Raw genomic sequence first — 495824 nt, 5'->3', positions numbered from 1 at the left:
GGTACAGGGCTTTAGAAATTCAGGTTCAGAAAGAGAGAGTGAGTGAAGACATCTTTTTTTGACAAAATTCAGAACAAGGAATGGATTCTGGGAGTGGGAAATAGATGTCTTTGGTTTCTTTCTTGGTGAACATAGCTATGAAAACTGGAATAGCATCCCTATCCTGTTGCTCTGAATGAGTAGAATAGTCTGCTCTTTTCCCATTAACAATCCCAATGGTATGAGCTGAAATAGATGGTTAAGTGGTAAATGCTCTACCTACAGCTAGTACAAAAGTGGAACATGTAAGATTACGTTCTTTATTTTAACTTTTATGCATGTAGCAGTAAACATATTTATTGAGAGGGAGCCAAAAAACAGGAAACAAAAACCTAAACAATTGTTTACATATACCCAGTCCCAATTGCTTTGCCTGTTCTCATGATATATGCTTTACAGGTGACAGGTACTATGGTAGTGTACCAAATGAAAGATCATTGCTGGGGAATATCATTGGATATGCCAGCTGGGACCAAAGGCATCTGCAGAAATAATTCTTGGGGGACAAAGTCCAGCAATGGCTGGTGAATTTTTGAGATGGTGGGGCTGATGTTGGGGTGCATGTGTACTATGTGTCTACATTGTTTACATGCATAGTGCTTGCAGCTTTAACACATTGTTCATTATTCTTGTGTCTTTACATGCTTTTGGACAGAGCAGACACCACTCAGTGAATGATCCCCATCCCTTACCTGCCAAATCACTAGCCTTATTCACATTACTAGAGACTTTGCAAGCAAGAAAAGTGCCACTGCACATATGCTGAATGAATTTTCTCACTACTGAAAAGCCAAGCTAGGTGCCCCCACCATACTGGTGAACATGTCTATGAAAACTGAAGTTGCATCCCTATCCTGTTGCTCTGAATGAGAAGAATATTCTGCTCTTTTACCATTAACAATCCCAACTGTATGAGTGAAACAGATGGTTAAGTGGTAAATATTGTACCTACAGCTAGTACAAAAGTGGAACATGTAAGGTTTCGTTCTTGAAGAGCAACAAGTAAAGAGCATAGTAAAACAATATCTTTATCAGAATGAAAGTTCATGATGTGGAATGTGAGCTATTGAGTCGCGCAGAACTCTTTTCTCAGACAGATTTCAGTGAAAATGGGAAAACATGTTTCCAGGAGAGAACATGTCATATAGCCCACTCTGCACTAGAGCCAAATAAAAGAGCAATTCTAGTTCTTCCCTGACTCCATTTGCTGGCATATGACACCATCTAGTGGCTGATTGACTATAATGCTTCCAAAACTCTAACTCAAAGATCCTTCAGGTCATTTGGAGCTGATGCATACAATATTTTCACAGGACAATACCAGCCTGAATTGGATTTCTTTTTTCTTTTTTTAGTGATTCTGGTATACCCAAATTATGACTCACCACGTCTTGGAAAAGTTTTGAAACTGAAATAGTCAATTTCAGGGCATTGTGAGCCAAGCGAGATGTCCTAGAACACAGAAGACAGGGTTGTGCCAGAATCAAATTATCGATCTGATCCAAGTCAAATCCAGTGCAAGTGATTAATGAATTGTTCACCTGATATAAATAATAGCCTGGGTTTAATGGGCTGGTGTATTATTATAGAGCTGATGCATCGTCCCATAGGATATAGTGGCCCATAGGAAATAATGGCAAATCACCAAAATGTCTATAAATATGTTATTTTAAGTCAGAATGGGATGAACTTCCAAGCATAGTTGACCCTCATTAGAGTTGATGGTGGACCCTTTTAGGGCTTGATACGCCTCCCATTTCATGCAGAACTGCCAGGATTTCTGAGAAGCAGGTAAAACCTTCCCCCATTCATACTTCTGCTTTGAATAAATACTTGCATCCTTGTTTACTTGGATGCCTGAAGGCATTTGAAGCCCCAGCTGAGATGACTTTGTCTCCCCAAATGTAGGCTATGTGCCAAGATGTCTGTTAAGAAGGAGCACACCCCTTGCACCCTTTGTACTTTTCTGCTTTGCTTGGATGGGAGTGAAGGGACAGAGCTGAATTGATGGCAGGTAGGCCAATTGGCAGGTAGGCAGGAGTCTGCTTGTGGAGTGAGAGGTGGGACAGGTGGGTACCACAGGTAGAACATGGACATGAGAGAGGACACAGGCAAGTAGAGTGTAGTAATCGTGCCAAGGCACAGTTCAGGTTAGTTAATCCAGTTCAAGGTAGCTGATTTACAACACTCTGGGGGCTTTGTCCATATTCTTCCTTGGAACCTGAAGATATCAGACAGGCAATATGTTTTTATTCAAGCAAAAGAACCAGAAAGCAAAAGCATCATCCCAAAGTAGCATATTTGGACATTCTCCTGAGGGTGAGAACTTTGAGTTTGGTGACTCCAGGAGAAATGTTTTTTGTTCTGCCTTTCACTGCAAGTTACTCACCAAAGAGGCCCTTGTGGATGGGATGCCCTCAAATAGGTAAAAAGAGGAAGCACCTCGGTGAGTCAAGTAGATTTGCTCAAAGGGGAGAAGATTAAGAAAGGCATATTTTTGCAGCTTTTGTTGATAATGTTGGAGGTAGTGTGGAAGAAGGAGGACAATATAGTTAACGATCTCTGAGACAGGGAGCAAGAAATGCTTTCTCTCTAGGAGCAGAGCATGGTTTTTTTATAGGAGGCTAGCAAGACTACTATACCAGTTATAATAATTAGGTACAGAGATAAAATGTTGGAGAATACAACTTATTCTCCTTCCCGAGCAGGTAGCACAGAGATGTTGTACTGAGCCAGAAGACAGGGGTTGTGGAAATGCAAGCCATTTCCGGACATAAAATGATGGAAGGCATAAAATGATGGAGCCATCAAATGCCCCAAATAAGATGAATTGTTAAAATAGTCCTACAAGCATGAGATTTGGCCAAAATGTTTTCAGAAAAGGGGGGTGCGTGCCAAAATCTAATTGGATGGCTAATAATAAACACATATAAATATGTTATGAAAAATGTAAAAAAAATTATCAGAATCATTCACATTGTGATACAAACTTGAGATTTGGCAGAAATGTTGTAATATGTTTATGGTTTTAGAAAGTAACCATAGGCCCCCAAAAGATCCTGTGCACTTTACTGCCACACCCAAGCTCTAATTGTAAAGGTGATGCACGGAAGCCACTTACAGTAACTTCAGAATGCAAAGCAAAGGTTTCTGAACCTCCTGATACTTTCACCAATATCAGACCTGCTTACTTTCTAAAGAGCGCACCAACTCCTCCTACAGTGGTATCTTCCTGTTCTGTTGTGTTACCTGGCCCATCACTCTTCCGGGACATCCTACATATGGAGACAGAATGGCTGGAGAAGATAAGCCTCATGGAAGAAGTTATCAATGTTGCCTTCATCACCTGGCCCGCCCACCATGCAGCACAGAGAAAAGTAAACAGTTTGAAATTGGCATCACATCACTACTTCCTCTGCTGTGTGAGCAGGCCCATTCAGTAGCTATGGTAAAACATGCTTTGAACAAGATATGGGAAACAGTTGAATTCTTAAACCCAGGGCAAACTCCCATCATGGCTGCTGACCAAGTGCTCTTTGCTTTTGCCAAACAAATCCAGTGGCAATGGCCAGAATTATATGGAGAGGACAAGTTTGTCACAATGTGTGGAGAGTTACATATTGAATTGGTTGCACTGAGATAAACTGGAAATTTGCCGAAAACTGTGGCTGGGTTGCAGCCCTTGTTGAAGCCGGCATAGCATCATCTGGTACTGCCGATTCATTTTTGACCATCTCAAACATAGCAAAAACACAACAAGCACATCAGATCACAACATGCAGTTTGTATAAATTTTGAACAGAGAATATAACCAGTATTGTACTGCAGGAACAGACCTGTAGAAACATTAGAAACATTTAGTTATACAAGTGAACATATAGCCAATGTTTTAGATACATCTTTCTTTTCACAGCAGAGAAATGAAGGGTCAGGACAAGCACACTGGGATAAGTATTCTAGACTATGTACAAAAATTATGAATTGGAGGCACATGCTGGGGCATTGGGGGAATACTGTAAAGTTCAGAGGATTCCTAGAGGATTAAGAATATTGAAAGATTCAGGCATGTTCCCACTTCATGAAGAATTCAAAGAAAAATGGTTTGCAATATTGAACAAATGCTCATTGGATCTAATGATACTTTTGATAGAGACATCGCAGATCAAAATGTTATGTATCAAAAGGGAGATGACCAGCATGATAGAGGAACTTAAGAATAAATTGGGGAAAACACCTTGAACGAGAGACCTGGTACATTAAATAAGGATTTAAAGGTACAACACAGGGAGCTCAAGGAGGATAAATATTGTAAGTTTCTAAGAGATTTAAAAGATTATGAAACCAACCAAGTATACACATGGAGGGAGAAGAATAGCACAAGATCAAGAGTGGATTCCAAATCAGTTTCTTTTAACCTAAGCCCTGACACAAGTGTAGAGATGGAGGATTCTTTGGATACTAGTGTGAATCAAACCTCATCGGACCCACCCCCAGAGAGTGACGTACAATATATAAATAGACACATACAGAGACCTTTATTAGGTCAACCAAGGACCAGGAAACAGGGTCCAACTTTGGGGCCAACAAGAACCAGGTGCGACAACAAACAGCACAGGGGGGAAGAACACAAAGAGTTCTACAGAGTGTCAAAAACACCACAATAGTAAATCTATCTAGCTATTGGCTTGCAGAGACTAAATCCTGAGTTCTAGATCAGGGGATTTCATTTATCCCCACCCCTAAACATAATACATATAATACTATGGTAGAATTACAACTCTTTCACAAGATTAGATTAAGCGATCTTTTCAAGGACGATACTAACAATAATCTCCTAGACACAAAAATTTTCAAACCCAGATCTACTCTTATTCCTCCTTCTAATAACCCATACACTAAGGTATTCCAGGCACTAGTTATTAGGGAAGTACAACAACTAGAAGAGGCAGATATATCTACGTGGCATAGCCTAACTAGGGAAGACATCATTTTCAAACCTGAGGACAAAGGAGGAGCCTTCGTTATTTTAGATGAAGAGGAGTATGTAAGAGAGATTGAACGCCAACTGCACACATTATTGCTATACTCTACAGAATCCCACCAATCAATCCTGATCCCATACAACCAGGTACGGAAAGATATAAGGTGTTTATTAGAGGAAGGACTCAATATGGGGTATATTTCCAAAGCTACTTATGATTTTTTTATTAGAGTAACAGCAAAGAATGCCACTGTTTTATATCCTGCCTAAAATTCATAAAAGATCAAAAAAAATTCTGATCCCTGGCAGACCTATAGTTTCAGGCTGTGGTTCTATATTAGAACCTCTCTGTTTTTGGAAACCTTTTAAAAACCATTTGTGAATCAAATCCCTTCTTACCTCAAAGATACTACAGACTTCCTAAATTACATTGATAAGCTTACATTACCTTCTCATTTCATTATGGTGACCATAGACATGGTCTCGCTATTTATGAATATTCTACAAGATGAGGCCCTGCACAGCACTGAACAGACACTAAATAAGTGGTCCACTTTGGAACCCCCTACTTCCTTCCTTAGAGATCTAGCAGAAATAGCACTTACAAATAATTTCTTTCAATTTTCCAAAGACTACTATTGGCAAATTTCCAAGGTTGCCATGGGTTGTTTTGCTCTGGAATTGGCCAACCTGTTCATGGATAGCTTGAACAAATGCATATTCTAAAAGACAATGACTTTGTGAAATATATAGGAGCTCACAAACAATTTCTTGATGACATTTCCATCATATGGTTAGGCTCAGAAGAAGAGTTGTGTAATTTTAACAATTTTTTAGACAATACCCACCCTACTATTAAATTCCAGACATCCTATGGGATGGATAAGATCAAGTTTTTAGATGCAGAAATCAGGAAAGAAGGAGGCACTTTAATTATGGACCTGTATAGAAAGCCTTCAGATATGAACTCATTGTTGAAACATGATAGCTGCCATCCTGGCCCTTGGAAAAGGAATCTCCCCTTTACTCAAATGTTAAGATTGCGAAGGAACTGTAGTGATTTAACATCCTTTTGCAAACAAGCCAACATCCTTAAAATTCACTTGATTTTTACCCACAATAGGTAAAACAGCAGAGCACTAAGGAATGAGCACACACTCCAGTTACAGAGTAGGTAGCAGAGGATGGTTTGGATATTGCAGCTATTTAGAGAAAACACATGGAGATCCTTGTGTGACTAAACACTAAACATTTATTGGTTAAATACACTTAGACAGGAAAGACCTATATCTAATCTACATAGTGGATAGGTAAGGAGAGAGAGATAGATGTTTCCATCTGCTCTCTAGGAGGAAAGGAAGGATTGTGACTCAGCACAGGAAGTGCTGCAGAGTCAGTTCAGGGGTCATAGAGTAGGGACAGATAGGGAGACCCTGACTCACTGTCTCTACTCCCAATGCCCCTAGTGGTTTTTAGGACAGTTGGTGTAAAAGGTCAATGCACTGGAAGTTCATCTCCAACAGTTTTTAGATGTAGAAATCAGGAAAGAAGGAGGCACTTTAGTTTAGCCTTCAGATATGAACTCATTGTTGAAACATGATAGCTGCCATCCTGGCCCTTGGAAAAGGAATCTCCCCTATACTCAAATGTTAAGATTGTGAAGGAACTGTAGTGATTTAACATCCTTTTGCAAACAAGCCAACATCCTTAAAACTCACTTTTTAGAAAGAGGATACCCCAAATGTATTACCAAAGAAGCCAGGAAACAGTGCTGCAACCATGCCCAGCTTTTGCTAGAGTGAGCTCCACCCCCGGAAAAGCAGTGGGGCATTAGCAGAACAGGTAAGGACCTGCTTCTTAAGGGAACCACTCCCCGCCCAGCCGAACCAGTTCAGCTGTGGGTGCCCAAACAGGTCCAGCACTTCCCAAAGGAGGTGCTGAACCAGTTTGTGCAACTCCCTATCGAGGATGCCCTCTTACTGCACTCAATGCGGGCTGCGTATCAGGCAAGAATAGTATGGGGCCAAACGACTGCGTGCAAACCAAACATAGGAAGACCTGATGAATGGGGGTGGACAAAACAGCAAGTTCCATGGGAAATCTTTTGGGCAACACTTCCACCTGTTGAGGAATGCTGTAAGGAACTTACTAAATGTGCCTGCAAAACTGACTGCAAAGGAAGATGCAAATGTTTCCAAAGTGGTCTCAACTGCACTGGACTGTGTAGCCGCACATGCTTGGATTAGAAAGCTATTCAATGTCTTTATTTCATAAAATCATTAAAGTTTTTTTCACTATTTCTGAACTGTGTCAGATATTATACTTATGCTCTTAAGAACTGGTTAAGAAGTTGAACCACATAGTAATATAATCACACTATAACATGCATTATTACAATGCAATGTAGTAATTACAGTTCAGATATATTAGTTCAATTTCACAAAAAATGTGTTCTGTCGCAAATAATGATGCTTAATTCCATAAAATAAAATATATTCCATACAATATGAATGCAATTTTTGGCTGTGATTAATATTATAATTATAATGCAATTTTATATAGGTAACGACCTATAAATAGGTGCCATTTTCTACATGCCCCCTTTTAATTAATATTTGTGATGTAGTCAACATTCATGCTTATTTTCATACTTGTAGGAAAAAGTAAACAATACCATCCACTATCTGCTCCACTACAACTGGTTTTTGTTGATGAAGTCCTACACTTCTAGCTAAAAAAAACAAACCCCAGTTCTCTAAAGGTCACTTTTCCTAGGGTTGCTTACACTAGAGTACTTTAGTACTGCTGAGGAATTGCCTTCCATAATTGATTGGAAGAGGAATTAAAACAGAGGTTCCACACACAGCACTTACGGTAGCACCATGCTCTTCTCCTTGGTCCAGAGGACCTTGCAGAATGTTTAGTCCCAAGTAGTTCCCATTCAGCAAAGGTCCTTGGTAACTGCAGTAAAAAGTATATTGCTTGCAGGTTTCGCCTGTTTTATTGCTTCCTGTTAATCCTAACTAAAGGATCAATGATTAATAACTCTTTGAATAATTGTCCTTTCATTAGCATCTTGGAATAGCCCCAATGTCAGTTTCCTCCTACGGAAGAGGGTTGTGGGGAGGGTTACATTACTGATTTCTTCTATTTTCATTTTCATTTTTTAATGGAGAAATAGTGCTATAAAATTGAAAGAAAAATGCTAGCATATAAGAAATTAAAACCTTCCATCACCTCACCTTAGACATTTTCACTTATATTTACAGTGCCTATAGACAATCTATTCTGCCTTGAACATTTGTCAGTGCACACTTTTCAGAAGAAACAAAATGTGTTTATTGTGGGGGAAAGCATACATCCAAAATATACGTAACAACTGGAGAACTCCATCCCTCCAAGTCAATACTTGGTGGCAGCACCTTTTGGCAGGAAGTGCAGCTGTGAGTCTGTTGGGATAGGTCTCCACCAACTTTGCATGCCTAGATTTGTTAGTATGAGACCATTCTTCTTTACAAAACTGCTCAAGCTCTGTCAAGGTCCTTGGGGAGTGTTGACGGACAACAATCAAGTCATGCCACAGCTTTTCACTTGGATTCAGGTTGGGGCTCTGGCTGGGCCACTCAAGGACATAGGCCTTTTTGTTCCTTAGCCACTCCCACGTAGCTTTGGCTGTGTGCTTCAGGTCGTTGTCATTCTGGAAGGCGAAATCCTGCCCCAGTTTCAGCTTTCTTGAAGAGGGCAACAGTTTTTCCTCAAAGACCTTTCTGTACTTTTCTCAATTCATTGCCCCTTCTACCCTGATAAGTGCCCCAGTCCCTGCCAATGAGAAACATCCCCATAACATGTTGCTGCCACCACCATGAATCACATTAGGGATGGTGTTCTTTGGGTGGAGGCGCTCCTACCCCTGGACTTCGGGGCTGAAATCCAGGCCCTCAACACCCCCTGCCCCTCCCAAACCATCCTTATCTGTCCTGGTGGTGTGGTTTGTGCCCTCAACAACCTATGTGTTAAAAATGATGCTTAACTTGCGGGGGGGGGGCTCCAAAGGCCTTAAGGTCCAGGCTCCAAAATTACCTAGGTGCACCTCTGTCTTTGGGTGATGTGCAGTGTTGGGTTTGTGCCAAACATAGCGCTTTACATTCAGGCCAAACAGTTCTATTTTAGTTTCATCAGACCACCAAACCTTCCACATGGCCGCATTGTTGGCGGAGTGTTCCTTTCCATACTTCAAATGGTATTCAAGGTGAGTAATGGCTTCCTTCTTGCCACTCTACCATACAGGCTAGATATGTGGTGTGCTTGCGATATTGTTGTCTTGGCCATGGAAGCCTGTAGCTCTTTCAAAGTTGCCATTGGCCTCTTGGTTGTCCCCCTAATCAGTCTCCTTATTACTCAGGCATTCCAGTTTGGAGGGACAGCCTGATCTAGGGAGCATCTTGGTGGTGTCATACATCTTGCACTTCTTAACCATCATCTTGACCGTGCTCTGGGGGATATTAAAAGACTTTGCAATCCCTTTATACCCATCCCCTGATCTGTGCCTTTCCACAACTTTGTCCCAGAGTTCTTTTGACAGCTCCTTGGTGCTCATGGCTGAAATGCACTACCCAGCAGTGAAATGCACTACCTAACAGAAGGAACCAACAGCAACTGCTGAATTGATCCTTTCATCATGATTCACTACAGTTTAACACAGGTGGGGCCTAGTCACTCGGTGTGTGCTTTTAAAGGTGATTGGTTACACCAGAGTGTATAGCATTACAAGGGGAATGAAGACCTATTGTTACATTTCAGTTCTGTATTTTGGATGTATACTTTCCCCTCACAATAAACACATTTTGTTTCCTCTGAAAGGTGTAGTGTATGGTGTGTTGATGGATGGAATAACACCTCATTTAGATGCATGTACATCTGACGCACTGACACAAAATGTGACAAATGTTCAAGGGGGATGTAGGTTTTTATAGGCACTGTATTTAACTATAGACAGGTAAGGACATACAGATGGAATACCAATAAGGGAAATAACCCCTGTAGTAAAACAAATGTGTATGCTCACCCAGGACTGGTGTTGGGGATCAGCATCAAAGCCTAAGGCTCTCAGAAGGCCCTCTGAGATCCCTGCAACCACTTCTGTGCCTGTAACCTTAGTGTAATGGTGCAAAGTGACTCTCTCAGGGCACATCCAAGTCAAAGAGGGTCCATGAAAGGCAGTTTACTGAGTGCTCTTGGAACACTACTCTAGTTCTCATCTCACCCCTTAGTGATTGCTACATATAGGACCATAAGGTCCCCTCTATGATTCTATGAAGATGAGCTTCCTGTATTAACAGCACTTTAAAAGAGACTAACCTGGACTACTTTGATTAATGCACAACTTGTCATGTTTCCCAAGCTAGAGCTAAAGATGATCTTCAGACTGGGCCCTTTGTTAGAATTCATTCCACTCTACTTTTCAAAGTTACCATCTTGTTATATTATGTTATTTCCATCTTGTTGGCAACATCAGGATGGTCTCGGGGGATAAGCCAAGTTGGGTACTGGCCTACCAGCCCATGGCTGACCCCCAGACGGGCCCATATGAGAGTGCTGGGACAAGGCAGCAGCGCTGAAGTCTCTTTCAGTGCCACAACCTCCTTCCATCTGTCTCCTTATTTGCACATAGGAATGACCCTACCTCTGCGGGATGTTCTCATATGTAGATGGGGAGGTTGGTGTGAGATTTGTGGCACTGCTGCCTCCAAGAGCCCCCTATGTTGATGCAGGAGCTTCTGCCAAGAAAGCCCATTCACTAAGGCGGGGGGGGGGGGAGGACAAGACAAAGCTGCCACTGAAAGACCTGACAGCAGCTCCCCCCACAGCAAAATTTCTAGAAAGATGTGTCTTGGATATTATTTAATATTTAAAGGCAAACAAGTCTGATTTCAGAGTGCAGTATCAATGGCTTCCCTGATCTACTGTTAAACGTATCCTGAAAGTAATGTAATAAGCCCCAGAATTAATGTGCACCATATATTTTGGAAAGATGGCTCTTATGCTTTCATGGGAGACAGCCAATAGGTAAGGTGACAGAAAACCATCTTGTGTTTTGTAAGATAATGTACAGTCAAGTCTCTTGAAGCTTGTTTTTCAGCAGCCTATTGGACTTAAGTGAAAGTAAATGGTGTGCTGTTAGCAATGGTAGTAGATAAACAGTAGATAAACAGTTTGCAAAGCATTGCTACTTTTAATGGAAGCAATCTTGTCCAGAGTACATGCAATACTATTACATTCTCTGCACCTCCCACCTTACTCCTCCATTAGAACTTCTGACTACCCTTCCAACTGCTGGACAAAGCAACCTGGAGAGAAATGGTACAAGTACAACCAACAGGTGGGAGGTGGAGAGCCTGTATCCATGATTGGTATGTTTCAAGATACAGACATTTAAAGGCACAGATCTCTGGGTGAAAAGTGGGCAAGCCTAGCCTTTATGTAAGATGGAGTTCCAGTGAGAAGTCTGTAAAACTTGAATACGTGTATTTTCTTTTTAACCATTAAATGACTAGCCCTTGATCATGGGTGCAATAATTGATTTTATACATTTGGTGTGCGTGCACACATACGTTTTCTAGGAGAACACTGACAAAAGACAATAACAAGCCATTGTAAGCATGCCTTTTAAAACACACACACAGCTGGCAAGGGGAATGATTCTCATCAGGGCCATGGCATACGAGGATGAGGCTAGTGCTTTCCCATTACACATCACAGAATGTCTTCTGAAAACCTTCCCTCCTCCCCACCAGCTGCTATATGCTCTCAAAGCATCTGTTTGCTAGAGATAGCTAAAAATGGTGGATATAAGACTAAAATGTCTTCCAATTTTTATTTCAAAAAATAGGGGTAGGGGATGTCTCTACTATTAAAAGTTTGAGTAATCCCTAATTAGTTAAAGTTGATGTTAAGCTTGTGTTATGTTATGTCAGCAGATATAGTGGCGCAAACATTTAGCAGCAGGTGAAATTATCTGGCTATCCAGCAATTGTGATAATATTAAAATATGGCCTATAATGTTTAGGGACAAAACATCCTTGTTATTAAAAACCAATATCCACTAAGATCAAAGTACATTACATTATGCCAAATGGGAACTTTTCAAGAGATATACAGAAGAAGGCAAAGATTAACTACATGCCCCTAATACACTGAGCTACGTTTATTCATGGTGAGAACAAAAGTACATGTGTAAAAGCCGGCTGAATCTCTCGTTTGTCATTTAAAACTGACAGCTTCATTGAACAATGCAAGGAAATATATGTTATGATTTTATGTTAATATGTATTTCACATTACTGTTTTTGATACTTACCTATCTTTCTATTTTTGATGAAAATAACCAAGAAAACATAAAATATATGCTAAAACAAAAACCTAAATGAGCAAGCACTTGCACTGACTACAAAAATGAAATGAATGGTTAAAGGGCCTGCTGGAAGGGAAGACCAAGAATGATGCAAGCAAGTAAGTGTCCACAAGTAATTTTTGGCCAGCAGCAAAAGCTGTGTCAAAAGAATGGAGGAAGTAACTAACTAATTGAAGGGCTGGTAGGAGAAGCAGGATCTTTCCTAACAGGACTTACTTTTGGGCAAACATATATTAGAATCTTGCCCATGGGGTGGGCTCTGTGGGATTGTGATGGAGGAAGAGGATATATTAGTTAACCGAAGAAACGGTCTCTGACTGTAGACTCTGGTGTGGATGGCTAAAAGGCCCTAATATGGAAGCCATCAAGGAAGAAAACAACCATTGCTGCCATCTTAAAAGGCTAATCTAGGCATTCCAAATATTACTAGGAGTACAAACCAAGTCACTGATGTTAAGAAGTCAAACTCCTTTGCAAAAGAACTCAGATATCTGGACTTTAATAAGTTATAAAATTAAAGGTTCTGATTTGTATATACATTTTAATATACAATTCATGGCTATTCATTGCAGCTGACGTTAAGGCATATGCATTGTATGTGAATGGCGGTGCCATATGAACATAGCTAACACTGTGCATTGTAGGCAGGTAAATAAAGTAGCAAATGCAGTATATAATAAAAAAGTAAATCACAAAAACCTTTTGAGTACTGGGTAAAGCACCATTTCAAGACTCTTCAAATGAGACATTTGGAGGCCTGTTCACACAACCATTCAGCATCTAGTAACTAGAAACGTGCTTGAGAATTCTGCATGTGGGCAGCCAGCCAATCATGTGCATCCATTCCATGGGCAGGACCAGCTTTTGTCTGCAAATGTAGTTTTTCTACTATTTGCTAATGCAAGTTGTAAGTAGAAGCCTACTCACGGCCAAAGGTGCCTATGTCTGGCTTACCACAGGGGCCCCACATGTTGGAGAGTCATGTTAAGAGGCTCTTAATTAGTACAATGGGCACACAGCTCCTGAATGGAAGGTGTTGAGCTAGTAAATGTCATTCTAAAGTGACATAAAGAGCTTGGTCCTGAAACTCCTTAAACATAAAGTACTTCCAGGGATATGGCTTGCGTGGATAAAACGGCTACACCAAGTGCCCAAGGAAATACAGCTGGAGCAAAGATTTTCTTTTCCAGATTGCCATAACGATAGAAAAAAACTGTAAAAGGACAGTAATTATTTGGATAAAATGCTCACACCAAGGCTACTGAACATGCAGTTCCCAGCTCACACACAAAATAGCTTTGGCCTGCACCTTTGCTTTTCATGGGAGCTATAGACATCAGCCAGCAACGCTTTTCACAGCATAAACATCATCACCGGTTAATGTTTACAGAGCAGGGGGCTCTTAAAGGCACAGAAGCACAGGCTGTTCAAAAAGGAGTTGGCAATTGTAGTTGAAAGATACAGTCATGCAAGTGTTTTCAAGATAAAAATTACCCAGTTAAAATTAGGATTTCTTGACAGTGCACAGAAAGGCTTCCACTGTGGATAGTAGCAAGACTCATTCAACTACTTCTGAAATATTATTATTATTATTACATTTATATCCCGCTCTTCCTCCAAGGAGCCCAGAGCAGTGTACTACATACTTGAGTTTCTCTTTCACAACAACCCTGTGATGTAGGTTAGGCTGAGAGAGAAGTGACAGGCCCAGCAAGTATCATGGCTGAATGGGGATTTGAACTCAGGTCTCCCCAGTCCTAGTCCAGCACTCTAACCACTACACCACGCTGGCTCTCCAGTACCAGTGTAGCTCTCCAGTACCAGTGTAGTCAAAACTAAAGTGTCAACTTCTAGGCTAACATTAACACTGTGTGCTTGCTTCTAACGACAGCACTAGCCCCTGCACTTCCAGGCACTCTTGCACAAGAACATGACTATTTTCATTGCTCTCCTTGTGCTCTGGAAGTGTTCCGTTGCTACGGAAACACATCCCTGAGGGCCAGGGATATGCTTCCCCTACAGCAGAGTTCTTCTGTAGACTGCCCAAAATAGTCACAATCTTGCACAAAAGCACTCATTTTCCAGAAGCACAGGGGCGAGTGCTGTGTGCATGTTGTTGTTAGAAGCAAGCATGCAATGTTAGACAGGTGGTGGCCACTGTGGTAACATATTTTGTTGTTATGTGGACGTAGCTATACTTTAAATGAAACTGAACATTGAACAGGCTACTGACCACATTATTCCATGTATTGAAGGCGTGGTATGATGGAGAGACTCTCCAAAGCTTCACAGAACAATAAGTAAACCAGTTACTGCAATACAAGTGAAATAATGAGGTGGTATAGGTCAAGCAGCAGACAAGCTGATTCTATCCCAGCCATCTGTTTTCTTTTCTTAATTAGTTTCCATCTCGATTTCTAGTTTATTTCCACATATGAATTGCAAAATAGCTAGCCTATGTTTAAACTGTCAATATTCCGGCTCCTGAAGAAAAATTCACAGCAGTTGCCTCTCTAGGGAATTGAATAATAACTAAAGGGTGTGTGGGGTAGTTGGTCGGATAAGGTCCTCTGCTCAAACAAAACGAAATGGCAGATGGGAAGGGTGGGGAAGGAAAAGGAGAGGTGAGAAGGATCCGTTTTGTATGTTCCACGGAAGAAATAATAAACTTGCATAGCTATTTGAACTTTGGACAGTTAATGCATAAGCACATCTAGTTGATTAACAAGAAATGTTAGATGTGTGGCAGCATTGTTCGCCTTTATACAGCTGTTGCAAAAGTTGCCACCTCTCTCCCTCTCCCTCAGGTGCTGTCAGCCTTTGAAAGGCAGCATGGCAGGCAAGAATGTAACAGCCACCCTACAGCTGTCTCATGCAGTAGCCTGGTGGGATGATATTTTAAGTCGTCCCTCGAAGCCGAATGTAGCCAGGTATGTCAGAAATTGGATGGGGAAGGATGGGAAAGAAGGAGCAACTAGGCTGTCTAGAATAGCCCCCCCACCCCAAACACTACAGGAATGTAGGGAGAAACAACAAACAACATCAAGGATAGTGGCATCATTTCTGTCATTAATCAATACATTTGAGCTTATGTATTGCCTCCCATTAATAAAATGTCATGGTCCACTAAAGCCTTTTACATATGTGAAGGAGCTTGCACACATGACCAAGCGGGCTTTACTCCCCGCCCCCTTTTTTGGCCTAAATACAGTCTGTGTACTTTACAAATTGCCAGTGATATACTCAGAAGTTTAAAAAGCAGTGCAGTAAGCAAAGATGGGGAGGGGATAGTATTAGTGGAGGAAAGACCCATTACTTGGCATGTGGCACTATCCATTCTTCTCTGAATCATGGGCTAAAACGATAGACAACAACAACAACAAAACAAAGTATTACCTCTAACCTGATCCAACCAGGGTTGGCTTGAGGGGTGGGCGCCCTACCTGAACGGGGCACCAAGCTGAGCTTGGTGGTTCACTGTTTGTTGAGTGTACTGTCTGCAGTGAGCTATGGGGGGGGGGGGGGTCTGGAAAACCCAGCAATGCCTTTGACCTTTTATTCAAAATTCTACAGGTTGAACTTCTATCAATCACCACAGAGGGCATAAAAGTTGCTCCTCACTCAGTGTGTTATATATGCTAGGGCTGGCTTAGAGATGTAAAGGCCTGGACAAAACCCAGAAAAAAACAAGTGTTTCACCCCACCCCAATTTGTTTCCAGGAGAAACTGCCCCCCAGTGTTTTTTCCAGAGGCCTTCATATCTCTAGGCTGGCCCTACCCCAATTGATTTGGAATCAGTTAGTCTGAGGAAGCGATTGCAGAATACTATACCCAAAAAGCTGTTTTGCAACTGTGTTTAATAATAAGTTAAAAGGGTAGTTTAGCCCCAAACTCTGTTTTATTTCCAGAACACCTTCCACTATATGGATCCAGAACTTACTGTAAATTGTGCAGGCTGTGCACAATTTCTAAGTTCTAGTTCTAAGGAGAACTAGAAATTTGTGTTTTCATTTCATGGAAATAAAGTGTCACTCCAGGAAAATATGACAACCATACATCTGCAGTTATGTAAAATGTGACTTCCTATTTCACTGGGTATTTCATATGAAGTTAATTGGCTCTCATGATAGATTTATTTCTTCATGAATTTCAGAATAACATGTCACATTTGTAGCAATCCCTGTCCATGTTACTGCAAGTTTAGGTGGGGAGAAAAGGAAGGCATCTCTAAATGATACAGAGATTAATTGAAGAAGCCATCCACTGGAAAGACACTGTGTGATGCTAACAAGCCACCCACAAGAAACAGACTGACATTAGAACATCAACTTTTCTTTTTTTAGATGTTCATGTAAGTACATTGATGGGCATTAATATACAAGAGAGGGACAGGGCATCAAATACAGTTTTGAAATTCACTCTCTTTCAGATCATATTTACTGGCTAACCCTATAATTTTGTAAAGTTTACTGCATATTTTCAAATGTCCTGCTATGACAGTAGGGTACCTGTTACTTTGAATGTCAACGTTTTCATTTATTGGTCAATCACCCCTATCCAGCAAGGGAGACTTGTATGCAGAAACTGGATTATGCAGAAGCAGCTGATGTGCATCTGCATCATGTTGCCTTGCTCATCTGAGCAATTTTCTAATGGCTGGATGTGTTTTTTCAAATGTATATCCCCATCCAGTATTTTTGTTGCAGATGGTTAGAATGGATCAGGGCAAATATATGGGGAAATGGTAAATAAAAAAACCCTAAATTCTAAGTTGGAAAATACTGCTCAAATGTGACGTCAGTCCCATAGCACATGCTTTAAGAACATAAGAACAGCCCTGCTGGATCAGGCCCAAGCCTATCTAGTCCAGCATCCTGTTTCACACAGTGGTCTACCAGATGCCTCCGGGGAGACCACAAGCAGGAGGTATGTGCATTCCCTCTCCCCTGCTGTTGCTCCCCTGAAAATGGTATTGAGAGGCTCATGCCTCTGAGGCTGGAGATGGCCCACAGCCACCCACAGCCACAGCCACCAGACTAGTAGCCATTGACAGACCTGTCCTCCATGAATTTGTCTAAGCCCCTTTTAAAGCCATCCAAGCTGGGGGCCATCACCACATCCCTTTGATTGTAGCATCTCAAATTCAGTTTCTGGTGGATATAAGAGAGTGATATGGCTAGTTATCTAACATCCCCAAACTGGTCTCATTGCCCTGGAAGCAAATTATATCAATATCATCATTTTGCAAAGTTTGAAATTAGCCCTTTTATATTATTGTAATATAATATATTCAAAAAAACATATATTGCTTCAAGAAGTTGTTTACTACTGAAGTCTGTGGGCCTGTTCTTGGACTAATCTAGAGTGCCCCTTTAACTTTTTTGGGTCAACAACAAGGTCAGAAACTTGCCAACCTTGCATGTGCTATGCAAATTATAATATAAAGAAGCAGAGACAAGCTTGGAAGAAGGTAGTGTTTGCTTTTCAAAAACATAGACATGAACTGGCATTTCAGTCAATGCAAACCACTGCACTATCAGTAATACTATTGTCCAAAATGTATACCAGAGCTCAGTTGTTTTCCCCACTGACCACCTGACAGCTTTTTAAAGTAGCAGGCATACCTAGATTTAATCCATAACCAAGTTACATTTATGGGAAAACTTTGTCTTCACACCTTTGGCTAAAGCATTAAGTCTATACCAATTTGTTAATTAAGATGGGTGATGCTGAATTTTACACAGATGTCTGAAAGCCAAAAAGGTCTTCAGTTTAAAGCTGCTGTCTCAAGCACACTTGCTAAGAAGCAAGCCCAGGGTTGATCTGATTTAAATTAAATCAATCTATTTAATTCACTATTTAAATCATGATTTAAATAGCTTCACAGAAAGATTCAGTATTAATGATTTAAATAACAATTTAAATTACTAGTCAGGAAGATTCTATTTAATCATCATTTTATATAAAAGTAAATTCTTGTTGTCTAATATAACCTTAATACATATTTAGAGATAGATATAGGTTTCATTTTTAGAAGGCAGGTACACAGTATAATAGGTGCACACTTCTTGTAAAGCTGTTTCATTTGGGCAACTAGGCCTTACATTTCTGTTGCACTATTTGCATTTTGCACGCATACCTTTCTTACCCAGAGGTATAAGATCTTCATTAAAACATTCCCAAATGGGGATTCTTTTATGGCTTGCTGCCATGATAGGTGTTTCCCTTCTACAACAGAGGATATACTTTGAAAGAGTTTCCTCAGGACTGCATGAACATGTTCTGTTCACTTTTGGTTTCACTTTCTATTCCACTCCGCTCCCCATCCCATGCATTTATATCCAGGCTCCTCCTCCTTGCTCAGCAATACTCCAATCTCCCGTTCATCCCCCCTATTCATTCATCGACCTTCTTTACAGGGGCGAATCTAGGGTGGGGCAGGTAGGGCACATGCCCCAGGTGCCACTTGAGGGGGGGCGCCATTTTTTAAAATTAAAATTTTTATTAAAAATGGCCACTGAAAACAAAATGGCCACTGCACATGCTCAAATGGTCTCTGTGAGGCCCTAGGCTGTGCCAGGCCTCACAGAGGCCATTTGAGCATGTGCAGTGGCCATTTTGTTTTCAGCAGACATTTTTAAAAAAAAGTATTTTAAAAAATGGCCACCGCACATGCTCAAATGGTCCCTGTGAGGCCCTAGAGGCCAGCGGGTGGAGGGGGAACCTTTGCAGACCTCCCCCGCAATGGCCTTTAGGAAGCTACAGGTTAAAAAAACTTTTTAAAATTTTAATATAATATAAGTCACTGTACACATATTCAGTTTGGCACTATGTATAGAGAATCAGGGCTTGTGAATACTGAGCTGAAGCTTATGAGCTAGGATTGTATTCATTTGCTTCTTGTGATAAGTGAGTTAAATGTGATGTCTTGCTAATATGGCTATTAATGGTGAATTTGTCTTTGAATCAGTGTGAAATCCTTAGTATTAAGGCCCACTGGGAGTTTCTTGCTCTTTCTCTCATTTTAACTGTCTTTCTGAAATGCTAGAATATATTCCAAGCAGTGATGCAGTTTACTCTGCATATCCTTTAATTATTTTCTGAGTATCTGGGAAAAGTCAAATTCTCCATTGAGTTTTAAAACTTATGTAATAGTGGTGCTACAATGCATAGTAGAGAATTAAACAGGCACTTCTGTTTAGTTTTCCAAGTACACCTCCACATAGTATTTGGATATTTTATGAGCCACAGCATTCTGAAATTTGTCGTTTTCCAGCATTTTTTGGTCTGGCTACGTCCACTGCTAAATAGTTCTTGAAATATTAAAAGATTAACGAGTTTGAATTATATTTTTGAGCTGATATTATGGTAAAGTTATCTGAAAGATGGGTGTCAGATGTTTGGACAGGGGGTGCAATTTCAGTGCTTGCCCTAGGTGCTATTTTCCCTAGATACGCCTCTGCTTCTTTATCTTTGTACTTGGGGCAGGGGTGGGACAAGGGCTTGACTGTGTGTGTGTGTGTGTGCGCGCGCACGCTGCATGTATATCACCTGCAGAATAGGACTGATCAGGTATGTTATCTCTCAACCACATATACTGCTGTTAATATGTTCATAGAATATAATTATGATTAATATTCATGATGATATCTTTGACTAGGTACTTTATGAATTGTTTTTTTAAAAAATCAATTCAAATTTTTAAAAAACCCATTCTTTTTTATTTTTAAAATCATTGCTTTTTATCAACACTGAGCAAGCCACACTGGACTTGGTGGCCAACATGATCTGCAGCCCTTTGACAATAGAAGGCAACCAAGCAAGCAGTCTTCATCTTCCTTGCTCTACAGGCAACTCTGCACAGCAGAGCAGCTGTGGAAGGCGAGCAATTTTTGTGTCTCTCATTTCCCTTTAAAAGTTCTATTTGTATAAATCTGTTCTTGAGTGTTGCACAGCCCTCAAGGGAGGGGAAAGATGTGAAAATTGCTTCCCCTCCCCTCTGTGCCCAGTCTGCAAAGCAACCCTCAGGAACAGATCTCAGCACAGGGAAGTGCAGGACTGCTTGTAGATCTGCAGCCTTCCTTCCATCCCGGGAGGGTGGCAGATCATATCAACCATTTGGATTTGTTTATGAGCAAATGTGCTTAAGATCAGACTGTACGTTTGTCTTTGAACCAAATAAGCAGCAACAAATGGTGATGCTCCTTACCTCTATGCAAGCTTTCAGAAAGTGCTATGCACAATGAATCCAGTACTCAAAGGGCTGTCAAACTATACATTGTTATGATCAAAGCAGAGATTGTGTATACATGTATATATGCATAATGACATGTTTGCTTCTGCTACAGTACAGCTGTTCTAATGAACTGTTGATAATACAAGATGTTCACCACAATGACATAACATTGCACTGTAGAAAATGTAATGATTACATGAACAACTACATTTTCTTTACAAAAAAGCACCAATTTTTTGAATGAAAGGGAAGTCCAGTCACTTAAATTAATCAAAACATGGGGAAAAAGATGGGGAAATTATCTAAAATGTTAAACACTGTAGTAATGTGGGACTATTTGAGCAACCTAAGGTGATCCAGTGAGTTGTTATTATATTAATATTTTATTTTCAAATATTTCACACTCAGATGATGGTTTGTGTCTATGAACAGAAAGCTGTATTTCAGAAGTAGGTGCTAAAGTTTAGTATGTGGCTAATCTAGTTGAAGTTGGTGGGGCGAGTATATTAATGAATGATAAGGCTGTATTGGTCCCTTTGTATGAGAAAAAGAAAGCAGATACTGTTATGCCTTTTACTGGAACAACCTCCTGAGCTGGTATGTAAACTTTTTCTTCTGCAAGAAATATGGATTTTAAAGGCTAATTCAGTTGGATTTGTAATGCATATAGTAGCATAATGATCTTTCGTATTCCTTAAGAATATTCTCTGCCCAGCTGGATGTTGCACAGTGAGTAGCATCACCACTTACCTACTTTGTTTTTCAAGTGGTTAACATGAAGCACATATTTAAGTTTGATTCCTGAAACAGGGTCTAAGTTAGCTCCTTGATCTTGCAGTGGTATTTTGTGTTGCTGCCCAAGTATGGGAGCTGCACTATTTAATACAACAGAAAGATAGACATGGTCAGCAACACCCTAGATGCTGACATACTGACTTCAGAATAAGTTCCCCTGACACTGATTGGACTTATTTCCAATGGAATATTTTGAGGACTGGGGTGTTACAATAAAGCATACTCATGCTTTCCTGAAGCTGAGGTTCTAGAGGCTGTACTATATGCTTCCAAACATCACTGAGGATTTTGGATAGGCTATCACCATCTTTTCTCAATGATATTCCATGTATACCAGTAACATTCCAGTGGGCTCAAGCATATCCACTGCAGGAGCAAGAGATCACAAAAAAGTAAGAACCCTGCTGACCCTGGCTAGGTACCACTGTTCCTAGGGATTCAGTGAAACCTATTATTGCACTAGTTTCTGTGGCAATCTATAGCTCTACCCATTATTACAATATTTATATTAACCTTAATTAAATAACTCTAAATTTCCATTTATTGCAGGCTATAGCACCATTTCTGCCATAGCACCACTGTTATCATCTAGTCTCTGTGATGACATGGGCATTACTGCAGCATTGGTAGCATCTCTATGAGAGAAAAATGTGTCGTATTTCCATGTTAATGTAATTTCCTGAGCATCTCTCTTTTCCTTTTTTCAGCAATCAGCTCCTGAATTCTTTGGTTCTTTGTCCTTTCGTAAGGTGGTCTCCTTCTCAAGATGATGTTGTGCTGTGGTACTTCATTCTCCAGACCATGGATTTTATATGGAACGTCCACTGAGTTAACTTCTGGCCGATCTTCAGTTGCATTGGAACTAGTGATGTTCACCTTGGAAACAACTGGTCGACCTGATGTAGTATGTGGGATATGAACTTCAAAAGGTGTTGTAAGTGTGGGAATGATGTCTTCTTCAATATTATTAACCTTACTATGGCTGGATTCTGTTGTGTTGTCACTTCCTGTTTTATTCCTGTATGTATTACATGACCTGCAACACAGTTTATTGTAACCAGGAATTGCACAATATCGAGAGAGAACTTCCATGCGACAAAACATTGACTTGTCTCCTTGGCAATGTTCTTCTGGAAGAGAAAAATAGAATTATGTGTATGCTGTAATCCAGAGACATAATCAATCATACTTCGACTTAGAGGCTCTTCTCTAGATTGAGACATAATATAGACCCTGAACTGAAGCACTCTCAACATTCCTGAAGTGGTCAAACACTTGAAATCAAAATTTTGCATGCTTTTCCCGTCTTCACAAGATGTGGTGACAAAAGCCCCATTCACACATTATCTTCAGCACTTGTACAATGATTGTACAGTGTACACAGATACAGTTATTCACAATTTGATGCGGCTCACACAACCAAAAACAGGGTAGGACAAGTGTCCTACCCAGGTTTGGGAGCTGTGGAAGCAAACAACCAGGTAGGAAGAGGGAGCCGTGATTATGTGGGAGATAGGATCTGGGTAGGACAGTGCCATCCTACCAGCTTTCATACCCAGCATTTGACCAAGGTGGGAGGAAAAGCTTTCCTACTCAGCTCCTGCCTCCCACTCAGTTACTTCTCCCTTCTCCTACCTAGTTGTTTGCTTCCACACAACCAAAAATTGGCAGCGTGCACAGCTCCCAAACCTGGGTAGGACACTTGTCCTACCCAGTTTCCGGTTGTGTGAACAGCCTCATTATGGTGAACATAGGAATAGCAATATACTTCCCACCCAGCCTCTGGTTGTGTGAATAGGCTCAATGTCTGAATAGGGCTAAAGTGGTTAGAGAATTCTACTGCATTCCTGAATTCTGTGAGTTCTAGGTCCTCGAGACCTCAAACTGACAAATCATGCTTGCCATTGAAGCAAGGCAATTGATGGAGGCTATTGAAACTATTCCTGTCTGGCAATGATTTTATATCACTGAAAACCCCTTATCACATGGATAGCCCTAATCATATCAAGGATTTCTATATCACTACATACCCCTGTCAGCAGCTGGCATGGAATGTGGAAATACTATACAATACAGACGATTCACATGGTGAGCATCAGACATATGCTGCAAACACTGAATGGAGTTGCCACTATGAGAACATTTCAAACAGTTTCTTACATAGTAGCTATACCAGTAAAACATGTACCCCCTTTAATTTATCCAGCTGAAAATGCAAACCTGATCCATGAAACTGAGGAATTTAGAGACAGCCACCTAATGGTGCAGCGGGGAAATGCTTGACTAAGAAGCAGAAGGTTGCCGGTTCAAATCCCTGCTAGCACTATACTGGGCAGCAGAGATATAGGAAGATGCTGAAAGGCATCATCTCATATAGTGCAGGAGGAGGCAATGGTAAACCCCTTCTGTATTCTACCAAAGAAAACCACAGGACTCTGTGGGTGCCAGGAGTTGAAATAGACTTGACGGCACACTTTACCTTTACCTTTAAGTCAAGTTTACTCTAGAATCTGGTGTGCCTTAAGCATGGACTGGAATGGAAATGGTTCACAGGGAACTTTGAGTAACTTTTTAATTGCACTCCTGAAAATGTGTTTATACTATTTCTTTTACATTGTTGGCACCCATCAATGTATTACATGCCACCAAACTTGGTAAGCTGTCCCTAAAGAGTGATTAACACAGAAATGAATAGCTAATACTTGTTTTGATTTTTAGCATTCAAAAATGTTAATACTGGAAGTAGAACACAACGAAGAGTGAAGGTTAATTTTGATCAATTGTAGGAAAAGGTCTGGAGAACTTTTGAGTCAGAAAAAGAAATACAGCACTTAAAATCTTACTGTCACAGTGATACTTGTAAACAATTCAGATATGAAATCTGCCATATTAGAAGCAAGCTGGGTTCCTTTCATGAGGTGAAGCAAAGCAGTGGATTATTGGGGTGCCAGCAGAGTAAGAAGATGCCCCTCACCACCACCACCACCACCACCACCACCACCACTACCACCAGCAGACCAATCTGACACTTGCAAGATTTGCATGGAGCACAAGGAGAGAGAAGCAGCAGGATGTTGACAACCTTTCCTACTCTATCCACTCCCTGGAGCCACTTTCAAAGGCTGCAAATATTGGTTTTGCAGAGGGCTGGCCCACCAGAGTCCAGGGACAGGGCAGCATCTGATGCCTCTGCATCTTGGGCCACCCCTGCTTGCCTGCTCCTGCTCCTTTCTGCTTCTGACATTTTATATTTGGGGTAATGTGGCATCTGGAGGGGGGAATCTTACAGACAGGGAATGAACACCACCACCCTCAGATTATTTCAGCCAACTGTTTCTAAGTATCATTATGTATCTTTCTAAGTATCATTCCTGAAGAGGCATCATCTCCCTCACACCTTATTAACTGTGTTAACAACAGGAATGTCTAAAAATGATTTGCTTCCTGCATTTTGCCTGGTAATCTTACTCCCTCTGAGGGGGTGAAACAAAATAAGGTTCAGATACCCACACTTAAAAAAAAAAAAAAAAAGACACACACATTCAAACTCATGCATATTTGAAGGTATTAAAGGAGAACCTGCCTGAGTAAAGCTTTTGTTCAGTGGATAAAGCCAATTTGAGTTTTCTATTGCTTTCATATGAGTAAAGTTTTAGATTTACAGAAACTGGCATTGAATTATCTGATTATGCTACATTACTACAATAACTAATGGCTAATCTGTGCTAGTAAATGGCTAATCTGTGCTAGTAAATGGCTATGTTTTAATGTTGTGTTGTAACCTACCCAGAGAACAATTTGTTATGGGGTGGCTAACAAATAAAGTGGGCCAAAATTCAAATTAAAGTAAAGCAAAAGAAGGTGCAAAAATGCTATGGGCAATTTTCTTTTTATGAATACAGAATATGAAGTGTGGATCTAGATCGAAGAGTGAATCTTGTTCTATCTTACACATCTATGTAAAAAGATGCATGCAAACTTCTTTGTGGAAAAGGTGACCCATGTATCCATTTTCCAGGGGAGAGGAAGCATTTACGAAACTCCTGCTACAGTTTCACCAAATGCACATTGTCCCTGGAAAATGTTCTCCTTCACATATTATGCTTGCACACTTATCTTAGAAGTTGAATATGTGTGGTCATTCCTTCAAAATGTAATGTAGGGAAGAACTTTAAAAGAAAATGACATGCACATGCACATACTAAGTGTCCCTAGGAAGGGAGAAATTAGCATACCACTCAGAAGTGCTGCAGAGCTGAGGGTGTTGAAGCTTCATGTCAGCACTGGGATACTGAGCTTCCCAGTTGCCCTAATCTGGCCATCAGTTATGTTAAGCAAGCTTCCAGTGGTCAGAAAATAAAAGCATCCATATTCTGGTAGTTCTGTGACAATACTAAACCGGGTGCCAACTTTACACTTCAAATATTGTCTATAATTAATATTATATCTGGCTTTCCTTGCATTTTATTTTTTGAAATACACTTTGGTAAGGCACAATCCTATGCACATTTACTTAGGAGTAAGCCCCATTGGATTCAGTGGGACATAGCCCCAAACAAATGTGTATAGATTTTCAACCTTACTCTAAAAAAAATTGTCTTCTGGCCCAATGCTCTGCCAGTTCCACACTTGATATGGCAGCAACATTTACTGTTGGCATATTGATACACCATCAGTGTTTCCCACAGCTACCACATAAAGCACAAACAGCAGAATACATCCCCATACACTTTCACGCACAGCTGAGGTCCGATCCAGGTTCCCAGGTGCACTGAATGTACACACAAGCATTTAAGAATGTGTGTATCATTCACCTTTTATGTGCTTGCTACAGGAGACAACCAGATAGCCTTACATTCAGGCTAGGGTGAAGCAACTGCCCCAGGAAGCAGGCCTGCCAGCACTAAAGACACATTTCACCCATGAAGTACAATGCCCTGGGAATGTCTCCTTCACTGAAATGAATGGGTGCTGCACACAAGCATTTGCTATTGACCTGTTCCTGTTCATCTCAATGAAGTCCGCACATAATAACTTCACAGTGGATGGTGTTGAAGCTCTTCATTAATGAGAGGAGTGTGCCATTTGAGACTTCTGCTTTAGACACCAAAACGTATTTGGCCAGCCATAAAGACACTGATGTAAACATGTCAGACATGCATGCTTATTGTATAATGTGCATGCATGTCTGACATGTTTACATCAGTGTCTTTATGTGTGGATCTATCCTAGAACTGTTCAGCTTTGGCCCTCCTGCAGATGTTGGCCTAGAACTCCCATAATCCCTGGCTATTGGCCACTGTGGCTGGGGATTATGAGATTTGTAGTCCAAAAACAGCTAGGGGGGCAAAGCTGAGCAGGCCTGATCTATCCTAAGGCCCAAATGATATGTTACATGCAGGCCTGTGTAATGGTAGCTGAAGGACCCTTTAAGAACAGTACAGCTTATTCCCATGAAGGCAATCAGGATGACAGAAATAGTGGGATACTGGGATGAAGGAGTTTTTAACCCTTTCCTTGCCTGCCAAGCCAAATCCATTCCCCTTAGCAGCTATTGCCTCCATGAATTTTTAAATACATGTTTGTAAGCTTTCTGGAAAGGATGTAACCAACCATGATGCTATGGCAGCATTGCAGGGCTATTAGAATGGCACTGCAGGCAGGCATGGCAGCATGAGTGTCTGGGGTGTCAAACTCTCAACAACCACACTGCAACATATAGAATCACCTAATCAAATTCAGAAGCATTCACTGATTTTACATGATGTCTCTTCACTCATCCTCTAATTAAATAACATAGGGCAATAATGTGTTTAATTGGCAAACATATCAGTCTATCATATGCAAATCTTTTTAAATTTCTTAGCACAGATTGACATGACTGAACACAACTTTCCTTAAATTATCATGGACTACCAATTTTTTTGGGGTAATCTTTTTTGAAGTGATTCTTATGTTAACTTTAATGTGTGTTAAATAGTCAGTATATTATGAAATCAAGGCTCTGTTAGATCAGACTCATGGGGGCAGGGGAACTTCCCTACAAATTCTATGAAGCTAGAGATAACATGTCTTCTATATAATGAATGTATCCATTAAAATATGATAGCATTAGAATAGTTAGCATTAGAACTTTTTTGACTGTTCAGTATAAAAGGCAGTTGAAGCATCTTTAGAAAAATGCCTTATTTTTTTTTTTTTTCTGGCAGAAAAACAACCACCCCCATAACATGTAGCTCAAATGCAGAATCAAACGAGCTCCCATTCATAATTACATTGTGAACAATTCTGGAGGGGCAGCTGCAGTGAAAAAGATAGATCAAGAGTGTTATGGCATCTTAAAGAATAACAGCTCTATTGTGGCACAAACTTTTGTGGCCTAAACTTTTCTGATGAAGTGGGCCTCTGCCCACAAAACGTATGCTACAATAAATCTCAAAGACCTTCAGATAACACAGAACTCTGCTGTTTCTCCTAAACTTGTATACATCTGAATAAAATTTATGTTTCTCTTCCTAAAGCAAAACCGCCAGACCTACTGAACTTTCATCTTGTTTTATTTTGCAGAATGCATGACAGATTGGAAGTTAGGTCTTCAACTCAGCAGTAAGAAAAAAATAGTCATTTGCACAGTCACTTTGGTACACATTTCAACTGGCCTCATAAAAATATTGAAAAGCAAACTGAATTGGCACATCTTTATAATATGTTAAATACATACAAAACACTAATAAAATATCCCTGATAAACCAAAGTGCATAGAGATCTAGTGCACAATGCCCAGATACCTTATTGCACCATTCTCTATAGCCATCCATATCTTGAAACATCACTTAACAGTTGTCTATTTAAAGGTAACTAACAGTCATGAATAAATTGATAACAGTTAAACACCAATTATTGTACATAACAGTATTCAGTGCCAGATAACATGTCTTTGCCTTTTACGTTGCCATGTAAAATTACTAACATGTTGCAGGAAATCATCATAGTAACAGCAAAATTTAAATATGTGATCACATGATAATGACAATTTTGAAGTGCTACATTTGTTAAAAGATCCACAGGGCCATCTTCCTAAGGGATATGATTTGGTGGAAAGAGGTAGCAAGTAATTTGCTATGATACTCGGGGACTGATATGCTTCTGTTATTCAGTGTTATAAAATGCTTCAGTGAACAATGTTCTAGATCTTCAACACAAACACATGTTGAAGGAACAACACCTATTAAAACTGGATAAGGTAAAAGGTAATTGATCTTTTCTGAAGTCTGGTAATAATTTTTCCCTTTCTCATACATGGACTGTGCAAACTTCCTTCCAAATGTTTTATCATTCAAGTAAAACTTTCAAGTTTTATCATTCACTGTACATGAAGATTAATTCAGTGTAACAGTGCACTGTTTATGTTTAAAGCTGAAATTGGTGGTTAATGCCAATGCAATTAAACTTTAAGGCATTTTTCTAAACGTAGTTTCTTTACCCCCAAGCAAATGAAATAAAGCAATAAAAATTGAGGTAATTCTGTAGTTGTTCACACTGTTATGTTTGCCAGTTGACACATATCTATAGATCACATACATACACACACACAACTGAACCAGTCAAGTCAAACATGCAAATGGTGAAAAAAGACTGATGGATGTAATGATGTATAAAGAGTTCACTGTTGAGCAACATTTGACATTGCCATACTGTGCAATGTCATATTGTCTCAATGATATTAAAATACTGCACACCACAACCTGTAGCATAAACCACTTAAGTTTTTGCCATTTTGTTTTTTCTGTTTGCTTAAACAAACAAACATAAGGAACATTCTGGCACAGCTGTGTGAAGAAACGCTTGCTGTTTTGGAAAAGAAGAGCACATACAGGTCAAGGAGCTTCAATAACAGCATAGTACAAAAGCAGCATTTGACTGGAATATTGAGAGAGTCTCAGCTACTTGTAGTAATAAGATCTTCATGGTAACAAACACAAATTTTAAAGTCCAGGAATTTAAAAATTGTGAGGCATGAGTGTAAAAGCAATGACTGTAAAGAAAGATGGAATGAGTACTTCCACTGAGTTTGCCTACTCTGCAAAAACACTGAAGCTAACCTGTTGTGAGATAGAGGACCTTTAGACAAAAGGAGAACTTTAGCACTACAAGGTGTCATTATTGTGATGTGATCACATTCACAATAAGTTCTCGGTTTCACCATCAAACTGAAATCATGAGCCAGTTAACAGCCTTTTTTCACCATCACCAATCAACAAGCAAACTGATACCAGCTCACTTTTTAGAGGACTTGCAACACACTGTGGAGTCCTACTTCACACATCCAACACCTTCACAATCTCTACTGCCACTGCTACTCAATCTCCAGAGAAGAAAGACACTGTGCGCTAAGGCCCAGCACAGGGGGGAAAGATTCAGCCCAAGACAGAACTTGGCAGACTCAAGGAAATTTTCCATATAGAAAGAAGAATAGAGCAGAAGGCAAAGTCCACATTTGATGTGGCATGCATTTAAGGGCAAAGGCAGAGTTATAAATGGGTCTTTTACTTGAAGATATTTTCTGGATAGGATAATCTGGGTCCGGTCTTGACAGCCATTGTATCATGTACGTTTTCTTTGATGTATCTGATAAATTTTCTGAAAGAGAAAAAGGGTAGAGAGTGGGAAGGAAAGAAATATAAGCATATTTGTAGCTTCTTAATGCACCATTTACAATCTTTGGTTGAGTGAACAGAATTAATAGCTTCCGATCTAGTAAAAAAAGAATTACTCTTTTAAAAAGCCACAGCTACACTTGGAAAAATATGACTACAATATTTATTTAAAGGATTTAACAGTTTGTATATCTCTGTTCAGATTTACCAAGTACAAATAGCTTGGAACATAATGATGATAAATGTCTCCAGAGAGGCCGTAACAGGGGAAAAAATGTCTATGTGAATATTCAAACAGGCTTCCTATAACCTTGCGGCTTCTTCACACATCATGGTTTTTAGGTGAACAGCTAAACGGTAAAGTGTGAATGTGACAAACAGTTGCTTGAAAACAACTGTTACAACTCTCTGAAAAGTGTTATTTTGAGATGTAGAAGAGTGTTCCTCTTTTGTTCAGAATTGCTTATTGACTCTCTGTTGAATATACCCCCAGTGGCAAACCTGGGCTTGTTGATAAGTAATATGGCCCTAATAGTACCAAATAAGGTAGATTATTCCTTTTTTCTTGTACCCAGTCAAGGAAACAATCCCACAAAACACAAAAGAAGGAGTGGAGGGAAGAGAAAGGTCATCTTAGCCTGCTAAACACTCAGGCCACATTCGCAGATAACATGAAGACGAAGTTACACGGGGCAGACATTGGAACTCCGTTGCATACAAGTGCATGCAACTGTGGTTTCGTGGCAAAAGCGACCTGCAAATGCCTCACCAAACTCCAATTTGTACCTTTGGTTTGTAGTAAGTTTCACCACCCCAACCTGAGATTTAGTGGTGGTGGCAGAGTTACGACCTAACATGGACAGTGCCATAACCGTGGTGTTACTCACTTTCTGGAACCACAATCACAGAGATGGCAGAGCAGACCTGTCCAGGATTGCAACTGCTCGATGCCTGTGGCGCTTCTTGCTAGCCATTTCTCCGAGCACTTGCCCCACCCCTGTCTCCAATCCAACAAAGCAGTTGCCTGGCAACAGGTACACTCCAACATCCCAGTCCAAACTTGTCAGCCTGTCAAATGGCCAAGTCACACAGGGGCATTCCCTTTTCCCATTCTGTCCCTTGCTCCACCCTCCTGGCAGACAGGAGAGAAAGGGGACGGGATGACAGGACAGGCACTAAGTATTTTGCTCCCCGAAAATGAAGTGACAACGATGTATGTTCACAAGCACACACTCCTTCGAGATGGCAACACAGACAGGGCCATTAGAGTGCTGGGACAGGGCAGTGATTATGGCAGGGCAGCAATACCCAGGGCCGGCTTAAATAGGCAGCCCCAAGCAGGGATTCTTGAATGACTAAGGTCTATTTTTTTGTACAATGATGTTGGGGAAGGGGGGCCCAGCCCCAAATTGGGCAGAATCGCTAAGCCCCTGGTGGCGCAGTGGTAAAACTGCTGCCCTGTAACCAGAAGGTTACAAGTTCGATCCTGACCAGGGGCTCAAGGTTGACTCAGCCTTCCATCCTTCCGAGGTCGGTAAAACGAGTACCCAGAATGTTGCGGGGCAATATGCTAAATCATTGTAAACCGCTTAGAGAGCTTCCAGCTATAGAGCGGTATATAAATGTAAGTGCTATTGCTAATATGTGATGACAATTCCCCTTCTCCTACGGACTGCTCTCTCATGAGAATGTCAGGCCATGGGGACCGGATGACAGATGCCAAGTTGCTCTATATAAGAAAGCCGTGGGCATGGGTAGCCTGCCAACAGCGCTCCTGTCTTGGTGAGCTGTCAAAGTGTGCCCTCTGGCATTTGAACATGTCCGTTTTTGCCCAGAATGGTGACCCCACTCTCCTGGGGCTGCTGGAAATCAGGGCTCCCCTCTCCCATGATACCCTGTGGCGGCAGTTCTGCATATGGCACAACGCCAGACTGAACCTGGGAATTTTGAATTAGCGTAAAGATCGGTCACTGTTTCCTCATTCTGCACATGTGACAAGACCCGGAGCATCAAGATATTTTGTTGAGTGAAATGCTTCCCTGGAGAGGAGGGGGTAGCTGTGCAAAAGTTCTGTCATCAAGCAGAGAGAGTGGGGGCCCCACGCAAGCCGGGCCCCCTTTGTTGGGTTTGCTCAATTTATGAGCGTGCAGTCCGACCGAAGACCAAAAGTCTAGATAAGCATAAGGTCCTCCCCAGTGGGCTGGTCTTCTCATGAGAGTGCTGGCCTGCTGGCGGGAAGCTGCCAGGAGGGCAGGAGTGTGGTTTGGTCTGCATTGATTGCTTTTCCGGGGTAAGCCTTTGCAAGACCATCCTTGGTCACAGTGGGCCAGACCCCAGGATCCTTTGCCCTCCCTCATATACATATCCCCTCTTAGGAAGTCATCATGTTCCCTTCCCTTTCCTGAGTAACAGGGAAATAATGCCCCCCCCAATTGTGCTTGTGAGATACAGTTTTGTTTCAGGGCTCTTAGGAGAGTGGCAGTGCATTCGCTGTCAGAAGAAGGGCTTGCATGGCATGGCATTTAAAGGATTTAAATACCCTTTCCCTGCCAAGGGCAGGTGGACCACTCAGAAAAGGCTCAATTGCGCTCAGCACACCCCTTTTAAGATCATGGCCAATGGCTGCCGCTCTAGTGACGTGCTGATGCCTTGCACACAGTCTTGTGACGTGAGTGCTATGGAGCTTGGTGGAATGTGGCCTTGGTGGACCAGAAGGAGGGAGGGGACAACCAGCCTTGAAACCAGAGGCTGCTGAATGTTTGGATGAACTACCGCGATGCAATGCACGGTTAGAAAAATTAACTGTGGGTCCAGTAGCCTCCTGTTTCATGTTACCTGCAAATGTGGCCTCACTTACTCAATTCCCAGTGCCAGTTTTCTGCAAGTAATTTGATTAACTAACAAAGAAGAGCTGCTGTAGCCTGAACATCAAGAGTTTCAATTTCATTCAAAGAGCATGCCTTATTGCTTCCCCTTCAGCTTTCATTGTTATACCATATCCATCTGCTGATATCTCTTATTTTCTGGGAACAATTAGAAACTACACAAAGATGTCCATTTATGTAAATATTTCCACCTTTGACAAATCCAAAGCCACTGACATTGGGAACATGGTGCAGACTATTTGAACTACAAAAAAGGAAATGTGCCTTTGTTTTCCTGTCAGATAGGGGCTAGATGTTCTAAAAATCACTAGCAATTTTTTTAAAAAGTCAAAATATAGAGCTTAATACTCACTGGGACATACGGGTAGTCTACAGAACCTTATTGTATCTGGCTTCTCTTCTTTACAAAAGCCAATCACATTTTCTCTTGTCCTGCACAGCACTTGCCTCTCTTGAGTACCATTACCACAGGTTAAAGAGCACTAGGGAAAAACCAGGAAAACAAAGCTTCTTTTGCATATTTATTTTCATTAGGCATATATTATAGGTAATGCGATTTTTGTAAAAGCAGGCATTTATTATTACCCACTGCTGTCCATCACTTTTACGATGCCAGTACACCCAGTAGTCCTATACCAAAAATGAAGCCTTATTGTTATGTATCATTATTTATTTATTTATCAAATTTGTACACTGCCTTAAACTTTCATCAAGTTAAAAACCTTTACAAAAACTTAAAACAATTTAAAAATTTAAAAATAAACTAGAGATTAAAACCTAAAAAATTTAGGAAGCTGAGAAAGCTTGGATGAAAAGATGGGTTTTCAGGTGTTTTTTTGAAAATTGTCAGAGATGGGGAGGATCATATCTCAGCAGGGAGCGCATTCCACAATAGGTTATATACCAAACCAGTAGGCTATTTACTAAACTACCAGTCCAGAAATCTCTTCCAGGCACAGGAGGAACATTGTCCACCCAAAATGGCTTCCCCACTGATTTCAATGCAGTAAAGCAGATTTACAGATTCACCTGTTAATTTTGTGTGTCTGTGGATCTACTCCTCTGTTGGACCAAATAGTTCACGTGCATAAATATGTGATGCCATAACTCATGTGGGACTCCGGATTGGGGCATCCACATAGCTAAAATGTTTACAGTCAGACAACATTGGCAATCAAATAGAAGCTGAGGATAATTCAGCTTCCTGAGCTGGCAGCGAAGGGCCTTTGACTGGTTCATTCCAAATTACTGTGCTAGTAACTGCAGGGATGCTCAGAGTTCCAGAATGATTCCTTAATCTTAAGAATATAAGAAGGATTCTGTTGGATCCGACTATCAGGTCCAGCTTCCTGTTTCCACAGTGGCCGACCAGTTGCCTCCAGGAAGCCCATATAATAAGCAGGACATGAACGCAACAGCTTTCCCCAACAACTAATATTCTGAGTTATACTGCCTCTGAACCTAGAAGTAGCATCATGGGCATTGCCAGCACTGGGCTATGTAGGCACATGCCCAAATAAATGATTTAATGTCCTGGTCCTCTGCACTGCCTGGTAAGCAGGATTATATAGTTAATGCTTTAATTCCCTTTAATTACACTCCCCCTGAAAGATCAAGTACGTAGCCTGGGAGTGCTCCTGTACCCAGATCTCTCCCTGGTTTCTCAGGTTGAGGTGGTGGCCAGGAGCGCTTTTTATCAGCTTCAGCTGATTTGTCAGCTACGTCCATTTCTAGAGGTGAATGACCTTAAAACAGTGGTACTTATACTGGTAACTTCCAGACTTGACTAATGTAATGCGCTCTACATGGGACTGCCTTTGTACATAGTCCAGAAACTACAATTGGTACAGAATGCGACAGCCAGATTGGTCTCTGGGACAACAGGAAGGGACCGTATAACACCAGTTTTGAAAGAAATGCACTGGTTGTCGATATATTTCCGGGTGAAATACAAAGTGCTGGTTATTACTTATAAAGCCTTTAATGGCTTGGGACCGGGCTATTTAAGAGAGCACCTCCTCTGTCATGCACCTGCCCGCCTTTTACAATCTTCTGGAGAGGTCCGGTTGCAGTTGCTACCAGCTCGTCTGGTGGCGAATCAGGTCTGGGCTTTCCCTGTGGCTGCCCCAGGGCTTTGGGATATGCCCCCTGCTGAACTAAGAACATCTCCTTCTCTGTTTGTTTTCAGGAGACCCTCAAGACTTTCCTGTTCTCACAAGCTTCTAATTAGAATTTTAATAATTTGTTTTATATTGTTTTTATCATGTTTTATGTATCTTAACCCATGATTTTAATGTTGGGATTTGTACACTGTCTAGAGATTTACATATCAGGCAGTATAAAAATATAATAAACAAACAAACTTTGTTTTGTTTCGACCATGCTTTATTTTAAAAGGTGGCGGGGGGGTGGGGGGGTAAAAAAGCATCGCTTGTGTGTGCAAGAGTCAGATATCATTGCATGCTTCCTTGAGATTAAGTCTACTGAACTCAGTGGGACTAACATCAGTGGGACTATCAGGTCCAGCTTCCTGTTTCCACAGTGGCCAACCAGTTGCCTCCAGGAAGCTCATATAATAAGCAGGACATGAACGCAACAGCTTTCCCCAACAACTAATATTCTGAGTTATACTGCCTCTGAACCTAGAAGTAGCATCATGGGCATTGCCCATACATAGGATCAGTTACATGCTATGGATGTGCAAAACATTTTGATGCTGAAACGTTTTGAGAGTCTCAAGTTTGAAACAAAATGCCCTTTAAATAAAGGGCCTGTTTCAAGCTTGGAACAAAACAACCCCATTTTGATTTGAAATACTTCAAGAGCCATTTTGGAAGGGCCTTTCCCCCCTTGCTGATTGGTTTTCTTGTACTGGCTTCTGATTGACTTGTGATCCTATGGGGGTTTGGGGGGGAAGGTTAAAAATGTGTTTAAAATCACAAAAAGAAATCACCCATTTCTTTTGTAGGTTGGGTGGTAGTTAGATATCACCCACCATGCACTACCACCCAACTCACTTTAGTATCCCACTTCGGTGTCACATGGGCAGGCTGCTGGGTGCATGCGTGGAGGCCATGTGCGTTCTGTTGCCATGCGCAGGCTGCTGGGTGCAGTGCCGCAGCTGAGTGCAGAGTTCTGAGTGGCGAAGAGTGGCACCAGGAAATTGGGTAGGGTGGCAGAGGAGCAGCTAAGGGGCAGCTTTACTCATGCTTAAAGGTACTACTCCCACCCTGCCAAAATGATTCAGTGGGTCCCTAATGGACACGCCAAATAAATTCGTACACATCCTTAAACCCAACCCCTTACTTTTCCAGAACAGCTGGTCTTAGAGTTCTGAAATTGGGCACCCATGTAGTCCAAGATGGCAGGACTCTGTGTATTGTTATTTCAAGGAAAAGTGGTCAATCCTGTGATTTAATGATTTTTTCCCCTACTGCAGTAAAGCTGCCAGAATGAGTTCTTTCTATCCATTAAATACTCCACATCTAGTGAAAGAGAAACGGTTACATACTGTATGTAAACAAAGAACATTAAAAAAACACAACACAGTATGCTCAAGTTGGTTTGTGATCCAAAAGGTCTGCATGAGAACTGTGAAGCAAGGGATATGTGTTGTGCTTTTAATTTTTTTCTCCCCTTACGAATGCACTATATGTCTAAGTTTATTTTGTGTTTTAACTGTGGAGCAAGGGTCACCTGTTGCGTTCTAGTTAGCCTGTGAGTGGTCAAGAAGCTATGTGAACCCACTGGGGCTTGTGTAGTCTTTTGTGTGGGGGGGAGTGGGGGGATTCAGATCTGGTACAGATCTGTGGGATAAATCATTATCAAGATGATTTATGGATCATTTGGGTGTTGTGTAGTCCTTTCCCTTCCAAATGCCCTTTGCCCCTGACCTGTGGGTTTGTGGTGAAATATCTATATCTATCTATCTATCTATCTATATGGAAAAGATGCTTATTTTGCGATGGGGGGTGGGTGGGTGACCTGTAAGCAAATTAGATCTAGGGTCAAAAATTACCTAGCTGTTCCTCTGTTTCCCATTCTGGCAAAAACCATTTTTACTCTAGGAACATACTGTATTGACCTGAATCAAATACTAGTTTCCCCCCAAGTTCTCTGATGTTAGAAATCAAGGGGTCATCTTAAATTCAGAATTGTTGTCCTTTTGGGTTAATATAGGTATAATCTGAATTTAACCTCTATTTTTAAGGGGCTCATCTAAAATTCAGAGTTGTCTTGAATTCAGGTAAATACATGAGGCCTGTGCAGGCCTCATGGGCATGTTCCTGGCAGCGAAAATGGAAGGGAAAAAAGTGATAATCACACCCAGCCCCTTGTCTGCTGGCACTAGGACATGGAACTAGGCAAGAGTGCTGTAAAGCTCCAGCCTTTTTATGACACCAGTGGGCTACTTCCACTGATGTAGGCCTGTGTATCATGCCAGACTATATAAATATATTAAAATAGAAGTAAACAATATTGCAGAGTCCTGCTTACCTGTGACCAGGGTCCTATCCGCCATTGTGCAGGGCAAAGTTCCCGGTTGCAAGCCCTCCTGCCCTCTGGACGATCACTGCTGCAGTACTTGGTATGAACGGAGCGGTTTGTGTTGTCATGCAGTGGTTGGATACATCGGACAGAACGCACCTGATACCCTGTTTTTCCACAGGTTTTGCTGCAGGGTTCCCAGTCTCCTGTAACCCATCTAATTTAATGAAAAACAGTCCAGACAGGTATGTTGATATCTCACAGGCCTTACTCAATATATGTAATTATCAGTTTCAACTTCTCACACTACATCTTGACTATGATTCAAATAACCAAATACATAATACATTGAGGTCATTCTCACAATCGAAAACTGTGTTCTACCCAGGTTTGGGAGCTGTGTGTACTCCCAATTTTTGATTGTGTGGAAGCAAGGTTAGAGGAAAACCTGGGTAGAAGTGATTGTGTGGAAGCAAGGTAGGAGAAAAAGCTACTCAGGTTTTCCTCTAACCTTGCTTCCACACAATCAAAAATTGGGAGTACACACAGTTCCCATACCTGGGTAGAACACAGTTTTCGATTGTGTGAATGACCTCATTGTCAGCTATGGAAGGTACACATCTGTAAATCACTTTAAAATACACAAAAGCATTAACTAGGAAAGGTCAGATGTCCACTACTGTGGTTTTAAAGGGATTTCTGTATGTGTGATATTTCACAGCTGATATTTTGTACTCCTCTTTTGATACATAATTTCTTATTAGATAGGTTGAATTAATTATTTTCACAACTTGTGATTGCAGAATAGTCCCCCCCCCTTATTTTGTCAGCTCCTTAAGTTGATAGGGTAAGTAAAAAAAAAATGCATGCATCTACATGTCATTCAGATTGCATCCCAGTCTGAAAGGTTGGAGCACCTGTGAATGCAACAGGCCTTGGCTGGGACAATAGGTCATATAGTAAACTTCAAAACTGTAACTGGGGGCATAGAGAAAAACTTTAGAGTGTATTTTTGGGATAAACTGTTCCCATACAGCTACTGCATACCTGTAGTCCTGCATGCCGGGTACGGAGGATTGCAGATATGTCTGCTCAGAATATCTTATGGTATTATAACAACAACAACAACAACTATTTATATACCACTTTTTAACAAAAGTGTCTAAAGCTGCTTACATAGCAAGAGAAACAAACAAACAAACAAACAAACAAACAAACAAACAAACAAGATGCATCCCTGTCTCCAAAATCTAAAAAGAAACATAAGATAGACACCAGCAACAGTCACTGGAGGGATGCTGTGCTGGGGGTGGATAGGGCCAGTTGCTCTCCCCTTGCTAAATAAAGAGAATCACCACATTAAAAAGGCGCCTCTTTGGCAAGTTAGCAGGGATAACTAACTTGATATATTTGCAGGGAGAAATTTCCCATCCAGCAGCCTCATGCTAGGGGATGGGTCTTTTGTCCCCCTCAGCAACTGCCACAGGGAGTGCCCTGATTGGTCGGGGATGGTGGGGAGGTGGGGCTTGCATGCTGTTGAAGCTGTCCTTCGCCTCCCCTCTTCAGTCTGTTTGGAAATGGCTTCAGGGAAGGAGCTATTCTGCAGCTCCTTCCCAGCCACGTGGTTGTTAAGGCTGAAGACGAGGGACATGGGACGGGCCAGGATCCAAGCAGCTCTTGCTGCAATGGTTTGACTGGGGGCTTTGGCCCCGAGGAGCAAAGAGAGGGAGAGAAAGGAAGAATAGATGCTTTCAGGCAGGAAGCCCTGCCTGAAATGACTCTGAAGAGCTTGCTCAGGCAATTCGGAGCTCGAGGCCACACACCTTTGCATGTGATGTCAAAGGGGGCATGGCCTCAAGCTCCAGAGTTCGAGGCCATGCTCCCTTTGCATGTGATGTCAAAGGGGGTGTGGCCTCAAGCTCCAAAGAACCTGAGCAAGCTAAACGTATAACTTTAAAATACAAGCAAAATCTGCTTAAAAACAGGTGGGGGGGGAGAAAAAGAGGAAAGTGACTTCAGCTGGTCAGACTGAGAGCTTGTTTCTCACAACTTGACTTATCTAATACTACTCAATGAGCTTTGTGACTGAGGCAGCATTTGAATCTGGTGCCTTTTGTATGTAAACATATTATTTGATCGATGATCCATTGCAGAATTGTCCATTATATAATTTTGAATGACCCCTTTGAAGTACTAGGTCTGGCTCATCTGATAATGGTGTTTTATTGCCAATCCCTGTAGCTCTCCTGTTGGTAACAAGCAGTCCATTTGTTTCCAGCTTCTTTAAATATTTTCTTCTTATCAGGGCAGTTTTAAAATTTCATGCCTGTGTAGTACTATCAAGTCTGGATTCCATGTCTTTCCTTTTGCATATCCATTATAATGTATTGTCCAGTTACTGGTTTTAGTAAAGTTGCACTCAATTCTGAGCAAATAGTCGATACAGGAAGATGCTGAAAGGCATCATCTCATACTGTGTGGGAGGAAGCAATGGTAAGCCACTCCTGTATTCTACCAAGAAAACCACAGGGTTCTGTGGTCACCAGGAGCTGACACCAACTCAATGGCACAACCTTTCCTTCTTTTCCCCTTTTACACTGCTCTGGGCTACTTGGAGGAGGAGGAAGTGTGGGATATAAAAAGTGTAAAATAAAATAAATACTTGTATTAGAGCTGATATTACGGTAAAGTTATCTGAAAGATGGATGTCACTGTCAGATGTTTGGATGTTGGGGGCGCAATTTCAGTGCTTGCCCTAGGTGCTATTTTCCCTAGATACACCCCTGTACACATGGGGATTGCTGCAGAACTAAATCCTAAGGATTTAGTGGTGATGTACACTTGGGATAGGAAAGGTCTAATCCTACTCTAAAGAACAACATAATGAACACGTAAGGAGAGAGAGAGAGAGAGAGAGAGAGATATGTTTCCATCAGCTCTCTAGGAGGAAAGGAAGGAGTGTGACACACCAGGTAATACCTGAAGAAATATCAGAGGTCATAGCATAGAGACAGGTAGAACAGTAGGGAACCTCTTACTCACTATCTCTACTCTCAATGCCCCTGCAGTATGCTCGGAATTATTTAGCAGAAACTTGGACCAGGACATTGGATCGGAGGTGGGGTCGGCCTTTCGAGACAGATGAGCCTGGACCCACAACAGCAACGGTGGACCCACTTGTGGCGCAGATGGCCCACACCTAAGCCTAGGCACCTGAAGGGGATGGCCTCATCTCCAGCGCATCCGGTTGGGCATGTATCCCCTGGGTTTATGGGCCAGGGGTCCACACTCCTGTGGACTTCCCCCAGGTCCCTGAGAGTGGGATCTGGGTGCACTGGGGCAGCCCCGCTTCTTTGGAATTCTCTTCCCCTTCAGATTCATCTAGCCCCCTCTCTACTGGCCTTTAAATCCTTACTGAAGACCTTTCTTTTCCGCCGGGCATTTGCCCTGTAGTTTACTTTATTTCCTTTCCATTATCTTTTTTACATTGTATTTTTAATGTAATTTTTGATTGTAATTTTTAATGTTACTTTATTTACATGTCATTGTACACCTCCCAGAGTCTTTGGAGTGGACAGTATATTAAATGCTTCAAATAACTAACTAACTAACTAACTAAATAAATAAATAAAGCAAGCATGGTGTAGTGGTTAGAGTGCTGGACTAGGTCCAGAGAGACCAGAGCTCAAATCCCCATTCAGCCATGATACTTGCTGGGTGACTCTGGGCCAGTCACTTCTCTCTCAGCCTAACATACTTCACAGGGTTGTTGTGAGGAGAATCCTATGTAGTACACCACTCTGGGCTCCTTGGAGGAAGAGCGGGATATAAAATGTAGATCATCATCATCATCATCATCCAGGTCAGGTGACCACCACCACCACCATCATCATCCAGGTCAGGTGACCACCACCACCACCATCATCATCATACAGCTCAGGTGACCTAGTACGTGTATGCTATTTTCCACCCTGTGCGGAGACTCCCTAGGCAGTTCACATAAAAATTGGGATGGACATAGAGGGTTGCCTTACACCCAGGTTTTATCCTGTTGATATAATGCATTCTTTATTTAAACTGCCTGTCATGTGTCACGAAGGGAGGCTCACGTCCATAGGTTAGTGCATTTACATAAATCAGAGCTTAGTTTGGTATTAGTCCAGCGATTAATTTGAGAATACATTTAGGATAAGGATCAGGAAAGGGTTTTTATATATTGGAAGCATACAGCCCGGGTGTGGTGTCCTATGAAGAGATGAGAAATAAAAGGACCACATCCATTTGGTAATGGAGATTCTTGCCTTTGTGATGGAGTTCTTGCTTTTAAGATAAGTATCACTAAGGGTTCCCCCACCTTTTAATACGTCTTGCTTTTTAAATACGTCAAGCGCAATATACAAACACGGGGGGACATGATGTCCACTGCCCCTGCATCTCCATCTGGGCCCACAAAAACTGCATGGCGTGACAGAAGGCAATGATGAAGGGTGGGAAGCAGGTCAGCACCCTAAAGAAGTTAGACTCTTTGAGACTGGCTCATCTTGGCCTCTCATTGCCTGAATGGGGTGTAGGGAGGTGCAAGGATGGTGGATATTAAGCTGTATCCATTATCGGCACCGCCAGTGCTTAGCACTGTTCTTGATTAAGCAGGTGACATCTGCCTGCTGCGTATCATTTCGGCACTGGAAGGGATACCATGCCTGTCACAAATTGGGAGGCTGCTAGAATGATGGCCTATCCACCCTGCCCCAAGACAGGACATGGGGTGCTGGAACTCTTTTGGATGGGCTGCTTTCACCCATTTTTGCTGTTGCGGATAGGAAAGATTTCTTATACAGCAGGGCTTTTCCAGGGTCAACTTGCTCCCATTGCAGTGGCAGTTAGTGAGATCTCAGGAGCAACAGCTTTTAAAGCTTTGGTATAGAGATTCAGGGAAGGTTAAACCATGGTATTCAGAAGTACGTGATGATAGGAAAGGGCCTGTATCTAAATTTTGGCTGCATGGGGGACAGAAAGTGACCCTTAAAGGCATGATGCTCAGAGAGAGGAATGGAAGCATTTTGGGTAGAAGCAGAGTGCAAACAATCCCAAGGAGTGCATAAGTACTTTCTTTAGTGAAGGGGTAACAGAGGCATGGATAGACATGAAAGAGAAGAAGCCCCTAACTACCTAAGTCCACTCCCCATGCCCCTCTTGGTCGTTAGGGCTACGGGTGGAAGAGTAGGAGCAGGAATTCAACAATGGTGATCCCTGCATAGTCTGTCACTGCGGTGGGATTGCTTCAGGCAGTGTTAACTATGTCTATCTTGGGTCCCCTTGCATCTCTGACATCCTCCCCAGCAGCCAGACCCCAGAGTAGGGTTCTTGCTTGTACAGACCTTTCCTGACCTTTCCTGCTAGTGGGAATAGTGTGGTTGCTTCTGCGCCGATCAGCAACTGATCAGAGATGTTAGGGTCAGGAGAACACGCTTGCTAAGGCTGGAGGTGACACCTTCCACCCAGTTTGGCTCATTGTGGTGAGCTGTGCTACTGCCACCCTCTTGCGGGGCTTCTTCAATCCTGCAATCCGCCAGCCTCAGATGCATATCAGCTATGGCGGCATTGTGCAAGGTGCTTATTAACAGAGTGAACCTGCTCGCTGCCTTAGCTTGCCCTCAGGGGGCTCTGATGCTGCTGCTATTTAAAGTGTATGGGGCAGCTGAGTCTGGGTATTTCTGTGATATGCACGTCAAGCTGGGTTGTACACTCCCTGACTTGGTGCTGGGCATTAAAACCCTTCTGTACCTTTGGCAGGGGCTGGCAGAGCAGCGGCTCCTGTGCATGTTCTGATCTGTGGCCATGCCATGGCCTTTGGGGCCTGCAATCAGGCCAGCTCCTCACAGATGTGCACCCAACTTGGTTTGGGGAAGCATGCCGGCATGTGCTGGGCAGCCAGCCGGATGTTCAGTCCTTCCGTTCCTTTGGCAGGTGCTGGCGGAGCAGCGGCTCCTGCGCGTGTTCTGTTATGCTGCCATTCCATGGTCCTCTGGGCTTACAATCAAGCCAGCACCTCGCTGATGCGTAACCAATGCGGTTTGGGGAAGCGTGCCAGTATATGCTGGTTGGGTAGTTGGAGTATGGCATGGAGTACGTTGCTCCCAGCACTGGGGGTATAATGAGCAGCTAGTGTCCCTCCCAAAACCAGTGGTGCACCTGGGTGAGGTTGGTTGGGTAAGCGAACTGGGCTATCCTTGGTTCGACAAGCCACGGCCAAACTTGCTCCGTTTCATTGCTCCAGAGAGGCGTGAGTTGTATGGAGTTGCCTGGTGGTGTTAGCTTGTCGAACTTGGATGGTGATGGGGGAGGAAGGCCAAGCTAGGTTGACCGCCCTCTGTGGCAGGTACAGTGCGGGCTGGGTGTAGCTGTAGAAGGGTTTGAGATCAGTGAGCACCCTTGGGCATTTTGAAAGGGTGGATCGGTCAATCGGTCCTCAGAGGCTGTGCAGCACAGGGACTTCGATTTGCTATGACACTTGCTTCAGAGCTTCACAAACCTCAAGGCTGCGCGGCTAGGGGGCTTGGAAGCCCTAGAAACCCCCTGACCCATTTGAGGTTGGCAATGATGGAGATGAAGCAGGATTGCACTGCTTCTATCCCTGAGTCAGAGTGTGTCTCCCATTCAAGGCACGGGAAAGGACAGAAATGTCTAAACCTGGCCTTTGATAGGCCCACACTGTTGAGGGTGGCGTTTATTCCACACTCAGTCCGCTAATTTGATTATTCAATAAATTGTGGCCCTTTTACCCAACTTGAAATGTGTTTGTGTCTTCCTTGCGGCTGGGGTGTGGGGACAATGTTGTTTTCTGTCCAAAAAATTCTAAATTCAGATGTGATACTTCAGTGCTCTTATTTTTGTTCATGTGCAAGTTATTTTTTCTAGTCCTTAGTGAAGGCAGTTGGAGACAGAAATTAACAAAAGTATTCTATGCTTGGAGCCTCACCGATTCTACTCAACACATCCCTGTTTTTGAACTGGAGTTTGGAAACGATTGCAACCTCCCTCTTTCCAGTTAAAGATCTTGAAGATTAAATCACTTACATATACCAACTGCTGACTAACCATTTCAACAATAAAATAAAAGCTAAATATAGGAACTTGGCATGAAAACTTCACACATGACTGCTGATTCAGTCATTCTGCTGGCTTCTTCACTTAATAACAAAAATCAGAAACCAATGAGATATTGTTACACAAACACAAAAGATGTGAGAAGAGATCTGATTTCACACCCTAATCATAGCCTGAATTATTCTGTGCTAGCGCCTTTCCAAAGAAATCTTTTTTGCAGAAACCTTGGATTTTTTGTTTAAATGAGATTTTCTTTCCAGCCTTCCTATAAACAGCTATTTGTAATGTTCTAAATAATTCATGTGAAAGCCAACAAGGGGATAAACTTGTATAAAACAAGTGTTGTTAGCAGACAGAGAAAAAGTAGCAGTATAATTCTTAGAGATGAATTTGCTGCTTCAGATTTGTCAGAGTTCAGCTATCAACTAAGAACCACATGAAAAAGAATGAAAACCCCAGCTAAGCTGTTTGTCCTGTCATTATAAAGCTTTCAGAGCAATAAACAAGAACAATGTTCAAGAACATTCAAATCTCTCAAGAACAATGCTAAAGCCCTTCTAAATCCTTACTTTAGGACGTTAATGAGTGGAATATTAACTTCTGTGCTTCTTGTGTTTTTCAAAATTGATTAGACAATACAATGCAACAGGGAATTCTGCTTCTTACAGGATTCATGTTCCCAACTCTCAGTATGATTCATCCATGTAGTTTTACAGTTTTGTATCTTGGTAGTCGTCATCATATCTTTCACTTTATATATGTTTGTTTTGAGTATTATTTTAAAAAAAAAAGAAATGCAGGGTAGAACGAACAACAACTCCTGAGAGAAATTCTCAGTGAGACAGAGGGTGGCAATTATATGTTAGGAATGCAAACATTAAAATATCAAGATGTCGCTAACCTCTAGACCAAATTGCGCAGTTTTGCAATGAAAATAGTGGGTGCTCTTTGTACAATATAACAACTGTTTTAGGGAGTCAGATCAATGCTCCATTTAGACCAGTTTCTGGTGCCCAGCAGTGGCCTGCCCAAGATGCTTCTGAAAAAGTATAAGAGTACATCTCTCTAACAGAATAGTTAAAGTTGCAGGTAGACTTTGTCACCTTGTCAAGAGGGTATCCATTATAAATGATGCTCAAATTACTCCGGGTCATTCAGAGGCAGGCAAGACTAGATGTTATAACAAGAGATGTGGAACTTCCTCTCCTCTGTCTCTCTTTCTGCCCTCTTTCTTGGAATAATGCCCAATATAATGCAAGAGCCCCTTGCAGATACTCAATTTGAGTACAACGAAGACCAAAGGAGCAGGGGGAGTAGACCTCCAAACAATTGTAGATTGGAGGCAGAGCCTGCCACCTCTGCAATCCCACTCCCACTGCACATTCATTGTACCAAAAGTGAAGGTCTGAAAGCAGCTAACATGGGTATGTTTCTCTGTCCCTACTTGCAATAGCCAATGATGCCAGGCAGAGTCAGGAAAATGCACAACACAATGACATCACTTCAGACACTGTGATATACTAGAAATTACAAAGAAGCGGGGAGAATGAGACATGGAACAGCAGCAACTAAATGTTGCTTATGCTTGGTTTACAACTTTGGAATGCTTTTGGATCCACTCTTGGAATCCCAGGCAGAGAACTGCAGCTTGGCTTTCTTCCTAATAACCATTATTCATTTCTCTGTAACTTTGTATATTTGAGATTTTAATCGATTATTAACTGTCCTTGAGGTCCTTGTAAGGGCCAAAAGGCAAGTTACAAATAACTAGTCAAATAATACTTAAAATTGAGACATGTTTTTGTAATGTACTCTGCATGGCAATTTTAATTCATTACTTTAATGTATTAGTTTAACCACGTGGAGGCACTGAATGCTAAGTACCTCCACAGTGTTAAGTAATCCAGAGTCCAGCTGCGCAGATACCTCAGGGACATATTGTGTGTGTTAAAGAGCACTTCTGGTAGAAGGAGAGATTGGCGAAAATCATCTCCTCCCACCTGCACAGTGGGACTCTGAATTACTAAACACTGTGGAGGCATTTCACATGCAGCGCCTCCATATGGTTAGTGAGGCTGTCAGCCAGTGAATTTTATTGTTATATTCTACAAGCAATAACCTAGGGGTGTATTAGAAATTTAAACAGAAATAGACAAATAAAATAAACTTCTGGCAGTCTAATTATTTGAGACAGCCATGACAGGAGAATACAAACCCTAGCCACTAATATATTCCTGTTTTCTATTAATTTGCATGCTTACTTTAGCCAGCAACAACTAAAATGTTCTTTGTTGTAATACCAGCAGAAGAAATTAACAGGTTCTTTTGGCCACAGGATGAACTGGTTGGCATTTAAAACAAAGGCCTATATCCACTTACATTCAAACAGCGCATACAGTACTGGATACCCCACTAACTAAGCAGAGACACCTTTTAACATGGTAAATCTCTCTCATTTAGCAGTTGTCCTCAACCATCCTCACCACAGGTTCCCTCCAGGTGTTATTGCTGATGTCTACTTTGTGTTTCTTTTTAGATCATGAGCCCTTTGGGGACAAGGCTTCAGGGGTGTAGCTATAATTGAGCAGATGGGTTCAAAGAACTCTGGGCCCCACAGCTTCTGAAGGCCCCCCAGTTCCACCCCTCCTTATTTTCTTCATCAACTCCCTCACTCTGAGGGGCTGCCGGGGAGAGGGGCGAACACGGGCCCCTTCTCCCCTAGCAATGCCTCTACAACCAACTTCTATGTAAACTCCTTTGAGGACTGGTGTTGAAAAGTGATATATACGTATTCTCAGTCATAGTTAGTAGTAAAGTAATGTGACCCTACACAACTAGTTGCATAAACAGGAAAATGCATTGAAATGGACACTGGAATGTGCATCTCATTTGAAGCAACAGTGTGAATGGACTGGATCCTAACTTGGATGACCATTTGGATGCATATCAGAATATGCACCTGAATTATATTCACTATATTCCCTATGCGACAAGGAATATTAATACATAAGATGCTCTTAAGTTTGTTCTCATGTATAGATCATTTTAACAGGATTGTGGTGAAAGAGTATCCTCTGCCACCACAGTTCCTCTCAATCCAAATCGGATCTCTGTCTTTCACACACACACACACACACACACACACACACACACACACACACACACACAGCCATCCATAAAAAGAAACACATTCAGGGAAAATATCATAAATGCTTAAACAGAAAACCAGTTAAGTGAGCCAAAAATGCCTCTCTCCAACTCCCACACACACATCTTTAAAAACTGGGCTGCGAGTTTTATTGGTGTTCAGATTAGGACTGATGTATGAAGTTTTCTTCAGTAATAACCAATAAATATTTTTATGCATTTAAATTCATACACTGTGAAATCAATTTATACAAATTCATTTCGCATCTATTTTTATCTTGATTATCTAATGATGGGCGAGACACAAGTGTATGTATCAGATAGGAAAAAAAATGTTTCCCATCAAAGCTTACTTCAGAATCAGTGGGAATTATTATTTGTAGGAATGGCTGTTTCAACAAGCAAATTTCTGGCAATTCCATCACATCATTGTGTAACTAGGATTTGGTAATAATCTAAACATTAAGGCTAAAGATCTGACCCAAAGCAGCCACAAGGAGAGGGAGTAAAGGAGGTCATCTAAGGCTAGCTGAAGGCATATCTGTTTCAATGACTTATGCAACAGTGATGAGTTATTCCAGCAGAGAGAAATGCTTACATTGGCTGTGAACATTCTTGGAGATTGCAAACTCTGCGAATGGGCTTTGGCTTCTGGATGGACTCACAGTAACTACGATGAACCATCTTGTGGTCAGTCTTCCTCCGACAACCATATTTTGTAAACTGATAGCCTTAAGAGAGAGACATCTTTTATTTTCAGCATGTGAAGTGCTTCCACTCAATTCAACATTTACTTTTTTAACTTTTCAAAATGCCTTGAAGCCTATTCAGAACTCTTTATTCCATTCAGATTAGGGGTAAAAAGCAGGTTATATTTTGCAGGTCAGGGAGGCCTGGTTCAGAATAGGGATGTGCAAACAGGTTTGATGGTTCGGGGTCGAACCACCCCCTGTTCGGTCCTACCCTGGACCGAACCCCCCTCAGCCTGTTTGGGGGGTTCACAAGGTTTATTTAAATTTTATTTTATATTTTTAAAAAAATTACCCCCTTGGGGGGGTTCTCTGAGGCAGGGGGGGTCCACAGAGGTTCCCCCTCCATCTGCTGGTCTCCCATCCATCCAAAACTGGCCTCTTTGGCTGTTCATCAGCCTGTTCAGGCCTTTCCCATTGGCGCGGTGGCCATTTTGGAGGCCGCTGTGCCTGCACAATGGGCCTCTGTGTGGCCTAGAGGGGGTAAGTTTTAAAAAAATATGTTGTGTTTTGTTTTTTTTTAAAAAATTTAAGGTCACAAAACCATCCCCCCCCGGACTGGACTGGGGGGGCGGTCAAGGGGGTGCCGGACTGAACTGGCCTAGCCCAGTTCGGGTCCAGTTCAGGCTCAAACCAAAGCAGACCAGCCTATTCTGTGCTCACCCCTAGTTCAGAAACCTGCTAGCCCCATGAGATTACCTGTCAGAGATGTAAGTTTTGGGCGGTATAAAAATATGCGAAATAAATAAATAAATAATACCCTTGGCAGTGTGTGAAGCAGTGGTGAGCTCACAATGGTTGGGATCAGGTGTGCATGTGCCTTTGCATGGAGCCCCTTTTTCAAGTTGTCACAACAGCACAAGTTGTGGTCTTGGAATTGTTATCTCTTAACACTCATTCATTCATTCCTTTTTATTTCACTCACTTTATTTAATTCACAGCCAATGGTCCTAATACATTCCATGTTTTATTTGGAGGCTTTGGTTAATAGAACCAGTACCTTCATGTAATCTGGATTGTGACTTAGCCTGGTGTAAGCACCGTAAGCATTTCATCAACATTTATTCATTTCTTTCTATCTCAGTTACTCAGCTTAAGTGCTCCAATACATTTTATCTACTACCTATATTCTAGTAGTGCAATCTATTATAAATAGTGGATGGTAATATAGTGTGTATCTTGTCCAGATTTTTCTCACTACTCAATATATTTCCTTATTTAAATTTAACTGCATATGTAAACTGTACAGTATTTCCCCAATAAAGTACAGTATTGAAGAAATCATTTAGGTTTAATTCATATACACAAGGTTTGTCACTTGGAGATTGCGGCATCAAATGATGGCTTGAACAAGGTACACGAGTCATCACAAGTCCATATTACCTCAAACACAATGAACCCTTTCTCACAATTGATGAGAAAGGGCTACAAGATCAGCGGGGAAGAAGCCTGAAAAATCTTACCTCCCCACAGATGATCTGCTTCCATGTGTTGGGTGGGCAAATTGCCCACCAAACCATTTCTGGCTGCTTCTGGCAGCCCGTAGTGTCAGGGTGTGGGGGTGCATCACCCCGCATCACCCCCCAAACTCCCATAATGCACTGTTCAAGTGTGCAGTGCATTAAGGGGATCCCCCTCCCCTCCCTGAAACTGACAGACGATTTGAAAAAACACTCTCTCTCTTACCCTCTGAAGAGGGTGGCTCCAGAGGTGGGTTTGCTGCCAAGGCACCACTAGGATCCGGTCCGATCCTGGCGGTTCTTGCATATGGGCAAAACCAGGCTTGGCTTCATTCGCCCGGTTTTTCCTGCTCATGAGAACAGCCTCAGTGTTTTTCAATGAAATCCTTTCTCTTATTCAGCTCCCAGTGCTATTGAGTGATCAAGTGATATAACATGCATCTGAGAACCGAGATTTAATTACACAATTAATTACATGGATCTAGTGACACTTAGAATGCACATTCATCAATTTAACTTTCTTTCTTTACCTCCTCCACAGGGTTTTGTGCATGGTGACCATTTTTTCAAGGCCCATTCATATGTTACTGAATCTTCCAAAACATTGTTGTTATCAACATTTAAAGAGTCTTCATGGATCATATACTTGTATGTCAGTGAAAGCTTGACATTACCATGAGGAATTGCCTAGTCAGACAAATAAGACATGTTCTGAGCAGAATATTTCAAATATTACAGAAGCATTTTACAAAAAAACTGAAACCATGGTAAGTATTACAAATTTCATTCTTCTGAAGTGGTGATCCTAAGCTACTAGTAAGCCTTACTGAAATCACTGACACCTTCCTAGTAAATGGCTAGTGAATTACTGAGACTAAATTATAACAAAAAATATGTTCTTACACTAAAATGGTGCTGTTTTAGGGTTAATTTACTAAAGTTCTATGACAATAGTCTTCATAGTGCTAGGACTGTTTTGGTTGACGAAGGGCAGGTCACATGGTGAGCCTCGGCTTGTGAACCCTCCCTTATGATATGTACAGCTTTTCACAAGACTGGTGCCTATACACATGTTATCCATCTAATCTTTTCTCACTTTGGAAAACAGATTATGGAAGTGGGGCCTACTTTAAGGTGGGCCAGGATTAGAATCTGGAGCCTCCTAGTCTCTGCACTTGCAGTTCTTGTGACAAGCCATGCAAGGTGGCAGAGGAAAGAAAGAAAGAAAGAAAGAAAGAAAGAAAGAAAGAAAGAAAGAAAGAAAGAAAGAAAGGGCAGTATTGTCCTTCCAGGTTCCAGCATAGTTCCACCCCAACCCTCCAGGCAGCCTGTTGGTTCCATCTGACCTGACCTGGCTATAAATACCTCCAAGTCAGTCATCAGTCATTGGCTGGGAAATGGCCAGACTCTGGCCTGGAACTTCTCTACTCCTTTTTTGCTTCCCTGCCTTCCATCATCATCATCCACCCCAATTTGTCAGTTTCTCTGCTTATTTTTTTTTGGCATGTAACCCTGAACTCCCTACAATCAAACATGGCAATATGTAAAGTTGAGGAGAAATAATTATGTATGCCCTTGATCCTTAAAGCAGATGCCTTAATGCATGATTCAGTGTAATTAGACACTCTCATCTTAAAGCGACTTACCAGAATGATGATTCCATTACGTAAAGGACCCATGGTTTGCACAGTTTCCCTATTGTCATCATTCCGATACTCCCATTCCACACCCATGTTAACAAACACTTTGGAGTCTGGCACATAGTTGTCTTCATTTAAAATGAATTTGCCTGTTTCTCTGTTCTTGATAGCTAAGAACAAAATGACAAACATGAAATCTTCAGAGACTCAAATTCATTCCCCCCCCCTTCCCTTTAATGTTTAGAGGGTAGGAAGAGACTAGAAGGTTTCAGGCTTAGTATTATCTACTGTACCACAGCAGTTCTTATTAGCCGATGGAGGACTAGGTAGGCACCATATTACATGCTTCTTTACTATTGCACCTCTGGTACTGAAACATAGCCTCCTAAGCAGGGGTGTAACTATAATAGGGCAAGGGGAGACAGTTGTCTGGGGGCCCACTGCCTTGGCCCCCCCCCAGAGGCAAGTCACATGACTGACTTCCTCAGCTGCGCACCTGCCCGGGCTTCCTTCAGTTGTATTCATCCTCTGAAATTGATGTGAGTGTTAAGACCTGGAGCTACCAGAACAGCATGTCTTTCTCTAGTACCATTAAATGACTTGTATTGTCCACAATTTACAAAACCTTTAAAAAAATAATTTAGGGTGATGTTCTATTGTGGCACATAGGATGTGTGTGTGTGTGTGTGTGTGTGTGTATGTGTGTATAAATTATATACACACACACACACACATATATATTTACTCTGCTTTTTGTTACCACTATTCAGCCTCATTTAAGATTTCTTTACTTCATGAGCTGAGCTTCAGTGAGGGGGGTGGGGTGCATTTTAAAATCTTGTCTCTGGGCCCACTCCAACCTTACTATGCCCCTGCTCCTAAGGCTTTTATTTATGGCCATTTTAAAATTTATCCTTGCTACTTTTCAAAGATGGAGTTTTTAGGTTCTGTGTTGCTTAAGGTGCTCTATGGCTATTTTCCCTTCTTCATATTAAACACATGCACAGACAAAAAGTAAATCACCATCTGATGATACACCCAATGATGGAAGCATTGCATATCAAAGAATACACAGGGAATCAAAATCATTCAGGTCAGTGAAACCTGATGAATTTGGGTACTAGAAGACAAGCTAAGAATCTCATCTATGAACATTTCTGTTTGAAATCATTTAGGCGAGTCCCTTGATGAATGGAAAACAGAATATATAGGTGGTAATAGGTGGGCTAAATCCCCTGCAGTAAGCAACAAGGGCACCTGAGGAGCAGGGGAGTCAGCTCATGGACTTAGATACATTCCCAACTTGTTTAACTGGATTGAAAGAAAGGTCTTCTCCATGACATTCTCAGTATGTGGTGCCATCTTGGACAAGAGGAAGGAGTTCTTTGCATAGCTAGGCTTCCCCAGTGACATCAAAGAATATTGGTAGCTTTCCACACATATCCCCTTTATGCATGCATAACTACTTTTGCCATTGAAATGCATAGTTAGACCCTTTTAGGCAGGGCAGTTTCATCTGTGCATCAGAGATCCTGTACCATAAAGAACGTCTAACTTTGGATAATGGATTGGAATTAAAAAGAAGATAAGGCAGACCTGCACAATTTGTGACCCATCAAACCAAATGCAGCCTACTCTATGCCTTGTGGCCTTCTAAGTGCTTCAGAACCCGCCTGTTTTATCAGGCAAGCAGGAAAAAAATTGGTCCATTTTGTTCCTGGGGGGCCATCTGCCATATGTAGCTGGCAGATCGCATGTGGCTTTGGTGAGTCATAGGTTGGATAGGCCTAAGTCACTAAGCAGATAGAATAAAAGGTTCTATAAACTTTAAAAAGGGAAGTTGGAGAATTGAATGAATTAATTAGGAAATCTTTTTCATGGAATTTCTGGCAGAAATGTTAAGTACAACAAATCTTTCCTCTTTGCAGGTGATTGGATTAGATGAGATCTCTTTGAACTTGAGGATTCTTCAATCTCATCCTCTCTCATTTCCACTGACCTTGGCACTGCTGACATCCCTGGCTGATTTTTACATATAAATGTTAGAATCCTTTTCATCTTTCTTCCTATTTTTTTTAATTTTAAAATAATAATTCCAGTCATGACAGTTCCATACACTTGTTGCCTGCTTTCCCTTTTGCTCAGGCAAAATTCTCTGTGACACATTTCTGAAGTGTTGGCAGTATCAATATGTCTATCAGGATTACAAAATCAAAAGTCTTGCTCACACTTCTCCTGAAACAGTTTGCCTAACATAAGGAATAAATCTGTGCAATGAATGCTATTAATTCCATGAGGCTACACACAACAGCAGTTCAGGGAAGCTTTTACAAAGCAAAACGTAGGTGATTCATAGCAGTTACCAGACCGTTTGATGTGAATCCACTTCTAATTAATAATAGTCCACAAGACATTGTCTATTATTGATCAACTGAATTGTAAGAGGATTTCAATTACTGTTTACGTTTTGTGATGATTAATATCCTTGCTATGGATGGTTCAGAATCTGAAACAGTTCAGATCCAAATGCTAGATTGTTGAAATGTATGTAAAAGCACGTGAAAAGAAAATTAATGTTCTGCAACATGGAAACAGGATGGTCTAGTTGCATTATTACATCCCACGGGAGCACCATGAAAGAAGCAGCATACAGAGTGATTTTGAAAGCCTCATAACTGGAAGTATCTTACCATTTAATATAAAATATGCCAAATTATAATGCATTGATGATCTGGTGACTTGCATAGCTGTCATAGTGCTCTGCAGTGTAGTGCATATTATCACCTCAGCCACAGAACCTAGTACCTGTGTCAAATCCTGAAAATTCAGGGTTTAAAATATTTCTTCAATTCTGTCCAAACTGTCTTGGTAGTAAGTGCCACTGAATATAGAAGGACTAAATTCTCTCTCTATAAAAATTCTATATATAGCCACCCAGATACGCAAGTTTGGGCAGGGTATAAATCAATCAATCAATCAATCAAACAAACAAACAAACAAATAAAACCATTCATAGGATCAAGGTATAAAAGCAGTATGTTTCTAGTTTACGTCATTCAGGGGAAATGGTGTTCAGCAGACATGCGCCACTCAGTGGGACCAGGGCTGGGGAGCTTTGTGGTCCCCATTATCACCAGTGGCAAAGAGCCAACATATGGGCTAATGACATCACCACCTGGCAAAATATGTGCCAGCTCAGTGCCAGCAATGGGGAGAGAGACAGGAGGCTGCAGGGGGAGGGCAGCAGGAAGCAGTTGCTTCCACATTGCTTCTCCAAAGCCTCATCACTATGTTTGTGCTTTGGAAAAGATCAATTGCTTGGGTGGGGGTGGGGGGCGCATGTTTGTTGTGCATAAGGTCAGAGGTTCAATCCTCTGGCATCACAGAACAGAAAAGACCCTTGCATGAATTTTTGGAAAACCACTACCAACCACAATAAATAATACAATAATAACACAGGAGGAAATAGACCTGTGTGTCTGTCTCCATCCAATGAAACCTCATCTGTTAATATCAGCTATTCTTATATCCTTAGTCATCATAAGTCCTAGCCACTCTCAGGGTAGAGCCAGATGCTCTGAGCACTCCAAGCACTTACTTAGGTCATATCGGAAGTCCTACTCTGGGTGCCCTCATCACCTGATGACTGAAAATGAATCTGCAGAATGACTACATATTTCAAATGTCAGGGTGGGGTGGGGGAGAAACAAACCAAATTAAAGTTATATTTATTATGGAAAAGCTGTATTCTATTACATTTGTCAATATACTATACTATACTATACTATACTATACTATACTATACTATACTATACTATACTATACTATACTATACTATACTTTGTCCAATAAGATAATTTTGTTTATTTGTTTTTTAAAGTGCTGTATTCCGGATGATAAATGTGAGGAGTTGCGAGGCCAGAAAGATGCACAGAAATATTTTCAGCTTGTCAGCACCCACAAACTTACAAACAAAAAGATAACAACAAAAGTCCACATTTTAATACTCACCAAGATTATGAATGGTGGCATCAGATTCTTGTACAAGCAAATGCCTTGCACCAGCTGGTATTTCAAAAATCTTAATGTAACCTGAAGGGAAACATTCAAACAAATTGAGCTCATATTATAAATAAAGGGATGGCCAGATGCAGAAGAGAAGACTGGATGCCTGAACCCTCAATAGATGTATATAAGTGGGGAGTGCAGCAGGCACAGCTCACCCTGCATGTTCACCCTTGTTTCACATCCACATAACAAAATACATGTGATGAAATTCCTTGATCTAACACAGCTATTAAAGATATAGGAGCCCTGGTCTCGTCTGCATCCCATCACTTTCTGAACAGGCATTCATTTTACATGGCATCAGATTCTGAAAATAGATTTGTCTTCTGAATCATCGCCCTTCTGAAATTAAACAAACGGGTAAGAGAGAGATACTGACATCTAGTTCAATGAAAAAGAGGCACATTACAGGAAGTTCTGTCACTTAACAACCTTATGATTTGGCCACCACTTTGAGCTTTGGCAAAGTTGTTTCTAAATATCTAAAACTACAGATATGCAGTTCAAGTGTGTGTGGTAGCCAGAGGTGCTCTTAGCCCTGGACATCCGGGCCGAAGTCCAGGGCCTCCACAGCCCCTGGGGGCCTTCAAGTCCTCTTTAGTCTGTCCAGGGTGGTGGTGTTGCCCAGCCGAGCATGAGGATGCTTAATTTGCAGGGGAGGAGGGCCCTCCAAAGGCCTATAGGTCCAGGCTCCATAATTAGCTAGGTGCACCTCTAGTGGTAGCTGCAGTAGTGTTGGGCATGGACTAGGGAAAGCTGGCTCAAATCCAGCCATGAAGCTTGCTGAGTGACTGATCCATCACTATTTCTCAGCTCAACCTACCCCAGGGTTCTTGGAAGGTTAAAAGAACAGGATAACCCCACACAAGTTATTCTGAATTCCTTGGAAGAAGGATAAGATGCAAATATAATGAACAGGACTGTAATTGTTCCCAGAATGGGACAGGAGACCTTGTTCAATTGCATCTGCCAAAAATGGAAAACTGTTCACAAACATACACAAGTCTTTTGGGTAATGTGAAGATTGATCAAAACCCTCAAAAACCATACGAAAAACCAGGCCAGCCAGCCAGCCGAGTTAAAATTAAGATTAAAGAAGAAGAAGCCTCATGTATGAAATTCAGGCCTCAAGTGGTTGAGGCTCTATAAGTGGATTCAAATACATACAGTGAGGCTTTCTAGTTTGTTTTGAACAGCACTTCTGCCATTCCCTATCAGAAGCTGTGTCTGAAGTTGCAGCATTGATAGAGCTTGGGGAAGGTGTTGTAAAAAACAAAAGGAAGGTACAAAGTCATTCTTTGGTCTTCGTGCATGCTTCTTTGATACATGGGTACTGCATTTTAAATTTAAGGACCTTGTTTCTTTGGTGTCTTGGAGAAGGTCCCTTTCACCACTTTGCAGTGGGTGTTGTCTCCACCACACACACCACACTTGTCCTCTTGCTTGGAGGAGCCAATTACTTTGTCACAGCCAACTTTCTGTGAACAAAGAACAAAAAGCAATTACTTTTGCTTGTTAGAGTCTGCTTTTAAAAAAAAATTCATCAGATCAAGATATTAAAAACAAACACACAGAAAAAATGTCTCTTCCTGAAAGGGCATGTTAATATCTATACATGAGGTTTTAATATTGGCATTTCCCCCCAATAAACCTGCTTAAAGTTCTGATTATTTAACTAACCCCTGATATAAGTTCATTAAAAACAGTTTCAAAATAGTATTATTATTCAAGACTTGAATGTATGCAGGTATTTAATTCAATGCACACTGGTTTGTGATAACCCATAGGCAACAATACTGAGCAATTGAAACTAAGAGCAGCAGTATATATTTTCCTGTCCCTGTCAACCTAAGGAAAAATGACTCCAGTTAATCTATTCTCAAATTGTGTGTTATGGCTCCAGTACAAGGTAAAGTAAAGAAAAGTGTGCCGTCAAGTCGGTTTCGACTCCTGGCGACCACAGAGCCCTGAGGTTGTCATTGGTAGCGTACAGGAGGGATTTATTGTTGCCTCCTCCTGCGCAGTATGAGATGATGCCTTCCAGCAACTTCCTAAATTGCTGCTGCCCGATATAGGTGTTTCCCATAGTCTAGGTAACATACCAGTGGGGATTCGAACTGGCAACCTCTGGCTTGATAATCAAGTTATTTCCCTGCTGTGCCATTTTGTCGCCCAGTACAAGGTATTGTGTTTTAAAGACAATGTTTAAATGCCACAAGATGTGGGCTGCTAATTTCATCATCATTTAAACACAAAAAGTCAGTCATTGTTGCAATTGCATAAACTGTCATGAACCAGACCTGGAATCCCCCAGGTGGATGGTGGGGTGAAGAGGTCAGAGGGAAAAACAAAATGAGAGACATCGCCAACCCAGGCACAATGTGACTTCATGGCACTGGGACTCCCTACACTGAGTGAACCAGGAGATCCCCAACTGTAGGAGTCCTCTGAAGACTTCCTGGTGGTGGCAGAGGCCCCCCAATGTCTCTGAATCAAATGCCTATGAAATAGAGCAAAGTGCCTTTAAACTTGAACACTTGGCTAGGAGAAGAGTGAATCCAAATCACTGACTATAGCAATGGACTATAAAACCCAGCTGTCTCCTGAGAGACAGTCAATATTCCCTCTTGCAATACACAGCTCCTGCAGTGTCTGGTAAGTTCTAGTCATGGTTCTGATGTGTTGCTCTGGAAGCTGTCTTGTGTCTGAGGCATCCCCGGGCCTTGCTGTTGAGGAGATAGTGGTGTAGCCCATAGCAGGATATAAACAAAGCCACATTTCAGTCTCTTGTTTTATTGCTTTCACATGCACAGACAATAACTGTGATCTAGTGTGCCAAGAGCCCTGTCTGACTTCATCTTAGCAGCATGGGAGCACAATAGTAAGAGTGTACTTCAAATCTGAACAATAAGAGGAATTGACTCTATACAGTCTCTACTGGGGCATTTTTCACCAGAAACAATTTTGATGAAAAATGTCCCCAAAATCAATCATCAATTTGATGCAATGCCACATGGTACTGGCATTGCATAGAATATTATCAGAGGGTGGCACGAGCTTACCTTTCTTGTAGATCTAGCTGTTCCCAAAGAAATGGACTGCCCAGAAGGCAGCTGCAGCTGTAATATTTCTAATCATTGCCTTTCCCTCCACTGTCCCCACTAGGGTGCATCAAGGCAGGAAGCAATAGCATGATGGGGAAAATGGCCACGTTCTGTAACTGTAGGAGACAGCCATTGGTTTTCCCCAATAATTCACCAGGAAAAGGCTGTAACATCTTTTACATTGGTGTTGCTTCCTGACCTGGTGTATTCTAGGGCCCTACAGTGGAGGGAAAGGCAATGATTTGAAATGCTATCACTGGAGCTGCCTTTTCAGCAACTGATTTCTTCAGAAACAGCCAGATCTGCCAAAAAAAAGGAAAGCCCCACTCACCCCGATGTATCGAGCCAATAACTATTATTGGCTTGATACAATCCAAGGCATCTCTGATATCTGGTGCATGATCTGATCATTACCAGGATTTAGTCAATCCCAGGAATGACTGCTGAGCACAGCCCTATACAACAGCACTTTTCTTGTACTGCTCTGAAATCATAAGAAGTTGAGGTCACATGGCAAGAGGTGGCAACTTGGCTCCTTTCCACATCAGTGTTGCCCCTCTCCGGGATCTGGGACTACATTGTCACAGGCCCTAAGCTTTTAGCCTTATTGGAGTGGCATAGGAAAGTCACACATTACAAAGGTTTCCATAGCACTAATATACTGTAATATATTGTAACAGATACACTAGACATTCTCATCTGCCCCCTCTTCAGTAGCTAGCTTTAAAACAAGCAAAGTTTAACTTAAGAAGCCATCTGGGGGTTCCAGGCCCTGGACTGTTAGTCTATTACATACATGCTGCTCCGGTGCACCTGGTGTTTCTCTGAATAGAAAGGAAATTTAATCACATGCTCAAGAGTTTCCCTGAATTAGACCATACATAACATTCCATTTCCAATGAGACTATGCAAGGCATGGCTGCACAGTTCTCAGCCCAAAGCACAACTGAACTCCATTTTACTTAGGCTGAGACTTTTTCAGCCTCCCACTGTGTAAAATAGTAACTATAAATGATAAAACAGTGATAAACGATGGTAGTGGTTGATTTTTAGAAAACAGCAATATTTAAGATTGAAGTTTCTAAGGCTTGTAGATGAGCCTTGGAGAAAACCCCTCACATTTTAATGTTATTCTTATTTTTCCAAATGGGAAACCGGGAAAATAAGTCCTGAAATTAATGCCACCTACCAGGCAGTCCCCTCGCACACAGATACTATGAAAATCCTTATAAGAGCACCGTGTTCCATCATGCACCAGTCTTTTCATATAAACAACATCACCTGTTTCCTTGGACTCACAGTAGAGGTGACACCGTTCTTTACCTACATGGGAAAAGAATGTTATTTTTTATCTTGTCAACATACAAATATTATTTTTTCAGTTTGTGAACAACAGTTGAATGGAGTTCTTTATGGTAAGTCAAGTTCTTGTCTTGTACTGAATCAAAAATGCCCAGCTTTTTCAGACTCCTGTCAATTGAGCAAGGAAAAATTGTTAAATATAGATGGGTTCCCAATAAGTTCTACAGGTTATCAGAAAAATGTGTGGGGAGGGGCGATACTTATATTTATCACTGTACAACCCACAAAAGTAAATTGCTAAGAAAGCAAAGTTTCAGGTTTGTTCCTTAAGTATTTATGCAGAGTTTATGCACTAATTCAATGTAAAAGCTAACCCCAATAAGAACAGGACCTGTCTTGCATGCTCACTCATCTGTCGGAAAGTGTCCTTTCTCCAGAGAGGAGGCTCAAAAACGGTTTTCTCTTGGCTATGCTACTGCTTTTTGCATATAAGAAACTGGAAACTTCTAAATCTGACACCAAAGTAAATAAAAACCATAATAAAATGAATAAAAGGGAAGTACTAACCATCATTATGCTCATATGGCAGCCAGTGGTGCTTCATGTTCTGATATTCAAAATAAGGATCCCACTGCCTGCATTGCTCCTCTCTAAAATCATCATAATTTTTAGGACAATCGTGTGTGCTGCAAAGTTGGAACTCATAGCTTGGCCCAAAACACGTGCGGCCTCCATTAGCTGGACTAGGAATAACAAAAAAGCAACATTGGTAAGTTACAGCACACCACTAGAGTCAACCACCTTTGCATCAGATGCTTTGTTTGGCTTATAATTACTTCTGTAGTTGAAAAAACAGAAAACAGCTAGAATTCAAATTCAGATCCACTGGATATGACAAGTAACTAACCGTATCTGCACTTGGTTATCCCCTTCTGCACCTTCCCAGTTCTACAATGTCCTTCTTAAGATATAGAGAACAGAACTGTACGCAGTATTCCAAATGTGGCCACACCATATATTGGTATAAAGGCATTGTAAAATTAGCATTTTTATTTTCAGTCCCCTTTCTAATGATCCCTAGCATGGAATTTGCCTTTTTCACAGCTACCGCACACTGAGTTGACGGTAGGAGTGGGGGCTTGGCTGTGTGACAAACAAAGAAAAACCCCTTTCCAGCCCTTGAACCACTGTCTGGAGAATAGAGTAGCCCCAGAGAAGATGACCAACCCTGGCTATATCACAAAAACACAATGGCCAACACCCAAATTAATGAAGCGCTGGTGCAAGGGTGATTTTTACTGATCTCCTCTTCCATATGAAGTCCATATGACTCCTGAAAATATTTCTGGAAGTCACAGTTGGCTACAGAGGGAAGAGCAGGTTGACAACAATTGCCCCTCTTTCACTGCACATGCACGGCATCACCACACACAGAGACTTGGTTAGCTTGGATGATGACCAATACTTATAAAATCATTTTATTATTATTTTGAAGTACGACGATTTATAATTGGGCATCACAGCCTGATCTGGGCTTCAGAACATTTGTGCATTCCATTAGACATGTAGATTTGTTCTCTCATCTGAAACAAATGGGAATTATCTGTCAACACCAAATATAAATCTGAGCTTACACAGAGGTTGAAGTCAATGAGACAAGTGCACCTTGTTCCAAGGATTTCAAAGGGCATAACAATACAGAAAGGTTGTGTACACAACCTCTCCAGGGAGGGCGAGTGGACTGCGGGGAAGGCAGGAGCTAACCTGCCTTCCCCAACAGATGAGCAGCCACCGTCCTCCCCTCTGCTGCACCATATGCCCACGTGAGCACAGTGTGGTAGAGGGAGATGCTGCGAGTGGGAGGACTTACCCCCTCCCACATCACAGGGTGCTCCAGGGCATAGGTGTGGCAGCTGCTCTTGTCAGAGCAGCCACTGCACTCAGAGCGGCTGCTTCTCCCCCCGCCCCCCTGCTCACTGCTGGAAATGGCGGCAGGCTGGAGGGAAATTGTTTAACCCAGCAGCGATTGCCAGCTGAGGTTAAGCGAACCACAGGTTAAACGTTGGGTCTGTAAGTAGGCTTTGGTGTGGGTGCAGCACTAGGAGTGAACTCACTCCCAGTGATTCACATGCACAACCTAATTCAGGCTGGCCTGCCCTAGCCTGGATTAGGCTGCGCATGTGAATACCCTTAGTATTTTCTTCATATTTAGCCCAAAATTAGCAAAGCATTCACTTATTGGCTCAAGTCTAGAAAGTATACTAGAAGTTGTGTGTACAAAACTAGAGGGTTTTTTTGTTTTTACACCAGCAGTGTAACCCCCTACCTACCCCTACAAAGGATAACCTACAGTTTGGATTCAGGTTGCCTGTGAGAGTAACAATGAAAGACAAACTCTGGCTGTGTGTGACAAATTGCCCTGGATCACAGGCATACTGTCAGTCTACTCCAATAATAAACAATAATACTGAGTGGGATGCATTATTCTGTACATTTTATCACACACACACACACACCAGCTACCACAGTGCAACCACTACAGTGATTCCAAGGCAGAGCCTCTGCTCACAATCAATTACTTTTTTTCATATTTTTAAAATTGAAAGTCACTAATACATCTCTCACAAACAGATGTTAGGCAAGAATAGACACAGTTTGCTTAGGTTCAACTTACTGTGGATTGTCACACTGCCGTGTTCTGTATTTCACTCCTGTTCCACAGGTTCGAGAACAGGAACCAAATTTACTCCATGCCCCCCAGTTTCCATCTTGTTTCAAGATATCTGGAGTTAACCAGATACAGTGACCTTTAAAACAATGCTAAAAGAGAAAAATATACAAGTATGCATATTTTTGTAATTCATTTTAATAGTGTAACTGTTGTCATCTTCTTACTTTATTAGGAGCACTGAAACCAATACAATGTCCTGGTTCACATTTTAGATATAGGTTATTTTCGTCACCTCTCTAGAAGAAGTTGCAGACATGCTATTATGATCAGTATAGGATTGTGCCCTTTGCACTAGAAGCACAATCCTATACTTAAAAAACAAACAAACCATAGTTTGAGTAGCATAAGGTCTGATGTAAGCCCTTATTTGCTGATGAAATCTGAGATACACATCTACTGTCTGCTACACAATTGTGCTGCTATAATGGAGGGACACTACACTGAGGAATATGCACCATGGTAGTTTTTTTCACACTATGTAAGTCATCAAACGATGATGATACATGTGGAAACTTTAGAATCCAGGTCAGCAATGCTGCAGAACAACCATGAATTAAATTTGATGAACAGCCTGGTCCTCAGAAAGTAATGTATGCCCTTAACATACATTAAGGTGGGGTGTATGTGTGTGAAATGCTTCTTGTCCCAAGGGCACTCATGTCTTCAGGATTCTCATAGCGTCATAGGTTCTGCACAATGACCTACATAGATCGCAGGTATGTTACCTGCATCCATGTCAATATTTATGACATTGGGAATTTCTACAAGAAGGAAAGGGACTAGGAAAAGGCAGGGGTTATCATAGCAAACCACTCCCCCCACCCCAGCACAGAGAGTATTGGACCAGACTTCTTGAAGCAGAGGCAACATTTTCTGATATCTTATCAGAAAGAGATCACAAGCAGTCTTCCAGGTAAAATGCTCCCGCTCCCTTCTCCCTCCTGAATTCTCACCTCCCTTCCCTTTTCAGTGTTAACTATGGTTAGCATTACATCTACACTGGCTGAATTCAGACGAAATAGGAAACCAGAGGTCCCTTCACCTCTGGTTTCAGGAGCCACATGTCTGAATTCAGCAAACTGGAGTAAAGGGTGAAAAGGGACATGTAGTTTTTCTTGCCAAACTCCACTCTGAACCTTCAGTCAGAGTGGAGTTTCGCTGCCCTTAACTCCAGTTTTGCATTGCCAGCATTACATCCAAATGCTGGCACCGCAGTTTGGACCCGACGGAGTTCAGGGAGGAAGCTCCGCCCTCACTCTGCCCTGACTGGCTGTGCAGGCTGTCCTTCTGTCAAGTAGGGCTGTGCGAAGTAGGGATGTGCAAAACAGCTTGAGGTCAAACTGGTTCGCCATCGAACAAATCTGGCTGAAGGGCTTGCCCTTCAGCCAGACTGGGCCTGATTTGGCTCGACCTCGAGCCGAACCTGCCCCCTCCCCAGCTGGCTTGGGGGTTCAAAACTTAAATTTCTTTTTTAAAAAATTAACTCGCCACCACGGGTCTGGCAGTGGGAGGCCATGCAAATGGTCAGGAAGCATACAGTATGTGGTGGCCACCAAAATGGCCATCGCCACCGGGAAAAGGGCCAGAATGGCCCCAAAATGGGCCAAAACAGCCCTTGCAGGACTGGGGGCAGACTGGAAGGGGGAGAGGGAGACTAAGGAGACCCCGCCGCAGCCACAACAGCACCCCCCTGAGGATGCCAGACCTGTGGAGGTATGTTAAAATTTTTTTTTTTTTAAGTTTAGAACCCCTGAACTGGCTCAGATTTGAGCTGGGTCAAGGGGTGGTGGTGGTTGGTGCCACAAAACTGAACACAACCAGTTTAGTTAGAGTCCGGTTTGGACTTGAACCTAACCAGGAAATCTAGTTTTCTGGACACCTCTACTGTCAAGAATGTAGCCAGAACACCTTATTTTGAGGCTGCGGTCAGCGCCCTCTATGTGATTTGCAGCTGTGAGCTCACAGCCTCCATCCTGGATACCTGAGCTCACGGGATTGTGAACTCTGCACATGCCCATATTTGGCAAACTATGCAAATTGGTTGCTTAGCACAAGCAAACATGGGGTGATGCTACCCAAGTCAAAGTAACAAGCAACTGTAGGGAGTTATCCCCAGAGCCTCTCTTTCAAAAGAGAAGGCAAGCTAGCAAAGTAGACCCTGGGTCAAAGAGATCTCCACAAGGGAAACAGTAAACTCCCTTCTTGCAAAGAAAAGTAGCTTTGCTAATCTTCTCCTCAGGAACCCAAATAAGCACGGCACACACCCCACCCCACCGTCAACACACTAATGATTTGGCAAGGCTCAGGAGGTGAAGTCATTAAAATTCAAAAGAATCATATCTCTCCACCTGCAGACATCACGGTTGAAAGATAAGCTTTAGGTTCACCCATTCAAACCCTTCACGTACACTTTACCCAAGCCATTTCATTCTTTTGTTCAGTGGATTTACACCCAAGTTGATGAATTCATGCAAACATGAATTCCTTTGTTCCAAATGAGTTTCAGCCCCAGGGAATCAATTTGCCTATTTGTACCCCAGATCCAAACACATGTTTAGAGTACTCAGTACACCTAGAGAATTCTCAGAACCTATCCCACACCCAAGGAGAAAGGACCCTGATCCCACACTTTCACAGACATATACCATGCTGGTTCTTCAGCCCATGAAACTTGTCTCTTCTTTTTCCTGCCTTTCTGCTCTACGCCTGCGTGGGGGTCTGCCTGGGTATTTCCCTGCAAGTGCAGTGAACGGACCAACAGATCAGGACCGGTAATACTAATTTTCTATCCCTTTAAAACCCCTTGTCGCCTTCTCTTTCCTCCTTTAAGCCTGCATTTTAGACCTTTCTCCAGTAAGTTTTAAGCTGATTCATTTACAATTTGAACTTTAAGCTAAAATGCCTCTATGTGAGATTCTTGTTATTACTGCTAGTTAAAATTTTATTTCATCGCCTAATCACCTTTTTCTCTTTCTTTACCCCTTTTATCCTTGAAGAAATCTGATTGTATTGCACTTCCACTTCCTCATCATTTTCCATACCAAAACTTTGCTTAAATTGATATTGTGGTGGACTGTTCTATATGGTCATGCTGATTCCCCATGCTAGCCCAAAAGTCCGATTGGAGTGATCAGCCAGCACTCTGGAACAGTTCCATTAATGAGGAGGAAGCCCACACAGCCAGCATCTCCACTTTTCTGCAGTCTTGCTAACTGCAGAGAGGCAGCTCTCTCTGTTGTCTAAACAGGAGAGCGGAGGAAGGGGCTGTGGAACCGTGGGTCCATTTGACAGATCCACATTATGTCTGAATTGGGCCACTGTGCTGAATTCTAGCTATAGTGTGAACCCCTAGTTAGGAGCTGGCTTCAAATTCTAGTTTAGTATTAAATTTAGTTAGTGTTCGGCCTAAGAGAGGAAGAGGAGGAGAAAGGGAGGGGAGGAGCAGGTGAATCTGAGGGGTGCTTCTAATCTCTTAAGAGATCGGGAAATGTTATGGCTGCTCTGACCTTAAGTATGTAATTTGGTTTCCTTGGACTCTTTGTATGATCAGATACACAACAGTTTTCAATAACAATTCTTCAGTACTGGTATTATGTTACTTCTTGTGGTGAAAGCTATATTCCTACCAACATTAATTTAGATTCCTATTTCATTCAAGTGGAAGTACCAATGTTTTAAGAGCTGAACTCTAGGCTACTTATTCAGTATTGCTCAGTTGATATATTTGACTTCTGGAAAAAAAATATAGTTGCAGTGCTGAAAGCAAGGAATTAGCAAGGGGGAAAGTCCTTTAGCTGGTATGAGCCTATAATCAGCAGTATGAAACTATTAATATTTCTTATTTTTAAAGCGCTTTAGCCATTCAAACAATATTAGAGGCAATAATTATTTTGACACCTCTGTGAATTATGTAAAAATATAGCTTTGAATTTTTTTACAATGAAAACCTTTTAATCTAAAAACACCCTTCTTCAAAATAAGAGAGGGAGGGAAACCAGTGTATAGAAAATTTTTCATTCTGACAAATATTTATTAAAAAAAAAAATGTTTTCACTGGCTCCTATGAAGTGGAATGTACTGAAAAACTCAAGAGGCAGCCCTGTAATTGTGATTTCAGTGATTTGAAAATGAATAACTGAAGAGAACTTTAGATGAAAACCTGTGGTGCAGCACCTGGCAGGTAGCGAAGAGTGTACTCAGTGGTGAAGGAGAGTAGGATCGTGCCCACCTATGTTGTATACCAGATGCATTTGTCTACCACTGGATCCAGCAAATTGGCACCCCTTGGACACAATGTTGCAATATGTGTTTGGTATCCGGTGCACACAGGCTTGATCTATTTGATGGTTAAACGCTGAAAAATCCAGGGTCACGATCATGTGGATCAGACCTATGTGTTGCACTCGGTGGACAGGACTCCTATTCCAACATTATGAGCAACAAATGGACATTCAACAGGCCTGGATGTGGGAGAGGCAAGTGCAATGGAAAAGATGGATGGATGGCATATGGCTTTCCCACAGCATGCAGGCGCTATACTGTTAGAACTTCATCAGAACTACTCCTGGGGGAAAATCTGACTCTCTAGACTGAACATTGTTTAAAATCTTAAATTTATTTTACTTCATATTTGTGAGAAAAAGATATATTTTAGATTGTCAGTCCACTTCAGCACACCCAAGACCATACTACATAGAGTGGAAAGAGTCAAAGTCAATCAAACACTTAACCATAAAACTACAAAGAAATATATGGTAGGTAAGCCCATGTTGCATCACTTAAACATGTTGCCTGACCTTGGCCCTTGGGCAGTTTCTTAAAGACATATGTTAGTCCCAATGACACAAGACAAACCTCCTCCAATTGGTGGCAGGAGGGGGTAAGGAAAAGACTGGACAAGAAGAAGAAAATCCCCAGAAGCACCCAATCACTGCTTTTCTCTATCTTCTCCAGACATCTTTCTAACTTATGAGCAGAAGATGATTGAAGCTGGGAGTACAAGTAGGAAAGAATATGGAAAGAAGAGAACAAAGAAGGCTCCACCTCTCAATGAATTAGGGGATGATCTGCAGCATAGTCATCAACACAATTAACCATGGGAGGGAAGGCAAATGGTGCCTAACTTTATGTATGGTGGCCCAAACATCTGGCAATAACAAGTTGATCAATGCCTTTGACTCCTGCAAGCTTTCATTGTGTTTTCAGTAAGCTGGAAAATGCAAAATGCACACTGGAATGCAAACACATGCTGTGGCTTTCCAAAGGGTGTGGTGTGTGAATGTTTTAAAATGACAGTCATTCTGACATTTCTAAGTTAGGAGATAACACAGAGCTTAATCAGAAAAAGTAATGCTGGATGTTTTTATTTCAGAGGAAGCGTTATGGCAATTGTACAGAGCTCTAAAGAATTATAGGGAATGTCTCCTCATTTAAATTACAGATTGTAATATTGAAAGCAGTCACATAAACAAAAGGTCAGACAGCATGAGTGTGATTTTCTTATTTTTACACAGATCTTACTTCACATGGAGGATATAACCTGAACTTATATATCCCCAAAATGTGTCAAATAATGGCGGCTCAATAGAATATGCTCTTCACACACTCCCCCCTCACGGGAACTGCAGTATGCAGTGGCCTCATAAATGGCTGGAAGGGATGGTTGTGTGCAAGGTTGGGCATTATCATAATGAGTTCTGCAATTACAAGAGGGTTAGGGTTAGGATTAGGGAGCTCCGACAGTTGGAACTCTAACAAAATGCCCTCCTGCCATTGCTGCATTGCTTAAAAGAATGGCACACCCATAATCCCCAGTACTGGTTGAGGTCCTAAGGACCTCAAGGGGAAAAGTGGTACCTTTAAAAACAGAAATCGCTGCAAGAGGCAAGTGGCCAGTCAGCTGTCTCCAGTGCTCTGGAGGGTGCGGGGAGCAAAGAGGACATTGTGTCTCCTGTTTGTTTCACCAACCCAGGTTCCAGATAAGGGAGGGGGACAGGGAGAGAGCAATGGAAGGGCCTGACAAAATGTTGGGGAAATGTTCAGCCCGATCTGGTCCCGTTGCAATATTTTGGGGAGCCATATCAGCCCTTCCAACAGTTTCTCTGATGGGTCACATTGGTTTGGATTTGATCTGACATTTTTCACTGTCTGCAGGCCTACTTTATAGACATTTAAAATGAAGATGTACTGCTAAAATGTAGGGCTGGGAAATATTTTTACTGTAACTTCATTGCTTTATACTAGTCTGCAATTTGCATTATATGTGTATTAATGATTGGGCCTGGTGTATATACACATACACACAGATGGCTTTAGCAAGTGAAATGTTCACTTGCTTTTCTTAAGAGTCAACCCTGTGACAAATTTTATACAGCGTAACCAGCCTTTGAATCCAAGCATTTGGCAGGAATTATGCAAAGCATATGGCTAGACACCCACTGCCAGTAAAAACAAAGGAAAGGGAGTTACAATGCAAAATCTCTCTTTAGAATGTCACTTTAGCAGGAAAATTGTGAAAAATATGCCAGATGATCACCAGCAATGGAAGAAAAAGGCCACAATATGTAGAGCTCTGATGATTTCACTGTCTGAGCAACAACTGATAAAATTAAAGGATATGTTGGGTTTTCACAATGTGGCTCTCCAATATGCCAATAAGATACTGTAGGTAAAAATATAATTAAATGATAGTAAGGGTATTTACATGTGCAGCTTAACCTAGGCTAGGGCCAGCCAGCCTGGGCTAGGCTGCATGTGTGAAACGCAGGGATAGAGCTTGATCCTGGCATTGCCCCCATACTAAGCCAGAGTTTTTAACCCAGTACTTAGCAAACATCTGGGTGACTGCCGGCAGGTTAAACAGCTTCCCCCTGGCCTACTGCCATTTCCAGCAGTGAGCCAAGGGGAAGGAACTACCACCTTGGGGCACTCTGGATTGAGGGTGTGTGTGAGAGTCCTCCCACTCCCAGCACCTCCCTCCACTACACCGCTGCTCATTTGGGCACGCGGTGTGGTGGAGGGGAGGAAAACAGCTGCTCATGTCGGAGAAGGCAGGTGAGCTCCTGCTTTCCCTGCAACCCGCCCGCCCTCCCCAGCGAGATCATGTGCATGACCTCAGTGATTATTGTGAAGAATGAGAATGAGAAATGTTAGGGAGAAGAGCAGTACTCCTTACAAGTTCATTTCAGGGCGATGCTTGCTTATGTATGCTTTGAGAACTGAATTTACTGTGCAGAATTCTCACATATATAACTAACAGAGTTCAGTCCAGCCATGTTGATTTAAATGCATGAATTAAGCAGATTCCTCCGCTTATTTGTAATTCCCAGAATCTGGTGTAGGGATGTGCACGAATAGCAGTTCAAACACCACATGGGGCTCCTAGAGATGCTTGCAACCCCAGCAGGAAGGTGGAGAGCAGCAGGGGCGGTGGAGAGCAGGTAAGGACCTGCTTTCTCTTTTCTTAGTTCCCGGTCCCCCTACCCCAAAGTACCTGAACTACAGTTTGAACTGTAGTTCGTGCACATCCCTAATCTGGTGGGTTTAGAAACATGTGTGAATGGTTCATACATACAATTTGCTCCCTTGACAATTTGCAATTTGTGATTGCCAACTGAGATTGCCAATTGCTGTTCATAGCTTGATTAGTAATGAGGGACAAATTGAAAGTATACAATTCTAGAAGAATCTAATTATGATTCAAAAGGTAAGCTATATGACCCCCAGTTTACGTGATTAAGGCAAACTGATTATCTACTGGAAATGGTGAAGTGCATTAGCTCACAGAGAAGAGCAAGCAGAGATAATCCAGGGTGGGACTATGCATGCAGACAGAAGCAGATTTGATTACCTGAGGATCCCAATTTTATGGAGTAAGTAGAGTTCATAACATGCATCCATTCCCCTGGAAAAAAATCTCTTTGTAGTTTCTTGGCTTTTGCCTGAACAAGAAGAATCATGACCTCATCGGAAGATAATTCACTATTTGAATGGCATTAACAGAGTATCTTAAAACAGGATACTGACTTTTGAGAGTTATATAATAGGAAAGCCAACATCCATTATGGATATAGCATATGCTACACTTACAATTCAGTGGAGATAATTTTGTCACATCTGGTTGCTGAAAGACATATTATTCAAAACAGTATGCTCATGATTTACCTTATTAGATCCCGCTTTACTAGTAGAGCTTTGATCCCACTTGAACCTTGTTTGGTTCGAACCAAACCTGGTTTGAATGTGCACAAAACCGAACTGGACCCAGTTCGGCCCAAGTCTGGTTCAATTCAAGCCAAACCAGATTTTCCAGTTTTGTGCACACCTCTAGGGCAGATTCCAGATCGTGTCCCTTGGAGACGGTTGCCCTTCAAAATCTGAACTTTTATATGGTTTCCCCCAGGGCTCCATATTGTCCCCAATGCTCTTTAACATCTACATGAAACCACTGGGAGAGATCATCAGATTTGGTGCAGGGTATTATCTATCAGTATGCTGATGACACCCAAATCTATTTCTCCATGTCAACATCATCAGGAGAAAGCATAACCTCCCCAAATGCCTACCAGCAGGCAGTGATGGCCTGGATGAGGGAAAACAAAATGAGACTGAATCCAGATAAGACGGAGGTACTTATTGTGTGGGATTGGAACTTGAAAGATGATTTTGATCTACCAGTTCTGGATGGGGTCACACTTACACTTCCCCAGAAGGAACAGGTACACAGTCTGGGGGTGCTTCTGGACCAAACCATATTATTCCTATACTAAAACAGCTATGGCTACCAATAAGTTGGCAAAATACAAGGTGCTGGTTATAACTTATAAAGCCCTAAACAGCTTAGGCCCTGGGTAATTAAGAGAATATCTTCTTGGCTATGAGCCCCACCACCCATTGAGATCATCTGGGGAGGTTCATCTGCAGTTGCCACCAGCTTGTCTGGTGGTTACACAGGGATGGGCCTTTTTTGTTGCTGCCCCGAGACTCTGGAATGTGCTCCCCATCTCTGACAACTTTTTAAAAGTTTCTAAAGACTTATTTTTTCACCCAAGCTTTTTAACAGGGCTGTGGTTTTAAAACGTTTTAAGGTTTTTATTTTTAATCTGTTTTATGTTGTAAACTACCCAGAGATGGAAGTTTGGTGTGGTGTACAAATTTTATAAATAAACAAATAAAGTTATTGCTTGTGAAGACTGTAGCAATGGAAAAGACTGTGGAAGCCAGTGAAAATTCTCTTGGAAAGGCCGAGGTGCTCTGTCTCTGTAGTGACTAACTCACATATTGTATCCATCTGGGAGAAGCTGAGGTCAGTTTTCTTAGTGGGAAATCATCTGGCTTGTGCTGGCCGGTTTTGGAGAACATTTTTCCCTTGGTTAATTTAATTTACAGTTATTTTTATTTAATTGCCCTGACTCTTATGGGAAAAGCCTACAAAGGACAAATAGGAACATACAAGGAAATACAAGGGAGAAGAGTGTGTGTGTAGGGAGGGACTCTCTATTCCTTTTCTCCTATTTTTTTCTCTTGCAATCAATACATTGCTGGAGGGTGGCATTGGGCTCAGAGGATGTTCTCTCTGAACCAAACCTGTCCTCAAAACAGTCGCTTTGGGGATCAATGGAAGGCTGAGCCTCCCTTTACCTCAAAAGCAACTATGGGGGAGAAAGTAGAAGCAATGCATCAAAAGACTATGCTGCCTCTGAGCCTAATTTTCCCCACACGTAGCCTGCAGTTACTTCAGAGACAAAGAAGGGGATCAGTTTCCCTTAACCACTGAAGTGACTTCAGGTGGGGAACTGGGTAGCGTAACCAAGAGGCAGGAGGACCCTGGAGAGGGCAGTATAATGTATGAGCACACACACACACTCTCTCTCTGCTTCCCAGAAGATCCTGCTTGGTGGTTCATAATGTTGGCTGAGCAGGAAGCAAGCACTGCTCATTTACCTCTTAACAAATCTGTACCTCTATGGGTCAAGGAACTAATGCCTACACACTGCCCTCTCCTACCACAGATGTTTGACAAAAAGAAAGTGTCTAGGGCAGTTTTGGAAGGTTGTATGGGAGATGGAGGTCATTTCAATCCTCCTGCTATTTTTTTCTGCCAGGGTAGTGGGGGGCGGGGTCTTCTCTGTTATCTGTAACATGTAAATACTTGCACATTACTAATGGCCGTAGAGACTTACCCTGCCTCCTGTTTAGGCCCCATCTGACTTTATAGATAGATGGACAAAAAGACAAACTCGAGAAGCTTCTTAGCTTCAATGAGGTAAACACTAGAATAGTGTGATTTGAACACCTTAGCCTGGAGAAACTAAGGGCCACTTATAATACAAAATACATGCAAACACAGTCAGAAAAGATCTAGGATCTTCCTTCCAAGAATTTTGTTGGTGCCATTCACATCTGACATGAGGAGCATATATTAGGGGGAGTGGCCATAGTTCAGTGGTAAGTAAAGTGTGCCGTCGAGTCGGTGTCGACTCCTGGCGCCCACAGAGCCCTGTGGTTGTCTTAGGTAGAATACAGAAGGGGTTTACCATTGCCATCTTCCACGCAGTATGAGATGATGCCTTTCAGCACCTTCCTATATCGCTTCTGCCCAATATAGGTCTTTCCCATAGTCTGGGAAACATACCAGCGGGATTCAAACTGGCAACCTCTTGCTTGCTAGGCAAGCCATTTCTCCGCTGCGCCATTAGGTGTCTGATAGTTCAGTGGTAGAGTACATGCTTTGCATGTAGAAGATCTCAGGCTCAATCCCTGCCATGTCTAAGCCCCCTGCATGAACCCTTCAGAGCCACTGCCAGTCAGGACAGAAATATGAGCTAGATAGACCAAAGGCCAGACTCGGGCTAAGGCAGTCTCATGCCTTATTACAAGATTGCAGTTATGAAAGCTGCCGACTTCCCTTTTGTTACGCAGATTACTGATGGCAGCCCAGGATGCTTCTGTCAATGTTTGAATGGCTGGGAGACAGACAGAGGTGGCTGTGGAGTGTGCTGAATGAGGGAAGCCATCAGAGCTTCTACAGTGACCCATCCTATCCCCCAACATAGGGGCTGGTGCATGAGTGTAAAGAAAGAAAAGAGACCACAGTTTGTGCCTGAAGTATCCGACAGACTGAGAGACAGCAAAGAGATGAAGCACATTGAGGTGCAGGGCTGCTCTTTGACAATCTAAGGTGGTCTGTTGCTGACTTGTAGGAATGTGCATAGTGCTTGTCTCCACTGGATGCATATTTGTAAATAAGCCAAATATTACAAAGACACCATAAGCCTCCAGTGATCTCTTCCAAAGGGAGCCAGAATCCAGGCAGCACTGTCCTGCTGAAACTTCCCACCACTTGGGATAATAAGCATCATCATAATAATGCTTGTATTTGGGAATCTTTACCCTACTACAAAACATAGGCTGCATTCACACAGTCACAGTCACAAGGATCCTGGGTTAGTGATGAGTGAGTCCAGGAGGGCGGATTGTGTGAACACACAAAGTTAGGGCAATCCTGGTCAAACGGTTCTGGTTAACCAGCATTTAAACAGGATAGATAACCAGGATTGTGAGCAGCCATACCTCCTTGCTGAGTGTACACAAGTGGATGAGACCAGGTTTGACTCTGTGCAATGTGTGAAATGGCCCAATGTCTGTAGCACACTGCTGCCCATTCATATCAAAGTAAGAAAGGTCAAACTCTTCCCACAGGTGCAAGAGAAAATGGTAATCAAGTGTGTTCTCATGTCTTTTTAGGAAAAGTCACATCGCTGGATGTAAGCATTAACATCCTTCACTGCTGTAAAGATGTGGTCAGTAGCTTGTGGTCTCCTTGTATGAACTGCTTTCATAAACCTCAAGAGGGAAAGAAAGTTACCCTCAAGTACCTGCATCTTCTTCTGTCCTTTCCACCCAATTTTTCCAGGTTAGGTCAGACAATTCTCAATAGAAAATGCTGAGATGCAATATTCAGGGAATTTGATGCCTGATCATTCCCTTACCGAAGGGAAGGCCAGATTATGCTGGGTTCATTCTGCTGCATACCAGTATTTGTGGTCAGGATGAGTTAAGAGAATACTTCTGTAAGTTAAAGCTAGCTAAACAAAACCAATGTAATGACCACTTCTGGCACTTCATCTCCTCAGCTGTTGCAAAGCCAGGATGTTTTCCTGACATACCAACCATGTTTAGATTGGCTTACACTTTAATAATGGGCACTGGGAATAGCAGTATGAAATCATGATAATTGCATGTCTCTAAAATGGATCTTTCTGACCAACATTTTTAATTGATTATAATTCTGTTCTCTGTTTCCCTGACATTATTCCAAACAAAATATTCTGACAGAGTGAGGAGTGGAGAGCTATTTACTTCCTTCTTGAACTTCTCAGGGAAATGAAACCAACTTTTAAGTTTTTTTTAGTTAGCTGAATACATGCATTCCGATTCCCATCACTGCTCACCACAGCTGATTCCGTAGCTGAGAGGACACTTGTTATAAATGTTCATACAGATTACACACAAAAGAGATAGAGCTATTGTTAGTTCTTGCAACCCTGTACCATGTGTGTTTATTATACCTTTATGCTAACCAGAACAGCTTAAATATGGCTTTCAGATACTGTCCCATCTAGACTGGTTCAGGGCCAGTCCTGCTTGACTTCAGCAATAGAACTTTTAAACATGTACCTTCTGACATGATTCTCTGTAAACATACTTCTTTGTAAGTTTGCAATGTATTTTTTTTAACCCTTGCCTGAACAAAAAGCATATGTTACCAATACAGCGCAGGCAGGGGCGTAACTATAATAGGGCAAGGGGAGACAGTTGTCTGGGGGCCCACTGCCTTGGGCCCCCCCCGAGGCAAGTCACATGACTGACTCCCCCAGCTGTGCACCCGCCCGGGCTTCCTTCAATTGTATGCATCCTCTGAAATCGATGTGAGTGTTGAGACCTGGAGCTACTAGAACAGCATGTCTTTCTCTAGTACCATTAAATGACTTGCATCGTCCACAATTTACAAAACCTTTTATAAAATAATTTAGGATGATGTTTTATTGTGGCACATAGGTGTTAGAGATATGTGTGTGTGTGTGTGTGTGTGTGTGTGTGTGTGTGTGTATCTATCTATATACATTTTACTATGCTTTTTGCTACCACTATTCAGCCTCATTTAAGATTTCTTTACTTCATGAGCTGAGCTTCAGTGAGGGGGGGGCATTTTAAAATCTTGTCTCTGGGCCCACTACATCCTTGCTACGCCCCTGAGTGCAGGGATCAAATACACCCTAAATAAGACACAGAAAACAACAACTTAGGTGGGTTTCCATGAACATGATACCAGCTGTAATGAAAAGGGGGGGGGGGAGATCCTTCCCTTAAGCATTTCCCCTTGGCAGTACAGAAATAAAACAGCAGAACAAAATGAAATGAACAGGTGCATGTTGCTTTCAGTTTCACATTTTATGCAATTTGGGCAAAAATGACCCCAACATCATCAGAGTACACACTGGAGTTTGCAACAAATTCCAAGAGGATTGGGGCATGAAACACCACAGGGCAACTGACTTCATTAAGGTTGAATAATACATGGAACAGGAGTTGTACAAGATCAGAACCAAAGGTTTGTTCATTTCCCCCCATTTCTCTGGGTCATTGTGACCTAATATTTGGGTGAGGGTTAAGTAATGAAAGACACCAAGTCAATTCAGCTAACTCATTTGTAGAGATGGTCATCATTAGGAGACAGAGGCTGTTCACACGAACAGCCCTACCCAGGCTTGCACAGGTAGGGCTACCCCTGTTGAGCTCCAGGATCGGGGCTTATCCCGGAGCTGCCCTACCAGGTAGCCCAATGTTTCCCCCCAGCTATTATCCCCCCCCCCAGATATTAGCCCAAGCAGGTACAGAGCTGGATGCCTGGAGCAGCCAGCTTGTGGGGAAATCCCTCAGTGCACCATGTTCCTTGTGTGGTGCATTGAGGGATATCTGGAGGCCAGGCTGCGTTCTCCTGGTTTCCAGAACACCGCACTTCTGGGAGCTTCATGGCCCACTGAAGAGCAAAGATCATCTGTGGGGGAAGCTAAGATCAATCTTGCCTCTCCCCCGTACGCCCTCCCCACCTGGCTCACACATCATGAGCACAACCTTAATGTATGGACTGTGCAAAATAAAAACAGCCAAAAAGATAAGAATGGAATTCTTAAAACTAATATTACTCTGAAAAGAAAGATTAGTATAGCCCACTGAATACAACTTCCCTATTTTTAAAATGTTTGAATATTACAAATGTTTTTCAACCATCAAAGACAATTCTCTAGTACGAATAGTCTCTCTAGCCTACTTTTCATGGAGGTGGTCTGGGCTCTACCACTTTTGATGAAAGGTGAGGCTCAGTGACTAAAAGCTCCTCCATGCCCCCCCCACAAATGCTTCCACCTAAAAAACTAGATGTCCCATATACAAATATAATCCACTCTTCTCCTTGACATAGAAATTATGTGTGTAGGGAATTATTTTTTATGAAGGAGCATTCGATCATGTCAGCCCCCACCTTCAGTCTGAAGTCTTACTGTTCAGTCTATCACATCAGTGAAACCTAGGCCTTTGCAAATAAGTTGATTAAAGAGTTTCTGTGAACAATGCTAAGTGGAATAAGTGTACAATTTCGCTAGGATCTTCAATGAACCTATGGAAAGCCTTGCTAGTTTCAGCTCAGAATATTTTACCAGCTGTGTTACATAACTTCTTGAGCAATGGAAATACTGAAGAAACCATTAAAACTATTACACATTTATAATGGACATACAAGTCTCTTGCACTCTGTTAAAGTCAAATATCTTCTTTCTAATCCTGCTTCTATTTAGAAGTCTTTAGGGAAAGTACAGAATGATAGGGAATTACAGATATTCTGGTGTTTTATAGTACAAGACAAAATCACCTTCTATCAAATATCAAACGGGAGGGTACTAGCCATTTAGTCTGAGGGCCAGTCTGAGCGAGAGGTCGAGGGCTGATCCGAGTCAGAAAGAATGGCGAAAAAACAACAACTAACCAGTAGGAGATCCAAGAGAATAGTCAGAAAACAGTCCAAGTCAAGCCGTAAGTAAAACTAGAACAATATTTCTTTACAGGAACAGCAAGGAAAAAATGGAGTGTGGCAGTGAGAGCGGAGGACAAGAAGGAACTGAAGAGAGAGGCACTCTCCCGCCTATTTTACTGGGTGCTCCCTCACACCTCAGAATGCTGGAGAGCACCTATTGTAGTGAGAGATTTTCTCCATGGGGCTACTGCACAAGTGCAGAAGACCCAGTTGTGAGGGAACATGGATCACCGCAGAGATCTATAGATATACCGGTATTTTATAGTACGAGACAATAATACGTTCCGATTCTGTGTTGGGTTAGTGTGTTGAGAGAGCGCGAGAGAGAGCATGAGCGCAAGCAATCCAGTTCATACAAGGAACTCACCATTGCCTTTAGGAAGCCCAAAAACTGTTTGCCAAAGTGACATATTAGGCATAATATCAATGATATATTGTTATTGCTACATTATGTTTTGATTATATCTGAAACTATCAATCTATTTTTAAACATTTTAAAAAGAGAAACTAGCAGTAGAAACGTGGTTTATTCATGTATACAAAAAGTAGAAGTAAAAGGGCTTTCAATTAAGTAGTATTAAAGTATACTGATTTAAAGTCTAAAATATACAAGGTGCAAATGAAAATGTGTCAGTTTTTAAGGCCTAACATGCTAAGGAAAGGTAAGGAAACAGAGTATGCTTAGCTAGATGAAGCATTACAAGATTCCTGAAATATATAAAAAGCTGTGCAAAGAAGGGCAGCTGGGCTTTTTAAAAATTCTAGCAGAAAAATGGGGGTGGGGCAGCATCGAAAAAAGAAAAAGATCTGAATTTCTGAACCTATTTTCAGTGTAAGATCAAAGCAATCCCTCCTTTTTCTTGTTCTTCCTCTCTTTATCTCCCCCCCCCTTTTTTTGTGTCGGGAGGGATGGGAAACAGATTCATTACTTATAAGCACTTGTGCTTTTTTTAAAAAAATGTACTGTACATTGTACTGATGAACAAAAACAATGAAAATGTGCTCTAAACGTTTATACATATGTCTTTAGTCTGCATTTCAAAAGCAGTTTTAAAAAAGCAAAGGAGAGGGGCAGTAGCTCAGACTGGTACGCAGGAATAAAAAATTATTGTAATATGTGCTATGCCCAATGCATGTTGAAAACTATCTTCTTAGGAGCAAAATAATCTTCATCTATTTTGTTCTCATGGCAACTGTTAAGAAGTTAACTGACAGAGACCTCTGACAGAACATCCTTCAAACTGAGTTATTGAGCAGTTGCTGTCAGCACAAACTAGACCAAGATTATTTTTGCCCCTGAGAAGATAATTGTTGAAACACGTTGAGTTAGGTTTCCGCAGTAGATCATCAGGGCTACTACTGAGGCCATTAAAGCTGACAATACAAATAATCTGTTTGGCAATAAATGCAGCCCTAGGTGCTAAATTTTTTAAAAGTTTTGTTGCAGCTAAAATCTCTCGGATTCGGGCCGACTTAGACGGAGACTCCACAATTAATTTGATGTCTGAATTGGAGGTGTCCGACATATGTGGTTCAACTGGATCGGTTTCAGTTTGTGACTCCTGAGGATGTGGACAAGCTGCTTGGAGCAGTGAGGCCTATCACTTGTTAACTTGACCCTTGTCCAACATGGCTTGTTCTCTCTAGCAGGGAGGCTGTTGTAGGTGGCCTGGTAGAAATCATAAATGCTTCTCTGAGGGAGGGCAGGATGCCTCCTTGTCTTAAGGAGGCAATTATTATACCTCTTCTTAAGAAGTCTGCATTAGATCCCTCAGAGTTGAGCAATTATAGGCCTGTTTCCAACCTCCCATGGCTGGGCAAGGTAATTGTGAGGGTGGTGGCCTCTCAGCTCCAGGTGGTCTTGGAGAAAACTGATTATCTAGACCCATTTCAAACTGGTTTTTGGGTGGGCTATGGGTTGGTGACTGCCTTGGTTGGCCTGATGGATGATTTCCAATTGGGAATTGAGGAAGAGGAAGTGTGACTCTGTTGGTCCTTTTGGATCTTTCGGCGGCTTTCGATACTATCAACCATAGTATCCTTCTGGAACGTCTGAGGATGTTGGGGGTGGGGAGCACTGTTTTACGGTGGTTCCACTCCTACCTCTCGGACAGATTCCAGATGGTGTCGATTGGAGACTGTTGCTCTTCAAAATCTGAGCTTAAATATGGTGTTCCTCAAGGCTCCATACTTTCTCCAATGCTTTTTAACATCTACATGAAACCGCTGGGAGAGATCCTCAGGGGATTTGGAGCTGGGTGTTACCGGTATGCTGATGATACTCTAATCTACTTCTCCATGTCAACTTCTTCAGGAGATGGCATAACTTCCCTAAATGCTTGCCTGGAAGCAATAATGGGCTGTATGAGGGAGAATAAACTGAAGCTGAATCCAGATAAGACAGAGGTACTTATTGTGCGGGGTCAGAACTCTAGAGACGATTTTGATCTGCCCATTATAGATGGGGTCACACTTCACCAAAAGGAACAGGTTCGCAGTCTGGGAGTACTTCTGGATCCAAACCTCTCCCTGGTTTCTCAGGTTGAGGTGGTGGCCAGGGGTGCTTTTTATCAGCTTTGGCTGATATGCCAGCTGCATCCGTTTCTTGAGATGAACGACCTCAAAACAGTGTTACATTGGTTGGTAACCTCCAGACCTGACTTCTGCAATGCAGTCTATGTGGGGCTGCCTTTGTACGTTGTCCAGAAGCTTCAGGTGGTACAGAACGCGGCGTCCAGGTTGGTCTCTGGGTCATCTCGGAGAGATGACATCACTCCTTTGTTGATAGAATTACACTGGCTGCCAATAGGTTTCCGGGCAAAATACAAAGTGCTTGTTATAACTTATAAAGCCCTAAATGGCTTAGGCCCTGGGTATCTAAGAGAACGTCTTCTTCATTACGATCCCCACCACCCATTGAGGTCATCCGGAGGGGTCCGTCCCCAGTTGCCGCCAGCTTGGCTGGTGGCCACACAGGGACAGGCATTCTCGGTTGCTGCCCCGAGACTGTGGAATGCGCTCCCTACTGAGATACGATCCTCCCCATCTCTGACAATTTTTAGAAAGCATTTGAAAACCCACCTCTTCACTCAAACTTTTTCTGTTCTTTAAACTTTTAAGGTTTTAATTTGTGGTTGATTTTAAATTGTTAAATTGTTTTAAGTTTTTGTATATATTTTAACTTGTTTTATACTATTGTTAACCACCCAGAGACGAAAGTTTGGGGCGGTGTACAAATATAATAAATAAATAAATAAATAAATAAAAATAAAATAAATAAATGCAGCAGAGGAAACTACCTGTGGAATATTCTTTTTGTCATGGGAAACCCAGTCCTGAAAGTCATACACACAGATATCTGATTCCATGCACAGGCTGCTTTATTGTATCAGAAGACCTGTGTGGTAGCAAATATATTAGTGGCCAACATCCAGATCAGCATTGCGTTCGTGCAGCAGTGCCCAACATCCAGACTAAGGCAGAATAATCAGGAGGAGGGACAATTTTAAACAACTGTAATCTAAGCTGGAGATGAATTTCCTTTTTCATCCTTCCCATATAGTGCTCTCCCAAATTCCACCCATTCCTCTCATGCGGCTTATGCGGTGATGGAATTCCGAAGTGCAGCAGCAAGCCAGAGGAAGAGGGGAAAACTGAAGGGGAGGTTTCTCTTCCTTTCTGATGCTTCATCAGGACAAACTGGCTTCTGGGAAATGTAGTTTCCCAAGAGCTACTGACATTGCAGTATGTGTTGTGCAACAGAATGCCAAGCATCAGAGAAGAGACCTCCCTCCCATTTCCCCTCCCTGTGTGGTTTACCTCAGCTTGCTGTCACTACTCTAGCCCAACAAGCATGGGGGGTGGGAAAAAGCTAAACCTCTTCCTGACATTTGGGGAAGTAGCGGGCAGGGGTAGGGGGAACTGCCCATCACTATGCTTCCAATCTATGGTTTATTTGGAAGGAGACAGCAGGTATTGTTTTAATTATCGAGCAGTCAAAAGACAAGAGTATCACACAAACTCAACTTTCTTTTTTCAGATGATGTGAATGGGCATGATGAAGTTCCTTCCACCACCTTCCCCTCCATCTGCTCAGCAGCAGTCTAATAACTTCATAAAATATGTATACACTCAAGCTTCTAGAGAACAATACAGACAAGAAACCTGCAAGGTCAGATGTGCCATATTTTCACACTGGCAATTCAAATTAGTTTTGTATATTTTATTCTGCGATATTTGTTCTATTCATAATTCTTTCTTGAACATATTTTGAATTTTTTTAAGGAGTATAATTTGGTTATTTTAACATGCATATCTTGTGCTATACAGTGACAATAAGAACATTTCCCAAGAGAGGAGATTTTCAGCACTTCTTGTTTTTATTAGGTTCATTACTTATGCTTATTACTTCTTGTTAGGAAACAGTTATAAACTTTAGTAAACTGTTGGGCTTTTTACTAGACCAATTGCATAACAGCTAATTGTTATATTTTAAGGCACAAATAAAACCTTGGTTTAGAATTCAGAAACACTGCCTTGTCCTTGTTAATTTGTTCAATAAAATTGCTATTTTAAGGATTTATTTTACAACAAAGGCTATACACTCATTAATTAATAGGAGTTTACCTTTAAACCCCCCTTCCCCCACTGCTGTAGCCAGGGCATATCAGTGGAAAGGTGGCAGCAAGACAGAGATACAGGGGCTTGTGGGGAGATGAATGAACCTCTGTTGTGCTCTTGCTTATGCAAAAATGAATGAAATAGGGTCTGAATTTTGGAATTGGGCTTAGAAAAACCAAGCTATTTTCTGATTTTTTAAAAATAATTTTTTGGGTCAGTGGAATTTTTAACAATCTCCCCTTCCCTCAGAAGTGTTCTGTGCCAAAAAATGCCCCTGAGGATTGTGTCAGAGACATATGTTTTAGTGGCACAGAGTTCTTCAGAGGAAAGGGAGATCAGCAAAAATCACCCCACCATCTCATAAGCACCCACACTGCTTGTGTCTGGAATGCAGCAGCTATACGTAGGAACATAGGAAACTGCCATATACTGAGTCAGACCATTGGTCTATCTAGCTCAGTATTGTCTTCACAGACTGGCAGCAGCTTCTCCAAGGTTGCAGGCAGGAATCTCTCTCAGCCCTATCTTGGAGAAGCCAGGGAGGGAACTTGAAACCTTCTTCTGCTCTTCCCAGAGTGGCTTCATCCCCTGAGGGGAATATCTTGCAGCCTCCTGAGCTTGCAGCCCCGTGAGCCTCCTTTGCTGTACACACATTGAGTTAGTCAGGATGTTGGCCAATGTTTTCTAACAAACAAATAATGTATTTTGGTAGGTTAATGTTGGAACATTCCACCGTTTTAATGTATTAATTTTTCCTTGTATTTTTATTTATAGATCTTTAATTTATATATCTTATATAGCAGAATAATAAATCCAATTAAATAAAATATCTCTGTATACATTTACACCATATTAATCTCCTAATTCCACATTTTCTACTTATCTTCAGTTTCAAACACATTATTAAATATCCTAAATATATTTTGTTTCAGTGTATGAATCTTATGTCCCAATACCAACATTCTCTGGTGTCCTTAATTATTTCTTATTCTAAACACATGTCTAGGATCAAAGGAGAAAATTATGTTCTGACACTTCCCTTTCCTCTTCTTGTGCCTATGCCTCCGCCCCACATGATACTATACAATATCTCACCTTTCCTGGAGCACACATGGTTCCATCCAATGGAGGTCCCTTCTTTGTTTTGCAGAAATAAGGGTTATCAGGATGGCTACACCATAGCTGTTTGCAGGGATCGAAAGTACGGAACTAGAACAAAAAGGGTGTATGTTCATAAGTTACTTATTAGCATTAGCAAAGGGTCTGTTAGCAATTAGAGCATATCACAATAGACCAGCCTTGAAGTTATGCAAGTATAAATGAGGATCACTAAATCTTGGTCACATAGGAGAGGTCATTGCCTTTCCCCAGAAAAAGTTGGTGAGAGAGAGTCAAGGATAGCACTGCAACCAAAGCTTGCAGAAGTAGGGATGTGCACGGAACTGGCTGGCCCGGTTCAATTCGAGTCCGGACTGGATTCGAACCTGACCAGGCCGGTTTGGTCCAGCACCCCCACGAACCCACTCACCCTGGTTCAGTTCAGTCCAAGAAGACTTTTGAGGCTACCATGGACAGCCAGGAAAACAAACAAATGCATCATAGAAAAAATCAATCTGGAATTTTCACTCGAGGCACAAATGACCAGGCTCAAACTATCATACTTGGGACACATTATGCGAAGACCCAGCTCCGTTGAGAAGTCTATAATGCTGATGAAAGTTGAAGGAAAGAGAAGAAGAGGACAACCAGCAGCAAGGTGGATGGATTCGATTACGACAGCAATGAATGCACCACTGAGAGACCGTAAAGGCCAAGTTGAAGATAGATCATCCTGGAGAGAATCTATCTATGTGGTCACTAAGAGTTGACACTGACTTGACGCACTCAATCAAACCATCAATAGTAAGGGATCCAGTAGTCAAGAAATACACCCCGCAATAGCTCTCCCTTTTATCCCATTCCAGATATATAGATAAACAGGGACATTCTTCACTCAGGCGGCCGGAACCTTCTGTCTCAACCTGGAGATAACCAATCACAAAACTTAGTTACATTCCCTCCAAAACTCTACAGCAAACAACTTGCTACCTCAGACTTGGCTGTCAATCAGAGGTTGCAACCTTTTAACCCTTGCAGAGCTTAAAGGGAACACAGAACAACTTAAAGAAAACAATCCACAAACATAAAAGGAAGGAGTCAATCCTTCACACCTGTCAGTCATAATTAACTCACTATTGTCTGCATTCAACTTTAGCCAGCTCCTTCACATCCAGCCCTCTCCCCTGACCTTGGCTATATTTTGAGCAAGCACCAAGGCTGCAAGTTCTGAATTTGATGAAAAAGAGCTCTGCAATACGTTTTACTCAGTATTGTATAGGGATGTGCAGACCGGTCTGGCGGTCTGTGGTCAAACTGAACCATCTCCCTGGTTCTGTCGGACCGGAACCGGGCTGCCGGGTCCGGTCCGGCAGGTCCGCGGTTTTTAAAAAAAATTTAAAGTAAATGAGAAGTACCTTTAGCCCCTTCAGGGGGCTTGCTGAAGCCGCAGTGTGTGTTTATGTGTCCATGCGGGTTCCCTCTCCCCCCGCTGGCCTTCTTCATCACCACTGCGGCCATTATGTAAAGTCTTTTTGGCCCTTTCGGGCCTCCGTATGAGCGAGCGTACGTGGCCGTGGCCTTGCAGAGGGCACTGGTGCATGTGCGGCTGCCAAAATGGCGCCCCCACCCCCAGCGGCTTCAGCAAGCCCCCCGAAGAGGCTAAAGGTACTTCTCATTTACTTAAAAAAATATTTTTTTAAATCGTGGACCGATCTGGGACCGGACCAGACCGGGGAGGGGGGTTCGATGGGGGGCTGGACCGAACTGGCCCGGTTCCGTTCGAGGCGAACCATGCGGTTCCATGCACATCCCTAGTATTGTACCGGAACTCTAAGGATGGTCCAATCTGATGGCTCTTAGGATACAGAGCATCATACTACTAAGCAAGGCCTTGGCTGTAGATCAGCGGGAGTGACTTTAAAAATGCAATCCTCAGTTTCACTGTGTACAAGCATAAGCAGCATGTCTCCAGTCAGAGCCAGGAACATTGTGTTCATAGTACACATCACCACAGATGTGGTTTTTATTCCAATTCTCCTTGCATATGAAAATAAATTGCACCAGCTGGAAGTTTCTTCTGTATTTTACAACAGGAGATGAAGGTGCAAGTATTCTGGTCCTACTACTCAGTGGCCCCAACCCTCAGGGTGCATGCTCTTTGAACACATGGGCACAACTGTGGCCTTGCCCCTGAACAGACCCCATTGTAGGAGGCATATATGGTGGTGAGGGAGGAAATCCCTGCCAGGTGTCCTAAAAGCTGAGATCACTAAGGAGCTGGGTTGGGCTGAACTTGGCTCAAAGTTTCTTTTTGTGGATTTGCACATGATAATTGGAACATATTTGTCACACAAAAACACAAGAACATGATCCGTTTTGCCCCATGCACATTACAAAATGTTAAAAGTGGGGGAGGGTTCAGCACCGTGGGAAGGGCACCATTTGCTTGGCAAGCTCGCCCTCCCTGTGGTGCCGAACCAGTGCACAAACCTCGGTTTGGACCTCATCTGAACTGGTTTGGACCTCATCTGAGCTGGTTCGGCGCCAGTGCATGTACCATGGTTCGCACACATCCCTACTAAAAGTGGCCTTAGTTATACAATAAAATAGAAACAATAGTGAAGTGAGTGATGACAACAAGATGGACATATACAACTGGTTCAGAATGCGGCAGCCAGACTGGTCTCTGGGTTTACCCAAAAGGACCACATAACACCGAGTCTAAAAAAACTCCACTGACTGCTGATATGTTTCCGAACTAAATACAAAGTACTGGTTATTACCTATAAAGCCCTTAATGGCTTAGGCGCAGAGTACTTAAGAGAGAGCCTTCTCTGTCGTGATCCCTGTCACCTATTAAGATAATTTGGAGAGGTCCGGTTATGGTTGCCACCATAACCACCGGGAATGGGCCTTCTCTGTGGCTGCCCCTGGGCTTTGGAACACACTCCCTGCTGAAATAAGAGCATCTCCTTCTCTGTTTGTTTTTAGGATGACCCTGAAGACGTACCTACTTTCCCAGGCTTTTAACTGAAATCTAATTTTTAAAATTTTAACGTGTTTTTATCTACTATGCTTTTTATCTTTTTATGAATTTTAAATGTTTATATTTGTATTATGTTTTTAATTTTGTACACCGCCTTGAGATTTTATATCAGGCAGTATATAAAACAAACAAACAAATAAAAATAAAAGCTAAAGTACAGTACTGTTTGGGAAGAGCACAAAGAGAATGGGTCAAAGAGCATCAGTTATAAGGGTTGATGTCAATGGTGATGATTTAGCACCTCCAAGTGATCACAGAGCTCCACACTTACAGGGGCTTCTGACCTACTAACTGTTGTACTCCTGTGAACCATCCATCCCATAAGTATGACTGTTGCTTACATTTTTGAGGGAACATAGATTTCAAGCAGGACAATTAATGCTGAATGTAGGACGAATTTGGTCTCCTAATCAAATACAGATTAGTTAATGCAATAATATTTCCAATAGCCACATATGGCTGTGAAACTTGGACTTTGAAGATAGGAGAAGGATGGAGGCTTTCAAGATGTGGTGCTGGAGGTGGCAGTTGCGTATTCCATGGACAGTGAGAATTACAAATAAGGAAGTTGTAGATTGAGTTAAACCAATAATATCGCTAGAAGCGAAGATTACTAAACAAAGACTCACACATTTTGGTCATGTCATGCGAGCTAATTCACTCGAAAAGACAATTATGCTGGGAATGATCAGCAGGAGAAGGAGAAGGGGACAGCCTTGTACTCGGTGGCTGGATATTATAAAAAAATGACCCTGGAATGACCCTGGCAGAATTAAAGGAAGCTGTATGAGATAGGATGGCATGGAGTGCATTGATCCATAGAGTGACCGAGAGTCGGACACGACTGAATGGATAGAGAGACAGAAGCTGTGCTGAGAAGTGGGCCACATAAATTGTATCTGGTTGTAGAAAATCTACAGAAACCTGAACAGATCACTTTCACATTTTGTGTGTGTGACAAATATATTCCATTTATCATGTGTCTCATGGTGAGTACATCCCAGCTATCCCATCCCAGTGAGTACATCCTTTTGGTTTATTCCTATCATGTGGGGAGGCAAAGGGAGCACATTTCAGTGGTCTACAGAGAGTATTAGGTCAGGGTGGGGGGGAAGAGTACTGAGCTGGAAGCAGATCATGGTAATGTTGAATGCAGCATAGAAAAGACAAAGAACTGCACCTGGAGTTTGTATCTATGCCTGCATTCACATCAGGGAATCCCATAGTAGCATAGCATTTCATAAAAGATAACAGAAGCCATTGTACAAGCAGGGCTTTGAACTCTGTCCAGGTATTACAGTGGTGCAATGAGAAACGCTCTCTTACCATATCCATTCAATTCTCAGATCCTCCCAATACAATTAGAGCATCATAATTTGTGGAATTCTGATTTCAAAAAGCAGGATGTTTACATGCGTTCCTGCAATACCTCAGAAACACTATTATGGTTTGCTTCATGTTTGCTGGACACATTGCCTTTCTTCTCAGGCTCAATTTGAACAGCCTTTTAAAGTCATTTCAGGGACAGCTGTGAAAGCCCTAGACAAGGAGCAGCAGAAGTTTGTTAAGTACTTACAGCTGTGCACATCATGTAGCCCAAACCAAAATCAAAGCGGCACTGCTCGTTCATGGAGTAGTGAATTCCTGGCAGCTGAGGAAGCGAAGGCCAGTCGTGGTCAAAAGGATCATCACGCAAACAGTCATAGGAACTGCAAAAATTACAGTCACAGATGGGAATGTGAGACTTTTACAGTGTTTGGGCTTCAGTTCATATTTATTCCAAGCAAAATAAAGGGCATGCTTTCTCAGTGAGTGGCAGAGGGAAATGGAGATTGAGAAAAATTGCCTCTTTCGTGCTGTGTGCGCAACACAGCACATGCTGCATTAGTTTGGATGTCAGCCATTATTGTTATTTATAAATGCTCATATAGCACTTTTCAGCAATAAAAATTCTCAAAGCAGTTTACCTAGCAACAAGTATGAGAAAATGGTTCCCAGTCCCAACAAGTCTCACAATCTGATAAAGAGACAGAGAAAGGACACCAGCAAACACTATTAGAGAGACATTATGCTGGGGTTAGATAAGGTCAGTTGCTCTGCTCTGCTAAATATAAAAGTCACCACTTTGATAAAAGGAGTTTCTTAGCCACTTAGTAGAGGTTAATCAGGAGGTAATCACTTTGTGCTTTCTTTCTTTTAAAATTACTATTATCAGTTTTGCTTATTGTGGTGGGTAACTTATTTTGCATTAGTTTGCCATTTTATGCTAGTTATGTTTCTAAACTGCTTGCCAAAACTGTTATTAAAATGTGTTAAAGAAGAAGAAGAAAGAAACAGGGATGATGGCAAAAGCTTTAATTAAATTTCCATTTGTGACATTTGTGTCAGCTCAAATTTCAGGTAAAACTTTAGAAACAAAGGTCAATTAAATTCTCCAAAAATATTGTGTTACAAACAATACAGTTTGACCTCAGCCCAGGAGAAGTAAGTACAAATTACCAGCTAGTGCTCTTGGGGTTTTTTTGCTTTCTAAAACATGATCATGTCTGTTTCATTTTATTTCTGTTTCATTTTTATATTTCCACTTTTATGTTACATTAAGCCCATTGTTAACAGATTACCATTAAACCAAATGAATATCTCCCCCCCCCCCACACATACACACTCTTTACAAAAAGCAGCTTTTTGTAGAGAGCACACAGCACACAGGGGTTAACACTTTCCTCTTGTTCCATGAAATCTTTGAAACCTGGGCAGGGCATTCTTCATGGTGGTGCTGCAATTTTGAAGTGAGATTTCCAGGAAGGCTTACCAACCTACCTCACTATCAGAATGTAGACACAAAGTGATTAAAGACAGGTACCTTTTAAATAGTTTAAATCAGTACTGTTGCCTTCTCGGTGTTGATGATCGGTGTTGTTTTGTTACATGTTTGAGACTTTTGCAACTCACTTTGAGTGCTTTCAGAAAGATGATTAACAGATTTTTGAAAGAATGGCAAAGAAATCAGCACAATTCTCACACATCTCATTGAATGTGCTTCTGCCTGCCCAACCCAGTAAGGGGTATTACAGCTGACTATTATACACAACACTGGAAAAATGAAACTGACCCTTAATACTTGTATCAGCACGTGGCACATAACTATATTGGAAAAACTGATGCATACTATTCATCTTTGGGTGTGGCCAATCCCAATTTTTTTTAACCACATGGTCTGATTTTATTTTATTTACAAATCAGGAAAACTTTGCTCATTCTACACCTTCTAATTACATCAATATTTGGAAAGATTGTTAATTGAGGCAGTCATGTACTTAAGTAGAAATTAGAGCTTATATGATAGTAGAAAGGAATATAATTGCTGTGATGCTTGTCATTCTATTAAAAATTATTGTAGGTTTTGTGTTATGTTTACCCAATAAAGGGGGAAGGGGAAAAAAGCAGTGCACATGCACTTCAGTCATGCTATTATATTGGAAACAACTTAAGTGGCACTCTGAAGAGCAAGCAGGCTACTGTAATAATTTCTGAACTTGCGCTTTTGTGCAAGACTGCTGACACTTAGATGCCCACAGCAGTATGGGCCGATCAAACAGTGAGCAACATGTGGGCCACTGTGGTTTTAAAAATCATATTTCTCTCCAATTATTATAATACACTTTTGCCAGAAACCATTTCTAAAAAATATGTCCACAAGCATAATCGAGAACAAGCTTATATTCAACAATTGAGATAACTGAGAACAAGAACAACATTCAACATGTTGTGCATGAGCCTGTGTCTGTCTTTCTTTTTTTCAAGTTACTGGCTGACATCCAGACTAATGAAATGCTTGCACAACTAGAGCCTTTGGAGTCAGGCGCTATATAAATAACATTAACTTACTAACTAAAAAATAAAATAAATAAATATGGGAAAAATATAAGAATTTGCAAGGTGTTCGTGGTTTTTTAATGGCTTTTAAACCCCTAATTGTAGTTACCACTTTCCTAGGAGGGAAATAATGATATACAGCTTGGGTCCAGGGTACTTAAGAGAGCGCCTCCTTTGTCACAAACCCAGCCTCCTGTTATGATCTTCTGGAGAGGTCCGGTTACGGTTGCCACTGGCTCATTTGGTGGTGACCCAGGACCGGGCTTTCTCTGTGGCTGCCCCAGGGCTTTGGAATATGCTCCCTGATGAAATAAGAGCATCTTCTTCTCTGTTTTTAGGAAGACCCTCAAGACTCTCCTGTTCCCACCGCCTTTTTAAAAGAATTAATTTTAATAATTTGTTTTAGTAATTGTTTTATATTACTGTTTTTATTTGTTTTATGCTACAATTTTAATGGTTGTGTGTGTTTTAATCTGTGCTGATTTTTAAATATTGTTTTAAATTTTGTACATCACCTAGAGATGTATATATCAGGCTGTATAAAAATTTGATAGATAGATAGATAGATAAACAGTGCACTTAGTGCTTCAATCCAAAACAGATCTCACTTCAGATATCGGTTCAGTTCCTGTTGGCTGCATCGAGACCAGTGGAAGCGATGGAACGCAGCCTGGACAAGAGGGGCCATTATACTTCCCATCCGGACTTCATCCCCACATCTGTTCCCTTGGCCATCATGCTCCATGCCTAATCTAGAGGGAAAATGTAGAACAACAAAGCCAGTTGAAGATTTTGTTCTGTTCTTTATTGTACATGTATCTGTTTTTATTTCCTGCCCTTAATTATTTCCCCCCTTACATTTATCATCTGTTTATTCAACTATTCCTCTGGGAAGCTCAGAACAGCTTATTTTGAGGCTCCTAATAGCCTCCCTTCCAGGCACTGATTAGGTACACACCCACTTAACTTCAATAGGGTTACAGTGTCAGGTGGTCCTGGATAATTCACTAGGGCCATTTATCAAAGTTGAATGACGTGGGAGGCTTCTTAAAAGGGATTCATTATTGTTCCCTCACATTGCAGATATCTGTTGTGAAACAATATTCTATTTCACTTTCGGGGGAATGAATGACCTTTCAGTCTATATACTATGCTCTTTTTAGTCCAATATTCAGGAGTAAAGGAAGATAAATGCTTAAGGAAGAAGAGAGTCAAATCATACATAGCTATAAATTCAAGAATCTCAATAAATAAACAAACTTGAGTTGATGTACATGAGAATTCTTAACAAGACAGGAAAGTTCAGTAATTCCTAAACGAACAAATGGAAAAAGGGCTTGCAGGCTATCTTGAAGAATATATAATATAATGTGCTGAAGGAAATATGCTTCTGGAAGTAGTTTTTCTATGGAGATTTGAAGGCATGTAAATGAATGTGTTTCATTCAGAAAACAACTAAAGTACATTGAAGTTAGAGGAATCCCTACAAACCTATTGCTAAAAACATCAGATTCACTCTGCCAAGGACTGCCTCCACACAAGGAGTACAGGAATAATGTACATGTGCAGAGTCAGTGTTTTAGTACGCTACATCATAGGTCGTTTCCACATCAAGCAAATGAATAATCACATCCTTCTAAACCAGACTTACAAAACTTGTGGCCCAGCAAGCTGAGCTCAGCCAGTAGCGGCTGGTGAAGGCACCTCTGGGGGGCATCGGGCGGCATCTTTAAGGGAAAAGAAAGTTGCTGCTTACCTCCGCAGCGTACCTCCCAGCAGCCCCTGTGGCGGGGAATCACCGCTGCCACTCACCTGGCTGCTGGTGGGGGCTCGGCTCTGTTTACGCCCGGTGAGTGGTGGCAGTGATTCCCCCGCTTTTATGAGCACAGAAGCCTCAGCAGCTTCCTAATGCCAAGGTAAGACTGTGCAGAATGTTGGCCAGTATCTTTAATGTAGAATACTGGTACTGGCTGAAGGGTTATGAACGTGGGGCATGATCCAGTCATCTAAGAGCATGATGGAGGGCCTGCCCTGCCCTCCTGTTAAAACAGTTTTTCCTCTCCTCCTGTTCACTGAGACGACGTACCTCTCTCATATTCCTATCTAGCCTTCCCACTGTGTGCCATGAGTAGGGATGTGCAGAACAAGTTCGCTATCAAACTGATCCCCTGCAAACTGAGGTGGTTCGAGCAGTTCGATTGTGAACCAGACTGCCCTTCAGGAAGGGGGCCCAGTCCGAGATTGAACCTAAGATAGTGGAGTGGATCATGTGCATAATTTCATCAGATACTATTTACAGGTAGCTAAAACATAGTAGCTAAAACATAGGAAGATTTTATAGCATCCCAAAAGGAATCAATGGTGAGAGATAAGAAGTGCTCTTATTTTAAACCTTAAATCCCCTCTCCAAATTAGCCCTCTTCACACATTTTTAAAAGCGCTGCTGTAATAGTGTGCAGTGGCACAAATGAGTCAGAAGTCCCACCTCGTTATCATATAATTGCCCACCATCACAGAGATGGTGTCCCCCTGTTTAGACAAACACTGCTGTAAGCACGAGTGGCTCAATTGTGATGGGGCAGGACTTCCGACCTGCTTGCACCACTGTACACAGTACAATGGCACTTTAAAAAAATCTCTGAACAGGGCTATTGTCCCTCACATTTCATAGTATCCATGACAGAACCTGGCATCTTTAAAGCTGTCCTTAACAGATACTCACTCTAAACTTGACATGTGTTTTAGGCACAGGAGATGGAATGCACTCTTGTTATTTTCTCTGTTCTAAATAGGTTTCCCTTGCATTTAAATAAAGAGCATCAATCTGCAAAATCATCCCTTTGCTTGTGGACATTGTATATTGACTGAAATGAACAGCGCTATCTTCATCATGCTCCCCCATCATGCAACAGCTGTGGATCAGGATCTCTTACAGAAGTGCTACCTACACATGTCCAGTTTCATGGGCTACAACAAAGGCTGAGGAGAATCCATCTTCATGGTTGAGTGTACAACTTCTGACTGGATGACACATGCCAGTAACTGGAGCATAGCCTATTAGGGACAAGGCAAGACTTGAAATAAAGAAAATGCAGGTGAAATAACATTTTATGAGGGCATCACCCAACCATGATTTTTCTAACAAAAGAGCACAATTGGTTTATTATAACGAATAAAAGTTGTGCTCATTATTATTAATTTCTACTTCATGTTTCTGTTACAAAACACATCCAGAACAGATTACATAAAGTGAAAGAATACAATCAAAAATAATACAATAAAATATAGTAAAAACTATAGATAAAACCTATAAAGGGCAGTGTTAAAAACAATGCAATTAAAAATGCAGAGTTTCTAAAAGCAGCAGTCTCTAAACACAGAAACTCATGAAACTTATGAAAGGCTAATTGAAACAGAAACATTTTCAGTAAATGCATAAAAGCACATTTATCTATCTAGCTATATTTAATTTATATACCGCCTGACTCCGAAGGCGGTTCACAACCATTAATACAATAAAATACAGGTGGTTCACAACCATAAATACAATAAAAACACAATAAAGTAAACTATTAAAACAATGAATTAAAACAATTTAAAACTATCAAAGATTATTAAAAGCCAGGCTAAAAAAATGTGTCTTAAGGGCTCTTTTAAATGTGGATGAAGATTTTAAGCCACGGATATCTATAGGGAACATAAGGAAGTATCCAGACTAAGTTAATAACTAGTGAAATAAATGAGGATTTAGAGACAAGTTGGTCATCATTAACTTGTCCCATTAATTTCAATGGGACTTGGTCATGACTTAGTCCAGATACTACACATTGCGGCTGTTCTCACATGCAGACAAAACTGGGCTAACGAAGCCAAGACCAGTTTTGCCCATGCATGAGAACCTCCGGGATCAGGCCCGATCCCGGCGGTGCCTCAGCAGCAAACCCACCTCTGGAGCCACCCTCTTAAACCCACCTCTGGAGCCACCCTCTTAAGAGAGCACTCGTTCTCTTAACCCTGTTTTTCTGATTGTCTGTCAACCCTGGCTGCTTGCAGACTGCATAACTCTGGGGTGTGTATGTGTGTGTGTGTGTGTCCTGGCAGCCTGATCCTCCAAGCTCTTGGGAACAGCTAGTAATTGTCTGGGTGGACAATTCGCCTGCCCAACCCATGGAAGCGGAATGTGTGCAGGGATGTAAACTTTTTAAGGCTTCCTCCCCACTGACCCTGTAGCCCTTTCTCACCAAAGTGTGTCCGTGTGTGGGGGGGGATATTCCAAAACCTTGTCACCAAAAAAGGCAAATGCTCTCACTTGAATGAGCATTGTGAAAGAAAGACTCCAAGTGGATTGTACCGTAAGGCAAGGGTTCTCAAGCCTTTGGTCATTGTGGCTAGGGATGATGGGTGTTGTAGTTGAACAACATCCTAGGTGGCCAGATTTGGCTTTAAAAAAGCCAAATTCTGGCTTACGGCCCATTTGGCTCACGAGTATACCCCTTAGGTTCTGGCAACCTAAGTTTGAGAACCCCTGCTCTAAGGAGTCTGTACATAGTCTCCATCCTCTCTCTGCTTTGAGATCCTTACTTAACTTAACTACACATCATTTCTAGAAGTGCTTTTCTTCAGAGCCTTGAAGATTAAATGATAAACTTCGGGGAGCCATCAAACCAACTAATCACCATGGCAAGTGACTGGTAGTTATTTTTCACTATCTCAAAAATATATACTGTTTTAACTGCTATGTGATATGTTATACCAACTCAGTAGTACCTAAACACTTCAAAAGAAAAAATATCTTGACATATACATTTGTCATATTTTGCCCATATATAGACATGTTTAAGAAAGTGGGGTGGGGCAGGGCGGGGGCTGACTCAGGGGTAACATAACTTTTTAAAAATTGTACAGAACACACCCCAAGTTGTATTTCCCAGAAACCTGATCCTTATCAGCATAACAAATCCTGTAGACCACCCTTCCCCTCAGCCTTTCCCCCCGCAACAGGGCCCTAGAGTTATGCACTAAGCAACAAAATGAAATCCAGAATTATATGATTGAAATAAATCACACCAACCAGGTATATTTGCACACATTAAAGAAAATGCATAGAGTCCCTACACACAGTGCAAGGAAACAGGAATGAAATATTGAAAAATAATAATGCAGAATGACTATTAGCCAACTGAAAACATCAGGCAGTGATACACATAGTCCATATTCAAAGGAGAAAGATGAGGCCTAGAATTCATGCATTACTGCTGACTATTGACAAGTTAAGCAAACCACAAGATGGGTGAGAGAAAAAGATATGAGTTTCAGCCACGTTTTCAAAAGGATCCCTGGAGAAATACACAGGCACTTTAGGCACAGTATTTCTCAAAATTCCTGTGTGAAATATGACTTCCAGCTGAGAAAGCTAGGCTCTGTTTCCAAAGTTCTTGCCTTGCATTGTGAGCAATCTGCCAACTTGTAAGATTTATTAGGTTTGTTTACAGGCTAAAAGCAAAATATATATCCCACAAATTACTTTGAAGCTGAAAAGTAAATGAGGGCTAAAAGAATCTGAAACAAGCCTCTGCAGACCAATTGGGTAATAAATTATTTTCTTCTATTGAGTGGTAACAGAAGCATGACCGAATAAGAATAAGTCCATAAGAATGACAGAAGCATGACCTAATAAGTATAAATCCATATGAATAATATCTCCCTTACCAGGATCCCTGTGAGGAGTGTGTGTATCTTAGGCTGGGGATTCAGGATAGGCTGGGGAGCCTGTTAGTGTACCATCCATCCTGCTGACTAGCAGACTTCCTGAGCTGATGGAGCTGGTTGCTGAGCTGGTGTTGGAGTTGCCCAGGCTTTTGGTGCTGGGTGATTTCAACGTCCACTTTGGGACTGGCTTGTCTGGTGCTGCTCAGGAGTTCATAGTAGCCATGACAACTATGGGACTATCCCAATTAGTCCTAGAACCTATGCATGTTGCTGGTCACACGATGGATCGGGGAGGGGATGTTCTGTGGATGGGGTCTCCGGTAGCTTCCCCATTGTCATGGATGGACCATTTCCTGGTTAAGCTTGGTCTCACAGTTACATCTGACCCCTGCAGGGATGGTGGACCAATTAGAATGGTCCGCCAGAGAAGGGTTTTGGATCCAGTAGGAATCCAAAGGGCCTTGGAGGGTTTTAGAATTGGTTCTGCAAGTGATTCTGTTGATGCCCTGGTGGATACCTGGAATGAGGAACTTACCAGGGCAGTAGACTCGATTGCTCCTAAGCATCCTCCTTCAAAATCAGCTCCATGGTATACAGAAGAGCTACTACAGAACATGAAGTGGCAAGGCAGATGAATGGAGCGCAAATGGAAGAGGACTCATCTTCAGTTCGATAAGACACAACATAGAGCCCATTTGAAGGCCTATGCTTAACAATGTGTGCAGCAAGGAAGCGATTTTATTCTGCACTTATTGTGTCTGCAAGTTCTCATCCTGAAGAGCTGTTCCAGATTATTAGGGGTTTAACTCAATCCTTCTGTTTCAAAACTGTTTCCAAAAACTATGTCTCATTGTAACACATTCAATGAGTTCTTTGAGGTTAAAATCTCTGGCATGCAGGCTGATCTGGACTCCAATATTTTTTCAGGACCAGTTAGGGAGGTGTCTGGCAATCCCTCTTGCAAGATTAGATTAGATCCGTTTCAGTTTGTGACCCCTAGGATGTGGACAAGCAGCTTGGAGCGGTACAGCCTACCATCTGTTCTTGGGATCCTTGCCCAACATGGCTGATTTCATCTTGCAGGGAGGCTGTTGGAACCTAGTTGATACCTCACTTAGGAAGGGCAGGATGCCACCTTGTTTGAAGGAGGCAATGGTTAGACCTCTTCTTAAGAAACCCACCGGTGATGGATAATTATAGGCCAGTCTCCAACCTCCAACAGTAGGGTAAGATGATTGAGGAGGTGGTGGCTAACCAGCTCCAAGCAGTCTTGGAGGAAATTGATTATCTAGACCCCTTTCAAACTGGCTTTAGGATGGGCTATGGGGTTGAGACAGCTGTGGTCAGCCTGATAGACGACCTTTGCCAGGGAATTGACAGAGGGAGTATGACTCTGCTGGTTCTTTTGGTTGGTTCTCAGTGGCTTTTGATACCATCAAACATGGTATAATTTTGAATAGCCGGAGGGATTTGGGGATAAGAGACTTGGCACTGTTTTACAGGAGTGGTTTTACTCCTATGTCTCAGGTAAATTTCAGATGGTGGCACTTGGTGATAGTTGCTCTTCAAAACGGGAGCTGTTATATGGAGTCCCTCAGTCATTTACATGACAGAATTAACATTTACATGAAACCACTGGGTGAGGTCATCAGGGGATTTCTGGCTGAGTAATCAATATGCTGATGACATCCAAATCCATTTCATATCCATCGATATCAGGAAATGGTGTTAGCCACTTAAATGCATGCTTACAGGCACTAATGAGCTGGATGAAGGATAATAAACTGAAGCTGAATCCAAGGAAGATGGAGGTGCTCATTTGGGGGGGTCAACCTACAAGATGGGATAGAACTTCCTGTTCTGGATGAGGTTACACTCCCCCAGAAAGAACAGGTTTGTAGTTTGGGAGTGCTTTTGGACCCGGGTCTCACCCTGGTGCCTCAGGCTGAGGCTGTGGCCAGGAGCACTTTTCACCAGAGGTGGTTGATTTGACAATTCTGCCCATTCCTTGAGGAGAATGACCTGAAAACAGTGGTGCACCAGCTGGTAACCTCCAGGTTAGACTACTGAAATACACTCTATGTAGGGCTGCCTTTATACATTGGAAACTTCAGTTAGTCCAAAATGCGGCAGCCAGATTGGTCTCTGGGTATCCTGGGGAGACAACATTATGCCTGTTCTTAAACAATTACACTGGCTGCTGATATGTTTAAGGGCAAAGTAAAGCCATGAATGGCTTTGGTTCAGGTTACTTGGGAGAGCGCCATTCTCTACAAGATCCCCACTGCTCATTAAAATCATCAGGAGGGGTCCATCTTCAGGTGCCAGCGGTTCATCTGGTGGCATCCTGGGATCGGGACTTCTCAGCTATCGCCCCTAAGTTGTGGAATGCACTCCCCATGTACATAAGATGACTATCTTCCTTGGAGGCCTTCAGGGGAGCCTTAAGGACACATCTTTTTAGCCTGGCTTTTAATGATATATAGTTTTGGTTTAAATTTTAATGAGTTTTAATCTGGTTTAAATGTTTTTTAACATTGTTTTATTATGTGCTTTTTATTTTAGTGTAAACTGCCCTGAGCCACTTTAGGAAGGGTGGTATATACATTGAAGATAGAGAGATAGAGATATAGGGAGATAGATAGATACTGATACTGCATGTGAGATAATTATTTAACACAGAACTTACCTTGCATACCAGAAGGCCCAAAATCCTGTCTTGTGAGAAAAATAGCATGATCATGATATTCTGCGTGTCCAGTATCAGGTTTCTGTTGTAGGTACGCCCAGCGGCACACATTCTCTAAGCTCTGAGAAGGGTTACCAATCTCAATCAAGCTCATAGACTAAATTATGAAGGAAACATACAAAAAACAAACAAACCAGAAACAATAATTGGTTACACTTTGTTTTTAGCTAGCTTGAATCAGTGTAGATCTTTCGAAGTATATTAATTCATTTCAGCTGGATTACAGCCCCATTCTGGTAATTTTTAGGGCTGCCAACTCTGACTGAACCAACCTATTCCTGGAGATTTCTTATCCCAGTCTTTTCACAATATCAAGCCATTAATATCTCCAGGATTACTTTCAATAGTCATCTGGAGATTGGAGACTTCAGGTCAATCCTGGAAAGCTGTCAACTTTAGCAAAGCTACCTCAAATTAAGACCCTAGTCTTAAACCCATTTATTTGTAAGAGTGATTTGTTACCCTTTGATTACAGTAGCAGTTAATTTACCTCATAAGTAAGCAAAATGGGAGCCAGAGGCGCTCTTACCCCCAGACCTTGGGGCCCCAGTCTGCAGCCACCCTGTGATGTCACAGGCTTGTGACAATCTATTTCAACTCTGCAGGCATGCTGGAATGCCTTGCAGTTATCAAGAGCTGCTGGGCTCAAAGGAGAAGCCCAGCAGCCGTTCTGTCAGTTGCTGCTGCCACAGGGGGTGGCCTGCTCGGCTCACCCCCCAGCCGCCATCCCTCAGCCACGCACATGTAGGCTTAAATTATGGGGGGAACAGAGGTTTGGTGGGGCGGGTGTGGGATGGCCGTAGGAGGCCCCACCAAAGCAGTTGGGTGGGCTGGCTCGTGGGAGGGCAGTCCCGGGGCCTCCAATTACCTAGGTGCACTCCTGATTGGGGCTAATATTACACAAAGGAAACATAAATCCCATGTCATGTGGGACTTCAAATATCAGAGGGTGGGGAAACCATGATTAATGGCAGGCAGTATCTTCCTTTAAGATTTGAGTTACCAAATCAATATTATATTTTGACTCTTTTGTTGGACACATTGCATGAGACAAAGAGAGGCTAGTCACGTATGCTGGTCCAAATGGTCAAGTGCAAAATACATATGTCGCCTCAATCAAGACGGTCATGTACACCTTCTATCTGTTGCTTGTCTCTTTTAAACACACAAAAAGTGAACACTGTTGCTTCTGTGCCTTTTAAAGGCCAAGCAACAAATACGACACATTTCTCTTCACAACTGATGCACTATACATGTATTTTGTACTTGAGGTCCGTACAAAATAACACATAAGAAGCTGCTCTAAACTGCAGTTGACCAATGACATTTACTCCCAAGTCAGAGAATGGGGGTGGGGGTGAGTTACTACATCCTCTGTTTGGCTGCCCAACCTCTGACCACACTTATCAAAATGGAAGAAGATTAATTTTGCCATAGTCTCCTTTCTCCTCCCCCTCTCAATGCTCTATTTATATGATCTATGTCGTGTATTTAATCTGTGTTGATTTTTAAATATTTTAAATTTTCTACACCACCTAGAGATGTATATATCAGGCGGTATAAATATATGTTAAATAAATATTTAATATGCAATAGTATAATTAAAATACGCAAGATTATACATAGGCATGCCTATATAATCTAATTTATATTTCGTTTCATATGCCATCTGCAATCAGATTACCAGAAAATTGAACTACTGCATAATTACTCCTCATTAATATTGGTAGAAGTGACAATAGTCTCAGTGCAAGGGATTGTGTTTTAAATCTCTATAAGGTTTGTGTGGCCAAATTAACTGATCAGGCTCTCTTGCTTTCAACTGAGACTGCCCTAGAGGCTTATGTTCCAGATTATTTTATCCATACAAGCCTCCCAGGACCACTGGGCAAAATACATTATTATTATTATTATTATTATTATTATTAACATTTATATCCTGCTCTTCCACCAAGGAGCCCAGAGCGGTGTACTACATACTTGAGTATCTCTTTCACAACAACCCTGTGAAGTAGGTTAGGCTGAGAGAGAAGTGACTGGCCCAGAGTCACCCAGCAAGTCTCATGGCTGAATGGGGATTTGAACTCAGGTCTCCCCGGTCCTAGTCCAGCACTCTAACCACTATACCACGCTGGCTCTCCTAAAGGAACATGACAGTTCCTTTAAAACCAGCCCTCACTCAGCTTTCAGTTTTGAAAACTGATGAATATAATAGAAATATATTCTGATTTGGTGTATACCCAATCATACTTAACACTTTAAGTTCTTCCACACAACCAAAATCCCTGAGGCTCGGGAGGGCTGGTGAGAATGCACGAGTATACTACATTCCTACCTCACAGGGTATACTAACCTACCTCACAGGGTTGTTGTGAGGACAAACATGACCATGTACCCCATTCTGGGCTCCTTGGAGGAACAGCGGATTATAAATGTGAAATAATAATTCCCCCACATAAGTAAAGGCTCTTCAGCGCTCTGCTGTGCCACGCACCCACATGATTGGTACAGCAGAGATCTCTGAAGAAGGGATCTGGAGGAGGAAGCCTTCCAGTATCCCACAATGCATTGTGAGGGCAGTGGAGAGGCTGCCCACATCAATGTGGCAGCTCCTAGCTTCCTGGCCCAAACTCTATGCTGGAGATACAGCAGGGCTGTGAAAGCTACTGCAAACAGCCCCAATTGCGCACACAATAGGGCTGTTGAGGTAGGAAGGGGCTGTTCACCTTTTACCTTGGTTAAAATCATAGTAAAAGGATGGGGTAGCCCTGCTTCAGAGCAGCTGGGTAAAAGCATGTCCTGAGGCTCCACAGAAGCTTCTCTGCCCTGTGTATCCCACTCCTACACAGCTTTGTACAGTCATGTGAATGACCTTTATGAGTAGTTGTGACACTTGCATGTAATTGCATTATGACTGGTTATGAATTTAAAGGAAGATATTGATACATAAAAGGGGGGTTGATTGTGAGAGATGTAAAAATTATATACTTTTTACCCCATTTTCCCAACTGGAATACCAGTTGCCCACTGTGTTCTCTGATATAACAAAGTTAAACTGATGATCTTCACTACTGTGTACACTGCATAAAAGGGAAAGAAAGATTGTTACTGAGAGGACCATTGTAAGGTCTGGAAAGAGGGCATGTCATCAGATCTTGCCTGCCAGCTTTCCAGAGACATCTGGTGGGCCACTGTGTGAAACAGAGTACTGGACTAGATGGGCTCTCTTGGGCCTGATCCAGCAGGGCTGTTCTTATGGAGCTAGGCACTGACATTTTCCTCTCTAGCAGCTATATCATATGAATTTCTTGCAACATTTATATTATCTTAAGCCCCTATATTATCTTAAGCCCCTAAGATAATATAGATCTCTAAGATAATATAAGATAATATAAATATATAATATAATATAATATAATATAATATAAATCTCTATATATTTATATTTATCTATATTTATATAAATATCTCTAAGATAATATAAATCTCTCTAAGATAATACCTTAACGTGCAGTGGGGATCATGCAGAAGAAGGCACTCTCTAAGATAACTCGCTCTCTAAGATATTATCTTAGAGAGTGCCTTCTTCTGCATGATATCTTAGAGAGTGCCTTCTTCTGCATGATCCCCACTGCACGTTAAGGTCATCTGAAGAGGTCTGTCTCCAGTTACCACCGGTTTGTCTGGTGGTGAATCAGAGTCAGGCCTTCTCTGTAGCTGCTCTGGGCCTGTGGAAAGCATTCTTGACAGAAATCCATAATCTGAGTTCATTACTGGCCTTCAGGAGAGCCTTTAAAACCTATCTGTTTGGCCTGGCCTTCCAGGGTTTTTAAATTGTTGCAAACTGTTTTAATTGTTGTAAATGTTCAGCCTAGTTCTCCAGGTTTTTAAAACTGTTTTAACTGTTAATTAGTTTTATGCTGTTTTTATAGTTTTGATTTTAATGGTTAATTGATTTTAATTGTGTTTATTTTTATGTAAACCACCCTGAGCCATTTTTGGAAGGGCGGTATATAAATTGATTGAATGAATGAATGAAAGAATGAATTAAAATATTTTCCAGAAAGCTGGAAACATATACATGATGTGACTTTGGCTGTATTCCACACTCTAAGACATGAAGAATTACAGTGTCGTGGGAGATAGACAAGTGACAAAAATCATCACACTATAATGGGAGGACAAAGCAGCTCTTAGATATAGCAATAGCAATAGCAATAGCACTTACATTTATATACCGCTTTCTAGCCGAAGCTCTCTAAGCGGTTCACAATGATTTAGAATATTGCCCCCAACATTCTGGGTACTCATTTTACCGACCTCAGAAGGATGGAAGGCTGAGTCAACCTTGAGCCCCTGGTCAGGATCGAACTTGTAACCTTCTGGTTACAGGGCGGCAATTTTACCACTGCGCCACCAGGGGTATAAGAACCCTCTTCCGTTAGAGCTGGCAATCCAGATGCTGCCCCAGAAACTACTACATCTTCCTACCACTGAGAGCCCTGGCTGGCATTCATTGCTCATTGATTTCCCCAGTGTAATAATTATAATCAACACATTGGTGAAAGCATTAAAAAATGGCTGCTAGTATCTGCACTCCATAGGTAAATTCTAATTTTTCGTGTGAATATATATTAGATATCTGGCTTGAGATTATTGTCAGTCCTAGGCATGAACAGCAGTTCTTACATTTGCCCTGCAAGGTATTTTCAAACTTTCTTTTGCTTAGAAGAATATTTTCAGCACTACATCTGAGAAATTTCAGACAGCTGTCTGTAGCTGAAACCAGCCCGGCTGATCTGTGTTGTCTCACACAGCCATACAGCATAAAAGGATTCATTATTCAGGAAGCTTTCCAACCACCTTACAAATGAGATTGCACAGGCCCAGATTCACTGTCAGTTTTAATTGTATACAGGACAATGTCAGGAGTGAGTAGGGAATGTAGGTTAAAACTTCTATGCTTGAATTCTTTCTGGCCCATGACATTCAATGAAGTTCTTACAGGGTTTTGGATTACAGTGTATACCAGAACCATGTAATTCTTGGAGAATGAACTAGAAAAGTAACTGGCTCTATTACTGGCAAAAATGGATGAGAGTTTAGCATTTTTAAAAGTGCAATTGTTATACACTTCTATTTGAAATGTTATCCTTTTTAAAATGAAATGACTCATTCTTTATGAATTTTTTCTTTTTTCTTTCCCCCCAGAAGAAAGACCTCTAGAAGGTTGTAACAGGGGGAATGCTGGTGATATTCCAATCTTCATCTTTACATTCAGTTTCATTAAGTTCAGTTTTAGAACATAACTTGATACACTTCTTTAATTGCTAGAATATAAAGAAAACAAAGGGCATTATCAAAGGTGATAATCAACTCTTGGAACCCTCAGCTGAAGTATTCAGAACTACACAGTATTATATCTGACAGTTCTAGTCTGTCATTTTCAATATACTTAATGAGAATTGCCAGCAGTTTCACATTAAGTAGCTGTTCAGATTAAACAGCAACCCTGTGTGCCGTGTGTTAGGGTTCATCAGGATGTGATTCAAATCTGGACAGGGAGCACAGTTTTGGCAAGGTCAGATCTAAGAACATCCAAATAGACAGACTGGGACTCAGACAACAAAATGAGGATGGAATTCAAGACAAGCAGCAAGATCAACCATTTAAAGAGTTCAGTCCAAACAGAAGACAAGATATAAAAAAGAAAATTCAAACCAAAACCTATTAAGTAAATAGAGGTCAGGAACAATCAGTGACCTTCAATTAGTTTATCTCTTTCACCTTCAATCTGCAAGATCTGTTGGCATGTTGGGTCGAATGAAGCAGAGACAGACAAATAAGTTTTGGCTCTAAGTTCAGATCTGCAGTGCACAAACAAGTAGTGATTCCAAACAGTACACAGTTTCTCCAGGTCCAGTTACACAAGAGGACCTTGTTACTTGCGGATCTGGCATCTGCAGTTTTGCGAATACGTGGTTAGGTGAATGGCACCCAATCTCAATATACGTGAGGAAAAAATGGGTTTAAAAAGGGTTAAATTCATGTACCAGCAGAGGCTGGAAATGACCTCCGAGCTCATTTCTGGCCACCATTTTGTGCTTGGAAGCCATTTTGTGGCTTCTTTCCCAAGGGAACTACCCCCCCCCCCATGATTTAAAGCACACACACACAAAAGGCAGAATTGAGTTTCTTGGGGAGCATTGCTGGACTTTGGGGGGCATTGCTGGACCCGTGGAGCATGGTAAGGCACTTTACCGGGCTTTATTTCATATTCCTCCCTGTTTCTTTGGCCATTCTTTGCCCCTTCAGAACCTAATCCCTGGATTTGCTTTGCCCCAGTACCACGGTATTCACGGTCTCAGTATCTGCGGCACTAGCTGAGAATGGAACCCTTGTGAATACCGAGGTATTCCTATATTATAATTCTTGCCTACTTGTGAACAATAGCAGATCCAGTACTAATATCCTTTTAAATAAGCCTAACTGAATGACTGTAGAGTTCCATTTTCCAAGAACTATTCCATTAAGGAATAGTTCCAGAATAATGGGGTTCTATTCTTGTATCTCTCACATGTGAGGAAGCAAAAAACAAAACAAAAAACAACTCTCTGTGCTTGAAACAGCTAACTAACTAACTTGGTATATAACCATGTCTAGCACATGGACAGTGGCTTAGTAATACTCTACCAGAATAAAGCAGAGCAACTAAAATATCAAACTAGGTAAAATAACATGAAACCCTAAATCCGTGTTTCTCAACCACCAGTCCGTGGACTGGCGCTGGTCTGTGAGGCGTTGGGTACTGGTCCGTGAGGCATCACTAATAAAAATCACCACCCAAAAAAATAATTTTGGGCTGGCGGGGGCCACTGGGAACTCTCCGGAGCTCATTTCCAGGCAGCCCTCACTGGTGGATAATGTTCATTTCACTTCCTTGAAATGAAGATTATCTAGCAGCGAGGGCTGCCTGGAAATGAGCTCCAGAGAGCTGCCCAAAATTGTCTTTTGGGGGGTGCCTGGGGGTGGGGATGGGGTGAGGGGGGTGACCCCCTTACTCACTGGTGGTCCAGGAAATGGCACATGAATAATGGACCGGTCCATGACTCCAAAAATGTTGAGAAACACTGCCTTAAATCAGGGATTTAATCTAGTGGCCTTTGGCTGGGGATTATGGGAGTTGAAGTCCAATAACATCTGGGGACACAACGTTGAGAATCCCTGCCCTAAATCATTTAGCTAAGAAAGGTTATGCAGTTTTGCAACATATTAGGCCTATGAAAAGTCAGAATTGATCTGACATCGCTGCAATCAGTAAAACATTGCCAAATTCCAATCTGACACCGAGTCCCCGATATCAGAGCAGAATTGCTAGAATTCAAGTCAGAATTCATATTGGAATTCATGTTGAACTGTCAGAAGCACAAAACGGCAGAAACTGCCATTTTGAAATGCGAAGAAAACTGGATTGCTCCCCAAAGAGGTCAATGGGGAAATGGAAAAAAATTCAGAAAAAATAAAGGGCTGGACTAGGGATTTCAAAATTTGGCACAGGTGAATTACAGGTTGGCAGGACTCTATGTAGTAAATCAGACAATCCTGCAATTTTTAATATTTTTGTTTTGTGAGGTGTTCACAGCCACTTATTTAAACAGTAAAATATAAACAAAATATTAAAGATCAAAGCAACTGTAAGCTCAGCAGCAATTAAAGCAGCAATAAAAACAGCAGGACATTGAAGGCAGAAACACCATAGCTTAAAAGTATGGAATAATAATATTGCTAACATCTGGATTTGGAAAAAAATCGTATTGTCATCATCAAGTGAGTGCCCTGAGGACATTCCACAACTGGAGTGCCACTACCCAAAAAGGCCCTCTCAGTTGCTAGCCAACTCTCCTCTAAAGCAGAGAGGCTGCACAGTGCATCAAGCCTCTTTTTGTGTTTGTGTGCATTGTGCATGTGCATTTTGACAGCTTCAATCCATGTCTATTTTACATAGAGCTACTTAATGGTGCAGCAGGGAAATGACTTGATTAGCAATCCAGTGGTTGCCAGTTCAAATCCCTGCAGGTATGTTCCCCAGATTATGGGAAACACATATATCGAGCAGCAGCAATATAGGAAGATGCTGAAAGGCATCATCTCACACTGTGTGGGAGGAGGCAATGGTAAACCCCTCCTGTATTCTACCAAAGACAATCACAGGGCTCTGTGGTCGCCAGGAGTTGACACTGACTGGATGGCACACTTTACTTTAGATTTGAAGGCAATTTAGCAAAATGATCCAGACAGCAGATGCTTTACATGGAAAGATGATTCTTAAGTTACATCATCACAGTTTAGGTGATAAAAAAGTGAATGGCTCATGTGTGACATCAAAGGAAAATATAGAGGATGAGAGAGAACAAAGCAGATAGAATCCAGCCCCAACATTTGCATCTTAACAAAAGTGCCCTCCAATTCTAAGAACATACTTTGCTATAACCGATGAAAACATATTGTAACTGGGATGTCATAAAATGAATGACTAACTCTAAATTCTTCCAGAATTTTTAAGTAATACACATGTGAACTTTAGCCTTCCACTTGCAAAAATAATGTTACCAGGACAATAGTATTATCAAAACAAGAGTCACAACCATTATTTATATGTCAACACAGTGCTCTAAATCTGTATCATTCCAGAGTTCTCAACATAAAGCAAAAAAAGAAACTATGCAAAGGAACAACAGACAATTGAGTATTTGGACATAAGGATGTAGTTATGGGTGTGCATGGAACCGGCTGACCCGATTCGGTTCAAGTCCAAACTTGGTCTTTTTGGTCCGTGAACCCACCAAACGGCTGGGGGAGGTTTGGTCTGGGGTTGAGTCGAACCAGGGTGGTTCGGCACAACCCTGAACTGCCAAACCGAATCAGCTCAAAGTCAAACCAGTTTGGTTCCAAACAGGTTCACACACCCCTAGATGTAGCTGCCATTTTCAAAGAAAAATGTATGAAGAGTATGATGGCTGAGACAAAGGGCTGGGAGAATGATATAAAGGAACCAGACTCACATATAGATTTTGACAGAACATAGATGTTAATTCCATAAAAGCAATGATACCGTATCCCCCAATAAATGGGCAAAGAGACTTAAGAGTCACTCAATCACACTTTCATCATTTTATGGAAATCTGAAGCATCTGGAAATTTTCTTTAAAATAATCAAGTTTCAGAAGTTTGCATAGGTGGAGAGAAAGCAGGCTGGCTGGTTAGCACATTCTTATATCTTTGAAAGCTGTAATGGAAAAATTTGCATTTGACCACAAACTGGGAAAAATAATAAGTTGCTGAAAATTTGAAAAAGGCAGACCCAAATTCATTAACATCACATTCTTACTCCTGTTGTCACAAGCTTGACATTAGAAAGGCAAGATCAATATCGCAAAGTTAAGGTTCCAATACAATCAAAGGAGAATGAATCAAAACTGATATGCTGGCACATTTGTTTTGGAATCCATAGCCCTGACAGTGACTGATAAAAAACCCAGGGTAGAAGATACCTTTTAGAACAAGTTTTCACTCCACTATAGGGGGAAAAAATCATTTCATTTTTTGGGCTGAGATGGCACATTGATGTTCAAATGACAACAGACTTGCAGGTAGTAGCTACACGGGCAAATGAGTAAAAGGAAAATAGAAATTCCCAGCACAGTTTGAATGACGATACAGACTCTTCATCAGAGGATATAAAAAGAGGTTCCTGAGTTAGGTAAACTACATCACTCTCTGCAAGCCTCATAAATGTGCATCTTCAGAAGCTAAAGTCCAAGCATCTCTTCTTGCTATAGTAAGGGACGACTCAAAATGAAAAATCTTTGGAAACACTAAAGGCAGGCCCTTTCCCAGCAACGCCAAGAATGATTCCACATCTACACTGTAGATGCACATATGGTGCAGACCCTGGAGCTCTGCTCATGACCAGTGCAGGATTGCAACTGGTACAATGGAGTTCTTCCTTCATATACCTGGAGTTCAAGATAAAGACAATAATCTGTGATGAAGGTGCACCCCGGATATTTGCTGCCAGCTATTTAGCAAGGCAGAGAAATGCTTTAAATCTTCTTAATGTAGAAATGTTTCAATGAGGTGGTTCACATGACCGGGCGGGCAGGGGGGAAGGCTTGTTGTACTCACCATCCCCCCGGACAACCAAGTCCAGTTGCTGGGAGTGCGAGCTATGCTGCCAGACGAGCAGCGCTGCATGTCTGCAGTGCACAGATCTGGAGGCCAGGATGACATGTCCTGGCCTCTGGGAATCCCACAATGCACCATGCAATGTATTGGGGTATTCACACAATGCACTGGGGTATTCCCTCAGGAGATGGGGGCTCTAGGGTGTGTCTTTGTGTCAGTTGGGGCTAAACACTCGCTACCTTAACCTCAGGTAACAGCTGGGCTCCAAAGCAGGGCTAGGTGGCGCTGGCCTGACAGGATCAGGCCCAATCCCGGAGATTCTCATCCGCAGCCTAACCCATATTGGGCATCACTAGCCTGGGTTAGGCTGTGCATGAGAACAGCCTCAATGGCTATTAAGGAATCAGAGAACACCACATTGCCTTTTAAGTGTGACCCACCATGTTAGATTCTAGAACGCTACATATGAAAAACAGAGACTAGATTGTTCTAGTACCCTGTGCTATTATTATTCTAAACATCTGGAATTAATTACTGTCAGGGGAAGGAGTTCAAATACAATAAAAACATTGGTCTGAGTCACTAATGCTATTCTGATGTTCATGAAGAAACAAAGGGTGGGGGGTGTCCATACAAATCTTGATGGATTTCTGAAATCCCATCATCCTGGTGAACTAAATGCCACCATGAGCCTTTTCCCTCCTCCTGATTCAAGGACTTCTTAAAAGCAGCAACAACTCTTGTTATGGCAAGAGTAACATGGAACTGTGGGTCCAATTGACTGCAGGTTCCACACCCCTTCCCCCTGCTCTCCTGTCCGAATTCAGATGTTCAGGAGAGCAGACTCTCTGCAGTTGAGACTGCAGAGAGGTGAGGGATCTGGCTGTGTGGGCTTCCTTTTTCACTGAAGGGCAGCCCACACAGCCAGTCATGCTGAGCTTCCTCCCTCAACTCCACTTCCAGGGCCAGCAGCCTGCAGTTCCAAATTTAGATGTACCATAGGCTGCCTGGAACCTTGGGTTGCGGCAACGAAATTCACTACAATCCAAGAGTTCAGACTGGAGTTCCAATTCTGAACCCTCAGTTTCATCGCTGCACCCAACTCCGGTTCCCCGCATTCAGATATCCGGTTCCCCAAATTTGTAATGTCCACGGAACTGCAGGCCTGTTCAACTGCTGTTCCATGTTATGTGCAAAGGCGGCCCATGAAACAAAGGATTTGTGCATCACCAGAGGCCACAAAGAAATTACAGTGATTAAAGGATTTGCAGCAAAGACTTTCAGGGTCACTTTGCAGGGAATTGCCTCTACTGCTGAAAAAAAGTCAGTGAGAATTTGGCTACCTTCAGTCAAGAATAAATCAAATATTGCCTCCAAAGTTTGCCTTGTACTTAAAGAAGATTCAGAGTTTGACTCAGGAGGAGCCCAAGATGATGGAGCCAAAGAAGCAGCAAGCAATGGACTTTGCTCACCAGAGTGATATTCCAGAGAAGCTCAGCACAGAGCTCAGCAGAGAAGCAGCAAGCAGGGGCGTAATGAGGCTGGAGTGGGCCCAGAGACAAAATTCTAAAATGGGCCCCTCACTGATACACACACGCTCACTTCACATTTGACTTGCCTTTGGGGGCCCCCTCGAGGCGTGGGGGCCCCCAGGCAGCCGCCTCCCCTTGCCTAATGGTAGTTACGCCCCTGGCAGCAAGCAATGGACTTTGCTCACCAGAATGATATTCCAGAGAAGCTCAGCACAGAGACCCAAACGCAATGGACTCTGCCTACTAGAGGGTCATTTCAGAGAGGACTCTTAAGCCCCGAGTGAAGAGACCTGTGTCTCACAGCCACATGCTTTTGTATGTGCCGGAAACCTGGTGATTTATCTTTTCTCAGATGCAGCTTAGGAAGGGGGAAAGCAGTCTTGAACCTCAGAATGATGTTTAGCTTTTTGAAAGTGTGAATGCTAGTAAATTTATTTATTTATTTATTTATTTATTTATTTATTTAATCAAATTTGTACACCACCCCAAACTTTCGTCTCTGGGCAGTTAACAATAGCATGTAAACAAATGCATGTTTTTAACCAGTGCTTTGTTATAGCCAAAGGGGACCAGATTTTCTTTGAAGCAAAGGCTCTTCCCAGAGACAAGCTAGACTGTTACAGTGATCTTGTGAAGAAGATGAACCTTGGGGAATAATCCACTTTCCATTGAGAAGAGGGGCTGGAAGTGGCAGTGGCAGTGGCAACTGGATTATTCCCAGCCAAAAAGAAAAGTGTAATCTTACCTTGAAAGGTAAAGGGCTGTGGGGGGGGGATTCACGTGTAGATGAATTATCTGTAGACCATCTTGGTGTCAGATTTGGACATGCAGACTTAAAAACAAAGACTGCTCTCTCTCTCTCTCCAGCCAAAACAGACATGTAAGCCAGCTAAAGTTTTCTTATTTAAAATAAATTTTCTTACAGTTATGAATTATGATTCTGAGTGGTTTATTTGGAACCTAACTCTGCTAATAATAAGAAATCAGAATGCTGGGGTACTCCATGTAAATACTTGATCACCTTGCAAATTCAGAAGACTGGATTTCAATAGTACCTGTATTCTGGTTGCTAGAGAAAAAGCAGTAAGGTTTCTCAAGCCTGACTGAGTAGAGGTAGCACCATATGTTGCTAGCTTCTACTGCTGCCACGAAAAAAATAGGTGCTACAGCTGGTTAGGGTGAAAAGAAGGTGCATTTGCCAAGAGGAATTCTATTTAACTGACAGGTAAAATGGGGAAGACGAAAAAAACCAACCAAAAGCTTCTTTTCTGCTACAGCTGGAGAAAGGGCACATTCTCAACTTCACTCTCTTTTAATCCAGACAGGTTGATTAATCTCCCATAAAGATCACCCACTACTCTCCTGACAATTATTGAAATAAATTATAGTCACCATTCCATGTTTTAGGTTACAATCTCAAGAGTATTAATATGACTCGAGAAATTTGTAAAGTGACTTTCAATAGCCTTTTTATTATACAGAGAACAGAGTGGTAAATGTGAGTTTTAAACCACTCTGGAGAGTTCTCACAATTGTGGTTCATTCGTACTACCAGCACTAGTAGGATGAGAGCAGTAAAGTACCCAGTAATTCCTCACAGTTAGGACTAAGATCTAGTTCTAGACAGATGATAATCTGTTTCATGGGCATGCTACATTTGATCATACCACTGTTAGTAACTCTTTGGAAAAATGGGGACCAATCCTTGTTTTTACCCATCTGGATTCCATTACTAACACCATAATACATGTCTACCCTGTCTACTCTGAAGTAAGCCCTACTGATCTGAATCAGAACTTATTCTCAAATAAATGAGTAGAGGATCACAGTCTAAAAGTTCAATGTATAATACTTTTGCTGTCCTGAAGATTTAGTCATCTTGTGAACTAGAAGTCTGAAATGGCAGAGGAGAGAAACACTAAACTGGAAATTGCTGAGTCACTCCAATTAATGAGTAAATAGCCTCATTTATATTATCTATATATAATAAAATGAACAAAATGAGATTTTCTACTGCAATCTCTCATCTTTCACACATAAACATGAAAGTGAAATTTACTATACTTTTTCTTATATCCTTTCTCTCAGCCCCTCCTTCTTATTACACTCCTTGGACTCCAACCCATAGGGCCCCATTTCTGAGCTTCTGTGATACAATGCTATAGGGTTGCTGGGTATACAATAACCCCAGAGTCCTTTGTAGGTACGCTTTGAAAGGTCCTTTCAAAACAGCTGATGTGTAGCCACTTTTGAATGAAAAAGATGTCCTTGCTTCCCTGCGTTAGTGTACTTCTAATGGCTATGAAGTTGCATTGATTTGCCTTGTGAGCTGGATATAACCTAAGCCATTCGAATAGCAAATGTTCAAGTTTTTCTTGTAAGAGCTATGTGCTTATATATTTCAAAGACAAGGAAATGATGTTCAAAAAGAACAAAATTACTTGAAATACTGAACCTAAAATATGACTCAAATTGGAATTTGTAAAGCTGCATGTTAGAAACTCATTACACGTAAAACTATATCTTCATTGAGAAATGACTGGATTTCTAATAAAAGTAAGTATATCCAGAGAAAACAGAAATTATTGGCAATAGGTGAGCCAGACAACTTTGGTTTAGTTGGATGGCCTGCCCAGGAGAACCTCATTAATCGTGGGCTCGCCATCCACAGTTTCGTGTATCCACAGTCAGGTAATAGACAGCTGACCTCGGCATATGTAAGGCGGAATAAAGACAGACTTACATATCCACGGGTTGGGGGTTGGCCACCAATATAGTTGTAAAGGAGAATCCGGAATGGATTCCCCTTTACAAGTGAAGGACTTGGGTTGGAGTGGGGGAGGGGGAAAGAGGCAGCATTTTACATTAAAAACTAGCCATGGATGGAGGTGGCAGGATTGTGGCGGAGGCCACATTGAAAGGTTTCATTTTACCTTTGAAAATCACTGAAGAGGCGGTGGCAACAGCGGGGATCGGATAGATCCATTGGGTGCATTTTGGTCTTTAGTCAACCACAGAGGCAGCTGAGAAGCAGGAATCCTGGAAGAGGCAGCAACAGGGACTCCTTCCTCCTCCAAGCTTCTCTTCAAACTGACTGTGGGTGCCGGTCTAGAACCCATTTCAAGCCTCAATCTCACTGCCATCAGTGGCGACTTTTAGATTTTCACTAGATTTTTGGCCAATTTCTTTAAAAACAAAAATATCCAATTTTTGGCCCATCTCCCCCCTTAGGAACCTAACCCCTGTGGTTCCATAGCCCCAGTGACATGCTATTCACAGTTTCGGTATCCGCGGCATTAGCTGGGAATGGAACCCCGCAAATCCTGGGTTTTTCCTGGTTTGAGTTGTAGGAGTTGGCTATGGACAGAAAAATGATTTTTTTTTTCCAGCTGTGCTTGATGCACCAGCAGCCTAAAGAAGACTAACACGTTGCCTCTGTCATACATGACCTGATAACGCCTGGGTTAGATTCTATCGTATGCTCGATATGGGGCTGCCTCTGAACAGTGTCAGGAAATTTCAAATTATTCTCTATGCAGTGGTCAGGCTGTTCACAAATATGGGCCAGAGGCACAATATTACACCAGGAAGCTTTTCACACGGGCCTTTAATTCACATCTCCTCCAGAGCTTCACATATCGGCCAGATTTACCCCAAAGTCCCTGCGAGTTATCAGAGAGCAGTTCACACACAATTTGAGTTTTTCACAGTGCATTAGAATGTAGCCCATTTTATATCAAGTAGAAAAATCCACTATTTGTATCGGTTTGGGGGGACAACATCAAGTTCGCAGTAAAGCCCCCCAGTAAACTCACGGTAAAGCCTACTGTGAGTAAAAGTCCCAGGAGTTGTAATAAAGGAGCTGCTCTGGTTTCTAGCTGTATGCTCAGGCACAAAATGTTAGCCTTTACCTTTTAAAATCTAACACAACCTTTGATATAATGCTTTAACCTATATATCTTCTGAGATCATCTGCTCTGTCGAGGGTCTCACCACTACCTGAAGTTAGGGTTGCCAGTTCTAGATGGCGAAATAATATTGATATCCATCACCAAAAAAGCAGAAATAGAGGATCTGGACCAAAAAGTCTCAAAAAAAAATTCTCCACTTTGCATAAAATTTGCATATGTTTATTGGTATTATATATGCATGTTTTGATAAAAACTGGATAATTTCAGAATAAATACAGCTCACCACAGTAAAGCTGATGATCAAATGAACTGTATATCTGCTCGTTTTGCTGTCTAGGTGCAGAGTTCTCAAGGCCCCTGCTTCTTAACTGTAAATTCATCTCCTGGTTAGGTTTACTACACACACACAGTCCTCTGTCCTCCTCCCCACAGGTCACTCAGCCAGCCTGCTCTCCCCAGCCAGGCCAGCATCTTCACCTCTTGGCTCTAGGCAGGGTAGCCAGCTAGCTACTGAGCCAGTCTCTTTGTATGTTGACACAGCACCCACTCGCTTGCTGTTCTCTATGATTACAAACATTTATATTCTGTTTCCACAGAAGGTTTCACAGTGGCTTTCAAAGAAAAACAAATAATATGCTCCTCTGCCACCAAAGGGCTCACAATCTAAAAAGAAATGCAACGTAACACCAGCATCAGTCATTAAAGGGATGTTGTGCTGAGGTTGGATAGGGCCAGTTGCTCTCCTCATGATAAATAGAAGGTATTCAACACTTTAAAAGGTGCCTTTCTACTCAGCCGGGGTAACTGCTAACTGAATAAAGTTAATTAGTGAACTGCTAACTTCTTACTGCCACCGCCACAACCGCCACATGAAGGAAGCCAGCTGCACCTGCCAGGCCCACCTCTCCATGCTCCTGCATCATGGGGCTCTGCAACCTGCCACTGAAGCAGAACCTCCACTCTGGCTTCCCCATTGGATGGATGGTCAGTAGGATGCTGGCAGGGGAAGGAGACAGAGGAAGAGAGAAGTTGCTTATGAGAGCAAAGTGTTCTGAGTGAGCCAGATGTTATGTGAGCCAGACGTAAAGTTGTTTGATCCCCAAAATAGTCTATATTCCTCCTAATGCAAAAAAAGGTCACATAACCTCTATGAAAGCCCCCTACCTGAAGAACAGAAGGTGGCAAAAAGGGCCAGTGTGTGGTAATCCTGTACCTTTGGAATGCCCTGCCCAGAGATGCTTGTCTTACGAACTGATTAATATTTCTAATAATATTCAAGACTGTCTTATTTAGCAGGGCTTTCTGCCTTACAGAGTTGGTTGGGTTGGTCTGGCACTGAGGTCTTGATTGCATTGAGCCGATGCTTTTATTATTCTCTGCTGTTTATTGTTCCGATTTGTTTTAAAATTGTTCTAGTTTTTGTCATGTCTTTTAGTATTGTTATGTGGTTTTATTTTGTAAGATGTTTTGGGAATACTGCTAAAAAGTGGGGTAAAAATGGCAAAAAACCCAAACAAGAAGTAATAAAGTGAACCAGTTTCTATTGACTGAGACTTTTATTGAAGTGGACTTCTAAAAAATAGGATTTGATTGTTCATTGCTGGCAGTGATGACTGGGTAGTACCAGAAAACAACTTAATACTTCAGATGTCTTTGTTTACACTTGAAAAATGGTCTTTCAAATCACATCCATTAGATGGTGCTCCAGCTGTAACTTCTGGCAAATCTGTGCGATCATTTGGAATACATGGAAGCTTACTAAGAATGAATTGCTTATCTTGTTACAATTTAGAATGGACATTGTTAAGATTATTGATAGTCAGATTTTGAGTAATGCAGCATCCAAGTTTGAGACAACCCAAAAAACATTCATTTGCCACCAAAGTGACTATGAACACTAGTCTTAAAAAATAAAAATAAAAAAATCCCAAAACTGTTTACTTAGATTATTTCCCTCTGTTGCACAAACTAGTTGAGTTATGAAAAAACGAAAAACAAAGCTGCCAGTACCCATGGTAACACAACCATCAACAATACACTCAATCAGCAAACTGACATTTTGTGTTTAAAGGATTGTATTATTTCATGGCAGTAGTTTATTAGATTTCCCTCGTAATATCACATATAAATATATAGCCCAAACGGAAATGTAATATCCAAAGCAAAATATTAGCCAGTGCAGAATCTTACAGTAATACACTTTGGGGGGAAATATGGCGCACTGTCAATATCATTAAAAATGAAAGTGATCTATCATGCTTTCTGTATAGAAACAAAAGAGAGAGAAAATATATGCAGTATGTAGCTATAAAGGACAACATGACTGCCACTCTGCAATCTACACTGAACTCCAATTTCAAATTTAATTCAAGGCATTGCATTTACTCTAGAAAGCTACACCATGCTTTAAAATCTGGCTCCTTCAAGATGACCTCTTTCCTCCCATGTGGTGATGGGAATAATGACCAGCCACACAATTCTTTCATAATGGATACAACATTCTGGTTTTTAATTCCAATTGGAAATGGAATTAAAAGGAGGGCCTGGAAGATGGCCACTAAGAAGGATGTGGAGAAATATTCCATCCAGGGGCATAGCCACCATTTGTGCGAATGGGTTCAAAGAACCCTGGCCGCCAATGGTAGGGGCTGCTGAAGCACCTAGAGGGGCGTGGATTGGGCTCCGGAAGAGCCCTGAACTCCCCCTGCCCATGCCTGGGCTACTAAGAGTCCCAAGCCTCTCCAGAGAGGGAGAGAAAGGGAGAATAGATGCTTTCAGGCAGCAAGCACTGCCTGAAATGACAGGGAAGTGCTCGTTCAGGCTCTTTGGAGCTCAAGGCCATGCCCTGCTTTGTGCGTGACCTCATAAGAACATAAGAACAGCCCTGCTGGATCAGGCCCAAGGCCCCTCTAGTCCAGCATCCTGTTTCGCACAGTGGCCCACCAGATACCATTGGGAGCCTACAGTCAGGAGTTGAGGGCATGCCCTCTCTCCTGCCATTACTCCCCTGCAACTGGTACTCAGAGGCACCCTGCCCTTGAGGCGGGAGGTGGCCTACAGCCCTCCGACTAGTAGCCATTGATATACCTCTGCTCCATGAAGTCATCCAAACCCCTCTTAAAGCCATCCAGGTTGTTGGCTGTCACCACATCCTGAGGCAGAGCGTTCTACAAGTGGATCACGCGTTGTGTGAAAAAGTACTTCCGTTTCTTGGTCCTAGACCTTCTGGCAATCAATTTCATGGAGTGACCCCTGGTTCTAGTGTTGTGTGAGAGGGAAAAGAATCTCTCTTTCTCCACTTTCTCCACCCCATGCATGATTTTATAGACCTCTATCATGTCACCCCGCAGTCGTCTTTTTTCTAAACTAAAAAGCCCCAGGTATTGTATTCTTGCCTCATAGGAAAGGTGCTCTAGTCTCCTGATCATCTTGGTTGCCCTTTTCTGTACCTTCTCCAGTTCAACAATGTCCTTTTTAAGATGTGGTGACCAGAATTGTACGCAGTACTCCAAGTGTGGTCACACCATAGTTTTGTATAAGGGCATTATAATGTTAGCCGTTTTATTTTCAGTCCCCTTCCTAATGATCCCTAGCATGGAATTTGCCTTTTTCACACCTGCCGCACATTGAGTCTACACTTTCAACGAGCTGTCAACCACAACCCCAAGATCCCTCTCCTGGTCCGTCACCGACAGCTCAGATCCCATCAGCATATACTTGAAGTTGGGGTTTTTCGTCCCAATGTGCATCACTTTACACTTGCTAACATTGAACTGCATTTGCCATTTTGTCGCCCACTCACCCACTCGCCCACTCACCCAGACCTCGAGTTCTGAAGAGCCTGTGCGAGCACCTCTGTGTCATTTCAGGCAGTGCTTGCTGCCTGAAAGCATTTATTAAGGGGAATAGATGCTTTCAGGCAGCAAACCCTGATTGAAGGACAAGCAAGTGCTCACTCGTGGGCAGGGAGAGGATTCTCTCGGGGCTTAGACACGCCTCGTGCACATGACATCACATGCATAGGAAATCATCAGAGGGGCTGCCGGCTGGGGCCAGACCCAGGCCGCCACACGGCTGGCTCCATGCCTGATTGCATCTGATATTCAGTGAAGGTGTCAAGTTGTGTGAATGTCTGGGAACAGGCAGGCACATGTTGAATACTGTCTGGGAAACAAAAGCCTAGTTGGATAATTGAAAGGGAAGAAACAACAACACTGAAAGAAGGGATACTTGGCAATGTACCCAACAGACCTTGTTGACTATTCAGACTTTTATTGAATTCCCACCCACACTTGCTTCTACGGTACCCCAAATTCCTACACAAAGCATTAGAGGAAGGTGCTAGCGTGTGTGTGTGTGTGTGTGTGTGTGTGTGTGTGTGTGTGTGTGTAATACTGGATCACAGCAAAATGTTGTTTTCCAGGATGGTTGGCTTGGCTATTTTGTTCGTATCCAAAGTCATCATAACACATTTTGTTGGAAGCAGTTAGATTGGAAGACAACTATTCAAAGTTGCACTAAAATAGCTTCATGAAAACTTACAGCTGCCTTCCTTGGCATTGTCTTAAGGAGAAAATTCTCTCTTAACATGTATTTTGTCTCTGTTTGGGTAATATAAATCTTATGCTGTGCATTTCAAATGATGAGAGGCATTTTTAAGTGATGTTATTTTGCCTCGTACCACAAAGAACTATGCATGAACGTCAAACATTAAATAGCTATCTGAGCAATTGCAGTCATAGGGGACAGCTGTGCTGACTCTTGGCTAAAATCCTTTATGGGGCTTAGGTCAGGTAGGAAGGAGGTCAGAGGGATGGAAATGAGGCTGTTGCTCTTTCCAGCATTGTCCTCGGTAACCAACCAGTTCAAGGACAATAGCAACAGTATCGGGGGGGGGGTACAGACCTCTGGCTAACTTCCCAGCACCCCAGGCACACATATGCCCACCCACCCCCAATCTTAGTAAGGGGTGCAAGCAAAGCCACAGAAGAGAAAAATGAAGAAAAGCCTTCAGCATTCTTCCCTTCTTTGAGCTGGCTAGTGTGCATAGAACTGGCTGGCCCGAGTTGGTTCAAGTCTGGACCAGACTTGAATGGGCCAGTTCGGTCTGGCACCCCATTGAACCCCCCCCCCGGCGCAGATCGGTCGGGGGGGGTTCACGAACATTTTTTGTAAAAATTATATATATACACCTTACTCCCCCTTGGGGGAGTTCCTGGAGGGGGAGCATGGCTCTCTTTATGGCCACCTCCAGCCAGTTTGGCCGCTCTTTGGCCTGCTTTCGGCCTTCTCCCCTCGGTGTGGTGGCCATTTTGGAGGCCATACACCAACACAATTGGCCTCTGCGAGGCCCAGGCCGAACCAGCCAGAGGGGGCCCTCTCTCCCCACCAGCTCTCTTTATGGCCCCTTCCGGCCGGTTCAGCCCGGGCCTTGCAGAGGCCAATTGTGTTGGCATGCGTCCTCCAAAATGGTCACTGTGCCGAGGGGAGAAGGCTGAAAACCAGCTAAAGAGTGGCATAAAGAGAGCCAGTGGGGGGAGTGGGAACCTCCATGGACCCCCCATTGCCTCCAGGAACTCCCCCATGGGGGAGTAAGGTAAAAAGGTTTTTTTGTATTTAAAAATAAAACAAAAACCTTCACAAACGTTCATGAACCCCTCGAACAGTTGAGGGGTGTTCGGCCCGGGGTCGGACTGAACAGGAGATGGCTCGGTTTGACACAAAACCTTTGAACCGAACAGGTTCGACGTTGAACTTCTCAAACATCAAACCTGTTCGCACATCCTTACTCCTCTGGTGACCCAGGAGAAAACTGTAGCTCTAGAGCCACAAGTAATTCAAAATACAGAGACCTGGCTTGGGGGCTAACAATGAGAGAGGGCTCAGCAGTCAGTTGAGCATCCTTCAGGACTCTTGCCTCTAAGCCCTTTAGCCCAGTAGACCAAGATGATAACTCTAAAGTAATTCTAAGATAATGCAATGTTCCTTCATTTTAAAGTGATTATATCATCCATTGACATGGTAAAAATCTACACTGTTGCTCCTTCACCTAAGTAGTCTATGAGTACAAGTGGGTTCACCCCATCACTAAAGTAATAAGTTCAAGCTGTAAATCTTATAAAAAGTATATGTTTTCATGTAACGTTATGTATTGTTGTGTTATGTAATGTCATGTCATGTTTCATGTTAACCATGTAATGTGGTTATTTGCTTTAAAAATATTGTTTTAATAATTAAAAGGCTGATTTCAAAGACTGAACAAGTTCATTAAGAAGTTAACTATAAATACACTGAATCTGTACATCATATAACCCCTATTAGTCCAGTAGACCAAGTTCCATATTTGGACTAACCTTTAAAAAATTGCAGGAGGAACTATACAGCTCTTATGTTTTGCAGGAAAATCTTGTATGTGAAATATCTAGAATCCAGGAATTCAGATTGCCTAAAAGACAATGGGACTCCATCCAGTCCTTTTGTGCCTACCCCCACCCTGTTCACCATTTAACTGCATCTGGCAACTGTTTATCTGAACTGTCCTCATGGCACAGTTTAACAGTTTATACTTTAATGTTGTGTTTAAACTGGGTGTTGGGGCAATTTGGATCAACTATTGCCCCTGTGTGATTAGGCACTAGTGGGATGGCATGCTAGGAGGAGGGGGAGACATGCATGTTCATGCTCCTGCCCCACATATTGAAAATGGCTGGTCAGAGTATTGTCTGTATTGATCCAAAGATATTTTGGAGGAAGGAAATCATATTTACACAGTATTTTGGAAGCATGGTGCATCATTGCTAAGTTGCATTCCTACTACCTGTGGTTGTTTCTAAAAAAAAATTAAGGACTTAATATAGAAAGTATTCTCATCTGTATTCCTTTGGCTGTTATGTACAACTCAGTTTTGTGTAGCAATTAGGTTGATTTGCAGAACCATTCAGTCAAGTAGTAGTTTTGGAAGTTCTTCATTCATTTCAGTTTCAGCTTAATAAATACTTTCCACTGTTATGATAAACAGCTCTGGAGAGCACTTTTAATACTATATTTGTTTGCTCAATGTTCTTAATGATTGAAATGACAAAGACCTACATTTATTGAATTATTTGTCTGAATCTACTTATGTGCTTATTTTCCTGGGCTAGATAATATTAAAGATTAACATTGTGTAGAGGCTTTCTTGCATTAAGAAATCCCCTAACCACTCAGAAACTGGTTGCTATGCAACGTATGATACAGTCCATGTTATCCTCAACACATGACATATTGTAAAAAATAAAACAATCTTCTTCATAAACCCCTCAAAATATGGCAAAAGGCTGATCAAGTGTGAGAGCCAATAACTATAGAAACATGTCCCTCATATATATTCCATCCCTTCCTGAACAATGATATTGTTGTGATCCCCGAGCCTGAACCCTCCTCTTGGAGATGGACCCCAAGCCTGACCCCTGCTTATCTTACACAGGCCCCAAGCCTGACACAGGCCCAAAGCAGGATGTGAGAGACCTCCACTCCTGAACTTGGGGGATCCTGTACCCCTGGAACCTCCCCTTTGCCCTGAGGATGCACCCTTACCCTCTTCTCCGTCCTGCAGCTGAGATCAAGAAGCTGAATCTGTGCCTCATAAGAATATAAGAACAGACCTGCTGAATAAGGCCCATGTAGCCCAGCATCCTATTTCACACAGTGGCCCACCAGATGCCTCTGAGAAGCTCACAGGCAAAAGGTGAGGGCATGCCCTCTTTCTTGCTGTTGTTCTCCTGCAGCTGGTATTTAGAAGCATCTTGCCTCTGAGGCTGGAGGTAGCCTGTAGCCACCAGACTAGTAGTCATTGATAGACCTGTCCACCATGAATTTGTCTAAGCCCCCTTTAAAGCCATCCAAGCTAGTGGCCATTGCCACATCCCGTGGCAGAGAATTCATAGATTAATTATGCGCTGTGTAAAAAAGTAATTCCTTTCTTTGGTCCTAAATTTCCTGGTCTTCAGTTTCATGGGATGACATGGTTCTAGTGTTGTGAGAGATGGAGAAAATTTTCTCTCTGTCAGCTTTCTCTATTCCATGCATAATTTTATACACCTCTATCATTTATCCCCATAGTTATCTCTTTTCCAAACTAAAAAGCCCCAGATGCTATAGCCTTGCTTCATAAGGAAGGTGCTCCAGCCCCCTGATCATCTTGGCTGCCCTCATCTGCACCTTTTCCAGTTCTACAATGTCCTTCTTAAGATAAGGTAACCAGATGTGTATCCAGTACTCCATATGTGGCTGCACCATAGATTTGTATAAGGGCATGATAATATTAGCATTTTTATTTTGATTCCCCTTTCTAATGACCCCAGCATGGAATCTGCTTTTTTCACAGCTGCCACACACTGAATCAACACTTTCAACGAGCTGTCCACCATGACCCAATGATCTATCTCCTGGTCAGTCACTGACAACTCAGACCCAATCAGTGTACATGTGAAGCTGGAGTTCTTTGCCCCAATAAGAATCATTTTATACTTGCTTAAATTGAACTGCATTTGCCATTTTGTTGTTTGCTCCCCCAGTTTGGAGAGATACTTTTGGAGCTCCTCACAATCTGTTTTGGTTTTCACAACTCTTAATAGTTTAGTGTCATCTGCAAAGTTGGCCATTTTGCTGGTTACCCTAACTTCTAGACAATTTATGAACAAGTTAAAGAGCACCAGTCCCAGTAGAGACCCCTGGGGGACTCCAGTTAGAAGGATTTAAGAGAAGAAGAGGTAGATCTAAAATATTTGGTCATAACAGAGTGGCAGGGCACATGCTTTGCAAGCTGATGGTCCAGGTTCAGTCCTGGTACCTCCAGGTAAGGCAAGGGTTTTTCCCAGTCCCAAACCCTGAAGAGCCTCTGACAGCTAGTGTAGACAATATCGAGTGAGATGGACCAATGGTCTGACTCAGTAGAAGGTATGTTCATATGAGGGCCTTTCAATTTATTAAAACTATACTTACTTTCCCATAGCTCAACATGATGATTCTCACCAAGACAACATTAATATGGGCTCCCAAGGACTCATCATGATAGATTTCATTAACCTACAAGAGAACATGAAAAAGTTAATAGTGACCCTAGATCAATAACATAATAAGCACTGATGAAGCAATTTAATACCAGCTTCAAAATGAATGGATTATCTATTTTAAGAAACATAAGAAATTATGTCCCTGAGCCATTTTTGGAAGGGAATAAATAAATAAATAAATAAATAAATAAATAAATAAAGTGGTAGCGTTCCATGAGAATAAAAGAGAGATCGGATCTTCTAACAGACTTCATAGAGACCCTTCTTCACACACAAAGATCAATCACAAAAATATGTGAAGCTAGCAAGGCCCCGATCTTAGGTCAGTGCTCAGGTTCTAGAAAATGAGGGGGAGGGAGACATTGCAGTCCCCAGGTATGTTGGGGTGGATTTAGAGTTTTATATGCATATACATGGAACATGCCACAGATATAACTTGTCTGCTTCATAAATATAACCTTTGAGTGGATATTACTTTCCATGTAACACAATCTTTAAAGGCAGTAACATGCTGGCTGGGTCAAACTGAATACACGGGATGCATTGTTAATAGGCATGTTTCCAACTAGAAGTTTCTCTTCTTTCATTCAAAACAGCCATGGGGTGAGGGTGGGGATTCTGCTATTCAGTATTCTTCCCCAAGCAGTTATTTGCTGCAAATAGCTACATTGGTGGGGGTGGGGGGTGGGGTGGGGGGCGAGTAGCAGAAAACTGAGTTCAGCAAAAGGGTTAACTTCCTCCTCCTCACACGCTGCAGACCCAATCATGACTGGATGTTGAATATGGTTCAGAAAGCCATGGGATTGAACCTCTGTTCAGCTAGGAAGTTCACTCTCAGCCTAACCCTTTTCACAGAATGGTTATGAAGATAATGACCCTATGTATGCCAACAAACTACAACTTCTATGATTTGTAGAATATGCAACTTCGTTATGAATAGTTGACTGCTTGTGAGTGTCTTATTCAGTATTCACAAGCAGAAGCTGAAATTTTGCACAAATCTGCAGTTCTCTTCAGGGGTACAACATTTCTGCTTCTGTTCATAGTGAGCGAGTCCAACCTACAAACAGGATGGGGAGAAATGAAAGGAAAAGCAATAATGTTCCAGGGTCCCTGGAACCAGGGTCCAGTGGAACCTGGTGACCACTGGAACCCAGTCATTAGTTCCAGTGACCCTGATACACAAATCCAAAGTGCAGCAATTGGCTGTGTAGGCCACTGGTTATGCAAGGGCCAACCTGATACTGTATTTTGTACTGACATCTCTGATCATCTGTTAGAAGGCAGAGGAGGAAGGGGAATAATCTGGACCTGCATGACAGATGTATACCTGCAAAACAGAAACAATCTTGCATTGTGGACACAGAACGTGCCAACAAAATACCAGTACACTGTGTTACGTCATTTGTACAACTGTGCAGTGAATGTTTCAAAAGCCCAAGTTATCTGCTTTTGAACAAAGTTTTTTTTTTTTAATTCCACAAACAGATGTGCTGGCAAAGTTAGTTGGCTGAGCACTGCAGGGTTTGTTGCCACCTCTTTGACAGTAATTCTGGCTTTGGAAAGGTCACAGACTTTCTGCTGGCTTCATGACCCATTTATTTCATTGAGTACCTTCCTCAAGCTACTTGGCCTTCTCTACTTTTGCCTACAAGTTACAGTACAAAAAAAAGCTTCTAAAAACATGCAATAAATGCATAAACATGGTTTAAGATGATGTATTCTGTTTATAGCATGGTGACACAACCCCACTATTAGTCACACACTGTCAATATAATCCATCCTATAGAATGGTCATTAATACAGTAGGAAAGATATCAGAGACCGTAACCCATCTTTAGACCTCAGGAATTCACAAAACCTGTACATAAGGGGTGTCTTCTAGCGTTTCCTCATTCCTTCACACTCAGGGGAGAGGAGATTTGATGGTAGAAGTCTGGAAGCTTTAAGTATTCCATACAGCAAAGGGAGGTACAGTGAGTGCAAGGGGATTGGACTGTGAACTGGGATAATCAAGAGACATAAGACAGGGCACAACAACACTGTAGCCAGCTTTCTTTGCTAGGTGGGGCAGCCACATTTCTCGATAGGACTTTCTTTTTGCTTGCACACAGGATTGGTCCTTTTGCTTTTTCCTATTCCTCTAGGACTGTTTTAATCTTTTGCCATCAAGTGTTCCAGGGGAAAAAAAATCTTTTAGCCACTATGATTGTGAGTATGATGGGTACATTAAAAGAATAATGGGTAATTTAGGGTAGACATTTTTCCAGATCGCTCTAAGTTATCTCTTTATTTCACCCTTCAAGCACACAACCCTACTCAGTACTATATAACAATTGTTACACAGTTATACTCAGTCACTGTATAACAAATGTAGAAGAAAAACTCTTACTCACTACTTATTGTAGGTAAGCAAACATGCTTCTTTATTGCTGGCTGGGTAGAGAACACAACTGAATCTGAAAAGCCAGAGCAAAGGAAATCCCAAGGGCTGTAGTCTAGACTTTTTCATAATAGAAAGTCCTAATATCTAACTCTTCAAGGGTCATGTTACAATACAGGGTGATTTCCCCCCCAGAATTGCTTAAGTAATCATGGGATGACTGCAGGGGCATAGCAAGGTTGTAGTGGGCCCAGAGACAAGATTTTAAAATGCCCTCCCCCCTCACTGAAGCTCAGCTCATGAAGTTAAGAAATCTTAAATGAGGCTGAATAATGGCAACAACAAGCATAGTAAAATTATCTATATCTATATCTATATCTATATCTATATCTATATCTATATCTATATCTATATCTATATCTATATGTGCCACAACAGAACATCATCCTAAATTATTTTTTAAAGGTTTTGTAAACTGTGGACGATGCAAGTCATTTAATGGTACTAGAGAAAGACATGCTGTTCTGGTAGCTCCAGGTCTTAACACTCACATCAGTTTCAGAGGATGAATACAACTGAAGGAAGCCCGGCGGGTGCGCAGCTGGGGGAGTCAGTCATGTGACGTGCCTCGGGGGGGGCAAGGCAGTGGGCCCCTAGACAACTGCCTCCCCTTGTCCTATTATAGTTATGCCCCTGGATGATTGTGATCATGAAAAAATCCACCATGAACCAGGGAAAATCTTGAGTAAGCAGACTTTTGCAGTCCTCCTACTGCACTTTTGGAAGAACTACCAGCTCCTCCTGCTTTAAAACAAACAAACTACAATTGTACCAATTCTTAAAACTAACTGTCACTATTTAATGGAGGCTGTGATTATGTAATAAATTAGAAAGTCAAATTTTTCCAAAATTGTCTCTCCACTGGGGCACAATAAAGAATTTGGGACCTTTCGGGAGAGAAACTGGGAGAGCTGCAGCTGCTGGGAAGCAGAAGTGGTATCATATGCAGAGGCTGCACACTGTAAGAAACTTCTAAACATGCCCCGTTACCAGAGAAATAGGGCAACTTTCTCCACTCTATTACAAACCTTTAACAAGGAGCTTGAAAGGGGGGTGCAGTAGCATGGAGAAAATAATCTTATCTATATGGCACATGGGTACATAACATTGTGTGCAGCAGATAGTTGCAAAAATGAACTATTTAAAGCAGTCTCCCCACCTTGACTGCATTGTGTGTACAGCCCAGGATCATGAGAATGGGTGTCATGCATGTTAGGGCTATGTTAAGCATTATGAACAACTCCCCCACCTGTAAGAACAAAGCAAGTTTCCTGGGCAGCTTGGAAGCAACCATCACTGCATGTTTATTAGGGGAAAAAGATGGGTATGCATTCAAAAGAGATCGCTTAGGGAGGAAACACCACCAATGACATTTGCAATGCATCCTATGCCTCACCTCTGACACCAGCACTAACAAAAGGTTGTACCATTGAAGGTGAATAGGGCACAGTTCGATAGCTCTTCTTCCCCATTTGATTTTGATAAAATGCTGCTCCAGCAGCTCGGAGCCGTCTGCAAGTCTGAGGACTTGAAGGAAAGTCCTTGGAGTGTCTGGGAGATGGGACCTGTTCTTGGGGCTCCACCAGTTCTGTTGGCTCCTGGGCGGGTCATGGAGCAGGAGGAGTCATCTGAGGGAACCAAGGGTGTTGTGGATGTGGAAAGTTAGCCTCTGGCATTAAAGGGCCCCCAACTGGGGTAAGTAAGTGGTGGTCTTCAGGACCCTCTGTCTGGATGGAGAGGGATGGTTCCTGTGGGGATTTGGATGGGGAGGGGCTTTGATAAGGTCTTCTGGTAGTGAGTGACTCATGCTCATGCTCGGGGGTGCCTCAAGCAGGGCTTTATCTTCAGAGGATAAGTCCAGCTCCAGGAATCCTGGAGCTTGGTGGTTGTTCCAGAGGGATTCTGCCAGAATGTCTTCCTGTGACCTGAAACACTGACTGGCCAGCATTCCTGTTCACAGAGAAGAAACTGTCCGCGGGTTTAGCATTTGCCTCTGACCCAAAGACTGTGCCCAGGAAGAATTAGGGGCACGGCTACAGAGTGCATCAGTACTGGAGAGCATGCTTGTTCTCTTGTACCAGGCACAATAACAGGGCAAAAATTTCCACATTATCATGTGCTTATGGATGCAGATACTGTTGGAGCTACCTGCTCAATGAAGTTTGATTTCAGTTGATTATTGCAGTACTGCTCATGGCAAGATGTATGTACTGAGGCTTTGTCTCTGAGGTGTTGCAGCATTTTAAATGAGCTAAGGGAATACCTTCTACATAGTTTTTATGCCATCAGAATTTAGCCCAGTTTTGCAACTCTGATTCTGCTTACAACCCCCCCCCCCAAAAAAAACCCCATTCCATTGTATCAGTCATAATCTCCTTTTCCACAGCTGAGCTTAGATTTACTTTATGAGTTTTCTTGAAACAGACAGTTAAAAAAAGTTGACATAAAAAAAGTTGACACCATCTGGGACCTGATGTGTTCATAGTCTCAATCTCTCTCCTCCTCCCCCCCATCCCTGAAAAACTGCTGCATTCATCATTTTTAAAGTATTATTCCTACATATAGTCTCTTTCTCTGACATATTAATGAAAAATCTGAACTGGAAAATTGTCTGGTGAGTAACTGTATGTTTGTGACAGATGTATTAGCTTATCTCAATCTAAACATTAAAAAGTCCAGGACTTCAGAAAATTTGGCTGGCCTCAAGGCAGCTCAAATGTATGGTCACCATGACCCTGCCCATTTCCCAACATGCGGGAGAGTCAGGCAGAGCCTTGTCTTTGACCTCACACTGAGCTTTGAAGGCATTTGGGAGCATCTCCAAAGTGCAGCACAAGGTCAGGGATGATACCCCATTTCCTGCCCAGATCCAAGCTCAAGAAAATGGGAGGTTTCCTCCTGCTCATCAGAGTTGGGGTGGGATGCTCACCTTGGAAAGCATGGTGAGAGAATTAGTGGGTCTCTGTAAAAGCCGATTCCCAACATTCCATCCAGTTTCCCCACATTCCAGTCAGACTGGACTAGTTCAGCTGATACTTCATTCACTGCCCCCAAAATACATTATAAGCGTCTATGTGTGTGCCATAAGTGTGCACATCCACAAACCCCACCCCGGAGAACCATATGTCTTTCCCCAAATTGCATGCATGGGTAGTTTATCTGAACCACTCCTCTACAGGTGCTACAAAAACTAGGTTAAACTAGTATTTGTAGGGTGTGAAGATGAGCAGTTCAGATGGGAGGAAAGGCACACACATTTTATTGTATATTTTAGGACCAGTGTACAAAATATTGTCTGTTCAGGCACAATATGAACAAAGAACCCAAATGTGACTAAGCGCATAGGAGAAAGCTTGGCCCCTGGCTGGCTTCACCAGGACCAGGGAACAAGTTTAGCCCCACACATTTTGTCTGCACATATACCCTTTTATGTTTTCCATATGATCAAATGATTGCCATCATTCTTAGGAGGGAAAGAAAAAGCACCATTACACCTAAAGGAAATTCTGCCTTCTATCCCAACACTAAGTTAAATGATACATTTATTATGTGATTACCTGTTCCTTTACTTGTTTTAAATATAAAGATAGACTGGCGGGGTGGGGAGGAATCCTGATCCTGACGTGTGTGTGTGTGTGTGTGTGTGTGTGTGTGTGTGTGTGTGTGTGTGTATGTGAGAGAGAGAGAGAGAGAGAGAGAGAGAGGTGGGTTTAACTTTCTGCCTCCACCTTGGTTCCAATCTTCACTGAGTCCCTTGAAGCTCTTTGTCCCAGAAAGGAACCTATTGGCACGCATGGAAGCTTTCCTTTTGGCAAAAACAAAAGTCACGAGATCCCCAATCCAAATTAGGACTGTGATGGGGCAAAGTCCTCACCCAAGTGACTGTTATTTCCAAATCTTGTAGGATTGGATTAGATCAGTTTCAATTTATGACTCTTGAAGATGTGGACAAGCTGCTTGGAGTGGTATAGCCTACCACCAGATTTCATTTTGCAGGGAGGATATTGGAGATAGTCTAGTTGACATCATCAATGCTTCACTGAGGGAGGACAGGATGGTTAGAACTCTTCTTAAGAAGTCTGCCCTACCTCCTATCTGCATAGTCACATTCTGGGTTCTTTATTCATATTGGGTCAGTTCAGATGGTACTTCATTCTATGGCTTTAAGATCTGAACAGATGATCACATGATAAGTGTTTAAGTGACCCAACCCTCCCTGACAAGGATGTCTCAAGGGGTGAAATGTGCCTTTGTATGCAGATTACTCAGAAATGCACTGCATGCCCCACTCCCTCCCTGGGGACTGTAATGCATAAACCCTTCCTTATAATTATCACCTTGTTAATCCTCAAATAATTAAGCTGAAGATTCTGTTGTATTCTGTCTAGTTATCTTTTGTTGTTTTGACATTTGTCCCAGTCCTACTAAAGTAAGATTTCTTTGTGTTTACAAAGGAGGCAGTGATTTATTTATTTATTGTTAAATTTATATACCGCCTTTCATTAAAGCAATCCCAAGGTAGTTTACAGCAAAAATTTAAACACAAGATGGTAAAAAAGACACAATTAAAATATTAAGTGGGGAAAAAATTAAACAAATCTGATTAAAAATTTAAAACAAAAGCATAAAAGCAATACAGACTATAAAGAGCAGCAGCAAAGAATCAAATAAATGCCTGGGCAAAAAACCAAGATTCTACACTTTTTCTAAAAGCTGTGATGGAGACTGAGGAGCGAATAGCCACTGGGAGAGCATTCCAGAATCTGAGGGGAGCAACAGAGAAGGCCCTGTCCCGCGTGCACGACAACCGAGCCTCCCTCATTGTCAGCACCCAGAGCAGAGCCCCCTCAGATGACCTTGTCAAGCGGGCAGCAACCGTTGGGAGCAGGCGGTCCCTCAGGTATCCTGGGCCCAAACCGTTAAGGGCTTTAAAGGTCAAAACCAGCACCTTGAATTGGACCCGGAAACAAACTGGTAGCCAGTGCAGTTCTTTCAAAATGGGTGTGATGTGCTCCCACTGGGCAGCTCCAGATAAAACCCTAGCTGCCGCATTTTGTACTATCTGCAGTTTCCGGATATTCTTCAAGGGCAGCCCCACGTAGAGCGCATTACAGTAATCCAGCCTTGACGTGACTAAGGCATGGGTAACTGTGGCCAGATCTGCCTTCTCGAGAAAGACAGTTATAAAACATTTGGTGATGAGATTTTGAACCAGCTATGTGTGTGAGCCTGCAAAGCTCATGAAAGTTCCCGCAACTTCCTTTAATTGCATTACTGGGTTTACATTCTTGAACTGCTTTGTTCTACTATTGCTGCTGCTGACTGTTTTTCCAGCTTCCCAACCTGCACAACCCCTGAAGGTACTTTTTCCTTATCAATCTTGAACTCTGTTGTTCAATGGATGCCCACTACAGCATGGTTCAAATCCCACCATCAGGTTTTTTCTTGTCCACCCCAGCATAACCTGCTCTTCCCTGGAAACAAGGGAGGTCCAATTTATGCAATTACTTTCTCACTATACAGACCCTAGATTTTACTCCAGAAAAGCAGAAGGCAACTTCCTTTAATTGCATTACTGAGCTTACATTCCTGAACTGCTTTGTTCTACTGTTGCTGGTACCACGCTGGAACCAGTGTGGTGTAGTGGTTAGAGTGCTGGACTAGGACCGGGGAGACCTGAGTTCAAATCCCCATTCAGCCATGAGACTTGCTGGGTGACTCTGGGCCAGTCACTTCTCTCTCAGCCTAACATACTTCACAGGGTTGTTGTGAGGAGAAACTTAAGTATGTAGTACACCGCTTGGGGCTCCTTGGAGGAAGAGCAGGATATAAATGTAATAATAATAATAATAATAATATAATATTGCATCACTGCCTGGGTCCTGAAGACCAAAGAATATACACTCATTTGCCCTTTCCTGCCAACTTGGAAGGGGATGCCAATTCTTATGAAGCTGTTCTTTATAGACCGATAACCTGTCTGCCAACCATGTTCAAATTATTAACTGGAATAATAGCAGATTAAGTGATGCAACACTTATTAACTAACAAACAGCTTCCAGTAGAACAGAAAGGAAATTGCCCGAACACCAGAGGCACAAAAGACCAGCTGCTGATTGACAAAATGATTTTAGAAAATTGCAAGAGAAGAAAAACCAATCTAAGTGTTGCATGGATTGACTACAAGTACGCCTTCAATTCATTGCCTCACACATGGATAAACATAAAATGTTTAGAAACAACTGGTGTCAGCAAAAGCATTCAGATATTTATTTTAAAAAGCAATGAGCATGTGGAGTACACAGTTAACAATCAATGGTGAAACACTTGGACAGGTTAGCATTAGAAGAGGCATTTTCCAAGGGGACTCACTATCCCCTCTGTTGTTTGTAATCGCCATGACCCCACTTTCACAAATACTAAACAAAACAGGCCTTGGATACCAAACATCTAAAACATCAAATAAAATCAACCATCTGCTGAACATGAACGATCTGAAGTTGTATGGAAAGTCCCAGTCAGAAATCGAATCACTGCTAAACACTGTCCGTATATTCAGTAGTGATATAGCAATGGAGTTTGGACTAGACAAGTGTGCTGCATTAATAATGAACAGAGGGAAAATAAGAAAAACAGAAGGAATAGAACTGCCCAATGGAAGCAAGATCAAGAACCTGGAAGAGAAAGAACATTACAAATACCTGGGCATTCTTCAGGCTGATAACATTGCACACACTGAAGTTAAAAGAAAAAATGGAAATGAATACATCAGGAGAGTTAGAAAAATCCTCAAGTCCAAACTCAATGGCGGGAACACCATACAAGCCATAAACATCTGGGCTATACCTGTTATCAGATACACTGCAGGAATAATAGACTGGACCCAGGCAGAGCTAGAGATGCTAGATTGTAAGACCAGGAAAATCATGACCATCAATCATGCTCTGCACCCCCACAGTGATGTCGATAGGCTATACCTCCCTCGCAGCTCAGGTGGAAGAGGAATGCTGCAAGTCCATCAAACAGTAGAGGAGGAGAAAAGAGGCCTTGAAGAATATATAAAGGACAGTGAAGAAGATGCACTTCAAATGGTCAATAATGCGAAACTATTCAACACCAATGAAACAAAGCAGGCCTACAAGAAAGAACAAGTCAAGAACCGAGCAGAAAAATGGAAAAATAAGCCACTGCATGGTCAATATTTGCACAATATAAGTGGAAAATCAGACATCACCAAGACCTGGCAATGGCTTAAGAATGGCAACTTGAAGAAAGAAACAGAGGGCTTAATACTGGCTGCACAAGAACAGGCACTAAGAACAAATGCAATAAGAGCAAAAGTCGAAAAATCCACCACAAACAGCAAGTGCCGCCTTTGTAAAGAAGCAGATGAAAACGTGGACCACCTAATCAGCTGTTGTAAAAATATCGCACAGACTGACTACAAACAAAGGCATGACAAGGTAGCAGGGATGATACACTGGAACATCTGCAAAAAATACAAGCTACTTGTAGCCAAAAATAGGTGGGACCATAAAATTGAAAAAGTTGAAGAAAATGAAGATGTAAAAATATAATGGGACTTCCGACTACAAACAGACAAACATCTGCCACACAATACACCAGATATAACTGTAGTCGAGAAGAAAGAAAAACAGGTCAAAACAATTGACATAGCAATACCAGGGGATAGCAGAATAGAAGAAAAAGAAATAGAAAAAATCACCAAATACAAAGATCTACAAATTGAAATTGAAAGGCTGTGACAGAAAAAGACCAAAATAATCCCAGTGGTAATTGGCGCCCTGGGTGCAGTTCCAAAAGACCTTGAAGAGCACCTCAACACCATAGGGATCACAGAAATCACCATCAGCCAATTACAAAAAGCAGCTTTACTGGGAAGAGCCTATATTCTGCGATGATATCTATAACAACAGCAACAACATTGACAATAAAATTCTGGCATCCCAGGTCCTTGGGAAGGAGTCGATGTCTGGATAAAACAAACCAGTCAATAACACCTGTAAATAATAATAAAATAAAATAATGTGTAAATAATAATAATAATATATTGCATCACTGCCTGGGTCCTGAAGACCAAAGAATATACATTCATTTGCCCTTTCCTGCCAACTTGGAAGGGGATGCCAATTCTTATGAAGCTGTTCTTTCAGCCTTAGATGATCATTTCAACCCTACTTTGAATGTGATTGCTGAATGTTACAAGTTCTATTTTAGAACCCAACTACCCAGGGAATCTATTGATCAATATGTCACTGCATTGTGTGCCTTAAGAGTAACCTGTGAGTTTGCCAACTTTACTGATGAAATAATCAGGGATCAGATTGTTATGAAAACAAACTGCTCCAAAATGCGTGAAAAACTGCTACTGGAAAAGAAACTCATCTTGGATAAAATTACAGAGATGGCCAGGAGGGTGGAAAATGCTCCTCACTGTGCCAAATCGCTCTCTTCGGTACCCCAAACCCAACCTCCTGAAATCCAGGCTCTTCAGTCTAAATCCTTCCAAGTGCAATCATCTTATATGGCACTGCCCAAGAAAGTGGCAGCACAGGAAAGGAAGAGCTACTGATGTGGTGACTCTGCTCACAAAGCTGATTTTGATCACTGTCCTACACAGATGTCACTTGCAACAGTTGCAAGAAAAGGGGACACTTGCTAAGGTTTACAAGTCTGCAGGCCACTCCATTACTGATTCACTATATGATATGGATGAGGCAGAAGAACCACTTCCTAACAGTGTTTTAAGTGTGACAGGCTCAGAGTCTGCTTCTCCACATTGTCAAGTAAAACTTAATGGCCATGAAGTGCGGCTGCTGGCTAATTCTGGTTCTCCCTATACTATCATTTCCCATCTACTTTACAAGAAACTCCTTACTTTCTGCATCTGCAGCCTTCAGACATCAATCCATGGGGATATGGAGGCCCCTCTATTTCCATAAATGGATATTTCACTCCTGTCCTTGAATACAAAGACATACTGCAGAAGGGAAAGTGTACATGTCACAAAAAGGAGTCTCAATATTGGGCCGGAAACATCAGAAACATCTACGGATAGTGTTAGACCCATATACCATAGGACCCGTATTACAGATGATAGAGAATCAATATGCTGATATGACTGCTCATTTCTCAGATGTTTTTGCTAATACAGTACACCTGGCTCTGCCATACATTTCAAACATAAAATTCAGATGAAGGCAAACGCAATACCTGTACAACACAAAGTGACGAACATACCCGTAGCATTGCACCAAGTACTTAAAGAGGAGCTTTTAAGACTACAGCATGCTGGCATCATAGAACCTCTTGATTCATCAGAATAGGTCTCTCCCATTGTTCTTATACAAAAGTCAAATGGTACACTTCAAATGTGCGTAGATTTAAGACATATGAACTACAACATGGTAGTGGGTTGTCATCCATTACCCAAAATCAATGAAATGCTGCTTACTCTGAAAGAGGCCTCCGTGTTCACAACTTTGGACTTGTCTTGGGCATCAAATTTCTCTGCCCAAAAGTTTTCGCAAATACACAGCCTTCATTACCTCAGAGGGTCTTTTTCAATTCTAATGACTGCCTTTTGGATTAGCCTCTGCAGCTTTGGTATTTCAAAGAATGATGCGTGCAATGTTTGAGACTACAGATGGAATCACTTACTTTCAGGATGACATTTTAGTGTGTGGCAAAACAATTGAGCATGATGCTAAACTGACAGAAGTCTTTTAAAAAACTCCAACAATATGGACTTGCTCTCTCTGCAGAGAAATGTCAGTTTTGCACATACTCGGCGATGTACTTGGGACACACAATATCTCAAAGTGGCGTACATCTCAAAACAGACTTGGTGAACGCTATTTGGGAAACACCAGATCCACACAACAAGGATACATGTCGGCCATTTTGAGGACTCTGTGAGAATTACTCTAAATCTGTTAGACAATTTGCTTCAAAAGTTGCTCCATTGTGTCTTCTTTTTAAAAAGAATGTAGCATTTAACTGGGATGTATCCTGCAAGGCTAGTTTTCAGACTATCAATTATAAAAGATTCTAAACAGAATTTAAAGCAAGTCTGTTTTGACTGGGTAGGTAAAGGAAGTCCACTCAAATTCTATGAGAACAGTCAAGTTGGATTATGCTTCCTCATTCTAGTACCAGTGTTTTACAACAGGGAAAATGGTCTCTGCAGGCTGAGCTGTTGTAGAATTGAAGAATCACCTCACTAAGGAGAAGCTGAAACTTTTTTTCTGTTGTGTGTTGTGGCGGGGTGGGGGGGGGGGCTTTGTGTGTGTGGCATGGAAGTTTAATCACACTGACAGTTCTTCATGTAAACATAATACAGTGCCACCTCAGAAACAGCTATGTCAATCATTCCTGATGGTGGTATGTGGAGGGGGAAATCCTGCCTCTTTTCATTATTCTTTCAAGGGAGGATATAAAAAGATAATCCTCAGACCACTAGAAATCAACATCAGAAGTGCTGGAAACCTACATGGACCTTTCCTATTCCAAACAGTAAAAACCACTGTACTCCCTGCCATGGAATGAAGTTTTTGGGAGTCAATGGAATGAATTTTTTGGGAGTCAAAAGTATCAACTGATGATATATTGAATTTTTCCAGTCTCTCCACCTGCACCATTTTGGTGGCTAAAAATTAGCAATGGCCATGGACACAAAACCCTCAAGTAGTGGGTTTTATGGGTTAGGGTTTTATGGGGAATAATCAAGGCTATACCATACCATACCATACCATACCATACCATACCATACCATACCATACCATACCATACCATACCATACCATACCTTTGATTATTCCTCTTTAAAAAAAAAAAAGTTCAGCAGTCCAGAAGTTTGATTTCAGGTCAAGCTGGAAATTCCTTGAGACCCATCAAGGATTAAAGCATTTCTTCAAACATCAAAGACCAGAGATACTACTTCAGGTCTTCCAACAAAAGCCAATGTACATATTATACAGAATAGTAAATTGAAGTGATAACTTATGGACTGTTCTATTTCAGATTGCCGGTGTGATATATTTTAGAATGTTCCCCATGCAAAAAAGCTCACCGCATATATTAAATGAGCAGATTGGGGAAAATATTTTGAGCAGCTATTTTATTGTTTTCCATTTTATTGTTTAGTGTTTTCCATGGGCGATGATTAAAAACTACGACTCCCCATCTGTAGTCTGAAGTGGAACAGTCACCCTAGATTACTTAGATTACCAATCTAAGTGGTAATCTAAACCACTTAGATTGTCACCTCAATCTACCATTCCATTCTGTGTCAGGAATGGTTTTGCTCACAATGACCATCCATGGTGCTAAGAGCTTTTAGAATTTTTACTTTAGGCAGGTGCAAATGTTGGCAAAACTGTATTTTGTGCTCATCCACAGCACAGTTTACTTAAGATTTGCTCTGAATAACTGTTTCTCTGTTGGACAGTTTCCTGAGAAAGGAATGACTATATTCCAGAGCACCATATTTTATGACCTCCTTGCAATTACTATCTATCTTTAAATAGATTTAAGTGACATGATAAATAAAGGTTCCTTTTCAAAATCTGTTTCAGTGTGTTTGCCACATTGCTGGTAGGCTTATTTGGTTCCTTTTAACTTGAAAATGTAAAAAACCATCTGTTTCATCTGCACATTTCCTTTTAAGCCGCTGACAAAAATAAATCCCTCCCTACATAAATTGACTGATTTCTGCTTTTTAAACTTTGAATTATTGGAATATGTTTGTAACCATCAAAACACATGTATGGATACTTTGTCTATTACTGTCTTGTCTGACCTCTCAATTTCTAGGGAATCATTTCAGCCATTTCTAAGGATATTAAAAAGGTGACAGTAAAATTCTATTCCAGGAATATGTTTAATTTGTTCCTCAAAATATTTGTTTTGTTAAGCATATTCAGTATTTTTCGATGAATACTGAACTAAGGGAAAATCTTAATACAATTGCTAATACAGTTTCAGTCACACAACCAAGCAAAACCTTTTAAGGATAGTTTCAAAATACAATACAGTCAAATACAAATAAGAATAGAAACTGCAAATGTGTTATTTAACAAGATATGCTGTTTCTGTATGCCTAACTCCAGGACCTGTCAATCAACAGACTAGATACATCAGTCCCTGTGATAATGTACAGATTAGGAACGTTTTTCATTTGCAGAGGAAAAGAGTCTGAAACTAGTTTAAAGCTGTTTTATTCCAATCAGAACAATAGGGAATTGATCAGAGCATTTGGAACTTTGACAAATTAATCCTGGAAAAGAAATACATGTTGGTAGTGTGCGGTGGGGTGGGTGGGATGAAATTCAGAGGGTCAAGAGGACATATTTAGCCCTGTATTTCAGTTAGTGGCTCAATGGGTCTTTCACCAAATTTTGAAAAATGAAATTTGCAAAAGAAATGAATAATAAGTAAACATTTTAAACAGGTGAAATAATTGTACTGAGTTTCCCCAAATGCAGAGTGGTGATAGAATGGGTGAGGGCCCATGAAAAGTTACAGATGGGTGTCCTTCACCATATCTTCTCTGTACCTATTTCTCTCCTGACATCTCTTTATCATTCCCCTTATCCCCTTATGCACACATACACAGTCACAGGCCGCATTCACACGTAATGGCAAAGTGTGGGTAGACAAACCTAGGGTTAATTTTTGTAACTGTAAACTGTATCACAGGTATTCATCCATCTGCGGTTTCAGGGCAGGGGAGCCATTCCCTCTTCCTGGTCCAACGAGATAGAATTTCAGCAAACTCCATAGCACTTGTGTTGCCAGACTGTGGGCAAGGTGTTGGAACATCTGCAGCCATTGGCCACGGTCTTCAAGGGGGTGTGCCAAGCACAATCGTGACTTTTCAGAATGGACTGCCTGCCCTTGGCAGGGAAAGGGCATTTAAATCCCTTTAAATGTCATTTAAGCCATTCTCTTGACAGCAATTACATTGCCACCCTCGTAAGCGTCCCACAGCAAAACGGTCTCACAAAAGCACAATTACTGGGGGGGGGGCAGGGTGCAGAAGGACACTATTTTTCTGATACTCTAAGAAGGGGTCGTGATGACTTCCAAGGAGAGAATATGTCTATGAGGGAGGGCAAAGGATCCTGAGGTCTGGTCCACTATGACTAAGAATGCTCTTGTGATTGCAGATCCCGACAAAGCAATCCAGGAACACCCAAGCACATTCCTGTCCCCATGTCACCCAGGGATAAGCCCTCTTATGAGAGAGCCAATCCAATGGGGAGGACCAAAGGCTCAGTAAGCGTTGGTCCGCCATCAGACTTCACTCTCATGAGGCAGGCCATCCAAATCAAGGAGTTCCCACTTGTGTGCCCCCCCCGTTCTCTCTGGTAAATAATATAACTTGCACACCATGACCCCCGCCTCTCCAGGCAACCCCTTCATTCTCCCAAGGAGTAGTAGCCACTCCATATGTCTGGGCAGTACTGGGTGGGCAGACTAGGGAAACACCGGGGCTGGGGATAGATCTTTATTCTCACTCAAATTTCCCAAGGCTTGGACCAATGAAAGTTGGGTGGCCGTAGCGGGGGGGACGACGTGCTCCTTGCACCCCTGTTGTACTGCAGCCTGCTGCCTCTGTGGAACATCTGTGAGGAGTGTGTGCAGGACTGGGGCCAGGAGTGAGTGACTCAGCAGTTCCTGGTACAATCTGCCCAGCTCTGGGGCTTTATAGGAATGCTGCCTGTGGCGGTGGGCCCACCCCCAGTGGGGCCGTGACCGATAGGGTGAAACCAAAGGGGGTCATCCCTTTGTGGGAGACACTTCAGGAGATAATGAGGGCAAGGGCCAGGCTGTTTGGCTCAGGAGTCTTTGTGCGTGTGTAAAGGTGGGTGGGTATTTTAATTTGGCTTTTGTTTGAAATCCTGGGTGAGTTCAGTTTGAATGTGCCTGGATCTCTCTAGAGATGGGGATTTAGGGGGTATATCCACTGATTATGGAGCAGTTATTCCAGTGGTGGTGGGGAGTAATGTTGATAGGTCAGCAAGCTTTTGCAAGGGAAGGGAAATCAGAAACCTAATTGCTGTTTCCCCTTCTGGCTGTCCTGCCAGCTCTTTGACCTTGGAAAGCAATGCCAACTACCAACAGAGCCTCACCTGACTTCTTTGTAATGCCAGGTCAGTCTAGAATAAACCTGAAATCAGCCATGATCTGACTCTGGATGAAGGGGCCGGTCTGGTATGTATCACAGAGACTTGGTTGGAGGAGGCTGGTGGCCCAGTCTGGTCCCAGTTTCTCCCTGCAGGGCACTGGTGGCCCGGGAACGCACTGCTGGGGGGTGGGGCAGCGGGAGGCACCTTTAAGGGTAAGTAAATTATGTGCTTACCTCCTCAGCCGCCGCACCTGAATGCTGTTCAGAGTAATGGCGCACCACCCAGCAGCCCTGCGGCGGGGAATCGCCACGGCCACTCACCTTGCTGACATGGAGCCGAGCCCCTGCCAGTGGCCAAGTGAGTGGCGGCAGTGATTCCCCGCCGCAGGGGCCGCTGGGCGGCACACCGCTTCTCTGAACAATGTTCAGGTGCGGTGGCTGTGGAGGTAAGCACAGAATTCATTTAACCTTAAAGGTGCCTCCCGCCACCCCCACCCCCCCAGCGATGCGTTCACAGGTCGCCACTGCTGCAAGGTACTCTGCTGAGGAGTAGCGGAGGAGACATAGGCAGGTAGGTGGAATGGCTGTGGTCTATAAGAAAATCTCTCTTGCCAGGATCCCTTTTGAAGTGTCTGACCATATTGAATGTGTGTACTTAAGTTTGGGGGCCAGGGATACAGTGGGACTTCTGTTGGTGTACTGATCACCCCACGGCTCAAGAGAGTCCCTAACTGAGCTGACAGACTTGGTCTCGGACTTAGCATTGGAGTCTCCCAGGCTTCTGGTGCTGAGGGACTTCAATGTTCACTTTGGGACTAATTTGTCTGGGGCAGCTCAGGAGTTCATAGTGGCCATGACAACTATGGGCCTATCCCAAGTGGTCTTGGGATTGGCGCATATTACTGGTCCGTAGGTGGGGACTCCTGTGATTTCCCCATTGTCATGGACAGACCACCATCTGGTTAAGAACATAAGAACAGCCCTGCTGGATCAGGCCCAAGGCCCATCTAGTCCAGCATCCTGTTTCGCACAGTGGCCCACCAGATGCCACTGGAAGACACAGGCAGGAGTTGAGGGCATGCCATCTCTCCTGCTGTTACTCCCCTGCAACTGGTACTCAGAGGCATCCTGTCTTTGAGGCTGGAGGTGGCCTATAGCCCTCTGACTAATAGCCGTTGATAGAGCTCTCCTCCATGAAGTTATCCAAATCCTTTTTAAAGCCATCCAGGTTGCTGGCTGTCACCACATCTTGTGGCAGAGAATTCCACAGGTTGATTATGCGTTGTGTGAAAAAGTACTTCCGTTTGTTAGTCCTAGATTTCCCGGCAATCAGTTTCATGGGGTGACCCCTGGTTCTAGTGTTATGTGAGAGGGAAAAGAATTTCTCTCTATCCACTTTCTCCACAATATGCATGATTTTACAGATCTCTATCATGTCTCCCCACAGTCGTCTTTTTTCTAAACTAAAAAGCCCCAGGAGTTGTAGGCTTGCATCTAGCCTTTCCATGTCCTTCCACTCTCATGGGAGAGTCGTCTGCTCCAGAGCAGAATCCTTTATCATCACATAGGAGCAATCTCTCCTGTTACTGGAGGCAATATTGCTCCTGCTGGAGGGTTCTCCTCATGAGTAATGCCAGAGATCTCTTGCCTTTACCTAAGGGGAATGGGCTGGGGCCCCCTTTCCCAACTTCATTGTACAAAAAATAGAGCAGAGCCATTCAAGAATTCCTGGGTGAAGCTGCCTTTAAAACCCCGGGTATCACTGCTCTGCCATATGTTCTCTTTGCAGTGATCTAATCATGTTGCCTGGTTTATGGTGCCACCACAACTACATGTGCTTGTGAAGATACTCATTTATCGAATCATTTTTGGAGACCAAAACACATAGTGCCCATCTTATCATCCTGTCCCCTTTCTCTTCTGATTGCCGGGGGTGGTGGTGGTCAAGAGTGGGCAGGTCTGGGCTGCCATCTCTATGGTTTCGGTTCCAGAAACAGCATGAAACTGTGGTTATGGCTGCGTCTGATTTCAGATGTAACAATGCTGCCTTCAAACCTCAGGTTGGAGCAGCAAAACTCACTACAAACCGAAGGTTCAAAGAGTCTAGCAAGGGAAACCGCAAGTTGCTTTTGCCATGAAATGACGGTTTCACATATTCGCGCGTACACTAATTCCAGCCTCTGCCCCATTAAACTCTAGTTTGGCGTTATGTGCAAATGGGGACACTTTCTCTCAGTCTAGTGAATGAGTGGCACTGTACATGAGAGGGAGAGACTATTCATGTGTGCACAAGGAAGATGGAAAGAAAGAGAAGTCAGAAAAGGAACAGAAATATATTGTAAGCATACAATACATCTCAATCTATTCTAAAGGGCAGTTCACACATTTGTCATTAGGGTAGGAGAATCTTCTACACTAATTTGGAAGCTGGGCACACTCCCCATTTCATATGTTAGATAAAAACAAGGTTGGAGGAGAGCGCTTAATCATCAGTCAAGCTGAAGCTGGGCAGGACAATTTCCCCGCCTCCCTTGTTTAGAAGCTGGGGATGGAATCTGGGTAGGACACATCCGACCCAGCTGAGCCTTGATTGATGATCAAGCTCCCCACCTCCAACCTTGTGTTTATCTAACACATTTATCGTTCCTAATTATCATGATTAAATTAAAAATGCCTACATTTATTTTTATGAGACAAAGGCCTGTAGGACCTGACTGAAATGGCTGAAACTGTTGAGCTGCTTTAAGTGCACGTTGTGATCATAAACACTGGTAAATTACTCACAATGTTCATTAGTGTCAGAAGATATTTCTGAACATGTTCCTTTCCATGGAACTGTACAACGGAGTCATCAACACCCAGAAGCACTTCAATGTTGTAATCATCATCAGCTGCATGCCTTGGATATCTCCTCCTCCTCCTCGAGCTACTGATCTCGTCCTTCAAGAGGTCCAACATGCCATCTAGATTGCTTAGGTCCACCTCTGTAAGAAATTAAAACCAAAAATGTGCTTATCAACAGCTCATGGAAGTGCTTGTTTTATTTATCATAAAGGTAAAGTGTGCTGTCAAGTCGATTTTGACTCCTGGCGCCCACAGAGCCCTGTCGTTTTGTTTGGGAGGAGGGGTTCATCATTGCCTCCTCCTGAGCAGTATGAGATGATGCGATTTCTCTTGTACAAATAACCTGGATTTACCAAGCCATACCTGGTAAGAGAGCCTGCCCAAAGTGGACTTGGATGCACAGACCATAATCAAGAAAGTAACTTCAAGTATACTGAAGGACTTCTGGATATAAATTGGGTTGTGAGGGTTATTTTTCACCTGAACAGCTCCCACTTCCTAGGGCACATTGTAATCTGCAATGGCAGCAGGTGGATGTTTATTAAAGACACAGGAGCCTTGCTGTAAACCCTGCACACAGCCAACAATGTCAGGTTCTGACAAGACACAGCAGTGACACTGTCGGGAGGGGCCATGCCAACACCTCCCCACTGGTGTGTTGGTGCTGTGTCAGGATTCTGACACGTTTGTCAGAAACCTCTCCCCTCCACTGCCCTCTCCTCCTCCTCACAACTTTTACTTGATGGAGGAAGCATATAAGGTTACATATTGCTTTATCTTTAATCTGGAGGGAGCACACACATGTGTGCTCCCCCAACCCCTTCACTATAGGCCAAATGGCACAATGTGCTTCTCAGAAATGGAGCTTTTTTCTGAGGCTATAGCCATGGCTGAAGCCTCAGAAAAAGCTCAGTTTCCCAGAAGGTGATCTCCATGTGCAAGCAGGGTCATCTGGGAGGATGCAATATCTTGGGTACCCAGGACTAACACCACAAAGCGTTTTAATTTTAAGCACAGGCACTTTGAATTGTGACAACAAATAGACTTGGAGCTACTACAGTTGTTTGAGCACTGATGAGAGATGTTCCCATTACCTGGTCCCACTTAGCCTACTGGCTATATTTTGAACTACCACTTCTGAACAGTCTGCAAAGGCAGACCCATGTAGAATGCATTTTATTTATTCCTTAGATATTTTAAAAATCTGTATATTGCACATCAACAAAATTTCCATAGTGGTTGCTAGAAAATAGACAGCAACAGAGCAGAATCACAACATACAACGAAATAGCAAAAGACAGCAGTCATCCAGCACTGGGAAAACCAGAGCATTGGCAGCATGCACACACAGGAGAGTGTCGCAGCTGGAGTGCCCCAACTAAGGAAGTCCCATCTCTCTCTGGTCACTACCCTTCTTATTCCAGATGGGGGCACCAGAGGACAGCTTCCAAAGATGATTGTAGTGCATGGGCAGGTTGAGGTGGGAACAGGTACACAAGTCCCAAAGTCATGAGGGTCTTTAAGGGTTATCCGCAGCACTTTGAATTTTGCCTGGAAATGGACCAGGAGCCAGTGAAGCTCTTTAAGCATGCAAGATGTGTTACACTAGTCTAATCTGGTGGTTATCAGAGCATGGATAACTGTGACCAGGCTATGTGTGTCAGGGAAGGGTCACAGCTGGTGCACCAGTCTCACTTGTGACTCCAATATCAATGCCAGATCATGTCAAAGACATGAACCTGCCACCATAATGCATAAGTATACCTTAATATAGCCCAGACATATTTTGTTTTTAGCCCATTGCACACACAATAGCAGGACTGAGCCTGCTGTTCTTAAATCTGCCTGTGTAGTAATTCCCCCTCCCCCATCCTGCTAATTATAAATTTGCTTCATCATTCTTCCTCATCTTTTTTGTTATTTTGTATCTAAATGCCCTCTACTTGTCTTTTATCTTGCCCACTGCATTTCCCTCTAAGCCATGTAAGCCTCTTCATAATTCATAAATCCTCTTTTCATAGTACAGGTTGCCTTTGGAACCTTATGCTGCATATCATGCATAAGGAAATTGGACAAATCCAGGAAGCTGAATTAAACTGGAGCAAGGTATTGTGAGGTGAAACCAAACTGAAATCGGAACTACACATTATACATCATGTACTGACAAAATGCTACACAGTACAGCCCTGATTCAGAAAACACTTTGACTGAAAACTAGGAATGTGCATTGAGCGTTTCATGCACAACCGGGGGGGGGGCCTTGGGGGTGGAGAGCGGGTGTTTTAAAAGGAGGAAGGCAGGTCTTACCTGTCCTTTCATTGCTCCTCTGCTGCCCCCCACTGCCCCACTGTGGGGCTGTTGGTATTAAATGCTGCACCACGTGGCTGCAGTGATGCTCCCAGCAGCCTCTGGGTGGCGCTGGCATATGAAAGGCTTCTGTGCATGCCTGTGTAGTAATAATGTAGTAATTTATGCACTGACAATGCCTGTGGAATTGCCTGCTGGAAGCAACACTGCAGCCATACAGCATGGTGTTTAATACCGACAGCACCATAGTGGGGTGTGGGGGACAATGGAGGAGCAATGAAAGGGCAGTTAAAGCTTGCCTTCCTCCTTTTAAAGCACCTGCCTGCTGCCCACTGAAACAATTTGGCTGGGGCAGCTCAGAGTGTTTCGGTGCCTTACACTTCATGCACATCCCTACTGAAAACATGTGCTTAGGTGTTGTTGAAGGCCAAGTAATGTTAAACGTATATCAATAGGATACATTAATAGGGACAGAAGGACACACAAGAATATATTGTCCACTGATTCACAGTTCAAACTGAATTGTGTCTACTGCTCTAAGCCATGAACAATAGGGATGTGCACAAATGGTTCATTTCAAAACAGTTCGCCACGAACCAGGTCAGTTTATCTGGTTCAACCGCAAAACAGACTGGCCCTCAGGAAAGGCAGCTGGTCCAAAACTGAACTGAATTGAATCTGGTTTGATGCAAACCAGATTCAAAATGGTTTGAAGGTTCGAGCTGCTATGGTGGCTGCCATTTTTTCTGCTTGTTTACTTGCTTTTCTCCCTTGCTGATTGGTTTTATGCTACTGCTTTCTGATTGGCTTGTGATCTCTTTTCCCCTAGTTGGCTTGTTATCATTCCAAATCAAGTGTTGTCAGGGCAACTCTTCCCCCATTGGCTGAGGGGGGGGGAGGGATGAGGGAGGGGGAGCAAAAAGGAGGGAGTTTCAAAGTGTATTTATTCACTCTGCCTCTGTATCTGAAGGAAGAGATCTGTCTGCCTTGCTGAATTTCTGTTGTGCCTGCTGTCTTGCTTTTGCTGAGTCTCTGTCTGCTGCCCTGCTGTGCCTTGCTATGCTGCTGCCCTGCTGCTACATCACTGAGTTGAATCACTCTGCACTCATCAGATTCTGCTGGGCCTCCTGCTGGTGTGTGTGGGAGAGAGGGAGAGAGAGATTGTATTTATTTATTTATTTGATTTATATACCGCCCCTCCATAATGGCTCAGGGCAGTTTACAAAATGGCTCAGGGCAGTTTATCTGTCTCTCTCATTGATCTTTTTCTTTTGCAATGCCAGTTTCTGTCTTACCAGCACTCCAGTACATTTAACTAGTTGCTGTTATTGTTCTTTTCCTGTTCTTTTCTGATTTTTTGGCTGGGTGTCCCACCTGCTGGCCCCCATATGCCCTCCCCCCAGCTGTTGAGTGCCAGCGCACATGCAGCCCGTACTTCCGGAAATACCGGAACACCGGGGGCAACACCGGGGGCAGAGGCGGCAGGGAGGAACGCTGCTGCCCTGAAAACTATTTTAAAAAACAGAGCGCCAGCAGGGGAAAAGCGGTGGGAGAGGTAAGTGCAACCCCTCCGCCCTTAAAGGGAGACTCCCCACCAGCGTCGAACCTTGAATTGGCACCAGCACGAACCATTTCGAAGGCCTCTTGCATGGCCTTCAGACTGGTTTGTGCACATCCCTACCAGGGAACATTAATTTTGGGGGGAAGAGAAGGTGGACTTACAACTGCTGAGGGCTTCTGAGGTCTTGGAGGTGCTATTGTGGCTACAGGGGGTCTCCAGTGGTTCCCCTCCCCTCTTTGGCCTCCCCCTTGGGTCATGACCCTGGGCATGCAAGAGGCCCGCAGACATGTGTGGCAGCCTCCAAAATGACCAAAGTGCATCCAGAGAGACCCAAAATGGGCCCAAAATGGACCAGAGACTGGGGAAGCCAGTGGGGGGGACACCACTGGAGACCCCCCATGGCCACAGCAGCACCCTCGAGGCCACGGAATCCCTCAGCGGCCTTCCCCACCAAAAAATTAACATCCCTGTCACCCCTAAACCTGGTCCAAACTGATTTGAATTTGAACTGAGCTGGGCTCCTCATTCAGGGTGCCAAAACCAAACATGCCTGGACCAATTTAGACTCAAACCTAAACAGGCAAACTGGTTTTGTGCACAGCCCTAGCAAAGGTACGAGGGTACTGGGTAGCTTAGGCTACAGTAATGTCGTCTCCATTCCCTTAGACTTACCACATTGCTTCTTGCTCCCACCCCAAAAGCCTCCCCCCAAATAAAACTTGCTTTTTTATTTGAGGGGAAATAAATAGACCACCCCATACCCCACACACCCCTAAAGGCACTTCCTCCCCCTCCAACAGAACTAGGGCTTCAATTTAAAACCCACAAGATGTCCTCCAGGAGGGTGCAGGGCAGAGCTAGGAGCAGAGTAGCAGGCTGAGGGAGGGGTGATGCTGTTGGTCATGGGGGCAAATGTGGTGAGAGGAGCCTACTCCCTAAGTTTCCAGCTCCCCCTAGAGTTTGTTGTGCACTAGTTCACCTATCCGGTGTTGCCACCTGTTCCCACAGTGCACCCACTAGTAGCGGCTGAGGTAGAAGTGGGGGGGGGCTCCCCTGTCAGTGAAGAAACTCTTACAGTGGCAGCAGTGTCTCATCTTTCTCCCCAATCTCCATTGGTGATGCAACCCCCCGATCTGAGGCTGAGGAGGAGCAGGAGGAAGTCATTCTGGTTGTTTCTGGACCTTCTCAGCCATGGATCAACGGCTTCAGTGGTGGCACCCAGCACAAACCAGCAGCCCCAGTACCATCAGCACCAGAATATTCCACCATGCTGAGAGCAGCATGGTGTTGAACACTGAGTTCGACCAAGGTGATCCTACACAAGCTGCCTGCACCAACTGCAGAGTACTGGTCAGCAGGGGCAAGGATCCTATGTGTCTTTGGACATCTGTGATACTGAAGCACCTGGAATAGCATCATCCAGGGGTCCTTGCTCCTGCTGGTAGCACTAGGATGTCTGGTGTGCCCTGAGGTAGCGGCAGCAAAGTATGTGCTCCTGCTCTCAAGCAGGGGACATTGCCAGTTGCACAGTGGGTGCAATCAGTGGGCATGCAGTCTGGTTGGCCAGAGTTTTATCTCATTGCCCAGACCACTGGAGAGATGATGGCTCTGGACGACCAGCCATTACAGGTGGTGGAGAATGCTGGATTCCACCAGCTGCTCTGATTGCTTTCCCCCAACTACAACAGCCTCTTAAATACCACCTTCAGCAAGTGGATGGTGCCCTCCCTGTACAGGGGCTGAACTGCAGGAGTAAGCAGGGCCTGACACCAGCATGCACTTCACTGTGGATCTGTGGACCAGCCGTAGTGGGGTGCACACTGCTTTCCTGTCCCTCATGGCACACTGCTGGGGACAGAAAAGCAAGGGAACATCTGCTGGTGGTGCTGTGGCCAGCCCCTCCAATGTAGCAAAGCCCAGGTAGGCTGTGCTGCATGTGGAGCTGATGGACACTGACCACATGGCAGATGAGCTGTTGGGTGGAGGAATGGCTGTTCAGACAGCCAAACCTTCACTGAAGATTCCTGGTGACTGACAATGGCGCCATCATGTTGAGAGCAGCCCATCAGCTGCAGTTTGTGTCCATCCATTAGGGCTAACCTACTGACCCAGAAAAAATAATAATTAAAAATTGCCTGATTGCCCAATTGTTTTGCAGGTTGGGTGGTAGGTAGCACCCATCATGCCCTACCATCCACCTCACTTTGGTGTCCCTAGGAACTACCTATGGGGAATAATGGGTTGGTTTAAGTTCCCCATTCTTCCCTGTGGGTGAACCACTTCTAACTGAGTTGGTTTGTTGAACAGACTGAGACCAACCAGTTGGTTGAACCAAACCAGTTCACAAACCTGCAGTCTGGTTCAAATTCAGTTTGAATTCAAACTGATCCACAGAAAGTGGTTCCACACACCCCCTTAATAAACTGTTTCCTTTTTATCTGTTTGTTATTTTCATTTCCCAAGGAAATGCAAGACTTTAGCAGGCCAAAACATACAGCCTGAACCCTGAATGAGGTTTCTCATGAAAAAGATTAATAACAGTGAAGAACTTTCTCTGAGTGGTTGACTTGCCTATTGCTACTGATCTTCCCTTTCAACTGCATGAGGATTTGGGGCACGTCCTAGGGAATACACAGGCACTGGGCAGGCCTTTGGAGCTTCACTGTTGCTCTGTCTGCAGTTTGTGAACAGACTCCACATCATCTCTGATTTCCCTTTCATTCTGACCTTATTATTATCAGACTAGGATTTGGTGAAAAATGGTTTTCCTGTCATTTTCATAAGGTGAGCTTGTTCAGGGCTATTTTCATTAGCCTCTGCCAATGAGACACTTGAACACTCAGTCCATTCTCCAACAAAACATTATTAAATTACAGGGAATTAGCACATTTAATTATTGTGATAGGTGACCCTTTGGCATTGTGAATGACATCTCTAACAATCTCATTTGCAGTTTGAGGTAGATGAAATGCCGACACTCATTACAAGACTTGAATTACAATATATAATGTGATATGTCAATCCTTTTATCTAAAAGCGTCTATATTTCAAACAAGGAAAATTACATTTCATTACTGTGAAACAAATAAGCAATTAAAAAATGCTTTGCAACAACCAATAATCACAGATAAATCCTAACATCTGGAAAATAAACAGCATTCTTATGCTACAATAGAGGTTACTGTACAAGCTTTAAAGGCGAAGGCAAAGAATAAAAAGAAGAACCACCACCACCACCACCAGGAATGCAACTTGATTGTAGTTATATCATTATTTTGTACACTGGAAGTCCCTAACTGCTATTGCATAGGATTTCTAGTGTAAAAGGTTAATATACATAACATTTTAAAGAGGAAGATGTGGGTAAAATTTGAGAAGACAAAAAGTTTCACCAGAAATGATGACTATAAGATAAACCTTTAAATGCACAGTATAATACTAAAAGCATCTAAAAGATTTCACATTGCAGTAGAATCACCATTATACAGTCACTGGTTATTTGAAATCCAATTCACACTTTATGCAGCAAGCATAGTTGCCATGCGCATATCTGTGTTTGCAGCACTAACTAAGCAACGTAAACTGTGAACGGCAGATACATATTTCCAAAAATTTCAGGACGTGTGGTTGTGTTGGAATGCTATGTGTTGGAATGTATGCCAAGGAGACACAAACTGTCCTGGGTCTCCCAGGTTCATATCCACTATGTGCCCCAACCAGAGATGGTTACATAACAATTACATAATCCATATGCCGCCTGAAGTAGTACAGCCAGGTCATAGATTTACTGCCTCAGGGAGGTGAGAAAAGAGCAAACATTTTATTACCTAACTTGACGGCCCTTAAATGGGGAAGGAAAGGTGTGATGTACATATTTAAATAAACAAATATAACCACAAAATGTACAGTTAAATGCACTCTGTGGAAAAAATGTATTTGCATTCAAACAAAAGTATTATGAAAATATCTCTTTTTTTAATCAAAGAGGATGGAGACTATTTTAAGCCCAAATATTGCCAAAACCTTTCTTTATGTGACTTTCAGAAAAACCAGGAATATTTGGAGCGACAGAGGCCAAAAAGATATAAGCATGGCTTTGTTCTCTTATAGTGTGTGGGTGTGACATTGATCTGGCCCTCAGGGCAACAGCTGAGAAGTCAGGCTTTCATAATCCAGCACATATTATGTGAATGTGTCATGGAAGCAAGAGAGGGGTAAGTAATATCTTGATACTTTAACCAAGTGGAATAAGCTCTGAAGAGATAGAGAGAGAGAGAGAGATAAAAAAAACAGAAGGGGCAAGATATATTTGCAACATCTCAAGTACAACAATTTGGGCAAGTAAAGGAAGCAGGGGAGTTTATAGGTACTTAAAAGAGCTGGGCCCCAGACCTACAGACCCACTTTTGATAATTAAACTAAATCATACATCACCCCCCCCCACACACACAAAGAATAATTGTGTGTGTTTTAAAAGTATCTAATATTATAATACAGCACCTGTTAAGGTGGAAGCAGCAGAAAGCTGGATGAAACTAAGAGCTCTCTCACACACCCTATGCAGGTGCCTCCACTGCTGTTTATCCTTTCTGAAAGAAATCATGGAGGAGGCTGATGAGATTCGGGGCCCTGCGTAATTCATTGGGGGCCCATGCCCCATGCCTTAATGATGCCCCTGAAAGGAAGGTTCACATCAGGCTCATAACAGTACTAATATTTAGCAAACATTTTGGACATTTTCCTCTCCCCGTTGAGAGGGAAGGCTGTTTGAGCTGTACCACTTTGTAGAATTATTGATTACCAATATTACCCTTCAGATTGCAGATAAGGGCCCATATGGTTAAATGCTCTCTGGACAGCTTCACATGATCAGTAGGAAGCCTGGTTGGCATAATCTGCCAGTTTCTTTCAAGCGTATGCTTCCAGCACAAGCTGGTACTTGCACCCTTTTTGTGTCATGCAAACCCTTCAGTATCAGGTTGGTGGGCTGCACTTCCCTCTGGCACCTGACAAAATTTGAAGTCAGATGATGGAGAGAAGTGCAGTTCACCAACCCAACATTAGCAGGTTTGCATGACACAAAAGGGGCAGAAATTGCAAGTGCCATTTCAGCACGGTACTGATAAGCTGGTGTAGATTATTCAGTTTTGGCACTGCCAAAGCATGTTTAGCTCACCTTAACAGTCCTCCAGTGCCAGCTCTCCTGCTGCTCACAGGAAATGGAGTATCCCAGTTATGCTCCTGGATCTGGCCAGTTCATGTCAAGAAGTAGCAAATTTGGTTATTATAAACCAGTTCCTAGATTGACAGGGCTGACTTCAGCTTTCCTGGCTTGATTCAGATGGGCAAATTGTGGCTTGTGTGGGCCCTCAGGATTGCAAACCAGGAGCAAACCATGGTTTTAAATCTTGGTGTGGAGAGTTCTTGCAAACCATGGTTTAGTTGTCTGGATGTAACGGAATGCGTGAGCACAGGGCTCCTTGTTCATTCAGATCATAGGAAGGAGGATCGGATATACAATGTCTGAACCAACTCTCTGTTTTCTTACTGATAGGTATTGCTGGCTACTGTATGAAGCCCAGTAAGCACAATTCCAGATCGTAAGGTGTTTAAGTTTGCTTTTTCTCCCTTTGGGCACTGCTGGAGTGGAAAGGCTTGAGGAGGAAGCATCTAGTGAACATTGTTGACCCTTTTCCTCATGTCACTCTATATATTACACTTGAAGAAGGATCTCCAAGGGAGGACAAGAGGACTAGGATTTCCTAGGGTATTAATTCTGTGTTTTTGACAAAGCACTGTATAACAATCAATCAATCAATCAATCATCTTTATTATGGTCAAAGACCAGCACAGGTTATAATACAGTAATACAGTAAAATAGATACATGTATTACTACTATAAACTATAAGATTGAGATGTGTATTACAGTTAGACTAATCGAATAAGGGTCTAAAAATACAAGATAGGGGCCTGGAGCACCTTCATGAAGCAAGGCAACAGCATTTGAGGTGCTTTAGTTTGAAAAAGAGGCAACTGTGAGGAGGCATGATCAAGCTATATTAAAATTATGCATGAAGCAGAGAGAGTAGACAGACAAAAAAAATTTCTCCTCTCACAACACTTCCTCTCTCACAATACTAAAACTTCATCCCATGAAACTGAAGGTCGGGAAATTTAGGACCGACAAAAGGAAGTACTTCTTCACAGCACGCATAATTAATCTATGGTATTCTCTGCCACAGGATGTGGTGATGACCACTAGCTTGGATGGCTTTAAATAGCATTCAGACAAATTCATGGAGGACAGGTCTATCAATGGCCACTAGTCTGGTGGCTATAGACCACCTCCAGCCTCAGAGGCAAGATGCCTCTGAATACCAGTTGCAGGGGAGCAACAGCAGGAGAGGAGACATGCCTTCACCTCTTGACTGTGGGTTTCCCAGAGGCATCTGGTGGGCCACTGTGTGAGACAGGAAGCTGGACTAGATGGGCCTTGGGCCTGATCCAGCAGGGCTGTTCTTATGTTCTCTACCACCAGTTGATTTTAGGGGAATTAAAAAGAAATCCTTTAATCATTTAATCCCACCAGTTTATAGCAATAGCAATAGCACTTACATTTATATACCGCTTTATCTCTAAGCGGTTTACAATGATTTAGCATATTGCCCCCAACATTCTGGGTACTCATTTTACCGACCTCGGAAGGATGGAAGGCTGAGTCAACCTTGAGCCCCTGGTCAGGATCGAACTTGTAACCTTCTGGTTACAGGGCGGCAGTTTTACCACTGCGCCACCAGGGGCTCTATCAACTGAAGAGCACAACTCAGCTTTATCAACTGAAGAGCACAACTCAGCTTTACTCTAGCATCTGAGCCACTCTCAAATGCTAAGTGCTGGAGTACAATGCTCTAAACTAGTCACACAAAACAGCATATGCTGGAGTAACCAGTTGTTGTTTTTAAAATTTCATTAAGTAACCCAATACAATCAATTAGGCCTGTCTGGCCACTCCACTGCAGAAACTCTCAGAGGTCCCACAAAACTCATTGTTATTGTCCCATGCAATACTGCATGGACTTCTGTAGCATAGAAGGCAAAGGACACTTTTATTGAACCTATCAGTCAATCATCCCACTCTCTTTCTTCTTTTAGTGCTTTATTATAAAGATACTATCGTCAGTCTAACTAGCCTAATTCAACTAGATAGGATAAGTCTCCTATTCCAGAGGAATAGCCTAACAGCCTTATTAGGTTGTTGCAGCAAGAAGTCCCATGGCATCTTAAAGCCTAAGAGGTTCACAGTTCAATCCTATGCATCGTTACTTGGAAGTAAGTCCCGTTTTGTTTAACTGGCTTACTCTTAAGTAGGCATGCACAGGATTGCTCTGTTATTGTAGCAAAATCTGTATACAGACCCTCAGTGGAATAGGAAGAGCTTGGGAGGCAGGGCAGCATGCACAGTCCTGCCCCTCATGTGTTCATCTGACTTCCTGAATAGGGTTTTTCAGGAGAGATGCTCACTTCATCAGATGCATGAAGTGTTAATTGCAAAAATCTAGAGGACAAAATTGAAGAGTGGGGAGAAAAGGCCAGGAAATGCACTGGTTTTGTGACAAGTTATCCGCTATGTAATAGAAGATTACATAAATAAATACGATAAATAAATAAAGATAAATAAATAAATGAATAAATATTTCTCTGCAAAGCTCAAACATATACAGGAAAATAACAATGTCTACTCCCAACAGCTGTAATTTGTCATCCAACACACTCCTCCTAGCTTTGCTATGCTAATGTAACAGATATACTGGAAGAGACATCTAAAATGAACCTAAATGAATCTAAATGACCCTAAATGAACACCCAAAATGACATTTGAATATGATGCAAAAATGGCTTCAAACGCTAAAGAGATACTCCAACAGTTTGTTTCATATTATACATAATTATATACTTCTAATCATCCAACTAAGGCTTCAGTTAAATCATTTATTGATAAATTAGGGACATTCAAGATCTCACAGGAGGAAGAGAATAAAACAGAAAGCCCCATCACAATGCAGGAATGGAAAGGAACAATTTTTTAAAAACACCCTGAAAAATAACAAGGCCCCAAGCCCAGATGGCCTATCATCAGAATTTTATTTTAAAAAAGATGAAGTATTAGCACAACCATACTGTCAAATAATAAATGAATGTATGGATCAGAAAAAAATTACCAAAAACCTGGAAAAAGTCAAGGATAGTCGTTATACCCAAGTCAGGAAAAGATCCTAAATTACCCGAGTCATACGGATCTATTACACTTTTAAATCAAGATCATAAAATTTGTACTGCAATACTAGCAACCAGACCAGGCACAACACAGTAAATTATATAGACTGTGATCAAATGGGGGGGTTGCCAAAGAGAAAAATGCCATTTACTGTAATATCAAAAGAATGATGAATATAATAGACAAAATGCAACAGAAGAAATTAGAGGGAGTAGTGATCTTCCTAGATGCAGAAAATGTATTTGACAGAATTGAACCAAAACATCTGGAGGAAGTATTAAGTGCAGTAAGACTGGGAGGGGTTTTCTTAAGATGGATTCAGGAAATACATCAAAATGCCTCTGCTCAACTTCTTATTAATGGATTGGTCTATGTTGTACAAAGGCACAAGACAAGGATGCCCATTATCATCTTTACTTTTTGCATTGGCAATAGAACCACTGGCATAATTAGTTAGGAAGGAGAAACAAATCAAGGAGTTCTGATGGGAAAAATAAGATTTTAAGATTGCCCTTTATACAGATGATACTATGTTAACCCTTACAGACTTAAGAAACTCAATTCCAGCTGTGTTTGAAATCTCTGAGAAAGTTGGTCAAGTCTCTGGGTATAAGGTAAATCAGGAGAAGTAAGAGTGGTTGAGTATAAATACCCAAAACAATAATGGATAGTATACCATTGGAAAATATGAAATAAAAAGAAAGCAGACTTCCATAAGATATATAGGTATTTGGGTCCAAAAGACCTTGAGTAAAATAAGTGAATATAACCAATTATGGTTGGAGATAAAGAAGGATTTGAAACATTGGCAGACTCTGTATTTCCATGATGGGTAAGATAGTAGTTATAGAAATGAGCCAGGTTATTATTTTTGTTTGCAAATATCTTCTTAAGTGTGAACAGTCTATTCTCAGAAATTGGCAAAAATTGATTATGGACTATATCTGGATGGATAAAGCACCTAGGGTTAATAAAACAATATTATACAAACAAGCTATCAAAAGAGGAGCAGGTTTACCAAGTAAAGGAATATATTATAATGCAGCCCAGTTAGCTACTATATTGGATTGATATAAAAAAAGAGGAGAAACCAATTAAAGCAGAGCAGGAACAGAACAAGATAAGTTTTTGTTTTTTTAAGCTGCGTTATTCATGGATACAAGGGATAGAATCCAACAAGCAAGAAAACCTAGGAGGACCAGAGTAGTCCACAGAAACATATAGATGCGACTCTCGTGACCGCAGGAAAGCAGGCTAAGGGAGCCAAGCCCACTTTCCCATTATTTTGTGCTGCCATGGGGGCCACATGGTTCCTGGCAGCAAACCTCAGTAAATCCCCCCCCTGCTTATATGAAGTTAGCAGAGCGAGTGCTCCGCTAACCCTGTTTTGGTGATCATGAGTCGCCATGGCATGGCTACGCACTGCGGCGACTCACAAGAAGACCCCTGACCGGGGGGCTCCAACAAATCCCCCAGCCTCAGGGATCTCCCGAGATGCCCCGCACACTGGTGCAGGGCATCTTGGGACTTCTAGGGGCCGTGACAGAACTAGTAATCATGTGGGTGGCTGATCCAGCCGCCCAGGGACGTCTCCCTGCTTTTCTGCGGGGAGAGTGGGCTGATCGTGTGTAGATCCTCTATGAGTGACAATACGAAGACTGAAGGAAATGTTTTACTAGGGACGTGCTATCAGCCTCCAGATCAAAATGCTGAGAGTGACCTGGAGTTTGAGAAACAAATCAGTGAGGTGTCAAAGAGATACAAAGCTTCAATAATGGGTGACTTCAATTACCCACACATAGGCTGGACAAATTTACGTGTGGGTATTGACAGAGAGACCAGATTTCTAGACATGCAAAATGACTGTGCCTTCCACAACAGTTCCACAACAGTTGATTGTGGAACCAGGGGAGTGGGCAACAAAATGGATGCACAGTTCAATGTATGCAAGATTAAAGTGATACATATTGGGGCAAAAAAAACCCAACTTCCAATATACACTGATGGGGTACGAACTGTCAGTGACTGACCAGGAGAGAGATCTTGGTGTGGTGGTGGACAGATCATTGAAAGAGTGTACAGCACCTGTGAAAAAAGCAACTTCTATGCTAGGGACCATTGTGAAGGGGATTGAAAATAAAAATGCTAATATCATAATACCCTTATACAAATCTATGGGGAGGCCACATTTGGAGTACTGCATATTGTTCTGGTCACCGTATTTTAAGAAGGACATTGTAGAACTGGAAAAAGGTGCAGAAAAGGCAACCAAGATTATCAGGGGTAGAGGTCTGCACAGAACCAATTTTTGCGGTCTGGTCTGAATACTAATCGAATTTGGATCTGACCACAGTACGCAAACTGTTCAGTCGGACTGACCGGCCAGTGCAGACTGCTCCAATCAGTCTGACTGAATCCGCTCAAACTAGTTTGCTGGTTTGAGCAACCTAACCCATTTGCTTCTGAAGCAAAAAATGTTTGTCACTGCTGCTGCTGCTGCTGCTGCTGCTGCTGCAAGGATGGGGGCGGAGTGGGGAGGAGTGCCGCAGGCCTGTCGGTAACTGCCTTCTATTTATCATTTAAAGGTGCCTCTAAATCACTGCTCCCCTCCGCCACCATTTACAAAAACATTTTTTACTTCAAAAGCATAGGGGATTCTTCACTGGAATCCCCTTTTACAGCTGCTCAAACCAGCAAACCACAGGTGAACCAGGTTCAGTCCAGTTCTGTCATGGACCTGGCCCATTTTTGCAGTGGACTGGTGGTTCAATCACGGACTGGTTCAGCACACCCTAATTAGAGGCCTAGAGCACCTTCCTTATGAAGCAAGAGTCCAGCATTTAGGCCTTTTTAGTTTGGAAAAGAGGTGACTATGGGGAGACATGATACAGGTGTATAAAATTATGCATGGAGTAGAGAAAGTGGACAGAGATGGATTTTTCTCCCTCTCTCACAACACTAATTCCAGGGGTCATCCCATGAAACTGCTTGCCAGGAAATTTAGCACTGACAAAAGGAAGTACTTTTTCACACATTGCAGAATTAATCTATGGGATTCTCTGCCAAGGGATGTGGTGATGGCCACTAGCTTGGATGGCTTTAAAAGGGGCTTGGACAAATTAATGGAGAACAGGTCTATCAATGCCTACTAGTTGGTGGCTGTAGGCCATCTCCAGTCTCAGAGGCAAGAGGCCTCTAAATACGCAAGGGAGCAACAGCATGAGAGAGGGCATGCCGTCACCTCTTGCCTATGGGCTTCTCAGTGGCACCTGGTGGGCCACTGTGTGAAACACAGCAGGACTGTTCTTATGTTACTGGAATAGTATTACACAAGATGATGATTCTATGCTTGCGAGATTTCCCTTTCTTTAGAGAGAACTATACAAAGAATATAAAAGGATGGCAGGTTTAAGGGAGTTCGCTATTTTTATGACTTTGCCCATGTGGCAAAGGGGTTATAGAATCCACCTCACATGTTATTCTTTATTGTGATTTTTATAGTGAGCCCCATTTAAGACTTATATCTCCTATGTTAGATAATTTGCCTAGCCAGTCTGATGAATTTTATTTAAATTATCTTTTAATTAATGTGGACACTGATATTATCTCTGTTATGGCCAGGTTTTGTTACAGTATTTGTAAAATTGTAAAATACATACTGGTTTATTGTAAATGTTTGCTGGTCAATGACCAAATAAACTTAACCTTATATCTATAAAAGGAGAGAACATAGTAGAGTATCCATGAGTCCGTTGTCCTGCCTATGCAAGTATGATGACAACAATCAACAAAGCTTACTCCAGATTTCAGGGATCCTCAGCAAACTGCCCATGAGCTGCCTCCTACCTGAGTTGGCCCTGGGAGAGTGGCTCTGGCATCAGCACATGAAGGCTATGTGCACAGAGATTGGTCTCATAGATCAGCAGTAGGTCTTCTGAAGGTCTTGGGCCCTTAGCGGATGCCCAAGAATCCTAACCCTTGGTGCTGGCCCTGATGATGAAAACTCCCTAGTTCAGGATGAAAATGCAGCAGATCTGCCAGAAGTATGGCAGATTTAAGTTTCACTCTTAGAGTATAGCTTTCAGAGCAGGATTCCAAATGAATGGAACTACAATATCTGATCTAAATTCAAGTGAAGGAAGAAATTTAATGACCATGCCAAAGTATAAAATCAGTACGGCAACCACTGTACATCTCATCAGTCTCATCTCTACCATATCACACAGGATGTGCCTGTTGAACATTTCGAATAGAGAGAGAAATATGCAATTATATCACAGTGTCAGAACTCAGATCCCTGTAAAGCAGAATTTGCTAAGCTCTTTATTGGCAAATGGTCCTTAAAGTATTGCACAAAAGGCATGGTGGAGAGAGCAGAGCACTACAAAGAAGAGCTATGCTTCATCCCCTGCATTCCAGTAAGATTATTATTTAATTATTAAGAATATACATCACTTTCCAACAAAGAACAAGAAGTTCACAGAGTGGTTGACATAGCGAAGGCAGTTCCCTATCCCAGAGAGGCTCAAAATCGAAAAGAAACAGAAATACACCAGCAGCAGTCACTGGGAGTGATGCTATGCTGTGGTCAGTTGGAGGGGAGGTTAAATATGAGAGAGCCACCACTTTAAGAGAGGCCTTTTAACTTCTTTTAATGGGGTTAATGTTTCCAACTCAAATACATTCTATCCCTGCCTTTTAACTTAACTTCCTAACTCAAGCTTTATGCTGGCTCCCTCAGAATTAAGCCTTCCTTCCTACAACAATGTAGTTTATACTAACAGTGGCATCCAGTCAATGTAAGTAACAAATTTGCTGCAGGCTTCAAAGCCCTAATCTAACCAAGACTGTGGCCTGGTGCTGGCGGTACTGAACCAGAAAGAAAACAAGTGAAAATCCTGTCAACCGTTTGAAAACGAGTAGGAATTAGAAAACATCTGGATTTAGGTCACTGTAAATTATGAGAAGGGAAAGAAAACATGACTTTGAAACTTCTCAAGTGCCAGGGAACAAACTGGTCTGCAATTTGATTTGAAATCCCAAACCATCACAGAACAGAGAAGAATTGCCAGAGACTGCCAAGCAGAAAGAGCCCAAAGTTCTTCAGCACGCCAACAAGTCTGTCAGGTTTTTATTGGATTCTTCATGCAAAAAGGAACGGTGACTTTTTAAACACTGTAATCTTAGCCATATTCTGAGGTCTTACAACAAGAAGAAGAAATCCACAACATATCTATACATCAGGGCTTCAGGGCTATACACAGCCCGGCATTTCTTCAAGGAGAGAGCAGACATGTTTGCAGAACAAGACATCAACCTAGTTTAAGTTAGTCATGACTAATCCCATTGAAAGCACTGGGATTTGAGTTAGTCACTCCTGACTAATTTGTTCCATTGGGTCATGGCCCAACTGTTTGACACAAAAATTGCACTATTGAAAGTCTCACAAAGACAACAGAGCCAGCTTTCCTGATTATAATGGAATTTGATAACCATTAAATTAACCATTAAATAAGCAAAAGCAGCTTTTTTGTGGCTAATGCGAATTTGTTTTATGGTTTTTGGTTGGTTGGTTGGTTTGGTTTGGTTTGAGGTATAGATTTTGTTCAAATTTTACATGTAGCCTTCCAAACAAATACTGAGGTGGAAAAAAGAAATGTGAAACCTTCCCTTTTATCTCTTAAGATAATTCTGTCTCAGCAAAAAGTAATGTTGCATGTTCAGGACATTTATCCTCAATTGCAGATATGTCATTTTCCAAATGACTTTCCATGTTTAATATACAAGATTTTCTGAGTGGTTAGTATGCATACTAGTTCACATCCTAGCAAAAACATCCACTGTTCTCCATCTGAAATGCTGACCAGCTTGCTATTGCAAATGATGCTTGGCTCCTGTTTATCATTTTAAATGTTGGTTGGCTTGCCATGGACCAAATTTAAAACTTATTATTAGCCCTAATGGGTTTAGTTTTTCTTTAGTTGACAGTGGTCAGATTCGAGAGCCCTGCAGATTGGCAGCAGAGTAGGAGGATAGCGGGGCTCAAGCCCTCACCTACCACAATACTGATTCATGTGGGGTAGGGGGTCAGGTGGCAGTAAAGGGGACAGTTTCACGGCATTTTGAAGCATGCTTGCTTTGCTCATAGTTACAGGGCATCAGAGGGTTTGAACTTTCAAAATCTGATGAGCAACTGATGACAGTTGCAGTACCCTATAGTGAGAATGAAGATGGTTTGAAACAAAATAATTAAAATCGCATGAGACTACAGATGGCTCAGCGTTAAAAGGTTGAAATGGTTGAAGATGCAGCTCCCAATGACATCGACTCTTTGCACCAGCAACCCTAATAACCACTAGGAGCGCTAGGGGTAGAGATAGTGAGCAAGGGGTTTCCCTCTATGACTCCACTTTCTCTACTTGGATTCCCCTTCGTTAGTCTGATAGACTCAGGTTCTGTATGAAGCTAAGACCAAGCATGTAGGTCTTATCTATCTCCTGGATGGATTTCCTAAATAAACAATTTTATTTGGAACTTCAACTCCATGTCTCCAGACAATATTAATTAGCAGTGCTTTCTCTACCTGTGCACTTCCACTGCAGCTAGGGTAGATAAAGAAGGAGAGGAGAGCTGGTCTTCTGGTAAAGGTAAAGTTGTGCCCTCAAGTCAGTGTTGACTCCTGGCAACCACAGAGCCCTGTTGTTTTCTTTGGTAGAATACAGGAGGGGTTTACCATTGACATCTCCCATGCAGTATGAGATGATGCCTTTCAGCATCTTCCTATATCATTGCTGCCCGATATAGGTGTTTCCCATAGTCTGGGAAACATACCAGCAGGAATTCAAACCAGCAACCTCCTGCTCCCTAGGCAAGTTACTTCCCTGATGGTAGAAAGCATGAATTGTCCCATTTTCTAAGCAGGGTCCACCCTGGTTTGCATTTGAATGGGAGACTACATGTGAGCAGTGTAAGATATTCTCCTTAGGGGACAGGGCTGCTCTGGGAAGAGCAACTGCATGCTTGCATGCAAAAGGTTCCAAGTTCCCTCCCTGGCATCTGCAAGACAGGGCTGAGAGAGTCTCCTGCCTGCAACCTTGGAGAAGCTGAAGTATTGTCTGTGTAGACAACACTGAGCTAGATGGACCAAGGGTCTGACTCAGTATAAGGTGGCTTCCTATGTTCCTAAATCTCTCCCCACACCCATCCCCCACCAGAGCTTTCTAACAAAAATGTTGTGAGAATGGAATTTTCAGTACAAAAATGTTGAAATTTATTTATTTGTCTTATTTACATACCACCTGATTGTGTATTTCTAGGCAGTATACACAATTAAAAACACAACAAATAATTATAAAACAGAGTAAAAACAATTAAAACAGTTTCAAAGTTAAAAAAAGTTAAAACAATTTCAATTTCACAATTGAACAGTTTAAAGTTAATTTCAGTTAAAAGACTGAGAAAACAGGTATGACTTGGGAGTCTTCCTAAAAGCAATAAGAGATGGAGATGCTCTTGTTTTGACAGGGAGCCCCAGGGCAGCCCTGGAGAAGGCCCAGTCCCAAGTCGCCAACAAACAAGTAACTGGATTTCCCCAGATGATATTAATAGGCAGCAAGGTTCATGACAGAGAAGGCGCTCTCTTGAGTATCCTGGACCCAAGCTATTGAGGGTTTTATAGGTAATAATCAGCATTTTGTATTTCGCTCAAAAACACAAATCATGTAAATAGTAATGGAAGCACAAAATTCAAGTTTTAAAAAATAGTAACGGTAGTCAATCCAAAATTGGGGTTTGGGAATTTTACAACAGTTGTTCACTCATCTCTTGCCCAACCATAGGAGATTGCAAACCAGCCTATAACTATCCATCACTGAGGGATCTAGGGAAGGATTCTTAAGAAGTGGCCTAATCATTGCCTCCTTCAAACATGGAAGCATCCTATCCCCCCTCAGTGATGAGTTAATAATATTAACTAGGCCATCTCCAACAATTTCCCTGCTAGACAGAAGCAGCCAAGTTGGGCAAGGATCCAGAGAACAAGTGGTAGGCTGCACTGTCCCAAGCAGCTTGTCCACGTCATCAGGCATCACAGATTGAAACTGATCCAATCTAATACTGCAAGAGGGATTGGTGGACACCACTTTAATTGACTCTGTAGAAACAGTGGAGTCCAAGTCGACCCGAATACAAGATATTTTGTCTGCAAATAACCCATTAAAAGCATCGCAGGAGAACAAAGTCCCCAGGGATTGTTTTGAACTGGAAGGAACTTGAATCAAACTCCTCACAACCCGGGACAGCTCTGCTGGATGCAAACTTGCAGAAGCAATGCACGCAAACCAGAATTGGTTTTTTGCCGCATGCACCGCCTCCACATAAACTTTCAAATGGGCTCTATGCGGTGTCCTGTCACATTCAAACCGAGTTCTCCTCCACTTGCACTCCAGTCACCTACCTTGCTGTTTCATATCCCACACCTCCTCTGTATACCAAGGGGCCACTTTTAAAGCAGATTGGAAAGGATGCTTAGAAGCGATCATGTCTACTGCCCTGATGAGAGCCCTATTCCAGGCTCACACCAGGGCATCGACATAATCACTGGCAGAACCAACATTAAAACCCTCCAAGGCTTTTTGGAATCCTACCGAAATCACACAGCTTATTGTAAACAGCTGGCTGATTATACATATGTCAAAGGTTCTTCCTCAGCTATGCATCCTGATAGAAGGAATCTCAATATAACAAGTAGCTAATGTTATTACTACTGCAGACATAACAGTTTGCATCAACATATCTAAAAACAATTGAGGATGTTATATAGGTAAATCATCTCTTCACAAGTCATCTCTGCTTATATATCTGTGCTTTGTGCTGTATTTGGTACCTATTGCCAGTGTATTCGTGCTCCTGACCCACCAGCCCAACATCCTGGGTCAGCTCACAATGCCAGGCCACCACAGACTGGGAACATGTACTGGTGCAATGCATCAGTCTTTGGCTTGGCTGAAGCCTCAACTGAAAAAACCGTCCCTAAAACCTGTGATGCTAAGCGCACTTACTTGGAAGTAAATAACACTCAACTCAGTGGAACTCATTTCCAAAAGGAGAACAAAGTGTTCAGGGCTGGAATATTATTCCCACTGCTTTCTTATGTATCTTATATACATAATTCCATGTAAAACTTCAATCAGGGTTTCTAAAGAATTCCATATATTTTTGTTCCATATTATTTTTTAAAATTATAAAGTCTACCACTTTTAAAATGGATTCCCATAAGACACCTATTTCATGTTTGCCTCTTGAAATACCTCTGTGGGAAACCATCACTTTAGGCATATAAATTATCCCAAGACAAACGGCAGTAGCTATGAATATGAATTTTTCATTATATTAATTGCCCCACTTTCAACATGAAACAGGACACTCTGGATATCTTAGGCAACATTTTAATTAAGTGTGAAATATTCAGCCATTATATATCCCCTCCTAACCTTTTTTAATACTACAGGGAGCTTCCACCAACAAATAGGTTCTTTTAGCTAATGTTAGACTTTCTTTTTCAATTCACTTCCCTGACCTTTTATTTTGACATTTTAACCTCATATATTAATTCCTGCCTGTGCAGAATATTGAGTCATTGTAATTACTTGTGTTTAAGCCATTTTAAAAAAAACTTCCTTTTGACTTTGTGGGTGGGGTGGGGACTCACATATCAAACAGGAGTATATTTCACATTGATCAGCCAGCCTTTAGACGAACACTGTGCCAAAAGAAAAAGAAACCAGACTGCCTTACGTCCTAACACTGTGTGCATGCAGCCAAAGGATACATGTCATTAGGATTGCCAACATTTCATTGCCCGAATAAGGAACACAAGTTTGGGACTGGGGGACAAGATGGCTGCCTTATAGCTGCACCCAACCACAGAACTACACAGCCCAAAATGCACTGCACCAGATCTTACTACTTGCTTGCATTTCAAGCTAGGCTACACCTACATTAAAGGGGAAAAAATAATTTCAGAATGCAAGCTGGGAGGAAGGGAATTAACTTCTGTTGTAATGGTAGTGAGTGAGCTCCTGAAATACTCTGCTATATATATATATGTTGAAGTAGCCTGCTCATAAACCCTTAGAGATGTGGGCGCCCTAGGCTCAAACTTCAAATATTACTTAATTATTATCTCCAACACTGGGTACCCTGCAAATATGTCACTGAGGTTCACATGACCCTCAAGGACATATTTGTGCATTGCACAGAGCACTTATGGGGAAAGGGGAAATTGGCAAAAATAGCTCTATTTGTATGTGAGCACCTGCATGTCAGGTGGGGACACATCCGCTAGGGATGTGCACAAAACCAGCTTGGCCTGTTTGGTTCAGATTCAAACCAACTTCGAACCAGGGTGGGTAGGTTCAGCTTTGGTTTTGTTCGAACCGCCCCCCCCCCCAGTTCAGTTCAAATCCAAACCCATGCAAAAGGTTCTACATAAGGTATAATGGGGACTTGAACTGTCCCATTATTCCCTATGTGAGGCACCTTGGGGCACAAAACCTGGGTGTGTGGTGGGCACCCAGGGGTGCCACCCCCCACTGAACCCCAAAGTAATCGGACACTCCTGCAATTATTAATGAATTTTTGAAGGGTTTTTTTTTTCATTTCTCCCATAGGGAATAGGGATTGGGTTTGGGGGCTCGGCAGGTATGACCACAACACCCCCCAGGCAGCCCCAAGATGGTAGGGTTTATTTTTTAAGAATATATATATTTAAAAGATTATAGCCTGTTTCAATGCAAGGAAGACTGTGTGACCTTAATTGCTGTGAACTCTTGAGTTTACAGCAATTAAGGTCAGTAGGTCAGGTCACACACTGTACTGCTTATATGAATGGGGGAGGGATTCCTATTCATTGCATTGAAACATCGTAGGTGTGTCCGATTGCTTTTGGTTTTGGGTGGTAGTTGGCAGCCATGGTTGCCTACCACCCAACCCAGTTTTGGAGGCTCAAACCAGTTCAAACAGAACCAGACTCTGTTTGGTTCAAACTCGGACCAGCATTGCCAATTCAATGCCCTGTTTGGTTCGAGTTCGAACCTTCGAACCAAACCAGTTTGAATTTGGACCTGTTAGCACATCTCTACCGTCCGCTCCATGCATGCATGCTGTTTTGGGCTGCATTTTCTCAGCAGTGGTCAAGATGTCAGCCACTATAAATAAAAGGCACAATCTTTCCACACACTGGGACATATCTGTAGGGAACGGAATGATCCATGAAAATTATCCCTCCCGCCACATGCAGCCACTTGCACTGTCTAAGTGAGAGCCCAGCTGCTGCAGGAGTGTATGCTTTGGCTGCACAGCATTCATTTGGATTTCAGCCAGTGTTCCTAATGCTGCATTCAGGCATAAAGTCAAAATATTACATGAAAGATTAAATCATAGGGCTAAAAGATCATTAGGTCAGGCAGTAGACATAGTGCTGCAGCTTAAGCAACATCCTATGCACGGGGCAGGGGGAAGCAGGACAGAGCTGACTGGCTCTGATATACTAGCCAAGAATTTCCTACTTTCCACTGTCTTTTAGCATTAGGAATGACTGGTGCATAGGGGTATGTAAAAAACCAGGTTGCCCGGTTCAGTTTGAGTCTGGATGGGACTCGAACTAGACCAGACATGTTTAGCTTTGCCACCCCCTGAATCTGCTCGGTTTAGTCTGGTCCAGGGGGGATTCGAGATAGATATAGATATATAGATACTAAACCCCTATGGGGGGCTTCTCCAAGGTGGGGGGGTCCTCTGGAGGTTCTCCCTCCCCCTGCCAGCCTCCGTTAATGCCCCAATCACCCAGTTTGGGCAGTCTTCGGCCTGTTCCAGGCCTGACCCCTGTGCTGTCAGCCATTTTGGAGGCTGCCGCACATGCCCAATGGGCCTTTGCATGACCTGGGTCATGACCCAGCCACACAGAGTCCCATTGGGCATGTACGGTGGCCTCTAAAATGGCCACAGTCACAGGGGTGAGGCCCAGAACAGGCCAAAGACCACCCGAACCAGATGATTTGGCCATTAACGGAGGTTGGAGGAAGAGGGGGGACCTCTAAAGTACCTCCCCCCCCACAGCCTCAGAGAACACCCCCTGGAGGAGATGAGTAAATAAAATTTATTTTTTAAATAAAACTAGGACCCGCTGAACAGGCCAGGGGGTTCAGTTCAATATCAAACCGTTGGGGGGGGTGCGGTTCGGTCTGCTATTGAACCATCGAATCTACTGGTGCATCCACAGAGCTCCTTAAAATTACACAAGAATTGGAATCATGCCCCTGCCAGAGATGTACTGTAGTAACAGAGCCAAAACAACAACAACAATAAAATGTCTGATCTGCTTGTGCTGGAGTACAAATTAACTCAAGCATCTTCTTTCTCCCCATTAGCTACCACAGAGGTGATAAGGGGAAAGAGCTAAACCCCACAGTACAAAAGAAGGTAAAAATACCCGTCCCAAGGAAAATACCTTCCAACTTAAGCAGAGTAGTGATCTTCACTATTTTTCATGTGGGGGCCACTTTGGCAAAAAGCATTTTCCTCTGTGCTGACCTCCACATGGCTCTGCACTTTGTTCAGTACTAGGAGGGCCTTTTAAGAGAGATGAAGCTTTCTCTTAAGAGCTCTAGAAGGAATGCCCTGGGAATGGCTATACTTCCCAGCACTCTGCATGCCTTCCAGAGGTTCAAAAGGACTCTGTTTCCCTTAAATGAGCCCACTGGTGCAAAATGCAGCACTGCATGGTGAGAATGGTAATCTCTGCCTAGTGCCAGTGGGAGCGTGCAGAGTATTCAGTTTTGGCCAAAGCCCAATAAACAATAGAGTTGATGGGGGGCTGCCACTGGCCTCCAGGCCTTACAGTGATGCAGAACACAGAGTTAGAGCCTAAATACAGAGCAAAACCTATCTGCTAATTCTCACCAAAAGAAATTCCACTTAATAAAAGCCTGTCATGTTACCCTCAACATCTCAGTTCTAGACCGAGGAGAGGAGAGCTGGTCTTGTGGTACCAAGCATGACTTGTCCCCATAGCTAAGCAGGGTCTGCCCTGGTAGCATCTGAATGGGAGACTTGATGTGTGAGCACTGCAAGATATTCTCCTCAGGGGATGAAGCCGCTCTGGGAAGAGCAGAAGGTTTCAAGTTCCCTCCCTGGCTTCTCCAAGATAGGGCTGAGAGAGATTCCTGCCTGCAACCTTGGAAAAGCCCTGCCAGTCTGTGAAGACAATCCCGAGCTAGATAGACCAATGGTCTGACTCAGTATATGGCAGCTACCTATGTTCCTACACAGATTCCTGGAGCACAGATTCCACCATAAATACTGTGGGTTGATAGTTTCAGTTAGTCTGAATCTGGAATCATTTTCTTGGAAGGTTTTTATTACCACAATGGATTAATATCTGGCAGAAAGGTTTATAGTGACTTTTAAGTAAGTGCAGAGAATTAGACAGAGTCCTTTCTAACTAATCATTCCATCAGAAATTGCTCCAATATTTAATATGAAACATTTATGCAATGGCACAGGCTTACATCAGTATAAATTCCCTTCATTGCAGAATAATATCATGCTTTGCAGTGTTTCCTGTTACACTCAGCCCAAGAGATATGTTGATGATGCACATTATAACGTTAGTCAAACTTAATTTGAGATCTTTTAAGCTCTTTTGGCCTACAATTGCAACATGCATTGAATCATTTAGATATGTTAGAATTGCATGTATTTCTGTTGCAAAACATCACAAAGTGGTAGGGAGGGTTATGTGAGTGCATCTTGAGGACAGGGCCACTGAAAAGTTCTAAGCATGCAATGAAACTCTGTTGTATGCTTCTGGTTTGAACACCACCAGTGCTTCAACAGTTCTCTCCTGGATTATACAGATTGCATTCCTAAGTATAATTACAGCCTATTTTTCATTAATGCCTTGTTTATATTAAAGCAACTGCAGAATCCTGGAAGTCATCAAAGGGACATTTTAATATACTGAGACAAAAGAGATTTTCAAATAGCGTTTGCAAGAAGCACAGCTGTTCTGTCATTGTTCTAGCTTCCATTTCTCTACTTCCAAGGCTCCTGGCTCTGCCATTTGCCATGGAGAACAGAAGAAAACTAATCAAACTACAAAAGTGAGTTGCAGTTACCTTGTCAATCAAACTGAAAAACAGAGATGTGATCAGTGGTGCAAGAGAAACAGAAATACAAACTTAAAAAGTCATTTTCCAAGTGAGAAAAACTGACAGTTGCTTAGATATTTCAGCTACCGCCATATTCAGGTATTTGGTAAAATACCCTCTATTTTGCTTTCCTTTAAATTTCTGAATACACCAGTGTGTATATTTAGTTATTGTACTTCTCATTTATCAGCATCCACACAAACAATGCATAAGAACAGCTTTTTCAAACCTAAGTGTGAAACTATCCCCTGGAGTATCATAGCATAAGCCACCTATGTTTAGGAGCAGAATTAGATATTTCCAACTCTTGAAAGACAAAATTCTGGTACCTTGATGGGGCTCAGGAGAGTCAGGTAATGGGGCCCAGTGATAAAGGGGCTGGAATCAGTGGTAAATGCTCTGTCCATCCAAGATGTACAGCTGTTACATGTGCTTAAATGTCCCTTGCCACCAAATACAACATCCATTCATTCATTCGATTTCTATACCGCCCTTCCAAAAATGGCTCGGGGTGGTTTACACAGAAAAATAATAAATAAATAAGATGGATCCCTGTCCCCAAAGAGCTCACAATCTAAAAATTATCCATACATAATTTCAGATCAACATAGGTCAACCTAACACAGTCTAGACTCCATCTTTGTCACAAGTATTAAGAACGAAAAGTACATGCAAAGTATGTAACACCACCAAGTGAGCCCAGTACAAACTACATGTCAAATGACATGTACAGCACAGATGTACACAGAATATAAATAAGTACAAATCCCAAGATTTCTAAATTTAGCAGATGAATGTATTTGTTTTGGAAATTTCTTCTCTTGGTGATAGTGCCAGCTGATGTGCAGAATAAATAAAGGTGTTGGACCCAACTGCTTCCAAATAGCCTTTCATGATGAAAGGGTGTGGGAGACCCTGTGAAAGGGCTGGGGAGACAAGAGAGATCCCCAAGGCCTGCTTATTCAGAGGGCCCTTTTATCTATGGGCCTGGTCTACCTCCAGCAATTGTGACAGTCTCCCCCTGCCTCTCCAGAGGACTGGGTGAGAAAGTAGAGGTTGCTAAAGTGGGTGTGCACTGAACAGAGATAGAGAAAGCCCATAGATGTGAATGTCTTTCAAGGGTCTGATAATTCCCGATAGCCTGACGACCCATTTTAAAACCTTTTAATGCCATAATTATATCATTTTCAGGTAGTCTATTTTCCCCCTGAAACAATGAACGTTTTGATGTGATACTATGGCAACAGGTGATTTTAATTAAATATATTTCAACTTCACACATCACACATGGAAATGACCCTAGACCCTAGCAGCAACAGCAATTCTTTCAACTGGTTCCTGAACATTCACAACTGGCTTCTTACACATGTTCAAAAATTATCTATTTCAAGTTTCAGTAACCAACACTCAGCAATTAAAAACCAGGAAGGGGAGGGGAAGAAACAGATAAATTTTGTCTAGAAAAGGCTGGTTCTGGTTCCTGGGGGTACAGGGCTTATGTAGCTTTGGGACTAGCATTGCCTACCATGTGTTTCCTTCTGCTCTCCTATAATACCTATCAAATATGTACATTTACTTTTTTCTGCTGTGCTCAGTCAGCATTGGAAAAATAAAACCATGACCCTTGATGCTTGGTACCAATACATGTGGCATATAGCTATATTGGAAAAACTGAACCGTATTATTCATCTTCGACTGGGTCAGGCCAATCCCAATGCTTTTTTTTTTTTTACCACATGCTCTGATTTTATTTTGTTTACAAATCAGGAAAACTTTGCCCATTCTTCACCTTCCAATCATATTACTGTCTGGAAAGATTGTTAAATGAGGTTGTTTTGCAATCTAGTAGAAATCAGAGTTTATGTGATATATAAAAAGGGTTCTGTTTGTTACGTGTGATGCTTGTTCTACCACAAATAATTGTTTGTTATGTGTTATGTTTATTCAGGTTTTCTTAAATTACTTTTTTTCTGTGATATTATTGATATTTCTAAACGTAAAAAGACACCACAAATCTCCAGACCCCACGATTCCAAAGGAAACTATCCACAGCCCTTCTCACATATTTTATATTTTTGAATAATTAATATGTGAGTGACTGGGAGCAGTAAGCTCTGTTCCTTAATTACATGTATTCATCTGAACCTTTACAGAGGCCCCCATATGCCAAATGAACACATGTAGATTGGAATGAAGCTTCCTCCCCCACATATGCATTCACTGCCCATGAACTCTGAATGCCTGGGAAAGGGCTCATATAAATGTCGCAATGAATTTCCCCCTCAGGAGAGATGCTTGCTGGAGGTTTAATTGTGCAATTTCTAATTATTAGAAGCATATTGGTGATAACTATTGATAGGTATTAATATGTAGCACTTTTAGCTTGACCAAACTTTAGCACAGGACTGATTAGCAGTTATAAGACAGTAGGCCTCTTGTCCTCGAGAGTGACCTTACAGATGTTTGTGAGTCAGAAGCTGTCTCTAGGTGGGGAAGCATCAGCCTAAGTAACTTAGCCTAAGCATCTTAGGCTAAGCCTAAGTAACTTAGGCTGATGCTGGTAACCTGAGGAAGATTAGCCTAAGTAACTTAGGCTAAGCAACTTAGGCTCACTTAGCCTACTTAGGCTGATGCTGGTAACCTGAGGAGGATTCCATCACAGAGGCAGAAAAACAGAAAAACAAGTAACTACAGCTCCCTGCACAATGATGTGCTACTAAGTTCTTGGGGGCCTGGTCATTAAAAAATACTTAAGCAAGGGAGATCCACTCGGAAAGCAGTAAACAACTATTGTCATTAATGGGTATAAAAATAATTGTATTAGATTGTTCAGGGTCTGTCTGGATCTCCGACATAGGATCTGTCAGTCCCAACTGGTTGTATAGCTGCCTTGTTGCTTCACACTTGGATGATGGTAAATCCACAAATAAAGCCTTAGAGGAATCAACCAAGTTCTCATCTTTACTTTGGGCATTCTGGAAACAACTTGCCAGACTTATCACTGCCTTGGATCAATGGGTAACACTGCCTGAATAGAACTTTATTTTATGAACCAGATGCTTCACCTGAACCTGGCCAAGCTCACTTGAACCATCTAATCAAACAGAATACAATTAAATACTCTTACATGCTGGCAACATATAAGGTGCAGAATGGAGAAAGTATCCATTGCCCATGTGCCACCCATACAGTGGCTTTACCAGTTGGTTTCTATAACTGAATATTTGTATTTCTGTACCATTTTAACTATTCCATTACATATGAAGACTACACCGCCACTCACCACTCACTTACTTCAATTACAGAACTGATTTTCTGAGAGGCTAAAAGATAACTTTGGAAACAGGGCTTTGGAACTCGCTTCCTGCTGAAATAAGAGCATCTCCTTCTCTGTTTGTTTTTAGGAGGACCCTGAAGACCCTATTTTCCCAGGCCTGAGGACCCTATTTTCCCAGGCCTTCAACTGAGATCAAATTTTAAAATTTTAATGTGTTTTTATCAGTTATGATTTCTATCTTTTTATGAATTTTAATGTTTTATATTTTATATTATGATTTAATTCTGTACACCACCTAAAGATTTCAATATTAGGCAGTATATAAATTCAATAAATAAATAAATTCAATAAATAAATAAATTCAATAAATAAATAAATAAATAACGCTAATTATTCTTTTTGAGGGTTCAACTTGTTTTGTTACAAAATTTGAAAAGGTGCTACATGTCACATTTTCTGTTAATGTGACATTTTGTTAAATGTGACATTACCTGTCCCCTATAACAATAGGGGAAAATAGTTGCCCACATCTTCCACAGTCTTACGAGGATGGAGCAACAGCTCTGCCTTCACAGGGTTCTGGAAGACTAGATGCATTGCAAGCTTGCTTCAACTTGTGGGGAGTGGGAAGCAATTTTTACTTCTCTCCTCTTCCTACAAAAGCCCTGTTTGCTAACAAGGTCTCTAAAGGTCATGCAGCCCTCAGGGACATATTTTTGGGAATCACAGAGGGCTTCAGAGGGAAGGAGAGAAACAAAAATTACCCATCCCCTGTAGCACCAATGGAGCATTAGCAGCACCAATGCTTCGTTAGTGTGGATGTCAGCCTATAATTTCTGAGAGCTACAAGGAAAAATATCGTGAGAAAAGACAACTTCATTTAAGGTATACTTACTAGGAAGAAAACCCTGTTCAACTCAATGGGACATTTTTCTGAGAAATTTAGAATGAGGAGGTAAATTCTGTCCTTTAATACCATAAATGCTATAAACACACATTTATAGGATTTTTAGGATTGGTTGCCAGCTTCTACTATAACAAATCTGCCAGAACTCAAGGAGAAATAATTTATATTTGTCAGGACCCAAGGATAAATTATATCTATATTTCTCTATATAATACAAATGGTTTTTGGTGGGTTGAACCCTAAACCCTTATCAGTGCAATCCCCTTAACTGTTATTTAAGACTTCTTTTTAACAACTGTGGAAGCTCTTCCTGATGGGCTGCATCTTAAACTTTTTATCATCTTTGCTGCTCCTATCTAAATCCTTTCCAGGTTTTTTGTGGGGGTTTTTTTTGTTTTAACTAAGTGTGAAAATCAATACAAAACATTCTATACATAGTCCAATTAGTACAGTGTAATCCAGTAATAGTATCCCTATTGATTTGGTTATTCCTTTTTTCTGTTAATGTACTTCGAGTTAATCTGGGACCATCCAGTCAAAGTTAAGTAACATGAAGTCTCATTGATTTCAGCTGAGCAATAAAGTGCTTAACTTTGACTGGACTCTGTATGCCTTTTCTTTGTTGACATAAATCTTTACTGAATCTTTTCACACTGGATATATTTTACTAAGGATCTGTTATTTCCCCCCTCAATGAATAATTTTTAAAAAGAGTTAACAATTCTTAGATGAAGAAATTAATATTGTTTTCCATTTCTTCAAGTCTCTCTTTTTATTGACAGTTTGGGATTTAATGTAAAAGATTTCCTAGGTGTGTAGATAGCATGCTGATTTGGTATACCAAGACAGCTACTTTCAGGCACTTCCAAGACTTTTAATACCTCATTAATAATCGTGGGACTTTAATCCCCAGAGACACCAACTTGTCATGCTTTTTAAAAAGGAGAGAAAGATTTGTGTCTTAGCATGGCTAACTAGTAGAAAGGCCAGTTTCATTGTCAGTATATACAAGTACTTTGGGCAAATCTAGACGTTCAGGGCAACCATGTATTTGATAAATGTGCTCGCTCATTCACCTATACACAGGGGTCTACTTTTTATATCAAAAGAAGCACACAAGAGTCCTATTCAGACATTATGTTGTATGAGTGTACAAACGTTAAATGAACCTGGGTACAGGGCCCCAGAAATGCATGATATAGATAAGAAATGTATTGCTGTATCTGTGTTCAACGTAACAAGGTAGTTCATACAACTGCTTGGGCTGGGGTTGGAGAGAGCTGGGGGGAAGGCAGGATCCTACCTACCTTCCCCCACACAACAGCCGATTCCTACAGGCACTGCCACTCGCACACCTACGATTGGTGAAGTGGTGATCCAGAGGTGGGGAAAGGACAACCATTCTCCAGATATACCACAATCCCATGTGTGAAGCGCATGGTGCATTAGTATACCTCCCGACTGCTGAGATGCTCCTTCCACCCACCTCTATGAGTAAGATGCCTGCTGGCAGACTGAAAGGAGCTGCGGGCAGCCTGCTTGCCCACACAACCAGGTAGTAAGGTACTAGGCATGCATGTACCCTCCTACTTCACTTTTAGCCTGGGTTTGAAACCTGGGCTACCTGGTGGAGGAGAGCCGAGATCGGGCGCCAGTGGTTCTCAATGCCAACCCTACCCAAGCTAGCACTGCCCTACTTGAGTAGAGTTGGTCATGATAATGACCTCAACATGTGCATGAGTGGACCTGCATACAGATCTGTACCTGTATACACTGTACACTCATTTTATGAGTGTTGAATTTAATAAGTGAATAGGGCTAAGGAGAGAAACAAAACCTCACAAATGGAAAAAAGCAAGTTTTTAACACTTGGTTCCTCTGAACATCTAGTCTAGCCACGAGGTGGTTAGACATATAGATATTTCTGAAAAATTGTCCACTTATGGTCTTAAATAATGCATGCAGGTGGGAGGCTAATGTTCCCAGCCCTCCCAAGATCATGTCCTGACAACCAACTAAACATCAGAAGTTAGAATCAATAACTGCATTCCAGATCAGTTTTAGGTGGTAGATTGCCTTCTATTAAGACGGGTAATAAAAATCAGTACTATTTTTCATCATTTTCTGAATAGCGAAAATAAATTAAATGACAATTTTAAAACGGCAAAAGGAAGAATATGCAGTGAAAAATCAAGTGTCTGTGCAGAAAATGCAAAGGTCAAAGCAACAGATTAAAAAAACACATACCAAAACTTGTAGTACACGAGTGCAATCAGCCACATCCTGCTGAAGAGGACTAACTTTTGGCAGATAATTAAATAAGAAAAGGATAATCTAGGAGAAAAACAATAACCTTTATTTTGGTACGTGTGAGAGGAAGTAAAAAATCTGCTACAAAAAAGGTCAGCCAAGGTAACACATTAGGGGCCTAAATATGTGCTGGAATTGTGTTATGTCAGCTAAAATTTTGGAATTTTGCCTTCCTTAACATTATATTGCAAAAGGACATTGAAATATGGCAGATATTTATTAGTGAAGAAAAAACAACAGTTGCATTGTCTTCTGCCAAAGAAAATGCAGCAAATATAATTATTTGCATCCTGATTGTATACAAATACAAGCTACTACATCTGAATGAATTATAGTTATACTTCACTTCATAATGTGTACTTTTCTTGTGTCTCTTAGAAAAAGCTCATTCTTTTGTTGCACAGTGGGGAAGTAACTTGCCTAGGGAGCAAGAGGTTGCTGGTTTGAATCCCCGCTGATATGTTTCCCAGACCATGGGAAACACCTATATCGGGTAGCAGCGATATAGGAAGATGCTGAAAGGCATCATCTTATATTGCATGGGAGATGGCAATGGTAAACCCCTCCTGTATTCTACCAAAAGAAAACCACATGGCTCTTTAGTCTCCAGGAGTTGACACTGACTCAACGGCACAACTTAACTTAACTTTATTCCTTTGTTGACTGATCATCTTTGTTTCTTGGTGTCAACAATGAAAGGCTTCTACCTCTAATTCAGAGACAGCCACTCCCCATGGATTTATTGGCAATATCACAGGGCTAGAACTTCTAGAATGTCTTAAAAGTGAGATTTTTAAAAGGATTTGAAGGTACAGCACAAGTCTCTCCAGCCTTCTGAAATGCAAGCACAGAAAGAACCAAAAGCAAACCATATAGCATTACTCTCAGGAGTTTCTAGTGGTAGACGGTTGGTAGAGTCCACAATCCATTGCAAGCTTAGGCTTCAAGTTCTCTTTCTGGACTACAGCAAGAAGCTTGGTCTGCACACCATATATTGTTCTTTCCATCATTACAACAGAGAATACAAATCAATTAATAAAACACGAGCCAGGCTTGTATGCATCAAGGACTCCAGAACTAGAAATCTTAGGGCCTACCCTAGAGCACCTTCAGAGACTGTGGGGCTATTCACATGACCACGCAGGTGAGGGGGGAGCAGGATTCAACCTACTTTCCCCCAAATGACTGCTCTTAGAGCCCCTGGTGGTGCAGTGGTAAAACTGCCGCCCTGTAACCAGAAGGTTACAAGTTCGATCCTGACCAGGGGCTCAAGGTTGACCCAGCCTTCCATCCAAGGTCGGTAAAATGAGTACCCAGAATGTTGGGGGCAATATGCTAAATCATTGTAAACCGCTTAGAGAGCTCCGGCTATAGAGCGGTATATAAATGTAAGTGCTATTGCTATTGCTATTGCTTAGCCCCTGCTGCGTGCAAGCCGTGCACCCACATAACCTGCACTGCTGGGAGCAGCACAGTTTACTATCAGTGCAGTGCAACAGAGGCCAGGACTCATTATCCTGGCCTCCAAGCATCCCACAATGCACCACATGCTGTGCACTTGGGGATTCCCCCAGAGGATGGACACTCTAGGTGCCCATCTCTGTGTCAGTGCAAGCTGCAAGCAGCTCATGCTGACACACAATCCCGGCAGCTGGGTTAAGGGCACATTTGCAGGGCCTCACCTTGGCCCTGACAATATCTCTATATTTAATTCTCTAAGCAGGGGCGTAACTACCATTAGGCAAGGGGAGGCGGCTGCCTGGGGGCCCTCATGCCTCGAGGGGCCCCCCAGAGGCAAGTCACATGTGAAGTGAGTGTGTGTGTATCAACGAGGGGCCCATCTTAAAATTTTGTCTCTGGGCCCACTCCAGCCTCGTTACGCCCCTGTCTCTAAGGCATACCCATGGCTAATCCCATGTGTGGCAGCTCTTACGAGAGTTCATTAGCAAAATCACCTAATTGGGCAGTGGGGATTCCATATGCAGATATGGAGGAGGAGCCTGTGAGAGCAGAAGCAGCATGGTGATTGGGCAGTTATATATACATACATACATACATGGAGGAGCCTGTTGGAATGCAACTGTTACTGGTCAGAAGATGCTCTTGATTGTAGAGAAGAGGAATCTATATATATATATAAAGAATAGTGGGCAGGGGTCTGTGAAGAGAGGGGTTGTGAGAGAACAAAGAGCTGTTAACTCAAGAAGGGAGAGGGAGGGAGGGAGAGGGGGAGAGAGAGAGAGACAGAGAGACAGACAGACAGACAAAGGAGGAAAGCGAGTGGCGGAGAGAGAAAGACAGAGAAAGGGAGGGGAACAGATAAAGAAGGAAGGGCAAGAGATGGGCCCAAGCCCGTTAATGGCCTGAGGGGAACAAGTGGCCATGGCAGCGGCAGCAAGGAAGGGCCCAGTCAACCACTGCTGCTGTTTGGGGCTACTGAGTCAACCACTGCTGCTGTTTGGGCCATTGGCAGAGGGAGGGAGGCAGGCAAGGGACAGGCCCAGGCCTGTCAGCGGCCTGAGGGGAACAAGCGGCCATGACGGTGGTGGCAGTGAGGAAGGGCCCAGGCAACTGCTGCTGCTGCTCCTGTGAGGAGGAGCAGGAGCAGGGCTCGGGTGAGGGTGGGGATGTCTCTGGGGATAGGAGGCTGAAGCTTGGCCAATAGGTGCCAGCAATGCTGCAGCTGCGCCCAGGAGGTGAGGGGATGGAGTAAAGGGATGGAGGAGTGACCAAGAGGGGTGAGGGGGATGGAAGCAACTAGACAGAGGAGGAGGAGCAGGAGTGCAGCCCAGGTGAGGGTGGAGACATCTCTGAGGTGAGGGGAAGCTGTGGCAGGGGGTGAGGGGAGCAATCAAGTACTAGCATGCAGATGTTCTGTGCGGGTTAAGCTAGTTCTAATTATTTATCAAAGACAAAAAGAGAGCCATGTTTTCTGACTATACTGGCTTGTCATTGATAGCTGATGTAGTTGTTACTTGTGTTAGGTTGGATTCATTGTGTTAGACCCATTGTGTTAGGACTCTTTCCTATTAAAATGTTTTCTATGTGGTATAATAAATAGCTCCTCTTTTTAATCACAAAACTGCAAGAGCACACTAAAATCCAGTTTGATTCAACATAAATCTCATCTGGTGGTTCTTTTGAACCTAAATAGAACCATTTCTCCCTTCCATGTTTTTGCAAGTCTTGTATTTCTTTTGATCCAATAGTAAGAAGTCAAAATATTCAGAATTAGATTCTGCTTATGTCTTCAGGGAGAATCAGGAACAGGCCAGGAAATTTAGGAAGAAGTACACAGGAGGGGAAAACACCAAACCAATAAAAGGAAGTACTTTTTCACACAGTGCATAATTAATCTATGGAATTCTCTGCCATGGGATATGGTGATGGCCACTAGCTTGAATGGCTTTAAAAGGGGGTTAGACAAATTCATGGAGAAAAGGTATCAATGGCTACTAGTCTGGTGGCTATAGGCCATCTCCAGCATCAGATGCCTCTGAATACCAGTGGGCTTCTCAGAGGCATCTGGTGGCCACAGTGGGAAATGGGATGTTGGACTTGTTAGGCCTTGGGCCTCATCCAGCAGAGCTGTCCTTATATTCTTAACAGCCAACAAAAATCAAAGTCCACCCAAATTTTAACTCAGAGTGACTCTAAAAAATTGGCTTGGATGTGGTGAATATCTTTACTTTCTAGTGCTATCTGAACTTAACTACACATTCATTTTTAAGCTTCTTCATCACAGCCAACGACCACAATGTTTAACACATGTACTTAGCAGTCTCCAAGATCAACAATCCCACAAGTTTATCTTGAACAAGAGCTGAAGCAGAAGGGGGAATGTACGCCCACAGTTTTCCAAAAGAAACAAACAGGTTTGAAATAGATTTAAATGTAACTGACATCTATGTAACATGAACATACAACAGCAACAAGAGACCCATCACTAATACATTTTTGTTTCACTATGAACTCTTCTTGTTTGAAGGTTTCGTTTAGTTCTACACAACTGCAATGACTTCCCAGTAGTAACTCCCCAATTTTAAATATGTGCTGTGATGTTACTGGCTATTGTGCCAATATATACCATCCCTTTTATGCTGATGCAACATCATGTTACAAGCATGATAGACTGTATGCCCCATCCTGGCTGCAGCAGCAGAGGCAGAACTGCCTCTAAATTTCCATCCTACGTCATTGATTCCTGGCATTGCTAGTTTGGAGAATAAGCTGTAGGAAAGAAGTTATGTAGAGTTCGCATCACATATATTCCCTTCACTGATATTCAGAGATGGGCAGTAGCTAAAATACAGATATTTAAAAAACTTTTTTATTTTATATCTAAAATACTTTTCAGAAAAATATTTTGTATTTAAATTATATTTGCTCAGGTATTTTGTATTTTTAAAATACATTGCCCAAACCAAACTACATCTCAATCAATCAGTGTTTTGCTTTCTTGCTTCAGGAGTTGACTTTTTATTGCATGCAGGCAGCCCATTGGCTTCCAAGCATCCTTGTGTGTGTGCTCTGTTCCACCATCTCTGCTCCCTGAAGTTTGAATAAATTTTACTTTGCTGCTGACTGGTCAGCCAACCAAGTTTGAAAACCAAAGGAAAAAGAGAGAGACTAAATGGAGAAATGAGGGGTGAGGGTGGCATGGGAGTCCGGGGGGGGGGGGGATGCTTAAGAGCAGTGTTCCATCTAACAGGGATTCCTAGATGTTGTTCACTATAACTCCTAGCATTCCCAGCTGCAGTGGCCTTTGGCTAGGGATTTGGGGAATCATAGAGAACAATATCTGGGAATTCCTGTTAGAGAGAACACTGCTTAAGAGGGAGCTGCTCTCTAGGAATGTGCACAGACCGGTTCGGAGGCCATTCTAAAGGCCTCCAGACCGGTCCGGTCACTGGGTGGTTTTGGTTCGGGTGGGGAGTTTGGGGGCTTCCATTAAGGGCGGGGGGGGCTTTACTTACCCCTCCCGCGCTTTCCACACACTGCCGCCGTAATTATTGAAGAAATTGCTCCTCCGATGGCTGTTCCTATTTTAAAAAATGGCTGCCCCCTTGAAGCCCTGGCCCCCTGCTGCTGCCTTGAAGCGCCCTCCCACCCCCTTAAATCTCGCCCCGGGCCCTTAAATCATGCCCCGATAACATTAAGAGGCGGGCGCAGCGCGCAGAAGCCTTCCTAAAGTCTTTTGCAGCCTAGCAGGGAAGGGGGCGGGAGGACATCTCCCCGCCGCCCGCCTCTTAATGTTATCGGGGCATGATTTAAGGGCCCGGGGCGAGATTTAAGGGGGTGGGAGGGCGCTTCAAGGCAGCAGCAGGGGGCCAGGGCTTCAAGGGGGCAGCCATTTTTTAAAATAGGAACAGCCATCGGAGGAGCAATTTCTTCAATAATTACGGCGGCAGTGTGTGGAAAGCGCGGGAGGGGTAAGTAAAGCCCCCCCCCGCCCTTAATGGAACCCCCCACCCCAGTGCCGGACCGCAGCTCCGCGGTTCCGTGCACACCCCTACTGCTCTCCCTGCTCCCCAGATTTTGGATACAAGAGAACTCCTTACCTCATAGCTCTCTTGCTTTAAAGTTCCTCTAGATCAGTGATTCTCAAACTTGGGTCCTCAGGTGTTATTGGACTTCAACTCCCATAATCCCCAACCAAAGGCCACTGAGGCTGGGGATTATGGGAGTTGAAGTCCAATAACACCTGAGGACCCAAGTTTGAGAATCCCTGCTCTAGATGCAACGCTGCAACTACAAACCTGACCTGACCTGAAGAGGCTGAAGTTATTTTGGTCCAATCTCTGTAAATTTGCAACTTGCCTAAGGCTTAGGCAGGTTGTTTTGCAGAGCAGTTTACAAATAACTCCCTGTCTGTGTCCCCTGTTGTTTACTGTGGCTGACTAATGGTAGCAAATTTCCATTTCTTTCCTCTCCCTGAAACAAAGCATCAGCATACTCTCAGTCTGAAGTTTATCTTTAGAGAGCTTTGTGTTCAGATTGTTGGAGGGCATGCAGAGTGCTTAGCTGGCTTTCCAGGTTACCTGGATGTGGTGGGACAAATTGAAGTGATTCCCTTGATTGATGAGAGCAGGCAGGCAAGGTGCAGAGTTAAGGCTGCTTTTAACTCACCTTCCCCCCAGAAGACCAAGCCCCAGGTCTTTGGCACACCGCCCACATGCCCAGACGAGCAGCGCTCCATGAGGGAATGCAGAGTGATATGCTAATAAACAAAACAAAACAAAACAAAAACAAAACAAAACAAAACAATAATGCTACAGGAAGTAAGACAGGACTGTTTTTAAACAATGCTACAGGAAGTGAGTAAGACAGGACTATTGAAAATAAAGGAATCAAAGGATTAATACAAAAAACAGCAGATGATGAATCAATGAGGAAAATGGCATAACAATCCATTGCACGGTCAGTTCTTTAATGACATATAATCGAAAGTCAACAATAGCACAACATGGCAACATGTCCCCATAAAGAAAGGGTCACTGAAAAAAGAAACAGAAAGTCTCATTTTTGCAGCCCAGGAACAATCATTATGAACAAATGTTATAAAAGCAAAAATTGATAAGACCCAGAAAGACAGTAAGTGTCGATTATGCAAGGCAATAAGAAATTGGTGGAATGATCCGATAGAGAAGGTCAAAGAAAATAAAGAGGCAAAAGTCCTTTGGGATTTTCTAATATACATTGATAGGCATTTAGCGCACAATACGCCTCATCTGACAGTCATTGAGAAGAATAGGGTTCTGATAATTGATATTGCAATCCCAGGGAATAGACAAGTCGACGAAAAACAATTGGAGAAATAGGCAGGTTACTCACCTGTAACTGTCGTTCTTCTAGTGGTCTTCTATGCATCACACATGGGATTTGCACCTGTGCAGAGCCCCCATCCAGAAACTTCCAAAGCTTTACCTTATTGGGGGAAAAGAACGGGAAAACCAGCTCCCCCTATCAGCAAATGTCCCACACTCCTTCAGTCCGGAGACTGCGGCAGCTGTGAACCACAATACAGAGACATGGATGCTGCAATGGAGAGGAAGGGTGGGTAGTGTGAATGCAAAGAAGACCACTCAAAAAACTACAGTTACAGGTGAGTAACCTGCATTTCTTCTTCGTGGTCTCTGTGCATCACACATGGGATAATAGCAAACTACCCTAATAGGAAGGTTGGTGTAGTCTAATAGATAGCAAGACACTGAATAATGCTCAACAAACCAATTTATTTCTCATGAACAGCAGTGTGCAATGTCGATGAACCAAACAGTGCACGAGAGCTAGACTGAACATCTAAGGCATAATGTCTGACAAATGTTGTTGGCCGAGACCATGTCGTGGCTTTACAAATTTCGGTCATAGATGCACCTCTATGGAAGGCCACTGAAGTAGCCATCGCACGTGTAGAATGTGCCCTAATAGGAGTTGGCAAGGGCTCTGAGGCCAGTTGGTAAGCCAAAGAGACAGCCTGTCTGACCCATGCAGCAATGAGCTGGGATGACACAGGCAAGCCTCTAGAAGACTCTGAATAGGACACAAACAGAGATGCAGACCTGTGGAACAATTGTGTGCAGTCCACATAGAAGGTGAGGGCCATTCTTACATCCAGAAAATGGTAAGCACGCTCCTCCTCAGTGGTAGGAGCGGGGGGAAAGGTAGGCAAAGAAATTTCTTGTGACAAATGGAACTCAGAAACAAGCTTGGGCAAGAAAGAAATGTCTGGCCTCAGCACAACTCTATCCTTATGAAAAACGAAATATGGTGTGTCTGAGCGTAGTGCTCTCAGCTCACTTACTCTTCAAGCTGAGGTGATTGCAACCAAAAACACTACTTTTGTAGATAACAATTTCAGGTTATATGTTGCCAGAGGCTCAAAGGGAGGTTTCATCAATTGTTTCAATACCAGGAGTACATTCTAAGGTGGGGAACACTTGGGAGTAGGAGAAAACAAATAGAGTATACATTTAAAGAACTTTTTAACCAGTTTATAAGAAAACAACTCAGCCATGGAATGCTCGTCCACAATGGAAGCCAAGTGAACCCTTAAAGAAGGAACTGCCAATCCACTATCTTTCAAATGAAACAATTGTAATGATGCCTTGGAAGGCACTGCTCCTTTTACTCATACGAACTTAGAAAAACGGGCCCATTTCGCCGCATCAGATGCCAGTATGGCAGGTTTCTTTGCCGTTGACAATACTTGTACTGGAGCACTAAACAAAGTTACAGTGCTAAGGTGAAGGGACTCCACATCCGGATGAAGGCGCATGTCTCCTTCCCTCGTTAGGAGACACGGCACTGCTGGGAGGCGTTGGTAGAAACCCTGTGACAGTTGAAGAAGCATGGTGAACCAGAGTTGTCTGGGCCACCATGGAGCTATTAGAATGCACCTGGCCCTGTCCTCGACAATCTTTTGGAGGACTCTTGGGATGAGTGGAAATGGGGGAAACATGTACAGGAGCTGACCACCCAATACTGGAACAAAGCATCCCCTTCCGACTCCTGGTCCACCCCTGCTCTGCTTGCAGAACCTTGCACATTGGGAATTCTGAGCCGAGGCAAATACAGACATGTGAGGAGTTCCCCACAGGCGAAAGACCTTGATCAGGATCCCACGATTCAAGCGCCACTCGTGAGACAGGGCATTCTGGTGGCTTAGCATATCCACCAAGGTATTGACCTTCCCTTGGATGTGGACGGCAGCAAATGCCCCAATCCAGGCACCAAAACCAGAGGCTCCAAATGTTCCAATCCAGGCACCAAAACCAGAGGCACATAGCCAGGTTGCGAAGGGAGCGTGATGCTGTGCCTCCATGCCTACTGAGATAAAACCTGGCTGTCGTGTTGTCTGTGAGCAGAAGGACCAGAGATCCTGTTATGTATAGCCGAAAGGTCCTGAGGGCCCGAAACATGGCCATCAGTTCGAGATAGTTGATGTGATGGGAACGCTCCTCCCGAGTCCAATTCCCTGCAACCACAAGGTCCTTGAAATGTGCACCCCATCTGGTGTTTGATGTGTCGGTGGTAATCATGAGGGTGGGCAACTCCTTCCAAAAGGGAGTTCTTTGGGTGAGGTTGGATCGTACCGTCCACCAAGATACTGCCCTTTGTACCCTGCATGGGGCTGTGAGCATACTGCGCTGGGAGTGCACTTGGGATAGAATATGCATAGGAACAGGCTTGCAGTTTTCACAGGCGAAGATGGGCCTGGGGTAACCCAGCGGTAGTTGATGCCATCAAGCCTAGTATATGCTGTACAAACTTTGCCCTGTGCCTTCGATGTTTGCAAAAAGTATGGGCAGCGAATTGTATCGACTGGATCTTTTCTTGGGGCAGTGTCACCATTGCAGAGTTTCAGTCCAAAACAATGCCTAGAAATTGAATGTTCTGTGTTGGTGTCAACTTCGATCTTTTTCTGGTTTAGTTGTAGACCCAGGTGGTGCAAAAGATGCTGAGTGAGTTCCACATCTCCTGCAGGGCGAGTCCTTGAGGACAACACCAGCAACCAGTCGTTCACCCAGGGGGAAACCATGATGCCTTGCAATTGCAGGTGGGCCACCACCACTGCCATGCACTTTGTAAACACACATGGGACGGAGGCCAGTCCAAAAGAAAGAATGGTACATTGGTATGAATGGAAGCCTATATGAAACCTCAGGTATTTGCAGTGGTGAGGTACGATGGATATATGAAAGTAGGCATCCTGTAAGTTGATGGATGCGAACCATGTGCCATTGAACAGAAGACGTAAAATGGCTGGAATAGTCACCATATGAAAACTTGTGTAAGTTACAAAGAGGTTCACACTCCTCAAATCGAGAATTGGCCTCAAGCCTCTGTCCCATTTGGGAATGGTGAAGTACCTTGAGTAGAAACCTCTCTTTTCGTTCCTTTGAACACATTGGATAGCTCCTTTGTGAAGGAGGGAGTCTAATTCTGTCAATAGATGGGAGGATGGAGGCATGGTGCAGATACTCGAAAAGGGGGGTAAAGTTTCAAATTCTATTTTGTACCCATTCTTGGTGATGGCCAGAACCCAGGCATCTGAAGTAATCGGCCGCCAAGCCCCGTAATAGAATGACGGGGTCACCTAATGGTAGCGTCATTGACGTTTGTGGTAAGGGGTCTTTGCCTTGAGACTAGCCTGTGGTCTGTTACCCGGCCCTGAGGCTGGGGTTCTCCATTGCTGGAATCACTGTTGGTGACAAAAAGAATCCCCAGAGTGGAAGGTAGACTGTCTGGATTGGGTATAGTGTAGCCACTGTCTGCTCTTCATAATGTTAGAAGTGGATGCGGGAGGCTGAGATAAGCCCATTGATCAAGCTGTGGTACGTAACCTTTGAACTCTCTTGAGGGTGTCATCTGTTCAAACGGTAAGTCTTCAATATGCCCCCTGGCCTCTTGTGACAATGAAGAGGACTTTAGCCAAGTGTGTCTCTGTAGGGCAACTGCAGATGCCACAGTGCAGGAACTAGAGTCGGCACTGTGTCTAAAGGAATGGAATTGCTGTTTTGCTACATGGAGGCCTTCATTGAGAAAGACCAGTGCAGCATCCCTCTGATCCTGTTGCAGATAGTGGAGGAAAGGCGACAATTTTTGCAGGAGAAAATGCTAGTATCTTGCCCAGCACGCCTGATGGTTAGCCACCCATACAAGGAGGCCTGACGTGGAATATATTTTCTTTCCCCAAAAGCCCAGCTTCTTTCCCTCTCTATCCATTGGAGCATATAACACGCGATGTCTATTACGCGTTTGGGCGGACTCCACCACCACCGAGTTTGGTACTGGGTGTTTTATCAGGAAGGCTGTGTCCGGAGGCTGAACCCGATACATATTTTCCAGCCTCTTCGAGGTTGCAGAGACTGAAGCAGGAAACCACTGAGGGTGGTGCAAGCAGTATCGGTGGCCTGGGGGGTACATCAGGCATGGATTGCATGGCTTCCTCAGCTGATTTGTCTCCCATAGAGGGGAGAGCGTATGGAGCAGTTGGTGTTCCTCCCTTACAAGGGAGAGAAATTAGAGCTCGTAGCGGTAGCTCCGGAGTCCCCGCTGCCAAAGAGCTCATCAGGAGGACTCTCTCCCAGAGAGAGGCGTGAAGTCGGGCAGCCCGATTACAACAGGCTTGCCTAGTAAAACCCTTACAGACCGAGCAAAGGTCAGTAGGGTGTGACTCTCCCCAGTAAGTTAAGCACAACAAATGTCCGTCGGAGGAGGGCTGCTTGGAGGAGCACAGGGAGCAATTTTTGAAAATAATTCTTGTGACCATAGGCGGCCACAAAAGGGGAGGGTTCCTGATCAAAATAAAAACACAAAATGCAATAGATGAAGCAACAAGGGGACAACAAGACAGAAAAAAACCCAACAAAAAACAATCAGAAACGTAATTATATATACGTATATTGTAGGCAAAGCTAGAGAAGACAACCAGAGGTACAGAAGCTATGGCGGTCAAAGAGAGACTGAATGAGTGTGGAACATTTGCTGATAGGTGGAGCTGGTTTTCCCACTCTTTTTTCCTAATAATTTAATTGTAAACCGCCCTGAGCCATTTTGGAAGGGTGGTATATCTATCAATCAATCAATCAATCAATCAATCAATCAATCAATCAAATAAATAAGGTAAAGCTTTGGAAGTTTCCAGAAGGGGGCTCTGTGCAGGCACAAAACCCATGTGTGATACACGGAGACCAGGGGCATAACTACCATTAGGCAAGAGGAGGCAGTCGTCTTGGGGCTCCACTGCCTTGAGGGGCCGCCCAGAGGCACATCACATGATTCCCCACCCACCCATGTTGCACCCCCTATGAATTATGTTGAGTCTCTTGGAGATTGGCAGGAGCAGAGAGTAAAAAAACTAGATTCAATGTGAACTAGATATTCACTGTATTCATAATGGGGATGTGAGTGTGAGTGCACGATATATTGTGAAGTGTGTTTGTGTGTGTGTATCAGCGAGGGGCCCATTTTAAAATCTTGTCTCTGGGCACCCTCCAACCTTGCTACGCCCCTGACAGAGACCATGAAGAAGAATAACCAAATACAAGGACCTTCAGATTAAAACAGAGCAGCTCTGGAAAAAGAAAACAATAGTGGTGCCAATAGTTGCTGGTGCCCTTGGTGCAGTACCAAAATAACATGTGCACCATCTCAACACCTTGGGCCTCAATAAAATTACAACACATCCATTACAGAAGGCCACAGTACTTGGGACAACATGAATACTACAACAATATCTTGAATTCTCCTTTAGTTATCCTAGACCCTTGGAAAGGGCCCAATAATTAAAGTACCATATCCAGTCAATAACATCTGGTAGACTGTGTGTAAATAGCATCATCATCATCATCATCATCATCATCATCATCATCATCATCCACACATATGGGGGTGTTATCTGATGTATTCATACCTGCCAACAGGTATGTGTTGATCCTGTGATCCCTGGACTTGCACAGGGATCCTGTGCAACACGGTCCTGTGATCCCTGGACTTGCACAGCAACGAATGGAATTGTCAGGCTTTCGTCTCCTGACCTCAGTGCAGTGGCACCGTCACTTTTTATTCTTTTACATTGGTGGTCATGTGGGGAATACAGCATACCTGCCAGCATGTCCCTCTTTTCCCATTCACTTGAATAGGAACATAGGGATCACAGGATTGGTCCACTCATGTTTTTCATTTTGTGTTCAACATTAAACAGTTTACTGTACTCCAAGGTCAGATGCAGAAAGCTATGTCTATCACTCTCAGATTTACTATTTCTAACCCAATTATAATCAGTAACTGCAGGATCAGGATCTTGGAATACATATGTCTAGAGAGTGATTATCTATGTGTTACTTAACATTTTATTATTCATCTTCCCTAGAAAAGACTGATCGCCTGCTGCTTTTAAAATATGGAACAATCTTAGTCAACATTCTTAATATAGACAGAACCATATAACAGTTCCTAAGCAGTACATACTGTATATGCATACTTACAGCCCAAAAGTTATGTAATTACTGTATCAACCATGAGCCAGCATAAAAGCAAAATAGTCCTTTCCCACTCATATCAACCATTATGGTTCATCCACATGGGAGGGACAAACAAATCTATTTCCCTTTTCTGGAATTCTGTGGCAGGTTAAAACAGTTTTGAAAGTTGCAGTAAGAAGCCCAGGCACTTTCCCTTACATATGAGAAGGGGGTCACAAAGAGGACAAAGAAAACCCAAGCAAATTCTCAGTGGTTGGAGAGAATAGGCTATATGGAGAACTTGCCTTCCACTGAGAGCTTTAGAGTTGATTTCTCTTTCTGTCTCTTCGAAATTGTCTTTTCACCCTAAGAACGCCTTGGACCTATATGACTGTCATCAGAGGATTAGGGTGCACTTGAACTAAAACTCTGTAACCTATATTCAGACTGTTTAAAGAATAGATCATATCAATATTCATAGACACCAGTATACCTCCTCTCCTCTACATAGGAACATAGGAAGCTGCCAGATACTGAGTCAAACTATTGGTCTAGCTAGCTCAGTATTGTCTTCACAGACTGGTAGCGGCTTCTCCAAGGTTGCAGGCAGGAATCTCTCTCATCAGCCCTATCTTGGAGAAGCCAGGGAGGGAACTTGAAACCTTCTGCTCTTCCCAGAGCAGCTCCATCTCCTAAGGGGAATATCTTACAGTGCTCACACATGTAGTCTCCCATTCATATACAACCAGGGCAGACCCTGCTTAGCTAAGGGGACAAGTCATGCTTGCTGCCACAAGGCTAGCACTCCAAAGAATTAGGTGTGTACTTCTAACCATATTTTCATTTCTTGATCACATATGGATTTTGTTTTTCAATGGAATATTAAATTTCAGCAAAACTGCCAAGGGGGACCACAATCTAACACTTAGGTGGCTTAAAACCTCCGAAATCAATGAGTGTAAGTACACTTAAATTCACAAGGGATTCTGTACTATGTTTGGTCTGAAATACAGAATCCTTTGATTTGTATTTATGATCAAAAGTGGCAACACTAGCAAGTGATCAGATGTCATATGGGTCAGGTACTTAATACAGTTCTGCCTCAAAAGAAGGAGGTGCAATCTTCCAGTGGCCTTTAACACTCTGGCCAGTGACACAGTCCCTGGGCAACTGATTGCTAATTGTCATATGCTGGAAATTTTATATAGGTGTCTTCCCTCATAGATTTGATATGGTTGCTTCCCATGCCAGCACTGATGACACCCAAGGTGGGGTGATGCAGGTGTGGGAAAGGACTACTCCATTCCCCTGCCCCATGTGGCTCCTTCCCATGGCAGTACTGCATTCCCTGGGAGCAGCATGGCTGGCATGGGAAGGCAATAGATGGAGAAAAAGGAGAAGCACCAAATACAGTTGCAAATAAAGAGACAAAAGTCCCATGGTGCTGTAAACTTATTTATTTGAGCCCAACACATTTCGGCCAAAGTCTTCTTCAGGGGCAAATTAGCACACATAACATGAAAAATGTTAAAATATACCATCATAAAACTCTTTGGCCGAAATGTGTTGGGCTCAAATAAATATGTTTACAGCACGGAGAGATATTTGTCTCTTCATTTGCAACTGGCATGGAAAGGCAGCCACATTATTTGCCTCACGTTGTAACCTCAGCACTCTGGTAACCTATGGGGAGAGGCAGAGAGGATTTTATTGTGCCTTAATATCAAATCTGGTAACAATGAAGTTGGATCTACTTGCTCTAATTTTCTCAGATTTAACTATTCTCACAAATCTAAATCTATTATTATTATACATCAAATATTTTCCAACCTTTGCCAGAGACAAACACTTGAGTCCTAGATGTGATCAAGATAAAGAACAGGCTTATGCATCACAATTGGATAACTGGCAAAATTTTCCACTGCGACTGAATGGAGCCAAAAGGGGTTAACATGGACATTTCAAAAAAAGGATACATGGAAGGATGTACCTAACCAGCGTTCCCTCTAACAAGGATTCCCAGATGTTGCTGACTTCAGCTCCCATAATCCCCAGCCAAAGGCCATTGCAGCTGGGGATACTGGGAGCAGTAGTAAACAAAATCTGGGAATCCCTGTTAGAGGGAACACTGTTCCTCCTGACAGTGGCTCATTAGGATTGGGAACTGCATATAAGAGCATTTCAGACTGGTGGAGATGAGTTTCCTAGAACTGCATCAAGATGATGACTGCCTCAGAATTACTGAGTGGATACAGCAATCAAGCAGGAAAGACCAAACTTCCATCAAGTCTTGCCATACCAGTGGAAAAACACAGACACGACCTTCCCTCTGTTAAGCGGCAGCTGTTGAATTATTAACCATTACATAACCACAGGAAAGGAAGCTTTATTAAGCACTGACCAAACTCCAGATTGCCTGCAAAGTGCTATTAAAAACTGCTAGGTATCTTTGCTGGATCCAGTTATTGAAAGCCAAGTCATTAGTTGAAGGTGAAGGGCACTGAAGAGACTTTTCATCATCATAGGGAGATGCAGTTCAATGCATTGTCGGAATACTGTTTGGATATTTTTATACAGCTGCTTTCTATATGTTTTACTAAGAAACAACATATTGCAATATAATGCTTGAGGCAGGCTTTTTTCTTATTTTCACTATAACAGAACTGCAATTGATTTTTAAAAACTAGAATTGTGTAGCCCAGCAGAATAACTTTTTGCTTCAGACATTCTAAAGGGTTGGAAAGCACAAGAATTAATGCTCCCTCCTCCAATTTTGCCTTCAAAGGAAACTAGAATATATCCTATGTTGAGAGATGTGTGAAATTTCTTCTTAAATGTTACTGAAGAAACAAGAGAACTGTACATGTCTGATTAAGCAAGTGGAAGTATGAGCTGCTATCTCTTGGGTTTCCTAGGGAAGAAGTGTTCCGATAGGGAGATACGTCCCCTCATATAAGGATGCTTAGGGACTGATAGGCTAGGATTGGTAAAATACCAGAATGGCTCCATATGAGAGCAATTTGTCCTCTGGAGCAATCAAATTCTATATCTAGTATTGAGCAAATCAATACTAGATATAGCAGCTTCTTTAAGAATAAGTTGCTGTCACCTATAGGGTACATGGGAATCTGCCTTATAGTGAGTCAGACCATTGGTCCATCTAACTCAGTATTGTCTACACAGACTGGCAGTGGCTCCTCCAAGGTTACAGGCAGGAGTCTCTCCCAGCTCTGTCTGGAGATGCCAAGGAAGAAACTTAGAACCTTCTGCATGCAAGCATGCAGCTGCTCTTCCCCAAGTGGCCCATCCCCCTTTTAACCTTTAAGTTCCACAGAGCTGCTTTTTTTTCTATTTTTTTTTTCTTTTTTGGTATAAACATGGCTGCAGAAAAGACAATGGGTTATATTTATATGTAGGTTCTTCCAGATATGAAATGGAAATGGAAAATAAGTCAATTCAACCATGTCCTTTAAGGAACCAACCATGTTCCGTTTCTTGCTCAAGGCACACATCATTGTTATGCTAGGCATTGATCTTCCAACTGCTGTACTTGAACTTCATAAAAGTTTCAGTTTGGCATAGCTGAAGGTTTTAATTCAACACATACACTGGGGAAGGAGCCAAATACTTCCTTTGCATGCAGGAAGTCTCAAATTCAATCCTTGATATCTCCTGTTGAAAGGAACTCAGGTGTATGAAAGACCTCTCCCAAGCTGCTACCAGTCAGAGTTAATAACAGTGGGAGGCTCTATACATGACTGGTGTGTAGGCTGGGAGAGGTTTGGTGGGGAGAGCAGGTCCAGCCCACGCTCCCTGCACATGAGCAGAAGTCGAGCCCTGTCATAGAGCCAGTTGGGGCTGCAGGGATCAGGGGCCACCTGGCCGCTGGAAGTCCCAGGATGCCCCGTGTGAGTGTGTGGAGCATTCTGGGGAGATCCCCGAGGCCAGGAGGCTTGCTGTTGCCTCCCAGGTGGGGGTCTACTTGTGAGTCACCGTGGCGCGGAGCTGCACCATGGCGACTCACGATCAACTAAATGGGGTTAGCAGAGTGCTCGCTCTGCTAACCTCGTTTAAGGGGGAACAATTAAGTGGGCTAACCGCCAGGAGCCATGAGGCTCCCAGCAGTTCACACATGCGAGGGAAACTGAGCTGGGCTCCCTTAGCCCAGTTGCCTTCACGCATGTGAATAGCCTCTGGGTCTACACAGACTTGAAATGAGAGCCAGCATGGTGTAGTGGTTAGAGTGCTGGACTAGGACCGGGGAGACCCGAGTTCAAATCCCCATTCAGCCATGAGACTTGCTGGGTGACTCTGGGCCAGTCACTTCTCTCTCAGCCTAACCTACTTCACAGGGTTGTTGTGAGGAGAAACCTAAGTATGCAGTATACCACTCTGGGCTCCTTGGAGGAAGAGCGGGATATAAAAATGTAAAATAAATAAAATAAATAAATAAAACAAATAAGGCAGCAATATACATTCACTGGCTGTCATCCTGACTAAATTACTTAATGGTAATCTTATTGAAAGTCCAGAGTTTGAAGTAACTATTAGTAGTAGTATTAAGTTAGTCTGGATGTCAGCCACTGTTATCAATTATATCATGACAAGGATATATAACTGCTACTCTCCTAGCAGACAGACTTATTTTGTCACCTTGGGTATCACATAATTACACAGGAAAATAGGAAGTTACCTTTTACTGAGTCAGACCATTAGTCCATCTAATTCAGTATTGTTTACACAGACTGGCAGCAGCTTCCCCAAAGTTACAGGCAGGAGCTATGCTAGTTGTTTAAGTATTAAAACATAATGATATGAAGTGTAGATTATGTGAGGGAAATTGCCTTAATGTAATTTACAAATCAATAAACCCAGGAAATTAGAAAACATATCACAGTGTGGAAAGATGTTAAGATAAAAGTACATTACAGTTCCCAAAGGTGACATTTCTTTGGTGCACCACCATCTTTTACTCATTAACTTTATAGACATGAGGCAAAATTCCAATCTATCTAGCTCTTAAAGCAACAAAAATATGAGCCTGAAGGAATAAACACTGAAAAATGCTTTCCATCCAATGTTCAACTGTTTTCATTGGATGATATCTATTATTTTGCAATTGTTTTCATTTGCAGTCTTCATGGAGAGGAACTGTGAGTCAAATATATCCATTTTTACTCAAGCGAAACTTCAGCTGAAGCGTTGCCCAATTAAGGTCTGCAAATTTTAGTCAGAATACTGTAAGCCACAACTCACAGGCCACATTATGACACAAAACATTAAATCATTTGTTCAGTTGCATGCATTACATTATTGGAAACATAACTTGATCAAAATTTTGTTACAAAAATGGCCAAGTATCAAGATATTTCCACAAATTCAATTAGCACTGTTCTTCAACCAGTAACAAGAATTAATGCTTCCTCAATTCAATGAGGAAGAATTAACTCACTGAGGAAGAAGCACTTATGAGGGTTCCAGTATCTTAATCATACTCCACTGCACAAGTACACTTTCTATACTTCACTTGCTTGATGATTTTAACATACGTTCAACCATTCCCAACTTTCCAAACTCTTCATAAGACAATTTTCTGTCAGTTACCATGGCTAATATGTTCCCTGACCTCTGAGTCTGACCCAACAATCAAGACTTTATAATAGTTATTCTTTAAGATGTTCCTTAATCATGGCAAAGACACATGCATATATTTGTAACTGCTGATCCCACTAATAGATCTGAAAATGTACCAGTGGTCCAGTTTAGACATCACATTCCTCACCCAACAAAATGCGATGTGTGGGACTGCGAACAAGTGACAAACTCCAGAGGTCCAATTGCACAAAGTGCAGGATTGCAGCCAATGTAAAAAGAACTAGTGAAAAGATGCACGAGCAGCATAAATCACAGAACAACACGAAAGCAAGAGGGAAAGCAACAAGGCCCTCCTGATTCTATCACAATTGCATCCTGCCAATTTGCCTGCTATGAAGTACCCCTGTCAATACATTTAGTACACACTTCTATAAAACTAGTTTCTCCAGAATCAATTAAAATACTAGAATGGTGCTTTTCCACATCAAGGTAAATATGAATGCAGGAAAGAGTTACTCCAGAAGAGTACGGTTAGCAAACTTCAGATGTGGCATGCTTTCCCCATTTTATGTTTTCACATGATCAGAATGTGCAATCAAGTATCTATAGTCACCCTGTTCAGACAAGGCGACTAAGGGGAGACATGATTGAGGTGTATAAAATTATGCATGGAGTAGAAAGAGTGGATAGAGAGAAATTTTTCTCCCTCTCCCACAACACTAGAACGAGGGTCTTCCCATGAAACAGAATGCTAGGAAATTTAGGAACAACAAAAGGAACTATTTTTTCACACAGAGCATAATAAATCTATGTAATTCCCTGCCACAGGATGTGGTGATGGCCACTAGCTTGGATCACTTTAAAAGAGACTGGGACAGATTCATGGAGAACAGGTCTATCAATCAATGGCTACTAGCCTTGGGGCTACAGGCCACCTCCAGCCTCTTGTCTTCAGAGACAAGATGACTCTAAATACCAGTTGCCCTCACCTCTTGCCTGTGGGTTTCTGAGACCAAACTGCTGGCACTTAGAATCAAAAAGGTCACAAAGCAGGTTTTGAAATGACGCCTGAGGGATTGCCACCAGGAACTGGATGGTATTTGGTTCAGCAAGCAAAATCCTCTATGGTGCGAGGGTGCAAATGTCCTCCACAGAATCATTATGGGTGGACTGAAAAGAAATGTGTTACTAGGGACGTGCTATCGCTGTCCAAAATTCTGAGAGTGACCTGAAGTTAGAGAAGCACATAGGAGAGGCATCAGAGAAAGACAGAGATGTAATAATGGGTGACTTCAATTAACCTCACATAGACTGGGCAAATCCATATTCAGGTATTTTATTTATTTATTTATTTATTTATTTATCAAATTTGTATGCCACTCCAAACTTCTGTTTCTGGACAGCTCACAACAACATAAAAAGTTAAAACACAAAAATAAAAAACCTTACAACAATTTAAAACCACAATTAAATTAAAAATCTTGGATGAAAAGGTAAGGATTTTTTAAAACTTGTCAGAGATGGGGAGACTCTCATCTCTTTGGGGAGTGAATTCCAGTATCTCGGGCAGCAACAGAGAAGGCCCATCCCCAAACAGCCACCAGCCAGACCTTTCCGGATGATCTCAATGGGCAATGGGATTCATGGCAAAGAAGACGTTCTCTTAAATATTGACAGAGAGGCCAAATTTCTAGACATGATAAATGACTGTGCCTTAGAATAGTTGGTCACAGAACCAACCAGAGAGAAGGTGACCTTGGACTTAATTCTGAGGGTTGCCCAGGACCTGGTGCGAGATACAAATATGAAAATGATGAATATTTATACACCATTTTTCAACAAAAGCCCCCAAAGTGGTTTATACAGAAATAAATAAATAAATGAAATTGCTCCCTGTCCCCAAATGGCTCACAATCTTAAAAAACAAAACGTAAGATAGACACAAGCAACACCACTGGAGGGATGCTGTGCTGGGGGTGGATAGGGCCAGTTGCTCTCCCGCTGCTAAATAAAGAGAATCACCGCCTAGAGATGTACATATCAGGCAGTATAGAAATATGACAGACAGACAGACAGACAGACAGACAGACAGACAGATAGATAGATAGATAGATAGATAGATAGATAGATAGATAGATAGATAGATATTACGACCTAGCTTTGGAAATAAAGCATGTTTGGAAACTCAAGACAATTCATATTGGGAAATACAGAATCTCATATTTGATTAAGTGCAAGATTACTACTAATTACCAAGAAGAAAATTTACACAGATTTTCATAATCCAGACTCTCAAACAGCTCATATTAAGAATACGAAATGTCAGGTGGCAGTTGTGGCCAGGAGTGCCTTTGGACAGGTTCCGCTTGTGTGCCAGTGGTAACCATTCTTGAGAAAGCAGATCTGGCTACCATAAGAACATAAGAGCAGCCCTGCTGGATCAGGCCCAAGGCCCATCTAGTCCAGCATCCTGTTTCATACAGTGGCCCACCAGATGCCGCCAGAAGCTACAGGCAGGAGTTGAGGGCATGCCCTCTCTCCTGCCATTACTCCCCTGCAACTGGTACTCAGAAGCATCCTGCCTTTGAGGCTGGAGGTGGCATATAGCCCTCTGACCAGTAGCCATTTATAGACCTCTCCTCCATGAAGTTATCCAAACCCCTCTTAAAGCCATCCAGGTTGTTGGCTGTCAACACATCTTGTGGCAGAGAATTCCACAAGTTGATTATGTGTTGTGTGAAAAATACTTCCATTTCATGGTTCTAAATTACCTGGCAATCAATTTCATGGGATGACCCCTGGTTCTAGTGTTATGTGAGAGGGAGAAGAATTTCTCTCTATCCACTTTCTCCACACCATGCATGAATTTATAGCTCTCTAACATGTCTCCACACAGTCATCTTTTTTCTAAACTAAATAGCCGCAGGCGTTGTAGCCTTGCCTCCTAAGAAAGGTGCTCTAGGCCCCTGATCATCTTGGTTGCCCTCTTCTGCACCTTTTCCAGTTCTACAATGTCCTTTTTTAGATGTGGTGACCAGAATTGTACGCAGTACTCTAGGTATGGCCACACCATAGTTTTGTATAAGGACATTAAAATATTAGCACTTTTATTTTCAATCCCCTTCCTAATGATCCCTAGCATGGAATTGGCCTTTTTCACAACTGCCACACATTGAGTCAACACTTCCAACGAGCTGTCCACCACGATTCCAAGATCCCTCTCCTGCTCCGTCACCGACAGCTCGGATCTCATCAGCGTATACTTGAAGTTGGGGTTTTTCGTCCCAATGTGTATCACTTGACACTTGCTAACATTGAACAGCATTTGCCACTTGGTCGCCCACTCCCCCAGTTCCTTTTGGATCTCCCCACAATCCATTTTGGACTTTACAACCCAAAAGAGTTTGGTATCATCTGCAAATTTGGCCACCTCTCTGCTTACCCCTGCTTCTAGATAATTTATGAATAAATTAAAAAGCACTGGTCCCAGTACAGATCTCTGAAGGAATCCTCTTCTTACTTCCCTCCGTTGTGAAAACTCTCCATTTATACCTACCCTCTGTTTCCTCTCCTTCAACCAGTTAGCAATCCACACATGTACTTGTCTCCTTATCCCATGACTGCTAAGTTTCCTCATGAGTCTTTGATGAGGAACTTTGTCAAAAGCTTTTTGGAAGTCCAGGTATACTATGTCAACTGGATCACCTTGATCCACACACTTGTTGACACTCTCAAAGAACTCCAAAAGTTTGGTCAGGCAAGATTTACCTATGCAGAAGCCATGCTGGTTCTCTCCCAGCAGGGCCTGTTCTTCTAGGTCCTTTACAATTTTATCCTTGACAATGCTTTCCAACAATTTGCCTGGAACAGACGTTAAGCTAACCAGCGTGTAATTTCCCAGATTGCCCCTGGATCCCTTTTTGAATATTGGTGTTACATTTGCTACTCTCGAGTCCTCTGGTACAGAGCCCGATTGCACGGATAAATTATGTATTTTAGCAAGGAGGTCAGCAATTTCACATTTGAGATCTTTGAGGACTCTTTGATGGATGCCATCCAGCCCTGGCAGTTTGCTAGTATTCAGTTTTTCCAGACAGTTTAGAACATCATCTCTTGTCACTTCTATCTGACTCAGTTCTTTAGTCTCCATCTCCAAAAAGCCTGTTTCAGGAACAGGTATCTGCTCAGTATCCTCTGCCGTGAAGACAGAAGCAAAGAACTCATTTACCATGACCCATACCTTAGTCATATCATGTTTGAATTACTGCAACATGCTCTGCATGAGGCTTCCCTTGAAAGGTTTTGGAAAATTCAGTTAGTGCACAGTACTGTAGCCAATTTAGTAACAAGGGCCACTCAGGTAATTCATATCACCCCATACTGCGATGGCCCCCAATTTATTTCCAGATTCAAGTAAAGGTGCTGGTTTTGACCTTTAAAACCTAAATGACTTGGGTCCTAGAAATCTGAGGGACTTCCTGAACCCAAGTGAATCGACCTGCCTTACAAGATCTGAGGAGATTCTGCACCTCGTGCCAATGATAGCTGAAGCCCAGTTGTTGTTCATATGGGACAAAAGCTTCTCAGTTGTTGCCCCAAGGTTGTGGAACTCCCTCCCTGTGGACCCCACTCCCTCACCTCCCTCATGCCCTTTTGTAGACAGGTGAAGGCCATTCTCTTTATCCATGCATTTGGTCAATGAGAGGACATGGATGGTCTTTCTCAATTATAAGTGCTTGTAGTGTTTTTACCGTGGCTGCATATTTGTTTTTAGCTTGTATTTGATTGGATTTTAATTAGGAACACAGGAAGCTGCCTTATACAGAGTCAGTCCAATGGTCCATCTAGCTCAGTATTGTCCCTACTGACTGTCAGGGGCTTCTCCAAGTGTCCAAGCAAGAACATTTCCCAGTCCTACCTGGAGCTGCCAGGAATAGGACCTGGGACTTTCTGCATGCATCCCCATCTCCTTGTTTTGATTTTTTTTGCTAATGTATAGTTGTTGGAAGCTGCCTATGTGACAAAAGGAAGACTAAATATACAATAAACAAAATAAAATAAAAGAACAAGGCAAAAAAAATTTTTTCCTGGCAGCAAAAGTTGCCTAACCACCTGGATTATCCATATTTACTCAGAAGTATGACCCACTGTGTTCAATGGGGCTTGGACTGCCTCGATGTCTGGAAAGGGTGTTTACTGTGAATAGCAGAATGGCTCCCTCATCCCCCAAGCCGCACATACTTTAGAACAAGTCTCATTTTTTAAACGGATATAAGGATATTGGACTGAAGTATTCATTTGCATATTACTGTCACAGTGCCCTCAGGTCAGACTCCTTGTTAGTTTCCAGAAGAATTCATAAGGCAGAGTATTTTATGTTAGTATATTTATATCTATGTGGCCAGCTTTGGGAACTTTTGTTCAAGAGTGGCATATAAATATTTGTTGCATTTGTCGTATTCGTACAGTATTTACTGAAGGAAAGCAGATCTTTCAAGGGCTGCTTTGGAAAGGGAAAACTTTTCATCTGGTTCTCCTGCATCTCCCAACCCCTTAGTAACCTTACTTTTCAATGTGCTAAAAGGGGAGAAAATGTATATGCATATTAGTAAAAGCTATTCATTTTTAGATTTTTCATTATACAGTACCTTTGAGTTCCGTTTTCTTTTAATTTATGTTTCCATCAGTTCCTGCTGACATTCATGATTTAACTGGACAGAATTTTGCTGATCTGCTGAGCCATCCATTTAAAGCAATAGACTGGATACATTAGCCTGGCATCAGTTACTGTGTTGTAGTTAGCATATACCACAGCATAATGATTTATTATTCAGCCTTTCGAGAGAGGAACATACTCCCCCCACACACACCCCACCAGAAAGAACAGACAGTCAGAGACAGATTTATGCCACCAGTTTTCCATTAATATAACCCCAGGGTTATTCCTTTGAAGCAGATGGCTTTATTGCATTTCTAAATTATCAATAAAGATGTTCCAGATTTACCAATAAGAATAAAAAATTCCTCGTAATGCCACTAATTAGGATCAATTAGTGCAAGTCTAGGGATTTCCAGCTCTTAAACATTGCTACAATGTTGATACTTTTATAATATACAGTTTACCTGCTTTAAATCTAGAAAGTATGGCCACTAGAGATGTACAAATCTATTCGAGTTGAATTGATTCAAACTTGAATCATGATTATTTGAGTGATTTGAACTTGAATCGAATCACCCCTAAAATAAAGGGCCTGATCTGTGTTTGAAATGAATCAACCCCTATTCAAGCTCAAATATATTTGAGTGATTCGAGTGGCGAGCATCATTTTGGAGGGATGTTTTTTCCCTTGCTGATTTGTTTACTGACTGCTAAATCACCCAAATTGATTTGAGTTGATTCATTGAAACAGCTGACAAATTGATTTGAGTATTTTACTATTCAATCCAAACTCAAATAAAATCGCAAAATACCATTCGTGCACATCTCTAATGACCACTTACCACATACATCATGAAAAGAAACCTAAAATTCATCAAGACAACAAGCATTTTACCAACAAGAGTAAGGATAACACTCACAGGCTTAGAAGTATCACACATATTTCAATATTACTTTATCCTTGTACTACAACACCACACACACACACACACACACACACACACAAACTGTCATAATAAAAATCATTCTACCGAAGCAGAGCACTGCATGGACTCTGTTCAGACACAGATTTATTCAGCTGAACAGAGAGCTGCCAAACACTCAGTCTTCAAGAAAAGAAAAGAAAAGAAAAGAAAAGAAAAGAAAAGAAATCCACCTTAAAGAAACAGGTCTCTTTTTTGCCCCAGATCACTGCCCTTTGGTTTCTCTTAGACTATATAAAAGGCAAGCTAAATAGAAGATGACAGTTGATAGGAGAGGTCAATAACAATGGTCACACAATACTTGAAGGTTGGGGGCAATTAAAATAATAGAGAAAATAACATCCATCTCAGCTGATAAGCACAAGCAGCATTCACAGCCACATAAGAAGTGGGGTGGGAAGACATCAGTCTAGCCCATGTTTAAAATCCATTAACATAGGTGACACTTGGGGCCAAACTATATACTAGGTGGAGAGCTCCATGACTGTATCTCCTAACGTATTTTCCCTAACATTTTGTCCAGTTTGCATTGAGACAGCTGTTGGAAGTTAAGGACTTTGCGCTGTCTCTTGTCTCAGACAGTGAGGGACAGACTAGTGAGTCAGAGGGCTAGAGGGTCAAGATATTGGTCATCCCTCCTCTACTGCTCTGACACTATCCCTTTGGAATGTAGATTGCTAATCTCAGGGACTTCCTTCCTTCCAGCAACTCACTTCCTCTCTCTCTTCTCTTCCTGTCCCTTCTACCTTGCAACATGCAAGCAAGCTCCTCTCCCTGCACCATGTGTCCAGAGAAGATGCAGAATCCATCTGCATCCAGCTAGCTAGCTAGATTAGAGATCCTAACTCCTCACTTTCCTATCTAGAATGGAGTTCCTTAATAAATGCCTTATATATTGATTTGAAACTATGAATTGGCTCCAAATTACTTTACTCTCAACATACATGCATGCCTAAGTAAATTCCGCTGTGTTGTGCCTCTGTGCACTCTGCTATAATGAAAAAGGGTTTCTCTCACCAAAGAGAATTCCCAACAGCAGCATGAGTAAACCGCATTGTAAACCACCCTGAGCCATTTTGGAAGGGCAGTATACAAATAAAATCAAATAAATAAATAAATAAATAAATAAATGAAAAAAATGAGGGGAGGAAGTTCCCCCTTTGGGGGGAACTGCACGTTTCTGGCTTTGAGGCATGGAGTGCCCCCCCCCCCGTTTACCTGTGGAGGGTACTTAGTCTATGGCCAAGAGCCCCATTGCAGGAGGCACCTGTTAAGGTTCTAAGACAAATCTTTTTCAATCTTTATTTGTTTTTGTTCTCACTGGCTATTGGGCAATTGTTTTTTGTGCAAAGCTCCCCATCACCACCACCCACATGTGTCTGTATTTCCGTAACATGGTTGCTGAGCAATGCAGCCTCATTCCACACATCTTGCTATATGAAATCTTGCTATATGAAATCAAGGGTATACCCTCCCTTGCTGGGTATACTCATGGCAGCATGACATGATTGTCTGCAGAGTTAATTGGAATCAAATCTTTTATGGTGGCTGTGAGGGCAGAGGGGGGGAGAACAGTCACTTTCTCCACACCATGCATGATTTTATAGACCTCTATCATGTCTCCCCACAGTTGTCTTTTTTCTAAACTAAAAAGCCCCAGGTGTTGTAGCCTTGCCTCATAAGGAAGGTGCTCTAGGCCCCTGATCATCTTGGTTGCCCTCTTCTGCAGAAGAGAAAATTCCTTGGGGTTTTCCAATCGAAGTGTTTTGACTTATGCTATTTCTTACAAGGATAACATTATGTCATCTTCTGGAGTGGAACTGGTTCCTGAGGAAGCACAGGATTCAAACTAGTTTCCACTCCTTCTGCACCTTGCCCAATATTCCACCCAGTTTCCCCCTTGTACTGCTGGAGTCCTTCTAGCACAAGAGTATTGTTACATCTGTATACTTTTTTTCTTGCTAGTGTAGTCACTAGGGCAAGGGAATTCATAGTAGTGATCCTATCTCACCCAAGGGGTGTAATTCATAGATAAAGTAATTCTAGAAAAAGTCTTACGCTGCAGTTCTGTCATCTAAGAACAGTTCCTCTCAAGTCAGCATTAGGTCAGAGCAAGTGGTATGTGGTTTACTTCCTTACATAAGTAAGCAAGTTCATTCAGAGCTTGAAAAGACCTCTTCCCCAGAGTGAGGAGAAAGCTTTCCTAAATAGATTAAACATGTGCATAATCTAATAGGAACATCAAAAAGGCCTGCTGTGTGAGAAGATGTTTATATGAACAGATGTTTGAAATGATACAGAAGGTGAAAGCCTTATAATGGTTTCCCTGAGAATGCAAGGGATTTAAAGCCCAAACTCCACCACTCATATAAAGCAGATATCACTTGCACAGGTAGGAAATACAAGATTATGCCTCCAGCTGCATCTGAGAAAGAAAGAAAGAAAGAAAGAAAGAAAGAAAGAAAGAAAGAAAGAAAGAAAGAAAGAAAGAAAGAAAGAACACATGTACATTCAAAGCCTACTGATAAGAATGGCTGAATACTCTTTGATATCATTCAATATCCTTTGATATCTGTGGACTTTGGCTCAGAGCATCATGGTCACAGTGATGAGAATTCTGCATTTCTAAATTCTGAGCTTTAAGCAATCATATTTCCATGATTGAACTAAATCAAAAACTTATGCAGTTTAATTTTGCACTATTTAATCTGGCCAGAGTTTGTTTTTTTCCAGAATTTGAAATTTGCCAGGGACTGAAATAATAATAGAAATGGAGGAGCTGGATTCATAATATATTTGGAGACAACAGATGTGCACTGCAACTTGAGGATTATGAAGTTAGAAGATAAGACATCTGTTTGGAAGGCCTTCAATACAGTCACTATATTTTCACTTTTTAAATATAATCATGTGGGCATAATCATTGACAAAAATGTGTTCCTTTGCTATAAACAAATCTTGATTTTGAAAAAGCCAGACTCTCTGAGCTAAAAGCCCAGATGCTACAATCTGTGATTTGACTTCTGAAGCACCAAAGTGTATAATGAACACGCTTCAATGGGTCATGCCAACTTCTGCTTTTATGGCATTGTTGTTCCTTAGTATGACTCAATGGAAAAGGTTGACAACTGCTAGTCTATATAAATATAACCAGGCACCACCTTTCTGAGAAAATCACTGGCAATGGTATTATTGCGTTCCTCCTCCTAGTTTTTACTTTATTTTTTATATTTCACACATTCCATCCTTGCTTTTCCCCTTGAAAGTCAGGCTCACGATGTTATTTTCATGCAGCTATGCTGTGCCCTGTCAACATGTACCTTTCTTTGACATGAGTTCAGACAATGTGTTACCCAGAATGTAACAGACCAGACTCCTAAGTACTGCATACAAAATCAGTTTTCTGTTTTTTAAATGGACTCAATTCCTTAGAGTCCTGAGATGGTGACAGTAGTGGATTAGTTGTTCATATGCATCTGCAGGTGTGGTCTGAGCTACTTAGAAACACATATTTAAGGAAATAAAATCACATTACTCTTTTGTTATTTTTGGTTAAGTATCTAGAATCATTCTCCATATCACCATGAAGAGATCAAGAATCTTCAAATGAATTTATCTTTGTGTTGGCTGGAGATATATTAATGCATCAGATAGATAGATAGATAGATAGATAGATAGATAGATAGATAGATAGAGTTTGTGTGTGTGTATACGCATGAGCTCTCTCTCTCACACACACACTCTCTCTCTCTCTCTCTCTGACACACACATCTTCCCCTTTGCATATACCTGAGACAGTTGGTGATCAAGTGCAAAGCAGTTGGAGAAGCCACATGGTGATAGGACGATTGGGTAAAGCAAGTTTGTTTGCAATATCCTCAAGAACTGGTATGGCCCGATGTCATCACTGTGGCTGCCTAGCTGCTCTAGGCTTTATAGAGGACACCTGGCTTCTTGAATTGAGATAGGGAACTATTCAGAAGCCCAGGGACAGAGCCACCACTGGGTGAACAGGTTCAAAGAACCTAGGCCACCACCAATCAGGGGCTGTGAATGTAGCTCCAGACACGCCTCCCGCATCTGATGTCAAATGTGGGGGTGGGGGTGTTATTTTGGTCCCAAACGGGGCCCCATGCCCCCGCCCCTCAAAACTGGCCCGCACTGCGTTGACAGTGTGGCCGGAGTCTCCGGCCACTCCTGGTCTCGCTGCCAACGCAGCGGGGCTGATCGATCTCCCTCCCAAATGGAGCCACACGGCCCCATTTGGGAGGGAGATTGGCCCGCGCTGCGTTGTCAGCGTGGACGGAATGGCTCTCCCTGACTTTAAGGGTCTCCGTACCTATAGGGCTCTCCCTGCCTTTAAGCCCATGCTGCCCAATGCAGCATGGGCCAATCTCCCTTCCAAATGGGGCCACACGGCCCCATTTGGAAGGGAGACCACGTCCCTGCATCTGAAGTCAGATGTGGGGGTGTGGCTAGCCAGCCCCCTGCATCTGACTTCAGATGCGGGGGTGGGGTTAGGGGGCTGCAGCAGCAGCTGCACACAGGCCGCCACCAGCTTCCCTACGCTTCTGCAGAATCCATTGGACTTGAGCAAGATTTGACTTAATATGAAGCATCGAAGTAGTTAGGAAAAGACTGGTAAAGTGCATCACAGTAATCTGTAGAGAAGGTATTTGTCAGGATCATATTACTGCTAATACTTTGGAGGTAAAGAAGACCAAAAAGAGAAACGGGCAGAAGAGGCACGTCAGAAGCCAAATTCCATGGGGTCCAATTGGCAGAACACTTTTTGAGGGGCACTGGGTTTGCAACTGTATCAGTAGCAGGAACTACTACTAAAAATACTAAAATGTACTAAATGTACACTAAAAACACAGTTGATTTAGGAACATGGGAAGCTGCCTTCTACCGAGTCAGACCACAGGTCCATCTAGCTTGGTATTGTCTACACAGACTGTCAGCAGCTTCTCCAAGGATGCAGGCAGGAATCTCTCTCAGCCCTATCTTGGAGATGCCAGGGAGGGAACTTGGAACCTTTTGCATGCAAGCATGCAGGTGCTCTTCCCAGAATGGCTCCATCCAGGGATATCTTACAGTGTTCACATGTAGTCCTCCATTCAAATGCAAACCAGGGCAGACCCTATTAGCAAGGGTGACAATTCATGCTTGCTACCACAAGACCAGCTCTCCTTAATTGCTTTGTATTTCATTCATATATCATGTTAATCTGTGGTAAACTGCCTTGGAGATATTTAAACAAAAACTGAAGTCCACATATTTAAAATAAAGAAATAATAAATGAGTACCTCACCCTAAGGAACAACTAGTAATCCCTGCTTTCTTTTTCCTCACTTTGGGAAACATTCAAAGCTGCTTTTCCCTTCAGCTATATGAGGCACTAGGCCGTTATCTACAGAAAGTGACCGTGTCACAATAAAAGAGTTAGAGCCAAACTGCACATTACGTTAGATGCATGTATGCCTTTGTGCACTTTTGTTGCAGCTGAGGGGTGGTATGACCAGAATCAGGACTATTGTATGGGGAAGTACATCAGGGTCCGGACAAAACTGGACTCATCCAAAGCTGCTCTTTGTCCCAGAAGGGAAGCCAGCACTAGCATCAATGGCAACTTCCTCCCTGATGCAAATAGCAGGTTTGTGGGAGCAATTTTCATGAGAATGTGTGTGAGGAAGGGGTGTCCCCTTCCCGATTGCCTCACTCCTGACTGCCACCTTCAGGGCTCTTACTTACAAAGTTAGAAAGAAACACACAAAGGCAAACTCTCTCTGTAACAAACATTCTCTGTCTCTTGCCCGGCAAAGCATATTTGACTTCTATTGACTAGAAAATCTATAGTTAAATTTCAATAATCCAATAGTCCAGGGATGGCATCCCAACATTCAGCATGTTCAAATAATCAGACATTTGTCAGCTGTACTTACACAGACATATGGATACACGGGGGATGTACAATGAACATCGATAATTACTAGAGTTAGATAATCAAGACCCAGATAATGTAGGAAACAGCTGAAAACAACATGCTCTGTATCCTGTTTCTGTTCTAGTGCACCCCTGTTTCATTAGATGGTTTTAATGTTCATTGTCAATGTTGTTCAAACACAATTTAATTTTCTACATAAAAATTTTTTTTACTAGAATTATTTTTAGCTTTTCATGATCAACCAATAGATTTTTACCTCATCTTGATAACCATATTCTGGTAATTTAAAGACTTCATGTCAGACTCTCAAATGTCACAAAGTGTTGCCATGGCAATGTCAATACAATCGGGCTCCCTGGACACATGGAACTGTAGTCTCCAAGAAAAAACACCTGGAGATTGCAAATAAAACTCATCCAAATGTAATAGTTTCACAGCATCTATTCATGGAGGCTACATCAGGTTTAGGTACATAGGTACTTTTAGAAGTATGCATCTAATATAATGTGCGATTTTCAGAAATCCTACTATTTAAAAAAAATATCTGGTGAGTAGAAGCAAAACATCTAATTGCATTAAACCTTTGGAATAGTTAAGGGATGTTATTGCTTAAAACAACCAAATGCAACCAAGTCCCTCAACTGCTCTAAAGGCTTAAAGTAATACACAGTAAATCATATGAAAGAAGCATGGGCTGTGTGTTCCTTTCAAAGGGATAAACCTTCCCTTATAGAGGAGGGCAACAGGAATGGGGGAGTAAAAGAGGACAAAGAAGGGAGAATCAAACTTATTTCCTTCACTGGACTTAAGTATGTAGGACTGTGTTTGAAGAGAGTTATTGTGATCCAGATGCTTTAGGCACAAACCATTTCATGGCATTCAAAGTCAGCAGGTGCTTTCTGCAGAGTTCTTAAATCAATTATAAGAAGAACAGGAGTTAGAAAATAAACAAGTGTGTCCTTGTTTTTGATTACGAAATACTGGAAGATATGCAGTTTCTCCCTTCAAAGTTTGACCAGATGCTATCACCCAGGATTAGAAGAGGTATTCAACAAAGCAAAAGCAGAGGTTCCTACCAAGCCAAAAGTCATCATGTGTCCAAACCCAGCTTGGATGCTGGCGTACTCAAATCAGGAAAACATATGTAACTTCATGCATTTGTCCTAGCAAAGCCATTGTCCTAACAAAGTGTTTAGTAGTGGCAAAATCACAGCTTGCATATTTTTCTTCAGTGGAATTAATTAGAGTAGAAGTTGCAGAAACCCCCTTTATCATGAATCTGCATGTAAGGCTGCCATCAGCACTGACCTGGCCATCATTTTATTTTTTATTTTTTATTTTTTATTTTTTATTTTTATTTACTAGGGATATACAAACAGATTCGTTGTTGAATCAAATCAGGTCAAATTGGGAGTGATTTGTAGATTCGACCCTGTATCGAATCACCCTCAAAACAGAGGGCCCAATTCAGGAGAATCACCCCTGATTCAACCCAAATTGATTCGAGCAATTCAAATGCCATTTCATGGCCCGTTTTTCTGGAAAAAAGAGGCCTTGAAATGGTACTTTTTTCAGGGGGAGAGCTTGTCTACCAATTGGGATCAGCGGGTAGACCAACTCTCTACTCCAGACAGCACATCAGCCCGCCACGGAGAACAGGCCTACCCGATTAGACCTGACCTCTGAGCTGGGCTGATGCACTAAGTCCAGAGCAGAAGGTTGCTCTACCTGCCCATCCAAATTGGTAGACCAGCTCATTTTGAGGCCTGTTTTTCTAACAAAACAGGCCTCAAAATGGTGTGCGAATTACCCAAATCAATTTGAGTGATTCAGGGCTGATTTGTGGAGGGAGCCAACCAAGCCGGTTGAATCAATTTGGGGGGTCTGCGATTTGACCTTGAATTGAATCATATCTTTTGATTTGTGCACACCCCTAATCACTACCACTACAACCATTTCCAGCCAAACAGAGACCTCAGTGACACATCAGAAATATATTTCTCTGAGCTGGACTCCAAGCAGCACATCTTTTACAAACAAATGCACAGCTGAGAATACTCAAAAACAGCTGGAATATCTTATTAAGTTTCACTTCACTTAAGACCCTGCATGTGACTCTTCCATTGCAGGCCATGGCAGAAAGAAAAACAAGAGCATTTAAGGATTCGCACAAAGATTGAAAGATTCGTTCGCCTCTATAGGTTTTGTCTAACACCTCAGTGTTTATTAGGATATAATACTAATAACAGTTTTTAAAAATTGCCCCCCTCCCCACCAAAAAAATCATATAGCCACAAAGCACTCTAGGAACATAAAATACAAAATAGCACAAGTTAAGTACTGCCATATGTGCAAAGGAGGGAAAGTATTAATAAAATGTTTAGATTATGGTAGAAACAGCTATTAATTCTTGCTTCGTGAATAAACTCAAAACATCTGTGAAATATTTCAACAAGAAAATGTGATTAATTTTATTTGGGGGGTGGGTTTGGCTAGAGTTGTCTAGTTTCCCCATCCCATCCCAAATCCTGTATTGGAGTCCATTTGTTCCATTCCAGAAATCAAGAAATTGTCAAACTAATAAAATTGTTCACATATTCTAAATACTTCACAGTGTTACACTGTTAAATGTTTGATATGATGTGGCCATATACATACGGATTTCCTAACAGACTAGTGCTACATATTCTACATTGCTCCCAACTATGTTATATTACAAAAAACTGCAATCCCAAGAACACTTTTTAAGAGTAAGCCCTACTGAGATAATAAAATTGTAGAGTTGGGGTGGGGAGAGATCATAGGCTTTGTAGTCCCTGCTTGATGCAGGAAATCAACAGCTAGAGCATCCCTCAGATGGCTACGCAGACTCTGGCTGAAAGTCTTCAGTGAAGGAGAATGCACACCACACAATTGAACTGATTCAACTGTTGAACTGCTCCTACCATTGAGAAGTTTCTCCTAATGTTCAGCTGAAATGTCCAACCTCCTGTAACTTGTGCCCATTAGATATAAAGTAACAGGTAAAGTGTGCCACGGGTCGGTGTCAACTACTGGCAACCACAGAGCCCTGTGGTTGTCTTTGGTAGAATACAGGAAGGGTTTACCATTGCCATCTCCCACGCAGTATGAGATGATGCCTTTCAGCATCTTCCTATATCGCTGCTGCCTGATATAGGTACCGGGGGGATTTGAACCAGCAACCTCTGGCTTGCTAATCAAGTCATTTCCCCGCTGTGCCATTAGGTGGCTGCCCGTTAGATTTAGTCCTGTCCTTTTCTTCCTAATGTACTACTTATCTTCTGACATGGAGTTTATTTTTACAAGGAAGAAACATTCAAAATGGTATTCCCCCATCAGCAGCTTGACCTCAGGACTCTTCTATTTATTTATTTATTTATTTGTTTGTTTGTTTATTTATTTGATTTCTAGACTGCTCCTCCAAAAATGGCTCAGGGTGATTTGCACAGAGAAATAATAAATAAATAAGATGGACTCCTGTCCCCAAAGGGCGCACAATCTAAAAAGAAACATAAGACACACACCAGCAACAGTCACTGGAGGTTCTGTACTGGGGGTGTATAGGGCCAGTTACTCTCCCCCTGCTAAATAGAGAGAATCACCATGTTAATAGGTCTCTCTTTGCCAAGCTGGCAGGGGTTCATTTTACTATACATATAGATCAGACTAGAAGGTGGGAATTACTTCTACTTAAAATTATTGCTTCTTAGATGATGTCAGATGATTTGAAAGGACTACTAGTTAGTGATGGCTGTTTCACACATGCAAATCATCCCCTGACCAACTGTTGTAGCTTTGAGAGTGTCTTGTTTGCTTTTATAATTGTATATCGATGTTTGTGTTTATACTGCCTTTATGTTTTCTGCATACATTTTTAAAAAATGTCTTAAATGTGTACACCACCTTGTGCACTACTGTTGGAAAGACAATACAGATGTACAGATTATAAAAATGATGAACAAACACACACATCCTTGATCTCTAACCTCTTTTATCATTAAGTTCAGTGGGAAAATATGATAATTTCTAGTTAAAACCCCTTTTCTCAAGCTGAAAAGTTGGAGGTGGCATTTCAGCAATAGGGAAGTGTGTGAAAGGGAATGAGGAAAACTTTCCACCAGTGACAATGGCACTCCCAGGAATCCTAGCAGTTGGCAGCTGCCATGTTACTTCCCAAGATTCCCTAGAGCAAGAGGAGGAAGCATTGTTCTCACATTCACAACTTCATGGTGGCGTTACATGTAGGATCACATGAAGCCAATCAGTGTGGGCAATGCGTCCTCTCCTTGCTACTTAAGAGGGGGGAAAGGGCAGCTGCCAAATGCTGAGACTCCAAGGAGCACCACTGCTTCTGTCACCTTGACCTTCGAACTGTTAGAAGTGAGAATTCTAAAGCATTGCTCTTAGCACTGCAGTAACCTCTTCTGGCCACTAGATGCATGATGAGATGTTAATAGGTCTGTCTTGGTCAGTTAGGAAGGCTATTCTCACGCACGGCCTAACCCACGCACTGCCTAGCCTGGGTTAGACTGTGCGTGTGAAGTGCCGGGAGCCGCATGATTCTGGTGCTTAAGCCCAGCCTAACCTTACTTTGAAGCCAGGCTTTTAGCCAGGGTTAAGGGTGTGAGCGTGCCCTTAACCTGGCTGCCGGGATTGTGTGTGTGTTTGGGCTGCTTACAGCCCAAGCTCACACAGAGACAGGTGCCTAGAGTGCCGCCTCACAGGGGTATTCCCCAATGCACTGCACTCATCACATCTCGGCCTCTGGAGATCCACGCTGCATGCTGGCCTGCGCTTCCTATCAACGTGGGATGCTCATCTGGGAGAAGGTATGTTTTGTGCTGCCTTCCCCCTCCAATCTGGCCACCCACTGCGTCGGTCATGTGAAAACCCTTACAGTCAGTTAGAACCGCAGTTGTTAAAGGCTAGTGCCCTCTGTGCCTATGTTGTTTAGTGTCTCTCTCTCTCAGTATGTAATGTTTAGTTTCTTAATAAATCTTTATTTGCTTTTTAAACAAAACCTAATGTCTCCAGATAATTTCATAGGGCTGAACTTCTCCACTACCAGAGCATACTCTGTTGTGCAAGGACTTTAATGTTTCTCCTCACACCCCTCAACACACAGTGCAAAAAGTCAAGTTGGTAGCAATTTCAGGAAACCCTTTGCCCCACAAAGACCCAGGATTTTTGAAAGTGTCTTTTTACTAAAGTCCCAAAGAACCATGCAGCATTAAAAATAAAATGAATAAATTAACATTAAAACAGCAAGAGTACAATAAACTCACAGAGGAATAATCAGTCTTAAAACCTACACCAAATACCCAGTGGAACAAAGAGGTCTTCACCAATTGCCAGAATATACTGAAAGAGATAAGGCAGTAGAGAGGCCTCCCATGGGAGGGCATTTGTTATTAATTTTGTCTGAACACATTTGCTAAGAAACTTTTGGCTCAGCCTTTAAATATTTCAACATTTGGAATGATGTATATTAAAAGATGGGAACACATCATACCAATATATTCATAATGGGAGTTATAAATGATGACTCGAATCCCCTGTGCATTCATTGGTCCATTTACAGGAAAAGAGAGTATCTGCACTTACAGGATAAACAATGTGTGCACAAGACTAGACCAGCATGATTAAAATAAGAAAGACTCCCACAAATTCTTTTAACATGATCAAAACATGTTAATCAATTTAAAATATCATATTCCACAGCAAGAGATTGAGAACTTACTTAAAAGTGGCTGAGTGACAGGCAAGCAGTGACAAGCAATTAAATGACCTTTTCCTCGTTACTTCATCGTGGATTAGTACTCAGAGCAGTCTTTCTCCTAATGGACAGGAGGACTCAAATCTGAGAAGTTCTCCCAAAGTTATGCCAGCTCATAGAATGAAGGGATATCAAAATTCAAAACTATTTATTTATTTATTTATTTATTTAAAATATTTATACCCCACCGCTCCAGTACACTACTACTCGGGGCGGCTCACAACAATAAAATAGATACAACATAAAATAAAAGTAATAAAATTAACCAAACTGAGTAAACAAGTTAAAAGTCAGGTTAAAAACCACAATTAGTATAAAGTTCAAATTTTAAAAAATTAAAGCTAAAAGCTCAAGAGTCATAAAAACTAAAAACTAAAGAACTAGCACCTAAGTTGTGCTCAGAAATTAACTGAAGCTCTCTCCTGGTTTGATAAGAGATTTGGGAGAAGTCAACCAATTAGGAGCCCTGTACACCAACTCACTCCATATTTATATTCAATGCAAGCATGGGGAGTGCACCAGTTGGCCCCACTCTTTTCTCTATGTTGGTGCGAAGGGTGAGAATGGAGTTTCCGTGTATGAACAGTTGACCAAACTGTCCTCCCTTTCCTTGACTTGCTTACAGCTGAGCCACACTATTTATTATTTACATTTTACATCCCGCTCTTCCTCCAAGGAGCCCAGAGCGGTGTACTACATACTTGTTTCTCATCACAACAACCCTGTGAAGTAGGTTAGGCTGAGAGAGAAGTGACTGGCCCAGAGTCACCCAGCTAGTATCATGGCTGAATGGGGATTTGGACTCGGGTCTCCCCGGTCCTAGTCCAGCACTCTAACCACTACACCACACTGGCTCCTTGTACAGCACTACACATTAATGCAAGCAGGGAGATGTGTGCCATTACTATTCTGGAAGAGAAGGGAAGGGAAGATCCAGTTTTCTCCCCAAACTCAGTTTGGTCACCTCTAGGCAGGGGCATAACTATAATAGGGCAAGGGGAGACAGTTGTCTGGGGGCCCACTGCCTTGGGGGACCCCCAGAGGTAAGTCACATGACTGACTCCCCCAGCTGTGCACCCACCAGGGCTTCCTTCAGTTGTATTCATCCTCTGAAACTGATGTGAGTGTCAAGACCTGGAGCTACCAGAACAGCATGTCTTTCTCTAGTACCATTAAATGACTTGCATCGTCCACAATTTACAAAACCTTTAAAAAAATAATTTAGGATGATGTTCTATTGAGGCACATAGGATATATATATATACATAAAATTTGCACTATGCGTTTTGTTACCACTATTCATCCTCACTTAAGATTTATTTACTTCATGAGCTGAGCTTCAGTGAGGGGGAGGGCCCATTTTAAAATTTTGTCTCTGGGACCACTCCAACCTTGCTATGCCCCAGCCTCTAGGGATTTGCTGTCTGTTTTAAGAGGGAGAGAAAACTATACCTGCCACTCTCTTATTACACTGGCTCTCCTATAAAAGAGCCAAATGCTGGCCAAACAGCAGCAAGTTTGGGCATCATCCCTAAGGTATCACCTTAGAAAGCAACTCTTTTGAAAAGGCCACAGCCCAGGAAGCTTCCCACTGCTCCAGCCTTAATGGAAGGAATGAAGAAGCAAGGAATGAAATGTCTATTCCTTGTGCATTTGCCGGTATGAACTTTACAGGATAAGCAATGTTTAGACTCCAAAACTATCTCAGCATGGTAGGAGTAGCAAAGGTTTCCCCAAATCTAAGAGGGTGTCATATTTAGAAACACATAAGCTTGTCGAATATTTCAGTACAAGTGTCCCTTATTATTCATCGGGGTTCTGTTCTGGCCTACAAACATGGATAACAAAACAGTGAATAATGAAACCTTAAGTCAATGGGAATTGTGGGGTAAGGTTCTGGAGACCAGGAAAATGACCAAAAAATCACCAGAAAGACAGGGTAAAAGCAGAAAAAAGGATGGAACACCACTGTACCTTGAGCACCTCAGATCTTCTGCTCTCCCACTCTCTAGCTCCTCCAGCAATGCCCCCCAGCTCTTCCAGTAATGTGTAATCATGAAGTTTCCTCACCCCACAACTGAAGTCCAGCAATTAGCAGCACAAGTCCCTGGCCTGTTTGGTTTTTAGGTTGTCCAAAATTAAATCCATTTCAAGTAAACACACACAGAGGAGTGTGTGAGAATCAAGGAGTAAGAGGAAAATCAATTATCAATAGATAATTAAAAGCCATTTTTAATTTTTAATTTAAACTGAATTTTAATTGCATTTTAAATTCAATAATATGGTACAGTACTGTAATGACCAAAATTAAAAATTGTAATTTGAAATTTTTAACTAAAATAAAATTTCAGCTAAATTTAATTTATATAAAAGTGATAATTAGCTTCTTACAAGGGCAGCACAATGCGACAAGAATCTCCTGAAAAGGTTTCCAAGAAGCTCCATAGGAATGGCTCACAAATGCTTCTAAAGGCCTCCAATAGCTCCCTAAGGATACCAAAGGCTATTCAAGGCTGCCAAAAGTGGCTTTTAGAAGCACAACAACCTCTAAACATGAAGGCCAAAGCACTCCAAACTCCTCTCACAACCCATGAGCACATGTAGCAAGAGCACGGCATTGTAAGGGTAGAACTGTGCTGCCGAAAACCGCAAATATGTGAAACCGCGTACCGCAGATAATGAGGTTTGGTATATTGCCCAACGGTGGATACGTGAACCGCAAGTGCCCAAACCGTGGATAACGAGGGCCACCTGTACTAAGCCAACTTAATAATTTTGATTACCTTTGGCCTAGCTTGTAGAAATGCAAACATAAGCTCATAAATTTGATAAGCTCATAAAAGATGAACCAAATTTATCTTTCAGTCAGGTCTAAGTCTATTACAAACAGTAACTTGCTGGGTCGTGATGCAAACATTTTGCATAAGGAGGTGATAAAACAACACGTTATAGTTTATAAATGTCTCAGACTTTCTGTATCTTGAAAAACTTGCATCACTTTTTTGTGTCTCTCTCCCTTCACAAGCAGCTTCTGATGCCATAGCTGTCCCTTGAAGCCCAAATTGGTCTCTAAGATCAGCTCAACATAGGCCATGGCAGGTGCAAATTCCATGCCATGTGTATTCACCAAAAATGTGAATGCTGCATATTAAGATTTAACGGAATGCTCACCCACAGCTTGCTAATATAGGGCTGCATTTTGCTGCAACACATTTTGTTCATAAGATCTGGTCACAAATCTATGTTCACTCAAGTTTTAAATAATAACTTGCTGACTTGGCACAGAGCATCTGCGCCCCTAGTTCTCCCTGTCTCTCCTCTCATTTGCCCCCCACCCAGTTCATTCTCCCTTGCTGGCCGGCCTGGCCGCCCCTTCTCCTCTGAGCCATTTCTCTCTTGCGGCCAGCTGGACAGGCCGCAGCGTCTCCCTTGAGGCCGGCTGGGCCGCCGCTTCTCCCTTGCAGCCAACTGGGCCACTGTTACTCCTTTGTGGCCGGCTGGCCAGGCCTCTGCTTCTCCTCCACGACCTGGCCACCGCTTGTCCCTGGCCAGCCTGGCTACAGCTTCTCTTCCACAGCCGGCTGGCCCCATCACTAATCGGCAGCTGCTTGCGTCCTCTCGCAAGAGCTGCCATGCATGGGATTAGCGACTAGGAGAATTCTATATACAGATTATTATAAATAGCAAAGACAGGAAAAAATCCAAATCCAAATCTACAAACTGGGTTTCAACAGATACATAAAAGGAGAAAAACAAGCAAACAGCCAAAGGATCAATCCATCATGCCATATTATCTGAACTATGAAAATAGAGCCCTCTTGATGCATCCAAAGTCTAGTGATAAACTGCTTCAAAAGCTTCTATTTTTTTATTTTTAGGAAAAGAAGCTTCATCAGCCCTCTTGGTGGTTAACAGTAGTGACAGCCATTGGCCTATCAATCCCTTGAGACTCATTTCCTCAGAAGTGCATAACTCTGCTTCTTATTCAGGAGCTGAATCACAGCAACATTCACAATCCATCTCATCCCTGAAAAGCTCTATGAATCTGCAAAGTGAAATTCAGAGTTAGGAAAAATGAAGGCTGGGGCAAGACAGATGTATTTATCATGCATATACGATACAGGAAGGAGACAAAAAAAATATTGTCATTGTTGCCTTACTGACTGCAAAATAGCAGAACGCTCATTAATCACCAGGGGTACACACTGAAAGGGAAATATTGACTGGCTTTTGAAGAAAATTCAGTTTTTAATAGAACAATTCCTTTTTAAAGGTAACTAGCAGAGTTTATTTAAATTAGAATGGCCATCAGCCAGACGGCCAATTTATGAGTCATTTCAGGAATTCCAAAGAAACTTTAATTTAAAAAATATGCATTGGTTTTTTAAATGTAATGTATATACTTTTGAAAAAATCAATAGCATTTGTCAGATTGATAGACTATGATGAAAGGAGTTATTCCCCCAGTCCCTCGGAAATCTACAAAACTAGCCAAGTTCTGACATAACATGGAGCCAGGATTGAAGGTTTCAGGAGATGTCCTCTAGTCTTGGGCAGGCGTGTTCCCTCCTCACCTTCACATGCAAGGGGAGGAAGGATTATTCTACTACCAATCCTGGCTTAGAAGAAGGGTTCTTAGGGCCACACATTCCCTTAAATATATTGTTGTGAGTTCTCCTCTTTTTGCTTGGGATTCTCAGGAAAGGAGGGGACACTCTCACCAGTATTCACAGCAATGGTTCAATGCAGGAAAGGTTTGGGGGGCAAGCAGTCACCTTGTCCTGCACGCTCAACTAACACTATTATCCTGTGTCCACCCCATTCACTATCTATGTCTGTCTTTTGAAAGCAGAATCATTCCTGACTAGGGATGTGCGAATCGATTCAGGTACAAAACTATTTGTACCCAAATCTAACTGATTCGGGTGATTTGTAGACAGAACAAATAACCCCTGTGCTCAATTGCCCAGATTCGGGTACAAAACAAATCACCCCAGATTCAGACCCCCAAAATTCAGAGATTCAGACCTCCATTTTGTGGCCAAAGTGGGTTGGGTGGTAGTGCCCAATGGATGGCTACCCACCACCCAAATTTGGTGCCCCTAGGACCTTTATAAGTGGTCCAAATCGATCTGAATCTGAATCAAATCAAATCCAAACCGATTTGATCAATTTGCTATATTATGATGTATTATGCAAGTTCTTTTTATTTCCACTTTTTATTGCATTCACAATTAATGGACAATAAATAAGGAAATGACTCAGGTTGCTTCCATACTAGCTGCACCAGACATTCTTTATTCAATCATTTTTTACACATTCCAAACTACCATGTTGCCATCCCACTACATCCCAGTGTATCCCCATGTTGTCCTGCTGTCTTTATTGAAGTATAATCTGTGGCTATTTCATTTCATTTTGTCTTAATCACAATTGCAGCACTATCCTGTCCAATACAGACTAGCAACATACTATTAAGAATTTTCAGGGCTACATTCTTTTTCACTATAACTTCCGCCTAGTCCTTTTTTAGCCTACTTTCCTTAAGGGAAGTAAGCTTATGAGATCACCCAGTATACTGTGTATATCAACTTTGCAATGTCTGAACCAATATGAACATAATGGATACAATTGTAGAGACACATAGGGACACCTCAGTGGCATAATCCATGATGATGTCATCCACCCCAATTCAAGATGGCAGATGCATGGAAGCACAAGGAGCTAACTTGCGGACTGTCTAACTTGTGGACTGTCATCCCAATTCAAGATGGCAGATGCATAAAAGTTTGAGGCGCAAGCGGGCTAACTTGTGGACTGCCTAACTGATTCGAACCAAATTTCCTACAGCTGTAGGGACTCATAGGGGATGCCTCAACGGCATAGCGTGTTATGTCATCCACCTAGTTCAAGATGTAGTGACACATAGGGAAACCTCAATGGTGTAGTTTGTGATGATGTCATCCACCCCAATTCAGACTGGGTACAGTTGTAGCACTATATAAGGACACCTCAGTGGTATAGTTTATGATGATGTCATCTACTCTGATTCAAAATGGCGGACACGCAAACGTTTGAGGTGCAAGAAGGCTAACTTGTGAACGATTTGAATCAAATTTGCTACAGGTGTAGGGACACATAGGGATGGCTCATTACACATCATAGTGTGTAATGATGTCATCCACCTTGATTCAAGATGGTGGACATGTGGACATTTGAGGTGCAAGTGGGCCAACATGTGGACCGTCTATCTGATTTGAACCAAATTTGCTACAGCTGTAATGAGTGACACAAAGGGACACCTCAAAGGCATAGTTTGTGATGATGATGTCATCCACTCCAATTCAAGATGGCAGAAGGATGAACGTTTGAGGTGCAAGTGAACTTGTAAACCACCTAACTAATTTGAACCAAATTTGCTACTGGTGTAGGGACACATAGGGATGGCTGAAGGGCATAGTTTGTGATGATGCAACCCCCCCCCCGATTTAAGATAGCAGACGTGTGAATGTTTAAGGTTGAAGTGGGCTAACTTTGCCCAGAGATGAAAGTTTGGGGCGGTGTACAAATTTGATAGATAAATTAAAAAATAGATAGAGAAATAAAATTATCAATTAAGATTACATTGAAAGGAAAGGAAGCAGATTAGTTCTTACTAGTACAACTTGTTTAAAAAAAACCCAAATCCAGCTAGGGCCTTTATCTAGTTTTCAGCAGGTGGAAAGAATTCAATCTAAATTTCTTAGAGCTGTACTTTCAACCCCCCGTTGTGTCTCTAATGCCAGATTGAGACTGGAGACGGGTCTAGTCAAGGTGGAGGCTAGATATTGGATACTTACGATTTTTTACTGGATTAAAATCTATCACTCCCATGGTAGTTTAGTATTTCTCACATTACAAGATTCATTTCATGCCTCCTGGGAACGCAGAATACTTACTAAACTGGCAACATGGGGGTTGCTTCCGCTTACCCTGCTCAAAAATGGAAGTATCACAAGCCCATGCCTTGGTGAAACAGAAAATATTAGACATGGAGCGGCAGGAAGATTTATCTAAATCTCCGGGTTTCTATTGTAACGATACCACAAGGTACCTTGTTGCTCCTTTATCTTATCTGCAACAATTAGACATCCCCAAATATAGGTTGGCTTTCACACAGGCCAGATATAGATGCCTTCCCTCTGCTGTTCTTGAAGGTCGCTACAGTGGGACTCCTTATGTGGAGCGTCTATGCCCCTGTGGTGATGGGGAAGTTGAAACAATCGAACATGTTTTGCTTTATTGCTCCTTTTATAGGGACTTACATTTAGAACTAATATCTCCACTGCTGGCTCGTTTCCCAGGAAATTCGCCTAGTCAACAAGTAGCTTTCCTGCTTGAGGACAGCATACCTGCCATTACTCGGAAAGTGGCGGGCTTTTGTGCAGCAGCTCGAAGATTGCGTCAGTTTTTAATTAACAGTTCTAGTGCTGCTCTATAACCTTTCAGTTATAACATTGTTGATGGATTAGGCTGTTGACTTGTTATTTTTATTTTATTTTAAATTTATTTATATTTTAATTGTATTCCCCCCCCTTGTTGTGCTGGTCATAGACCGTAATAAACTTTGATTGATTGATTGATTGAAGATCCTCAGTGTAACCTTTATGGTTATTTCCTACTATCTTTTGTTCAACACAGACCACTTTCAGTCTTCAAACACATTAAGAAAACACATTGTAATCATTTATTTTGATTTAGAGAATATATTTACTCGGATATAGGGAAAGTAATAAAAAAAATGTCAAATTACAGCTTAGAAGCTAACTACTGCTGAATATCTGTAACATTCTACAGGCATAAATCTGAGCATCCAAATGCCAGCCCAATTAGAGAGATGCTTCCAGACAACACTCAAACTCTGGTTAGTCTCCAAGGAAGGAAGTTCCATAATTGATTGATTACCGCTGACAGCGGTCACAGTCTAACATAGAGTTATACATTTCTAAGCCAGTTTAAATGGACATAAGTAAGAAGTCTGTATTCAGATTGTGTCCATTGTTTCTCTATGTATCCAAACCTGTTGTACAGATGCTGTTGTTCAAAGACATTTATATGAACTTTACTCATATAGATCAATATGGGACACAGAAGCAGAGGCATCCTTTTAGACATGCTGGCCCTAATATTATCCATTTACAGCTTTTTAGCTCAATAGCAGAATCCAGAATTGCTCAAGGAAGACAGTAAGAAGCCAGTATAAATGCTGGAGTGCTTTCCTTAAAGTTACAACAACAACAACAACAAAGATTGCCAGGCATGTTTCTCAATTGGCTTTAGAACGGGAAAATATATCCTGAGTAGTAGTAGATTCTGCTTACTCCTTAGCATCTATCAAATAAAATCAAAACCACACTCCACAGTAACTAACTGTAATTCAGCTCATCTTTTATGTGCATAACAATTGAGCTTCAGTCAAGCATTGTCAAATCAAACTCAGTTTGGATATAACTCACAAACGGAAGGCATGGGGCTCATTAAGACATTTTCTCTGTCTGAACCATCTAAACTATTTGTATCGACAATGAACATTGTTGCCATGCAAAATCCCATATAAGTTGCTTCAAGTCACCACAAATTTTCATTTTGGTTTCGTGTTTCTGCCAGATGAATATCTTTAGGAGTCTCACACCCCCATTCCTCAGTATATTTCACAGAGAAGCCCCTCTGAACTGAATTGAGCTTAGCTTCAGGTAATTGCATGTATGTAATGAGGAATTAAAAGCTTTCATTTTATTTCACCAACACAAACTAATTGTCAACCAAGCCAGAGGCATAAGAAGTCTAACATTATGAACATAGGAGCATAGGAAGCTGCCTTATATGGAGTCAGACTGGTCCATCTAGCTCAGTATTGTCTACAATGACTGGCAGTGGCTCTCCAGCAGTTTTAGGCAGGAATGCTGCACAGTTTTAGGCAGGAATGCTGGAGCTGCCAGGGATTGAATCTTGCATCTTCCGCATACAAAGCAGAGGCTGTACCACTGAGCTATGACCCCATTCCCAATTCTAGATCTAGACTTGCTGCAAATCATTAACCATAACAGAAGCATGATTCTGCTTCTGGGCAGAGCAACAGACAGGCATTCTTCTGGTACTGAGAAGCCTGAACAAGTCAGGAATCAGAATCCTACTCGAGGCCAAAGAATCAAGTCAGGGATGAAGAGATGTAAGGGTCATGTACTTCTTGGAGCAAGGGATATATGGCATGGGGGAGACAGAATCAAACAGAAGCAGGGAACCCATCCTCAAGTAGGGATGTGTACAAATCATGGTTTGATCCACGGATCAAGCACATTTCAGGAGTGGGGCCCGGGAGCTTTAAGAAAGAGGAAAGCAGGTCTTTACCTGCTCTCCATTGCCCCATGCAGCTTACTGCTGAGGCATTGCGCATCCAAAGAAGCCCCGCATGCTTATCAGCACACACACGGCATCCGTGGGAGCCATTTGCATGTTTAGCAACACCATGCTGACCATGCACATAGCGCCTGCACATGTGTGGATGCCATGTGCATGTTGACGCTACTCGGAGCTTCTTGGGATGCATGCTGCCCCAGCGAAAAGCTGCATGGGGCAACAGAGAGCAGGGAACTTTCTTAAAGTTCCCGGGCCCTGCTCCCAAAATGCACTCAAACCGCTCCCATGGTTTGTGCACATCCCTATCCTCAAGCCGGAAGCCTGAGAACTGCAACAGGAAGAACTGCCATGTTGAACAAACAAGGGCCAAAAGGACAGATTAATATGTATATCTTACTTAGCCAATTCAAAAGCAACTGTAATAGCGGGTGTAATAGCGGGTATATGTTTAGATTATTCTTGTTAGGTCCTGTAGTAGTGGTTGTAGATTCTTTTCAATCTCGTTGTTCTGAACAGCTCAGTGACAATAAAGATCTATCTATCTATCTATCTATCTATCTATCTATCTATCTATCTATCTATCTATCTCAGGGTGGGATCAAGGTAATATTGGATAGCCCTTTCCCCATGAGGTAGATCTAAATGTTCAGGCCAGCCTCTCTTATCATAGGCATAGACAAAAAATTAAGTGCTATTGCTTGAACAGCCTAAAGCCACCAGACTAGTAGCCATTGATAGACCTGACCTCTGTGAATTTTTCTAAGCCCCCTTTAAGCCATCCAAGATAGTGACCATCACCACATCCCGTGGCAGAGAATTCCATAGATTAACTACGTGCTGTGTGGAAAAGTGTTTCCTTTTGTCAGTCCTGAATTTCCTGGCCTTCAGTTTCATAGGATGACCCCTGGTTCTAGTGTTGTGAGAGAGGGAGAAAAATTTCTCTCTGTCCACTCTCTCTACTCCATGCATAATTTTATACAACTTGTCTCCCCCAAGTTGCCTCTTTTCCAAAGTAAAGAGCCCCAGATGCTGTAACCTAGCCTCATAAGGAAAGTGCTTCAGGCCCCTGATCATCGTGGTTGCCCTCTTCTGCACCTTTTCCAGTTCTACAATGTCTTTCTTAAGATACAGTGACCAGAACTGCATGCAGTACTCCAAATGTGGCCACACCATAGATTTGTACAAGGGCATTATAATATTAGCATTTTTATTTTCAGTGCCATTCCAAATGATCCCTAGCATGGATCTGGCCTTTTTCACAGCTGCTGTGCACTGAGTGGACACTTTCAATGAGCTGTCCACCACGACCCCAAGATTTGTCTCCTGGTCAGTCACTGACACCTCAGATCCCATCAGTATATATGTGAAGCTGGGGTTTTTTGCCCCAATTTGCATCACTTTACACTTGCTTACATTGAACCGCATTTGCCATTTTATCACCTGCTCCCCCAGTCTGGAGAGATCTTTTTGGAGCTCCTCACAATCTGTTTTGGATTTTACTACCCTAAATAGTTTAGTGTCATCTGCAAATATGGTCCATTTATTCCTACCATCTGTTTTCTCTCCTTCAACCAGTTACCGATCCACAATTGAACCTGTCCCTTTATCCAATGACTGCAAAGTTTACTCAAGAGCCTTTGGTGGGGAACTTTTACAAAAGCTTTTGGAAATCCAAGTATACTATGTCAACCGGATCACCTTTATCAACATGCCTGTTGACACTCTCAAAGAACCAAAAGGTTAATGAAGCAAGACTTGCAAGGCTTATTCTTCTGTGTGTTTAACAATGAAGCTTTTCTCACGAGCTTTTGTAAACCGCCTTGAGATTGTTTTTAATAAAAGGCAGTATATAAATCCAACAATAAATAAAAATAAATAAATAAAATAAATTTCAAGATGTTGTTGACTACAACTCCCATAAGCCTCAGGCAAAGGCCACTGCAGCTGAGGATGCTGGGAGTTGTAGTCAACAACATCTGGGAATCCCTGTTACAGGGAACACTACTCCTGATAGCTTCTTGCTGCTTTCCTAGCACAAGGGGAATCATTGAAAGCCTCTGATTCTGTAGAGTTCCACTTTTTAGGTCACAACCTGAGATCTCTGTCAGAGCTATTCCACAGGAGTCTTCCATCTGTTCAGGGCTCCCATCAGCCAACCCTCAGTTTGGGCCCTGCATTCCTTGACATTGTTCTAGCAAGTGGCATCACTGTCAGGGGCGGAGTAAGCTTTTTGCTGCCCATAAGCAAAAAGGCTTTCGCCACCCTATTACCTGAAACAAAAAAGGTTTGTCTTTTTAAATATAAGGTAAAAGGGGAGACTTGATCCTCACCCACTCCACCCTTGCTGTAGCTGCCACTGCCCACAGAGATGGGCAGCAAAATTTGAGGGGCAAAATTTGCTGCTCCTCAAATTTTGCTGCCATAGGCAAATGCCTACTCAGCCTCTCCATTAATCCACCACTGATCACTGTACATGCATTGTTACTTGAATATTATTATTTTAGAAATATTAGAATAATATTTTATTATTCTCGTATGTTTTTATTTGATTATAATATATTTATTAACATATCTCTCTGTCTTTTACAAATGGAAACAATGTCAAAAAGTATTAATAATTGTAGTTGTCTAGAATAGGAAACTCAATTTTCTCCAGTCCATTAACAAGGAAGTGGTGTGTGAGAGAAGCAGGAAATGTTATATCCTTAAGCCTCTTACTATCATTAAGCTACATACAGATTGCCCTGCCAAGATGCATTTCCTTTTCTCTTTAAAGTCATAAAACATTTTGACTGAAACTGAAATTATCTCCAGCCTGACACATTCTTGCACTATTCTTTTAGCATATGTTCTCTTCAAGCACACTCTATTTCTTAAAAATGCAAAAATGTCTGTAAAACATGGATCTAAAAGGTTATCTTGACATACCTAGTGTTTTGACTCAAAGGAAGTCCAAATTCTGCAGAGCAGTTTTAAATATTGTGCAATGTAGGGGCTTAAGAAAAAGCTAATGAACAGCGGAATGATGCTCATAGATTTCAAACAGGAGTATTCTTCACAACAGTACTAGGTTATCGTTCTTTAGCATGGTTTTCCCAAGATGCCCAATGTCCTAACATAATTCTATTGAAGGTTGTTTGGGAGGTGGGGACAGGAAACCTGGCCTTCCTTCAGCACCACAGTCTTAGCTGAAAGTAAATAGATGAGATAAGACATAGCAACACATGTCTTGTGTCGCTTGCGTGCAGAAGGCTCCAAGTTTCCTCTCTGGCAGCATCTCCATATAGGGCGGAGAGAGACACCTGGCTGTAACCTTGGAGAAGCCACTGCCAATCTGAGTGGGCAATACTGAGCTAGGTGGACCAAGGGTCTGGCACAGTATAAGGCAGCTTCCTATGTTCCAGATTTTCCATTATCCATCGGTTAAAAGATGTGTTAAGGAGGAACTGGAGCTCTGTAGTGGAGAGTGGCAAAATGTTTGATCTAATAACTTTAGCCAACTAATTTCTTCTTCATAACCTTCTTAATTATGGCTCCCTTTCTCCCCCTTTCTTTATGGTAGAATGATAAAAATCAAGCAGTGTGGGATGTAGAAGAGAAATGTGTAAGTTTCTGTAGTAGAAAGAATATGGGCAAACTGTGGTGGGCTCAGAAACAAGAGCAGCCTTGCCTTCCACTGCTGGAAAGGTTAAGACTCCTGCTGACATACCTTTGAGATTCTTTTCAGACAATAATGTTCCAGCTTCCATGTGTCCTGGAACACATGGTCACTAATTTCTCTAGTAACTAGAGGGGGCAGCCACACTGCACTCACTTCACATAAGACTGACTTATGTTTTGAGAAATTAAAGCACTGGGGCCGATAAATATATAAAATAAAGACCAATGTTCACATTGCAGTGCTGAGTGAGTCCCTAATCTAGGGGCATTGTAGAGGCCTCTTTTGATGACGATGATACAGAGGGAAAGAGAGGCCTAAAGGATGGAGAAATATAAGGAAGGAGGTCAAATCCATACCAGTAAACCTTTTTAGCAATAGCAATAGCAATAGCACTTACATTTATATACCGCTTTATAGCCGGAGCTCTCTAAGCGGTTTACAATGATTTAGCATATTGCCCCCAACATTCTGGGTACTCATTTTACCGACCTCGGAAGGATGGAAGGCTGAGTCAACCTTGAGCCCCTGGTCAGGATCAAACTTGTAACCTTCTGGTTACAGGGCGGCAGTTTTACCACTGCACCACCAGGGGCTCACTGGTAATTAACATTTTAATTAATCTTTAGAATAAAATAATTTGATAACAAACAAAAACTGTGTTCTTAATTACTGTGGTTAATCATGTTGTGTTCTTAATTACTGTGGTTAATTAATCATGACCAGCCCTACCTGGATAGGACAGGGCTTGTCTAGGTAGGGCTGGTCATGAGAAGTTCTGGGATCATTCCCAATCCTCCCCGGGTATCCCTGTTCCAGAACCCAGACTAAAAGTGGGGTAGGAGGATGAGTATGCACTTCCTACCTCACTGCCTGGTCATGTGCTTCCTCAAGCTGCTGGCAGCTGCTCCAAAGCTGCCAGCAGCCACCTGCACCATAGAGGCCCGGGGAAGGAGCATCCCAGCAGCAGCCAGATCTCACAATGCACTCTGCTGTTTGTGCAATGCACTGTGGGCTATCTGGTGGCCCAGCTTCCTTACCCTCACCTCTTGGTGACAGGTACGCCCCTGCCTTCCCCCCAGCCCTCCCCTGCCACAGCCCCATTGGCCGTGAGGATGACCTCATGGACTTGGATGTTTTTTTTCTTTTCTTTTTTTTAATAGTTGAAAAAGTTATAACTTCTGAATAATTCAAAGTTATAACATATTAATAATCTGTTGATTTTTTTTTTGTACGAGTGTCAGTGCATGGAATCACAATCAATCTGTTGGTAAACCAACATATATTCAATAACATATATAGAGCACGATTATATATCGATAGACCTGCAGGCTTCCAGTTTTAAAGGTGCCCCCAGATCACATATGGGAGCCAAACCTCCTAGGTGCCTTTCTTGTCTGTTGCTGTGACAAGAATCTAGCTATTCCCTGCCCCTTCCTTTCCCTCTGCCTTTTATTTATTTATTTATTTATTTATTTGAAACATTCGATATACCGCCCACTCTGAAGACTCTGGGCGGTGTACAAAAACATGCAAAACAAAACAGCATTAAAATTACATTCTAAATAAAGCTAAAGTAACTAACAGCGGGGCAGGGGGGAATAGATAAACTACAGGGTAAAAGCCTGGCGAAAAAGAAAAGCCTTCAATAAAGATTTTAAAATCGACTAAATTTAAGGAGCTAAACGAATCTGCAGGGGAAGGGAATTCCAGCGCAGTGGGGCGGCAACCGAGAAGGCCCTTTCACGGGTTCTAGCTCCCCGAACCTCTCGGAAATCAGGGACCAACAAAAGAGCCATCTGACCAGATCTGACCAGATGGGATGTAACTGGATAGGAGAGGCGGGTCTGTAGGTAAACAGGTGCCAAACCCCGCAAGGCTTTGAAGGTCAAAACCAAGACCTTAAATTGAACTCGGTAGCGAATAGGCAACCAGTGCAATGACTGCAGGAGAGGTGTTACCCTGTCATATTTTCCGGCACCCATAAGTAAATGTGCCGCTGCATTTTGGACCCGCTGTAGCTTTCTGATTGTCCTCAAAGGTAACCCTAGATAGTGGGCGTTACAATAATCTAGGCGGGAGATAACAAGGGCATGGGTCACTGTCATTAATGCTTGCCGATCAAGGTAAGGGTATAACTGACGAATCAGATGGAGCTGGCAAAGGCACTTCTGGCTGCAGCCTCCACCTGCTGTTCAAGTAGGAGGTGCGAGCCCAAAAGGACCCCCAAGTCACGTACAAGCTACTTCGGGGGCAGCACCACCCCATCTAAAACAAGGTTCACATCCAGCTGTTGGCCAGTACGAGGGCTGACTAAGAGTAGTTCAGTCTTGATGGGATTCAGTCTGAGCTTATTTTGATTCATCCAGACCTTAACAGCTTCCAGGCATCGAGTAAGCACAGAAACATCATCTCCGGAATGGTCTGGGATGGCAATATACAGCTGAGTATCATCAGCGTATAGATGAAATCTCACCCCCGACTGGAAAATGACCTGACCCAGCAGCTCCATATAGATGTTAAAGAGGACAGGGGCAAGAACTGAACCCTGGGGAACTCCATAAAGGAGTGGCCATGGGTCAGAGAATCTGTCCTCAATGCATACCAACTGGACACGCCCGCTAAGGTAAGAACGGAACCACTGTAAGACAGTGCCCCTGATACCCAACCCACACAGGCGGTCAAGGAGGATAGCATGTTTGATAGTGTCAAAAGCTGCTGAGAGATCTAGAAGGACCAGGACAGGGACACTACCCTCATCAAGGTCCTGAAGAAGGTCATCTACCAGAGCGAGCAATGCTGTCTCTGTGCTATGCCAAGGCCTGAAACCCGACTGATAAGGATAGCCAGTTGCCTCTAAGACCCTCTCAGGCTCGGCACATACAACCCTCTCTAACACCTTCGCTACAAAATGGAGGTTGGAGATCGGCCTATAGTTGTCAAGGACCTCAGGGTCCAGGGAGGGTTTCTTCAAGTGAGGGTGAACTATCACCTCTTTAAGGGCTGCTGGTATGAAACCCTCACATAACGAGGAGTTCACCAACTCCCGTAGCCAAGAATTAACATTCTAACCAGCCAGGAGGAACAAGGGTCCAAGCAACATGTTGCCACACCCATACCTGAGAGAATCGTGTCCATATCCTTGACCAACTCAAAGGTGTCCCATATAACATCACAGGGCAGAATCTCCTCTATCTGATCAGATCCTACAGAAGTAGAGTCCAACTCTAGCCGAAGGTGGGTGACTTTATCAGCAAAGAATTGAGCAAATTGATCACAGCAGCCAGATTGAACATCTACCGGCTCCTCTCTCCTAAGAAGGGAGCGGGTAATCCGAAATAAGGCCGCTGGATGAGAGTCAGCTGATGAGATAAGAGCGGAGAAATAGTGGGATTTCGCCACTCTTATCGTCCTAGAATATTCCCGAATATAAGCAAGTAGTCGTATTCGGTCATCTTCAGCACCAGTTTTCATCCAACGACGTTCCAAGCGTCTTTTGGTCTGTTTCATCTCCCTAAGCTCCTCAGAGAACCAAGGGAGCTGGGATCCACAAACCGTAAGAGGATGCTTGGGGGCAATTTCATCTAACGCTCTCGTGGCCTCGATGTTCCAAGATCCCATGAGCTGTGATGGAGAAATGCCTACCAGATTGCAAGGAATGTCCTCAAGAGCCTCCTGGAATCCGACAGGATCCATGAGGCACCTGGGGCAGACCATCCATGTTGTAGTGCTGTCCCGATAGAAACAGGGGGCCGCTGCAATCTGCATATTAATCATAGGAACATAGGAACCTGCCACATACTGAGTCAGACAATTGGTCTATCTAGCTCGGGATTGTCTTCACAGACTGGCAGCGGCTTCTCCAAGGTTGCAGGCAGGAATCTCTCTCAGCCCTATCTTGGAGAAGCCAGGGAGGGAACTTGAAACCTTCTTCTGCTCTTCCCAGAGCAGCTTCATCCCCTGAGGGGAATATCTTGCAGTGCTCACACATCAAGTCTGCCAATCAGATGCAACCAGGGCAGACCCTGCTTAGCAATGGGGACAAGTCATGCTTGCTACCACAAGACCAGCTTTCCTCTCATCAGAAAATGATCGGACCATGGCAGGGGAGAGATGACAATATTTTCCATGAGCAGATCTGCCTGCCATTGCCCTGAAAGATAAACGAAGTCCAAGGTATGTCCACCCACATGAGTCGGGGCCGAAATGATCTGAGACAAGCCCATGGTAGCCACAGAGCTCATGAACTCCTGAACCATCGAACCCCCATCAGGAGCTGAAAGATTCAAATCCCCCAGAACCATAAGTCTAGGGGTCGTAATCACCAGGCTTGATACCAAATCAAGGAGCTTGGAAAGGGCAGCAGATGGACAACGAGGAGGTCGATAAATCAGGAGAAGCCCAAGTTTGTCACATCAACCCAGACTTATAGAAAGACATTCACACCCCGTCACCTGTGGGATAGGGCCCCTGATCAACATAAGATCTTCTTTAAAAATCACCGCGACACCACCACCCCCGACCGTGACCTCGGGGATGATGAAACACAGAGAAGCCAGGTGGACACATCTCAGTGAGGGGAACACCCCCAACCGGATCTAACCAGGTCTCAGTGATGCAAGCCAAATCTGCCTGTTCATCTAAAAGGAGATCAAAGATGGAAGAAGATTTATTACAGACAGATCTGGCATTAAACAACAGCATTCTGAGACCATGGGAGGCTACAATCTGATCACTAGGACAGGAAGGAGAGGAGGAGGGGCAAAGGAGAGAGCCTGCCTCAAGTGGCATGACTTTCCCCCCTTAGAAGAACAGACCTTCCTCCTCCCACTATAATTCCCAGAGCCAGTCACTGTTGAAATAATATGTCCATTTCTCCCATCAGTAAAAAAAGGCATCACCAACAATAGCCAATCGCCAGGGGGCCCTGGAGTACAGAAGAGAAATAAAAAAATGACGAGAACTAACATAAAAATACGAAAAATTAAAAGGAATAAAATTAAGAGAATCTACAAAAGTGCAAAGAAAATAAAAGACGAAATCTAAAAATTGAATAGGGTGAAGTCTCCAGTCAACAGATGAAGAAAATATTAACGAAGAATAGGAGGAGGTAACCCACGAGGCAAGAAGAAAGAGGAGAAAATAACAGCAGAAATGCTGGGAAAAGGATGTAATCCAGAAATCACTCCTGGGAGAACTGAGTAAAAAAGAGGGTCCACACAAGCTAGATCAATAGTAGGAGAAATAGGAGAGGAAAGGGTGACAATGCAGAGCGAGTTGCCTGCTTGCCCAGAGGTAGTGTCAGAGGTGGCAATCAGCCCAAGGTTGCTTACAGAAGGAAAACAGGAGATAGGTTGGCTGCCGGCCCAGAAACGTGATCAAAAGGTTTGGCAGCCAGCCCTGGAGAAGTATCATAAACACATTCAGAGGTATGGGTAGGCACCTTAATATAATAGATGCCCCATAGCTTAAGAAAATAACGAAGTTTAAAGCAATAAAGCGGAATAGAAGGGGAGTGAAAAGTCAATAACAACTTTTTAAAACCGGGAGCACTTGTAAGAGATTCAAACTCCAAAAGGTCAATATCTGCAGTTGTCCAGCGTAATAATTGGCTAAGGGAAATAATAATCCTAGTTTTATCAGACTAACAGCCCCTATTCACCCCAGATTGTTCAATGATTAAAGTCATTTGGAGGGACTGTGGAGGTGAATTGTTGGGAGCCTGAAGAGAAGACGACATCTCTGGCAGAGAAGGCTCAGACACAGGCTGAGAAGGCTCAGACATTTCAGGAGGATGAGACTCACATGCAGGCAAAGTTATAGGAGGTTGCATCATGGATTGAATAAGAGATGAATCCAAGCACAAGTTCTTCATCCCAGCAGAGTGGAGACGCCGACAGTCCTAAATTGGTATCCAATTTTGCATCCTGTTTATTATCCATGTCAGATATAAAATCACACAAGGTTACTGAGAGATCTGAGACAAGCTCAAACAGGTCGTTTAGTCTCTCGCAGTAAAAAGTTGTAGTCTGGGCTGTTAACTGGTAAAGTTCCATAGTAGTTTTGAGAGAGTCTGTCTCTGGTAGATCTTCTGTCTCTGGTAGTTCCATAGGAGTTTTATCCATGGGAATATCGACCTGGGTGTCTAGCTCTTTAGACAGACGGAGTTGTTGGAGCTGACAGGCAGGGTCAGAACTACTATAGAGTGAGTCTTCATCAGGTTGAGACTCGGGAACTATGGAATGAGAAGAAAAATTAAAGTCCTTACCAGGGACCAAATCAGAAAGGCGGTCAAAACAAGCAGTCTGTTGTTCTTGCTGTTCGTGCTGTCCTTGGTGTCCTTGTTGTGGAATATCTGGTGGATGATTCAAAAGCTGAGCAAAAGCCGCAGAATTATCAATGAAAAACCTGGTAAGTAGCCCCAAATCAGTCTGTGTGCCTTTAGAATCACAGGAGTCAATAATAGTATCTCTGGAATAATTGCGGACCGAAAGTTTACTTATCCTCCTCCTTCTTCTTCCGAGACTTTCCCATCGCCGATAAAAAGCAAAGTTAAAAGAGAATTTAAAAAGAACTGTAGATAATTAAGGACTGAAAATAAATGATAAGCTTCAAGTAACCAAGAAGGGAAAAGAAAAACAAAAAACAAGAGAGAAACAAGTGAATATAAAGAAAAAAGGAAGAAATAGGAGGAGAGTAAAAACAAGAGGCTACTCAAGGATCCATCTTGGAAAGACTATTTAGTTATTTCCTAGTTGTTGATTGTCCTCTAAATGCTTTGGATGAATTTCCTATTTACTCTGAGACACCCTTGTGGTATGTCAAGTAGCCACTGTGTCCAGTGGCGTAGCGAGGCTGGTGGCAGCCCGTGTGCGGCCGCCGTGGCCCCTGGCCCCGCCCCCGCATCTGATGTCATACACAGCCCGATTAGCCACACCCCCAGGTAATCACATACATCTACAAGGCATCAACTCCACTGAAGAAAGCACCAAGCCACCAACTCAACATCCATTCCCACCCTTTTCAAAATAAGCAGGGAAGACCTGCTGCTGCATCGCATTGTTAGACAACAGTAAAGAAACACCAGCAGCTCTTCTCACCCTCACTGAGTCCTTAAAGGACAGGAGGGTGCGCTCTCCCCCATCCGGAAGAGAGAGAGAGAAAAACAAGCAAATGAGCAAGGAACTAGAGAAAGAAAGTGCAAGGGGGAAGCAAGCAGTAGGAAGAGCGCAAAAGCAGCACAGTGTCAGAAGCTGGCATCTCCTTGCAAACAGGAGTTAAGGGGCTGCAAAGTGCTCTCGCTTGAACTAGGGGAGGCCAGCAGAGGCCAGCTGGAATGAGGGTGGTGGCGGCAGCACCCCCTGCCCCAAGGGGTGCTGCGAGGGACACGTGAGGCGAGAAAACAACTTGGAGCCAACCTGGGAGGCGGCAGGCAGGGCTGCGTGAGAAACAGAGAGTAGGAAGCTAAAGTGGAGCTCTCGCCCCAAGATGGCTCGGCGAGCTGCAGAGTGCAACTGCGTCTTCCTTGCTGCCAGGGGCAGCTTCATGTTGCTCTTTCACTCCTTTGTCTCCCTCGCACGCAGCTGTAGAAGCAAGACAGAGCGGGGGGGGGCCGCTGGGTTGAGAGAGGCCGGCCGGCCGGCCAACCATCTTGCCCTTTCCCCGCGGGGGAGCTGCTGCTACCATATACAGCCCTCGCAAGCGCTTCTCCAGCAGATCGGTGAGTGCTTCTTCCCGCCCCTGAGGACCTCGCATAGAGGGACCTAGCCAGCCCCGGACTGAACCCAGGCCACTACACAGCAGCCTCCTCAACTGCGGGGGTTCCCTGAGGCAGACCATTCAAAGGAGCCCCCGCAGACTCAGGCACTCCATCACCCTTCAGTAGCTCCGCAGCCTGCATGCAAAGCCACCCAGTACCTCTCCGCCTCACTCCTGCTGCTGCTGCCCTGTGCTCACTCCCAGGGCTCATCCCTTACTCTGAGGCACCTGCTCGCTCTACCACCATTGAGACATTGGTGCCATTTTGGCCACAGCAGCTCTCCCTGCACAGTTAGGGAGAGTAACTCCAGCCACACAGCGTGGGCGCGGCTGATTTCAGCCCTGCGCATGCCCCATTTGAAACCAAAATAGCATCCCCACATCTGATGTCAGACGTAGGGGGCGTGGCTAGGGTCGCGCTCACGGCCCCTGATTGGTGGGTGGCCTGGGTTCTTTGAACCCCTTCGCCCAATGGTGGCTCTGCCCCTGACCATGTTCTTTTAGTTCTATCTAGTTACTGAGTCAGCCCTTACACCTCTTCAGCACAAGCTGCCGTGACTGGCTTTTCACAAGCCCTGCCTCTAAAATATTGATTGTTTCAAGTCCTTAGGGAATGGATACTCTTTGGTTTTCTGTTAAGGGTTTCCTTTTTTAAAGGGCCTTAATTATAGTGCCTGGGAGATTCAGGTTTCAAATTTGGAGTTGCAGGTTTTGATTTCTGCAGTGAGGTTAACTTCCATGTTTGTGTTTGCTTTCTGCTCTTGAAGAACATGTGCTCGAGCCTGAAGGAGGCTTACAGCTAGTCTTTTAGGCCCTGGGTAGAGAGACCTTTAGCTCATAGAATCAGTGGCGTAAGAAGCCATCTAGGTCCTGTGTTCAGAGCCAAGGGAGGGCCTCCTGCTGCTCCACCAAGCCCCACACTCTAATCCATTGTTATGTGGGAGCAAGTGCTAGCCGCTTGGCGTTCAGTGCCCACCTCTTGCCTTACCTCCTCCTCTTCCTCTGCCTGCCACCACTGGCTGCCATTCTCAGGCCAGCCCTTGTAGCAGCAGTGAATGAGTGAAGGGACCATTCTCTCTCTTGCACAAGCAAGAGAGGAAATGGCCCATTTCCATAGTAGGCACACATGTGCCCTGACGCCAACATTCATCTGCAGTTGCCATGAGCTCATCTGGTGGCTACACAGGGATGGGCCTTCTCTGTTGCTGCCCTGAATGCACTCTCTGCTGAAATAAGAGCCTCCCCATCTCTGACGACTTTTTAAAAGTTTCTAAAGACTTATTTTTTCAGCCAGACTACCTACCTACCTGACATATTTGTATACCTCCCAAAACTTGTGTCTCTGGATAGTTTACAATAAAACTGGACTGTGGTTCAATTGTTTTTAAGGTTTTCATTTTTAATCTGTTTTATGTTGTTGTAAACCGCCCAGAGACGGAAGTTTAGGGTAGTCTACAAATTTGAAAAATAAAATAAACAAATAAATGTGTGTACCCACTGCCATTTCCCAACTGGCTGTTGCATCAGCAGGTAAGTAGATGGATAGTTGTTCTGACATCGAGCCGGTTGTTCAGATGGAACAAGCCCTTCGTTTGAAGGGCGTTCCATTTCAGAATGGAACACTTGCAGTGGCCCATTTCAAGTGACAACATTCCAAACTCGGAATGTTCTGCACATGCCTAGTCTCGGGCTTTCAATAACCATCAATATCTGAAAAACTAGGAATGATAAAATGCACAAGAGTGTGCAAAAACACAACAAAAACCACATCAGAAATAAATAATAAGGTTAAGGACACAACCAGTTGCACATAGGGATATGCCCAAATCATGATTCGAAGCGCAGTTCGAGCACTTTTTGGTAAATTGCACCGGGAACTTTGAGAAACCTACAAATTTAAAGGTTGAACAAGGTGAAGTGCTTTTTTTTTTTTTTTAAGTATAAACAACCAAGGCCAACTATTTCAAAACACATGGCACTTAAATATTAATGAAAATGATGTGGTGGTGGTGGTGGTGATGATGCAAGTTAAATTAATGCAAATAACTAAATTATGCAATGTTGCCCAAAGTGCAGTTCGAGCATTTTGGTAAACTACACCAAGAAAATTAAGAAAAATGAGAGCAGGTCCTTACCTGCTGTCCACTGCCCCTTCCAGTTTCCTGCTGGGGCAGTGCACATCCCAGTAACCCCCCACATGGCGCCAGCATGTACATGATGTCCATGCATAAGCAGGCACCATTTGCATGGTCAGCACAGTGTTGTTGGCCATGCAAATGGTGCCCGCACATGCACAGACACCATGGTGCCCTTTATTTCATCCAGTTGTTTCTGAAACACTGCTGCCAAAGTGGGTACACTGCTACAAAATTTGAATTAAGATTGTTGCTTTTTGTAAGTTCTTTTTGCTGAGGAATATTTACTTTAACATCTAAGATTGCAAAAACCAATGCCATAAGGTGTGAATTGTATTCAAACGATTTCATTATGTGACAGTTAAATATTTTGCAAACAGTTAAGCAGTCTGTGTTGACACATTATGAACACAACAATTAATGTCAGAAGAATGACAAGGACTTAGACATGTGCCATTTACATAGACAGTCCAATTATATGGCCTGCCCTCAGTGCACTGCTGTTCAGACAAATTAAAATTAATCAGTGTCTTATCCTTACTAGCAAACTATTTAGCATCACTAACATTGCCCTGGTTCACATGTTCACTAAGTGCTGGTGCTAAAATAGCAAGATGAAGGACCAGCACAAGCCCTTTCCATTTGCTATGTGAGATAAACACCTTGGAGAACTGCTGCCTCCAAGCAAACAGCTGTTTGGGTGGGGGACCTATTTGTGCAATCCCCCTCCCTTGTTTGAGGGAAATAGATCACACGGCCAGAGCCTCAGCTCACATGCGAGGTTATCTACATGGCACAGCGGAGGGGCTCATGCCAGTCCTCCATCATGTGATTTCAGTGCTGCCTGAAGGGAATATATGAACTCAGTCCTAGCTGAAAGAAAACAATGCCAACCACTCCCAAAACACTCTTAGCAAATAAGCCTGCTATAATATCACTGCTGAAAATGTTTCTAGCAACTACATACAAAAACGCTTTGATTAGCTTGTATTAACATTGGACTTGCATTGTTGGCAATACTTAATCCAACCCTCATTTCCCTCACTTTTGTCAGCCCTTACAGAGTGTGGCCAGTGAAGTTACAAAGATAAGGAACAGCAACCGGTCCTTTGTCTCAGTGTTTTTGACATTCTAGTTGGGAGGGAACAGTAAGTTCAAACGGATGGTGTTGTTTTCACCTCTTAGCTCTTAATGCTGTCTATATTTTCAATACAATCCACAACCATCACACATGGTCATTAACAGTTTTGATACAACTGCTTTGTGATTGGCATTGCAGATATGCTTCCCTTCGTTCTTGGTGCTATGCACCCTTTCATTATCATTCCCTATCATTACTTTGCCATCCTTCTTTCTTATATAAGTTGCCCAACCTGCCCAAATAAGGAAGGACAGTTGTTTCCCGGGGTTTATTGTGACCCAGATTGCCAGAAGTGTCCTAGATATTGACTCAGTGGGAGAGGGGCCCGCTGGGCCAGAACAGCCCAGCTGGAAGAGGCACTGGGTCAAGACTCTGATGCACCTTTGTTGGGACAAGTTATCTTCTTCCTGGGACCTGTCCACAGTTCTGAAGATTGTAACTGGCCACCTTTCATTCCTGTTCTGTTTCTGAACCTCAGCATTGATTCATAGTTCCAGCCTGCCAATCCTCTGCTCTTGTCCTCTACTTCCCACCACTGGCTGACTTGCTTCATGAGCTCAGCCTCACCTGGTCTGGACAGGTCTCTACTCTTAGCAGAGCAGTGTGCATTTATTGATCACTCTTGTTTTCTATGCAAGAGCTGATTCTCGCCCTAGAATAGGGAATCAGATGTTGACTCCACACACCACCTGATGATCCAACTCCTGCTACATGACACCCTGACAGTCTGAACACTCCCCAACTGCTATATGAGATTTCAGAGAGCAAGTCCTTAATCAGAAATTTCCACTTCAAGAAAGCAGGAGACAGACCAGTTAAAAGGGCATGGTGCCTCACCAGAGATCCATTATCGAAGACAGCACACACCTACTTTTTGAGACCAATAATAAACATAATCACATGGAAGAACACCACTCCCATGTTCATACAACTGGGGTGAATAAGATAAGCTCTCTGAGAAGAATTCACTCGCACTGAAGAATGTTAGGACAAAGCCCTTGCATGGTATAAGTGCCTGCTCACATCACTTGATTTGCCGTCGCTTGTACCTTGTCCAAGCATTCAATACACGTGTTCAATGAACATATCGTATGACAAAAAGAAGCTTCAACCCTCCAGACTGAGATTTTCTGTGCACACAGGTGCACACACAGAAGGCTTTGCCCACACAACTGGGATCCCTGCAAAGACAGAGCGGAATAGGTGGGCAAAGCTCTCCACTGTACAACTGTATGCACAGAGACTCTGTCCAGGTGTTTGAATATATGTGCATAGGTCAGAAGTCAAGCCTGTCCCCCTCCCCACAGACATTCACTGAACAACTGAAAAGGGCTTTGACTAGGCATCATTTTGTGACTTACAGATTGCCTCTAACTGACTCTGATGAAAAGCACTGTGTGCAAGGTAATGTGAAAGCTGAAACTATGAAGATTGCATTGTGATGCCTCTTTCACACATGCAAGTGGTCATTTAATATTGTTGCTGTCATCAAGTGCTGAACACGCATGTATGAACAAGCATCGGCCCCAACACCTTCCATTTTGCCAGCTAAGTTTATATAGAGTAGATCTGCACACCTTTTTTTGGTATTTTATAAAGGCCTGCATTGTTCAACCTTTTCAAAAGTGGCCTGTCTATGCTGACTAGTTTAAGACTGCAAGAATAAAACATCTGGTTGTTGCAATACTTGTTTAATTTGGTGTTTGTCTATATATATTATATATTTTCCGTTTCTCCATAGGCGTGTGCACAAAACCGGTTTGCCCAGTTTGGTTTGAGTCCGAACTGGACTTGAACATAATTGGGCATGTTAGGTGCCCCCGCCCCACAAGCAGACTGCCCACCCCCCGGCTCGGCTTTGAGCCGGTTCAGGGGTTCTAACATCAAAATTTTAAAATAATTAAAACTCACTCACCACCTCTGGGGGGTGATGTTGCGGCTGCGGGGGAAGGGGTCTTGTTCCCCCTCCACCTGCCAGCCTCCCTCCGATCTCAAAATGTCCTGGTTCAGGCTGTTTTCAGCACATTCTGGGCCTCTCTGCACTGTGGTGGCAATTTTGGAGGCCACTGAGCATGCGCACTGGCCATCTTCATGAACCTGGTCATGCAGATGGCCAGTGTGCATGCGCAGCAGGGGGGACTGCCAGAGGACACCCCCCGCCCGTGGTCATGACAGCACCCCCTGGAGGTGATAAGTGTTTTTAAAAATTGTGTTTTTTAACCAATTGGTTTTTTAATCAAGCTTCGAGGGGAGGGTTCATACCTATTTCTCCATCCTTCTAAACAGCAACAGCTAAGGTAGTCTGAGAAGAGAAGGAATTTATCTCATTAGGGATACAAAGTCAGCGGTAGTGTAAAGATTATACCAACCAAATATTGGGCATATGCTTTCAGCTATTGGGCATATGTTAAAACATCACTTGTCATTACGATTTCAGCCTTACCTTTATGCAGGATATCTGTGTGCTCACCGGGAAGTGTTTCCTTGGCAGCTGCCCTGCGGTACACCACGTGTGTCCTCCCTTCCTCCTCCTCCTGCTTTCCCTTCTGCAGAGGTTCAATAAAGAACTCGTCCTTGTCTGTGCGAATCATGCCAGCCTAAAGTGACAGGACAAAGATTGAACATTTCAAATTACTGCCCGTGCAGCAGACATTTTGAATAAACCTTTACAATATGCTTAAGCACACTTTAGCACTCTCTAGAGAGCACTTAGGATGTAGTGAGTAAGCAAGGTGAATTCTTTATGAGAGAAAGAAAATACAATGTCAGTGCCTCAACTTGACAAGGAAGGACAACAGTAAAGCATTAGACTAAAGGGATTTCTTCTGGAATCTAATTAACAAGGCCTAGGATTAGCCTATGCAAAGAGAGGCAGTAGTGATCTGAATGCCCCTATGAGGGAAGAGTTTGTGCAATATGAGAGACCAAAAGCTATAGTAGTAAAATCGATTGGAATGGCATTTGTTGGAGGAGGAAGATACACACTTCTGAATTTCAGAAAACTCTTCATTGGATAGAAACTTACTATTCACCTGAAGATGAATTCTGTGTGACTGAAAAGCTTCCATATCCCTGTGCCAACGCATGTTAATCCAATAGAACAATGGTTCCCAACCAAGGGAATACAACCCCCTGGCGATACTTTTAAGGCTTGTAAAGGGTACTCGGAGCCCTCCCACCCTCACATCTTACTGATTTGTGATTAGGACACAGCTACATTGCCTCCTGATTAGAGGACCTGGCTATTCAGTCACTGACTTACATCAAGATTGTTATTCATAAGTAGTGCTGCAAGCAGTCTGCCTATAAGCCAGTGGCTGTAATAGTCTATCTCAGGCATCCCCAAACTGAGACTCTATCTCATAACTATAACATTTAAATTTTGTTTGTATACACAGTCACTACAAATCTCTATGGGGTAACTGAGCTGAGGGTTTCAATCTGAAGGGGTACATTCCTTTTAAAAAGGTTGAAAATTCCCTGCAATAGAAGATACCACTTGTCCCAATCTCATTTATTCCCCAGGATAAGCATAGTTCTCTGTTTACCAGCTTGATTTTATGAATTAAAAACCCAAACTGTTTCAAAGTTTGTAGTATGTTAAGCTTACTAGATAAATATTTTCAAGTTGGAACTAGCCCCTCCATCCTCACAGGGGTCACAGAAATACCAACTGCATATGAGGAGGAGGAAAAGCCTACAAGTGAAGTTTAATGTTGTTGGGCTTTCACTGTAGCTTTATCTTATGATTCTATGATGTCTGTAAACTGCCTTGTGGTGTTAGAGAGAGAGAGAGAGAGAGATTGAGCGCACACTGTTTAATGTTCACTGGCACACAGTTTACCACACAAAAAGGTACAAAGTTAAGGCGCCATCCCCAGCATAACAATAATAAAATTTCATCTGAGTGGGAGCAAAGGTGATTGAGAAGCTGAATTTCCCCACTATGTATACAATAGATTTCCATAGGAATATCATGCCTGATGACAATTTCCACCTATACTATACGACATGGGCTTTAATGAGGAAAACCTGGGTAGACATCATGAGCAGGTTGGCTAAAATTTGTGGGAGCCGTTTGCTAATATGGCCACCAGTCATCCTCGTGCAGCACCAGTCTCATAAATGACGGTACCTGAATTCACAAAATTAAATCAAATTATAGATGTTTGGGTGTGACAATATCTGTAATGTCCCCAGAGCTGTACCCATGACCCTTTTGAAGGTAATCAGAAGAACACTGAAATAAATGTATTTTTTAAAGATTTAAAATATATATAATTATAAATCATTTATGAATAAGAACTCCAGTGTTCAAAGCGCATTATTAGTAGCTAAACAAGGTTACAAACAAAAAATATGGAAACGGACTGAAATGTATGCTGTTTACAACTGGCACATTTGCCAAATGCAGTGCAGCAGGTATACATTCTATAAACATGTTTTTGTGCATTTTTTTAGATAGCCACAAACTATTATCAGTTGTGCGAAGATGTAATATTTTTGTGGGTGACAGCATGTCATCAGATTCAAAATTCACCATTCAAAAATTGTATAAATCTGGCGACTGAATGTTTTCATTCAATGGATTTGCATATTATCTTGACATAAACATGTAATGCTGTGAAAATGGGGATCATATATCTCAATGAGCCTGTTGTTCAACTTCATATGCTTTGTGAACATGGGGATCTGTTTGAACATCTGCCTCTTCTAGGAAGCTTTGTAGGTCCTCACAAGACTTGCCTGCTTCCTAGAAGGGATGGCCCTGAGCCATTTTGGAAGGGCGGTATACAAATCAAATAAATAAATAATAATGATAATTAATTAATTAATTAATTAATTAATTAATTAAGAGGCAGATGTTCAAATAGATCCTAATGTTCACAAAGTGTATCACCCACTCCCAAGTCAGTAATACATTTGCTAATGATTGTTTGATGCTCACCAATTCTGCCCTGTCCACGAAAACTGTTTTTGTAGTTGCCTACATTCTTCCTTTGTTCTCAGAGGATGACTCAACTCTTTGAAGCTGGATAGGAATGGCTATGCCACATTCAACAGTCACTATTTCTAAGGGTGTTGACACTAAGGATGTGCATGAATCGCGATTTGAACAGGAATTCACAACACATCGCTGCACCTTTAAAAGAGAGGAGAGCAGGTCCATAACTGTCCTCTGCTTCCTATTTTGGTGGTGCTCCCCCAGGCTATCATTGTGTGCTGATAGCACTTCCCCCAAATGGCCTTGTGTGATGCCACACACACACATGGCCTCTGTGCATGCACATGTGTGTGCCAGCATCATGCGAGGACAGCTGAGGGAAGCGCCAACAACATTATGGAGGACAGAGCACACGGTGCACTGTGAGATTCTTGGAGGCTGGAACAATGAATCCGAGCCTCTGTTTACCTGCTGTGCTGGGATCAGCACAGATAGTCAACCACACTGCTCCCGGTAGTGCTTGTTATGTGGGCATGTGGCTTGCGCACCACAGGGGCTTGGAGCACTCGTCTGGGGGAAGGTAGGTTGAACTCTGCTTCCCTCCCTGCCTGCTTTACCATGTGCATGTGGTCATGTGAATAGCCCCACTTTATACCATTCATTATTGGCTCCACCACATTGATGCCAAAAGCTTCCATTTCCACAAAAGCATCAATAATTCCTCTTCTCCAGAGCAACTTTCCTATGGTGCTGTAAACCCTTTGCTGTTTGAAAGCTGCATATCATAGAAAACAGGCCATCAAGCTAATTTTGATATTAGCTATTGATTACTTAAACAATATCAACAACAGTTTGAAGGGGAAAATCCCTTTTCACAAACCAAGAAGAGTGAAGACTTTTTGAACTCTGACAAAATACTAAGGACAGTATGTGTAACGGTATACACGGTAACAGAGCAAGGAATGTATGGTAGAAATCCGATATGCATATTTGGCATACTTGCCCATGAAACTTAGTGCAAAATATTCATCCCTAAAGGTATAAAGATATCATCATCCTTTGAGTTGAAGTCTGCTTCCCCTAGACTTAATAGAAACTCTATATCATTCTGTGTCATTGTTTTACGTTTGAGACAGAGGACATTATTCTCCAACTAACTCAGGTGATAAATTAATGCATACTGTAGATATGGCAAAGGGTCTGATCCTTTGGCATGGTTATTCCAATGCCAACCTATGGGGCTTGCTTTGAAAAGTGATGCATGATGCAGATGGCTTTGATTAAATAAACATAGGTCGCACTTGGAATTGTGTTTGAGTAGCGTCATGATCATTCAATGAACTATACTTGGAATCGTATCATAATAATTCAGTGTTTCAGAAAGTGATGAATGGTTCGCATGTTCTAAGTTGTCCAGTGTGGCCAAAATATATTCATCCTTGAAAAACAGACTTTGTAATGGAAGACACGCATTTCACTGGAATGCACTATGTATTCTGCTAGTTGCCTTGGATCTTCAGGACACCACTATAACGTATACCAATGACTATGTTATTCACTGTAATCAATAACACACTACTCTTGCTGTCAGGAACTGCCTGGGCTGAAGCCAACAGCCTTCAGCTCAGTGAACAGCTGCCCCATGTAACAGACTCTCAGAACTGCAACATCATTGGTAGAATAAATTGTTCTCAGGCTCTGGATAGCCCAGCCACTGGATTCTTCTGGAAGGACTATAAAAGGCTTCCTATTCTAAGACTTTGCCGGACTAACGACGTCTTCTTGGCTCTAGTGCTTTGCTATCTGTGATTCCTGGCTTGACTCGTTGTCTCTAATTTCTAACCTCATTCCTGACTCCTGGCTTGCATCTTGGACAGGACAACCGGTTTGACTCTCCAGCATGCCTCCCCAGTCTTGGCTTTTGACTCCAAAATCTTCTGCAGTTGCTGCCCATGGTCCAGCTTTTGACACATATACACCATGTGTCATCATTACATGCAAGGGAGTTTTCTTCTCTTTCCTCTCAAAATTCCCTCAAGAACATCCTCTTAGACTCTCCTCAGAATGGCCTTCCTCTACTATGCTAGTTCCTTAGGCACAAAAAGGATCACTCACTGGGGATCCAATAGGGACTACACTGAAAGGGTTACATCTTGAAAAGCAAGAATTATCTCATAATTTAATATCTTATAGTGGTTTTAGGAGTACACGTGTCATTTCATACAGTGTGCCGCAAAACTATTGATTCGTGAATATGCTAGATATCAGATTGAAATATGTTTGTGTACCATTTATTTCAGTGCCTGGCTATGTAATTTGAACAGGTTCACTGTTCAAAGCTCTGGAAACTAGTGGTGTGCACAGAACTGGAGCCTGCCAGTTCAAAGGTGGGGGAGATCTCTTTAAGGATGGGGGAGGGTGCTCTTACCCCTCCTGCCACATTTCCCCTGCCGGCACTGCCTTTTAAAATGGTCTGGCGGGGCAGCAGCATACCTCCTTGCTGCCACAGTGCTCCCTCGGACTGGAAGTGACAGAAAGTTGCTGCCGCACATGTTGCTGCCCCACCGGACCATTTTAAAAGGCAGCACGGGCAGGGGAAATGAGGCAGGAGGGGTAAGAGAACTCTCCCTGTCCTTAAAGGGATCCCCTCCACCTTCAAACCGGCCGAACCGCCGGTCTTTCAAACCCATAAAGGGCCTCCGAACTGGTTCCATGCGCATCCCTACTGGAAGCATTACAGTTGGTTTTGTCACACCCCAGAACCAATAAATTGACATACTTATAAGCACTGCAGGAAGATTACTAGTGGTCATTATGGAAAATGGCATCTACAGATTTAAGGCAACTTGCTCATAGCATCAACCCATTTTTTTTCTCATTGCAAAGAATGTATTCTACCTCAAATAGATGGAAATTGTAATTAGGCATGAAATTCCTACAGAAGTCTATTATAACATCTATAACATCACCACAACTAATCCTAATTTAGGGTGGTTTGCAGTGATTTTAAGAAAGTTCTGTGCTTGCCAGCTGATACACAAGTCCTCCTTGCCACCAGCTGGGTTTCTATGGATTGTATATTGTTTGTATTTACAGGGCCGTATAGCTAATACACTGGCCCTGAGTATTCCTATTTGAATTATTTGCCAAGTGGTAGCTAAATTTCAGAATCAATCTCCATTTGGTACCAATACACCATCTGGTTGAAACTTGTGGCAGATGCAAATAAAGATGTCTGTGCATTTTTTCAAGACTAAATTATGTAGTATCACAGTACCAAGAAGTCAGATTTCTTAAAGTTCATAAATTCTTCAAGAAGATCCATAACCAACTGCTATCTTGTTCAACTGTGAGGCTATGATTGTCTTCAAAATTTCATTTCCAAAAGGAAATTTGCTAGAGTTCAGATATGTCAGGATGTAAATGCTTTCCTCTCTGCAAGGCCTTCACAAATACTGTAGCTGATGCGTAGTTGAGATTATTATTCATGAAGGAAAGGTATTCTGCACATATTCAAAAACATTATTTCTTTATTACAGTCTATGACCAATAAGCAAAAATACCATACGTACAGACTAAACTTCAAAACAGTTCCGCTAATTGAAAGTAATCCAATCCAATTTACTAATCCAATTTACTCAGTTAAGTACAATAGAATCTTTGTTCGCGTTACACATTACATGCTGTTGCACAAAACCTAGTTACACTATAAGTAAATACTGGTTGCTTATCTGAAAGTAAATATGATATATAAAATTCATCAGCACACCCTGGCAATTGTCATAAAAGAGGAGTTACAGTATTAACTTGCTATGGAGCTCACAATAAAAGGAACAACAAAACAAAACATGTCCCACAGATTCAAGTGCTGCAATGCCACACAGACAGGTATGCTCATGCTATGGAATTTTGTTAATTTTCTGAAGTGCAACAGAAATGAAATAATAGCAGCTGCAAAATAATGAGAAAAGGATCTGGGGGCTGAGTCACTGTGACCCCTACCTCAAACTACACCTTGCCTTCCAAAACCTACCATAACTTAAATGCTTAGTGGACCATGATGGTAAAGAGTGTCATGACAACTCAGATGTATCCTTTTATATAAACAACTATTATTTCTGTTGCTATTCATAGAACACTATTCATATATTTTTGGTAAGAAAACTGATACATTTGTTTGTTGTTTCTGACCATACTAACTGAAAGCACAATAAGTCAAAGAATGTTATTACAACACTTTAAGCTAGAGCTGAGCTGAAAGGGACATCTTTCAGAAATATGTCAACACTTCATCAGAAGTCTCCTCCCTTTCAGTGATTTTTAAGGGTGGCTCAAAAGGATGCAAAAATCTTTGTGGGGCATGCCTATTGCCTGGAAAACTGAGCCAATAGAACTCTACACTCAAAGTTTTGCAGAAAGCATTGGCCCAGTTGGCTTAGTAAAAGGGATTCATCCCGTTTCCCACATCCAGTTGGAGGACAATATGTAGGCTTCATTTGACCTCACTGACATCACTCTGTAGCTATAAATCCAAATCTGATTGACTATATGGCTCCAAATCATTATCACAGAGGCTACATGCTCTATGATTGACTATGATCCGGCAGGCAGCAAGAATGCTTTTCTTGTTCTTGTTGTTTTAATGGTGCTGAACGAGTCCTCAGTGGTACAGCAAGTGGCTGCGAACAGCTGTGAAAAGGTACATGTTGGGAGCATTTTTGGCAAATATTTCAGGTCTCCCAAAAGTTTCTTTTTGTTGCAAAAAATATTTGCTAGCAAAAATTCAATACAGCACTAGTTTAGTCTGCTATGGTGTTATAAATGCACCAAGGAAATGAAACTTGAAATCCTGTTCTGGAACTTCTTAATCTACTTTAGGAAGATTCCATATTCAATGCACAAAAAGGAAAAAAACAACAACACTTAAGCAGACAAACCCAGCCAGAATGATGTGCTAGAACTAAACTGAGAAGGCAGAATTCCATTTGATTTTTTATAAATACTACTGCAACAAAATAACCTTAAATATGACTTTGCTTCACATTTGTCCATGTGACAAATTTGCAAAATTGTGCAACTATGGACTGATAAGAATGTCCATGTTCAAAAGAAAGCAAGCAAAAAGTTTCACATTTAAATCACACTAATGAGGTAAACAATTCAGACTAGTTCTTCATCATGCCATAAATGCCTCTTGGTTCCCTTAAGGCTTTCTGCTGGAAGTCACATTCAACTATATGTTTAAGTAGGTAAGTATTTCCCTTCTCTGCTTTCAAGTTGCTCATGCAAACTGAGGACACCAGTCAATCAAAGTTAAGCATTTTTACATGCTTACAAGGTAAATGTATCAATTAAGCATTGATTTCAATGAAAGAGTTAAGTACAGTCTAAGTAAGTTGTAATAAATATATGAAGAGTGAGCAGGGGGAGGGTGTGCTGCCTGGATGGATCTGACCTACAAACAAACAATGAATGTTTATATACCGCTTTTAAACAAAAGTTCCCAACGCGGTTTACACAGAGGAAAACAATAATAAAGTAATAAGATGGTTAATCTACCTGGCAGATGGTTTGGTGGGACGCACCACCATAGAGTTCATGGCTGAAATGCCCACAGCTGTTTGGAGGCTGCCTGCCTTTGTCTACTGGTACCAAGGTATCACAAGAGACTGGGAGCCATCACAAGAAAAGGAAGACAATGCCAGGTAAAGAGGATTGGCTATGCAAAGCTGAATGTTGTGGACGAGAGGCAGAGCTAAGGAAGAGACGTTTAACTAGCTTATAAACAGAGCTTGCCCTGAGAACTGGTGGGAAAGTAGCCAGTGAGAAACTGACTAGCAGCCCTCAAGCCAGATTAAGGCAAGGGAGGCTCTTCACTAAGGGCAAGTGGGTCATTGTCCTCTCATCATACAAGTGTCCAATACTGTCTTCCATCCCATACCCTTGCTTTGCTGAAGCACTAGATATTTGCAATGCTTTCCATCCTGCTACAGGAGACCCTTCCCTCCTGTGTCTTTTGTTAGAGTCCTAACATCACAGGAATCTATAAACAGTGGTGATGAAAAGTCAGGTTAGAAGCCAAGAATTAGCAATGAACTAGCCTTTGGCTACCAAAGGCCTCTACACCCACAATCCCACTTGCGGGGGAAGCCACTTGCCCTGGATCAAGACCCATCTGAGATCCAGGAACGATCTGCCAGAAGAACTGCCAGCGGCTACAAAAATTCTGTCTCTGCCTGCCGACTGCTGTTGCAACAGCTGCGTAGGTAGTTCCTCACTGAGTATTCTAGCTCCAGCCTCAGGACAGGGCCCTGTGCTAGACCTCATGTGACCCCTCCCCATCTCTCTGGGGTGGAGGAAATGGACACACGGAATCTATAGAGATTCTTTCCTGGAGTATGGTGGGTTTAAAGGCAGAGCATAATGCTGCTATGTGGTTTAAAATAGCAAAGTAAATGGATAGATATATAGAGCAGTTTTAGCCCTCCAGGTATGCAAACAAAAGCAGGAAAGTCTAGCAACCTACAGTTGAATAGGAATCCAAAAATACTGATTTGACAAACAAACTATAATTTGCTCCTAGAGGTATGTGGCACTCTCTTGGAAATGAAAATGTAGTTTGTTCAGGTTGAATGAAGCAGTTACTAGGAAAAAAGCATCTGCTATTCTGTAGTTATGCTTACAGACACAGAAGATGAAATTATGATAGAAATAACCCAAATACATGACATGTAAAAAGAAAATCCTCTGGTGTACACAGCACAATAAGTTCCCTTTGTAATGACTCAGGTTGTGCTCTGGTGTAGCTGCCCAGTTTCGGCATGAGAGTTCAGAGTTTTATACCTCTGCTGCTGACCTGGATATTCCCATCTTTTGTGGTTTCTGCCTGCTGCCCCCTAACACTGCCTTGTATTTCCTCCTGAAATGCTTCACTGACCCCACCCCATTTTAATTTTTATCAGGTGTGTAGTCATACATACAAAGTATTACTTAGCATTAAATTAGCTGTGTCAAGCCTCAGTGGAGGCAATGAGGAACACTGGGACTGAAGCTGGTATAAGAGCAGCAGTGTAGTAGGGATGTGCACAGAACTGGTTTGGATGCCCTTTATGGGCCTCCGAACCAGTTTGAAGGTCCAGCAGTTGGGCCGGTTCGAAGGTGGGGGGGATCTCTTTAAGGACAGAGGATGGTGCTCTTACCCCTCCCACTTCATTTCCCCCACCAGCGCATGTGCAGCGGCAATTTTCAGTCACTTCCTGTCCGAGGAGGCACCAGGGCAGCAAGGAGGTATGCTGTCGCCCTGTTCTACAAGGCAGTGATGGTGGGGGAAATGCAGCGAGAGGGGTAAGAGCACCATCCCCCATCCTTAAAGAGATCCTCCCCACTTTCTAACTGGCAAGCACTGGTTCCATGCACACCACTAGCGGGCAATGACAGCAATTGGATACACAAACCTTTTTGTTCCCCCTACAGTTTCATAAATGCCAATTGTCATAAATCCTTTTTCATCCTTCCAAAAGCAAGAAGGATGCTTATCAAAGCATCTTTCATCTTATCAAAGCAGGAGCACAAAAATCAACCTTCAAGCATGACTGGATGTTTTTAAAATTTTAATCTCATAGTGAAAGAAAGAACCCAAGTCTCAAGCCCAGCTTTCTCTTGCATGCTTGAAAGGAGTGTTGCTCAGTGACATTATGTCATCAGTTTGGAACTTTGCAGGGAGACTTAAGACAGCATGCAAACTCTGCAAATAAAAAAGTACTGGTTTGCTTTTCAATTTTATTTGTCACATATGCCAAATTGCTGAATGCAATATTTCATCCATAATTTCAGTTGACTCTGTGATTAGCATGGTGGTATACTTACATACACCTGTTGTTAACCTATAGGGCAGTGGTTCTTAACGTGGGGTTTGCCAGATGTTGCTGAACTACAACTCCAAGCATCTCCAGCTACAACAGGAGTTGTAGCATCTCCAGCTACTACAGGAGTTGTATTTCAGCAACATCTGGGAGTTGTAGTTCAGCAACATCTGGCAGACCCCATGATATACAGTAGGGCACTGCATTTTTTGTTTTAAAAAGGTAAAATGCCAGAAGTTTGCTTTCCTTAGTTTTCCCTTCTCTGCCTCAGGCCCACTACAATTAATTCTAGGATTAAAAAAAGAGAGCAAGAGCGGGAGGTGTTAAGTTAGTAAATGTGAGTGTGTGTGTGTGTGTATTTATTTCAAACCAGATACTGTGCTACTATTCTCCAGCAACCAATGCCCCAAACAGTAGGGAAGTACATGAAATGAAAACTGTGTGTTGTTTTGATTCAAATTTGAATCGAGTTGCCCCCCAAACAGGTTGATTCAATTTGGAATTGAATCAATTCAACCTTTTTTTAAAGTTAAGGCCTCCTTTTAACATGACAGAAAGAGGCACTGAAGCACCAAGATCTCACCTTCCAAGTGCATAGAGTGCAGTGGGGGGCGGGGGGCGGGGAGGCAACCCGACCTGCCATCCCTTAGTGACTACTCATTTCAAAAAAAAAAGAGTCATGGAGGCGCCTTTGAACTGCTCCTCGGTGGTGCTGCTGATGCCAAGTGGTACTGACTGCAGAGAGGGAGGGGCGGGGATTGCCACCCCTCCATGGCCCGCCAAGCTGCTCACCTGGCCTCCGCACAGATGCGAAGATGAGGGCCATAAGAATGGAGAGCACAGTCCTCTTTGGAAGAGTACCAGTGCTCTTGCACAAGAGCATTGTGTTATCCATGGATAGTTCGGTGCTCTTGAGGACTGCACTATCCATTCTAATGGCCTCCACACATGTGTGGAGGCCAGGTGAGCAGCCAGTGAGCTGTGGGGGGATGGCAGGTTTGGTCGCCTTCCCCCCCCCCGCCCCGCTGCTGCTCTGCAGTCAGTACCACTTCTTGGCGCTACCAGCACTGCTGAGGAGCAGTTCAAAGGTGCCTCTGTGCTTCTTTCTTTTTGAAATGAGCGAGCCACTGCGGGGGAATGGTGGTTTAGATTGCCATCTGGGGTGGGGGGATGGCAGTTTGAATCGCCAAATCCCACCAGTGTGCTTTCTGCACTTGAAAGTTGAGGTCCTGGCACCTCAGTGCCTCTTTCTGTCATTTTATAAGGAGGCTCTCCACATGCTCCCTCCTCCCTGGCTTTAATTTTAAAAGAACAGGTTGAATAGATTTGAATTGAATCAGCCAGGTTCTATTCAAATTTGAATCATAACACTGGTGATTTGATTCAAAATCAAATTGTTTGAATCGGCCAGATTGAATCAATTTGAATCCAAATCGATTCTCACATCCCTATCAAACAGTATTATAGTTTGTATAACACAGTACCTAACACTCTCAGAGCTGTGAGTTTCACATAAATATTTTTGATGCAGAAAAACAACTCATTGGTAGAGCATCTGCCTTGTATGCAGAAGGTCCCAGATTCATTCCCTGGCATCCTCAGGTAGGGCTGAAAGGACTCTTGTCCGAATTCTTGGAGAGCTGCTGCCAGTCAGTGTAGATAGTATTGAGCTAGATGGATCAATGGTCTGACTCAGCATCAGGCAGCTTCCTATGTTTTCTGTTGCAACAAGTGGCATAGCAGATTGAGTGCAAGAGAGGAAATGTTGGCATTCGTAGGCCAGCCCTTTTCATTATGAGTTCTTTCCTCCACTGCTTCCAAACTTGTTACAGAGCTGTTTGTACATTGTAGGGATGTGTACGAATCACAATTCAAAGAGTGATGTGCAACACGGCATAGGCACCTTTAAAAGGGAAGACAGCAGGTCCATCCCTGCTCCTCTGCTGCTTGCTGCAGCTTCCTGTTTGGGCAGTGTGCCCCACAGCTGCCATTGTATGGTGGCAACACTCCCCCAGCTGCCCTTAGAACATAAGAACATAAGAACAGCCCTGCTGGATCAGGCCCAAGGCCCACCTAGTCCAGCATCCTGTTTCACACAGTGGCCCACCACATGCCTCTGGAAGCCACAGACAGGAGTTGAGGGCGTGCCCTCTCTCCTGCCATTACTCCCCTGCAACTGGTACTTAGAGGCATCCTGCCTTTGAGGCTGGAGGTGACCCACAGCCCTCCTACTAGTAGCCATTGATAGACCTCTCCTCCATGAAGTCATCCAAACCCCTCTTAAAGCCATCCAGGTTGTTTGCTGTCACCACATCCTGTGGCAGAGAGTTCCACAAGTGGATCACGCGTTGTGTGAAAAAGTACTTCCGCTTGTTGGTTCTAGACCTACTGGCAATCAATTTCATGGAGTGACCCCTGGTTCTAGTGTTGTGTGAGAGGGAAAAGAATTTCTCTCTATCCACTTTCTCCACCCCATGCATGATTTTATAGACCTCTGTCGTCTTTTTTCTAAACTAAAAAGCCCCAGGTGTTGTAGCCTTGCCTCATAAGAAAGGTGCTCTAGGCCCCTGATCATCTTGGTTGCCCTCTTCTGTACCTTCTCCAGTTCAACAATGTCCTTTTTAAGATGTGGTGACCAGAATTGTACGCAGTACTCCAAGTGTGGTCGCACCATAGTTTTGTATAAGGACATTTTAATGTTAGCCGTTTTATTTTCAATCCCCTTTCTAATGATCCCTAGCATGTGATTGGCCTTTTTCACAGCTGCCGCACATTGAGTCGACACTTTCAACGAGCTGTCGACCATGACCCCAAGATCCCTCTCCTGGTCCGTCACCGACAGCTCGGATCCCATCAGCATATACTTGAAGTTGAAGTTTTTCATCCCAATGTGCATCACTTTACACTTGCTAACAATGAACCTCATTTGCCATTTTGTCGCCCACTCCCCCAGTTTGGAGAGATCCTTTTGGAGCTGCTCACAATCCGTTTGGGATTTCACTACCCAGAAGAGTTTGGTATCATCTGCAAATTTGGCCACCTTGCTTGCATGAAGGTGGCATGCACATGGCCTCCGCACTTGCTTGGAGGCCATGTGCATGCTGCTGTTGTGTGAGGGCAGCTGGTGGGAGCGACAAAGCCACACAATGGCAGCTATGGGGGTGCTGCCCAAACAGGAAACTGCACTGAGCAGCGGGAGAGCAGGTATAGACCTGCTCTCCTCCCTTTTAAAGGTGCCCAGGCTGTGCTGTGAATCATTCTTTGAATCGCAATCCATGCACATCCCTAGAAAACTGCCTAAGTTTAATATCAATACTGCTCATTTTAGCACTGTAACAATTTTCTTATGATGATTGCTAAATGACTAAAACAGAGAGACCATTTTCTGTTTTCAATTCTAGAAAAGTAACACTCAGAAAACCCTTCAGCAAAAATATCACTGAAGCTCTTCTGTATTAACTCCATGGGAACTGGAAAGGAAAGGAACGGAAAGGTTGTGCCATCGAGTCGGTGGCGTCGACTCCTGGCAACCACATAGCCATGTGGTTTTCTTGGTAGAAAACAGAAGGGTTTTACCATTGCCTCCTCCCGCACAGTATGAGATGATGCCTTTCAGCAGTACCTTCCTATATCGCTGCTAACCGATATAGGAGTTTCCAATATTCTGGGAAACACACCAGTGGGGATTTGAACCAATAGCCTCCTGCTCTCTAGGCAGGTTGCTTCGCCGCTGCACCATTAGATAGCTTGGATTATTAACACTCCAGCAGCTGAAATGCAGAATTAGCTCAGAAATTTTGGCAAATGTGACTTTTCTGGCTAGTTTCTTCTGGCTATTTGAACAATATCCAGGATGATTGAGGCATGGCTTCCACTTTGCATTTGCTCTACAGCCAGCTTTGGTTTCTACTGTGTAAATCGGAGGCAGCCACAGAAGGAAGGATAATCTCATTTAGTATCATGACGAATGCTCACTCTAGAAATATCTGGTGAGACCCAAAGATGGTACATGTTACAATGTGCAAAACATGGAATAATTCCATATTCCGATACCATTTCCCAATCCTAAATGGTAGAACTCCATGACAAATCTGGCACCCAATTTTAATTTCAACTTATTTTGATTGCTCATAAATTTGTGTATCAGCTTTTCACTGTAATACAATGCCTTGGATGTTTAAATGCATTATTTGTCATCTGTGGTCACACTGCATCATGGGCTTTGCAGTTTGGATTTCTTATAGCAATAGCAATAGCACTTACATTTATATACCGCTCTATAGCCGGAGCTCTCTAAGCGGTTTACAATGATTTAGCATATTGCCCCCAACATTCTGGGTACTCATTTTACCGACCTCGGAAGGATGGAAGGCTGAGTCAACCTTGAGCCCCTGCTCAGGATCGAACTTGTAACCTTCTGGTTACAGGGCGGCAGTTTTACCACTGCGCCACCAGGGGCTCATGGTGTTCATCTTAATTTATCTTTCTTCATGGCAATTGCTACTGTTATTTTCTAGTTCAAATAAAAATGAGACAGAAATTTAATAAATAGTATGCAGTTCTGTTTTTATTGAGAGTATGTATATTGCATTCACATACCTCATTTACATGATTTAGTAGTTTCTTCAGTTATATAACTGAATATAAAAGTGATTTTATGTTTTCCTTACATTTTTTTAATTTTAGAGTCATGTGGTGTTGTTTCCATCAGCGTTCCATCAAGTTGAGGTGCAATATAGATCAGACGCAACCTGACATCAATGTTAAAAAGTTGATATACCCCTGAGAATGTTATTCCATCATCCATGCTGATTCTCTGGTTACCCGTTGAGAAGAAGTGCACAATGTCCTCTAACACAGGAGTTCTTAAAGTGTGGGTCACCTTCTAAACTAAGTCTGTTCATAGCACTTACTATAGTGCATTGATATAATTGGGCATAGGCGTTTCATGGGCAGGGAAGAGTTGTGATTTTTCTCTTATAACACAAGCTACATCTGTATGTTTTGTTACAATTCGTAATGTTATGTAATTCAACAACATTATTAAAAAATTATGGATCATGGGCTTTGCAGTTTGGATTTCTTATGGTGTTCTTTAAAAAGTGGGTCGTGACCCCCAAGGGATCAAGCAACTTTAAAGGGGGCAGCAGTCAGGAGGGAGGTGTTTGGAGTTAGGGGACTTACCCAGCATCTCTAAGGTGCGGGAATAGTCAGGGACAATGTGAGCTGCACCGGGAGACAGAAGCCCAAGAGCTTGTCTCCAGAGATGGAACTCTCTTCTGACCCATTGACCAAAGAAGCACTGCTGCTGTGCCTGTTCGCAGTTTTGTGTGTATTACAGAAAACAAAAGGCTTTATGAGGACTTTGGCAACACAAACACAGAATGCATTGTTGAAAAGCATTTTTATTTCTGACTTGGATCAAGTTCCAAAATTCAGAAGAATTTGAACAGTTGGATCAAGTTCCAAAATTCAGAAGAAATTGAAGAGTTCAATTTGATGCCGAATTGATTTGCACATCCCTAACTTTGACATACATTGCATTCATGAAGTATGAAAGTTCCCTGAAATGTTTTGAATTGGCCAATGAACTCCAAGCCAAATAGTCTAAATCTGCACATATACTTCCCTAAGCTAAATTATCTTACTGATACTCACCCAAGGGAAGCAGTTTTTCCACTCTTCTGCCAGGACGAATTCCCTTTCTTGACCTATACAGTATTTCTATAGCCATTTCCCTCCAACCCAAAAGATCAACGCGGTGATTCACCACATTAAAGAACCCAGTGAAACAACTGTCATTCTTTCAGTCCTTTCAAATGTTACCAATGTCTCCTGAATTAACTTGGGTTTCTTTAAAAGTTTAATTTGCCGATGTACTTGGAATTGACAGCAATCTCCAGGTTTTACAGCTTGAGGTCCTACCGCTAATTAAATGTCTCCTCTGGCTGAACACTCAGCAAGTGCCTTAATTGTCTCCTCATTCGCATTCACATCACAGCTTCATGTTCTAGACCCATAATGAAGTTAAACCTGCACAGCTTCTACAGCTGCTTCTCAAAGGCTCTGGAGTTCAAACCGATCCTGTAGTCCCAGCTTTAATTAACATTCATTTTCTCCTCATTAGCGTAAGCGTATGTAAGTTTCTTTCTTACACACAAGCAGAGATTTATTTCTGTTTCTTAAGAATGCAGCAAGGTAAAGAATTATATGTATATTCAGTTTAAATTAATTTGAGGGAGGAAAAAACAGATTAACTCATCTGTGATCATCATGTAAAACAATATATTGTAATGCTACTTGTGCAAGCTCTTCCATGTATTTACCTACATATAAAAATAAATCTGGTCTTTGACATATGCTGATAGGAATGTAGCCACCAAGAAATGCTTCAAAAATGAAAGAGAAGGGTTCAGCTCAGACATCACTGTGGCTGCTGTCTGTGAGCCAAAGACCTCTCTAGACCTAAGACACATCAAATGGGTCACCTTATGATGAATCCCACTGAAGTGAACTTGGTATCCAAACTCCACAGATAATTGCTCTTAACATATGACCTTAACATATATCTCCTAGGTTAAAAAAAAAATCACCCTGTAAATAGACAACACATCAGAGAGAGAGAGAGAGAGCGAGAGAGAGAGCTAGACTAGATTCTTTCTCCCTGGTGTGTTTGTTTTATTATTTATCCATTACATTTCTATCTCACTCTTCATCCAAAGAGCTCAAAGCAATGTATATGGTTATTTTCCTATCAATTTTGTCTTCAAAATAACCCTGTGAGGTACATTAAGCTGAGAGATAAGGCCCATTCACACATTATGTTCAATGCTTGTACAAGAGTGCAGTGCACACTTGTACAAGATCACATGTTATGCTGAACACAGGTACAGAAGTAAACTTCCTATCTGTACCATGCATTTGAAGGTCCCGTATCCAGGTACAGTCATTCACATGTATGGGTGTACAGTAGGGTTGTGCGTTGTTGTTTTTTCTGAAACACCCCCATTTTGTTCTTTGTTCGAAATCAGCCAATCCGAAACACCCCAATTTTGTTCTTTGTTTGAAATTGCAAAATCCAAATCTGAAACGTTTTGGATTTTAAAAAATGGCCCTGGGGGGAAACTAGTGGATGGGGTTGGTAGTTCCCAATGGGTGGAAACTACCACCCAAATTTCAGCGGAATTGGGTAAAGGGCTGAATTTTTGTGAATTTTTGAAGTATAGGATTTTTCCCATAGGGAAGAATGGAAGTTTCAGCAAAAGTATAGCTTCATGTTGGGGGGAAAGGGTGGCCCAGAGTAGAGTAGGGTGGGTGGTAGTAGGAGCAAGGAAGCTGCCAGAATTATTTGAAAGGAATTGGGCAGAGGGCTGATTTTTAAAGATGTAATGGAGTTTGTGCGTCTGTAAAGTTCTTCCCCATAGGGAATGATGGACCTCCATAATTCCTGCCCCATAACTGCCCTTGGGGGGCACCAGGGTGGCCCAGAGTGAGTGGTGGTGTAGAGCACATAGGGTGCCAACCACCCCCATGGGTTGCTAACGCATGGGGTACTGGGTTCTGTTCTTTCTGAGATGTTTTGAATGTCGATTCAGATTCTCTAGTAATATATGAGAGTGGATTCATGGTTTGTCATCGAAAATCTCATATGCTACCAGAGAATCTACACTCAGAACACCTCAGAAACAACAGAATCCAGCACCCCATGGGTTAGCAACCCATGGGGGTGGTTGGCACCCTATATGCACTACACCACCACTCACTCCTGGCCACCCCAGTGCCCCCCAGGTGGAGTTATGGGTCTGCTGAAACCTCCATTATTCCCTAGGAGGAAAAAACCTTAAAGAAGTGTAAACTTCAACAATTCCTAAGAAATCAGCCCTTTGCCCTATTCCATTGGAATCTGAGTTGTGGCAGGCACCCCTTGGGGCACTGCCACCCAACCCACTGTTTTGCCCTTCAGGCCCCCTTTCTGCCCCGAATCTGCCCCAAAGACATGCAAACTTCAGACTTTTTTAAAAAACCAGCACTTTCCCCAATTCCTTTGGAATCTGGGTGGCAGCAGGCAACCATTGGGGCACTACCACCTGACCCACTCTTCTGCCCCCAAATCCCCCTTTCTGCCCCAAATCCACCCCAAATAACATCAATATCACACATCATCAACAACAGCAGAGCTTTTCAAAGAACCAGGCATATTTTCAAAGGTCATGCACATCCACATTCCCCCCCCCCCAGAAATGCAATTGATCTACACACAACAGGGTGAAACAACAATGCAGTGTGCACACTGCCCCACTGGCCAATGAGGGTAAATTTTACCCTTAAATTTGCTTAAAAGGAAGAAGGAGGCAATTGCCAGCAGATCAGCTAATGCTTTCGCTGGCCAATCTGCAAGCTGGAAGGGCTGGAAATTCAAACAGAAGTCAAAACTCAAAATGGAGACTGAAGGAGAAAGACTTTTTGCGATTGCAAAATGGAGTTCCAAAACAGCTGAAACAACAAAACGTTTTGTATCCGAAACAGGGACGTTTTGTTTTGGCTACAAAATTTTCTGTTTTGAGCATTGGGTGTTTTGTTTTGGCTACAAAACAGCCGAAATGGCCTGTTTTGTGCACAAAACGTTTTGTATCTGAAACGAAACACACATCCCTAGTGTACAGACATCTGTACACTCGTACAGCATGATGTCTGAATCAGACTATAGTGACTAGCCCAAGTTAGATGTATGGCTTGGATTTGAACCTGGGTCACTCAAGTCCTAGTCCAACACTCTAACCATGACATCACACAGACTCTTCTTCTCATAGGGAGCTTTTCATATGGAAAATATTTCAAGAATGTAACTTCTACTTGCAGTCTGAAGGGGTGCTGCTTTCTGTCACCTAATTCTGCTGCATGTGTAGGTCAGGCAACTCTTTATGTACAGTAGGGAACCAAGCTGTACAATATGGCGCCATATGAATTGCAGGCAGTATGAACCCTCTAAATTAGCAGTCCTGCTATAAATACTGGGAAGCTAGTCTTCTGTTATTTTCCTGGGTTAGTCAACAGAGCAATACCTCCTTGCCTGATGCACTTCACCACCTTGTAGTTCTGGCCAATGGCCTAGAGACCCTGAGATGGAGAGCACAGCCCACTCTCCAGGCTTGGTTCAGGTACAGCCACCCATGGACCTGGTCTGGCTCTGATGTGCAGTCATAATTCTGTAACAGCCTTGATGAAAGCCAGAGGTTGGAAAATAGTTTTCGTCAGGCTCTCTGGATTCAAAATAAGATTCAATGTTAAGAAACATTTCTGAAAAGAGATATCCTAAAACCTCCCCTTATTTATTCCTCCGTTGGTTGGTTTGCATATTTATTTAGGTAATTTATACCTTCAATATAAATTCCCAAGGTGGTGTACTAACTAAAAAAAATTGCAGCAATAACAATGCGTCACCTTATGATGAATCCCACTGAAGTGAACTGGGTACCCGACTCCACAGATAATTCTGTAATTAATTATAGAAACAGCATCAAACAAATAAAACAAAGCTCAAAATATAGCAAAGCCATTAAGACAATATTAAAATCAGTTATAAAAAATGCTGGAATGACCGGGCAAATAAATAAGTCCTTCCTGGTGCCAAACTCCATCAGAGATAGCACCCAGAGAACTTCTTTGCAGAGGGTCTTCCATATGCTAGGCACCATGACTGAGAAGACCCTATCCCCAGTCACCACCATTGGTGGAGAGGACCCAGAAAAGGACCTCAGATGATGCAAGAAGGGTCCAACTCTGGCTGCTGCATGTGGGGAAATGGCAGCCATGCAAGTAACCAGGTCTCAAGCAATTGAGGGTTTTACACATAAAGAGCAGTGCTTTGAAGTAGGACCAGAAAGAGACCAGCAGCCCACATAGCTGTTTGTATACTGCTAGGTATTTTTTTTACCTATAACGAGTCATAGTTAGAAACCTAGCAGCCATAATTTATACCAACTGAAGTTTCCGAAAAGTCATCCAAGGCAGACCCACATACAACACATTGCAGTAGTCCAGAAAAGAGGTTACTAGGACACAGCTAACTCTTGAAGAGCTGGAAGAAGATTCCATAGCATGGATGGACTACACCACTTTTCTGGCTGTCATAGCAGTAAAATGCCTCTCCAAAACTATTGAAGCATGTACTTCCTCCTCTTCAGTACCCCTCCCCTCCCTTCTCACTCTGTGCAGTGCTGCACTCATGCCAGCTCCCCAGGAGTGTGGCTTGGGCAAACCCCATACTGACTTGCAAATCCGCATTCAGCATGGTTTCTAGCATTAGAAAAACTTTGCAAGTCATGTACCTAGTGCCAATGTGCTGAGAACAGTCTGCAAGTTAGTACCTTAATTCACTTAAGCTACTTGATAAATGTGCAGCTGGTATCTATGCATGTTTATTTGGAAGAATGTCCCTCACTGGTCAATAGGATTACACTCAAGTAAGGACTGTCTGAAGCTATGATTATGAATGCTATCTGACCAACTCTTTTCGTAGGCAGATCACTGGCTAAGAGACCAGGGTATGTTCCTGAATGCGGTATTAATGGCTCTGCAGTACCCTAGTGGGGATGCCATCAAGTGTTCTGAAAGATGCAGGCAAGGGTGTAGCCACAATTGAACAAGGTGGGACAAATATCCCCTTCTAACTAGGCAAAGAGGTGCCTTTCAAAGTGGTGATTCTCTTATATTTAGCAGGGGGAGAGCAACTGGCCCTAATTAACCCCAGCACAGCATCCCTCCAGTGGATGCTACTGATGTCTGTCTTGTGTTTCTTTTTAGACTGTGAGCCCTTTGGGAGACAGGGAATAATAATAATCATTGGCATCATCATCATAATCACTGCCATGTAAACAGTTTTGAAAACATCTTTCTGGAAAAATGGTATATAAATAATAATAGCACATACTAAATTTCCCTGAGTCCTGAGGGAGTGGGGGCCCACTGTGTGGGGAGTATGTAATATTATTTGTGGGCCAATAATGTTTTTTGTTTTGTTTTTCACCATGTCCTAACCTTTCTTACGGAACAATTACATGGTGGGGGGAGAAAGGGGGGGTCAGGGAGGGATGGGGCCCATCTTCACTTCTTGTCCCAGGGCCCTCTCCAACCCTTTCTACACCCCTGGGCAGCTATGTTTACATGATGGTAAGGGCTGATGTGAGAGGGTAAGGTGAGACACCCTCCTTCCTCCTCGCTGCAGCCAGAGTGTGTGTTTGATCAGTGAAAAGAAACAGCCATTTTCAGGCCAAGTATGAGACAGATACGGAGTAGGCTAGTTCACACAATCATTATTTAGGTAGGACAAGCATCCTACCCAAGTTTGGGAGCTATGTGCATTTCTATTTTGTGATTGTGTGCGGATAAAAAGCAAGTTAGGAGGCATCGGAAGTGATAATCTGCAAGGGTCCCATTGGGTAGGAGGGCTTTTCCTCATACCTCCCCTACCCAGTGGGAGCCATGCAGATGATCACCACTTCTGCCTCCTACCTTGCTTTTTACCCACACATGATCACAAAATGGAAGCATGCACAGCTCCGGAACTTGGGTAGCATGCTTGTCCTACATAATTAACAGTAGTGCACCCAGATAATTTTGTAACCTGGACCTAAAGGCCTTTGGAGGCCCCCTTCCCCCGCTGGAACCCCCACCCCCCACACTGCAAGTTAAGCATCACCCCCCTACACACATACTGTGACACATGCAATATTTTTTAACACGTGGGTTCTTGAGGGCACAAACAGCAATTGAACTCACAAGAATGGACGGATATAAAACCGGTATGTTTATGCAAATATGCATTAGCAGAAACGTTTCAAAACATAACTTAACATATCCCCATCCCACATATTTCCCCACCCCCACTCTGTCTCTAAAGCACCCAGCACAGGTCACAATCACACTTGGCTGCCTGGCGCAGTGTGGTCCAGCAGCGACCACACCACCCAGGACAAACTAAAGAGGATTTGGGAGCCCCCAGGGGGTGTGGAGTCCCTGGACCTCGGCCTCGAAGTCCAGGGGTAAGGGCACCACTGCTAATTAATGCTGGTGTGAACGGGCCTACTGAGTTTGGGAGAGGCTGGAATGAAGCAGCTGGGCAGGGAGTTGAAGCAGCTTGGGGTGCAGGCCTTGATCTCTGGGGACTGATGTAATCTGTTGCTGACTTGCGTAGGAGTGTCCTGCTACTGCAGCTCCATCTAATGCTCAACTTGTATATTTGTAAATAAATCCAGTACTACAAAGACAAGCCTGCAGTGATCTTTTTGCCGAAAGAAGCCCAACCCCATGTACTGTTGCACCCCTCAAACTTCTCACCGTTCAGAAAAGTGAGGAGCTGGCATGTAACAGGATGCATAGGATTGCAGCCATAGCTTTATAAACACATAATTCCACCTTTAAAATACTGCTTAAAAATAATGAGCATAACAGCATCTCTGTTCCTTTATAAAGATTTCTAGAACCATGAAGAAACAGAATGGCCTGTGTAGAATGGTAAATCCATTTTTCTTTTAATGTAACAGAAGCACTGAAAGAGCATCATAAAGCTTTGGAACCTTCTGCTACATACTTACTGTAAGTTTCGTCTACCCTAAAGCTATAATCATTTATACAGTCACCCGTCTGGAAAGGGAGTGCAGAGGAAGCTTTAAACTTAAACCACGCATTTACTTCATTTTAGTTAAGGTTCTGCATGCTATTTTCAAGCTTTTTAAGTACATGTTTACACTTGTACAGTCCCATTAGGACTGGGGAATAAAACCTTAATATATTATAAACATATTTCCCAGTGTAGCATTGCATTGATCTATTTGTCTGCTTTCTACATTAAACACAGGGCAATCCCAAGTAAATGAAGTGAAATGATTTATGTTGGACTACATCTTTGCTGCTTATGAAAATTTACTTGTAGCGGCAATATAGTTTTGACAGGATAACCTAGTAGCTTGTAATCTGAACCTCAAAGTGCTCTGCCAGCACAAGCCCTGAGGATCAGGCTGTTAGTCACTTGACAATAATTCATGCTTAATAAATAATAATGACAGCAGGACTAGACGTTTTTCAAGTGCCTGTGTGGACTGCAATTGTCCTTGGCTAATAAACTTGGAGCTGTGAATATTCTGTGACCAAAGTCTACATTCAGTGTTGAGGAAACCCAAATTCCGCACTCAGTCAATAGGCAGAATAAAGGGCACAATCCAGTCCCTGCCTTAATACAGTGCAGCTGTGTTCCCTGGAGAATCAGCACAGGCCTCAGTGGAGCCTTTCCCCTCTCTGGCCTTTCCCTCTCCTCTCTGCATAATTCTCAGCTGCATGCACATCACACGGGAACAGTGATGATATTAAAAGGTAGGCCTGTGCTCATCTACCATATATATATAACCAGCCATCCCTCTCCTCAGCCCAGCACACAATTTATCCCTATTCTACGGATGACTGGCTGGAAGGTGCACACAGGCTTCCTATTCGAGGGATGTTGCAAGCATTTGCTTGCAAAAGCAAACAGCCCTGCTCAAATGCTCATGAGCAGAATCAAGCCAAACACAGTCCTGATTGCTGCCTGATTGCATGGGATATGGGAGTCAGTGCTACATACTAGAATCTGCACCTGTGCCATGACCTTTCAGACATATGGAATGTGCACAGCCTTCGCTTTAGTGGCTGGAGAAAAAGAACACGCTGAATGGCCAAGTTTCCAATAGAACAGTAAACACATGGTTCTCCTTCATTTTAAATGCATCCTTATGTATTTGAAAGGTGTCAGGTGCCTTTGTTCCTAAACCTTGGAGAACACTAGGCTCCAGAAGTAGTAGAGGGCTCAGAAAGCAGAGATGGATGGGGCAAGCAATACTCAATGGCTGAGTGTATTTTACTGAGTGTACTTTACTGTACTTTACTACACCAGTGAGTGACTGCAAGGGGAGCAACTTCCGGAGGGTCCCCGTTAATCTACTGCAGTACAAAACAACAGAGTCTTGTAGCACCTTAAAGACTAAACCGATGCTACAATAAATCTGTTAGTCTTTACGGTAGGTGTCACAAAACTCCTTTCAAGGGGACTACTTTGCCTGGCATGTTGCTTTAGTCTCACGGCAGGCTGATATCTAGCTTTCTGTCTACCAACCTGAAAACATGTCTGATTATTGCACACTGAAAATAAAAAGTTGCATATTGGGAAAGCATGTGAACAGCTATAAACATTGTGCATGACTTTGAGGTCCATTATGCACTCCTGTCCTTCGCATGCCTTGAGCAAGTGCTTGTATTGCTCTATCCTAGTTAAGTTACACGTGCTACCTATTTCCCTACAAGCAAGCTGCTCTGCTACACAATAAATATAATTGTAAACAAATTCCAGATTTAATGTATAACCAGTGACATCATCATATGGGTTAATTTGCATTTGTTTCATGAATAATTGCTCATATAGAACTATTTATACTCTATCACGGTGTTTCTCAAAATATTTCAGTCAGATAAATCTGATCAGCTCTCTTTGAAAAATTGTGAACCATTTTAAGGCATGCATGGGATACTTTTCCCTGCTCCTGAACAATCCAGCTGCTTTATCAGACACACTGGATTATTTGAGTTCAAATCTTCAAATACGAAAGGCATTCCATCCCTAGTCCTGTATTACCTTCCGTGTGTCTTCACCTCAGAAACTTCCATTTACAACAAATGGAGGTTAATCAGTCTAAGCAGCTGTCCCTGGTTCCCATGTACAGCATTGGCCCAGCACACTAATTAATTCATGGCACTGGTTTCCTCTTGGGGCAGTTTCATCTCTCTTGTTACAGAAGTCACTAGCTACAGAAGATGGAGAGTTAAACAGGTATTACAGAAGGAAAAGTATAGAATAAAGAGCTTTGGCAAGAGCATAGCCTGGCAGCCCACAAGCCTACGCAGGTACTGAATGTTAAAAGGGGGAAAACACATTATTAAAGAACTGTGGGGAAAGAAAATGATGAATGTGATAGATCCTGTGTACTCAAAGGACCACAGCTTGATTACTATTGTTGCAAGCTGGGCATAATAATTGCAAGTCTCCAAAACACTACTCTCAATCTTATCCCCCACCCTATTTTTTTGGAGAGCCAAAGGTTTAAAAAACCCTACAAGATCCAAGGGAGCTGAATTTGTCCAATTGCAATGTAAGTAATTATATAAGGAGAGGGAGAAGGGGGAAGCTGTCTGAAGAACAGAATAAGTCTGTCCTTAACAGTAACAAAATAAATAAACAAACACAATGCACAGATATAGTTTGTGGAGCACAGAAGCTGTACAATGGTGTAGCGATGCTTGGCGGTGGCATATCTCTAAATTTTTTGGTGGGCCACCGCTGCAACCCCTCACCACCACCACCACTGACCTCTGCTCACACATCACCATCACTGCTGGCTTCACACTGGCCTCCTCCATTCACTGTCATGGTAATAATCTTGCTTCTCTTTGCTGGCTGCAGCGCAGTATAATGACATCACTACCTAGTGCCTGTTATTTGGGGACCATCTTGGCTCCTTTTTCTATGTAAATCACTTTAAGAAATAGCAATAGCAATAGCACTTACATTTATATACCGCTCTATAGCCGGAGCTCTCTAAGCGGTTTACAATGATTTTTAGCATATTGCCCCCAACATTCTGGGTACTCATTTTACCAACCTCGGAAGGATGGAAGGCTGAGTCAACCTTGAGCCCCTGGTCAGGATTGAACTTGTAACCTTCTGGTTACAGGGCGGCAGTTTTACCACTGCGCCACCAGTGGTTTTTGTTGAAAAGTGGTATCTACATATTTGTAGTAAGTTCTGTATTACGCTTTACAGGACAGGGAAAAAGTGTTCATACGTATCCTACTGTTTGTTTTCTACATCCCACCCTCTTCTTTCTTTCTCTTTTTTCTCTTTCATTTGGAACCCTGAAAAAAATTCATGAAGGGAAGAGAAAATCTCTTCCGCACATTCTGAAAGATCCTCCAAGAGGGGGAAGTGGGCCTGAAGAATGCATACTTCTGGGTGAACGTTCTATGAGGTCAGTTCTTCCCTTCCTACAGTCCTTGAAACTGCAAGGGAATTGATGGAGAAACTGAGCCAAGAGAATGCCACTTGATTACCTTCAGCAAACTCTAGTGTGGCTGAGGGCTTGTGCCTGCCCTTTGCTCACTGAGTCACTGCTGCCAGTGGTTACCCTTTCCTTTACACACACACACAGAGAGAGAGAGAGAGAGAGAGAGAGAGAGAGAGATTTGTGCATTTGGCATGCACTCTGGTCCATTTAATTGTTTATAACAGAAATAACTTAGTGTTCAGAAGCAGTGTACCGACCAAAGAGACAGATCCTCCTGAAGAATGGTCCTATATGCCCCCAAAAAACATGGGGGGGGAGGTTTGCTGTTCCTGAACGGTGACTCTGATAATGGATTCAAGGCTGAAAACAACTAAGAGTTTATCTTATGGTTTCATTAACAAGCCTTGGGGTAAACATCTCCAGCTTTTTAATGATTATATTAGCATTATCTACTAACTGCTACTGCAAAGATCAGCACATGCCTTCTCATGGCTTCAGTGATCCCAGATACCTTCATAGGAAAGATGTTCCAGCATCCAAAGAATACACTAAAATTTCCAGGCTCTGTGCCTTTGATCCTCCATTGTCTTCTCTCTTCCAGAGCATCATCTTGTTGCATGCTTTAATCATGCACACTAATAATGCAAAATCCACCCCACTCCACCCCCACCCCCGCCAATTATTAAAAATGCTTGTTCATTCAGGGACAAGGGTTTTACATTTTTATATTGTTCCTTCTACATCCCATCTGTGCTATGGCAACAGTAATGAAAGAGAGTTTTCTGACACTTCAGGCAGAGCCAAAGAAACAAAAGCACACAGTCACAATACCCAGGAGAGACCGATAGAATCCATACATCAGGGGCAAGAAAATGCTTTGTGGGCAATTTCCTGAGTGAAAATGAAAGGTAAGCACAGTGACAAACACAAAGCCACACAAAGCATGTTGAAATGCTTTCGAGAAAGGAGCATGGTAACAAGTGGATGTTCTTTAGAAAAAATAAATATAGGACCCATAGGATAAACTACCAGAAGTGAAGCTGTGTGACTGTGCGGTAGAAAAATTACAGGCTGCCCTATAAGAATGTATATCTTTTAAAAGTCAGCTAGAACTAGTCACTTGCCTCAGAGGTGAACCTATGCAGTGTCAACGTCACTACCTCAGAGAGTCCCGGAACCAAGTTTCAGCCAGAGTGAAGTGGGAGAACCCACAGTCACCTGCCAAGAGCAAGGAATTCACTTCAACAAGTTCAGTCACCGTGCCATAAATTAGATGTAGAGTGCGTACAAGTGTGCCCCTCTGGGAACTTTTACATAAGATTGTGAAATGGCTTCAATCTAAAATGGCAACGTAGTCAGTTTGGGCTTCTGTTTAACTGATAAAACTGTGAACATCCATGGCAAAAATAATGATCAAATAGTGAAGGCGCAAGGCTCAGGCAACAGGGAGAGGAAAATACAAGGAAAATATCTTACAGAAATATTGCACCTCTTTAATGAGATCTGGTTTTTCCCCTAGGAACAAAGGAGGGCAGGTCACTTCATTAGCTACATAAAATATTTTAAGAAAGTAGTAGGTGTATATCAACTCTAGTACAGAAGCGTTAGGCACCCACTGGGGGAGGAGAGCTGGTCTTGTGGTAGCAAGCATGACTTGTCCCCTTAGCTAATCAGGGTCCACCCTGGTTGCATATGAATGGGAGACTAGAAGTCTGAGCACTGTACAATATTCCCTTTAGGGGATGGAATAGCTCTGGGAAGAGCATCTAGGTTTCAGGTTTCCTCCCTGGCATCTCCAAAATAGGGCTGAGAGGGACTCCTGCCTGCAACCTTGGAGAAGCTGCTGCCAATCTGTGTAGACAATCCTGAGTTAGATGGACCAATAGTCTCACTAGGTATATGACAGCTTCCTATATTCCTAACCTTGGCTTGAAGTTGTTCAGCAACAGCTGGAGAGCCAAAGTTGACTAACTCTGCTCTAGAGAATAATTTATTATTAATATTATTGTTGTTGTTGTTGTTGTTTACACAGTCAGACAGGTGTTATTGACTGGTTTGTTTTATCCAGACATCGGGTCCTTCTCAAGGACCTGGGATGGCTGGATTTTATTATCAATATTGTTGCTGTTATTATAGATATCGTTGCAGAATATAGGCTGTTCCCAGTAAAGTTGCTTTTTGTAATTGGCTGATGGTGATTTTTGTGGCCCCTATGGTGATGAGGTGCTCTTCAAGTTGTTTTGGAATTGCACCTAGGGTGCCAATTACCACTGTGATTATTTTGGTCTTTTTCTGCCACAGCCTTTCAATTTGAATTTGTAGATCTTTGTATTTTGTGATTTTTTTCTATTTCTTTTTCTTCTATTCTGCTATCCCCTGGTATTGCTATGTTGATTATTTTAACTTGTTTTTCTTTCTTCTCGACTACAGTTATATCTGGTGCATTGTCGGGACGGATCACCATCTGATTAAGGTTGGACTTACAACCACCTCCCACCTCCGCAGGGGCGAGGGGCCTATTAGAATGGTCCGCCCAAAGAGGTTATTGGATCTGGTGGGATTCCAAGAAGCTTTGGAGGGATTCAGTGTTGGCTCTGCTGGTGATCCTGTTGATGCCCTGGTTGAGAATTGGAACAACTTGCTCACCAGGGCAGTAGACACGATTGCTCCTAAGCGTCCCCTCTGACCCGCTTCAAAATTGGCCCTTGGTATACGGTAGATCTACAGGGGCTGAAACAGTAATGAAGGCAACTGAAGCACAAGTGGAGAAAGACTCGACTCGAATCTGACAGATTACAACATGGAGCACATCTAATGATTAGGGATGTGCGAAACGTTTCGGATACAAAATATTTTGTACCCAAAACAGCCTGTTTCGGGTGTTTTGTAGACAAAACAAAACACCCATTTTCCAGATCCAAAAGTTTTGTATACAAAACAAAATGTCCCTGTTTCGGCTACAAAACGTTTTGTTGTTTCGGACCCACATTTTGTGGTGATCTCTGAGTCAGTCTCCATTTTGTGTTTGACATCTCTTTGAATTTCCCACCCTTCCAGCCTTTGATCGGTGACCTAAATTATGGGCTGACCTGCTGACAATTCCCTCCTTCTTCCCCATTGTCTCTTTTGCTTCTTGCCGCTCTTTACTGACCCCACATTGGCCAGGGGAAGGGTTGCTAACCCATGGGGTGCTGGGTTCTGTTGTTTCTGTGGTTTTCTGAGTGTAGATTCTCTGGTAGCATATGAGAGTGGATTCTTGTTTTTCACTGAAAATCTCATATACTACCAGAGAATCTACAATGAACACCTCAGAAACACAAAACCCACTACCCCAAGGGCTTGTGGGTATGGAGGTGGTTGGCACCCTACGTGCACTACACAACCCCTCAATCTGGGAAACCCCAGTGCCCCCTAAGTGGAATTATGGGGCTGCTGAAACCTCCATTATTCCCTAAGGGAGAAATCTTAAAAGACACGTAAACTTCAACAATTCACAAAAGATCAGCCCTTTGCCCAATGGAGAGGAGAACTGGTCTTGTGGTTGAGCATGACCTGTCTCCATAGCTAAGCAGGATCTGCCCTGGTTGCATCTGAATGGGAGACTTGATGTGTGAGCACTGCAAGATATTCCCCTCAGGGGATGAAGCCGCTCTGGGAAGAGCAGAAGGTTTCAAGTTCCCTCCGTGGCTTCTCCAAGATAGGGCTGAGAGAGATTCCTGCTTGCAACCTTGGAGAAGCCGCTGCCGGTCTGTGAAGACAATACTGAGCTAGATAGACCAATGGTCTGACTCAGTATATGGCAGTTTCCTATGTTTCTAATTCTTTTGAGATAATTCTGGAAGTTTCCTTGCCCCCATTGGGCACTACCACCCACCACACTCCTCTCTGGGTCATCCCTTTCCCCTTGATTTGAAGCGATACATTTGCTGGAATCCCCATTATTCCCTATGGGAAAATTCTTAAAGATGTGTAAACTTTAAAAATTCACAAAAAACCAGCCCTTTGCCTAATTCCTTTGAAATTTGGGTGGTAGCTTCCACCCATTGGACACTACCACCACCACTCACTCTTTTTGCCCTGGGACCCTTTTTAAAAATCCAAATCGATTCGGATTCAGAAAATTCGGCTACAAAACAAAACAGGGCTGATTCAGATTCAGAAAATTTGGGTACAAAACAAAATGGGGGTGTTTCGATTCGGATACAAATCGAAACAAGAAAATTCCAAAATGCACACCCCTACTAAAGATCTATGCTCAGGCAATACGTGCGGCAAAGATGCAGTTCTTTTCTGCCCATATTGCCTCTGCGAGTTCACATCCAGCGGAGTTGTTCAGGGTTGTGAGGGGACTAGTATCTCCCCCCCTCCCTTGAACCAGAATTTGGAATCATCAGTTACCCGCTGTGATGTGTTTAAAGAGTTTTTCGCAGATAAAATCTCTCGGATTCGGGCCAACTGATGGAGACTCCACAATTAATTTGATGTCTGAACTGGAGGTGTCCAACTATTCCTCTTATACGATTCGGCTGGATCAGTTCAGTTTGTGACTCCTGAGGATGTGGACAAGCTGCTTGGGGCGATGAGGCCTGCCACCTGTTCTCTTGACCCTTGTCCAACATGGCTTGTTCAATCTAGCAGGGAGACTGTTGTAGGTGGCCTGGTGGAAATTATAAATGCCTCTCTGATGGAAGGCAGGATGCCTCCTTGTCTTCAGGAGGCAATTATTAGACCACCTCTAAAGAAGCCTGCATTAGACCCCTCAGAGTTGAGCAATTATAGGCCTGTTTCCAATCTCCCATGGTTGGGCAAGATAATTGAGAGGGTGGTGGCCTCTCAGCTCCAGTTGGTCTTGGATGAAACTGATTATTTAGACTCATTTCAAACTGGCTTTCGGGTGGGCTCTGGGGTGGAGACTGCCTTGGTCGGCCTGATGGATGATCTCCAACTGACAGAGGAAGTGTGACTCTATTGGTCCTTTTGGATCTCTCGGCGGCTTTAGATTCTATCGACCATAGTATCCCTCTGGAACGTATGAGGGTATTGTGGGTGGGAGGCACTGTTTTACAGTGGTTCCACTCCTACCTCTCAGACAGATTTCAGATGGTGTCGATTGGAGATTGTTGCTCTTCGAAATCTGAGCTTAAGTAAGGTGTCCCCCAAGGCTCCATACTTTCTCCAATGCTTTTTAACATCTACATGAAACCACTGGGAGAGATCATCAGGGGATTTGGAGCTGGGTATTACCAGTACGCTGATGACACCCAGATCTATTTCTCCATGTCAACCTCTTCAGGAGTTCAACCTCCCTAAATGCCTGCGTGGAAGCAGTAATGGGCTGGATGAGGGAGAATAAACTGAAGCTGAATCCAGATAAGATGGAGGTACTTATTGTGTGGGGTCAGAACTCTAGAGACGATTTTGATCTGCTTGTTCTAGACGGGGTCACACTTCCCCAGAAGGAACAGGTTCGCAGTCTGGGAGTACTTCTGGATCCACACCTCTCCCTGGTTTCTCAGGTTGAGGCAGTGGCCAGGGGTGCTTTCTATCAGCTCTGGCTGATATGCCAGCTGCACCCATTTCTCGAGATCAATGACCTCAAAACAATGGTACATTGGTTGGTAACCTCCAGACTTGACTTCTGTAATGCACTCTACGTGGAGCTGCCTTTGTATGTAATCCGGAAACTTCAGTTGGTTCAGAATGCTGCATCTAGGTTGGTCTCTGGGTCATCTCGGAGAGACCACATTACTCCTTTACTGATGGAGCTGCACTGGCTGCCAATAGGTTTCCGGACAAAATGCAAAATGATAGTTATAACTTACAAAGCCCTAAACAGCTTAGGCCCTGGGTATTCAAGAGAATGTCTTCTTCAGTACAAGCCCCACCGCCCATTGAGGTCATCTGAGGAGGTCCGTCTCCAATTGCCGCCAACTCATTTGGTGGCTACACGGAGACGGGCCTTCTTGGTTGCTGCCCCAAGATTGTGGAATGCTCTCCCTGCTGAGATATGATCCTCCCCATCTCTGGCAATTTTTAAGATATTACTGAAAACGCATCTCTTTAACCAAGCTTTCTCAGCTTTTTAAAACTTGTTTTTAAATTGTTTTGGCTATTTAATTGGTATTTTATGATGTTTTAATTGTTAATTATTATTTTATGTAGTTTATAATTTTTGTTTTGTTAATTGATTTTAATGGCATTTTAATGTAAACCGCCCTGAGCCTTTTGGAAGGGCGATATAAAATTTTTAATAATAAATAAATAAAATAATTGTGTGGCAGATGTTTGTCTGTTTGTAGTCGGAAGTCCCATAATATTTTTGCATCTTCATCTTCTACAACTTTTTCAGTTGTATGGTCTCACCAATTTGTGGCTACAGGTAGCTTGTATTTTTTGCAGATGTTCCAGTGTATCATCCCTGCTACCTTGTCATGCCTTTGTTTGTAGTCAGTCTGTGCGATCTTTTTACAACAGCTGATTAGGTGGTCCACTGTTTCATCAGCTTCTTTACAAAGGTGGCACTTGCTGTTTGTGGTTGATTTTTTCCCCTGCTTTTGCTCTTACTGCATTTGTTCTTAGTGCCTGTTCTTGTGCAGCCAGTATTAAACCCTCTGTTTCTTTCTTCAAGTTGCCATTCTTAAGCCATTGCCAGGTCTTGGTGATGTCTTATTTTCCACTTATATAGTGCAAATATTGACCATGCAGGGGCTTATTTTTCCATTATTATTATTATTTATTATTATTAATTCGATTTCTATACCGCCCTTCCAAAAATGTCTCAGGGCAGTTTACACAGAGAATTAATATATAAATAAGATGGATCCCTGTCCCAAAAGGGCTCACAATCTAAAAAGAAACAGAAGATAGACACCAGCAACAGGCACTGGAGGTACTGTGCTGGTGGTGGATAGGACCAGTTACTCTCCCCTGCTAAATAAAGAGAATCACTACATTAAAAGGTGCCTCTTTGCCAAGTTAGCAGGCTTGAAGAAAGTAGGAATACAAAACCACTTCATCAGTGAGGCTGTTCTCACGCGCAGGCAAAACTGAGCTACCGAAGCCAAGCCCGATCTTGCCCAGGTGTGAGACTGCCGGGATCATGCCCAATCCCGGCGGCACCTCAGCAGCAAACTTGCCAAGCCAGCCACCCTCTAAAGTGGGGTTATGAATGTTGGAAGTGAAGGACTCTGTGCTGTCTCATGTCTCAATGACAGAGGGGGACAAACTAGTGAGTCAGAGGGCTAGAGGGGTCAAGACACTGGTCATCCCTTCTCTATTGCTCTGACTCTATCCCTTTGGTATGTAGATTGCTACTCTCAGGGACTTACTTCCTGCCTGCCTGCCTTCCTCGCTTCCTCTTTCCATTTCTTCTCCCTTGCAACACCCATGCTCCTCTCTCCCTGCACCATGTGTGCAGGGATGCAGAATCCATCCCTCTGCATCCAGCTAGATAGATAGATTAGAGATCCTATCTCCCCACTTTACTATCTAGAATGGAGTTGACTAATAAAGTCTCCTTATATTGATTTGAAACTATGAACTGGCTCCAAGTTTCTTTTACTCTCAGCATACACGCATGCCTAGGCAGACTCTACTGTGTTGTGCCTCAGTGCACTCTAATAGAAGGGTATCTCCTACCAGAGATAATTCCCAACAACGAGAGCTAGCACTCTCTTAGCCCTATTTTTTTTTTTAATCGTTTGCCAGCCCTAGCTGCTTTCAGCATCGGGGGAATCCCCATAATGCACTGCACATTCACACAGTGCATTATGGGAGTTCCAGGGACTGGGGTGACGCATCCCAAGCCGTGACCCTCCACATTGCCGGTGGCTGCCGGCAGTTATGTGGATGGATGATCCACCTGCCCAGGGAGAGAAAAGAAAAGAATCATCTGAAGGCAGGTAAGTGCAAGCAGCCTTCCTCCCTGCTCTCCCTTGAGCCCTTTCTCACCGATTGTGAGAAAGGGCTCCTTAAATGACCAACAAACATATAGAAGTGCAAAAGGACAAACATGCTAAATTTCAGCTTATCACCTCCCATTATATATTTAATTATAAAGAAGATACTGTTTCCCTCTGCATTGTTTATTATTTGCATAAGTATCCTGCCTTTTCTTCAAGGTGCTCAGGGCTGTTTACACATTTCCTCCCTCATGGCAACTCTATACAATAGATTAGACCAAGAAACTGTGCCATTTTTCTGGCAGGAGGATTTCAATTTCCGTAATGTTGTGCTACACATAAGACTTTCTTTCCTTGTAAGAAGGGCCATTTGGAATATTTCCAAACATGTGGGCATTTGATGAAAAGTAATAATTATGTTTATGAGGTCCCTTAATAGCAACAACAACAACAAAAAGCAAAACTGAGGGGGGAAATAGCAAGGATTTGAACACACGTCTCCTCAATCTGAGTCCATCTGTTACACTGTGCTGACCTTTTTGATGGAGGGAACACAATTTGTCACTAAGGCAATGTTGGAGAAACCTCATAATAAGTGTATAAACAAAAACAGCTGGCTTCCATCTATGTCCAATTCTATCTGTTCCATTATATATCCTCATAGTAGTTTGCCATGCTACTAATTCTGAGATAGCATTAAGCCAGGTTCTGATGGGTTTTTAAAAAGAGCTGTAAATATTTGAATCAGAGTGACTCCTAGCATGCATGTTCCAGATATGTTATCCAAATGTTGTCTCACATACCTCAGTATTTTCAATAATGTGGTTTACAGCACTCAGAGAAAGTATGCATTTCCAGAGGCCATGCAAACATCTGCCCAGCAGCTTGCTGAACCAAAACCCCGTGAACCCTGACGTCATTAGAAGAAAGAGTACAAACAATAAAATGGCCCAAAGGATATGACACAAATGCTAAATAACTGGCTCTACTGAAAGGACCAGATATAGTTGCATTAGATTTATAAATACAAAGAACTTTGACTACTAGCTAAGGCAGAGTGTGCACTATCTGAAGCAAAACAATTTGTGGATCAACTCTTACATGAGGGACAAATTCACCATCACTTTTCACCATCTATGAAAGCAGAAATGATTAAGTTATTTCTCAAAGGCATTCATAAAACTACTGTGCTGCTCCATTTTTGAGAGGTTTCAGAAAGCGCTGAGCTCCCAGCCTCACTCCCAGGGAATGCCTCTCCCTGACTTTGAAAGCAGGAAGAAGCCATCCCAGCCATGCTGGGAGCCCAACGCTCAGCAAATGTTTCTTCAAAATGGGGCACACAGGCCCATTTACTATCATTGCCACACCCCTTGTGTCCGATGTCAGGTGCAGGGGCATGGCTAGGGCACCAGGTACAATCCCGGGGCATGATGGCCTGGGTTCTTCAAACCCACTTGCACAATGGACGCTATGCCCCTGAAGACAGAGGTTGCAGATTTGTTCTACTCCCACAGGTAAATGGCAGCTTGGGGGTGGGTGGGGAGAAACAACTGAAATTGGGGAAATGGCATGGGGAAAGGGTTAAACTTCCCTCTCCCAGTGCTCTGATCCAAAACACCCCCTCTGATCCAAACCACAACTCTGATCCAAACCCCCCCATAGCTGTTTTTAACCCAAGAAAAATGTTATTGGAAAATCTAATCATGGGTCTGCCACGTAGCATCCAGTTTGGCGATCATAAATATTAGGTATTGTTTATCAAATATAAACAAAAGCAATTCACTTCAAGAAGATTCAAACATGGGGTGCTTACGTCCCCTGATTTTCTCTAATTAAATCAAGCTTAAATAGCATGCATTTTTATTCTCTATTCCTGAATTTATGTTGGTTTCCCTTAATGAACCTTTTCTGTCTGTTTAATAATATTTTGCCCTGGACATTCAGAAACTCTGATATAAGTACACAGAAGTTTCTGCCTGCTTCAGTCCACATTACCCTTGATCCACATTTGCGTTTGAGGAGAATTAATAGTGAGGCTATAAATACCTCTTTTGGTATATAAGAAAGGAGTTCATAGTATCAGTTTTATATATGACATATCAGTTTTATTCATGACATGAACCTCATTCAGAGGCAGGGTTGATGAACATTGGGGTTTTTTTAATAAAATAAAAATTGATTTTAAAATTTAAATTGATTTTTTAAATTTAAATTGGATTTTAAGCTTTTTAAAGAGAGAGAGAGAAAGAGAGAGAACGAACCTAGGTCAAAGATACTATTATGAATGTTATTCAAAACTTCTAATCAGAGGCATATCTAGGGAAAATAGCGCCTAGGGCAAGCACTGAAATTGCGCCCCCGTCCAAGCATCTGACACCCATCTTTCAGATAACTTTACTATAATATCAGCTGAAAAATGCAAGTCAGGCTCATTAATCTTTTAATATTTCAAAAACTATTTAGCAGTGGACTTAGCCAGATAAAAAAATGCTGCAAAACTACAAATTTCAGTATGCTGGGGCTCATGAAATACCCAAATACTATGTGGAGGTGTACTTGGAAAACTAGAAGTGCCTGTCTAATTCTCTACTATGCATTGTAGCATCACTATTACTTAAGTTTTAAAAATCAATGGAGAATTTGACTTTTCCCAGATACTCTGAAAATAATTAAAGGATATGCAGAGTAAACTGTGTCACTGCTTGGAATATATTCTAGTCTTTCAGAAAGACAGTTAAAATGAGAGAAAGAGAGCAAGAAACTCCTAGTGGGCCTTAATATTAAGGATTTCACACTGATTCAAAGACAAACTCACTATTAATAGCCATATTAGCAAGACATCACATTTAACTCACTTATCACAAGAAGCAAAGTAAGAGCAAATGAATACAATCCTAGCTCATAAGCGTCAGCTCAGTATTCACAAGCCCTGATTCTCTGTACATAGTGCCAATCTGAATATGTGTACAGTGTCTTATATTATTTTTAAAAAATTGTTTTAACCTGTAGCCCCTTTGGGGGGCTTCCTAAAGTCTGTGGGGGGGTTGCAAAGGTTCCCACTCACCCCGCTGGCCTCTAGGGCCTCACAGGTACCATTTGAGCATGTGCAGTGGCCAATTTTAAAAATAATCTTTTTTTTTTTTTAAGGCCACTGAAAACAAAATGGCCACCGCGCATACTCAAATGGCCTCTGCAAGGCCTGGCATGACCTAGGGCCTCACAGAGGCCATTTGAGCATGCACGGTGGTCATTTTGTTTTCAGCAGCCATTTTTTAATTTTTTTTTTTAATTTTACAAAATGGTGCCCCCTTCAAGTGGTGCCCGGGGCACGTGCCCTGCCTGCCCCACCCTAGATACGCCCCTGGTTCTAATCATAATATATGAACATGTTGACAGAAGTATATGTTGAACACAGGTGCAGCAGTACACTTGTTATGTTGAACATAGGTGCAGCAGTACACTTCCTATCTGTACCATACATTTGAAGGGTCTGTATCTAGATTCACTTTTAAAATGAATCCAAGTACAGTCATTAACACAAACATGTGCTCAGGTGTACAGATATCTGTGCACTCATATAACATAATGTCTGAATTGGGCTAAAGAAGGCCAATGAATGAATAGAGGATTTGGGGGGGATGGAGCAGATTGAGCAAGGTTGAAGAGTCTGGATCTACAGTAAATGCAAGGAATAGGGGAGGGGAATAGAAAGTGAAACCAAAAGTGGACAGAACGTATTCATGCAGTCCTGAGTAGCAGTGTGCCCGAACCGGTCTGGCGGCCATTCCAAAGAATGGCCGAACTGCCGGACCGGTCTGGCCCTGCCTGGTTCGGGTCCGGGTGGGGGGTATGCCTTTAAGGGCGGGAGGGCTTGCTTAGCCCTCCCGCCTCCTTGCCCCCGCAAGCGCCCGTATTGAACAGTATAGGGGCGCTGGAAACCAGCCGCCCCCCCCGCCGCCGCGGCAAAATAACCCCCAAAGTCAGCCAGCCAGCCAGCCCTCCCTCCCTCCCAGCTAGCTGCCCTCCCACCCACCCACCCACCCGCTCACCCACTCGCACACTGGATAAAAAACGAGAGGAGCTCCGGCACAGAGCTCCTCTCGTTCGGAAGGCCTCCTGAAGAATGGCGGCTTGCGCGCGCGCACATGCGCGCGCCGCAAAGCATGCCGTTCTCCGGAGGCCCGGTCTACCCGGCGGGAAAGGGCCGGGTAGACCGGGCCTCAGATCGCTGAGTAGACCGGGCCTCCGATCGCCGGAGGCCCGGTCTACCCAGCGATCGGAGGCCCGGTCTACCCGGCCCTTTCCCGCCGGGTAGACCGGGCCTCAGATCGCTGAGTAGACCGGGCCTCCGATCGCCGAAGGCCCGGTCTACCCAGCGATCGGAGGCCCGGTCTACCCGGCGGGAAAGGGCCGGGTAGACCGGGCCTCCGATCGCTGGGTAGACCGGGCCTCCGGCAATCGGAGGCCCGGTCTACTCAGCGATCAGAGGCCCGGTCTACCTGGCCCTTTCCCGCCGGGTAGACCCGGCCTCCGGAGAACGGCGTGCTTTGCGGTGCGCGCATGCGCGCGCGCGCAAGCCGCCATTCTTCAGGAGGCCTTCCGAACGAGAGGAGCTCCGGCACAGAGCTCCTCTCGTTCGGAAGGCCTCCTGAAGAATTTTATCCAGTGTCCTCTCGTTTTTTATCCAGTGTGCGAGCGGGTGAGCGGGTGGGTGGGAGGGCAGCTAGCTGGGAGGGAGGGAGGGCTGGCTGGCTGGCTGACTTTGGGGGTTATTTTGCAGCGGCAGCGGCGGGGGGGGCGGCTGGTTTCCAGCGCCCCTATACTGTTCAATACGGGCGCTGGCGGGGGCAAGGAGGCGGGAGGGCTAAGCAAGCCCTCCCCGCCCTAGAAACAAGGCCCCCCTTCGGTGCCGGTCCGGACTTCTCCGGACCGTGCACATCACTAGTCCTGAGGAAACCTTTTTCCGAGTGTATCCTCCATTGTAGAAGGGAAATACCTACAATTGCAGCAGGCCCTAAAAGAGACCCATTTGGGAATATTTTAATGAAGTTTATGTACCCATGGATAAAACAGTCGTGTGTGAATGCAAACAGTGCAACAAAGAAATGTGAGGCCTTGTTGCCCAAATGAAACAGTATTATGAGATGTGTGCACCTATTACAATTTGTACCTATCCTATAAAAATGAAAACTACATCTCTGAATATGTATTAAAGTTATATTAGACAACAAGAACATACTTATACTAGAAAATAATGATTAAATAGAATCTTCCTGACTTCACAGAGTCCTTCATAAAGTCCTTCTGTGAAGTGATTTAAGTCATGATCTATCTATATAAAAGCCTAAGGGCTTATGTAGCACATCTTGGGAAGTATGTGGCACACCTCGCAAGAATTGTGAGAGTTGAGAGAGAGAGAAAAGGCATGGAGCAGGGCTAAGTGGTGGATAGAGGGGGAGCAGCAGCTGCCAAGGAGGAGGAGTAGAAAGGGCCAAGATGGAGGAAGAAAGAAGAGACATTGAGCACCAGTATCGCGGGTCCTCCGTCACCCCGTCGAGTCTCCTTGTGAGAAGGACAGCTGAGCCGGGATGGAAGAGCACACAGAAGGCCCTCCATGCAGGCCAGACAGTGTGCCCTGGCTCGGCTGTCCTCCTCACAAAGAGACTTGGTGGGGCAACACAGGCTGGCCCATGGTGTGCTCTCCCACCCTGGATCAGCAGTCCTCCTCGCAAAGAGACTCTCCCTGAGTGAGTAAGTGAGTGAGTGAGGGGGAGGGGGAGGCTGAGTGAGGGGAAGAGGGAGGATGAGCAGGCGAGGTAGCGGGGGGAGGCTGAGTGAGCAGGGGAGGGGGAAGCTGAGCAAGCAAGTGGGGGAGGGGGAGTGAGTGAGAGAGCAGGGGAGGGAGGAGGCTGAGCGAGCGAGTGAGTTAGTGGGGGAGGGAGAGGCTGAGTGAATGAGTGACTGGGGGAGGGGCAGGATGAGTGAGAGAGTGTGGGAGGCTGAGTGAGCGAGCAAGGCAGGGAGGGGGAGGCTGAGTGAGTGAGCAAGTGAGGGGGGAGGGGAGAGGGAGGGGAAGGATGAGTGAGCGAGCAAAAGCGGGGAAGAGTGAGCGGGTGAGGGAGAGGGGGCAGTGTGAGTCAGTGAGTAAGTGAGTAATAAAGTCCTAGTGCGCTGATGCTCTGTGTGGTATATGCTAGTTTAAATTGATTTGATTTAAATCAAACCAACTCTGTTCAGACGTTAAGAAAAAGAGACACTGTACCCATGTACAGTATCTCAAATGGAACAAGCCTGGCCCCCGTCACTCAGTCCCAAGGTTTGCCACTCACACTTACAGCGGCGGTCATCTGAAGAGGTGAATGCCACTTCCATGATGGTGTGCACTTCAATGAGCAGAAGGAGCCTGATCACAGAAGCAGCATTTGCCTCTTCAGACAGACACCTCGGTAAGTTTGAGTGGCAGGCTCTAGGGGTGAGTGTTGACAGGGCCGATGGAGAAGGACTTCTGGGCCCATTTGAGCCACAGTACAAGCACACATCTCTTTTTTAACATCTGAATTTGGCTGGTGTTGATCAGGTTTCTTTATCTCCCTGCACTTATATATGCATGGGGTGAGCAGAGTATTCTGAATTGAGGAACAATGTGAACATTTTGCTAGTTTATTTTCTCAATAGTTAGAAGTCACCAACAGGATGGAGTATGATAATTGTGCTGACCCAACAAACTATCCTTTGTATTCATGATACACAAGTCCTTTTCAGATGTTCGCTGAGCACATGCGGGAGGGATATCATCAGACTCTTGTCTGTTGTCTCTGCTTCTAACCTCTGTGTAATCATCTGATTGTCTGTATAGATCTTATGTGTGTACAACTTTTATGTGCAGAGGCTCTTTCCATTTAATCTGCATACTGTATTTTGCAGGGTTCCAGATCATATAGAAAAAGTCTGCTGTGTTGAAGTGCAGGGTATACTGTACATGTGTCAAATAAGGGCAGGGTATACATGTGACAAATAAATAAATACTGGTCACACATAGGGTCTGCACAAACAATCAAATGAACAGGCAGAGGCAGGGACAAGGGAAAGGATGTGGCTCTGGGGTAGAGCACACACTTTTCATACAGAAGGTCCCAGGTTCAATCCTTGTCAACTCCAGGCTGGGTTGGGAAAGACCCTTGCCAGGAACTGTAGAAAGCTAGCGACCATCAATCAGTGTAGACAATTTGGGCATGTTGTCGCAAAATAGAAATTGTTATAAAATGTTTAAGAACATTTAAAATTTATTTTTAACAGCAAACATTTTGAAAACTTTGAAGTTTTCCAAATTTGTTGTGCACCTCCCCTCAACAAATTACAGCCAGCTCCACACTGGATTATATTCGAGCCTTTCAGCAGAACAACAAAGAGGACATGAGTTCAACTTCAAATATTCTGCCTATCATCACCCCTCCAGGGAACTCTCTGATGGGAACAACTACAGTCCAGCTCACCCAAATAGCAGGGTCTGTGCTGTTCTTGTAGCGTTTTCTGAATCACTGTATTCCAACTCTCTTCTTTCTTTCTGGAATCAAGTTCAATAGCTATTTCTTTTTCTTTTTATTGAAGCAAATTCATACAGCTCAGGGAAAAGACATGGAAAGAAGTCTAGACAATGCAAGTAGCATGATGGATTTATTTGGATGGTTTTGCCTTTCATAGTTTAGCAGGGTTTTAATAAAAAGTCAATAATTTGACATTATTATATCCCTGCTAATTGGGCAAAGCAGTGGCTCTCTTATATTTAGCAATGGGATAGCAGCAGTCCCTTTACAGCCCAGCATAGCATCTCTCCCTGTGAATGCCTCCTTTGAATCTTCTTCTCCTTTTTTTAAGACTCTGAGGGACGAGTCACATGATTGTCCTGGGCAGGCTGGAAGGGCGGGAGGGGGTAGGCTGCGCTTAACTTACCTTCCCCCCAGATGACCGAACTTTCCTCCATCAGCGCACCTCCTGTGTGCTCACATGGACAGCCATGCTCCGTGCAGCTCCATGAAGCAGAAGGATCCTCCAGCCATCCCTCAATGTAATGTGTGGCACATGCATTGCATTGAAGATTCCATCAGATGGGCGTGCTATGCGCCCGTCTATGTGACTCCTTGGACTGCATGCAACCAGAGGAATCACACAATACCTAGGTGCTGGGTTAAGCACCCTTAACCTTGGCTAAAAGCTGTGTCTGTTAAGGGGGTTAGGTAGGCAGGGAGCAGAAGGATCTGTGAGGATCCCACTGCTTCTCACAATCAGCCTAACCCTGCTTAGGGCAACCCAGGCAGGGTTAGGCTGGTTGTGAGAACAGCTTCCATGACTTTTTGGGACAGTGAACCATTTTCTTATACTTTTTGCTATGTAAGCCACTTTAAGAACACTTTTGTGAAAAGTGGTATATAAATATATATAATGGTGGTTGTTATTTGTGGTCTGCTTGGTGTCACTCAGCCTCACCTTTTCCACTTATTTTTATTTTCTCATTCCTTGGCTTGCAATCTTAGTTTCTAAAATTAATCGAACACCATGTGCGTCCTTGGTGGGGCGGGGCAAGGGGGCCAGCCCCCAAACTGCAGTTTGAGCCAGTTCCATTGAATCCTATGGGTCCAACTTCCAGGAAAGGAGGTATAAGACTGCAGCCTTTGCATCCTCGTGGAAGAAGTCCTGCAGCCACCCATGCCCAACACCACCATTTTCATGTCCTGCTTACATAACCTGTATGGTGAGACTGACCTGTATTTAATACTCCATCCTTCTATGCCTCCCTGCATTATCAGCATTGCATTGGCAGGCAAAGATGCCAACAGTGTCAGTGGAAGTGTCCCATTTTCATTTTCAACTCCAGGACTGAGTTGAAGAACCTGATCACAAAAGTAATCCCTGATCCACAGTGTGCCCTTTTCTCTAATGTCTGCAACCTTAAGAAATTAACCTCAGCAGATGAGAATCAGTATATTTATTAATTCAAATATTTATATCGCACCTTCCTGTTAAATTAATGTCTAAGTACAGAATTGCTGTCATTTGTCTGGCCTTCCTGGAATGCCCAAGAATGACACAGTCACCTCCTGTGTGACACAGTGTGCACACAGACTCACCCTCATTCTCTGGCAAGACTGAGCCGGTCTCACTGTGCAAATTTCATCAGATGACAATGTAAGAACAGACAGGGAAATCAACAAAGCACAAAAGAATCTAAGAGTTGGGAAATGAAAATCAAACAGAGATAAGACCTGATTACCTTGCCGCATAGGCCTCAGGACATAGAGTTGTAAATTTTTTGTCATATTTCACCTTTTAAAAAGCAATTTCTGTCTTTCAGTAACTCACATGAAATTACAATACACAAAGGAAACCTGATTCATCTTGGAAAGCCAGAGGCTATGATATCACAACTGCCAAGATTTTATCAAGTTAGGCCTCTTGCATTTAGTTTTCATGCATACTGAGAGAGGGCAGATAACACCTGAACTCAACCCTCCCTCCATTGCATTTCAAGTTATGTGAGATATATCTTGAACTCCAGGTAGACAGATCAGAGTAATTTTCTTAGGTAACAGCTCACATTCTTAAAGGTGGAGGCTAACTATATGATTCAAACTATGGTGACATGATCAGTTTATCAAATATACTCAATAATATCTCACTAAGAGGGTGGTAGAAGATAATAAAACAATTTATTTTTTTTAAAAAAAACCCAATATTGGGTTTTTAAAGACCACAGCAATAGGTTTGGGTAAAAAAAGTGCCCAACAATATGTTTCTAAACTTTCTAAAAAGCTGAAGTAGACAAGAGAATAATGGTTCTGAATTTATAGATGTATTATCAAATAGCAAACTTAGTAGAAATGACCCCACTCCTTAAAGCAGAAAAGAACTTAGCAGGGTTCAGACGAAATGACTGTTGGTGGAGATGGTTCTAGAGCATCTATCCTGGGTTGAGAGGAGAAAAATGTGGACATTCACTGTGTTTACTGAATCAATACTGAGACATTACTCAACTAACAAGCCAGCCAGCCTGTATTCCACTAACAACTGCCCTAGCCATAAAACTTGGCCTCGCCCCTTCCACTTCTGGTTACCAGAAGTCTAACAAGGCACGACAATCAAAACAGCAATAATTATTACAACCTGACAAAAGCTGGCACCAATAGCCCTATTATTATTAACATACCACATACTAAACCCAACAGTACTAATAATCATAGGTATTACATCAATTCTTACAGGCGGGTAGAGGAGGACATAACCAAACACAACCTTCTTAGTCGCCATCCTATTTCTATTATTTGACCTAGAAATTGCCCTCCTACCCCTACCCCATGAGCCATTAATTTCCCAATCCTACCTACTACCATAATCTGGGTATCTACTATTTTAATCTTATTAACACTAGGCCTTATCTATGATTGACTGAAGCGTAGCCACAGGAACAATTATTACACTATGCAGTTTCCACTGACTAATAGCCTGAACTGGGTTAGAAATTAATACCCTAGCAATCATCCCCCACATAGCAAAAACAAAAAAACAAAACCACCCCCACCCCAAGCCACAGAGGCCTCAGCTAAATACTTCCTCACACAGCTGCCGCCTCCGCAATAATCCGATTCTCCAGCACAATAAACGCATGATATACAGGACAATGAGAATATTCTTTTATACAAAGGCAAACTTTTATAATTAAGAAAATTTAAACAACTGGGGCAAATATTCACTTTCAAGAATTAAAGACTACTAGTGGGCCCAGGCACAGAGCATTTGCACCTCAAGTTGGGCTCAACCGTCCGTCCGTCCCCCCCGCCCATGTTGGCATGCCCGGCTTTCTGGCTGGCTGACCGGCCGTTCCCCCCTCTGCTGTCCCCCCGGGCCAGGCTGTCCCACCGCCGCCGGCCAGGCTTGGTTAGCCTTGGTTAGCCTGCTGCCGCTTCCTCCATGCAGCCAGGTCAGAGCCCACCACCGCTGTCTCACCCCGGCCGGCGGGCCAGGGCCAGCCCATCCCGCTGCCTCCCACCTCCTCCTCCAGGTCAGCAGGGCTTTGGCCAGTGGGGCTTTGCCCACCGGCCCTCCGCCTCCTGGCCGCCACCATTATTTCTCTCCGCTTCAATGGGAACTCTTGCACAGTCTAGAGCATCTGTGCCTAGTACTTGATTGATCCCCTCACTCTCTGCCACAGCCCCCCTCACCTCATAGATCTCCCCACCTTCACCTGAGCTGCACTCCTGCTTCTGCTCCTCCTCCATCAAACAGCAGCAGTGGTTGATTGGGCCCTTCCTTGCTGCCAGTGCTGCCATGGCTGGCTGCTCATTCCCCTCAGGCTGCTGACAGAACATCTTCTGACCAGTAACAGTTGCATTCCAACTGACCTTAACCAACACAGGCTCCTCCTCCTTTTCTGCATGTTGAATCCCTACTGCCCAATCCCCACGGTGCCACAGGCTCCTCCTCCCTATCTGCATATAGAATCCCCACTGCCCAATCACCATGGTGCTTCTGCTCTCACAGGCTCCTTCTCCCCATCTGCATATGGAATCCCTACTGCCCAATCAGGTGCTTCAGCGGGGGCATGGTTTGCCACATCCCCACGCATCCCCCAGGTCTGTCTACAGGAATTAATAATACAGTTCTGATGAATAATACAGATTTTCCTTATCTGCTTCCTTTTTATCTTATGACAAAATAAGCTATAATATGAATAATGATCTGCCAAAATTCTTTAAATATTTCCAGATTATTAACTTTATTTTGCAAGTGCTATACAGATATATGGCTACATTTAGAGGCATCCTGCCGCTGAGGCTGGAGGTGGCCTACAGCCACCAGACTAGTAGCCTTTGATAGACCTGTCCTTAATGAATTTTTCTAAGCCCCATTTAAAGCCATCCAAGCTAGTGTCCATCACCACATCCCATGTCAGAGAATTCCATAGATTAATTATGTGTGGTGTGAAAAAGTACTTCATTTTGTCGGTCCTAAATGTCCCACCGTTCAGTTTCATGGGATGACCCCTGGTTCTAGTGTTGTGAGAGAGGGAGAAAAAATTCTCTCGGTCCACTCTCTCTACTCCATGCATAATTGTATACAACATGTCTCTCCTTAGTCACCTCTTTTCCATAGTAAAGAGCCCCAGATGCTGTAGCCTTGCCTCATAAGGAAAATGTTCCAGGCCACTGATCAGCTTGGTTGCCTCTTCTGCACCTTTTTGTGTTCTACAATATCCTTCTTAAGATATGGTGACCAGAACTGTATGCAATACTCCGTATGTGGTCGCACCATGGATTTGTACAAGGGCATTATAATACTAACATTTTTGTTTCCAACTCCCTTCCTAATGATCCCAAGCATGGAACTGGCCTTTCTCACCACTGTCACGCATTGAGTCGACACTTTCAACCAACTGTCCACCACGATCCCAAGATCTCTCTCCTGGTCATATCTGGGGGAGCTATGGGGTGTACTGATAAGAGGAAGTGTTCCTTAAAGTATGCAGGACCTAAATCATATATGGGATAACAACTTCTCGATATGTAAGCTTTGCTTAAAAACCACGATGAGTCTGGAAGATGTATTTATTTTTATTTAAAATATTTATACCCCGCCCCTCCAGTACATTACAGCTCGGGGTGGCTCACAACATTTATAAAATACCTACAATATAAAATCAGACTAATAAAATTAACCAAATTAAACACGTTAAAAATCCAAGCGAAAACCACAATCAGAATTAGCTTTTAAAATTTCAAATTAAATTCTTTTAAAAGCTAAAAACTAAGAATTATAAAAACTAAATACTGAAGAACCTACCAGATATAAGCAACAGGTGAAACATTAAAAAGCCTCTTTTAAAAGATGTGTTTTTAGTTCTTTTAAAAAAACACTTAGTGAGGGAGCATGGTGAAGCTCTTCAGGGAGGGCGTTCCATAGCTGAGGGGCCACAACTGAGTCCCCACCAACCGGATCTCTGTTTGTGGCGGGATGATGAGCTGAGGCCCTGGCAGGTTCATTTGAGCAAATGGGGTCCAACAGGTATCCCAGCCCCAAGCCATTTAAGGCTATAAAGGTCAAGACCAGCACCTTGAATCTAGCCCAGAAGTGGACTTGTAACCAATGAAGCTGCCAAAGTATGGGTGTGATACTCGTGAAGCGATTCGCACCCACAAGCATTTTGCAACAGAATTCTGAACCAAGTGAAGCTTCCAACCCGTCTTCAAGGGCAGCCCCATGTAGAGAGCATTGCAATAGTCCAATCTGGATGTTACCAAAGCATGAGTGACTGAGGTCAGGTCCGACTTCTCCAAGTAGGGTCACAGCTGGCGCACCAGCCAGAGCTGGTAAAAGGCACTTCTGCACACCACCACCACCTGTGCCTCTAAGGACAGCACTGGGTCAAGAAGCACCCCCAAGCTGTGGACTTTGTCTTTCAGAGGGAGTGTGACCCCATCCAAGACCAGATTTACCTCACTACTCAGATAATCAGTTTTACCAACCCAGAGCACTTCCGTCTTATCTGGATCAAGTTTCAGCTTGTTTGCCCCCATCCAGTCCCGAACAGCCTCCAAGCCCTGGTTCAGAGCATCCACTGCCTCCTTGGTGTCTGCTGTCTTAAAAGATAGGTAGAGCTGGGTGTCATCAGCATACTGATGGCACCTCAGCCCACACCTATGGATGACCTCTCCCAGAGGTTTCATGTAGATGTTAAACAGCATGGGGGACAGAATAGATCCCTGTGGCACCCCATAGGCAAATATTCTAACAATATTTTAAGAATGCAGTGGCACCATGACCTAATTCTTGTTCTGGTCATGTACATACAAGCAAATCAGTTACAGAATGCTCATGGTTAATTTTATTTTTATTTTTATTTATTTTTATTTTTTTTTAATGGCCTCACTTCAGGGGCAATTAAATACCAAGTAAATCTTGTGGACTGGTGCTGATCCATGATGCAATCTAGTACAGACCTCTACACTAGTATGTTTTATTACTCCTGACCTTTAAATTATAAAATATTAGGGCAGTACAAAGCTTCAAAGACCAAATCAGGGCTGAATCAAGTTGGCCCAATTTCAGCCTGCATCGAACTGCCATCTGGGTTGAATGGGGGCTGATGTTGCTTGGCCCTGATTCAGCCCCCAAAGTGAAGCAACCACTTCAAATTGGCTGAAGCAAAGTGGGAACCTTTCCAAAATGCCAAATTGAATCAGGCCTCTCCAAAATGGTGAGGCAGTCTGTGAATCAAAGTGGCATCACTTTGCACAGCCTTATAAAATATATTGAAAACTTAACCATTCAACTTTTGATTCCTTCTCCATTTTAAAACATACTATCATCCACTGGGAATCCCAAGTAGTTGGAAAAAAAGAAATAAACAAAATGTTGATTAGCTATACTCTTATGATAGGAGCTCTAGCACATATAATTTAGTGGTCAAATGTTGTATTCCCATTTTCCCATTGGCTCAGGATGGATTACAGTAGTAATTATGATGGGTTTTAAAAGATAAAATGTTCTGAAAGATATATACACAACTGAATATGAGATAATCCTACCAGACCACTAAATGTTCCTCCGTGCCAAATTCTTATAAAATAATATGTGCATTGTCATGAAACTCTTGGGGAAACAGAACATTACAATGCTTGTGTGCAAGGGATATATGTTACATTTTTATCAAGATGCAATCCTGTTCGCTCATTAGAAGACTGTTTATATGACATTTAAAAGCACCCTTTACTCTCAATAGTAAACTATGTGTCACCTGGGGGAGATATAACATGTCAGCTTCCTGCATAAACTACAATCATCCTTAGCAAAAGACCTGATGCAAAGTATTTTCATATGTTCCTTTCTAGAAAAGCCAAAACATACAGTTTGACACAATCCTTCACTATGAACCTGCCTCACTTCCATGTTGAAATGGAGCATAACATACAGCAGGAGGTAAAAAATTTAAGCTGGGAAAGTTAGACTTCCCACTGAGGTCTCATCTCCCACACAAAGTTCACACACAATACCAAAGCTATCCAAGCACCTGGCACAACCAACAAATGGACGTCTCTGATTATAGTAGTGACTCACTGAGGAAAACCATAGAAAAACACGCATTAAAATCCCATATATTGCATTTAAGCCAGTGTAAACTAGACCTCTTGCAGCGTACTATTCAGCACATATATGTTACATAAAATCACTACGTGAAAATAATTAAGCATCATTTTTAAAAGTCTAAGTAATCACAGTGAATAGAAAATATTGACCCACATGAACTACAGGGGTGCTCTCCTGCTCACTGTAACTACAGGTGGGTCAGATCGCCAGGGAAGGGGGGAGAGAGAGAGAGAGAGAGAGAGAGAGAGAGAGAGATTCTAGGTGAACACAACCCAAAGGATCCATCCACCATCACTTGTCTTTTGGTGGGAGAAGGGTGTGCCCCATTATTATTATTTTTTTAAATTTGGATGTCTTGCTTACTGTGAATGGGCAACTGGAAATCTCTTTCCAGTGTTTGGCATGCAATACCAATCTGAGAAGGTGATACCCTCCAACAAATGGGAAAGAGCAGAGGAACAGAGAGGGGCAGAAAAATCTCCTACAAAGTTAGGAGATTTAAGCGGCAATTTGCAAGAACAGCAGTATAGCCCTGTGGGACTGAAACTGGCTCTCTGGGGTCCAAATTACACATGACGTTAATGGCATAATTGCAAGCACAATCGAGCTATTTTCTTTAACAAGCAACACATGCCTGATTTGGATTGAACCCCTGATGGTGCTGTTTCTGTAACACTGTGCCCTGATATGATCCCAGTCAGGATCATCCACCACCCATGAGTGCTATTATGAGAGCGCTCCACCAAGGGGGGCTGGCACTAATGGAAGCTTTTTCCTCCCTTGCAAAATAGCACCTGCAAGAAGATTCAACTAGGCCAGAACCTTCGTGAGGGCAGTATTACAGCCCCCTGCACAATCACAGTTGTGATCCAGATCAGCCACCACCCCCCACCACACACACGCATGCTATTTACAAAAGAAAATGGCTCTGGCATACTTGCAATGTTGTTGACATCATATGTAGCTTAGCCCTGGGAAGTTATGCAGGTTCAGCAGTTTTCCTGCCTGTTTTGAGGAGTCAGTTTCTGACTCTTGTATATTTGAAAACAAAGCAAATACTACAAAGACACCACAAACCAACAGTGCTCTCTCATCCAAAATGAACCTCAATACTGCCCCAGCCTTTGTACCACTTAAAGAAGTAGGGAGTGTATAACTGTTGGTGGAGAGTGTGGATAGTTAATTGAGGTGGCTTATTCCACTGCCCCAACCATTTATCCATTTCCCAGCACAACTGTTCAAGTACCTGGAGGAAAAATGCTGTAATCACCTCTGTGATCAGGCAATTGCAGTTACTGTACCCTGGACTCAAAGAATGAACCTGTATAAGCCCCGCCTTTTACCCTCTATGAGCACAGTGTTTGAAGAGAGAAATCCTGTACTCGGGGAGAGATTCTCCCCTTGACTGGAAAGACAGGTACTCCAGCATTCTGAAGTGTGGGTAGAATCTCTCCCTGTCTCTTCAAACAAACGCCGAGGCTGGGCTAGGGCAGCTAAGCCTGGGCTTGGCTGCTCGTGAGAACCTGTGGGAACTGACCAGCTCCCAGTGGTGCCTCAACAGCAAACCTGCCTAGAGAGTCCGCCTTTTGAACGGGGTTGAGGGAGCAAGGGCTCCCTTAGCCCCATTTACTTGACCATGTGTCAGCACCAACTGCTTTCAGCCGGTACTGATACTCTGACAGGTGCCTGCCCACTGCTAGGTGGGGGGGATCTCCACATTGCACCATGCACTCACACGGTGCATTGTGGGATTTCCGGCAGCCCGGACACGTCATCCCAACCCCCGCAACTCTGCACTGCAGGCACGCAGTGCTGCTCATCTGGGAGCACGTTTTGAACTTCCAAGAGGAGTACTCGGTCATCTGGGTGGGGAAGGTAAGTTTACCAGAACTCTCCATCCCACCCGCCCAGTCATGAGACTGACCTCATTGTACTCATGGTGAGCAGGAAACAGCGTTTCAAAACACATCAGCATGGGGGTGGGGCTTACAGGCACACTCTTGTGAACACTGTACTGTGGTACAGCTTTCCATCATCATCTGAGTACTTGAATAGTAGTAGAACTATCATGTTCAATTACTAATTGAACAAGGGAAGGAATCCTGGGTGATCTTTAACAAGGATCCAACAGTCCCCCTTGTGATATTAGATTGGATCAGTTTTTGACTCCTAAGGATGTGTGGCGGCCATTAAAAATGGCCACCAAAAATGCTCAAATGGTCCCTGCAATGTCCTAGGCCTTGCTAGGCCTCACAGAGGCCTTTTGAGCATGTGTGGCAACCTGCAAAATGGCCACCACACTGATCTTTGTAGGCCTGAACAGGCCTGAAAATCAGACCCGGAAGGGCTACGGTGGTGATCTAAGAGGCCAGCAGGAGGAGGGAAAAACCTTTGCAGACCACACACACACCCCTGCAGCCTTTAGGAAGAACCCCCCCCCCCGGCCAGGAGCTACAGGTTATTTATTTATTTTTTGAAAAATTTTTTTTAAAAATCGTGAATTGAGGAGGGAATGGGGAGCAGCATGGCACTGGCGCCCCTCCCCCCTCTGGCACCTAGGGCATGTGCCCTGGCTGCCCCACCCTAGATTTGCCTATGCTACCACCCATTGAGATCATTAGGAGAGGTCCGTCTGCAGTTGCCACTTACTCATCTGGTGGCTACTCAGGGACAGAACTTCTCCGCTGCTGCCCCGAGGCTTTGGAATGCGCTCCCTAATGCAATGAGCCTCCCCATCTCTGACAGCTTTTAAAAAGTCTTTAAAGATGCACCTGTTCACCCAGGCTTAATGGGTTTTAATGTTGTAACCTGGTTTTCAGGGTTTTTAAATTGTTCTGATTGTTTAATTGCTGTTTTATGATGTTTTAATTGTTAATTATTGTTGTTTTACAGTGTTTTATAATTTCTGTTTTAAGCGTTAACTGATTTTAATGGTTTTCTTTTAATGTAAACCACCCTGAGCCTTTCTGGAAGGGCGGTATAAAAATTGAATGAATGAATGAATGAATGAGATGGGATAGAATTGCCTGTTCAGGATGAGGTTACATTCCCCCAGAAAGAAGAGGTTCGTAGTTTGGGAGTGCTCTTGTACTGGGGTCTCAACCTGGTGCCTCAGGTTGAGGCTATGGCCAGGAGCGCTTTTTACCAGCTGCAACTGATTTGACAACTCTGCCCATTTCTTGAGGAGAATGACCCGAAAACAGTGGTGCACCAGCTGGTAACCTTCAGGTTGGACTCCTGCAATGTGCTCTACATAGGGCTGCCTTAGTACATAGTTCAGAAACTTCAGTTCGTTCAAAATGTGGCAGCCAGGTTGGGCTCTGGGGTATCCCAGAGAGACCACATTATGCTTGTTCTTAAACAGTTGCACTGGTTGCCAAATAGGTTTCCAATCAAAGTACAAAGTGCTGGTTATTACCTTTAAAGCTCTGAATTGCTTAGGTCCAGATTACCTGAGAGAGTCTCTCTCTCTCTACAAGTTCCACACCACTCACTGAGATAATCAGGAGGGGTCCATCTTTGGCTGCCACTGGTTCATCTAGTGGTGAGCTGGGATAAGGCCTTCTCTGTTGTTGCCCCTAGGTTGTGGAACACTCTCCCCGTGTCCTTGGAGGCCTTCAGAAGAGCCTTAAAGACCATTTATTTATTTATTTATTTATTTATTTATTTATTTATTTGATTTCTATACCGCCCTTCCAAAAATGGCTTCGTGTCATGGACATGCTGGAAGACTCCGAGGACGAGTTGGAGGAGGGGATGGAGCTGAGAGCAGAGGAGGGAGGGCAAGGACCAGAAGTTGCAAAGGAGAGTGGGTCCGACGCATGGGGAGTCGAAGATGAATTAGAACCAGGTGAGACAGCTCTTGTGGAGGAGGCGCTACCAGTCTCAGCTGTGGAGAGGCGTCGGTCCAAGAGACAGCAAGAGTTAAGGAGTCACATACGTAGAACAGGCAAAGCTGCTGACTCAGGAACTCTTCATTAACAGCACCGGGGGGTCAGCCTATTTATGTATACTGTACCACAGCTACCCTGCTGATAGCGACGTCAATTTCCTGTGAGCTAATCGGCTGTGTTGTGTATTGCCTTGACCGTGTTTGGACCCTGGACTGTGTTGACCTTGCCCATGGATTTCACTTTGGACTCTGTTGGATTGATTGGACTGACTCGGACTGGACCTGGTTTGGAGAGAAAGTCTTCCTTTCTGTAAGACTTTACTGTTATACTTCTGCCTGCCAGTTTTACGCTCTGTCTGGCTAGCCTGACAGATTTACTACACTCAGGGTGGTTTACACAGAGAAATAATAAATAAATAAGATGGATCCCTGTCCCAAAAGGGCTCACAAACTAAAAAGAAACATAAGATAGACACCAGCAACAGTCACTGGAGGTACTGTGCTGGGGGTGGACAGGGCCAGTTACTCTCCCCCTGCTAAATAAAAAAAGAATCACCATGTTAAAAGGTGCCTCTTTGCCAAGTTAGCAGGGGTTTTAGCCTGGCTTTTAATGATATTTAGTTTTAATCGTAGTTTTAATTTTCTTTTAATTGCCTTCTGATTATAATTTTAATCTGCTTTTGTTTTTGTTTTTGTTTTAATTGTTGTGTATTTTTTATTTTCGTGTAAACGACCCTGAGCCACTTTAGGAAGGCCAGTATATAAACTGAAAAAATAGATTAGACAAAGCAACCTCAAGCAGCAGTCAACTTATCATGTAGGAGTTTTTAACAGCATTTATTTTTTGACTCCAGTCTCTGGTGTCCATGTTTTAATTAATTTAAAGCATAAAATGTTACACCCTCCAATGTTACATTGTAAGTAGAGCCATATCAGGGAGTTGTGTGTCAGAAAAAAAGTGGAGAAGGCTTAAACATTGTCTGCAATTTTTTCTCTCTTGGTGAGTTGAGGAGATACTGAAAGAAGAGTGAAAGCTGGAGAAAGTTACATTTGATAAAAGTTACAGAAATATTAATGAAATCAGGCCACTTAGTATGGAGTGGGTCTCACTAGCTTTGGCAGCAACAAAGTTAATCATATGGCACTTATTTGTTGGCATGCCATCAGATCAAACCAATCTACTGCAGTATTTATAGCAAGACATGCTTTTAGGGTAAAGTCTTCACAAAAATATGTGTTTTTTAAAGGTGTGTTCCCAAAAGCTAAATAAATAAACTGGTGTAATATCTCATACAGCAACTTTTAAAATGTGTTTAGTTAATCAGGCTGAATAGCTTCCATTTGCTCTCCATTGACTTGCCAATAAGGTTGTTCACATGACTGAAAAAACTGGCTGGAGGGGGAGGCAGGCTCCTACCTGACTCCCTGTAGAGATGTGCATGGAACCGGAGACTGACAGTTCAAAAGTGGGGGGATAACTTCGAGGACTGGGGAGGGTGCTCTTCCCCCCTCCCCCTCCCACCACCACCATGTTTCCCCCACCGGAGCTGTTCTCAAAAATGGTCCCACCGGGGCAGCAGCATATCTCCTTGTTGCCCCAGTATGTTGCAGGCCGGAAGTAGCCACTGCATGTGCGCACGTCGTGACATGCTCACACACATCACACTCGCTCACGTGCATGTCGCAACATGCACACACACAGCAGCCACTTCCGTTCCACAACATTCTGGGGCAACAAGGAGGTATGCTGCCGCACCAGCAGGGCCGTTTTTGAGAACAGCACTGGCAGGGGAATGTGGTGGGGGGTAAGGGCACCCTCCCCAGTCCTTAAAGAGATTCCCCCACCTTCAAACTGGTGGAACCACCGACTTTTTGAACTGGTTCAGAGGCCCATAAAGGCCCCCGAACCAGTTCTGTGCAGATCCCTACCTCCCTGTAGATGATCCAATTTTCTTTGAAGGCTCTGCCACTTGCACAGCACACATGCCACGCCACAGCAAATGGCAGCACAGGGAGCTGGAGGAGGAAGTTCTACGGCATCCCTCAATGCACTGTGCCAGGAGCCTGGTGCATTGGGGTATTTCCCCAGAGCCAGGCTCTCTAGCCACTTAGCTGGGCACCCAGGGAGAAGGGCACGCTCCTGCTTTTCTATCTGGGTAAAAGCCCGGGGGGAAACTTGGGTTCCCCAGTGGGTGCTCTAGCCACCACAACCAGGGACCCAGGGAGAAGGGCACACTCAAGCCCTTCTACCTGGATAAATACCTGAGAAGAAGCCTTGGGCTCCTCAGTAGGGTGGCACTTGGATTGGCCCCAATCCTGGCGCTTCACACAAGCATCCCTACTCTGGTAGGGCTGCTCATGTGAGCAGCCTTAATGTATTTCTCCTGAGGCCAGAAACTTTCTCCAGATAAAATCCAGGGCCTTTGGAAAAAGTTACTATTCATAATACAGTAGCTTTTATTAAGATTTGTTTTCCTGTTTGCTATAAGACCCTGGTGTGAACATCTTCTCATAACAAAATAGCAATATCTTGCATATTCAGGATGTTAGAATCCCCATCTCCTAGAATTCAAAGTTAAACCATTCATCTCCCTATATTATTGTCCAATACACCACACACAATTTGTTTTCAGGTACCCAGCATCAGAACCAAGGTTGGGATGCTATTAACCTCACCTACTTACACAAGAATCTTCTAAAGGAAATTAAATATAGCTGAGGATTGAAGTCCACAGTGCAAACATTAGAAAAAAAGCAGGGGGAGAAATCAGGATTTGTATAAGCATGGAAGCTATCTGTCTGTCTGTCTTTATTTATTGCTTATGTTATACTGTAAAGCGCCACGTGCATGGAGGGTGCTATATAAAAAATGATAGAGTAGGGGGGAAAGGATGTTCTATATACTTTTTATATAAGATTATCCATACACTTTTTAGACAGATAAAAATGGACAGAGCTACACAATCAGACCAATTCTTTATTCATTCTATTGTGTTACCTTGACTGGCAGAAATTTAAGATAAAAATGGTTATGCTCTCGATTCATTTTCTTTTATAGATAGACGAATGATTGATCATTCATTATATGGAAGCTATGGTAGCAGTACTATCAATCTGCTAGGCAACCAGCCTCCCAATATGCTCTTTTCTAGTTCTCCCTGGAAGTAGCTGGTTGGAATAGGGGAGTGTGAGACTGTGACACAACTGTGGTGTCCAAAGCATGTATCAGAACCCTACCTAGTGGTCATCCTTGCTACCAAGCAATGAGGCCACAGGGTGCTTATTTAATGGCCTGGCTCTACCCCAAGACTTCCTTTAATTTACTTCATTTTAATGGATTAAAATAGTACTTTCACCTTTAAAAAAGGGGATGTTGAAAAGTGAAAGTGATTTTTAATAACAATATGATGCTCTAATTTCTACATATCTTTCTACGCAGAAATGAACTTTAAGCAAGTTTCTAGAACAGAGTAGATATGTCTAAAAATAAAAATCTGAAACCTCTGTACTTAAAACACAGTTTCATCAAAACCACATTTATCATCTGGAAAGAGTAAACTCCGTAAAGAACTGTATGTGTTCCCTGCTGATGATTCTAAAATGAAAAATCAACATAACAATTCAAAGCAAAATCATTCTGGCTCACTAAGGCTTTTCCAAAACTCTAAAAAATACACACACAAATCTGAATATTGATTGAAAATACCGACATTTTTCATGCTGACATTTCCAAATGAAGACATTTCAGAAGAACTTGGTTTATGAAATATTTTGACATTTCAGCTTTTCATTTCAGTTTAGGCTGGAGAAAAATGCTTTCCAAATGCCAGTTTCTTGCAGAACAAAAACTCCAGTTTCACAGAACAGTTCTCTCTCTCACTCTCTCTGTGGATCAGGTTCAAAACCAATTATGAAACAGCTGCATTGAGAATGCCATCCTTACCACAACAGAGTCAACCCTTCCATTATTACAGATCCCAGCCTTGTTGTGTAGATTGTGGTCAAACATCTTTCTTGAACAAGACAGAGAGCCAAGAGAGCACAGCCGGTGCCCTTTCAAAAGTTCTGTTGTAATAAGATATCATGAAATTAAGTCAGTGTACTTGATGTGTTTTTGATGCTGAACAGGAGTTATTTTCAGTTTGATTGCCAGGAATTAGTAGGCTCAACGTAAATGCCTCTGTCTATTGACAGCTATGTATTTAGTTCCAGTAATATTTCACTACAGAGAATGGTGATGTCTTGTGCAGTCTAGGACACAAATATTCAGTTTGGAAACTGGATCCTCTTGCTTTACTTTCAGGTTGCTGCCTGCTTGTTCCAGAGAATGCATAAACAGTATATGCCTCTGGAAAAACCTGCCTATCAAAATTAAAGCTTATTCAAAAGATGTTTTTGAAAATGGTATTCTCTCTCTTGGTATGGTTCTTAAATATCACAAGCTTGTTCAAGTTGGTGTTAAGACTGTAACATCATCTCCCACAGAAAAAAGTGCATATTCATTAATCGAGACCAAAAAAGCAGAGACAGGGTGTTAGAGGATTCTTTAGCAAGATTAATGTCATGTATCAGCTTGCAGAGCAGACAGCAACCCTAAAACATTATAAAGAAAAGCCCACAAGCAACACAAGTTACAACAGAGGGATAAGAAAAAAGATTAGGGACTTTGTATTGCTTCAGAAAGTTGTATGGGTGCATGAGTGAACTAAAGTGTTTCTACAAACAAGTGTATCATTATAACAACAAAAGGTTAAAAAAAAAAAGAGAGAGACAAGAAAGGTTGGAAGGAAAGAACAAACAGCCAGCCTCACAGAATTGTGACTCTTTCAGCTTAAACGAGTTTTAAAGGCATGCTTTTGGTCAGCCTGATGGATGATCTGTACCAGGGAATGGACAGAGGGAGCATGACTCTGTTGGCCCTTTTGGACCTTTCTGTGGCTTTCGATACTATCAACCATGGTATCCTTCTGAATCGTCTGCGGGGTTTGGGAATAGGTGGCACTGCTTCGCAGTGGTTCTGTTCCTATCTCTCCGGTAGATTCCAGATGGTGTCACTCAGAGAGAGTTGCTCTCTGAAATGAGAGCTATTGTATGGTGTCCCTCAGGGCTCCATCCTATCTCCGTTGCTTTTTAACATCTACATGAAACCACTGAGTGAGATCATCAGGAGATTTGGAGCAGGGTGCTATAAATATGCTTATGACACGCAAATCTATTTCTCCATGACATCATCATCCAGAAACGGCATAGCCCCCCTAAATGCCTGTCTACAGGCAGTAATGGATGGGATGAGGGATAATAAATTGAAGCTGAATCCAAGCAAGACAGAGATACTCATGGTAAGGGAGTACCTCCTTGTGCTGATCTTGGGTCGTAATAAACTGAATTGAATTGAATGGTAAGGGATCATACTTAGAGGGATACGATAGATCTTCCTGTTCTGGATGGGTTTGGACTCCCCACTAAGGAACAGGTACGTAGCTTGGGAGTGCTTCTGGACCCAGGCCTCACTCTGGTTTCTCAGAGTGTGGCTATGGCCAGCAGCGCTTTCTGTCAGCTTCAGTTGATACGACAGCTGTGTCTACTCCTTGAAGATAGTGATCTCAGAACTGCGGTGCACTCTCCACAGGTTAGCTCTAGGCTTGACTACTGCAATGCGATCTATGTGGGGCTGCCTTTGCATGTAGTTCGGAAACTTCACTTGGTTCAAAATGCAGTGGCTAGATTGGTCTCCGGGGTGTTTTGGAGAGACCATATTATGCCTGTTTTAAAGCAATTCCATTGCCTACCACTAGGTTCCGGGCAAAATACAAAATGCTGGTGATTACCTTTAAAGCCCTAAATGGCTTAGGACTGAGTTACCTGGGAGACTGCCTTCTTCTGCATGATCCCAACCGCACATTAAGATCATCGAGAGAGGTCTGTCTTCAGATGCCATCAGCTTGTCTAGCGGTGTGACTCAGGAGCGGGCCTTCTCTGTAGTCACTCCTAGGCTGTGGAATGTGCTCCCTATAGACATTTGTGGTTTAACGTCTTTGCCAGCCTTTAAAATAGCCCCTAATATACATTTTTAAAGCCATGCTTTTAGTAATCTCTGAATGTTGTAAATTTTTAAATTGTGGTTTTTATCAGTTTGTTTTGTTTTGTTTTTATTGTGTTTAATTTTTGTGAACTGCCTAGAGTCTTTGGAGTCAGGCAGCATATAAATTAAATAAATGAATAAATAAAAGAATGCTTTTTTAAGATAAGGATACCTTAGAGCTATTAATGGTATCTCATGCCCATTACCAAGGCAGGGATGGCAGGTGGGGGGCAGGCAGGGATAAACTTACCTCCCCCGCAATGGGCTCATGACTTGTGCACCTACACAATCCATGCTACTACACAATGCAGCATGGCCTTCTGGAGGCCAGGAAAATGAGTCCTGGCCTTCAGGAATCCCAAGATGCACTGCACGAGCAGCGCAGTGCATTGAGGGACTCCCCCTCTAACTGGGTGTTCTAGGTACCCAGCTCCATGTATGCTCAGGCTGCATGCAGGCTAAGCATACACCCATGACCCTGGACCTGGGGTAAAAGGTGCACTTGCACCCTTTAACCCAGGTAGAAGTCCGGGTAAAAAACCTGGGCTACCGGGGGAGGAAGCACTGAGAGGAAGCAAATTCTATTCACAACAAACAAGAACAATATAAGATGAGAGATAGAACCTTGATTGACTGACTGATTGATTGATTGATTAAATCCCTGCCGTCAAGTTGGTGTCAACTCTTAGCAACCACATAGATAGATTCTCTCCAGAATGAGCTGCCTTCAGCTTGGCCTTTAAGGTCTCTCAGTGGTGCATTCATTGCTGTTGTAATTGAGTCTATCCACCTTGCTGCTGGTCGTCCTCTTCTCTTTCCTTCAACCTTTTCCCAGCATTATAAACCTCTCAAGGGAGCTGAGTCTTCGCATAATGTGTGCAAAGTATGAGAGTTTGAGCCTGGTCATTTGTGCCTCGAGTGAAAATTCTGGATTGGTTTGTTCTATGATCCATTTGTTTGTTTTCCTGGCTGTCCATGGTATCCTCAAAAGTCTTCTCCAGCACCAAAGTTCAAAAGCGTCAATGTTTTTTCTATCTTGTTTCTTCAAAGTCCAGCTTTCACATCCATAGAGTGTCGCAGCAAAAACCATTGTCTGAACAATTCTAATCTTTGTAGGAGTAAACACATCACGGCATCTAAATATCCTTTCCAATGCCTTCTTCACTGCAGCCCTACCAAGTGCTAGTCTGCGGCGTATTTCTTGACTGCTGGATCCTTTACTGTTGATGGTCGATCCTAAAAGGCAGAAGCTATCCACAACTTCAATGTCTTCATTGTCAATTCTGAGGCTGGTTGCTGTACCCGTTGTCATTTAGTCTTTTTGACATTTGGTTGTAGTCCCATTTTTTTCACTGTGCTCCTTGACTTTCATTACCAGAGCTTGCAGATCATCCGCATTCTCAGCTATCAGGGTGGTGTCATCAACATAGCGCAGGTTATTGATGTTTCCTCCTCCAGCTTTAAAACCACACTCATCTTCTTCCAATCCAGCTTCTCTCCATATATGTTCAGCATATAAATTGAATAAAGAAGGAGAAAGTATACAGCCTTGTCTTACTCCTTTGCCGATCTGGAACCAGTCTGTTTCACCATGTTCTTTCTGGACTGTGGCTTCCTGCCCTGTGTATAGGTTTCTAAGGAGAACAATGAGATGTTCTGGGGTGCCCGTTTTCCTAAGGATATTCCACAAGTTGACATGGTTGATGCAATCAAAGGCTTTTCTGTTGTCAATAAAGCAACTATAGACTTCTTTCTGGTATTCTTAGGCTTTCTCAATTATCCAGCGTGCATCAGCAATGATGTCTCTTGCTACTTGGCCTTTTCTGAAACCAGCTTGAACATCCGGCATTTCCTTTCCACATAGGGTTCTAATCTGCGTTGGATGATCCTAAGCATTATTTCGCTAGCACGTGAAATTAAGGATATTGTGAGGTGGTTTACGCAGTCTGTTAAGTCTCCTTTCTTTGGTATGGGTATGTAGACTGACCTCTTCCAATCTGTTGGTCACTGTGTTGTTCTCCAAATTTGCTGGAATAGTTTGGTTAGAGCCTTGACTGATTCTTCTTCTGTTGCCAGCCATATTTCTGTAGCTATTCCATTCATTCCTGTAGCCTTCCGACTTGGTAATGACCAGAGTGCTGATCTAACTTCATCTTCCCATACTAGAGATTCTTGCAAGTAGGGAATATCTGCTAGAGTATCTTGGATGTTGATATCCCTGCTGTAAAGATTTTCAGTATACTCCTTCCATCTCTGTTTGATCTTCTATGAATCATAGAACCTTGACTCAATAGAAAGAACAAGGAACAGCATCACCTCTTGGTTGGTGGTGTTGCTCATATAATCATTACAAACTCCTTACAAATATGATAGATGTGTGAAAACACAGCAGACATATGTTACTCTTGCCCTACCTTTTACTTGAAAACTTGTTAGCGGCCTCAAATATAGCTGCACAGTAATAAATGGTCTTGAAAAGACAACATAGTTGTTCAGCAGAGTCTATTTTAGAATTTATAAATATCTACTTTCCATTTCCATTAAAAAAATAGCTCTGATCTTGGAATACAATTTCTAACCATTGCTACAAGTTTCTCGGTATTAGAGTCTATAGTGGAGTCTACAGTGTCTTGCCTAACCAACCTTTTGGAGTTCTTTGAGATTGTCAACAAGGGTGTGGATCAAGGTGATCCAATTGACATAGTATACCTGGACTTCCAAAAAGCTTTTGACAAAGTCCTCATCAAAGACACCTGAGGAAACTTAGCAGTCATGGGATAAGGGGACAAGTACACGTGTGGATTACTAACTTGTTGAAAGACAGGAAACAGAGGGTAGGTATAAATGGAGACTTTTTCACAATGGAGGGAAGTAAGAAGTGGGGTCCCCCAAGGATCTGTACTGGGACTGGTGCTCTTTAATTTATTCATAAATGATCTAGAAGTAGGGGTAAGCAACGAGGTGGCCAAATTTGCAGATGATACCAAACTCTTTTGGGTTGTAAAGTCCAAAATGGATTGTGAGGAGATCCAAAAGGATCTCTCCAAACTGGGTGAGTGGGTGACAAAGTGGCAAATGCGGTTCAATGTTGGCAAGTGTAAAGTGATGCACATTGGGATGAAACCCCAACTTCAAGTATACGCTGATGGGATATGAGCTGTTGGTGACTGACCAGGAGAGGGATCTTAGCATCATGGTGGACAGCTCATTGAAAGTGTTGACTCAATGTGCGGCAGCTGTGAAAAAGGCCAATTCCATGCAAGGGATCATTAGGAAGGGGATTGAAAATAAAATGGCTAATATTATAATGCCCTTATACGAAACTATGGTGCAGGCACACCTGGAGTACTGCGTATAATTCTGGTCACCACATCTAGAAAAGGACATTGTAGAACTGGGAAAGGTGCAGAAGAGGGTAACCAAGATGATCAGGGGCCTAGAGCACTTTTCTTAGGAGGCAAGGCTGCAACACCTGCGGCTATTTAGTTTAGAAAAAAGATGACTATGGGGAATCATTATAGAGGTCTATAATCATGCATGGTGTGGAGAAAGTGGAGAGAGAGAAATTCTTCTCCCTCTCACATAACACTAGAACCAGGGGTCATCCCATGAAATTGATTGCCAGGAAATCTAGTACCAACAAATGGAAGTACTTTTTCACACAATGCATAATCAACTTGTGGAATTCTCTGCCACAAGATGTGGTGACAGCCAATAACCTGGAAGACTTTAAGAGGGGTTTGGATAACTTCATGGAGAGGTCTATCATCGGCTACTAGTCCGAGGGCTATAGGCTACCTCCAGCCTCAAAGGCAGAATGCCTCTGAGTACCAGTTGCAGGGGAGTAACAGCAGGAGAGAGGGCATGTCCCCAACTCCTGCCTGTGGCTTCCAGTGGCATCTGCTGGGCCACTGCGTGAAACAGGATGCTGGACTAGATGGGCCTTGGGCCTGATCCAGCAGGGCTGTTCTTATGTTCAGTATATGAAAGTGTCTACAGTAGCTTTTGTACGAATCACTATATTGGCACTATATTCTTCATGTCTGCTCTGTAGATTTTCCATTTATGAAAGCCGATACAACATTGCCATAACTAGTATATATCAGAGAACTGCAAATTCACAGTCCTCACAATAGCATGCTGCTTGTCTTCCTCTGGAAATCTGAATGCATATTATTCAGCCTTCTTTTATATGCCTCACAGGTCATGTTTTGTGAATAAATTGGTACAGAAGACTCTGTACGTACTAACAGTACTTTGGTCTGTTTCTAGATCTTTCTAGAGATACAAGTAAAAATCTGCTGGCGTTTGAAAGCCAATCTCAACCAGGAAGCCCCTGGAGTTCATATTCTCCTATGTACGATGCTTTTGAAGCTTTAAACATCTGCCACACTGATGTTCCTACAATTGCTTGCCATAGCAAGCATCTGTTAATTTCACTCAATCTATGTGACCCACACCAGACATATAAGTAGTCAAAGCAGGCATAAACCTTGCACATGAGAATCATCTCTGCTAGAAAATAGATTTGGAAAAGCCTCAGCCACATATTGCAATCTGGACAGGGGTAGTTCACAAGAAGGTCAACAGAGAAGTCTAGAAGAGATCTCTGTCCGAAGCACTTGATGAGTCTGGTCACACTACGACCCATACTGACTAGAATAGATGTATAGTTTCAGATCAAATGACATGTTATATTAAGCTCATTTAGTGTTTTTGTTTTTTTGGTCTTAAAATCTTGCAATAAACTAAGTAGAATAATCTGTGCATGCTGACTTGCTTGTTTTTAATGAAGTAAATAATAGCCAGATCAGGATGGGGAATGAGCCAAGGGAAACTTTAACATTTGGCCACCCCAATTGTCCTAATATGGAGCTGGAGTCCCCTCCCCCCGGCTATTTACCTCTGAAGGGAAGCTAACGTGAGGCAACATTGCTCTTGTTACGATTATTGTCTCACTGCCAAAGGTCAGTATGTGTCCTCCTTGACCTCTCTTTTGTCTTTGACATAATTGATTTCCATGGTCTGCTTGACTTTCTTCATGCTTTAGGGCTCCACAATTCTGTTCTTAGCTTGTTCTATCTGCCAGTTCACTCATTCAACATTACTATGACCGGGATTGGGGGCGGCTTCTCTTCTTCCTTACCCTCTCTTTTGGGATCCCTTGGATCTTCTGTTGGGATCCCTGTTCTATATCCACTGCCTTTCTCTCTCCACACTCTCTTCTTGTAGGTCCTCATCGAATCTCATGACTTTCAGTATCATATATGCTTTGCAATGACACCCAGCTGCACCTCTGAACCTCAGGATTCTTTGCCTCCTACCAGTCCCACATTTCCACCTGCCTTAAATCTTCCAGGCCACCTGAAACCTTTTTCTTTTCAGAAGTATTCTCAGGTACAAATGGAGACCACCAGATGCCAAAGATGTATTGCTGATTCCAGAAGTCCACAAAACATTCCTAACAGGGTTATACTGTTCTTAACGGCAGAGATCACGAATAATGAGGTTTCTCTAGATGCAGTCATATAGAACTGCCAAAGTGAATAGCATTTAAAAGCTTTAAAATAAATATTTGGATTGGACCAATTAGCCGATTAGACATTGGCATTCATCTAAAAGTAAACTGGATTCCGCAGACAACTGTAGTTGAAGAGCAAATATACACACAACCTGAAGTCTGGGACACACCTACTGGATCTGTTTGATGCCAGCTGATGAGCCATTGATGTTTAACAGCTGCCAGTTTTGCTGAGATTTCTTTTTCCACTAGACATGTTCCTCTCCCAGATATGCCTTATCAAGCAGAGCCCTGGAATTCATTAGCTGACAACTCCCAGAGTCTGAGACCCAAGAGCTTACACTGTTCAAAAAATCTTTTCTGGTCTACTGCAAATCCCACTCTGTAGGAAAATCTCAACAGCAAATGTTTTTTTTTCCCCCTGCTGAAAAAAAATTGTATTAAGAGTAGACTCTTGCAGTGTCCCCCACCCCCACCCCACTAGACCATTTTAATAGTCAAGTTCTCCAAGAGTCATTCAATGAAGTGCCCCTATCACCCTTCCCACTGATAACTATTCCGTCCTTTTTCTGCTTATGACCCAGTCTCCCATATTCAACCATATATTTAACCAGCCCCCTGTCCCTCTTGTACCCTGGCTGCTTAAACATTTCAGTCCTTATTAGACTCTACATGCACCATATTGCCTTATTCTTTTCAGCAGTTCCAGGTATCAATGTCCCTCTGGCACTTCGGGGAGTGTTAACTCCCTCTTTTCTGCATTTCTGTCATTTTACTACTCTGCAGTTCTAATCTCCTTGATGTCTACATGTGGCTCAATTAAATTTTGGTCATGCACAGGAGGTCTCTGCAGCCATGAGCACTAGGCATTAGCCTTTTTTGTAAAAAGAAAAAAAAAGCAGAGGTCCTTAGCATTCTAACAAATGTGCAGTGCAATCTCATCCACATTTACTTAGAAGTAAGCTGCACTGTATGGGAATTATCCTCAGGCAAAGAAGTAGAGGATTTCAGTAACAGTCATTCAGAAAGAACATTCAACAGCAATTCTCTAAAGAGACCAAAACACTGAAAAGGTACATGTTTGGTTTCAACAACAAAGCATCCCAGCTACACAAATTAATATTGCAAAGGGAATATAGTCATTATTTTGGGTATGATAACATATAGTTGATAAGACACTCCTCTAAGAGCTGATAAATCATTATTGTACTTTGGGATCTTTTACATATCTTCCTTAGAAAAAGGGATAAGAAATATATAGCCAGCGGTCCCCAAGATCTTTTGATCTTGAAGAATGTAAGCTCCTTGGAGTTAGGTCATGCCTTCCATTGTTGTCAATCTGTAAAATATCATGTACACAGTAGTGCTAAATAATTAACTACGGTACTAGAATTCTCAATGTTCTTGTTTTTTAAAAGTCTTTAATTCTAGTGCTTGTGGAAATGAATTTAAAACAAGAAGGGCAACAAATAAGAATTTCACATGTGATACTTCCAAGTTTATTTATTTATTTGACATATTTCTATACCGCCCAAAACTTGCATCGCTGGGCGGTTTACAATTAAAATCATTTAAACATCAAATCAATTAAACAATTAAAATCATTTAAACATTAAAAGCATTTAAAACCCAACATTAAAACTATTAGAACTATAAATCTAATTAAAATCCTGGAAGAATAAATGTGCCTTCAGTGTCTTTTTAAAAGTTGCCAGTGATGGGGAGGCTCTTATTTCAACAGGTAGCGCATTCCAAAGTCCAGGGACAGCAACAGAGAAAGCCCGTTCCCGAATAGCCACCAGATGAGTTGGCGGCAGCCACAGACGAACCTCACCAAATGATCTTAACAGGCAATGGGGCTCATTATGAAGAAGACATTCTCTTAAATACCCAGGGCCTAAGCTGTTTAGGGCTTTAGAGGTAATAACCAGCACCTTGTATTTTGCCCAGAAATGTATCGGCAGCCAGTGTAGATCTTTCAACACAGGAGTGATATGGTCTCTCCTAGATGACAAAGAGACCACCCTGGCTGCCGCATTCTGAACCAACTGCAGTTTCCGGACTACGTACAAAGGCAGCCCCACATAGAGCGCACTGCAGTAATCCAGCCTAGAGGTTACCAGTATATATACCACCGTTTTGAGGTCAATATAATCATTGTTACATCCCAGCTCATTATTTAAGTGGGTGGTTTTTTTTGTTGTTGTTTATTTTGTCACTAGCCGACCCCGCACAGAGCATCTGTGCGCTCTTTGGGGCCGGCATTTACCTGTTCCCCACCACTACCTTCTGCCCCAGTCTCCACTTCCAGGCCCAGCCGCCTCTCCTCCCCACCACCACTTCTGCCCCCAAACTCCCCACACCCGGGCCTTGCCTTCGTGGCTGGGCTGGGCCCGCCACTGCCTCTGGCCTCTACTGCGAGGCCTGCCGCTGCCGTGGTGACCAATCCTCCTGGGTGTGCTTCAGCCAATCAGGCCCATCTGCAGCCCAGCCAATCAGCTGGGCGCTGGGACGCACATTCCAAGGCACACCCAGGAGAATATATATAGATTTTCAACGTTCTACCAGCACTAAGGGTTCTTGGTAAATCATGCTGGCTTAGAAGATTTCATTGGGAATATTATTTCTTTCATTTAATAAAGCATAAAGATACGAGGTTGGTGTGGACAAGCTGCAAGTGAACTATTATTCAAATTAAAGATACCCTTGGCCTTATATTCTTATATCTGTGTCTTTATTCACTATGACCAAAAGAGACCATCTCATCTAATTTCCATTGTCATAGGAGCACAGCTATTCATTAGATTCAGAAGGAACTGAATTACATCCCCGTAAGCATTTGAATAAAGTACTCAGTTTTGAAGCAATTGGAAAGAAAGTTCAAGCACACAGCATTTCTGCTGAAAGCACCTCGGATAAAAAGGCTGTAAAACAGGCATAACATAAGCCAGAGACGTAGGTTTTGGGTGGTATAAAAATATGTAAAATGAATGAATGAAATGAATAAATAAGAGTTTCCAAAATTCCCCTCTCAACTTCCTTTATCACAGCTACAAAATAGCCTCCAGTTGGGAAAAAGCCCTCAAAACTGTTAAAACTAACCTTTATCAAAACATGATTGACTTCTAAAATTCTCATAGTCTTATATTCTTGATATGCATAAAATGTACCTCCAACATTCTTCAATAAAAATTAGTTCAAAAGAATATGGACACAGGCCATTGCTATACATTACATTCTGTTTCTACAGATGCATTTGGTTTTTAGATTTAAAGAATAATGCAAACTTGGCAGAAGAATCAGTTCACAGGCAAAGAGAATCTATGTGCAGGTATAAAAGAGAAACCAAGGCTGGCTGGCTTACACTAAGATACTTTAATATTTATTTAGGGGAAAGAATGAATGTCATAATGAGAATGACAAGAATGAGCCAGCGTGGTGTAGTGGTTAGAGTGCTGGACTAGAACCGGGGAGACCCGACTTCAAATCCCCATTCAGCCATGATACTAGCTGGGAGACTACACCGCTCTGGGCTCCTTGGAGGAAGAGCGGGATATAAATGTAATAAATAAATAAATAAATGTGACTTTTACAGCCTGGCAATGGACAAATAGCTAGGAACAAGAAGTTTTGCCACTATTCTAAATCTTCAGTGAGTAATGCTTTCCAAATTAATATAAAAGAGGGATTAAAAAATTAAATCTAGCTCTTGAAAATGTTTCAAAGCATGTAGCAAAACTACATGTTACATGCAGCACAACGATATCACCCAAAATGATGTCATAATGTTGAATTCTTCCCCTGTCAGTAACTTACCTCTTGTTATAACATCATAATCACTGTGTCATCTCTGACCTCATCCTCTGGACAGTCCTTACCCTTTTCCATAACTGGCGGGGTGGGGAAAATCATTCTGGACAGGGAGTATTACTAAGTAAACAGGATTAGAGTAGATAGTTAACTTTACCATGGTAACAAATCCACAACCTAATGTGTTAAAGAACAATGGAACTAATATATTATAGCAGAAAGATCTAACAGGGATACAGAGTATCCCTGCTAGTTTCTGATCTCTAACCACGCAGCTAACTAAAGAGGGCTGGCTAGCAGCAGGCCAGTTTGGCTGATATACCCATGGCAGCCCACCACACAAAGAGGAGTAGCGCAGAACATCTGAATTGGTCCTATGGGTTGATATACTACAGTAGTTAGAGCGGCTACTGCAGAAAAAGTCTAAATCAGCCTCATAACTTGGCTAATAGGACCACAACAAGGTAAGATCAATTAGAATCTTTCCAGATCAGAATACACAGGTTTGCTTAACATGGTTTATTAACAAATACAAGAAAACCAAAAGAGCAAAATATATTTGCACGAGCGGATATAACAGGCATATAAGATATATCTTAAATAGCTACAGAAGATCTGTGTCAAAAGCCAATACTTTGAGTCAGAAATCAAAAGTTGTTCTCTGCAGTTCTGCTAACTTATTGTGACTAAGCGCTGTTGACAGACCTATCCTGAAAGTTCCCTTTGAAAACCAGTAAATACCACATCTTGTCAAATAGATGGAAAATTAATCTATTTGGCTGTATGAGATTAGGCCCAGAGTAAATCAGAGTGTGTGGGGGCCCTTTAACACGTGTGTGTGTGTGTGTGTGTGTGTGTGTGTGTGTGTGTGTGTGTGTGTGTGTGTGTGTACACACACACACACACACACACCTCACCAATCACGATCAGTGTTGCTGCTACTTTCATTCTGAAATCCGCCTTCACCACAGAGCCATCATTCCGCAGTGAGTAAAGAAGCACATACTTTTATGCTCATGAATATTAAGTTTCCTACTAGCCAACCCCGCACAGAGCATCTGTGCGCTCTTTGGGGCTGGCAGTTACCTCTCCCCCCCCCCCACTTCTGCCCCAGTCTCCGCTTCCAGGCCCAGCCGCCTCTCCTCCCCACCACCACTTCTGCTCCCCCTTTCTTTTCCTGCTCCTGGGCCTTGCCTCCACAGCCGGGCCGGGCCCGCCGCCTCCGGCCTCCACAGCCAGGCCACTGCCACAGCAACCAATCCTCCTGGGTGAATCTCAGCCAATCAGGCACGTCCACTGCCCAGCCAATCAGCTGGGCGCTGGGACACACATTCCAAGGCACACCCAGGAGAATTATATGTACAAGCCTGCCCACACAGAGCATCTGTGCACTTTTGGGGGCTGGCTGTACCCTCCTGCCCCACTCTCTCTTGCCCTCCCTTCCCCCCACTCTCTCTGCCCTACACTCTCTTGCCCTCCCTCCCCCTCCTTCCTGCCTCACTCTCTTGCCCTCCCTCCCCCTCCCTCCTGCCCCACAGTTTCTTGCCCTCCCTCCCCCTCTACTCTCTCTTGCCCCCTCCCCCTCCTGCCCCACACTCTCTTGCCCTCCCTCTCCCCTGCCTCCTCCCTCCTGCTCTCCTCTCTCTTGTCCCTGCCCTCCCCTTCCGCCCTTCTCCCCCTCCCTCCTGCCCCTCTCCCCCTCCCTCCTGCTCCCCTCTTGCCCCGCTCCCACCCCACACTCTCTTGCCCTCCCTCCCCCTGCCCCCTCCCTCCTGATCTCCTTTCTCTTGTCCTCCCTCCCCTTCCGTTCCTCTCCTCCCCCCCCCGCACTGTGCATCTTACCTCAGCGGGTGGCGAACAGGGAACCTCCTCCTGGGTGGCGAAGCCCATTACCCATTTCCCTCCCACCCAGGCCTCCAACAGGAGCCCGGGGCTTCACGCTGTTGCCTGTTTCCCACTCACCCCTCTCGCCGGCACCTCCTCTGGCCGTCCTGCCACCTCTGCCTCCCGCTCCCACTCCCGGCGGCCAGGCCAGGCTGTGCCGCTGCCACCTTGTCCTTTCCCGGGACAGCCTGACTTGGCCAGGCCGTCCCGCCACCTCCTCAGGATGTTTTGTGGCCCGCCGATACCGCCTACTGCCATTTTTTCTTGCCCGCAACTCTCGCCCTTCGGTGGCAGAACTCTGTATGTGTTGCAAAAATTCCACTGCCAAATCCAGGACACGCATGCTGGCTAAGAGAATTAAATATAAAGAAGATAGGTTGTTCAAAGAGGTAATGAAGTTGCAAAGTCTTGTAGGCTGAAATCCTATGCACACTTACATGAGAATAGGTTCCACTGTACTCGATGGGACTTATTTCTGAGTAGACAAATTGAGCTGTTATTCACAGATAAGGGGATAACTCTAACAAACTGCCTGCCTCCTTATCTGGCTCAGCTTCCTGCTGAAAGTGGGGTGCAGCTGGGTAATTTTGGACCCTGGACCTAATGAGCTTATGCCCCCTCACTACTCCTGCAAAATAAGCATTATATATATACACTAGAGAGGTGCACGAATGGCTCGTGCACGGGCTGGTGGGGCAGGGAGCGGTTCCCTTAAGAAGCTTGTAAGGAGCTCTTTACCTGCTTGTCCCTGCCCTGCCACTTTCCCCCCAGCAATGCTCAAAAATGTAAAGGGTTGGGCAGGGGGATTGTATATGAAGGCAAAGGGCAGAATCCTCCACATGGGGGTGGAATGATGGTCCAAGGGGGGCTTCAGTTCCAGCAGGGTTTTTTTTTAATTTTCTGCCATGAAACAAGCCACATATAGGCCTTTTTTGGAAGACTTTTTTAAAATTAAAAAAAATCATTAAAATCAACATATTGACCAATGCACTTCAAAATCAATATACAGAGTCCTGAAAACCTATCCTACATCTGTGCTCAATTTTAGAACTCTGGGCCAATCAATTCTGAAAAAGGAAGTGAAAGGGGGGTCATGGTTAACCTTTTTATGAAGGCAATGGGCAGATTCCTCCACATGGGAGTGGAATGATGGTCCAGAGATGGAGGGGGGGACTTCAGTTCCAGAGTTTTTTGTGCCATGAAACAAGCCACTTATAATAATTTTTGAAGGGTTTTCCCCCCAAAAAAATTAAAAATCAACAGACAGACCAATCCACTTCAAAATAAACAAACAGAATCCTGTTAACCCTTTCTACATCCATGCCAAATTTCAGAGCCCTAGGCCAAACCATTATGAAAATATAAAAGGGGCCCTCTTTTCCCTTGGGGAAAAGCATGGGGCCCTCTAGGAGGGCACATGAACCTGGGCCCCCAGGTCCATGACTAGCAGTGCCCCTGTGTGGAAGTACTCTTCTTGCTGCTGTTGGCTGGCTGACTGGCTGGCTAGCTGGCTATCAGACAAAGAAGCAAGCAAGCAGACAGGCAGGAGAGAGGCCATATTGCTGCTGCTGCTGCTGCTGCTGCTGCTGCTTCCTCTTCCTCCTCCTCACTGGGTAGCAGCACTGGCCAATGAAACTGCACTGCTGCTGCACTGCTCTGCCTTTTCTCTCCAAAGGCCAAGGAGACATGCTCAGTTTTGAAAGGAGGGAATGAAGGAGCGAGAGGAAGAGATGGCGAGGAGAGATGGTAGTGCAGGAAGGGAAGAGTCAAGCTGTCAACTGAAGCAGGCAAAGCCAAGGTGCCCACTACAGAAGGTGGTAAGGCACTGGTATCTGACATACGAAGCCACCCTAGATATGAGGCTTAGAGCAATTTCTCCAATTCCCACACCCTAGGGATGGTTGTGAGGGTGTGGGTGAAACAGAGCACATGTAAATGCAAATTGTAATGAAAAAATCATCTAAACCATATAGAAATATTAATAATGAGAGACCTCATAAAACAGGTATGACCTAATGAGATATGAAGGAGAAGTTACACAGGTGCAGCCCCATGGACTTAAATGAGACTGTACAGGGCAAAAACCATTTGTGACTAGACTCTTCCATAGTTTCACAGATCTAAGAAGCAACTTTATTTAGTTTATGCAGAGGAAACAGAAGGGAATCAGGAACCAGCTCCTTGGTTAATTTTTTTCTCAAGATTTTCAGCTCTATGAGCAGATCTACAGAAGAGAAGTTGACAAAAGCCTCATAAAATAAGGATGATTGTATGTGTATTAGCAGCTCAGTCCAGCTAACTGAGCAAGGAGGCACCTTTCAAAATGGTGATTCTCTTATATTTAGCAGGGGGAGAGCAATTGGCCCTATCTAGCCCCAGCACAGAATCCCACCAGTAGCTGCTGCTGGTGTCTACTTTGTTTCTTTTTAGACTGTGAGCCCTTTGGGGAGAGGGATCCATCTTATTACTTTATTATTGTTTTCTCTGTGTAAACCGCTTTGGGGACTTTAATCGAAAAGCGGTATATAAATATTTGTATGTATGTATGTATGTATGTATGTATTTGGGGAGAAGAGAGGTGGAAACTTTCAGTTTTGTATCTGCAATATTACTGACATTTATTGCCAAGGCATTCTTACATGTATCAAGACTTTGGAAAAGGCCTCCAACTCACAGTCACTAGCTATAATAATCCACTTAAATGTTAATTATCAACGGGCCAAGAAGTTTCTCCGGAGATAAATAATAATGAAGTTTCCTAGCCAATTATATAATTGCATAATCATTGCTTTATATGAACCTTATTAACATGAGCACCATTGCAAACATAATAGTATAATCTCAGAAACTAATTTCTGTCCACAGCCATCAGTCATCCAAAATGGAGAAGTGGATTGTCAGAGTTAGTTCCAAAGGGCAATTTTAAGATATGGGGAACAGTACACCGAAATCCAACAAGCCTAGAACAAATGTCATATCCCATCTTTGTTGTGGAGCTTGTATTAGTTCCTTTAACTAACAATCCAATCCCAAGATCCAGTGCTCCACTTCTGGGGACCCTAGGACTAGACTCATGAATCCCACTTTGCCATATCCAGCAGAGCAATTTTTGTTGGCATGATGGCCCCAACAGCTGCCCTCTACTCCTCTAACAGTATCCAACAGACCTTGCAGTGAGCTTTCCTAGTAAGGCTGAGCAGAGTAGAGGGACAAAATCCATGGTTACAAAAGAACTGGCTGACAGACATGAAGGCATCTAACCTGGCTAACTTTAAAATAATGGTTGAGTTTAAAATGGTTATCTCTAAAATAACCAAATGGACCACTACTCCATTTATATACTGGCTGATATACAGAATAACAAAGCGCTGGTGCATTGATGGTGCTCTGGTGCTACAGGAGAAGGGTGTTATTTTTCCCCCAATCTCCTCTTCCCTCTGAAACCAACTGTGATCCCCAAAAATATGTACCTGAGGGTAACTCAGACTGAACAAGTCACAAAGTTTAGGTGATGAGACAGGAAGAAACAACCTGAGATCAAGACCCCATGTGACTCTTGCCACTGTGACACACACACCCCCGACACACACACCCCAGGAGAACTAGGGGAACCCAAGCCACCACCCTCATCACTACCCAAGGACACAACCCTGACTTCATCCTTCGATGTGTGAAGGAGCTCCCTATCACTTTTAGTAGCATCACCACATTTAGTGTGGTGATGCCTGCCCCACACTGGCATCACCAGAGCTAGTGCTTAAGAAATTGGGTACTGCCCCTTTAAGAAACAGAGCCTTTGCAAGGAAAGGGTGAGGCCAATTCACTCTGCCAGGGCAGCAGCTATAAGAACCAAGAGTTTGCTGCAAGAGCTGCTGGAGTAAATGTCTTCTATGTTGCATTGTCCAGTGCTTGTTTCTCTGCCAAATGCTAGCCAAAGTGCTGGTTCTGACCCTTGGAACTGCACTCTTGGATCCCTGCCTTGGCAGAAACCCTGGCTCAGCCTGGAGCAGAATAGATGGCTAAGTGGAACTTCCATGTTCAAGGGAAGGGACAATAAATTGTTCACCAGGCAGCTACTGTTTCATTCCCATAGACCAGGGCAACCATATCAAATGCCCCTATACAAAAATATTTTTTAAGAACATAAGAGCAAACTACATTTGGAATGGAAGTATGTAGAAGTTCTGATTGCCATTTTTAATTGAAAAGCAGTTTTAGCAGCACTATTTTGAACAAGGATAGGCATAGAGGAAGGATGATTAGCCCTTTCCTGATGGCCATTGTCCCACACATACACACTGCCAGGGTCCATGGGTAAACAATACAGAAGGAAAGCAGCTTTAGGGAAATTTTAGTGAGGAAATGGCTGTTAGGTATTTGTAGGGGTAAGATGACTGTTAATTTTCCTCCACTTCAAAATTACGCCCTCCTCAAACTGCATTTCTATTAAAAATTCAAAAGAGCTTAGTCTTACACAACAGCTGGGATTACATCCTTTGCCTTCTCTCTCATGATGCTGAAAGATGTATATTTATTGGCTTGGTGCCAGTTATCCCAAAACATGTTCTACACTTTGATGGTGTCATCTTCCTCAACCTATCAGCTACCTCTGAACAAGGCAGCAAATTGTTTAAGCCAATGGAAATGCCTTCAGTGCCTAAGGTGATCTCTCCAAATACCCAGGACATCCTAATAACCTATTCCTGCATTTAGAGCTTTGCTTCTTTATAGTGATTGTGCTACATTCTCCTCTGTATTGTTTATTTTAATAATGCTGCTAAAAATCCATTTGATCCAGTGATGTCCTATTTGTCCCTTCTCTCCACTCTCCAAATAAACAGAGACTTGGCAGTAAGAATGGCTCTGGCCAATGCATGTCTTCCCGTTTTCCTTTCTCACATAAGTTTCAAAACTACTTTCTCTGTTAAGTTTCAGAAGCTACTTTTTCTCCTCTCATTATAAGCCTGTTCTGCTTCTTTGTTTCTTTTCCACCAATGAAAACTTTAAAAGATGCCACAGCCAAAAATCCAGTAAAACTGCTCCTTGGATTCCTGTTCTTATTTTTTTCTAAAATCACAATGCAGTGCAACTCTTTAGGGAGTACCCAGAGTACTGGAGTCTCAAACAGTCTAGGACAGAAAAATGCAAAAAGAGCTGAACCTCCACACCTGGCAGTCTACAGACACCTTGCTGGGGCTTAGTCGTGTACATAAAGACAAACATTTTCTAGATAAAGACTGGAAGAAAAGTACTCCATAATATTGCATGAACCAGAGTTGGTGGCAGCACAGAGATAGCAATAATAAAATGACAGTCCAACATTATTTTCTCTTCTTTTCCCTTTCTTCCCCATACAAGTGGTATGTTTGTCTAGAAGAAAGATGTGGGTTTTGCTACAGCAGCTTAAATTAAATCTAAGCTTTCAACTGTAAGGAGTAAATAGTCTGAATGAGGATTTAGAAATAAATCTCAGGGCACCATACAGTACAGCAGATTTATTCTAAGGCATTAGGGAAAGGAAGAAAAAAACCTAGCATTATGATGGAACATGATTTGGGTCTTCAAGATAATTCAGAGCATGTGTCCAAAAGTGCTCTGTATTCAAATTACAGATGCTAAACATAACCCTTTATTTTATACATAATGACATACACATGCAACTCAGGTAACAAATGCATTTTTAACCCAAAGAACATATACATATAATAAGTGATTTATAAAATGATAGAAACTTATAAAGGTATGCATGGTATGAAAAACTGGAAAGAGGGAATTTTTTGTCTCCTCGTAATACAAAAAACATGGGGGTTAATGAAATTAGCCTGGTTCACATATCACATGGAAACATGGCTTAATCATGGTTTTGTGAAAGTTTGCAAGCCGCTTGGGCTCTCACACACTCTCCCTCCTTTGTGTGCAAGCAGAGAGAGAAATTAACATTGGGTCCTGTTACAGGCTTTGTAGTGATGTCTGACTCCAACAAATCCCAGTTTGTTCTAACCAAAGTTAGCAATCAAGCCCAGACATGAAGCCAGGATTCAATCAGATTGGCTTTCCTACGAACAAAAAGAATCTCTGTTTTGACTGGGGAAAGTCTCCACTTGTTAGCCATATCCAGTCAATCACAGCCTCCAAACACTAATTCAGAGTTTCCACAGTCCCCTTTTTCTGATGTAAAGGAGAGCTAAACCCTGGTCAGGTGATATATGAACTGGGAACATTGTACTAGTAGCTCCCTTCTTCAGTTGGGGATTGACAATGGTCCCTAGTAAGAGAGACGTATTCCTACAGGATCTGATAGAATTACACTATATCCTTAACATAGATGTGAGTTTTTATAGACATTCCTTATATCATAGATTTGAGGAGAGGAAGGGAGGGAGGGAGGGAGGGAGAGAGAGAATAACAGGAGGTTCAAATCCTTCTGAACTGCCTAGGCAGGCTGGAGCTCAGAAGCACTGTTTTTGCTTATTTCAACCCTACCTGGAGAGCAGGTTTCTAGGTGGGGGGACGGATTACTGTTTGTTTCATTGGCCACAGAATTCTGATCACTGGAAGAGTATCTCAGAGCATGTCAAAGCATAAGCGGAGCTTTCAAGTGCGCTCTCAGAGTTGGGACACTCCAAGTACAGTGCCCCCAATATATGCCTGAACAAGGCTAAAGAGTAGAATGTCATCTCCATATTGGTAACACTGCACTCTCCCAGCAGTTCCATGCAGAGGTTAAATTGTATGGGAGACAAGATGGAACCTGGTGAAACTCCATAGGCCAATTAACAAACAGTAGTCCATCCCCCCACCCCCACACCCCTTCTGAAATCTGCCCTCCAGATATGACCAAAACTTGCACGGAACAGTACCCTTCAGCCCCAGCAAAACTAGACAGGATTTAGTCCTCCTACACACACAAACCCCATAGCTGAACACCTATGTTAAAAATTCCAACAGATACTGTAAGATTACCACCACCCCACAGTCACTGGGAAACTTTTTCAGCTCTCACTCTAAAAAATTGAGGTGCCTGTTCTATTGATAGCTGCACATTTTGTTATAGCTTAGATCTGTAGACAGAGGGCACCAACAACAATCAGAGCTGAGACACTCTCATCCAGGACAAAAACTCCTCACAGATCAAGGCAGCACACAATAGTACCATAAGGATTACTTCAGAACGCTGTCAGAATGCTCACTGCTTTTTCTAAAGGTTATTGATGCTACTAAATCAGCATATACAAGGTCAGAAAGGTTGAAATTCATATTTATTTTATAAAGAAGACATGGCTAGATAATAATAGCTGATCTGTGTTTTCACAGTCCTCAAATGAAAAGATGACTGATTTGGTACTGAACTTAAAAGATAAAAGAAAAGAAAACCCTCACACCTCTGCTGCCTGTTCATGTCTAGAAGACCATAGTGTGAATAGGGGTTATTCATGTGTGAATTGGGGCTATGCACACATGCAGGCAAAACCGAGCTAAGGAAGCCCAGCCTGGATTTGCCAGCACATGTGAACACCTGGGAGCTGCGTGGCGGAAAACCTGCTTAGGGAGCTGTAATGAATGGGGACTTGGTGAATGGTGGATTTAAGCCCAGCCTTTGACTCAGAGCAAGTCTACATGGGGGAGAGAAAAATGCTGATCCATTCCCGCCATGTTTGCTCAACAAGGCTGTCCTTCTGGTAATCGGTGCCACCACATCCAAATTATTACAGAGTTCCCCCCCACCTGGATTTGGGTGAATGTACCAGGCCTGCTCAACTTAGGCCCCCCAGCAGTTTTTGAACTACAACTCCCATAATCCTCACCCTCAGTGGCCAGGGATTATGGGAACTGTAGGCCAACATCTGCAGGAGGGCCGAAGGTGAGCAGCCCTGCAGTGTGTACATTGTACATTCATTGTACACGTGTTGAACATAACATGTGACTGTTAGTAGTATCTTTTTTTCAATAAATGGCAAGGCGGCTGTCAATTGTACTACCTAATACCTCTAGAGTCTAAAGCTTAGACCATGCCATGGTATCTAGGGTGGGGCAGGCAGGGCACGTGCCCCAGGCGCCACCTGAAGGGGGGAGTCATTTTTAAAAAAATTTTAAAAATGGCTGCGGAAAACAAAATGATCACCATGTATGTTCAAATGCCAGGCCTTGCAGAGGCCATTTGAGCATGCGTGGTGGCCATTTTGTTTTCAGCAGCCATTTAAAAAATATATATTTTAAAAACAGCCACCGCACATGCTCAAATGGTCCCTGCAAGGCCCTAGAGGCCAGTGGGGGGAGGGGGAACCTTTGCAGACCCCCCCCCACACACACATGGCCTTTAGGAAGCGACCCCGAAGGGGCTACAGGTATTTTTTTTAAGTGTGTGTGTGTGTGTGTGTGTGTGTGTGACTGTACACATATTTAGTTTGGCACTAAGTACAGAGAATCAGGGCTTGTGAATATTGAGCTGAGGCTTATGAGCTAGGATTGTATTCATTTGCTCTTACTTTGCTTCTTGTGATAAGTGAGTTAAATGTGATGTCTTAATAATATGGCTATTAATGGTGAGTTTGTCTTTGAAACAGTGTGAAATCCTTAATATTAAGGCCCACTGGGAGTTTCTTGCTCTCTTTCTCTCATTTTAACTGTCTTTCTGAAAGACTAGAATATATTCCAAGCAGTGACACAGTTTACTCTGCATATCCTTTAATTATTTTCAGATAATTATTTATTATCTGGGAAAAGCCAAATTCTCCATTTATTTTTAAAACTTATGTCATAGTGATGCTACAATGCATAGTAGAGAATTAGACAGGTACTTCTGTTTAGTTTTCCAAGTACACCTCCACATAGTATTTGGGTATTTCATGAGCCCCAGCATACTGAAATTTGTAGTTTTCCAGCATTTTTTGGTCTGGCTAAGTCCACTGCTAAATAGTTTTTGAAATATTAAAAGATTAACAAGCTTGACTTGTATTTTCCAGCTGATATTATGGTAAAGTTATGTGAAAGATGGGTGTCAGATGTTTGGACAGGGGGCGCAATTTCAGTGCTTGCCCTGGGCGCTATTTTCCCTAGATACGCCTCTGTATGGCTGCTAATTTGATTTTAAAACCTTGTTGAATAGAAAGGACAAAAGACCAAATAGAGTACAGTACAACAAATTACAATTCTGTACTGGTCACAGTACTTTGTGCCTATAATTATGAGCACACTTGAGAGAAAGTTAAGTGCTCTTAAGCTGCATTGATGGCTCAGAAATTAGAATCAGAGCAGATTTTTAAAGCACTCCAGTAAAGTACAGATAGTATATTAGAGAAAATTAAATCAGAATACAGAGAGAAAGTAAGGCAAACTATATTTCCAATAAGAAGCTTCATTACTTATTTGTAATGGTGTTACAAATGGTGTTGTAGTTAGGACAACCATACTGTGAAAACATCAAATCAAAATTAGAATTTAGTATTTGGGCAGATTTTTTTTCCCTGGCATTGTTCAGTCTTCTAAATTTGCACAGTAAAGCCAATAATCTGTTTAAATTTTCTAGACAAGCCTTGGGCAACTTCACAAACAGCAAAGGACTTCTGTTTTCCTTTTGGATACTCAAAAATATATGTTGAAGTAGGCAAACTGTACACAATATTTCTGGAGTAGTAATTTTCATTACATGTTATGTATAAAATATATGCCATTTTCTGCTGTTTTCCATAATTTCTGGTGGGGTTATTCTCGGATGGGAAACTATTCCCATCTCCTCTCTCTCCCTCCCTCCCTCTCAAATTACCTAATTATTCCCTAGCCCAAGAGGCAACCTCCTCCTAATTAAGAAATACATTAATTGGCCTGAAAGGACACTAGCATCCAATTGTCACTACCTATTTATTTCTGCTCTGCTGTTTCAGTTTCACTTGAGATTTGCATACTCATATCAAGTTCTGCAGACATTTGTTTATTTATAATGCCCTTGGAGTGCACATGGCTGTATAGCTATTTTCACCAAAAAGCCTTCTTTTAAGGAGGAAGGGTACCATTATTGTTTCATAACCAGTACCACAAGCCCCTTTCATACAGAGCTGAGGGACTCAGCATCAGCAGAAGCAACTCCTCCTCCCATTTTTCCTATTGACGTAGTGGCGGGATGGGTGGGAGAAGGCAGGATGGCACAAGAGACTTGCCATAACTCCTCCTCCTTGTGGCATCCTCCCCTATATGGGCCCTGAAGTTTTCAGAGCTTAGTCATGCCCCTTGTACTGGTGCTGACTTGGCTTGACTTGGACACACTAGCTAGTCATACCCGGGGGTGGGTTTTGTTTTGTTTTGTTTTTGGAAGGGGATGAGCACATGTACAGCTATTTCATCTTTGCACAATGCATGTGTCCTTGCACAGGAGTGTGTCATTACATGCATGAAAATATATAATATGGAAACTGTCCCTAAGAAAACTAGAAGAAGCAAACCAAATTTCTGAAGAGAACTTCTACTGCCAGTCACTTTGATGTGAAGATACTCAAGCATTTCGGTTGCTCAAATGATTGCACAGCTGCAGGATCAAACTCTAGGCAATGGGGAGGGCACCATCTGAGCTCGGGTGTTCTTTCTTCCTTGACTCGTTAAAAGTCCTGTTTATATGAAGTTTCAAGCTGCTGTGGAGTGGAGACCAGGGATAACGGATAGATAAAGAATATTTTGCCTGTTTCATCAGGATCAAAGAGGAATGGAAATATCCTCTTTTTCATAGTGGATCCAGGTTTCTTCCCCCGCCCTCGCCTGCCTTTTCACAGACACATGGCTTTATGTCACACACACAAAAAATCTGTATTTTATTCAGGTGCTTTTGCCAACAGGATATTCCAAAATGCAAGAGCAAGTTTTCCTGAGGGGCCCTTAGGGAAACAGTAGGCAAAACACATGGCATAAAATATCATGACCAAAATAAATAAAGAGCATTTGCCTCTCATCAAGGCAAAAGGGGGGAGGCAGGGGAAGGTGCAGCAGAAAGCTCTGTCGGACGATGGAGATTTAACCAGTGACCAGGATGCAATAAATTCAATAGGTTGAACAGTTTCAGTTCACAGATGTTGGAGGGATAACTGAGAAATTAATTCCACTGAACAAAGCCAGCATAAATAAGTGTATTTATATTGCCAATTTCCCCCCTCCCTTTTCACTCTTGATGGTGGAAGTTAACAATCAAGAAAACTAAGCACAAAGGCACAGAAGGTTTACATTAGGAGAAGAGATAGGGTAGTCGTTTCCACCTGGGCACACACAGAAATCAGAAAACAAAGCAGAGGCTCTAAGTCTAGAACAGCACTATTTCAAGCTTCCAACAGTCATCACCTTATCCTATTAAATAGGTTTTCTATTCTACTTTTACTGCATAGGAGCATGGCTATCAGGTTTAAAGTGTCTGGACTCAGCTTTGAAAAATCAGGCTTAATATCGTAAGCACATTTTAATTTAGAAGTCTTGACACATACAGAAGAAAAATGGGGCAGGGAAAGTGTTTGCTGCAGAACTAGACACTTCTACCAAAAGAAAATACATATTAAGGCAGTAATCCTAAACTGACTTACTAGGGAGTAGGCCCCATTGCACACAATAGGACTTCCTTCTGAGCACAGGATCATAGTGTACTGTGTGCTCTGTTAAAATATATATATGGGAAACTGGAAGATGAACATTACCTAGGGAGCTGTCAACTTTTTCCTTATACATAGCTGAGAAAAGAAGCAACTGAACATTGTGCAGCTATTGGGAGAAAGTTAATAAACACCATCTTGGATGCAGTATGTGGGAGCAGAATGCTCTGGAGGTAGAAACCTGAGCTGCTCAGGAGGGATTCATACAACCATTTTGCCCATCATGGGGAGACTTTTTGAAAATTGGATTGGCTGTGTGGTCAGAGCATGTTGAGCAAAGTACAAGATAAATGCAAGTCAGTGTTGGCCACAGTATGACTCAAAAAAATGTCGCCCATTGTGGAAGAAAATTAATTGTGTGAAACCACCATCATTATCTGTAATGGAAGAAAGACATTGTTAGGTGTGCTTTTGACTAGATATGGAAGATCCATACCAAAAACAGAACTGACAAATAAGGAACAGAATGGACAAATAAGAAAAACAGGTAGGTATCAACTGGTATAAGAAAAAAGTAAACTGTTTGGAATATCAGGTCAGGGCAGAATTTGGGTTTGTCTTTATACTGATTCAACTGTTAAATGATTCTATGACATCGTCACCCTTAAGAGCCACTGTCTCCTCACCATAACTCTTACTTCTTGTACTTTGATAACACTGAAGTTTTTTTACGAACACAATAAAATATAATTAATGTATAAAATATGAAAGAGAAAACTAGTGGAAATTGTAAGGAAGAGTATTGAGAAGTGATGTCTCACAAGCAAGCTGTAGAAAACGTTTGAGAGTGAAATTACATGAATAAACATGGACTAGCAGTTTGCCCAAAGACTGGACACTGCTAGAACTAATTTGTCTTATTCCACTCTGCAATCAATCAATCAATCTGGAGGTGGTGCACAGAGTTCTTGAAAATTTCAGAAAACCACTTTGATCAGCCAGGTCTAAGAGGTACTGTCTGAAAAAATCTGAGACAGAAATAAATCAAACAAGCTGATTTTTAAAAGGAAGAGAACTACAAAGGCCAGGCTGGTACCAGGTTACCAGCTATGGACTTTTATGAAGTACATGCAACTATTTGAGGGACCAAATCTCTCTCTCTCTCTCTTTTTGCATTTGTTGTGGTGTCCAAAGTTCTGCTAATTCCTGCTAACTGAGCAAAGAGGCACCTTTTAAAAGTGGTTTATTTCTCTTTATTTAGCAGGGGGAGAGCAACTGGCCCCTTCCATCCCCATCACAGCATCCGTCCAGTGGCTGTTGTTGATGTCTTCCTTATGTTTCTTAGACTGTGAGCCCTTTGGGGACAGGCAGCCATTAAATTAAATTAATTAATTAATTTCTGTATGTAAACTGCTTTGGGAACTTTGGTATATAAATACTCATCGTATTCGTATTCCAAAGTTCTGGGAGGCAGCTGGAACATTTTTTTGCTCAGAACATTTTGCTCTCATGAGCAGCTTCTCTTCCGTTGTCTCCTTCCTCTACCAGCATCCTTTTGACCATCCATCCAAGGAGGCAGCCAGAGGGGATGTTCTGCTTCAGTGGCAGCTTGCAGAGCCACGTGATGCAGAAGCACAAATAGGTGGGCCCAGCAGGTACAGCCTGCTTTCATCATATGGTGGTAGTGGCGGCGGCAGCAGTGGTGGCACTGAGAAGTTACTAGTTAGCTAACTATCTTTACTCAGTTCGTTAGGCTGGCTCAGTAGCTAGCTGGCTGCCCTGCCTTGAGCCAAGAGGTGAAGTTGCTGGCCTGACTGGGGAGAGTAGGCTGGGTGACCTGTGGGGAGAAGGACAGAGGAGTGTGTGTGTGTGTGTGTGTGTGTGTGTGTGTGTGTGTGTGTGTGTGTGTGTGTGTAGAAGGGAACATAGAAATTTACTAGCTGCTTCCCCTTCCGGCTGTCCTGCCAGCACTTTGACCTTGGGGAGCAGTGCCGACCACCCTTGGAACCTCACCTTGCTCCTCTGTAATGCCAGGTCGGTCCAGAACAAATCAGAAACCATCCATGATTTGATTCTGGATGAAGGTGCCAACCTGGTATGCATTGCAGAGACCTGGCTGGGGGAGGCTGGGGGCCCAGTGTGGTCCCAGCTTCTTCCTCCAGGCTACTCTTTTGAGGAGCGGGTGAGGGGCCATGGGCAGGGATGTGGAGTAGCTGTGGTCTATAAGAATAATCTTTCCCTTACCAGGATCCCTGTTAGAGTGTCGGACCATATTGAATGTGTGTACTTAAGTTTGGGGACCAGGGATAGACTGGAACTTCTGTTGGTGTACCAATCACCCCGCTGCTCAACAGAGTCTCTAACTGAGCTGATGGACTTGGTCTCGGACTTGGTGTTGGAGTCCCCCAGGCTTGTGGTGCTGGGGGACTTCAATGTCCACTTTGGGACCAATTTGTCCGGGGTGGCTCAGGAGTTCATAGCGGCCATGACGACTATGGGCCTATCCCAAGTGGTCTCGGGGCCCATGCACATTGCTGGTCACATGCTTGATTTGGTCTTTCACTCTGATCAGGGTGGTGCTCCGTGGGTGGGGAATCCTGTGATTTCCCCATTGTCATGGACGGACCACCATCTGGTTAAGGTTGGACTCATAATCGCTTCCCACCTTCACAGGGGCAAGGGACCTATTAGGATGATCCGCCCGAGAAGGTTATTGGATCCAACAGGATTTCAAGAAGCCTTGGAGGGATTTAGTGTTGGCTCTGCTGTTGATCCTGTTGATGCCCTGGTGGAGAATTGGAACAGCAAATTCACTGGGGCAGTAGGCATGATTGCTCCTAAGCGTTCCCTCCAACCTGCTTCAGAATTTGGCCCCTTGGTATACAGAAGAACTACGGGGGCTGAAGCAGTGAGGTAGACAACTGGAGCGCAAGTGGAGAAAGACTCAGCTTGAATCCGACAAATTGCAACATAGAGCTCATTTGAAGACCTATGCTCAGGCCATACATGCGGCAAAGAAGTTATCCTTTTCTGCCCGCATTGCATCCATGAGTTCACGTCCGGCGGAGTTGTTCAGGGTTGTGAAAGGCCTAGTGAGTGCCCCTCCTCCCTTGAATCAGAATCTGGAAACATTGATTACCCGCTGTGATGTGTTTAATGAATTCTTTGGGGGGAAAATCTCTCCTATTCGGGCCAACTTAGATTCCATCTCCACAATTACCTCAGTGTCTGATGTGGAGGTGTCCAGTGACTCCTCTTGTGTGATTAGGTTGGATCAGTTCTAGTTTGTGACTCTTGAGGATGTGGACAAGCTTCTTGGGGCGATGAGGCCTACCACCTGTTCTCTTGACCCTTGTCTGACATGGCTTATATTATCTGGCAGGGGGGTTGTTGTAGAGGGCCTGGTACAGATTATAAATGCATCTCTGAGGGAAGGCAGGATGCCTCGTTGTCTTAAGGAGGCGATTATTAGACTGCTTCTGAAGAAACCTACCCTGGATCCCTCGGACTTGAACAACTACAGGCCTGTCTCCAACATTCCATGGCTGGGCAAGGTAATTGAGGGTGGTGGCCTCCCAGCTCCAGACAGTCTTGGATGAAACTGATTATCTTGACCCATTTTAAACTGGTTTTCGGGCTGGCTATGGGGTGGAGACTGCCTTGGTCGGCCTGATGGATGATCTCCAATTGGCAATTGACAGAGGAAGTGTGACTCTGTTGGTCCTTTTGGACCTTTCGGCGGCTTTCGATACTATCAACCATAGTATCCTTCTGGAGCGTCTGAGGGGGTTGGGAGTTGGAGGCAGTGCTTTGCAGTGGTTCCACTCCTACCTCTCGGGCAGGTTCCAGATGGTGTCTCTCGGGGACTGTTGTTCTTCAAAAACTAAACTTCAGTATGGTGTGCCTTAGGATTCCATATTGTCTCCGATGTTGTTTAACATCTACATGAAACCACTGGGAGAGATCATCAGGAGATTTGGTGCAGGGTGCTACCAGTATGCTGATGACACCCAAATCTATTTCTCCATGTCAGCATCATCGGGAGAGGGCATAACCTTCCTAAATGCCTGCCTGGAGTCAGTGATGAGCTGGATGAGGGATAACAAACTGAGACTTAATCCAGCTAAGACAAAAGTACTCATTGTGTGGGGTCGGAACTCAAGAGATAGCACTAGCAATAGCAATAGCACTTACATTTATATACCGCTCTATAGCCGGAGCTCTCTAAGCGGTTTACAATGATTTAGCATATTAGAGATGATTTTTATCTCCCTGTTCTGGATGGGGTCACACTTCCCCAGAAGGAACAGGTATGCAGTCTAGGGGTCCTTCTGGATCCAAGCCTCTCCCTGATGTCCCAGGTTGATGCGGTGGCCAGAAGCGCCTTCTATCAGCTTCGGCTGATACGCCAGCTGTGTCCGTTTCTTGAGGTGAACGACCTCAAAACAGTGGTACATCTGCTGGTAACCTCCAGGCTGGATTACTGTAATGTGGGGCTGCCCTTGTACGTAGTCCGGAAACTACAGCTAGTCCAGAATGCGGCAGCCAGGCCAGTCTCTGGGTCATCTCGGAGAGACCATATAACTCCTGTATTGAAAGAGCTACACTGGCTGCCGATATGTTTCCGGGCAAAATACAAGGTGCTGGTTATAACCTATAAAGCCCAAAAATTTTGGGCCCTGGGTACTTAAGGGAACGCCTTCTTCGGTATGAACCCCACCGCCCACTGAGATCTGCTGGAGAGGTCCGTCTGCAGCTGCCACCAGCTTGTCTGGTGGCCACTCAGGGACGGGCCTTCTCCACTGCTGCCCCGAGGCTTTGGAATACGTTCCCTAATGAAATAAGAGCCTCCTCATCTCTGACAGCTTTTTAAAAGTCTTTAAAAACATCTCTTCACCCAGGCTTTTAATTAATGTTTTAATTGGTTTTAATGCTGTTTTAAAATATTATTTTAAATTTTTAAATTGTTGTAATGTGTGTGTGTGTGTGTGTGTCCCCCATTTTTGTCTTATTGAATGTTTTATTTTGTTTTTATTTTGTTGTAAACCGTCCAGAGACGTAAGTTTTGGGCGGTATAAAAATGTTTTAATAAATAAATAAATAAATAAATAAATAATTTTGGTCATAGTTTTGATGTAGCATTAAAAGTAACTGCTTCTTCTAGATTTGTGGTGACTAAAATTATCCATGCTTAAAAATGAATAATTTAACCCTGGTTAAATCTAGCTTTGGAAGTAAAAACTACTGGTCCCATGATCTCCCGAGCGCTTTGAAGGCAAATCATGCCCCCTTCCTTCCTCCCCCCAGTTGCTGCCCGTGGGTTGCTTTGCTGTCTGCTTGGGTGGTTCACATGCCCTGGAAGGGCAGGAGTGCGGTCTCTTTCCCTTCCTCCTTGGGACAGGGTAGGAAGCAGGGCAGGAGGGAGGAGGGGGAGGTTTCTCTGTTTTGCTGCTCCTCTCTGTTTGTGCATGAGACAGACAGGAGGACGAGCTCTATTTGCAGGGCAGGGAGGAGGAGTGTTGTGGTGGAGAAGCAAGGCCGGCCGAGGCTGATCCTTGCTCCAAAGAACATAGGCTGGGACGACGAGCTGGAGGCGAAGCTGGGGGGCCACCCTGCAGTGATGCTGTTTCCTCGCCCCCTTTATCTCTGGTTGGGAACCACTTAACTAGAGCAAGAGTGCAATGAAGCAGATTGAGCCTGGAGGAGCCCTTCCTCGCCAAAGGGCGTCTACTCGTGAACAGGCTGCCTGTCCAGCCATGTCATAGCTGCAGGCAGCAAGTCCACAGCCCAGACAGAGATGCCATCGCCCATGATCTTGTATAAATTATGCTATCCTTCTTTAATGTAATATTGCATTCTCTTGCCAAGCCATGTATCCCACAATCATTATTTCAGAAGTAATATTGTATGCCAAACAGAACCCTAAAAATTCTTGTTTTTTTCAGACCATATGTTCATATGCTACTTGGGAAGATCATGACTGCATGTAGAACTCTCCACTGAAAGCTCTGCAAATCTCTTACGCCTGAGTTTGTGTGCAAAAGGATTAAAACTAATCAATTTGTTCAAAATAAAATTATTTTGTCTGCAAATATAGATGCCTTAATTAGAGAACAAAGCTCATTAGCAATATCATTTCCATGAGTTAAATCCATATTTTATGGATTTTTCCTACATTTTATTTGAGTTTCTTCTATCAATTAAAAATAAGCTTTAAAAAACTGCAAAGTTTCACAGTAATTACTATTAGGTGGGGAAAGAGTCATAAATGTCTTGTTTGTGATGCATTCTTTTTTTATTATTCTTCTTTCAATTATCTTTATTATGACAAGAGAGAGTCTAGATACTAGAAGACCCAGGAGAGATTCAGCACATTATTGACTGCAGTCTATTGTAAGGCTTAATGTTGATGAACTTGTGCATTTCACATTCCAGATAAAAAGGTCAGAAACAACAGCTGGAAGAAAAGATTGCTAGATTTCAAACTGCCAAGTGAATGCTCTTATCCAAAGCTGTTTGTCATCTGGGCAATCAGAAGGAATCCAAAACAGGATAAAGTGGGATGTAGAAGAAACAGCAAAATGCCTATTAATTTATTATGGACCAAATAAGTATTAAAAAATTACATTAAAATCTATAAAAGGATAATACTACCCATTTATCCACTACTACATATATGAATGCTGGTTCACTGATGCATCTTTTCATCACACTGAGTATCTAGTGAGGCTATTCACACAACCATGCAAGGGCAGGCAGGTGGGAAGGCAGGGGTCAACCTACCATCTCCCAGATGATCCCTCTTTGCCCATGTGGCATGCAAGCCATGCACTCACACGGCCCAAGCTGCCAGGAGCAGCACGGAGCAACAGAGGGTAGGACTCATTTTCCTGGCCTTTGTGTATCCCACAAGGCACCGCGCAACGAGTACAGTGCCTGGGGGATTCCTCCACCAGAGGCGCCTGTCTCTGTGTCTCCTTGAGCTCCATGGAGCCCAAGGAGACACACAAGCCTGGCAACCTTATCTGGAGGTTATCCTTTACCTCAAGATAAGATCTGGCCTTTAGAGCAGGGTTCGGCTGGGTGGGAGTGTTGGGATCAGTGCTCCCTCTAAGGCGTGCACACGTGCCTGCGCCAAAAAGTTTTTTTATGTCCACTCAGTTAATTTTAGATCCCACTCAGGTTGAATCAGGATGGCCCCATTCTGAATGCAGGTGTGCACACACTGCCTTGATACTCCTGCCCAGAACAAAACTCATTCTGCACACAGATGAAAAGAATTAGGAAGAACACTGGCTGGGATCCATGCAATCCCAGCACTCCACACGAGCCTAGATTAGGTTGCTCGTGAGAACAGCCTCAGTGTATTGTTCACTCCCTTCCCATAGAGGGTGCCTGCACACCAGACGTCCACCCTGATATATCAGGAGTGGAAGGAGATAATAGATTTCTGCAGAGTCACAGGCCTCCCCTCACTTCTAATACCCCTTCTCCTTCCCACATAGAAGTCAATGAGGCGGGTCTCACGATCAGTGAGACCCGGTTTGTGCAGCAGAGCGGAGAGAGTTGGCTAAGTCCGCTCTCCCCGCACATGAGCAAGCGGGAGCCCTGGGCAGCTGGATCGGCTGTCCACACGATTGCCAGCTCCGTGACGCAGCCGGCGGGGGCTGGGGGGAGCGGGGGCTCCAGAAGCTCCAGCATGCCCTGTGCAAGCGCACAGGGCATGCTGGTGAGACCCCCAGAGCCGGGAGGCAGCTTTTCGCCTCCCCTCCCGGGGTCTCCTCATGAGCAGCCACACCGCGGAGCCGCGCCACGGCTACTCGTGATTTTAAAAACAGGTTTGCGGAGCACTCGCACCGCAAACCCGGTTTTAGGGGAGGGGTACTTGAGCGGGTTACCCGCTCTAGAACCACCGGGCTCGCAGCCAAGCCCGGAGGTTCTCACGATTGCAGAAAATCGGGCTAGCGGAGGCTAGCTCGATTTTCAGCAATCGTGAGAATAGCCTCATAGGCTCCCATTTATAGGGTAGCAATCACAACTGTTGAAGGGGACAGAAAACCTACTGCTTTCCTTAACACTGGAATCACCTTGCTTTAACCGACTGCTCACCATACTGTTGGGCAGTTTCCTAGTACTAAATAAACTACACCATTCTAAGGGAAATGTAAAAACTATTACTTCTATCATTAAGCGAATAAATGGCTCAATAACCTCTGAAGACCAATTGTCAGTGTGGATGTGTTCCTAATATATTTGCTAATTTGTTTCATAGTATGATAAATCAGTCACAATGGGAGACCAAGTTAAAAATATATCTTATATTGGACTATCTTCAGCTGGTGAAATTGTACAAAAATAGCCCAAAGAAATGAAAATCTGGAGACTGAAAACACAAAAATGACACGCAGAAGCATTCGGTGTTTCAGGTGAAGTAGCAGTGGGGTGTGTGTGTCTATCTGGTATGGTACAAGGGAATATGTTTAAGAGGTAATGCTAGAGACATGCGGGAGGGCATTTCTATTAAAAATGGTAGAACTGAACAAATACCTTTAGCTTAATTTATATTCAGTGCTGACTTCAAGACTTCAGCCCACACTGAGGGAATACTCGAACTGACCAGTTCTATGTTAATGATAGCATGTTGAGAACTTATACTCATAAAGCCCTTCTTGTTCTTAAGCTAAACTTCATTTTCATATATTTTTTAAATTAAGTCATCATAACAACAGGACTTTTAGCTATCATATTCATGTGAATATTCCATTATTGTAAGCTGGCCACACTTAATGATTACACTGTATGATCCTTTTACATTCTGTTTTTGGTATGTGTAATATTTATTGTGGGTGTTGTAATTTATTGTATAGTATTTATTGTCAACATTGTAACGTTATATATTACCAATCAGATATATATTGGTCTTTTATGCTGCAGCCAACATTACTAGACTGAACAAAGGGGGGGGTGTCACACAACAGAATGTCCCCCATGTTGAAAATTCCAGACATTTGAAAAGCTAGCATCTCAGAGAATGGTTCTAATATTCTCTCCAATATGCTTTTGCTTAAAGCAAACCCCACCCCACCCAAACTGCAGGGACAGATTGTTTTTTAACACTGGAGCATATGCAGTTCTGGAACAAGTCCAGAACTGCATATGCATTCCCATGCATGCAACTTTTTTATTGATAAAACAGTCCATCAAACACACAGACCCAGAGGTCAACAGTCAGTTCCTGTATGCCCACTGTCTAGGTCGCTGCATTAAAAAACACTTGATTCACACATTAGACCTCTTCATCCCAGTCTAAAGCCCTTCCTGTAATGGGGTGGAATGAATTTATGTTGAGCCTTTCTCATGACTAAATTCTACAACAATCTTAAAGTGGGGGCAATGTAAAACAAAACAAAAAACACACACAGTGGTAGGAGAAGGCAACAGATGATTCAGTGCTAATATTCAGTGCTAATACCCCTCTAACTTGGTTCTCCAGCTGTTGCTGAACTACAACACCCATCATCCCCAGCCACAATAATGTTGTTGGGAATGATGGGAGTTGTAGTTCAGCAACAGCTGAAGAGCCAAGGTTGCCTACCCTTGCTCTAGTTAAGTGGTTCCCAACCAGAGATAAAGCATTAAAGTCTGGACAAGCTTTCATCAGAGTGTCTGTGCCACATGGGAATTCTCTCATTATCATTAAAGTCAAGCCTCTTACTTTGTACTCAATAAAACCATTTATTTGATTTGATTTTTAAGTCTCTGGTTGTGACATAATGGGAAACTGCCTGTTTTATAAATATGCTTTAAGGTCCCACAAGTGGGGCAAAAGGTCCCTTCATAACACCACAATCCAAATTCCACAATTACAGTAGCCCTATTTGTGTTGGGATTTATATTTATATACATTGTCCTTGTTTTTACCACTGATGTACTGTATATATATCTGTGTATAGGCTTGTGGTAGAGTTTAGAATGTTTGTATCAATCATCAGTTCTGTAGACTGATTGATCAGTTTGAATTTCTTACTGGATGCTTCAGACTATTATTTTTTCTGTTAGGATGATCTTTCACTCAGAGTAGGACTGTTGTTTATAAACTGGTAATAGTTAAGTAATACACCTTAGTAAATTTGTTCAATAAATTTAACAAACCTCACTTTCCACTCTGTTGTAGGAGCCTCCTGGTCAAGGGTCTCCTTGTGAGCCACAGTGGGGCAAAGTCGCACTGCGGCATCTCACAAGCAGGAAAACCATATTAATGGAGTACTTGCTCCATTAACCTGGTTTAAGGGGACAGGGAATTAGGTGGGCTAGCTGCCATAGAACCACCAGGCTCGCCCGCGAGCCCGGTGGTTCTGATGATCACTAGAAACTGGGCTGGTCTCCCTTGGCCTAGTTTCTAGTATTGTCAGAATAGCTTCGCAGAGTGATATAAACCATAGAAGCTGGTCATTTAAAGTAAAGATGTGGCTAAATTCTCTTGGACTGTCTTTTGTACTGGAAGACCATTAGAGAGTGGAAAAGAACAGCAGGCATGGGATGCTACAAACATGCAGGCCATGGGAGATAGCTCCTTAAGTGATCAATTGATATATCATATAGAAGATAAGAAGATCTTGGGAGAAATGTGGGACAGATTGGATGAGGTTTTCAACAGAAAAAACTATGACCAGTCAAGTCTTTCTTGTGGCAAAGTTGTGCAACAAAAGATTCAAAGGAGAAAATATTACAGAAGCACATAGGCTCTTTCTTGGGAGTGTTGAAAGAATTAGAAGAGCAAGAGATGAGATTACCTGAACCAGCCAAAATTGGGCTCTTGCGAAATACTTTGCCTAAACATGAAGTAAGTATTATTAACTTCCTGCAAATAAAGGAGAATGTGACTAAGTTTTGCACAAGGACATTTGTTGGAGTTTGATCTGAGAGAACAAACAGAAAGAGAAGAAACAGTGTAAAATTATACTCATACACTTACTAATGGCAGGCAATGTTTTGTGTGAGGAAGTACTTCACATTTAATGAGTACATGTCCAAACAGAAAAACAATTTCCAAGAGAGGAAGAAAGATAAATAAGGATAAATCTCAGAAAGGTGGATTTTTTAATAAACAGACTTCTGCATGTAAAAATGAAAGTAAAAGAAAGAACGTTGTAAATAACAGAAAGATGTGTACTGCAAGCGATATTATTTGCAGAATTAATACAAATCAGAGTAAAAACAAGATATTTGTACACACTGAAGCACCTTCACATTTCTTTAACTATCTACAGTATTTCTCAGACATTGATATGAGCTATAAAGTTGAAATATTCTTGGCAAATGGTCAGTCAATTTCTGCAGAAGGAAAATGAACATTTCTTCTAAAATATAATGTTGGAGCAAGTGAAATAAATAAAAAGGATTCCAGATGTCTATTATATGCCATGTTTGCAGAACAGTTTACTGAGTGTGAAAACAGCTACAAAATGGGGCTGCAGAATTATTTTTAGAAGAAATCGTTGTTTTGTGTTTAAAGAAGAAGAGTTGTTACTTAATGTTATGTTATGATGATGAGCTTTATGAAGTTGATTATAGAAGAGTTGACAAATGTTGCAAGTGATTGTGTACACAAGGATTGCATAACCTTATGACATTGTAGGATGGGTCATTGAGGGAAAGATAGCATATTCAAGCTCGAAAAGCAGCTGCTTGCTGGAGTTATAAATATAAAGCCACGCAGGTTTAGAAACAGGTGTATTATGTATGTTAATTCAAATGATATTTGCAGAAATACATACTCTTCAAACGTGGAAATTCAGTCTAGTGAGGTCTTGGATTTAATCAATAGTGATGTTAGGGGTCCCTTCCCAGTGAGAACACCAGGGAGAAATTTGTATTTTCTGACTTTTATTGGTGAACATTGTGGAAATAACATTTAGCAGTATTTCAAGGAACAGGAAATTAAGCATTAAAGTACGATTCCTTAGACTTCAAAACAAAATGGAGTAACGGGGGGAAGTATTTAGGGATAAATGTTGATGATAATATTAATTAGAAACATCACATAGAAGCCACTTTGCTAACAGGTGTTAAAACTAATGCACAGCTGTGACACTTTTTTTGTTCTAGAGGGGGACAATTAATGAACCCTATTCTGAAGATCTATGTTTCTAAAGCCATCTCTCAATTGTTATATGGAGCAGAAATCTGGGGAAAGAAAGTAAAGGAAGAAAGGATTATGCAAAACAATTTTTTGAGGAAAAGTACTAGGACTTTCTCCTGGTACTCCAGTGGCCCATCTTAGGGCAGAGACAGGGCTACCCTCCATCACTGTTATTTATCTTTCCTGTGCTATTGGTGCAGATTCTATGAAATGGGAGATACGAGCCTGACAAAGATGTGTTGGCTTGAACAATTAAAGTAAGTTAGCACAGCATTTTGAGGCTCTGCTAAGAAGCTATAATATGAGGATGGATGATTTCTTGGCCAATGGTCATGGAGTAATCCTGAGGAATTTGGTTTTTGAGCAGGACACCGCAAATAATAGGGCAATAATCAACTGCTTGCGTTTCTCAGTTTGGTTCCCCAGAAGAAAGAGGAACCATTCTGAGGCATTCTGTTTTCAAACTCTAAACTACCCTGAGCTTTCTCAGAACTTAGATTTTAGGTGATGCCTTATGCCAATTTGGAAGGGGGATATATGGGTATTCCACTGGCTGAACAGACGTGTATTTATGGTTGTGACCAGATTGAAGATATTGTCCATTATCTATTGTTCTGCCCCTTGTATATGGAAACACAGAATAAATTGCTGGCAACTATCCTTCAACAGTTCCCTGACAGATCATCTTATGAGGTGGCTGAGGAATTATGTATGTATGTATTTGTTTATTTCAGCCCAAGGCCAGCATAGCTGAGGAATTATTGTGTGATGATTATCCATATGTAACATATTCTGTCACCTTATTTGCAGTGGCAACTAGGAGGTTATGAGCCTGTTTTATTTCAAGTAATCAGGAATGTTGATTTTATGGGGTTTAATGACTTGTTGCTTCTTTTAAGGCACATATTTTAGTTGTATTTATTTGATATTACAGTATTTTGTTTATATGCAATGGCCTATAGCCGAGCATAATAAATATTGATTGATTTTGCAGAGATTCTCCCCGTGATCAGAATGCTGAGGCACCCCAATGTTCCAATCATGGAAAGAATCTCTCCACAAGGATAGCATTTGTCTCCATAGTAGGGATGTGTAGGGAACCTCCATAGTAGGGAACCACGGAGCTGCGGTCCAGCACTGGGGTGGGGGTTCCTTTAAGGGCAGGGGGAGGGTGTACTTACCACTCCCGCCACTTTCCCCCCGCAGGCGTGCATTTTTTTGGTAAGCATTTGGGGCAGCAGGATACCTCCTTGCCGCCCCTTCCCCCTCTCGGCAGCAAAAGGCTTCAGAAAGCCTTTTGCATGTGCACACGTTGCACATGCGCGCCACGTCTTCGTGTGACGTGTGCACGCACAAAAGGCTTTCTGAAGCCTTTTGCTGCTGAGAGGGGGAAGGGGCGGCAAGGAGGTATCCTGCTGACCCAAATGCTTACCCAAAAAAAGCACGCCGGTGGGGGGAAAGCGGTGGGAAGTACACCCTCCCCCCACCCTTAAAGTACACCCTCCCCCCACCCTTAAAGGAACCCCCACCCCGGCGCACGAACCGCCAAACTGCCCCAAGATCGGACCGGTCCGGAGGCCTGTAGAATGGGCTCTGGACCAGTCCGTGCACATCACTACTCCATAGTCAAATGTTGCAACCAATGCAGCATTTAGGTTTAATTGCCTTAAAGTAAGTGCCATTATTTTCAATGGAGGAATGGCTCTTCCAGGCTTCACCCTGTCATACTGCCTCTTTCCTCTAAATGTCTGTTCAGTGATTTTCCTATGTTTAACATTGCTATCCCCAGCTCCATCCACTGCAACTTTGAGTGCCTGGTCCATTGCTGTACCACTGAGCATAGGCAGTGCTTGTTACCATGATCCATGAAGTGAAACTCAGGCTGCTTCAGGAGAGCTGCATAACTAGGCTGAGGAATCGAGAGATACACACACAGCTTGAGGCAGCAAACCCCTGCAGCCCACATGCCTCTGCTGCCAGCAGCAGAGGGAGGCAAGGTCCTGGCATGGGACAAGGGTGCAGCAGGGAAGAGAAGCAGGGCAGATCTGGGCTAGGATTGGGCAGGGCACATCCCCTCAAGGCCCCTTACTCCAGACTAGACCCATTAATCAGATTGATATTGTCTGAAAAGTATTTGTGCTCATAATTTCTGATGGGCACTCCAGCTAAAGTTGAAGTCGGTGTCAACTCCTGGCAACCACAGAGCCATGTGGTTTTATTTGGTAGAATACGGGTTGACCATTGCCATCTCCCATGCAGTCTGAGATGATGCCTTGCAGCATCTTCCTGTATTGCTGCTGCGTGATATAGGTGTTTCCCATAGTCTGGGAAACATACCAGTGAGGATTCGAACCAGCAGCCTCTTGCTCCCTAGGCAAGTTACTTCCCCGCTGCACTCTTAGGTGGCTAGGCACTTCAGCTAGTACAGTACATAAAGAGAACTGAACCAGCAATTAGGAAAGTAGTGTCTTCAAGGTCCTATAGATGTAAGAATGAACTTATCTGAAATAAGTAGAAGAGCTCGTATATATGTGAACAGGAGTTACAACCACATTGAAATGTTATCATTACTCCCATTTGTGCTGTTCACACCAGTGATATTGCAGAAGTTCTCAGTTCCTTGGAATTCCAACTCTGGGAAACTGTAGTGCTCACCTTCAATACGCAGTGATAATTATGAACATTGAGTTTTTCTTCGGTCTGGATTTTAATCTGGAGAACAGAGAAGGAAGGAAAGAAAGATCTCCCCTGCTGATGACAAACAGTATAAATCACGAGGCAAGGGAGGTTGAGGGTCTTGATGGAGGGGGTTGGAGGCTCTGGTGGTAGCAATTACAAGCAAAAACAAAAACAAAAAACAAAACTGGATAAATGATTCTTTTTCCTGACTGTTCATCTACTCATAATTACCAGTCCCAGTTCAAGTCAGGCCTGGGGATTGGGGAAGCTTCCCATCACTAGTTCACACAATGATACACTGCCACCTACCTTGCACACCTGCTGGGCTAGAATCAATTTCATCTTTTGACTGAACAAAACATTCTGTATACCATACAGACTAACTATATTACGCTGGAATAGTACATCAAGAATGAAAGTATTGGGTTCTACTTAGATACAAAGAATCATAGTTGAATATAGAACAATAATCAAGGACTGACAGTTAAGGTTGGGCAAATACAAATTAGAAACCAGGTGCAATCCTTTTGCTAACAGGGACAATGATTAAGCATTGGCACATACTGTAGATACTCCATCAACTGCAATCTTTCAAACAACACTGGCTGCCCTTCCAAAGGTTGTTCTTTAAACAAACACAACTTAATTAATTTTACAAAATAGCTAAATAGAGAAAGGTACTTATCTCAAGACATGTCTGTCTAAATGATCTTAACAATCCCTTCTGACATTAACATTGCTAAATTAAAATATCAGAAGACCTTGTCATTTCTCTGCTGAATAATTCATGCTAATCCCAGAAGAAAAGGGTGATCCCATTCATTCTTAAAGAAGATATTTTCTGGAAACCATGTGGGTTCTAACAGGATGACTGACAGACATCATGCCCTTCCCGAATACCAGAGTGGTGACTTAATTACACCCAAGTGAAGCATCCTGAGCACTCTATAACAGTGATACTTAGAGGCTATTCTCACGAGCACAGGAAACCAGGCTCAGGGAGCCCAGCCCAGTTTCCTGTGCATGTGTGAACCGCCGGGAGCCATACAACCGGGATCCCCCTTAAACAAACAGAGCGAGTGCTCTGCTACAATCATGTGCCATTGAGGTGTGACTCCGCACCATAGTGACTCGCGAGGAGACCCCCAACTGGGAGGCTACAAGCAGAATGCCCCATGCACTCATGTGGGCATTCTCAGACTTCTGGGGGCTGGGTGGCCCCCAATCCCCGCTGCCCCAACCGGCTCAGTGACAGAGCCAGTAATCGTGTGTGCGGCTGATCCAGCCGCCCCGGGAGGGCTGGATGCTCATGTGCCGGGAGAGCAGGTGAAGCCCACTCTCCCCCACCAAACCCCTTCCAGCTCTCCACACTGCTCGTGTAAAGAGCCTTTTAGACTCCCTAATGTTGTTCAGGTGTGTGAGGAGAAACATTAAACTCCCCACACAGCAGAGTAAACTTTTGAAGTTTATCCCAAGAGATTATCTGGAGACAGTAGACTGAGTTCAAAAAACAAATAAAGATGCATTAAGAAACTAAACATAACATACTAAGAGACAGCCATTGAACAACATACCCAGACAGGCACCAGCCTTCAACAACTGAACAATTCTGACTATAACTGAGCAAGAGAGCTCTATTAACATAATTCATCATGCCTCTAGTGGTCAGAAAGAAGTTACTGTGGTGCAAAGAGTCAATGCTGAAGAATTCTCACTCCTAACAGGAGACAGATTATAGTTGTTAAGAAAGATGAACATGATTCCCATGACATACACACTACTTCCTTTTATCCAACTGACATGTCTGGTCAAAGAGGTCTTGCAGGGTTTATTTTAAGCACTTCAAAACCTGTGGACATATATGATAGGGGGCGAGGCTACGATGCTTCTATGTGAACACATTCAGCTCTCTGAAGGGGATGGGGGGGTGCTATTATCAGTCACCAGCCAAACCTGCCTCTACAATATAAGATTGAATGGGTGCTTCCTCTTTCTCTGGTGAACAATTCAGTAACTAAAGGTGCTGGCCACCTTCAGAATTTCTCTCTCTCCAGGCCTAAAAGGAACTGTTTCTGATCCCATCAAAATAGTGATACCATTATGAACAGACTGCCTATCTAGAACTTCTATCTTGGACAAAGTCTTCCTAGGCTATGGATCTCATATTTCTCAACACTAGAGCAGGAGTGTCAAACTGCTGTCATCCTGCAGATGTTGGCCTACAACTCTCATCATGCCTGGCTACTGGCCACTTTGACTGGGGATGATGGTACTTGTAGGCCAACAATCACTGGAGGGCCGCAGTTTGACACCCCTGCTATAGAGGAAGCATAAAGTGCCCTTGTGACAGATGATAAGAAGGAGGTGGCTCCTTACAATTTGACAGCATTGTAGGTATTGTGAAAAAGGGGCAGTTGGCAAAGATGGGGAAATATAACTGAGTTCTCTAGGCCCCAGCAAGCAAGGCAAAGGCAGTGCCAAAGGGCCCAACCAAATCTTGAAAGCCTCCAGAGTTTCTATCAGGCCCAAACGGCATATGACAATGGCAGACCCATGTCTTTTAACCTGCAATTGCCCCATTCACATGTAAAGCAGGGGCTAGGGAAGCAATTTAAAGGCCTGAAGGGGTGTAAAGGCAGGAAGTGCTAAACTCTCACCTTCCCACAGCTTTTTCTCCACAGCTCTTCTTCAGTGAATGAATGGATGAAGATGCCTTTTATCTTAGCTGGGTCCATTTCTAGTAAAAAGACCATCTAAGAGAAAAGCACCAGACTGTGGGCTGGGGAGATAAGACCAGGGGCGTAGCTATAATTGAGCGAAAGGGTTCAAAGAACACGGGCCCCCAGCTTCCGAGGGCCCTCCAGCTCCATCCCTCCCTATTTTCTTCATTGTCTCCCTTACTCTGGGGGGCCACCAGAAAGAGGGATGAACACGGCCCCCTTTCCCATAGCTACGCCCCTGAATAAGACCAATGAGCAGGGAAATAGTTCAGTCACACATCCTGGCCACATGACTCTTTAAATTGCTCCCCCACCATCTACTTTGCATATAAGTTGGGTAAATCCAGGTTTAAAGACTTAGGTCTGCTGTCATTATATGTAGTTTGTGCCTCAGTAACTGAACTGAGACAAAACAGACTCTGCATGTACTATTCAGTCCTCTAATTATGAACATAGACAAAGAAGACAGCCATATTCTCCCACAAAATTCACAATACAAGTCCATGCACCCAGGAATCTAAGGGAATAACAAAAGCTGGGTGTGTGTGTTTAGAACCATCCCATTTTGTGATGAAACCTCCTCCTCACTTTTTAAAAAGAAAAACAGGAAGATAAGCGTAATTCCAGGAAAGTCAATTCAAATGATCAGTTACTCAAGAAGGTTTTCTCCCCTTCTTTGTATTCCACATGGTTCTTTGATTGTCTGTAATGAAACCCAAATGGCTGAAAACACTGTAACCCTTTGAAGTATTCCTTTTTTTCACTGGAGGCTCTCTCATTTGGAAGCCATGCTCTGACTTTCCACCATAGCCGATTGTTTGTATGAACTTGAGAGCAGCCTCCTCCCATGGAATTGGAATGGTTTTCTCTCTAGCTGCCACAGAGACAAGCTAAGTACAAGATTATTTCAAAGGACCTCTCCTTGTTGCTTTTATGAGCTAATGCCTCCCCCCCACCGCACACCACCACTACACTCTGCTATTGTGCTGTTAGCTACACAAACAGCATTACAGGAACAATTAGTAATGGCAAATTGCAATAATGGCATAAAACAATTTTTAAGATCAGCTAAAAGGAGGGTGGGGGAAGCATCTACACAGTGCAGTGAGCTGCAGTTTCAATCAGGAGTTTGCATCCTAACCCAAATGATCAAACACAGCAACACAAGCATAAGGTCGTTCTTATGACTGTTACTGGAGTGGGGACGTGTGGGGGGAGGAGGCAGGGTTGAACCTACCTTCCCCCCAGATGATTGTTCAAGATCTATTGAACACGTGACTTGCGCACCCACATGACCCACACTGCTCTGCACAGTGCGGGCTCTGCAACTGTTCGGGCTACTTGCAGCCCAAGCATTCATATGACCACAGACCTGGGTTAAAGTGTGCACTCACGCCCTTTAACCCAAGTAAAAAACCCAGACTACCAGGAGAGGCAGCAATCCTGGCACTTCATATGAGGTAGGGCTGCCCAAGCTTGGGTAGGGCTGCTCATGTGAATAGCTTGCATATATATCAATCGTGCAAATGAACTCAAAGCAAATTATCTTTCTCCATGAATGCAGATAATAAACTGAAGATCATCAGGATAGGTTACACAGATGTCCCAACACCCTCTTGGTATGTCCCTTATTACATGAGGGGGCTGTTCATTTGAATGGCAGCTCTACATGCAACCCAAAAAACCCTTTAAACTAGTAACTGGGTCACATGTAGAGCTACCATCTGGATGAATAGTTCCCCCACCATGAGTTAACAGGATGCACCAGGAGGGCATCAGGTCGTCCATGAAAGATGTCAACATGGGTGCAGTCTTGGCACATCCCCTGCACCTGAAGTCCTTGCAAACCTAATAAGGTGAAAGTTCCAAGCAAAGCAAGCTAGAGGTCTTAAGCAAAGGATAATTCCCGGGAACTTAAACAGCCTTGCCCTGCCATGCAATCAAGGCACTTCTCCAGGCAGCTAGTTAGATTCAGCACAATAGAGCTCTTTTATTCGGCAGTCCATCTGAATGACAACTCCTTTTGTATTTCTGAGTTTCCCCACATTTAGAACCTTGCTAGGGGAGGGAACCCTATAAAAAGCCGAATTTGTTGTGGGGGATTGGTGGCAAAAGCCGCCTTCTGCTGCCCAGAAGCCTGCCCAGTCAAGCATCCATGGTGTGCTCAAATCCTTTCCCCTTAAGCTGAATCATTAGACGGTTGGGTCTCTAAACTGTGGCATTGTACTGTGAAGTCCAGACCTATTTTGAGCTGAAATCATTATCCTCAAATGTTGCATGTATGGGCTGCTGTGAGGAGACCTGCACAAGACTGCCTGGGACATTCTTGGAACAAAAGGTCTGTAGGCCATTCTCTGCATGGCTTTGTTATAGGTTGGTTCCTATTCCTGGATGCCTGAGAACTTCCTGGACTCCAGAGCAGAACACTTGAATCCTGGAACAGAACTTCTGAGGCTGAGAGCTTTTCCTTCTGTGGGACTGCCACAGGATAACCCCTGCATTTGACTGCCTTGGAAAACCCCATGCTCCCTTTTGCTAACTGTGGGCATGTGGAGATAGCCTTTGGAACTTGGTACCAAGCTGACAACCTGCTCTGTCTCCTTGCCTGTACCTTTGGAAGAACCTTTGCAGCTGCCACCCCTGAGTCTCCTCCAGTGAGATTCACCCTTTATGACTTCATGCATAAAACAGTAAATTGAAGACAGATATTCGCAATCTTAACTCCTTACTGACCTTAAAGGGAGCCCTTAAAACCCATCTGTTTGGCCTGGCCTTTCAGGGTTTTTAATTAGTTTTGATTGTTTTAATGCTAACCTGGTTTTCAAGGTTTTAATTGTTCTGAGAGTTTAATTGTTTTTAAGATGTTTTAATTGTAAATTAGTGTTTATATTTATATTTCTTTTTAAATTGTTATTGGTTTTAATGGTTTCTGTTTTAATTGTAAACCACCCTGAGCCATTTCGGAAGGGTGGTATAAAAATCAGATAGATAGATAGATAGATAGATAGATAGATAGATAGATAGAAGCTCTTCTCACGATCAGTGAGAAGAGCTTCCAGCGGGTCTGCAGGGAGAGTGGGCTTAGCCCACTCTTCCCACAGACGAGCAGCCTCCAAGCCCTCTGTGGGCGGATCAGAGAGAGGGCAGAGAGAGGTTTGGGCCATTGGTGTCTCCCTTGTGTGAATTTCCAGTTGTGAGCCCTTTGGGGACAGAGGACCACTGCCTTGTCCCTTTTCTGAGGCACTTTAAGAACTTTCCCTGTCGCGATGTGGCGTATAAGTATATCAGTTGTAGCAGAAGCAGCATCAGCAGCAAAGTGCCTGACCAATGAAACTTGTATGCCCACCAATCAGAGTCTGAGTAGCTGAGTTCATCAGCCACAGGACAGGCAGGACATCAAAGCCAAGGGAGCCCATCTGGTCCAACCTGCTCCTTCCCACACTGGCCAAGTCGGAGCCCCAGGGAGAAGCCTCCCGGCAAAGCATACAGGAATGAGCCCCTGCCCACTGCCCAGCAACTGGTATTCAGCAGCATGCTTCCCTTGAACATGGAGGCTCCACGTGCCATCATGACCACCAGTCAGGGCCAGCCCAAAGCTCCCCCTCCCCAGTATCTGCAGTGGCGCAGCCAGAGCGCACGTGCACACACACACACACACACACACACACACACACACACACACCAGCAGTGCACAGAGTCTGCTGTTTGCTGCATGCTCCCCCCTCGCGGCAGCAAACACCCACCCCCCACCCCAGCCATGGTGCTTCTCTTCCCGCTTGCTGGCTTCAAAAGGGGAGGGGGTGATTGAGGGGAGCAGGAGGGCAGAATGTTGCAGCCCCCCCCATCCCCCTCCTCTCCAGGCTTGAAAGGGACATGCCCTGCTTCTCATTACAATCGCAAGGTAGCTCAGGCAATAATAAAAATATAACACAAACAGACAATAAAAAACAATTTCAGCGCAAAACCCAAATATTTAAAAAGCTAAAAGGTTTCAAATGAAAACCATTCCCTAAGGAGCAGCAGTAGCCCCAGCCAGCTGGACCGAGTCTCAGGGGCGTAACTATAACAGGGCAAGGAGAGACAGTTGTCTGGGGGCCCACTGCCTTGGGGGGGGCCCTCACTCCCCCAGCTGTGCACCCGCCCAGGTTAGGGTTACAGTCTGCAATCAGGCTCTGTACTGGACTGGAAAGTAGCAAATGTAACACCGATTTCCAAAAGGGATCCAGGGGCGATCTGGGAAATTACAGGCTTAACGTCTCTTCCAGGCAAATTGATGGAAAGCATCCTCAAGGATAAAACTGTAAAGCACCTAGAAGAACAGGCCCTGCTGGAAGAGAACCAGCATGGCTTCTGCAAAGGGAAATTTTGCCTCACAAACCTTTTGGAGTTCTAAGGGAAGGAGGACATTGGTCTGAGGAAGAGGGAAATGCTCGTTTAGAAGGGACCCCTTCCGTAGATGATGAGCCCATATCCTCTTGCACAGGGGATACGCCTCTGGGGGGGTGGGGGCCTCCTTGTAATGGGTGATTTGATCATTAGAGGTATAGGGAGATGGGCTTGTGGCCCATGTGTTGACCGCACAGTGACTTGACTGCCTGGTGCAAAGGTTGCGGACATCACGCAGCATCTAGATAGGCTCTTAGGCAGTGCTAGGGAGGAGACAGCTCACGGGTAGCATAGTGAAGTCCAGGACCCACAAGGTAGCATTCTCAGAAATGTTACCTGTTCTATGCGCAGGTACAGTGAGACAGGCAGAGCTGAGGGGTTTCAATGCGTGGATAAGACGTTGGTGCCTGGAGGAGGGGTTTAGATTTGTTAAGCACTGGGACACATTTTGGTGCACACAAGGCCTGTACAAGTTCTCAAAGAGGATTATACAGAAAATGATGCCTCTCAATACCTGTTGCAGGGGAGCAACAACAGGAGAGCTGGTGGGCAAGTCGTTGAAAGTGTCGACTCCATGTGCGGCAGCTGTGAAAAAGGCCAATTCCATGCTAAGGATAATTAGGAAGTGGGTTGGCAATAAAACTGTTAATATTAGCATATATTAGCTTTATTATTTAATATTAGCATGCCCTTATACAAATCTATGGTGCAGCCACATCTGGAGTTTTGGTCACTGTATCTTAAAAAGGATATTATAGAACTGGAAAAGGTGTGGAAGAGGGCAACCAAGATGATCACAGGCCTGGAGCAGCTTCCTTATGGGGATAGGCTACAGCATCTGGGACGCTTTAATTTGGAAAAGAGGCGACTAAGGGGAGACATGATTGAGATGTATAAAATAATACATGGAGTGGAGAGAATGGACGGAGAGAAATTTTTCTTCTTCTCTTACAACACTAGAACCAGGGGTCACCCCATGAAACGGAAGGTTGGGGAATTTAGGAATGACAAAAGGAAGTACTTTTTCACATGCCACATAATTAATCTATGAGATTCTCTGCCATAAGAGGTCACATAAAACTGCTAATATTATTAAACATCTATTAGATGTGGTGACAGCCAACAGCCTGGATGGCTTTAAGAGGAGTTTAGATAAATTCATGGAGGACAGGTCTATCAATGGCTACTAGTCTGGTGGCCATAGGCCACCTCCAGCCTCAGAGCCAAGGTGTCTCTCAATACCAGTTGCAGAGGAGCAACAGCAGGACAGAGGGCATGCCCTCACCTCTTGCCTGTGGGATCCTCTGGGGCATCTAGTGGGCCACTATGTGAAACAGGAGGCTAGACTAGATGGGCTTCCTTGGGCCTGATCCGGTTCCATTGCGGAGCCGGTGGAGGCTGCAGGGATTGGAGGTGGCGCGCCCCCCAGAAGTTCCAGGGTGCCCCACTCAAGTGCAAGGGGCATCCAGGAGAGACCCCCAGGACCGGGTGGCTTGTTTCAGCCTTACGGCGAGTGTCTCCTTGTGTGTCACTGAGGTGCAGAGCCGAGCCACAGCAGCACACGGCTAGAAAACCCGGGTTAGTGCATTGCTGGCTCCGCTAACCTGGTTAAGGGGAGGGCTTCATTGGCGAGCTATCTGCCAGACAACCAACGGGCTTGCCTGCAATATGATGGGGGGAAACCAGGCTGGACTCCTTTCAGAGGCGTAACTAGGGAAAACGGCGCCCGGGGAAAGCACTGAAATGGCACCCCCCGGGCCCCCCCACCCCCAACATTATACTTAGGTTTTTCCTCACAAGCGCCCGCCGCCGCCAAGCCAGGCCACTGACTGGCCGCCAGGCGCCAGCAAAGCAATGGGGGGGGCCGCGGGCAGCGCGGAAGGGACCGCTCGTGGAGGAGGGGGCGCCGACGCACTCCCTTGACTGCTGCAGCGCTGCTGCACTGAGCAGGAAACATTTGTATTAACAAAATAAAAAATAAAAAAATTTTTTTTGTCATGGCGGTGCCCCCCACATGACCAGAAAAGATGGCGCCCGGGGCATGTGCCCCCCCTGCCCCCACCTATAGTTACGCCTCTGACTCATTTAGCCCAGTTTTCCCCCATCGTGAGAATAGCCTCATTGATTCTCTCAGTCCTCTCTTGTCTTTCTTCCTCTTTCCACCCACAATCCAATGGCCACCAACTGCCAGGCCACCAAAGCCTTCACGATCCCTACTTCCCCTCCCACCTTATTGTTCCCTCGGAATTTTCCTTCACTCCCTCTCCAACTGCAATTGTATCAAGGCTGCCAGCTGCCAGATTTTACATTGAGTCTCTGCTCTATACAAAATCTTTGTTTTCAAAAGCCTTGCCTCTGAGTGTGTGCTTCTGGGGTAACCAAATGTAGTCCTGCCACTATCCAGACTGTGGTCTGCTTGTTATTCATGTTTGCCATTTCAATTTTAAGCAAATTCCCCCAAGTAGCACCACTCAGGGGGCAGGGTGGAGAGAGTGGGAAATACCACTTTAAATGTCGGCAAACCTACCTGCAGTTGGCACCCAGAAAGCTGTGCAGGGCAGCCTCCCTGGCTAGGAATGTGCACAGAGCCAGTTCTGAGGCTCTTTATGAGCCTCTGAACTGGTTCGAAGAACCGGCAGATCCACTGGTTCAAAGGTGGTGGGGGTCTCTCTTTAAGAGCTGGGGGGAGGTGCACTTACCCCTCCTGCCGCTTTCCCCCCACCAGCATCAGTTTTTTAAAAAGCTTATTGGGGCAGCAGCATACCTCCCTGCCACCCTGTTGCCCTTGTCTTCCAGCTATGAAGCCCTTGTTTTCTGTGCCAGCGCTCAAGGTGCGTCGGTGACTTCCGGTCATATCCAGAAGATGAGGAAAACGGGGCAGCAGGGAGGGACACTGCCACCTTGATGGGCTTTTTAAAAAACTGACACCAGTGGGGGGGGGAAGCGGTGGGAGGGTGCACCCTCCCCCCACTCTTAGAGGGAGACCCCCGCCACCACTGAACCACCCTGCCATGGTTCTGTGCACATCCCTATCCCCGGCATCCTGCGGAGAGGCTGCCATACCCCCACTGCTCAGTTGGTCTCCACACCTATGCAGAGGCCATTTGAGAAGTTAGCACAGCAGGTTTAAAGTGATTTTTAATCATGGCAAGTTTAAAGTGAGGGGTTAGCACGGCAGCTGTTTAGGGTGATACTTTCCTCTCTTCACCGCCCCCTCTGGAGGGGTGCTCACCTGCCACTACTGCCCCCAAATTAGTCTAAAAGCATAGAACCACACCTTAGTAGTATGCACATACTGTATGCTAGCAAGCTAGCATACTGTCCAAACCAAGAAAAGTGCATTTTGCTCTTCAGAGGAAGGGTGGATATGCTGTACTGCATGCCAGTTTGATAAAAGACACACGTTTAACATAAAAATATGTGCATTTCCCCCATGTCTGGGCTTTTTGTTCCGCTAGCAGATCTCATTCTACACTTTGACTTCATATTTGCTCATACTGAATTCAACTTTACAAGCAAAGAAAAACAACAACCAAGCAGTGTTGTCATTTGGGTGGAATCGGAAGAAGAGAGGGATCAAGATCACTGCTCCCTCTCAGGCATGTGCACATGCGCACCCTCACACATTTTCTGATGTCCACTCAGTTAATTTTAGATCTCACTCATGTTAAATCAGGAAGGCCCCACTCTGAATGAATGTGTGCACACACTGCCTGATACTGCCGCCCAGAACAAAACTCATTCTGCACACAGATGAAAAGAATTAGAGGGAACACTGATCAGGATTGCTAGAAAACATCCCACTGAGAGAACAGTAACCAATAGATAAAATAAAGGCTGTCAAGCCATTAAAATGTTTAATTGTCTTTAAAATGTTTAACGGACTATTAAATTTCAGCTCCATACACAGGCCAACTTGTAAGGATTTGATGAATATTTAATTTTGTTACAAACCACAACATTTAGAATCTGGAATTTGCTTGAGATATGCAGAACCGTGATTCGGCTGCTGAATTACGGGGCACATCCCTTTAAAATTGAGGGCTTATACAGCCCCTTTAAAGCAGAGGAGAACAGGTCCATACCTGCTCCTCCTCCACTCGTCGCCATTGCCATCATCCTGGCACTACCCCCAGCTATGTCAGCACGCCGGCAGAGCATCTCCCAGCTGCCCCTGCGTGATGCCTGCATGCACATGGCGGCCATTTGTACAGCCACCAGTCTAGTAGCCATTGATAGACCTGTCCTCCATGAATTTGTCTAAGCCCCTTTTAAAGCCATTCAAGCTGGTGGCCATCACCACATCTCATGGCAAAGAATTCCATAGATTAATTATGCACTGTGTGAAAAAGTACTTCCTCTTGTTGGTCCTAAATTTCCAGACCTTCAGTTTCATGGGATGACCCCTGGTTCTAGTGTTGTGTGCAAGAGAGAAAAATTTCTCTCAGTCCACCCTCTCCACTCCATGCATAGTTTTGCACGGCGTTATTTGCATAGTCATTTGCATTCATTCTTTATTAGCTCCAGCAGACAGCTGTCCCTTACCACTTACCATTCTCCCTCAAACTTTCAGCACAAACATGTTAGCCTAATTCTTTAGCAGCTTATACAGTTCAGCTTAACATGCAAGAAACATTTTTTCCTTCAACAATCTCTCTTTGGCACAGCCTCAGAATACTTTACTGCCACGTCTTAGTTGAAAATGGGATGATGCCAAGAATGAGATAAGCGCAGACAGCCTTGACTGGGAAACACGAGCAAAACGCCTTCTGCAGAAGAAATTACAGCCTTTAGCAGACACCACGTTAATTTTTTAGAAAAGGGGGAAATTGTCAGGTTTTTTTATTCAGCAGTTTAGGAACCAAAATATTTACTAGGTTTAGTTCAGATATTTCTGCATTGTTGATAGCGACTCCCTAAGTATTTACAGCCAGTCCTTAAGATAATTGTTGATAGTTTGCAGTATTGAGATTCACTCTCAAACCTAAATTATAAAAGTGAATTACAAATTCACTATTTGACCACTGACTACTCTTTTCATTGACTACTAAAATTAAAATCCTGACCATTCCATGACACCATACAAGAGAGAGACGATATGACCCCATTGGTGGTTTTATTATATGTGCTTTTCTGACCAAGCTGAGCTCACGAATAGCTCATTTATGGCGATCTTTCCTTGGGCAGTTCTCAGAAGATGGAAGTCATGTAATTAATGGGATTTAATTTAGTCATGACTAACTTCTTTCATTGATATCAGTGGTGCTCAATCATGACTAACTAGGCTTTATTTAATTTAAGGCTCAATGAATCAGTATTGTTCTTATCAAGACTTTGGTAAATTTGAAAAAAAGATAATTAGGAGGCAGAGTGTAGGATCTGGGCCTATTTATCATGCACTTGTGAGGCCTCATCTGTGTAGTTCATCTGGAGCTCTTATCTCCACCACTATCCTTGCAGAAACCATGGCTGATATCCTCACTAAATTACTCAGAAGTCTCTAAAACAGCATTCTGCTATGGGACACTGGTCAGTGTGCCACACTAATTTTCTCTGAATCAGCTCCAAGAGCAGGGAGATTAAACTCACTCCTTTTGGAGCTGACTTGTCCCATAATGCACTAGGAGGGACACATGGTTCCTGGTGGATTATAGAACAAGGAGGAAACATACAGGACAACTAGAACAAAAAGAACAATAATAATATAGAGAAGGGCGGAAGCAAAAAATAAGTAAATAAATAAATATCATATGGTTTCACCAACACACAAAAAAGGTGTATATATTGGGGGGCTGATTGGTACAAATTGTTTTAATGTGCCTCAGGATCAAAAAAGTTGGGAAACACTGCTTTAGATTAACTCCTGGGTAATACTATTAAGAAACTTAGTCTGGATATCAGCCCTTGTAAAGTATTTATTGCTGCTTGTGGCAAGGAACTCACTCATTTCCTTAGAATCTGTAAGAGTAGGGCCAGGCATTCACAAGTAGGAATGTGCATGAAGCCTTTCATGCACATCCTTAGCAGCAGAGAGTGGACACTTTAAAAGGAGGAAGGAAGGTCTTACCTGCCCCTCCGTTGCAGCTCCACTGCCCACCGCAGAGTGGTGCTGTTTGTATGAAGCAACCAGGCTCTCGGTTTGCCAGCTGCATTTGCTTAATAACAGGAAGTTCCCTGTTCCCAGCAGGAAAAGGCATCTGAACATGTGTGGAAGCCATCTTGAGATGACCACTAAAGATGGCATCTGCACATGCTCAGATGCTTGATTGATGGATTTTAAGTGCTGTCAAGTCGATGTCAACTCTTAACGACCACATAGATTCTCTCCAGGATGAGCTGTCTTCAACTTGGCCTTTAAGGCCTCTCAGTGGTGCATTCATTGCTGTCGTGATGTCCATCCACCTTGCTACTGGTCATCCTCTTCTTCTCTTTCCTTCAGCTTTCCCCAGCATTATGGACTTCTCAAGGGATCTGGGCTTCCACATAATGTATCCAAAGTATGATAATTTGAGCCTGGTCATTTGTGCCTCGAGTGAAAATTCTGGATTGATTTGTTCTATGATCCATTCATTTGTTTTCCTGGTTGTCCATGGTATCCTCAAAAGTCTTCTCCAGTACCAAAGTTCAAAAGCGTCAATGCTTTTTCTGTCTTGCTCCTTCCAAGTCCAGCTTTTGCATCCATAGAGCATCACGGGGAAAACCACTGTCCAAACGATTCTAATCTTTGTAGGTATAGACACATCACGGCATCTAAATATCCTTTCCAAGGCCTTCATTGCTACCCTACCAAGTGCTAGTCTGCAGCGTATTTCTTGACTACTAGATCCTTTACTGTTGACAGTCAATCCTAAAAGGCAGAAGCTATCCACCACTTCAATGTCTTCATTGTCAATTCTGAGGCTGGTTGTTGTACCTGCAGTCATTAGTTTAGTCTTCTTCACATTTAGTTGTAGTCCCATTTTTTCCACTGTGCTCCTTGACTTTCATTACTAGAGATTGCAGATCATCTGCTTTCTAAGCTATCAGAGTGGTGTCATCAGCGTAGAGCAGGTTATTGATGTTTCTTCCTCCAACTTTAAAACCACACTCATCTTCTTCCAGTCCAGCTTCTCTCACTAACAGGGAACTTCCTGTTATTAAGCAAATGCAGCTGGCAAATAGAGAGCCAGGTTGATTCATACAGACAGCATTGCTCAGGGTGGCAGGGGGCAGCAGAGGTGCAACAGAAGGGCAGGTAAAACCTGCCTTCCTCTTTTTAAAGTGCCCGCTCACCCCCAGCTGGGAGGCAGCTCGATTCAGCTGGGGCAGCTTGATAGAGATGTGCACGAACCTGTTCGGAAGCCCTTTTATGGGCCTCCGAACAGGTTCAAACACTGGGAGATTCAACGTTCAAAGGTGGGGGGTTGCACTCTAAGGGCGGGGGAGAGTGCACTTACCCTTCCCTCCACTTTCCCCTCGCTGGTGCTCGATATTTGCGAAGTCCTATGGGACGGCAGCATACCTCCCTGCAGCCCCTGGCCGGAAGTAGCTGGTGCACGTGCACATGCTGTGTTTGCAGTCACGCACGTTGGGCAGGCTCACGCACATGCACCTGGCTACTTCCAGCCACTTCCAGCTACGGAGCGGACAGAGCTGCAGCCTGCAGGAGGTATGCTGCCATCATGTAGGACTTTGCAAATATCAAGTGCCGGTGGGGGGAAAGTGGAGGGAGGGGTAAGTGCACCCTCCTTTGCCTTTAAAGTGTGACCCCACCACCATCGAACCACCCCCTCTGGTTCCATGCACATCCCTACAGCTCAAATCACTTCAGCACCTGGAAATAGAGGTGCCAAAACACTTTGAGCATATCCCTAATCACAAGAAAGTAGTAGGTAGTTCTATGTATGTTACTGAGAAACAAGATACTTCCCCCCACCCATTCTGTATTTTGTCATAATATTCCTCATTTCTTTCCATGCCCTGTAGTGTCAGAGTAGTGAAGGGGATAAATCCACAGCTATGGACTTGACAGATAATTAGTTTATGGCTCCCAGGAAGTTATTGATTTGGATAAATTAGCAAGGGAAGGACAGTCCCACGTTCCTGACAATAGTTTCCTTAGTTCAAAATATGTTGGACTGAATTGTGAACTCCCCTATGTTTAAATACAGGACACATCTTTAATTCTTTAATAGGAATAATTAAATATACTATTAATATTTATCTCTAAATGATGCAGGGGTTGTGATGTTTAAGTCAGAAATTAGACTAAAGACATTCTTTAGCATAGCAGATCTAATTTATCAACTATATGTGCAGTAATTAAGACTGAACATAAGAACATAAGAATAGCCCTGCTGGATCAGGCCCATCTAGTCCGGCATCTTGTTTTGCACAGTGGCCCACCAGATGCCACTGGAAGCCACAGGCAGGAGTCGAGGGCATGCCCTCCCTCCTGCTGTTACTCCTCTGCAACTGGTACTCAGGCATCCTGCCTCTGAAGCTGGAGGTGGCCTCTAACCCTCTAATTAGTAGCCAGTGATATTTCCTTCTCCTCCATGAAGTCATCCAAACCCCTCTTAAAGCCTTCTAGGTTGTTGGCTGTCACCACATCTTGTGGCAGAGAATTCCACAAGTTGATTATGCGTTGTGTGAAAAAGTACTTCCATTTGTTGGTCCTAAATTGCCTGGCAATCAATTTCATGGGATGACCCTTGGTTCTAGTGTTATGTGAGAGGGAGAAGAATTTCTCTATCCACTTTCTCCACACCATGCATGATTTTATAGACCTCTATCATGTCTCCCCACAGCCATCTTTTTTCTAAACTAAATAGCCCTGATTTTGTTTGTAGCCATATCATCCCAGAGGCCAGATATAGAAGTGGAATGTGTTGTTGATAACGTAAGTTTATCATCTGAAGGTCTCCACTAACTGCTTTCATGAACATTTTTAAACTATGGAGCTATGAAGGCACTGCCTAGTTCAGACATAATTGGAAACATCATTTCCTGCTACAAAAATGAGCCTCTGAGAACTTCAGACTCGTGTGCTCTTCCCTCCTCTGTTTCATACATGAGAGGAGGAGAGTTAAAATTTACTTTAACTTTGAAATAAAGCACAGTTTCCTGATATGTTCAAACTCAAGTCTCATTCAGACATTATGAGAGGACGGGGCTTTCATACAGCCTCCAAAAATGAGGCAAAAGTCATCAATCCCTCTCCCCTGCATCAATCCCTCTCCCCTGCTGCACTGGCCCGTCACTTAGAGTCTTTGTCTGAATCACAGAGATCACGGAAGCGCCCACCATCTTGCTCACAGCATTTGCCTCTCCAGACAGATGCTGTAAGCTTGAGCAACAGGGCAGAGGGAGTGAGGGAGAATGATTGACAGGCTGAGGGATGGGACTTCCATTCCCACTTTGGATGGAGTATGCAAGTACACTGTCCTTTTAAAATCACGGCTGAAGAGGGATTCAGTAAACTGGTTCAAAACACAAAGAGGCGGGTGTCACGAGCCGTTGAGACCCGCTTTCTCCAAAACTGCAGGGAGAGTGGGCTAAGAAGCGCATAAAAAGTAGAGATGTGCACATCTGGGGGGCAAAGGGAGGGCAGGAAGCAGGCACTTTAAAAGAAGGAAGGCTGGTGCTCTCTGCCCCTCCCTTGCTCCTCCGCCACCGGGCTCTCTGTTTGCCTTGCTGCATCTTGCTGGGAACAGGAGATTCCCAGCAGTCTTCGGGCAGCATCAGGAACACCATCTTGAGTGTTCAGCCGTATATGGAGATTAACAGAAAGATTAAAGGATCATCAAGGCAATGTCAACAATGTTATTTTTTCAATATGCATATTAATCAGGGGGGACATTTTCTTGTTAATTCACATGTCCACCATAAACGAGAAAGAGTAGTAAGGTCTTTCCTAAGTTCCCAACATAGTGGGCTATATACATTTCCAGCTTGTTTCCTTGAGCTGCTGGAAGCGAATGGTAATTAGTTGCCTTCCCCCCACCAGCTGGGCAGGAGCTAGCACGGATGCCACCCACCCCCTTGCTCATCCTGCCACTTTCTCCCTTGCCAGCCTTCCTCACTGGCCCAGATGCTGCCCCTCTTCCCCGCTGCTGTCATGGCCACTTTCTGTATGCACCACCACTGCTTGCTGTTTCCAGCAGTTGCATCGTTGCTGGCTGGCCACTGCACTGCTGAGCCAGCATCAGAGCCCTCCCCTCTCTCCTGCTTTCTCTCCCCTCCAGCACCAAAACTGTCTGGAGAGTTTGCTGCTGGAGAGGAGAGAAAGCAAGAGAGGGAGGGAGAGAGTGCTGGTGCTGATGCCGCAGTGCGGTGAAGAAGCCCGCCGTCAAAGCTGCTGCTACTGGATACATGGCCCATGTTGTCCCTAGTGTGCAAATAGCAAGCTGCAGGGGCACACCCCAGAAGGTGAGGCCAGCAATGTGGTGGGGGTGGGGAGAGAGAGAGGCAGCCTCTGGGCTGGTGGTGGGGTGCAGGCCTGTGACAGAGGCAGGGGTGTGGCCAGTGATGGCACAGAGAGGGTGAAGAGGGGAATGCTCAAAGATGGGTGGCAGCAGCAGCACAGAAGAGTTGGGCACAGTGATGCTGCCACTGTCAAACTGCCCACCCTTGCTGCACCTTGGCGCACTCACCCCCTGAGGCCATTGTCTCATGTGGCCTCTTGACAGGGCTGTCCCTGGCTATTTGTTCCTAATATGTTTAGAACTACAGTGATAATCTACCATCTTGTTATAACATTAGGATGGTTTCTCAAATTACTAAATAAAGCCAAAGAGAACCATAGGACAAGGACTGTAGCTCCGTGGAAGATCATCCAGCTTAAGTCTCAGTCCTTGGCATCTCCAGGTAGGGCTTGAAACCTTGGGGAAACTACTGCCAGTCAGTGTGGTCAATACTGAGCCAAATGGACCAATGGCTCAGTATGGCAGCTTCCTAGGTAAGACTTTCCAGATACCCACATAGATATATAAACAAATTTCAAATTAAATTTGATACTGTATGTCTTGACTCTCATTTCAGCCTTTCAGGGGTTTTGTTGTTCCTTTTCACAGTCAAAATTCAATAATATTTTATATATTCATTGAACTAAAGTAAAGTTGTGCCGTCAAGTGGATGTCAACTCCTGGCGACTACAGAGCCCTGTGGTTTTCTTTGGTAGAATCCAGGAGGGGTTTACCATTGCCTCCTCCCGTGCAGTCTGAGATGATGCCTTTCAGCATCTTCCTATATTGCTGCAGCCCAAACTCGATAACACTTAATATGATCTGTAACTTTTTTTTCAAAATGTGAACAATTCTTTAGACCAGGGTTTCTTAACCTTGGGCCCCCAGATGTTGTTGGACTACAACTCCCAGAATCCTCAGCTGCAATGGCTTTTGCTTGGAGAGTCTGGGAGTTGTAGTCCAACAACACCTGGGGGCCCAAGGTTAAGAAATCCTGCCTTAGACAAAGTCCTTGACTGACATCCCAACTAAGGAAGTGCATTGTCTAAGAAGGGATTGCAAGGATGCGCCACCGGAGCCCACAATTCTCCAAGTCTCTCTACACAGGCATGGTTGCACAAGGGGGTGAAAGAGCCAGCTTTGCCTGCACTCTGGAACCAATTTGGAAGAGGAAACACTTCGCTGACCTGCTGTGCCATTATCGATTTTATGTCATTGTAAAGCTCTGAATATATGGAAGTTTGCTCTTTCCCATAATTTAAAAGGACTTAAATTACCATTATGATTAAATTCTGGATTATAGATCACAACTGCTAAGGGAAATTTCCTTGTACTTATTTTATCCCTGTATCTATCCCAGACTTTCAGCACTGATTTAATGAGAAAATGCTCACAACAATATTATGTTCTTTACATTTTAATCATAATAAGACTTGTAGTCTTCTTGAAGATTAAGTCTGTTCTATTTCTGTCTTAGCTCTATGTGGGTGTGTAACCCGCTCCATGACCTATGAGGAACTACTTGCTTCGTAACATAGCCTCAAATTAGGCAATTCTATCTCCCCGCTAGCTTTTTCAACTTAAAGAGCCACATGTTTCATTCTTGATTTGTTGCCAGTCTATAAAGAAATGAGATCAATGGTTATCATTTTCTTAATGGTTGTTCTTGAAAGTTTATCAGTAGTGTCTGGAACAAAAAATTAATCTGTGGAAACAAGGTCATCAACTATAAGGCAACTTGAGACAAAAGTTTCAATTTCCCACATTTTCTTATCTGTAGGCATAGTTTCCCATGCAGGTTATCATAATTACCAAATCATCTTAATTCCTTGTTAAACCAGTTCCTAATTATTGGAGTGGTTTGTTCTTCCACCATACCCCAATTCCTCAAGTGTTTGTGCTTTCTTTGAAATTTGAAAATATTGTTCTTTTTATTTTTATCCCTGAACATTATGATAACTTTCAGGCTCTGTTTCTGACATTTTAATGGATCCACCTTTACTGAATCTACTACTGGGAATGTGGCATCATCTGCATAAAGACTTAACATTTATTTTATTTATCACGATTCCTTTTATTCTTTTTGACATGACAGTGCAAGGCTCTAAGCAAAGTGTAAATAACCGTGCAGAGAATGGACAATCTCATCTAATTCCTATAGATAGTTGAGACACATCCAAAATCCATGCAAATTTTTGATTTAGCTAAATGATCAACTGTTTTGATCAAAGACTGAAAGTTGGGTCTGAACCAGAACTGTTTTAGTATCCTGGCTTGTTCATAAACTGGTTAGAATAAACTATTATTTGCCAGATTCAGATACAATGTCAAATCACAGTTTAGGTTAATTTTTCTTCCCTTTACATGTGAAGTGGAGCAGGGACCACAGACAGCTGAGACTTGTGCTACTCTAAACCACACTTTAGTGGTATATCTGAACCTGTCCTTTGTTTATTTGTCCTCTATATGTAAGCATTTGTGGACAATGCCAGTTTGGTGCAATAACTAATTTTGTTGTACCCAGTAGTATGTCAGATATCAAGAAATAACATGGCATCTAAGAAACCAAGAAGCATAAATTCTGGAGTTAAGAGTAAGTCATGGTTCACTATTTGCTTTCTTTTGCATATGTTTCCAGAATACTGGCATTCCAACCATATATAGAGGAAATCTACTGATGGAAATTTACATCTGTAATTGTCTACCTTATTAATTTCATTCAAATTGTTAGAACTAAAAATGAGCTGCAAGGATCTTATAATGATTTTCTCTCAGATTCACACATATTTTCTGAATTCCCATAGTTTCTGCAAACGAGGAGACTTCATTCCACAATTGTCGGAAACACCTCCATTCAGCTGATGGGGGGCAAGTGTAGAATTGGTATAGATAGAGGTATTGCAGGAAATTGCAGGGAAATGAGTACCTATCTTTTCCAGGTACACTGGTTGTGAAACACTACACCAACCAAAGAGAGTAGGAACGTACCATCAAGACACAAGTGTTGGTCTTATTAAATGTATATAGAGATGATGTAATGCTGGAACATGCTATCCTCATCTGTTGTGTCAGCCATCTTCATATGGTAGGTCTTAAATGAGGAAATGGACTGTGTTGGCCTTAGGCATGCCCATACCTGAAGCCCAAAGTCAAAATGATCTATCCCATTTTTGTTTTTTAATGAAACAGTGGGAGCATACTATGGAATCTACTACCCAAAGCAACTGTTGTCCTTTGCTTCATATTAAGAGCAACCCAATATGGTTTATAGCTAGGTGGGAACTGAACAGGAAGCAGAACCCACTGTAATACCATCTCAGGTAGTTTAATTTGTTATAGCTAAGAAGTGACACAGCAGGAGATTGATTTGGTGTATGAATTATGTCCAGTTATGGGTACAGTCATAGGGACACATAAAGACACATCATCGGTGTAGTTTGTGATGATGTTATCCACCCCAGTTCAAGATGGTGGATGTGTAAATGTTTGAGGCGCAAGTGGGCTAAATTGTGAACTGACTACCCAATTTGAACCAAATTTGCTACAGCTGTAGGGACACATAGGGATGCCCCAATGGCGTAGTTTATGATAACGTCATTCACCACAATTCAAGATGGTGGATGTGTGAATGTTTGACGCACAAGTAAACTAACTTGTTGACTGTCTAACCGATTTGACCCAAACTAGGTACAGTTGTAGGGACATATATTGAAACCTCAATGGCATAGTTTGTGATGATGTCATCTACCCCAATTCAAGATGGCGGATGCGTAAACATTCAAGGCGCAAGTGGGCTAACTTGTGAACTGCCTAACAGATTTGATCCAAATTTGCTACAGCTGTAGGGGCACATGGGGAACCCTCAATGGCATAGTTTGTGATAATGTCACCTACCCCAATCCAAAATGGTGGATGTGTGAATGTTTGAGGCACAAGTGGGCTAACTTGTGGACTAACTGATTTGAACCAAATTAGGTACAGTTGTAATGAGTGACACACAGGGACACCTTAATGGCATAGGTTGTGATGATATCATCCACCCGAATTCAAAATGGCAGAAACAAACTTTTGAGGCGCAAGTGGTCTAACTCCTAAACCACTTAACCAATTTGAACCAAATTTGCTACAGCTATAGGGACACATAGGGATGCCCCAATAGTGCCACAAATAGTGGCACAAATCACAAATAGTGGTTTGTGATTATGTCATCCACCCTAATCCAATATGGCAGATGCGTAAACATCTGAGGTGCAAGTGCACTCACTTCTGGACTGTCTAACCTATTTGAAATGAGATACATTTGTAGTTAGTGACACACAGGGACACCTCAATGGTGTAGTTTGTAATGATGTCATCCACCCCTATTCAAAATGGTGGATGTGTTAAATTTGAGGTACAAGAGATCTAACTTGTGGACTTGATCTGAACCAAATTTAGTCTAGTTGTAGAGATAGTGAAAGGAAAGTAGGTAGATTAGTTCTTACTAGGATAACTTGTTTATTCCTGCCGTTGTTAAAAAGAATAGTGTAAAACCATTATACTGCTTGTCTCGGCTTCCCTCCCCCCCCCTCAAAAAAAAAATTTAGCAACTAGGTTTAATTTACTCCTAAATCCTGGAGCAAAATCTGGAACTTTTCCAAAATCCCATGGAAAACTCTGTGTGTGTGTGTGTGTGTGTGTGTGTGTGTGTGAGTGTGAGTGTGAGAGAGAGAGAGAGAGAGAGAGAGAGAGAGAGAGAGAGAGAGAGAGAGAGAGAGGGAGGGAGAGCGCACATACATGAATGGGCAAATAAGAAAGACAGAAGTTTTGATGTTGTATCAATATATGAGGTGATTTTAGTAGGTATTATATTTTTAAAATGTTTCTGAGCCAGGGGAATGCACACGCACACATGTGTGCATGCAGGGGCCTAGCAAGGTTAGAGTAGACAAGATTTTAAAATGCCCCTCCCCCCAAAGCTCAGCTCATGAAGTAAAGAAATCTTAAATGAGGCTGAATAGTGATAACAAAAAGCATAGTTTATACACACACACACACACACACACACACACATATCCTAAATTATTTTTTTTTAAGGTTTTGTAAATTGTGGACGATGCAAGTCATTTAATGGTACTAGAGAAAGACATGCTGTTCTGTTAGCTCCGGGTCTTAACACTCACATCAATTTCGGAGGATGAATACAACTGAAGGAAGCCCAAGCTGGGGGAGTCAGTAATGCAGTCAGGCAGTGGGCCCCCAGACAACTGTCTCCCCTTGCTCTATTATAGTTATGCCCCTGTGCGCGTGAAAGTATCTGCATGCATGGGGCAGTGTGTGAGGTTATTTCCATAAGAGTAAGGGAAAGGGCGAGCCAAGAATGTTTAGTTTTTCACTGTTTATTCTGCAGCAAATGATTTCAGTGTTAATGATTTTAATGTTTAAATGATTGTAATTGTTTTATTTATTTGATTTTAATTGTTAATTTATTTTAATTGTTTTTTATGTAGACCGCCCTGAGCCATTTTTGGAAGGACTTTATAAATCAAAAATAAATAAAATGAAGGTAAGGGGAAGGCTGATCTTCATTTATTGTCCTAGGGTCCAAATCCAACCTTGCTATACCCCTGCTGCTACTAGATAATGTAGAGCTTTAAAGGTGAAAACCAGCACCTTGAGTAAATCAGGAAGTAGACTGGTAGCCAGTGTGGCTGGGCCAACAGAGCTGTCACATGTTTCAGCCACCCAACTTGCTTGCAGTATCAGACAATCAGAAACAATTGGTTATGTTTGTGGTGGCATTCCCTTATCAGTGGTATTTTGTAAGCACTTTTGGGTATAGAGACTCTTCTCTATGAACCTCAGCAATTAATACTTTCGTATTTTGTTACATAAACACAGAGGAATAAAAACGCTAATGATGCACCAGCAGTGAAACTCCCAGTGGCCTTAGTACTCAGGATTTCACAATGATTCAAAAACAAACTCACCATTAATAACCATATTATTAAGACATCACATTTAACTCACTTATCACAAGAAACAAAGTAAGAGCAAATGAATACAATCTTAGCTCATAAGCTTCAGTTCAGTAGTCACAAGCCCCAATTCTCTGTACATTGTGCCAAACTGAATATGTGTACAGCGACTTATATTACATTAATGTTTTTTAAAAAATTATCTGTAGCCCCTTCTGAGGGCTTCCTAAAGGCTGTTGGGGGGGGTGTCTGCAAAGGTTCCCCCTCCCCCCACCGGCCTCTTAATTCACCACCGCAGCCTGTCCCGGGCTGATTTTTGGGCCTTTTGGGGCCTGCAAAGATTGGAGTGGTGGTCATTTTGGAGGCTGCCACGCATGCTCAAATGGCCTCTGCGAGGCCTGGCAAGGCCTAGGGCCTCACAGGGACCATTTGAGAATGTGCGGTGGCCATTTTAAAAAATATTTTTTTAAAAAATGGCCACCGAAAACAAAATGGCCACCATGCATGCTCAAATGGCCTCTGTGAGGCCTGGCATGGCCTAGGGCCTCGCAAAGGCCATTTGAGCATGTGTGGCAGCCATTTTGTTTTTGGTGGCCATTTTAAAAAAAATTCACTTTAAAAAATGGCGCCCCCTTCAAGTGGCACCTAGGGTACATGCCCTGCCTGCCTCACCCTAGATACACCCCCGATCTTCAGTCACACAAATCATGATATGACAAGCATGTTAGATACTGTAGCTTCATTGCTGAAATTTACCAGCATAATCATCGTTTATGGGCCACAGCAGATTCTGCCCAATTCAATCAGCTTCCTCTCATGTTGCCATATCAAGGATGAATCCAAACGCATGTTGACAGCCCCAAAGCAGAAACTATTGTACAGCTGTACAGTACTGTACAACTAAATACGTTATCCTCTTTTTGTCAAGTATCACTCTTTCTCAGGGAAACTGCTCACATAAATACTGAGACATACAACTGATTAATATCTTCTTAATATTCAGCTTAATTTCACTGGCTGACATTCACACAATGAGCCCTTTCTCCCGATCCCATGAGCGGGCTTGAGGGCGGGCAATGGGAAAGGCTGCAGCAACTTACCTTCCCTGCAGACGATCTACAAGACTTGCTGGGTGTGCAGATCATGCGCCCAGATGAGCTGCTGCTGCCCTAGGCAGGGCGGAGTTTCGGGGGCTGAAATGCATCATCCTGGCCCTCTGAAACGTGAGTGTGTGGTGCATTGTGGGGTTCCCTCCGGTGACGGGAGCCCACTACTGTGTCCGCACTGGCTGGGAGCAGCTGGCCCTGACACACAAGCAGTTAGCAAGGGTTAAGGGCACAATTGAGCCCTTAACCTCGGCTAACCAGTGGGCTCCCTTGGCAGGTTTGCTGCCGAAGCACCGCCAGGAGCCACACAGCTCCCTGCAGTTCTCACAGGCAGCCAAGCCCAGGCTTAGCTGCCCTAACCTAGTCTTGGCTGCTCGTGAGAACAGCCTCTAAGTTTCTGAATAGTACTATTCAGGAATTACAATGAAAGACTACTTAATTTAGTAGGACTACCATCAAGTCATTTAGTCAGGATCAGTCACTATTTAGGAGATATCAATATTAGCCATTTTTTTTTAAAAAAATGTAGAATTTGTAACAAGCTTCAGCAGGTTGTCATTGTCTTTCTTCAAACATGCTCGGAACTCCTAAGGATAGCAAATGCATGATCACATGCATGAGGGTAGTTACCTCTTTAGTAGCTATGCCTGTTGTGTGGACAAATTTGTTCTAGCATGACGATACAGACCAAAGGAAACTAGATGGCTACTACTAATAACTCCTAGTCCGGTTGCTATAGGCCAACTCCAGTCTCAAAGGCAAGATGCCTTTAAATGCCAGTCAAGAGAGAGGGCATGCCCTCATCCAACTCTTGACTGTGGGCTTCTCAGAGTTATCTGGTGGGCCACCATGGGAAACAGGATGCTGGACTAGATAGGCCTCAGGCCTGATCCAGCAGGGCTGGTCTTATGTTGTGCATCATGTCAGCCACAGCACACTTAGAGCAGGAAGAAGTTTGTGTAATTCAATTAACATCTAGGCAAAGATCCTAAGAATTCCAAAACAAATTCCTTGCATCCAAGGCAGCTTTGGGTTTGTGTTTCTCAAAAAGTAGCCCCATGCCACATGGGAAATTACTTTTGCAACAGAGGGGATTTTCAAAGCAGTTTCTGATACTGCACGTTCAAAGAAAAGAGGTTACCATCATCAAACATGCTTAATGTCGCTCTTGGATCTCAGCACTGGTGGTGGAAAAACTGACTGACATCCTAACTAACAAAGCACGTGTGTTGGGAGACACAACGAGGGCATGCATGCAACTCTCTAGCCATCTTCTGCATACATTGCTGAGCAAGAAGCTGAAACTTCCCAGTTCTGCCTGCAGTCAAGAAGCTCTCTGTAAGAGAGGAATCACAGCACTAACTCTCAGCAATGTGCTTCCTCTCTTACAGAACACTTCCGGAGGGTGGACATAGCTGGGAAGTTTTGCCCACTTGCGCAACAGAGTGTGCAGAGGACGACTCAGGATTAGTGTGGAGGCCACTCTTGTGTCCCCCAGAGCCTCCTAATGCACACACTTTTTAGTTAGGATGTCAGCTAATGAAAACATGAAGAAGAGCACCCTTCATGTTCTAAAATCATGAACCACATCTTCCTCCCCAGAATCACAATACTGACTTGGAAATCATGATCATGTGTGTTGCAAGCCTGAGGACAGTTTCCTTTTTTGTATTGATCTTTTGTACAGCACCTAGTATGTTTTATGTTTATACTACACACACACACACACACACACACACACACACACACACACACACCAACAGGACTAAAAACCTTCTTTGATATTTGAGCTTTCACCCAACCATAACAAATCTTAACTATTTTATCTTCTGCTTAGTATTTGGCAGGGGTTAGAAGGAAGACGCATACTTCAGGCTATTCTTTGGCGTGCTAACACAACATCTACTTCTTCTGTTTCTGTATTTTGTTAATTAAATATACATCCCAAAGCTTTATAGTTTCAAAAGTCATCTGCTTAATAGGGACACATTTGGAACACAAGGAACGAGGGTTTCTATGGAAATATATACAAGTTATCCAATGTGCATAAACACACTCTACACTTTTTTCAGATAAGTGCACTGAACATACAGCAAGAAAAATTATCTTTAGGAATGCATGGTGCCAAATTAAAAGTTTCCATTGTTTTAATATTTATGGCAGCTTTTATATTGTACATTTCTACATTATAGCGGGGCGGGGGGAATACAGCTTACCATTTTTAGTTGACAGTGAACATTTATTCTAATAAAACAACCTGCTAAAAGTACCCTTTATGTTTCACAGTAAACATTTTATAGTTCTTAAGAACAGTGGCTGACATCCTGACTAATAAAGCACTGAGCCTTTCCTTCCCTCCAGAAGTTCTCTGTGTAATCCAAAAATATGTCTCTGAGAGCTGTGCAGCCCTCAGGGACATACTTTTGGGTGGCACAGAGCGTTTCCTGGAGAAGGGGAGATTGTCTAAATTTGCCCCCACTGCTGAGCCAATAGTGGAGCTGAGTTAGTTCAACTTTTCACATATACCAGTGCTTCTCCAATTGCAACATTTTATAGTAATGGTTTCTGTATAGTAGATCACCAGATTGCAATGGACCTTCCAATTTCTGACAATGACTCTCGAGGCCGGAAAACTTATAAGGATCTTTCACTTTCCACTCATGACTTGGAATGAACAGATAAGAGTCCACTTCACACATTACACATTTCCTAGATGGAATTTAAGAAATCGCATTAAACCTGTTTGTAGACTGTGAACCATGTTGATTTTATACATGTGCATTTCACTGTATGGATATGTTAGATAGTTGTGCTTGCTGACGGCTTCCAGCAATTGAACATTCCATCTACACAGTGAAAGATACACATGTTTTTGGCTCTCTCGGCGGCTTTTGATACTATCGACCATAGTATCCTTCTGGAACGTTTGAGGGTGTTGGGGGTGGGAGGCACTGTTTTACAGTGGCTCTGCTCCTGCCTCTTGGACAGATTCCAGATGGTGTCAATTGGAGATTGTTGCTCTTCTAAATCTGAGCTTAAGTGTGGTGTCCCTCAAGGCTCCATACTTTCTCCAATGCTCTTTAACATCTACATGAAACTGCTGGGAGAGATCCTCAGGGGATTTGGAGCTCGGTGTTACCAGTATGCTGATAACACCCAGATCTACTTCTCCATGTCAGCTTCTTCAGGAGCTGGCATATCCTCCTAAATGCCTGCCTGGAAGCAGTAATGGGCTGGATGATGGCGAATAAACTGAAGCTGAATCTAGATAAGATGGAGGTACTTATTGTGCGGGGTCAGAACTCTAGAGACAATTTTGATCTAGATGGGATCACACTTCCCCAAAAGGAACAGGTTTGCAGTCTGGGAGTACTTCTGGATTCACAGCTCTCCCTCATTTCTCAGTTTGAGGTGGTGGCCAGGGGTGCTTTCTATCAGCTCCAGCTGATACGCCAGATGCTCCCGTTTCTCAAGATCAATGACCTCAAAAGAGTGGTACATCTGTTGGTAACCTCCAGACTTGGCTTCTGTAATGCACTCTATGTGGGGCTGCCTTTGTACATAGTCTGGAAACTTCAGTTGGTTCAGAATGCGGCAGCCTGGTTGGTCTCTGGGTTATCTTGGAGAGACCACATTATTCCTTTACTGATGGAGCTACACTGGCTGCCAATACGTTTCCGGACAAAATACAAAGTGCTAGTTATAACTTATAAAGCCCTAAATGGCTTAGGCCCTGGGTATTTGAGAGAGCGTTTTCTTCACTACTAGCCCCACCACCCATTGAGGTCATCTGAGGAGGTCCATCTCCAGTTACCACCAACTCGTTTGGTGGCTACACAGAGATGGGCCTTCTTGGTTGCTGCCCCGAGATTGTGGAATGAGCTCCCTGTTGAGATACGATTCTCCCCATCTCTGACAATTTTTAAAAAACACCTGAAAACCCATCTTTTCACCCAAGCTTTCTCAGCTTTTTGAAATTTTTTAGGTTTTAAATCTCTGGTTTATTTTAAATTGTTAAATTGTTTTAAGTTTTTGTATATGTTTTTAACCTGTTTTATGCTATTGTTAACTGCCCAAAGATGAAGGTTTGGGGCGGTGTACAAATTTGATAACTAACTAAATAAATAAAATGAATTAAAAAATATGGGGATTCACTCTGTTTTTGACTGGGTGGCACTCTCCTTGAAGAATCAGGTTCACAGCTCAAGTGCCCTGTACTCAACTCTGATCCTAGAGGCTCAGATGGTGGCTGTGGCCAGGAATGCTTAAGCCCAGATGAAGTTGGTGCACAAACTGAGCCCATTTCTGGAAAATAGGGATGTGCCCCAATTGATTTTTTTGATTCGATTTGTACCCAAATCAAATCACCGCTGATTTGTTTTTGGTCAGAATCTGGCCAGCTAGAACCAGGGCAATTTGTTTTGTCCACAAATCTCCCAAAACAGGTAGAGAATCACTGCCTGTGCCTGATGTCAGTGTGAATTGATATGGGTACAAAATGATTTGTACCCATATCAATCACGCACAGGCAGTGATTCTTTCAGCAGCAGGAAGAGGGGGGGGGGAATCTCTTCTCTTTTCTTCAATCAGGAAAGCAGGAACAAAAAGCAGAGAATCCACTCCAGGCAGCAAGCAGGCAAGGCAAAGCCTCAGTTTGGTATAACAAACTGAGACTGAATCCAGGTAAGACGGAGGTACTCATTGTGCAGGGTCGAAACTTGGGAGATAGGTTCTGCCTGTTCTGGATAGGGTCACACTTCCCCAGAAGGCACAGGTACGCAGTCTGGGGGTGCCTTTGGATCCAAGCCTCTCCCTGGTCTCCCAGGTTAAGGCAGTGGCCAGAAGTGCCTTCTATCAGCTTTGGCTGATACGCCAGCTGCAGATCTACACTGGCTGCCGATAAGTTTCCGGGCAAATTGCAATGTGCTGGTCATAGCCTATAAAGCCCTAAATGGCTTGGGCCCTGGGTATTTAAGAGAACGTCTTCTTGGTTATAAACCCCACCACCCATTGAGATGATCAGGAGAGTTCCTTCTGCAGTTGCCACCAGTTTATTTGGTGGCTACTTGGGGATGGGCCTTCTCCGCTGCTGCCCCAGAGCTTTGGAATGCACCTCCCCATCTCTGATAACCTTTTAAAAGTCTTTAAAGACGCACCTATTCACCAAGGCTTTTAATTAAATATTGTTTTAACAGTTTTAACATCATTTTAAAATGTTTTAAAATCTAAATTGTTGTAATGTTTTAACTTTTACTGTGTCATTTATTTTGTTTTAACTACTGTTTTACGTTTTTTGTTGTCATTTATTTTAACTAATGTTTTAACTTTTTGTTTGTTTGCTTCTTGTAAACCGCCCAGAGATGTGAGTTTGGGGAGGTATGGAAGTGTGTTAAATAAAATAAAATAAAATAAAATAAAATAAAATAAAATAAAATAAACAAATAAATAATAAAGCAAAGCTCCTCTGGCTCTCTCTCTCTCTTCTCCCATGAGGCAGAAAGGCAGAATGGTGGCTGCCTGCCTCCTTAAGTACATTTGAAAATCCCTCCTTCGAACTCCCCCCACCCCTGTCCCTTCTTTGACTCTTCCCCTAGCCAATGCGGCATCAGTCACCACTGGCAACACAAGATTTGAATGGAAATGAGCCAATCTGGAACCAGGGGGGAATCGCCAGCCAATTGTTGCACACTATAAGTCACCAACCTGAAGCTTGGGAAGGCGGGATTTGCAAAAAAAAATTCCTGACACAAAATGGAGACAGCAAGAGAGATTACCACAAAATGGGGGTCTGAATATACAAATTTTTCAGGTCCGAAATCTGAGCAATTTGTTTTGTATCCGAATCTGGCTAGCTAGCACGGGGGCAATTTGTCCACAAATCGCCCCAAACAGCTAGATTTGGGTACAAATCGTTTTGTACCCAAATCGATTCGCACATCCCTACTGGAAAAGGTGGTTCTGACTATGGTTACACATGCCAGAGCTATGAGAGTTCTGACTGGCATTGGATGTGTGTGTGTTTGTGTGTGTGTGTGTTTTGAAGCATGCAATTCCTCTGAAGTATTAGCAGCACTGGCTTTGGGTTAATTTCCAGGCTCAATTCAAAGTGCTGGTTATTATCTTCAAAGCAGTAAATGTCTTACTTAGGACCAGGACATCTAAAGGATTTTCTTCTCCCACATGAGTCTGTCTGAATTCTGCAATCAACTGAAAAGACCCTTCTGTACTTAGTGCTGCCATCTGAAGTTGGTGAGTACATATGTTAAGGCCTTCTCTGCTGCCAGTCCTAGACTTTGGAAATCCATGCCCTGGACAATCTGCATGGTTCATTTCTTAATGTCAATCCTTAGAAAGCTAAAGATCTGTTATACAAGCAGGCTCTAATTCTTCTTCTGCTGCTGCTGCTGGTCGGGCTTTAATGTTTTAATTTTCAATGTGTATGAAAGATGGTCCCATGTGAAGTCATCCTTAATGCACATCATGCAAAAATGACAGTGGGTATGCAGGCAACTCTAGCCAGCTGTGTGATAAAGTTCTGTCCAATTGCTCTGTCTGATGATCAGATAGATTTTACGATGTAGGCACATCACAGACACATGACAATTAGTATTGCAGGGACTTAGAATGACATTGTAAGGATGTTATTTGGGGGGAAAGTGTTTATGCATATTGGTGTAAAGGAACATAAGCCTCTTACAGCTGAAAGAGGGTTTGGAATTCTAGGCCTGCACAGTAGATGTTTTACTGACAGGCCTGTCTGTCCTGAGTATCGTTAAACTGGTGGATGTAATGTTTCACTGAGTGCCAAACTATGAGTTGGAGTACACAGTTTACTTTGCAGTACCTTCCTTTCAGCCAGTCTTTTATTTGCATTAACTGTTCAGCTTATATTACTAAGAAGAGAACTAGGCCAGAAATTTCAGCTCTGACTTACTACAGAGCTCTTCTTTCCATTAGTATAACAGATGATAGTGTGACTATAAAATTACAAAAAATAGGTCTCAACATATTTAAATGCCAGCAAGCTGGGGGTTATTAAGATGTGCGAATGCACAGGCAGCAGTTAAACCATCCTTCCAAACCCAGATAAGCTTGAATTGTTTTTCCTCCCTTTTACTCATGGTGTTGATAGTTTTAAGAAAATATTTCTGCTGTCCTTGGCAACTAGCAGCACCCTGAATTCCAGAAATACACCACAATACTGAAAATATGTGCATCATAGCCTCTCCACTTGAACCTTCCATAGAGTGCTGCATTTTTTTAATATATATTTTACAATCTACAGGTTTTTAAAAAGATCACAAACTGATTTTGTAAGCACATATAAACTATATATAAACCAGATAATTGCATGGCTAACCAATAAAATGGATATGAATAAATATGAGTATTAAAGGGGCTGTTTTACTGAATCTTGTGGGACTACAAGGGCAGAACAACAGCATTCTTCAGTATGCAGAGACCTATGAGTTCAAGGGGAGAAATTCCTAAAATATGAACTGTCATATCAGTAGAATAATTGCAGTCTTATCAATAAAATAATTATAACTTGCTCTTTAGGAGGCAGGGCAGACAAATTTCATGATTATGAGAGAAGCACCAGCTAGAAAGAATGTAAGACTGTTTACACTAGTCATATACAGAACCACTTTAAAATCGTTGCAGCCTAGTGTTTATCATAACCTATTAGACCACTTCATAGAGCCACCTGATTATCAAACAATATGTGGATTAATTGGTTTCTGCTTTGAGTCTTCTCCTAGGACAAGTAATTCACTGAGGTCTTACTGGCTACCATAACACTTTAAAACACATTTGCAAAAAATGCACACATTTCCAAATAGCAAATTTAGGGGAGGCATATAAACACTGTAATGTTGTTTTACATATAATTTAAACATAGTCACCCCTAGCCTTGAGAATGGAGCATTCAAGGTCTGGATGTAAGACTATTCGGGGTTGGAGGGGGAGATATTCAGACTGTGAACCACCACTGAACTCTGGGCAAAAGAGGGAAGTCATGGAAAACAAGCTAGACTTGCAGGAGCCATCCAAATATCTGTTAAGCTGATCATGTGACAATTACAGCTCCCCGTAAGAACTTTCAACTCAGACCCGGTTCTTTGGTCCAAGCAACCAAGGGACTCAGCTAGCTGTGGTTCCCCGCCTAGACGATCTCGCCCCTCTGAAACTGCAAAAGGAAAATCTACAGATTCTGCATCAGTCTGGTCTGAAAGGAGCAAGACACAAATACAAATAAATAGGATCTCCAAAGGAAATTACTGTGTATGCTCATGAACAATGTTACGAAGAGTTTGCAAGGCTAATTGAAACCCATTTGCAATTCAGTCCTTTCAAATTAGAATCACTAATGGCCTTATGTATTTTATCTTCCTAATACTGATCAGATCCTTAAATTCTTCTCATCTCTCATCCTTCTTCCCAGCCAATCCATCTCCCGACCACTCGTGCAAACATCATGTTTTGGCTGCACAAATCCTCTGCTTGATTTCCACAGTAACCACAATACATTCTTATTCAGTGAAAGAAATATTTCCAGCTAATGAAAAAGGAGGGAACTCTTGCTTAATAGTGAACAAATATTCTCAAGAAAGCTGGATTCTTAGCAGTGTGGACAGTTCAGGAATTCAAAGTCTTTAAATGTGGTTAAGCATGTTCACTAACCCCCGGCACCACTCTTGAGGTGGTCATTTGCCTCACATTCTTAGACAACAGCTGGGATGTTGGTTACTCATCAGAGAATCAGAGAGAAATCTGAAGACCCACAAGGATTCTGGAAAGTTTCAACACACAAAAACAAATGGTTCATGTGGTAATATAAGAACATAAGAACAGCCTTGATGGATTAGAGGCAAGGCCTATGTAGTCCAGCATCCTGTTTCACACACTGGCCCACCACATGCCTCTGAGAAGCCCACAGGCAAGAGGTGAGATCATGCCTTCTCTCTTGCTATTGCTCCCCTATTTACAAGCATCTTGCCTCTGAAGCTGGAGGTGGCCTATACTCACCAGATTAGTAGCCATTGATAGACCTGTCCTTCATGAATTTGTCTAAGCTTCTTTTAAAGCCATCCAAACTAGTGGCCATCACCACATCACCACACCACATCTCTGTCACCAACAGCAGAGAATTCCATAGATTAATTATGCACTGTGTGAAAAAGTACTTCCTTTTGATAGTCCTAAATTTCCTGGTGTTCAGTTTCATGGGACAACCCCTGATTCTAGTGCTATGAGAGAGGGAGAAAAAATCCTCTCTGTCCACTCCATACATAATTGTATACATGTCCATCATGTCTCCCTGTCGTCGCCTCTTTTCCAAACTAAAAAGCCCCAGATGCTGCAGCTTTGCTTCATAAGGAAGGTGCTCCAGGCCCCTGATCATCTTGAGTGCTCTCCTCTGCACCTTTTCCAGTTCTACAATGTCCTTCTTAAGATACGGTGACCAGAACGAAATGCAGTATTCCAAATGTGGCCGCACCATAGATTTGTACAAGGGCATTATAATATTAGCATTTTTATTTGCAATCCCCTTCCTAATGATCCCTAGCATAGAACTGGCCTTTTTCACAGCTGTCATGCACTGAGTCGACACTTTCAATGAGCTGTCCACCATGACCCCAAGATCTCTTTCCTGGTCTATCTACTGTTATGTCCACTGGTATGTCCACTGTTCCAGGAAACTGGCAGCTCAGACACTGTCCACTGATAGCTCAGAACCCATCAGTGTATATGTGAAGTTGGGGTTTTTTGCCCCAATATGCATCACTTGTATACATTGAACTGCATTTGCCATTTTGTCGCCTACTCATCCAGTTTGGAGAGATCCTTTTGGAGCTCTTCACAATCTGTTTTGGATTTAACTACACTAAATATTTTAGTGTCATCTGCAAATTTGGCCACTCTCTTTCAACCAGTTACCAACCCACACATGAACCTGTCCCCTTATCCTATAACTGTTAAGTTTCCTCAAGAGCATTTGGTGGGGAACCTTGTTAAAAACCTTTTGGAAGTCATGTATACTATGTCAACTGGGTCATCTTTATCCACATGCTGCTGAGGTGCCACCAGGATCGGGTGCAATCCCAGCAGTTTTCATGTGCAGGCAAGACCAGGCTTGGCTTCAATAACCCAGTATTGCCCATGTGTGGGAACAGCCTCTTTGTGTTCCTTTCTGTTCTCTTCATTTGGGCAGGACATCCATTTTCTGAAGGGTGTCCTCTTCCCTTTTATAACTTCCCTGACTCTACCTGTTAGCCATGCTGGTGTCCTCCTGAAACCGGTGGTACCTTTCCTCCTTCTTGGTATATATTTATTTTTTATTTATTTAAAATATTTTAATACTGCACAAAACTTGCTTCTCTGGGTGGTTTACAATTAAAATAATCTAAAACATTAAATCAATTAACAATTAAAATCATTTAAAAGATTAAAAACATTTAAAACCGTGTATTAAAATTATTTAAAACTCTCAATCTAATTAAAAGTCTGGGTGAATAAATGTGTCTTCAGTGCATTTTTAAAAGTTGTCAGAGATGGGGAGGCTATTATTTCAACAGGGAGTGCATTCCAAAGCCCAGGGGCTGCAACAGAGAAGGTTCGTTCCCAAGTAGCCTCCAGACGAGTAGGTGGCAGCCACAGGCGAACCTCTCCAGATGATCTTAGCAGGCGGTGGGGCTCATGGTGAAGAAGATGTTCCCAGGGCCTAAGGTGTTCCCAGGGCCTAAGCTGTTTAGAGCTCTATAGGTTATAACCAGCACCTTGTATTTTGCCCGGAAACGTATCAGCAGCCAGGGCAATTCCTTCAACACAGGAGTAATATGGTCTCTCCTAGATGACCCAGAGACCAACCTGGCTGACACATTCTGAACCAACTGCAGTTTCTGGACTACGTACAAAGGCAGCCCCACATAAAGCACATTGCAGTAATCTAGCCTAGAGCTTACCAGCAGATGTACCACTGTTTTGAGGTCGTTCATCTCAAGAAACAAACGCAGGTGGCATATCAGCAAACCTGATATAAAGCACCTCTGACCATCGCCTCAACCTGGGACACCAGGGAGAGGTTTGGATCCAGAAGCACCCCCAGACTGCGTACCTGTTCCTTCCAGAGGAGTTTGACCCCATCCAGAACCTGCAAATCAAAATCATCTCCTGAGTTTCGACCCTGCACAATAAGTACCTCCATCTTACCTGGATTCAGCCTCAGTTTGTTATCCCTCATCCAGCCCATTACCGCCTCCAGGCAGGCATTTAGGGAGATTATGTCTTCTCCTGATGATGTTGACATGGAGAAATAGATTTGGGTGTCATCAGCATATTGATAACACCCTGCACCAAATCCCCTGATGATATCTTCCAGTGGTTTCATGTAGATGTTAAACATTGGAGACAATACGGAGCTCTGAGAGACACCAGATTTTCAGATTTTGATAATTCAATTTTTTTTCAGATTTTTTTCAGAATTTCAGAATCTGAAGTTCAGAATTTGAAGAACAACAGTCTCCAACTGACACCATCTGGAATCTGCCTGTGAGGTAGGAGCGGAACCACTGCAAAGCAATACCTCCCACCCCCAATCCCCTCAGACGTTCCAGAAGGATACTATGGTCAACAGTTTTGAAAGCTGCCAAGAGATCCAAAAGGCCCAACAGAGTCACTCTCCCTCTGTCAATTCCCAATTGGAGATCATCCATCAGGCTGGCCAAGGCAGCCTCCACACCATAGCCTGCCCGAAAGCCAGTTTGAAATGGGTCTAGATAATCAGTTTTCTCTAATACCACCTGGAGCTGGGAGGCCACCACCTTCTCAATCACCTTGCCCAAATATGGAAGGTTGGAGATAGGCCTGTAATTATTTAACTGAGGGATCCAAGGCAGGCTTCTTCAGAAGCGGTCTAATTATTGCCTCCTTAAGACAAGGAGGCATCCTGCCCTCCCTCAGAGAAGCATTTGTAATTTCTACCAGGCTCTCTACCACAGCCTCCCTGCCAGATATTCCAACTGAGCTTCTATTATTGTGGTTTTAAATAAGTTCCATGCTTTAGGGAATGATTCCCCTCCTGAGTCTCCCTTTCAGCTTCCTTTTTATCTGTCCTCTCATTTTTGAGAAGTTTCCTTTTCTGAAGGCCAATGCATCTATGTTGCATCTTGGCAATGCTCCACTCACATATAAGCTGAATAGGATCACACTAGTTAGTTACAACTAATACCCAGAAGAGTGCTTCTGCTCTTCTAAAGTTTTTCTTCCACAGGTATGGCCACTATATACCAGCTGCAATTAAGGTCTATGAGGCTAAAAGTGCTCTCACAATTGTTGTACGGTACTGCTATTTGTGGTCTGTACATTTTTAAACAAATGGAGATGGTCCAATCAAAATTATTGTGTGCTTTATACTCGGCCCCTAGATGCGTTCCCAATGTAATTCTACAGCTGGAGGCCAGCCTAATAACTGTGAAGGCTAAGGTTTGTATGTATATATTTAACTTTTGGATCAAAATCATTTTTCGCTCCAAAGACCCAGCCCCGCCCCCCGCCCCCCTCCCCAGTTTTGGAAGACTGCTTTCAGTCTAGCTGGCATAAACAACTCTATGATATGTTGGGCAAACATGGATTCTCCCCTCAATTTTTAATGCCTTTGAGTCTTGATTCAGCTAAAGGGCTTATAAAACAATGTATAGCAGACACTGAAAAGCAGAGCAATCTGGTACAAATCTCTGCAAGAAACTTTCTCAGTAGTTTTACAAATTACCTTAAACCAGCCTACTATTTAATGAGTTTAACTACTCTGTCCTAGAAAAGAGCCTTCTCCCTCGCACGATTTAATCCACTTCCATCTGCTGTTCTGGAGGGCAAGTACCATAAAATTCCTGTTATCAGCCAGATCTGTCCCTGTGGTCAGAATGTTGAGACTATGACTCATGTTCTTCTAAACTGTTTATTTTATAGAGATATTCATATTTCTCTTATCTCCCCCCTCTTATTAAAAAGAAACCCCTGTTAGGACGGATGATGGATATACATCCTTTTTACTAACTGATCACCGTGCATCTATAACATTGTGTGTGGCCAAATTTTGTGCGGCCGCATGCAAGATTAGGTCTGAGCTGGTTTGAGTTATTGGTATTATGAAGACCTTGACACTATGTCTTTTTTGCACTATTTGTATTATCTTTACTTGGTTCTGTATTGTTTTTGTGTTGGGTCAATAACCGTAATAAGCATACATCTACTACTGCTACTCCAGGACTTGCAGTTTGTGTGGCTATGGTGGACTCCAGGCTCTGTGCCCTTGATTGTCAACTTTAGCATAAAAGTTTATGCCAATAAAATTTATCTTTCTTCTTTAGGGAAAAAAAATGAAAAGCTTTCCACCTCCCCTGGTCTGACCCTTGTCTTCTCAAGAGCTGCTTCCAAACTGAGCCACATCAGGAATTCGGCCCCTCTAACAAACTGTGCGACTTACCTGCAGCTAATCCCCATCCACTGTCTCTTTAGAATATCATCAATACACGATAATTCGCTGCAGATCAGCACACATATACCATGCAGAACTACATATGTCTCAACTGGCTTGTACAAATAAAACTAAGACTGAAATACTTCAGCTACCAATATGTTATAAGAGGAGACGAGTGTGCTTCCTTGTCACTATGCATATGACTCAAATAAATGTGCAGGGAATTGAATCTCCTCCAGTGAATGTGCATTTTTCAGCTTATTGTGCCAAACAAAAGCCAATGGCTATATGCACCAAGTAACCCCATTAAAGGATATGGAGTTTGTTTTTAAGCTTAGTTAATTTGGGGTTTGTATAAATGGATGTGGTCTGGCCCCTCGCCTAGAAGGAGCAGCGCTAAAGTGAAGCAGACAGATATGTGACAAGATGTTCAATAAGGTGCTTGAGCACTGAACTCAGTCATGTCCCTCCAGCACCAAGACAGAACTGCAAGGTCACCTTCCACTAATTAGAAGTAGCCACAAGTAATACTCTGCAAGTCAGCTGAACAGTATCCAAATGCCATTTTAAACCACTATATTCCCAGCTCAATAATACTGAAGCATTCTTCACAACAATGCCTAGTTGCTTCCTGCAGCCCAATTTCTCCCCAAAGAAGTCTATGAAAGAGGGGGGAAATTCTCTGAGAAATTTCAGCCTTCTCTTAGGTAGCAATCAAAGAGCATGGGTCAGTACTGCATATTTGGTGTAGTGATTGGTTTTTAATTGACATCCCAATGATATATTAAAATGAAACTATTACATATGCTGTTCATTGGCATATACATGGTCAATAACTGTAGGGGTAACAGCAACAAACCCATACAAAGGTGACAGTTTTACTCTTGTTAAATTTTTAGCTATTCTTGCAAGATGTTTTGAGGGCTTTTCTTTTTTTGGCTAAAAAGTGGCCTATAAACAAACACACACAATCCTGGCTTCCATTACAATATGTTGCACATACGGCTGCCTATGAAGACCATTCAGAAACTTCAGCTGGTCCAGAAGCTAGACCCAGGAGCAAGACCACTAACTGGGTTGAATAAAACTTATCATAACTTGCTTAAAGATCTTCATTGACTGCCAATTTATTTCTGGGCACAATTCAAAATGTTTATTTTACCTATAATGCTGTAAGTGATCTTGGACCAGGCAATCTGAAAGACTAACTGCTCACACATGAGCCTGCCTGAGTATTAAGATAATTAGTGAGGTCCTGCTGCAGGTGCCCCCAAGGGCCTCTTACCCAATGGACAAAGTGGGCAGTTGCTCAGGGCCCAACATTGTCTAGGGCCTGGAAAAGGCTACAGTCTATTGCATATGACTGCCTACAAGCATGCCTGGAAATACCTTCAGCCTCAGTGTGTGTCTTCTCTTGCTCTCCTCCCACAACTCCAATAGACTGTGTGAACTGAACAGGCAATTCACACTAACAAGCAGGCTACAATAGCAAAAACATTGAGGAACTGATACATTATTTCCTCATTTGCTTCAGCTGATTGTTCCTAGTTGGTCTTTTTGCCCTTAGTTTAGGGAGCAGTAAGCTTTTTCAGCCTCATTTGTCAGTAACTTGAGAGGCTTTCAATGACTGGTTGCTTTAAAATTGGGTAATTTGACAGAGTATGGGATAGGCTAAAGCGACAGCCATTCTTTCTTTCTGAAAGAAAGCCCTGCCTCCTAAGGGCAGAGCGGTGGTGGGGGCAGGGGGCTGCTGAAGAACATTGGGCACCCTAATGACCACTAGGCCTCATGGACTGAGTTTGTTTCAACACAGTAGCAAAACTTTGTTTAATTTAACAATGAGATAGTGTCAAACAAATATTACAAAAGTTTAGAGGAGGATGTCAAGCTAAATACTTTGGGGAGAGGGAGAAGAAATGAATTGGAAGGATGAAAATAAACTGGAATAGAAAATAGAAGGAGAAAAATTAAATTATTTTGACTTTTGATGAGAGAGATGAAGGGGAAGGAGGAAACAAATGGGAGGAATTGAACAGAAATCAATTAAAACAATTAGGAGTTAGGAAGAAATGAACTAAAGGTAAAAAGAGGGGTAGCGCTCATACATTGTTCCCTCTAAGGTGTGTGCGTGTGCGAGCACTGCTGAGGTGCAGGCAATGCTGGTATCATAGGCCAAGGATTGAAATCCAAATACCACTTGGAAACAGAAACACAAGGAAGCTGTCTTATACCAAGTCCAACCATTGGTCCATCTAGCTCATAACTGGCAGCAACTCTTCAAGGTTTCAAGCAGGGTTCTTCAGCCCTTCCTGGAGATGCCAGGAACTGAACCTGGGACCTTCTGCATGCAAAGCACATGTTCTGTCACTGAGTTACAGCCCCATGCCCTACCAGAGAGCACTTTGTTGACCACAATGGCGTGCTGTGTTCTACTTTGTAATTTGTAATATACTTTGATCTGTTTTTTTTATTATGATAGTGTTTCAGTGTAACTGTTGCATTAGGAATCATTTTTGCCAAAAAACAGGGTAGAATTGCTTTTTTAAATCAATCAATCAATCAATTAATCAATCAATCAAGGAATAAAGGTACTACTTGATTCTGCTGAATGTATAAACTGTCTCTTTTTAAGAGATCTCTCCAAACAGGGTGAGTGGGCAACAAAATGGCAAATGAGGTTCAGTGCTGGCAAGTGTAAAGTGATGCACATTGGGACAAAAAATCCCAACTTCATGTATACCAGATGGGATCTGAGCTGTCGGTGACTGACCAGGAGAGGAATCTTGGGGTGGTGGTGGACAGTTCGTTCAAAGTGTCTACTCAATGTGCGGCAGCTGTGAAAAAGGCCATTTCCATGCTAGGGATCATTAGGAAGGGGAATTAAAATAAAACTGCTAATATTATAGTGCCCTTACACAAAACTATGGTGCGGCCACACTTGGAGTACTGCGTACAATTCTGGTCACCACATCTTTAAAAAGGACATTGTAGAACTGGAAAAGGTGCAGAAGAAGGCAACCAAGACGATAAGGGGCCTAGAGCACCTTTCTTAGGAGGCAAGGCTACAACACCTGGGGCTATTTAGTTTAGAAAAAAAGACAACTCCGGGGAGACATGATAGAGGTCTATAAAATCATGCATAGTGTGGAGAAAGTGGATAGAGAAATTCTTCTCCTTTTCACATCATACTAGAACCAGCGGTTATCCCAGGAAACTGATTGCCAGGAAATTTAGGACCAGCAAACAGAAGTACTTTTTCACACAACAAATAATCAACTTATGGAATTCTCTACCACAAGATGTGGTGACAGCCAACAACCTGGAAGGCTTTAAGAGGGGTTTGGATAACCATGGAGGAGAGGTCTATCAATGGCTACTAGTCGGAGGTTATAGGCCTCAAAGGCAGGATGCCTCTGGGTACCAGTTGCAGGGGAATAACAGCAGGAGAGAGGGCATGCCCTCAACTCCTGCCTGTAGGCTTCCAGCTGCATCTGGTGGGCCACTGCATGAAACAGGATGCTGGACTAGATGGGCCTTGGGCCTGATCCAGCAGGGCTGCTCTTATGTTATTATTCGATAATACTCTCATATTTCAAATGTGTCAGTCTGTACTGGACATTTACGTTTTTGCTTTTTAACAAGTTGTTCTGGTAAGAACCAATCTGCCTACTTAATTACCATCCTCACAAGTTAGCCCACTTCAGCCTTAAAGATTCACATGTTCGCCATCTTGAATTGGGTGGATGACCTCATCACAAAATATGCTGTTGAGCTGTCCCTATGTGTTCCTATACCTGTAGCAAAGTTTGCTCAGATCGGTTAGGTGGTTCAAAGGTTAGCCCACTTGCACCACAAACATTTATGCATCTGACATCATGAATCGAGGTGGATGACATAATTGCAAACTACACTGTTGAAGTTTCCCTATGTGTCCCTACAACTCTGGCAACCCAATTTGGTTCATATTGGTCCAGGCATTGTGAAGTTGGTTGGGATACACATACACACAATGCCAGGTGATTAAATAACCTTATTTTTCTTAAGGAACATAGGCTAAAAAACTGTCTGTTGAAATGTTCCAAATGTCTTCTAAATATAAACAGGAGCTTTCACAGTTATGTTCCACCTTTTAGTTTAACTTTAAATTATTATTCAAACCATTATTGTGCTTCACAGGACTTATAGGGCCTGGATCCCTCTAAATCTAAATTAGGAAAAAAGACCTGAGCCTACCAAACCACATTTCCCATAAGGCATTACAGTGATCTAAAACAAGAATTTTGGTGTCAGGTAAAAACCAAAACATTTCTGATTACTGGAACTAAACGTCTTGTTTCAAGCAACAAGTGTTTCAACCAGCTTTTCTAGCAGCAAATACAGTGTATAATCAGAATTGATTGATTGCCACAGAAAACTTTGATTTCCCCATAACCCTATTTCCTTCAGTAAATTAATCTGTCAAAAAGTTTCCAAGGACAATAAGAACACATGATGAACATTTTTTCAGGATGAAGTATAAACATCCCATGAAGTCTGTGAACACCACAGACTTCATGGGATGCATTATTTAAAAAAAAAAAACATTATAAAACTATGCTTAAAAAAAAAAAAAGCCCAAAATAACAACTCGGGTGCAAAACATGTAATTAAGGAATATACAGTTTACAGCTTGAGTTATTCTCTCATACTCCTTGTGGAACAAGAGCTATAAGGAACTCTGAGAGTTCTCTTTTTTCCCTGCTGCCTCATTTCAGATTTCCTTTACCTCAGGCAAATCTCTTCATTGAGACAGTGGCCGCATTCTCACGAAACCGGAGGTGAAGGGACCTCCAGTTTCATTCTCAGTATTTTCACATGCGGGCAACCGCATTTTCGCTACAAAATGGACCCGCAGTTTATTTCCCCAGACAGATTTTAAAAGCCAAATTTTAAAGGCCTGGGTGAACAAAAAGGTCTTTACCTGGTGTCTAAAAGAACAAAGTGATTAAGCCAGGCGAACCTTACTGGGGAGGCTATTCCATAAACAGGGTGTAACCACCGAAAAAGCCCTCTCCCTGGTAGCCACCCACTTCACCTTGTTTGGCAGTGGCACCCGGAGGAGGCCTCCAAAGAAGATCTTAAGGAACAGGTAGGGACATATGGGGCAAGGCACTCTCTCAAGTAACCCGGTCCCATGCCATTTAGGGCTTTAAAGGTTAAAATCAGCATTTTGAATTGGGCCTGGAAACAGACTAGGAGCCAGTGCAGCTGACAAAGTACTGGCATAATATAATCAAAACATACAGTCCCAGTCAATAATCTTGCAGCTCTATTTTGTACCAGATGCAGTTTTTGTACCATTTTCAAATGTAGCTCCACGTTCAACACATTGCAGTAATCTAAGCAAGAGGTTACCAGAGCGTGAGTAACTGGGGCCAAGCTATCTCTGTCCAGGTATCGCAGTTGGCGTATCAGCTGGAGCTGATAAAAGGCTCTCTGAGCCACAGAGGCCACTTGAGCCTCTAGCAACAGTGCTGGATTGACCTAACGGCGTACCTGGTTTTTCAAGAGGAGTGCAACCCTATCTACAACAGGCTGAACATCATTCACCCGGGCAGAGGAACCACTGACCAACAGTACTTCTGTCTTGTCTGGATTGAGTCTCAGCTGCATTGAGTCTCCTAGTACCCCAAACATTGGAATAATGCATAGCAAGAAGTGGGGTTAAAAATCACATCAGCAGCAGATACCCTGTTGGTTAGGTATCTGGGGGATGGGGGTCCATTCCATCCTGGATACTGTATTCTTTTGTAGGGTTGTGGTGGGGGAGAGCGTGGGAAATTTTCATTTGCTTCCTAATTGCAAAAAAGTGAGAGAAACTGTGAATCCTTAGGTTTGTGTGGCTTGAAAAAGGTCCTATGTTTCCAATGTGTAGGGTCCAGTGCACATCCAGTCCAGCACCCTGTTTCACACAGTGGCCCACCAGATGCCTCTGAGAAGCCTACAGGCAAGAGCTGAGGGCATGCCCTCTCTCTTGCTGTTGCTCCCCTGCAACTGGTATTTGGAGGCATCTTGCCTCTGAGGTGCCTGGAGCTGGCTGGCTACACACAGCCTTGTAGAAATAAGAGGAATGCTTATATCTGTCATGCTAGATTGCTGAAAATGCTTTCCTATGCTTTTTGCCTGTTCATTTTATGGGAAGTGTTTGGAGATCTGATCCTGTGTAGGTTTTGTGCTTTGTTGTGCTATTCCTAGTATGCACCATAGGCTATGTAGTCTACACGATAAGTTAAGAGTCTAGTATTCCCCATAACTCACTGTTGATGTTTAAGCCATCCTGACTATTTGGATGTTGTGTGTTGTCCCATTTTCTGCAGTGTCCAGTAGCAGAACACTTTCCGCACTGGAACAGGTTGTGTGTGGGGGTGGGGGGTGGGGGTTGATGTGACAGAATGGGCCTTTGGCCTAAAAACACATTCTAGTTTCATATCAGAACTTCCCTCAATTCTAAAAACCAGTTTTGGCCTGGGCCTTCTCACTCTGCTTTTGTGGATTTATTGTCTCTCACTTGTTTGCCAGGAATTGTCCTATTGTTCAGAAAACTCTACCTTGAGGGAGAAACATTAGCTTTTGATTGTTTTGCCTATCTCCAAGAGAGGATAGTTAACCTCTCAAGTTAGGTGAGGGGAAGGACTCTTGAAGTTGCTGTTTCCAACATGCTACTTTGGTGTTAGTTTAGCTTTGTTACCTGAGACCAGGCTGCATGGCTCCTGGGAATGTGCAGACTTCACCATGATGCAAGCTTTTGTTCTCTGAACTGCAATTTGAGACCTTAGAGCCTCCTGTCTAAAACTAGATAGGAAGAAAGGTATCTCACTTGTGCATTTTTACCATTGGCTGGAAGCGTACTCCATTCTGTCTCCCTATGTGCCTGTTCTGGCTACATGCTCCAAAGAGGTTTTAAGGCATTTTGGCTATATTTTGAATCCACCCTGGTTCTAGATAGAACAGGGAAGATGCTGATGTTAGTTTTGTCTTATAGGAGACCGGTGGCACCTCTACTAGAGGATTCATTTAATTCATGTAAAAAGTTACTTGATTTTTATTTTAGATTGGGGGTTTCAATTTACAGAGTGAAAAGTATATTCCATTTTTAAAACTATGTGGTCAATTGTTGATGAAGAGTGAATTCTAGAAATATAAATAATGAATACATATAGATGAATACTCCCGGGGACTGCATTTAGCCATAGGAACCTGCCCTATACTGAGTCAAACCCTTGGTCCATTTAGCTCAATATTTTCCACACAGACTGGCAGCAGCTTCTCCAGTTTTTGTAGGACAAATCCAAGCACATTAGTATGTTGGATGGGTATCCCATTTTCCGACGGGTATTTTTTAGATATAATACTAGTCTAACATCAAGGTCCTGTAGAATGGTTGTTTTCCTTCGCTAGGATGATTCACAGCCCCTGGAGGCACAACTTGATTGATTTATTATTTGAAAAACTTGTATTGCTTAAAGGAAATGGAAAGAAGTTGGCATAAGTAATGAACATCTCAAACTACAATACATTTTCTCAGGTATATGTAACTAAAATACTTTTTTTGTAAACAAGGCTGTAATGGACTCAAAAAAAAAAAAAAGCTCAACTGCAGTTCCACTCATAATTTTATATTGACATATAATTAGATGAATTACCATATGCACATGAGCCACAGCTGTTGTTTTGGCCACCATGCTTATTGTCTAATCCTTGTCCAAATTCCATGGTGGGTGGTATCCACATGCACCAGATGCCCGGTGTAATTTCTGTACCTCCAAAACATTCCCAGCACTTCCCTGTCCTCCCATTTCAGTGCAGCAGAAGGGGAGAGTTACAGGTAACTATTAAAAACTAAGACAATATAACATGAAATGGCCCAGTAACAACATTGCTCTTGTGGACATGAAGTGTTCACAAAAATATATGCAGATTCCTTATTTACATCAGTGTAGTTGTGCACTGGGAATATTTTTGGGTATCAGACCGACTGTGTTCTTTTAAAATCTATGGGTATCATACATATAGTCAGTATGATACCAATAGATTTTAAATGGACACAGTAAATATGTCAGCATGGGTATCATATTTGGCTATTGTATCCTTTTAAAAACCAGAAGCAAATTAGTACCACTAATACCTAAATACCTTGTGTTATTGAACTATACAATATACTATGTATATATTGGCAACACAAAAGAACGGCCCTATTGGATCAGGCCCAAGGCCTATCTAGTTCAGCATCCTGTTTCACATAGTGGCCCACCAGATGCCTCTGGGAAGCACACAGGCAAGAAGTGAGGCATGCCCTCTCTCCTGCTGTTGCCCCCCCGTAAGTGGTATTTAGAGGCATCGTGCCTCTGAGGCTGCAGATGGGTGACTATACACTAGTGGAATTTTAATGCTATTGTTCACAGCATGTTTCCGCTATCCACATGTTGCTTGGACGGAACACCACCAGCCAGGAATGGTGTTTTTCACAAGAAGAACAGGGATATATTCACCAGAGATTTCAGTAAACAAAGAAACAAAAACATTGTTTTTGCAGGGATGTATCTAACCAGCTCATATTGCCATTTGCATTCCAATCATAGCTCTAAGTGTACAGCTGAATATAACAGAACAGAATATATTTGAGTACTGAATTAAGTGGACATTGGAGGCAGAGGAGGCTATGTAAACCGCTTTGAGAACTTTGGTTGAAGAGCAGTATATAAATAGTAGTAGTAGTAGCAGCTCCTGCAGCAGCAGCTGCAGATAAGGTAAGGAGAAGAGAAGAAGTTATGCAGGATGCAGATAGGAACAAAAGAAAAGCCAGAAGCAGGACCAGCACAGGGGAGAAGGAAAGGAGGAGGAGGCCTAGGAGAGGAAAACTGTAAGAAGCTGAGGACATGGAAAAGGAAGGTGAGACAAAGCCAGTTGGGATCAGAGAAAGGACACTGAAGCCGGCACTCACACACTCATCAACTCAGATGTAGTCCATTTTCATGATCCGATTCCAATACACATTCCCATTTAGTGGGTACAATAAAACTGAGACCACAACTTACAATGTGAATTTCCTGGTAATATGCATTTATTGAGACTGAACATAAAATGGCAGTGTCTAAAGAGTTCTTAGAGGTCAAACATCACAACACTCAAAATACAAAATCTGTCATACAGTTAAACACTGTACAGAAAAGTGATTCATAGTTCTGGATCCAATTATAGTTTTCTGTCTGGCTGCCCAGATGTGTTTTGGATTTTTTTTCCCCTTTTCTTTTTTCCCTTCCATTCTGGCCCACATTCTCTGCTCATTCAAGCAAGTGAAATCCCATGGAAGGTAATTCTCACACACCTATTTATACCAACAGAACAGTGGGCTTTTTCCAATTTAAATGCTTTTCAGAAGTTTTTAATGCCAGTTCTGCAGGGACATAAGGAGAGTCTGCTGGATCAGAGCAACAATCCATCTAGCCCAGCATCCTTTTCCTGCGGTGGCCAGCTGGATGCTTCTGGGAAGCCCAGAAGCAAGACACAAAGGCAATAGTCTGCTCCTCTCCTTTTATTGTGCCACAGCAACTGGCATCCAATTGGTACTTAAAAAACAACAACAGAGAGACACTGCCTCTACAATCTGAACATTCCATATAGCCATCAGCCTGAATTTGGCTAATCCCCCTTTTTAAACTATCCAAGGCTGTGGCTATAACCACATCTTGTGAGAGCAAACTGCATGAGTTAATTATGCATTGTATGAAAAAGTACTTCCTCATGTCTGTCTTGAATTCATTGCCAGTCAATTTTATTTGGTGACTCTGAGTTCAAGTGTTATTATGAGAGAGGGAAGGGGGGAAATTCTTTATTTACATGTTTTTCAAACCTGCCTGGCTTTAGGCCGGTTTGGACAATTGCTCACCAACACAAATTTATGTATGTATGTATGTATGTATGTATGTATGTATGTATGTATATATACCCTGCCCCTCCAGCACACTACTGCTCAGGGTGGCTCACAACGTTAATAAAATAGATACAATATTAAAATAAAATAAAATAATAAAATTAAACAAGTGGACTAGGACCGGGGAGACCCGAGTTCAAATCCCTATTCAGCCATTAAAAAAAAAACCTAGCTGGGTGACTCTGGGCCAGTCACTTCTCTCTCAGCCTAACCTGCTTCACAGGGTTGTTGTGAAAAAGAAACTCAAGTATGGAGTGCACCGCTCTGGGCTCCTTGGAGGAAGAGCGGGATATAAATGTAATAATAATAATAATAATAATACCACCAAGCTAGAACCACATTTAAAAGTTACAAATTTTTAAAGTTTCAAATTAAAAGTTATAAGTAAAAAGCAAAAGACTATGGGTATGGGCATGCCAAGAAAGCAGCTGCCTTGACGTGACTGGAGAACATTCTGACACACTCTCAGGGTGTCCCTAAATTGTGTGAGGGGGCATCTGTGTGAATCGCCCCTCTACACACTCTCCAAAAAGCTTTTTAAACAAGGCTTAAACAAAACACATGCAAAGCACATGCAGAGGAATGATGCAGATGAACACTCCTCATGTAATTAAGGGATGCCCTGAGAGTCTTTTGGCATGTCCTCCTGTGACATCAGGGTGGGTGCACTGTCAGTGCCTCCTTGACCTTATGGCATGTGCTGGATGGTGTTCATCTGAACCAGCCCCATATCAGCTTCTACCAAGGACCTCCTCAGTTTTCTTTCTTCCTTTTTCTTCTTTTCTTCCTTTCAGGTAAGTCTCTCCCACCTTTCCATTTAACTGAATGCACAAGTTAGCAGCTTACAACACAACTGTTTAAGTTCTAAAGTTTTATGCTGATCATTTTAATTTGCTTTTACATGGTCTTTAGGTTTCAGTTGTTGTTTGGTTTAAATTGTAAACCATCTCGAGATTTTATATAGGGTGGTATAAAAATACAATAGATAGATAGATAGATAGATAGACAATTCAATTAAGAACAGTTGTAAATACAGTAAAAATGCAGCAAGAAATTAGGATAATTAAATGAGCAGCAGCCACAGAAGGAGTAAGAGGCCCCTAAACTCCAAGTGCCTGCTGAAACAAACAAATGGTGATGGTGAAAAGAGAGGAGGCAAAGTGAACCTCCAGTGGAAAGGAGTCCCATAGGTTGGCCATGGCTACAAAGAAGATCCTCTCCCACATCCTGCATTTTGGATATAACTGCACTTCTAATATAACATTTTAATTTTTTTTTAAGCTGCAAATGCCTTTCTTGTAGGAATATGCCCAACCACTTAATCATTTTGGTTCTCCTTTTCTGCATATTTTCACATGCCTTTTGCCTCAGAAATGTGCCCATAAAAATGGATGTAGACCAGTATCATTTCCCACCCACTGGTAGGGTCTACATGTTTTTAATAGCTGTGTTATAGTCAGAAATTCAATATGTGGAGCTATGTCGATACGTGTGTGCGCCAGGGAAGGGGGGGGGTTGCTACAGGATCTTATGGAAGGACCAAGAATAAAGTCTCAAAAACTACAAACCAGTCACATTCAGCTGCTCCATGTTATAAAAAAGAATATGCTCTGAGGCTATTATCACACGCAGTGGAAACCTGGGCTAAGGAAGTTTCCACAGCATGTGAGAATCTCTGGGAGCCGCGCAGCTCCCGAAGGTGGCAAACCCTCTTTGGTAGTCCTCCACTTAACCCAGGTTTTGGGTGCAAGGACACCCGAAAAGCAGGTTACATGATTGTGTGTTGGCGCAGCATGCCTCCGTGACTCATGAGTATCCCCCTGATGGGGAGGCTCCTCAGAATACCCTGTGCACTCATGCGGGGCATTCTGGGACTTCCGGGGACCGGGAGGCCCCCAAACCCCACTGCCCCAACCGGCTCTGTGACAGAACTGGTAATTGTCTGGGTGGCCGATCCGGCTGCCCAGGGAGAGCTGCCTGCTTGTCTGCAGGGAGAGCAGGTTGAGCTCGCTCTCCCCGCAAAACCCATTTAGGCTCTTCACTCTGCTCAAGTGCAGAGCCTTTCTGAGAAAAAGGCAATTTCAAACAAAGGTTAAAGCATGGAGCCCATATATTCATGAATCTTCTGCTAGTTTTGAACCCTGAAATCTTTCCTATGATTTTAAAAACAAGTATGCTTTTAAGAAGTTGACGGCATTCAAATACTGTTTGTCTACTTCTAGTCAGCTAAATAGGACTCACAGGAGAATGTTATCCCCTAAGACAAACTTAAGCCCAATTATTCTATCTCATAAAAGTTCACTAGATATGAGTATCTTTGCCTAGATATGAGTAAGCAAAGCCTATGTCCATGAAAATCTCTAAATCAATATCACCTTTCAGTTCCCTCCACTTAATTTTTTGGGGATTTTTACTCATTGTCAGGTAGCCAAAGTGGCTTCAGCTTTGCCAAACGGGGGGCGGGGGGCACAGAAAAGCCAGCTCTGTTAATTATAAACACAGACTACTTTCTACAAGTCGTAGTTCTACAAATTACAAGATACTTACGTGAACTACAGTACTTTCAGCACTCAAAATCACCATATAAGTGCCAACTATTATTACTACATAGTTACGTTCACATCACATATCCTGAAACTGACATCTAATTAGCCCAGATCAGGGGCTCATATTAATTTCTGAAAAGTGAACTCAGTAGAGACAGGACAAGATGTAGAGAGTGAGAAATACCAAATACATGGAGATCAATCTTAATGACCCAGTTGTCATCTTGTTGTCCCTTACTTACTGAATCCAAACATTTCTATACTTGCCCAAGCTGCCTCTGCATTTGACTCATGCAGGCCAGGGTGGACCACTTTGGGATCACCTTGAAGCAAGAAATAGATACAGTGAGTTGCAATTATTGGAGCAACTTATTGTTGATGAACATAACCCTTGCTAACTTGGCAAAGAGGCACCTTTTAACATGGTGATTCTCTTTATTTAGCAGGGGGAGAGTAACTGGCCCTATTCACCCCCAGCACAGTACCTCCAGTGACTGTTGCTTTGGGGACAGGGATTCATCTGATTTATGCATTAATTATCTGTGTAAACCACCCTGAGCCATTTTTGGAAGGGCGGTATAGAAATAAAATAAATAAAATCATCATCATCATCATCCCCCAGTAAGGCACTACCTTGGCGTGGTTGTGGGGCTTGCGTGCTTTGGGGAAGGTGAGAGCTATGCCAGAGGTCCAACCATACTGGACAGGTCTCATCAGAGGAGCCAGACAAAGAGTGCCTCTCCCATCAACAATATGGTGAGACGTAACTTTAATAAATCTATACCAGATCAGTCATTGCCCGGGTCAACAAGGACCGCGCCAGGTGCTGGAGTCCCTGGACATCTGGTGGAAAGTAGGCTACAGGACTCAGGATCTTCAGTTGAGCAACCAGGGCTGGAGACTGCAGGGTTACTGGAAGAAATGTCGCTTAACCAGAAAAAATATACAAAAAACGCCAACAAGGAAATAATGATCTGCTATTACAAGTCTAGTCCAACTAGAAGAGGTTATTTTAAAAGAATGTACCAAATTTGGAAAGAGAAGCATCCAGATACAGAAATAACAGAACAAAGGCTAGCAGACCAGAGAAGATTCATAATAAGAAATAAAGTATTCACAGAAGTTGAGCTGGAAGAACTGCAAAAAGCAACACAGGCTCAAGATATGGAAGAAGAATTACCACCAACTGAAGAAGTTGCTCAGGCACAGGTGGAGGAGGAGTTGGAAATAGAGGATGCCACTGTTGCTGAACTGTTTCAAAATCAAAACCAGGCAACCTCCCCTTTGCCTTCACCTCAAAAACCTGAGTGCCATTTAACAGAAAAGCATCAAGAACTAACTAAGCACATGAACCAAACAACCACCAAGGTTCGACTTCCAGCTCTAAAAAGTTTCCAAAAAACAACTTGCTCAGGCATTAAAAGATGTTAATGCTGCACTTGCAGAAATAACAACCAATAATTTGCAAGAAACAAACCAACTAATGTACAGTGCAGCAACAATAACAACACAAGAGCTCGGATATAAGATCAGTGGACCTGTAAAAAAAGAAAGTAGTACATCACCTAAATGGAAGATTAGATTAGAAAATAAAATCGCCAGGCTTAGATCAGATGCTAGTAAACTGAAAGATATGAAAGACAACAAGCTGAAGAATGAAAACACAAAACAGTATCTGATCAAAAAATACCATCAAGATTCAAGGAAAATTAGAGAAGTCCTGGAAATAATAAAGCAGCAAATAACAGCAGTGTCAAAGAAGATTAGCAGATACAACTCCAGAATTACACAACACAGGCAGAATCTCCAATTCCAGTCAAATCAGAGATGTTTCTACCAAAGCATAGAAGGAGAAACTACAAGAAACGTAGAAACACCAAATAAAGAAGAAGCAGTGCAATTCTGGGGGAAATGATGGGACAATCCAATAGATTATAATGAAAAAGCAGGCTGGGTAAAAAGATCAAAAAATGTAACCAACAAATGCAACATCTAATAACACCAGAATTAAAAAGCGAAAGAGCAAAAGAAATTAAAAACTGGACTGCACCAGGCGACGATGAACTTCATGGCTTTTGGCTTAAACACCTAACAAGCCTTCATAAACAACTATCCAAACAGTTCAATCACATTTTGCAAGGAGATGATATTGAACAATGATAACAACTGGGAAAACTCATCTTATAATGAAAGACCCAGCAAAAGGTGCAGTTCCAAGTAATTATAGACCAATAACCCGTCTACCAATCATGTTCAAATTATTAACTGGAATAATAGCAGATGAAGTAATGCAACATTTATTAACTAACAAGCAGCTTCCAGTTGAACAGAAAGGAAACTGCCCAAATACCAGAGGCACAGAAGACCAGCTGCTGATTGACAAAATGATTTTAGAAAATTGCAAGAGAAGAAAAACAAATCTAAGTGTTGCATGGATTGACTACAAGAAGGCCTTCGACTCATTGCCTCACACATGGATACTAAAATGTTTAGAAACAACTGGTGTCAGCAAAAACATTCAGATATTTATTTAAAAAGCAATGAGTATGTGGAGTACACAGTTAACAATCAATGGTGAGGCACTTGGACAGGTTAGCATTAGAAGAGGTATTTTCCAAGGGGACTCACTATCCCCTCTGTTGTTTGTAATCACCATGACCCACTTTCACAAATACTAAACAAAACAGGCCTCGGATACCAAACATCTAAAACATCAAGTAAAATAAACCATCTGCTCTACATGGACGATCAGAAGTTATATGGAAAGTCTCAACCAGATATCGGGATTTCTGTCCGTATATTCAGTAGCGATATAGCAATGGAGTTTGGACTAGACAAGTGTGCTGCATTAATAATGAACAGAGGGAAAATAACAAAAACAGAAGGAACAGAATTGCCCAATGGAAGCAACATCAAGAACCTGGAAGAGAAAGAACATCACAAATACTTGGGCATTCTCCAGGCTGATAACATCGCACACACTGAAGTTAAAAGAAAAATGGGAAGTGAATACATCAGGAGAGTTAGAAAAATCCTAAAGTCCAAACTCAATGGCAGAAACACCATACAAGCCATAAACACCTGGGCTATACCTGTTATCAGATACACTGCAGGAATAATAGACTGGACCCAGGCAGAGCTAGAGATGCTAGATCGTAAGACCAGGAAAATCATGACCATCCATCATGCTCTGCACCCCCGCAGTGATGTAGATAGGCTATATTGCCCTCGCAGCTGAGGTGGAAGAGGAATGCTGCAAGTCCATCAAACAGTAGAGGAAGAGAAAAGAGGCCTTGAAGAATATATAAAGGACAGTGAAGAAGATGCACTTAAATGGTCAATAATGAGAAACTATTCAACACCAATGAAACAAAGCAGGCCTACAAGAAAGAACAAGTCAAGAACCGAGCAGAAAAATGGAAAAATAAGCCACTGCATGATCAATATTTGCACAATATAAGTGGAAAATCAGACATCACCAAGACCTGGCAATGGCTTAAGAATGGCAACTTGAAGAAAGAAACAGAGGGTTTAATACTGGCTGCACAAGAACAGGCACTAAGAACAAATGCAATAAGAGCAAAAGTCAAAAAATCCACAACAAACAGCAAGTGCCGTCTTTGTAAAGAAGCAGATGAAACAGTGGACCACCTAATCAGCTGATCGCACAGACTGACTACAAACAAAGGCATGACAAGGTAGCAGGGATGATACACTGGAACATCTGCAAAAAATACAAGCTATCTGTAGCCAAAGATTGGTGGGACCATAAAATTGAAAAAGTGGTAGAAAATGAAGAGGCAAAAATATTATGGGACTTCCGACTACAAACAGACAAACATCTGCCACACAATACACCAGATATAACTGTAGTTGAGAAGAAAGTAAAACAAGTCAAAATAATCGACATAGCAATACCAGGTGATAGCAGAATAGAAGAAAAAGAAATAGAAAAAATCACCAAATACAAAGATCTACAAATTGAAATTGAAAGGCTGTGGCAGAAGACAACCAAAATAATCCCAGTAGTAACTGGCGCCCTAGGTGTAATTCCGAAATACCTTGAAAAGCACCTCAACACCATAGGGGTCACAGAAATCACCATTTGCCAATTATAAAAAGCAACTTTACTGGGAACAGCCTATATCCTGCGACGATATCTATAATAACAGCAGCAACAACACTGATAATAACATTCAGCCATCCCAGGTCCTTGGGAGGGACTCGATGTCTGGATAAAACAAACCAGTCAATAACACCTGTCTGACTGTGTAAACAACAACAACAACAACACACTTGCTTCACAAAGCTCCTATTCACTGATTTTTAAATTAATGCTTGTATGGAGGTTATTTATGTGTTACAAAAAAGAGGAGGCACTCTATAATGTCCTTTGAATAGGGAACTAGGATGTAGGGTGAGATGGGGCAGGGGGAAGAAACACTAGTGTCTTTGGTTCCCAAAGTGATGAACCAGTGATCAAGAGATGACTTCCAAACAATTATGATCACAGAGTCTTACCCCACTTAGCCATTATCACCACTCAACTTTTAAGGATGTACACATCTCAAGATACAATTGTCTCTTTGCTGTGCATTTGGACAGATCCTAGGCACAACACAACTCATTTCCACACCAAAGCTCAGATGTCCCACTTCAATAAATCATATTCTCAATAAGAATCACAACAACATTTATTGTTATGACATTTGTATCTCTCCCTTCCTCCACTGAGATCAGGACAGCATATTTGGTAGGATGATCCCATTTTATCAGAGTCCAAGTCTATTGTGTTCCATCCACTGGGTCAGGGGTCTAGTTTTTCACCTGGGTAGCCTGTTGTCAGCTTTCCAATGTGAGAATAAACAGAACTCAGTATTATTATACAAGGAGGGAGAAAGAAAGAAAAAACACTGGGAGAAATGTCACATAAGAAGATGCAGCGGGCAGAAACTGCCAAATCTTTGACATGTATCTTTTTAAGAAACAAGCACTGTTGTGAATAAACTATGCCCCCCTAGTGAGAAGTGTAAAAGGATTTTTGAATATATCCATGTTATACAAAACTCTCTTGAACTGTCAGCTTTTTTATTGAAGGAGAGAGAGAGAGAGTGTGTTTAAGGCAGAGGATATAGTTTAACACAAACAGTTTTAACCTTCCTTTTGGAAGCTGAGCATGGATTGTTTAACCCTCAAAATATGTTAATGGGTCTATCTATGCTGTGCGAGTGCAGGTAAAAGATGCTGGAAATGGAAGTAGCAGAGCTTTGAAGCAAAGCAAACAGCAGAGTGATCTTCAAACTATGTCCCAAGGAATCTGGTGGTTTCTTGGAAATTTAATGAGAAGATCAGGAATGGTGGATTGAACAGATTTCCTTGGGGGACACTTTGCAACACACGCAGCCACAGAAGACGGGCCATAGCCCAGTGGTAGAGTGCATCTGTGTAATACAGAATGCCTCGTGCAAATATAGAGAGTTGCCATCTACTGAGTCAGACCATTGGTCCATCTGGCTCAGTATTGTCTACTCTGATTGGCAGTGGCTCCACAGGCATTCAAATGCAAATTTTTCTCACCCCTACCCAAACATGCCAGGAATTGAACCCAGAAGAACTGAAGTTTATTTTTTTCACTATTTCCTATTACATTCTTCTCCTGTCCACCCACCCTGAAAGACCATTAAAAATCACACACCCAGGTGCATATGATGTTTCAGTTGAAAGTGGTGGATTCTTTTGAAAAGGAGATGAATGGACTAATAGGCTAAGGCCAAGTTAATATTCCTTAGTGGTCAGCATATGTCTAGACCCATTTCAGACTGCCTTTTGGATGGGCTATGGGGTGGAGACTGCCTTGGTCAGCCTGATGGATGATCTCCAATTGGGAATTGACAGAGGACATTTGACTCTGTTGGTCCTTTTGGACTGGTAGACCTGCTACATTGCAGGAGTGTATATGCTGCTTGCCTCCATCTGATCTCATCTTGAATATTGTAAATAAACCAATTATTACAAAAAACCCAGCATGGCCCCATTTGCACATAACAGCAAACCATGGGTAGACAAACCTAAGGTTAATTTCTGTAACCCTAAACCACATCGCAGATGTTTGTCAAAATGTAGTCTGGCAACCTCCAGTTTCAGGAGGTTTCAGAGCCATTCCCTCTTCCTGGTATATTGAGGTATCATCCCAGCAAGTTCCGTAGTGCTCTCATCACCAGTCTGTGGGCAAGGCATCAAAATGGCGGCAGCCATTCACCACAATCTTAAAGGGGGCGTGCCGAGCACAATTGTGCCTTTTCAAAATGGACTGCCTGCCCTCGGAAGGGAAATAGCATTTAAATGACATTTATTTATTTATTTATTTATTTATTTATTTATCTATCACTTTTCTATACAGCCCAAAACACAAGCCCTTCTCCTGACAGCAATTGTACCCCTGCCCTCATAAGAGCCCCAGACCAAAACAGTCTTGCACAAGCATAATTGCTGGCAACAAGGGGATGCTGAGGGGCACTATTTCTATGGGAAGGACTTCCTAGGAGGGAATTATGTATATAAGGGAGTGCAGAGAATCCTCGGGTCTGGTCTACTGTGACCAAGGATGCTCTCGCGATCACAGATCCTGACAATGCACTTCAGGAACACCCAAGCACACGCCTGCCCCTGTGTCGGCTTAGCGGCCAGGGATCAGTATGTGGATGTATCTTCGTTTTCATGAGACACAGGTGAGGCGGTGATGCCTAGATGCAGTAATGGACTTGATGAGGGTGAACAAATTGAGACAAAATCCAGACAAGACAGAAGTACTGTTGGTCGGTGGTTCCTCTGCCCGGGTAAATGATGTTCAGCCTGTTGTAGACGGGGTTGCACTCCTCCTGAAAAACCAGGTATGCCGTCAGGTCAATCCAGCACTGTTGCTAGAGGCTCAAGTGGCCTCTGTGGCTCAGAGAGCCTTTTTTCAGCTCCAGCTGATACGCCAACTGCGATCTTACCTGGAAAGAGATAGCTTGGCCCCAGTTACTCACGCTCTGGTAACCTCTTGCTTAGATTACTGCAATGTGTTGAACGTGGAGCTACATTTGAAAATGGTACAAAAACTGCATCTGGTACAAAAAGGGCTGCAAGATTATTGTTTGTTTGTTTGATTGAATGATTTCTATACCACCCAGGGGCGTAGCAAGGTTGGAGTGGGCCCAGAGACAAAATTTTAAAATGCCGCCCCCCGCCCCGCCCCCAGCTCAGCTCATGAAGTAAAGACATCTGAAATGAGGCTGAATAGTGATAACAAAAAGCATAGTTTATGTGTATAGAGATAGAGATATAGAGATATAGAGAGATAGAGAGATAGAGAGATAGAGAGATAGAGAGATAGAGAGATAGAGAGATAGATAGAGAGATAGAGAGATAGAGAGATAGAGAGATAGAGATAGAGATATATAACACCTATGTGCCACAACAGAACATCTAGAACATCATCCTGAATTATTTTTTAAAAGGTTTTGTAAATTGTGTACGATGCAAGTCATTTAATGGTACTAGAGAAAGACATGCTGTTCTGGTAGCTCCAGGTCTTAACACTCACATCAATTTCGGAGGATGAATATAACTGAAGGAAGCCTGGGCGGGTGCATGGCTGGGGGAGTCAGTCTTGTGACTTGCCTCTGGGGGGCCCCCACAAGGCAGTGGGCCCCCAGACAACTGTCTCCCCTTGCCCTATTATAGTTACGCCCCCGACACTGCCCTTCCAAAAAACGGCTCAGGGCGGTTTACACAGAGAAATAATAAATAAATAAGATGGATCCCTGTCCCCAAAGGGCTCACAATCTAAAAAGAAACATAGGATAGACACCAGCAACAGTCACTGGAGGTACTGTGCTGGGGGTGGATAGGGCCAATTACTCTCCCCCTGCGAAATAAAGAGAATCACCACGTTAAAAAGGTGCCTCTTTGCAAAGTTAGCATTATTAACTTGGACTGGACGTTTGATCATATTATGCCAGCGCTTCATCAGCTACACTGGCTCCTAGTCCATTTCTGGGCCCAATTCAAAGTGCTGGTTTTAACCTTTAAAGCCCTAAATGGGTTGGGACCGGGTTGCCTGAGGAAGTGTCTTGCCCCATATGTCCTAACTCAGACCTTAAGACCTTCTTCAGAAGCTCTGCCCCAAGTGCCCCTGCCAAATAAAGTTAGGTGGGTGGCTATTAGAGAGAGGGCCTGTTCAGTGGTTGCACCCCATTTATGCAACCTCCCCAGTGAGGTTCGCCTGGCTTTATCACTTTGTTCTTTTAGACACCAGGTAAAGACCTTTTTATTCACTCAGGCCTTTTCAATTTTGATTTTCAAATTTGATTTTTAAAATTCCTTTTTTAAAAAAGGTTTTAATTGCTTTATATTGTATTTTTCCCCTTTTGATCTGTTGTGATTTAATGTGCTATGTGTTTTTATTTGATATTTTAATGCTATGTTATGAGCCACCCAGAGAACAATTTGTTATGGGGCAGCTAACAAATAAAGTTTATGTATTAACCAAGAAAATATAAAATATAAAATATCAACCAGGACAGGAAAAGGTGTTGCTGGGGTGCCTGTCCCTGTGGTTTGCTTGTGTCGGGTATTTGCCAGCTGGCCTGCATGCATGTCTTTATGGCCTTTCATTCACATGAGCAGTCCTTGAGAAGGGGCATTGTCACACATTATTAACAATTCTGCCTGGTCCCTCTATACCCCAGGACTGTTCTTCTTATGAGTAATGCCAGAGATGGAATTCTTTTACCCAAGGGGTAAGGGCTGGGTCCCCTTCCCCAACTTTACTGTACAGAAAATAGAGCAGAGACATTCAATAATTCCTGGGTGGGGCTGCCTTTTAAAGCTGACACCAGATATTACTGCCCTGGCATATGTTATATTTGCATCGATCTAATTGGGTTACCCAGTTGATGGTGCCACAGCAACTGCATGTGCTTTTGAACATACAGTGGTCCCTCGACTTACGAAGTTAATCCGTTCCGAATGCACGTTCATAGGTCGAAAATTCCGTAAGTCGAAAAGCGCACCCACGGAGGTCTGAAAAAATTCGTAAGTCGAGTAAGCCGCATCTAAAAATTTGTAAGTCAAGGAAACCGCATCTAAACCGCCAATGGTTTCCGTTCGTAGCTCGAAAATTCGTAAGCGTGCAGCCATTTTTGTCGTTCGTAAGTCGAAAACATCGGATGTCGAGTAGTTCGTAAGTCGAGGGTCCACTGTACTTCTTTATCAATTTTTGTTTTTTTGAGCAAAACACATAATATCCATCCTTCCATCCTTCCCCTTTGTCTTCGGCTTGCAAAAGGGGGGGAACAAGAGACACAGCAGAAAGCAGACATCCCCTAATGTGACTTTTCCCTTTGACAGGATTAGAAGATTGAAAAGTGGCCAGTGAGAAGCATGGCAGTCATGGAGCGGGCACATTACTGGGTGGGTCTGGGCCTCCCTCTCTATGATTTTGGTTCCAGAAACAGCACAAAACACTGGTTATGGCAGCGTCTGCGTTCAGACATAACGATGCTGCCTTCAAACCTCAGGTTGGCGCAGCAAAACTCACTAAAAACCCAAGGTTCAAACTGGAGTTTGGTGAAGGAAAGCACAGGTTGCTTTTGCCATGAAACCGCAGTTTCACACATTTCACACACAGATTGCAACCCCTGCCCCATTCAACTCCAGTTTGGCATTACATACGAATGAGGCCATATGTCTCTAGTGATATTTCCTCCACTTCTCATTGCTCAGGGAAGTGGGGAACATGTAACAAGACAATGTTTTCATATATACACACCTCCTTACACAATTCACAGGTAGGAGTACCGTGCTGGCCAGTGAGGCCAGGAAATTTTTAGCTTTGTGTCTCCTTTCTTTTTGCCTTTGAACTAAACAGAAGTTGTGGTTATTGGCCATTAGATTGTTTTCTAAAGATGGAAGAAGTTTCCCCATCATTAAAATGCCTAGATACAAACTCAGAGAGGATGGTATGTCAAAGCAGATAAATGGAAGCCTGCAGAATCATCTGGCAGTCTTGCAGCATTTGGTTAGCTGTAAGCCCAGTCACGATGAATGGAGAAGAATACTTTGAGGCAAGGCCTGATGTTCTTTTCCATATCAAAATGGTGTGATTTGCCAGATACAGAACACAGAAAGATACGTAATATAAGTGAAGTAAATTTCATTTACTCTCAAAACATAGTACATAAGATTACATCCTTAAACGAGCTACTTTACATGTCCCTTAAGCTGTGGAAAGTTCACTTAGAAACATAGGAAGTTGCCTTCACTGTTACCTCTAAGGCAGGCCTGCTCAACTTCGGCCCTCCTGCAGATGTTGGCCTACAATTCCCATAATCCCTGGCTATTGGCTGCTGTGGCTGAGAATTATGGGAGTTGTAGTCCAAAAACAGCTGGGGGGGCCTAAGTTGAGCAGGCCTGCTCTAAGGCATGCACACGTGCGCACATTCACAAGTTTTTGGATGTCCACTCAGTTCATTTTAGATCCCACTCAGGTTGAATCAGGAAGGCCCCATTCTGAATGCATGAATTCTGAATAAATAAAATAAATAAATCAATAATAATATGTGCACACATTGCCTTGATACTGCCGCCCAGAACATAACTCATTTCGCTCAGAGATGAAAAAATGTAGAGAGAACACTGGTTGCCTTATATCAGATAAGACCATTGATCCATCTAGCTCATTGTCTATGTTGATTTCTCCAAGGTTTCAGGCAGGAGGGGAAAGCATCAGCGCTTCTGAAAAGCTTAACTACCTACAACTACAAATATTTATATACCACTTTTCAACAAAGTTCTCAAACAGGTTTCATTGAATTAAATTAATTATTTAGATGGTTCCCTGTCCAAAAGGGGATTACAGTCTAATAATAAACATAAGGTAGACACCAGTAACAACCACTGGAGAGATGCTATGCTGGGTTTGTGTAGAGAAAGTTGTTCTCCCCCTCTCCACTCCACTAAACACAAAAGATTAACCACTCCAAGAGGTTCCTCTTTGATCAATTACAAGAGCTCTCTCAGTGGTGATGGAACAGTTTGACAACCTCCCTTGCCCCAGGAAGCACTCTGTGCCACCTGGAAAGGTGTCCCTGAGAATTGCACAGAGGGCGACTCTCCCCTGAGAGGGGTGACACAGAGTGCTTCCAGGGAAAAGGGAGATGTTGAAATTCACACACATGCTAGTGCAGCATTAGTCTGGAACTCTTCAGAAGCACCAGTGCTACACTGGTGCTTCCCCATCACACTCATGTTTCATTAGTCAGAATGCCATTCAGTGTGTTATATTTAAAATTTTATATCTCATAATAAATTGATAGGAGCTCCCAACGAGTAATCACGAGGGAGCTACCACCACCACCACCACCACACTGTGGTGCCTAAATGGTGGACATCTTTTTACTCTAAGAGAGCAAAGAGACAGAGGCTGTTCACACAGAAGAAACAACTAGAGAACTAGAAAGTAAAGAATTGCTATGAAAATGGTACTATTGCAGAAAAATATTTGCTTCACTGACAGAAAAATAGAGTACATACTGCAAATAAAGTAAAGATAATACTGCAAATAGAGTAAAGACAATAACATGTTTGGAATGGTAGTAGTTTGAAGACTGGAGCCAACTTTTCACACACTGGATGTTTTGTTTATCTGCTGAGGTAATTATGACTTTGTCCAAGTGAGGTATTATATCAGGCATGGCAGGAATTACAGGGAATGAAAATATAGAGAAGATTTGAGCATACTTTGTTTAATATGGAGCAAGTATAGAGAGGCCTTAACGTCTCTGATTGATATAGATAGATAGATAGATAGATAGATAGATAGATAGATAGATAGATAGATAGATAGATAGATAAAGAAAGGTATGTCTTGTGTGGTTTAGAAGTAGAACAAGTTTGCGGTACATACCAGAGCAATGGAGCACAATAAAAAGTCATATAAGCAGCAAATACCTACAATTTATCCAGAGACTTTCTGTGTTAACACTAAGATATCCACTGTGATTCCCTTGGATTAGAACATTCAGTCCAGATGGTGTCCACCTGTTTGATGTAGGAAATTATTCCATCCCATTCTCAGTTGAAAAGCTATTGGGAATATGATGCATTCAGAGTGCACAGAAAGGAAAGTTATGCACTGGCAGCAATAACAGTTTCCCTCTCATAGACAATGTACAGGAGCAGAAGTCTGAATTTTTGTTGAATGGCTGTTCTGTGTGGCAGCCTGTGCTAATGTAAATCAAGATGCCATTGTATTTTCTATAGAGCAGATAGCAGGTTCACTCAGCTTGGTGGATCAAAATGTTGAGGCCAGCTAGCATGAAATCTTGATTCTCCAAACATCAACAAGGTGGCCACATCACCTGGTGGCCACTCAGGGACGGGCCTTCTCCACTGTTGCCCCGAGGCTTTGGAATGCGCTCCCTAGTGAAATAAGAGCCTCCCCATCTCTGACAGCTTTTAAAAAGTCTTTGAAAACACATCTCTTCACCCAGGCTTTTAATTAATATTGTTTTAATGGTTTTAACATTAAACCATTAAAATTGTTTTAATGGTTTTAACATTAATATTGTTTTAATGGTTTTAAAACAATTAAAAATATTGTTTTAATGGTTTTAACATTAAACAACATTAAAATTGTTGTAATGTGTGTTTTTCCCCATTTTTGTCTTAATGAATGTTTTGCTTTGTTTTTATTCTGTTGTAAACTGCCCAGAGACGTAAGGGGCGGTATAAAGATATTTTAATAAATAAATAAGCCTGCTTCATGTTTAAGCAGCTGACTTTCCAGTCACCATCCCATTTATAGATGTGTAGGCATGCTAGGCCCCAAACAAACCTATAGTAGTCAGAGGAGGTCCCTGCATTCAGGGGAGCCCAACAGCTGCAGGAAAAATTTGGACCTTCCAAAAATAGACCTCTAAAATAATCAAGCAACAAAGCTTTGCATGCACACTGTCTAGCAGGCTCAGGGGTGTAGCTAGGAGAGAGGGCCCGTGTTTGCCCCTCTACACAGTGGCCCCTTGGAGTGAGGGAGATAATGAAGAAAATAGGGAGGGGTGGAGCTGGGTGGGGCTCAGGAGCTGGGCGGGCTGGGTTCTCCTGATCAAGTTGCTGTTGACTAAAGAAGGACTAAGTCTGTCGGGAACACTAATAAACCCCTAAAATTTTGTGTTGGCTTTAAAGATATCACATCTCAAGTTCAATAATACTCTTTTTAGTTGGCTGTTTGGGGAGCTGTAGTAGTATTTGTGCCAGCTCTGTTATTGAGATTGGGTTGAAGAAGTTGTAATGTGTTTGGGTTTGTCTGGAGATGGGGAGACAGGGGGTGCCTTCATTGAATGTGGGGCAGCTATTCTGGTGGTGGTGGGGAATCGAAGAAGTAACATTGGCAGGTCAGCCGGCCGTTCCAGGGGAAGGGTAGTCAGAAATTTAATAGCTATCTCCCCTTCTGGCTGTCCTGTCAGATCTGTGATCTCGGGGAGCACTGCCAACAACCCACATAGCCTTACCTTGCTCCTTTGCAATGCCAGTCCAAAATAAACCTGAAGTCATCCATGATCTGATTATGGATGAAGGGACCGACCTGGTGTGCATCACTGAGACTTGGTTGGGGGAGGCTAGTGGCCCAGTCTCATCCCAGCTTCTTCCTCCAGGGTATTCTGTAGAGGAGCAGGTGAGGGGACGTGGGCGGGGAGGTGGCGTGGCTGTGGTCTATGAGGATAACATCTCCCTTACCAGGGTCCCTGTTAGGGTATCGGACCACATTGAATGTGTGTACTTAAGTTTGAGGACCAGGGATAGATTGAGACTTCTGTTGGTGTACCAATCGCCCCGCTGCCCAACAGAATCCCTTACTGAGTTCAAGGACTTGGTCGCGGAACTTGCATTGGAGTCTCCCAGACTTTTGGTACTGGGGGACTTCAATGTTCATTTCGGGACCAATTTGTCTGAGGCAGCTCAGGAGTTCATAGCGGCCATGACAACTATGGGCCTATCCCAAGCGGTCTCTGGAACGACGCATATTGCAGGTCACACACTTGATTTGGTCTTTTACTCTGATCAGGGTAGTGTTCCGTGGGTGGGGACTCCTGTGATATCCCCCTTGTCATGGACGGACCACCATCTGGTTAAGGTTGGACTGACAACTTACAACGGACCCCTGCTAACTTGGCAAAGAAGCACCTTTTAACGTGGTGATTCTCTTTATTTAGCAGGGGGAGAGTAACTGGCCCTATTCACCCCCAGCACAGTACCTCCAGTGACTGTTGCTGGTGTCTATCTTGTGTTCTTTTAGATTGTGAGCCCTTTGGGTACAGGGATCCATCTTATTTATTTATTATTTCTCTGTGTAAACTGCCCTGAGTCATTTTTGGAAAGGCGGTATAGAAATTGAACCACCGCTTTCTACCTCAGCAGGGGCAAGGGGCCTATTAGAATGGTCCGCCCGAAGAGGTTACTGGATCCGGTAGGATTCCAAGAAGCCTTGGGAGGGATTCAATTCACTTCAGATTAACCATTTTTATTTGAATGAAAATAGTTATGTATACGGTATTTGAGTATTAATGTTTTATGTATTTTATCTATTTTATTGTTGTTGTTGTTGTTGTTTCCCTTCATTTTCTTGTATTTATGCTGGCTTTGGGCCGAAATAAACAAATACAATACAATGTTGGCTCTGCTGGTGATCCTGTTGATGCCCTGGTTGAGATTTGGAACAACTTGCTCACCAGGGCAGTAGACACGATTGCTCCTAAGCGTCCCCTCCGACCTGCTTCAAAATTGGCCCGTTGGTATACGGAAGATCTACGGGGGCTGAAGCGGCAAGGTAGGCAACTGGAGCGCAAGTGGAGAAAGACTCGACTCGAATCCGACAGATTACGGCATGGAGCACATTTAAAGATCTATGGTCAGTTGATACATGCAGCAAAGAAGCAGTTCTTTTCTGCCCGTATTGCCTCTGCGAGTTCACGTCCAGCGGAGTTGTTCAGGGTTGTAAGGGAACTAGTATCTTCCCCCTCTCCCTTGAACCAGAATTTGGAAGCATCAGTCACCCGCTGTGATGTGTTTAATGAATTTTTCACAGACAAAATCTCTCAGATTCGGGCCGACTTAGATGGAGACTCCACAATTAATTTGATGTCTGAACTGGAGGTGTCCAACAACTCCACTTATACGATTCGACTGGATCAATTTCAGTTTGTGACTCCTGAGGATATGGACAAGCTGCTTGGAGTGGTGAGGCCTACCACTTGTTCTCTTGACCCTTGTCCCAACATGGCTTGTTCAATCTAGCAGAGAGGCTGTTGTAGGCAGCCTGGTAGAAATCATAAATGCTTCTGTGAGGGAGGGCAGGATGCCTCCTTGTCTCAAGGAGGCAATTATCAGACTTCTAAAGAAGCCTGCATTAGATCCCTCAGAGTTGAGCAATTATAGGCCTGTTTCCAATATCCCATGGCTGGGCAAGATAATTGAGAGGGTGGTGGCCTCTCAGCTCCAGGCAGTCTTGGAGGAAACTGATTATCTAGATCCATTTCAAACTAGTTTTTAGCAGGGCTATGGGGTGGAGACTACCTTGGTCGGCCTGATGGATGATCTCCAATTGGCAATTGACGGAGGAAGTGTGACTCTGTTGGTCCTCTTGGATCTCTCGGCGGCTTTCGATACTATTGACCATAGTATCCTTCTAGAACGTCTGAGGGTGTTGGGGGTGGGAGGCACTGTTTTACGGTGGTTCCGCTCCTACCTCTCGGACAGATTCCAGATGGTGTCGATTGAAGATAGTTGCTCTTCAAAATCTGAGCTTAAGTATGGTGTCCCTGAAGGCTTCATACTTTCTCCAATGCTTTTTAACATCTACATGAAACCGCTGGGAGAGATCATCGGGAGATTTGGAGCTGGGTGTTACCAGTATGCTGATGACATCCAGATCTACTTCGCCATGTCAACTTCTTCAGGTGTTGGCATGTCCTCACTAAATGCCTGCCTGGAAGCAGTAATGGGCTGGATGAGGGAGAATAAGCTGAAGCTGAATCGAGATAAGACGGAGGTACTTATTGTGAGGGGTCAGAACTCTAGAGACTATTTTGATCTACCTGTTCTAGATGGAGTCACACTTCTCCAAAAGGAACAGGTTCGCAGTCTGGGAGTACTTCTGGATCCACACCTCTCCCTGGTTTCTCAGGTTGAGGTGGTGACCAATAGTGCTTTCTATCAGCTTCGGCTGATACGCCAGCTGTGCCCATTTCTCAAGATCAATGACCTCAAAACAGTGGTATATTTGTTGGTAACCTCCAGACTGGACTTCTGTAATGTGTTCTACATGGGGTTGCCTTTGTACATAGTCCAGAAACTTCAATTGGTTCAGAATGCGGCAGCCAGGTTGGTCTCTGGGTTATCTCGGAGAGACCACATTACCTCTCTGTTGATGGAGCTACACTGGCTGCCAATAGGTTTCCGGGCAAAATACAAAGTGCTAGTTATAACTTATAAAGCCCTAAACAGCTTAGGCTCTGGGTATTTAAGAAAGCGTCTTCTTCGTTATGAGCCCCTCCGCCCATTGAGGTTATCTGAGGAGGTCTGTCTCCAGTTGCCACCAACTCGTTTGGTGGCTACACAGAGACGGGCCTTCTTGGTTGCTGCCCCAAGATTGTGGAATGTGCTCCCTACTGGGATACGAGCCTCCCCATCTCTGGCAATTTTTTAAAAACTTTCTCAGCTTTTTAAAACTTGTTTTTAAATTGTTCTGATTATTTAATTGTTTTATGATGTTTTTAATGGTTAATTATTGTTTTATGCTGTTTTACAATTTTTGTTTCAATTAATTGATTTTAATGTTTTTTTAAATGTGGTTTTAATGTAAACCACCCTGAGCCTTTTGGAAGGGCAGTATAAAAGTTTTAATAATAAATAAATAATAATAATAAGTCTTCCTTTCCTTGCACACTTACCCTGTCCATTGACAATAGTACCCAGGGGCATAAATATAATAGGGCAAGGGGAGACAGTTGTCTGGGGGCCCACTGCCTTGGGTGGGGGCCCAGAGGCAAGTCACATGACTGACTCCCCCAGCTGCGCACCCACCGGGGCTTCCTTCAGTTGTATTCATCCTCTGAAATTGATGTGAGTGTTAAAACCTGGAGCTACCAGAACAGCATGTCTTTCTCTAGTACCGTTAAATAACTTGCATCGTCCACAATTTTGCTTTTTGTTATCACTATTCAACCTCATTTAAGATTTCTTTACTTCATGATCTGAGCTTCAGTGAGGGGGGGCCATTTTAAAATCTTTTCTCTGGGCCCACTCCAACCTTGCTACGCTCCTGATAGTACCACCCACTCTGCTGAACAGGCCCAAAGCCTTGATGGTATTGTTTACTCCTCCCTCTCCTTTATCCCCCACATTCAGTATATCATCAAGCCATGCCACTTCTTCCTTTATAGTATCAGAAGAATAAGACCCTGCCTCTCTGCCCCCTCAGCAAAAACTCAACTTCATGCCCTGATTATCGCTTGCCTTGACTGTTACAACCTTTTCCTCATTCATCTTCCATTGACTCAGCTCGGTCTCTGCACCTTCAACCAGTACTCTGTTGCTAAAATAATCCATCGCTCTTATAGCTCTGACTATATGAAACCTCCCCGCCAAACACACACCTTTACATCTCATCACTGCCTTCCTGATTGCTCCCGGATCCAGCACAAGCTCTTTGACCTTGCCTTCAGTGCCCTCCACACCTTGCCTCTCCTTATCTCTGAGAACTCAACTCATGTCCTATTACACTCCTACCTTTGCTCTTTCAGCTTCACCACAATCTACCATCTGAAGGCCACCTGCTCCCTCTAACATCTCCACCCTTTTTCCTTGCTGCCCCATGCTTGGAACTGCCTTCTGGAACACCTGTGGATGCCTCTTATCTTATTTTCTTCAGATTCTTCTCACCTCTTCTGCTATAACATTATTACCAGCTTTATGCAGGACTCTGGAGGCTTGTTTTCAGAGGGAGAAGAAAAAAACTAGGGGGACCATGTAGGCCAACATCCACTTGTGCTCTATAGATAGGTATCTGAACAATTTGCATATAAAGAGAGCCTCATCAAAACAAACTCAAGGTCCATATCCTGACTCCCAAAGAAGCTAAAAAGGAAGCACTCAAGAATGCAAGACAATGACATACACTGTATTCTCTATCACTCATTCCCAGCTGCTAGCAATGGGAAAATTAAAGTCTATGGACACCCCAAACAAAGCTGCTCTGATTATCTCAATAAACAGTCTCTAGTATCTCACCTTAAGTGGCACAGCAGGGAAATGGTTGAATAATGAGCCCCTGGTGGCACAGTGGTAAAACTGCTGCCCTATAACCAGAAGGTTACAAGTTCGATCCTGACCAGGGGCTCAAGGTTGACTCAGCCTTCCATCATTTTCCATCCGGTAAAATGAGTACCCAGAAATGTTGGGGGCAATATGCTAAATCATTGTAAACTGCTTAGAGAGCTCCGGCTATAGAGCGGTATATAAATGTAAGTGCTATTGCTATTGCTATAACAAGCAGAAGGTTGCCGACATCCCCTATACTATAGGGGTACTATATCGGGCAGCAGTGATATAGGAAGATGCTGAAAGGCATCATCTCATACCGCGTGGGAGGAGGCAATGCTAAACCCCTCCTGTATTCTACCAAAGAAAACCACAGAACTCTGTGGGCGCCAGGAGTCGAAATCGACTCGACAGCACACTTTACCTTACCTTTAATAGTCTCATATTTTACCTAAAAAAATTATTTATTTTATTTATTTTTATTTTTGCATTTTTATACCGCCTTTTGTTAAAATATAGCCCCAAGGCGGTTTACAAAAGTTAAAAACATACAATACAAAATAAAATAAATAAAATAATAAAAAATAATAAAAAATCACACAATTCAGGAATTTGACTAGTCCTTCATATTCTGTTTTGACCTCTCAATTGCAGTGTTGTCTCTTCCCTCTAGGAAGATGCATACAGCTGCCCCATACCAAAGCTTCTTTCTTAAGTCATTGGATACACAGGGCCTAAAGAGGTAGCAATCAAAGCACAAGTTCCTTCCTAGAGATTAATGACTGGCTAGAAGCACTGATTGTCATTAACTCACCAAGATGTGCCTTGTATTGCGGTCACTACTGCTATTAGAGAAGTTTAAATAGCACTACTGCTGTACCAGGCATTTCTAGGCAAATTAGCATCTGGGAATGCAGCCAGAAAATTGGCTTTCCTCAAATATCTGTAGGGATTATTTTTGAGTTTCAAGAAAGAAGTAGTTTGAAACAGCTTGGTCTCACTCAGAATCTTTTTACACATCATGCGGCAATCCTTTCTGCCACAACTACACCATCATTACACCAGTGTTCCCCTTAGCAAACAAGTAAAATATAAAGGACAGACTCATGTTTCGACACAGTTTGTTGCCAAACAGATAGTTGTAAAACCCATGAGTAGGGTCATTTCATCCAAAAATGGGCAGGGACAGAGTGCCAAGGTCTTCCCCCATCCACAGTTTTACCTCTGACTCTCCCTTCTCCCTCCAACCCCCACAGCTGATCAGGCTCAAAAACTAGCCCTACTGGGAGAAAACAGCTGCAGGGACACAGTTTTGGGAAGTGAGAGAAAACTGGGTGGGGAAATGATTCAACCCGCCCTTCATGCTTGCCACTTCTCAGCAAATAAAAAATAAGAAATCATCCCTGCTTTATACCTGTTCAGCATGATTTGTCTTCTTTCCACAGGTCATTGCCGTTATCATGTCTATTGGGATCCAACATTAAGGTTGAAGACAGTGAGGCTATTCACACAATGGGGCGAAATCGGGCTAGCGGAGGCTAGCCCAATTTCATCCCATCGTGTGAACCACTAGGCTCAGCTGCAAGCCCGGTGGTTCCTAGGCGGGTAACCCGCATATGTACCCCTGCCCTAAAACCAGGTTTGCAGAGCGAGTGGTCCGCAAACCTAGTTTTAAAGATCGTGAGCAGCCATGGCATGGCTCCGCACCATGGTTACTCATGAGTAGAACCCTGGAGGGGAGGCGAAAAGCCACCTCCCGGCTCCGGGGGTCTCCCCAGTATGCCCTGCGCACTCGCACAGGGCATACTGGAGCTTCTGGAGGCCACGTGGCCCCCAAGCTCCCCAGCCCCCGCCAGCTCCATCATGGAGCTGGCAATCGTGTGGGCAGCCGATCCGTCCACCCAGGGCTCCCTCCCCGCGCACTCTCCAAAACCAGGTCTCACTGATCGTGAGACCCGGCTCAGTATATACAGACCAGAATACTGGTGAACAAGTGTACTAAGAGAACACAATTTCAAAATAAAAAATTTGCAGGATGTGCTATATATCATTTAAAATGGATAACATCAAACATTTTAAAGTAATGTCCATCCTTCCCCCTCCCTCTCAAACAAACAAACAAACACAGAGGAATTTTGCATTGCTTAACTATATTATTCCTAAATGTGCAGGGACTTTGAGCTGGTGGCACTTTGTTCACTCTTTCTATTGGTTTATAGGATGCAAGGCTTGAACAAATGCCAAGCTGAAGGCTGCCTACCAGCCACGTAATATGGCCTGCCAGGTGCTTGCTTTTGCAGTTTCAGGCAGTTAACAAAAACAGGTTTATCAAGTCTTGTGGGGCTGCACTGGGCTCAGTGGATCGCAGGTGAGCCTACTGAGATTGGGCTCAGTGGATCGCAGTGGATCGCAGGCTTGAACACACTAACTTGCATAATACGAATATATACTGGGGTCAACGTATGGTATAGATATGGATTAATGCATGGAGGGTGTTGGCTCTCTTTTCATCCTATTACTTTATAGATTCTCCCTTATCACAAGTTTTTAAAAAATCCAAGTGCACTTATCTAAAAAAAAAACATACAATATTTATACTAAATTTGGGTATACAGTATGCAAATCATTTATTTCATTTTTTTCCAACTGGAGATCTGAAATCCTATGGAACTTAATTTAAAAAGAACCATGCATTTAGGTATTAGCAAGGAGAGGATTTGTCTGACTAATTAAGGCAACTAACAATTGGATGAATGTTGGCATGATGGGGAAAGGATGTTGTGTTGTTTCTGGTTAATCTATTCCTTGATCCAGGCCAGCTCTTGAATGGTGCTTTAGCTACCATTTAGTCCAGTCCTAGACTGAAGAGGCAGAGCAGACAAGCAACAAGTTGCAAGAGCATAGAAAGCAGTCTGCACTGGCCTTTCTGTGAGGCCATTCACACAATCAAAAAGAATGTTCTACCTGAGTTTGGGAGCTGTGTATGCTCCCAATTTTCAGTTGTGTGGAAGCAAGGTAGGAGGGAAATCTAGTTAGAAGTGATTATGTGGAAGCAAGGTAGGAAGAAAAGCTACCTAGGTTTTCCTCCTGCCTTGCTTCCACACAGTTACTTCTACCCAGGTTTTCCTCTTACCTTGCTTCCATACAACCGAAAATTGGGAGCACACACAGCTTCCAAACTCAGGTAGAACACTGTTTTTAATTGTGTGAATGACCTCTGTAAATAATAATTCCATTAAACTAATAATATTCCTAATTCTGCTCCACTGCCTGGTTCTTGTGTGCTGCAACACTTTCCTCTGGATTCTACTGACATCTTATAGGACTTTTAAGGTAATAATCAGCATTTTCAAGTAAGCCTGGAAACAGATCAGAAGCCCATGCAATTGGAACTAAAAAGATATCACATGTTCATTCCTTTTTTCATTCCTTCATTCCAGGCATCAGTTCAAAACGTTCACCACCACTTTGCTGGGGATGGCATCACAATGTACAGTGCAGTATCAGGAGTGTTACTGATGACAACCAACGCCAAACCCCAGACTCCCCCAACCACCAGGAAATTTCAGAGCCAGCGTGGTGTAGTGGTTAGAGTGCTGGAACAGGACCGGGGAGATCAGAGTTCAAATCCCCATTCAGCCATGATACTTACTGGGTGACTCTGGGCCAGTCACTTCTCTTTCAGCCTAACCTACTTCCCAGGGCTGTTGTGAGGAGAAACTTAAGTATGGAGTACATCACTTTGGGCTCCTTGGAGGAAGAGCGGGATATAAAATGTAAAAAATAAAAATAAAAATTGCCCTACAAACATTTCATCTGGATCTGGTAAAAAGTTTGCTTATAGTTTCACCCATAAGAAAAAGACAATTGTTTCCAAGTTGTGAGAATCACAGCTATTCCACACTTTAATGTTAGATATCCCTTTCTGATTTTACATGCAATATTTACATTTAAATGCCTGTATTTCATGCTGCGAAGTGCCATGTGTTCCATAACTGGGATCCTTCCAGCTAGATGGCACCAACTTTGTTATGGAGCCTGACTACTTCGGAAGGGAACAGTTTGTGCAGAAAACCCAGTATTGTGCAGAAACCACTAACTACAGCAAGGTTTCTCAACCGCTGGTACTCCAGATGTTGCTGAATACAACTCCCATCATCCTCAGCCACAATAAATTGAGCCAGAAATAATGGGAGTTGTAGTTCAGCAACATCTGGATTTAGAGAACAGTGGGTAACCCCAAACTGCAAAAGTTGGTCATTTCTGGAAATGTAGCCCTGCCTCTCTTTTGCCCCCCAAGGCACTAATTAAGCATTCATATACTATAGAATGGGGCTGATGAAGAAGGTAAGCGCGGAGAAGGTAAATGGTTGGGGGCATAACCTTAAGTCCAAAAGATTTCCCCTCCTAGGACACAACCACATCCACTTAGAACTGCCAACATTTTCCTGGAAGCATTTCAGGAACCATGAGAAGCAAAAAATATTGAAGAAGATCAAATGATGCCCAAAGGTTTCATCTGCTAAACACCTATGGGGGTGCGGACGGGGGCAGCACAGAAACCATATCCACTCAAAAGTTAGCAATTAACCCTACCTCCACCTCACGCCTGTTTAAAAAATCAGGTCCTGAAAGAATCCATGAACTCAGACAACACAGGAAGATTACAATCTAAGCATAAATTAGTGTATCATATAAGCAGAACTATGGTAGCTGTGTGTTAGCTAGCCTTGCCCCCCACAACAATGTAAACAAGACAATATTCAATATAATTAGAAGTCCATTCCCCCAAGTAAAACGAAGCCAACACACAGTTTGACCTCTATGCATGTGTTTTGGAATGGAAAACTAGAAATTGTTTCCAGCTATATATTTACTTATAAATAGTTCCCCAAACACATAGGGAGTCACCACATAAGCATAAGGTATATTGTGAAATCCATTAATCCTTTTTCTTCCAGATTCTCCATGATTGACTAGACAGGTAAGAGAAATGTAATGAGCAAGAAACCTTCAGAAAGGTAAAGACCTGACCCCAACCTTTGAACAAATTTCATTTCCAAAGACAAAAAGCAATCAATTCGCAATGGAGCTTCTCTTTCTATATTATTATCTCCTCCTTAAAAACACACACACCTTTATAACCTCTGCTAAATTGAATATGGCAGAGGATATTGCAAAGATGAAAAATGTGCAGGTGACAACGTTAGGTCACTATTTTAGATGTGCCGAAAAGTGTCAAGAGGGCTATCTAGATTTTCATGTTGATAATTAGTGATTTGTCACAGCAGTTATGTTATAAAATTATGTGTCATTTCAAAGTGAATTTGCTCCTTCCTGCCCATAAAAAAGTGTATTGCTCCATTACACCTCACTTCATGTAAAGGAACATTTCCTTCATTTGATTTCACAATTAACGTAACACATGGGGTGTGATTCCCTCCCCCCTTTAAGGCTGAAAGCCCACACCTTCTACATTTAAAGGGGGGGGTTCATTAATTGTTTTAGGAATGGAACAGCAAAGCATCTTACCAGCCCATCACAATTGCTTATTGCAACAGAAGCATTAGGCAAGTCCGTGATATCCCCAACATAGAGGCAATTCCCATGGAGCGGTTCAATGTAAGTGATGTTAGAATCCTCCTGCCACTCAACAGTTGCTCCAGGAGCCACCAGCCTGGAGTTCGGTCTCAGTCTAAAGTGAAATTCTCTTCCAAAAACAGTGACATTATAAAAAATGTGCTTGCTTGCAGTTTCATGAGGAAGATCCCCTGTGTCTCTTTGGAAGCGCCTCTTTGGTGCTCCTGACACAACATTGGTGAGGAACCTGCCCTCTGAGTCTGTGCTAGTTGGAACGACAAGTCTGTATTCTTCTAGATCTCTCAAAATATAAGCTAGAGAGAGAGAGAGAGAGAGAGAGAGAATAATGAATTATAATTCAGATCACCCCTGAGTTCTCCCTCCTTAAGGTCACTGTACTGCCTCCCACAACTGCATCAGGCAAGCATCCCTTCCCTTCCTCAGTGTGTCACATACCATAAAGGTCATTCAACTATTGGGTTAATACAAAGCAGAGGGAAAGTCAGAAAGGAGGGCAAGGCCTGCATACACCTTGCATTGCCTTTTCCCTCCAGTTGTTGTGAGCCTTGCAGACATCCCAACCATTCAGGGATGGTCAGCCAGCCAGCAAGGATGTTGCCCTTCTGCAGCTGGGGAGTAAGCCTGAAGACATCATCCCAAAGCTCCATCCTCTCCAAAATCAGTTTTATCCAGAGCTGCAGGAGATCCTATACAGGTGAGGATTTCAAGGGGCAAAAACTTTACCATCACACCAACTTCAAAAACTTTGACAAGAGTAATTTCCTCCCCACCTCAACCGTGGCTGGCAGTAAAGGAACTTTGAAGTTTGTGATTCATAGTTACAACAGAAATGTAAACATGCGCGTCAGCCCTTTGGCCCATTTCACTTTTCCACTTTAATTCAAACAACAGGAGGAAAGAAAGCGAAGTCGTTGCCAGGTGTTTTATTCCACACATGGAATTCCAGGAATGACACACTAAACTCGGACCTGCCACATGCGGGTTCTACTGTAAACAGAGTTCATTCGAGGTTCCCGCCGCGTCCCCCTTGTGCAACGGAAACTCTTTTTCCCTCCCGCGGGCGATCCAAGACGCGATCTTCGCCTTCTCTCCCTCCCGCTCCCCACGGGACAGCAAGCCAGAAGTAGCCACACGTGGCGGCGAGGGATGCCCTGAGCCTTCGCCCAGCGTGGCGCAGAGAAGTGTCTGGCTAGCCAAAAAAAAAAAAAAAAAGTCCTTCGCGGGCGAAGTTGAGACAGAGAGCGAGCGAGTGAGCCCCAAGGGGAGCCTGGCAAAGAGGTGGCGGCTGCGGGCTGCCTCCTCCGGGGCGATCGGGCCGTGGAAGGGCCAAACCGAGGAGAGTCCCAGCACCTACCTCTCTCTTCTGGATTCTGCAGGGCACCCGGGACCAGAAGGAGCGCCCAGCAAGCGAGCAGCGAGGCGATCCCAGCTGGAGGACCCATCTCAGGCGTAGCGCAGCCCTATCCCAGTCCTTGCAGCCAGCCTTAAAGTTCCCAGCAGGGGGCTCCGGCCACATTGGAGGGCAGCCGACGACACCGCCCTCCTGCCCGCGGCGCCTCCGCCGGCGGGGAAAACTCAGCCCCGCTGGTCCTTGCCCTGGTGCATCCGCTCCTCTCCGGCCAGCGCTCAGCAAGCGGCCGCTCTCCTCGGCGAAGGCAGCAGAGACACCAGGAGGCTGGCAAGCGCAGGGCGTGCAGGAGGGAAGTCCGCCTGATTGACAGAGGCGCTGCTGCTGCTGCCGCCTCTACGCCTGCCACAGCCTAGCCTAGCCTAGCCTGGTCTCTCACCGCCGCGGCGGGGCCGCTCTCTGGGATTCTCGCGGCTCCTGCCTCCCTCTGGGACCAAACTCTGCAGCCAGCCACCTCCCACTACGGGACATTCTCTAACACAGCTTAGAGGCGGTTCCTACGGGATCCTGACCATTTCCCCAGCCAATTGACAAAATTCTTCTCGAAAGAGAGAGGGAGAGATCGCACATCTGATTGCACCAAAACACACATACACAGGCATCTGTTAGGTCCCGCTGCTTTCTTCAAAGAACTCACCTCCTCACCCCCCTTCCTGTCAGCTAATATATTAGTAAGTTTTACCTGATTTTCCCCAAACTAACAGAGATGGCATGGTTTGCTCTCACTGTCCTCACCACAAAATAAATTCTGACTTCTGTCATTTTGTGGTGGTGTCCCTGCAAATGGTCACCCCAAATGATCCCCATTGGATCCTACTAATTTTCCCCAAATTACTCATGTGAGTTGGGGACGAATTGTAAGAAGTGGGGGGAGAAGAAATAAATGGGGAAGGGGCACAGATCCTGCCAGATTCTTTAAGCTTAACTTACTCTCCCTAATATCACAGTATCCTACAGAGCAGGTCTATATTAACAACCACCAATTAGAAAACATAGATTATCACTGTGGCATTAATGACATTTAGTCTGAAACCAGAATTCAAAAGAATCTATCTCAATATTCGTGTTTCCATTGTAAACTTTACATTGCAATCGTGGTATTAACCAGCATGGCTTTATTGTGCCATCTGAATGAAATAGCGTATTCTTAATGACCTTGTGCCCCACTGAGTATACTTTGGACATGATCCAGCCAGACCTAAGCGCTTTGAAGCACCATTGATTTTAAAGAGAGAGTTAAGCACATGCTTAAATAATTGCCATTGGACTCACAAGGACTTCAAATAGCGTGTTAACTTGCAAATAAGGCCCACTGGTATTTATGAGGTTTTCTCTGGAGTAACTGTGTTTAGAACTGCAGCCAGAGTACTCAACTGTGACCAGTTTATACCTCTTCAGTTCTGTAGGGCATACATATTTAGCAATTATCAGTTACTATTGCTTTGAATGCACATTGTAGAGTGTCTCTATTTAAACTCCGGTTACATATCTCATAGGGAAATTGAGATCTTATCCTCCAGAGAGCAGATGGAGCTCTAGCTCAGAGATAAAGCATATGCTGCCTTTGCATGCGAAGATCCCAGGTTCAATCCCAGGCTTCTATATGAAACCTTAAAGAGCTGCTGCCAGTCAGGATAGACAATAGTGAGCTAGATGGACCAATGATCTGACTCAGTATAAGGTAGCTATATAGCCTCTGAGGCTATATAGAGTATCTTATTCCTGAGTCACCAGACCCACCCTTTCAAAAAGGCTTTAGAGTCACTGAAACAGTAAACCTATGCATATTTACTTACGTGTAAGTCCTATTGAAAGCCACCTAATGGCGCATTTTTCCTCCAGTAGGTAAAACAGCAGAGCACTAAGGAATGAGCACACACTCCAGTTACAGAGTAGGTAGCAGAGGATGGTTTAGTGGTTGCAGCTATTTAGAGAAAACACATAGAGGTCCTTGTAGAACTAAATACTAAATATTTATTGGTTAAGTACTCTTGGATAGGAAAGGCCTAAACCTAATCTAAAGGTTCATACATAATGAATAGGTAAGGAGGGAGAGAAATGTTTCCATCTACTCTATAGGAGGAAAGAAAGGATTGTGAGCACAGGAAGTGCAGAAGAGTCAGATCAGGCATCATAGAGTAGAGACAGGTAGAACAGTTAGGGAGACCCTTACTCACAATCTCTACTCCAATGCCCCTACTGGTCATTAGGATAGTTGGTGCAAAAGGTCAATGCACTGGAACTCCATCTCCAACATCACCACTTGCATCTTTGCTCACATATAATTTCTTATATGGTTTTTTTTAATGCTCACAGAGTAGCTGGTCATGAATGCCTCTAAGGATATATAATTCCTGAGTCACCACACCCACACTTTCAAAAAGGCTTTAGAGCAGGGCTCCTCAATGTCGGCCCTCCTGCAGATGTTGGCCTACAATTCTCATAATCCCTGGCTATTGGTCACTGTGACTGAGGATTATGGGAGTTGTAGTTCAAAAACAGCTGGGGAGCTAAATTGAGCAGGCCTGCTTTAGAGTCACTGAAACAGCAAACCTATGTGCATTTACTTAGGTGTAAGTCCTATCGAAAGCCACCTAATGGCGCAGCAGGGAAATGCTTGACTACAAGCAGAAGGATGCCAGTTCAAATCCCCGCTGGTACTATATTGGGGAGCAGCAATATAGGAAGATGCTGAAAGGCATTATCTCATACTGCATGGGAGGAGGCAATGGTAACCCCCTCCTGTATTCTGCAAAAAAAAACAAACCTCAGAGGGGTCTGTGGTTGCCCGGAGTAGAAATCGACTTGATGGCATACTTTGCCTTTAAGTCCTATTGAAGTCAATGGGATTTACTTCTGATTAAACATGCCTAGGATTGCATTGTAAGTGTCTGAACAGGCGCAATGCTCCCCCTCCACTGCCTTTTAACATGCTTTTAACATCCCACCACCTATTCCTGCTAAGCAAAGAGGTACCTTTTAAAGTGGTGATTCTCTGATATTTATCAGGGAGAAAGCAACTATCCCTATCCACCCCCAGCATAGCATCTCTTCAGTGGCTGTTGCTGTAGTCTACCTTAAATTTCCTTCTAGACTGTGAGCCTTTTTGGGAAAGGGAACCGTCTTATTCATTCTTTTATTTTTCTCTGTAATAAAAGTTTTGAGCACCACTTTGAGCACTTTGTTTGAAAAGTGGTATATAAATAAATATCTGTAGTGGTGGTACTGGTGGTGGTGGTAGTAGTAGTATGACTACTACTACTACTTTATTCCCTTTTGCCTCTCTAATGGCAGCCAGGCCCGCAACAGCAAAGAAACGTTGGGGAGGTAAGCCTATCTCCTTCTCTCAGTCCAATTGCCCATCCTCTGACCCCCAGATTGGACAAGAATGTGTGTCACATGGGAGCCTCCCTAGCTGTGGCTGTGACAGGGGTTTGCTGAGGAGAGTGGGTGGAGGAAGGGGATGGCTTTCCCAGTATAGTCAGCTGGGTGGGGATGCACACAACATCTGTGTTGTGCTCACACAATAGTAACTTCTTGGTGTTAAGTGTCAGTATTTGACATGTTCTGTCTGACCTGTGTGCCTGAATGTTAATACAGTCTTATAATGGGGACCTCAAAGCCTAAGGACTCCAGAAATAGTGAATGAATTGATTTACAAAACACAAAAGCTTGTAGTTCATTATGGACTTCAGAGAATGAGGCGGGGTAAGAAGAGAGCATAAAATAGGCCCAAATTTAGGTCTATTACATAGGATATATTTTACAGTTCTGTATCTCTGCCATTATTTGACCAAATATGGACACATTTTAGTTCTTCTTACCTACAGTATTTCATAAATACCAAATGTTAGAAAAATTGGCTAGACATCTCTACACAAACTAATAAATCAAAATAAATAAAACAATTTAATAAATCGATTGTGAAAAACTTCAGTTTAAATTGACATGGGAAAATAGTTTGTTTTTTCTCCTCATCTTAGCTATAATGAACACTAGCATACCACTATAATATAGTACATCTTGAGCATTCAAAGCATTTCAGTACATTATCTCCACACATTCTCTCAATAGTCTTTACAACAGTCCTGTAAGGAGAGTCAGCGTTACCATTCCCACACTACAGAAAGGGAGACAGAGACATAGGAAAATACAAAGCTCCCATATAAAGTCAGACACTTGGTCCATCTAGCTCAGTTTTGTCAAGACTGACTGGTAGCAGCTTCTACAAGGTTTCAGGTAGGAGTCCATCCTTGTGAATTCACAGCTGAGGTGGGCTTCTCAGCTCAAACCTCTAGGCTACACCCATTTTATTCCATCTATCTATCTCTATCAAATGTGTAGAGCACCCCAAACTTCTGTCTCTGAGCGGTTTACAACAGCATAAAACAAATTAAGACAAAAATAAAAACATTAAAACAAGTTAAAACCACAATCTAATTAAGAATCTTGGGTGACAAAATAAGTATTTAAGGACTTTTTAAAAGTTGTCAGAGATGGGGAAGCTCTTCAATGCGGTTCAGTGTTGGCAAGTGTAAAGTGATGCACATTGGGATGAAGAACCCCAACTTCAAGTATATGCTGATGAGATCTGAGCTGTAAGTGACTGACCAGGACAGGGATCTTGGGGTCATGGTCGACAGCTCGTTGGAAGTGTCTACTCAATGTGTGGCAGCTGTGAAAGAGGCCAATTCCATGCTAGGGATCATTAGGAAGGGGGTTGAAAATAAAACTGCTAATATTATAATGCCTTTATACCAAACTATGGTGCGGCCACACCTGGAGTACTGCGTACAATTCTGGTCACCACATCTAAAAAAGGACATTGTAGAACTGGAAAAGGTGCAGAAGAGGGCAACCAAGATGATCAGGGGCCTAGAGCACCTTTCTTATGAGGCAAGGCTACAACACCGAAGGGCTTTTTAGTTTAGAAAAAAGACGACTGTGGGGAGACGTGATATAGGTCTATAAAATCATGCATGGTGTGGAGAAAGTGGATAGAGAGAAATTCTTCTCCCTCTCATATAACACTAAAACCAGGGGTCATCCCATGAAATTTGATTGCTGGGAAATTTAGGATGAGCAAACAGAAGTACTTTTTTACACAACACATAATCAACTTGTGGAATTCTCTGCCACAAGATGTGGTGACAGCCAGCAACCTGGATGGCTTTAAGAGGGGTTTGGATAACTTTATGGAGGAGAGCTCTATCATTGGCTACTAGTTAGAGGGCTAGAGGCTATCTCCAGCCGCGAAGGCAGGATGCCTCTGAGTACCAGTTGCAGGGGAGTAGCAGCAGGAGAGAAGGCATGCCCTCAACTCCTGCCTGTGGCTTCCAGTAGCATCTGGTAGGCCACTGTGCGAAACAGGATGCTGGACTAGATGGGCCTGATCCAGCAGGGCTGTTCTTATTTCAGCAGGGAGTGCATTCTAGAGTTTCAGGATGGCAACAAAGAAGGCCCATCCCTGTGTAGCCACCAGAGGAGCTGGCAGCAGCTGCAGACAAACCTCTCTGGATTATCTCAATGGAAGATGGGCTCATGGCAAAGAAGTCATTCTCTTAAATACCCATGGCCTAAGCAGTTTAGGGCTTTATAGGTTTATAACTAGGGCTGTGCACGAATCAAAAACTATGATTCGTTTTGCATTCAAATAGAAACCTGCTTTGACCAGGTCTATTCGATTTGGACTAGATTGGATTCAAATTGAATCCAAATCAATTCAACCTGTGCTGTGTGTGTGCGTGCTGGGGAGAGCCTCATTTAACTGACAACAAAAACAAAAAGGTGTCACTGCACCCCAAAATCCAAAATTACCTTTATTATGCAGAGGCTCCAGCAGCAGGGGGAAGCGAAAACCTGATCTGCCACTCCCTTTTGACAAAGAAGAGGTGCAGATGTGCCTTTGAACCACTCCTGGTGGGAGCAATAACTGCAGAGCCCTCAGTAGGGGACAGGCAGCAATCTGACCCCCACCCATCCCCCTGCCAACTACTTCTCTGATGAAAAGAACACTGGTGTTCTAGCAAAGAAGCAAGGGGTTATCCCCATGATGGGATAGCCTTTTGCTTTTTCGTTAGAACACCTGTGTTTTTGCGCAAAAACACCAGTGTTCTAGCTAAAAGAACACTGGGCTATCCCTTTAAATGGCCTCCCCGCACCTGTGCAGAGGCCATCTAAAGGAGGCTTTTTAGCCCAGCGACACAAGTTAGTGTGATTTGAGTAGCCAGCCAGGTTGGCCAGGGGGAGGGATGGCGGGCCCCATTGCCACCTCCCTACTGCTGCCAGCTGCAGTTAAAACAAGAGGCACCTCTGTGTGCCTCTTCTTCATCAGAAAAGAGGCCAGCAGCCACAGTGGGGTGGCGGATTGGGTCACCGCCTGCCACCCTCAACTGGCTCTGCAGTTACCACTCCTGCCAAGAGCAGTTCAAAGGTGCCTCCATGCCTCTTCTTCCTCAAAGGGAGATGAGGGGTCAGGTCACCACCTCCCCCCCCCCCCCGCAAGTTACAGTGTGAATTGCTCGTATTAAAGCCGGTGCCTTTTTGGTGTGGACTTCAAAGCCTCTAAGTCAGGGAAATCACTGTAGTTTCCCAAGTTGTGGGGATGAGACCAAGCTGTTCTCAGGCACCACGAGGCATAAAGATATCAAGTATGCTAAATGCATATACACACAATGAGTCTATATTGATTTCCCAGGAATTTAGGGAGCGTTGGCTGCATCTCCCTCTGCTAGCCAGACCTGGCATTAGTTAGATGCAGGCTAGGGATAGGTCACAGTGAAGGGGAAAACTAAGTATCACTGTGGCTATGATACTGTATCATTGGAAGCTAGCAAAGCAGCACATACTTCTGTGTGCTATGAATGGCTGTGAACAGGTATGATTGACATGGACAGTGTTCTGGTTCTGGTACCTGTGTGGAGAGATGCAGATGCAGAGGAAAGGAGGGTAGATTCACCATAATGGCAATAAAATGGTAGCCGGTGTCGATCAAGGGCTCTAGATGTTCTCTGTGGGGAGATTCACTTCCTATCTCCTTGTGGGTAGTATCTGGAGAGTGGACCTTATTTAAATATATATTGCTTCTGACACCATCATGCCCAAGGTGTAGCCATTAACTAGATTACCTACTTTCCTTCTTTATGCAGTTTCATACTTATAGAAATAAAAAGAGATTCTGCTTGCAGCTAAGCAATATCAGAAAGTTGAGGAAGAGGAAGAGGAGGAGAGAGAGGGAGAGGAAGAGGAAGAACATTTGTTTGCCATTTTCTCTACCCTTGATATTTTCAAGCCCTTTGTCCTTTAAATTCCCCCTCTCCTTTTGTACACAGCACTATGAACCCTAACCCTATGTACATTGTGTGTTTGCCATAAACGACTAACAAATTCCCCCTGGAATTTGAACTCAGTGAAACTTGTTTGGGGATGGGGCTGTAGCTCAGTGGTAGAGCATCTGTTTTGCATGCAGAAGGTCCCAGGTATCTCCAGGTAGGGCTGGGAAATATTCTTGCCTGAAACCTTGAAGAGCTGCTTCCAGTCAGTGTAAACAGTGCTGAGCTAGATAGACCAATGGTCGGACTTGGTGTAAGGCATCTCTTCCTATGTTTCTAAGGGCCAATTTAGACATGACTTTAATCATACCATTGGTCCTAGCATGCTTGCTTCCCTCATCCCTCATATTGCAGGAGGACCTATTCATATTGAGGTTGCAGTGAGGTTTTTAACCCTATGCCCTGCCATGGTCCCAAATCAGGCAACCCCAGCACATGTTATTTGGCATGGGAACAGAGTTTACACTGACTCCAATGGGAGATTTCTCCCCATGTCAAATAGCACTTGTGGGCAGGACATCCAGATTGAGACCACTGGAGCAGGGTTAACTTACCCCCGTTGTAGTCTTGATCTAAATTGGAGGCTCCCAGTGCATGCTATTTACAAGGAAAAGGCAGGCACCACCAGGGCCAATGACACATCTAGTTTGGTCCTGAGCAAAAAGGCTTAGGGTTTTGCTGTAAAGGTTCTTACTGCAACATGTTCACATATAGGCAGCAGGATGGGGTCCATTGACTTCTTTGAGATATTCTACCTGCTAGTCAGAGAGCCCTTTCACATGAACATCTGGGGGCAGTTGGGGGAGAGATATCCTACCCTGTTTACCTCAGATGTGTACTGTGTAGACCCTCCATTTGGCTCTGCAAACTCTGCACCCATATGATGCAGGCAGTTGGGGTCTCTATGTTTGAAATAAGGAGCTGGGTCCTCCAAGAATCCAAAGAGCTATCTTGGTATGTATTGCGTTACCAGTAAACTGGGAACCCTCATTACTTCCTCAGCTGCATCCTGATTCACCATGAAGGGGAAAGAGGCAGGGCCAGCCCTACTGAAGGCATTGGGAACAACAGATCATAGAGTGTGCTTTGCAGAGCAGCACATACACAGAAGTGGACCCCTGTAGCTACAGAGCTCTGTTACAAAGATGGCTGCTTGCTGCTGGGAACTGCTACAAAAGGGAAATGCTCACACACAATCAAAAATATGGAGGTAGGGGAGTTCTCTTTCCCTCCCACCCTGGTAAAGAACGAGGTAGAGACGCTTGGCTGCCCACATTTGAGTGAGCTCAGTTGGAGGGATTTTCGTGGGTTCTCACAAGCCTCCAAACCTGGGCTGCATGCTCCAACCTTTGTTTTGATAACTATGTGCATAGCCCTAAGGTCTGTTCATTTATTTCAGAGAAACAGGGAAAGAAGAAGCATAACATCATTCACATTTCTTTCTGCACTTCATCTCTAACATGTGAATGAACTCATGCTCTGTGAGACCTGTGCCCTTCAGAAATAATCTGGAGCTCATGAGTCTCATTGGCAGTGAGATCCATGTTTGCACATTACAGCAGAAGCATAAAAGAAGTAATACAAGTTATAATATATTAACTGGCCTTTCATGTCTTTGGTTTAATACTGGGGCATAATTCAGCAAATGATCAAATTAATGGAGCATGCAATTCAATTGTGTACAAAGGTCTCCGTGTAGGACTTGCATACACGTGCCTTACAAAAACAGTCAGTTCAACTCTGAATTAACTGGATTTAAGCCAAGGTAGTTCCATTGACTTAAACAAAAATGTATCAGTTTAAATCCTAGCACTTCAACTTATTTGGGTAATGAATTGGCCTGAAAGCACTACAGATGTCTGGAAAGTCTATCCCAGTGGGATGAATATTCCGCTAGTAATAGTTTTGAGAAAATATTGAAGACATAGTTGGGTGGGCCACTTCAATGCAAGAAAAAGAATTTAAATGTATATCCCACTTTACAACCTGATTGTATGTATATGTGCTTAAAGGTTAGTCCCACTGAATTCACTGAAGGTTTATTTTCTGTCCCCTTCCTGATAACAACACTGAATTTGCATTTTGTCACTGCAGCTGCACACTAAATTGATGCTTACATCTTGAGCTATCCATCTGCACCCCATGATCTTTTTTCTGGTCAATTGATGCCAGTTCAGTCTCTCTCAATGTTTATGTGAAGCTAGGCATTTTTTGCCCCAATGGACCTCAAGTTGCCTTACTTTGTCTCCTTTGCCACCTGAAGGTCTGAAGACCCTTTTGGATCTCTCTACAGCAGAGAGATCTAAATTGGAGGCTCCCAGTGCATGCTATTTACAAGGAAAACAGCAGCAAAATGGGTGAGACCGTGCAAAAATAATGGTAATAATAGCAATAGGAATTGATAACACTCCCAAAACATACAGCACTATCAAAACTCTTGTTCATAAGAAGAATCCAACCTATACATTATTGTGATTTAGCATATTGCCCCCAACATTCTGGGTACTCATTTTACCGACCTCGGAAGGATGGAAGGCTGAGTCAACCTTGAGCCCCTGGTCAGAATCAAACTTGTAACCTTCTGGTTACAGGGCGGCAGTTTTTTTTACCACTGTGCCACCTGTCAAGTCTCAAGGGATTGGCTTGCCCTCCTAGATTTAATTTACCTAAGGTGCCACACCCATTTTAATTAGCATTCTCCCACTGCTATAATCCTCTCCTTTGAAGTTGTGCTGATTGATGATACTGAGGGCCAATGGGCCACCAGATTTTTAGGTTCCTTGTGTCTTCTCTCTCTCTCTTACCATGTAAATCTACTTTGTTGTGATACGAGCCTACTTTCTACTTTTTGGTTTAGCACAAAAAATGGGCAATGATCTTTGCTTGGTTAATCGTAAAAGGGCGATTCACTTGGGGAGGCTGAATAAACTTTGGGAACCCATTTTTATAGCACCATGTGAAGGAATGACTCCTTCCTATTATGATGTATGGTTTATTTTTCTTCAGTTTGTTCTGTGTCCCCTCCAGGCTCTGCAGGGGTTAAAAGGTAGCAACCTCTGAAAGCCAAGTCTGAGTTAAAGTTGTCTGCTGCAGAGTTTTGGAGGGAAAGTTACAGTGTGTTGTGATTGGTTGTCTCCAGGCAGAGACAGAAGGTTCTGGCTTCCTGAGGGAAGAAACTCCCTGATTGGTTAAATGTATCCCTTTGGGACTGGATAAAAAGGAGGAGTGATCAGCCAAGAGGAGGAGGGCTATGGGAGAAGAGTTTTGCGAGAGAGTGCACTGCTGAGTGTTGTGTGAGCCAGAAGGCTAGAACACCAGCTGGGTAGGGTAGGGTAGGGTAGGGTAGGGTAAAAATTGCTAGGGAAGGTAGTAGTGAGGGAGCTGGTCTTACTAGAATCTGCTAGGCCTTGAAAGAGAAGGCTAGTAAGCTTGTTTGTCCCCAGGCCCCAATGAGACGCAGAGACATTGTTATGGTAGGGTCAATTGTTTATTGAGGTTTAGGTTACAGCTGTATCGGCTGGGATTGGCTAGTCCCCATCCCCCATGCCTAGTGGGCCGGCCACGCTGTGGCCACCACCACCTAAAAGACTGTGGCGATAGCACCTTGGCTCCAGGCCAGTCCTCTGCTCAGTAGCGGAGATGCCCTTCTTCGCCAACCTAAGGTCAGGCTTTAACTAACAGAATGACATCCCACTGACGCTGCACAGCCATATGGAGAGGATGCTGCCTGCAGAGAGGCATGGGTCAAGCCGCATCCCTGATCTGTCAAGCCTCAAGGGATTGGCTTGCCCTCCTAGATTTAATTTACCTAAGGTGCCACACCCATTTTAATTAGCATTCTCCCACCGCACTGTACCTGCCATAGCGGGCGTTAGCCTCACTTAACGCCCCGTACCCCACAGGCCCAGTATTGCTGTTGCCAATCCCAGCCTCAAATCATCTATAAAAAACCTCATGCCCGTGGCTGACAGGTGGACCCCGTCGCCTCGATAGAGCGCGGGCTGCGAGAACACAATGTCATCATGCGGGACTCACCCACCTCCATTGGAGGCCAGAAAGTGTGCTATAGCTGCGTTAACCCCCCGTCTGGCCCTGTCCACCTTGTTCTGTTTGAGCGCCCCCCGCCAGACCCTGTGCTGAGTGATGTCAGACCAAAGAATGACCACCCCAGGGCACCATCACAGCACCACACCGAGATCCTGTTCGATCTGCCGTGCAAGTGAAATACCTGACTGGCTAATCAAGTCATTCCCCCCGAAATGCAAGAGCAGGATATCTGGTGCCGGATTCTCCTCCAGGTACTCCCGCAGCATCGGCAGCAGCTGTGCTCTTCGCATTCCCCTCTGCCCGAGCCACTCGATGGTGGCCCAACGCCCCAAGCCCAGTTGGGTTCCCGGCTCCATGCCTTGCGCCCACTTGAGGGCCCAGAATATAAAGGAGTGGCCCAGGACAAGGACCTTGGCCCGCTTCACCGGAGGCTTCACCCTTATGCAGGAGAGAGAACACACGTGAGATGGGAGGCCAGCGGGGGGGTTGGGAGAGCTTTGTTGCTCTCAGCGCACATATCTGCGGTAGACCACAGACGGCCAATGGCCCAGGCTCTGGATTGCGGTGCCCGAATAGCTGAGGCCCGCAGCCGCCGAGGCTGCCCCTATTCTGAAGGAGTGCGCTGACAAGTGTCATGTGGAAACCCCGGCCATGTGAAAGGCTCTCCTCATAACTGACCAAAATTGGTACTGGGACAAATGGCCGCCGTTAGCGTGCACAAATAGGCACCCCTCCGCCTTGCCTCTGGCTGCCATGTAGGCCATCAGGGCCCACACTGGGCACATGCGGAGATCGTCTGCCCTTTGCAGTGTAACCAGATGCCCCCTACCACGCTGGTCAGTTTTAGAGAAGCGAAGCCTCAGCGTTACCGAGGGTGAGTCCACGGCTAGGTCACGCTTCTGCACGACCCTTCCCACTGCATCTCTTGTCCCTCTGGGGAACAGCTACCCGACCCTGAAGGCCCCATAGAAGGCCACAAGCGCCACTGCCTGGAACAACACCTCCTTGTAGGGGGAGGAGCACACCTCCCCCAGGCACTGCATGGCATGCTGCAGCGCGTCTGGTGTAATGGGCTGGCGTTGGTCCGGCTGGACAGACGTCTCCCTGGCCCAGCCCTCCAGCATGTGCCGGACTCTGAAGTCACCCGAGTGGTCAGGCAGACCCCCGGCCTTCGCATAGAAGGCTAGTGCTGCCAAGTGCCCGGCCATGGTGCTCACTGCAAGCCCACCTGCACGGAGGTGTACCAAGTACCGCATCAGGTGCTTGGGTGGGGCAGGCCAGGCCTGACCGATCCCTGCCTGTGACCTGAAGTGTTGGAAGGCCTCAACCCTTCTGCCATAAGCTAGTGTCCTAGGTGCTATTGAGGCCTCGATTGCCCCGAGTGCCTCTACACTCCAAGGCTCCATAGCCTGACAGGAATCTTCTCGGGCCTTGGGAAAGAGTCGGGAGCCTGCTGCCAAAAGTGCTGCATCTGAAAACAAGACAGAGCATCTGCTATATCGTTCTGCGCTCCCGGCATGTGCTGCGCTGTAAACAGTATGTTATTCCGCAGGCACGCCAGCACCAAAGCCCGGACTAACCTCATCACCCTCGGGGACTTGGAGGTTTGTCGGTTGATGACCTGCACGGTTGCCACGTTGTCGCACCAGAAGCGCATGGCTGAGTTGCAAAACTGGTCCGCCCAGATGTGAACGGCAACCACTATGGGGAATAGCCAAGGAAGGTGAGGTCTCTTGTGATTCCCCGCTCGGCCCAGCCGCCTGGCCATCGTTCGGTGCACCACCTGCTCCTTAGATATAGGCCAAAACCGAGGCCACCGGCTGCGTCGGACTGTACCTAAAAGTCCGCCTCCAGGAGTTGTGATGCCTGCCAGAAGGAAACCCCATTGAAGGAGTCCAGGAAGCTCAACCATAGCCTCATGTCCTCCCTCATAGCTGCGGTCACCCTGATTCGGAAGTGCAGCAGCCTGCACCCCACCGCAGTGTCACAGAGACACCGTAAGAATGGGCGGCCGGAAGCTACCACCCGACAGGTGAAATTGAGATGTCCGATCAGAGATTGTAGCTGACGCAGCGTAACCTTTTTGGCCTGCGAGCAGGCCCTCAAGAGAGCCTTAAGAGCCTCCAGCTTATCCAAGGATAGCCGCGACAGCTGCCCCTGTGTGTCCAATTCTATGCCCAGAAACGTAAGCCTGGTGGCAGGCCCCTCCATCTTGTCCCTAGCCAAGGGTACCCCAAGCTCCTGGCACAGAGCAATCAACGTGCTTAATAGTGTGGAGCATTGATCTGAGCCTGCCTGGCCTCTGAAAAGATAATCGTCAAGAAAATGAGCCGAGGAGTTAAGCCGCAGCGCCCACTCCAGCATTGTGCTGAAGGCCTCAAAGGCCACGCATGACACCGAGCAGCCCATGGGGAGTGCCCTGTCAATGTAATACTTCCCCCCGAAGGTGAACCCCAACAGATCAAAGTTGTTGGGATGGACCAGTAGCAGCCAGAAGGCTGATTCAATGTCGCACTTGGCTAGCAATGCCCCAGGCCCGCAGGCCTGGACCATTGCTGTCGCCTCATCAAATGAAGTATAGCGGACTGAGCACAGCTCGGCCGGTATGCTGTCATTGACCGAGCTGCCCTTGGGGTAGGACAGATGGTGAATCAGCCAATACTCGCTGGGAGCTTTCTTAGGTACTACGCCTAAGGGGGATATTCTCAGTGTTTGAAGGAGGGGCTCGTCAAACGGGCCTAGAACCCGGCCTAAAGCCACCACCTTGTTAATCTTCCTGAACACTACCTGTTCCATCCCATTTACTTATCTTAGGTTGTTGGCTAAACTAAATTTGCATGGGAGCTGGCACGGAAACCTAAAACCTTCCGAGAACCCAGCTTCTAAGTACCGCGTGCACTCCCTATCTGGGTAGTCGCGCAGCAGCCCCCGCAGCACAGAGCTCTTAATTGGAGTGGGGCCCCTTTCCAGGGCCACCCCCATGGGCAATTGAGGGGCCTTTGCCCCCGCTAGCGCAGTGGCCCCCTCCTCCTCCTCTAAAGCCCTTTGTGCGAGGGCAGCTAAGCCCAGGGTGCCTGCCCCCGCAAAAGCCACAGTCGTGCCTAAATTTGCAGGGGGACCATGCACATTTCCCACTCCTGTTGTATTCCCAGCACACCAGGGGACTTTGAACCCCCTGGGCACCAGCGGATGAAGCCGCTAACGCCACCGGGGTCTTGGAAATTAAGTGGCCACTTTCCGCACATTCCCCAGTGAGGGGCCTGGAAGGGGTCATGATTCTAAGCCACAGCTCAGAATGCTGCTTCTCCCATGAGATCCCAGGGTAGTTAGATGCACGCTCCCGAAACGCTTGGTCGTAGGCCTCCCAGGAGTTGCCTGCGAAATCCATGAACGCCGTATGAATGGTATTGAAGTACTTAATGAGGGCAGGGCCTCTTTCCGAGTACCTCTCAGTGACCACCCCCATGTATATGGTGAACCCAGGCACCCAGTTGTTCCAATTACACTCTATGGGTTTCCTCTTGGTCCTTTCCTTCTCCCTCTCTTGCTCCCCGTCCTTCCCCACGGGCTCAGGCTCCTTGAACAGCAGCTGGGAGACACCTATATATTCCCCCTTCCAAATGCGCTCCTTTACATGTGGCAGTAGATGGTCGCCCAGGGGGACCGGACCACCGTCAAGGCCGCTGCCATTGCCGGCTGGTTGTGCCGGCGCCGGTGTGGCACAAGCCCCCAACTGCCCTGCCCCCCCTTGCCATACCTGATTACATGTTGGGTGTGGGGAAGCCCAATTCATCGGGCCTGGGAACCACCTGAAGGGGCCGCCAGGAGGGTTCCATGGCAAACCCCAAGACCAGACCCCCTGTGGAGACTCACCACTTTGTCCGGCCTGGTCCTCGGAGGCGCCTCCTGATGTAGATCCCAACGCTGTCTCACCATCTCCGCCAGGTCCCTCCGCAGCCCCAGTGCTGCTTGCAGCAAGCATGGATGCCGTGGCCGCCTCGAGTGCTGCTAAATGGTCAGTAAAACCTTGCATCAGTTTGGTCTGCTTCGTAGCCCTAGTCATCCTATGTGGGTGCGCGGGGGGGGCATTCCCCCTCCCTGGAAGTTGCTGCCCCCAATGGGCCCCCTCCATTGCCCTGCAATGCCTCCCAACCCCCAGCAATAGCCTCCAGTCGCGCGATGAGGGCCTTAATGGTGCTCAACTCCATATCGCGCTCATCCTCTGAGGAGGAATCCGGTTGGGCTGGGCATCCCTTGGGTGCTGTGGCGGGCCTTTTTCCCTTTTCCAATGGTGCCTTCTTGGGGGCCATGGAGTGAGCGCTTCCTAGCGAGATGCTGCCGGGGGGGGGGTTAACTTGAGGCTCGAGTGCAGAATAAGGGGTCAGCGTGTGCCCAAGCGCTATGGGGATGGGGGTGGGATATGAATCAGCGAGCTGGAGGGTCCCTCCCCCCGCCGACTGCTCCCTGCTAAGTGGTGTCCTATGCAAGTGTCCAAATCCCATAAACTGCCCTCCCAGGCCTTATCCTGGCCTGCCCCGACCCCCCGTGCTGCGTCCCCCAAACCTGAGCCAGGTAGAACCCGGCCTGCAGCTCCTGCTGTCTGCTGGGTGGATGAAAGAGGAGGTAAGGTCTCCGCTGCCCACGAAAAACAGCTGCTGCTGTGGCGGGCTGAGGCAGAAGTGGCAGTCAAGCAGGTGGGTGTTGAAGGCCCGACTCTCTGCTAGGCCCTGCCGCCTCTTTAGGGGGGGGAGGGCCGAAGCTAAAGCCCCCAGGTGGGGGTAAGGAAACCCAAGGAGGGCGGGCACCAAAGCCCAACACTCTCCGCCAGCTAGGCCACGGAGACGCGAGCCAGGCCGCGCGGGTGCCCCCCACGGGAGTGCGATCAGGCCGCGAGGGCGACCAAAATGGCGCCCTGCGCCTGCCAGGCCAGCCTGTGCTCCCTTGCTGCCCGCTGCCCCGGAGGGGGGGAGGGCCAAAGCTACAGCCCCCAAGCAGGGGTAGAGAAGGCCCGAGGAGGCCCCAGGCGATGGCCACCTGGCGACTGAAGCCGGGCCGCAGTGGTGCCCCATCAGCGACGCCGATCAGGCCACACGGGCACCGCAAAATGGCACCCGGCGTCCACTGCGCGGCCCGTGCACTCGTAAGCGCCGGGCTAGAGATGAGCGGGCGGGCCTCCAGCCCGACTCTCCGCTCTTGCCCCCTTTGCTGGCTCGCTCCCTTAGGCCAGGCCGCGTGCTCGCAGCCTGGCTGGAGCTCGAGCATGGCACGTCCTTCCTCTCTGCCTACAAGAGGAGGACTGAGCCAGCGCAGGTGCGCCGACGGTCTCAGGACTTCCGGCCTTGCCCACGGAAGTGGTCGGGGCCAATCACCTACAGCTCCCAGCCCCACGTGCTCCTTGTAGAGGGGGCTGGGACAAGTGAGCCGCGCCGCAGAGGAGCGGTGAGCAGCTTTATTGTATTGAATTTTGAAGTCTTGCCAGCTGAACTTTTCAACTTTAGTTCCTGTACTGTTTTTTTGGATTTTTGCAACCTTTTATTCTAGTAAACCTGTTCTTGTTTTCATATGACTTAATAGGGATGTGTTTGAATCATGATTTGTAGTGTAATTTGGAACACTTCCTGGCCCCCTTAAAATGGAGGAGAGGTGCATACCTGCTGCTCACTGCCTCTTTGTGAATCGGTGGCACTCCTCCCAGATATCTGTGTGGGCTGGTGGTGCTCTACTCCAGCTGCCCTTGCACAACACCAGCATGCACATACTCTCCACAAATGCACAGTGACCATGTGTGTGCCAGCATTGTGCATTTGTGGAGGGTATGTGCATGCTGGTGTTGTGCAAGGGCAGCTGGAGCAGAGTGTTGCCGGCATGTGCAGATAGCTGGGAGGAGTGCCACCGATTCAGGAAGCAGCAGCAGAGGAGCAGGTATGCACCTGCTCTCTTCCATTTTAAAGGGGCCAGGGATGTGTGAGAAATTGTGATTCATGCACATCCCTACTATTTTACTGGTGTCTCTGTTATTTTAGCCCCACCTCATGCAGATGCCCATCTGATTTACCACACTACCGCGTTTTGATGTTGTTTTTAGAATACAGAGCATTCAGTGACGGAGAGTGGAACCAGTCACACAAGCTAAAGATCTTATTTTGGTGGCAGCAGATGGTTAGACTGAAGGCCAGCTGTGGCCAAGCCCTCACACACCACAAAAGCAGTTCTATGCTTGCTGATTCTGAAAGTATTTATCAGCCTCCTAAAATTTCTGGAAATTTTTACAAAGGGTTTTTTAAAAAAAAACATATTCATGTTTGTTTCTAAACCTGAGTAGCCCACAAACCAAAAGCTAGATGATTTAAAATAAAACAAAAACAAAAAAACCCCCCTAAGATTCTGTCAATCATATTCCCAGCATTTAGAAACCCCTGAAAATCTGGAGGCTCACCAATTAAATCATGACTGCTGGCAGCTCTGATGTTCAGTCCATGCATGATAACTCTTGTTATTTCCAATTTAGCTTGTAAATTTCTTCTGCTACCTTTCTAGCTTGTCACTACCAATCCCCAAATCACTTCTCCTCTCGTCAGTATTCTCCTGATCTGTGAGATGTTAATACTCGTAAAGAGCTTTTCTTGTAATGGCCTGTCTCCCAATACATATCCAAAAAGATAAATTTCTCAGAGGACCAAGCCTTGTAACTCTTCCTCTTCCTGAATACTTGGCTTAGTTGCTTGGCCCCCATTTAATGATCCATAGCAAATGCTAAATCTGAATTCTCTCTCTGTTTCATCTCCCATTATAACTCATAAACTTAAAATGTTACCTTATCCTTCATTAGCCATCTGTATTTAATGATGAGCCTAATTGTTTTTTGATTACTGGTATATCTCACTACCCCATATTTTCCACTTAGTTAATCATATACGGTAGATTTACTGCTTGGATATTAGTGTTCCAGCCCTGTGATGAATCTCAGAATATTCTAGAAATACCTGCTTTCCCTGTATAAATATTTAGATAATTTAGTTCATTATCAATGGAGCATCTGATCATCCTCCCTGGTCAATATTGTTCTTTGCTATTGGTGCTTTTCCAATGTGATGGATATTTTCATTTGACCAATGAGCCATATAACATGTCAAATGCCATTGCATGGGGAGTGCTGAAGGGACGCACCCACTGCCATCATCCAGTTGACTAAAAGCTCCTATGACAGTGATCTTCACTATTTTTGAAGTGGGAGCATTACCACTACGCTGTCTGGGGCATGGTCCCTGTGCCCATCCACTGTGTCATCAAGCCCCTCACCTGCCAAGGCCTTGCTCACCCACTGCTACTGTGCAATGTAGGCTGGTACTAGCCCCCTTGGTGCTGGGCCTAGCCCCTGGCTTGCCACTCTACCCCCTCTGCTCTTTGTCCTACCACCAGTGCTGCCACCAGCACCGTCACGTCTTGGCTGATTCACACAGTGGTAAGTGGCTGAGTGAACCCTTTCCTCTTACACATATGTGAGGAAAGGGCACATCCACCCCCTTCCCACACAGCATGACCACTGCCATTTTCCAGCCTGCTCATGCAGCAGTAAGAGGGTTGATGTGCCCTTTCCTCATTCAGCTGATTGCTGCCATGCAAACTGGCTGGGAAGTGGTAGTCCTGGCAGCAGTGGTGACAGGCAGGGGTGTAATGAGGGTGGGGCAGGCAGGGCACGTGCCCTAGGTGCCATTGCAGGGGGGGGCAAAATGGCTGCCATGCCCCACCCCCAACCACCACAATTTTAAAAAATTTAAATTAAAAAAAATTATTCCCCCACTGCTGCTCACCTCTGCTGCCGCTCTGTCTGGCCCTCCTGCACACACACACCCCCGCGCACAGGGGTGAAAGCGACTCGCTCTGAGTCCAGACACCGTCCGAGAGCATGTGCACGGCACCCTGCCCCCACCACCCAGGCTACTAGGAGCACCCACCCCCAGCGAGCACTTGCCCTTTATTTCAGGCAGCATTTGCCTGAAATAGATGCCTGAAAGCATCTATTCCCCTTTCTCTCCCTCCAGAGCGGGGAAAAAGTGTCTAACAGTCTTTGTTATGTCTGCCTCATACCAACCCTTGATTATCATGGATGAGAAGCACTAGTTTGCCAGATCACATCATAGACCAATTTGCATCAGCGAAAGCAAGGAAGGTGCAGTTATAATTTTCATGTAGTGCCATAATTTGTTAATTAAAAGATTAATGAGCCTAACTTGTATTTTTGAACTGATATTATGGTAAAGTTATCTGAAAGATGGGTGACAGATGTTTGGACAGGGGCGCAATTTCAGTGCTTGCCCTAGGCACTATTTTCCCTAGTTATGCCTCTGGCAACAGGAGATAGAGGGGGAATGAGAGCACAAGAGCAGCAAGCCAGACAGGGGCATAACTATAACAGGGCAAGGGGAGACAGTTGTCTGGGGGCCCAGTGCCTGACTGCATTACTGACTCCCCCAGCTCGGGCTTCCTTCAGTTGTATTCATCCTCCGAAACTGATGTGAGTGTTAAGACCTGGAGCTACCAGAACAGCATGTCTTTCTCTAGTACCATTAAATGACTTGCATCGTCCACAATTTACAAAACCTTTTAAAAAATAATTTAGGATGATGTTCTATTGTGGCACAAAGGTATATATGTGTCTGTCTGTCTCTCTCTCTTTGTGTGTATTACTATGCTTTTTGTTGCCACTATTCAGCCTCATTTAAGATTTCTTTACTTCATGAGCTGAGCTTCAGTGAAGGGAGGCCCATTTTAAAATCTTGCCTCTAGGCCCACTACAACCTTGCTATGCCCCTGAAGCCAGGGGCTGACTCAGAGCCAAGGAGACCAGTGGTGGAAGCAGGAGGAGCAGGTATGGCAAGTTAGGAGCTACTGCTGAGGTCTGTGCAGGCCACCACTGGCACACGGGTCATGCAATGAAGAACAGTGTCCTATGAGGTTGCATCCCTGTTTCTCAGGAAAAAACATCTTAGTAAGAGAAAGAGCAGCCAGTCTGAATCCAGCAGCCAGAGAAGGAGCAACTGCAGGGAGAGAACTTCTCCACTCCCTACGAAATGGAACTCTGTTCTACTCCAGCTGCAAGTTGGCCAAGGCCAGCAGATTAAAAGGGAAGCATCCTCTGGCCAGAATATTAAAGGCTGCTGGTTTGTGTGCAGGGCCAGCCCAAGGATTGCTGGTTCTCCAGGTGAAGCCTGGCTTTGGTGCTCCCCTCCCCCTTTTCCTGCACAGCCACGTGCATGAGCACCTCCTGTCATCCAAGCGGATGGGTGGGTAGGTGAGCAGGCAGTCCCCATTGCCCTCCCACTTGCCTGCTTGCTGTCCTTGTGGCTCTGATGCCTTCCCCCGGCACTGCTGGCTGCTTCTGGACAGCCAGCCTACTGCGGCCTGCCAATGTGATTATAGCATGCCGTAGCAGGTCAGCTGCCGAAAAGCAGTCGGCAGGGGCAGCAGGCAGCGGCACTGCGGAGAGCAAGTGCCGGCCAACCAAGCAACAAGGATGGGGAACACCAACTCATTCACCCACCCACTCTAACAATGGGATATGTGCACAAAGGAGGTGGGGCGTGTGCTGGGTGGCACAGGACCAAGGTCGCCGGTGCCCCTCCCCACTTGGCACTTTAGGCAACTGCCTAGTTCACCTAGTGGATGGCCTAGACCTGGTTGTGTGCATGTGTTTTATTCATTCATTCATTCATTCATTCATTCATTCGTTTATATTTTATACCCCCTGATATGTATATCTCTAGGCAGTATATAAAATTTAAAATATTTTAAAATCACAGATTAAAATACACGACACAATAAAAATAGAATAAAATAATTATTAAAACAAATTATTAGAATTATTAAAATTAATTCTAATTAAAAGCCTGCGAATACAGGAGAGTCTTGAGGGTCTTCCTGAAAACAAACAGAGAAGGAGATGTTCTTATTTCAGCAGAGAGCATATTCCAAAGTCAAAAACACATGTGTATGTGTTTTTTGAGGTTATTGTGCATTATTACAATTGGTTGTGAACAGCCTTGAGGATTATTTGATTAAAAGGCAGGGTACCAATCTTTTACATAAACAAACCTGACATAGTTTTAAAAATTGTTTGTTAAAAACATAATATACATCACTCCAGAGATGAAACCCAGTCTTTATGCCTTTTCCTCATAGCTTGTATTTCTAGCTCTAGAGCCTCAGGTGCAAGTTAGCCCCTGCTAACTTGGCAAAGAGACAACTTTTTAATGTGGTGATTCTCTTTATTTAGCGGGGGGAAGTAACTGGCCCTATCCACCCCCAGCACAGTACCCCCAGTGACTGTTGCTGGTGTCTATCTTCTGTTTATTTTTAGATTGTGAGCCCTTTGGGGACAGGGATCCATCTTATTTATTTATTATTTCTCTGTGTAAACCACCCTGAGCCATTTTTGGAAGGGCGGTATAGAAATCGAATGAATAAATAAATGAATAAATGAATAAATTTGCTGCTTTGTTTATGGAGAAAGAATGGGACAGAAGGGATAAAAAATGCAGCTTTCTTCTCTTCAGAGAGAAGCTACAGTAGAGCCATAGATATCAAGCTAGAATGATAGCAGCAAAATCTGACTCCAAAAGAAGCCCTTACAAATTAGATGGAAACACAATACTTCCCAGGAACTCATACTGAAAGCGGGTGGTTTTCTGTCCGTCATAGAGGTGATGTTATTTCTGTGGTCCTTTGGGCTGATTCATCCACAAGGCTTTTCTAGTGGCCTAGGAGCAATAGGCAGTGCTTTCACACACACTGACACTCGCAAGGAGCAAGACTCGCTGTTTGACACTGCTATAAAAGTGCTAGCAATTGGCTGAACAGTCTTGGGTCTAGTCAAACCTGAGTTTTTGTCCTCACAGTGCTGCTAGCTTGCTGTCTTTCACTCTTTCTTTTTAGCTTTTAGTTAAAAATTGGGTCAGAATGTTATGTTCCCGTAAGGTTTGCCAAGTCTTAACCCAAAAGAGACTCCTCTGTCTTTCACAGTCACATACTGTAGGAGAACAAGAAAGAGCCTTGTGGCATCTTAAAGATGAACATATTTATTGTAGCATAGCATAAATTTCCATGGACTAGAGCCCACTTCATCAGATGCATGATGTATTATCCTCAATAGGCAGATGTATACATAGATATATACACAAAGACATATAGCAATAGCAATAGCACTTACATTTATATACCGCTCTATAGCCGGAGCTCTCTAAGCGGTTTACAATGATTGCCCCCAACATTCTGGGTATATGGGTATAAACAGTGGGGCCAAATGGCCATGAAATGCCTGAGGTAAAAGTCCTATTCACTCATTATATTCAATGCACATATAATCTGCATGTGTACAGTGTGCACATGTATAGATATGAATGGATTCACACACTGTGTTCAACACACATACAGTAGTATAGTTTCTGTCTGTACCCTGAATCTGAGAGAAACTGTGCTCAGGTTCACTTTTTAAATGAACGTATGTACTGCCATTCACACAAAAGCGTGTACATGTGTACCCACACACACATACAATGTAATGTCTGAATCAGGCTATGGTCAGTGACAACTCCATGTAAATCTTAAACATAAACCCATGTAAAGTCAGTGCTCTTCTTTATAGCCAATGGCAATAAAAGCTTATGCTACAGTAAGTGTGTTATACCTTTAAGGTGCCGGAAAACTCTTTGCTACACCAGATTTACATGGTTAGCTCCCTGAAAGTTGTTACCAAGGCAGGGAGAGGTTCGTGGTATACATTTCTCCCCTTACTGCAAAGCCTAGAAGAGAGAAATCATACCTGCTCAAGTCCTAACTTATTGTGCTGTGGTGAAAAGCAGAGGAGCACATTTCAAAACAAACGTATTTCCAGCAAGTGGGTGAGTGGATGGAGAGAGACACCTGACTCAAGTTTCTGGACTGCACAACTACAGTGCCTATATGATGTTGCAGTTAGACAGGGGAGACACTGGATTTTTGCAGTAGCAGATGATGGCTTGGTAGATTTTATATATAGCTAGCCCCTGATGAAACACAATAGCAACAAAAACACACCTTTGAACAATGCAATGGATTCCATAGTTAGATGCTGCCTGTCTCTCTGTCTCTCTCTCTCCCTCCCTCCATCCTTGTTTCCATGCCTAACAGCAGCTTGATCTGCCTATATTATCAGCTGCTCATGCTTTTCTTCTTGCTGTGAAATGTTTCACCATTACTATCTGCAGATCAACCTGTATACCAAGAAGGAGGAAAGGTACCACCAAGTTCAGGAGGATGCCAGTGTGGCTAACAAGTAGAGTCAGGGAAGCTATAAAAGGATGGAAGTCCTGCCCAAATGAAAAGAACAGGAAGGAACATAAACTCTTGCAAAAGAAATGCAAGTGCACAATAAGGGATGCAAAGAGAGAGTTTGAGGAGCATATAGCTATAAGTGTCAAGGGGAATAACAAAAACTTATTTAAATATATCAGAAGTAGAAAACCTGCCAGGGAGGCAGTTGGACCCTTAGATGATGACGGTGTGAAAGGGATTATTAAGGAGGATAAGGAGATTTCAGAGAAGCTAAATGAGTTCTTTGCATCCATCTTCACAGCAGAGGATACTGACCATATACCCTCTCCAGAATTGAGGTTTTCAGGTTTAGTGGCTGAGGAACTGGGTGAATTTGAGGTGACAAGGGAAGATGTTCTAAACTGTCTTGAAAAGTTAAAATTAACAAATCACCAGGGCCAGATGGCATCCACCCAAGAGTTCTGAAGGAAGTCAAATGTGAAATTGCCGATCTCCTAGCAAAAATATATAACTTGTCACTACAATCAGGCTCTGTACCAGATGACTGGAAAGTAGCCAATGTGACTCGAATTTTCAAGAAGGGATCCAGGGGGGATCCAGGAAATAACAGGCCGGTCAGCTTAACTTCGGTGCCGGGTAAATTAATGGAAAGCATACTTAAGGACAAAATTGTTAAGCATAGAGAAGAACAAGCCTTGTTGAAGGAGAACCAGCATGGCTTCTGCAAGGGAAAGTCTTGCCTCACTAACCTTTTGGAATTCTTTGAGAGTGTCAACAGGCATGTGGATAAAGGTGATCCGGTTGACATAGTATACTTGGACTTCCAAAAAGCTTTTCATCAAGTTCCCCACCAAAGGTTCTTGAATAAACTTAGCAGTCATGAAATAAGCCAGGTTCATGTGCGGATCAGTAACTGGTTGAAGGACAGGAAACAGAGAGGTGGATCTCACGATCTGTGAGACCCGCTTTTTTAGAAACTGTGGGGAGAGTGGGCTAAGCCCACTCTCCCCGCAGATGAGCGGGCAAGGAGCCCTAGGTGGCCAGATCGGCCGCCCACATGGTTGCCGGCTCCATGATGGAGCCGGCAGGGGGTGGGGGAGCGGGGGCCTGTGCGAGCACATACTGGGGAGACCCCCGGAGCCGGGAGGCAGCTTTTCGCCTCCCGGCCGGGGGTCTATTCATAAGTAGGCATGGTGTGAAGGCGCACCGCGGCTACTCACGATTGTATAAAGCAGGTTTGCAGAGCGTTCGCTCCACAAACCTGCTTTTTACCAGGGGTTCCAGAGCGGGTTAGCCGCTCCAGAACCACCGGGCTCGGCTGCAAGCCCAGTGGTTCTGACGATCAACAAAAATTGGGCTAGCGGAGGCTAGCCCGATTTTTGCTGATCGTCAGAATAGCCCCACAGAGTAGGAATAAATGGACAGTTTTCACAGTGGAGGGAGGTAGGATGTGGAGTCCCTCAGGGATCAGTACTGGGACCAGTGCTCTTTAACTTGTTCATAAACAATCTAAAAGTTGGGGTGACCAGCGAAGTGGCCAGATTTGCAGATGACACTAAACTATTTAGGGTAGTGAAATCCACAATGGATTGTGAGGAACTCCAAAAAGATCTCTCCAAACTGGGGGAGTGGGCAACAAAATGGCAAATGCGGTTCAATGTAAGCAAGTGTAAATTGATGCCCATTGAGGCAAAAAACAACAACACTGACTTCACATATATGCTGATGGGATCTGAGCTGTTGGTGACTGACCAGGAGAGAGTTCTTGGGATCGTGGTGGACAGCTCATTGAAAGTGTCATCTCCGTTCGCAGCAGCTGTGAAAAAAAGCTAATTCCATGCTAGGAATCATTAGGAAGGGGATTGAAAATAAAAATGCTAATATTATAATGCCCTTATACAAATCTATGGTGCGGTCACATCTGGAGTACTGCGTACAGTGTTGGTCACTGTATCTTAAGAAGGATATTGTAGAAAGTGCAAAGGAGGGCAACCAAAATGATCAGGGGCCTGGAGCAGCTTCCTTATGAGGCTAGGCTACAGCATCTGGGGCTCTTTACCTTTGGAAAAGAGGTGACTAAGGCCTGACATGATCGAAGTGTATAAAATTATACATGGAGTGGAAAGGGTAGATAGAGAGAAATTTTTCTTCCTCTCTCACAACACTAGAACCAGGGGTCACCCCATGAAACAGAAGGTCAGAAAATTTAGGACCGAAAAGCGGAGGTACTTTTTCACACAGCACATAATTTATCTATGGAATTCCTTGCCATGGGATGTGATGATGGCCACCAGCTTGGATGGCTTTAAGAGGGGCTTAGACAAATTCACAGAGGACAGGTGTATCAATGGCTACTAGTCTGGTGGCTGTGGGCTGCCTCCAGCCTCAGAGATATATGCCTCTCAATAACAGTTGCAGGGGAGCAACAGCAGGAAAGAGGGCATGCACATACCTCTTGCCTGTGGGCTCCCCAGAGGCATCTGGTGGGGCACTGTGTGAAACAGAATGCTGGACTAGATGGGCCTTGTGCCTGATCCAGCAGGGCTGTTCTTATGTTCTTATGTTAAGCTGCTGCTAAAAGCATAGAAGCAAAAGTCAGTTAAAAAGTAAGCAACCCAAGGTGTACATCGAAATCATTGGGCTGTTCACACAACGTGAATGTGGGTGGGGCGGGGAGGCTGGTTGATTGGACCTTCCCCGCAGAACACCTGATTCTGGCTGGGAGTGTAGACCATGCTCCCAGATGAGCAGCGCTTTGCCAAGCAGCACTCTGCTCCAAAGGCTAAGACAACACTTACTGAACTCCGGAGCTCCCACAGTGCACCACACACCAAGCACAGTGTATTGGAGGATCCCCCCAGGAGAGTGGCACTCTAGGCACTTATCTCTGTGTGCGACCAGGCTGGAAGCAGCCCAAGCTCACACATGAGCAGGAAGCCCGGGTTAAGGGAACGCTCACTCCCTTAACCTTGGCTAAAAGCCAGGCTAAAAAGCGGGGCTAGGCAGCACTGCCTCACCAGGATTGGGCCTGATCCTGGTGGTTCTCACATGCAGCCTAACCTAGACTGGGCCTCCTTCGCCTCAGGTAGGCTGCACGTGAGAACAGCCTCAAAGCTTTGGGTTTTTATGATTAATAAATCAGCCTTTCATGGGTGAAGCCACCATTGCATTGAGGGGTTCAAGGAACCTTGGCATGGTCCTTGCCTGGTGCCCAAGCAACACCCCTGCATATAAAGCCAGACATGAGGCGGTGTGGTCACATTTGCAAATGATGTTGCATGCCCCATTTGCGAGTAAATTAAAGCCAGTGCTGCATTTGCAGCAGTGGCTGGGAGCGCCTTCCCCTGCTTGTAAAGGCAGGGAGACATGTTCCTGTTCAGGCTGGGAACCCAGCACTGGCTGAAGCTTCTGAAAAATGGAGCCATGTGTGGCTCCGTTTGCAAACGTGACCATGCCCCCTGCACATCTGATGTCAGATGCAGATATGTCTGCCATCAGGTGCAGGGTCTGTGGCTGGGGTGGCGGGGGCTATTGTCAGACTGGAAAGGGGCCACCAGTGTTCTCACTACACTACTGAGCCCTTCCTTTTAAATCATCCATTATTTGAATCATTTGGCCATACTAAATTTGCTAAAAGCCAATTCACACATTACTGTGAACCACTTCCTTAATTCATGGGAGTGGACTGCTCATACTCCGTAGTCTCCTCTTGTGAGCCAGAAGTAGTGTATGTGTTATTGACTGTTGCTGTACCCATAGCTGTGGTCTCACAGCAGAGCTAGGACCCTGAAGCCCAATCCTATAAGCTATTCCTAGGTTGGATTTTATTCCAATGAGAGACTTGTGAGACTAATGTACCCCAAGGGTACATCCATACTCATATTTCCTACTGAGGAATAACTACATGCAGAGGAAAAGAAGCATTAAAAAAAAAGCTGCTGACATCCTATTTTCTTAGTCATTATCCATGGTAACATCTCAAAACCACTGACTGGCTACTAATGGCAACAAATTAGAGACACAGGTTATTCTGGCTTCCTCTTTTTGGATGCAACAATCCCACTGGAGGCATAGATCTCCAGGAGCTTTCCCAGGCAACAGGCTTTACCACAGGTTTTTTGAGAGGCTTTATTGCGGGTTCAAAGTCACCAAAAAACCTGATGCAAAAAGTGGATTTTTTTTATCCCAGATATAAATTGGGCTATACTCTAATGCCTGATGAAAAACCCAAATTGTGTGTGAAGTGCTCCCTGATAGCTCGCAGAGACTTCGGGGTACATTTGGCCGATATGTGAATGCACACCTCCATTCCAGAGGAGATGTGAACTAAAAGCGGGGTTGAAAAACTTCCAGGCTCCATGTTCCCCATGTCTATAACACAACACTAACTAGGCTTGCCAAATCCTTGGCCAGAGAGATAGCCTTTGTACCTTCCAGTGTTACAAATGGCCAAGAGAGACAGCTCCTGCACTTCTATATTGTCACTCTACTGGTCCCTTGTGCCACACTGTTCTGTCTGCATTAGATTTACTTCTTTTTTAATAACTGAGTGCCTTTTATACACTGTATCAGAGGCAGAAGTTCAAACAGATGCGGCTTTCCCTATCAATGCATCTTCCACTTAAAGCTGCAGCTCTTTGGCATGCAGCTGTCAAAGGCAGGGGCATATCTAGAGTGGGCAGGCAGGGCACGTGCCCCGGGCACCACTTGAAGGGGGGCACCATTTTTAAAAATTAAAAAGAAAATTTTAATGACCACTGAAAACAAAATAGCCACTGTGCATGCTCAAATGGCCTCTGTGAGGCCCTAAGCCATGCCAGGCCTTGCAGAGGCCATTTGAGCATGTGTGGTGGCCATTTTGTTTTTAGCAGCCATTTTTTAAAAAAAATATTTTTTTAAATGGCCACTGCACATGCTCAAATTGTCCCTGCGAGGCCCTAGAGGCCAGCAGGGGAAGGGGAACCTTTGCAGACACCCACCCACCCATGGCCGAAGGGGCTACAGGTAAAAGAAATATTAAAATTTTATATAATATAAGTCAATGTACACCTATTCAGTTTAGCACTATGTATAGGGAATCAGGGCTTGTGAATACTGAGCTGAAGCTTATGAGCTAGGATTGTATTCATTTGCTCTTAATTTGCTTCTTGTGATAAGTGCGTTAAATGTGATGTCTTAATCATATGGCTATTAATGGTGAGTTTCTCTTTGAATCAGTATGAAATCCTTAGTATTAAGGCCCACTTTGAGTTTCTTGCTCTCTTTCTCTCATTTTAACTGTCTTTCTGAAATACTAGAATATATTCCAAGCAGTCTCACAGTTTACTCTGCATATCCTTTAATTATTTTCAGAGTATCTGGGAAAAGTCAAATTCTCCATTGATTTTTAAAACTTATGTAATAGTGATGCTACAATGCATAGCAGACAGTTAGACAGACACTTCTGTTTAGTTTTCCAAGTACACCTCCACATAGTATTTGGGCATTTCATGAGCCCCAGCATACTGAAATTTGTAGTTTTCCAGCATTTTTTGGTCTGGCTACGTCCACTGCTAAATAGTTCTTGATATATTAAAAGATTAACGAGCTTGACTTGTATTTTTGAGCTGATATTATGGTAAAGTTATCTAAAAGATGGGTGTCAGATGTTTGGACAGGGGGTGCAATTTCAGTGCTTGTCCTAGGCAATATTTTCCCTAGATATGCCTCTGGTCAAAGGTCACAGAAAGGAAAAGGTATCAGGAAAAGACACAGCAATGCCATACAGGCCTCACAGTCAGAAGAAACATTTGCAATGTTGCAACACCACTTAAATCATGGTACATTTGTGCCATATACATGCATGATGTCTGAATGTTTTACATTTTTGCTGTTTTTTAAAATTGCTGTAATCTTTGCATGTTTTAAATTTTATTTGTTGTTTAATAGTTGGTTCTACTTTATTTCTATTGTGTTTAGTTTTGTAAGTAAGTAAGTAAGTAAATACCATACATAAAATAAAATAAAATAAAATAAAGACTTCTACCCTATGTACACTTACCTGGGACTAAGCCCCTTTGAACTCAGTAGGGTTTACTTCTGGGTAAACATGCACAGGAGCAAGGTGTGTGCTTGAATCTGGATCTATTTTTATACATACATCAGCAATGAAAGTAGCTTGAAAAACCTCTCCCATTATTGAAGTGAATGTTTAGTAAAACAATAAAGCATTCTTTGGCTCCTCCTCAATATATTTTGTGTGATGTATTAGCACGCATAAGGACTACATAGAGTAGTTCTGTTAGATCTGACAAAAGGTCCCTTTAGTCCAGCATCCTGTTTGGCCAACCAGATGCAAACAGGAAGTCCACACCCAGGACATTAAGGCAACAACCTTACCCATTAGTTGTCTCCAAGGTCTCTAAGGTCCTTCCCCATTGTTTGTCTCCAAGGCTTCTGCACCTGGAGGTCCCAGAGCTGCGAAGATTAATAGGTGCTGGTAGACCACTTGTCAATGTCTAATACCCTTTTAAAGCAATCTAAGCCCACATCTTGTGGCATCACCACATCTTGTAGCAGTGAATTTTGTGTGTGGAGAATTACTTTATTTTGTCTTGTCTTGAACCAGCAGTTACAGAATAGCCAATACCTGAGTTGACATGCTAGAAATTTGCCTTTTTAAAAAACAAACAAAAAGAAAAACCCAACACCAAACTAACTAACAAAGCCAGGTGCAGGGTGGGTTGTTGGGATGGAAGGATGGAGCACCGTGTTGTAAATAATACACAAGTTGATGTAAATGGACATTTAAGGTAACAAATTTGGAATGCATAATAATAAAGAAGCAATTTGCACCTGGAATCTCAAAGTCCTGGTGCAAGCGCATTCTTGTTGAAGCAAATGCAAATTCATGCAGAAGGCAGTTTGGTGCCTGCAGGGAGCAAAGGAGATATTTGGATGTTTCTAATTACCTTTTCTCATTTCCACAAATGCAATAAAATCACTTTTATGAAGATATTTAACTTCCAACAATTCTCTTGTTGACTCCAACTGTAACCTTAATAAGCTGGGACAGAGTTTACTTTGTGGCCAGAGAGATGGTTAGCAGGCCCCTCCCCTGGCTATTTAGCCCTTGATGCTAATTAGAGTGCTATGAGGCCTGAGGATTCATAACTTTACACCATAATAAACAAGAATAAGAACGACTACTAGATTCAGTACATTGTATTTCTGCCTGTATGAAATACAACCTAGGAAAATCACATTCAAAGTCATAAATAGACTAGAGCTTCACTTAAACTGAATATTTATACAGACACATTAGCAAGAAAGCTGTTCTCCTTTATCCATGATCAGTTTGTGTGAGCATTAACCCACATTTCCAGAGTGCACAAGTTAAACTCATGGTCAGCTAAGGCAAACTTTTTTTCCATAAAATTACAGCCTCTGTCCTCAGCTATGGCTGACCTGCACAATTTATGACCCAGCAAGCTGATCCGAGTTCATCAGGTGCTCTGTTAAACTGAGCAGATAGTTGGCTGCTGACCTGCATTCTTAGGCAGTCTCCAAAGGGCTGCAAGGAATATGGCTTCTCATTTGCATGATTTTCTCTGGTTCAGTACAAGACTGCTTATTATGTTCAACACATTATGTTATGCATTCATACAATCTGCATACCATGTACATGTTGGAAGTGAAGGACTCTGCGCTGCCTCATGCCTCAATGACAGAGGGGGACAGACTAGTGAGTCAGAGGGCTAGAGCAGTCAAGACATTGGCCATTCCTCCTCTCTACTGCTCTGACACTATCCCTTTGATATGTAGATTGCTATTCTCAGGGACTCCCTTCCTGCCTGCCTTCCTCTCTTCTCCCTAACACACACGCTCGCCTCTCTCTATACACCATATGTGCAGAGATGCAGACAGCATCTCTCTGCATCCAGCTACCTAGCTCGATTAGAGATACGATCTCTCCACTTTCCTATCTAGAATGGAGTTCTCCAATAAAGACTCCTTATATTGATTTGAAACTATGAATTGGCTCCAAGTTTCTTTTGCTCTCAGCAAAACACGCATGCCTGGGCAGACTCCTCTGTGTTTTGCCTCTGTGCACTCTGCTGTAATAGAAGGGTATCTCTTACCAAAGAGAATTCCCAACAGTACACAGATACAGTTATTCACATGTTATATTGAACACAGGTACAGCATATACTTCCTATCTGTATCTTGCATTTGAAGGGGCATGTCCCTAGGTTCACTGCTAAAATAAATGCAGGTACAGTCATGCAAACAAAAATATGTACAAGAGTACAGACATCTGTACACTCATAGAACATAATGTCTAAAGAGCCACTGGCAATTACTCAGGAGCATTTCAGCAACAATGGCAGTAGAAGAATATGAAGTTAGATAAGGGAAATCAACAGCTTTCTGTTTGCTTTTTTTGCTGCTGTGAATTCACTTTTTGATATTGTGCTATTTTATTTTATTTTTAATTATTAAAAAATTGTATACTGCCTTTCTTGCAATCAATCACAAGCTGTATATGATTCAGCAGTGTGACGCAGCTGCAAAGAAGATGAATGCCTTAGGTTGCATTAAGAGAACCACCACTTCCAGGTCACAAGGAGGCGCTTAACACGATCAAAGTGAAGTGTCTCAAGGTGGTGTGCAGGGAGAGCGGCTGTAGCCCACTCTCCCCACACACGAGCAGAGCACTTGCCCTGGGCAGCCGGATCAGCCACTCACACAACTACCAGTTCCATCCCGGAGCTGGTTGGGATTGCGGGAATTGGGGCTGCCTAGCCCCCAGAAGTCCCAGAATGCCCTGTGCAATTGCGCGGGGCATTCTGGGGAGACCCCCAAGGCTGGGAGGCTTGAAGGAGCCTCCCGGCCGGGCGGATCCCCTCATGAGCCACCGCAGTGTGAAGTTTCGCCACAGCATCTTACAACCAGGAAAACCATGTTAACAGAGCGCTCACTCCGTTAAGCTGGTTTAAGAGGAGGGGGAATTAGGTGGGCTAGCAGCCGTAGAACCAGTGGGCTTGCCCACGAGCCCAGTAGTTCTGATGCTCACTAGAAACCAGGCTGGTCTCTCTTAGCCCAGTTTCTAGTGATCATCAGAATAGCTTCAAGAAGTAGTAGTTCCACTTTATTCTGTACCTTCTGTCTGTAGTGAGTTTCGCTGCTGAAACCTCAGGTTTGAAGGTGGCACCGTGTTGTCCAAATTCTGCCACCATCATAACCTAGGTTTTGTGCTGTGGCTGCTGCCGAAACCATAGAGATGGTGGCTCAGACCAGCCACCATCAGCTCTATGCTTGCTGAGCTTAGGAACATAGGAAGCTGCCATATTGTCCCCTGCTAACTGGGCAAAGAGGCACCTTTTACCATGGTGATTCTCTTTATTTAGCAGGGGGAGAGTCTGGCCCTATCCACCCCTGGCACAGTACCTCCAGTGACTGCTGCTGGTGTCGATCTTGTGGTTTTTTTTAGAATGTGAGCCCTTTGGGGACAGGGAGGCATCTTGTTTATTTATTATTTATCTGTGTAAACCGCCCTGAGCCATTTTGGGAAGGGTGGTATAGAAATCGAATTATTATTATTATTATTATTAATAATAATAATAATAGTAGTAGTAGTAGTAGTAGTAGTAGTAGTAGTAGTAGTAGTAGTATACTGAGTCAGACCATTGGTCCACCTAGCTCAGTATTGTCTACACAGACTGGCAGCAGCTTCTCCAAAGTTGGGAGGGGTGGTGGCTGGGGAGGGGGTGAGGTCCGGGGGTAAGAGCACCTCTGACCACTCTATACAGTTGGCAGAAGCAGCAGCATCCACGGGAACCTTAATAATACAGACACTGTCCAGGCATCCAGGGAAATCAATGCCTTCCTGACCAGCCACATTCCACATGCAACACCTTAGAAATGATGCCTTACTGGGCAGCCACATTTTGCCAGGCAATGGCAGGAGGAGTGTGGAGGCTGTAGAGGGCAGGGCAAATGACTGGAGAAGTAGCCAGCGAGAAGCTGGAAGAGAGGTAGCAAGCATGACTTGCTAAGCAGGGTCTGCCCTGGTTGCATATGAAAGGGAGACTAGAAGTGTGAGCACTGATAGATATTCCCCTCAGGGGGTGGAGCCGCTCTGGGAAGAGCAGAAGGTTCCAAGTTCCCTCCCTGGCTTCTCCAAGATAGGGCTGAGAGAGATTCCTGCCTGCAACCTTGGAGAAGCCACTGCCAGTCTGTGAAGACAATATTGAGCTAGATAGACCAATGGTCTGACTCAGTATATGGCAGCTTCTTATGTTCCTATGTCCCTGTGTGTCACTCACTACAACTGTACCTCATTTGGTTCAAATCAGTTAGACAGTCCACAAGTTAGCCCACTTGCACCTCAAATGTTCATGCATCTGCCATCTTGGATTGGGGTAGATGACATCAACACAAACTACACCATTGAGGTGTCCCTATGTGCTACAACTGTAGCAAATTTGGTTCAAATTGGTTAAGTAGTTCACAAGTTAGCCCACTTGAGCCTCAAAGGTTTATGCATCTGCCATCTTGAATCGGTGTGCATTACATCATCACAAGCTATGCCGCTGAGGTGTCTGTGTGTGTCACTCACTGCAACTGGTTCACTCCACTTTGGTTCAAATAGGTTAGGCAGTCCACAAATTAGCCCACTTGCACTTCAGCTGCCATCTTGAATTGGAGTGAATGACATCATCACACACCTCGCCATTAGGGCATCCCTATGTGTCCCTACAGCTGTACCAAATTTGGTTCAAATTGATTAAGCGGTTCACAAGTTAGCTCACTTGTGCCTCAAAAGTTTACACATCCATCATCTTGAATCAGTGTGGATGACATCATCACAAACTATGCCATCGAGGTGTCCCTGTATGTCATTCACTGCAGTTGTACCCAATTTGTTTCAAATAGGTTAGGCAGTCCACAAATTAGACCATTTGTGCCTTAGAAGTTCACGTGGTCGACATTTTGAATTGGAGTGGATGACATCATCACACACCACACCCTTTGGGCATCCCTATGTGTCCCTACAGCTGTAGCAAAGGTGGTTGAAATCGGTTAGGCAATTCACAAGTTAGCCCACTTGCGCCTCAAAAGTTTATGTGTCCGCCATCTTGGATTGGGGTGGATGACATCATCACAATCTATGCCGTTGAGTGTCCCTATGTGTCACTACAACTCTAACCAATTTGGTTCATATTGGTCCAGGCATTGTGAAATTAATAGTGGGGGACACATAGACAGATACAGACACACACACAGAATGCTGGGTGATCTCATAAGCCTACTGGAAAGTAAGCTAAAAATTAAAACAGTTCCAGGAGCTTAACTGTTAACAAAACAGGCACCAAAATGGGAGTGGAAGGGGCGGGGTATACCAAATCATGAACTTAAACTAAGCATCAAAAACCTAGGTAAGGAAAATAAAGGAGTCAGGCAGGCCTGTCACAGGAGGGCATTGCACAGATGGGGTGCCACGACAGCAAAGGTCCTCTCTCCAGTAGCCACCTGTCTACAGGCAAGGTGACCTGCATGATACCCTCTGATAAGAATCTCAGCTGAACACTGATCCTTCATTTAGGGGTTTTGAGGTTGAGGTTCAACTCCACTAGTCAACCATAATATATGAGGTGGTCTTGAACAACTGTGCGTTTCCACATTATCGGTAAGGTTGATATATCTCACTACCTCTTTTACACACTTTCTAGTAGTCTGAGATAGTGAGTTTTTCTTCCCATAGGAACAACAGTGTTAATTTTAGGATTTTCTAATCTCAGACAAAAAACAAAAAGTCTGTGCACCCTCCTGTGTCTAACAGATAGTTATTCTTTAAAAACAAGAGTGGTTGCTTGAAATTATAATCAGCTTCTGTTCATGAGAGCATGGATTACGCATTTGATCTTCCAAATCAGAAAACCATTTAAGGAAGAACCTTCCTTTGCTTCCAGCTCTGGTTAGAAGGCATGTTTTGCTTGAGTGAACAGAGAAGTCAGTCACCAAAATTAGATAAGCCTTAAAGAACCTCTGAGGTCTTTATGTATTTCTGTTTGGAAATGGCTTTGATAGACAGATACAGATACTTCCTCTAAACTGGTTCAGGAGCACAATGATTTGCAAATACATCTAACCCAATAGAAAAGGAAGTGTTAGCGGTTAGAGACCACTCCACTAGATAGTTCTTTAAGATGGAAGTACTAATTGGGGGGGGGGGGGTCAGGACCTGAGAGATGGTTTAGATCTGCCTGTTCTGGATGAAGTTACACTCTTCCCAAAAGATGAAGTACATCTCTTGGGAGTGCTCCTGGATCCAAAACTTTCCTAGTTTATCAAGCTGAGGCAGTGGTCAGGAGCGCTTTTTATCAGCTTCAGCTGAAATGTCGGCTACACCCATACCTGGAGATAAATTACCTTAAAACAGTGGTACGTATGCTGGTAACCTCCAGGCTTGACTACTGTAATGCACTCTATGTGGGGCTGACTTTGCAGGTAGTCTGAAAATTACAATTTGTACAGAATGCGGCAGCCAGATTGGTCTCTGGGACAACCCTGAAGGGACCATATAACACCAATTTTAAAAGAACTCCACTGGCTGCCAGTATGTTTCCAAGCGAAATACAAAGTGCTGGTTATCACCTATAAAGCCCTCAACTGTTTGGGTCCCAGGTACTTAGGAGAGCGCTTTCTTTGTCATGAGCCCTGCCACCTATTAAGTTCACCTGGGGAGGTCCGTTTACATTTGCCACCAACCCATTTGGGGGCAACTTGAGACTGGGCCTTCTCTGTAGCTGCCCCAGGGCTTTGGAATATGCTCCCTGTCAAAATAACAACATCTCCATCTCTGACGGCTTTTAAAAAGACCCTCAAGACACACCTGTTTTCTCAGGATTTTAACTGAAATTAATTTTAAACTGTTTTTGTATCCAGTAAAATTGTTTTGATTGTTTTCTCTCTCTTTTATATTTGTTGTGTTTTAAATTGTGTAAACTGCCTGGAGAGAGAGAGAGAAAGCGAGAGAGAGATCAGGTGGTATATAAATATGATAGACAGACAGATAAAATAATCCTTCTGAAATTGCAGACCTCATGAGAATGTTGGCTTTTTAAAATTGCTTAGCATGGATTATGAAAAGACTCTGCTTTATACCCACACAGATACAAATTCAGGTATATTTACTTTAAAATTCTAATTACTAACAGCACAAATAAGGTCACTCAGTGTTCAGATAATCAGTAAGTTCAAGGACATTAGCACAAGAATCATCAATATATATTTTTTTTTCTTATAAGACTCCTCTAACAGCTGCCTGATAGGCAGAAATGTGGGGCTTTCCTGGCATATAGATGAAATGATGGAGAAACTTCATTCACTAAAATTCCAAGCATCAGACAAATAGGTAACACGAAACAGTTGGCAACCCTTGACTGCACAGACATAAGGGAATCAGTTACAGTGACTTCACCCTGGAAATGGGGGATTACCAGGTTGTTGTTCTTTTAAAAAGGTATCAATACAGGGACATATCTGAGGCATGTTTGCATCTGGTAATTCTGCAAGCATATAATTGTGTATTTTGCCTAACACCAAAATGGGAATGCAGAGGACTAGACAGAAAACAAGCAACCCAATTAAAAACTGGCCCTTTCACATATAAGGCTTTATGGTGTGCCATTGCCTCTGGCCATATTTTATTTAAGCTTCATTATTTAAAGTATAAAGCAATAGTTCAGTCACTTCTGGACATTTTAAAAGTCAAGGGGAAAAGAGTGGGAGAGAGATTTATGGAGAGGGAGAAGATTTATGGAGCTTTAGAACAGATGGGCTTAAAAGCAAGAAGTGGGTCAGAAGTTGTCCTTTTTAATCCCCCCCCAAACCTTGAGGGTGCAATTCAGCACAGGGGCATGGTGTACAGTGAGTGGGAGTCAACAATTTCCCCCTCCACTGCTTTTGCGCTGAAAATTCCTCAAGCGGCTATTTGCCCCTAAAGCTAGTATTTGTGCTTTGGGGCAAATGACTACTTCAGGGAGAGGTTTCAGTGCAAAACATAAGAGAGGGGAGATGTTAACCTCCCACTTTATTGCACCCTTCTCCCACCCTGAACTGGCTTGCGCCCCTTTGTGATTGTTTGGGGGCTTAAAAGGACCACTTTCAGTACACTTCCAGCTTTAAGCCCATCTGTTCAATACCGGTTAAGGTAACATGTGATTTGGCTCTCAGATGAATCTTGGGGAGGAATGTGCTGTGCATTCTCAGCAAGCTTCCAGCAGAATGCAGCAATGGTGGAATACTGAGGTGTTAAATGTATGGAGAAACCATGGGAGGAATACAAACTAAATAAAGACTAAATAAGACTAAACATCACTGAGAAATAGCATTGTTATAAGGAATTCAGGAGCAAGCAACTGCTTCATATTAATAAGATATATTTATTTACAAGGTTTTCCACAATACTGCCATTGTGACTATAGAGATAGGAAGAAAATCTCATTGGCTATTGTCTGAAGACAATGTTTCCAGGTTTATTTTATTCTGTGTAGGTATCCATCCATCCATGCTCCTGATTTTAAGCTGGAGTTCCAAAGTGGGTTACCACAACAATAAAACAATCCCTACAAATACATTAAAACTTGCATCAATGTCTTTGATGCAGGTTGGCTGGCTGGATGCAAATGGAATGGCTGCAGGTAGTCAGTCCTGAGAGGGGGAAAGCAAGATGACAGCTAGGCTGATGGAGGGTGCCCAGCTTTCTGACCTCTTCCACTGCTGCAGTCATGTTTCTTTAAAGGCTGTTTTTTGAGGGTGGTGCTCACCAGGGGTGGAAGTGGGAACTACATGTAGAGAAAAAGGAAAGGAAAGGTTGTGCCACAGAGTCAGTGTCGACTCCTGGAGATCACAGAGCCATGTGGTTGTCTTTGGTAGAATACAGGAGGGGTTGACCACTGCCTCCTCCCGCACAGTATGAGATGATGCCTTTCAGCACCGTCCTCTATCACTTCTGCCCAGTATAGGAGTTCCCCATATTCTGGGAAACACACCAGTGGGGATTCAAACCAACACCCTCCTGCTCTCTAGGCAGGTTACTTCCCTGCTGCGCCATTAGGTGGCTTACATGTAGAGAACATTACAATGGCAAAATCCAGGACTTTAACATAGCTGTGACTGAACAGCTTCTCCTCCTCACCCAGAAACAAAAGCTAGCAGCAAAGTCCGGAATTCATACCCTTTCTAATTCAAGTCTTATATGGGAAGGGGGAGTAGTAAACCTGTTAAAAGTGTTACTGCTAATTCTAACATAGTCAATCATCCCTGTATTGCAGGTTGAGGGTCTGTGTCTGAGAGAGAGTGGCTTATGAAATGTAATCCACTGTTTATCTTGCAGGTTGGTGGTGGGGATGAAGCTGGTATTTATCCAGCCAAAAAATCTCCCATACAAAATACCTCTCAAGTTGTATCAAAGGTCTGCTGCAACCTGAAAAGTATTTTAAACTACTCCCTCAGATTTCCTTCCAGCCCAAATCCAGTTCTGAATTGTGTGCAGAAGCCTTGTGACTTGCATGCAGCCATGTGAACAAAAGTTCACATTTTCTACATGAAATAAGACCTCCCACCCAGTCAAAACTGCTGCTCTATCACACATATGGCAAAATCCCATTGTTTCCTATGGGCAGTTCTCACTTGCCCTGGGGGGGGGGGGAGATCTAAAGAAACTCAGGAGTTCACAGTCTGTGTGCCTCTATCCGCGTGAGTCTATAGAGAATGCCTCCCTCTTAGCCACTCTCACCAACTGCCCGCTTTAGCTAACTACTCTAGCTAGCCTTGGTTCCAAGATGGAATCTTGACATTTAACCCAGCTTATGAGGGCACAGAGTGGAAGTGTTGTAAGCCTTGGGAGTACAATAAACCAGGACAGTTTAAAGGAAATAGGCAGCATTTGTTTATTCAAAATGTCACATTAAGGAAGAAGGAAATCAAACTATGTCTGTTGATCAATTTTGTTTTGAATACTAAGCAGTCAATCAAGAATGCTTATCAGAGGTGCTCTTACCCCTGGACCACGGGGCCCTGGCCCATGGCCTCCAAGAGCGCCGTTGCGAGCCCCTTATGCCACCAACGCAAGGCCAAACCGCCGATCTTTGCAAGTATTCTAGCCGCCACGTGCATGGCCAGGGAATGGGGGGGTGAGCCTGAGCAGGCCTCCTTCCATGGTGGCAGTGGGCAGAGCAGGAGCGGCACTCAAGGGTCACTGAAGTGGATGGCCAGCCCAGCGGCCTCTCCTGTTCTGCCCACCACCACAAGGGGAGGCCTCACCCCCCAACCCCTGGCCATGCACATGGCGGCTAGAATACTCGCAAAGATTGGCAGTTTGGCCACGCGGTGGCAGCAACAGCAGCCGGGGGGCTTGTGGCAGGGGGGGGCCTGCAGAAGAGGCGGGATGGCTTCGCAGCAGGGGCAGTCCGGGCACCCAAATTACCTAGGTGCGCCACTGATGCTTATCTACTCTTCACTATACAACCTGATCATGCATCTGTCTGTTTTGATCATACGGTATATATCATTGCTCTCCTACTTAAGTCGTATTAACACACTTGAAATTAGCCCAAACCCCATTAAACACACCAGTTTTTCACCCTGCTGCAAAAAACTACATTCCAAATATGTTACAGAAATATGTTAAATAAATAAATAAATAAATAAATAAATAAATAAATAAATAAATAAATAAATAAAAATATGCTCTGCTAAGTAGTTGTCTGAGATACAGTTCTCCAAAAGCATTAGGGGGAAAATTTAAGCTTTATTAATGTCAGGATACAGGGGTAGACATTTCCAATTGAGACACAACTAATGGGTGCCAAAAATGACAAAAGAATTCAGGAAGCTGGTGAGGCTTATAGACGTTGGCAATGATAACGGAACCTGAGAGCAAGGAATAGTGTCTTGAGAATTTGAGCTAATTCCCACAACCCCAAACCATCCAAGGCTGCACAGCTAGTTCAGTATAGGTGGTCATGCAGCTGCTTATCCAGTTAAATGAAATGCCTCAGATTAGGTGATTTACAGTTTTCCAGTGTGCCAAGTTGATAGTAGTACCAGCTGCCTAGAAACCCACTCATAAGGCTTTTCACAATTCACTCATAGGTGCCAGGCCACTATTTGGGGTTTCGCTGTGCTAAGCGTCACAGTTCTAGATCCCAGCTACAATTTAGCATTCCACACATGACAAGGACGTCTGTCTCTAACAGCTCAGCTGAGGCCTACTTGGCCATTTTTCAACACAACTATAATCAGAGCCATATTTCTAGGGAAGGTGTCCTTCCTATAGTAGTTCTGCAAATACTTTTCCTTAATAGAAAAACAGTGAGCACTGGAGGGTTTTAAAATAGTCCACAGGAAACCATCAAGCAGTGGTATTGAAAGAATGTTTTATTAGCAGCGCTAACTAGCTTTAAAACAATAATGGGGAAAGCCAATCTTTCCATATGTTGGTGGGGAAAAGTGTGGGCAAATGGACAGATGCTTCTGAAATAATGAGACATTTTTAGTCCTAAACCTGTATTCTGGGTTTACTCCTAAAAGTTGTTTTTAAAAAAATTAATCGTTGTTTAAAGAACATTTCAGAGATCTACTGTATGGGAATTCTTAAGTTAAGCCAAGCCCACACAGCACGTTCATGAGGTTGAAGGGTTAAAAAAATGTATTAATCACAGCTTATTTGCCATGCTTTCCCTCTGAGCACATTTTACTCAGATGTTGAGGGAAAGATGAACTCAGCAGCTCACAAAACAAGTTGCATGACCAGGTTAGTCGACACACCATGTTATGTGAGAACACTCCTTATCCTGGTGAGTGCTAAACCATTCTAGATGAAATCCAAAGGTTATTGAGAGCCATTCCACTTAGACTATACCTATGTATATGCAGAAAGCATCCTGCAAACCCATTCTTTGCTATGGATCTGTGTGACTTGTTAATGTACAGTGTGCCTATTTCAATTTAACTGGTCACATAGGTTCATAGGAAGGAGTGTTGGCACATTTAGTGAATATTGTCTTCAAGCCTCTTTAGCAAAGGTCTTTTGAATTATGGAGAAAAGTCAAATGAGGTCAGAAACCTGAAAGTATAAGAACTCTTAAAGCACTTGCAGCCAAAGTCTATGCACATTAATTTGGAAATAAATCCAGTTTGTTCAGTGGGGCCTATTCCACATAAGATTTGCAGTGGGCTTAGGCATGCAATTTCTATATGCAATCAGTCTGTATTAAGTAGGGATGTGCAAACCGGATTGGCTTGAAGGCTCGACCTCAAGCCAAACTGGCCGGGCAGGTTCAGGCCTAGCTTGAGGGGGCGGGGGGCAATACAAGCATTAAAAAATATGACAGACTTACCACTGCCGAGGGCTTTGGCAACCTCGGGGGTGCTGCAGCAGCCATGGGGATGTCTCCGGAGGCTCCCCCTCCCCTTGCTGGCCTCCCCCCAGTCTCCTACAGTTCTGGCCCATTTCCAGGCTATTTCAGTCCTCTGTGGCCTCTATGGCCTTCCTTGGTCTCCTATGGGCCAGTTCAGCCCATTTTGGGGCGGTTGTGGCGCTCTATGTGTGTGCAGAAGCCATTTGGGGGGCTGCCACAGAGCGCACTGGCCATTTGCGTGACTCAGGTCACACAAATAGCCAGTGCACATGAGAACTGGCCACTATGCATGCACAAAGGGCTGAACTGGCCCTGAAATAGGCCGAACCAGCCCATGGGAGACTGGAGGGAGGCTGGCGGGGGGGGTCCTCCAGAGACTGGCTGCCCATAGCACACCCTCACCAGGCCGCCCAGGCCTTGTTTATGACAGGTAAGTCTGTCATATTTTTAATGGTTTACTACCCCCACCCCGCTTGAGTTGGACCCGAACCAGTTCAGAATCAAACTGAACCAGGCTGGGCTCGACTGTACACAGAACCAAACCGGACCTGGTTTGGCCCAAGTCCCATTCAATTCAAGCTGAACCAGGTTTTCTGGTTTGGTGCACATCCCTGATATTAATATTAAGAATCAGGTTTCCTATTTGTAACAAATCATCTGTAAAAAGGTCCTGCTTTGGACCAAATCCATGCCAGGAGCAGCTAGTCTAGTCAGCACCTCATTCCAGTTTCATCACTTCCCAGGGTCTCTTCCAGAAAACAATAAACTGCACTTTGAAAAGAGCTTGCTAACACGTTGACAGCAAGAGCATATTAGCATCCAGACACTCTTGCAGACTCCCATTGTCTTTCCCAGCATGATCTGATGTGCAGGTCACATGGTCAGCAGGGACTTGACTCAGTTTTCACAGTTCTCCCTGCCAGCTAGCTCTTGCTTTATGTGATTAACCCATCCTTTCCCCTATTTGTCAGAAAAGTATTATTGAAACATGGTGGATGAATCAGAGAAAGCAGGAGCTGGCCAGCAGGTGGTGCTGTGGAAATGGCACAGAAGGTACATGCTGGCCGTGTGACCTGTGCATGAGATCACACTGGAAAAGGCAATAGGAGTTGTAAGAGTGCCTGGATGCTGAGTAAGCTCTCACTTTCAACTTATCCACAAGCTCTTTTCAAAGTGCTGCTAATTGCTAATTGTAATTCTCATGTGAGGAGAGCTCGTCTTGTGGTAGCAAGCATGACTTAGCTACCTTAGCAAAGCAGAGTCCACCCTGGTTGCATATGAATGGGAGACTACATGTGTAATCACTGTAAGATATTCTCCTTAGGGGATGGAGCCGCTCTGGGAAGAGCAGAAGGTTCCAAGTTCCCTCCCTGGCATCTCCAAGATAGGGCTGAGAGAGATCTCCGCCTGCAACCTTGGAGAAGCCGCTGCCAGTCTGTGTAGGCAATACTGAGCTAGAAGGACCAATGGTCTGACTCAGTATATGACAGTTTCCTATGTTCCTATGTCATCTGGAAAAGGCTAAGGACTTGCGGCTTCATTGCCCTAAAATGCATTTCTTTGATCTAAAGCACATAGATATTAATTAATATTTATAGCTAGTATGCCTAGGTTGAGGAAAAGACAGAAGATTATTGACTCCTGCCATTTTTCAAATGCTTTTGCATGTACTAGATAAACTTTTTCATCATTCCACAAAAGTTCAATACAAAGTTTGAGAATAAACACTTGAGCACATGCACACATACAGTGTCCTCTTGGCAATGCAAGATTAGCTTCCATTCTGTTCACCTACAGAACAGATGTTCAGTTTCCTAGTCACTTAAGCTCATCTTGCAAGGCTGCATAATTTACATCTCACAACATACATTAGAAATGATAATGATGGGCAACAGAACGATTAACAGATTAAAATGGTTCACTGCTCAGTGCGCACACACGCGAGCAATTATAATTTTCTGCTTCTATCTACTCATCAGGTTTACAAAACAAAAACTAAAAAGGGGGCTCTATCCACCCAACAAGGATGCCAAAAGCCCAATCCACTGGAAAGGCCTCCTGCTCAAGACCAGTTGAAATGAAAGGGGATTGTATAAATCCATCTGCAAAGTTTTCACTGTGTGGGGAACATTCCTAGTGGGACTAGACTACTGACTGGTAGTAATGCACTATTACTGGTGTTCAGCAGTGGTACAGTAATTCTTAGGGGAAGGTTTATGCCACAACTCAACACAGAATTGCCCCACATTTAAGCCAAATGAAAATCTCTCAGGTGGTCACTGTATATCCATGGATTTCATACTCGATACTTATATATGTTTCATGCTGAAAATCCCAAACCACCTAATATCCAACCACCTAATCCCAAACCACGTAATCCCAAACCACCCTGAGCCATTTTTGGAAGGGCGGTATATAAATCAAATCAATCAATGAATGAAATTGTGAGACACGTTGCCTGAGTCTTCATTATTAGCAGAGATTTTTTTTTTTAATTCAAACTTCTAGGAACCTAGGCAATCGGGTGTCTAGGATGTTCTGAGACCTAATGACTAGGCACTGTGTGACACTGTATAACACCATTGTGGCAAACTGCCCTCCATGGACATGCTTCTAGCTAGGGGAGCTTTGAGGGAACCATTCCACCAACAGCAACAAAGGCTATGGGCACAGAGGTGCTCTTAAGAATCAGCCGTGGGCCCTTCTGAGAACCTGGGCTCTTGGCAGCTGCCAAGCCCTGATGCCAGCCCTGATTATTTCCCAAATCTCTTGGGGGGGGTCACATAACAACCAGCCCTATGGGGTAGGACAGGGCTACCCCAGTTAGGGCCAGGATTGCTCCTGATCTCGCCACTCCTCCGCTGGGTAGTCCTGCTTCTAAACCTGGGCTTACAGTTAGATAGGAGGAGAAGTGTGTGCCTCCTACCTCAATCACTGGTCATGTGGGCACTTGGGCTGCCAGGAGCAGCTCCCAGGCTGCCGGCGGCCATAGAGGCCGGGAGAAGGAGTGGCCCAGCAGCAGAGAGGTATGTCAATCCACTGTGCTGCATTGTGAGATATCTGGCAGCCCAGCTTCCTTCCCCAGCTTCCTTCCCCGCCACACCACTTGTCTGGGTGTGCAAGTGGCGGAGCCCTGTTCAGTCTCACATCATGTGGGGAAAGGCAGGTAGGCTCCTGCCTTCCTCGCAGCCCTCCCCAGCCCCAGCCAGTTTGGTTGTGTGAACAACCTTAACACCTTTCATATAAGAGATATACAGGTGTGCACAATGCCCAATTCAGCTTCGGAATTGTCATGGGATGCTGTGAAAGACACTAGAAATTACAAAAAAGTTTCAAAAATTATTGTGTTGCATAGATTGACTATGATTTGCCTTGAATGGAATTCTAATTCCCAGATAGAGCATGTTATAAACAATCAGTTGCTCCTTATGTGTCCTAGGTTTTATCTATTTCTAACACATAACACTGCTGCATAGGGGTGTGCACATTAAATAATAATAATTTTGCAACTTCAAGGATATTCATCATTTACCATTTTGCTTGTTTTTAGACCATTTGGGTCCCACTCCAATATTGTGTAGGACCCATTCAGGGGGTCCGGAGTCTTTTTGTGTCCCAACTCATTTTCAGATGCCTTTTTTTAAAAGGATTTTTTTTAAAGGCATCTGAACTCTGGTGTTTGCCACTGCAGGAACTCCAATATGCAGTCATCTTCTGTGGGTTTAATCTGAAATACCCATACTGCCCTGGGATGCAGTATTATCCCAGGTCAGTGTTAGTTATGAAAAAAGACAGTGGCCTTTCTTTCTCTTTCTTTCTTTCTTTCTTTCTTTCTTTCTCAACATTGCCCCAGATAATGCTGCATCTTGGGGAAGTGTGGGTATTCAAAATGGTGCCCTTCCAGGAGGTGGCTGCACACTACAGCTTGTGCTACCACGGATACAGGCTGCAGTGAAAACAGCAGTAAGGGTAAGAGTAACAGCAGTCAGAGAAAAGAGAGTTCGGGGACCCATCTAGGTCAGTTTGGCGTTCTCCATCCATTATGTGCTGTCTGATAAGTATGACCTGCTCATAACCCAAGGGAAGTAAGTGGGGAGGGGTGAGTCCAAGTAAGGATAGTTTCACAGATAGAGATAGCTCCCATGTGGATTGGAACCTGCCCATCAATGCTGAGGGGGCTAGGCTCATTGGGATAATCTCAGCCAGTAGTTGAGTATAGACAACCAGACTCTGGCCTCCAGGCCTGCTCCCAATCGTAGAGCTGTGTAGAGACACAACAGGGATCTTGAAGCACTGCTCTTAGGAATTTGGATTGGATGAGCTCTAGAGGGGCAAAACTGGAAAAGGGGCCAAGCTGGGCACCATAAAGAAGTTGTGCCATCGACTTAGCTTCAAATAGCTTAAGGGCTGCAGGTAGGTATTGGGCCCCTTTTGATCAGAATAATTTTAGAATGGCAGAAACGCTTCTCTGGCTGTTTTGTGCAACATAGCCACCACGGGCCTTCCTAGTCCCAGAAGCATGAAAAACCGCCCCCAGTATTTGAAGTATAAGGCCTTATCAATGTCATTCCCATTTATATGCCAGGAGTGTGTCTTAGCAAAGATCATGATTTTGGTTTTCTGGTAACTGATTTCCAGTGGGTCTTCCTTGCAGTATTGGGCGAGGGCCTTCAGTGCTCTTTTAAGTCTTATGGTGGTCCTTGAGAGGGTTGCCGTATCATCAACATAGAGCAGAGTGGATATATGTTTCTCTGCCAGCTACGCGGGGGTGGAAGTCTGGGCTGTTTAGATGGCCCACCATGTCATATATGTAGAAGCTGAACAGGAGTGGAGCAAGTATACAACCTTCTTTGATGTCCTTATGGGTTGGGATGGCATTAGAGAAGTGTCCTTGGGGGTTGCATCTAACTTTCAGGGATGTTACTGAATGTCCTGAGCAGGCTTATAGGTTTATATTTGGCTGGGTCATCCTTCCTGCCTTTTTTAAAGAGGGGAACTATGACTGCGAGCCCCCAGTCTTCAGAGATGTGTCTGTGCTTGTCAACAGATGTGAACAGCACAGCCAGAATGGGCCCTTTATTTACTGTTTACTATTTTCTTGGATAGGAGAGACAAGACATATGTATACCCAGCTGTTTTGAACTTTGGTACTGGATGACTACAACATTCCATAAGTGTATGATCAATTGAACCCAACATTGGGAGACTGAACTCTTATAAGCTTCAAGTCACTGAGGAAGACCAATAGAGGGTTGATACACGTCTGGCTTCAATTTAAGGATACAATCTGTCTCTTTTATACCAAGGCTATACTACCAATTGTTTCGCCAATACTGGGATTTTCATATGCGGACTATTAATCACTTTCTTGCTGGGAAAAGATTCTATTGTATCTCCAAGATAGACAATTATGTTTTATGAAAATGAATTGGTTTTTGTAACACTAATAGATATATATATTTTTAATTGATTTACATATGAGAGCAGCTATTTTCAATTACATGGTAGGGGTGTGCGAGCCAGCTTGGTTCAAGCCGGGCTTGACAGTTTGGAAACGAACTGAAGAGGCCTCAGACGGTCCGAGTCCAAAACAAACCAGGCCGTTTTCAAACCGAGCCAGTTCAGAACTCAACTGGTAAAGGGGAATCCATTGAGGATTCCTTTTTACAAGTAAAGGAGGCTGTCCTATGGATGGGGTGGGAGGGAAGTAAATAGGTACTTATAAATGTGGCTGTGGCAGCTGCAGCCACTCCCCACCACCCCCGCCAGCATCACCCAGAGTAGGCAGGGCGGTGGCCTGATTCTGGCCTTCTTCAGCCCAGTTTGAGCCTCTGCACATACATGAAGGCCATTTTAGTGACCTCCATGCATGCACAGAGGCCAATTGTGTGAAAATGTGTGGTCACGCAAAATGCATGGTCATGCATGTTCGGAGGCCTGAACCGGGCCAAGGAAGACCCGAACTGGGCCACTGGCAACCCTGCCTACTCTGGGGAGGCCAGTAGGGGTGGAGGGAGCTGCCGGCCCTCCCATCGCCACCACAGCTACTGCCAGCGGCACTTGTAAGTACCCATTTGCTTCCCTCCCACTCCACCTACCCATAGGACAGTCCCCCTGCCCCTTTACTTGTAAAGGGGAATCCTCTCTGGATTCCCCTTTACCTGTAGAGTCCTGAGCTGGTCCTGGGGACAAAACCGAACTGGGCCAGCTCAAATCTGGTCCAGATTCGAACAGAACTGGCAACACCAGTTTCGTGCACACCCCTATTACACAGAGGATTTGGACTGTTGCATGCCCTTACCACAACTAGAGACATATTTGTTATTGTAATTTTGGGCTTTTGCTGTTGTTAAAATTTATAGAGGATTGTTATTACACGATTTATTGGACCTCTTGGATTCTTGTTGGATTTTGCATACTGTTTTGAATCCAGGTGACACTTAACCTGTTGTTGTTGTTTCCAAGAATGCCGTGCACCACTGAATGGAGGGAAACATACAAAGAGCATCAGACAGTACAAACCCCAGCATACAGCTGATGCACAATGACTGTTCAGGAAGAGGCACCACTTGCTACTGCCACAACAGACACCACATCTCTGCTCCAAAGTTTTGTAGCACAATTCATAGCCCTTACCTCTTTAAAACAGCCTGGTGGATTTAGAACAGCAGTGGGCAAACTTGGCCCTCCAGCTGTTGTTGAACCATTACAGCCATAAATTGTTTCTGGGGATGATGGGAGTTGTAGTTCAACAACAGAGGGCTAAGTGTGCCCACCTCTGCTTTGGAGGCTACAATGCAGTTCACCTGCCTACCTAGGAGTTTGCTGTTTCCTCACAATTCAGAAGGTAGGAAAACCATCTTGAGCACCTCTTACCAGTGCTCATCCAGGAAGCCCTACAGCAACAGATTTTTCCTTAGAACTCTTGTTTTGGCTCTCAGTGGGCAGGAGCATTGTGTGGGTTGCAGAGAGGTATAGCTCTGGGTTTTAAGCTTGTTACCTTCATCCAGAGAAGGCCACTAGAACTGTAGGTAGCCATGTGAGTAAGAGGTAGCCAATGAGAAACAAATTATGTGGGTTAAACTCCCACATTTGGGAGATGCTTCTGATGTTGCCTAACATTGTGGGGTTGGACTTTTGACCCCACCTTACTCATGGTAGATTTGTACCCTATGCATTTGTGGGTTCAAAGTCCATGGTTCCTCTGCCCAAGCGGTAGTATGTTTTTATTTATTTATTTATTTATTTATTTATTTAGTAGGGTTTGTATACTCTGGAAATTTGGGAGCCATCATACAAAATGCTAGGATGCATGCTTTGCACACAAAAGGGGCACACAACTTCTCATGAAAAAGTCTCAGGCAATAGGTCCCTGCCCAAATCAGAGCAGCTCCCAATTGAAGTAGAGAAGACTGGATTCCATTGGTGCAATTTCTTCCATCCTACTGCAGTGACAGAAAGCACTGCATCTGCTCAATATTGCTTCAGAGCTTTTAAAAATGAAAGAAGCCTCATTCCTTAGGGATTGTTGTCACCTCATCCAACAGGCATTCCTCATAAAAAATGCCTGTAACGTCTGGGTTTTTCTCGGCTTCTATGAAGCTGGTATTTTATTGCTGTGGGGATAGAAGCCAACTCTGAGGACACAGAGATGTTCAGTAATTTATATCCCTGTTCTTGATAGCAAGATAAGGGGAAACAGAACCAATCTGTAGGGTAGCCAACTTTCCTGGATTGGCCAGGAGTCTACTGGAATCAGCACTGATCTTCTGGTGTCTATTGAGAACATAAGAACAGCCCTGCTGGATCAGTCCCGAGGCTTATCTAGGCCTATCTTCCTGTTTCACACAGTGGCCCACCAGATGCCTCTGAGGAGCCTACAGGCAAGATCTAAGAGTATGCTCTCTCTCCTGCTGTTGCTCCCCTGGAACTGGTATTTAGAGGCATCTTGCCTCTTAGGCTGGAGGTGGCCTATAGCCTTCAGACTACTAGCCATTGATAGACTGGATTGAAAGCAATCCAGAAGATTTTAATAGGATAAAGCTCTTACTGATGGGTAGGGAGGACGACAGGTCTCATCCTCTACTACAGGGGCAAGGCAGCCTTAGCAAAGAGGTGGTTTGTGTGAAGAGCCAAGAGGTGAAGTCACTAGAGTGGCTGAGGAGAGCAGACTGGGTGACCCATAGGGGTGGAGGGCAGAGGACTGTGTGTGTAGTAAACCTAACCAGGAGATGAATTAAAGCAGCATGGGCCTTGAAAACTCTACACCTAGACTGAGCAGACCTGGTCATCAGCTTCACAGTGGTGAGTTGTATTTATTCTCAAATTATCCATTTTTTATCAAAATATGCATATATAATAACAATAAACATATGTCATTATATGCAAAGTGGAGACCTTTTTTTGGTGAAACGCATCCTCTATTTCCACTTTTTTGGTGATGGATGTTGACCTTTTTGACCTGGCAACCCTATCCTCCATGCATGTCTCTGAGTTACGGCGGGGCTGGGGAGGGGGGCTGGTCATGTTGGTGAGTAGTTGAAGAAAGGGAGAGGGAAGGTGAGGAGGGAATGACCTGACCCACTTAAGGTCCATCCATTGGTGGAGGGAAGCTGCAATATTGGCAACAGGGGCTCCTTATCATGTGGAATTGGTGAAACAGTACAAGAGGCCAGACCCAGAACTCTTTCCCCTCCAAGGCCCCTCCTCCCATATCTCTTCCTCCATTTAGGTTTCTGCATATTTCCTGTAGCAACCTGGCAAGCAGCCTGGTGACACTTTTCCAGTGGCTAACCTGCAGCCTGGCAAATCACTGCCTGTCAGAAAGAGCTACCTGCTTTTCCCAGTTCTCTCACTACTGTCCCCATATGTGTAGGGATGTGGAAATCATTTCAGATCCAAATCAATTTGACTCGAATCTGAGTGATTTGAGTGATTCAAATTTGAATCAAATCACCCTTTAAAAGAGCAATTCAATTCAAATTTGAACTAAATTTTCAAAATTCAATTCAAATTCAATTCAAAAGCCATTTGGCACCCTTTAAAAACATTCAGGCCCCCTGATTGGTTAAAAAAGGCACGAAAACAGGGTTGAATGATTCAAATTCAATTTGAATTCAAATCAAATTTTTAGACCAGATTTGAATTTGATTCAAATTCAAAATGAATTTTTGGAATTTGATTCAAATTTGAAATGAGTTTTTGGAATTTGATTCAAATTTGAAATGAATCAAAAATTAATTTAATGCACATCCCTACCCACATGCCCTTCCTTCTCCTTGCATAGTCAACTGCTCTAATCTATCAGCAGCAGTGGCTGGGGCATTTATATTCTCCCCCCCCATTTCTATCTAGACGTTCTAGATAAAGGGGATATGAGGGTGGGGAGATCAGGGTAGGTTAGAAGAAATTCTCCCAGAATAGTTTCAGTCAGAGTTGGCATCTCTGGGGTGACTGGAGCTACCTGGTCACAATCCAGAGATCATGTCTGTTTCTATTAGAGACCCACAGCTACTGAAAAGGATGTTGCCATGGCTTTTTCCACCACACTCTTCCTATAATCTCCTCCCTCCACCACTTTTTAATTGATGTGTGCTAGAATGTTTGCTCAAACAGGTAAGACAGGAAGGTTTCCAGTGGGATGAGAAGAATGAAGAAGAAACACATTTCAGACATTCACATAAACTATACATTGGGCTCTCTCTTTGTGATCAGGAATCCTGCTTTTCCATGATATCCAGGTGCACAGGGAGATAGAGTGGAAGTCATGCCCCCCCCCCCGTGTGCATTCATTTGAATAATCAAAGGGGGATAGAGAGAAAGATGCAGTCTCCTTTGGGAGTGCATCCTTGAGAGTGTCAACAGAGTGTGGATCAAGGTGATCCAGTTGACATGGACTTCCAAAAAGCTTTCAACAAAGTTCCCCACTCTTGAGAAAAATTAGCAGTCATGGGATAAGGGGACAGGTTCATGTGTGGATGGGTAACTGGTTGAAGATCAGGAAACAGAAGGTATGTATAAATGGACCGTTCTCTAAATGGAGAGAAGTAAGAAGTGGGGTCCCCCAGGAATCTGTACTGAGACTGGTGCTCTTCAACTTGTTCATAAATGATCTAGAAGTTGAGGTAAGCAGCAAGGTGTGTCCAGATCTGCAGATGACATCAAACTATTTAGGGTAGTGACATCTAAAAGAGATTGCAAGGAGCTCCAAAGGATCTGTCCAAACTCGGGGAGTGGGCAACAAAATGGCAAATGTGGTTCAATGTTGGCAAGTGTGAGGTGATGTATATTGGGGCAAAAAACCCCAACTTCACATATAAGCTAATGGGGTCTGAGCTGTCGGTGATTGATCATGAGAGGGATATGAGGCTGTGGTGTACAGCTTATTGAAAGTGTCGACTCAATGTGTGGCAGCAAGTTCTGAAAAAGGCCAATTCTATGCTTGGGTTCATTATTTATTTATTTTATTATTTATTTAACATATTTTTATACTGCCCACAACTTACGACTCTGGGCAGTTTACAACCAAATAAAAAACAAAGGTAAAACATTAGTTAAAAACACAAACAAGAAATTTAAAACACAATTTAAAAATTTTTAAAAACAATATTCTAAAAACAACATTAAAACAAAACAATATCAGTTAAAAGCCTGGGTGAACAGATGTGTCTTTAAAGACGTTTAAAAAATTGTCAGAGATGGGGAGGCTCTTATTTCACTAGGGAGCACATTCCAAAGCCTCGGGGCAGCAACGGAGAAGGCCCATCCCCGAGTAGCCACCAGACCAGCCTGTGGCCAATGCAGGCAGATCTCTCCTGATGATCTCAATGGGCGGTGGGGTTCATGATGAAGAAGACGTTCTCTTAAATACGGAAGGGGATTGAAAATAAAAATGCTAATATTATAACGCCCTTATACAAATCTATGGTGCGGCCACTTTTGGAGTACTGTGCATAATTCTGGTCACCATATCTTTAAAAGGACATTGTAGAACTGGGAAAAGTGCAAAAGAGGGCAACCAATATAATCAGGGGCCAAGAGCACCTTCCTTATGAGGCAAGGGTACACACTTGGGGCTTTTTAGTTTAGAAAAAAAGATGACTGAGGGGAGACATGATAGAGGTCTATAAAATCATGCATGGTGTGAAGAAAGTTGATAGAGAGAGAGATTTCTACCTCTTTTATAACACTAGAACCAGGGGTCATCCCATGAAACTGATTGCCAAGAAATTTAGGACCGACAAAAGGAAGTACTTTTTCACACAATGCATAATTAACCTAAGGAATTCTCTTCCACAAGATATGATGATAGCCAACAGCTTGGATGGCTTTAAGAGGGGTTTAGATAAATTCATGGCTATAAATTCATGACTATCAATGGCTACCAGTCTGAGGGCTATAGGCCACCTCCAGCCTCAGAGGCAAGGTGCCTATAAATACCAGTTGAGGGGAGTAACAGAAGGAGAGAGGGCATGCCCTCAGTTCTTGCCTGTGGGCTTCCAGAGGTATCTGGTGAGCCACTGTGTGAAAAAGGATGCTGGACTAGATGGGCCTTGGGCCTGATCCAGCAGGGCTGTTCTTATGTTCTTATGTCCAGGTTGCAACTTTGCACGCCTAAACCTATCAGGTACTCAAAGAAACAAACTAGCTTCTGTTTGCATGTGCACATTCTGCAATTAAATAATTATCCATTTGCAGAGACAGCAAGCACATGAGGAGTTTGTCAGGTCTTTCTTCTCAAGACATATTTTTGCTTGATGTTGCTAGTTAGACAAAATGTCTGTCTGGCCATATGCACAGGAAGCTCAGTGCTGCAAAGAATGCTCTCTGGAGATATATGACAAGATCCTGTTTTAATCGTATGGGATTTTCAGTGCAAAACACAAGGGCATGGCAGTAAATAGTTATTTGTTGAAATGTCATGGAGAAACTGAGAAGCAAGCTCCAGTTAATAATTAGCAAGAGCTTTCACAAACTGTTTTCAGTCAGTGAGCCACATCTTTGTTCCTCTGAATCTTGCTTGTTCAGAATTTATTTATTTTTATTTATCTTATCATATGTTTATACCGCCTGATATGTACATCTCTAGTACATATTAACCAAGTGCTACATTTAAACTTGTAAACCGGTATGTCTGAAGCCATGGTGGACATCCTAACTAATGCTATGCACATGCAGCCAAAGGGAGCAGCTTCACTCCCACTTCAGCAGCACATGCGATTGCACATGGAGTTGGTGATTTTTACTAAGCTCCTCTTCCCCTAAAAATTCTTTGTGCAACCTACAAATATGTCCCTGAGAGTTGTGCAGCCCTCAGTGACATATTTATAGATTACACAGAGCACTTCTGGGGGAAGGGGAGATGGTGAAATTTGCCCCCTCCCCATACGTGACCGGCCATGCTGCTGAAGTAGGAGGACAGCTGCAGTGGCCATGCAAGTTTTGGCTGTTTGCATACAGTGTTAATGAAGCAGTTAGCCATTACCTTTAGCTGATAATAGATTTGTCTGTTTAACCATATTGATTTTAATTGGTTAACATTAATATTATTGCTCCTGAAGAGGAATAATATTCCATTAATTCATTCATTCATTCAATCAATCAATCAAATTATATACTGCCTGACTCCAAAGGCTCTAATCAGTTCACAAAATAAGTACAACAAAAACAAAGAAGAAACTGTTAAAACACTTTAAAACAATTTAAAACTTTCAAATATTACTAAAAGCCTGGCTAGAAAAATGTGTCTCAAGGGCTCTTTTAAAGGCTGGTAAAGATGTTATCCCACAAATATCTATAGGGAGCATATCCCACAGCCCAGGAGCGACTACAGAAGGCCTGCTCCACAGTCACTGCCAGAAGAGCCTGCGGCATATGGAGACAGACCTGTCTTGATGACCTTCATCATGCAGATGAAGGCGCTCTCCCAGGTTGAAGGCTCTTTAATAAAATGACAGGTGTTAAAATTTAAATTCAGATAAGTAAATAGATTATAGGGTATATCATTATCATTATGAAATAATGATATAATATAGATAGCAATATTAGTACTGAGTATCAGTGAGTATGCTATTAAGAGAACATAAGAATACAAGAACAGCCCTGTTGGTTCAGGCCCAAGGCCCATCCTGTTTCCCACAGTGGCCTACCGATGTCTCTGAGAAACCCACAGGTAAGAGGTCAGGGCATGCCGTCTCTCCTGCTGTTGCTCCCCTACAGCTGGTATTCAGAGGCCTCTTGCCTCTGAGGCTGGAGGTGGCCTATAGTCACCAGACTAGTAGCCATTGATAGATCTATCCTCCATGAATTTGCCCAAGCCCCTTTTAAAGCCGTCCAAGCTGGTGGCCATTACTACATCCTGTGGCAGGGAATTCCATAGGCTGATTATGCGCTGTGTGAAGAAGTACTTCCTTTTGTTGGTCTTAACATTCCTGGGCTTCAGTTTCAGGGGATGACTCCTGGTTCTAATGTTGTGAGAGAGGGAGAAAAATTTGTCTCTGTCCACTCTCTCTACTCCATGCTTAATTGTATACACCTCTATTATGTCTCCCCATAGTCTCCTCTTTTCCAGACTCAAAAGCCCCAGATGCTGTAGTCTTGCATCATAAAGAAGGCGCTCCAGGCCCCTGATCATCTTGGTTGCCCTCTTCTGCAACCTTTCCAGTTCTACAATATCTTTCTTAAGATATGGTGATCAGAACTGAACATAGTACTCCAAATGTGGCCAGATCATAGATTTGTATAAGGGCATTATAATATTCACATTTTTATTTTCATTCCCCTTCCTAATGATCCCAGCTTGGGATTGGCCTTTTTCACAGCTGCCGCATACTGAGTCGACACTTTCAACGAGCTGTCCACCACAACCCCAAGATCTCTCTCCAAGTCAGTCACTGACAGCTCAGACTCTATCAGTATATATGTGAAGCTGGGGTTTTTTGCCTCAATATACACCCCTTTACACTCGCTTACACTGAATTGCATTTGCCATTTTGTCATCCACTCACTTAGTTTGGAGAGATCCTTTTGGAGCTCCTCAAAATCTGTTTTGGATTTCACTACCCTAAATAGGTTAGTGTCATCTGGAAATCTGGCCACTTTGCTACTTATCCCAACTTCTAGACCATTTATGAACAAGTTAAAGAGCACTAGTCTCAGTACAGATCCTTGGGGGACTCCACTTCTTACTTACTTCCATTGTGAAAATGGTCCATTTATTCCTACCCTCGGTTTCCTGTCCTTCAACCAGTTACCAATCCACACATGAACCTGTCCTCTTATCCCATGACTGCTAAGTTTACTCAAGAGCTTTTGGTGGGGAACTTCTTCAAAAACCTTTTGGAAATCCAAGTATACTATGTCATCTGGGTCGCCTTTATCCACATGCCTGCTGACTCCCAACATACTCTCAAAGCAGAGTATGATCTAGAGTGAACTGTATGGTGTGGGAGAAAGGATTTCATATCCTGGAGCAGAGAAGAAGTAGCAGGATGTGGACAAACCCTGACAGGAGATGTTGGCAGTCACTTAGCCCCTCTGAACCATCACAAGCTCCGGCTAACAAAGCATAGTCCAAGAGACAACACCGACAGCTTTATTCACTGTGCTAATGTCACAAAGAACAGATCCAAATCAATTCTCTGACAATAACAGTATCAGAGGGTTGTGGGTGTTTTTTTTTAAGTAAACACAGATCTTACGATTGTTCTTGTTAGAAGTGAGAATTCTAAAGCATTGCTTTTAGTAACCTCTTCTGGCCGCTAGAGGCATGATGAGATGTTAATAGTTTTTGATTGTTTTTAATGTTTTAGAATATATATATATATATTAAAAAAATAATTGTTATGTTTTAAATTTCTTGTTTCTGTTTTTAACTAATGTTTTACTTTGTTTTTATCCGGTTGTAAACCACCCAGAGACGTAAGTTTTGGGCGGTATAGAAATATGTTAGATAGATAGATAGACAGATAGATAATAATAGGTCTGTCTTGGTTAGTTAGAGTTAGTTAGAATTGTTCAGTTGTTGTTGAAGGCTAGTGCCTGTTTGGGTATGCCATTCTATCTTTCTCTCTCAATAGAGAAAGCCAGCGTGGTGTAGTGGTTAGAGTGCTGCACTAGGACCGGGGAGACCCGAGTTCAAATCCCCATTCAACCATGAAACTAGCTGGGTGACTCTGGGCCAGTCACTTCTCTCTCAGCTTAACCTACTTCACAGGGCTGTTGTGAAAGAGAAACTCAAGTATGTAGTACGCTGGGCTCCTTGGAAGAAGAGCAGGATATAAATGTAATAATAATAATAAAATAATAATAATCTTTCTCTCTCAATATGTGATGTTTTCGTTTCTTAATAAATCTTTATTGGGTTTTTTAACTTGACCTACTGTCTCGAAATAATCTCTTGGGCTTCTTTACCACCAGAGTCCTCTACTGTGTGAGGACTTTAATGTTTCTCCTCACACCCCTCAATACTTCTAACAACCAGCCCTTCCCAGGTATGGCAATGCTAGCCCAGGTAAGGCTGGTCGTGAGAACCAGCAGGCTTGCTCTCAGTCCTGATGCTCCGCCCCCAGGTAGCCTGGGTTTGAAACCCAGGCTAAAAGTGAGGTTGCAGGATGCTTGTGTACCTACCCTACCCCCAGCCACAGCCCTGTTGGTCATGTGAATGAGCTTCTTGTTGTTTTAAAGAAGTAAGGGACCAATAAAGCTATGCCATGCAGTCAGGTCATCCAGAGGTACTCATGCCCTACTCTGCCTGAACATAATCCAAACTACTTCATTTATGTTTAAAAAAAAAAAAAAGCTTATTGTTAAAAAAAATGTGTAAAAAAACACCCCAGTATCATCCACAAAAATCAAAGCATAGCCTACAGTGACAATTTCTCTTTTTGCAGCAGATGCTTTCCAACAACAGAATCAAGCCAGTTGATGCCATCTCTCTCATTCTTTAAGAAGAAAGGAGATAATAAGGAATGACAGACCAGTACACATAGCAGTACAGTGCTATGCACCTGCTCCCCATATCCCCAAGTGGCAAAAGGTCCCAGGGGTACAGCACTACTTCAGTTCATTCTTTGGAGGAGAGATCACTGAAAGCCTATGGTGGCTGACACCCTGACTCAGGAAGCACCAACGCTTCTCATACACACAGCTCTGCTAAACCAGCTCTGCCGTTCACACAGTGAAGGGGAATTTTCTCTGGTCTCCCCTGCTGTGCAACCCTCCAGGACCTGCTTCCAAGTCTCAGGAGCACTTCTATGAGCAGTGGAGATAAAGTGAAAATCACCCCACCCCCTGTGAGTGTGGACACTCTGTTCAGAATGCAGCACCAGCACCCATATAGCACAGGAGTGTCACTGGAAGCACTGGTGCCTTCTTAGTCAGGATGTCAACCAGTTTCTTTGTAATATTAGCTTTATTTACAAATATGCAAGCTGAGCATTAGATGGCACTGAATTAGCAGGACACTCCTACAAGTCAGCTGGGATTACATCAGTCCCCAGAAATCAAGGCCTGGACCCCAAGGTGCTTCAACTCCCTGCCCAGCTTCTTCATCCCAACCTCTCCAAAAGTCGGTCTGTGTCTGTCCCACATTTAACCTGAAAACCAACCACTCAAACACCCCTGGCTGGGGGCAGGGAGGAGTCTCTTTATATTCTCACATCAGTCCCTCCCCTCAGGTGAAGGATATTTGCAATCTTGTGTGACTTAGAGATCACCCTCCAAGGTGATCTCCCAGCCATCAGCTAACCTTAAGACACTTCTACTAGCCTACTGAACCATTCGCAAGTGGTCTGCCAAGCAAAAGAGTGGGCCAGCCAGCATTAATGACTGCAAACTTTCTACAGTAGTATTCAACAAAGGGAGCAAGCATGAATCCAGCTCATATCTGATTTTGTTGCAGGACCAGGTGATACAGCTTTCTTAGGACTTCTGGTAATATGGGGTGGGGAGTTCTATTAGGAACTCTTTCAGCAGTAATACTATTCATAAAGAGCTTAGAAACCATTAAGAGGTTCACCTTCCATTTCCCTTTAGTCAGGACGTGCAAGCCGTGGGCAACAAGAGATTAGATGTTAAACATTTTTTTCCAGATGAGACAAAAAACCCTGCTGAATGTTCTGAAGACTGTATTGACCTATTCCAGTACACACAGACCTCATTTCCACAGTGGTCTGTCATGCACTATTCTATAAGCAGGGATTAGTGCAATTATGAAACAACTGATGTCTTAAGTCCAGATCTGTGAGTCCCAAGGTGCTATAGAACTGCACATACTCTTTCTGAAAAATAGTGCCTATGCTGTGTGGGTCTGGGTCATACAAGGCTGCTATGGTTTCCTTTCAATCTCCCTATGCATTGCTTAAGCATAGGGGATTTGTGGAATTCCTAAAAGGCTCAGAATATTCATGTGCATTTCACTCCTCACAATTTTTGTAACAGCTTTATATATAAATTACCTGATTAAGTATCAAGTGGAAATCACCTACTGTAATTAATGTATATTATACCTGCTGGTAAAGTAAAAGAGTAAATACTGCTGAAAACCTTGAAAATGAGACATCCTTGACATCTAGATCAATGATCTCCCACTTTTGCAGAGGCAGAACCCACCTTCAATCTCAGACTTCAACTTGGGGCCTGCTTTTTGTGTTTTAAATTGTTCTCCATCTTCTCTCTCTCTCTCTTTCTCTCTCTCGATTGCCTCCTCATGCCACCTCCCTATCAATCATCTTTATTACAGTCCAAGACCAGCATAAGATAGAACAGTAGAGCGTTATTCAAAAACAAATTATGGAACCATAAAACTACGTTACTTTAAAATTACTACTCTAATAATATAAATCTATATTGTGATACTAGGAAGCTGCTACCCTTAGAAAAGAAGGTAGTTGTGAGATTATTACATAAGAACATAAGAACAGCCCTGCCGGAGGAGGCCTAAGGCCCATCTAACCCAGCATTATGTAATAATTATGTAATAAGTTTGCATACTGGCCCACCATTATTAAACAGATGTGTTTTTTAAAAAAAATATGAGCAAATAAAATATGAAATATATAAAATGCAAAAAGTCGTGGCTAAAGCATAATATATAAAATAAGGCATTTAAATAGGAACACTAAAAAAGATAAAATAGTCAGCGGTTTAAAACTATGCAGAGCTGATGCAAGGGAATGGCCTGGCAGTCACGACCCGGCAGATTCTACACGCTGCCACACAGAACTTGGCAGTGTTATACGTGAAGGCCGGGTCTCCATCCAAAAACATCAACCAGGTATAGGCATGGTTTGGGCGGCCAGGGTACTTGCGAAGTACTGGAAATATAAGCTTGGCCCGAATGTCTCTGTAAAAGGGGCAAAAGAGGAGTACATGTTCTGTGGTTTCTACCTCCCCAGTGTCACAGGAACAAAGTCTCTCTGCAACTAGAATCTTTCTGTATTTGCCTTCCAAGACAGTGGAGGGCATGACAACGGACAAGGGTATAAGCCCTTCTGAGGCTTGGAATTTCTAGCTGTGTCAGGTACCCGGTGGGGGAGGCAGAGTATCTGAGCCTTTCCAAGGACAGGAAGGATGGAACCCTGCCTAGGTCAGTCTAGCCTTCAGTGTCCCTTATCCTCTGTTTGATTACTGCTTTCACCTGGTCACGGTCCATAGTAAGTGGCGGGGGGGGGGGGGAGGAACAACAATTTAGTCCACATGGCCCTTTTCCAGGAAGATTGAAAATTGCCCTGGAGGGTCAGAGGGACCAAGCCCCGGGGGTTGAGGATAATTCAAGCCGAAGGTTAAGAATGGACAACCAAACTCTGGACTCAACTTTTATCATGCCCTTTTCCAAGTATAGTGGGGCATTTGAGACACAGCGAGGCACTTGGAGGGCCCCTCTGAGGAATTTGGACTGCACCCGCTACAAAGGGGCAAGTTTGGAGGGGGGCCCCCAATTGGGCACCATAGAGGAGTCGTGCCAATGTCTTGGCCTCAAATAATTTGAGTGTATTGGCCCCCTCAAGTCTGTAGGGATTTTAGAATGACAGTGGAGCTCCTCTGAACAGTGAGGGCAACATGGTTGCAATGGGCCTTTCTTGAACCAGAGGCATGTAGGACCACTACATGGGAATAACAAAAACTTCTTTAAATAGATCAGATGCAGGAAACCTGCCAGGGAGGCAGTTGGACCTTTAGACAATGAGGGAGTAAAAGGGATTATTAAGGAGGATATGGAGGTTGCAGAGAAGCTAAATGAGTTCTTTGTGTCCGTCTTCATGGCAGAGGATACTGAGCACATACCTGTTCCTGAACCAGGCTTTTCGGGGATGGAGGCTAAAGAACTGAGTCAGACAGAAGTGACAAGAGATGATGTTCTAAACCAGGGGTGGGGAACCTTGGCCCTCCAGCTGTTGTTGAACTACAACTCCCATCATCCCCAGCCTGTGGCTGGGGGTGGTGGGAGTTGTAGTTCAACAACAGCTGGAGGGCCAAGGTTCCCCACCCCTGTTCTAAACTGTCTGGAAAAACTGAAAACTAGCAAATCACCAGGGCCGGATGGCATCCATCCAAGAATTCAAATGTGAAATTGCCAAATTCCTTGCTAAAATATATAACTTATCCCTGCAATCGGGCTCTGTACCAGAGGACTGGAAAGTAGCAAATGTAACACCGATTTTCAAAAAGGGACCCAGGGGTGATCCAGGAAATTACAGGCTGGAAAGCTTAACGTCCATTCCAGGCAAATTGATGGAAAGCATCCTCAAGGATAAAATTGTAAAGCATATAGAAGAACTGGCCCTGCTAGGAGAGAACCAGCATGGCTTCTGCAAAGGTAAATCTTGCCTCACCAACCTTTTGGAGTTCTTTGAGAGTGTCAGTAAGTGTGTGGATAAAGGTGATCCAGTTGACATTGTATACCTGGACTTCCAAAAAGCTTTCAACAAAGTTTCTCATCAAAGGCTCCTGAGAAAACTTGGCAATCCTGGGATAAGGGGACAAGTACATGTGTGGATCGCTAACTGGTTGAAAGACAGGAAACAGAGGGTAGGTATAAATGGAGAGTTTTCACAATGGAGGGAAGTAAAAAGTTCTCATTGTAATTCTGTCTTTGCAGCTTCAGTTTTTATTTTCCTGCATGGCAACATCAGTTGCTAGACGTCCAAAAGGCTTTAGTCTAACCACGTCATAAACACCATCAGTACTCTGAGAGATCCTCAGCTCTTCCTCAGTAACATGTTGAGTACCCTCCGACCTGAGGGGCCCATCATCTGGCACTACATCAACAGCCATTCCATTTTGTCTATCCATGTGGTTTTCTTGGTAAAATACAGGAGTGGTTTACCATTGCCTTCTCCTGCGCAGTAAGAAATGATGCCTTTGTCATTGTCACTGAAGTGATCATCTGCCTCCAGCACCTTCCTATATCACTGCTGCCCAATATAGTTGCCTGCTTGCTTTAGATGAGCAGCTGGGATGACCTTTGCACTTTGGGTGACTCTACTGAGAGTATGCCTCCTGGCGTACTTCACTCATCCCTCCCAGGAACACTCCCCTACTCCACGATGAGGCAGCATAGCAGGACTTGTGTGTGTGTGTGGGGGGTATTATAATGCCTTTATACAAAACTATGATGCGGCCACACCTGGAATACTGCATGCAATTCTTGTCACCACATCTAAAAAAGGACATTGTAGAACTGGAAAAGGTGCCAAAGAGAGCAAACAAGAGGGCTGTAAATTAAAAAATTTAAATGAAGTACAAAATTTGGTTAGTAATTGGTTTCAGTATCATCAGCTAAATGAAATTTATAAAAAGGATCTTAAAGTTGGATTTGTGGATCAAATGTCAAGATTCGAGAAGGAGCTGTGTGAAAATGACAAAAGATTAGTCTCTAAGATGTATAAGTTGTTGCTTTTGGAGGAGACGAGAGATGAAGTGGTTAAAACAACTATGATAAAATGGGCTCAAGATATGGGTCATAATATAGATATGGCTGTTTGGGGAAAATTATGGAAAACTGATTTAAAGTTTACTGCATGTTTTACTTTAAAATAAAATAATTATAAGATGATGTACAGGTGGTATTTGACACCGAAATAATTAGCATTAGTGTATAAAAATGTTTCAAACAAATGTTGGAGATATGGACAATGTGAAGGGACTTTTTTCCATATGTGGTGGTCATGCAGGAATGCAAAGGCTTTTTGGGATATGATATACAATGAGTTGAAGAAAAAATTTTAAATGACATTGCCTAAGAGGCCAGAATCCTTCCTGCTGGGAATAATTCAAGGAAAGTTTTCCAGAAGAAATTTAACATTTTTTATGTATGCAACCACGGCAGCTAGGATAGTATATGTGTAGAAATGGAAAGACACTAAAATGCCCTCAAAAGAAGACTGGTTGATAAAAGTTTTGGAATGTGCTGAGATGGCAAAGCTTACAGCACTTATAAGGGACAAAAATTAGGAATGTTTCAAAGAAGATTGGGAAACTTTTTTTTTAACTTAAATAACTATTTTTCTAATATGGACTCTTCAGCAGGGTTTGCTGAAAATATAGTAATAACAGCAGGTTGGGTTGGATAAAATGGAGTAGTAATGTGGAGTATGTATGTTTTGAATTATTATAGCAATGGTTTATGTGTATAGTTAACGTGAACCGTGCAGATAGGTAAGCGGGGAGTCAATATTTACTTAATTAAATAAATGAATGTAATTTGAATGTAAAGCTATTGTAAAAGCCAGTAAAATTTAAAATGTGGGGAAAAAGGAGAGGGCAACCAAGGAAATCAGGGGCCTAGAGTACCTTTATTAGGAGGCAAGGCTACGATAGCTGGGGCTATTTAGTTTAGAAAAAAGACGACTGCTGGGAGACATGATATTTATTATTTATTGATTGATTTGATTTGATTTGATTTGATTTGATTTGTATACCGCCCTTCCAAAATGGCTCAGAGGTCTAGAAATGATAGAGGTCTATAAAATCATGCATGGTGTGGAGAAAGTGAATAGAGAGAAATTCTTCTCCCTCTCACATAACACTAGAACCAGGGGTCATCCCATGAAATTGATTGCCAGGAAATCTAGGACCAACAAACGGAAGTACTTTTTCACACGACGCATAATCAACTTGTGGAATTCTCTGCCACAAGATGTGGTGACAGCCAACAACCTGGATGGCTTTAAGAGGGGCTTGGATAACTTCATGGAGGAGAAGGAAATATCACTGGCTACTAATTAGAGGGCTAGAGGCCACCTCCAGCTTCAGAGGCAGGATGCTTCTGAGTACCAGTTGCAGAGGAGTAACAGCAGGAGAGAGGGCATATATAGGCAGTTCCCAGTAAAGCTGCTTTTTGTAATTGGCTGATGGTGATTTCTGTGGCCCCTATGGTGTTGAGGTGCTCTTCAAGGTCTTTTGAGACTGCACCCAGGGCGCCAATTACCACTGGGATTATTTTGGTCTTTTTCTGCCACAGCCTTTCAATTTCAATTTGTAGATCTTTGTATTTGGTGATTTTTTCCATTTCTTTTTCTTCTGTTCTGCTATCCCCTGGTATTGCTATGTCGATTATTTTGACTTGTTTTTGTTTCTTCTCGACTACAGTTATATCTGGTGTATTGTGTGGCAGATGTTTGTCTGTTTGTAGTAGGAAGTCCCATAATATTTTTACATCTTCATTTTCTTCAACATTTTCAATTTTATGGTCCCACCAATTCTTGGCTACAGGTAGCTTGTATTTTTTGCAGATGTCCTAGTGTATCATTCCTGCTACCTTGTCATGCCTTTGTTTGTAGTCAGTCTGTGCAATCTTCTTACAACAGCTGATCAGGTAGTCCACTGTTTCATCTGCTTCTTTACAAAGGCGGCACTTGCTGTTTGTTGTGGATTTTTTGACTTTTGCTCTTATTGCATTTGTTCTTAGTGCCTGTTTTTGTGCAGCCAGTATTAAACCCTCTGTTTCTTTCTTCAAGTTGCCATTCTTAAGCCATTGCCAGGTCTTGGTGATGTCTGATTTTCCACTTATATTGTGCAAATATTGACCATGCAGTGGCTTATTTCTCCATTTTTCTGCCCGGTTCTTTACTTGTTCTTTCTTGTAGGCCTGCTTTGTTTCATTGGTGTTGAATAGTTTCTCGTTCTTGACCATTTGAAGTGCATCTTCTTCACTGTCCTTGATATATTCTTCAAGGCCTCTTTTCTCCTCCTCTACTGTTTGATGGACTTGCAGCATTCCTCTTCCACATGAGCTGCGAGGGAGGTATAGCCTATCTACATCACTGCGGTGGTGGAGAGCATGATTGATGGTCATTATTTTCCTAGTCTTACGATCCAGTGTCTCTAGCTCTGCCTGGGTCCAGTCTATTATTCCTGCAGTGTATCTGATAACAGGTATAGCCCAGGTGTTTATGGCTTGTATGGTGTTTCTGCCATTGAGTTTGGACTTGAGGATTTTTCTAACTCTCCTGATGTATTCACTTCCCATTTTTCTTTTAACTTCAGTGTGTGTGATGTTATCAGCCTGGAGAATGCCCAAGTATTTGTAACGTTCTTTCTCTTCCAGGTTCTTGATCTTGCTTCCATTGGGCAGTTCTATTCCTTCTGTTTTTGTTATTTTTCCTCTGTTCATTATTAATGCAGCACACTTGTCTAGTCCAAACTCCATTGCTATATCGCTACTGAATATACGGACAGTGTTTAGCAGTGATTCGATTTCTGACTGGGACTTTCCATACAACTTCAGATTGTCCATGTACAGCAGATGGTTGATTTGACTTGATGTTTTAGATGTTTGGTATCCGAGGCCTGTTTTGTTTAGTATTTGTGAAAGTGGGGTTATGGCGATTACAAACAATAGAGGGGATAGTGAGTCCCCTTGGAAAATGCCTCTTCTAAATGCTAACCTGTCCAAGTGCCTCGCCATTGATTGTTAACCATGTACTCCACATGCTCATTGCTTTTTTAATAAATATCTGAATGTTTTTGCTGACACCATTTTAGTATCCATGTGTGAGGCAATGAATCAAAGGCTTTCTTGTAGTCAATCCATGCAACACTTAGATTGGTTTTTCTTCTCTTGCAGTTTTCTAAAATCATTTTGTCAATCAGCAGCTGGTCTTTTGTGCCTCTGGTGTTCGGGCAATTTCCTTTCTGTTCAACTGGAAGCTGTTTGTTAATTAATAAGTGTTGCATCACTTCATCTGCTATTATTCCAGTTAATAATTTGAACATGGTTGGCAGGCAGGTTATCGGTCTATAATTACTTGGAACTGCGCCTTTTGCTGGGTCTTTCATGATGAAATGAGTTTTCCCAGTTGTTAGCCATTGTTCAACATCACCACCTTGCAATATGTGATTGAACTGTTTTGATAGTTGTTTATGAAGGCTTGTTAGGTGTTTAAGCCAAAAGCCATGCAGTTCATTGTCGCCTGGCGCAGTCCAATTTTTTATTTTCTTTGCTCTTTCACTTATTAATTCTGGTGTTATTATTAGATCTTGCATTTGTTGGTTACATTTTTTGACCTCTTTCATCCACCCTGCTTTTTTATTATAAGCTATTGGATTGTCCCATAATTTCCCCCAGAATTGCACTGTTTCTTCTTTATTTGGTGTTTCTATGTTTCTTGCAGTTTCTCCTTCTATGCTTTGGTAGAAACGTCTCTGATTCGACTGGAATTGGAGATTTTGCCTGTGTTGTGTAATTCTGGCTTCATATCTGCTAATCTTCTTTGACACTGCTGTTATTTGCTGCTTTATTATTTCCAGGATTTCTCTAATCTTCCTTGAATCTAGGTGGTAATTTTGGGTCAGATACTGTTTGGTGTTTTCATTCTTCAGCTTCTTGTCTTTCATATCTTTCAATTTACTAGCATCTGATCTAAGCCTGGAGATTTTATTTTCTAATCTAATCTTCCATTTAGGTGATGTACTGCTTTCTTTTTTGACAGGTCCACTGATCTTATATCCGAGCTCTTGTGTTGTTATTGTTGCTGCACTGTACATTAGTTGGTTTGTTTCTTGCAAATTATTGGTAGTTATTTCTGCAAGTGCAGCATTGACATCTTTTAATGCCTGAGCAAGTTGTTTTTTGGCAACTGTTTTTAGAGCTGGAAGTCGAACCCTGGTGGTTGTTTGGTTCATGTGCTCAGATATTTTTTGCTTTAGTTCTTGTTGCTTTTCTGTTAAACGGCATTTGGGTTTTTGAGGTGAAGGCAAAGGGGAGGTTGCCTGGTTTTGATTTTGAAACAGTTCAGCAACAGTGGCATCCTCGATTTCCAACACCTCCTCCACCTGCGCCTGAGCAACTTCTTCAATTGGTGATAATTCTTCTTCCATATCTTGAGCCTGTGTTGCTCTTTGCAGTTCTTCCAGCTCTACTCCAGTGAATAATTTATTTCTTATTATGAATCTTCTCTGGTCTGCTAGCCTTTGTTCTGTTATTTCTGTGTCTGGATGCTTCTCTTTCCAAATTTGGTACATTCTTTTTAAATAACCTCTTCTAGTTGGACTAGACTTGTAATAGCAGATCATTATTTCCTTGTTGGCATTTTTCGTATATTTTTTTCGGTTAAGCAACGTTTCTTCCAGTAACTTTGCTGTCTCCAGCCCTGGTTGCTCAACTGAAGATCCTGAGTCCTGTTGCCCACTTGCCACCAGATGTCCAGGGACTATAGCATCTGGTGCGGTCCTTGTTGACCCGGGCGACGACCGATCCGGTATAGATTTATTAAAGTTACGTCTCACCATATTGTTGATGGGGGAGGCACTCTTTGTCTGGCTCCTCTGGTGAGACCTGTCCAGTATGGTTGGACCTCTGGCATAGCTCTCACCTTCATCAGAGCACACAAGCCCCACAACCACGCCAAGGTAGTGCCTCACTGGGGTTATTATTATTATTATTATTATTATTATTATTTTGCATTTATATCCCGCTCTTCCTCCAAGGAGCCGAGAGCGGTGTACTACATACTTAAGTTTCTCCTCACAACAACCCTGTGAAGTAGGTTAGGCTGAGAGAGAAGTGACTGGCCTAGAGTCACCCAGCTAGTTTCATGGCTGAATGGGGATTTGAACTCAGGTGTCCCCGGTCCTAGTCCAGCACTCTAACCACTACACCATGCTGGGTCCATAAACCACTACAGAGTTCTCCACTCCCTCCAAATGCTTTGTTAGTCCCTTCAGGATAGAAACAACCATATGCCCGACTTAAACCTATGAAATGATCTACATAATATGCCAAAACATGTTTCCACCTTCTGATCTTGCATAGTCCTAGTTTTGGACTAGGATCGGGAAGACCCAGGTTCAAATCCCCATTCAGCCATGAATCTCATTGGGTGACTCTGGGCGAGACATGTATCTCAGCCTAACCTACCTCACAGGGTTGTTGTGAGGATAAACATAACCATGTACACTGCTCTGGGCTCCTTGGAGGAAGAGTGGGATATAAATGTAAATAAATAAAATAAATAATAAATCTTCACCAGTGGTTAGAAATAATGATTCACAGGTCTTCAAGACATCCCAAGCTTTAAATAATATAATGCTAGGAGTTCTCTTTAAAATACTGAGGCAGTTGTTCTTCAGGCTCCTTAAACATCTCTCTTCATGTTCAGACCTCATTTATTATCTAATCAATCAGATTACTTTTATTTAGCAACATTTCTCAAGGAATTCCATTCCAAGCCCTTTAAATACATTAGATACATTCACATATGTTGTCATTTATTGGAATAGTTACTCTCCTTCACTCTGTTAAACCCTTGCCTCTACAGGACTCAAGGTCTATGGCAAGCAGTGTACACCCCGCCCCCAAAGGAGCAAAAGTTCCTACTCACAATAACAGTGTATCACAAATAACAATGAAATATAGCCTGCCCTGATACTAACTGAAAGGAATGTGAACTCTCCATTTGCAGCAAATAGTATTTTCAGGAACGTATGGGGTGATTTTTGGTGGGGAAACTGCACAGGGCAGGGAGAATTAACCTTCCTTCTGACATGCCACAGTGCCAGTTTGGATCAGAACCCACCCACCCCAGCCACGTTTTGTTAAACAAAGAAGCTCTGCTCACGATCCGTGAGAAGAGCTTCTGTTGGGCTTGCGGGGAGAGCGGGTTTGGCCCGCTCTCCCCGCAGATGAGCAGAAGCTCGTAGCTGGGTGGCCAGATAGACTGCCCACATGGCTGCCGGCTCTGTCATGGAGCCGGCGGGGACTGCGGGGATCGGGGGCCGTGCAGCCCCCAGAAGTTCCAGGATGCTCTGTGCAAGCATGTGGGGCATCCTTGAAAGACCCCCGAGCCTGGGAGGCTGCTTGCAGCCTCCTGGTCGGGGGGGGTCTACTCGTGTGTCGCTGCATGCTGCGGCAACACGTGCAAAAAATGAGATTAATGGAGTGCTCACTCTGTTAACCTCATTTAAGGGTAGGGGGAATTAGGCGGGCTAGCCACCTTGGGAGCACCAGGCTTGCCTGCAAGCCTGGTAGTTCCCACAATCCCTGGAAAGCGGGCTAAGCTCCCTTAGCCCACTTTCCAGGGATCGTGGGAATAGCCTCAAAATATGTTTCCAGATTTAAACATGTCTTTTATTTGATTTGATTTGATTTATATACCACCCTTCCAAAATGGCTCAGGGCAGTTTACAACAGAATAAAAACAATTAAAACCAGTTAACAATTACAATCCAAACTATAAAAACAGAATAAAACCAATTAAACATTCAAACAGCTAAAAACCCTGGAAAACCAGGGCAACCCTTTAAAACAATTTAAAACAGTTTACAGCAGTTTAAAAACCCTGGAAGGACAGGGCTCTCCTGAAAGACAGTAATGAACTCAAATTACGGATTTCTGCTGGGAGTGCATTCCATAGCCCAGGAGCAGCTACAGAGAAGGCCTGCCTCTGAGTCGCCACCAGACGTACCAGTGGTAACTGGAGACAGACTTCCTCAGATGACCTTAACGTGCGGTGGGGATCATGCAGAAGAAGGCACTCTCTAAGATAAGATTTTAATGAAACATTTGCTATAACATGTCATTCAGCCCTTATATGCCAAATGGAGAAGTCCACTTCAGATGTTCATTTTTTTCCATACTCAGACTTTTCAAACTTTGCCCTGAAAATGCTGTATTCAACATTTTTGTCTTATTTTTAAAACACAGTTGAGATTACATATGATAAATTTCTGTATGTTCTATATTTTACCATTATTTATAACACATTATAAACCATTAATTATCTCCTTTTAAGTATCCAGTGAATGACAACCAAAACATATTTATAACATAGAAAAAGACACAGTGACCAACATGATGTGCAATGCTGGCATTACTGACAGGCTGTGTGCATAACAGTCAGCCCTGACAGTACAACGTTTAACAGCACATCACACCTGTGCAATGGAACTTGCATTGGAAACAATGTAAATTCTGCTGTGCAAGTCTGTGCACCCTGTTTCAAGCTGTTGCACAACTGCACTGTTGTGCAACACAACCAAGGCTGAATTTTATGTGCACAGCAGCGCAGACCGATCAGTAACATCATGTCGACCAATGATGGCAAGATACCTATGTTAAATAACAAATTGACTTTTTCTGTCTAACCATGAGACCTTACTGCCCTATTGAAAGACAGAACAGACCAAGTTATACCATGAGGCCTAATATAATAAAATTAATAACAACAACACTTTATTTGTTAGCCACCCCATAACAAATTGTTCTCTGGGCGGCTCACAACACAGCATTAAAACATAAAATAAAAAGATATAACACATTAAATCATAACAGACCAAATTTAGGGGAGGGGAGAGAAAATACAAAATACAATACAAAGCAATTTTAAAACTCTTTTAATCTACCTCTTAAATCTACCTCTTCACTAAATCTGAATTTGAATGTACCTCTTCATTTGAATCTACTACTTCATTAAATCTTCAATAATTTTCCATAGTTTAAGTCTGTAATTTAAGATAAATATTTTGCATGCATAACATTACTTGCTTAAATAAACTTCTTCCTTTATTGTTGGCTCTTGCAATGCACCAGAATCTTGTTCTCTCTTTCTGAATATTGATGAATTCTACTTGAATATCTTCTGTGGAAAACTTTCTTCTGATGAACCCTGGGGGAGGGGGGGATATGTTAAACCTCTTATATAGATCTTTTCAAACGACTGCATCAGTTTGCATCTAACATATAATTTTATCTAGCAATTTTACAAAGCAGGCATTCCTATATGGGTAGTTCGGATTAGTTTTCTTTGAAAAATATCATTTTCGTGGTATACAGCTGTAATAACACTTTACTTCTTAACATGTTATAGATTGTTCTGTTCATAATCTAACTGGCCCTATCCACCCCCAGCACAGTACCTCCAGTGACTGTTGCTGGTATCTATCTTATTTTTCTTTTTAGATTGTGAGCCCTTTGGGGACAGGGATCCATCTTATTTATTTATTATTAAATAAGTAACTGGTCCATCTCCAGTTACCACCGGTTCGTTTGGTGGTGACTCAGAGGCGGGCCTTCTCTGTAGCTGCTCCCGGGCTGTGGAATGCACTCCCAGCAGAAATCCGCAATCTTAATTCCTTACTAACCTTCAAGAGAGCCCTTAAAACCCATCTATTGGCCTGGCCTTTCAGGGTTTTAATTAGTTTTAATTGTTTTAATGCTAACCTGGTTTTCAGGGTTTTAATTGTTCTGATAGTTTAATTGTTTTTAAAGATGTTTTTAATTGGTGTTCATATTTATATTTGTTTTAATTGTTATTGGTTTTAATGGTTTCTGTTTTTAATTGTAAACCGCCCTGAGCCATTTCAGAAGGGCGGTATAAAAATCGAATAAATAAATAAATAAATAAATTCTCTGTGTAAGCCGCTCTGAGCCATTTTTGGAAGGGCGGTATAGAAATCAAATAAAAATGAATGAATGAATAAACTTGGGCACTAACTTGCTTAAAAACTGAAGAAGAATCAAAAGCCAACATGTGATCTATAAATCTGTTTGTTTTTTTAAAGTCCTCTCAGTATTGAAAAAGGTAATCTTCTTGGACCATGCTCCAAACAATTAAAAGAGCTACCAATTATAGTCTGATGAGTTTTCTTAATGTCCTATCTATATTATGTCTCTCTGTTTCCATTTTCTCTTGCTGAAGTCCAACATCCATTTCACCTAATTCCTGCAAAGACTCCACACATCTCAGTTTCTTGCAGAGGTATAACGAATCCCAGAAATGTGAAAAACACTGAAGTACAATTCACGACTTCTGGTTTTCACCAGTGTTCCCTCTAAGATGTGCACGCACTCACATGTTTTTTGATGTCCGCTCAGTTAATTTTAGATCCCGCTCAGGTTGAATCAAGAAGGCCCCATTCCAAATGCACATGCGCACACACTGCCTTGATACTGCTGCACAGAACAAAACTCATTCCGCACACAGATGAAAAAATTTAGAGAGAACACTGGTTTTTACTTTAAGCTTTGTTTCATATGCTCCGTGCAGTCTTGAACATTCCTTGCACAGTCTACAAAATGGGTTTCTCAATATTTCCTTTTAGTAGCATTCTCCTTTCTTCTGTTTTAGTTTGCAAAAGATGCCTGCTATGCCAAGGGAAAATTAAGAACATATCTAATAAATATCACATTCTTAAAGAGAAAGATAATTACATTTAAATTTAATCTCTGTTCATTTGGACACACATTTCAAAAGTACAAAACAACAGTCTGCAAGGACTGAGTTGCTGCCATTCCTGCTCTGATTGTTAGGCATGATTAGTCCAGTCATATTTTTTTCTTGGTAACTTAGGGCTGACTGGAATGCTGGTTGTTCAGATTCCTTAAAGCATCCTGGTTCTTGGGCTTTTATGCCTAGACTGCACATTCTTTCATTAAGGCTATGCACACGAGCAGCCTAACCCAGGCTAGGACAGCCCAGCCTGGGTTAAGCTGCTCATATGCAGTGCCAGCATCAACCGCAGTCCCGGCACTGCCCTGCTGCCTAAGCACACATAGAGTTGGGCAGCAAGAGCACCTGACGCCTGGGGTTTCCCCCCAATGCACTGCACTTGTGTGGTGCATTGTGGGAATCCTGGAGTAGGGATGGGCCCGGACCGGTCCGGAGACAAATGAAAAGGCCCAGAGGCGTATCTAGGGAAAATAGCGCCTAGGGCAAACACTGAAATTGCGCCCCCTGTCCAAGCATCTGACACCCATCTTTCAGATAACTTTACCATCATATCAGCTGAAAAATACAAGTCAAGCTCGTTAATCTTTTAATCTTTCAAAAACTATTTAGCAGTGGACGCAGCCAGACCAAAAAATACTGGAAGACTACAAATGTCAGTATGCGGGGGCTCATGAAATACCCAAATACTATGTGGAGATGTACTTGGAAAACTAAACAGAAGTGCCTGTCTAATTCTCTACTATGCATTGTAGCATCACCATTACATAAGTTTTAAAAATCAATGGAGAATTTGACTTTTCCCAGATACTCTGTAAATAATTAAAGGATATGCAGAGTAAACTGTTTCACTGCTTGGAACATATTCTAGTCTTTCAGAAAGACAGTTAAAATGAGAGAAAAAGAGCAAGAAACTCCCAGTGGGCCTTAATATTAAGGGTTTCACACTGATTCAAAGACAAACTCACCATTAATAGCCATATTAGCAAGACATCACATTTAACTCACTTTTCACAAGAAGCAAAGTAAGAGCAAATGAATACAATCCTAGCTCTTAAGCGTCAGCTCAGTATTTACAAGCCCTGGTTCTCTGTACATAGTGCCAATCTGAATATGTGTACAGTGTCTTATATTACATTATTATTATTATTATTATTATTATTACCTGTAGCCCCTTTGGGGGGCTTCCTAAAGGCTGGGGGGTTTGCAAAGATTCCCCCTCTCCCCGCTGGCCTCTAGGGCCTTGCAGGGACCATTTGAGCATGTGCAGTGGCCGTTTTTAAAAATAATCTTTTTTTAAAAAAAGGCCACTGAAAACAAAATGGCCACCACGCATGCTCAAATGGCTTCTGCAAAGCCTGGCATGATCTAGAGCCTCACAGAGACCATTTGAGCATGCACGGTGGCCATTTTGTTTTTGGCAGCCATTTTTTTTTTTAAATTAATTTTACAAAATGGCGCCCCCCTTCAAGTGGCGCCCGGGGCACGTGCCCTGCCTGCCCTACCCCTAGATATGCCCCTGAAAAGGCCTCTGGACCGGTCCGGACTGGTCCGGACCTGGGTGGTTCAGTCCAGGGGTGGGGGGTAGCTTTAAGAGTGGCGGGAGGGTTAACTTACCCCTCCCGCCGCTTTCCTGCTCTGGCGCTGTAATGTAATGAGTAATTGGGGTGGCAGGATACCTCCCTGCCACCCCTTCCCCAATCTTGCTCTACAAAAACTCCCACTAATCCTTTGCGCACGCGCACGTCAGTAACAGACCTCAGTGTGGCAGTTCCGTGCACACCCCTATCCTGGAGATTGTCCCGGCCTCCAGTGATCCATTCTGCCAGAAGCACCAAAGCGCTTACCGAAGAAATCACTGAGGATTGCCTGGAGGGAAGGTAAGCTGGCTCTTGGTGTTTTCCCGTGAACATGTACAGCCAGTGGTGTAGCAAGGTGGGAGTGGGCCCAGAGACAAGATTTTAAAATGCCCCCCACCACTGAAGCTCAGCTCATGAAGTAAAGAAATCATAAATGAGGCTGAATAGCGGTAACAAAAAGCATAGTAAAATTTATATATAGTAAAATTGTGTGTGTGTGTGTGTGTGTATACACACACCTATGTGCCACAATAGAACATCATCCTAAATTTTTTTTTCTTAAGGTTTTGTAAATTGTGGACAATGCAAGTCGCCACCTTTGCAGGGGTGAGGGACCTATTAGGATAGTCTGCCCGAGAAGGTTATTGGATCCAATAGGATTTCAAGAAACCTTGGAGGGATTTAGTGTTAACATAAGCTACTAGTCGGAGGGCTGTGTGCCACCTCCAGCCTCGGGGGCAGGGTGCCTCTGAGTACCAGTTGCGGGGGAGTAATGGCAGGAGAGAGGCTACGCCCTCAACTCCTGTCTGAGGCTTCCAGCGGCATCTGGTGGGCCACTGTGCGAAACAGGATGCTGGACTAGATGGGCCTTGGGCCTGATCCAGCAGGGCTGTTCTTATGTTCTTATGTTCTCCTCCCTTGAATCAGAATTTGGAACCATTGATTACCCGCTGTGATGTGTTTAATGAATTCTTTGTGGGGAAAATCTCTCGAATTTGAGCCAACTTAGACTCTGTCTCCACAATTACCTCAGTGTCTGATGTGGAGGTGTCCAGCAACTCCTCTTGTGTGATTAGGTTGGATCGGTTCCAGTTTGTGACTTCTGAGGATGTGGACAAGCTGATTGGAATGGTGTGGCCTACCACCTGTTCTCTTGACCCTTGTCCGACATGGCTTATATTATCTGGCAGGGGGGTTGTTGTAGAAGGCCTGGTAGAGATTATAAATGCGTCTCTGAGGGAAGGTAGGATGCCTCCTTGTCTTAAGGAGGCAATTATTAGACCGCTTCTGAAGAAGCCTACCCTGGATCCCTCGGACTTGAACAACTACAGGCCTGTCTCCAACCTTCCGTGGCTGGGCAAGGTAATTGAGGGTGGTGGCCTCCCAGCTCCAGACAGTCTTGGATGAAACTGATTATCTAGACCCATTTCAAATTGGCTTTCGGGTTGGCTATGGGGTGGAGACTGCCTTGGTCAGCCTGATGGATGATCTCCAATTGGCAATTGACAGAGGAAGTGTGACTCTGTTGGTCCTTCTGGACCTTTCGGTGGCTTTTGATACTATCGACCATAGTATCCTTCTGGAGCATCTGAGGGGGTTGGGAGTTGGGGGCACTGCTTTGCAGTGGTTCCACTCCTACCTCTCGGGCAGGTTCCAGATGGTGTCCCTTGGAGACTGCTGTTCTTCAAAATCCGAACTTTTGTATGGTGTTCCCCAGGGCTCTATACCGTCTCCAATGTTGTTTAATATCTACATGAAACTGCTGGGAGAGATCATCAGGGGATTTGGTGCAGGGTGATACCAGTATGCTGATGACACCCAAATCTATTTCTCCATGTCAGCATCATCGGGAGAGGGCATAACCTCCCTAAATGCCTGCCTGGTGTTGGTGATGGGCTGGATGAGGGATAACAAACTGAGACTGAATCCGGCTAAGACGGAGGTACTCATTATCCGGGGTCAGAATTCAAGAGATGATTTTGATCTGCCTGTTCTGGATGGGGTCACACTTCCCCAGAAGGAACAGGTTGACGCAGTCTAGGGGTGCTTCTGGATCTGAGCCTCTCCCTGGTGTCCCAGGTTGAGGCGGTGGCCAGAAGTGCCTTCTATCAGCTTTGGTTGATACGCCAGCTGCGTCCGTTTCTTGAGATGAATGACCTCAAAACAGTGGTACATCTGCTGGTAACCTCCAGACTTGATTACTGTAATGTGCTCTATGTGAGGCTGCCCTTGTACGCCGTCCGGAAACTACAGTTGGTCCAGAATGCGGCAGCCAGGCTGGTCTCTGGGTCATCTCGGAGCGACCATATAACTCCTATATTGAAGGAGCTACACTGGCTGCCGATATGTTTCTGGGCAAAATACGAGGTGCTGTTTATAACCTATAAAGCCCTAAACAGTTTGGGCCCTGGGTATTTAAGGGAACGCCTTCTTCTGCATGAACCCCACCGCCCACTGAGATCTGCTGGAGAGGTCCATCTGTAGCTGCCACCGGCTCGTCTGGTGGCCACTCAGGGACGGGCCTTCCCCTCTACTGCCCCGAGGCTTTGGAATGTGCTCCCTAGTGAAATAAGAGCCTCCCCATCTCTGACAACTTTTTAAAAGTCTTTAAAAACACATTTCTTTGCCCAGGCTTTTAATTAATGTTGTTTTAATGGTTTTAATGGTTCTAATGCTGTTTTAAAATATTATTTTAAAATTTTTAAATTGTTGTAATGTGTGTGTTCCCCCACCCCCATTTTTGTCTTAATGAATGCTTTACTTTGTTTTTATTCTGTTGTAAACCGCCCAGAGACATAAGTTTTGGGCGGTATAGAAATGTTTTAATAAAAATAAAAAATAAAAAAAAATAATGGTACAAGAGAAAGACATGCTGATCTGGTAGCTCACATCAATTTCGGAAGATGAATACAACTGAAGGAAGTCCGGGCAGGTGTATGGCTGGGGGAGTCAATCATGTGACTTGCCTCTGGGGCCCCCCCAAGGCAGTGGGCCCCCAGACAACTGTCTCCCCTTGCCCTATTATAGTTACGCCCCTGTGTACAGCCACTTAGGTTCTCATAGCACTAAAAAAAATTCCCTGCAGGGAGAGTTGCCAGAAAGTACATCCCATGTTTCACTGTATGATGGTGTGAATTCTTATAATGCTAATAGGACTTGGAGATCCATGCACAATGCACATGTGAAACTAATGGAGGGTCTTGAGAAATTGTGGCTGGGCAGCTCAGGTGAAACAAGAAAAGAAACAAAACTTAATCTCAGTGGCTGGCATCCTAATTAAGCGTGCATGTAAATAGTGCCTCCAAACATGGAGCAGGACCACCCCAGCAGCTCTGTCAGTTCCCTTACGGGTGCATTTTTGTGCAAAGGAGTCAGTGGGCACTTCTGGAGTACCATCATGCATTCCCAAAGCCCTCTGTCACAGTGAAAACATATCATTGCCTTCAGCAACATGTTTCCACTCTGACAGAGGGCTTTGGGAGCACAGGTGAGCACCTGGGAGAAGTGCCTGCTGGTTCTGCTATGTAAAAACACACATGTAAGGGAACTGATGGAGTCAGTTGCGGTGGTGGCAGTCCTGATGCATGCTCAGAGGTACTGTTTACTCACAAGCTTCATTCGTCATGATGTCAGCCATTCAGTGTGACACTCCTGTTAGGTATGGGCTCCCCAACCACCAAGATTTTGCAATCTGCTCTTTCTCTCTTACTTGTCTTCAGTTGCTTGACATGGAAGAAGTGTGTGGTTTTAGAGTAGAACTACATGTTACCTCAACCACACATCCCCATACCCATGTCTGCTGAGGTAACATCAATGTGGATTCAGGGCAACATTCACTTAAAGAGAGGTTAGGAACATAGGAAGCTGCCATATACTGAGTCAGACCATTGGGTCTATCTAGCTCAGTATTGTCTTCACAGACTGGCAGCAGCTTCTCCAAGGTTGCAGGCAGGAATCTCTCTCAGCGCTATCTTGGAGAAGCCAGGGAGGGAACTGGGAACGTACTGCTCTTCCCAGAGCAGCTCCATCCCCTGAGAGAAATATCTTCCAGTGCTCACACTTCTAGTCTCCCTTTCATATGCAACCAGGGCAGACCCTGCTTAGCTTAAGGGGACAAATGCTCAAGACCACAAGACCAGCTCTCCTCCAAAACTCCAAAACTCAAGTCTCCTCCTCCAAAACTCAAAGGTTTTGAAGATTGTATTCATATTATATTTCCATTTGATTTCTAAGTCAATTGATGTGATTATTTTTGTTAAATGTTGTCTTGTGCCATTGACTACAAACTGTATTAAACGCTACAAAGTCATCTGAGTATTTCAATCAGTTTGTGTAGTAAGGTTACCCAGTTGCTGTGGTTACCTAATGTTTAATATTGTAGTACTGTGCCCAAGTTTTGTCCATTTTCAGAGAGAATGGGAGACTCAGAGGAGGAGACCCAGAGGTTGGACCCGCATTTCCCCTCCTACAAGACAAACACCAGCTTCAAGGGGGACCTCTGATTGGGAAAACCACCTGGGGTAAGAGTTTAAAAAATCATCTCACCAGGCTGTGGACATGAAGTCCATAGTGCTCACTTTCACTGCTCACTCTCAGAAGCAAGCCTTACCCCCATGGCATGCTGCAGTAATGTAACAGTGCTGGAAAGCACTGGTGCTTCCAGTGAGAATGATGTGGACTACCAAGCACAGCTAAGGTCAGTTAGGCAATTCTAGAGCTCCTATCAGAGTCCACCATAGAGGTCCATGTGCATTAGGAGGTTCCTTATGCACTAGCTGAGCATTAGGAGCCTCCTCTACCTGTATACAGTAGTTATAGCAAATTGCTAATCATATTCAGTATTATATACAGTATGTATATTATTATATATGTTCTGCTATGCAAAAACACACAGTATGGTTATTTATACCACACTATCAGTGTATATGGTGCTTTACATTTTACACATATTTTTAAAAGGCCCATGGCCCTCAAAGAACTTACAATCTAAAACAGACAAGAGGGAAACCAAAAGAGAGAGGCAAGGGAGAGACAAGACAGTGAACGATAAATGTAGGTAAATGCAGTTACACATACAGCTTGAATGCAATTGGAAATGAGGGTGTATGTCTATAATTAGTGCATTCCTGATGTGTTTCAGGTACAGGACATTGTAATATTTTGTTTTAGGTGAGGAAGAAGGAGTGGAGACAGGAAAGTAGGAACAAGGCTCTATTCTAGAATTAGCATACAGAACAACAGGTAAGGCTTCAAGGAGTCAGCTCCTCCCAGTTTCCAGTCATGTGAGTCTCTTTTGCTTAGAAACTCACTGGGAGTTGGCTGGAAAGCATCAGATAACTACAGATATGTACCTTACAAGCAGCCCTCTAAAGGCACAAACACTATACTAGGTTTTATATAGTTTGGCTTCTAATGACAAGATTGTTTGGAGGTCTTTGCCAGCATTTTTTAAAAGAAATAATAGTATAGTTGCAGAACCCCTGCTAACTTGGCAAAGAGGCACCTTTTTAACGCGGTGATTCTCTTTATTTAGCAGGGGGAGAGTAACTGGCCCTATACACCCCCAGCACAGTACCTCCAGTGACTGTTGCTGGTGTCTATCTGATGTTTCTTTTTAGATTGTGAGCCCTTTGGGGACAGGGGTTGATCTTATATTTGTTATTTCTCTGCGTAAACCACCCTGAGCCATTTTTGGAAGGGTGGTATAGAAATCAATCAAACAAAACAAATAAACAAATAAATAACTACCTAGTGTACACAACCCAGGATATTTTCACAGTTGTTTGTCCAGGAAGAGTCATTTCTGAAGATGGGAACCAAGAGTCAATACCAGGAATTAATACCCAAAAGCAAGTTTGGGGACATACTGACTGCAAAGTCAGATAAAGTTCACCATGCAAAGCAGTTATTATTTTTATTTGACATATTTTTATACCACCCAAAACTTACGTCTCTGGGCAGTTTACAACAAAATAAAAACAGAAAAAGTAAAACATTAGTTAAAACAAAAAGTTTAAAACATTACAACAATTTAAAAAAATTTAAATGATATTTTAAAATAGCATTAAAACCATTACAACAGTATTAATTAAAAACTATAGGAGACTCACCCAAACAATGAGGGATGGAACAATGTATACAGCAATCAATGTTTATAATAACCAGTTTACACCTCTGGGACAAGTCCTCAAAAACCAAGGGTAATCACTGGAAGGAATTTCTAATTCAAAATAGATTTTGCTTTGAAAATATACCATTACCTCCCTCACCCCATCATAAGCCTGCAATCACCAAGCCTTCATTGCAACAGAAAGACACTTAAGCAAATATGGCTTCTGCCCCATACGACTTACAAACCTTGTTAAAATGAAACAACCTTTCTAAATGCTGCTTCTACCTGCCACGTTTCTTCTCTGCTCCCTGTCTCAGTTTCCCAGCAACAGCATGCACACTCAATCCCCAGGTCAACCAATAGCACCAGAGCCAGCAAGAAATTGCTTTAGATGCTTCAACCCAAAGCCTAGAAAACAGAATTGTAGTGCAGGTGAGTGAAGGTTAAGCATTCGCCTTGGCTAGATTGCTTCTGAAAAAGTAATGAACACACAATCATTTGACAATATAAATGGGTTCGCCTCATATATGCACCTGCTAACTTTCTTACTCAGTGATAAATATATAATGAGCGGCCTGTGAAAAATTCCATTGATTTCGAAGGAATTAACTCCTCAACCATTAAAGCTGCCGTCTCTCTTTAGAAACAACAAGCGCCGTGCAAAGTGCTTGAAAGACTGCAAAACACAGAGGCAGCATTTTTTGCAGGCTCAAGGCTGAAGGCGCAGCGTTTTGTGGCATCAGGAGCTGCTATTAGAGTTCAGATAATATTCAAATGACCAAAAAATGGAATTGGTGACCTTCACTTTCTCTGGATCTTTTGAAGGGCTAGAACCAAGTATACATTATTGACCAGTATTTCAAGGTAATGAATGCTATTACATGATAAACATTATTGCACTCAAACAAATGAAGACACAAGATCATTTGGTAATAACGGGCCACAACTTTATTAATTACAAGTGTAAGCAAAAAGGGGATTGGCACTCCACCCACTCACCCCACAGTGTGGTAACTAGAACTCACCACCCTCGGTGCTAGCCCAGCCTATAACACCATGGGCAACATACCTTGGTTCCAGGCAGGCCCATTGCCCTGTGGCTGGGGTTGCCCTTCCTAGCCGACAATGTCAGGCAATTGCACAAGGTATCACCCACACACACATACCCTGAATCTGTATAGTCCTAGACCGGAGAAGCCACAGCAGTTTAGAGCAAGCCCAATCCAAAGCTCCCTGAGCCAAGAAGCATCTAGGGACTGCCCTGAGCTCCTCTATACACCAAACGTGTGCCTAAGATGCTCACCAGAGCCTACAGTATTAAGGAATTCCACTCTGTCATTGCCAGTCAAGACATTGATTTTCTATCACTCTGTTTCACTCCTCCTGTGATCCCCTTGGTCCCCTTTCTTATTTTTTTCCCCTTGCCATGTTCACTCCACTCCCATAGGATACCAAAAGCATTCCTTCAACATTAGGGGTGTGCACGAAACGATTTTTTGTGATTCGATTTGTACCCGAATCGAAACACCCCCATTTCGATTTGTGTCCGAATCTGACCCATCTGAATCAGCCCAGATTCGATTTGGATCCAAATTTATCCGAATCCGAATTGATTTGGATCGGAAAAATGGGTTGTGGGGTCAAAAGAGTGGGGTGGGGTGGTAGTGCCTAATGGGTGGAGGCTACCACCCCAATTTCAAAAAAAAAATGGGCAAAGGGTTGATTTTTTTTTTTTGAAGTTTATGTGTCTTTAAGATTTTTATTTTATTTTATTTTATTTTATTTGCTATTAGCAGTAGCAAATGAGAGTGGATTCATGGTTTCTTATTGAAAATCTCATATGCAACCAGAAAATCTACACTCAGAACACTTCCAAAACAACAGAACCCAGTAAACCATGGGTTATCAAGCCATGGGGGTGGTTGGCACCCTATGTTCACTATGCCACCACTCTCTCTGGGCCACCCAAGTGCCCCACATGTGCAATTCTGGGGCTGCTGAAACCTCCATTCTTCACTATGGGGGAAAAGAGTAAACTTCACTTCAAAAATCAAATAATATTGAGCCCTTTGCCCAATCACTCTGAAACCTAGGTGGTAGCAGGCACCCATTGGGGCACTACCACCCAACCCACTCTTCCCCCTCCAAAATAACATCAACATCACATATCTACAACACCCGCAGAGCTTTGCAAAGAACAAGTTTTGGTCATGCACATTCACATCCCCCCGCCCGAAATGCAATTTATCCACACACAAGAGTGTGAAACAACCAACAACAAACACCACACATACATTTTTAAATTCAATTGCTGCAACCCCAAAGCCCATGCTCCCCTGCTGCAACCCCAAAGCCTCGCGCTCCCCTGCTGCAACCCCAAAGCCCCGCGCTCCCCTGCTGCAACCCCAGACCCCGCACTGCGCTCCCCAACCCCAGACCCCGCGCTCCCCTGCTGGCCAATCTGCAGGCTGGAAGGGCCGGAAATTCAAGCAGATGTCAAAACTCAAAATGCAGACTGAAGGAGAAAGATTTTTTGTGATTGCAAAATGGAGTTCCAAAACAGCCGAAACAACAAAACGTTTTGTATCCGAAACAGGGACGTTTTGTTTTGGCTACAAAATTTTCTGTTTTAAGCATTGGGTGTTTTGTTTTGGCTACAAAACAGCCGAAATGGCCTGTTTTGTGCACAAAACATTTTGTATCCGAAATGAAACGCACATCCCTATTCAACATGTCCATTAAAATCTTTGCATGTTACATTTTTTTAGGCATATACCTAACAATACAAAGAGTGGATGTGAAAAGCATATATTTGCAAATATCTATATCTTAACAAGTATGCTTGTCAGGGCACAATGATTTGCTGAAGCTCATAGGTCATGGTCATCTTGGAGAGACCA

The 495824-nt window shown here is 43.2% G+C and overlaps 2 protein-coding genes and 2 long non-coding RNA genes across 13 annotated transcripts; 2 read left to right on the top strand and 2 right to left on the bottom strand.

The window, feature by feature from the left end:
- Positions 1–20691: 20691 nt before the first annotated feature.
- ADAMTS2 (ADAM metallopeptidase with thrombospondin type 1 motif 2) lies at positions 20692–412831 on the bottom strand. 10 transcript variants are annotated; one of them, XM_053298177.1, is made up of 22 exons: positions 412417–412831; positions 410994–411355; positions 239436–239589; positions 143048–143247; positions 123599–123682; positions 98929–99085; positions 93479–93584; positions 91139–91282; positions 88231–88363; positions 83606–83719; positions 62743–62888; positions 60636–60811; positions 59956–60089; positions 57017–57140; positions 55606–55686; positions 51601–51764; positions 50485–50641; positions 48344–48476; positions 37501–37708; positions 33356–33485; positions 30012–30101; positions 20692–22591 (listed from the first exon to the last, which is right to left on the bottom strand). In XM_053298177.1, the coding sequence occupies exons 1-22, from the start codon at positions 412502–412504 to the stop codon at positions 22128–22130; spliced, it is 3549 nt and encodes a 1182-aa protein (XP_053154152.1). In that variant the 5' UTR covers positions 412505–412831; the 3' UTR covers positions 20692–22127. The 10 variants fall into 10 exon arrangements, with proteins under 10 accessions (XP_053154152.1, XP_053154153.1, XP_053154154.1 ...); XM_053298178.1 differs by having other exon boundaries at positions 20692–22588; XM_053298179.1 differs by having other exon boundaries at positions 239463–239589.
- Positions 167264–172929, top strand: LOC128345759 (uncharacterized). The gene is made up of 3 exons (XR_008316634.1): positions 167264–167397; positions 169227–169413; positions 172866–172929. It is a non-coding gene; the product is annotated as an uncharacterized LOC128345759 (long non-coding RNA).
- LOC128345758 (uncharacterized) lies at positions 366843–374906 on the top strand. The gene is made up of 4 exons (XR_008316633.1): positions 366843–366914; positions 367253–367354; positions 372579–372663; positions 374476–374906. It is a non-coding gene; the product is annotated as an uncharacterized LOC128345758 (long non-coding RNA).
- Positions 412832–425008: 12177 nt separating the features above from the next.
- Positions 425009–427987, bottom strand: LOC128347934 (uncharacterized). Its single transcript, XM_053303281.1, has 3 exons — positions 427722–427987; positions 425429–425714; positions 425009–425319 (listed from the first exon to the last, which is right to left on the bottom strand). Exons 1-3 carry the CDS (start codon positions 427978–427980, stop codon positions 425199–425201), a joined length of 666 nt encoding a protein of 221 aa, XP_053159256.1. The 5' UTR covers positions 427981–427987; the 3' UTR covers positions 425009–425198.
- Between the last annotated feature and the right edge of the window lie 67837 nt (positions 427988–495824).

The sequence above is a fragment of the Hemicordylus capensis genome, chromosome 2, assembly GCF_027244095.1.
Source record: "Hemicordylus capensis ecotype Gifberg chromosome 2, rHemCap1.1.pri, whole genome shotgun sequence".
In the NCBI taxonomy this organism is placed as follows: Eukaryota; Metazoa; Chordata; class Lepidosauria; order Squamata; family Cordylidae; genus Hemicordylus; species Hemicordylus capensis.
This window is presented reverse-complemented; position numbering and strand designations above follow the sequence as displayed.

Bases quoted from the DNA above. Each gene is read 5' to 3' on its own strand.
- ADAMTS2 (XM_053298177.1), bottom strand. From the start codon at position 412,504: ATGGGTCCTCCAGCTGGGATCGCCTCGCTGCTCGCTTGCTGGGCGCTC. The intron at 99,086-123,598 runs GTAAGTATAGTT...TTCATAATTTAG, and splicing joins TCATGTTGAGCTATGGGAAA to TCTATGAGCTTGATTGAGAT. The intron at 60,812-62,742 runs GTAAGTTGAACC...TGTTATTCCTAG, and splicing joins CGGCAGTGTGACAATCCACA to TCCAGCTAATGGAGGCCGCA.
- LOC128347934 (XM_053303281.1), bottom strand. From the start codon at position 427,980: ATGGAGGGGGCCCATTGGGGGCAGCAACTTCCAGGGAGGGGGAATGCC. The intron at 425,715-427,721 runs GTGAGTCTCCAC...TCCTTCTGGCAG, and splicing joins GGACCAGGCCGGACAAAGTG to GCATCACAACTCCTGGAGGC. The intron at 425,320-425,428 runs GTTAGTCCGGGC...TCTTGTTTTCAG, and splicing joins AAGTCCCCGAGGGTGATGAG to ATGCAGCACTTTTGGCAGCA.